The following is a 552,880-nucleotide window of genomic DNA, read 5'->3' as shown; positions in this document are numbered from 1 at the left end:
GAGCTACCCTTCTTATCTCAATTCCATACTATCTCTCCCTTTCTCCCCCTTCTCACCCTCTCTCCCTCCATCATTTTTATCCCCCCCACTCTCCATATCCCCTTTTCATGACCTCTCTCTCTCTCTCTCTCTCTCTCTCTCTCTCTCTCTCTCTCTCTCTCTCTCTCTCTCTCTCTCTCTCTCTCTCTCTCCTTTTTTCCATCATCTCTTTATCTTTTTCTCCCTCTCTATAGAAGGGGAGGGAGAGAGGGTGAGAAGTGAGGAGAGAGAGTAAGGGGGAGAGGGAGAGAGGGAGAGAAGTGGAGAGGGGGGGGATGAGAAGTGGAGTGAGGGAGGGGGTGAGAAGTGGGAGAAGGGAGAGAGGGGGGGGGGGGGGGTGGTGTTGGCGATAAAAAGTAGAGAGAGAGTAAGAATGATAAGGGGTAAAAAAGAAAATGTGACACATCTCATATATGTAATACACCATATATAGTATGTGTCATATGCACACAACCTAATTTTTACACATGTATTTTTTTCATATGGTATACATCATATATGAAGTGTACCATATGTGGAATACTAAAAATGGTAAAAAGGCAAGGAATTTGTGATTGAGGTCCACTTTTTTATATTCTATCTATTTTTGAATGTGATTTGACAAATAGATACATTTTATGGTGTTGACTCTCACAAAAGCATATTCTATAAACTTATCACCATATTTTAGTTCAAAATTCAACTTAAAAATGGAAGATTAAATGATTTTTGAGAAAGATTGATTATTCCAAGTGAGTTTTTTATTTTTAAGAAGTGAAAAAGTGAATAAACACTTGTTTGTTTACAATTGATATAATATGGTCTTGTTTACTTTATAATTTTACTTATTGTAAGATATTATATTATTATTATATGGTTACTTTTCTAATCTCTATATTATGTCATTTTTTGATAATATATCTTTAATCTTGGGAGATAATTTCCCATTTTTATTTAGCATGAGAGATGTTGGGAGAGGACATGATAATTTATATGGGGAATTCTAACAATCCTAACTCTCATTAATAATAATACAAATAAATAATAAGAAGAAGAAGAATAAGAAAGTGAGCTTCAGGCATTCTATTTTTAACTAATTTTGATGATGCTTTTTTAAAACTCTTTTCTACAAATGATTCAATCGGTTAGGTTCTAAAATATGATCTTTTGCAATTATTTAAATTGGAAAAAAATTAAAATTAGTTTTAAATTTATGATTATAAATTGTTTTAAATCGATATTTAATTGAATTGTCATGATAGTTATAAATATTTTTATTTATGAAATTTTTACTATTTTCTAATTTGTATTTAACATATATTTTAAGAATTTTATAAGCATAATTTGATTAAAATGGGGAATTCTAACAATCCTAACTCTCATTAATAATAATACAAATAAATAATGATAAGAAGAAGAAGAAGAAAGTGAGCTTCAAGCATTCTATTTTTAACTAATTTTGATGATGCTTTTTTAAAACTCTTTTCTACAAATGATTCAATCGGTTAGGTTCTAAAATATGATCTTTTGCAATTATATAAATTGGAAAAAAATTAAAATTAGTTTTAAATTTATGATTATAAATTGTTTTAAATCGATATTTAATTGAATTGTCATGATAGTTATAAATATTTTTATTTATGAAATTTTTACTATTTTCTAATTTGTATTTAACATATATTTTAAGAATTTTATAAGCATAATTTGATTAAAATTTGATTAGTTTAGAATTACTTTAGATTAATAACTTTGTAATAATGATTATATTGAAGTATTAAATAAGTGATCATATTGAATTTTAAAGATGGAAGAATGAAGTAATGTACAAGAGCAATCATGGTGGGTGTTAGTGCAAGGTGTCATCTAGATCGAATAATATTTATTCAAGAATATGTGCTTGTGAATCAAATTGTCAAAGGACATCTAGTGTAGATGAACTCTATAGTGTGGGCACCATAAAAATGCTTAGTTCAAATCTTCTACAATACAATTGAAAAAAAGTTGTCAAACATACATGTTTTATTAAAAATAAGTACTTTCAATATGTATTTTATTGAGTTCAATTATTATTTCAAAGTTTTAAACTCTGACAAGATTCAAGAGCACCAATGTCATCATTTTGACATGAATTAGTTGTTGGGTAACCATTTTTTTATGTTGAAAGAAGTCAAACAAGGGGGATAACCCAAGATAAGAACAAGAGGAAGAGCCTCAAAAGCCACAATTACCACACATTAATGACAACCAAAGAGAATCACAAACAACAAAAAATCAACCAAACCCTTGCCTTAATATCAAAAACATCCTAAACAACTAGTAAAATACATATAAAATACTATCTAACCACATTCTAGTAAGAGTATTAAAAGATCTAAATCCATTATGGTGGTATTAAAATTTTTGCAGTAAACCAAAAACTAGAGTGAAATAACTCACAAGGCTAGTCTAGAATAGATGATCCCGAAGGATCCATTGGATAGAATTGAAGAGAAAAGACAAAAGACAAAAGAAGAAACAATAGCACAGTGGCCATTGGGTATTTTTTTTCACTCCTTAGGCTTGGAAAGTAGTAGCTACATCCAATCATTAGTTAGGAAACCGAATAGCTACTTGGTAGTATTGCCACTAATGTCCTCCTAATTCTCCTTATCCTACTGTAGACACAAAGTAAATTGGTGAAATAATACATTACTCTCAAAGAAAATTTGGTTGTCTTAGTAAAAGTCTTGCCCAAAATTTCTAGCTCCTTTTTTAATTTTACTTGTCTTTGATGTTGGCCACACACCTTGCACATGAAATAACTTCTACCTTACTACCTACATCAACAACACAATGCATGTCTATAATCTTCCTCACTTAGTTCTTAGCAATACATTTTTATTTTTTCTTGGTACTAGAAGGGGAAGTAGAAGTTGTGGGAGAGATATTATTTCTACCATCCTACTTAATTGTAGTAAGATCCACAATGTCCATTTTGAGACTGGCATAGACATGAGTGCAATTAGTGCTATTATTAGTATCGTCCTTCTTCATCTTGGTTTTTTCATATTACTTTGATCCAAAATCATCATCATCTTCCTTGACATATCTTTCCCTCATTAATTTTTGTTAGAATTTGTTAAAATTTTGGGTATAAGGGAAATCTTGCATCACCCAAAAAATATTCCTATTTCTATCTTTTCAATAAGAGTTGTTTTAGTGTAGAGTTACTATTTGTGAAAACTTACTATTTTTATATAAGTGGGTCAAACGAGCTTAGAATATTTTGATTTTACAAGTGAAGGTTTGTCTTAGTTATATCAGCCTCCAATTAGAGCTTCATTGTCATACCATCTGTACTACAGAGGTTATTGAGGTTTTTAGGTACAAAATCTTTGAGCTCAATTTTGAAGGCCTTGGAGGCTTTGAAACAAGGTTGAACCCTAGTTAACAATGCCTACGCATCAAAGTATTGTAGATCAAGAGTCACATTTCTTAAAAATACTTATAGTTGAAAATCAGAGATACGATTTGAAAGTTATGGTCTCTAGAAGTTGGGCTACCTAAAAGTATAATTTGTAATTATTTGAACCAACCTTATGTAATAAATATGAAAATAATAATTATTTGGGGGTCATTCAGCCTCAAGGGTTAGGGCTAAATGTCTAGAACCTTCTCAAATGGTAGTGAAATTTCCTATATAAGGAAGGCCCATACTGTTGTCTAGGTTCCCACATATTCAGGAAATCTTAACCTATAGGAATTGATCAACTAGATCAATGAATTGGAAGAATATTTTGAGTATGAAGATATTAAGGATCTTGATAGGGTCAAGTTTGCAAATGCCAAACTAAAGGGTCATGTGAAGATTTGGTGATAGGAGATCCAACTAGATTGAAATAGAAGAGGAAATGAGAAACTAAGATGGGATCGAATGGTGGAAAAATTGAAGAGATAATTTATTCTTGTTGATTATGAGTTTGATCTGCTAAAGAAGATGCAAGGTTTAAAGCAAGCTACTGAGTCCTCATTAGAATAGACCATGTAGAAGCTTACAAGGAGAAAATCACTCATTACCTTAATTGATTGAGGCCAAGTAATCAGGAGGAGTTGAGTTTAGTCAGAATGAATAGTATTGAAGAGGCATGCCAATTTTCCCTAAGAGTATAGGAAAAGCTGAACAAGAAGTTTGAAAGTACACAAAGTAGAAGAAGACATGGTGGAAGATCTTTTGAATGGTCTTATGGAGGCCAAAAAGATCAGAAGAAGAAGAAGAAGGATAAGGCTATTAGTAGTCAGAATTAGAGGAGAAAAAATTTCAATCATTTTCATTATTAGAATAATAGAGATCAAAGAGGAAGAAGAAGATGGCAAGGATTGGGAAGAGGAGGCTCATGTGGAATATGTTTTTGCTATGGAAAATAAGGTTATAGAGCATTTGAATTTCCTCAATGCCAACGAAGGACATATAAGAGAACTAGAGGCCACATTAGAGTTGCACATGTAGATGAAGATGTAAAATTATAACATTTTGAAGATGTTGAAAGAGGAGAAGTCCTAGTTAATAGAAGAGTCCTCCTAAGTGATGAGAATGGACTAGATCAAAGGAGGAGCTTGTTTCACATCAGGTGCAAGTGTGAAGATCAGTGTTTTGATGTGATTATTGATGGTGAAAGAACTAACAATTTGGTGTCAAAATAGATAGTAATGAAGTTAAATATATAGAGGTATAAATACCCTCATCCATATTACATTCCTTGGTTGTACGATGACAACAAGATCAAGGTCAATGAGAAGTTCCTAGTGATGTTCAAAATTGAGGGCTATTATGATTAGGTACTATGTGATATCATACATACAGATGCATGTCACATGTTATTTGGTAGGTCATGGTAGTTTGATAGGTGTGCTATTCCACGATGGTCATATAAATACCTATTCACTAACAAAGGATGGAGTGAAACATAAGATAAATTCATTGAATGACCTAGAAGAAGAGGTATGTAGTACTAACAATATAATTTTGTTGATGGAATAAAGTTCCTAGAGGATTTGAGGTATGAGCATAGTATTTTCTATAATTCCAAAAGAGGGTAAAGAAGACGTAGAACATGTAACTGTAGATGTTGCAAGTTTGTTGAATGAATTTCAAGATATTGTATTTGATAATGTGTCTCATGGATTACTACTAGTAGGAATGATTAATCATCAGATGGACTTGATTCCAAGATTTAATTTTCCAAATACGACAACACATAGATGACACTAGCAAAAAGTGGAGAGTTGAATAGAAAAGTACATGAGTTATTGTACAAAGGGTTTATTCAAGAGAGTTTGAGTCCATGTAATGTACCAGGAGTATTAGCACCAAAGAAGAATGAATAATGGAGGATATGTATAGGTTTTAGGGCTATCAATAAAGTCACAATCATATATTATGGATTATTTGAGCAGAGTTTTGTATTTCACAAAGATAGATCCAAAGAGTGGATATCATCATATTTGGATCCAAGAAGGAGATGAATGGAATAGTGATTTCAAGAAAAGGGAAGAATTTTGTGAGTGGTTAGTCATGCCTTTTGGGCTAACCAATGCACCAAGCAATTTCATGCAAATCATAAATGAGGTTCTAAGTTTCAAGGAAATTTTTTCATTATTTACCTAGATGATATTTTGATCTTTAGTAAGACATTGGAGAATCATACAATGCACATTTGTAGGGTGTTTGAAATTTGAGGGAAGAAAAGTTACTAATTAATCTGAAAAAGTGTAGTTTCTTGAAGGAGTTAGTGCATCTAGGATTTCTAGTTTCAGTGGAGGTCTAAAAATGGACCCTAAGAAAGTGAAGGCTATCATCAAATGGCCTACTCCAAGGAATGCTACTATGGTAATATTTTTTCATGGTTTGGCTAGCTTTTATAGAAATTTTATTAGAAGTTTTAGTGGTGTTTTGTTTGTGGACCCTTGACTAAATCAATGAGAGGGCATAGGAAAGAGTTTAAGTGGACTAACGAAGTAGATAAGAGTTTTAATTTGTTGAAACAGAAAGTCATAGAAAACTTATTTTAGAACTTCTAGCTTTTAGTAAGGTGTTTCAAGTAGATTTTGATACTAGCAATGTTGTAATAGGAGTTGTTTTGAGCCAAGAAGGTAGACTTGTTGCATATGTTAGTGAGAAATCAAATGATACAAAAATAAAATACTCTATTTATGATCAGGAATTTTATGTTATACTTCAAGAATTGAATAAGTAGAGACATTATCTTCTTCTTAAGGAGATTTTTTTGTATGTTGATCATCAACATTTGCAATATTTGAACAGCCAAGGAAAGTTCAATCAAAGGCATTTGAAGTGGGTTGATTTTTTACAGAGCCATACATTTTTTTTGAAACACAAGAGTGAAAAGTCTATTAGAGTTACATATTCTCTTAGTAAGAAACATATTTTTTTAATAGAGATGCATATGGAGGTGGTTGGGTTCAAGGAACACAAGATTTTGTATCTAGATGATCCTGACTTTGGTGAAGCTTAGGAAGCTTGTATAAAACCTGTTACACTTGACATGAAAAAATGATTGGATCTCATCATCTAGGATGGTATCCTATTTAAAGGAATTCAATTATTTATTCAAAGGAGTTCTATAAGGGAGAATCTCATCAAGGAGAACCATAGTGGAGGATTGGCTAGAAATTTTGGTAGAGATAAAACCATTGCTCTAGTTAGTGAGAACTATTATTGGCTATAGTTGCAACAATATTTCAAGAATTTTATACAAAGTTATAGATTATGTCCAATGGAAAAAGGAGTGAAGTGAAATATAGGGTTGTAGCAACCATTGCCTATACCAGAGAAGTCATGGGAGGATATCAACATGGATTTAATTCTTTGTTTACCAAGGACTCGGTGAGGGCATGATTTTAGTTTTTAAGTGGTTGATAGGTTTTCAAATATGGCATATTTTATTCCTTCAAGAAGACTAGAGATGGTGTTTGTGTACTAGAATCATTTTTCAAAGAAGTGAGACTATATGGTCTATTAGAGAGTGTAGTTTTAGATTGAGATAAATTAAGTTTGTTGGGTATTTATAGAGTATAGTATGGAAGAAGTTGAAGATAGATTTGAAGTTCATCTCATCACACCATCCATCACTACAAAATTTGGGGTCAAAATGCAATGGAAATTTGCAATGGTGGTCTAATTTGTGATGATTTTCATTTTTTTTTTGCAATTTTCCCCAACATCATCGCAATACCAACGTAAGCTTCGTAGTTGTGACACCCATGTAAGTACAAGCAAAAAGAAAAAAAATGACATAAATCATTCCCCATTTTTTTTGATTTTGGAGACTTGTGCATGAAATAAGGTGGAGAGCTCTAAACAAGGGTGGAGAGCTTTGAACATCATTGTGCCCTTATACTTGGTGCATTTTGTTCCTATGATATATCTCTGTATTTTATTTATGTGCCCTTGCTCTATGATTTTATTGTTGTGATCTCTACATTTCATTTTCATTCCTTTTCTCTATGATTTGGTCGATGTGCCCTTGTGATCTATGGGTTTGATTGTCATGCCCTTGCTCTGTGATTTTTGTCTATGATTTGGTTGTCATGCCCTTGTCATATCCATATATTTTTTGTCATGCCCTTGCTTTGTGATTTTGGTGTCATGCCCTTTCTCTATGATTTTATTTTCATGTCATACCCTTGTTTTGTGATTTCATTTCCATGTTGCACCCTTGCTCTGCAATTTTGTTTTCCATGCCCTAGCTCTGCAATTTTCTTTGAGGGTATGTAAATGTTGGCTTCTTTTCCTTCTAAATAGGTATCTCTGTATATCTCCTTCTGAACATGTATATTTAGATATCTTTTTTAAGGTTCTTATTACATCTTAGCATAATATAAAAATTAATCCAACTGCATATGTATTCTAGAATCCAAATAATAATAAAATAAAACTCTCTCAACCTATGCTAAGTTATTTACCTCAAGATCCTCCACAAAATTAATGCAAACTAGGAAAAATGGGTAGAGTTCACAAGAATTTTACAAAAACATATCATAGTAGATATTTTTAGAAAGAAACTGGCCATAATCAGTAAAATGGATCTAGTTGTTGATTAGCTAGGTTGATTACAAATTCCTTTAGAACTGTCATCAAATTAGGTACAATAAAATGAACAATCAGTTGTTCCAAGCTAGAAGGATCAAATACAATTTTTCAAGGTGATAAAATTGCATATGTGAGGAATTGAAGAATAACTGCAATGAAGAGTTGAGTGTAAGGAGTTGAAGAAGCAAGTTTTGCTTCTATATAAATGCCATAATCATGAGGCTCATTCCCTTGTAGAAGCCTCTACCACAATAACATTACCTCTAAACCATGCAAAGAATTTTGAAGTGGTTCCCAACCTTGAAACACTCTTATAAGCATTTGATACTTGGGATCATCATAGGGAGACTATGTCAATACTTGAAACACTCTTATAAGCATTTGATATTTGGAATGTAAATTCTCAAAGACACTCGCAAGTGATTCCAATGTCATGGTACCTACTGCAACACTTTCCTAGATTTTATCCAATGGCTCCCATTATATCCTCTATGTTGTCTTGTTGTTTTCATGTATGTCAAAGTAATAACTAACATTACCATTGGATCATATAATAATGAAGTAATCAACCCAATTAATCAGCAACTACACCAATTGAACTATTGTTTCCAATGTCATAGTACCTACAAAAACACTTTCCTAGATTCTATCCAGTGGCTCCCATAATATTCTCCATGTTGTCTAGTTGGTATTTCTGTCATGTAGTCTCTTTCCAAAGCTACTCCTTCTCGTTCTCTTTCTAAATCCACTCCTTCTCCTTCACTCTCATACCTTAAATTTTGATTATCAAACTTTTGAATATCTGCCTCTACCTTATCTAAAATCAACCACACAGTGTGTTGTAACTCTGACATAGGTGTTTAATCATTGATAGCTTTCATTTCAGCATTCAAGTTTTCAAGATTGGTCAACACCCTCACTTGAAGACCTCTCATGTCAAGCACTTTTTGTATTGTTTCAACACCATGTTCTTTCTTTTGAGCTAATAGTTATTCAAATGCATTTTCTTGTAAAACATTAATTTTGTTGAACAATTGTAAACACTTAGAAACTGCATTGTTGTTTCTATGTATGTATATAGATGTGTGTGTGTGTGTGTGTGTGTGTGTGTGTGTGTGTGTGTGTGTGTGTGTGTGTGTGTGTGTGTGTGTGTGTGTGTGTGTGTGTGTGTGTGTGTGTGTGTGTAAATGTATGTATGTATATATGTATATGTATGTATGTATGTATGTATATAGAGAGATCTTGTGGATTATGGATTATGGATTATGGATTATAAACAAAAAAGAAAAGAAAATGTGACATTAACCATTCCCCATTTGTTTTGATTAATTGTGGAGAGTTGCGGACAAAAGAGAGTGGAAAAATCTAAATGAGGGTGGAGAGTTCTAAATGTTGGTGGAAATTAGTGGTGATCTAGGATTTTGTTGTTTTTCCCTTGTGATCTTTGTGCCCTTACTCTGCGATTTTCTTCAAGGGGAGAAGAGGTATCTATTTAAATGTTCTTTTCTTTTCCTTGTAAACATGTATCTATTGTTCATATATAATATCTTTGGTCAGATTCAAGGATAACTTATTATCATGATTGTATGCATATGTGCATGTATGTATGTAAATCAATTCACTATGTGAACTGCTTTACATGCATACATACACACTTGCATATTACTTGTGTTAAATTAAATTAATCAGTCATGTCTTGAATTCACACAAGCAATTATCCTTCCATTCAATCAAATTTATCCATATCAAACTAAGTATGCATAAATCTGTACTTACAAATTGTATTATCTCTTGGTGATTGAGTAAAGATCTCATGCATAATATCATCCAGGTAATGATCGGATGCATTCACATTAAGTCATAATAGGATCAAGTAGATGATCCATTTATGTTACTTCATACTTATTTTATTGAACATTTTGTTTAACATAATCAGTAATACTAGAATTATACAGCTACAACTAGTACTCTTGTTTATTTTATTTAATCATATAGCTAAAGTTATAACTACAACTAGTACTAAAACTCAAATATAGATTTTTGATAGTTATATTTTTTAATTTAAAGATCTTCATATTTAATGTGAAGAGTTTCCACTGCTGGACAATGGAATAGCCACATAGCTCATGGCTTTTTTTACCAAATTATATTTTTACTATATTATTGTCCTTCAAAAATATAATAGGTGAATGTTCTTCTAATTTTCCATATATTTAATAATTTTCCACTTGTCATTTGAGGTAATTTTCTATTATGAGATAGAGACATCTATCATAAGGATGGACATGCCACTTTTGATCATCTCACTTTCAAAGTTGATTCCCTTATCAAATTAATCAAACTACTTGCAATTAATACCCTAATTTTCTACAACTTGCTTGATCATCCATTCACATAACCATCTTTCTCCTACCCCAAAATAGCACATAACCCTTGCTTGAGGTTTATATCTTAGTCCCACCATTTCAGAAGACCAAGTCCAGTGATTTGTATCTAGAAAATTGATGATATAGAAATTCAATATGGAGGAGGATATATTGGCATCACAAACAAATCATCCCATATCCATAAACAACATCTAATCTTCTGTAAGCCTCTCTCCTCTAAAGACCCAATACATAGATCCATTATCATCATAAGTAGACTCACTCTCTCTTGGTCTGACTTTTCGTTTGATAGAAATCCTTGTCCAGTTGTAGAAAAGTCAGATTTTTCATTTTAGTGGTGAATAGGGTTTAGGTAAGTCATTGGTTTTCTCCCTTTTTGAAAAATTTTATGAAAACCCTATGTTTCTCTCCATTTGTAAACTATTAGGCGTGAAGTGTTTAAATTTTAAATCGGGCGAATATTCTTTTCCTTTTTGTCTTCTATGCCCCGAGATTCTTTCCCTCTCAGTTTCTCGGCAGTCTGATCTAAGTAAATCCATCGTTGTCATTTCCTTGCTATGAAAACATGGGCACTCTTTATGTATAGCGAGGTAGCGAGTGTCAGAAAATGTTGAGACAAGACCGCAAAATGAAGACACGGCAATCAAATTTTTTTAAAAAATTGGTCATTCAGTCACGGACACCTAGCCATTGCTGTCAGAGCCAGAAGAAGGACCTAATTTAAAAAGGGACAGAGGTCGGTGCCAGAATGAGTATCTTTCTGACCCTTCGCTACCTCGCTATCAGAAATCTTGAGCATCTCGCCATTAGCGAAGTAGCGAGGCACCGTAAAATTGAAGAGTTGGTGACCTTGAAATTTATCGATACCATGATTAGTCCAGGTGGCATGATCAGTAATAACTGCCGTTGTTAGAAGCAGTTAATAGCAGCAATAGTGATCTGATGGATCCTTACATTTTACGGTGCCAAGATTTATTAAAGTTGCCAGAGCTCGCTACTTCGCTATCGGTAAATTCTAGCATCTCACCGTTAAAGAAGTAGCGAGGTGCCATAAAATCAAAAGTTGGTGAGACCTTTAGTAACATGGGATGATGACTAGGACTAGAGTAAAGTCTTACGGGGTGCCAACTGTGCAGAATTTCATACTTCATCAATGCTCTCGACCCATGCCCCATTGATCAAATGTGCAAGAAATCCTGAGCGTCAGATTAGAACAGAATTAACAGTCCTCGCTATCTTGCGTTGGAAAGTTGCATGTTGTTTAAGCTATGCGACATAGCGAATAAAGGCCCACCGTCATCTTTTTGAGTAAGCACAGTAACATATCATCTTCTGAATTAAGATCAGATCAATGGTTTTCATTGCTTCGCTATGGCAAGGTGCTCGTTCTTTATGCATAACAAAGTAGCGACCTACTGACACGCATCCTCAGTTGCCAGTGGGTCCGGACATAAGCGCCATCAAGGAAAGAGTTATGTACGTGGTAAATTTTCATTGGATCAATTGACCAACATGTCAAGTGAAACGCCTAGTTGTTTTCTTCGTATCACATGATCGTAGGATTTTTGAAGATCGATGGCGCAACTTTAAACACAAAATGTGGTACCACTCTCTGTATTAATTAGACATGAAAGCATTGCGTGTAAAAAAAATAGAGTATAACACAAAAAGATTTCATCAGTTTCATCTTACGTGAGCAAAGATTTTGAGCCATTCTTGAGAAGAAGTAATTACTGAAGGAAAGCATGCTAAAGTTTGGTAGAATTTGTGAAATTGTCTGTTCGCAGAAAGTTTGCAGAAATACAGAGGAAAACAAAGATAGAATTCAAGTAAGTAGTACTACCATAATCTCTGTAGGATTTTCAGTTCTGTAAAAAATAATCCAAGATGCCTTCGAAGAAGGGATTTTCAGGTCAAATAAACTATTTGGATAGAAATGTGCATGATGACTTGCTTGAGTTGCTCCCAGAGTCTACTGTAGAGACAGTGTGAGTTAAAAGGTTAACCTCATTAAACCCTAGGCTGAGGATAGTTGATGGATTGTATGATAAGGGTAATTAAGTCCAGGATGCTCAAACTTCACAAACTAGTTTGAGTTTGTTCAAAAAATGGTTTGCAGAAAGGAAATTGTATGCCCCACATGCCAATATATGGAATTTTGATCTAGGAAAGCTAGTTGTTCCCAGTGTGTTTATGGATTATGACCTTCTTGAGGCCATGGCGAAGAGTTATGATCAAGCCACTAGGGTAGTGAGAAGAGTAGATGGTGAAGTTTTAATCACCATCAGTCTAGAAGAGATTAGGGAAGTTTTCAGTTTGGGACCTCTCACTAGGTATCATGTGCCCATTGATTTGACAGAATTAGAAAAAGAATATATGTCAAAAAGGGATGTAATTAGACAAGGTGCACTAAAGGCCCACATAGGCAGAATTGGAAACCTACCAGAAATAACATCATCTTCTAAAGAACCTTTCAAGAAATCATGCTTCAATGCCAGGGTAGTAGAGATATACAGGACCCTGTGCAGAGTCTTTGGAGAGGGTAAAGAAGATTTTGTTCCTGTGAGCTTCATGTATATGATCATTCAAATCTCCTCTTTCGGTGTAGAAATAATTTTTGATTTTGCATCTTACCTAGCTAATGAGATTCACAGTGGATTAGTGGGGATTGCAAAGGGCAAGGTGGAGAAGGTTTGGGGTCAGTACTCCCTATTAATGCATATGTTTCTGTTTAAAGGGGTTACATATTTTGGTAAAGAAATGGTACTAAATAGGGAACAAGAGGGGGAAGCACTACCAGTTCAATTATGGAGTGCAGACATGACTGGAGAAGCAGAAAATGCTAGTTTTGTTAGATTTGACAGGCACTTTGCTTCCAAACTAAGGTGCCCCATATTGAGTGACAATCCCAGAATTCCTAAGGCATTAATGCACCTTGTTAGGCCTATGGACAAACCCCATAGTCTAAAAGTTTCACATAATTGGGGAGATATCATCCCATATCTACTCTTAACTATCATTAGAGTTTATGGATTCAAAGGGACACCCCATGTACTACCTTATCAGGTGCCTTTAAAGGTAGGAGTAGCTGAATTTCTATGCCAGTTGGGAGGAGTGGAGGAGACCTTTTTGCACAAAAGGGGAACAGGATCAATTTTTCCTACTTTCACTGTAGCTCACCAGTTTGTAATAACTAAGGAGGGGTGGATCTTCCTCTACAAATTTTTGGATCAATATAAGATGGCAGTATCTCACCCTCATTTTTGTGATGCAGAAAATTTCTTTAATTCTGCTCTTAGGCATAGGATCAAGCTTTGTCCAATTCAGCATGAATTTTATTTCCCTGAAGATGTAATAAGGAATGAGTACTCTCTCCAGGAGCAAGAAACAAAGAAAGAGAAATGGAGAGTCTATTCAAAAGTTTTGGATTTTATTAATTGTTTTGACAAGGATTACAGTCCTCTTAGTAATGTTGCAACTAATACAAATAGAATAAATAAGCTCATGAGTACATTCCCCAAAATAATGGAGGTAATGAATGAGAAGAAACAACATTTTATTGATTCTTCTCTAGATAAAGCCAGGGAAGTAATGAGGAAATTGGGTTTCACCCCCAACATAGGGGCAGGTCCACTGGTTGTGCGAGAGAGGATAGGATATATTGTCATTCGGGATTAGGCGCCTATTGTAAACAAAGGAAAGCAGATAATTGAATCTACTAGTGTTTTTTTTGAAGAAAGACCTCCTGAACCCTCTCCCAAAAGAAGAAAAATAATAAGGGAAGAGGAATCACATGATGAAGGTTACTCACCTTCCCAAACTCCTATGAGAATTGAGGAGGAGGAGCTCACCAATGAGCAAATTGAACAAATGGGATCACAAGGAGGAGTTTTTGTTACCCAGGCAGAAATTGATGAAGGGAACCCCCAGGAGCCTCCAGTGCTGAGTTTTGAACTAACTATAGTAGATTTCAAGGGAAGGGAATTAGACCCTATTTTAGAACAAGCCAGTCAGCAATTTTTGTCTGATAATAGGTTTGTAAAATCTAGGGCTTTCCATCAATTTGTGTGGAGGGAAAACATGCACATTTTTGAGAAAAGATGTAGGAATATGAAAATAGAGCATCCAGAAATGGATGAAGCCCCTATTCAAAATCAAATAAAGGAACAAATGATACAAGAGTTCTAGAATATAACCCCTGAAGAGGGTAGACAGATGGTGAAAGATGCAAATATTTTATTATTGCCCAATTAGGACATTGTTGATGCCTTAATTTTTAATTCTGTGTCAAATAATTTGGGATTACAGGATCTAGATAAAAAGGAATTCTTGGGAACAGCATTCAGTAATGACCAAGATGCTCTTGTTATGTGGTCATTAAGAAGAGGATCCAGGACTACTCCATCACAGCCTGATGATTCAGGACTAACAGGGAGTATCATTGTGAGGAGAGTCGCTGATACTTCACATGTACAGGCAGCCCACATGAATGTGGACTATTCTAAATTTGCCTTGGCCACTACAAAAAAGGAAGAAAAGGAAATGACTGACCTACAGAGCAAGTATGAAACAGTGGTGGATGCCTACAATAAAGAAGTAAAAAAGAGAATTGAGCTTGAGAACAAGCTATTGGGAAGAACCACTAGGCCAAAAATAACATACCCTCGCCCCCTAGTTGAACCTTTTAAATCCACCCCTCTCATAGAAATACCAGATACACCCCAAAGGCCACAATACTACACTACTGAGGATTTTGAAGAAGAAAAAGGCAAATTGTGGGCCTTACATGTAGAATTGGAATCCAAATATGAAGATAAATTGAGAAAAGCTCTCACATATTTGGGGGACAAGATTGAATGGCTGCTAATTTATGATTAGTTGGCCAGGGTGATCAGTATCTGGGAGGATTTGAAATCTAATGATGAGGCTCTAATGCCTATTTTGAATAAATGGGTAAGAAGGGAGAAAGAAATAACACTTTTGTGTTTCTCCATCATAGATGATTCTTTTGATCAAATTGAAAAAACATTTGATATTGCTTCTAATCTTACTAACTTTAATAATAAAAGGGTTCATTTACAAAAAGTAGTAGTAGGCTACTTTGAAAAGTACAAGAGCCAAAAATTCAGTTTGTTTCCTCATGCCTTAGATAAAAAGAATAATTTGAAAAGCAAAGATGAATGGGCAAAGGAACTTGATGATTTATTCTATTTAAGAATGAATCAAGTCATTAATGAATCAGGGCATGCATGGTGGGCCACCACAACAGAAGAAATGGTGAAGGCCCAAATATTCTTTGATTCTTTAAAGCAAGAATTTGTTACCATTAATAAGGATGTTGAATATGTGCTGAAAAGACAGAGGGATATTTTACTGTTCAATTGGCCAGATGATACATTATTTGACAAATGGATGGCAGATATGGCTCCCATTGAACATTTTGACGAAGATCAAAATGATAGTGATGAAATGCAAGGCGAGGAGATCCAAATCATTGACCCTGTCACTACTTAGACCCAACCAAAAGAAGAAGACAAGGATAATCTGTTACCTTCAGTTACAGACCTGGGACCATAGGATGCCGATACAACTAAAGAAAGGGAAAAGGTAGAAGTTATTTCCCCCATACAGGATAAAGATGGTGAAAGCCCACAGGTGGAGGTTGACGTGCCATCATCAGAACAAACTTCATCGTTGGTTAATTTGGCTATTGTATACGAGGAAGGATCAGAATAGCAACCAATTTAGCAACACAAGAGCGTGTAACAAAAGGGCCCACAAAAGGAAATGTCTGATGTAAAACTTTTGTTGTTACTTGCATTTTTGTCATCTTGTTACAAGTATATGTAAGTGTCTTTTAAAGGACACCTGTCATTGTTTTTAGCCTGAAGCTTGTTGCATCTCACACTATTTAAGTGAGATTCCAAGGCTAAAAAAGAGTCTGAATTCTATTTTTCTAAGTAATATGCTTAGTCTGTTTTTGGTCCAAATTTTGAAAGCAAGTTTATGATGTATTTTCTCTATCAATTCTCTGAGAATACATAAATATAGAATGAGCTATGTTTCTTTCTGAAGGTCATTCTGAGTCTATTGTAAATGATATACCATTTTCAAAGAAAATGAATACAAATTGTGAATTGTCCCCATATCAGTTCTTTCTGAATCTTGTCTCCTTCCAATTACTTGGTTGTCTTGATATTGTATAAGTAAAGGCTTGTGCAATTGAATGCAATCTAGTTAGGTTGTATATCTATTTATCATTGTTGTTAATTCAATGGATTAAATAAAAGCTTTGATGAATGTGATAAGGTTTCTTTAGTAGTGGAAAGGATTTTGAATGATGGATTCTAATAAGAATTACTGATAGAATTTGTTGTAAGGCAACAAACTAGATCTGAGAACTTGCTATAGACTCTGAACCCCAATGGATTAGGCACTGATCAAATTGATTCAGCTGAAGGAGAAGAATATCATAAATGATTATCAAAATGCAGCATCAAATCAAATTTTACTTTATTTCTTGTAGATCTTCAAAGCTGGCCAGCACTTGTCTGCATAGAATGTTTTAGCTTCAGTTAGCCACTATTGTTAAGAACATCTACAGATCTATAGAAGAATTATTGGCCATATTTGTTTTATGGGATGTGTTTATCAAGTTAGTAAAGAATTATGTATATGTTTGAGGAATTTTGAAATGAGAATCAGAATGAAACTAAGAATAATCCTCATACAGTTGTTCCAGTTTTGAATCATCCCTGGGTATACCCACCCTGGTTTTGCAGAGCCAAAAGAGTACAAAACTAGCTTTGGTTTTGTTGAAGTTGGGTCCAAAATACTTTGCATATGCAATTTTTAATAAGAATTGGCTAGTCTTTAGATTGTGTATGTACTGTCATCCTGGCATTAAGCATTTTTTCGCTCAATAGTTTTAGTGCATTTTAAAACACCAACACTCTCCTTAGATGAATTCAATCGAAACTATTCATACCAAGCTAAGTATGTAGAAATTTGTACTTACAAATTATATTATTTCTTGGTGATTGAGTAAAGATCAAATCCAAGGTGATAAAATTGCATATGCAGATGTATGTATGTATGTATGTATGCATGTATGTATATGTATGTATGTATATATGCATCTCTATATTTTGTTGTTTTGCCCGTGTGATCTATGTATATGTATGTTTGTATGTATGTATATACATATATATACATGTGTATGTATGTATATACATATATATACATGTGTATGTATGTATATGTGTGTGTGTGTGTCTATGTATGTATATAAATAGAGAGATCTTTATATATATACATACATACATAGACACACATATATGTGTGTGTATGTATATATACACATGTATACATACATAAAGAGAAGCTTCTCTAATCACCTGCTAGGGGAAATATAAAGAGATACTATGTATGTATATAAATAGAGAGATCTTTATATATATACATACATACATAGACACACATATATGTGTGTATGTATATATACACATGTACACATACATAAAGAGAAGCTTCTCTAATCACCTACTAGGAGAAATATAAAGAGATACATGTTTGGAAGGAAAAGAAAAGAACATTTATATAGGTACCTCTTCTCCCCTTAAAAAAAATCGCAGAGCAACACTACCACATTTGGGCCTAAACACCACAAACTACACGGCCATCAAAAATTGTCATCGCAATTTGACCCCAAATGTTGTAGTGCTACAAAGGGTACCAAGATCACAAGGACTTAACAACACAATGAAATTGCAAATAAAGGGCACAGAGATCACAAGGGAATGACAATAAAATATAGAGATCACAAGGGCTCAACAAGGAAATCTTAGATCTCCATTGATTACCACCAACGTCATGGAAACTAGATGCAGAGATCATAAGGGCGTGGCAACAAAATGCAGTGATCACAAGGGCACGACAATGAAATCTCCACCAATGTTAAGAGCTCTCCACCCTCTTTTGCACATAACTCTCCACAATCAAAACAAATGGGGAATGATTTATGTCGTATTTTCTTCTTTTTTTATATATCTAAAATCAACTTCACATTGTGTTGTAACTTTTTCATAGGTGTTTGATCCTTGATAGCTTTCATTTCAGCATTTCAACATTCAAGTTTTCAAGTTTTCTCTTCATTATATAGTCGTTTCCACCCTAAAAAACCACTTTGTTACTTCATTAAAATCAAGACTTGAACAAAGCCAATGATAAAACAAAGCCCATATTCCAAAATCCAAATAATAAAACAATAAAACTCACTCAACCCATGCTTAGTGACTTAGCTCAAGATCGTGCACAAAAATAATGCAGACCAGGAAAAATGGGCAAGAAATTTTAGAAAGAACATATCATAGTAGATATTTTTAGAAAGAAACAATTCATTACCTAGTTAAATTGGTTTAGTTGTTGATTAGTTGGGTTGATTTCAAATTTCTATAGAACTATCATTAGATTAGGTACAACAAAATGAACAATCAGATGTTCCTAGCTAGCAGTATCAAATACAGTTTTCCAAGGTGATAAAATTACATATGTAGATGTATGTATGTATGTATGTATGTATATATGTGTGTATGTATGTGTATATATGTATGTATGTATATATGTATTTATGTATATATATAGAGAGAGATCTTGTGGATTGTGGAGATCAATGGATATCTAGGATTTCATTGTCATGCCCTTATGATCGTTGCATTTCATTGTCATGCCCTTGTAATCTCTACATCTCATTTTTGTGCCCTTGTGATCTTTGTATATGTATGCATGTATGTATGTCTAAATGTGTAAACACATATATACATATGTATGTGTGGATATGTGCAAGAACTTCGGTTTCACTTTTGGGAAAAAAGTGGAAGTGTTTTTCCTATTTTTAAAATTTATTGTCAATTGATGTCAAAATTTGATGCATTTAAGATTGAATATTTTAAAAAAATTAAAATTAAAATTATAGCATTCAAAATCTACTTTTTGAATATGTAATTTACTAGTGTACCCATATTATAAATTTTTTTCTGGTATGGATCTTTAAAAACCACTTTTTCAAAATATCTATTTCAGGACCATACCACACGCATGTACAAACACCATAATATTACACAAATAAATGAATTTGTGTAAATCTTTTTAAACAAAGTTACCTAACATACCAAAGATTTATGATAATATTTTTCTTTAATTTTTTATTGAATATTTATTTTTTATTAATTTGTAATTGGCTATAAAGGTAAATTTTAAAATCTCTCATGTACAGACACCATAATTTGATCAAAATTTTACTTTTTTAAAACGTTCTTTTTTTACTTCAAAGAAATTGTATGTAGATTGATGACATACAAATTAATTTAAGAAAAATCATAAAATTAAAAAAGTTATTAAAGTTTTAGTGAACCTCACTATTTTACATTTAGGTACCACCTTTTATTTAAAAATAATGCAAAAATATAAAATAAAATCATAACACTATAAAATTTATATTTATGAAATCAGGACAATGAGATCTCTACTGAATTTTTGTTTCATAAAAAAATTTGATCGGGAAGACCCTCTAAAATTATGGCAAGGCATGAATTTTTCAGTTCAATGCCTTAGCCAAATCTTGAGAGGTCAAGAAATAGGCTTGGTTTCACCAAGCTTATCTTGAACCAAAATCTGTGGTAGGAAAAAAAATTCCACCCCATGTTGTAAGAAACGAGCACCTGTTTTTTGAAATTCAAAAAATGTGTGCCCGTTTTGAAAAATTAAGTGGCATTTAAAATGCATTTAAAATCCCCAAAAAAAAATAAAAAATTTGAATTTTTTAGAAATGAGTACCCATTTCTAAAAAAATTCAATATTTTTTTTTTTCAAAAACAAGTACCTATTTTTTTGAAAATAAAAAATAGGTGCTCATTTTTTAAATTTAAGATCGAGTACATGAGCGTAATACGAGTGCCCAATTTTTAAAAATAGGTACCCATTTCTAAAAGAGTTGGATCTCAATTTGCAGACTTCTGTGGAATCGAGACCCAACTTATTGCTTCTACCCGTGTGTGTGTGTGTGTGTGTGTGTGTGTGTGTGTGTGTGTGTGTGTGTGTGTGTGTTGTTGAAAATATAAGAGTGACTAAGAGGGGAGGGGTGAATCAGTTTCCACAAAAATAAATCCTAGATTCTTTAGATATCAATGCAAATCAAAACATAAAATCTGATTAAACTCTATTCTATGGTTACTTGGTAAACACACAGGAACTCGTTAACACTAGCAAATATTGTAACTCGACAAGCACTAAGAATCAACTATAACCTAGCAATAACTGAATATACTAATCTCAATGTGATTAACTATAATTAACCTTAAACTTAAATTAGTTGCATACACATAAAAGAAATAGCATGAACACAAGTGACACCAAGATTTAATGTGGAAACCCAATTTGGGAAAAACCACCAATTGCAACTAGTTACTATTTTCACTTTTATGAAGTGAGCCCTGTTAGGAGCCAACCTTGTTAAAGGTTAAAAAATACACTATTAGGTGTGACCCCGTTAGAGGATTTAATCACCCTATTAGGAGTGGCCTTGTTAGAGATCTTTAGACACTTCAATCTAGAAGGGTCACCTTGTTAGAGGATTTATGAATAGCTGTTAAGTCAACTCCATTAAGAGATTTAGATCACTACTACAATGGTTAGAAAATAACAATGAGATGACCTAATTTCTGATACAACTGAATTGCTGATTACAGATCTCAATTCTAGCTTCAATACTTGATCCTTTATGATTGAATGTATCTTTGTAGCTCCACAAGGATATTCTCCTTATACTTCAAATTTGCTTCCTCTTGGCATCTTCAAATATTTTATTTTCTTGCACACATTCAATCCTCAACTTGACCTTATATTTATATCTTACATATTGTCAAGTTGGCTTGAATACAGCTTAGAATACCTTAGTTGGCTAGAACCAACAAACAAATCACTTGAACTCAATATGCCAAAAAAGAAAATTCTTCATTAGCTAGCCTTGCTCAGTAGACACTAACCAAAATATGTTTTCCTTTGTTAATCAAGTGAGCTTGGTTAACATTGGTTCTCATGGAAACTTGCTTTGTCTCTCGAGTGAACTCGGTAGACACTGTTGTAGACACCTAAAAACCTTTAGAAAATAAAGTATTTTTATTTTTTGAAAAATTTCTGATGACATCATCATTTATTAATTAATTAATTATTTAATTTATTTATTTATTTTTATGCCATTAAATCCCTTTATCTTAATTATAAATATTTAATTAAGGAATCCCTCCCAAAAATGTTTAAATCTTATTTAAACATTATTTCTTTAGTTATTAATTATTTAATTAATAAATTGACCAAAAAACCCAAAATAAATAAAAAAATTATTTTTTGCCCAAAACTTGGCCAATTTCCTTAAAACCACTAACCTCTTCCAAAATCTTCTAATCCTTCTTTAATTTTGATTAAAGGCTAATCCCATCATTTTCTATCCCTAATCCCAACTCAAAATATTTAATTAAGATTAAATATTAATCCTCATGTTTATTAAAAAAGTTTTAATAAATATCTCCTCAACCCAAACCCTTGAAATAAATAAAACTTTATTTATTTCCTAAAAATCTAATTTATCCTCATCCTAAGAAGTTCTAGACTCTTCTAGAAAGTCTTCATCCTCATCCTAGGAAGTTCTAGACTATTCTAGAAAGTCTTTATCCTCATCCAAAGTCTAGACTCTTCCAGAAGATGTCTTTAAACCTAATCTTAATCCTCTCCTAACCTTGTCACATTCCCTAAACATGGATTAAGACTTACTAACCCAAGCCAAAGTTAATAAATATCTCCTCCTTCACCCACCCTCATTAAATGCCATCCACTTGCCTATCCCTAAGCTAATCCTAAACCATCCTAATCCATCCTCTAATCATTTGCACAAGCCTAAGCAAGCTTAAAACCTTCCTAATCAAGTCCAAGTTGAAATTGCTCTCATCTCCCTCAAAATATCTCAACCATAAAACTTTATGAAGCTCACTAGGCCATAAATAACTCTTCCAAGCCCTTTTATTGCTCTTACAAGCCATTATGAGGTTCTTTATGAAGATTTTATCCCTTGAGCCTCCTTTGTTGACTCATCCTTCCCCTTTCCTCCATCCTCTCACCATGTGAAATGTGTCACTCCTTGATTGGCTGTAAGGAAGCACAATCCATGTGCTCTCCTCTCATGTAATCTGAGCCATCCATGAGCTTTTTCCCATCCTTGCATCTTAGCCCTCAATCCCTCAAGCCTCGTGCCTATAAATTGGATCCTTCCCCTTTGAAAAATAACACAATCCATGAAGTAAAGTCATAATGCCATTTTGAGAAGCCATTTTACATCAAAACCATACACTCACACCCAAATTCCAACTCCATTTGAAGCCCTTTTTGAAGCATAAAGCTTGAGCATACATCCTATCTATTTAGACAAAGCTACTCAACAAGAGAGCTTCTCATTGAGAAAGCCCATTAATGGCTCATATTCTCAATTGAGAGCTCATCTTAGTCTATCTTGAAGTTTATGAATTTTTCTTAGTTTGTAGAAGCTTTATTTAAATTTGGTTTCTATTAGCATACTAACATTGCTCATTTACAACTGCCTTCTACAAATACTCTTTGGTAACCAAGTGAGTTCATTTAACACTTGTTATCTTCCAACTTTCCTTTGTCTCCTAAGTGAACTCGGTAGACACTGACTTCTAAACTTGGCATAAAGAGAAATAATCCACACACATAGGAAACTATCTTCATTTCCTGAGTGAGCTTGGTAGACACTGACTGGTGAATGTATGAAATTTTGTGTCACATCAAAGATAATGTACAATTGATCAATTATTTCCAACAATCTCCCTCTTTGGCATTGATGGCAACACAACATGTCATAATACAATGAAATTTTAGAGCAAGAATAAAGTAAAGAAAATATCCTTAATTTCATTCTAATTCTCATCCATGAGAACTCCTTCTATCAGTTTGAACTTCCTCTATCTTCAGTTTTCTCCTTCTGTCAACAAAACTCTATCTTCAACGTCTTCTTCTGATAGCAAACTCTCCCTTTATGATATTACACCAAGTTCATCTCCTTTCTTTAAAAAAAAATTCTATGAAATGTGTACTTTCCCACTTTATAAAATTTTCTATTATATGATAGCAAACTCTCCTTCTTTGACATCTCATGCCAAAGATGATATTTAGAGAATATCAATGTACCTTATGTATTGATTCATATGCAATGTGCCCTTTTCAATATTCCATCAACTGATTGATCTTCAACAGGCTTTGGTTGATGTATCACTAAACTTTATTTAGTGAGCTTTAGATAGGGGAATGACCCCTAATTTAATTACCTCTTAGGTACAAAAATACATCCTTAGGTAATGGATTAGTGAATATGTCTGCAATTTTTTCTTTAATATTCACATATTCCAATCTTACCTCTTTATCTTGTACTAATTCTCTCAAAAAGTGATATTTTATAGAAATTTTCTTAGTTTTGGAATGCATCACCAAATTCCTTGATATGTTGATTTCGTTGGTGTTATCACAGAAGATAACCACTAGATCCTTGATTTCTATTTTCATACCTGCCACCAATTGCTTGAACCAAACAACATTGGAACAATTAACTATTGCTACTATATATTCTACCTCTACTGTAAACTAAGAAATACAATTCTACTTTGCTTGTCCAAGACACTAGTCTTTTACCAAGACAGAATATGGACCCAAACCCCTATGTTTCAATGGTGTTCCTAAAAGCACACAATGCCACCAAAGACTCCAAACTTGGATTTACCTTCACCAAGTGTTTCCTCCACCTCTACACACCTTAAAAAACTTCAACCAACATGTTTCTAAGGTTTCCAAACCCACAAATCTTTAGTAGATACAAAAAAAGACCAGTTTTGCCCTTTACTAGGCTATTCTCTTCTTTGGATCAGCAAACCTTGTTTTCTAAATTTTTCTCTAAAACTTTCCATAACACCAAGAAAATAAATAGTCTTTTCAGATACCCTTTTTGGATTTATATAACATACTCAAAACTTAATATGGACTCCTTTGGAAAAATATGCCAAAAATCATGACTGTCACTGTTTTTCAAGGGTAAAACATTAGGTTTTACAAAGCAACTATACAAAATACTTATCCCAATTCCACCAAATTCATAGATTCATCATATTTTGTGCCAAATTAGACAAATCCATCATCAATTTCATCCTATGAGGACTTTTGATATGAAACCCCCAAATTCAAGCCTTAAAACCCTCAAAATCAAGGGTATCACCAATCTAGGTCAAGCACACGCTTCCAGGATCTAAAACTTAGGATTCACCATCCACTCATCATGTCTTCAAAGAATATCAAATAAAAAAAATGCCTTGTTAAGCCAGATGTACGGCTGCATAACACCTAGCACTCATTTGGGTACCCAAATTAATCCTTCCAGCACTCAACTTTGCATTTCCTTCACAATAACTTGCAAATCTTCACTTTTCTTGCATTTTCATGATTAGTTAGACATGTTAGGGCATTTAGGGTCCATCCCATGGGTTAGATGTACAACACTAGGATGGTGATGTAGAGCCACACCTTGGAAAACTCAGTACTGAACCCTCATGAGCCCTTTCCAACTCTGCAGGGGAAATTTTGAAGTTTATAATTTATCGTGGATACAAAGCTGCATGTGTTTTATTGATTGGACACCGCACTCACTTTCAGCTTCCAGGTCAGCAACCTCTTTTGCCTTTGTTTAGGTGTTTTGTATTCGACGAGGGAGAATTTCGGCGCCCTCCGGATAGACCTGGTCCAAGGTGTGGCTCTGCATCATTTTTGGTATCAAAGCTCAGAAAAAGGTTTGGGAAAAAGTAGTTGTGTATATGTTTGTGTGATTGTGAAAGATTGAGAGAAATAGTTTAAGAAGAAGTCCAGGAGACTAGATAAGAAGAAAATAACCTAGCTGAGGAATGATGGGACAAGAAGAAGCAGCTTTATTGTATCTTTTTAGAAGGTATCAGCAGAGAAAGGATTCTAAACAGAAGGAGATAGAGGAAAAGAAGAAAAGAGAGAAAGAAGAAAGGAGAAAACAAAGAGAAGAGCTAAGCAAGATAGAAGAGGAGATAAACAATTTGAGAAGGAGACTTGAGGAGAATGACGCTTAGTTGAAATAGAATAAAGCTAAGTTGAAAGAAGTGCAGCAAGAACACAAAGTGCAGCAACAAGAAGTGCAGCAAGTATCTCTTGACGAGAGCAGTAACAAGACAAGCCCTATTGGATTTGAATGCAAACAATTTGTGGTTGGAATAGTAACGTGTCCTTTGAAAATAGAGAAGAGTACAATGTTGAAAGGTACTCCTACAGAAAAGATTTTGGAGGCAACTGATGAAGCCTTAAATATGCATAATGAAGAAAAATGTCAAGAGGAATGGCATGAAGATGAAGCTAAGGAATGTGTAACAGCAAGTTTTAAAGAAGAATCTAATTTATGGAAAAAATTTGCAGCCATTGTGGGAGAATGGAAAAGGCATGGCAGTAGTATGGAAACTCAGCTTGAAGAAGAAAGGAAAGAGTGCAATACTGTTATTGTTCTTGAGCAAAGTTGTAATAAGAAAGAGATATTTGAAGGTGAGATTACTACAGAAGATCAAGATGATGATAAATGTTTAATAAAGGAAGAAGAGATAAATACGATTCTTAAGATTCAAGATGTGAAACTGGTTGATAGTCAAGAAGCAGATAAGTTTATGGTTACTATTGATGAAGATAGATATGGTGCACATTACATGGTGTATAAGGAAGCTCATATTCAAAAAGAGAACTCAAATAATCTTAATGCTGATGATATGTTTTCTTCTAATAATGTTTATGCAGGGATGCAGATTTCATGTATAGTGAATCATGCTGGAGAATTTTCTGTGACATTTACAGCATTAAAGAATCAAAGCTACAAGGTGGAGAAGTTGGATATTATTTTTGTTTTTCTTATAGATATGCTCATCCTAGTTTAAAGAAATTGGAAAGTTCAAAAGAAGAATGAGATTCATTTCTACAACACATCATCTCAAGAGGACTTGAGATTCATTCTACAGGGGAGTATGCTACAGTGGCAGAGAAGAGAAACGCTATAGGAGGCAAATTTGTTGAAAATGTAATAGGAAATTTAATGTTATGTTTTAAATGCTTTTAGTTTTTGAATTTTGTAATAACGTCCTACATGTGGTGGCATACCTAGAGTAGCAGTTCGATAAGCTCTCCAGATATAGCCACCTAGGACCAGGTGTGTGGATCTTAAATTAGAATAGTTTTTTTTAGTTCGTAGGTGGAGTGTTTAATGATTTTTAGAATTTAATAATAGGTAGTAGGTAGTTTTTGGAATATTCCTGACTTAGAAAATGACTGTCTAATATTGGTAGAAAAAATGTTTCAGATTCTTATCCTTTTTTGGATAGAAGACATTCTTCTTTTCTAAATAAGAAGAAAACATTTCACATCCTTTAATTAGAAAAAGAGAGTCAGTTTTAAATAAAGAGCAGTCGGTTATGTAAGACATGAATCGAATTTGGAGAGATATGGAATGTTTTTTTTATTTTGTCTTTGTGCAAGTTTTCAATGGTCTAAGTTTTGAACGGATTTTTCTTATCTTCTCACTGGAAACAAGTTGATAGTTTGCAGAAGATTAAAAAGTTTTAGTTTTGGGTCGAATTCGGTATGTTTGCAGAAAATTAGTCTCAGTGCATGGGTAATATCTCCCAAATGCACTGTTGTATTTTCATGAGCTTTGGATATGTTATTATAGGCCTAATTACGCCCATCTTCACTAGAGCGATTGAAGAGTTTTGATCTGCTTCAAGAGTTATTCATATTTGAGTGCAGGCCTATCTAGAGACAGCAAGAAGCAATGTTTTGCAGAAAAATGTACTCTGATGCGTGATCAATATCTCGGGTTTTAACCATTGGATCTCTCTAAAAAATTTATATGTTGTTTAAAACCTAGTTACACCAAATCTCAACGGTTGGATTGAGTAAATCTTTTCTGGTTTGAAAGTTATTCATGTCTGAGTGCAAGTCTATCCGGAGGCAGCAAGAAGAAATTTTTGGGGGGATTTATTTTCAAAGTTTTGAATCTAGTGGATGGTTATAGGAGTCTTATGAGTTGAGTCTAAGGTATCTCTAGTTGTGTTTTCATAATAATAATAATGATAAGAATAGTTGGTTCAAATCACAATGGGTGGTTATAATATATTGTGTGTGATCCTGAAGGTTGTAGATGCCCCTTAAAGCAACTCAGTTGAGTGACTGATTCCTCTTGAGTTTTTCAAGGTGTGGCTCTGCATCAGATGGTACCCTCATTTCCTATTGAAAAATCAAAGCAAAACTCATAGTTTCAACATGACAGCAGCAATAATAACTATAATTTGATAAAAAAATGTCTCAAGATGGATGCAAAACCTCACAATATAACCCTATCAGCATAAAAGAAAGGTTACACCATCAAATATACTTCAAATAAGCAAGAAAAACTCAGAAATCTTATTCAATTCTTGGTTGTCCGTACAATTCTTGTACTTTTTTGTACATACCAATGTTTCTTGCCTTTCATATGGCTAAGACATCTTAAATAGACCTTAGAATACCTGCCCAGCTAACCAAGTTGGTTGGAAATGATTATTTAATCAAACAAATAACAAGTTACTATTTTCCCTCCAAAATACTATGTGACCGTTTGGATTTAAAATTCAAATTGCAAACTATGGTTTCTATGCATTTTCTAACCTTCTAACTTATGCTACTGACTTGGAATTGGTCCTATGACCTTATTAAATGCCTAAAATAAGAAACTACTCCCAACTATCACTTCTGGCTCATTTGGCCATTTTATTACATTATGTTGCCCATAGGGCTTTATCATGACCTTTGACCTTCAATGTACTTTGTCCACTACAATATGCCATTATTGGCCTTAGAATGTTCTAATTAATCTTCAAAGAGGTCCTTTCTCCATTTTTTTTATCTAGTACCAAGGTCTTCTTCATTGTCTTGATAGGTGCTCCTGCACCACATCCACAAAGATTTTTGCCAATACAATCTCCTTGTCTGGTCCTTCTTTGATATATAGGTTGTTGTTATCATTTGTTCTTTGAAAATCAATCTTTATTAAGTAGTTATGAAGTCTTTCATACCATGTTGTGGGAGCTTACTTAATACCATACGATGATTTTTACAATTTACAAACCATATCCTTTTTGTTAGGATCTACAAAACCTTCATGTTATTCTATGTACACTTCCTCTTTAAGAATTCCATTCAAGAATGCAGATTCTACATCCATTTGATAAACTTTGAAACTTTATGTGTTGCATATGCTAGTAAAGTCCTACTTCTAATCTTGCAATAGGAGAAAAATTTTCAGCATATTCAGTACCTTCGTCTTTAGAATAATCTTTGCATACTAACCTTGCTTGGTTTTTGGAAACTTCTCCATCTTCATTCAACTTATTTCTGAAAACTCACTTTTTTCCAATTACATTTTTATCATTGTGTCTAGGAACAAGAGTCCAAGTCTTATTCCTCTCTATCTGATTGATTTCTTCATTCATAGATTTAATCTAACTTTCATTATCTAAAGCATCTTTTACTAATCTAGGTTCAAATTCAACAAGCAAACATGTACCTTTCAATTTGTTTCTTGTCATTGTTCCATCTAACTTATCTCCAATGATCTGATCAAGCAAGTACTTTGGATTTATAATTTGTTCCACTAATCTCACCATGATCTTTTGTATAAAGCTTAGGTCTTGATGTCTGTGACTTGGGTCCATCAGACTTGGTTTGCTCTAGTAATAGCTCAGTAGCTTCTAACTATTACTCAAGTCCTTTAGACTGTGACTCAGGTTGCACTGGTTGCAACTTGATAGCTTTTGGAGATTTTGGGGACTCAGGAGGTGAAGTCTATTGACTTCCAATTTGAATTTTGCAATGTATCAGGTTCATAGTACACAAATCTTTTGTAATTCTCAGATTCTTTACTACTCTCTTCTTCACTCTTTTCTACAAACTCTTCAATTCTCACATGTGCACTTTCTATAATTTTATAAGTATTTAGATTCAAACACTTGTATGCTTTACTTCTACAAGAGTATCCTAAGAATATACCTTCATCATCTTTGACATCAAATTTACCTTTCCTAGATTCCTTCAAGATATAACATTTGCTACCAAATACTTTCAAGTAACTTACATTAGGTTTGTATGCATACCATAGTTCATAAGGTGTTTCATTTGAGTCTTTCTTTAGATGTACTATATTCAAGGTATGCACTACAGAACTTATTGCTTCCTTCCAGTATTTGATTGCAACACTCTTTTCTATCATCAAAGTTCTTGTACAATTCAAGATGGATCTATTCCTTCTTTTAGCTATACAATTCTGTTGTGGTGCACCAGGGGCTAATACTTGTCTCTTAATTCCTCTTTCAATATAGAATTCATTGAAATCATTAGAAATGAATTCACCACCTCTATCTGATCTCAAACACTTTAGCTTCTTTCTCTACTCTTTCCAGATACCACTAAAGTTTTTTAAAAGCTTTAGATTTTTCTTTCAAATACATTGCAATCATCATTTTAGAATAATCATCAACAAAAAGAATAAAATACGTATCTCCACTATAACTCTCTATTCCAATAGGTCCACATAAGTCTATATGAACTAGCTCCAAGACTTATTCAAAATGATAGTCCTTACTTTTGAAACTTGTCTTTCTCATCTTACCAATTTGACAATTTTTATGTAGACCCATATTAGGTTTCCTCAAACTAGGAATACCTCTTACTCTTTTCTTCTTGCTTATCTTGATTAGATTGTTAAAGTTCACATGACACAATCTTTTTATGCCATAATCAACTTTCTTCTACTTGAGCAATAAAACATGAACTTTCATTGAGATCTAGGTAGAATAGGTTACCTTTTGTTTATTTTCCAAACCCAACCAGATTTCCTTTTCCATCTAGTAGTTTGGCCTTCCCATTCATGAATTCTACGTTGAATCCAATGTTATTCAACTATACCACACTTAGTAGATTATGTTGTAGTCCTTCAACCCAATAAGCATTATCACATCTAAGTTCATTGGTTAGTAAGATACAACATTTTCCTTCTATGCAAAAAGGTTCATTATTTCCAAATCTTACACTTCCACCATCATAGTGTTCCATACGTTCAAACTTTGATTCGTCACTAGTCATATGATGAGAGCAACCACTATCAATAATTCATGTATCATTCTTACTAACATGAGAAATAAGTTCCATTTTATCTTACTCGTCATTTGATTCATCTTTTATAGCTATATATACCATTTCATTGTCTTTGCTACTATCAAAGTCCTTAGCTATAAAACAAGATTTCCTACCTTTTTCCTTATAGTCCTTGTAGCTTTTGAATTCCTTCTTGTCTTTTAACTTACTACTTTTCATTTTACCTTTGCCTTCTTTGTTGGGACATCTTGTAGTGATGTGACCAACTTCTTCACATGAAAAATAGATTAGAGGAATCTTACCTTTGTACTTTCCTCTACCTTTGGAATATTTCCTTGTAAGTAGGGCTTCAAAATTTTCAAAATCACCATCTTCCTCTTCTTCACTTTCAGATTGTTTTCCTTTTGATTTTCCACTTATTTTCTTGAGTGAAAGCTTGGCCTCAAATTCAAACTCAATACTTTTGGAACTAGGGACATAGTAATCATAGTTATCCAACTCAAAAGTTGTCAATCTTCCCACTAGAGCATCCAGATTTATCTTCTTATTTGGATCACATCCCATCTCTTGAATAGTAAACACTCTAATTGCATAGATAGGAAGAAGGGTTCTGAGTACCTTTCTTATAGCTATTTTGTCATCAATATCACCTCTAGATGCTTTGATTGTACCCGCACTTTCTTTAATTCACTCAACATATTTTGTAATGTTTTCATCCTCTCTCATCTTCATTTGATCAAACTGGTCTCTAAGACTTGTTGCTTTGGCTCTCCTTTCATTATCATCACCTCCATAGATGTCTTTCAATTTGGTCCACATTTCATGAGCAATAGTGCAATCTTTGAACTCGTCAAATTCAACATAATTAAGAGCTGATGCAATGTCAACCATCATGATGTTATGATTTTTCTTTTCAACAATATGTTCCATAGTCAATGTTTTAGTAGGAGCTTTGTAAGAATTTTCCAAGTTTTTGAAAATTGAATCATTGATGATTGCCAAGTACAACTTCATAAGTTATTTCCATGCTGCAAAGTTGTCTCTATTCAGCTTGGGAATCTCTCTTCTATAAGACATCTTGGTCTTTCTCTTAGGTCCTTGAAACCCTCTCTGTAAGCACCAAAAGCTCTTATACCAATAGTTGGAAATATAAGAGGAGTAACTGAGAGGGGAGGGGTGAATCAATTACCACAAAAATAAATTCCCTTAAATGTCAATACAAATCAAAGCATAAATTTGATTAAACGGTATTCTATGATTACTTAGCAAACACATAAACACTCAGTTAACACTAGCAAATACTGCAACTCAACAAGCACTGAGAATCAACGATAACTTAACAATAACTGAATATACTGATCTCAATGTGATTAACTATGATTAACCTTAAACTTAACTTAGTTGCATACACATAAAAGAAATAGCATGAACACAAGTGACACTAAGATTTAACATGGAAACCCAATCTAGGAAAAACCACCAATTGCAACTAGTTACTATTTTTACTTTTATGAAGTGAGCCTTGTTAGGAGCCAACCTTATTAAAAGTTACAAAACACACTATTAGGTGTGACCCTGTTAGAGGATTTAATCACCCTGTTAGAAGTGGCCTTATTAGAGGTCTTTAGACACTTCAATCTAGAAATTCCACCTTGTTAGAGGATTTATAAATAGTTGTTAAGCCAAATCTATTAAGAGATTTAGATCACTACTACAATGGTTAGAAAGTAACAATGAGATGAGCTGATTTCTGATGCAAATGAATTGCTGATTATAGATCTCAATTCTGGCTTCAATACTTGATCCTTTCTGATCAAATGTATCTTTGCAGCTCTACAAGGATATTCTGCTTATCCTTCAAATTCGCTTCCTCTCGGCATCTTCAAATCTTCTATTTTCTTGCACACATTCAATCCTTAACTAGATCTTGTATTTATATCTTACATATTGTCAATTCAATTTGAATACAACTTAGAATACTTAATATTCATCTCCTCAGTCGGCTAGAACCAACAAATAAATTACTTTAACTCAATATGCCAAAACAAGAAAATCCTTCATTAGCTGAGCCGGCTCGATAGACACTAACCAAAATAGATTTTCCTCCATTAACCAAGTGTGATATCCCCAATTCAGCCTATAAATTAATTACTAATAAGTATTATAAATAAAGAATATAATATCAATAATCGATAATTTATATGAAATATTATAATTATACTAAGATATAAATATCAAGTGTTATATATATATGAATATTATTATATATTATATTAGATATTTATATGTCATAGATCATTAATACATATCTGTATGACAATAATATATGATATTATATCTTTGTTAAATATTAAAGTAATATTTAATTAAAATGATTCATATATAACATAAAATCATATATAATATAATCATATATTATTATTGTAATATGTAATCATATATAATTAATATTAATATATATTATTAATATATGATCATATATAATTAATATTAATATATATTATTAATATATGATCATATATAATTATTATAATAATATAATATAACTACCCTATTAAATATATTAATATTAATGAAAAGACGCATCCCTATGAAATGTTGGATATATATATATACATATATATATATATATACATATATATATATACATATATGTATATATATATATATGTATATATATATATATGTATATATACATATACATATATATATATGTATATATATATATATACATATATGTATATATATATATGTATATATATATATATATGTATATATATATATATATATATATATATATATCAATCGTTGAAGAATAATAGAAAAAAATATTATAAAACTCTTAAAAATAGAAGGCAAATAAATAATGTTCCCAAAGGAGACATTACAAGTGGTATTAGAGCAGTGTATTCTGCCAACCTGTGTGGATTATTTTTTTAAAACTTTCTTATCATAACTAATTAGAAGTAGATTTTGCAGAGTAATATGGTAGAGAAGAAGGTTGAATGACTAAAAGTAACATAGGCTACATTAGTGTCCTTTTAGCAACTATGTGGAGTTAAAAATATATATGACTTTAATACTCGATTGATATAATGTGTGGAATGAAAAGAATTAATAAATCAATAAATATGGTTTGTATCTGAGAGATGGGATACATATATTCAAACATGTAGTGCATGTTTTGAAGGGCTTTGGGATGGATGCAGAACAATTTCCCTTATCAGATGAAGGGCATATATGAATAGAGACTATATATATGCATGTTAAATGATAGCAGAGGAAACGATGAGCTAAAATGGTAATCAGGATGATGTGAAGACAAATATATCAAAAATGATGATGTACCAAATACATAATGGAGAGGTGCCTACATGTGTAAATACGAAGCCATGGCCTTTGACACTCAAAGGAGAAGTGATTGAAGATAGATTGGTTTGATTATTGTGACTGTATGGTTGCTCTTAATGATAAATAGTAATATTGACATGGCTTCTTCCTCGTGCTTCAATTTTTCATTTTACCATGATCATATACATTCTTTGTAGCATCTATAAAGTTGGAGTACTCGGCATTGTGCTTATTTTCAAGTAAAAAGGGGAAAGTATTGATTGGGTACAAGTTCTCATATGGACACTGACCATATTTGGGGATGGTTATATTTGATAATTACTGTCAAAACAATGGTGTTCCCATTTGATTAGATGCTCTAGCGATCATTCACCAAGGAGCTTTACAATGATTTTATAATTATTAATGCATAACTATCGAATGTCATATAAAGTATGGTAACTCATGAAAGAATGGACCATCGAAGGAAGCACACAATATTAACTGAAAAATGCATTGCAAAAATGATAAGTATCTGAACCTTACACAATTAAATAATTGCAAAAATAGTAGAAGATCACTTTCACAAATGAGGATTACAAGAGAGCGTGAAAGGCAATGAAACATAGGATGAAGTATTAGCTCCAAACTATGCACTCCATTGCCTTTTACCCCAAGATCCATATTAGTTTAGAAATATAAAGCGTGGAATGAAGGTACACATTGATCTCCTTGGGTCTCTACATCAAGGTCCACACTAAGAGGACATACAGGTCACCATCGAGTTCCACATTGAGGTATGGACAATGTTACAATAGCCATGCATTTTAAAAGCTAATATTATATGTTCACCTATGTTCTATTTCCATAGAAGGGGGATAATTATCCAATTTAATATAAATGAAATTAAATAAAAAGTAACAAATACTAGTTCTTACCAAAGGAATATATATATTAAGATGATAATTGGGAAAAAAGGAGAAATAATTTCTCAACTAAAGGAATATATTAGGACAAAAATTGAATAATGTTAATTAATATTAAATTCTCTATCAAGGAAATGTATAGTAATTGAATAAACCTTAAATCTAATAAGATCATAATTCTCCGAGTTGAGATAAGGCCTACAGTGGAATGGGCTGGGTGACACCTCTCAGGGTATCAGATAAAGCCTACGGGTACTGGGTAAGGCCTACGGTGGAGTGAATATCCCAGGGTACATCATACAAAGGCACCTTCTTGGGAATAATGATCGGAGAGAGGTAACGATAATGAGGGAGAATGGTGACCCCCACTAATTGGATAATAGGGCACCCCATTATGGTTTCTCCTCCTATAATTGAATGATAAGATTATGTATCTAATATTTCAAAGATTATGCTTTAAAAGACTTCTTATTGAAAAACAGTTGATAGAATCACCTTAAGATCACAATTCTCCAATGATGACATAAGGCCTATGGAAGAATGGGTTGGGTGACACCACTTGAGGTACTAGATAAAGCCTATGTATACTAGGTAAGGCCTATGGTGGAGTGAATACCCTAGGGTACATCATATAGAGGCACCATCTTGGGAATGATGATTAGAGAGAGATAACAATAATAAGGGAGAATGGTGAGGCCCACTGGTTGGGTAACAAGGCACCCTATTATAGTTTCTTCTCCCATATTCAGAAAATGATGAGTTAATAAATAGACTATACTTTTGATTGACAAGGCACTAAAATTGAGACTATAAACACCTTGTCAGGAGATTGATTTATGTGTACTAATGATTTTTCGATTGCAGGTTCACAATTAAAGAAATGCATAATGTGTGTGTTGTGTGTTTGCATCATGTTTGCTTCGTGTATTTATCTATCTGCATCATGTTTGCTTTGTGTCTTCATCTATCTACACCATGTTTATTTCGTGTTTTCATTCATTAAATATGTATATTTGATAAATCTTTTTAGGACTTTGTATGCAAATATGTTTTGTATCTATGAAGCAATTTGTGTATGAATGATTTTGCTTGAGGACAAGCAAATTTGAGAGGGGAGGACTAGGATATCCCCAATTCAGTATATAAATTAATTACTAATAAGTATTATACATAAAGAATATAATATCAATAATCGATAATTTATATGAAATATTATAATTATACTAAGATACATATATCAATTGTTATATATATTACTTATACACACACACACACATATATATATGAATATTATTATATATTATATTAGATATTTATATGCCATAGATAATTAATACATATTTGTATGACAATAATATATGATATTATATCTTTGCTAAATATTAAAGAAATATTTAATTAAAATGATTCATACATAACATATAATCATATATAATATAATAATATATAATATATATTCATGTATTATTATTGTAATAAATAATCATATATAATTAATATTAATATATATTTTTAATATATAATAATATATAATTATTATTATAATATAATATAACTACCCTATTAAATATATTAATATTAATGAAAAGACGCATCCCTATGAAATTCTGGATATATATATAAGAATATCAATCGTTGAAGAATATCAGAAAAAAAAATATTATAAAACTCTTAAAATTAGAAGGCAAATAAATAATGTACCCAAAGGGGACATTACACCAAGTGAGCTTGGTTAACATTGGTTCTCATGCCAACTTGCTTTATCTCCCGAGTGAACTCGGTAGACACTGCCCTTTGCAAATTCTTTTTGGTAATTGAGTGAGCTTAGTTAACACTCATTATCTTCCAATTGTCTCTTGACTGAACTCGATAGACACTGACTTCTTAACTTGGCATACACAAAAATGCTTGGCAGACACAAGGAACTATCTTCATTGCCTGAGTGAGCTTGGTAGACACTAACTGTTGAATGTATGACATTTTTTGTAACATCAAAGATAATATACAATTGATCAATTGTTCTCAACATGTTTGTATATATGTATATAAACATCTAGAGATCTTGGCACAATAGAAAAATAATAAACTCACTCAATAGGTAGCATGGCCACGGGTATTGACACAAGCTTTTAAACATAGCTATATAAGGAGTGAGTTAGGACATATATAGGTTAACCTTACATTAACTGTAAACTACAACATAAAGGTTGCACTAGGGTATTACAGTATTGTAATTATAGAATAGTGCTTGATTCACCTAAGTGGGTGTATGATGGCAAAGAGTTGTATTAGGTGAGTAAAGATCATCAGCAGTTATAGGAATATAGCTACATGAAAACAATTAGAAACTAGAACTACATATTCGTTATAGTGAGTAGTTCAAGGGTCTTGATCCCGTGGATACGGGTATGTAGCCAACCTAGTAGGTGAAGTATGCCTCCAGTGTGCAGATGCTTTGGACATAGTTAGGTGGCACTTAACCATGTATGTATGTATGTATGTATGTATGTATGTATATATGCATGTATATGTATATATGCATTCATGTATATATCATGTGGAGATCTAGGATTTCATTGTTGTGCCCTTGTGATTGCTCCATTTCATTGTCAAGCCCTTGTGATCTATGTATCACATTGTTGTGCCCTTATGATATTTGCATCTCATTCATTTTATTGTACCTAATATGATGATAGTTCTATAGGAATTTGTTGTTGTGCTCTTGTGATCTTTGCATGCCAAGTATCTACTATTAATATTAATTCGCGCATCACTATATGATCCAGAATGTTATGAAGTACCGAAGCTTGTAGCAACTTCTCCCGTGTCTTTAGAAAACATAGCATAGGTTCAGGGTCCCTTGGCTCCCAAGAGTTTTTAGCATTTATTCTCATTGCTAGAAGAACAACTTTGGTGAAGAGTTAAGTGTAAGGGGTTGAAGAACAAAATTCTACTTTTGTGTAAATGCCATAATCACGAGGCTCATTCCCTTATAGAATCCAGAACCCAGTTAAATATATGTCTATATCAACCCACCCAATTAGCAACTAGATCCATTTAACTAGGTTATGGCTTGTTTCTTTCTAAAAATATCTGCTATGATATGTTTTTGTAAAATTTCTTGTGAACTTTGCCTATTTTTCTTGGTCTGCATTATTTTTGTGAAGGATCTTGAGGTGAGTCACTTAGCACCTCTCTCTCTCTCTCTCTACACACACACACACACACACACACACACACACACACACACACACACACACAAACATACATACATACAAACATACATACATACATGTATGTATATTATATGCATCCATGTATGTATGTATGTATGTTTGTTTGTTTGTATATATGTATGTGCCCTTGTGATCTTTGTATATGTATGTATGTATGTAAATAGAGAGATCTTGGCACAATAGAAAAATAATAAAACTCACTCAATAGGTAGCATGGCCACAGATGCAATGGCAACACCTATTGGTAAGTAGATTCATTTTTCTCTCTCTCATTTTTCATGTGCTTATTTCACTTGAACTATTATTTCTTACGGGGCATTTTCTAATATTGGATTCATTTTATGTAGAAGGTGGTGATGATATTCTTAGATGTACCTACCTGATGAATTTCTCATGAGCAATGAAGATGGACTTCCCCTAAGAGTAGCAGGAGGTGATAAGGACATTCTAGGTACTTTAAAGATTGATCATTTCTTAAAAAACTTAGATGTTAATAGGGAATTTAGATGTTGGGGTGGGGGAGGGGAATGAGATTCCACCTTCACGTGGTTGGACTTGATTAGTAGATAATATTAAATTATTCTTGAAACCAAGTGAAACTCAACATTAACCTATGATTGTATGACAACTAATTGTGTGAATATCTTGGTTTTAGGCAATGCAAAAGGATTCCATAGTTTAATATGCAATGACAATTCATATACATGTGACATTAGGCGGAGCTGAAAAATACAACAGGTTTACATTTTTGCTAGAGGTCTTTAATTAGGTATTTTATGTTATAGATCATCATGAACATTGTTCATGATGGTCTATAATTTTAAAAATTTAATAGACTTATTAAATAAATGTAATTGTCTTGTGTTTTATTAGCTCTGCCTACTGTCCATGCATTTGAATGCAATTGCATGTGCATTCTTGATTCAAAGTGGTAGAATCTTATTTTGGATATGATAGAAAAATGAAATCCACTATAAGATGGAAAAATGATGTCACTTTTGCAAGTCTAGAACATTTTTTTTTACTTTAAATATTTATCCTTGAATATTTTAGATGTTAATGGGGAAATTAGATGTTGGCGGGGGGGAGGAGGGGCACATGAGCTTCCACCTTCATGTGGTTGGACCTACTTAGAAGAGAATATTAAATGTTCTTGAAACCAAGTGAAGCTCAACATTAACTTATGATTGTATGACAACTAACTATGTGAATCTATTGGTTTTAGGCAATGCAGATGGACTCCATAGTTCCATATGAGATCTCAATTCATATGCATACAACATCAGGTGGAGCAAAAAAAAATCAATAAGTTTGCATTTTTGTTAGAGTTTTGCATAGACCTATTAAATAAATGTAAACATGTTGGGTTTTTCCAGCTCCTTCTATTGTCCATGCTTACAAAATGCAGTTACACATGCATTCTTAATTCAGAGTGGCAAAATCTTATATTAGATGCAACAAAAAAATGACATGCACTAAAACATGGGAAAATGTTGTCACTTTTGTAGGTCTAGAACCTTATTTTGTACTTTAAACACTAATCCTTTCTTAAATATCTTAGATGTTAACAGGGAATTTAGATGTTGGGGGGCCGAAGCCAAATGAGCTTCCACCTTCACATGGTTGGTCCTAATTAGTAGAGAATATTAAACTATTCTCGAAACCAAGTGAAGCTCACTATTAACCTATGATTGCATGAAAATATTAACCTATGATTGCATCATAGCTATTTAACATTTGCCACCAATTTTTTAAAATTAATACAACCTTGTCATGGGGCCCATAGCATTTCTATCACCCAGATATCGCAATTGAAATGGTATCTTTAACAAAAAATTTTCACAATTTGTGACGATGAAAAGGAACAGTTTGCCAATATGTTAGCTCAATTTATGACACCTATGGCCATCTTAATTGTGATGGTCACCCTTGTCATCGCAACTTGTGACAAGAAAAGTTTGATGCCCATCTAATAGGAGCCAATTCATCTTGATGTCAGTTTGGTGATGGGTTACTGTCATAATTGTGACGGCATGCCATTGCAATTCGAGCCCAAATGTAGTAGTGCATAGACTAATGGGCAAACATAGGTTGTGAATAAGAGTTTGGGAAATGTCCTAAGATGTTTTCTTGGAGATAAGCCAAAAGGATGGGATGTGATTTTACCACATGCAAAATTAGCATATAGTAATTCTATCAACAAAAGGACTTGTAAATCACCATTCCAAATTGTATATGAGAGTAGTCCTAGAAATTCTTCTTAATTGAGAAAGTTGGATAAAGGAGACATAAGTAGTGTCAAAGCTGAGGATTTTGCAAAACACTTGAAGAACATCCATGAAGTGGTGAGGAAGTACATCACAAAGATGACTACATAGTATAAGGCTAAGGTAAATGAAAAAAGAAGGCATAAGGAGTTTCAAGTTGGAGATCAAGTTATGGCTCATTTGAGGAAGGAGCAATTTCTAGTAGGTACGTATAAAAAGTTAGAAAAGAAGATGTGTGGACCACAAGAGATAGTGAAGAAACATGATTATGGAAATTCCTATGAAGTAGAGTTTCCCACTAAACTAAAAATTTCACTAGTATTTAACATTTTAGATCTCACAGAGTATTATGAATGAGAAAATGAAGATGAGATCATAGAAGTACAGTGGAGTATTATGGTAACTACATCAGCTACAAAGGAGATTGAGGAGATACTAGACAAACATGTTGGTAAAAGTACAAGGAACAAAACATATGAAGAATGTATGGTCAAATGGAAAGGATACCTCTAGAGCTTTATCATGGTTGACAAGGGAGGAGGTTAACCATCTTTGTTTTCCTCTAAATATTTGAGATGTTATAGGGTCACTTCTCAAATTACCCCAGGTGTCTAATTCAAGAGCATCTTGGGTATAAGGGAAATCTTGGATCATCCAAAAAATATTTGTATTTCTATCTTTTCAATAAGGACTATTTCAGTGTAGAGTTACTACTTGTGGAAACTTATTATTTTTAGTAAGTGGGTCATATGAGCTTAGAATGTTTTGATTTCATAGGTGAAGGCTCATCTTAGTTATTTTAGCATGTTAGTGGAGCTTCATTATCATACCATATGTGTTGCAGAAGTTATTGAGGTTTTTGGGTACAAAATCTTTAAGCTCAATTTTGAAGGCCTTAAGGACTCCTAAATGAGGTAAAATCCCAATTGACAGTGCTTGTATTACTAGATAATTGTAGATCAAAAGCTATCATTTTGAGAAGTACTTATAGTTGCAAATCGAGCTACAATTTGAAAGTTATGACCTATGGAAGTTGGGCTACCTAAAAGTATAATTTGTAATTGTTTTGAGCTGATCTTATTTAATAAAATATGAAAGTAATAATTATTTGGGGGTTAGGACCAAATGTCTAGAACCTTCTCGGGTGGTGAAAAAATTTTCTATATAAGGAAGGCTCATATTGTTGTCTAGGGCAGTGTTGGGTGGTAGTTTGTGGCTCTATCTTGAAGAATATTGTAATGCAAAGAACCCATGTGGGTTTGCATATTGTATTTCTAAAATTTGTAATTCCATACTCTTAAAGATAATAAGAAACCCATTTTATGTTATTGTGATGTAGGAGCATCTTGAATCACAAAATAAAATGGGGCATAGTTTATAATTAAGAGAGAGAGAGTGTGTGTGTGTAAGGGGGGGGGGGGGGAGAGAGAGAGAGAGAGAGTTATATTTTAAAAAATGGAGAGAAAGTGCCAAAAATTAGAGGATTTCTTTTTCAAAAATTAAAAAAGGATAATAATAATAAATGTAACTTGTGTCTTGAGGGTTTATTTAATGTAAGTGTTTATTTAATATAACTTTCTAGGCTGACTTGTGGCTTGGTTTGGTATAAGTAGAGGGTCCTATGTTGGCATTATTCATCATCCAACATGGATGAAGTCAGCTTGAGAGGAGTAGCTCAGAAGAGAGAAGTTGAGAATAGCTAGTAGTTGTGGCTTGGGAAACAAGAAGGTTTCTTGGTGTCTTGCGAGCACAATTTTAGATTCTAATGGGGGTTTCTACAAGATTGCAAATCTAGGCTACCTAAGGTTAGGATCTTATGAGATCTTGTAGAATTACTATTGTAATTGCTTATGTATATGGCAATAACTCGAAAGGCCTTTTAGTCGAGCATGTTGGATGTAAATTTTATGATTCTATTATGAGAGTTGGAATTATTTAGATCTAGATCTCTATGTTATTATTATTCTTCTGATGAGTGGTTATTTTTTGGGGGCTGGGACATCTCCTTTGGGGATTATCATGCCTTGCACTGTGTTAAGTGGTATCATAGCCAAGTTTGTTCTTGTGGTGCATTATTCATTCTAAAGTCCTATATATCTTTGTTGCAAGGTGGTAGATCATGGTTCTGACTAACAATTAGAGAGGACTTGTAGATGGATCCTGATATGGAGAGATGGTTGCAAAGATGGCCTATTGATCTTTTGAGTGAAGATTGGATCTTGTTGGAGATTTGTTGTAAAGGGTTTGCAAAGATCTTGGAAGATGGCTCTGAGAGGATTAGACCCTAAGGTGATTTCAAATTTTTGTGATGTGGTGAAGAAAATAAATTTAGAGATGTCTACTCGATTGGAAGCTAGTTTGACAGATCAAGTTATTGTTCGATTAGAAGCTAGTTTGATTGATCGAGTTAAAGAATGCATGGTTGAGTTTTGTAGAGATTTATGGAGCTAAAGTCTATTGATCTAGAAGCGAGTTGTCTAGTTGATTAGAAGACTTGTTTGGGAGAGAAGAGGGAATGGCAAGGTTGAGGTGGAAATAGGTTTTGCTGATCATTTTGTGAAGTTTGATGCGAAACCTACAGAGAAACTTGTGGTTGTTGCTAAAGAGATTCCTAACCTTGTTGATGTTGGGATGGAGACTTATTTTCATGATTAGTTGAATGGATCTACCCTATAAATTGTAGAACATCTTATTACTAATGATGAGATTCTTGATTATGAGGATTTGTATATAGTTGCTGACATGGATCTACATTCATATGTTGTTGATGAGGTGATTAAGGATGTATCAGTTATTGTAGATATGGTTGATATGGATTTCCATAGTGCTATTGATGTGGATATGGTTTTGGATTCACGTGTTTTTGAACATTATTTTGTTGAGGATATGGATGTTTCTACTAACGTCGAGTTGGATTTACATGTTGCTAGTGTGGATTCACTAGTTGTTGATGTAGTTGAGGATCTACATGATATTGTGGATCTGTATGTTCTTGATTTTCCTATGGTTGATTTGGCTAAGAATTTACATGTTGCTCTTATTGTGGATTTGAGCTTACATGTTGTTGACATGGATTTCATGTTTGAGGATGTTATCATGGCTGGTTGTGATCAGTTGTAGAGATTGTTGGTAAAGCATTATGTTCAATTTGTTCTTGGGAGTGAGCATGTTGATTGGGTTACTAAGGTTCATTTGATTATGATGTTTGAATAGAGATTTGTTCTTATGTATAGGATGGATTGGAAATCTTTTGTGAAGATGAAGTTGGTTGGAGAAATTTCTTTTGGCATCAAAGTATGGGACATACTTTTCAATATTTTTGGGGAGTCTGATGCAGGAGCATCTTGCATCACAAAATAAAATGGGGCATAGTTTATAATTAAAAGAGAAGGGAAAAAAGGAGAAAAAATTATATAAAAAATGGAGGAGAGAGAAAGTGATGAAAATTAGAGAAAAAAAATTAAAAGAAAAAATAATAATAAATGTAACTAATGGCTTGAGGGTTTATTTAATGTAAGGGTTTATTTAACGTAACTTGCTAGGCTGACTTGTGGCTTGGTTTGGTATAAGTAGAGAGTCTTGTGTTGTCATTATTCATCATCTAGCATGGAGGAAGCCAACTAGAGAGGAGTAGCTGAGAAGAGAGAAGTTGAGTAGAGCTCGTAGCTACGGCTTGGGAAACAAGAAGGTTTCTTGGTGTCTTGAGAGCACAAGTTTAGATTATTCTTGGGGTTTTCTACCAAATTGCATATATGGGTTGGCTAGGGTTTGGATCTTGCAAGATCTTGCAGAATTACTATTGTAATTTCTTATGTATTTGGCCATAACCCAGAAGGCCTTATAGTCGGGCATGCTAGATGTAAATCTTATGATTATATTATGATAGTCGACATTCTTTTGGCTCTAAATATCTATGTTATTATTTATCTTCTATTGTATTTCTAAAATTTGTAATTCCATACTTTTAAAGGTAATAAGAAATCCATTTTATCTTATTGTGATGTAGGAGCTTCTTGAATCACAAAATAAAATGGGACATAGTTTATAATTGAGAGAGAGAGAGAGAGAGAGAGAGAGAGAGAGAGAGAGAGAGAGTTATATTTTTAAAAATGGAGAGAAAGTGATGAAAATTAGAGGATTTCTTTTAAAAATTTTTAAAAAATAATAATAAAAATAAATGTAACTTGTGGCTTGAGGGTTTATTTAATATAACTAAGGTGACTCGTGGCTTGGTTTGGTATAAGTAGAGGGTCTTGTGCTGGCATTATTCATCATCCAACATGGACGAAGTTAGCTAGAGAGGAGTAGTTGATAAGAGAGAAGTTGAGAAGAGCTAGTAGTTGTGGCTTGGGAAACAAGAAGGTTTCTTAGTGTCTTGCAAGCACAAGTTTAGATTCTAATGGTGTTTTCTACTAGATTGTGGATTTGGGCTACCTAGGGTTTGGATCTTATGAGATCTTGTAGAATTACTATTGTAATTACTTATGTATTTGGCCATAACTCGAAAGGCCTTTTAGCCAAGCATGTTGGATGTAAATTTTACGATTCTATTACGAGAGTTGGAATTATTCGGATCTAGATCTCTATGTTATTGTTATTCTTCTGATGTGTGGTTATTATTTGGGGGTTGGGACATCTCCTTTGGGGATTATCATGCCTTGCACTGCGTCAAGTGGTATCATAGCTAAGTTTGATCTTGTGGTGCATTGTTCCTTATAAAGTCCTATATATATTTGTTGCATGGTGGCATATCATGGTTTTGACTAACAATTGGAGAGGACTCACAGATGGATCCTGATATGAAGAGATGGTTGCAAAGATGGCCTATTGATCTTATTGAGTGAAGATTGGATCTCATTGGAGATTTGTTGCGGAGAGTTTGCAAAGATCTTGGAAGATGGCTCTAAGAGGATTGGACCCTAAGGTGATTTCAAATTTTTGTGATGTGGTGGAGAAAAAAAATTCAAAGATGTCTACTCAATTGGAAGCTAGTTTGACTGATCAAGTTAGTGTTCGATTGGAAGCTATTTTGATTGATTGAGTTAAGGAATGCATGGTTGAGTTTTGTAGAGATTTATGGAGCTGAAGTCTACTGATCTGGAAGCAATTTGTCTGGTCGATTGGAATACTTTTTTGGGAGAGAAGAGGGCATGGCAAGGTTGAGGTGGAAATAGGTTTTGTTGATCAGTTTGTGAAGTCTGATGTGAAACATATAGAGCAACTTGTGGTTGTTGCTAAAGAGATTCCTAACCTTGTTGATGTTGGGATGGAGACTTATTTTCATGATTAGTTGAACGGATCTACCATGGAAATTGTAGAACATCTTATTATGAATGATGAGATTCTTGTTTATGAGGATTTGCATATGGTTGTTGACATAGATCTACATTCATATGTTATTAATGAGATGATTAAGGATGTATCAGTTACTGCAGATATGGTTGATATGGATTTCCATATTGCTGCTGATGTGGATATGGTTTTGGATTCACATGTTGTTGGACATTATTTTGTTGAGGATATGAATGTTTCTACTGATGTTGAGTTGGATTTACATGTTGCTGGTGAGGATTCACAGTTGTTGATGTAGTTGAGGATCTACATCATACTGTGGATCTGTATGTTCTTGATTTTCATGTGGTTGATTTGGCTAAGGATTTACATGTTGCTCTTATTATGGATTTGAGCTTACATGTTGTTGATATGGATTTCATGTTTGAGGATGTTATCATGGCTGGTTGTGATCAGTTGTAGAGATTGTTGGTAAAGCATTATATTCAATTTGTTCCTGGGAGTGAGCATGTTGATTGGGTTATTGAGGTTCATTTGATGCTAATGTTTGATTAGAGATTTGTTCTTATGTCTAGGATGGATTGGAAATCTTTTGTGAAGATGAAGTTGGTTGGAGAAATTTCTTTTGGCATCAAAGTATGGGACATACTTTTCAATATTTTTGGGGAGTCTAATGCAGGAGCATCTTGCATCACAAAATAAAATTGGGCATAGTTTATAATTAAAAGAGAAGGATAAAAAGGAGAAAAAATTATATAAAAAATGGAGGAGAGAGAATGTGATGAAAATTAGAGGAAAAAAATTAAAAGAAAAAATAATTATAATAAATGTAACTAATGGCTTGAGGGTTTATTTAATGTAACTTGCTAGGCTAACTTGTGGCTTGGTTTGGTATAATTAGAGGGTCTTGTGTTGTCATTATTCATCATCCAGCATGGAGGAAGCCAACTAGAGAGGAGTAGCTGAGAAGAGAGAAGTTGAGCAGAGCTAGTAGCTACTGCTTGGGAAACAAGAAGGTTTCTTGGTGTCTTGAGAGCCCAGGTTTAGACTATTCTTGGGGTTTTCTACCAAATTGCTTATCTAGGCTAGCTAGGGTTTGGATCTTGTGAGATCTTATAGAATTAATATTCTAATTTCTTATGTATTTGGTCATAACTTGGAAGGCCTTACAGTCAAGCATGTTGGATGTAAATCTTATGACTATATTATGATAATCAACATTCTTTTGGATCTAAATATCTATGTTATTATTTATCTTCCTTTGTCTAGTTATTTGTTAGGGGCTAGAAAATATCCTTTGGGGAATCTCCTACCTTGCACTACATCATCTTGCATATTCTTATTGTTTCTCTATATTTGTTATGTGTTTTTGGTATTAAAGAGAACACCCTTCATAAAAAAGTAACCTAGAATCTAATTGAAAGTGTTAGACCAAAACTAGAAATTAAATAAGTACAATAATATTGTTAGAAAATTTTGATGTATATGCTTAGAGGCATACAAGATCACTTGGTAGATCTCTATTACACTATCCTACCGTATCTCTAATATCTCCAATATGATAAAATACATAAGGGCTAGCCTATTTATATAGGAAAAAGCTAGCAGGAGGCTTGGACAAAGTTGAGTCGACAAGTGTCTTAGCCTAGAGAAAGTAGAGTCACTATGGAATCAACCACTTCCTCTCTAGAAGGGTGGTGTATATATTAGGATTAGTCGGAGTCAAAAGTATGACTCAACAATATCCTTCTAATAATAATATCCAAAATAAATAATTCCTCCTAGTAAATGAGTTGACCTAAGTAAACTTTATAGAAGAGTGAAATGGAAAAGAACCATTTACTCTAACATCCCCTTAAGTGCAACTTAGGGAGTGCAATTGATGAAGAGTATTCTCCTAAATAACAAAAACTCATACAAAAGAATAGAGAAATAATAGAAAAATTTCAAGAATAAGAAATTGACTTCTTATTATCTCCACAAATATAGAATTACAATATTTAGAAATATGACATGCAAATCCACATGGGCATTTTCCTTATAATATTTTGTAAGGTGGAGCCACCATCTACATTTGCTCCAAAAGTTTCAGAGACAATCCTACATGCTTTCATTATATAGGCAATTTTCTACCACCCAAAAAGGTTCTAGAAATTTTAACCCTAAAGTTTGAGGTTGACCAAACTTGAGATATTATATGTATATCTTATTACTTTATAGTAGACCCCAAACAACTTTAGAACTCAAAAGAAATTTTGAAAGAATTTCATTTCCATCTATTTCAAGTGTCACAACTTTTGGAGAGCATAACTCATCACTAGTTTCTTTGCTTGGCTATTATGACCCTGTTTCTAAAATGCCACAAATTTCTCTATAATTCCTAACTCATTCAAACTCTAGCCAGCCAAGGTCTGATCCCTTTTTGGAGCCTCTAAAACCTTCAAAAATAAGCTCTAAGTTTTTTATACAATGCTGCAAATACTAAAAAAACATTATCTTCAAATATAGACCTAATCTTGCAATGAGACTTTACTGGAAAGATAATATACCCAAAGTGGACCTCTAGGGAAGAAATCACAACATTCTAAGCTCTAATGACCAACTTAATGAAAATAGTAAGCTTCTAGGAATAACAACTCTGCATTGATATAGCTCTTATTGAAAACAAAAATCAAAAATATTTTTGGGTGACGAAAGATTTCCCTTACACCTAGAATACGCATGTATCAATAATAATGCATAGTTTATGATTTCCACTTTCTAGAATTTTCCAAAGTGGACTTATTAATTTGATTAATACAACTAGAAATGTGAAGCAATAACAAACTCGCACAATAATGACATAAGATCACTAAATAATCCAATTGATTACAAGTACCAAATAGGCCAAATGAGATCAAATACTAAAAGTGAAATTTTCATCCAAATAAGCCTCCAGTTTGTAGTAAACTTATATTGTTCTCAAAAAATTATGCACTTTAAAAACAAAAGCACTTAAAATTTTACTTGTATGAGCCTGAACAAAGCTCTAGAAGTTGTAGAATACATGATTAGATAGACATGATCATGAAAATCTACAATTATGATTAATTTATGTGTCAAAATGTAAATCTAATGCCACTACTAGAACATTCACAAAATCCACCCTAAATAAAAAAAATGCTAAACAAAAATTAAAAATGAGAAAGTTATGATCATTTGAGAACATACTATAAAATTAAAAAAAATCCAATGGTGAAGGATAAGATTTTAAACCAAATGATGGTGCCATCAAACTAATAGCTTACATGTGATATTTGTATGGTTATTGCAATGAAAAACCACCTAACATATTTTGAGAATTGGCTGAGAATCAATTTTAATCAAGAGGGTGGCAGGATGGCACTAACGTGCTAAAGACATAAGCATTGACTAGGTGCTACAATGGTCATTAATGTAGGCTTATGTGGCACTAATTGGACACACATTGCAGTTGACTTGGCACCTGCATGGTAGTATTATTATGGTGGTAGTCAAAGTAGTGATTGTACCACTAAGGTGGTAGTCAAAGGGATGAGAAGATGGTGAAGTGGTACTATCACTAGCATCTTGGTCAACAATGACATCAACATCAAGGTGGTAGGTCCATTGGGTGACATGTTAAGGACATGGTCAGTGACATGGGCATGAGTACTTCACATGTACTGCATGTTTTTTATAGGTTGGGATAACTTTTCAAGGTTTGCACATTTTTGTTTTGGTGGGCATGCTTTTAACACGATCCTATGTGCGCATGCATGACCTCTTCAATAAATGATCGTTGATTTCCCCAAACTAGGTAACACAGTCAACAAGGTTACTTTTCCCAATGTAGGCTCAAAGGCGTCATGATTTTAAAGCTATCATGGTTTTATAAAAAAATGTGCCCTATTATATTTTTTATATTTAAAAAAAAAATCCTTTGCCTCAATTTGTGTGTTGAGGCTTTTGGCAAAAAAATGTTTTTCCTCAAACGATCTGAACACTAATAAGAGGCAAATATCAAAATTTGTCACTTGGGCTTTCCAAACACAATAGTAGGGTCCTTTTGGCCTGAAAATGCTTCGTTTGCACACTATACTCCATATTTGAGCTACAAACATGAGTTTGTAATTAATGCAAATGAAATCCAAATTGGATGAAACAAAAGACAATCTAAACTTTCTTGATCTTTCTTAATACATTAGAACTATCATAAATGCTCTTTGAACCCTGTAGAGTATTGCAATCACTAGATCAAGAAAAATAATATATATGTTAAAATAGAAGCTACTAGATCTTCATAAATCTTTGATTTTCTTTAAATCCAATGAAACATAAGAGAAATACTGTTAGGATAAACCACGGACAGAAATAAAAAACTACATGCAAATATTATCAATAACAAAAATAATAGAACACATAGAAATGAACACAAGGCACCAAGATTTAACGCGGTTCACCCAATCCCTGGGCTATGTCCACCAAACAGCAAGTCCGATCTTATTACAATCCAGTGATTACAACCTGATTACAATCCGTAATCCCTTATAGCTCAATACCGCCACAAGAACCAATTTCGTATCACCACACATAAAAATACCCAACCCTAAGCCCTTTTTATACAAGTATTAAACCGCTTTAGGGTTATAACATGTCGGCCATATGTCGGCCATAATATGTCGGCTACCATGTCGGCTACTTCCAAAATTTTTTTTTTTTTTCGGGGCGATGCCCCGAACCCCACTATTTATGAAGTATGTACAGTACTTTCCTGATCAGTCACCATAATCTAACAATCTCCCACTTGGGGACTGATTAGGCTCCACACTAAACAACAATCTCCCACTTGGAGACTGATCCTGTAGCAATACAACTATTGCATGGGGCTCCCACTGGATCAAACCACCCTGGACTCTGTTGTTCTTTTATGCACATTTAGTCTAAAAGACCAACTGAAGCTGAAGAGGAGTTCAGCTTCTCCCTTGTGACAACCTTTGTCAACATATCTGCTGGATTTTCATTGGTATGTATCTTCTCCAGCTTTAACTATCCATCCTCCAAAACTAACCGAATGAAATGGTACCGCAACTGTATGTGTTTGGTCTTAGAATGCAGAGCTGAATTCTTAGCAAGATGAATGGCACTCTGACTATCTGTGAACAAATAATTATCCTTCTGAGGATGTCCCAATTCTTCCAAGAAGAACTGAAGCCATATCATCTCTTTGGCTGCCTCTGTAGCAGCAACATACTCTGCCTCTGTAGTGGAGAGAGCATTAATCTTCTGTAGCCTAGAAACCCAGCTCACGGCTGCCCCACCAACAGTAAAGACATAACCTGTAGTACTCCGCCTGGTATCAATATCCCCAGCCAAATTTGAGTCAACATAGCCCTGTAAATCAGTAGTAGAGCCCCCAAAGTGTAAACACTTATTGGATGTTCCTCTCAAATATCTGAGAATCCACTTGACAACATTCCAATGCTCAAAACCTGGATGACTCATATACCTGCTAACGACTCCCACTACATGTGCAATATCTGGCCTAGTGCATACCATAGCATACATCAAACTTCCTACAGCTGAAGCATAGGGTACCTTGGACATCTTATCCTCCTCTTCCTGTGTCCTGGGACACATCTCCTTAGTCAATTTCAAATGACCAGGTAAATGTGTGCTGACAACTTTAGCATTCTCCATAGAGAAACGTTGCAACACCTTCTCAACATAATCAGCTTGAGATAGTGTCAATGTTCTGTTCTTCCTATATCTGTAAATCTTCATACCAAGGATTTTTTTTGCTGCCCCCAAATCCTTCATAGAAAATGCATGTGCTAACTGGCATTTTAGCCCCTTAATATGATGCATGTTAGACCCAGCTATAAGCATATCATCAACATATAGACATAAAATAATGTAGCTATCATCATCCAACCGCTTAAAATAAACACAGTAATCTGAATGACACCTGTTATATCCATGCTCATGCATAAAACTGTCAAATTTCAGATACCATTGTCGAGGTGCTTGCTTCAGGCCATATAAACTTTTCTTCAATTTGCACACTAAGTTCTCCTTACCTTTGACCTCAAAACCCTGTGGTTGAGCCATATATATTTCTTCATCCAAATCACCATGAAGAAAGGTTGTTTTAACATCCATCTGCTCTAAATGCAAATCTTCAGTAGCCACAAGACTTAAAACAGTACGAATAGAAGTCATTTTAACAACAGGAGAAAATATCTCATCAAAATCAATTCCATTTTTCTGTGCAAATCCTTTTACAACTAACCTGGCCTTAAATCTTTTCTTACCTCCTTCCTCTTCTTTCAACTTGTAAACCCATTTATTCTGTAAAGCCTTTTTACCTGCAGGCAACTTGCACAAATCCCATGTCTTATTTTTCAGCAAAGAGTCCATTTCATCTTTCATTGCGGACTCCCACTGAATCTTAGTATCCACCTGCACAGCTTCATCATAACTTTCAGGTTCACCAGCATCAGTAAGTAAAATAGAATACAAAGAGGATGAAAAACTTTGTGGAGGTCAAATTGGCCTTGTTGACCATCTAACATTCACTGGTGTGTGTGGTATTTGTTGTTGCAGTTGTTGCACATCATGAGGAATGGCTGGAACATCAGCTTTTGGAGTATCATCCAGCACTACATAATCATCTTCTTTCTTCTCATGTTGCTGCAACAGATCTTTGTACAACACTTTTTCATTGAATATGACATCCCGGCTTCTTATAATTTTATGATTTTCAAAATTCCAAAGCCTATACCCAAATTCATTAATGCCATATCCAACAAAGACACATTTCTTTGATTTCGCTTCTAGCTTGGTTCTATTTTCAGAGTCTATATGAGCAAAAGCTTCACAACCGAAGGTCTTGAGAAAAGAATAACTCACCTTCTTACCAGTCCATGCTTCCTTTGGAATACCACAGCCCAAAGGAGTAGAGGGACCTCTATTAATCAAATATACTGCAGTATTGACAGCCTCCGCCCACATGTGTAAGGGCAACCCAGCATGCAACCTCATGCTCCTTGCGCGCTCCATTATAGTCCTGTTCATGCATTCAGCCACTCCATTTTCCTGTGGAGTCCTTGGAACAGTTTTTTGTCTATGAATACCATTAGTGGAGCAATAATCTTCAAATTCATGACTGCAATACTCACCACCATTATCAGATCTGAGACATTTTAATTTCTTACCAGTCTCATTTTCAACCAAGCATTTCCATTTCTTAAAAGTTTGAAATACATCAGATTTCTGTCTAAGGAAATAAACCCATACTTTTCTAGTTGCGTCATCAATAAATGTAACATAATAATGAGAGCCACCAAGGGAAGATACCTGAGCCGGTCCCCATACATCTGTATGCACAAGCTCTAATTTCTCCTTTTTGTTTTCCTTCCCTGTCTTTACAAAACTCACTCTCTTTTGTTTTCCATACACACAACTTTCACAGAAATCCATATTCACACATTTTAGACCTGGTAAAACTTTCCTTGAATGAAGTACTTTCATACCTTTCTCACTCATGTGCCCAAGTCTATTGTGCCACAGCGCTGTATCAGAATCTACAGCAGCTATTTGTTCTCCCTGCTCAACTGCAGTAATTGTTCCTGAATATTCATTTTTCTCTGAAACAATCAAAGCAGAAGGAACAATATGACCTGTACAAAGATATAAGGTGCCTACTTTCACACCTTTTGCTACTACAAGGGAACCTTTTGAAACCTTCCAATTTTTATCATTAAAAGTAATTACACAACCCTCATCACCGAGTTGCCCTGCTGAAATTAAATTCCTACTCAACTTTGGAACATGTCTTACCTCATGTAGTAGCCAATGATTCCCATTCTGCAACTTAATCTTAATTTTTCCCTTTCCAACAATCTGACAAGGTTCATTATCCCCCAAATAAACAAGCCCAAAATCTCCTTGGACATAATCAATGAAATAACCTCTATGAGGTGTAGCATGAAAAGAAGCACCAGAATCTAAAACCCATGAATTATCAACACTCTCTAAAGACAGAAGCAAAGCATCCTCTTCGGATTTATTACTTACCACATTTGCCTCTTTGTCTCCATCTGATTTATCTCCTTCATTTTTCTTTCGAGTCCAGCAATCTTTCTTTTTGTGCCCTGGTTTCCCACAGTACCAGCAATCATTTGGTCCTCTTGATTGAGACCTCCTCCCCTTTGACTTTCCTCTTGATTTCCCACGATTTCCAGAGTTACTTCCTCTTTCAGTCGTTCTGCCCCTGCTTTGTGCATTTAAAGCACTTCCTGATGTAGATCCACCTGAGGATTTTCTACGAGTTTCCTCACTTAAAATAACACCGATCACATCATCATATTTTAGGGTACTTGATCCAGGAACAGAATTACTCACCGCCATTACCAAGCCATTCCAACTTTCAGGCAAAGAACACAAAATCAAGAGAGCCCTAATTTCTTCATCAAAATTGATACCCACAGAAGATAATTGGCTAGTAATAGTATTAAACTCATTTAAATGATCTGCAATAGATCCACCTTCTGCCATTTTCATATTAAATAAACGCTTCATGAGAAATACCTTATTTGAAGCGGAGGGCTTTTCATACAGTGTCGCTAGGGTTTTCATCAAATCTTCTGTCGTCTTTGCTTTTGTAATATTAAATGCCACCGATGGTGCCAAGCATAACCGAATGCTTCCGAGTGCCTTTCTGTCCAAAAGATCCCATTCAGCCTTTGACATAGTTCCCTGATTCTTGGCTTTTCCTTCCAACGGCTTCCATAAATCCTTCTGATATAAATAGTCTTCCATTTGCATCTTCCATAACTGGAAGTTCTGCCCATTAAACCTATCAACCCTCAGCTTACCATCATCTGCCATTGCTCCCACTCAACCGTGAGACTCCCACTTAACCGTGAGACTTTCCTGCAGAGGATAACTGAGAAACAACTAGGCTCTAATACCACTTGTTAGGATAAACCACGGACAGAAATAAAAAAACTACATGCAAATATTATCAATAACAAAAATAATAGAACACATAGAAATGAACACAAGGCACCAAGATTTAACGTGGTTCACCCAATCCCTGGGCTACGTCCACCAAATAGCAAGTCTGATCTTATTACAATCCAGTGATTACAACCTGATTACAATCTGTAATCCCTTACAGCTCAATACCACCGCAAGAACCAATTTCGTATCACCACACATAAAAATACCCAACCCTAAGCCCTTTTTATACAAGTATTAAACCGCTTTAGGGTTATAACATGTCGGCCATATGTCGGCCATAATATGTCGGCTACCATGTCGGCTACTTCCAAAAAAAAAAAAATTTTATGCCCCGAACCCCACTATTTATGAAGTATGTACAGTACTTTCCTAATCAGTCACCATAATCTAACAAATACAACAATATTTTATAAGATCTCTATTAATCTAAACTTCCAAAAATAGCATTGATACCATGTCAGAATCTTCTAAAAATAGAAATAACCCATAATATAATTGAGGTCATAGACCAAAACTAGAAATAAAATAAGTAGAATAACATTGTTGGACAACCTCGATGTATAGGTTGGGAGGCATAACAACATCAAGGGAAACCTCTATTGTGTTATCCTCACATATAGAAAAAATACATAAGGAAGAGCTAGCTAATTTATATAGGCAAGAACTAGTAGGAGGCTTATTCAAGGTTGAGATAAGTATCTCAACCTAGAGAAGTAGAGTCCTAATGGAATCAACCACTTCCTCTTTAGAACGATAGTGTCCAAACTGGACTTGACCATATCCTAGGAGTAGTTGGAGTCAAAAGTACAAGTCAACAATATCCTCCTAATAATAATATCCAAAATAAATAATTCCTTTCGATAAATTAGTTCACCTAAGTAACTTAATAGAAGACTGAAATGGAAAAGAACCATTTACCCTAACACTCTCTCCTTCATATGTGGTTTAGCAACAATCTTGTTGGACCTGTGTGGGGTTTCAATGGCCTCCACATTATAATCCATTAGGTGGATTTTGGGCTCAACTTTTGGTTTCTTAGAAGCCATAGAGGATCCCATAAAAATAAATAAAAAACTTTCCATTTTTTGAAGAGGATTCTAAAGGGGACATATGATGGGTCTAATCAGGGGTTTTGGTTTATTTAAATTCGTAATTCTCCCTTTATTATTAGTAGCGAGTCTAGAGGAGGGACATAGGAAGTGGAGACACCTTGAATATATATGGGCTTGGGAGGGAGAAATGCCAAATGGAAATTATAAAGGTGTAGCATGAGGCCTTAGTGAAAGATGATGTAATGCCTACCTTGGCTACAACACTCATGCACATCTATAATAGTAAATTCTAAAGAGTGGAGCTTCTTCAAAGGAAAGCAGATCAGATCATGGTGGCAAAAATGATTCAACAGGAGAAAACAATAAAATTAATTGACCCCAAACCAACCTTTAAGGATTAAATACTTCATTATAACCATACACACATGGTCTTAGGGTTGAAGGAGTCCATCCCTATTAAAGCCACCACACATCTTGACAAGTTCATCATTTTTCTAAAAGAAATTATTCAAATTGGTTTCACCAAAGACATTGCTTTTTTTCCATATTTTTCCTTTAGCTAATAGCCTTGTGGCTTGTGTAGTGACCTCCCCATTTACTTTGAACATTATGTGCCCTATAGTTACTCTCATAATGTACAACTATTCACAAACTACATGGAGAAGCTCTTATTGAACCTATTCATGGCTTCAATGAAAGGAAGAATATCACCCTCATTAATAGTTACCCATAGATGAGGGTTGTTGTGTTTTTTATCTTCAATATGATTTGGCTCAACTCAAACCATATCCCCTCTCACATTCCAATCCTCTAGAGTGGTGATAGCAAGATGTTTAAGAGAGAGACTTATGATAGTTATGAACCCCAACTACCCAGCCTTGAGTAAAATGGTGAGATCCAAAAAAATACACAAAATGGAGTAATTTTTGCCCTTAGTGTCCCTTCCCAAGGAAAACATGTGCCATCTTTGTAACATGTGTGAAGGGTCATATTTTAAAACTCCATCTTTATCAAGAAATAATTCATGATAGAAGTGTCTAGAATCAAATATCTATAAAGAAGAATGACTATATGTACTATGGATCATCACTTCACAAATTTTTGAGATAGAGTTACCCACTATCTAACTCATAAAATATTTTAATCTTACTTGTCAAGTCATGATTACACTAGTGGTGATAGGACCCAAAACTGCTAGACTTGAAACACCAACAAAAGTTTATATTCAAAAGAGGAGGTTTTACTATCTTATTCATGGTCACAAAAAGGAACAAATAAACTATCCACCAGATCATAAACAATTAAGTCATTGTTGAACCAAAAATGTTTGTTCCCTCCCGATGAGGGATCTCGTGATCTCCAAGAGAGAGGTAAGATGCCTCTAACATTGCATTCCCTCCTTGAGGCCATCAACAACCAAGGAATCTATAACAACATTCCCCTCCCTATATATTTGTTGAATAGTGATTTTTCCAACTTTATTAGCATCAATGAAAGATCCCTGATGGATCTCTTCTGTTAAACTGCTGTAATTTTTTATATTTAATTTTGTTTTCCTATTTATTTATGTTTTCTTGCAGAACTAGACAAAAGTGCGGAAAGGTTTTTTTGTTTTTGATAGTTTTATAACATAGAAAGGAATAGGGAACAACAAACATGAAACAAGATTGGAATAAATGAGGTATGCAGCAAAAATCAGAATTATTGCAAACTATACTAGGTAGATTTGTCTGAATTATAGAGCCAAGCAATAAATCCAATGCATTTCCCAAAGCTCACATACAAATTTGATGTCAAACTAGAAGGTGAAGATTGTTCTCGAATTCAGCATAAATATGGAGGTGAATACAGGCAATACCCTATACACCACGTGGTGTATCTATAGCAAATGGCATCCCACAGGCTACAATGAACCACGTCCCAACTGGAAAGATGATTTGCTATGCTGAAACCCCAATGAGAATTGATGCCTCTGTCCTTAATCACCATGCAAGATGCCTAAGAAATTCGGTGCCAAAGATTGCTGAGGGCTACGTCCTAGCCAATCACTAACTTGGGGTTTGCGTCCCAGACTAGAAATCACCCATTCAGAGCAAATTCATAAACAAGTTGTCAAATATGCAAAAGATGATCTTAGAATGAAGCTTCTATCTCCTTATAACCCCTCTCAATTGAAAATCAAACCCTAAGTGTCTCCAAGTGGCATTGGGTAGTGAAAGTGTTATAATTTCTTATTTTAAAGTGGTCATGTTACTAGAAAATGACCTTTGTCCACATAGACAGAAATATGTTCACTGAATTGCCTTGATACCAAAGAGAAAGATTTAGAGAATTTTGAGACCTTTCCAACAAGCTATCACACCATAGGATGCACATCCACATGAGGCCAAAAACCCCTTATTACTCCAAAATGGCTAATAACTTAGCCTTATTTAATTATTAAATGCTAACTTAGGAAATATTAAAAATATAACCCAAATAGCCACAAAATGCCCAACTGACATAACAAACCATAAAATCATCCTATCACCTATCTGTGACTGAAGTTAGAAATCAAGGATCCACTTGCAGTCTCATCCCTAAAATCTAGGGATGCTCCTAAAATTTAGGAAACAAGCCATATCCCTCTGAAATTGAACCCAAATAGTAATCTCATGGAGACCCAACCTTGGGTAAGATCATACCTCCTAAAAACAAGGAACGTCTCCCAATTGATCAATAACTGCCAGAACATCAAGTCCCCAACACTAAATAACCATACTAGGTCTCTATCCAACCCTGTCAGCCTACAAGACCCCATAATAAGTTGACTCACATGTCTCTACTAGACTGAGCTAAAATAGGGTACATGACAGTCCTCCCCTCTCAGAGATGCTTGCCCACAAGCAATACAACACTAATCCTCCACTATCTCAAGCAATCCAAATACAGAGCACTGACTGACCCCAAACTTGAAGTGTCTCGTCAGGACAAACATACTCTCCACTATAAGGTGAAGTGAAGTAGATCACATCGTCACAGTAGAGTATCCACCCCTGAATACCCTTGTGCCCAAGAATCCAAAAAAATGGCCATCCTGTCCTTCTATCAAAATTCAGACCAGTAGCCAGTCCCAAAATAGTCCTGTTATGCAACCCATCCCAAACCTCATACAGTCTCCGTGGAAAATCTAAGGCACCTCTGTGTGTTGAGATATTGAGGGACATGGGGTTATGATCAAATCATTGTTACTATCTGAGTCCTGATCAGTAATCATACTCCTAGCTGATCCACCCTGAGACAAAAGTGGGCATGCCTTGAGTACGATCTTTCTTCTCCCCACCATAAACTCCAATTGTCTCTTACTAAAATCTTGGTTGTATTTCTCCAAGTATTTCAACCACTGTACACCTAAAACTACATCCGTGCCCCCTAGATCACACATGTAAAAGTCATCTATCAAGGTGTATCCCTTCATGCCTATGCTCAACTATGAGATACCCTTAATACATTGCAGAGTAAGACCATTGGCCACAATCACATCAATTCTTGGAAAATTCTATGCTTGCAGACCACATCAGTCTACCATTCTCGTATTTATAAAATTATGTGTAGACCCACTATCCACCAAAAAATACACAGTATACCCATGGATCATGCTCGAGATGTAGAAGAGGTGAATCATCAGTGCACCTAACAATGTAGCCATAGTCCCGTGTGTTGCGACTGCTACCTCAGCATCTTTGAGCTCAATTCAGACACCATCATCTTTGTCATTTATATCCTGAACCTCCTCATCACCCGCATCTGATATGACCTCAATAAGATGTGCCTTTCCTTGCCCAAGGCACCTATGTCCCAGTACTAGTGGCTCCTTACAAGAAAAACATAATTTCCTCCTCCTTAGTTCATTTCTAGAATCCAGGTCTACTTTGGGAGGTGGAGGTGGCGTGTCCTTAGCTTGTAAAGGAGGTCTCTATAGTGCCTATATATTCCTCGATGGTTTCTTATCAGTCTAATAAGAGGTAGGAGTGGTGTCCAATCTCAATGTCTCACCAATAGCATCCTTAAGAGTGGCCGGCTAGAAAGCACGAACCAATCCCTTAAGCCTATCTTGCAATCCCTTAATGAAGAGCATCACACCACACTTCAATGTCATATCAGGTACCATAACTGCAATGCACTAGAACTCATTAATATAAGCTTCTGCATGACCAGTTTGTCTCAGATGAGCCAACTCTCTATAGTAAATTTTTGTATCCTTACGGTCAAACTATGTAATGAGTGACTCAGTGAATTCAACATAGGAATGTACTAAGGCATGATCCTGGGTAACCAATCCATGGTGCCACCAATCATAGGCAATCCCCTCTAGATGCAACACAACAAACTGAATAGCCTCACGCTTAGGCATGGGCTGTAATGAAAGATAGATATCTAGCTTGTGAACCCAAGCTCATGCACTCATATCTCCTGAGCCATTATATGTAGCCAATGTGATCTTCCTAGTAGCTCTATTGAGGTCATAGTTTTGTTGCTGCTGTGGTGGTCTATAACCACAATCTCCCCTGAACCTAGCTGTATCTCTATGCTATGCACAATACTGGGGAAGAGGGAAGACATCCCTATCCTCAGGGGGTAGAGCTCTCCACTCAACTGTGGCTGCCAAAACTGACTCCTAGAACCCCACCTGTGCTAGTTGTTCACCTAGTATGAACTGAGGAAGCAATGGTCTATTCGTAGTATGTGTATGATGGCGATGCCACCTAGAGGAATGAAGGGAGCTTCCAACTGAAGAATGGGACTGATGGTTGCGCTGACTACCAACCACTGAAATTGATCTACTTCACCCGCCTCTGTGTCTACCCATTCTAAATGCTCCAAGGTATCCTATAATTTGTCTAAAGCCTGAGCTATCCTAGGTTGAGTAGTGAATAGGGTTCACACCATCTCTCTCTCTCTTCATCATCCTAATTCCCTGTGCCACCCACTTGTTATTCTGCCATAATAGGCTCCTGGTCTATTCCAAACCCTTGCTCAAGTTGAGCTATCGTGCACGTATAAAAGCTATGTATCTCAGCTCTTGGATGCATAAATTTGTATTCAATCCACCAACTAGTGACTACCCAGATGCTAATATGAATTATCAAAACTTTTGATCTAGTACCCAGATGCCAAAATGAATTATCAAAACTTTTTAGCCAGTACCCAGATGTTGAAATGAATTATCAAAACTTTTTATCCAATACCTAGATGCCAAAATGAATTATCAAAACTTTTTAGCAAGTACCCAGATGCTGAAATTTGTTGTGAAAATTTCTCACAAACCCTATAGGCTGGCAAGATGTAAGCTCTGATACTAGTGAAAGATCCTTGATGGATCTCTTTTGTTAAACTACTATAATTTTTTATATTTAATTTTGTTTTCTAGTTTATTTATGTTTTCTTGCAGAACTAGATAGAAGTGCAAAAAGGTTTGTTTTTTATAGTTTTGTAACATAGAAAGGAATAGGGAACAACAAACATGAAACAAGATTGGAATAAATAAGGTATGAGGCAAAAATTAGAATTATTGTAAACCGTACCAGGCAGATTTGTTTGAATTATAGAGCCAAGCAATGAATCCAATGCATTTCCCAAAGCTCACATACAAATTTGATGTCAAACTGGAAGGTGAAGATTGTTCTCGAATCCAGCATACATATGGAGGTGAATACAAGCATTACCCTATACACCACGTGGTTTATCTGTCGCAAATGGCATCCCATAGGCTGCAATAAACCACATCCCAACTAGAAAGATGATTTGCCACGCTGAAACCCTAGTGAGAATTGATGCCTCTGTCCTTAATCACCACACACAATGCCTAAGAAATTTGGTGCCAAAGATTGCTGAGGGCTACGTCCCAGCCAATCACTAACCTGGGGTTTGCATCCCAGACTAGAAATCGACCATTAAGAGAAAATTCATAAACAAGTTGTCAAATATGCAAAAGATGATCTTAGAATGAAGCTTCTACCTCCTTATAACCCCTCTCAATTGCAAATCAAACCCTAAGTGTCTCCAAGTAGCATTGGGTAGTGAAAGTGTTATAATTTCTTATTTTAAAGTGGTCATGTTACTAGAAAATGACCTTTTCCTCATAGACAAAAATTTGTTCATTGAATTGCCCTGAGACTAAAGAGAAAGATTTAGAGAATTTTGAGACCTTTCCAACAAGCTATCACACCATAGGATGCACATCTAGATGAGGCCAAAAACCCCTTATTACCCCAAAATGACTAATAACTTAGCCTTATTTAATTAGTAAACACTAACTTAGGAAATATTAAAAATATAACCCAAATAGCCACAAAATGCCCAATTGACATCACAAACCACAAAATCATCCTGTCACTTATCTATGACTGAAGTCAGAAATCGAGGATCCATTGGCAGTCTCATCCCTAAAATCTAGGGATGCTCCTAAAATTTAGGAAACAAGCCCTATCCCTCTGAAACTGAACCCAAAGAGTAATCTCATGGAGACCTAAGCTTGGGCAAGATCATACCTCCTAAAAAGTAGGAATTGCCTCCTAAAAACAAGGAATGTCTCCCAATTGATCAATAACTGCCAGAACATCAAGTCCCCAACACTGAATAACCATACTAGGTCTCTATCTAACCCTGTCAGCCTACAAGACCCTATAATAAGCTGACTCACATGTCTCTACTAGACTAAGCTAAAAGAGGGGACATGACAATCAACTAGAAGCCATGAAGGATATTATAAGTCCTCCAACTAGATTTCTTATCCCCTTTAGTAGTTTCTATGATTAATTTAGAGTCTCCTTAAATAAATAGCCTCTTGGAACCAATTAAAAAGGCTTACTTAAGGCCCTAATAGAGAGCCATAGCTTTCGCTAAGTTGTTGGAGATAGATCAAAAGTTTCCAGTAAAGGCTAAAACTAGATTGTCTTTATCATTCCTTATAATTCTACCTCCCACACCCCTCCCATTTTAAGTAGTATCATCAAAGTTTAGTTTAACCACGGGGGTTGACTATCTAATGTTCATTCTAGCCAATTTTTTGGAGTTGTTAGAGTTGTAGAAGGTGTTTGGCAATTTCCGCCTCTAGGAAAATAGACAATCATCAATAGAAGGAAGATTCACCAATGTTTTCAACTTATAGACAAAAAAATTCTCCAATAGAAATTTCTCAATCATAGACACCAGCGTATCCATAGAGTTCCTTGGTATCTCTAAAAATATGGTTATTGATGTTTTAATGGATGCTGGTGGGATTAGTTTCTACAATTATCTACTTAAAGGATGGGATGAAGGGTAGTCCTATTTATGGACAAATTGTTGAAGACCCTCCAAGAATATCCATGTAATATTGAATCTTTATAAAACCTTGAATTTGAAACCTTATGTTTTCCAATTGTTTAGAGATTTGAAATATTGTCGACCCCTTACATGGATATTCCACTAAGTTTGAATGCAATCCTTGAACTCAAGATGTGAATGCCACATGATTAGATAGCAGAAGGGAAGAGGACTAGAAATATGTATGTCAACTCAAATAAGGAGGAATTAGGGAGTGATCTACAATTGTATGGGAAGAGGGAAGTAAGGATAGAGTTGTAACCAAGGTCCCATATGGAAAGCACAAGAAGTCTATGGACAACTTGACTTGAATTAAATGCCACCCTTTCCTATTGTTTAACAAGGTAAAAGGATTACCTTGGAGATCCAAATCAGTGAGATCATTTTTCATAATAAAATTTGAAACATCATACATATTATCATTATAATCGATAAAATAACCCATCTTTTATGAGGGGTGTAGTGGGGAGTTGAAATCCCTAGCAATCATATACAAAGCTTCCTTTTATCAGTCATTATAGAAGAGTTTTCCTCCCAAACAAAAGCTCAACCAATTCTAGTGTTAGGGGCATGAATGTCAAACGTGTACCAAGAAAAGTTATCCATTTTAAACATAACAACCAAGAAGTTGTGAGAAAATGTAATAACTTTATTATCTAACTTACTTGGCTTTTATAGGGTTTCCATACCTCCTAAGCACCATCAACCTCACTATAAAAGAACACAACTTATAATCAAAGTCAGCCCACAAGCTTAGCAAAATTTTGAGAAGTTATTTCAATCTCTTGAATCAATATAAGGTCTATCTTAAGGTCAATAATGCTCTTCTTTCTTTTGTGGGCTACTCAAGCCCCTCAAGTTCCACGAAAGGAACTTTATTTTTTACTCTTTTGAGAAGTCTCAAGAGTTAATTATAACCCACTAGAAACTTCTCTAGCTATTACCTTTGTCCTGAGAGTTCTTTTAGATAGAAGATAATTTCCACAACAAGTCAAATTGTGATATTGCTATCAGGATTTAATTGTGTGATTTTGAGTCAAACTCATTGACCCATGTTTCACGAGTAGTGATTCAACATGAATCCATCTCTCATGAGAATAAATGGAACACTTAGCACTCAATGGATCTAGGTGATGCTCATAGGGGTGAAGCATTGAGACTTCCCAGGAGGTCACCCATCCAAGAACTACTCCAGCCTGAGCGCACTTAACTACATAGTTTCCTCCATGGTTAAACCCAAAGCTTGCAACCTCATTTGCAAAACCTTCACCAAGTGTTGTGCCTTATGAACCATTCATTAGAAATCCCCTTAAGCTCATCAGTTGATAAGTAAAAGATAATTTACACAGCAAGTCAAATTGTGATAGTGCTATCAGGATTTAACTGTGTGATTTTGAGTCAAACTCATTGACCTATGTTTCATGAGTAGTGATTCAACATGAACATGAATCCATCTCTCATGAGAATAAATGAAACACTTAGCACTCATTGGATCTAGGTGATGCTCATAGGGGTGAAGCACTAGGACTTCCCAGGAGGTCACCCATCTTAGTACTACTCTAGCCTGAGTGCACTTAACTACAGAGTTTCCTTCATGGTTAAACCCAAAGCTCGCAACTCCATTTGCAAAACCTTCGCCAAGTGTTGTGCCTTATGAACCATTCATTAGAAAGCCCCTTAAGCTCATCAATTGATAAGTAGGAGATAATTTCCATAGCAAGTCAAATTGTGATATTGCTATCAGAATTTAACTGTGTGATTTTGAGTCAAACTCATTGACCCATGTTTCATGAGTAATGATTCAACATGAATCCATCTCTCATGAGAATAAATGGAATACTTAGCACTCATTGGATATAGGTGATGCTCATAGGGGTGAAGCACCGAGACTTCTTGAGAGGTCACTCATCCTGGTACTACTCCAGCCTGAGCACACTTAACTACAAAGTTTCTTCCATGGGTAAACCCAAAGCTTGCAACCCCATTTGCAAAACCTTCACCAAGTGTTGTGCCTTATGAACCATTCATTAGAAAGCCCTTTTAAGTGTTGTACTTTTTCTCAAAATTTAAACATCAGACATTATTTTAACAAAAAATTACTACTATTTGTTATATTAGTCACTCATCATTATTTATTCTTACAATAATCATATATAACTGATTTAATTGAATGACTGTATGCATAATATTACACATCCGACAATTTATAATTTTTTTTAGCTTAGCTTAACTTGTTACACAAATTAATTGGAAAAAAATACGCAGTTAGTAATACAAGTAATACAGTTTCTCTGTTTCTTTTTTAAGTTTCGAAGAAAAAACGAAAAACACCCGACCGTTAAATCTTTTCCTCAAGTACACTCGATCTCGAATGTCCACGGTGGACTCAGCTTATGTACAACGTCAAAATGGCAATTCTACTGGAATCGTAGGTCATGGCTCTTGAGATTTTAGGCCTGCGCTCTCAAGCCCTCCATGGTCATACATACTTCAATCAACGCTGTCAGATAACGAGGTCTCCATCTTCTATATTCTCAAATGGCAGACTTCATAGAAAGAAAGAGCTCAAGTTCACGCATGTAGTCAAGCAAACTGATCTGACCACAGCTGAGGATGGTGAATGCAAAAAAAATACCAGAATTCGACCATTTACCGTCTGTGGGTGTGGGTTATGCAACCGAAGGCATTTATTAGGTTCTCTTGCATCAATTCCATCCTTCCCTCTTAATGCTAAGGCCAATTCATTATCGTCAGACCTGATTTCCAATGCCTTGGTAATTCAATTTTTAATAATTTTTCCATGTTCGAATTTCTTTAGATGTCATAGTTTAAGATGACTCGTTATTTAACTTTCGTTGTAAAAAAAACTACCTAGTATTTAAGTGCAATTTTCAAATGTATGACGGAAACCGTACTTACTAGTTTCTCCATTAACTTTGAGGCCCATTTTTGAGATTTTTTAAGATGCGACGTGCTCAAATGTGCGTTATTTTGTTACACTATAAGGTTGTCACATGCCCAATACGGTTATGGGCTTCCTTTAAAGGCCTTGTACCTGGGTCTAGAGTTATGTTCTTTCTTATGTTATTTCATCATAAAGCCTTCGTTGCTGGACCGATATTGCATAGATATGTTATTTTGCTATTTCTGTTTTCCTGTTGGGGATTTCAAACCGAATTGTGTAGCTCGCTGTCATTCTACTGAGGCTATAGCCATTCTTATTGCCGCCAAGATAGGTCCAATCCTCTTGCTTGGTATGTAGAGGCAAAGTTCTTGGGCTTTTACTTTTTATCGAGCTGGGTAATTCTGCCGCATTTAAGTGAGTTTTATTTGTCACAAAATTGCCTTAAATCCACCCACTGGTGCCCTTGCTGAAGCATTTATGGTAGTTGATTTCTCAACAGCCAAGCTTTCGACTTGTGTATCTTAAATTCTTAATAAGCATGGTTTAGCCTTTTCTCCCTGAGCTTCAGTAAGCTTATAGTGAAGTGGCGTGTCTTGAAATTTTAATATTTTAAATCTCAATGTGGTTACCATGGAAAGTCTTTTCTGGTTACCATGGAAAGTCTTTTCTGCTTTTATCATGTTAGAAATAGGGAATACTAGGGGAGGGAGGAGGGACGGGGTGTGAGGTGAATCAATGTTCCACAAACTTTTGCCCAACTATGAATATAATTAACAATCTTTAAACTTGCATAGATGATCAAACTGACAAGTAAACATAACCATAACACAATGCAACTCATAACACCATTATTTGTTAACTAAGGAAACCCTGCCCAAGGGAAAGCCCCAATGGGGATGGTACCCTCAAAATGATCCACTAATCAAAAGTATCTTGTGAAAGATATTGACCCTATTAGAAGTCTATTACATTTGTATATTGTATTTGTTCTTGTTAGAGGACTAGGCCTTGTTAGAAGCCTCAACCTTATTAGGAGTTAGTATTACAATACAAAAGTATGCAAGAAGTGTAACAAACGATTTTTCATAACAAAAACAAAGACAATCTATATAAGGATTTTCCAACATTCATTGAATAGATATTTGAAACCCCTTTTTATATGACATTAACTGTTTAACGATTAATTGAAAATAACTATATTCACGATCATCTGAAATAACTAGATTAGTGATTAACTGGAAATAATTGTATTCATGATCATCTGAAATAACTAGATTAACAATTAACTGGAAATAACTGTATTCATGATTATCTGAAATAACTAGATTAACGATTAACTAGAAATAACTAAATTATTGATTAACTATCCTTTTCACATACAAGTAAATGCTTATCAAGAAAAGAAGAAAAGAACATACAAGTATCTTCCAGAGGGTCTTTAGCTGGTTGTGCAAGCCTCAACTTTTCGTAAGAGGAGAAGCATTGACATAGGCTTATATCCCCACACACTCAATTGAATTAGAAAGGCCCTCCCTACCTCGGGATCGAGCTTGGATGTTCTTAGTCCAGCCATCCGAGCATCCTGGTGTTTGGAATGTCCGCATAGTTATGAAACAGACACATTTGCACAACTAGAACCACAGACATCAAGTGATCAATAAATGGCAGACGCGCCTTTAAACTACCTTGGCCAAGAATTTTTGATGGGTTTAACGACCTGATTACCACTGCTCGACTTGACAACAAATTACATTTATAGGGACGAGCATGAGCTAAATAATATGGTTATATATTTTGTTTAATCATATCTGATTTCATCTTTTGTGTTCTTGCAGATATCATTCTCACCTCTTCACCTTTTCATGGCTATACAGCCAGTGAGTCCTAGGTGTTTGGATTCTTAGAGCAATCGGCTTTGTTCTATTAATTTATGGCAAATGGTTGCTTCCAGCATTTCACATTCTGTGATTAAAGACTTGCAGAAATAATTTCACTGTATTTTAACTTCCATTAGTTAAACAATTTATGATTCCATTGGTTAAACACTCTTTGATTTGAATAAAATAAAGATTGCATAATTTATTGTTTAATTCCATTCTCTATTGGCATGATGATTTATGAATCCATACTACGGTTACTTGGCTTTCACTTGTCATGCAACAAAACTAAACTAAAAAGGAATTCAATCTGTAAAATCGAACATGATATCAAAATACTGAACTTGATGCTATGAAATTCAAATTGGAAGAATTGTGTTCGGCTGTTTCACATAACCTGGATAAGTCGAAAGTATTGCCTTGCTAGCACCCAGCTACTTCACCACACCTTACTTGCAATATCTAACACAACTTCCACCAAATAGTACTTACAAATCTCCAACAGAATGTCCGAATGGTATGAAATCTTGGGAAGAAAAGTGCAGATTGGTATTAGTAGAGAAACTGGCACAAGAATAATGAGAGCGGGTGTTATGGGGAGGCAGAAATGAATATTGAAAAACATAGCAAAAGCAGGGTAGTCAGGTGTTTGAAAAAGATATCCGCCTTCTTCTCACGGCTTCAATTAAAAGGAATAAGTCGTGACTTCTTGGCTTCCGTAACAAAAGAATATTTGTCAATTTATTATGCTAAGTGTTTTTTTGGTTATAAACAAGGAAAGAATAAAAATGGCAAAAGAGTTGGAAGGTTATAATTCAAATATTATTATAATTTGAATTTTATCGTAATTTATATTTATATATGTACATATAAATATATTAGTGAGGTGGCATTGTTATATTATAAAATAATAATTTAACGGCGCCACTTCATTTTTATATCTATATGTACGTACATATATATATATTATAATAATATGGTGAAAGATCATTTTAAATCTTTTGAGGTATGTTTTATATTTTAACTCAATTATATTATGTTTCTTAAATCTTTTATTTTAATAGCTCATGTGGGTCCCACAGATGTATCCTATGTTCAATTCGTTAAGTCTTTAGCAAAGAAGCTTAAGGTCATACCTGTCAATCCTGTTGACTGGACTAAGCAAGTATCCCATTCCGATGATTCCATTTAGCAATGCTTCCTCCTTTCATCTTCTCCTACAATCACCCATGAAAACACTTCCACCATAATAACAATTCCATAATAATTTTCATATAAACATTTAAAAGACTTTAAATTAAATTATTAACCATAATTCCAAAATCAAGCAATTGTTAAACATCATAGAACAATTAATGGTTAACGACCATCTTCATTAACAGTCAATACAACAGATATAAATAACTACCTACTTTACATGATCATGAAAAAAAATCCATTAAATCCAACTGCTATGAGCAAGTTTAAAATTAGGTCGAAAATTTGGGATGTAACAAGAAGAGCCCATGGCTCAAATAAACAAATACCACTTAACAATGTTGCCAATAGAGATAAATACAAAAAACTTTTATACAGTGCTGATATCTCTAATATCTGATTTGCCTTTGTTCCTTCTTCAAAACTGATCATACAACCGTACTCCTCTGTACTAGCATTACATTCGCACCTATACTAACCATAGAAAGTGCACATTCAAACATCATATTATTACAATACAATGCCATACTTTGCTAAACAAAAGTGCTCTTCCTTTATATCACATTCTTTCATTCTATCGGCCTTGCTGCTTGATACTTTGCTAAATATTTTGAATTAACTTTTGCCATGTGTGGGTTAACATTTAGGATGCTGTCCCAACCAAAACAATTCCTTAACTAAAATGTCTTTATTCCACATTTATCTCTGTTCTGTCCTGGTAAACTGTTATTGGTAAATTTGTAATAACTCCATCTGTACATAGCCAAACCTTAAGCACTATTAACCATGTGTCGTATACACTATGTTTTTCCTTCCTGTAAGTGTGCATAAGCCCAAGTGCCTCCAGTGAACTGCACTAAACAAATTGGGCTAAGTATACATTGTTCTGTTGATATGTACTTAGACAAATTTCTAAATTATTACGCCTTTAGATTTGTCCTTTTATTTTGCCTTCTCAAAGTAAGTTATATGTTGCCATAAATGACAACCCTAACATATCTCCCTGGCCAAATTACCAACAATCTCCCCCTTTAACATTGATGGCAACATATGGGAAAAATTGGCCATGTATCCAAAATTACAGAATTTCAAAAGTTGTGAAGTATTTCAAATGGCCATCAAAATTACAAAAATGTGGATCATTTTATTTACTTTACCATGTTCTACATATATGCTCCCCCTGATATTATACACTAACTTATATCTCCCTTTACGTTATTATATCCCATTACAATTTTTCATACTAACACTCTCCCCCTTTGACATCAATGACAAAGGTGAGTCAAAAGGATATATACATGCCAAAATTTGTGGGTCTTCCTTTCTGTCTTCATGATGACTTGTTTTTGTAATAACCCCTAGCCCGTTATAACTTTAACCCTATTGGTTATGACCTCAAACAAACTTTAGTTCTCGTTACTAATCAATAATTTTTCATTTTCTCAAACACTTAGCAGGCTGCACTATTATTCTCACTGTACAAATGTAATTCTAAAATTCCAAAGACCAACTAGAGAATGCAATGAAGAGCTTATATTATTCAGAATCATTTGGTTCTAAGTAATTTGCACAGATGAAAGTGAAATATGGATATACAGTTCTTCCCTATAGACTTTACAAATAGACAACACTGGAATGAGAACTGATTCACAGCAAACCTCTAAGTTTATTCATTAGCAATCAATCCCACTCGATTACAATTTATCACATTGAAATTCACAATTGCAATATTAAATTGAATGATCTTACATGGAACTTGGATAGATTGCAATAGCTTCCATACAGATCTGATATGATAAATATTATGTGAACTGCTTGCCACAATGGAGCCTCCAACATATACAACAGTCCCCAAAAAAAATGTAGGTCTGAAACTTATAATCGCTGTTATCAAACCCTTCCAAATCAGACAATTACACTTGCATAAACTGGCTCCTCTTGCCAGTAATCACAATTCTGAAAGACAACCAATTCCTCTCAAAAAATCACGCCCAGACATAAAAATTAATAGTATCCAGATCATATACAACTATATTCAATTTTTTCAGTCATCAGCAAACCTCCAAGTCAACATACACGGTAGGATAGTCCAGGCAGCAACAAATTATAAACAACTCCAAACAATCTCGACTACATTGTTAACTCCAGCCACAATCAAAACACTAAGGAGAGACAAACAATTTTCAGAATTAAATCACTATACCTCAGCAGTGATTGAGTGTACCTCTCAGCTTCAAACCCTTATACCTTAGCAAGGGCATAGGAAACAACCCCAGAATACGTCACAAAGATGGCAAGCAAATAGACAAATCAATAATCGGATGCTTTTCTCATCAAATTTCCTCATATTTATATGGCACCAGTTTCCTAGAAGAACTCCACTTAAGAAGCTTCCTATACACAACACTAATATATAATAAAGTGCCATTAATATCATTTATTAATTGCTTTTGGCTCCAAAAATGACCTTTTCCACCATAACTTCATATTTTGACATGCAAGGCCATTGTTTCTTGTTCCCATGATTTAAAAACTTTTCGTCCCGATTCCAATGAGCTATTATATTGAGGTGAACAATCAACAACACTAGCAAAATAGCAACCTCAGTGTATTTAGGTGAATAATAATAATAATTCACCCGTCTTGTGAAAACAACTGAAGAAGCATCAGAATTGAAATCTGACAACACCAAAGTGATCTTGATGATGAAAGATGATGAATGAACCTGACGGGGTGACTTACTATAAATAGATGCTCCCTCCAAGATTCTTGGAGCTCAAACTGAAAGCTCAAAATAAAATCTGAGAGCATCACCCAACTCCTCTAACTTAACTGAGCTCATCAGAACCAACAAATTGACTTACTATAAATAGTTAGTTCCTCAAATAGAGCTAAAGCACACCATAGTCTGTTGGAAACCCTATAACCACACAACTGAGATCCTCAAATCCCACTGTCAGCTCACGAGGGTCGCGATGGTGAACTAACTAAGCCAATTGTAGGAACTTGCTAAAAATGGGGACATTGCAGTCCTCCCTCCCTAAGATTGCTTGTCCCCAAGCAATCCTGAAGCAAAATGAACATCACAGTCCACCTGGATCCCATAGGTAGAACTGTGTACTATCCTTGTTGTTTACAAGCAACTCCTAAAGCACCAACACCCAAATAACGGACATCAACTTCAAAATCATCTGAAAACTAACCCTAGGCGCTAATGAAGGCAACAAATCATCAGAACTCCACCCAATTGAAATACCAACTCTGTCCACACTTGAGTCCCCATCAAATTGACACTCACACCAACTGCACTGTGGAGACAGTAACAACCATAGGTACCTGAATCACTACTATCAACTCCAACCATTGATAAAGTGTCCTGGGTGTGTGGATCCTACAAATGGTCTAACTTGTAGCTGTTGATCCCATCTGTAGAAAATGGTCCTAACTCATCCCATAATGGTTGGTATGAAACTAGAGCCAACCCAACCAAATGCTCTACCTGTGCGTCAGACGAAAATTGATGAGCACTCCTCATAGTTTAATGCCGATGAAAACTCCCAATCTCTGTCAAGGGCTTATCAAGATCAGTTTGCAGCCAACCCAACCAAATGCTCTACCTGTGCGTCAAATGAAAATTGATGAGCACTCCTCATAGTTTAATGCCGATGAAAACTCCCAATCTCTGTCAAGGGCTCATCAAGATCAGTATGGGAATCAGAAAATGGCTCGAATCTTTGACTTTGAACTACTGGTTGGGCAGGATCTTGCACAATCTTGTCAACAGACCCAACCTCGAAATCCCTGTGGGGAAGCATAGAAGACAGAGTCTCTACAATTTTTTCCACCAACCTTTGAATAGCATGGGAGCCTCGGATGAGAGTACCCTTAGACACTTTGTATGAATCCTCTCACACATCCAAACTCTACAATAGATACTTCATGAAGGACTCTATATAGTAGAAATTAAATGTGGAAGCATCAACCTGCTCCCCTGTGACCCACAACTGATCCCTCTGAAAATGTGGCACCGCCAACTGTCCAATGCTATCGGTTGTATAAGATGAAGAAATAGATTCGCTTCCAGCAGAAGCAAGAAAATCATCATGAGAGCTCGACTCCACTAATATTCTTACCTCATCCATACCTACTGCACCCATATCCTAGACGAATGTGTCTGCCACATCATCATGTCCCTCATCCCCAACCGTGGAAGCAAACTCACCACCAACCACAATATGTAATTGAACAGGATTTTGGGCTAGATTGTACCCTTTCTAACTCTACGTTAACCTCATCCAACTGTACGTTAACCTCATTCAACTGTGACCATGACTCTTGAAGAGCCCACTGAGTATACCGAAGAGAGTCCACAGTCACCTTAAGCTCCTGGGTGAGCTCGAATACCTCCTCTTTCCCTAACAATGTCTCATAACAGCTGCTACCCCACTCTAGAAACTAATCTTTGTTAGTAACTAATTGAGAGTAACTATGCTTTAAGATCCTGATAGCCTCTCGAAGTGCATGAATCTTTGCTAGGAAAGACTAGTCTCATTGTGCTCATCTAACATAGGAGCACCCCAACTAGATGTAGCTAGCATTTGACGGATAGCATCATAATGCTTAAGAGCTGAAGAAATTCCACTATCACTCACCTTCAACTGATTGGTCACATGATGCCTCTGTAACCCCCAACTCCTATGCAAGTTCTTTGTTTTAGTAACTACACTTTGATAGAAAATTGAATCAAAACTGCCCACCACAAGATCGCTCGCCGCATGTGTGCTATTGTCCTCACACACCTCTGCATCCGAGATACAACTACTCGGTACCTCAACCAACACCTCATCCGAAGAAATGGAATCCCTTGCAGTATCAATCTCCTCGCATGTCTCAGCTTCCACCTCAATAGTAAGATCTTGTAAACATCTATCCTGGGACCCATCCAAAACTCCTCGGAGTCATCACCCAATATCTGACAAGGGGTGTCATACCTAGTGTAGCTCATAGCATCATCAAATGGATCATCGAATGTGTCCATACTATCTGCATCCACATCTCGCAATAAAACCTCAATTACTGACACCTAACTCTGCACACACGACTCAATGTTAGGTTGTAAATCAATAATACTAGAGCATGAACCCACATCTACTGACTCCGTTGTAACACCTATATCACCAACATCACAGTTGGGTGACTCCATACATGCCTCCGTCCCACTTAAGGAAGCAACTACCTCCTGCACAGGAACAACACTACGATGGCTGACATATAAGTCTCCAATAATAACTCCCTCCTCAGGAAAGTCTTGATGCAGGAGTATCCTAAGATAGTTGGCAATCCTGCATGTTGGAGGGATTTTGGCTTGGAGTTGTGGACTAGGTCACCAAAGGAATGGTGTTCGGTTGTTATTGGGTGTAGTGTTGGCCAAGGTGCTCGGTCATTGAAAGTGCTTGGTATGGGCCATGTTGCTCGGCAATGCTTGTGCGAGCTCGGCGAAGCTTGTGGTTTTGCTAACACTCGGTAGTGTGTTTTGCGAGATGGAGTTCTCGTGGATTTCTTTGGATGATTTGGTGCATTTATTGCATGAGGATTGAGATCGTGATGTGGATTGATCGTTGGAGTTTGTGTGGACCTATTTTGGTCTTGGTTAATTGTTCTTGATGTATTTAATAAGTGTTGTAAGCCTTTTAAGGCATTTGATATTTAATATCTGTTGGAGGCCGGCTTGTGGCTCAACATTTATTTAATGTAAGGGTTTATTTAATTTGTAGTTTACTAGGCCGACTTGTGGCTTAGTTGGGTATAAGTAGGGGGTTTTATGGAGTCTTTAGTCATAATCATCCAGCTTGGAGAAGAGGATGAAGTAGAGGAACGAATTTTGAGAAGGGCTAGTAGTTGAGGCTTGGGAAACAAGGAGATTGCTTGGTGGGCTTGCGAGCACAAGTTTCGATCTTCCTTGGAGGTTTTTACCAAAGTATGGATCTGGACTCGCTAGTGTTTGCATTGGATCTTGAGAGATCTTGTAGAACTGTTTTCGTAATTGCTATTGTATTTGGCCAAAACTCGGAAGGCCTTATAGCCGGGCACATTGCATGTAAACAGTTATTTTATGAATAAAGAGTTGCATTTGGTATTAGATTGTGTATCTTGTGTACTGTTTCCGCTGTGTGGTTATTTGTTGGGGGCTAGGACATCTCCTTTGGGGATTTTCTCGCCTTGTACTGCATCAGATGGTATCAGAGTGAAGGATTTCCTGAGTCTGTAGACAGATCGCCGAAGCTAAGGCAGTTTGCACCAGGACTTGGGGGAGGATTATCTGATCAAAGGTTGGATCTGGTTGATTTGTTGCATAGGGTTTGCGAAAAATCTTGGAAGATGCCTTAGAGACAATTGGACCCTAGGGCAATTAAAGATCTCTGTGATGCTGTGGAAGTGAGGATCTCAGAGAAGATTAAAGCAGAATTTAGATTTGAGATGGCGCTGATGAAGAGTGATATGATTGCTAAGATCATAAGTGCTATAGGTGGTGTACCTTAGCATGTGGGAACTGAAGATGGTTATGAGGAAGTTGCTGAAGACTTTGAGGTTGCTGGATCGAGTGGTGAGATGTTACATCCCAAATTTTTGACCTATTTAAAATTATTATAGCCGTTGAGATGATTAGTTAAAAACTGTTGTTTTTCCTTGTTCATATGAAAAGGGTAGTTATATGTAACCGTTGTTTCATATGAAATGGTTGTTATCAATTATCATGTATAACCGTTTATTGATGATAGAAGTTAATTGTTACTTGTCATATGTTGATGATGGTAGTTAACAGTTGCTTTCTTTCTGAATGGTGGTTATTAACTAATTTCTTTGCTACTATCTATGTTATATGTTGATATGGATTTATCATGAGAACTTGTTATTACTGTGGAAAATGTTGCACGGGTGGTTGTAGGAGCAGATGAAGTGGGGAAACATTGCTTAACGGGATCTACGAAATGGGGCACTACCTTAGTCTATTCGTCCGATCGACAGGTATGGCCTCTAGCTATCTTGGTAAGGATGTAGCAACTGCATAATAGGGTACATTCATTGGACACGCATGAGCTATTGGACAATCAATAAAACATTAAACATTTTAACATAAGCAAAAACGTAACTTTAATGGTTTATGTTGACATTCTCATCACTTCAAAATAATATGTATGTGCACATAAGTATGAGTATGGTGCCACCATAGTATTAAATTATACAAGCTAATCTTTGTTAATATACGTATACATAAATATGTGTATACCTTGAGAGGATAGAGATTATACATGTATTTAGATATGCATATCCTAATAGGTATAACCTTGGACAAAATAATAATATGATGTGACCATTCAAAAATAATATATATATGTGCAAATATATATATATAAAATTATAAATTATTCTTTTGATTAGGAGACCTTCAAATTCTTTCCTCATAATTATGTCTCTATAAGAGACGAGGAGTACACTTGGCATCTTTTTTATAAAATCGGTGAACCAAGAAGTCGGTTATCTTTTTATAACTGCTACCAAGAGCCGTGACTTCCTTAAGCCTTCTATATTATTTTTGTATGTCTATATGCTTGAACATAAGTCTGAGAGAAAGCGCCTGAATTCTGTAGTTCTACTTCCGTTCCCACTTCCCTTTTTCTTTCCTTATTCCTGCATCTGAGATTGAAGATGAAATCAAGTTGCTGTTCCTATCATTGAATGGTCTTCGATTCTCAAATCTGCATTTGAAAATCAGATTTCAAGAGCTGGCCATTCGGAGCTAAGCAAAGATCCATTTCTTTCATTGATCAGGTTATGTGATCAGTTTTCCCAATCTTATTTGGTATATGTATTGCATTCGATACTATAGATGCAAGGATAGTTTCAATGATTTCTAAATAACGATGCTTGGCTATGACATTGAATAGCACATCGATCAAGCTATCTCACCATGTTAAGTCTGAAGGAAATACACATGTCATGCTAAGATTTCCTCTTTGTTTCAGTTGGTCTTTCAGAATCAAGTTATAATCCTCTGAAGTTTTCTTAAGTGAAGTTCTTGAGTCTTAAGGTCTGTAATGTGCCAGTACTGAAATATTATTTCCCTTAGTTGAGTTTCAACAAATGAATTGATATCGTCTATAATTAGACACCCAGGACTCACCTGGATGGTTGGCCAAGAAAGAGGGTGAAGAGGTGGAAAGAAAGTTCTGCAAGAACAAGAAAAACAGAATCATAATTAATATGATAATTTTATTAATTTTAAAGAACTAATCATTAGCTCATTCATGTCCATCCAATTACCTTGTTGTTAAGTCAAGTGGTGGTGATTAGGTACTAGAAACCCATCCAAGAACCTTGGCCAAAGTCGTTAAAGGCATGCTTGCCTTCTGTAGATCACATGATGTCAGTAACACTAGTTAATAAGACATGTCCATCTATAACTGAGCGAACATTCTAAACACCGGTATTGCTTAGATGGTGGACTAATATTGCCCCAAGCCTAGCCCTGTGGTAGGGAGGGCCTTTCATATAAAAAGATTGTGTGGGGATTGACATGGTCTGCGGTTGGGAGGTTAAGCCTGAGCTAACGCTTCTCCTCTTATCCGAAAGTCAAGGCTTGCACAACCATTTCAAGACTCTCCAGTTAGATTTTGTATGTTTTTTCCCCATCCTTTGCTATGCATTTACTTTTTCTTGTGAATATCGAATATCATAGAATTAAAGATAATGATTTAAGTTCTTTCTGTAAATATGATTGAAAACAGTTTTTCTAGTTGGCAATTATTTCAGTTGAATGTTAATTCAGTTAATTTCCCATGAATTGGATTTAAAGATGTTTGTTTCGGTAATTTAGTTGATGTATTACTTTCATACCTACTTTAATTTAGATTATAGCCCTATTCTTTTTAGTTAAGAAAATTTGTTTGTTACATGAGGACACAACTGATCGTGTGGAGAGATTATGAGAAATAGGGCTGGTCAGTTTGATAGACTTGGATTTCAGTTAAAACTAAAGCATAAGATGGAGGTTTCTAATTTCTCAAGTTCTTTGAATCTTGAAGATGTGATTGATTAGATTGGTGAATTGGAAGACTACTTTGAGTTAAAGGACATTGGAGGTCCGCCCAGAGTGAGGTTGACACAAACTAAGCTGAAGGGACATGCTGCTCTTTGGTGGAAGGAGTTACAGAGAGATGGAGAAGAGGGAGGTGAAATAAAGATCACTAGATGGAGATTGATGGTGACTAAACTGAAGGCTAACTTTATTCCTACGGATTATGAACTTGAGTTGTTTAAGAAGTTGCAGAATCTTAAATAGAAGGATATGAGTGTGAAATAATACACAGAAGCGTTTTACAAGTTGACTATTCGGTCTGGGCATAGACAATCGTTTAAGGAGAAGGTGGCTAGATATAGTAATGGTTTGAGATTCAATATTCAGGATGAGGTTAGTATGTTGAATATATCAGTATGCTTTGAGAGCAGAAGAGAAATTGAAGAGGAAAAATCAAGGTAGTTCCTGACGGGAGAAGTAGGACTACTTGGCAAAGGCTAAACCGAGTACAGAAGATGAACCAAAACCTATTGATCAGAAGAGAAGGATAGGTAGAGGTGAGTTTAAGAGTACTTGTTTCAAATGTCATGAAGAAGGGCATAGAGCTTATGAATGTCCTAAGGCTGGTGACTAGAAGAGATGTTGTTGTGAATGAGGTTGAAAACCATATCAGTGAACCTGAGCAAGGAAAGAATTTACTAGCTTGGGGTTGGTTAAAGGACATAGGAATCTTTTCAGAGGTGTAATTTGTTTAGGACTCGTAAGTCTAGTAGTAAAGTCTGCAATGTGATTGTGGATAGTTGTAGTACTGACAACCTTGTTTCTGAGGAAATCGTTCAGAAACTTGGTTTGAGAAGAGTAAGGCATCCTTATCCTTATAGGATTGGCTAGTTACAAGATGAACATGCTTTAGAAGTGAGGGAGCAATGTCATGTTGATTTTCAGATTAGGTAGTACAAGGATCAAATGTTGTGTGATGTTGTGGACATGAATAGTTGTCATCTATTGCTTGGTAGACCTTGGTAGTATGATTGTAGGGCTATGCATGATTGTGTTAAGAATGTCTTTATAGTTGTGAAAGGTGGCAGGAAGCATTCCCTGATTCCTTTGCAGAATGAACTCGGTAGGAGGAACCTGAGTATTGGTAGCCGAGTTGAGCTGAAGGATTTCGAAAGGGTTAAAAATTAGTAGAGACAACAAACATGTGGAACACCAAGGATGGATGTAAAGAAGCAAAAGAGGAACAAGGGAAAGAGTAAACAAGTTGAGGACTTGGAGGACATGTATGTGAAGAATCAGTTTGGGATTTATGTGTTGAATCCCAGAAGATGTTCTTCTAGCTACAAAGAATGTCTTTTTTCACCTGGGGTGTCTAATGCAGGAGCATCCTAGGGTAGTTGGCAATCTTGCATGTTGGAGGGATTTTGGCTTGGAGTTGTGGACTCGGTCACCAAAGGAATGGTGCTCAGTCGTTATTGGGTGTAGTGTTGGCCGAGGTGCTCGGTCACTTAAGGGGCTTGGTCACTGAAGGTGCTCGGCATATATTGTTTCTCGGCATGGGCCATGTTGCTCAGCAATGCTTGTGGGAGCTCGACGATGCTTGTGGTTTTGCTGATGCTTGACAGTGTGGCTTGCGGATGGAGTTCTCGTGGATTTGTTCGGATGATTTGGTGCATTTATTGCATGAGGATTGGGATCATGATGTGGATCGATCGTTGGAGTCTGTGTGGATCGATTTTGGTCTTGGTTAATTGTTCTTGATGTATTTAATAAGTGTTGTAAGCCTTTTAAGGCATTTGGTATTTAATATCTGTTAGAGGCCGACTTGTGGCTCAACATTTAAATAGTGAAATCGTTGACAAATCTTGTCCTCATTCAAGCAACATGGGAATTACAAATTTATTCAAACTCCTTTCGAGCAACCATACTAGAAACAACATTTGGAAGACCAAGAGTCACAACTTAGAATCCACCTTTTACAATGAGACAAATACAATCAATAGAAGACCAAGAGTCACAACTTAGAATTCCACAAAGATGTCCCTCTTGGGATTTGAACCAGTGGCTCAATGTTTATTTAATGTAAGGGTTTATTTAATTTGTAGCTTACTAGGCCGACTTGTGGCTTAGTTGGGTATAAGTAGGGGGTCTTGTGGAGTCTTTAGTCATAATCATCTAGCTTGGAGAAGAGGATAAATTAGAGGAGCGAATTTTGAAAAGGGCTAGTAGCTAAGGCTTGGGAAACAAGGAGATTGCTTGGTGGGCTTGCAAGCACAAGTTTCGATCTTCCTTGGAGGTTTCTACCAGAGTGTGGATTTGGACTAGTTAGTGTTTGGTTTGGATCTTGAGGAATTTTGCAAAACAGTTTTTGTAGTTGCTATTGTATTTGGCCAAAACTCGAAAGGCCTTACAGCTAGGAACATTGCCTATAAACAGTTATTTTATGAATAAAGACTTGCATTTGGTATCAGATTCTATATCTTGTGTAGTGTTTCCGCTGAATGGTTATTTGCTAGGGGCTAGGACATCTCCTTTGGGGATTCTCCTGCCTTGCACTGCATTAAGTCTGAACAGTCAGTGGCAACTGCAACATCAATTGCCTTTGAGCTAACAGTAGCGATTACTCTTGGAGCCTCAATCTGTTGAAGTTTAGTCCACCCAAGAAACTGACTCATCCATATGTCCCTGTGAAATAAGTCCATCATCAACATTGTGGATAGGACTAGCAGTTGCCATAGTAAATATAGGTACATCTGCATCATGGACATTTGTTGGGGAAAACTCAAGCTTCTTTTCTTGCAACCTCAATGTCTTCCTTCTAAAGGCGGAAACCATATACCTTGCTGCCCTCTTAACTATCTCTGGATCCAACAAGCTCTTCGCCAACCTCTGTTGATGAAGCTTAAGTTTCTCCATACTCTCCTACAAAGCATTCATTTTCGTGCTAACTTCCTCATTACTCCACCGACTTCTAGAACTGTCAGTTCTCCTATGTCTGTCCATGGCTAGAAAATGCTAGAGAGCTGGTCACTCCAAATGCAATAGTAAATTTGAAAATAAAATAACTTTCCTACCCCACAGGATGGCAGGAAACCACTTTGATACCATTGTAATAACCTCTAGCCAGTTATAACTTTAACCCTATCGGTTATGACCTCAAATGAACATCAATTCTCTTTACTAATCAATAATTTGTCATTTTCTCAAACACTTGGCAGGCTGCACTAGTCTCACTGTACAAATGAAATTCTAAAATTCCAAACACCAACTAGAGAATGCACTGAAGAGCTTATATTATTCAGAATTATTTGGTTCTAACTCTAAGTGTTTTGCACAGATGAAAGTGAAATATGGATATACAGCTCTGCCCTATAGACTTTACAAATGGACAACTCTGGTATGAGAAATGATTCAGACCAAACCTCTAAGTTTATTCATTAGCAATCAATCCCACTTGATTACAACTTATCATACTGAAATTCACAATTGCATAATTAAATTGAATGATCTTAAATGGAGCCTAGATAGATTGCAATAGCTTCCATACAGATCTGATATGATAAATATTATGTGAACTGCTTACCACAATAGAGCCTCCAACATACACTGCAGTCCCAAACAAAAATGCAGGTCTGAAACTTATAATCGCTATTATCAAACCCTTCCAAATCAGACAATTGCACTTGCATAAACCAGCTCCTCTTGCTAGTAATCACAGTTCTGAAAGACAACCAATTCCTCTCAAGAAATCACGCCCAGAAATAAACAATAATAGTGCCCAGATCAGATGTAACTAGTTTGAATTTCTTCAGTCATCAACAAACTTCCTAGTCACAACATGTACAGTAGGAAAGTCCAGGCAGCAAATTGTAAACAACTCCAAATAATCTTGACTACAATGTTAACTCCCAACCACAATCAAAACACTAAGGAGAGACAAACAATTTTCAGAATTAAATCACTATACTTCAACAATGATTCAGTGTACCTCTCAACTTCAAACCCTTATACCTCAGCAAGGGCACAGGAAACAACTTCAGAATACGTCACAAAGACAACAAGCAAATAGAAAAATCAATAATCAAATGCCTTTCTCATCAAATGTCCTCATATTTATAATCTCCAAATGGCACCAATTTTCCAAAAGAACTCCACTTAAGAAGCTTCGTATACACAATAAAATATAATAAAGTACCATTAATATAATATATTAATTGCTTTTGGCTCCAAAAATGACTTTTTCCACCATAACTTCATATTTTGACATGCAAGGCCATTGTTTCTTATTCCCATGATTTAAAACTTTTCGTCCTGGTTCCAACGAGATATGATAATGAGGTGACCAACCAACAACACCAACAAAAATAGCAACCTCAACGTATTTAGATGAATATAATAATTCACTCATCTTGCAAAAACAATTGAAGAAGTATCAGAATCAAAATCTGACAACACCAAAGTGATCTTGATGATGAAAGATGATGAATGAACCTGACGGGGTGACTTACTATAAATAGACACTCCCTCCAAGATAATTGGAGTTCAAACCAGAAGCTTAAAATAAAACTGAGAGCATCACTCAACTCCTCTAACTCAACTTAGCTCATCAGAACCAATAGATAGACTTGCTATAAATAGTAGGTTCCTCAAATGGAGCCAAAACAAACAATAGGTTGTTGGAAAGCCTATAACCACACAACTGAGACCCTCAAATCCCACTGTCAGCTCACGAGGGTCGTGATGGTGAACTAACCAAGCCAGCTGTAGGAACCTGCTAAAAATGGGGACATTATAGTTTTGCAAAAGATTGATGCAATTAGAGAAATTTACCTTGAGATTCTTAAGATCTTCGTCCCATGAAGATTTGATTGCTTCTGCAACACTTATTATTGGACATAGGCAATAGGCTGCTAGCTCTGTTGGCTTCAAATCTGTATAGGCAAACTTTTCATAAGATGCATTTCCTTTTAAAAGAGTGCCAAGTTGCTTTTGAATCACTTTCACCTTAGGAATCAGATGATCTCTTAGTAAGTTGAATTTTTTCAGCAAGCTTTCTTTCTCACTCTGCATAAGTCTCAACTCATCACTTGCTTTGTCAATCTTTTGATCAAATTCAATTAACTTTACATCTTTACTCTTCAATTTGCCAATCATCTTCTGAATTTCTTTTTCTTTATCCTTTATTGCATCTGTGATGGCTGATGTATGTTTATGTGCTAAAGTACATTCCACATACAATTTCTTTCCTTTAGTGATCTACATTTCCTCATTTCTTTTATGCATGTATCTAGCATTGAAATGTCACTTCTGATATTGTTATATAGTATACTAAAAAAGTTTGCATCGTGTGCTGCTTGAATCTTTACTTGTATTGCCTCTTCCAAGGTGAAATAATGATTCTCAAATTCTACTATAATCTTTTCTGTGTTTTTCTCAATATTTTGCTCACTTAATTGTCCTTGGAAAGTTAAGGTACTTTGCAGCTTCTCAATGGCCTGTTCAAGTAGCTTTTTTTTCATTCTTGCTCATTTTCCCAAACTCTTCTGCAATTTTCCCTATAGAGAATGTTAATAGCTGAATGTACTTTTGTATATCCATATTTCCATCAAACATATTTGGGACGCCCTATGGCAAACTTGAGAAAAGTGCTTCAAAGGGTGACTTTGAAGTACTTGTAGGGGTAGTCTTTGTTACCTTGGGAGAGGTCTATAGAATAGTAATCCGTCTCTCCTTATTTGTTTGCTCTTCCTTTTGAATTGAAGTTTTCATTCTGTGTTCAATTGAATTTTGAGATGGTTGCATTTCTATCTGATTTCGTCTTTGTTGCTCCTCTTCTCTCTTTTCTGCTTCCTCTTTTGCCTGTGTCAAAGAAATTGTAATTGTTGTGGCCTCTTGAACAACATTTTTCCAATGTGCCTGGTAGTCAAAGTCTGCGCTCACATAACTTGGTGCTAATGATATCACTTTTGGTGATTCTTGACTACGCACAATACTTGGATTATGCTTGTTACTAAACAGATTTGTCTTCTTTTAAAATCCTTCACAAATAACTCTGAAATGCCCAAATTGAAAGACAAACTTTGAAAGCAATAGTTGAGTCACTTGCAATTATTTTGTCAAGTGCTCTCTGAATTTTGAAATGAAGGTACAACTCCCTCCTTTTGATTTATAATAAACAATTTTCTGATATGGCTTTAACCAGAAGGCAAAAAAGGACACTAACATCAATTCATTAACATGATATGAATGTGAACCTTGATTTAAAGAACTTGAGAAGAAAATTGAATATATAGCATATAGGCTATCTAATCAATCTTCCCGTTTACAGAGAAACAAAAAGGGAGATTTGATATTCACTACATATATGTGTTGATGTTAGTTTTGTACCACTACATAACATATAGCAATTGAATTCTTGATATGGAATATCAAACACTCATCCTTCTCTTGAAAAGTAAATACTCATGAAGAACATGAGAAAAACTCCAAAGTTCCTTACACCTATGGATACTAACTCAGTTATATTAATGTGATTTGCTGGTTAATCACATAGGCGGGCTTACATTGTTCTTTCAAGGATGTCGAACTTTTACTATAATGATGATGAAATCTAGCTTTGTAATGTATATGAGTGCCAAATAATGTTGATGGTGATGATGGAGGGTATGTCCACCAATAATGCTCTGATTTTCTAACTTCTTGAATGAACTCCAACTACTACACTACTCATTGCTTTACTTCTACTCCTATGAATGGAAAGATTAGCAAATGGACGGGGATTAAATCTGATGAAAGCTTACCAGTGGCGCTACCTCTATAGATGCAACAATTCAAGGGAAAAAGACTAGATTACCACGCATGGCTTCCTAACAAGCTGCTAGGATGCTAGTGGCCTAGTTTATGGATCCCTATCAAACATCCACTAATATCACCATGCAACTATCCATCTACTCTTACTCTTGCTTAACAAATTTCTTGAAATAAAATCTACTTTAGCAACTTCAATGGAATTTAACTCTAACTATTGAAAGTAGAAACCATGCAATAACACCAAGTGTTCTTAATCACCATGCAAGACACAACAATGATAAGAGAAGCAATTTTGGTATTATCTTAAGCAACAATTTTCTTCAACCCTTTACAAATGAGAGCAAATGGCCTTATATAGGGGCCAAAATTACAACCAATGGTAGAGATTAAGAGGCAAAATCAATGATTTAGATCAAATCTCAGAAACCCTAATTAGGGTTGCCACCCCATCGACCAATGAGAAGATACCGCCTCATCAATGGACCAATGAAAAAAAAAGAAAATTGGCAACTAATGAGAAGGCACCAAAATGGTAACCAGTCAGAATCAGACACCTATCTTACCCAAGAAGAAAGGAGAATTTGCCACTTGGGCTTACATCAAATGATCCTCTAATATAATTCTACCCTTTTCTTTCATCTTCTTAGCCAAGGCTATGAACTTGGCTAGCTTGTTGTTGACTTCCTTAATGGGAGGGCAAGGCATGTGCTTCATCTTGAGCTCAGCTGAATTCATCATGTTGCTCACTGTTTGCAATGTCTTCTCATGATCCTTCTCATATTCTTTCACAGATTCGATAAAGGCACTGAGGGAGGCAAGGGTGCTCAAATGCTTCTTCCTGATGCCAAACTTCCCCAACTCATCTAATCTCAACCCAAACTTTGTCTCATTGATAGCCTCCTCTTTGATTTCTTCAAAATCAAATCAACCCCAACATCGCTCATCATGGCTAAAATGGAAGTATCAATGCTTGGGCTATGCTGTGCCATCTCATTCCATATCTCTTCAAGTATCCTCAATCTGATGGTCAAGGCAACATACCAAGACTCCACCATACTCATTCCTTCTTCATCCACCAACTTGGTTCTCTCCACATATCTCTCCAGTAGCCCAATAAATGCTTGTAGCCTGGGAATGGCTAAATCCTTGACTAGAAGGAAATCCTTCCACTCCCCTTTAAATGTTTTGAATTTGTCTCTAATAGCCACCAATGACCTGAATGTCGAGATAAAGGAAGCCAAGGAATTTCGCCCATCTTGAATTGTATCATTGATCCAATCTTTGATTTCGTGCAGCTGAGCCAATATCTCTTCTATGTTGCTCCCATTGTCTTGCGAAAGGGCTGCTTGATGCAATTGTTGGATAGGATGGCAATCTCTCCAATACTTGTTTTCAGCCTCCAACTTTACAATCCCCTTGTTTTCCTTCCTTAACCTTTCTCTAATCAAAACCATGCCTTCTTGGATCTCCTCACACTCCATGTCATCTGTGATTCTTCCCAAGTTATGCTCTACTATCTCATGCTCCTGGGCTATAATCTCATCCATTGCCTTGCTAACCTATGGTATAGCAATCTGAACTTTTTGATGACCCTCATCATCACTCCTAATTACCTTTGCCAACATTTTTACAATTTGCTTCTGTTTCTCACTATCTTTCTTTTCCACTAACCCCTAAATGTCTTCAACTGTTCGGATAGTCACCACCTTGCCTCTTGGCATAAGCATTTTCCTTAACCATAGTGGTGCAGTGCATCTCCCTAGATTTGGATTTGGCTCGACTAGCAAAGCATCACCAACAACCTCAGGCGCCTAGCTTATTTCCTCAATATCAATTGGCCTATCCTCTTCTTCACTAGTGACTGTCATATCATCTCCATGTTGGTTCTCCGAGAGAGGAGAGTATTTGGTACTATCATTGTAACCACTTGATTCCGAATTTGAGCTCACCTCTACCGAGACCCTTTGCCCACTTGTATAAACCTCTTGGCTTCTAGCCTCAATTATGCTCTCCCTTGATAATGCTGCATTCTGTCTCTTTGTTGGAGGCTCCTGATGTTTTTTACTTTTCTCAACTTCCAAATTTCTCTTCTTGCTCTTAACTGCTCTTTGTTGCTGGCTACTTACCCCACCTTTCTGTCTGACTGACTCCGCTGGACCTTCTTGCTCTGGTTTCATCTTCTCGTAAGTAAGGCGTACCTTCCAAATTTGTAATTGCCTAACTTCTCATTTTACCATGACTTAGTGTATAGATCAATTGTCCTTGTAACTACTTCTAAGGAAGGATCTTGATGATTATCCCAATTTACTGGACTCAACTCTGTTCCATCCACTGTATCATAATCTTCTCTTAGCACATTTTCATTATCTTCCAGTTGATCAGGAATACCAAGGCCTCTTCATCTAATTACCCTCATTATGCCCACCGACAATCTTGAGAAAGCTAACTTCCTCACATGAATGTCATCCTGTGCATTGGCCCAAAAATCATCTATAGTAGAAATATGTTTGAATGTGTTTTTGTGAGATGCCTTGATAAGACCATTAGGATCGAATCTTTGTCTTGCTCTATACCATCCTAGATGATACCATTCTAACTCATCCTCAACTGCAAAGGCGACAGGATTGGGGCAAGTATCAATTCCTATTCCAAATGAGAAGGTAATCCCTATCTCACCTTTAAGGTTCATCATTTTGTCATAATGCTCAAGTTGCCTAGCCAACTTCATAAAAACTATCTTGCTGGGTGGGTACCTTGGAAGTCTTTTGGGACAAACTATACTTCTTGCTACTCTAATATATGTGAATTGCAGAAATTGGATGAACCAACTTCCATACTTCTCAACTTTTACTTCCACTTTCGATGAGAGCCTCCTAACAGGTTTCCCTTGTAATATTCTTACCGTCTTCATGGAAAAGGCATCATAAAACATCTTATAATCTTTCGTGTTGTGCAAATGAAGCTGTGGATAACACTCATGCACCAAACATTGCCCCGACCCATTGCCAATCATTCCTAAGGCCTTAAGTCCAGGATTTTCATATAATTTCGCAATCAGATAGAAAATATAGGACCCCATGTAGAATTGCTTTTGAATTTGTATTGTCCTTAGTTGCAACTCTAAATTTTCACTTCTAATTCTAGCCCAATCAAATTTTCACTTTCCATTTTCAATTTCATCAATAAAATAGTACATCCAACTCTTGAATTGAAAATAGTACATCCAACTCTTGAATTGCATACCTTGAGCCACGCCCATGATTCGGCTGAGAAGCACAATAAGGTCGCCATACTCTGATTTGAAATCTGACTTGGTGAGCATTGACAACTTGTTAACTCCCTTCTTGCCTTCGTATAACCAATTTTGTTTTAGATGAATGAAGTAGGCTTCCTGATTGTCCCGAAAGAACTTGGTTGTTTGATCCGTCATTACCACTGTCATGCCTTTATGCTAGGGAATATTGAATACTTCTTCGATCACTCGTCCACTGATGTTAGCCAACACTCTCTTCCCTTCACAAAAAATGATGGACTTGGTCACAATATCAAACCGGGATGCACACTCCATTACAAATTCCGTACAAGGCAAGGTAGGAGAGAAAGCCACTGTGTGTACAATTCTGCTCTTGTAGATCTTCTTCATGGGGGATTGTTCGTCAATTGTACCATGTTTACTAGGCTGATATTGGTATCACTTATTCGCTTTACTTTCGAGAAGAAGGTGGTCTTAGGCATCATGTCTTCCTTGTCTTTTTTGGTATTCATTCCCTTTGGTTCTTGCTTGCACTAACATCCACCATCCTAAACACTTATTTCTGCCTCTTTGTTCTAAATGATATGGACTACGCTTATCAATGTCCAAACTTCTTTCTATCGATGGAATCTAGCTTCTTTCTGCCTCTCCAAATCCTATTTGTACATTTATCAATCTCCAAACTTTAATCCTAGGGGTGGGACTACCACTTATATCTGCCTCTTCATTACCTTAGGATGGACTACACTTATATCTCCCAACTTCAATCCTAGGGTGGTCTAGCTTATTTTTGCCTCTCCAGGTGTCCTATCATGAAATCTACACTCATATCTCCCAACTTCAGCCTATCAATGGAAATGATGAAGTGATGGATGAAAAGTGCAAGAAGAAGATAAGAGAAATGAACCAAGTAAGAATAAGAAATAAAATCTGCCTTTAAAACCAATCTTCACCTCAAAAGATAAACGAAAAAATCTTACCTTGAATTTGCCTTCTACCAGTAATTGGGCCTCTTCAAATTCAGATCTGATCTCAGAAATTTCAGACCTCCTCCAAAATGTGATGCCTTAGCAAATGAATTTCTTGCAAAAATCTGCCCCTTTCATCAAATTTCGGCCTCCTTGCCAAAATTTCTAACTTGAAGGAAATTTGCTGCCCTAGGTCAGAAAAGTTTGCTCCAAATCAGAATTTCAACCTTCTAAATTTGCCTACAATTGCAAAATAAAAAACCTCAAATCGCCTTGCCTCTTCACCAAATAAAATCGCCATAGCTGGAGGGAAAAATCGTTGCCCTTGGAGGAAAAATCAGACCCCAAAATCGCTGCCAATCTTGCAAAAATCAGATCCTCTCCTCACAAGTTCGCCCTAGGGAAAAAATTGCCCAACCAAGGAAGAAAAAATCGTTGCCAAGGATCAATTCTCAACCAAGCAAGAGGAGTGGAAATGAATGAGGAAATAAGAGGGGGGGGAGCCCCTTCTTATATCCTCCTGTTGATCTCTAGAGTGGGCTGACTTGCCTAGAGGGAAACAAAATTTAAGTTAGACCTCCAAAGATGACCCGGTTTTAAATAAAACATGAAAATAACTAAGCCCCATAGCAAAATTGACGCTTTTAATTGCCAATTCAATCCAAAATTGCAAAATAGAAACAAGGTAAGAATAGGAGATGTCAAAATTTTCATTTAACAACATTTTGACAATTATATTATCATTAAAATTGAATCTAGCAAGCCAAAATCAAATTTTAATTGCAAATTACCAATTTCCTTTAACATTTCTAAAATCCCCTAGGCAAAATTTCAACTAAATTAATGAGATTTTGTAATTTAATCCAATTTCGATTTTGCAATACAATTTCAATTTTTTAACAAAATAAATCCTTTTCCTGGCAGTCGAAATTCAAACTCTAAAGTCAAGTCAATTTCACTATCAAAATTTCTTTTCACCAAAAAAATTCAAGATTTTCCAAAACAACTAAGCCCACAAATTCATTTTGAAAATGCTCAAGCTACAATTATATCAAATTTTTGAAAATCCAAGTCCAAAATTTGCAAATTTGTCCTACCAGATATTATTTTAACCATCGAAAAAATGTTGTTGAATTCTACTTGGCCTAAGGACAAAATTACGTGTTCCGGAAAATCAAGTTTCGCACCAGGTGAAAAAACAACAAACCAAATCCCCCTTCTAGCCCGAAGGTGTCCAAGGTATAAAATTGTCACTTCAAAAACCTTTTGACAACTCCAAATTTTGCTAAGGCAATCGAAAAAATTTCCATCACCCGCGAAAATTGCTAAGGCTTGCCCAAAAAAGGGGGTCCCCAACAAATTTTGGGGCGATGGTATGAAAACCTCACAACAATATGATGCATAAAATCTCAAGATTTCATGACACACAAGACCCTTGATAAATGTGAAAAAGAATTTGAAATAATTAATTCTTTAAAAAGAATTAATTATTATTGCAACATGAGGTGTTTGTGGGAAAATTTGTACAGGGAGAAACTCTTGGGAAATAGATTAAATTTGAAAAGTAATGTAAAATAATTAATTCTTAATAGAATTAATTATTATTGTAATGTGCCCAAGAAGATAAAGATTTGTGAAAGGAAGTTATGGGTAGTTGGGAACTACTCAGGTTATAATTCTTTAAAATGGAGAAAATCTATTGTAACAGGCTTCTTCTCCAGGGTTCACATGCTTGTCCATTTTGAAGGAAAGAGAAGACATTTTTAGGGATTAAAGATTGTAACAGAGAAAGGAAGGAAAGGAATTGTATTTATTTTGCAACTTGTTTATGATGCAAAGGTAAAATGATTGTATGGTTGTTATGTTTACATATTTCGAATGAAGGGAAATTTACTTTTAGATCTTATGGTTTGAATTTACATTTCTTTGGTTGGAAATGATTGTGTGGTTATCCCAGCCACGTTCAAAATATTATCTTGCTCATTTATCAAGGGTCTTGTGTGTTATGAAATCTTGAGGTTTTATGCATCATATATGCAGCAAATATTTTAATTGCTGATTGTATCATAGATTCCGGAGCTTCAGACAATATCATGCCATCCTTTGTAGCAAAGGCCTTAGATCTTTCAATCACACAGACCTCAGTAAAATGTTATGCTATGGATTCCAAACAAGTTCCTCTTATAGGCTAGATTGAAGATGCCCAGGTTGCTCTAGCCAAATGTAATGTCCCCATTTTAGCAGTTGACCAAGTGTGTGTGCGTTAGCCTTGTTCTACATGGTCCCGAGGGCTAACGAAGGGTTTAATGGGATCCTGGAGTGTTTTGGCCTAGTCATTTCCAGTTTGGGCCAAAACGAAGTTGATTTACTCATTTAGGCATACTTACTATTTTTAGTAAGTCGGCAGGACACAGTGCAGGTCAATTTTGGTGATTGGATTTGATACTTCTCGGTGAGAGCTTTCCGATGAGCTATCACTCGCATTATTCGGGGTCCGATTACTAATACATTTTAATGCCTGAAGTTTTATTAAAGTAACGTCTAATTTAATTGTAAAATATTAAAGTGTTACTTTAATATTTATTTTATGGGGATGTGTCCCCAAGGGAGACATAAGGGGTATTCTAATATATGTTTTATATATTACACATCTTTTATCCCACATTGCCCATATGAGTTGAGCGGACCCTTGGAAATAAAATAAAAGGAAGCATTTGTGGCTTCATTAGACAGGTTGAATATGAGAAGAAATTGGTGTGTGAGTTGCAGCTCCGTTCTTGGCATTTGAGGACGTTTATCCTCTCTTGTAACATTCTAGACGTCATTCCCTGGGGGTTTGGCCTTTGGAATTCTTTGTTATCGGCTTCATTATCAAGCAGTTTAGTTGCATTTCCAGCTACAGGCAGATTTGGTATTTTGCTCATATCTTCTTCACTACTTGTCCGACGCTTATGCCGCTTTGAGTGAATGATATTACGAAAGTAGTGGACTGATTGAAGGACAAAGTATTGTAGCAACACTATTCATGCGGCACTGTAGCAGCAAGTTCGAAAGCATGGGCTGGAGTATTATGTCAATAATGCTAAAGTAATTAGTGAGTTGATAAATCTGCCATGTATTTGGTTTTATGAATTCTGAAAATAACATTTTATTGGGAGCAGTTCATTTCCACTTTGCATATTATTGAAGTTTCTTTCTTGTTTATGTTGTATGATACCAATTCCATGCACAAAACACAACAAACAAATAAACATTTGATTTCCGGAGTTATAAGAGGTTTAAAACATTAAACGGAGAAATAAGAGGTTGAATGCAAACTGTTTGACATAATTCCTTTCAGCAATTTGGTTTAGTTTTTTGGGACATTTAGGGGTGCCCATTACACCAAATTTTTTGAGAAACAATTATGTTAACCGTCTTGGTTGCGGACATTCCTGCCAGTTATGGAATGCTATTAAGCCGAGCCTTTTGTAAAAACCTAGGAGAGGTAAAGTTAGACTGGTCACAAGCGACTATACCAATTGGCAGCAAAAAGGTAGTTTTAAACCTTGAATCCAAAGCCAAATACATAGTTTTTCCCTCAGAATATCCCAGATCCCACATCTTGTATCAAGAAACGAGTTTGCTAATTATGTTATCCTACCAAAAGAAGAGGTAAATCAGCCCGAAAGCTCAATTGATCAAGGTGTATGGACCCTAGATTTTGATGGCAACTGTGCTTCGGCCAGCTCAGGAGCAGGGGTAGTTCTCATTTCCTCTGAAGAAGGTGAGATCACTCCCTGCACCTTCAAACTCGAGTTTGATAATACAAATAATGTTGCTGAATATGAGGCCTTGTTGCTAGGAATAGAAGAAGCTAAGAAGAAAGGCATTAAAACATTAAAGGCCAAAGGAGATGCAGAACAGGTGGTTAAATAGGTAACGAAACATTTTTGCTGTTAAAAATCCTAGACTAAAGCACTATAGGAATAGAGTATGGGACAAGCTGGAGGGATTTGAAGCCTTCTTTATTGAGGCTATGCCACGAAAATTAAACACCAGAGCTGATGCACTGGCCGGATCAGCATCTTTATTAATTCCCCTCTTAGATTTCAAGGAAGATCTCTATACTATAGATCTTATACATTGTCCTAGTGTGCCTGATAATGCCGGCTTATGGCAAATTTTCAATAATGATGCTCACATCAATGCCTTCTTACGTGGGAAGGAAAGTTTCAGAAACATATTCTTTGAAGGCTCCTCGTCAAAATGTCATGAGTTCTGCCTCGAAGGAAATTCAAATGAGGATACTTAAGTGCTCTAATTGAAAGGCAATAGGATTCCTAAAGGACTAGTTGCCTTAGAAACCCTATTTGACAGGAAAGACAGTCCTCGCAGGAATGTAGTCAATGAAATAGAAAAGACAGAAAAGTCAGGAGATTGTGACAAAGTCAACATCGACACCAAAGAGAAACCAAGGATGGTCAATTTGGGTAAATGCTACAATGAGTTTGAAAAAATTAAATCTACCAAGCTATTGAAGGAGTTGAATGACGTCTTTGCTTGGTCTTATGAAGATTTGAAAGATTTCAAATAGGAAAGTTCAAACACCAGATTCCACTCAAACTTGGGGTTACTCCTTTTAGGCAGAAGTTGAGAAACTACATCCCCAGAGTTGTCTATGCAATTTTCATGGACGTGGATAAAATGTTAAAGGCCCGCATAATTTATCCTATTCACCATTCCACCTAGGTGGCTAACATAGTGCCTATTCGCAAGAAGAATGGTGAGATTAGGATCTACGTTGATTTCAAAAACCTAAATCAAGCAAGTTTGAAGAACAATTTTGCCTTACCAAACATGGATCACATTTTTTAGATGGTTGCGGGCTTCGAAATGATGTCCATGTTGGACGCTTTACAGGTTATAATCAGATCAGCGTTGCCTCCGAAGATTAATATAAAACTGCTTTCACAACCCCTTGGGGTACCTTTGCTCACAGCTAGATGCCTTTCAGACCAATAAATGCTGGTGCAACTTTTCAAGGAGCCATGAACTCTTCCTTTAGTCACTTGCTGAATAAAATCATCGTCATTTACCTGGAGGATATGACTGTCTTTTCTAGAAGAAGAAAGAAGCAGCTGAGATTTGAAGCTTGCCCTCTAGAGATGTAGAGAGCATGGTGTCTCGCTAAACCCAAAGAAATGCATTTTTTGTGTTACTGAAGGGAAACTCCTTGGTCACCTAGTTTCAGAAGATTGGATAAGGATTGATCTTGAAAGAGTTAAGGCAATTCAACAGCTATGCCTTCCAATCGAAATGGAGTCAGATCTTTCTTCGGACAGATTAACTTCCTGAGGAAGTTTGTGCCAGAATTCTCAGAAACTACCAGGCCGATTGCTAGTCTCTTTAGTGAGAAGGTAACCTTAAAATGTAGTGAAGAATCCATGGAAACCTTCGATAAAGTGAAGACAGCTATTGCTCGAGTGCCTATTCTAGCTCACCTTGACTATAAAAAAGATCTTATAATGCATTGTTACACAAGTGAACATGCTATGTCTGCTGTCTTGTTACAAAAAAATGGAGATGAAATTCTAGTTTCTTTCATGAACTGATGAGTGGTTCTGATACAGTGCAAGGCAGGAGAATCCCCAAACGAGATGTCCTAGCTCTCGATAAATAACCACACAACGGAAACACAACAACAAGGCAGCAACAAAGCAAGATCTGATACCAAACGCAACTCTTTATTTATAAAATAACTGTTTACATGCAATATGCCCGACTATATGCCCTTTCGGGTTACGACCAAATACAACAACAATTACAATAATAGTTCTGCAAGATCCCTCAAGATCCAATCCAAACCCTAGCTAGTCCAGATCCACAACTGGATAAGAACACCAAGAAGAATCCACACTTGTACCCTCAAGTGCACAAGTTATTCTTTGGTTCTCAAGTTGCAACCCTAGCTCTATTCACAAATTCGCAACTCCACCACAATCCTGCTGTCCATAGACTCAAGAAAACTCGCCCTTCAGCTAATCTGCAGACTCACTCCTTCGAAATGAATGAATCACTCCATCCTTGAATGAATGACTAAAAGACTCCACAAGACCCTCTACTTATACCCAACTAAGCCACAAGTCAGCCCAACTCATTACAAACTAAATAAACCCCTTACATTAAATATAGGTCGAGCCACAACACAAATTAAATACACATACACAAATTAAATGCCAAAAGTCGGCTCACAGACAACTCGACACCAACAGAACCAAGAGCAAACCAAGTGCCAGCAAAACCAAGCCGAGCACTAGTAAATTCCCAAGCATTGCCGAGCTCCTAGAGCATACTGAGCTCCAAGACCATGTCGAGCTCGCAAAACATGCCAAGCTCTCTTAGCATGCCGAGAACCAATCCTTCTTCGACCGAGTACCAGTCCAAGCACCCTCCAAAGCAACTACTGAGCCTCCTCCCATGAACTCCAAAGTAGTCACCGAGAAAACCCAAGATGCTCCTCTTGCATCAAACTCCCTAGGTAAATAGAAAAGTGTGTCCCACACTTGATGCCCAAAGAAAGATCAACAACCATCTTTATCTTCACCAAAGGCTGCTACTCCAACAGGGACAAAAAAACCAATCTGCACATCATCCACATCTGCATCATTCTGTCAAACACCAGAATCTCAACCATCCAATCAGCAGGTTCACTCCTCGGAACAAACTGAACATAATGCTTCATCAGCAAATCCTCATCCACATCGGCAGCTAGTGAATCCACACCAGTAGCAACAAACTCCACATCAACAACAATATGTAGATCTCCATCAACACATGCTAAACTCACAACACCAACAATCTCATTTCTCACAACAAGATGCTCTGCAAGATACAACTCATCACCAACAACAACCAGATCATCCACGACCAAGTGCTCTGCAATTTCCATGTCAAACCCAACTGACTGATCATGAAAATCAACCTCCATCCCAGCATCAACAAGGTTAGGAATATCCTCAGTAAGAACCTAAAGTTGTCTGCAGGTTCTGTATCAGATTCTACAAACTGATCAACAAAACCAACCTCTTCGACCTTTCCATGCCATCTTCTCTCACGAACAAGTCTCTTAATCGGCTAGGCAACTCTCTTCCGGATCGGTAGACTCCAACTCCACAAACATCCATGAAATTCCTTCCTTAACTCATCCTTAGCTTGATCAGCCAAGCTAGCTTCAAACCGAGTAGTCATCTCAGAAAACCTCCTCTCCACCACATCACGGAGATTCGCAATCTCAAGGTCCAATCCTCTCAGAGCCATCTCCCAAGATCTTCGTAAACCCTTTCAAAAAATCCTTCCCACGCTCATTGTGATAAAACTGAATTGTTTGCAAGTCAGATCACAACTTGCCACCTCACACAAACAATCAGAAACCAAATTACAAGTCCAGGAACATGAATCTACTATACAAAAACTTTTTGCGATCATGCCTCAACAAGATCAACCTTCCATCTTTACATCCATTGATCCATTTGCAAGCCCTTTGCAATTGCAAGTCAGAACCACGATCTGCCACCTTGCAAACAAGAGATCTAGGAGTCCAGAAAGAAAATCCACCACCAGATCAAGATCTCTTAGATCTACTTCTCTCAACCCAAATCTTGGTGTAAACTGCTACAACTTCGACGATATGTCTACACACTCAGGAGCAACCTTCGCTCTGATAACATTTGACGTAGTGCAAGGCAAGAGAATCCCCAAAGGAGATATCCTAACCCCTAGCAAATAACCACACAATGGAAACACAACAAGGCAACAACAAAGCAAGATCTGATACCGAATGCAACTTTTTGTTTATAAAATAACTATTTACATGCAATATGCCCAGTTGTAAGGCCTTCCGGGTTATGGCCAAATACAACAGTAGTTACAATAACAGTTCTCCAAGATCCCTCAAGATCCAATCCAAACCCTAGCTAGTCCAAATCCACAACTGGATAAGAACACCAAGAAGAATCCACACTTGTACCCTCAGGTCCACCAAGCTATTCTCTGGTTCTCAAGCCGCAACCCTAGCTCTGCTCACAAACTTTCAACTCCACCACAATCCTGTTGTAAACTGCCTCACATTCGGTCCTCTTACCACAAACTCAGGAAAACTCGCCCTTTAGCTACTCTCCAGACTCACTCCTCCGAAATGAATGAATCACTCCATAACTGAATGAATGACTAAAAGATTCCACAAGACCCCCTATGTATACCCAATTAAGCCACAAGTCGGCCTAGCTCATTACAAACTAAATAAACCCCTTACATTAAATATAGGTCGAGCCACAACACAAATTAAATACCCATACATAAATTAAATGCCAAAAGTCAGCTCATAGACAACTTGGCACCAACAGAACCAAGAGCAAACCGAGTGTGAGTAAAATCAATCCGAGCACCAGTAAATTCCCAAGCATTGCTGAGCTCCAAGAGCATGCCGAGCACCAATCCTTCTTTGACCCAATACCAGTGCAAGTACCCTCCAAAGTAATACTGAGCCTCCTCCCATTAACTCCAGAGTAGTCACCGAGAAAACCCAAGATGCTCCTGCATTAGGTTCTCAGATATTGCCTTTTATTCAACTTATGGTGAATGTCCTGAGCAATTAACTAGAAAGGCTAAGAGAGCTTTGAAATTAAAGGCAACTACATTTGTGATAGTGGGTGATATGCTTTACAAAAGGGTTTAGATGGCATGTTCTTGCGTTGTGTTGACAAATATCAGCAAGGAAATCTTCATGAGGTTTTCCATAATGAAGCATGTGGGGACATTACTCATCAATAGTCACAACATTTAAAATTCTTTGCAGTGGGTATTATTGGCCAGGTATGTTTGGTGATGCATATAAGTGGGTAGGGTGATGTGAAAAATGCAAAGTTTTTACAGGTAAACCCAAGTTGGTGGCCCTCCCTTTGAGACCAGTAATAATAGAAGAGCCTTTCAGACAATGGGGGTTAGACTTTATTGGCCCGCTTAATCCTACCTCCAGTGCAAGACATACTCATATCCTCACTTCTATAGATTATTTCACTAAATAGGCAGAAGCGATACCTGTGAAGAAAACAACATCCAAAGTAGTGTGCTAGTTCCTGAAGGAGAACATCTTAGTAAGGTTTGGTGTACCTAATAAAGTAGTAACAGATAATGCCCAAAACTTCTCCTCACAAGAGCTGCAACTTTCCTGCTATGATAATGGGATAAGATTGTCACACACTTTAGACTATTTCCCACAGGGGAATGGTCAAGCTGAATCTACAAACAAGAATCTCATTACCATCATGAGAAAATTGGTTAGCAACAATCCCAAGGATTGGCATAAAAGGTTATATGAAGCCTTATGTACAGATTGCACAACACCTAAAAGAGCTATCGATTTGACCCCTTTTGAATTGGTATATGGTGTAGAAGCTCAGCTATGACTCCCACTGGTACTAGCTGCAGCTAATCTCCAAAAGACTCTTGAAGATACTACTTTTTGAGATGCTCTAGAGAAAAGGATCTTTTATCTGATGAAGGCAGAAGAAGAAAGGGAGAAGTTAGTTGATCACATTACAGAGTATCAAATGTGAGTCAAGAAAATCTTTTGGCCGCAGCGCTAGGCCAAGGAAATTTATGGAAGGTGATCAAGTTTTTCTTTGGGACAAGCGAAGAGAGCCAAAGGGAGCTCATAGCAAGTTTGAGTCACTTTGGAAAGGCCCCTTGGAAATCTCTCTTGGCCCCAATTCTTTCATGCTCCGGTATTTGGATGGAACGAAACTTCCCTTGTCCTCCAATGGGTAGGACCTTAAACTGTATCACTGTTGAGGTTTTTCGTTCTCTTTCCTTTCTTGTACATACGTTTTTTTTTGTTTTTTGCTGGTCTTTTTCCTATCATTGTTTTCTTTCGGTTCTTGTTTTGTTAGTTGTCTTAGTGCAAAACTAGAGATGCTGAATTCATTTTCAGTCTCTTATGGTCCGAATGCCCAGTTAGAGCCAGCTATTACCCGTGTAAAAGCTCCATGTATTTTTGCTCAATTTTATTCAATGACTCCCTTTCCAGTCGAGGTTTTGAACTTTGAACCTTGAACTTGATTGAGTTCAATGTTCAAATTCACTAGTTTTTGTTTCTGCTGAGCCTACAATGTAAACCTTTTTTGTACCTTTGAACTTGAACTTTGAACTAACTGAGTTCAAAGTTCAAAGTTCAACCAGCTTGTCCAAATGATAGTAGTCGAGTTTGGTGTTGACATAAAGTCCATCAAATTTTGGGCATGTTTTGAAACCAAACTTTGAATAGACACTCCTTTCAAACTTCATATTCATCACTTATTTCCTTTTGATGAAGTTTATGATGGTTTCGTATGCTTGAATTTCTATATTCGTGGCTTTGAACTTGAATCTGAGCTTCTAAACAGTTCAAGGTTCGGTTCACGAGCCCAGAACATTCAAGAAGACTAGCAAGTGGCAGTATGGAAATGTGTCAAAATCCTTCTAAAAAGGCTTAAGTGACACCTTGCAATAAATGATTGGTATGAAGTGTGGCGGAGAAATTTGTTAGGTGCAAAGGCAAATACTCTCATCAATGAATTTAGTGTCCCTGTCAAATCGGTACTTTCCATATCAAGTCATGATGCGAGTGTTCGTTTAAAGGCTTTTCTAGGCTGCTTTCCTTTTCATTATGATATCAGCAATAAGGTAAAAACTCACCCTTGTATGGAGTCATAGGCGGTTTGCAATAGGATTGTTTGTAGAAGTACATTGTTGTTTCTCCTACATGGTGAGTTTCTTTTATCTTTCTCAATGGTTACTGTCACTTCTTTCACTTAAGTGAGTAACTCTATTAACCACCTCCATTTCTAGTTGTTCTTAACTGTTTTTGAAAAGGATTGTTGAGTTTTGTTTTCATGGCTAGCTCTCGCCCTAAGTTACCAAAAGAAAAGCCTGTCTCTTCCCTTACCTACTTCTTGCCTGCACTGAAGGATATCTTCCTTGCTGATGAAGACATGAACAAATTTCTATCTAGGTTCTCCAAGCCCAATCCTGGTTCTATTACTAAAAAAATAGCCAATAGCAGATTGCTACAAGCTGCTGGTTTCCTAGTGTCAATTCTTTGACCGGAACTAGTTTTAGAATGCATAAATAGATACGATGTCAGCCACAGATGCATAAGAATGTATCTTGGAGAGGTTCTGGTCTATCTAAATAGAGTCACAATCATGGGTGCTCTGAGGATCCCGCTACATGAAGAATATGAAGCAAGGACAATTTCTCTCTCAGACATTAAATTTTCAATAGACCCCAACACATTCAATAATGCTATTGCCAAGAATTGGTTGCTCAAACCAGAGAAAGGGGGTTCCTGTCTTCCTCACCTGTTGACAAGGGAACACATGATCCCTGATATCAAAGATGTGATTACCCTCCTGAACCGGGTTAAAGAAAATCAACATGCCTTTCATTGGATGTATTTCTTTGTCCAATCCATCCTAAGCGATAAGAACAAACGCATTGACTAGGCATAAATCATAGCTGATAGGTTGCACAGAGAACTTCCTCAAGTGTCTAGAGTGTTTGGCTTCTACATGAGTTCATACTTGTTTTATGTCTTGGCATGATGCCAAGAATAGGTTGGACTTCCTCATGCTAGTTGGGTGAACAACATGCCTATATATGAATATTTCCCCTGTTTGCAAAAAGAGAAGAATGGAGATGAATTCAAGAGAGTACAAGATACATTCCTCGCTACGATGGTTTTTGAGTTCCAAGATAAGGAACAAAGGAGGTTAACAGAAGAGGCAACACAATTCGTATCGATCTATGGCAGTTTCTTCACCTAGCTCTCTAAGTTTACCTACCTCCAAGTCGGCAGGTATGAAGGAAAACCACTAAAACTTGCAAGGCATTGCCTAGACAGATATGTTTTGATGGAAGTCTGTAGGCAAGAAGCCGAGATCGACAGAAGCTGTAAGATTCAAAGAGGCTCCGGTTATACACTCCCTATAGAACTTGGCCACTATAGATGCAAAATTATACAAGATGCCTTTGATCTCAAACATGAACAAATTTGATGAACCTAGAGGCTCATACCATTCGCCTTGACTTTGATGACAAGGACTTTGCTCAGCCCCTATTTGAACTATCACCAAAGTTGTCACATGTCCCTCACTTAGAAGGTTTCTGGGATGATTGTGATGATGACTATGAAGTCGGGAAGAGGTGGTAGTCTAGATTGACCTTCAAGCAAATAAAAGAATTTAAACTATAGATGAATATAAAAGGGGTAAAGGAGAACAAGGGCGAAGAAATTGTTGATCCTTTTTATATAACACAGGTTGAAGCTTTTCCCTTGCCAGAAATAAATTGGGATTCACTTGAGGAAGATGACCTGTAATCTAGAACTGACCCAGTCATAGTGAGAACTAAAAGTTGGTTAAAAGAGAAAAGGCAATCAAAAATTAAAAACGCAGAGCAATCCTCACAAGAAGCCCTCATCAACTCTAGCTCACTCCCGCCTATTCATGATATTGATGAAGATGTTGCTTTTCCTCTGCAAGTATTTTGAACATTGAAGTTGAAGTTTCGCCCAAGGTTCAAGGTTCAGTTCAACCCACAAGGCCGGCAAGGCAGACTCGTTCTCACACCAAAAAGGAGAAAGCCCAAAAGGTTGTCCTGAAGAATACCAAGATAGATCCGATTGAGATAGAGGCAATGACTAAAACTTTAGAAGGAAGAACTCAAGAAGTCATGGATTAGAGTAATCAGTCGACAAAAGGTGACACTAATGCTCTAGATTCATTAGTCACTAATTATGCTTCTCTTGCCTTGCAAACCCCTCCATCCAAAGGTACGTCCTCAGCACCAAATTGGTATGATGTATCGATGAACAAGAAAAGGAGCTTGTTACCTATAAGCATTTTAGTTGAGGACATGGTTGGGAAATGTCTGGGAAAATCGACCAAAATCAAAAAACCAAAAATAGAGACTAGACTTGGTGTTGATGAACAAATAGGGGATTGGATGGCTGATGTATTCAAACCATCCAAAGATAAAATTCTTGAGGACATCACTCCTCAAGACTACACAGTAGAGAGAAGAGTCTCGGACCAACATCCAAAGCCGTAGATATGAAGATCTTAGATGCAGGACACACAAGGGTCACTAGTCGTATTTGGAAGGATTAGAAGGAGAAGAAGGAACTAAAATAGTCCATCCGCATGCTGTCCGAATACATCATTAATCTACAAAATGCAAAATCTGAATGCCAGCCCTAGGCTATTTCCATGATTGACGTGACTTTCCCAGCAAATCAACAATTCATAGATTAGGTAAAAAGGGATAGATCAGTCTCTAAAGCTTTTGATGAATGGCTCGAGTCAGTAGTCTCTTGCGAAGTTAGATACATAGCTCGCTTAGCTGAGACCAAAGTAAAGGTCGAGTAGATGATGGCTGATCTAGAAGCAAAGCTAAATGCCTGGGTTGAGGAAAAGGAGAGGTGGGAGGATGTTGTGGCTCACATCACAGAAGTCTAGGAGTATGGAGCAGATAAATTTCTGGCTAAAAAGGAGAATTCCGGGATTGATGCGGATTTCCTATACGTTTGTAGAACTAACTCAGAATGGAGAAGTATGGTCATTGAACAATGCCTAGGTGAGTGTTCAAAATTAGTCAAAGAATTGAATTGCCTAAATGAGATCCTACATAATGATGTAAAATGTATCAATGTTGAGATCTTAGGTAATAAAGACCAGTCTAGTAAAGACTTCAAGGAGATAGAAACTAAGTGCCATGACAAGCTGCGGGCCCTCAAAGATGCCAAGGAGGTTTCTACTACTAGCTTAGCGGTCGTCGCTCAGACAGATTCCGTGATCATAATCAGTGATGATCATTTGATGATGCAAATTGATATGGAGTATGCCCGTCGAGTCATTACCATCTAGCAGCTGAGGACAAAACAGCCGGGAGTCCCACAACAGAAAGAAATTGTGGATTTTGAAGTAGCTTACAAAGATTGGAAAACCGCACCTGTGGCAATGCGACTTTAGGGCAATGACAGCCAGGAAATCCAGTTAATATTTCAGCTGCTTAGCTTAGAACTAAAGCTTCGGCTGCTCAATTTTTTAGTTCTTAAGTTAGTTGTTTTATGGTTCTAAGCTTAGTATTATCAAATCTGACTGGAGTTAGTTTTATAACTGTTTTATAAGCCTTGCACGGCTATATATTATAAGACTTTAAATGTTTTTGGTATTGATACTCTGGTAATTCTGCAATAGTAACTTAAGTTGTTAAAGTAGTTCAGATTGAACGATTTTTGTTGTGCTATTTACATGAACAAGGAATATAAACAAAAATCTTTTGATACTGGTTATATGTTATTGGTCATTTCCAATTATATGTTCTAGTTGTCTGGATTCATTTCATATGGGATGTTTTCATGATTATAATCAATGATGATATGCTTTGTTCTGTGAATGGTTTTTGATTATATTGTTTAGGAATTAATCATCTTTATTTCAGTTATTCTCTGGTACTTATTTAAATAAGTAGTTGGAAAGAAATTTTATTTTTTGCATTAAAACATGAAAATTAATTAAATATTGATTTCAATTGATATTTAATTAATCAAAAAATTCAAGAAATCAAAATGGGATAAATGAAGACACAGCTTCATCCCGAAGCTAGAAACATCAATAATGACAACTTTTTGAAAACAAATAGAAAAAGCGACAAGTGGCACAAAAGGATGGAAACCTTGGTGGCTAAGTAAAGCAACTACCTTATTTTAGCCTATAGCTTTAAAGGCAGCTTTTCTGAGGGATGATTTATATAAGAAACCCTTTCATTCATTCCTTCTCATACATAAATTTGAAGAGCAAATTGAGAATAGAACTGAAGTTCAAAGAGTTTGGAAAGAAGATTTTTGGGGAAATTTATGAAATCGTTGAGGAGTTTTCTAGGAATTTGCGATGGAGGATCTTGAATTTTATCAGAAAGGAACCTTTTCAGTGAGTTGTGGAGAATTGCATGTTTCTTGTGGAAATATTGAAAAGTGAATCCTGAGAGGAATATGGAAATTTTGGCAAAAATCCAAAATCTTTGTCTTTTGGACAAATTGTATCTATTTTTTATGTTTTTTCTGCATATTCTTACATGTGGACATTTTCTATTTTGTAGGAAAGAAGAATGGCAGAACCCAGGGAAACAGGAGAAACACGTGGACAATTTGATAAAGAATGAAAGGAGAGGATTCTATCATGAATCCAAAATTATGTCAAAGTGAGTAGAAATCGCAGATACAAGCCTCGACGGCCTTGATTTGGAATATTTTAATTGAAGAATGCTTGGATACAACGACCATCATCCAACACACCTAGCCACAAGAATTGTGAGAAGTGGAATTGTTGCTGCGGCTGGTTTCCCTCCTTTTCAGCATCCAGAGTTAATTGTGGAATGTACCGAACACTATAGGCTTAGGGATAGAACCATCAAAGATTCTAAGCGAAATATTTTGTCAGATTTTTCTCCAACATCCATTTCTGAAATGTTTAGGATTCCTTCTCACCTGAGGATGGTCACAAAAATATATGAGCAAGCACTTAGATTCTACACATCTGGAGTGCATTTGTGTGAAGAAATAATCTAGCACTTAGATTCTACACATTTGGAGTGCATTTCTGTGAAGAAATAATCAACAAAAGATGGTTGAAAAAGAATAGATTGCATCATTCCAAGATTCCTAAGGAAATAGTATGGCTCGACTTGCAAAGGGAATACAACGACATGATCATGATGCTGAGTCGCATATTTGGCATGCCTCATTCTTATAGATTTGAATCTTGGATGTGGTATTTTGTTGAGCAGGTGATGGAGGAAGGCGATAGAATAGATTGGGTTGGGCTCATAAATGATAATTTGAATGAACAGTTGATGAATTTAGAGCATACAAGGAAATATTACTTGAGCTCTTATGTCATCTACATGCTAGCACGAAGAATGAATTATGATGGACTATGATGCAAAGGACTGATTGGAAGTGGAACCTAACAATTGAAAGTTCATGAATGCTACCCGCAGTTGCATTTATATTCAAAGGATGATTACATAAGGGTTAATTATACCTTTGCCATGCCCATAGTGAGAACACTACAAGAGAGGCTACATATGAGATTGTCAGTGGGCGCGATGAAGTTGGTCGAAGATTATGGCGCTTGGTTCATTCAACTTCCCACCTTTTCATACATCCGAGTTTAGGGATTCTCCATGGAGCCATACATACTTCCCAAGTACCCAACGGACAAGATGGTCTTGTTAGAGCTTACTTGACAACTTACAGCCTATGACAAGATTCAAAAAGGAAAGAAGTTGGGATTACAGTTCCCAATTTCCATAGGAGAAGGAAAAACTAAGGTATGCCCATGTCTAAAGGTTGTAGAGAGATCATTAGATGAGCTCCACTTCTTCCATCTTCCGCTTTATCCGAAAAGGAATGATTTTGATCTCTACAACAAGATCACATTAGTAGCAGGATGAAAGTACCAACACAAAGTTCACCTTGAAGACTTTTGGGCAAATGCGGCAGATGAGAATGAGATTAGAAAGAAGATGCATTCAAGATTTCCTTTGAACATTATCAGAACATGCAACATATTCAGGGTTCCTGATCAAATGGAGGAGGATCCAAACGTGATGCGAAAGGGATTCAATCCAGAAATGATAGCTCAGCCATATGATTGGAAAAGGAAAGAGGTTACAGATGTAGAGGCTCTTTCAAAACCAGTCTTGGATTTTACAAAGTGGTGGATTGAGTGTAAGCTTGAAAAATTAGTTGCACTAGCTAATGGATTGACATATAGGTTGCTTGGTCACTGACCACTTAGGGATGAAAGATCAGGACAAATATCTGAAGGAAATGTGGAAGAAAGAGGAACTCCATTGGAGGATGTAGGAACCAAGATTGGGAAAGAGGTATCTTGAGAGAAGCATCTTAGGATTGAGGAAGTCATCCAAGAGCCTCAAAATAAGAAACAAAAACATGGAAATGCTCCCTCTTCTCCGAGTCGCACTGTAAGTGTTCAAGAGATAGAAACATTTGAAAGGCAAGAGGTAGAGACAAGCATAAGGAGATTCAAATGAGAAGAAAATGTGGATAGACCAGTACATGATAGGCTAAGTATAAATGCCTATAAAAAATCCGTGCAAGAAAGAGGGAGAGATCAAGATATCACTATAGAGGAAAGTCTCGCTACAATATTAGAGCAAGAAATGATGAACTCTGGAGATGGTCCACTAGAGGAAGAGGCTCCTATAGTAGCAATACATCTTCCAAATGTTGAAGCCGTAGTGCCTGAAGTAATTGTGGATAGTCCAGGGGGTGAAGAGGAGATCGACATTCGAGCAGTCCAAAAGAAAGAGCAATTGGTGATTCCAGGGGACCAAAGTATACCCATTCCAGAATGGTTGAGGCAACGAATTCAATTGAGTCAACAAAAGGAGGTTGATCCGGAAATTGAATTACAGGAAATTTTGGACCGAGCGAACCGATCGGAAGAGCAAGGGAAAGCAAGAATATATACTAAATTCATTAGAGGAGAATCGGGGTCCAGAATCTTGCAGATTGCGATTCCCATGGTCGACAAGAGCAAAATTCAGATTGCTCTAGATGAATACCATGTTATGGAAATAAATCTTGGTCGGGCCTCCTGAGAGTAAATATTAAAAGAATTTGATGACTTTGGATAGGTTTTGAAGGATAGGCTGAAGGTGGAAGAAGAGTACAAGAAACAAAAAAGAGAAATTAGGGCCTTATGTCAGTACATCAATGACTTGCCTCATCTAGTAAGAGAAGAAGGTCCATCATTTGTCCCTCCAACAGGCCTTTCCACTGAAGTGGTAGGTGACATTGACAGGATTAAGCAGAGTGCTCAAGGTGCAAAGGTTGGGGTTGAAGAAATTCAGGAGGAAGCCTTCAAACATGCAAAAGAATTAGTGCAAGTGCATAGTAAGGCATTAGCAGCACTCTCCAGGATCCAGTGCATGGAGGAATCATGGGTGGATGAACATATTTACCAAAATGAGGTGATTGCCGACATTCAAAATCTAATGAAGACCCCAAAGCAAGAATTGGTTGATGGTCAAGTTATCAACGAGGGGGATGTTTATGATTTTCTTTGATGGTACATTGCAGTGATCATAACTAAGGAAATGTTTTAGAGCTTCACCAAGGAATCCACTCGATGGAAGAAGATTGTTGACAACATCAAGCAGGGGATATCCAACACAGTTGCATCCTTGTTATCGTAGAGATTGGTGGAAGAAGAAATGACAACTGATAATCTGAAAGTCAAGTTAGAGGAATTCTTTCGACTAAATATCTATGAAAGAGATGATTTTGAGAACTTCTGCATCTTGAATACGATGCACACTACTCAGGACTTGCTACCAGATTGGGATGAAAGCTTGGGAAAAGCAGAAAGAGCAAGTGCAGTTCTAGAACTCAAGGAAGAATCTGCACCAAGCATCAATATAGAGGAGTTGGAAACAGTGTTGGATCAATTTCGTGCCTTCAAGCAGGGGAATCAAGGATAGATGCATTTACTGCATAGTGGGTATTTTTAGTGGTCATTTATTACACCCCACTCCCTTCCTAAACTAGCATGTATACTGGGCATTTATTACCCACTACAGTAATGGATTCCTTGTTGCATTAATGTAGATTCCTTTTCTTTGCCCTAACCCTAATTAGGGCTGATGCGGCAGGACCTTGGCCATCGGTTATTGTAATCATTAGGGCTGTTCATTGTAATCAAGGCCTCATTTCTCATTTGTAAGGGGGGGGATTTTTATGAGATTGTTGCTATGAGCTACTAATATAATAAAGTTTTCATTGAAGCTTGGTGAATACTTGATGTGTCTTAGTGCTTGCTTGTTCTCTTAAATTCCTTCAATTAGATTAAGTTTAGCCTAGTTACCGTGTGGTGATTACAATGAAGAACATGATGGTTTATTGATGTATTCCTTTGGTGCATACTTTTGACATTTCAACGATTCTAACTCATTGTGCAAAGTTAGCCTGAACCCTTTTCATGCATATTTTTAACTTCTGTCATTTCGTATACATTGTTCTTTATGATGGTGTATGTGGTGGTATGAAAATCTTTGGCATAACCCTTGAAGATTGCACCAGTTCACACGTAGTTGTAGTATAACTTGGCAAAGCGAAGCTTTGTAAATTGAGGAATTTGTCCACCAGAGTACTTTTTATTGTCATCACTACCGTTAGGATTAGAATGGAATTTCTGAACACTATCCTATTTAATTTCTGCATATTTTGTGAAAACTCCAAAAAAGTACTTCATTGCAAAACCTTAAGATAGCTCTTACATCTAGTATGGCTTGAAATGAATTTGAATAAACACGTAAGGCCCCTTTTGATCATCAGCAAATCACATCAATCACCGATTTTGTCTATAGTCAAGATGTGACATTAAAGGAACCTTGAAGTCATCGTATGATCTTCTGACAATCTTAGCATACACGAGACTTTATTCAAGAGAGGACAAGATATTTCGGTATTTTGTTCTACTGTTTGGTGGGTCATAAAACACACATCAACAGTACCCACAAAATGATGCACTAATCAAAAGTATCTTCTAAAAGATATTGACCCTATTAGAAGTCTATTACATCTATATAGTGTATCTATCCTTGTTAAAATACTAGACCTTGTTAGAAGCCTCAACCTTGTTAGGATTTGGTATTACAATACAAAAGTATGCAAGAAAAGCCCATTGCTCAAACAAGAAAATACCACTTTACAATGTTGTCAATACAGATAGATACAAAAATCTTTATTCAGTGCTGATATCGTCAATATCTTATCTGCCTTTTGGTTCCTTCTTCAAAACTGATCATGGAACCATACTGCTCTCTACTAGCATCACATTCACACCTATACTGACCATAGAAAGTGTACATTCAAACATCATATTATTACAAGACAACACCATAATTCACTAAACAAAAGTGTTCTTCCTTTATATCACATTCTTTCATCCTGTCAACCTTGCTGCTTAATACTTTGTTAAATCTTTTGAATTAACTTTTGCCACGTGTGGGTTAATATCTAGAATGTCATCCCAACTTTATCAAGCAATTTTTTTGGTGAACCAAAATGCCTTTATTCTGCCTTTATCTTTGTTCTGTCCGGTAAACTGTTACTGGTAAATCTGTAATAACTCTGTCCCTACGTAGCCAAACCTTAAGTGCTATTAACCACTTGTCATATACACTACGTTCTTCCTTCCTATAAGTGCGCATAAGCCCAATTGCCTCCAGTGAACTGCGCTAAATAAAATGGGCTAACTACACACTGTTCTGTTGATACGTACTCAGACAATTTTCTGAATTATTATGCCTTCAGACTTATCCTTTCATTTTGCTTTCTCAAAGTAAGTTATATGTTTCCATCAATGACAACCCTAACATATATCCTTAGCCAAATTGTGAACAGATCAACCCTTGGTGCTATATAAATCACAAGGTAAGCCAAGGCGAATCGAACCAATGCTTATTTTCTTTCCTTATTTGATGATGGAGATATTTATGAACTGATAAAACTCTCAAGGAATTGATGTAGTAACTCCCAAGTGGAAATTCTAGCTAGTTATTACATGAATACTACTTTCTCTTCTGGTCAATTGCAAGAAATAATTAGTAAATGAAAATCTATTTAAAATTACTTGCTAGGCAGCTTGTTCAACTTTTTGGTCAGGTGAGCACTAAAGCTTTGGGCATATTTGAATCTGATGTGCTCATCAATAAAAGTAGACGCTGGTTTCTCAAATGAGCACAATCCAGTTCATTTGTTTTGTATGCAGAATTATGACTAGTTGCTTCAATGTTTAAGAAGTTATATCATGTTAGTAGCTCAATATCTCTTTCTCCGCTAATAGATGTATGTGCTATATGAAGTTTGTATTTTACTAACACTGAACTAGATTTGCAGGAAGTTCTGAATGAGGTTCATCCTCCCAGACCGGCTTGGTATGAGAAATTCTATGCCTATGTTTTAGACAAAGGAATGAAATCTTATGAGGAAGAGGTGAGTTATCACACTGGTTCACAGGTGTCTTCTCATCTATTTTGAAAACTTTAGAAATAAATATTTATCTTCTACTATTAAAAATATAGTTTTCTATTCTTTATCTGAACTTTCTTTTGTGTAGCTTCTTCATTTGAGCTTGATTTTAAATTTCTGGCTGTGCTAGAGCAAGATTATGCTAGTCAACATAAGAAAACAGAGGAACATTACTTTTCAAAGAAAGCTTGTAGAATTGGGATTAACATCCTGATTTCTATTCATTTTGCTTTTGAATTACTTGTACTTCATTCCGTTTTGTGCTTCTGTCCCCACTGTTGTGAAAAGAAGGTATTATGCAAGAAATGAGGCTTAGGACTTAATATTATTGTGAACTCAGTATGCAACTTCAGAAAGGGATTCAAAATACACAAAGTTCATTTGAGATTTTTATTACTAAAAACAATTTCAGTCAGAAAGGTTCAAATCATTTTATGTCATGTGAGGGCTTACATTGTGAAGATAGTAACACTTTTAAAGTGAGTAATATTGCCATTTTGGAATTTTATTTCCGAACTAAGAAGTCCTTCAGGCTCAATTCAATAATGAAACAAGGCATATACCTTCATTGAGTCCTTTCCCAAATTCCTTGAAGGCGAAACAAAATAAATTGCAGCAATTCATAAATGGAAGACAAGACACTTCCTAAAAGGTATTGAAGGTGTAGAAAACTCCATTAGACTCTAATCTAGTGGGGGAATTAGTTCTTTTCGAATCTTAACTATTAAGGAAACAGAAACAGATTCAGAATGAGATAATAAACATACATAAAGATAAACCACAATGAGCACACAATTTACGAGGGTAAAATCTTTTTGGGAGAATACTTCTCACTGTAAAGGCAGAGTACTTTGTATCATTGAAATCACAGGTAGAATACAATAGTGGTATCTTTCTTCACCAATTAGACTCTACAACTGACAACCCACAATCTGGATTAATTTCGGCAACATAATACTGTACTTGCAAAACAAAACATAGTAATGCTCTACAAACCCACCTTACATAGAGAAATACAATTCAAAGGGTAGCTTCTAGATGAACATATAAGATAGGATCATGCAAAAATACTTGGCACAATTTTCTAGTCATCTGAAAGCATGCGAATGACACATGCACATCTCAAATCGACTGCCCATAGAAACCTCATAAGTTGGGCACTGTAAGAACACCAAAAGGTTCTAACTTTCAACTTGGATGTTTGACATTCTGTTAAACACTTTGTGTGCAAACTAATAAGTTGGTTTCGCCAATAATCCGATTTTCAATGAACTAGACTTGCAAACAACTATGAAATATCATTGAAATTTGCTTAATATTCAACATGACATTTTGTCAAATACCTGGCAATCACATCATTCTGAAAATACACCAAACTATTCAAAGGCTTTTCGTCATACAGTTTGCATACAAGCTAACTACTGCAAACTATTCACAATAATTCCTCTTATTCCAATTCCGGAAATTGAAGCATTTACAATGATAAAGAAATGCATTGCAAACATCAATTTAATTGCAATCTAAAGCCTGGTATATTATCACAGCTTTGAATGGAGGCCACAAAGTTAGACACTGCTATGTAGAAAGACAAAATTCCTTGGTGCCAAGATAGTTATGCAACCTAAAGGCACAAAATTATCAAAGCATGCCCTTAGCTTCCAACGCCACCCTTCATTTCACCTCATGTGGCTCTAATAAACCCCTACGAATTCCTTATTGGATTCTAATGCAGGTCTTAGAAGGCTGTGATTTTTGTTTGCAAACAACTGTTTGTGATTTCATTCCATCAAAGTCCAATTCCTTCACTTGAGAGCTCAATCATGGCTTCTGATATAGAGATATCTCCATCATACAATTCACTGGATATCTCACCAATTCAGAGTGCCAATACCTAGAGAATTTCACAAATTGTCAAGCCAAATACGGCTCCAAACCCTTGCACAAATTCTCTCCACAACATCAAGCAAAAACAATGACATAGAATGAATTCCCTTTCTCTACCCTTTGGCTTTTTATGTTTCCCACGTAGGTAATTGATCAAATGTCTTCTTTATTACACTACACATAGCTTGTAAATCTATTTTCTTTTGTTGCATTTGAAATATGATATTTAACTAGTGCTTGCACTGGAAAAAAGGTGCAATGGTTACGCTGATAATTATATATGTTGCCAAACATGGAAATCCAAATACGAGTCAATGTATATTTATTTGGAGATGTGAAATATACAAAAATGTTTGTAGAGTGTCAAAATTGAATAATCTGAACACTTTTGTTGGCTGCTCACATACTTACTTCATTCTTGACATCGCTCCCTTGAAGATAACCTTGTGTGGTATCCACAAATTGAAAGGGAGAGAGTTTTCAATTTAAATTCAGTCCATGTTTGGCACTAATAACCTGAACTGATGAAGTGAGGGCGTACAATCATTACAAATATGGACAGGTATTCAAGCAAAGGTTGTAGGATTGTGTTTAAATAGTCTTAGGAAGTTTTAAATTTTCATTTATTTTTAATAATAGAAATGAATTAGTATCTAATATAACTCATATTTATTTTAATAGTTAAATATTATTCCACAAATTATCACAAAATGAAAAACACAATTGATCTGAACTTTATTACTCCACAAAAATCGATCTTCATCAACAATTTACTAAAAATGCAAAAGCAAAAATTATCTTTTAAAAGCACATATAAAATTCATCTTTAGAAAGGCAACTATAATGGGAAAATCCTTAAACCAATTTTATTCATGGACTTCAAATAAGATTTAAATATAATTCTCATCATTTTCAGCTGTCCTCCATATTATACGATTCAATTTGTTTCATTTACTCCACGTCGATGTGCACACCTCTGCACAAACAATTTTGAACCGTAAATTTTGGTCCTGCATAAGATTTTTTTTGTAAAGTTTTGAGAAAATTCATAGATTTTTACTTTGGTTTTACATTTCATTTGTTCTTGGTTGAGATGGTAAAATTACTTCAGATTTAGACTCTCTTAAATGTGAGACAATGCTTGGTTTGGGAAAATTGTTTGGAGTTTTTTTTGAATACGATTCCATGAGTCTGCTCGAGCAATGGTTTATCCAGGCCGTCACCACCACAAATGTAGATGTGTCTTGGACTTTTTGACAGATTTCCAAGAAATGACATTTTCCAATGTTAGATATTGAATTTCGAAAACCAATTAAATTAACAAAATTAAAACCAAATTAATCTAAAACTAAAATAAACTAAAATAAAACTAAACTAATTAACAACTAAAAACTAAGCTAAATCAAGTTACCAGAAAAATCTGAAACTAAAAACATAGAAAACCAAAACTTAAAATCAAATTTAAAAAGATTTAAACCCCACGTTGGCCGCCTATTTCTTTTCTTTTCATGTTTTTGTCTTATTATCTTCTGTTCTTTGATTTTAATTCATTTCCTTGCTGCAAAGCAAATTTTTCGTGAAAGGCCATTGTAACTGTTTTTCAAGTGCTGGGATAAAATATGAAATGCCTCCCTTAGAACATAAGGTTCGCAAACATACAAAACATAGGAAAGAGAAGGGTGCCGAGCAAATAGAGCACTAAAGATAAATACAGGTGAAGAGCACACTAAATAGTGCCCAAAGTAGCAGAAGGCTGTACTAATAACAGAATTGAAAACAAAGGACACGGAAATGTAGCATAGAATACTATATTTTAGATTGTCAAGAATGTGAAGTACCTTTTGATGCTTGCATGCGTTGAAAGCAGAAGAAATTACTACTATGTAGACATTGGTAGTGCCATTTCGGCAAAAGCAATGGGTACAATGCAGCCCAGCAGCACCAACAATTCCAACATTTTTGCAGCCAACAGAAGTGTTAAAACAGTCCAAGGTTTCAATTTTGCAAAGTGGCTGTAAAACATAGTCTTTGCAGATGATTTTGTTGTGATGAAAATGGACGTAGAGGAAACTTCATTTGATATGGTGCCAACACTGATGGAAATAGGTGCTCTTTGTCCCGTTGACAAGCTGAAAATAATTTATAAAGACTTCGGAAGGTGGTGAATTCTAAGGGTGGTTAACTTTCCAAGGCTACGCTAGACCAAGGTTTTTCACTGCCACAACTTTTCTTAGCAATCACCTTTTTGTCAGCATGTATTAACTTCGGGCAACTTTGTTGACGTCAGACTTTGAATATCGACAACTGACCTTCTTTTCTGCTTTGAGGGAAATGTAATGTCCCTAATTTAGTAGGTTTCTGAAGTATGTTTTTGTCAGCTCACCATTACGACCCTCGTGAGTTGATGTTTGGATTTGGGGGTCTTTGTCAGGATATTGCTATTTTTGGACTTACAATTTTTAGTAAGTCACTCTCGGACGGTTACTATTGTGGGTGTGTAGTTTAGGTAGGGTGATCGTCTGGTTTTGTTATTTGATCTCTCGATGAAATATTATTGAAGTCATATTTATTTGGAGGATTGTCGTTTAATGATCATTTATGATAGACTTTATTTTCATTGTGTTTCATAATATAACGTGTTATGACTTTATATTATAAACGTCACTTTTAAGTGAAAGGTGTGAGCGTGAAGCTAAGTGGCTCAAATTTGTATTATAAATATGGCTTTTTGGAGAATGGGGGATCATCTTGAAAATATATCTCTTGATTTTCTAGGCTGAGGGTTTTCTGAAGAGTTTACTAAGTATTGTTCTAAGCATTTCTTGCAATTTGTTGTTGTGGTATAACATATTGCACATTCTCCTACTATTTCATACTATTTCTAGAGAATTGAATCAACTGTGGCTTACTGGTTTTTGGAGGAAGAATTCTATGGAGTCTTTACAACTTCAAGACTGTCGAATTGTGATCGAAATTGACTCTGGGAGCTGCCGTTAGTTTCCAACTAGTGATTTTGAGCATACAAACTACTCCAACAATCATCTCAGGGCTGAACAACTAAACCCAAGCATATTGCGATTGCTTCTAGGTAAAACAACAAAGCAGTGTGGAGTTGCGTTGGAGAATTGAAGGGGCTGTGGCTAGACTGGTATCACTTGGAACTCATTGTTGGGTGCTTTTAGATGATAGTGAGGTAGTCCAGGGTTGGAGTTGGGCATTGTATGTGGAATAACCGATCAACTGCGAATTGCATTTAGGAATAAATCGGCTTGTGACAGTCCATGTTGGGAGTTAGCTTGAACTCTGCAAATAAAAATCAAGTCATTCTTCACATTCTCGATTGTTTGATATGAATAAAAATGTAGCTTACATGTCTCTCTTGGGAAGAAATAATTCATAGATATTAATACTCTATGTTTTCTTTCAATTTTGTATTCATTCATCTATTGTCCCAAAACTCAAAAAAATGAAAAAACAAAAAGACATAAAATGTTAGGGTTGCATATCAATATCAAAAATCCCAGTATTGGATAAGGAAGGAATTTTATAGTGGTATTAGAGCAGTTTCGTGCCAGCTTGCAGGAATTGGGCTCAGTTCAATTCTGAAGTAGACTTTGTGGATTCCGCATTTGGAGACATGCATGGTGATCAAAGATTTGTGCCAGGCATGCACTATATCCAATGGGAAATTAATTCGCCTCTCAGAGAAGGAGAGCTGGAGATTCAATTTGGTACGGTTGGTAGCCCAAGTGGTTTTGGTGGCATTGGACGACGAGTCCCAGATGTTGAGGTTGATAGAAATGTCCTACAGCCATTTAGGAATATCATAGCCAAGCAACAACAAATGACATGTGTTCTCCAACAGTTGTCTAACACTGTGCAGCAGTTAGCTTTGCCTCGGGATCAGGGTAGAGAGAGCTCGAGATATTTCTGTTGGTTCCCAGAGGTCACTTGTGGATGCGGGGCCTAGGGCTGATGACAGGCACATGATTGAGGATCATGTCAAGATGGATGATAGGGTGGACAGGACAGGCTATATTGGTGCTTAGGACAGGCCACAGAGACCCACTTTCCTAAGACCAAAATTAGATGCAGTTAGCACTACTTCTGACGCCACCCCATTTGTTGACAATTTATTGACTCATTTTCATGAGTGGGATGCTCTTCCTTAGGCATTGAAGGATAACTTGAGTTTTGACAGATATCTGACACAAAAGCGTGAGCATTTCAAGGGTAGGTCTGCTACTGACAAACAATGGCCTAGGTACACTGTACTTTAGCAGGCAGCTAGTAAAATGACATTGGCTCAATTTGATGGGAGTGGTAGAGTGTCTACTAGAGCTTGGGTCCACAAGCTCGACACCTACCTCGCTTTGCGTCTTATGACTGAGGAGGACGCCATCATGTTTGCTGTGCTACACCTTGATGGACTTGTGCACGATTGGTAGTACCATGGCTTAGTATCTCTCCATCACGATTAGATCATATCATACTAGGAGTTTGTTGACAAGTTGATAGAATGTTTTGACAAGAAGGATCTTGAGGTTTATTTGAGGGAGTTGGCTCAATTATGATAGACAACTGGTTTGGAGGCATTTATCAGTGAGTTCTAAAGGTTGTTAGTGATGGTATATGACATATATGAGAGGAGGAGGGTTGTGCTTTTCGTTGAGGGACTTGTTGAGCCACTCGGAGGTTGGGTTAAGTCATTAAATCCCCCTTCATTGCAGCAGGAAATGAAAAAGGCCGTTAACTTTGACGCTTCTACTCCTAGAGGCAAGTTTGCCTCAAAGCCTATTACGTCCTCCGATGATAGGATACCTCCTCAGAGAGAGAAATCTGAGGGTAAGCATTTTGTTGCAGCACGTTTGGACCAGAAAACAATTAATGATTTGAGGAAGATGTTGTGTTTCTACTGCAGGGGTCCCTATGATGTTGACCATGATTATCTTATGAAGCCTAAGGGCAAAAATAGGATGATGGAGTGGTTCTATGATGATGATGGTAGTGCTGAATTTCAAGAGTAGTTTGGGGATTATGATCAACATCAGCATGTTTACTGTATAGGGTAAAAGGATACTTATTGCAATGTAGTATAGCAAGATATAATGCATAACACATACTTTATTCAAATACGCAATATGCTTATTACAATAACTCCAATGATGATGATTATTCTCCAAAGTCCCTTCCAGACGGTGTACATAGACTTTCTCAAAGGGGTGACTCAACCATCATGCGCCCTTTCAGATACTATTCTACCAGTTGGCTACAATATAGAATTTACCGACAACATCATCCCCCCAAAAAGAAAAGTCATCTCTGGATGACAATTAACAAAACAGAATACATTAACTGACTAACTATAGATATGTTTCTGTCACACCACTTTCACATTCGTCCCGTGCTTGCACCAAACTGGTCTCCAAAACACGTTGCATCTGTAGCCTTTGCTAACACAATATTGTCACCTTAGCCAATTTGACCTTGATAGCCACCCGTGTCACATTCTTTGCTTCCAACTCCTGGGTACGTTGAGCCAAGTGTCACTCTACTAACTCCAATTGGATGATCAGCTCCTCCCAAGCTCTCTATGCATCCATCAAGACAACCTCACATCCAACACCTACTCTAAGTGCCTCAAGGCGTAGCATTCCTCTCGAAAGGCTTGCTCCAGTGCTCTCTCCACCTCTGGCAGACAGACACTCCATGCCTACAGCAGCTCCAGGTCTCATCAACTAGTCACACTTACCACAACTGATAACTGAACTCACTGGGGGTCTAGGGGGCATCGCCCCTAGCGGGGTCGAGGGGCAGGGCCTCCGCGGGGTCCAGGGGCAGAGCAACAACTTGGTTCTTCTGCTGCCAATGTCCATACAAGTTTGCCGTACAGTCCCTCCTCCTTTTCCATGCAGTCACCCAACCTCTAATCAATCTAGCCGTACGACCGTACTATGCACCTCTGGGTCTCTTCCTGCAACTTTCCCAGCCATACGGTGCTTTGTTCCTTCGATCATACGATGTTCAAGGACCTTGCACTATTCTTCTCCTGCCTGTACAGTCGTAAGGTGTGGTCTGTTCTCTATTGTCATCTTTCTCTTTGGTGACTGTACGATGCCTTAATCTCCTTCTTGATGGCCATACAGTGACTTCAATCTCGTTCTTGATGGTCATACGGTGACTTTATTGTCTTTATTTAATTATTTCGTAACTCTCATTTGCACATATTTATTCTAATTCTTTATATTTACATATATACATTTTTTATCTATTATTTATATTGTCTCTCAGTTGCTTGTCCACAGAGGTGCGTTATTCTTTCATGATAGACTTTTAGCTTAGACTCATTCACTACATTGGCTACTTCCTTCCCGTCGAGCATCTATAATTTTATTGCTATGATATCACCCATTTCATGGATTTTATATGGTTCGATCCACTTTATTTTAAATGTGCTTGGTCTGATTTCATTCCGCCCATTATACTTCAAAACTAACTGGCCTGTTTGAAATCTATTCAATTCCAAATGCTCGTCATGCCATACTTTTTGTCTATTCTGTGTAACCTTCATGGCCCATTGTGCTTGCAATCATTGCTCATCAAGTTTATTTAAGTTATACAATCTCTTCCTCGTGCTTTCCATATCTCCAAGCTTGTTTTTGATTGCAATCCTCGAACTTGGTACCATGAATTCCGTCGGCTGCCACTCCTTTCCATCAATAACTGTAGTCTTGATTCTAGAACCTTGTCTCCATACAACTGCAGTTTTTATTAAGCCTTTCCTCTTTGTTTAATGTGCAGACCGTACGATGTGTTTTCCTTGCTGTCGACACCCTTCTACCATATCTGTGGTGTAGTGTAACCTTTTCTTTCCACATGGTCTATTCACCGTGTACCATACGGTGGAATCTTTCCTTTTTTTGGGTTTGTACTGTATGTTCTTCCCTTTAGTTTCATCTGTAACTGCCTTTCCTTCTTCCGCTTCTCTATATTCCTTTAGACATTCATTTTTCTCTCCTTTCTCACCTTTGTCGACCCTTAACATATTACAGCTCAGAAAGAACTCGTAATCCTCCATTTGCTAGTGGAGTAGTCCGTTCATCGAGTCTAGGTCGTCATCATTCGACCCTCCTAGTCACAATACTCCTTCGTTCGGTTCCATTATCTTCTTTCCTTCAGCGTCACTCTTGCCTCCACCTTCTGAGTCTAACGACGCTGCCTCCTCCCCCACCATCTGTGTGTGCAGGTCAATTATGAATTTTTTGCCTCTGCATTCTATGGATAGGGTATTTCGTTTCTAGTCATGTTTCACTTTTGCTTGTACCAACCCCCTCGTCCAAAGATAGCATCATACCCTCTTTTTTTCAGTGGAATGACCACAAAATCTAATAAAAATGATTGTGTTCCAATAGTTACCGGCTGTGTCATCAAGGTTCCCAATGGTTTGATCCCATGCTGATTTGCCGTGAGCAATTGGAATGTTGGTGGTCACAGCATAGGTTTTCCAAACTTTTTCCATATATCTTCTGGTAACGCATTCACGCCTAACCCTCCGTCCACACTTATGTCTATTAGTACAGTTCCTAGAATGCCCATCTTGACTATTGCCAGATGCCTTCCTATTGTGAGTGCCAGTAGCATTGGGTCTACTGTCGTCATTCCACTACCATCCTTTCTTGTTTCCTTCGTTGCTTTCAGAAGTGGTGTCATATTCAAAATGGCCGTCCGTAACTGAGGCATTGTGAGAAGGTCATTTAATTTAATAGGGACTTCTATTTGCATTACCTGTCTTATCATGTTTTGTTCAGCTAAGTTCCTTTCTGAGGTATCGACAGTGTCTTTTACTTGCAACTTTCCTATTTTCATTTGTCTTTCCAACTTTGTTCGTGCTTGCTGTAACCTCTCCTTTTCTTCTTCTGCATTAGGGTATTTCACCTTCTTAGCTTGCTAACGTGTAATGGCTAGTACCTTCTCATCACATGCTTCGATACTTAGGCAAATTTACCCCTTGCTTCGGGCATTTTGAATCTTCGTGGTCTCCCAGACCACACCATCTGCATAATAGCTACGACGTCTCGTTCGTTGTACAATCTCTAGTGAAGTGCCCCCAGAGGTTACACGCACGACACTGTATCATTGGTCGTCCACTCGCGTTGTATTGAATCCGACTTCAGCCTCCATTATTATTTTTGTTATTATTATTTCCACCCCTTCCATGCCGGTTATTGTTGCGATAACCTCCTGAGGTTGCATCATTGTTCGTGTTATTTCCGGTGGACACTTCCTGTGTCAGTAACACTTGCTGGTGTCCTTTTTACTTCATATTAAACGGGCACTCCTTTATGGAATGTCTCGGCACCTAGCAGATATCACAAAATGTTTCTTCGGACATGAACCCTTTGTGTGGCCTTCCTCCTTACAGTCCATACACCACAATTCTCCCTTCACCAAGTCCAGATTCTTTTTCAAAATTTCAAATTCTTTCATCATTCATAGCATATCCTTTTGTAACACTCGAACTTTCTTGCTTGATTCTTCATCACTGCTGCTACTTTCGGACAATGAATTGTCTGAATCCGAGGATTTGTGGTTCTTCTTCTTACTTGTTTTCTATTCACTTTCTAGATCCATCGCCCTATTATATGCATCTGTGTACGATGCTGGAGGCACAATCTTCATTTTCTTCTTTAGAGTCAGCCATAGCCCCTCGACAAACCATCGTTTTTTCAGTTTGTCAGCTGGTTGACTCTCCATCTTCCCAACCAACTCTTTTAGCTATCTTGCATAGGCATGGATCATTTCGTTTTTTCCTTGCTTTGTGTTGTATATCTCTGCTACAATTTCATTGTTGTCTCTTAGTAGTCGGAACTCTGCAATGAACTCCTTTCTAACTTCTGCCCATGTAGTTAGCTTCTGAGAATCCGCGTCTGCAAACCAATCAATTGCCACACCCCGTAGGGTTGCTGAAAATTGCCGGACCCAATCATCTTCATCTGTTACATTGTTTGTCGTCCATATTGTTTCACACGTCTTGCAGTTTCTAATTGGATCTACCGTTCCATCTCCATTAAACTTTGGCAATTTCTCCTTTGGTCTTGCATTTTTGTTACTTTCCTTTGATTTTGAGATACCTGTTGTGTACGTGCACTGTTCTGCACACCCGCATTGTTTTGAGCACCCGTGTTGTTCTGCACACCTGTGTTATTCTGCACACCCATGCTGTTCTATACAATTGCGTTGTTTTGCACACCCACGCTGTTCTGCACAACCACACTGCTTCGGACAACCATCCTACTTCCAACAACCACATTACCTGGTGAAAGATCTTCCTCAAGTGAAGTTCGATTCTCCGCCTGTATCCATTTGTTAGGTGTATCAGGAATGAAGAGTTCACTCCATGCTCGTGCTCCCTTGGCACTTCGAGCCGTACAAGTTGCTTCCCTTTCATTCGGATGCTCTACCCTCGGCGTATACAGGTTAAGGAACTCCTCCCTTGTTTCTTCCACCAAATTCAATCGCTGTCGAGTCTCTTCCAGTAATTCCTTGGCACTCCTCGGCTTGCTAGGTGAATGCACTCCCTTCGTCTGTGCCCCTTCACCCCTTGGTGTCCGTCGGCAATCTGCTGAAGCTTCTGTTTGCGCTCCGCTTGTTGTTCTAAAATTAAAACTTCTTGTGCTGTATGTATTTCATCTTTATCTTTTATCTTATTTCTATCCTATTAAGCAAATTCAGCATTAATCTTCATAACATTTCCTTCGTTCCAGGTTTGTCTGGCAATAGCGCCAAATGTTTACCGTACAGGGTAAAAGGATACTTATCCCATGTAGTATAGCAAGATATAACGCAGAACAAATACTTTATTTATATAGGCAATATGCTTATTACAATAACTCCAATGATGATGATTACTCTCCAAAGTTCCTTTCGGATGGTGTACATATACTTTCCCGAAGGGGTCACGCGCCCTTTCGGATATTATTCTACCCCTCGGCTACAATATAGAATTTATCGACACCACAACATAGGAGTGATGATGTTGAGGATGAGGTGAATGACTCCAACCTCAAGGTAGCTTACTTATCAAGTACGAGGAAGGAGGGAGCTTTTAGGATGTGTGCGCTCATAGTTGGATAGGGTATTGTTGCTTTATTTGATACCGGAGCTACTCATAATTTTATTGATGCATGTTTGGTTACCAGGAGAGGTATGTAGACAGAGGATTTTGAGGGCCTACAGGTATAGGTAGTTGATTGTTACACCTTGAAGTGTAACAAGATGATTTTAGATATTCCTGTGAAACTTAATACATATGATTTCACTACAGATTTTTATGTGGTAGATATGGGGGTACACATATAGTCCTTGGTATGGCTTGGTTACACACACTCAAGGATATCTACTTGAGCACAGAAAGGATGGAGATGAGATTCATCAATGACGGGCAGCCTCAGGTTCTTAAAGCAATCCGTAATGATGAGTTTAAACAGATCTCCCTACGACGTATGCAACATTTGGTACGTCATGAGGATATTATTGATTCGTCAATGGAGTGTAGGATTATGCCCGCTCAAAAGGGTATTGAGGCAGATTATCATCCAAATATTCAGCAATTGAGAGTTAAGCACTCTAAAGTGTTTAATGATTTAACCCCTGGTAGGCAATCGGATCGTGGGATTGAGCATATCATTGAGTTGGAGGAGGGTACTAAGTCCATTATGATCATGCCCTATCGCCACCTGAAAAGGCTCAAAGATGAGATTGAGAAGATCATACAGGAGCTTCTTGACTAGGGGCATATTAGGCCAAGTAAGTCCCCATTCGCTTCTTCAGTTGTTCTGATGAAGAAGAATGACATTCTCCGGATGTGCATTGATTACTGGTTGCTGAATAAGAAGACCAATTAAAACTGGTATCCTATTTCGCGGATTGATGAACTCATTGATGAATTGCATGGGGCAAAGTATTTTTCGAAGATTGACTTGAGGTCCAACTATCATCAAATCCGAGTTAGAGAGCAGGATATAGAGAAGACAACGTTCAGGTGTCACTGTGGGCATTTTTAGTTTTTGATCATGCCTTTTGGACTTACCAATGCTCCTACCACTTTTCAGTCTACTATGAATAGGGTGTTCCATAGTCAGCTCCGTAGGTTTGTGCTGGTTTTCTTTGACGACATTATGATCTATAGCAAGACTTGGGATGATCATGTTGTTCATTTGGATACAGTTCTGGGTATATTGGATCAGGCTTCCTTATATGCCAAGGAGTCTAGTGTGCTCTTGGTATGACAAAGTTACTTTATCTGGGGCATTTTATTGGTGCTAATGGAGTTCGCATGGACCTAGATAAGATCCATGCTTTTGTGGAGTGGCCTACACCCGAGACCTTGACATAGTTGAGAGGGTTTATAGGTCTTTATGCCTTTTACCATACGTTTGTGGCCGATTTTTCGCGACATGTTGCTCTCCTTACAGACCTGACATGTAAGGGCGCTTTTCAGTGGTCGGCCCAGGCACATGAATGTATTGAGAAGTTTAAAACTATCATGACTTCATGTCTGGTGTTGGCTTTACCTGATTTTTCTCAGTCCTTTGATTTGCACTGTGATGCTTTCGAAGAAGGTATTGGTGCAGTTTTGTCCTAGGATCGACATCCCATAGTCTTTGAGAGTAGGAAATTGCGGGGTCCTGAGAGATCTTTCAGTGTTTATGATAAAGAGACGTTGGCCATCATGCATGCCTTGGCCAAGTTTAGGCAATATTTAGTGGGCAACAAGTTTTGCATTAAGACTGATCATAATAGCTCGAGACATTTCCTAGGACAGAGGAATTTAAATCAGAGACAACAGAAGTGGGTCAGCAAGCTACAGTCTTACGATTTTGATATCTCTTATATCAAGGGGACCCAAAATGTTGTTGCAGATGCTCTTTCTAGTAGATCTCATCTCTATATAGTTTTTGATATTTCAGAGGATTAGAGACATTTAATTATTGCTGAATATGCCAGGGATCAGTGGGTCTCAGGAATTGTGGATGGTAGTATTTAGGATGATAGATATTCGCTTTTAGGAGAGTTGATTATCTACAAAGGGAGGATATATTTGATTCTAGAGTCAAATGTGCGTAGGATTATCTTGCGAGCATTCCATGATTCTCCTATGGCTGGTCACCCCAGTTTTCCAAGATTGTAGACAAGTTTGGGAGAGATTTACATGGAAGGGGTTGAAGGCAAATGTTAATCACTATGTTCGAGAGTGTTCAGTGTGTCAGCAAAATAAACATGAATACACATATCCTGTTGGTTTATTACAGCTACGTCCTATTCCTGAAAGGAAGTGGGAGGGAATTTCCATAGACTTCATTGTGGGCTTGCCTAAAGCTCAAGGATGAGATTGTATATATGTGGTGGTAGAAAGGCTCACGAAGTATGCTTATTTCTTCCCTATTACCACTACCTATTCAGTTGTACAGTTAGCTGAGTTATTTTTTTAGGGAGATTTTCAGATTGCATGGTTTATCCAAAACCATTGTGAGTGGTAGTGACAGCAGATTTATGAGTCATTTTTGGTAGGAGATTTTTAGATTGTGTGGGACTCAGTTGACCCCTAGCACAAGTCACCACCCCCAAAGTGATGGACAGATGGAAATAGTGAACAAATGGGTTGAGGGATATTTGCGGAATTATGGTTCTTCTCAGCAGAAGGCTTGGGTAAAGTGGATTCACTTATGTGAGTATTGTTACAATTCCACTCAGCACATGACTTCACAGATGTCACCTTTCAGGGCTTTATACGGGTATGATCCACCTAGTTTTATAGACTTGCTATGTGGTGATAGCAGAGTACCGAGTACAAGAGATTTGTTGAAGGATAGTTAGGATGTAGTAAGGTCTTTAAGAGATAATATAAAGAGAGCACAGAATCAACAAAAGCAGTATGCTGATCAGTGGAGAACAACTCCGACTTTTCAAGTGGGAGACATGGTTTACTTGATGTTGTAGCCGGATCGACAGTCTTCGATCAAAAAGAGTGGTGTGAGAAACTTAAGCCATGTTATTATGGTCCTTTTCATATTGTACGATGGGTTGGAGAGGTGGCTTATGAGTTGCATCTACCTTAGGATAGCAAGGTTCATAATGTATTCCATGTTTCATGCCTTAAGGGAGCTTTGGGCCATCATGTGATACCATCTCCTATATTGCCTCCATTGGATGATGAAGGGAGATTGGAGTTGATTCTGGAGGTGATTCTTGATACTAGAGAGAAATAGTTGCGACAGAGGACCATCTGTGAGTTGTTGGTTAAGTGGTAGAACCTACCAGAAGAGGATGCTACCTAGGAGCCTGAGGATATTCTATAGCATCCCAGATTGCGATTGCTTCGGGACAAGCAATCTTGGGGAGGGAGGACTGTAATGTCCTTGATTTAGAAGAGACTGTAATGTCCTCGATTTAGCAGGTTTCTGAAGTTTGTTTTTGTCAGCTCATCATTGCGACCCTTGTGAGTTGACATTTGGATTTGGGGGTCTTTGTTGGGATATTGCTATTTTTTGGACTTTCTATTTTTAGTCACTCTTGGACGGTTACTATTTTGGGCGTGCAGTTCAAGTAGGGTGATCATCTGGTTTTTTGTTTTGATCTCTTGATGAAATATTATTGAAGTCATATTATTTTGGAGGATTGTGGTTTAATGATCATTTATGATACACTTTATTATCATTGTGTTTCATAATATTAAGTTTTATGAATTTATATTGTAAAAGTCGCTTTTAAGTGATAAGTGTGAGCATGAAGCTAAGTGGCTCAAATTTGTATTATAAATATGGCTTTTTGGAGAATGAGGGATCATCTTGAAACTATATCTTTTCTCTTGAATTTCTGGGTGAGGGTTTTCTGAAGAGTTTACTGATTATTGTTCTGAGCATTTCTTGCAATTTGTTGTTGTGGTATAGCATATTGCACATTCTCCTACTGTATCATATGGTTCTGGAGAATTGAATTGACTGTGGCTTACTGGTTTTTGGAGGAAGAATTTTGTGGAGTCTTTACAACTTCAAGACTGCTGAATTGTGATCGAAATTGATTGTGGAAGCTGCCTTTAGTTTCCAATTGGTGATGTTGAGCATACAAACTACTCCAGCAATCATCTCAAGGTTGAATGATTAAACCCAAGCACATTGCGATCACTTCTAGGAAAAATTGCAAAGCAGTGTGGAGTTGTGTTGGAGAATTGAAGGGGCTGCGGCTAGACTGGTGTTTATCGCATAGGTTAATTAAGAATTGCACACAGATAATGAACACGAACACGAACAGAAGAACTCTTATTATTATTCGCATATGCCAAGGTATTACATTAGGTTCTCATGATGATTACAATGATCCCGAAGGGAAATATAAATACTGTTCGAGGAACCTTCTCGAAGGTATCCGTCGGCCACATACAACATGCCAACTACAATAATAGAACCTTCTGGATACATCTTGATACATGTCGGCCTGACGGCACACATCTCGATACACTGATAGAACCCTCCCGATGCACCATTGGGAACATCCTGAAATACCATCGGAAAGCTCCTGATACACCGTCGAGAACCTCCCGATACACTGTCGGGAACATCCTGAAATACCGTCGGGAACCTCCCGATACACCGTCGGGAACATCCTGATACACCATTGGGAAGCTCCTGAAACACCATCGGGAACATCCTGAAACACCATCGGGAAGCTCCTGATACACCGTCGGGAACCTCCCGAAACACCGTCGGGAAGCTCCTGGTACACTGTTTCCTGACGACATCATCTACCCCAAAAAGAAAAGTCGTCTCCCGACGAAAAGAAAACCAAAAAAACTCACTCTATTTACATTATTTATAAAAGAAAAACAACATGGACGTAAACATCATCAACCTGAAAGTTGAGTCTCGGACTGTGACGACTGGCTGCGTCGAAGTTGATACAACTGATTTGTTCGTATCTACAAATCAGCTCTAATCTGTGAGTTCTCCTCCACCATTTCTTTCAGCATCAAAGCAACCTCCTGACACTCAGTTTCCTTCTGATCGTGAGCCTGTTGCGCTGAGTCCTTCTCCTGACGTGCTGTTGTCAACTGCTGCTTGGTTGCTGCTAGTTGCTGCTCCATTGTGGTTAACTGCTGTTCTGCCTGCTGTTTCCCTCGCGTACTCTCCTCGAGCTGTGCTAACAGCGCTGTCCGTTCCACTTCCCATGCAAGGTGGTGGGTGGTAAGTTGGTTGGCCATCTCCTCCCGAGCCTTTTCTGCCGTCTCTCGAGCCTTCCACCTAGCCTCTGCCCTTCTTCGCTCTGTCAGCACCATTCCCGCTATGGACTTGCTTTGCTCCGCAATGACAGCCAGGCGAGAATGAATATCCATGTCCTCCGTCTCTGCTGGTAGAGGATTTGACGCTTGCACTCCCGTGGCCACTTTCTTGGCTGCCGCTGCACTCTGATCCTCCCCTTCAGGTGATGCCGGTATCTCGACTATCTCACTATTGGACCAATGGGCCTCCAAGGGCGTGTGCTCTCTCATGGGAGACTGAATGGAATGACTTCTGGTGACAGGGGCAAGTAGTCGGTGCCTCAGGTACTCACTCGCCCGACTTGCTACACTTGTTGCTGGGGCCTGGGGTGCCACTTTAGGGATACTGGAGTGAGCACTCTGATCCTCACTTAGCAGAGTGTCTGCTACAATGACTACCGCATCTGACCCAATCACTTCCAGCCGAACCTGCTCCTGCGTACCTCTCCCACTAGCTCCTTCCTCTGTCACAGGCTTCACCACAGGAAGTGGCTAAGGCAAACTCTCTAGTATAGGTATGGGAGTTGGTTCGTGAACCGCTGGCTGCGTACTCGTGGCTACAGGTGTTGCTGTCCGCTGGCGCACTGCTGGGTGCACAGGTGCTACTGCTGTTCGTGATGTAGGATGTAGAGTAACCGGGGTCATCACCATTGGGAAACTGACCAAACCCTGGGATGTGAACATTTGCCATGGTGTGAATGTGGGGTGCCGAAATTACCGGAGTTGAAGTGATAGTCACAGGTGTAGCTGGTTGCGGAAAGCGAAGTGGGACTGCTGAGACTATGCTACCTTTGTTATCTTCTTCCTCCTCTTCCTGTTCTACCTCCATACCTTCAGAGTCGTCATCCTCATCGCAAGATGTGTCCTGATGGCCACTATCGGTGTTACCCGATTCCTCCATCTCCTGCCGTGTCCTTTTTTGGCCCCCGCTCTTCTGACCTATAGGTGTATCCAAATGCTTCCATTGCATTACTGAAGGCTCGCCAGGTACTGCCAGAGTCGGCTTAACTTCTAGCTGCTCATGGGGTATCGTCCTGGCCGTGGCGTCCAAAAAGAGTCCGATGGCATAGTGCGGCATATAGAACGTTTTGTGTTGTAAGGTCATGAACTCCTCCATGCGCGTGGCTAACAATGAAGCCCAGTCATATACCTTACCGTTCATGATTCCATTCATCATACTGACCAAGGGAAAGGAAATGTCAGACGCCCTGCTGGATCCTGTAAGCTTGCTTTTAACCACATCCCTCAAACACTTCCAATGTCCTTCACGAATCTCAGACTTCCGTAGCCCTCTTTTCTTCGACGCGTCCATGAGAGTATCGATGTGCTTCTGTACTTCGTCGTTACACACCATCCATATGAGCTGCAACTTCGTCTCCTTGCTCATCTTTTTGGGTTTGCCATCAATCTTGGCTCCACCTTGCGCTGCCCCTAGTATACCAAAGACTCTCGTAAAATCAATTGGCCGAAAGGATACCACTATGTCATACCCTAAATGTGGAATTGAGCATTTTCGAGAATGCCTGTCATAAGCCTCAATCATCGGCCGCAAAACGCCCTCAAAGTCTCTAATACAAAAAAGTGGCATCCGGATAGCCCACTCCACTTGCGCCTTTCTGATGCTTGCTTTAACCAGGTGAGTATCGGGATTTTCCTCCCACCATTTCCGACAATCCCCTCCATTCAGCCCTTCAAAAGCTACAGTTTGTGGCGTTGTATGGACATCCGGCTGAGTCTGTACTTTTGCCCTGTGCTTGCCTGTCTCCTTTCCCCGTGGCCGTGCTTGCGAGGGTCCTGCCTACACCTCTTGATTCATGAATGAATCCTGCTCCAGGTGTTTCCTCCAAGCTCTCTTACCGGCTGATTGTATACTATGCCTTTTGCTGAAAAGAAAGTTGTTATTTCAGTGACGTGTCCGTATAGCTTGCAAAATTTTTCCTTCTTGACGTGAGTGCAGATGCTTATTATCTTTCCTGCGCCTGCCGTACAACTGTACGGATTCACATCAAAACTCTCTCTCACGCCATCACTTCATGTATCGTGCCGCTTGATACAAAATAGCGGGTCAGTGCAACATCTCATACATTTCGTCCTAAGAGCACTGTAACTCCTGCTACGAGTGCCCTTTGATGAAACCCTTGAACACAATACTTCCAACCTGTGGTCTAGACGGCTTCCAAATAATCACTGACGACCCTCAACAGGCGCAGAAGCATTTAAAGGAAACCTCCAATGATATTGCTATTGGAACGGCAAGGCACATTGCTAAAAGACATTCCAAATGTGGCATATCGAGTATCCAGACGGAGTAGGGCTGATGATAATATGAAAACTCTCCCTTACGTTGTTTTACTTATTCACCACGTCAAGGCCCTTGATGAAGCCGCAGTGCACCAGCATGAATATGCGAAACTCGATGCTGGTGGCAACTTGCTTTGTTGTGATCGCTGCCCTCGAACTTATCATCTTCAGTGTCTTGACCCACCCCTTAAGCGCACTCCCCTGGAAAGTGGTAGATGGATCAAAGACGAAGCCAATGGCTCTTCGTTCTCGCAAAGCTCAGCCGAATGAAGAGAACTGAAATCTCGAGAAAACCAATGACGCTCCATGTAAGAAGGTTCCTGCCGGTTTGCTATCTCGCCCTACGCCCTCTCTCTCCTAATCCGCAAGCACTGTGCTGAGAACAGCTGATTCGAAAATGGTTTTTGTGTTCAGCTTTCACTCATCTCTAAGTCGAATGGCTTCTCTTTTCATTTCATGCTCTTATACAACCAAAATAGGACTGTACAGTGACATGGACAACACCATATGGTGACAGTGACATGGAATAGCCTGCCGTACGAGGACCACCGTACGGTGCTCTTGTTTTGTTTTGTTTTTTTTTTTTTTAAATATATATTTTAATAGTAGAGACAGTTTTCCCTTCGACCGTCAGCATCATCGGTCTGCAACGACGACGGGGTCACTCGAAGGTCATTTTCTGACACAAAAGTCTTCTGACCGTGGTATACCTTGAGCTTCGAGCCATTTACCGCTTGGGGCATTTCCTGTCCATCCAAAGTCCATAATTTTATTGCTCCATTGTCTCCTACTTCCCGAATCTGATACGGTCCGACCCAGTTAACTTTGAACTTGCCCGGCTCGATCTCATTCCGGCCGTCGTACTTCAACACCCACTGTCCGGGCTGAAACTTATTCAATTTCAAGTGCTTATCGTGCCACGCCTTCCGCCTGTTTTGGGTTACTTTAGTGGCCCATTGTGCTAACAATCGCTTTTCCTCCAACCTGTTTGTAATGACTCCAACAGGTTATAACTTCTTCAAACACCAAAAATCTTTATACTTCAGTTGTTTGACATTTCGTCAAACACTTTGCAAGCAAGCCCTGATACCACTGTAATAACCCTCCTCAAATCTGCTCTCAAAGATGCTGATTGAAGGCTCAAAGAATTTTGTCAAACAATTCACATGCAAGAGACATATGACTAATATAGTATTTCAGCTTGCTTTAAATGACTTTTTTCCAATTTGCATCAATGAGAATCTAGTGATAGAAGATTACAATGAACTACACAATGACCTAACATGAGTGTGCTCCTAATTTTGACAATATTCAGTGCATATATTATGATCTAAGCATGAGAAAAGAACACCTACAGCCAACTGACATTTTTGCAAACAGTTGGTATGCAAACTATCTAACTGATAAATAATGAGATTGAATTGCTTAAATGACACTAGCAACTATTATCTTTTTGATTGCAATCAAATTTCTAATACAATGCTCATGAAATATGGCCAAGACTTTGGCATTTACATGGATTACCAAAATGACAATGCTGGTATAATGCACACTTATAGCTGAAACTTATAATACCCAAAAAAAACAATACTAACAAGGGAACCTGGTTGTAGATGGCTGTAATAATTTTCCTTCAATGCCGCCCCTTCTGCTTTACTTTTTCGAACAGCTTTTTCGGCTTGCTTTTTCGGTTCCGCTTTTTCCGCTTGCTTTTTAGATTCCGCTTTTTCCGCCTGCTTTTTCAGTTCCGCTTTTTCCGCTTGCTTTTTCGATTTCTCTTTTTCCGCCTGCTTTTTCAGTTCCGCTTTTTCGGACTGTTTTTTTGTTTCTGCTTTTTCGGATTGCTACCCTGTTGAATCTCAAGACCATATCTTTCAATGGCGTCAAGATTTCCAGCTTGAAGGGATTTCGTCTTTCAAACTATTAAGACATAACCTCCAGAAAATTCTCCAATTTCTTTGATATTTCCAACCATGCTTAAAAGAAGCTCTTCCATTTCTTTTATAGTGTTCTCACAAGAGCTCCATCCTTCATTTTCTCAATGTGGGATAAAACATAACTCCCTTTATGTAACTTATGTCTCCAATGTGTTATAAAATAAAGGGGACTCTTTTAATTTAAATATTTCCCACAAACTATAGTCTATGCATTAATAAAGTTAAATATTTAAACTTAACTTTATAAAATAGTTTTATCAATGCATAACAAATCTTATCAATGATAAACAAGTCTTCTTGTCGATTTTAAACAATTACCATCGACATACCGCTGCCACTGGATGTCCGACCATATCCAAGATGACTTACTATAAATAGTAAGTATGCCCAAAGTTGCCTCAAAACCCCTCAGAAAGACCTGCAACTGAAACTGTCTAGGCCAAATGGCCTCTAAGTTCCTTTAATGTCCTGGTTATCCTACGGGACCGTGGGGAAATAGGCTAACGACAACATCATGCTATGAATGCTAGAAAGGGGACATTATAGTCCACCCTTCCCAAAATTGCTTGTCCCCAAGCAATGGTCGAACAACAACCCAATCAATCCACTTGGATCCCAAATGTAGTCATGAACTATACTGCTGTCAGTCAACATAGGCTCCTGCAACAACCTCTAAAAATTAACCAAGAGGAATCCATAATCAAATTGGTGAATACAACTCACCCAAACTCCAAAGTCAGGAACCCATGAGAAACAAGCTCTCGAAATATCAAAACCCAAGTAGAGTTGATAACCCAAACTGCCAACACAGTAAATACCATCAACGCATCCCACTGGTCTATATGGAATGTACAATCCAACTCTACAACAATAGTGACCACTCCCACATGAAACTGCACCAAATACAAAGAATCCACTCACTGTACATCTACTGCAGTTAACACAACTTTTTAGATTACGGGCCACTGTCTCATAACCATAACTCCCATGCACCGCTGATGGTGAAAAGACATCACAAGATAAACAGCAAGAAATGGAACCCAAACCAAATCTGCCTGCCACCAACTCCTCAACACAAGGATCAAATGCTAACTGATGTACATACCCTGCAGTATAATGCTGATAAAAAGAACCAACCCCAGTCAACAGCTCACCATGAACAAGTGATACAACCCACTGTGACTGATCACCAGCTAAGTCAAGAGATGTCATAGCCAAAGGAGTAGAATCAATAACAACAACCGCTGAAGCATCACTCCCAAACTCCTGCTCTAAGTCATGTATTATCAAGCTATCAACTGCAGAACCTATTGCCATGTCATGCCCATCACAACTCTCATCCTGTGGCGTCAAGCCATCCCATAACTGATGACAAGCACTAGGAATCAAAGTATATCTCCGTATCATCATCTCATCAATATAGTCATCAAGGGTAAATTGATGAGCATACCTCACAGTGTAATGCTGATAGAATGCGCCAATTTTAGTCAGTGGCTCAGACTGCAACCCAGATGAAACTAACTGCAATTGATCACTAACCAAGCTGGAACTGACTACTACCTCTGAAGACATCGCCAAGGGAGTAGTATCACTAGCAGGAACCATGCCAACTGACGGCTCACCAACATCACACATGATCTTTGATACATCTCTAGTCTCCGTGCCATCAGTACTAGAGGCCACCACCATGTCGGTCATACCACAACAATCTGCTATAGCACCCAACTCAATTGAACCTGACTCTAGTAGGAACGGAACAGATATGCCAATGTTAGTATCAAGGGTGGATGCATCCCCATCTCCACTGTCTCTGACAATCTCAACCATGGACATCCTCGGATCACTAGACACCACAGCTTGTGACTGTACAGAATCTAGTAAAGACTGCAGTCGCTCTAACTCCATGGTCACCTTAGCAAAATGAAACTGTGACTCCTCGAAAGCCAACTGTGTACTCTCAAGAATCTCAGAAGTCACCTCGAGCAGCGTCGAAATGCTGGCAAGCGATAGAAATGTCTCGCTCACTAACTCTCAACTGACTAGACACATGATGGCACTGGCTAGACTGTCTCCTACAAACCTCCTCTGACACACTGTCTAAAGGAGCATCCTCAAAGTTACTGGTCTCTAGAGTATTACCATCCATATCCTGCGAATGAACTCCAAAGCTCATATCAACATACGTAGTATCAAAAACTGTACCATTGCTGTCCAACCCCTCCGTACCATAAGAAACTGTTGAGGAAACTAAGTCCTCAAAACTATCCACAACATCCCCCTGGGTGTCGTCTGTAATAATTAGATCCTGGGACTCTCCTGTAAACTCTGTCATCTTTGAGAAATCATCAACATGTGACCTAACTGTAAAAGAAAACTGAGTCCCTGCTATAAGCGCTAACTCCCGAACTGAGCTCACCTCAAGACAAAGCTCGTCCACATGTCTCTCAGAATCCTGGAGAGCCAACTCAATACACACCAAAGAATTCTGAGTATCCTCTAGCTCATGAGAAAGCTGGTCAACCTCCTCCTCCTTCTTCAATGCATCTAAATAGATCCCTGCAAGATTAAGGAGATGATCGTGATCTGAAAGTCGGTGTATGTAACTTACCTTCATTGCCTCCATGCCTTCCTTGATCTGCTATAAGTCGTCACAAGAAGAACCTGTTATGACTCCTTTCTGTCTCTCCTGCAGTTAAATCATCCAAATGTGATTCTCAATCAATCCATACATCCTATCATGATGAGATAAAGCCGCGACAATATCGTTGTCCCTTGTCTTCAGCTGGCTTGCCAGACCAAGTGAAGAGCTACTAGCCTCTATCTCATGTGAAGAAGCATCCAACTGTGCTTGATACTCATTCTCTGCAAAGTCCTGAATGCTCACTTTCTGATCAACTGTACTATCCTCAAACATGACAGTATCCTCAACTGCTGTAACTTCATCCAGCCCAACTGTACTGGAATCACTATCTGTGTCAATCATGCAATCCGGTGTGCCTATGATATCACCTTCTGATGCAACTGGCTCAACCTGCACAACATCTGAAACCCCTTCTGCCTGTGAAGATGATGCAGATAAACCATTACCTGAAGATGTGCTGAAGTCTCCTTGTATCGAATCTGCATGTCTGTTAAACTCATACAAGTTTCTGCCTGTCATAGGGAAGGTATGATCCTTAGGCCTATCAAAGCGTTCAATCAGTCTCTCCGAAAACTCCACATATGAGGTAATGTGTGCATGACCCATAGTGACCATACCATGATGCCACCACTTGTGTGCTAACCCATCCAGGTGAATTGTTGCATACTTAATAGCTTCTTTCTCAGGCATAGGGTTCATTTGAAAGTATGTGTCAAGCTTTTGAACCCAAGCTCTTGCTGTAGACTTCCCCGAGCCATCATAATATGGTAAATGAAGTTTCCTTACTTTTTTCTGTAGCTCATAGTGCTGATTCCTGTCATGTCCACGTGGCATATGCTTCATCGCACATCTATATATTCCCTAAAGGTAATTGCAGTAATAAAATCTGCACCTCCGGCTTCCCAATCTCTCCTCAGCTGGTCCTGTATATCAGTGATCTGGGGCTTTGGTACGGGCTGCTCTGGAGCTCTAGGAGGAAATATGGGAATCATGGGCCGCGAACTCACTGTCCTAGTTTGCTGGGGTGCATGACCGAAATTGTTCCCAACTTGTTCGCCTCCATTATGTGCCCCATCCTGATTATTACCATTCTGATTATTTCGTCCACCCACATTAGCATTCAACCCCATTTGACAAGCCATCATCTGCATCATAAGCTCAAATCTTTGACTCTGTTCCTGTGCTCTTTGCTCTGCTGATCGCTGTCCCTGTGCTAAGGTGTCTAATAATTGTAAGAATCTTTCCTTTCCCTGATCTGGACCGGCATTCATTTTGTCAAACATTTTTTCTCTATCTGGCTATTCCAAATTCCCTATAAGACCTCCACAGGATGGCAGGACCTATAGCTCTGATACCACTGTAATGACCCCAACAGGTTATAACTTCTTCAAACACCAAAAATCTTTATACTTCAATTGTTTGACATTTCGTCAAACACTTTGCAAGCAAGCCCTGATACCACTGTAATAACCCTCCTCAAATCTGCTCTCAAAGATGTTGATTGAAGGCTCAAAGAATTTTGTCAAACAATTCACATGCAAGAGACATATGACTGATATAGTATTTCAGCTTGCTTTAAATGACTTTTTTCCAATTTGCATCAATGAGAATCTAGTGATAGAAGATTACAATGAACTACACAATGACCTAACATGAGTGTGCTCCTAATTTTGACAATATTCAGTGCATATATTATGATCTAAGCATGAGAAAAGAACACCCACAGCCAATTGGCATTTTTGCAAACAGTTGGTATGCAAACTATCTAGCTGATAAATAATGAGATTGAATTGCTTAAATGACACTAGCAACTATTATCTTTTTGATTGCAATCAAATTTCTACTACAATGCTCATGAAATATGGCCAAGACTTTGGCATTTACATAGATTACCAAAATGACAATACTGGTATAATGCACACTTACAGCTGAAACTTATAATACCCTAAAAAAAACAATACTAACAAGGGAACCTGGTTGTAGATGGCTGTAATAATTTTCCTTCAATGCTGCCCCTTCTGCTTTACTTTTTCGAACTGCTTTTTTGGCCTGCTTTTTCGGTTCCGCTTTTTCTGCTTGCTTTTTCGATTCCGCTTTTTCGGCTTGCTTTTTCAGTTCTGCTTTTTCCGCTTGCTTTTTCGATTCCGCTTTTTCCGCCTGCTTTTTCTGTTCCGCTTTTTTTCTTGCTTTTTCGATTCCGTTTTTTCCGCCTGCTTTTCCGGTTCCGCTTTTTCGGACTGCTTTTTCGTTTCTGCTTTTTCGGATTGCTACCGTGTTGAATCTCAAGACCATATCTTTCAATGGCGTCAAGATTTTCAGCTTGAAGGGATTTCGTCCTTCAAACTATTGAAACATAACCTTCAGAAAATTCTCCAATTTCTTTGATATTTCCAACCATGCTTAAAAGAAGCTCTTCCATTTCTTTTATAGTGTTCTCACAAGAGCTCCATCCTTCGTTTTCTCAATGTGGGATAAAACATAACTCCCTTTATGTAACTTATGTCTCCAATGTGTTATAAAATAAAGGGGACTCTTTTAATTTAAATATTTTCCACAAACTATAGTCTATGCATTAATAAAGTTAAATATTTAAACTTAACTTTATAAAATAGCTTTATCAATGCATAACAAATCTTATCAATGATAACCAAGTCTTCTTGTCGATTTTAAACAATTACCATCAACATACTGCTACCATTGGATGTTCGACCATATCCAAGATGACTTACTATAAATAGTAAGTATGCCCAAAGTTGCCTCAAAACCCCTCAGAAAGACCTGCAACTAAAACTGTCTAGGCCAAATGGCCTCTAAGTCTCTTTAATGTCCTGGTTAGCCTACGGGACCGTGGGGAAATAGGCTAACGACAACATCATGCTATGAATGCTAGAAAGGGGACATTACACTGTTTAGTTTGTACAACCGCTCCCTTAAGCTTTCCATGTCGCCCAACTTGTTTTCTAGCACTATCCGCAGACTTGGTATCATGAATTCTGCTAGTACTATAGCCTCCTGCCTGAACATCAGTTGAAACGGCGTGTGTCTTATTGTAACTTTATACGTCGTACGGTAAGCCCATAGAGTAGAAGGTAATTTCTCCTCCCAATCCTCTCCTTCAACTGCGCAGGATTTGTATATAATTGATACCAAAATTTTGTTCGTAGCTTCGGCCTGTCCGTTTGCTCTTGGGTAGTACGGACTTGACAGTGAATGGAAAATTTTGAACTCCGCGGTGAGCAGTCGAATTACATGGTTTACAAAATGACCTCCTCTATCGCTTGTTAATTGCAATGGAATGCCGTACCTGGTAATAATTTGCTCATAAATAAACTGTGCCGTACTTACCGTTGAGTTGTCTGGTAGTGCATGCGCCTCCACCCATTTAGTCAAGTACTCCGTGGCGACCACAATGTAACGGCACCTTCTGGTTTTGCTTGTCTTCAGGGGTCCTATGAAATCCAAACCCCATCGTTCAAAAAGCTCTTGAGCATGAGAGGGATTTAGAGGCATGAAGTCTCTCTTCAAGGGTTTCCCTGCGTGCTGACATGTATCGCATGCAACAACCCATTCTCTGGCGGCATTGTATACCGTTGGCCACCATAATCTTGCTAGAAGTATCTTTCATGTAGTTGTGTCCGGGCCCATGTGTCCTGCCGGTCCTTCATGCGCTTCCTTCAGTACCCGTGGAATTTCTTCCTCTAGGACACAACGCCTCAAGATCTGATTGGGTCCCATTTTATACAACAGTCCATGAATCAGCTGAAATGTTCTGCTCCGTATCACCAACTTCCGTCTTTCATTCGATGGCATGGTATTTGGAAACTGTCCCGTCGACAAGTATTCGTCGATGCTTGTATACCACTTCGGTAGTGCGGCAATTTGAAACAACTGTGCATCAGGAAAGTCATCATTCACACCGTCTTCCGATTCTCCTGTTCTGATACGTGACAAATGATTGGCGCTTACATGTTTCTTTCCTGGCCGTACGATGATCTTGAAGGTAAACTCCTGCAACAGGAGTAACCATCGGCTGATCCTTCCTTGAATGATAGGTTTATTGATCATATACAATAGGGCCTGATGATCGACATAGAACACAAACGAAGTAGCCAACAAGTAGTGTCGAAATTTCTGCACAGCATAGACCATCCCCAATGCTTCCCATTCGGTCGTACTATAATTTTGTTCTGCTTTTGATAGTAACTGACTGGCGAAGTAGATCGGATGATCCAACCCGTGGCTTCCTGTCTGCATGAGAGTTGCTCCAATCGCATAGTTCGATGCATCCACATGCACATGAAACTCCTTATTCCAATCCGGGTATGCCAAAATAGGTGCTGTAGCCAGTCGTACCTTGAGTCCTTCAAATGCTTCATCCTGTTCCTTGTCCCATGAGAACGATTCTGTCTTGCAAGTTAACCTATCCAACGGATATGCTATCTTGGCAAAATTTTTGATGAAACGCCTGTAATACCCTATATGCCCAAGGAAAGATTTTACCTCTATCACATTGGTGGACGGCTGCATCTCCAATATGACCCGCACTTTGTTCGGATTTGTCTTCAGTCCCTCCTTACAGACTATGTGTCCAAGCAACCTTCCGTGTGGGACCATAAATCTGCACTTCTTCGGGTTCAGGGCCAAACGCGCATGGCAGCACCTTTCCATACACTCACCTAAGGCTGCTAGATGTTTGTCCTCCGCACTGAACACTGACTAGTCATCCAAAAATTCCTCGAAGTTTTCGACGGACATCTTGCCAAAAATGTGTAGTATGATCCGCTAAAATGTCACAAGCGCATTGCATAGACCGAACGGCATCCGATTATAAGCATAGACCCCATCTTCTACAACAAATGTCATCTTCAGTTTATCCTCTGCGATTGAGATCTGATTGTAGCCGGAAAAACCATCCATAAATGAGTAGATCTCGTGTCCCGCTACCTCCTCCGAGATGCTATCCGTGAATGGGATCGGGAACAGATCCTTGATGGTGACTGCATTCAGGCATCGAAAATCAACACATATTTGAATCTGAATGGAGTCCTTCTTCAGTGAGATCACGATCGGGGATACCCATTCACTGGTCTGCACTTTGAAAATAATGCCGGCTTCTAACATCCGATTGATTTCCTCCGTAACCCGGGCTGCATAATTTTTGTTCATTCTGTAGGGCCTCTTCCATACGGGTATTGCTCCTTCGATCAATTGAATGCGGTGCACACATAATTCAGGTGGTACGCCCTTCAGGTCCTTGTACGTCCATGCGAAGACATCCTGATACTCTAAAAATATCTTGAATGTTGTTGTCTTTAGTACTGGGTCCCAATTGTCTCCTACCAGTATGTTCCGTGGTTCCGCTTCATCTCCCAAATTCATGGTCTGCAACGCGACTTCATTGTATTTGATGGGTTCCTCTTTAGTGAACTTATGTGCCGGGGTCACATCGAGTGACGCATCCCCTTCCTTCATTTCAGTAAACTCCTTTGGAAATTCATCAGTATTGTGTTCTTCTATTGTCAGTACGTTGCAGGTTGGAAACAATTCATAATCCTCTATCTGCCAATGCTAAGAAGTAGTAAAATGCACTTATTATGATACCATTTACTGAATCCAAATCGTCATCTCCTTCCAGTCGTAGAACTCCCGCTTGATCTGGTTCCATACTTTGCCCCTTTTCATCCTCTTCTCCTTCAGAATTTGACGATAGGGCTTCTTCCCCGACCATCTGAGTGTGCAGATCGATAACATACTTCCGACCTTTGCTTTCGAGTGATAAAGTATTTTTCTTCCAATCGTGCTTTGCCTTGGCTTGTATCAACCACCCTCGACCCAGAATAGCATCGTATCCTTACCGCCTTAGAGGGATCACCACGAAATCCAACAGGAATGGTTGTGTTCCAATTGTCACTGGTTGCGCTGTGAGTATTCCCAATGGCTTGATTCCATGTTGATTGGCTGTTAACAACTGGAAGGTGGGTGGCCACAATGTCGGCTGTCCCAACTTCCTCCAGGTATCTTTTGGCAGCACATTGACACCAGACCCTCTATCCACGATCGTGTCTGTTAACACAGTTCCAAGAATGCCCATTTCGACAACCGCCGGATAGCGTCCAAATGAAAGAGCTAACAGCATCGGGTCTTCTGCACTTGTGTCTCCCTGTTTCTCCTTTTCTTGCTCTACTGGTTGCTTAGCAATTGGGACTGTATTCGTGAGTGCCGTACGGAGTTGCAGCATAGTGAGCAACAGATCATTGATCCTGACGGGTACCTCGGCTTGCAAGATTTGTCTTACAATGTTTTGTTTTGCACAGTTGCGTACAGAGGTACCCGGTGTGTCCTTCAGGTGTGCCGTTTCTCCCTGTGTTGCTTTCTGAATTTCTACACGGGCTTCCTCCAGTCTCTTCTTTTCCTCCGTCGGATCAGGGTAGAGCTTCGCCTGCTTCCGAGTGATAACCAGAACTTCTTCCTCGTCCATCCCGACGGTAATCAAGTTTACTCCGGACTTCGGGCACTTAGTATCATCATGATCGCCAGGTCCACACCATCGGCATAGCAACTTCGGTGTGTTCGCCGTTGTACACTCTCGGGCGAAGTGACCCCACAGATTGCATGCACGGCATTGAACTATCGGTTGGCCATTCGCATCATATTGGATTCGACTTCTTTTGCCATTATTGTTGTTGCCGCCATTGTTGTTATTGCTGTTGTTGTTTTGACCGCACCGGTTGTTTCTGTATCCACCTGATGTGGCACCTTCCGTACTTGTGTTCCTGTTCCCTCCTGACGGGGATGCCTCCTGCGTGAGGAACACTTGCTGCAGTGTTCTTGTTTTCAAATTGAAAGGGCATTCCTTTACCGAGTGTCCCAAAATCTGGCAAATCTCACAAAATTGATCTTTCGGGTAGGATCCCTTCGTATGGCCTTCTTTCTTGCACTCCGTTCACCATAGGTCGTTGCCCTTAGTCTCCTTGTTCATGTTTTTGAATTCCTTTATCATCCGAATCATGTCCTTCTGGAGAGCACGAACCTTCTTGTTGCTGCCCTCGTCATTGTCGCTACTATCTTCTCCTGAAGGGTCATCGTCATCTGAATCTGATGAGCTGGTCTTCTTTTTCTTCTTTGTCTTCTGGTCACTTTCGAGGTTCACTGCCCGATTGTACGCTTCAATGTATGTCGATGGTGGCACGATCTTCATCTTTTTCCACAGCTTCGGGTGAAGGCCTTCAATGAACCATCGTTTCTGTAACTCGTCAGCTGGCTTATTCTCCATCTTATTGATCAAGTCCTTCAATTTCCTTGCAAAGACTCGGACTGTTTCATTCTTCCCCTTCTTAGTATTGAATATCTCCGCTACAATTTCATTATCATCGCGTAGGAGTTGAAATTCAGCGATGAACTCCTTTTTAATGTTATCCCAACTGTTTAACTTTTGTGGGTCGGTATCGGTAAACCAATTAATTGCAACACCCCGGAGGGTTGCCGAAAATTGCCTTATCCATTCATTTGTATCCGTTATGCCATTAGCTCTCCAAATCATTTCACAGGCTTTACAATGTCTGATGGGATCAGCTGCTCCATCACCATCAAATTTAGTTAACTTCTCTTTTGGTCCTGCCATCTCGATGCTCACGCTTGGTATTCCGATGCTCACACTTGGTATCCCGACGCTCACACTTGGTATCTCGACAGCTGTGTTTGGTGAAGAAGGGTCTCCGTTAAGTGAATCTGTTCCTTCTGGAAGTGGATCTTGGACGAAGAGTTCACTCCACGTTCTTGCTCCTTCGGCACTCCGAGCCGTGCAAGTCGATTCTCTTCTGTTTGGACTGTCTTCCCTCGGCGAACACCAATTCAAAAACTCCTCCCTTGCCTCTTCAACCAATTCCACCCGCTGTCGCGTCTCCTCCAATAATGCTTTCGCACTTCTGCATCCGTCGGCAGCAATCTTCTGGAATCTCTTTTTGCGGTCAGCTTGCTGCGCCAAAATCAGATCGCCGTGTGCTGTGCGTATTTCGTCCTTGTCCTTTACTTTGTTCTTATTCTTGTTCAGTTGATTCGGCATTACTCTTCATTCTCCTGCCTTTCCAGGTCCATCGGGCAATGGCGCCAAATGTTTACCGCATAGGTTAATTAAGAATTGCACACAGATAATGAACACAAACACGAACAGTAGAACTCTTATTATTATTCGCATATGTCAAGGTATTACATTAGGTTCTCATGATGATTACAATGATCTCGAAGGGAAATATAAATACTGTCCGAGGAACCTTCTTGAAGGTATCCGTCGGCCACATACAACATGCCAACTACAATAATAAAACCTTCTGGATACATCTTGATACATGTCGGCCTGACGGCACACATCCCGATACACTAATAGAACCCTCCCGATGCACTGTTGGGAACATCCTGAAACACCATCGGGAAGCTCCTGATACATCGTCGGGAACCTCTCGATACACTGTCGGGAACATCCTGAAACACCATCGGGAAGCTCTTGATACACCGTCGGGAACCTCCCGATACACCGTCGAGAACATCCTAAAACACCATCGGGAAGCTCCTGATACACCGTCGGGAACATCCTGAAACACCATCGGGAAGCTCCTGATACACTGTCGGGAACCTCTCGAAACACCGTCGGGAAGCTCCTGGTACACTGTTTCCTGATGACAATTGGTATCGCCTGGAACTCATTGCTGGGTGCTTTCAAATGATAGTGAGTTAGTCTAGGGTTGGAGTTTGGCATTGTATATGGAATAACCGATCAATTGCGACTTGCATTTACGTATAAATCAGCTCATAACTGTCCATGTTGGGAGTCGGCTTGAACTTTGCAAATAAAAATCAAGTCATTCTTCACATTCTCGATTGTTTGATATAAATAAAAATGCAGCTTACGTGTCTCTTGGCAAGAAATAATTATTAGTTATTAATACTCTATGTTTTCTTTCAATTTTGTATTCATTCATATATTGTCTGTAGTGCCTACCCTAGTTTGCATTTTGCTATTGTTGCCGAACTCTTTCTTGGTGTATTTTCTATTAATTAAGTCTAATTAAAAGATTTAATTAATGATGTAATTAAATGAAAAATTAATATGATATTTTAATATTTATTTTTATTTAATTAATTGAGAAATTAATTAAATAAAAATAATTAAATTTGAAGATAAAAGTTATAAGTTTAAAGTTGGAATGTGATAATATTTATTTAACTTAATAATAATATGTTTAGTGTTCATTTTTAAATAAATGTTAAATAATATTATTATTTAAGTTAATAAATATTTTATTAATTAAGTTTCAAAAATAAATTTTAAAGTGGGAAAATAAATTAATTTATTAAAAATGTCATGATTGCATGATAAGTGCATGAGATTTAAAAAAATAATAAATTAATTTTAAAAGCAGTCAAGTGAATATTAAATAAAGAAATTTAATTAAATAAATTAATGTGCATTATTTTAATATTTATAGGAGTATGCGAACTCTTGTGAGTTGTCATGTTGACAACATAGGAGTTTGCACTCTAATTATGCACATGTTGTCTACACTTAGGAGTTAGCACATTATTTGAGCACATGGTGTCTACAACATTTTAGACACCTCATCATGTTTATCTTTTTATCGTGGAAGTTATGTGCTTAGTTGTCATGTTTATCTCCTAGTTCTTTCTAGAAATATTCTAGATGCATCTTAGAGGCCTTTATATAGAGGCTCTCCTAGTATGCTTCTACATCCTCTTATGCTTTTACAAGCACTCCTAATCACTTCAAGGAGGTTTCGGTCTTTGGAGGAATTGCGAATGTTGGAGAAGGAAGGAATTTTCAGAAAGGAGAAGGTTCTAAGATGAAGAGCTTCTCTACAATTCTTTGGGGCGTTACATTGTCTAAAAACAAAAAAAAACAAAAAAACATAAAATATCAGGGTTGTATATCAACAATCCTAGTACTGGACAAGGAAGGAATTTTAATGGAAACCCCTAAAAAGTATGCAAATGCCAAAGGAAATCTTTAGAATCTTTAAAGAAAAGATGGACACAGACCAATGCTTTACTCACATATCATTTGTAGGATTAATATAATTTTTTCCAACCCCCAACAAGATGACAGGAAACCACTCTGATACCACTGTAAGAACCCCGACAAGTTCTAACTTTCAACTTGGATGTTTGACATTTTGTCAAACAATTTGTATGCATACTAATAAATTGGTTTCATCATTAGTCTGATTTTCATTGATATAGACTTGCAAACAACTATGAAATATCATTCAAATTTGCTTAATATTCAACATTGCATTTTGTCAACGACTTGACAATTACATCATTCAGAAAATGTAGAATTTTGTCATACAGTTTGCATGCAAACTAACTACTGCAAAGTATTCACAAAAATTCCTCTTGCTTCAATTCAGGAAATCGAATAAATTTACATTGATAATTAAATGCATTGAAAACATAAATTTTATTGCAATCTAAAACTTCGTATATTATCACATCTTTGATTGGAGGCCATAGAGTGCGCAACCTAAAGGCACATAATTATCCAAAGCATGCCTTTAGCTTCCAGCGTCACCCTTCCTTTCACCTCACGTGGCTTCAATGAACCCTCTGGCTTTCTTATTGGGTTCTAAAACAGGTCTTAGAAGGCTGCAATTCAGGTCTGCGAACAATTATTTGTGATTTCATTCCATCAAACCCCAACTCCTTCACTTGAGAGCTCAATCATGGCTTCTGATATAAAACCATTGCCATTGTAAAATTTCAGTGGATATCTCACTAATTCAGAGTGCACATCATTAGAGAAATTCACAATTTATTAAGCCAAATACAGCTGCAAACTTCTGCACAAATTCTCTTAACAAAATCAAGCAAAAACAATGTCATGGAATGAATCCCTTTCTCTACACTTGACTTTTTATTTTTTTCAAGCAGGAAATTGATCAAATGTCTTCTTGATTACACTAGACGTAACTTGTAAGTGTATATTCTTTTGTTGCATTTGAGAAATGATATTTAATTGTATTCCCCTCCAAAGTTAGGGGACAATATTCAAAAAACATTTTAATAACATTTAATGATGACTTAGGCTCTATTAAAGTTATAAACTCTACAATTCCCTTTCAAATACTTGATGCCAAACCCATTTGTTATTGAATTGACCTTAAAAAAATTAATATATGTGTTCCTTCAAGCCCTGTGCTGATTTAGGATAATAAATAAATAGGCATCCATATTATCATGTTCATCTAATGCACTTATAAGTCAGTTGACCCCATTTACTTAAAAACTTCATATTATAAATTTTAATAATTAATTATTAAGAAAGAATCCTTTATAAGTTATTAAATTAATACCTTGAATTTGAGCCAGTAAACTTATTCCACTTAATCGACAGATGAAGTCTGCTAATACCAAGTTCACATACATTACAAAAAAAGGCAACATGGGCATAATTAAGTTATTATATATAGTAAGTCCCTCAATCTGAGCCAAAACAAATGAGTCAATCACTGTGCATACCGTTAGTCTGGGTATCCTTGCCAGATATAGCAACTCCTCAATAATGACTTGCTATAAATAACACACCTTCGAATAATTGCACCAGTCAATGACTGAATCTTAACACTGCCACCAAGTTGTTCAGGCACCCTGCTAAAGATGAAAAGACTTTCCTAAAATAAAAGCTTACTATAAATAGTAAGTGTGCCAAGCTGATCCAAACGAAGAGTAATCTTGAACATCCCTGACCTCTTGTGTGGGAACTCGCCTTTACCTTTGCAAACTGAGACCCTTTAACCATCTGACTTGGCCTACGAGAGCCACTAATAGGCTAATCCAATCCACCAACATGGTGGGCTAAAAAGGGGACATTACAAATACACAAACTTTAGTATCTTGAGATATGACAAATGCTCCTACACATCTTACAGCTAAAAAGGGGGCATTACAAATACACAAAATTTAGTATCTTGAGATATGACAAATGCTCCTACACATCTTACACATGTCATAAAAATCTTACATAAATATCACAATCAACCCATTGGAGACAACAATCCCCTCAACTTGTAGGTGCCAACCTACCAGAGGCACCAAGTCCCACAACTTGTAGGCACCAATCCCCACAACTAAGAACCAACATAGCGAGAGACATCAATCTGTTTGATTTGAGGCACCAACAACGAAAGAAAGTTCCACTTTATGAATGTTGCTTCGACAATGGATGATGGAAAATTTAATTTCCTTATAATTTTGCTCCTTTGATGAGTGTTACTTATTTAAACTCATTCAAAAAAATTATCTTGAAGAATCACAGTTGTGATGTCACCTTCTAGGTAGATACTTTGGTTTAGCTGTGGTTTAGCCTATGTAATAACCCTCAGTTGGTTATATCTAATCAAGCATCAATTTCTTTCACAATTCAATTGCATGACATTTCATCAAACACTTGGTAAGCATTTTTCCACATCAGCTAGTGCTATTGAATATATAACTAAATTCCTCAAGTCTGGTCTAATCAACAAATTATGTATTTCCAAATAGCAATCATTTACAATTAACTCAAATACCTTTGCAAAAATCTGCTCGCTAAATTATGATACCAGTTTAATGATGAACAACAAACAATCCTTCTACCAATCGCTGTTTTCTCATAGCAATTACTAAATATATTTCCTTTATTAAAATAGAGAACTTGGAACTTGTTATAATGTTGAGATTGTAACACTCGATAATGCAAATTTCTGCCCAGCTGAATCTACCCAACTTCATGTGCAGCTATAGCAGTCTCCACCAAATTACTCCAGCACCTTCAACTAGAACACAGCCCCTATAATCTTGATTGCAGGCCCAAAAAACTGAAATGCACATCCCAAAAACTAAATGCAGGTCCTCCAGGTTATATTACAAGGCCTCAACAAGAAAACACAGGTCTGTTATTTCAATTTCAGACCACCAAAATCATCTCAGACTGCCTAGATTTACAAGGAGAAAGTACGCCAATGGGCTGGTCTGCTAGGCATCTGAAATCAATGGAGAAATAATGCCCCACTTTGAACTAAATGGCTAGATCAGTCATAGCCACAAAAGTTCTTCAAAAACCCTTAGACAAAGCATGCCAATTTGTAGGATTCAATTGGCATTTGATTACAAGAATATTTGCACCCAGATTTTACAAAGTTAGACGCCCAATTCTGATTATAGAATTTGCAGATGGAAATATAATTAACTCTTCAATCCCACAACATCTCCCAACAATAGAGAATACAGGAGGGAGAACACACAAGCTTAGAATTTTCAAACATCAACTAAAATCTACCATACATCCGTAGTAGATTCAATGTACCAATTCAATCTTCAGAAAACCCCAGATCAAACCCTTATACCTCAGCAAGGGCACAAAACCATAGGCTTAGAATTGCCACAAAGACAACAAAGTAAAGAGATAAACAAATAATCGGATGCTTTACTCATCAGATGGGCTCATATTTATAATCTCCAAATGGCACAAAGTTTCCCAAATGAACTTCACTTAAGAAGCTTCCCACACACAACATTAAAATATAAAAAAGTGCCATTATAAATTAATCCATTAATTGCTTTTGGCTCCAAAAATGACCTTTTTCACTATAACTTCAAATTCTGACATGTAAGGCCACTTTTTCTTGTTCCCATGATTTAAAACTTTTCCTCCCAGTTCCAACGAGCTATGATACTGAGCTGACCAACTAACAACACCAACAAAAAATTTAACCTCAGCGTATTTAGATGAATAATAATAATAATTCACCCGTCTTGCGAAAACAATTGAAGAAGCTTCAAAATCAAAATTTGACAACACCAAAGTGATCCTGATGATGAAAGACAATGAATGAACTTGACAAGGTGACTTACTATAAATAGACGCTCCCTCCAAGATTCTTGGAGCCCAAACCAGAAGCTTGAAATAAAAACTGAGAGCATCCTTCAACTCCTCTGACTTAACTGAGCTCATCGGAACCAATAGATTGACTTACTATAAATAGTAAGTCCCTCCAACGAAGCCAAAACACACCATAGGCTACTGGAAAGCCTATAAGCACACAATTATGACTCTCAAATCCCACTATCAACTCACGAGGGTCATGATGGTGAACTGACCTAGCCAACTACAGGAACCTTCTAAAAATGGGGATATTATAGTCCTCCCTCCCTAAGATTGCTTGTCCCCAAGCAATCCTGGAGCAAAATGGACATCACAATCCACCTGGATTCCAAAAATAGAACTGCGTACTATCCCTATTGTGTATAAACAACTCCTGTAGCACCAACACCCAAATAATGGACGTCAACATCAGAATCATCTAAAACTTGACCCGAGGTGCTGATGAGGGCAACAACTCATCAAAACTCAACCCAACTGAAATACCAACTCTGTCAGCACCTGTGTGCCCATCAAACTGACACTCACACCCATCTGCATTGTGGAGATGGTAACAACCATAGGTACCTAAAACACTACCACCAACTTCAACCTCTGCCAAACTATCCTGGGTGTGTAGATATTGCAAGGGGTCTAATTTGCAATTATCAATCCCATCTGCAAAAGATGGTGCTAACCCATCCCATAATGGATGGCATGAAACTAGAGCCAACCCACATCGACGTGAAAACAAATCCTTTACCTGTGGCTCAAAATAAAAGTGATGAGCACTCTTCACAGTGTAATGTTGATAAAAACTCCCAATCTTTGTCAAGGACTCATTAGTATCAGTCTGCGAATCAGAAGATGGCCCCAATCTCTGACTTTGAACTACTGGTCGACCAGGATCCTGGGTAATCCTCTCAGCAAACCCAACCTCAACATCCTTGTGGGGAAGCATAGTAGACAGAGTCTCTACAATCTTTCCCACCAATCTCCGAATCGCATGAGAGCCTCGAATGAGAGTACCCTCAGACACTCTGTATGAATCCTCCCGCACATTTGAACTCTCCAAAAGATACTCCATGAAAGACTCTGTGCAGTAGAAATTATATGTGGAAGCATCAACTTGCTGCCTTGCAACCCATAGTTGATTCCTCTGAAAATGTGTCACTGCCAACTGTCCAATGCTATTAGCTATATTAGATGAAGAAATAGATTCACTTCCAGCAGAATGGAGCAAATCAACGTGAGAGCTTGACTCCACTGATACTCTTACTTCATTTGTACCTACTGCACCCATATTTGAAATGGATGTGTCGGCTACATCATCACGTCCATCATCCCCAAATGTAGAAGCAAACTCACCACAAACCACAATATGCAAATGAACTGGATCTGGGTCTGGTGTGGTTTTAACATGCTCCAACTCCATGGTCACCTCATCCAATTGTGATTGTGACTCCTAAAGAACCGAGTACACTGAAGAGAGTCGATGATCACCTCAAGCTCTTGGGTGAGCTCAACCACCTCCTCCTCTTTCTCTAACAATGTCTCATAACAGGTGCTATCCCACTCTAGAAGGTAATCTCTGTCAGCAACTAGTTGTGAATAGTTATAGGGTTTTGAAGAAGAAGACTTTAAAAAATAGATACACCATTCCACGGATTGATGAATTATTAAATGAGCTACATGGAGCATGTTTCTTCTCCAAAATTGATTTGAGATCAAGCTATCATCAAATCCAAGTAAGAAAGCCGGATATAGAGAAAACAACATTCAGATGTCATTGTGGCCATTTTGAATTTGTAGTTATGCCATTTGGGCTAACTAATGCTCTAGCTACTTTTCAGTCCACAATGAACAAGGTCTTTCAACATCAATTGAGGAAATTTGTGTTAGTCTTCTTTGATGACATCCTAGTGTATAGTAGGACATGGGATGAGCATGTGTGACACTTAGACACTATGTTGAGCATTGAGTAGGGAGTCCTTGTATGCAAAGGAGTCCAAATGTGATTTGGGATTATCAAAGTTATTAAATCTGGGTCACATTATCAGTGCTCAAGGAGTATGCATGGATCTTGAAAAGGTTCGTGCTATTACTGAGTGACCTACTCCAGTAAAACTGATACAGTTGAGAGGATTTTTGGGGTTGTGTGGGTTCTTCAGGAGGTTTGTTAGTGGATATTTCAGGCATGCAACACCTTGACGGACTTGATGAAAAAGGGGGCTTTCTTATGGACTCATGAGGCATAAGAGTGTTTTGATAAATTCAAAGAGTTGACCACTTTTTGTCCAATGCTAGCATTACTAGATTTTAGCAAACCTTTTGAGTTAAATTTTGATGCATCCGACAAAGGTGTTGGAGTGGTGCTTATGTAGTACAAACACCCAATTGCTTATGAAAGTAGGAAGCTCAAGGGGCTTGAGAGGAGCTTCAACATTTATGATAAGGAAATGTTGGCCATAATGCATGTTTTGGCCAAATTCAGGTAGTATTTAGTGGGTGGCAAGTTCAGCATAAAAACCGACCACAATAGCTTGAAACATTTTCTGGGTTAGCGAGATCTTAATGACAGGGAACAAAAATGGGTAAGCAAATTACATGCATATGACTTTGATATTACCTATTTCAAGGGGACACATATTGTAGTAGCATATGCCTTGTCACGAAGACCCCACTTGAGCTTGATGACGCATATATCGGAGGACTGGAGACATTTGATCCTTGCAGAGTATGCAAAGGATACATGGGCATCGGGATTCATAGATGGATCAGTCCATAATAATGATTTCACCCTTGTGATTGAGCTCATCATTTACAAAAGGTGCATTTATTTGGCGCCAAGCTTAGAGGTGAGGAGGATGGTGTTGAGAGTTTATCATAACTCACCTATGGTAGGACATCCAGGTTTTTACAAAACCTACCGGCAGATTTGTGAGTGCTTTCTTGGAAAGGGCTCAAAGTTGAGGTGTTGTAGTATGTTAGAGAGAGCCCTACTTGCTAGTAGAATAAATAGGAGTACTCTTACCCAGCCAGCTTACTTCATCCACTTCTAATTCCTGACCATGAAGTGGGAGTGTTTGTCCATGAACTTTATCATAGGATTGCTGAGAGCCCAGGGTAGAGACTATATATATGTTGTTGTTGATTGACTTATGAAATTTGCCCACTTCTTCCTGATCACTACTACATACACTGCTACACAGGTGGCAGATGTAATCTTTAGAGAGGTATTCAGATTTCATGGCTTACCTCAGAGCATCGTTAGCGATAGGGACAATAGGTTTATGAGTCACTTTTGGCACGAGTTGTTCAGATTGTGTGCGATAGAGCTCACTCCAAGTAGTATCTACCATCCCCAAACAGATGCTCAAGCAGAGATAGTGAACTAATGGGTGGAGGGATACCCTAGGAATTACATCGCAGGGTAGCAGAAGGCTTGGGTTAAGTGGATATATCTATGTGAGTATTGTTACTAATTCCACTTATCACATGTCTATCCAAATTTCACCATTTATGACATTATATGGATATGAGGCACCTAGTTTCATGGATTTGTTGCTATTAGATAGTAGAGTGCCTAGTGCTGGAGACTTATTACAAGAGAGCCAGGATATTGTAATGGCTCATAAGGAGAATATCAGTAAGACACAGAATCAGCAGAAGCAATAGGTTGATTAGAAGAGTACTAAGTAGGTTTTTGAGGTAGGAGATATGGTATATTTGATGTTGTAGCCTTATTGCCAGTCCACTCTCAAAAAGAGTGGTGCCAAGATTCTCAAGCCACGTTATTATTGGCCTTTTAGGGTGATCAGGAGAGTTGAAGAGGTGGCTTATGAGTTGGATTTTCTGGCAAATAGTAGAGTGCATAATGCCTTTCGTGTATCATAACTCAAGAAGGCGTTAGGAAATCAAATTGTTTCTTTCACAGTGCATCCTGCCTTGGACGATGAGGGAAAGTTGGTCTAAGTACTTGAGGCTATCATTGAGTTTAGGGAAAGGAATTTGAGGAGGCGCACTATCAGAGAGTATTTGGTCAAATGGAAGGACATGCTAGTTGAGGATGCTACTTGGGAGAGTGAAGAGATTTTAAAGCATCTAGAGTTGAGATTGCTTGAGGACAAGCAATTTCAGGAGGGGCAGACTATGATGTCCCCTTCTAGCTAGATACTTTGGTTTAGTTGTGGTTTAGCCTATTATTGGACCCTCGTAGGCTAATGAGGATGGTTAGAGGGTCTTCTGAGGATTGATTCATCTCCAACATTCAGGAATTTATGGATGTGGCTTTCATTCGATATAATTTGGACTCCATCTGCCATACTTACTATGTATAGTAAGTTAAAGAGTAATAGAGATGGACCCTTTCTATTTTTAGAAATTGTATTTGGTCACATGGGGAATTATGAGAAGAGATTCCTATTTCAAATGACATCGCACTCAAACAAGCATTTCAAGAGATACTAAAGTTTAAGTGACTTAAGTAATTTATTTAAATATTTTAATGTTATTATAAAGTTATAAAGTCACTTTAATATTATAAAGTGCGAATATATCTTTTATCCCACATTGGCCAGTAAAGTGACTAAGCTCTCATAAGAAAAGAATAAAAAGGGACTTAAGAACTCATTCTCATTAGGGGGGAGAATTAATATGGCATTCATAGGGCATTTTTGGAGGACCCTTTGGAAGATGCTAGGAACCAACTTGTCCTTTTCTTCAACTTACCATCCTCAGTCTGATGGGCAAACTGAGGTAGTGAATAGATCTTTGGGCAACCTATTAAGGTGCTTGACCAAACAACATGGTCAGTCATGGGATCATATCATAGGGCCAGCAGAGTATGCTTATAATGACTCCATTAATTTTATCAGAAGCACTGGCAAGAGCCCATTTGAAATTGTATATGAGACTTGTCGTAGGGGAATTTTGGAATTAAGGAATCTCGGTCTACATGACAAGAGGAGTGCACAAGGAGAATCATTTGTAGAATAGATGAAAGAGCTGAATGACCAAGTTAGGAAGACATTGCAAAACCAAGTGGAAAACGACAAGACCAAGGCAGACAAAACAAGGAAGGACTTGCAGTTCAAAGTGGGGGATTTGGTATTTGCTTCTCTCAGGAAAGAGAGACTACCAAAGGGACATCCAACCAAGTTGCTGATGAAGAAGATAGGACCTCTGAAAATCCTACACAAGTTTGCAACAATACCTATGAAGTTGAACTTCTCCCTGACTTAGGGATATCACCTATTTTAAATGTATGTGACTTATTTCCCTACAAAGGTACTCATGCTGGTATTGATCAACACACTCTTACAGACTTGGAAGGGGCAGATTGGGTTCAAGACTTGCCAACTCCCCAACCTTTGCAACTAGACAACATTATGGATTCTAAGGTGCTCAAGAAGACTAGGAAGGGCACCTACAAGACCTATTTGTTGAAATGGAAAGGACTACCTGATGTTGAGGCTACTGGGATGACTGAAGCTGATATGCTCAAGCATGGGGTCACCATTGAAGACCTCCTAACTTAAGGGACTTGAGTTCTTTGTCCTAGGGGAGTATGGTGCAAGGCACCTCCCTAATTTTGGTTTTCGGAGTTGTTGGAGGTTAGTTAAGTGTGTGTGTTTGCCTAGTAAGCTCCAAGAGTCCTTGGAGTGAAACTAACCCAAATATAAGAGCCAAGTTGCTCACTAGGTCCTAGGTCACTCAAAAGTTAATAGGTCAAATATGATTAGGGATGGGTAACAAAGGTCTTTGATTGCCTAAATAGGTCTTAGGTATTTTATCTAGGGTCCTAGAATGGTCCTAGGTGGATCCATTTGATCAAAAGTTCTAAGGAGAAAAAATTGCTCAAAAGTTGCTTGAGCAAGTTTTGCAAATTTTGCAAAAAGTGACAAATGACAGTTTTGGAGGTTGTAACTACCCATGCTCGGTTATATGAGCATGGAAGATCATATTTTGAAAGGTTGGAAGGTTTACCATCAGAGTACACACGTGTGGGATTACTGTATGAACAATTTCCTGAGTTTTTCATTGTTTAATGGTGTAGTACGACTGTGTACGGATTGGCATAGGAGATTAGGCTTATGATTTTTGTAGTTTAGCTTTTCCTTATTCTATTGCATACTCAAACTTGGATTGAAGTTATTAGGTTTGCAAGTTGTAGCATTTTCTTGCTGATTGGATTGAGAGCTTCCTTCATAGGGTTGTTTTCACGTTAATGGCTCTAACCTAATCATCCACAGAGGAAAATGCATGAAACCTGGTGGGATGATAGGTTAGACATTGTACATAGTATTTTTGTTTTGGTTTGCATTTTTAAGGTTGGTTTCCAAGCTATGGATTGATGCCCTAGGCTGACTGCTAGGAGTATGTGAGCCTGGACAGTTTGTGGAAGTTGTTACAAAGCATGCCCATGATGAAGTTGGGTCTAACAAATGGTGTTCCTAGAAGCCTTAGTATGCGATCTTGAATGTGCAAGTGTAATGGAAGGTTGATTTGTAGTTTGGAAAATGTTAGAAGCTTTTTAGTGCTGACTGGTCTGGAGGCCTAGAAGTTAGGCTAGAAACTACGGCTTAAGGAAGAATAGGGTTGTGAGTGTTTTGAAGCTCTGAAAAATTTGGAATCTTGGGGTGCTAGGGGGTAGCTTTCAGATTCCTAAGGTTGTTCATGGGCTTGTTTGGAAGAATTTGAAGTATGGGTACAAAACAGGATTACTAGACCTAGAAGCCATCAGGCCTAATTAGCCCTATGTGAAGAAAGTGAGTTTTCTTTGGTTTTTGTTGTGACTAGAAGTATTGAATAAGGTCAGGAAGGTTATGGAGGGTACCTACAACATCAGTAGTTTCCAAGTGAATGAAGGAACAAGATCCTAAGCGAGGGTTAGGGTTCTAGGGGAGAGAAGGGCTAGTAGGACTAGTGCCTAAAGTGGGAGATTAAGTCTAGACTAGACCAACTACACCTAGGAGGCAAGTTGGGGGAAGAGTCTTGGAGGCTTGGATTGGTGGAAATGACAAGAAACAAGAATCATTGGATGATTGATGGGGACACGACCCAACAACCAGAATAGACACAATAGAAAGGGGGAATTATATTAACTGAGACAATAAGCTGGTACAAACAGTGCAGAGAAAATAAACTCAAAACATGCCCTGCGGGCTTACAATAGCATAAATCTGGAGAATATTTCTCCTTTTAGCACCTCCTCTCAAGCTCCAATCCGAACTGCCTTTTACAATGCCAAAAATCTCCTTAAATAGACCCCGGAGGGTTAAGGAGTAGGAGTACATTCTAGAAAGTGCTAGTAGGCATCCACCGACAAAACAGAAGGTTCCAGAAGCCGCGTTAGAAGTCGGTGCAAATCTAGAAGAATCCAGAAACGGTAGCCGAACTTCCGGGAGGCATAACTTTTGAACCGTAGCTCCGATTGACGAACCGTTTACATTTTCGGAAAGCTCTCGAAGCGCTCTATAGCCCTATGGACAAGCTTCGCTCGTCCCCCATTTTTCGACCCTTTTCGAGGTCATTTAATGCCCCAAACCTGACTTCGAAGCATTCTTAGGAGGTCTCCAAAACCCGAAAAACTGCAATAACTTTCAAACCGTGGGGCCTTTTGACCTGATTCTTTTTCTGGAATGCTCTAAATCTCAATTACATTCATCTGGCCAAGTCGCACCTTCTAGGTCACCAAAATGATGGTCAAATTGCATGCTCCTATTTTTTCGGGATTTTCAAATGCACTGATAGTTGAACTATGAGAGTTGGAACCTTTATTTGAGCCAAATGGGTATCCAAAAATGTAAAGACATAAAATAGAAACTAAGTCTAAGTACAGTTTTTTTTGGGTGACACAGGATTGCCCTTCTACCTCTGGATGCTCCTGCATCAATGATTCAAGATTAGAACCTTAGTTAGGTGTTTATTTGTTGGAACCCTAGACCCTCTGCATCAACTTGCCTTGTCATTGATAGACTTAATGGTTTTTGTAGTCGCCTTATTTGACACCTCTACTAGATTCATGTGGTCTAATTCTGTTACACTATGCCTTGTGTCAAATACATCTTTTTTGGTGTTTTTTACTTTTATCTAGCATCCTCCTATGTTTTCCATGGTGGTCCTAATAGGGATCCCTCCTTTGATCTATATGACAACATTACCTAGTTCTCAATAGTTGGGGACATCCTTCTCCTCGAGGACTTTAATAGTAGGATTCAAATGGCTGTGACTCCTCTTCATAATTGGACAAAAAAACCTCATTATGTAATAAGGATTTAGATCTTGCTTCTATAGGGCTTCATGGCCTTTCAAGGATGCAACTGGTTCCTTCATTAAATATGGCCGACATCTTCTTAAGCTCAGCGAGTCTTAGGATTTGGTGGTCTTGAATGGGTTATCTTGCTTCTTAGGCTTCCATTTCATCACGTGTAGGCCTTATGGCGACAGAACTAGTGTGGTGGATTACATTCTCTCCAGGCAGTCCTTGCTCCTTTTTGATTCACCGCTTCTCTTTTACGCCTCCCTTTGGTTGAGTATGCTCTCCTTCGCCTCTCCATCCCTTGTATCACCTCCCCCCTAGTTGCTTCGTCCCTCCCTCCTTGTATGTCATTTTTTTGAGGGCAACCTTGACCTCTTTCTCCATCATCTCAAATATCTCCCCTTTGAATTTTTCTCCTTGGGGTGCGCAACCACCTTGTTCTCTCTTTTGTCCACAACAATGCGGGAGGTCAACCTTTTTCCTTCCCCATTCTTCACTCCCTATCTCTCCCTGCCCTAGCTTAAGCATGTTTCCCTATGAACAAATGGTGCAATGATTATTTTAGGGCATTTCATTGGACTTTACATTCCACTTTTACCCTCCATCATCCTTCTTTTGCCTCAATGAGACCTCCTTCCACTATCTCCTCTGCCACAAGGAACTCTTGTTTATCTCCCAGTGTAGACATTCTTTAAGCCTTCCTCCTCCCTCCATTCTCCCAAGTCCTTTTGACGTACCCTTCTTCACAATACCCCCTTCTGAGCTTGACCACAATGCTCATGTCTCCCATACCTCTACACTCCATGAAATCCCCGGTCAACACCTTATCCACATCCCCACCCCGCTCCCACCTATTCACCTCCTCCACCTTCAATGAGGTTGTCGAAACCATGGCCTATAGCAAGCCGATAGAGGAGGGGTTCTGTTAAAGTTGTAGCTTCAGTTGGATAAATTCGATCTGAGATACATTGTTGTTATTGTTAAATCATCATTTTCTATATATACGTATTCATGTAATAATAATATATATTATTATATATTATATAGTATATATTATTATATATATTATATATATTTACATATATATATTATTATTATACTAATTATTATTATGGAATTAAATGATGATTAAACCTTGGAAACATGTCTCTTCATTCTCTCATATTTATATGAGATCCAAATCTACATTTGGAACATATCTATACCAATGACAATATAATTACATTTGCAGAAACGATCCATGTTACTCAACATGGTATTAGAGCTAGATTGCAAAAGTAAAATAAAGAGCGAAAAAAGGCATAAAGAATAATGATAGTGTTTTAACATGGTATAGAGAAGATTGGATTATCTGAAACAGTAACTCTAGATGCTACAAGCTATCTGCAATTTTTTTATAGAGATAGTTCCATACATGATAGAAGAAACAATAACGGCTTGGATTTTGCACATTGTAAATATACAATAATGATTGATCTGTTTATCAAGCACTTGACATCAAGAATAAATAAGAGGTAGTTCTATTTGAAGAGTAATGGGGTGATTTGTCACAGAACTTTGAAGAACTAAAACCGCTGTTTAAGATAGATTTGGTAATGCTTACCACTTAAATCTCAAAGGTGATTGAAGATGTTCCTGTTTACCGTATGGGGTAAATAGTTTAATGCATACAGACAATAGACAAGAACATGTAACACAACAATACTCTTATTGTTCGCATATATGCTGAAGAGATTACATAGTGCTTCCAATGATGACCAAAACAACGCTCCAAAGTCCATTTCGGACGGTGTACATATGCCATTCCGAAGGGGTGACTCAACCGTCACGCGTCCTTTTGGATGCTAATCTACTCGTCGACTATTTTATAACTTTATCGACAACATGCTAATCTACCCGTCGGTTATTTTATAACTTTACCAACAACATTATCCCCCCAAAAAGAAAAGTCGTCTCCAGACAACAATTACAAAATATCCATCGATGCCACTTTCTCTGCTTCCAACTCCTGGGTACACTGAGCCAAGTGTCGCTGTATTGCCTTCAACTAGATGATCAACTCCACCCAAGCTCTCTATGCATCCACCAAGACAGCCTCACGTCCAACACCTACTCTGAGTGCCTCAAAGCGTATCACCCCTCTCGAAAGGCTTGCTTTGATGTTCCCTCCACCTTTGGTACATAGACACTCCATGCCTGTAGCAGCTCCAAGTCTCATCAACTAGTCATACTTCCCACGACTGATCATTGAAGCGACTGGGGGTCTAGGGGGCAACGCCCTCAATGGGGTCGAGGGGCAGTGCCCCCACCGCCAAGATAGAATTAACTCTCAAAGCCAGACACAATTTCATAGAATACACCATTTTTGTGATTTTCTTCCGATCCCACACTCTTTCTGGCCACTGCTTATGTTTTACTACTTGTTTATGTCTCTCCCTTCCCTTAGGCATCATGCATTATTCATTCTGAACATTTTTGATTTGTTGTCGTTTTTTTTTTTTTTGGAACACTTCTTGTCCCTTTCTATCGTTTTAATAATGGCTATTCTGTCTTTTGCAACTCTCTAATTGATCGTATAGCAATGCCTTGTTCATTCTATCATCGATCTTGCATGGGCTGTACAACCACTTCTTTCAACTCTTGGGCATATGATCCAAACTTCTCTTTCTTGGCCATACGGCTTTTGCACTTTTCACTTTCATGTATGTTGATAATGTATGGTGCTTGATGTTTTCTTTCCTTGAGCCGTATGGTCATACAGAATATTTTCATATGGCCGCTTCCATGTCTTTCTGTTGTTTTAATTGCTCTTCCGTATGATGTACGGTACTTTCTTCCTCCTAATAATGCTCTTATATATCCATACGGCCCTATGTTTATCTTTTGTCGTATAGAAGGCCGTACGGTGCTTTCTCCTTCACAAACAGTGCATGTGTGTCCATACGGTAGCCTCTTTTGATTGTCCATACGGTTACCTTGTTTCACCGTACTGTGTTGTCTGGCAATGTGTATCCCCCTTTGTGGTCGTACGGTTTTGTTCATGTACCGTACGGTGATGTTGTACTCTTGTTCGTACGGTACCCTAGTTGGTTCATATGGTCCTTTCCTGAATCCGTACAGTTGCTTTGTCTAGGCCATATAGTACTTCCTTGCCTGCTTCCAGAAGGCTGTATGGTGGTAGCTCCTTGTTTGTATGGAGCCTCCACTCTGTACAGTATTTTTCCCTCGCCCTGTGCTTGCCGTATGGTGCACCTGCAGGTCTCTTTTTGCAAATTTGCAGCCGTATGGTGTATTATTCTCTTCTCTGTGTGGGTCAAAGCTCTCTCCTCTCCCACTAGTATGTTTTTTGGTTCAATATCATCTCCAAAGTTCATGGTTTGTACTGTGGCCTCTTCATATTTTATTGGCTTATCTTTACTGAACTTATGGGCTGGTGTTTCATCCACTTGCGCTTCTCCTTTCTTTAGTTCACTATATTCCTCTAGGAACTCGTTTCTTCCTTTTTTTTCTTCGACGCCCAACATGTTGCAGCTCGGGAAGAGTTCGTAATCATCCATTTGCCAGTGAAATAATCCGTTCATTGAATTTAGATCATCCTCATTCGACCCTTCTTCCAATCTCAATACTCCTTCTTCATTAGGTTCTATTCTCTTCTTCCCCTCGTCATCCCCTCCACCTTCACCTTCAGAATCCGACGACGCTGCCTACTCACCTACCATTTGTGTGTGCAGGTCAATTATGAATCTTCCGCCTCCGCACTCCATTGATAGGGTATTCTTCTTCCAGTCATGCTTAATCCTTGCTTGTACAAGGCATCCTCAGCCCAAAATGGCATCATATCCTCTCCTCTTTAGCGGGATGACGACGAAGTCGAGTAGGAACAACTATGTTCTAATAGTCATTGGTTTTGCCATCAGGATCCCGAGAGGTTTAATGCCGTGTTGGTTCGCTATTAGTATTTGGAACGTAGCTGGCCACAACATCGATTGTCCCAACTTCTTCCAGGTATCTTCTGGTAGGATGTTTACCCCTGAACCTTTGTCCACAATTGTGTCTGAAAGAACCGTTCCTAATAAACCCATCTCTACGACCGTCGGATGCCGTTGGGATGTGAGCACTAGCATTATTGGGTCTGCTGCACTTGCTCCGCTTTCGTTTTCCCTGCCATGTTCTCCTGATTGTTTAGCAGTCAGGGCTATGTTTGTGAGTGCTGTCTGTAGTTGAGGCATTGTGAGGATTAGATCATTTAATTTGACTGGTATCTCAGTTTGTAATATTTGTCTTATGATGTTTTGTTCTACGTAGTTCCTCATTGAGGTACCGGTAGTGTCCTTCAATTGTGATTTCTCTGCCTGCATTGCTTTCTCAATTTCCACTCGCGCTTCTTCCAATCTCCTCTTTTCTTCCATCGGGTCGGGGTACAGCTTTGTTCGTTTACGGGTGATTGCCAAGACTTCTTTGTCCGTGCCGATGCTGATCAAATTCACTTCTGATTTCAGGCACTCGGCATCTTCATAATCTCCAAGACTTCACCATCTGCATAACAACTTTGGTGCATTTGTTAACGTACAGTTTCGCGCAAAGTGGCCCCACAAATTGCATGCTCGACATAGAAGCATCGGGCAACCATTCGCATCGTATTGAATTCGGCTGTAGCCCCCATTATTATTGTTGGTATTGTTGGGTGGATATTTTGCAACCGATAGTTTTGGGTAAAAATCTAGTCGCAAAATAGTATGACCAGCAACAGCGTGTGAGACTGAGTCTCTCCTACTTTAAAGGGAAGGCTCCCCCTTCTCATCGTTCCTTGGATCAACTCAAGGTAAGTAAGAAATTGAGAGATTTATAAACAGAGTGTTACTAATATCTTTTCTTCTTAACTTTCAAGAAAGGATCCACTTACTCGTTGAGCAAATAATGGGCGAGGTGAATCTCTAACTACACTTCTATCAAAAGCTGAAAACAGTGATATTGATAAACTTTTACTAACTCAAAGGCTAGCTAAAATGTACTAGTTTGGCTCTAAGTCCGGTCATATTTCTATATGGAAAAACTTTACAATTAGGGCACAAAGACTCCTAAAAGTGAAAATAACTTAACTATTCTGCGAATTTAAGAAAGAAGTATAAGCTATAGACAAAGCTTCTAGTTATATATTTCCACAACCGCTCCCAGTCAAAGCTTCGACTCCGATTGCTTCTTAAATCACTATGCTCTTTTGTTGAACACACAATAATAACATGAATCAAGACAATAGGCACAAATTACAGTTAAAGCTTCTAATTTGTTCTATCACAATTGCTTCCAGTCAAAGCTTTAAATCCAATTGCTTTCTTTTATTCACTTTTCTCCCAAATTCATACTACACAATCAAAGTTATGCTTGCACAAATGTGACAAAGCTTTCTTGCATACAACAAAAGATAATTTTTACAATGAGGGGGCACTCCTTTATATAGGCACAGGAGTTGAGAAAAAGGTGGAGAAAAAAGTGGGAGCAACTCAACCAACTTTGACTTAGTCTAAATACAAGAGAAAATATAGGGTTACATGCAACTGCATGTGCAACTTGCATTACATCCTTTACATACACATGTAACTCGCGTTACATGTAATTACACATCTTCATGTAATGCATCATCTCTAACTACAAACATACAAAAAGAAGAAAGAAGACTGAAGAGAGTTGAAACAATTCTAAAGGGCCTTGTACTTGACGATGCAATCCCAGATGATCACAAAATTGGGAGTTCCTGTATTTTGTACCGCTGCATTCACCTTGATAACCATGGTGTTACATCTTTTGATAACCTCTGGCTCTCTTTGATGAGTTGTTCATTGTCATGTGGAAATTTGATGTGATCCATCTTTTCTCGCTCAAGTTGTCGTGAATTCTCCTTTGTAGATTGGTACATTCTGGATTCTCTGACACTTTAAAAACCTTCTTGATGTGGTCCGGATGTAAACTCGGGATAACTTTCCATCAGCATTTTTAACTCTTTTTAAAAAAAAAAGTGAAGTGCTTGGCACATGGGAATGCGTGCAAATGGAGATTGCTGATTTCCAAAATGTGACTTGGGCTTTCAAGATGTTATTGCACAAAAAATGATTACATGTAAGTACAACATGTAATAAGGAATGAAAAGTGAGAACACGTGAATGTGGATGGTGGACAAGCTTTTACATGTAAGTGTAAATGGAAGAGATGCAAAGCATGTAATGACATGGGAAGTGGAAAAACATGTATTTGCTTATGGAGGCATGAATGCATATGGAGAGGCGAGAACAAAAATGGTAGCGGAAACTGAGATTATATGCATGTGTGGATGGTAAATGAGATAGAAAACATGTAATCGCATTTGTCGGATGAGATGTGATGTGTTGTGACATGGAAAATAGAAGTGAAACGTGATGATGCTTTCGCATGAAGTGAAGCAAATAACAAGTTCTTGGGAAAGAACTTGTAACTTCTCCAAAGTGGAGAAAATCGACAAGCAAAGCACAAAGCACAAAACAAACACATGCCTTTGGCAAAAGACTCAAATGTGTCAAGATGCAATGCACTTCAACATGCAATTTCGAATTTGGAGTTTGAAAAAATTCCAAAAGTATGAAAATGAGAGTTTTCATCATTTTGAAAGGCAAAATGCACTTTTCATGGCATATATATCGACAAATGGCAATCATCAAGTAATAATATGCATGGAAATAGCAAGATAAACACAAATTAAATAGCAAGAAAGAAAGAGTCCATTAACATAAAGATTTAAGTGCCAAAAATGAAGGAGAAAGAGCCAAAATAGCAAGTTTTATAGACTTAAGACCAATTCTCCCTTAAATCTGGATTTTCAAACAACTTTTTGACTTTTTCCGTACTTGCATTTAACAAAAAATAATGAGCAATGAAAGGTCGAATTTGACATGAAAGTATCAAATAAATGGTCTTCAAAGACAATATCATGCATTTAAAACTCAAAAACAATCCCTCTTGGACAAAGATATGGGCTGAAAATGCATTTTTTTGAGTTTTTTGAACAAAAATAAGATTTTATTATGCAAAAATCTGAGCCGTTTTTGCAAAAAAACGTGGCCAAAAAATGCTTGTTTTTGAGTCATTTTTGACTTGTGAATGCAAAAATGACTTCCCCAAATGGATATACATGGATCCAAATGCAAAAAAGTGACTCCAAAATGCAAAAAAATGGATAAAAACCCCAAATTTTCAGGCATTTTAAGCAAAAACGTGATTCATAAAAAGACATGAAATGAATTCGTTTTTGACTTCTAAGTGCAAAAATGTGAGCCAAGATGTATTGCAAATGATTGAAGATGCCAAAACTCCTTTTTTTCTTGCAAAAACATGATTTAAATCACTCAGAATGGATTTATTTGAAGATTTTTCCAAAAATGTGCCCTTGGAAGGAGTTTGAAAAATTGTTTTTTAGCAAGATAAATCCATTTTCAATGTTGGAAAATCCATGGCTAAGCAAAAATGACCCTGATGGAAAAGATTTCATGCAAATCTATTGAGAAAATCTCAAGTTATGATCAAAATCGGATTTTTGGAGGGCAAGAGCATGTAGTTCTTCAAAATCGAACTTTTTAAGTGTCATTGCATATATTAAAACATGTTTTTGGTTAAGATCGAACCTTTTTGAGTCAATTGCATGTTTTAAAACATGCATCTCACTTTTTGGGTGCCATTACATGTTTTAAAATATGCAAGTCATCAAAATCGAACCTTTTTGGGTCACTTGAATATTTTAAGTTACATCTCACTTTTTAGATGCAAAGATATGAAAGCTTCACTTTTGATGCAATTACATAAAAAAGTCCACTTATGATGGACTTTTGATGTAATAACATCTAAAAGGTTCACTAAAATAAACTTTATATGTAGTGACATGTAAAATGTCCACTTTTGATAGAGTTTACATGTTATTGCATATAAAATGTCCACTTATAAAGACTTTAAGTCATTTAATTCACTTAAAATTATAAAAATGTTACAAAATGGGTCAAAAACAATATTTATTTATCATATCATGAAATATAATACATAAATATCATTTTAAAGTAACATCATTTGATTTTTAAAACCAAAATTTAAAATGAAACTATATAGTTATATAGTTACTTTAAGTGAAAAATTAAAAAGTAACTTAACTTAAAATTATAACATAAAGTCAACTATAGTCACTTTAAGTTATAAATTTAAAGTAAAAGTAACTTAAAAACATAACAAAAAGTGAATATAATGTTATATTTTTAAAAAAGTGAATGTCAAATTGAAAATATAATATCATATTTTTAATTCGTGCTATTGCACCTAAAATGTCCACTTTTGAGGCACTAAAATGGTCATAACTCTTGACTAACAACTCCGATTGACCTCTAGGTTAGACCGAAATGAAGGAAAAAATGAAAGGCATGACATGAAAAAAAACAAAGGACTAAAAGCAAGCAAACACAAACTCAAAAGCAAAGAACGGACTGTGAAGACTTCAAAACTTAAGCAAAGGCTCAACAGAAAGCAAAATGAAAAAGACTTGACGAAGGCCTTCAGTGAAACAATTTGATATTCAAATTGAAATGAATCAATTGATTCACATTAAACAATTAAATATCAAATTCAAGTTTAGAGAAATGCGAAACTAGCTTGGAAAAGTTTCGTGCTGTTACCAACATTTTGTGGTGACAAAATGCAGGACAACAGGTATTGTTGTTTTGCCCTCTTCTATTATTTCTGTACCCACCCGAAGTGACACCATCATTGCTTGTGTTTCCGCTCCCTCCTAACGCGGAAGCCTCCTGTGTCAGGAGCACTTGTTGATGCCCTCTTGTTTTCATATTGAAGGGGCATTCCTTTGTGGAATGTCCCATAATTTGACAGATATCATAGAATTGTTTTTTTGGGCAGGATCCCTTCATGTGACTTTCTGTTTTGCATTCTGTACAGCATAGCTTGTTTCCCTTCGTCTCTTTCTGCATATTCTTAAATTCCTTCATCATTCTGATCATATCTTTCTAGAGAGCTCGGACCTTCTTACTGTTGTTTTCGTCACCACTGCTATATTCTTCCGAAGATGAGTCATTTGAGTCAGGTGAGCTACTTTTCTTCTTTTTCGTTTTCTGTTCACTCTCTAAGTCCATCGTTCGATTGTATGCTTCGGTGTATGATGATGGTGGCACAATCTTCATTTTCTTCCTTAACTCTAGGCGTAGTCCTTCAATGAACCATCTCCGTTTCAGCCCATCTACTTGCTTACTTTCCATTTTATTTATCAATTCTTTTAGTTTTTAGGCATAGACACGGATTGTTTCATTTTTCCCTTGCTTTGTGGTGTATATTTATGCTATGATCTCATTGTCATCTCGCAGCAATTAAAACTCGGTGATAAACTCATTTTTAACTGCTACCTAGGAAGTTAATTTTTGGGATCAGCTTCGGCAAACCAGTCAATTGCTACACCCCTTAGGGTTGCTGAAAATTGCTGGACCCATTCATTTATGTCGGTTACACCATTCGCCGTCCAAACTGTTTCGAATGTCTTATAGTGTCTGATTGGATCAGCCGTTCCATCACCATCAAACTTTGGCAATTTTTCCTTTGGTCCAACTATTACTATTCGAGTTTGAAGTACTTGTTGTGTACCCATGTTGTTTTGCACTCCCGTGTTGTTTTGCACACCTACATTGTTCTGCACACCCACGCTGTTTCAGACAGTCGTCTTATTTCCCACAACCATGTGTCTTTGTTAAGCGAAATTGTCTATTTTGAAAGTGTATTGCGGACGAAGAGTTCACTCTACGCTCGTGCTCCCTCGACACTCCGAGCCGTGCGAGTTAATTACCTTCTGTCTGGATTCTCTTCCCTCGGCATATACAGGTTAAGAAATTCCTCCCTTGTGTCTTCCACCAAGTCCAACCGTTGTTGAGTGTCTTCCAACAATTCCTCGGTGCTTTGGTGTTCGTCGGCAATCTACTGAAACCTTTGGCTGTGTTTGGCCTATTGTGCCAAAATTAAATTTCCTTTTGCGGTGTGTATTTTATCTTTTTCCTTTAGCTTATTCTTATTTTTGTTCAGCTGATTCGGCATTAGGCTTCATTCCTTTGCCTTCGTTTCAAGTCCATGGGGCAACGGTGCCAAATGTTTATTGTATGGGGTAAACAGTTTAATGCATACAGACAATAGACAAGAACATGTAACACAACAGTACTCCTTTTATTACTCGCATATATGCCGAAGAGATTACATAGTGCTTCCAATGATGACTACAACAATGCTCCAAAGTCCATTTCAGACGGTGTACATATACCATTTCGAAGAGGTGACTCAACCGTCATGCGTCCTTTCGGATGCTAATCTACCCATCGGCTATTTTATAACTTTACTGACAATAGTTCCTCCTTCGAGATGTATTGATGTGCATAGTAGAAATAGTGAAGGTTCAAAATAATATTTGAAATTTACGTTGCAAATGATGAAGTCATGTTAGATCAAGCAGTCATAGATTTTTCTCAACATAAACGGATTTAATGAGATCTAATACATCCAGAAATCTGTTGTAGAGGCAATGTATGACATCGACTAGACAAATATAATAATGTTAACGGTGCTTGGATTGGAGAAAGAAATTTACTGTTGGTGCGATCTGTATAGAATTTTGCATCAGATCTCCTCACCTTATAAAAGGTTGTGATTGTTCATAAATATATGTGAAGACTGACTTATTAAAGGGCCAAAAATAAAAAAAATTGTCCAACACTTACTACAACAACAATATGGGACCGAGGAAGTATAAAAGAAAGTTTAGGAGTGGAAAAGCCATTATAAACCATAGAGAAGATGCATTGGTAAAAGGACCAATATCAACCATCTAGAGGTATTGACATTAGACGTGGAGTTATACATAGAGTGACTTGTAGCCCTTTGCATTTGTAATAACCTAGGCTTGGCTATAGCATGAACAATTTCCGGTTTCACCAATTTCTTATATCATTTGGATGGTTTGGCATTTTATAAAGCCTTGGCAAGTAAGCAACCAGTTCTGATGTAACTAACATAATTCAACACTATACTGATTATATTCAATATTTGAAATGATTTAGACTTTCCAGCAAGACTTTTGTTTTTTATGCTTCACAACCCACAACTTGCAATACCAAAGATAGTATGGAAATACAGAACATTTACTCACAATTTCAGATCTGTATTTTATTCATTCAAAACTCAGAAGATATTACATCTCAGAACCTGGTTTAGAGGCAAAGGGCAAATTCTCCAAGTCTGGACGACCACTTTGGCTTGAGTCCGTTCTATACTGGCAACTGCTATTCCCTTTCCTAGTGTGAGCTTGCAACTGGAACACAAGTCTGCGATTATGTTTGCAGATTTCAGAAGAACACCCAGCACTGACTGAAATAATGAACGGCAACAATGATTTCAATCCCCCGCTTCTGTCAGTATGTCTGAGACCAGACGTTGAAATATGAAGGATTGTTGGATGCTGCAATTGGTAGCTGTTACATAGATGCCTCAACACAGATTTCAATTTCCAGCTTATGCCAACGTTGCAGATCCAGTCCCTTCATGATCAGAATTTCACTATGCACATCAAACACTTATTTTGCAAGAAACACTAATGCGAACAGGGAATTCTGGATGCCTATGATGTCATAATATAGATGCCCTACTTGTAAACATGAATTACACATAGACTGGGTTTAATTAGAGAATCAGATACCTGAAAGAAGTACGCCCATGTCTGATATAAGCAACAAAATAATGGTCAATTTTCATAATGCAGTAACTGTCCAGAATGCTGGTCGCATTGGCCTCCCAAGCACAGTATAGAATTGGAATCCAATGTCAAATTGGACCTCCCAACTTCAATCTGTGATTTCTTCAGCCAATAACCACCTCCCAGCAACAACAGTATGGATAAGGAGATGTTGAATGCATATGGATTCAATCACCCAGCACAATCAAACCCAGCTTGACCAATTCCCAGTATTAAGTCCACAAACTCTCAGTATAAAAACGGCTTCTCAAGCACAGTGTGTACAGTAGAGAAGCACAAAAACAAATTACCATACCTCAGCAGCAATTGGCAATGCAAACTCAGAACAAAATCCTCAAATTTGGATCTACAATACTTAAGCCATAGATTCAATGGACAACTCAGAGTTCAGACCCTTATACTTCAGCAAGGGCATCAAAATTCAGAACCTCAGGAAAAGCCACAAAGGCAACAAAAGAAAATAGATATTCAAGCATGTTTTTTTCAATAAAGTGAGCTCATATTTATAGTGCCTTTGTTGACAAAAGTTTCCAAAAGAACTCAACTTCTGAAATCGTGAAAGTTTCCCAACGAACTCAACTCTAGAAACTTTCCAACTTAACTCTTTTGGCAACATTCCAATGATAACTCAATCTTCAACTTAATTGAAATTATAACCTTATAAATAGCCATTTAATTATTTAATAATAATTTGGCCACTAAAAAGATAATAACTCCCAAAATACTCATCATTTAAATATGTCGTCTGAAATATGAGTCATGCCTATTATTTCTCCATATGACCAAATGCACTTTCCAAAAATAGAAAGGGTCCATCTTGGTCAACACCAACTTACCACAAATAGTAAGTACACAAAATTAAGCCCAAATGAAGTCCGATCTAAGCCAAACGAAGACCAACTTGTAGCTTACTAAAATGTGGAGAAGATAAGACCCTCCCAAGCCAAGCCATTGCCACAGAGGACCCTCTATCCACAATAATTAGCCTACGAGGATCACAATAATAGGCTAATCTCTAAAACTCTGATGTCGACAAAATGGGGACATTATAGTCCTCCCTCTCTGAGATTGCTTGTCCTCAAGCAATCTAGCAATACAGTGAACTCCAACCTCCACCTAGATCCTAAATGAAGAAGTGCGTGACATCTTTGTGGACACTAAACCAACTGCAAACCAGCATCATTAGGACAAACGACGTGTCCTGCAGCCTAGCATCCAAAACTTGTGCTAATGATGTAGAAGTCAAAATGTCACCAAAAGGCAACTCCATAGAAGATCTATGAAACCTCTTCTTCCTTGTATGCACCCACATAATATATATAAGATTGGAATCTTGATCATTACCAACAATCCTTGAAAAGGACATAGCTATAGGAGAACCATGTGTACTCATGTCCATTGTATCAACAATAGGAGTATTCACGTCAAAATATGTGGATGCAGAAACATCACCAATTGCCGCAACAAAAAGTTGAACCAAATCAGTAGATGGTGAAAATTCATAATCATCATGTGCGCTATCAACAGAACGCACATCATTAACCGCATGCATATCGCTAAAATCCTCCACAGATGGCTTAACTGGCGCAGAAGTAGCTGCCAATAGGATTGTATCATTGCATGCTCCTACTTGCACTATCGCTACATCACGTCAAATGCATAATCCTGAGAATTCATGTCATCATTTGACTCAATCCAACATGAAATCTCATCACACTCCACATCCACTATGGCCAACTTGTGCGGTGTCTTATAAGAAATGTCTTGCACATCTGTAGCTGCAATTGTATCATCACTTTTCACTTTTCGAAAAAGTGATATCAGGCTTTGCTCAAATCTCCGATTTGAAATTAATTGGGTCATTTGTTTGTGATTTTGATTCAGCCCATTCACTAGCACGTCCAACTATTTCACAATACCCCATATCTCATATTCTCCATCACTAGGCAAAGAAGTACGCCTTCTACGGGTATAATGAATACCAAACCTCCTATCACCATCCATAACACTATACCAATCACAAAATAATCTGATAATCTCAGAAGTAAGCACTGACCAAATAATAGTTGAGCCCAAATCCTACAGGCTGGCAGGAAACCGCTCTAATACCACTGTAATAACCTAGACTTGGCTATAACATGAACAATTTCCAGTTTCACCAATTTCTTATATCATTTGGATGGTTTGTCATTTTATAAAGCCTTGGCAAGTAAGCAACCAGTTCTGATGTAACTAACATAATTCAACTCTATATTGATTATATTCAATATTTGAAATGATTTAGACTTCCCAGCAAGACTTTTGTTTTTTATGCTTCACAACCGACAACTTGCAATACTAAATATAGTATGGAAATATAGAACATTAACTCACAATTTCAGATCTGTATTTTATTCATTCAAAACTCAGAAGATATTACATCTCAGAGCCTGGTTTAGAGGCAAAGGGCAAATTCTCCAAGTCCATACGACTACTTTGGCTTGAGTCTGTTCTATACTGGCAGCTGCTTCTCCCTTTCCTAGTGTGAGCTTGCAACTTGAACACAAGTCTGTGATAATGTTTGCAGATTTCAAACGAACACCCAGCATTGACTGAAATAATGAATGGCAACAATGATTTCAATCCCCTGCTTGTGTCAGTATGTCTCAGACCTGACTTTGAAATATGAAGGATTGTTGTATGCTGCAATTGGTAGTTGTTACATAGATGCCTCAACACAGATTTCAATTTCCAGCTTATGCCAACATTGCAGACCCAGTCACTTCATAATCAGAATTTCACTATGCACATCAAACACTTATTTTGCAAGCAGCACTAATGCGAACAGGGAATTTTGGATGCCTATGATGTCGTAATATAGATGCCCTACTTGTAATCATGAATTACACATAGACTGGGTTCAATTAGAGAATCATATACCTGAAAGAAGTATGCCCATGTCTGATATAAGCAACCAAGTAATGGTCAATTTTCTTTATGCAATAACCGTCCAGAATGCTGGTCATGTTGGCCTCCCAAGATCAGTATAGAATTGGCATCCAATGTTAAATCGGTCCTCCCAACTTCAATCTATGATTTCTTCAGCCAATAACCACCTCCCAGCAACAACAGTATGGATAAGGAGACGTTGAATGCATATGGATTCAATCACCCAGCACAATCAAATGCAATGTGACCAATTCCCAGTATTAGGTCCACCACAAACTCTCAGTACAAAAACGGCTTCTCAAGCATAACGTGTACAGTAGAGAAGCACAAACAAATTACCATACCTCAGTGGCAATTGGCAATGCAAACTCAGAACAAAATCCTCAAATTTGGATCTACAATACTTAAGCTGTAGATTCAATGGAAAACTCAGAGTTCAGACCCTAATACTTCAGCAAGGACATCAAAATTCAGAACCCCAAGAAAAGCCACAAGGGCAACAAAAGAAAATAAAAATTCAAGCATGTTTTTCTCAATGAAATGGGCTCATATTTATAATGCTTTTGTTGACAAAAGTTTCCAAAAGAACTCAACTTCTGAAATTGTGAAAGTTACCCAACGAACTCAACTCTAGAAACTTTCCAACTTAACTCTTTTGGCAACATTCCAATGATAACTCAATCTTCACTTGAAGTGAAGCTATAAAGTTAAATTATAACTTTATAAATAGCCATTTAATTATTTAATAATAATTTGGCCACTAAAAAGATAATAACTCCCAAAATACTCATCATTTAAATATGTCGTCTGCAATAGGAGTCATACCTATTATTTCTCCATGTGACCAAATGCACTTTCAAAAAATAGAAATGGTCCGTCTCGATCAACACCAACTTACCACAAATAGTAAGTACATAAAATTAAGCCCAAACGAAGTCCGATCTGAGCCAAACGAAGACCAACTTGTAGCTTACTAAAATGTGGAGAAGATAAGACCCTCCCAAGCCAAGCCACTGCCACAAAAGACCTTCTATCCACAATAATTAGCCTACAAGGATCACAATAATAGGCTAATCCCGACAAAATGGGGACATTACAACATTTCTCTATGTGTACGCAAGTGTGAAGATGAGCACAGATCGGAAAAATACTTAAAGTGAAATGAGCAAGGCGGACATGAACACAAAAGGTGTAGAAAAGCACAAATAGTTTGTAAAATGCATCTTCTCACATGCAATAATTGAAAGCTTTGCCCAAAATAAATATCCTGAAATAGTTGTAGAAACTTCTAAACAAATGATCCAATACATTATTACCATTTGTGCAAATCTGATTTCAATCTATTTCATTGGAAAATAAGACTTTAGCATTGTAAATCAAACCATGCATCAATGAGTTAGGCATCGACTCATAATAATAAACATTACCACGAAAGTGCAATGTAATACCTGACACTATGAAAAGACCCTTCAAGCTAAAAAGGATGTGGACACATCTTTCATGCCTTTGGCATATTAAATAAACCATTTCCCCTACCTACTGTGGACCATGTGATACGTAATGACGTTAGTAGTCTACAAGGAGTATGATTCTCATTGAGATGTCAGATTATAATGACCCTCCTCAAATCTGCTCTCAAAAAATGCTGATGAAAGCTCAAGGAATTTCATCAAACAATTCACATGCAAGGGACGTATGACTGATATAGTATTTCAGCTGGCTTTAAATTACTCTTTTTTCAATTTGCATCAATGAGAATCATGTGCTAGAAGACTCCAAATGGACTACACAATGACCTAACATGAGTGTGCTACTAATTTTGACAATATTCAGTGCATATATATGATCTAAGCATGAGAAATGAACACCTACAGCCAACTGGTATTTTTACAAATAGTTGGTATGCAAACTAACTAGCTGATAAATAATGATATTGAATTGCTTAAATGACACCAGCAACTATTATCTTCTTAATTTGCAATGAAATTTCTAATACAGTGCTCATGAAATATGGCCAAGACTTTTGGCATTTGCATGGATTACAAAATGATAATGCTGGTGTAATGCACACTTACAGCTGAAACTTATAACACCTAAGAAAGCAATACTAATAAAGGAACCTGGTTGTAGATGGCTGTAATAAATTTTCTTCAATGCTGCCCCTTCTGCTTTGCTTTTCCGATTTGCTTTTTCGAATTGCTTTTTCGGATCTGCTTTTTGAACTGCTTTTACGGACTGCTTTTTCCGCTTGCTTTTTCGGTTCTGCTTTTTCGGGCTGCTTTTTCGTATCTGCTTTTTCGGACTGCTACCCTGTTGAATCTCAAGACCATATCTTTCAATGATGTCAAGATTTTCGGCTTGAAGGGATTTCGTCCTTCAAACTATTGAGACATAATCTCCAGAAAATTTTCCTATTTCTTTGATATTTCTAAGCATACTAAAAAGAAGCTCTTCCCTTTCTTTTATAGTGTTCTCACAAGAGCTCAATCCTTCGTTTTTCTCAATGTGGGATAAAACATCACTCCTTTTATGTAACTTATGCCTCCAATGTAGTATAAAATAAAGGGGACTCTTTTAATTTAAATATTTTCCACAAACTATAGTCTATGCATTAATAAAGTTAAATATTTAAATTTAACTTTATAAAATAGCTTTATCAATGCATAACAAATCTTATCAATGATAAACAAGTCTTCTTGTCGATTTTAAACAATTACCATTGACATACCGCTGCCACTGGATGTCTGACCATGTCCAAGGTGACTTATTATAAATAGTAAGTATGCCCAAAGTTTCCTCAGAACCCATCAGAAAGACCTGCAACTGAAACTATCTAGGCCAAATGGCCTCTAAGTCCCTTTAATGTCCTGGTTAGCCTACGGGACAGTGGGGAAATAGGCCAACGACAACATCATGCTATGAATGCTAAAAAGGGGACATTACAGTCCGCCCTTCCCAAAATTGCTTGTCCCCAAGCAATGGTCGAACAACAACCCAATCAATCCACCTGGATCCCAAATGTAGTCATGAACTATACTGCTGTCAGTCAACATAGGCTCCTGCAACAACCTTTGAAAATTAACCAAGAGGAATCCATAATCAAATTGGCGAATACAACTCACCCAAACTCCAAAGTCAGGCACCCATGGGAAACAAGCTCTCGAAATATCAGAACCCAAGTAGAGTAGATAACCCAAACTGCCAACATAGTAAATACCATCAACACATCCCACTAGCCTATGTGGAATGTACAATACAATTCTGCAACAACGATGAATACTCCCGAATGAAACTGCACCAAATACAGAGAATCCACACACTGCACACCTACTGCAATTAACACAACTCTGCAGATCATCGGCCACTCTTTCATAACCATAACACCCATGCACTGCTAATGGTGAATAGTCATTACACGGTAGATAACAAAAACGAGAGCCCAGACCAAAGTTGTCTGCCATCAACTCCTCAACACATGGATCAAAAGCAAACCGATGAACATATCCTACAGTATAATTTTGGTAAAAAGAACCAATCTCAGTCAAAGACTCATCCTGAAGACGTGATACAACCAACTGTGACTGATCATCAACTAAGTCAAAGGATGATATAAGCAAGAGTGCAGAATCAACAATAACATCACTAGTCTCTGTGCCCTCCAAGTCAAACATACCACAATGCTCAGTTACAACGCCCAACTCAATTGAACCTGCCTCCAGTGGAAACGGACCAAATATGCCAATACTAGTGTCGTGGACAAATATATCCTCATCTCCACTACCTCTATCAACCTCGACCATGGACATCTGCGGATCACCAGACACCACGGTCCGTGATTGTACAGAATCTGGTAAAGACTGAAGTCGTTCTAACTCCATGGTCACCTTAGCTAATTGAAACTGTGACTCCTTGAAAGCCAACTGTGTACTCAAAAAATTCAGAAGTCACCTCGAGCTGCTGACTAAGCTCGCTCACCTCATCTTTCTTGACCATTAATGCGTCATATGCTGTAGTGCCCCACTCCATAAGATAATCTCTGTCGGCTACCAACTACATATAATTCTGTCTCAGAATCTGGATAGCCTCCCATAAAGAGTGGATCTCTGTCAAGGAAAGATAACTGTCTCCCTGCTCATCACTAGTAGGAGAACCCCATCCATAAATTGCTAACAACTGACGAACAACATCGAAATGCTCGCAAGCGATAGAAATGTCTTGCTCGCCAACTCTCAGCTGACTAGACACATGATTGTGCCGACTGGTCGAACTCCTATACTCTATCCTTGGTACACTGTCCAAAGGAGTAACCTCAGAATAGCTATCATTTGTAATACTCAGATCTTGGGACTCTCCTGTAAACTCTATTGTCTCTGAGAAATCATCAACATGTGACCTGACTATAAAAGAAAATTGAGTCCCTGCTATACGTGCTAACTCTCGAACTAAGCTCACCTCAAGACAAAGCTCATCCAAATGTCTCTCAGAATCTTGGAGAGCCAACTGAATACACACCAAGGAATTCCGAGTATCCTCCAGCTCATGAGAAAGCCGGTCAACCTCCTCCTCCTTCTTCAATGCATCTAAATAGATCCCTACAAGATTAAGGAGATGATCGCGATCTGAAAGTAGGTGTATGTAACTTATCTTCATTGCCTCCATGCCTTCCTTGATTTGTTGTAAGTTGTCACAAGAACCTGTTGTGACTCCTTTCTGTCTCTCCTGCAGTTGAATCATCCAAATGTGATTCTCAATCAATCCATGTATCCTATCATGATGAGATAAAGCCGTGACAATATTCTTGTCCCTTGCCTTCAGTTGGCTTGCCAAACCAAGTAAAGAGCTACTAGCTTCTATCTCATGTGAAGAAGCATCCAACTGTGCTTGATACTCATTTTTTGCAAAGTCCTGAATGCTCACTTTCTAATCAACTGTACTATCCCCAAACATGACAGTATCCTCAACTGCTGTAACTTCATCCAGCCCAATTGTACTGGAATCACTATCTGTGTCAATCACACAATCCGGTGTGCCTATGATATCACCTTCTGATGCTACTGGCTCAACTTGCACAACATCTGTAACCCATTTTGCCTGTGAAGATGATGCAGATAAACCATTACTTGAAGATGTGCTAATGTCTCCCTGTATCAAATTAGCATGTCTGTTAAACTCCTCATACAAGTTTTTGCCTGTCATAGGGAAGGTACAATCCTTAGGCCTATCAAAGCGTTCAATCAGTCTCACCGTAAACTCCACATATGAGGTAATGTGTGCATGACCCATAGTGACCATACCATGATGCCACCACTCGTGTGCTAACCCATCCAGGTGAATTGTTGCATACTTAATAGCTTCTTCCTCAGGCCTAGGGTTTAATTGAAAGTATGTGTCAAGCTTTTGAACCCAAGCTCTTGCTGTAGACTTCCCCGAGCCATCATAATATGGTAACTGAAGTTTCCCTACTTTCTTCCGTAGCTCATAGCTTTGGTTCTTGTCATGTCCACGTGGCATATGCTTCATCCGCACGTCTATATACTCCCTAAAAGTGATTGCAGCAGTAAAATCTGGACCTCCGATTTCCCAATCTCTCCTCAGCTAGTCCTGTATATCAGTGATTTGGGGCTCTGGTACGGGCTGCTCTAGAGCTCTAGGAGGAAATGTGGGAACCATGGGCCTCGAACTCACTGTCCTAATTTGCTGGGGTACATGATCGAAATTGTTCCCAACTTGTTCGCCTCCGTTATGTGTCCCATCCTGATTATTACCATTCTGATTATTTCCTCCACCCATATTAACATTCAACCCCATTTGACGAGCCATCATCTGCATCATAAGCTCCAATCTCTTACTCTGTTCCTATGCTCTCTGCTCTGCTAATCGCTGACCCTGTGCCAAGGTGTCTAGTAACTGTAAGAATCTTTCCTCTCCTTGATCTGGACCGGCATTCCCGCCTCTGCCTAATCCTGTATTCCTGTCATCTCGATCACCCATATTGCTGTCTTGATCAAAGAATACCTCCTCTGAGTCTGTATGACTGGTATTCTATGTCGACCTGCACGGATGAACTAGACTGTTCGCTCTGCAGGTCTGAAATCCTATTTTGTCTTGCTCTGGTATTGCGGGAATTATAAGGCCCCTATCGCATGCTCAAACATAAATGCTCTGATTTTAGTGTTTTGACATTTCGTCAAACACTTTCCCCTCTATTTGGCTGTTCCAAATTCCCTATAAGACCTCCACAGGATGGCAGGACTTATAGCTCTGATACCACTGTAATAACCCCAATAGGTTGTAACTACTTCAAACACTGAAAATCTTTATACTTCAGTTGTTTGACATTTCGTCAAACACTTTGCAAGCAAGCTCTGATACCACTGTAATGACCCTCCTCAAATCTGCTCTCAAAAAATGCTGATGAAAGCTCAAGGAATTTCATCAAACAATTCACATGCAAGGGACGTATGACTGATATAGTATTTCAGCTGGCTTTAAATTACTCTTTTTTCAATTTGCATCAATGAGAATCATGTGCTAGAAGACTCCAAATGGATTACACAATGACCTAACGTAAGTGTGCTACTAATTTTGACAATATTCAGTGCATATATATGATCTAAGCATGAGAAATGAACACCTACAGCCAACTGACATTTTTACAAACAGTTGGTATGCAAACTAACTAGCTGATAAATAATGATATTGAATTGCTTAAATGACACCAGCAACTATTATCTTCTTAATTTGCAATGAAATTTCTAATACAATGCTCATGAAATATGGCCAAGACTTTTGGCATTTACATGGATTACAAAATGATAATGTTGGTATAATGCACACTTATAGCTGAAACTTATAACACCTAAGAAAGCAATACTAATAAAGGAACCTAGTTGTAGATGGCTTTAATAAATTTTCTTCAATGCTGCCCCTTCTGCTTTGCTTTTTTGATTTGCTTTTTCGAACTGCTTTTTCGGATCTGCTTTTTGAACTGCTTTTTCTGCTTGCTTTTTCGGTTCTGCTTTTTCGGGCTGCTTTTTCGTATCTGCTTTTTCGGATTGCTACCCTGTTGAATCTCAAGAACATATCTTTCAATGGTGTCAAGATTTCCAGCTTGAAGGGATTTCATCCTTCAAACTATTGAGACATAATCTCCAAAAAAATTTTCTATTTCTTTGATATTTCCAAACATACTAAAAAGAAGCTCTTCCCTTTCTTTTATAGTGTTCTCACAAGAGCTCAATCCTTCGTTTTTCTCAATGTGGGATAAAACATCACTCCCTTTATGTAACTTATGCCTCCAATGTGTTATAAAATAAAGGGGACTCTTTTAGTTTAAATATTTTCCACAAACTATAGTCTATGCATTAATAAAGTTAAATATTTAAATTTAACTTTATAAAATAGCTTTATCAATGCATAACAAATCTTATCAATGATAAACGAGTCTTCTTGTTGATTTTAAACAATTACCATCGACATACCGTTGCCACTGGATGTTCGACCATGTCTAAGATGACTTACTATAAATAGTAAGTATGCCCAAAGTTGCCTCAGAACCCATCAGAAAGACCTGCAACTGAAACTATCTAGGCCAAATGGCCTCTAAGTCCCTTTAATGTCCTGGTTAGCCTACGAGACAGTGGGGAAATACGCCAACGACATCATTCTATGAATGCTATAAAGGGGACATTACACAGATTGATAAACGTGGATCTAAGGAGAGGGGTTGAATGGCATAGCAGAGATCAAATTGTGTATGTAAATGTTAGGGAGATGTAAAAGCACAAACCTGTGTCACCTTTTATAAAGAAACGGGTATCTGAATGCGACATTTCAACACTAATGACCAAAAAAATGGCATTTGTATTTAGAAATTGAAGATGATGGAAACTGATGAAATGTGTAGAATTGGATGAATTTTATGCCTATAATTTTTATAATTTTTTTGAGTAAGAATTTATTCATTTTCTTTTATTTTGAAGTTCCTTTTTTAACTGTAAAATATATAGGGTGTAGTTCCTATCAAACAAGTATATGAAAATCATCTTTTTTTGTTCCAATTTGAAAATATTTTATAGATGGCATGCATAGCTACAGAACAAAAAAAGAAATAATTATTTTTGATGTATATTTTATTTGTTATAAGTAATCAAGCTCGACCTTATTAGAATCAAACAAGTTTTCCCTCGCGTCAAAACTTCCCTATCAAATCTACACCTTGAAAAAAATTTACATATTTGTGAAGAGGACTCTCTCCTCTAGAGATAAATATAAATTTTTAATTTTTTGGTTATGATTTACTATTTTTTTTTTCCTTTTTTGAGGGAGCATCTTCTAAAATGTTGAAATATTGACTTATAATATTATGAAATTATAACATATTATAACTAATCAAAACACTTAAAATTTATATAATGATGGTATTGAATTTGAGATCTATAAAAGGGTATTTTTAGTTTTTGAAAAAAAATGAGTTTTGATAGAGAAATGAGATTTGACCAAAATAGGTTTTGGTATCCTAAACGGTGACATAGATTTGTGCTTTTACCCACTTCTACTCTTGTCAATCCCACAAGTCATGGTTAGGCAGAGTGAAGTCAAATTAGGGGTCATCCAAATTGGCATCACATTGAAGTTGGTAAAGTTCCATGTGGCATTATGTGTTAGCAAAGGATAACATGTATTGAGGATACTTGAAATATAGTTAATCACCTTGCCACGATTATCCAATGTGGATCTATGATGAACTTGTTGACATTAATGAAAGGTATTAAGTTAATATCACCAGCAAGGATGAAATAGTGATAAAGGAGCATAAATGAAGGGGAGTATCGTCATTATTACCCCTATGACATAGGGTGTGAGATCGGTTACAACCCATCAAACACATCGTACACCCTATACTTGGTATGTATCTATATAGTGGATTATAGATATATACTTTGTGAATGTATATTAGAAAGGTAACCAAAGACATTTGCATGCAACTTACATTCGAAAGGAAGAACCAACTATTATAAAGGTTAGTATATAAGATGTGACTTTCCATTTTCCAAGCATGATCCTGCAACGTACCACTAATGGAAATCATTCATGGTTCGTTCAAATTAGCCACTACATGTTTGCCCCTTCTACCTATGTATTGTCTTAGTGAAATCGATGGAGGTGAATGAGTGAATTGTAGAAGATGGGAAACATAGACGATTGATAAAGTTCAGGGAGACATCCCTACATATATGAAGAGTCAATTTGATTAATGAGGAGGGAAGACAAATAATTTTAATTTAAAAAAAATGATATTTTTAAAAAAATTGGAAAGAGATGAGACAATGAATATGTTTTTGCTCAATGATATAAGAGTGAGAATTCTACATTATGGGGGGGAATATAGTTAATGTTCCATTCCCATCATTTGACAAATGCCTATATGGAGGCATTTTCTAACTTGAAGGATATGGACCTTCATTAAAGAAACTTGTATAAATGATGCACAAATAAGTATTCATTAACTTTGAGTATTACATTTATTTGCGCATTGTATTCTTTCTATTATATGTATTTAAGAGTTATTATCTTGATCTTTTCCTTTATGTCTAAGGATCTTCTTGCATGAAAAGAAGGTTGGTACTTTATACATGCCACCAGATATTGTACAGACTCAATCTAATGATAGTAACTCCAAAGACCTTGATGATCAAGATGGATAAAATGAGGCTTTTGAAGCAAACATCTTTGATGATCGAGATTATGAGATTTTTCTACATTAAGAGGGAGTATGACACTTCTTCTAAAGCAATGAAGGAGCTTAGAAGATTGATACTCAAAGGGAGTCTAAAAATACATGTATGTGACTACATGATTTTGATGGGTCTACCCCACCCTTATATATTTCATGAGGAAATAACGACTTATCATTGAAGGTTGAAAGATTGATTTAGAGAGAGTCCGAGAGGCATCCTTGGGTGAAGAGAGTCTCAAAGGGAGTAATTACAGGACTTGACTTCCCAGGATCATTGTTCAGAGGGAGAAATTTTGAGATGCAATCCTTTGTGAATGATATCTTCTCTATAAGGAGAAGTTCTAAGTGAAACTCTTTTTAATGTGCTCTCCTCTAAGAGAGAGAGGTCTGAGGTGAAAACTGTTGTTCCACCCTCTAGTAGCAACTACGGTGGGTCCACCCTTTAACTTGGTTCATGGTGGATATCATGTGAGGTGCTACATGATGTTGTTGTGATTATGTCATGAAAGGTGATGATCTTTCATTGATGTATATATTTAGAGGGGAGCTATTGAAAGGTGACGATCTCCCAGAGTGCCGGAAGTTATGATAACGAACAAAAGATAACTATTGTAAGGTGACAATCTTATCAATAGTTGACCTATCTCCTAACACCAAAATGTGTTGGAGCAAGTGTTATCTTGGTTTTTCAGGCTGGATTTTGCTGGACACCTTGATAATCAATTCATCATGGTTCTTCGGGCCGGATTTTGCCGGACACTATGAAAATCAATTTGTTATGGTTCTTCAGACCGGATCTTGCTGGCCACCATAACTTAAATCTATCATAGAACACACTTAAGGTGGTATTCAAGTCTTGTATTCCAATTGTTGAAATTCTCTCATTGCTAAAGAGAGAGTGTTGAGGAATTTAGCCTCATAGTGAATTAGGGCAAATTCCATATGTAATATATGCTAATATATATGTGTGTTGATGGATTTATGTTGATATCCTTATATATGACATTCCAGGAATATCATATTGAGACAATATCTCTTCATATACTCGAGAGCACAAGGTGTTCTACGGATCCTCCCTAGCTATGAGGGAGTGTTAAAGTTGTAGCTTCAATCTAATAAATTCTATCTGAGATACATTGTTGTTATTGGTAAATCATCATTTTCTATATATATGTATTCATGTAATAGTAATATATATTATTATATATATTATAGTATATAATACATATATATATTATACATATACATATATTAATATATACATGTGTATATATATATATATTATTATACTAATTATTATTATGGAATTAAATGATGATTAAACCTTGGTCTCATATTTATATGAGATCCAAATTTGCGTTTGGAACATATCTATAAGAATGGAAATATAATTACAGTTGCAGAAACGATCCATGTTACTCAACAGGTTCCAAACTGAGTGCTTCAAAGTTTCAAACACGGTCTCACCACTCTGGGTCCCTTCTTGTCCGGTCTCTTCAATCATGTTGTTTGCACGGGGTTCCCACCTTTGTCTCACCATACTATTCATCTGATCCACAAGGTGTCTTGCTTTAGATCCCAACAATTATAGGACCATCATGGTTGAGCACACCTCCAAACTTTATGCCACAGTTCTTCACATTCTCCTTTTAAGGGAATTGGTTCAACCTCGCATCTATGCCAAGGAAAAGGCTAGTTTTAGACTAGATCATCGGACTATGGATCACATCTTGACTTTGCGGGGAATTATTAAGGAGGCATGTCATTGCCTCTCGAAGGTTTGTTGTTGCTTCGTTGACTTTCACAAAGCCTTTGATTCTATCTCGAGAACATCCTTGTTTCAGAGGCTTCGAGACATTGGTATTTCTGAGACTCTTCCATGTGCTATCATGAGACTATATGAGGTTGTTTTGGGTAGTCTCAAGACCCCCTTTGGGTTCTCAAACTTCATCAGGAGCTTTGTTGGGGTTAAGCAGGGTTGTCCTCTATCGCTTACATTGTTCAGACCATACCCTTGCGGCTGATGGTTGCCTTCTCTACCAAGTCTTGATTTCTATTCTTCTCTTTGCAAATGATGATGTTCTTCTGGCCTGCTCTCTAGAAGGCTTGCTCAAACACCTAGATGGTCTTTCTTCCTTTTGTGACTTGAGGTACCTAACAGACAATTTGGGGAAGACCGAGGTGATGGTGTCCAATGCTCTTAAGACGTCTCACTTCCTTTTCATTTACATAGGTGTATAGGTAGAAGTTTCTTCCTTACACTTGTCTTGGGGTTAACTTCTCCAGGACTTTCTTCAACATGAAATTTTTCCTTCATCCATAGATCAATAAGGGGTATGGCTTCTTGGCTCTCCTTGAACGATAATGTTTTAGACACCACTTTTAGAAGACCTTTTCCTTGATGATACTTATGGATACTCTTACCAGACCCACTTTTCTTTATGGTTTGATGGTGTGGGGCCCTCTTCTAAATAATGATTGGACTTTGGTTGAGCTGGTTCAGATTCTCCTCCGGTGCATCATTTAGTGCAAGAAGTCCATCCCACACCACATTATTCTCGTAGAGTTTGGTGCTTGCCCCTTTAGGCTTGAAGCCATATTTGATATGGTTTTGTTCCTTCACCACCTTTGGGGCTTTTCTTATTTAGTTAAGGGATGTCACAAGTTCGCTTCCTTGCATATTGCTCATTGGAGCCCATTGCTGCTTCTGTTTCCTCTGATTGGGCTAGTGGTTGGTTCGCAGAGACTTTGACCCTCCTTGGGTCTATTTTGAGATGGATCATTTGCCCCCTTTCAATACTTTCTTGATGTCCCTCCTCATCTTCTTCCTCCGCAGTAGGAGCTCAATGGATGCATTAGAGATGCTATCTACTAGTAGTTTATCCAAACCTTTTGGGCCAACCCCCATGGGGGTCTTTGACCTAAGATGGCTTTCTATACACATAGCTTTTTGGAGTTGAAGGATGAATTTATTGTCCGTCCTTTCTACTAATCCCACCACTAGTCTCATTCTCTAAGTACTCCTCTTGGCTCCTTTAGAATGGATTCTCACCGGCTCTATTTTGAGGTAGACCATGAGCCTAACAGATAGCATATGATTTTTTAGCTTTGCAATATTGGGGAGGTTGGTGAATTTTGTCTTTCACTACCCTTTATATTATGAGATCAGAGGGACCTTCTATTGTCTCTTCAGGGAGGCATAGTGGTTCTCCACCTTCTTTAGGTACATAGATCAAAGGTTCCTTGCTCTTTATCTTTAGGAAGCCATTAGGCTCAAGGATTGCATACTCTAACAGTGACATCCCGTGATGCCTCAGTCCTGTCAGCTCACTACCTCCTTCATTAGGCTTCTTTTGGTGAGCTGCACGAAGCATCAACTTGTCCCTGCCCCTTGTTCTAGGTACATGAAGCCTAGGAGAGGCTCTTACCAATATAATTCTTTATTTTCCAGGATTATTCAAGGTGACATAGAGATCCATCTAGACCTATGGTTTATCCATTAGCGTTGAAGTTCTTCGCCATTGCTCAGGATCCTTAGGTGGGCTCTAAGGGTTTCCCCCAACACCCCTTGTTTTGTCTCTATTTTTGTTGCTTCCTTCAGATATGGTTTTCTATCCTTGTTGTGAGATGGGCCCCTTTGTTTCTCTTGGTTGTGTCTTTGACCTTTTGTGGTCTTTTGTTGGACGTAAATAAAATAATCTTACAATCTCTTACCTTATGACCCAAGTAATTGCATGGATAACATTAACCATAAAAAGAATATTACAAATCAGTTGTGTGCCTTTCTTGGAGGAAAGAGCTTTTTGAACTTGTCCTTATTATCCTTGGAGGAGTGTGTCTTTTTGCTACCTTTATTTCTGATATTACGTTTTAAAGCATTTGCATGGAGTTTTGGCTTTTGTCCATTTCCCTTCTTTGAGACTCTTCATGACAAATACCAATTTTGTTGTGAGATGTCCTTTGGGAATTCAAAATATTCCTTTAACACTCACTCTTCTCGTTCTTCAGGTTTTGTTCAATTGAACACTGATTTTTTCCAATTCCTTCTTCAAGGAAACAATTTCAAGTTTTTCACAATTTTCTTCTTTTAGTTTTACTTGAATTCTTGCTTCTTTTTTGCTTCTTCAAGCTGTACTTTTGAGTCAAAAACGAGTTTTTCTAACTCCTCAAGACCTTGCGATAATTTTCTTTGGAATCATCATCATCTCTTTTAGATTGTTAGATTTGCAATCTTAGTTTTATGTTCTTTTTCTTGATCTTTTTGGCTTCACTAATAGTATTTATGAGTTCTCTTTCCAAATCATTTATCATATCCATTTTGTCAAATTCTCCTCTTCAAATTCCATCTCTTCTTTTTCTTCATTTTTTGAGGTATTACAGTGTTGTAAAATTGTGCCTTGTGTAATTTATCATTAAATGATGCGAACCTTAACTGATAAATAGAACTACATTTAAGCTTCCATGTCTCGTCATCTTCCTTGTCCTTTTTTTCCTAGATTCTTAACCACACAACCTAGTCAACATAGGATGCATGCACATCGTGGATATGTTTGTATGTCACACACTCGTCTTGGTGAATTTGTAGATGTGCAGTGAGCCATTGGGACATTACAACTGCCACCCCAGTAACGGAACATCTCTTACCGTTGCCTATTGACATTGAGAATCATCCTACCAGCTTAAAATTCCATCTTTTTGCTCCATTTAACCTTCTTGGCATTTTGACAATCTTGCTTAGCACTTTGGCTCTCTTCTACAACATTTCCACACTTCCTCAAGTTCATGTTTGTATCTTGAGATAACTCTTTTGTAGTGTTTGGGTTGTCACAACCATAGTTCCAAGAATCACGGCGATTCATGCGATTCACGCGATTTGGCGATTCGATTCAAGCCAAACGATTTTTTGTGAATCGGTGAATCGAATCAGCGATAAAGGGTTTATGAAATAAGTTACTCACTAAATTTCAAGGGTTTTTTAAATTTTCCGATTCATGGCCGATTCGATTCCGATTCATGGCCGATTCACGATTTGATTCGGCCTTGCCGATTCCGATCCGATTCCGATTCTTGTTACTTTGGTCACAACACACCAACTTCATCACCTTGCCTTCACTTCTTTGAACATTGGCTTCCCAACTTTGAAGGGGAGTCCCTTGTCACACCTCATTGCATTGCTTTCAATATATTATATTATCTTTGATCATTTTCTTTATTATCTTTATTTTCTATTACTTGTCTATCATCTTTTCTATTATTTATCGCATACTATCTATCTAGCTGCTATGGAGGTGGAAACACAGAAGTGGGGGACTTGACTGAGGCAAGCCTTTGAACAGCAGCAACATATTTATTTCTTCTACAGGTGTAGGTTTCTCGGAGAAGGAGAAACAGGAGGAAGGATCTCTTATGATTCTTCAATCTCCTTCTCTATGAGTATTTTCTTTTGTTCTCTCTCTTATTTTCATTATTTTCTTAGTGTAATCACATTTCTTTCTTTAGTGTTATTAAGCTAGTTATTTTCTGTTAAATTAAGTGCTGTTTTGGTTTTCTGGTCATCTGTGCATTGTCCTTGCAAGAAGAAAGCACCAATGGACGTTCATGCACACCACATGGATGTCCTCCTGCATTGGCGCTGTTGTCTCAAACTTGTGCTGGTGTCTGGGGCAATGAGCCAATGGAGCTTGGCAGTTGATCCCAACAGTTAGCTCTTTCTGTCCTGATAGTTAAAACATTTTTGTTTGCTAGACTTGTTTAGTTAAATTGAATTCTAGCACTTAGTGTAGTATATCATTTAAACTTTAAAAAATACACCTCTATCAATCCATTTGTCTTGATCACCCTAGCTTACCATATCACTAGTAGAAATAAGGTGGCACAAGGGTCAGTTTATTCCTTGGGATTTAGTCAAACCCAAAAATAGTGAATTCCCTTCACAAGTATCATATTTTGACTCTATTGCCAGGAATGAAGATTCCTCTTTATCATGGGCGAAGATACTCTCTTTGGTAGAACTACTTTCCTCCTTGGAGTATAGGCTCTTCTAATGTCCGTGAAAATTCTTCTTCTAATTTTTACCACGCTTATGGCTCTTTTAGTATTGGTAATATTTTCTATCTTTCTCTACGCTATAATCTTTTTCATCCTCACTACTTTGCATATGTATATTTGGAAACTTTAATATGCTCCATAAATCTGTTTAAATATGCCTCATAAATTTGCATTGTTCGCATGTGGCGATTGATATTGTTGTTGGGCTTAAACTTTTGGTGACCTCATCAGCTGTGGTTTTCCTCCAGATCAATTAGTGAGGATCTAGGAGTGAAGCCCACAATAGGGTCTAGGGGCAACACCTCTAGTGCAGCCTTAGGAATAGCACCCCATAAGAAAATATTACCCATCATTTAATTAATTAAGTTGGTTGTTATTTTTGTATGTACACTAACTTTTGCAGATCACAAAATAAGTCTTGATAAATAAGTGTTTGTAGAATGTGAAATATCATTTGATTGCAATTTGCTTTTTGTTGGATATTAAAAAGAAAGGTCACGACGATTTCTTTCTGGATGTAGTACACATTGGGTGAACTTTGTGCCAGACAACACACACCAACATGTCCCCATTCTTGAATCCTTCTCATTCAATGTAATACAATGCAATCATGGACAATGAGTGGCAGTCCTCAAACCCATCATCAATAACAGTTAGTAGCTTCAGTACAAGTTAGTATAATTGGATAGTAAAAGGCAGGAAACTGTGAAGTTTTATAAATAAGATGGTTTCCTAGAATAAAGATTACTAGTAATGATTATAGATAAGACGATCAACAACATCAAGAAGTAATCAGAAGATCAACTTGAAACATCAGTAATCATGAAGCAATAGATCACTATTGGTCAAATATCCATAAAGAGATCAACTTGATCGATGGTCAGCGGATTGGGAGATTTATATATTAACTAAGGGAAGAACTGAATATGGGTGAACATCTCTAATGATTTCCACATAAGTGTATCAATCTATGAAGAGAGATCAATCAAGACTAATATCATCAACCCAATGAAGAAAGTAATCAAAGGGATAGTTATCAATGATGGTAAAGCTAATTGATTAATTAATCAAAGATCGACTGTGAGAAGAGGTGATCTTTGAAAGGGGAGAAGACGCCTTTTGAACATCCTAGAGACACATTCATCTACTAAAGAAGATAGTTATATTCAGAGGAGATCAATCACTTGGGTATCAAAGAATACATTTTATCTTCTTTATCTATCCTCATTGGATCTGCTCTGTTTAGAGTGAATTAACTAAAGGCATTATTGGTGCAAGCATAAGTAGCATAGATCAGAAACAACACCCAAGGGATTGCATAATTTAAAGATGACATATTAGAAACAACATCCATTCTGAGTCCAAGTATCAAACTGGTAATCAAAGACAACACCTATCACTTCTAGCAGTTATATCTACAAGTTGCATATAAATATAAACTATCTATGCTTAGATAGCAGTACTTGGATACCTGGATGGTGACTAGTCTTTTGCTTATCTATAGGCATTGAAGGCATAACTACTCTGCTGCTTACTCTACCTGATCATGCCTAATGAACCATTTCATTCTGATGCAGGAGCATCAAGACATGCAAGGATCCCTCAAGAAGACAAAAGATGGATTAAAGCCAAGGAAGAGTGTGAACCAATAAATTGGCATGTTTTGAAACCAATCATGGCCTTAGGAGGGTTTAAGGATGTAAAAAATGTAATAAATCCTAAAGGGCGTGTTAAGGACCTTAGGATCTTTAATGATGAAATAGGGGTAGAAAGAAAATATGCATTCAAATGAGTTCTAATGAGTCTTAGGAAGGTCTAGGATTGGTTAAATTGGTCTTGAGGACTCAATAGACAAGTTTGAAAAGTTGAATAGTTGTTTTATTCAATAAATTGTAAGTTGGAGAATTCAGATATTTGAATCTCAACGATTAGTTCATATTTTGGAGGGAAAGTAGTTTTAAGGTGTTTTAAGCATACCTAATGTGGAAAACCGATCTGAATCAGTTGGGGTAGTTGTAGGTGTTGGTTCCCAAAACTGCAAATTGGAAATCCAAGAGCCAGCCACTTCTCTGATAAGATTCCACAATCAATTTTGACCAAAGGACGAGAATCACCTTGATTCCCTTGCACTTCAGGCTTTGCTACACCTAGGCAAGTAGACCTTCTTCTTGAACTTAATCACTTAGTTCAAAGCTTTTCTAAAGCGAATTTAAGCTTTGTAGTTCTCGAGTTGGCAAGGTCCTTGAACTCGATGAAATTGAAACTGAATGTTGAGTACTTGAAATAATTGAATGTTTTGTATAAGGTTTGTTAATAATGAAATTTGATGCTTGTAGGAAGGAAGATATATATTTTCTGACTTCAATTATAGAAAGACCAATGCCTCTGTTCATCCAGGCAATAGAGTCAACTTCAATGAATTTTCACATACAACTTTATAAAGTTCTTATGCACTTGTACTGCCAACAATTAAATAATCAAGATGTGACAGACCAGATATTACGCAAACCTAAATTAGTCTAGATTGAGCTTTAACTCCTCTGGTAGGGAGACAAACTGGACACAGATATGGAAACAATTTAATATTTCACTATAGCTATGATGATCAAATTTAAAATACTAAATGACCATGTCCACTTATCCAACATTTAAATTGTATAAAGAATTCCAAAAAATAATTACAAAGGACGATTCATCTACAGTTTAAATCTCCATGCCATTTAGAAATAAACAAAAGACTTTTTATATTATTATTAAAATAAAAATGAATTTATATTACGAAGTCATATTAAACTCCTTATCCCTTCTTACAAGTAATATAAAGTACTTTTTGCAGAATATGAATGTCTTTCGAATATATATTTTTTACAAATAACTTATCCCTTATTTATAGTGGAGTATGAGGGCAAGTGTGACCTTTGAAATAAAAAGTTGTGTCCTTTTATTAATAAAGCATACCTCCTCCTTATGTTAATTGCACCAGTAAATTAGATTTGTTTATTATTTTTGTTTTGTCTTATGTTGTTATCGGGCCTTCCCTTATATCAAACTATTGCATAAACATTATTGTAAAACATAAGTTATATGCCATGGTCATTTAAAATCAAATTTTGTTGTGAGGGGCATCCATTCGAAGGGCTGGAAGTGATCAGACGACTCATCCTCATGTGGCAAAGAATATGTCGCAACCTCATCTTTTGCTTCCACAAGCACTCAAGGGTGCTTCCGCACAGACTGGAATTAGTAAACCATAATCATTACTTTAGGTGTTCCAAAAGTAAATATAGTGCAATCTTCCATTTCCACCACCATCTGTAGAAACGCGACACATACTCTCTTATTTTGCTGTCTTCAGATGCGACCTTCCTCTGATGACAATAATGAAGTCGGAACCCTTGTGCAAATTAGCATCTTTGTCACTCATACGGCTGAGTGTATGAAATTAACTGATTTGTTCAATATACTTCCCGTTGATGGCACAAGTGTGAATCCTGACTTCTTTCCAACATCCCGCGTCAAACATTGGAGCTTCCAATCTCAGATGGGAATATGAACTCGCTAATGATTGTAGCAAAACCATTTTCATTAAATGGGATTATAACGGGATTATCTACAGACCTCCACCCGCACAGATTATATATTATTTATTATCAGAGGAGTGTTCCAAAATACCTAAATGAGCACTAAGAAAATTCGAGTGTATAGTGGCAGTCTCAGGTGTATTATAAACTCAATTCTTCCATGTTCTTTCATCAGAAGCATTGAAGAGAAGCTTCATATGAGCTTTGTATTTTCCAAACTTCTCTAATGCAGAACCCATCATAGCAATCAGATTCCATCTCTAGTAATATCTCCGTGTAGAGGAACGTCACCATATCTCAAATTCTTAATTTGAGCCAAATCTCATATTTGAGTTGCCTCCTATCTGCCGTTTTGAGTGAATCATTTAACTCCAATTCCTTTAATCAGAATGGACTGTGATCTGATATGTACAAAATCCTTTGAGATGTTCTTATCTGCAAGTGTGTCATCACTTCAATGAAGAGATCAATAGCCCCAACACTCATAGTTTTTACTAAACCCATCATCCATCAGAATGTTAGTTCAATGTATGGTCTTCTTATTATAGTAAATGTTTGATGCTTTCCCATCAATTAGATGTGCAGATTCCTTGATCATATGCATCTTGTCATGAATAAATTTTAATTTTTACCTGGATAAGAAGACCCATAAGTGAATACTATAGATCACTCAGCTAAAGTGTGTAGTTCCTCATCCATCATTTCCAACCTGTGACTGTATTGGCATGTCTTCCTTAAAGGCAGCATTGATTTGAAACAAATAATGAAGTACAACTTTCTAAAGGGGTTTTTTCTATAACTTTCAAACCTCATGTTTCAATTATCATGATCAATAATGGAGATTAAATTTTAGGCTCCATCAGTAGGGAAGGTTATTATGTTTAGTTGGAGACATTGCATGGAAGCAGCACTGGAAATCATTCATTGTATGGACTGCACAAGGAAACTTAATAAACTCCTGTTATTAAATTTCTACACAAGCTGAAATTTAGTTCTGATTGACATACAATTACACAAGCATTTTACATCTTGATTCAATTCATGCATATTGGGAACATTTTTCATTCAGAGCAAAAAGAATAGCATAAATGTTCTTTGTGTTACACATCAAGATATGCAACTGATATTTCCAAAGTTGTAATGAAATGAAAAGCTGAATGTACATGTTTTCTTACACAAGCTGTGAGATTAGCTTTCAATGCAAAGAATGAACCTATCCTATTCCAGTGAAAGTACATAAAGAAATGAAATGAAATAGCACAAGGGTCATAGGGAGCCAGTCATTGCTTAGTTATGACTGGCTGTTGTATGCTTGTGTTCCGGTTCGATTGTTGCTCCAGCTCTATGAAATCCAAAATCCTGCAAGAGAAGAATGAGTTAGATCATTTCGATCTAAGCAATGCCAACTCACCTCCCCTCAGATGCAAAAGCATTTCATTCATGTTGTACTTGCCTAGAACTGGAAAAGGTATCGTTAATGAAGAAACAGAAAAAATGCAATGCAGAGAGAAACTATATGCAATTAAACAAGTAAGGTCAGAGCAGAAGCATTTTGTACCAGTTTTTACAGAAAGCAAATTTAAAAGCTTTCAGTTATAGCAATTGATAACAGCAGTGGTTCAAAATATCTCTGAGTCAAACATAGCAACACAGACATTTCAAGATTTCTGCCCAAAATTGATATGCTAGAAGTTATTGCTATATTACAAGTCTGAATCTAGGGAGATCTATAACTAAAAGCTTCTAAATGAAGTATTGGTGAAAGACTGAAACTTACAGCAGTGGTAATCTCAAACTGTTAAATAAAAGCAACGAGTCCAGTGATAGAGAGTCATTTTTTTTTTTGCAAAGGGAAAAACTACAACATGTCAACCAAGCACCAAGTGTCGAGCTACAATGTCATGTCCCCTTTCTAGAGTGGACATTAGAGACAATAGAGTTAGCCTATTAGGGAGTCTCGTAGGCTAGCAGTGGTGTTTAGAGACTTAGTCAGGGTATACTATGTTCAGATCTGGAGTTTTAGATAGCAAGAGGGCAGTTGAGAGCAGTTCCTTAGTTGTAGGAGGAGAATCCTACATTTTAGGAGGTGGAGATGGGTTATAGTCTTGAGTCTCTACGAGATCATTCTATGGTTTCAGTTTTGGGAGATTCGGAGATGTTCCCATTTTTTAAGAGTATCCCTAATTTTGAGGGATGAGACTGTTAGTTATTTCAGATTATCCGACATCAGTCACAGGAGGTGACGAGTTCAGTTTCACCTTGTAGAGGTGTTTTGGCTATTAGTTCGCTATTTGGGAAATATTTAATATATTTAAATATTCTCCAAAGTTAGCATTTTAATAATTTAAATAAGGCTAAGTTATAGCCATTTTGGAGTAATAAGGGGTTTTTTGGCCTCATCTGGGTGAATATCCCATGGTGTAATAGCTCGTTGGAAAGGTCTTGAACTTTTCTAAATATTTCTCTTCTGACTCAGAGCATTTCGGTTAACGAATTTCTTTCTATTGGGAAAAAGGTCATTTTCTAGATACTTGACCACTTTAAAAATGAGAAAATATTATTTTGTAACCCAATGCCACATGGGGACACTTTTAGGGTTCAAACTAAGTTTGGTGGGTTATAAGGAGGTAAAGACAAAGTTTGAAGGCATTATTGACATATTACATCTTGGATTTGTGTTTTGGGCTCTGATTGAGCTTTCAGCATTTGGGATGCCAAACCCACTTGCTTTGCCTGTTTGGGACGTAGCCCCCAAAACAGTGGTCTGGATTCTTGTAGTCAGAAGCATCTTGGAGATTGTGCATTGTTTCTTCTGGGGAACACAGTACTGAGTCAGAGTTTTAGCTAGGGTCTGGGTATTTTACCCACGTGTGGGCACTTTGCAGCTGTACAGCCATGCTTGGCAGCCATCTAGTTTTCCACGTACATCATTTGAGAGTTGGATTTTGGTCGTACCTTCCTTCTGGGCTCATATTTCATCTTCATGCCTTTAGGTTGGCTTTATTCTTGGTTGTAATCATCTGGATATTATTGTAGATCTTCATCTGGTTACATATTAGCCGTATATTCAAAAAACTCTGCTTGAAGCGACTTTTCTTTAAATGTATTTGGAATACATTTTCAGAACTGGTTCATGTTGTACTGCTGTTATTACTTATTGAAAAATCATCAAAAATATAAAACAATCAAACCCTTTTGCAACTTTTGTCTAGCTCTGCAAGAAAATTTTAATAAATAGGAAAAACAAATTTAAAAATATAAAATTACAACAGATCAATGGAAGAGATCCCTCAGGGATCTTTCATACAATAACAGTCAGATCTGAGCAGGAAAAGGCTGAGAGCAGAACACAAACCAGTCATGGCAGAAAATGTAAAAATAATGAAACTCAGTTGCAGTTTTAAAGATTTCTTCAATAAACAATAGAGGAGCATTTTGGAAGTCGTGGTATGCATAAAGGTTACAGCAAATATCTATGCCAACTAAAAATGATATTGAGAAACATCAAGACTTTTTACAGTAGACCAGCTACAGTATGCATCAGCCTGAACATTCCTCCAGTATGGAAACAATAGACAAGGAGAGAAGTTTACATTCTAGTATCTGCAGCCAAAAATGCTAAACAAAAGAGGAGTGTGAACCAGTATTAAGAAACAACAAGAAAATGTAGGTTTTATGCTCAAAACCATTGCAAATGGTGATATCTTTTAGGATACCCTAGCTAGGCAGAAACACTGATGCCTGGAGCAAATGGAAAATCAAATGCCAAGGAGAAAATAGGAAAAATGCAGTGGTAACAGCCAAGAAGAAGATCAGTGCCATAGTAGGGAAGACGTCAAAGATTAGGTACAAGCAACAAACACCTAGTACGATGATGTGAAAGAGAAGCAAATTCATGGCATATCAGAAGCACAAATTCTATTATGGGTTTCTCCAAATACAACCTAGCAATCAAAAACAACATTAAGATTCCAAGCTAAATCATGTCATACTATAAAATGCAAACCTCAGATTGAAGAAAAGAAACACGATTTCCAGAAGTAGGAAAAGATAGAGAATGGCCAAAATACATAGCAGAATCTATCAAATACCATAAAATGTGTGAAGAAAACAACTTACAGCTTATGATTTTCGGTGAGTGTTTCATCAGCCATGATATGAGTTAGTGAATATGCTGTTGGGTTCTAATGAAGAAAAACTTCGGAACAAGTGCCAAAGAGAAATCAAAGAGAAGTCACGGCATTGAGAATATCAACAGCAGCAAAACCTCCATAGCGGCAATAAGAAAAGCAAGTGATGACTACTTCCAGTAAGACTCCAAACCCAGAATCATGTCAAGCTTATATGTGCAGACCTAGGAATCACTCATGCATCAGATGCAAGCAAAAAATACTTATTGCCTTTTGGATTTAGATATCCAAGCTAGGAAAGAAAGAAATAAATCATGGTGGTTCAAAGTTCCAGCCACTCCAGTCACGACTTAAATAGTGACAAGCAAATGACAGGAAGGTCATGCATTTCTTCAAGAAGGCTTCGACATTTTTCATGGTGATTGCAGAAAAAGCTTCTACAAACCCTAGCCGCAGTTGCTCCTTGAGCTCTTCCAAAAGATGCAATGTGAAAATGAATAGACTTTTAGGGTATTGGTGTGAGTTAAGTCTTTGCCCCAAACCCATTTCTATAGAGATTTGAAATCCGAGTATCACCATGGGATTAATTGTTATTTATTTCCCTTTTCCAAAGTTTTATACATGCCGTGGGGTGAGATAGGAATTTCAAAATTTTATGATAGAGCTAAGTGAATTTAGCATTTTTTTTCTCAATTTTGTAAAACAAAAGTATTAAATGATGTTTATAAATCATTTTACTATTTTTGTTATTCCTAATGCTAATAAGAGGGAAATTTGAATTGTTCTTATGAATAATGAGTCAATTTGACATGTGTCTAAAGAGGGAAAGGAGGATAAATATTAGGTGAAGACTTAGTATTGCAAATCATTCTGAGTCATCAGGAGAGATTGTAGGATTTAAGTGTAGGGTCGAATTTGGACTTTGACTAGGCAATTTGATGGTCTTTATGATCAGTTGGAGCATTTCATGGGCAGTTAGGAGTGAGTCTTAGGTTCTTTGATGACTTAGTACAGTTTATCAGTCAGTTGTCATCATTTTTGATGAGTATTGACTCCCTTTTTGGCGCCTTTTTCCATGATTTCGACCCAAGGTGGTTCCTCATCTTTAGGGATATTTATTGGTCAGCGAGGGAGATTTTTCATATATTCTATCACTTGTACTTGAGGAGATATTCAGTATTGAGTAGAGACCTTTGGTTACTATTCATTGTGTCATTAGTATTGTTTTAGATTGGAAATGTATTTTCAGAACCTTGAAGGAATATATTGAGCATTAGAGATCTAGTTTTGGTGTTATGTATTTGTATGTAGGTCAAAAATTGTACCAATTTATTGTATATGTTAAATGTGACTAAGTTCCTTTTAATACCTTTAAGTATTTGGTCTTCTTTTGAAATACTTATGTACAGATCAATGTGTCAGAAATTGTATCAGTTTATCGATTGTTTAAAGTTTTCATTAAACCATTATCATCCACATATTACAAATGCACGCGAACAATCTTAAACGCAGCCGCAAAAGAAATTTCATCACAAATTCAGGCTACAAAATTGACAAAGCTATATGCATCTTCACCAAGGTTATAGATCCTGCTTTTCCCATCTCTAAAATACATATACTTTTAACAAATATGCCACCCGGTGTCGATTCGGTTCCAGCCACGGCATCGAAGGTGAAGTGGTGATCACCAACGATAGGAGGTTAAAACGCAGCAGGTTCTTTCAGCAATTTAGAGGAAAATATGAGTGCAAAACACGTGAGGCCGATCGTGTGATTGAATCCGACTAAGAACAAGCAATATATATCTTTGTTACTGAAATAAAAAGACTCGAAAACTGCGTGAGCCAAGTGGGTGCGTGGGATTATGATGATGGCAGAGATCACAGACAATCAAGAGCAAGCCGGAAACAAGGCAGATCATGATGTCCAATGGAAACTGTAGAATGCGAGGAAACCTTTCTGTGCGCTCATAGAAAAGTGTTATACGCCCGCGGAAGACTGTTCGCTGTTGCAATGGATGAATTGAAACTTACCGCGGCAGATAAAACTGGAGGTTTGAGACAAGCCCGCCAGGAAAAAGCTTCCACGAACAGGAGAGTTGGCCACGGAGCAATCTCCCGCGGAGATGTGCCCGCGGGCCATCTCCTGTGGAGAGTTACCCAAGGAACAATCTCCTGTGGACATGTGCCCGCGGGGCATCCTCCCGCAGCCTACTTAGCTTTTTTTTTTTTTTCAATTTTTCAATTAAAAAAAAAAAAAAAAAACCAATTTTTTTTATAGAGCACCTCAATTTGGCGTCGACGCATCGCGGTTGTCTAATGACGACGACAGAGGATTCATGTGAGCATTGGGCGATGGCGACAGCGACGACGACACCTTTCTAGCTCAGTATATTTTCAATTTGGATCCATTAACCGCTTGAGGCACCTCCTGTCCATCCAAGGTCGATAGTTTGATTGTTCCATTGTCGCCAACTTCTCGGATCTGGTATGGTCCAACCCATCGCACCTTGAACTTCCTTGGTTTTATTTCATTGCGACTGTCGTATTTAAATACTAACTATCTCGGCTAGAATCTGCTACGTTTGAGATGCTTATCATGCCAGACCTTGCATCTATTCTGTGTGACTTCTGTCACCCACTGCGCCAGCAATCGCTTCTCCTCCAGCTTATTCAAACTATTTAGCCGCTCCTGTAAGCTTTCCATGTCATCCAGCTTGTTTTCTAGTGCTATTCGTAGGCTCGGAATCATGAATTCCGCTGGTACTACCGCTTCTTGTCCAAACATTAATTGGAACGGTGTGTGCCTTGTCACCTTGTATGCCATGCGGCAAGCCCAAAGGCCAGTGAGTAAGTTTCCTCCCAGTCTGCACCTTCAACCGTGCAGGATTTGTAGATGATTGATACTAGGATTTTATTGGTAGCCTCGGCCTGTCCGTTTGCTCTTGGATAGTACGGACTCGACAGTGAATGATAAATCTTGAACTGAGTGGTGAGCAGTTGGATGACATGATTAACAAAATGTCCTCCCCTATCACTTGTTAATTGCAACGGAATTCCATACTTGGTAATGATCTGTTCATAGATAAACTTTGCACTACTTACGACCGAGTTATCTGGTAACGCACGTGCCTCCGCCCACTTGGTCAGGTACTTCGTTGCAACGATGATGTACCGGCACCGTCGAGTCTTTCTCACCCTCAGTGGTCCAATAAAATCTAATCCCCATCGCTCAAAAAGTTCTTGCGCATGGGAGGTGTTAAGTGGCATGAAATCTCTCTTCAGCGGCTTCCCGGCCCGTTGGCAAGTGTCACATCCGATGACCCATTCCTGTGCGTCGTTGTACATCGTCGGCCACCAGAGACCTGGGAGCAATATCTTCCGCGCAGTGGTGTCGAGTCCCATGTGTCTGCCCGCAGGACCCTCATGTGCTTCTTTTAACACTCGTAGTATCTCCTCTTCCAACACACACCGCCGAAGAATATGATCCGGCCTCATTTTGTAGAGCAATCTATTGATCAATTGAAAGGTACGACTCCTGATTATCAACTTGCGCCTTTCACTTGGTGGCATCCCAGTGGCAAACTGTCCTGTTGATAGGTACTCGCCAATACTCCTATACCATTCCGGCAGTACCCCAATCTGAAACAGCTGCGCGTCAGGAAAGTCGTCATTCACACCCTCTGCTGGTTCCCCTGTTTTGATTCGCGACAGGTGGTCGACGCTGACATGTTTCTTTCCTGGCCGGACAATGATCTTGAAAGTAAATTCTTGCTATAGGAGTAGCCATCTGCTGATCCTCCCTTGGATGACATGTTTATTGTACATGTACAACAGGGCCTGGTGATCAACATAGAACACAAACGGTGTAGCGAGAAAATAATGACGGAATTTTTGCACAACATAGACCATTCCCAACGCTTCTCGTTCAGTCATGCTGTAGTTCTGCTCAGCCTTTGATAATAACCGACTGGCAAAGTATATCGGGTGATCCAGCCCGTGGTTACCTGTCTGTGCCAAGGTCACGCCAATGGCATAGTTGGAGGCATCCACATGAACATGAAATTCTTTATTCCAATCTCGGTACGCCAAGATGGGTGCCGTAGTCAATCATACTTTCAGCCCTTAAAATGCCTCGTCTTGCTCTTTGTCCCATCTAAATGATTCTTCCTTGCAGGTTAACCTGTCTAGTGGGTAGGACACCTTGGCAAAATTTTTAATAAATCTCCTGTAATAACCTATATGCTCGAGAAAAGACTTTACCTCCGTCACATTAGTGGATGGCTGCATTTCGAGAACGACTCACTTTGACGGGGTCCGTCTTCAACACTTCCTTACAGACAATGTGTCCAAGCAGTCTTCCCTGCGGAACCATGAATTTGCACTTCTTGGGATTCAATGCTAGCCGCGCTTTGCGACATCTCTCCATGCATTCGCCAAGTGCTGCTAGGTGTCTGTCCTCCGTGCTGAATACTGACCAATCATCTAGGAAGGCTTTGAAGTTTCCCATGGATATCCTGTCAAAGATATGCAGTATAATCCGCTGGAATGTGGCCGGTGCGTTACACAACCCAACTAGCATCCGATTGTACGCATAAACCCCGTCCTCGACGACAAATGTTGTCTTCAATTTATCCTCCTCCGCTATAGAGATCTGATTGTATCCGGAAAACCCGTCCATAAAGGAGTAGATTTCATGTCCGACGACTTCCTCCAGAATGCTGATTGTGAATGGAATCGGGAAAGGATCCTTGATTGTGACTGCATTTAGGCATCTGAAATCGACGCATATCTAGATCTAAGTAGTATCATTATTCAGTGAAATGACTATTGGTGATACCCATTCGCTGGTTTGCACCTTGAATATAATGCCAGCTTCCAACATTCGGTTGATTTCCTTTGTAACCCGTGCTGCATAGTTTTCCCTGTATGACGACGGCGGCACAATTTTCATTTTCTTCCGCAAGTTTGGGTGTAAGCTTTCCATGAACCACCTTTTTTGAAGTCCGTCCGCTGGCTTAGTTTCCATTTTGTTTATCAAACCTTTAAATTTCCTGGCGTAAACGCAGACAGTTTCGTTCTTTCCTTGCTTGGTATTAAAGATCTCCGCTACAATTTCATTATCGTCTCGCACCAGTTGAAATTCAGCCAGAAACTCCTTTTTAATATTATTCCAACTGTCCAGTTTCTGCGGATCTATACTAGTAAACCAGTCAATTGCTACTCCCCGTAGGGTGGCCGGAAATTGTCTCATCCAGTCGTCTTCGTCAGTTATCCCATTTTCCCTCTAGATCGTTTCACATGTTTTGCAGTGTTGAATGGGATCGGCCGTACCATCGCCATCGAACTTCGGCAGTTTCTCTTTTGGTCCCGCCATCACGATTGGTTTCTGTAAACAGGCGTTGCTCGGTCCTGCAACACTGGTGTTCTTCACTCCCACATCGGTGGTCTGCACTCCCACATTGGCGGACTCGTCTCCCAAACTGACAGACTGCACTCCCACACCAGTGGTCTGCACTACCACACTGGTGGACTGGTCTCCCACATCGGCGGACTGCACTTCCACACCGGCGGACTGTTCTCCCACACCGTCAAACTCAATAGCTGCGAACCTTGGGGAAGAAGGGTGTTCTGAAGTTGTCCCTTGCGGAAGTATATCCCGGACGAAGAGTTCACTCTACGCTCTTGCTCTGTCGGCACTCCGAGCCGTGTGAGTCAATGCTCTTCCATCTGGATTCTCTTCCCTCGACGACCACAAATTCAAAAACTCCTCCCGTGCTTCTTCCACCAATTCCACTCGTTGCCGAGTTTCCTCCAACAATCTTTCCGTGCTTCGATTTTCGTTGGCAATCGTCTGAAATCTCCGTCGGCGTTCGGCTTGCTGTGCTATAATTAAACTCTCTTGCGCAGTACGAATTCCATCTTTTCCCTTAGCCTTATTTCGATCCTTGTTAAGCTGATTTGGCATTAATCTTCATTCCTCCCAACTTCCAGGTTCATAAGGCAATGATGCCAAATGTTTACCGTACGGGTAAAATAAATCAATGCATATAGATAATGGAAACACGAACAGCAAAACTCTTTAGATTATTCACATATGCAGACATTACATTATGCTTCATAAGATAAGATGAATGATGATTTACAATGATCCCAGACGGGATATAAATACTGTCCGCCAAACCTTCCCAAAGGAGTCCGTCGGCCACAAACATTATGTCCCCTACAAACTATTTACCCGTCGGCTACAAAATTTTTACCGACGTTGGTGACAGAATACAAAACCACCGACAACAATCAAGTCGGCTGACAGTGTTCAAGGAAATACTATTTTAATCACAATCCTTTTGGTGTATCACCATTTTACCTAGGCATTTCTTATTCCTTTTCCTCACAAGATTCTTTTCTAGTCACTTGTTATCAAGTGATATTCCATTGCAAAATCCAATAGGAACCGGCCTAGAACCTGGAGGTTCAATCATGGTTTAGGTCACCCACACCTTGGACTGATCCCATATTCTCCAAAAATCTCCAATATTTTGATGCAGAGATAGGGTGCAATTTCTGGAGTTAACAACTCCATTTTGATGCAAGTTTGAGGCTTTTTCTATATAGTTTTGTGATCAGAGGATGTTCTAACCCTTGGTAGACATTGTACTTTGTGTGAATCCATTTTAAATGTTTTGAAGTTCATTATTGATCTTTGGTTTTGCAAAATAGTGCTGACAACATTTAGGAATAGTGTTCTTTTTACTAGTTTTTGACAAGAATTAATAGGATGGATGAACATTCCATGAATGACACTATTTATTCTCATGGAATGACTCATCCCTGATTTGTACAATACTATTCTAACATTGACATGTGCAGATGAGAGCTTGTTTGAAGTTGATCACCCAAGAAGGAGGTGTTAAGGGAGAATGGAAAGGTAGGTATGGAGCAGCAATAGAGAATCTGTCTAAAGGAGGAGCAGGCTTTATGTTTTGAGATGTCTAGATACACCCTATACAAGGTGAATCCACCTTTGTTTGATCCCAGAAATGTTGGGACAACACCTAAATAGAAAGCCCTATAGAGGGTTTTGAGGAACAATTTGGGGCTTTACTACTTGGAGGCATCCAAGGACCAAATTGATTGGATATTTGGTGGTTTGAAGTCATATGTAGGGACTGTTGAAAGTCTTGAAGGCAAGGAGTAAGTATTGCTTGTAGTGGCTTTGGAAAATCACCTTATTTTATGCTTGCTATTTGAGAACAGTCTAAAGACTTGGGATTTGTCTAAAACAACCTAAGCTTGGCTTTGGATATGTTGTAGTATGGCCAAAAGGGTATCTGAAAACCTATAGAGTTCGGTTAGTACTTTGGAAATTTTGAGAGAAATCCAAGCTTCTTTCTTGCTGGAGACCTAAAAGGGGCAACTAGGCCTAGAAGGCAGTTTGAAGAGATTTAGGTGTTAGATGATGCTGGAGGACCTAAAATATGTTGAAACCCTTTAAATCCATCTTGTTTTAGCCTAAGTCAATCATCCTAACCATCTAGAAAGCCTTGGAGTCATTTGAGTACTATTTTGCCTTATAGAGGGTTTGTGGAACCTTGTATTTCCCTTATAGGTATAAGTGGGTTTGACTTAGTTTTGACTCCCACCACCCTTATCTCTACATCACATTCTCTTGAGTGATATTACCATTGGCCCTTCATTTGAGATTCTCTTGAGCACCATATTCTTTCCTTGATGTTCAAACCTCTCTCCAACTTCTGCAAATTGAAAAATTCTGCAAGTGACAACATCCAAGTGTAGTTACACCACCCTAGTGAACAGGGGGATGACGGAACGTGGGGACAAGTTTCAGGATGGGGGGACAGAGGGGCCTTAATTTGAGGACCAGGGGGGTTGTATAAACTATACATATGGTATTTAAAATGCTACATATGAAAAGATGTATTGTAATAGAAGATATAAAGATGTGAAAGAGTAAATTCTTGAACATTGCATTGAATTGGAACATCAAGCATTGAACATAAATAGTCAAATCAGTAAATAGTCAACACTAGGGTGGCCCCCCATCCTCTGCGAAGGTGGCAGAATTTGGTGGTGCTGCTAGGGACGGGGGAACTGACTCCCCAAGTCCCCGATGTGCCTCCATCTCCTGGATGTGGGGCAAAAAGGGGGGGAAGGCATCACTATATTACAATGCATCGAAGTCATACCTAGGACAACGTCATTATCTACTACAAAGAATTCATACCTCAACTCATAGACACCTAGTTACATGCTCAAATTTGTGATCTTGATGTACAATGTAGCTTCTAAGTTCTAACCTCTAGCAATGATTACTCGGAAGCCCTCATGCTCCTCAGTTTGCTATCCCTTCTTAGCCACAATCTCTCATCAATAAAACTATCATTTTTGTGTAGCCCCTATATCAATCAGTGCTGTCACCCTTCGCCCCTATATCACACCCCTCACCTTGAATGTAATTGTCTTTTGAGCATTAGTGAGTTGGACATTCCCATTATTCAAAACAGACTGTTGTTCTGAAATTTCTGATGCATATTCATCAGAAAAAAGCTACTTTGATTGCTTAATCTTAGCTTTTGCACTGTAGTACGAGTTTTGGAAATTTTGGTAGTTGATGTCAACTATGGAAATATTGTTGTAGGTATTAATATACAATGATCCTCAAGAAAGCTCCTTGTATTATCTTTATAAATGAGCTTGATACAATTGGAACTGAGTGGTTTGACATCACGAAGGATATCTGTAAAAAATTGCTTCTAGATTGTGGTCTATCAAATCAATATCAGTAAAGTCCAAGTTACCTCAGTTCAGGTGAGCAACGATTAAAGGATTACAAGAAGCAATGAACTGTTATTATCAAATCAATATGTATGTTTGAGACAGTGAACAACGATTATATTAGTGAAATAGAAGACAATGATAAAAGAGGATATCAACTCCAAAATATGGAAGATTTGATGGTTATTGAGTTAGGTCAGAAATAAAGTGAACATAATCATTACAGATTGATTGAATTTCTTAGAAGGGAAAGATGGAGGAATTATAATGGAAGGTGGTGTAGTGTAACAAACTAGACTTGGATGCGGCTCTTTTATAAAAGATGTTTCATCGTGATCAATACGTAATAGACACCCTGGTCTGATTTTTTGCGTACTTACTATGAATACGAAGACGGGTTTATGAATGAAATACATTCAACAATGCAAACATCTAAAAACTAATGACTCAGATGATTATATGATCAGCTACACGACAAATTCCACTACGAAACAACTATCTTGTTCAACCCCACTTGATAAGTTCTTGCAGATTACATAGAAATATGATCATTTATATGAAACATTACATTGAAGGCCAATCATGCAACACTCCCTTCAATCGCAGCCCTAGCTTCTGCTAATGCAATACAAATCTGTGCTAAGGATGCCCTACACACTGTACCAGACTGAATACACAATGGTGTCCAAACCAAACTTAACTTCAGCACTCCAACAAACAAGGAAATCACCAAGATGCCCCATTATTATTTGTGATAGTGACAACTCTATATGTTGACAGCAAGAATGGTTTCCAATGATATATTTATAACTGTAGAATCAATAGTGGCAGCCAGCAAAGGAGTAGTCAGCTTCAGTGATGATGCAGACCTAGCTATGAATAACCTTTATCAGTGATGGAGATCAGGCAATTAACTCTACTCAAAACTCAACTACATCCACTATAAATGATGCCTAGCTCTCAACCCTTATCTGCAAACTATAATGAACAAAAATAGGCTGTGAACTGCAATATAACAGCATATAGACTGCGATTTTAGTTTTCAACCCACTGATCAAACCCTCTTCTATGTCATTTAAGCATATAAATGATCTTCTTTTGCACAAATATTATTCTGAGTGCTGTAGACAGATTAATTGTTAAAAGTGTTTATTGCAAGAGTGTAGAGATTGTTAACAAAGGGGGATTTTGTCTTCTAAACCTTTAAACTGTTAAGATTATAGCTACATTCGGATTGATTTAATCTTAACATACAATGTTAGAAATGTAGCTATAATCTTAACATAAACAACAACACACTCTAGTGAACCAGGAAAATATCCGAAATCTTCAATCAAGCATGCCCCAACTCAACTTCTTCAAAGTCTTTTATAACCTTTTTAAATGGGTAGAGCTAGAAAAGCATCCACCTTCTATACCCAAGCTCTAGCTGTAGTCTTTCCTAATCTATCATAATTAGGAAGTGTCAACTTCCAGACCCTCTTTTGCAAGTCATATTTTTATGCTCAACCACCAGTGTGTTGTGTATGCTTCATTTTTACATCCATATAGTCCCTCAATGATATGGCTGCCTAGAACTCAGGACCTCCACTCTCCCAGTCTTGATGGAATTGATTCTACAAATCAGTTTTCTCTGAATCATTATCAACCTGTACTGGTGCCATAGGTGGAAATGTAGGTATAAAAGGTCCAGAAGTAATAGCTCTAGAGTTCTGATTTGTATTACTTCCATGAATCAGATTCTCACCTTGGCCATTTTAACCTCTATTGCCTCTATTGTTACCATTTTTCGCACCAATATTTTTTCCCATTTCTCAAGCCATCATTTGTGTTAACAAATGCAGTCTCTCATCCTGTTGTTGCGCTCTCTGCTCTCTAACCAAGGTATCCACTAGGTTCAAAACCTCTCTTTACCCTGATTTCTGACACCCACGTTTTTTGTAGCTTGTTCCTTTGTTGATCTTTTCTTTTATATTACCCTTTGTTCTTCTACAACCAATTTTGTGTTTGATCTATTCCTTCATGAGCTACAGTGGTGGGTAAAAGGTGGTTGTTCAAACCCTGACATGTCCCAATTTTTCCATTTTGTACCCTCTAGGATGGCATGATGGACTACTATAATATCACTAACTATGCACCCTTATATCCCCTTTATTATTTTATTTTCTTTGAGTTTAAGAATGTTTGATAGACAGAATAGAAAGCGCTGATTTATACAACAAATACAATACTATAATAGAAAATATAAAGGATAACTTCTAAAACAGTCCAAAACTAAAAGTACAATACAAAGACAAAAGAAAAGATACCAAAATGGATAAATCTGATAAAAAACGCAAATACAACATAACCATTTGTTGGTGATGAAAATAAATAATTACAACAATAATAACCAACAAGTACAAATTCTAGAAACCTCAGGTTCTTCACCAAAATGCTCCAAATGGTACGACTGGGTCTAGAAGTATTAGACAACGACTTTTGATCTTTGGTGAATTGTCATATCCCCTCTTTCGCACTAGTTCTTTTGGCACCTAGTTAATCTATCTCCACATCCGGATAGATTAATGGCATTAACAGTAAGGATGCCTAACAGTCACAAGGGAAGAATTGTAATGAGCCTTGCGCAAACTGACCACAATTTGCCCTAATTGCTATTTGTAATTTCGTCAAACAATTTATATGCAACCTTGTAGCTTGCTGATGTAGTGTTTCAGTCTGAAGTAGCTTGATAGAAATGGATGCTGAGACTGATTTAAATACCCCTACAATGCCTACAATCTGATCTACATGCAAATATGCAATTCTTTTTGGATTTTTATGCAAATATATGAGAAATTAGGTATGCAAAGACAAGCTACAGAAAATAGACATTTTGTAAAATACTTGCCATGCATCATGTCATTTGCAAGAGTACGTATTGAAATCAACTACTTATATCTCCATTATCATGAATACTTCAATACAATATTAATATCAAATAGCCAAGACTCTTGGCAGATACATATGAATTAATGATTAAATCTGATGCAGGTTATCACCTACAGCCGTACCCCTAATTATGAAATTGAATGTCATCTAACATGCATGAAAATGACAAAAGAACCTGTTTTAGGAGCTGCCTTGCATTCCCAATGAAGAAGCAGTGAATATTCTGGAAGTTGAAGACCATATGCAACCCACACAAATTTCTGAAGAAGTCGCCCCTGTTCAGATCTGGAATGATGAAATAAAATAATCTAAGCAGCTTCCCAGCCTCCAATAACTCCTAACACATTCAGAGTCATTTCAAAAGAGCCACCCATGGTTACTGGGAGACCCGTCTCCCCCCTAAAAGTCGCGTCTCGGAGACTTTTCGCGTCTCCGGAGACCTCAAAAAAGGTTGGAGACTTCATGACAAAGTCTCCTGAAGTCTCCCCGAAGTCTCCTGGTAAAATATAAATGTAAAATATAATATGTCGTCGGTAGAAATTGTGTATCGGCTGATGGGTCCCTTCGGAAAGGAAATTGTGTATCAGCCAATGGGTCCCTTCGGAAAAGAAATTGTGTATCAGCCGATGGGTCCCTTCGGAAAAGAAATTGTGTATCAGCCGACGGGTCCCTTCGGAAAGGAAATTGTGTATCAGCCGACGGGTCCCTTTGGAAAAGTTTTCGTTATGCAGCCGACGGTAAACAGTTTGTAGCGGGCATAATGTATCTGGCCGACAGACTCTTTCGGGAAAGTTCTTCGGAAGGTATTTATAACCCCTTTGGGAAGCATTGTAAGGATATCTTATCATATCTTATCATTGAAGCATAACGTAATATTCTGGCATATGCGAATAATAATAAGAGTTCTGCTGGTTGCTGTTCATGTTCGTATTCATTGTTTGTGTCTATTTCTTAATTAATCTATGTGGTAAACATTTGGCGCCGTTGCCCGATGGACCTGGTACGCAGGTAGGCGGATATGAATTAAATGCCGAATCAGTTGAACAAAGATAAGAGTAAGATGAAGGAAAAAGATGACATACGCGTTGCGCAGGAAAATTTAATTCTGGCTCAGCAGACAGAGCGTCGAAGGAGATTTCAAAAAATTGCCGACGGAAACAAAAGCACGGAAGGATTGTTGAAGGAGACTCGACAACGGCTTGAGTTGGTGGAAGAAGCGAGGGAGGAGTTTCTGAACTTGCATACGCCACGAGAAGATAATCCGGATGGAAGGAGATCGACTCGCACGGCTCGGAGTGCCAAGGGAGCACGAGCGTGGAGTGACCTCTTCGTCCAAGATATACTTCCGGAACGAACAGCTTCGGTTGATGAACCCTCTTCTTCACCAAACAATGGGGAAGTCGAAAATAGCGCGGGTGTTGAAAACAGCGCGGAAGCCGAAAACAGCGTGGGTGTGCGGTACAGTGCGGGTGTCCACAACAGCGCGAGTGTTGGAAACAACGCGGGTGTTCAAAACAGCGCGGGAGCTCAGAACAGCGCAGGTGCTCAAAACAGCGCGGGAGTGCAAAACAGCACAGGTACACAACAAAACCCTCAACATACAGTGATAATGGCAGGTCCGAAGGAAAAATTGCCTAAATTTGATGGTGATGAAGCAGCTGATCCCATTTGACATTGTAGAACATGTGAAACAATTTGGAGGGCAAATGGCATAACAGATGCAAACGAATGGATCCGACAATTTCCCGCTACCCTACGGGGTGTTGCGATTGATTGGTTTACTGATACTGATCCACAGAAGTTAAACAGTTGGGATAACATTAAGAAGGAGTTCATTGCAGAATTTCAACTTCTACGCGATGATAATGAAATTGTAGCGGAGATATTCAATACCAAACAAAAGAAGAATGAAACAGTACGGGTCTTCGCTAGGAGGTTGAAGGACTTAATCAGTAAAATGGAGAATAAGCCGGCAGATGGGCTCCAGAAAAGATGGTTCATTGAAGGCCTTCACCCGAAGCTGCGGAAAAAGATGAAGATCGTGCCACCATCGACATACATTGAAGCGTACAATCGGGCAATGAACCTCGAAAGTGACCAGAAGACAAAGAAGAAAAAGAAGACCAGCTCATCAGATTCAGATGATGATGACCCTTCAGGAGAAGATAGCAGCGACGATGACGAGGACAGCAACAAGAAGGTTCGCGCCCTCCAGAAGGACATGATGCGGATGATGAAGGAATTCAAAAACATGAACAAGGAGACTAAGGGTAATGATCTATGGTGCACGGAGTGTAAAAAAGGCCATACGAAGGGATCCTGCCCGAAAGATCAATTTTGTGAAATCTACCAGATCCTCGGACACTTGGTAAAGGAATGCCCTTTCAATTTAAAAACAAGGACACCGCAGCAAGTGTTCCTGTCATAGGAGGCATCCCCGTCAGGAGGGAACGGGAACACCAGTACGGAAGGTGCCACATCAGGCGGATATAGAAACAACCGGCGCGGTCCAAACAACAACAGCAATAACAATAGTGGTGGCAACAACAATAATGGAGGAAGGAGTCGAATTCAGTACGATGCGAATGGTCAGCCAATTGTTCAATGCCGCGCATGCAATCTGTGGGGTCACTTCGCCCGAGAGTGCACAACGACGAACACACCGAAGTTGCTATGCCGATGGTGTGGACCTGGAGATCATGATGATACTAAGTGCCCGAAGTTCGGAGTAAACTTGATTACCGTAGGGACAGATGAAGAAGAAGTTCTGGCAATCACTCGGAAGCAGGCGAAGCTATACCCTGACCCAGCGGAAGAAAAAAAGAGACTGGAGGAAGCAAGGGCAGAGATTCAGAAAGCAACACAGGCAGAAATGGCACACCTGAAGGACCCACCAAGTACCTCAATCTGAAACTGTGCAGAACAGAACATTGTACGGAAAATATTGCAAGCTGAGATACCTGTCAGGATAAATGATCTGTTGCTCACGATGCCTCAACTCCGTATGGCCCTCACAAATATAGTCCCAAGTGCTAAGCAACCCGTAGAGCAAGACAACGAGAAACAGGGGGTACAAGTGCAGAAGATCCGATGTTGTTAGCTCGTTCCTCTGGATGCTATCCGGCGGTTGTTGAAATGGGCATTCTCGGGACTGTGCTAACGGACACGATCGTCGACGGAGGATCCAGTGTCAATGTGCTACCAGAGGATACTTGGAAAAAGTTGGGACGATCGACATTATGGCCACCTACCTTCCAGTTGCTAACGGCCGATCAACATGGAATCAAGCCATTGGGAATACTCACAGCGCAACCAGTAACAATCGGAACACAACCATTCCTGTTGGACTTCATTGTGATTCCTCTCAGGGGGAAGGGGTACGATGCTATTTTGGGTCGGGGGTGGCTGATACAAGCAAAAGAAAAGCACGATTGGAAGAAAAATACTTTATCACTCGAAAGCAAAGGCCGGAAGTATGTCATCGATCTGCACACTCAGATGGTCGGGGAAGAAGCCCTATCATCAGATTCTGAGGGAGAAGAGGATGAAAAGGGACAAACTATGGAACCGGATCAGGAGGGAGTTTTACGACTGGAAGGAGATGACGATTTAGATTCAGTAAATGGTCTTTACCATTGGCAGATAGAGGATTATGAATTGTTTCCAACCTGCAACGTACTGACAATAGAAGAAAACAATACCGATGCCTTTCCAAAGGAATTCACTGAAATAAAGGAAGGGGATGCGTCACTCGATGTGACCCCGACACATCAGTTCACTAAAGAACCCATCAAATACAATGAAGTCGCGTTGTAGACCATGAATTTGGGAGACGAAGCAGAACCACGGAACATGCTGGTAGGAGACAATTGGGACCCAGTACTGAAGACAGCAGCATTCAAGATATTTTTAGAGTATAAGGATGTCTTTGCATGGACATACAAGGACCTAAAGGGCGTACCACCTGAACTGTGTGTGCATCGCATTCCATTGATCGAAGGAGCAATATCCGTACGGAAGAGGCCCTACAGAATGAACAAAAATTATGCGGCCCGGGTTACGGAGGAAATCAATCGGATGCTAGAAGCCGAAATTATTTTCAAGGTGCAGACCAGTGAATGGGTATCCTCGATCGTAATCTCCTTGAAGGAGGACTCCATTCAGATCCGAATATGTGTTGATTTTCGATGCCTAAATGCAGTCACCATCAAGGATCCATTCTCGATCCCATTCACGGACATCCTGGAGGAGGTAGCGAGACATGAGATCTACTCATTTATGGATGGTTTTTTCGGCTACAATCAGATCTCAATCGCAGAGGAGGATAAACTGAAGACAATTTTTGTCGTAGAAGATGGGGTCTATGCCTATAATCGGATGCCGTTCGGTCTGTGCAATGCGCCTGCAACATTTCAACGGATCATACTACACATTTTTGCCAAGATGTCTGTCGGAAACTTCAAGGCATTCTTGGATGATTGGTTAGTGTTCAGTGCGGAGGACAAACATCTGGCAGCCTTAGGCGAGTGTATGGAAAGGTGTCGCCGTGCGCGTTTGGCCCTGAACCCGAAGAAGTGCAGATTTATGGTCCCACACGGAAGGTTGCTCGGACACATAGTCTGTAAGGAGGGACTGAAGACAGATCCGGACAAAGTACGGGTCATATTAGAGATGCAGCCGTCCACCAATGTAATAGAGGTAAAATCTTTCCTTGGGCATATAGGGTATTACAGGCGTTTCATCAAAAATTTTGCGAAGATAGCATATCCGTTGGATAGGTTAACTTCGAAGACAGAAACGTTCCGATGGGACAAGGAACAGGATGTAGCATTTGAAGGACTCAAGGTATGACTGGCTACAACACCTATTTTGGCATACCCGGATTGGAAGAAAGAGTTTCATGTGCATGTGGATGCATCGAACTATGCAATCGGAGCAACTCTAGCATAGACGGGAAGCCATGGGTTGGATCATCCGATCTATTTCGCCAGCCGGTTGCTATCAAAAGCTGAACAAAATTATAGTACCACCGAATGGGAGGCATTGGGGATGGTCTATGCTGTGCAGAAATTTCGACATTACTTGTTGGTCACTCCATTTGTATTCTACGTTGATCATCAGGCCCTGTTGTATATGATCAACAAACCAGTCATTCAAGGAAGAATCAGCCGATGGTTACTTCTACTGCAGGAGTTTACTTTCAAGATTATTGTACGGCCAGGAAAGAGACATGTAAGCGCGGATCATTTATCATGTATCAGAATAGGAGAACCGACAGACGGTGTAAATGATGACTTTCCTGACGCACAACTGTTTCAGATTGCTGCACTACCAGAATGGTATACAAGCATCGGCGAATACTTGTCAACAGGACAGTTTCCAAATACAATGCCACCGAATGAAAAACGGAAGTTGGTGATACGGAGTGGAACATTCCAGCTGATTAATGGATTGTTGTATAAAATGGGACCCGATCAGATCCTGAGGCGTTGTATCCTGAAGGAAGAAATTCCACGGGTACTGAAGGAAGCGCATGAAGGACCGACAGGAGGACACATGGGGCCGGACACAACTGCATGAAAAATACTTCTAGTAGGATTATGGTGGCCAATAGTATACAATGATGCCAGGGAATGGGTTGTTACCTGTGATACATGTCAACGAGCTGGAAAACCTTTGAAAAGAGATTTCATGCCTCTGAATCCTTCTCATGCTCAGGAGCTCTTTGAACGGTGGGGTTTGGACTTCATAGGACCGCTGAAGATAAGCAGAATTAGAAGGTGCTGTTACATTGTTGTTGCAACAGAATATTTGACTAAATGGGTGGAGGCGCGTGCACTACCGGACAATTCAGCGGTAAGTACAGCAAAGTTTATTTATGAACAAATAATTACTAGATACGGCATTCCGTTACAATTAACAAGTGATAGAGGCGGACATTTTGTAAATCATGTGATCCGACTGCTTACCATGGAGTTCAAAATTTATCATTCGCTATCAAGTCCGTACTACCCAAGGGCAAAGGGACAGGCCGAAGCTACCAACAAAATCCTGGTATCAATTATATACAAATCTTGCGCAGTCGAAGGGGAGGATTGGGAGGAGAAATTACCTTCTGCTCTGTGGGCTTACCGCACGGCGTACAAAGTTACAACAGGACACACACCGTTTCAACTGATGTTTGGACAGGAGGCCGTAGTACCAGCGGAATTTATAATACCAAGCTTGCGGATAGCACTAGAAAACAAGTTGGGTGACATGGAAAGCTTAAGGGAGCGGCTGTATAAATTGAACAGGTTAGAGGAGAAGCGATTATTAGCATAGTGGGCAATTGAAGTAACGCAGAATAGGCGGAAGGCATGGCACGATAAGCACCTAAAGCTAAACAGGTTTCAGCCCGGACAATGGGTATTAAAGTACGATGGCCGGAATGAGATCAAACTGGGTAAGTTCAAGGTTAAGTGGGTCGGGCCGTATCAGATTTGGGAAGTCGGGGACAATGGAGCAATCAAATTATGGACTTTGGATGGACACGAAGTGCCTCAGGCAGTGAATGGGTCGAAGTTAAAGATATATCACGAGCGGACGACTTCTGCGTCAGAAAATGGCCTCTGGGAGACCCCTCCGTCACTGCAGACCGACGGTGACGACGGTCGAAGGGAAAACTAACTGCTATTTTTTTTTTTTGTTTAAAAAAAAAAAGAAGAAAAAGTACCATACGGTTTAGCACTGTACGGTTTTCACAAGTCAAGTATGGGCACCGTATGGCTTCCTCAAGCCGTACGAATTTCACAATGAAGAATCACCGTACGACGTACGGATTTCACACATCCACCGTACGGATCTCTCTGAAGATGGAAAATGGCGTACAGTTTTTAAAGAATAAAGTTTCGTACGGTTTCTAGGGGAGAGTACCGTACGGTATTCAGTATATGCAGGAAGGAGCACCACCGTACGGATTTCACAGTAAAGAAGGAATACCATACGGTTTTAACATCTGGAGAATGGTGTACGATTTTGTAGTACGGTTTGTGTAGTATGATTTTTGTAGTACGGTACGGGTTTCAAATTTGAAGTACGGTTTTAAGGCAATGTACGGTTTCCACTTTCAAAGTTGCTCTGTGCCTCAGAAGATTAACGTACGGTTTCTGGAGCCAAAATTTGTTATTTTCCATCGTACGGATTTTGAAGGCTTGGTGGGATATTGCAGTATGGCTTTTCCAGAAGATTGAAATAGTGAAGATGCCTTCAGAATTGTTTCATCAAAACCCGTGTGCGTGGCAGCTCCAGGAAGGAGGCATCCATATGCAATCAGCAGACAGTGTCAAGATTGAAGCCGTACGGATTTCATCATAGAAGGGTGACAGGAGGTTTTCTAAAAAAAAATTAAAAAAAAAAAAAAACGGTAGAATCAAGTTGCTCAGAATGAGTATTAGATGATGCCATAGGGAAGGGTAAGCATCAGTGATTGCCAGAAAGAGTGTAGAATCAGCAGAAAATGACAGAAATGGTGTGTTCTGTGCAGTTTTGTGTGGGTTCCAGGACCCCGCGGGGGTGCTGCCCCTGGACCCCCAGTCGTTGCGGATATCAGTCGTGGGACTCTGACCAGTTGAGAAGACTTAGAGCTACTGCAGGCATGGAGTGTCTGTGTATCAAAGGCACTGAGAGTAGGTGTTGGCCGTGAGGCTATCTTGGTGGATGCATAGAGAGCTCGGGAGGAGCTGATCATCTAGTTGGAGGCAGTGTAGCGACACTTGGTTCAGTGTACTTGGAATTGGAAGGCAGAAAGCAGCACAGGTGGCTATCAGGGTCAGATGTCAGATTGGCTAAGGTGACAGTGTTGAAGACCAGTTAGTCAGTCAATGTATTTTGGTTGTTGATTTGTCTCAGAGATTTTGTAATAGTGGTCAGGAGACAAATTTTCTTTTTGGGGGGGATGATGTTGTCGGTAGAAATTGTGTATCGGCCGATGGGTCCCTTCGGAAAGGGAATTGTGTATCAGCCGATGGGTCCCTTAGGAAAAGAAATTGTGTATCAGCCGATGGGTCCCTTCGGAAAAGAAATTGTGTATCAGCCGACAGGTCCCTTCCGAAAGGAAATTGTGTATCAGCCGACGGGTCCCTTCGGAAAAGTTCTTATTATGCAGCCAATGGGTAAACAGTTTCTAGCGGGCATAATGTATCTGGCCGATGGACTCCTTTGGGAAAGTTCTTCGGAAGGTATTTATAACCCCTTCAGTAAGCATTGTAAGGATATCTTATCATATCTTATCATTGAAGCATAACGTAATGTTCTGGCATATGCGAATAATAATAAGAGTTCTGCTGGTTGCTGTTCATGTTCGTATTCATTGTTTGTGTCTATTTCTTAATTAATCTATGCGGTAAACATAATATAAAATAATTTTATATATTTTAGCCCTCATTTTAATGTTTTTAATACAAAAATTAAGACCACCGACAATTTAAATGATTAAATCATTTAAAATATTTTTGGAGAGTGATGATTTTTTAGAGAGTATGATAGCTGAAGACCTTGAGATGGATGATCACAACCTTGTGGAGTAGATGATAGTACCATCAACATACTAATACTAGATATATTTCTGTTTTTTGTTTATTGTACTAAGTGTTCATTTTTGTTTGCATATCAGCAATTCAGCATCAAACTATACTTTTTTGAATTTAAAATTTGAATATGTAATGATTATCAATCTGATATGATGGTGATCATATGCAATATTCAAAAAACAAATATGTCTATGAGATACAATATTGTGATCATGTGAGTTTTGAAATCTTTGACTCTATGAGTCTATTTTAATTTTTAATGTGACATTACTATTATTATTTACTTTAGTCTTACAGTATTACTATTTTCAAACTTTGTATTTACTTTTAGTATTAGACTCTTTAAACTATTAAAAAAATTTAAAAAAATAAAAAAAATTGCCGTCTCCAAGTACCCCCGTTTCCTATTTGAAAAATTGCCGTACTAGTACCAGTACTGGAGACCACGAAGTCTCCTCGTCTCTCGATGATCTTGGAGCCACCATTTTCTTTCCTACTCTTCTCGCCTTTCAAAGTACACCATCCATCTTCGCCTTGGGAAGCCTCATCTTGCCATACAAAATCACAATCAACATCATCCTGGGCCTTCTCTACATCCATGATATCTTGTTGTAATTGGCTCCTCCCCAACTCCCGATCACTAGAGTTTTTCTTCTTTACCTATTGGAATGGCAACCCCCTTAAACTAAATCACATCATAACAAGCCATATTAGTCATTCTGTCCATGCTTAATGTGGGATGCACCTCTTTCGCCTTAGAAGGTGAGTACTTTTAATCCCCAAAAATTGCTTGAGCTAAACCCTTTTGCAGTTCCACCTTCTTCTACACCATGTAGCTTCTTCTCCACCATGTAGTGCTAGGATGTAACATCCTTCCACCACAAAGTTGGCATGTGCACCCTCCCTTTGATACACTCCATAACCATGTGGCCAATTTGAAAGCACAATCTTTATTGGAATGGAATACATCCATAATCTAAGGGTTGAGTCCAATTACCCTTAGAAGTTTTAATTATAATCTTTGTAGGGAGCCCTTTAGTAATATCCATCTCCAATAGGATTCAAGCAAAGGTTGAGTAGAGTAGGTTACAAGAGCCCTCATCCACAATGATAAAGTCTTCAATAACATCACCCAAAGATTCAAGGAAAGAATTGAACCACAAATGTAAAGGTAGATTAGGGAGTCCCACCCACAAATTTTATCAAAAAATTCATTATTTGGGTTGAAATTTGGGTGCCATGGCTTGAACTTCAAAGCAAATTTTCTCTCCCAATACCATTGGTAATCACACAAAACCTTTTTCTTATCTTGTCCTTTTTCAAACATAGAAATAAAAAAACCTTTTGGTGCAAGGTAAATTTTCACATACCCATCAAGGATCGGTTCCCAAAATTTTGTAATCTTTTTATGAAGATTGACTAGACTTGGCCAAAAGCCTCTAAAATGCCCAATCGACCCTAAATCTAAGGAAATAACCAAGTTGTGATTTATCACATGCAACTTTGCATCTAACATCACCAAACAAGCTTTGGCCATTGATACCAATGTATTTTGGACCAAAATAGAAGAAGTTGTCTTGTTCAATACTTACCCTGCCCATGAGGAACCTCAACATCTCCATGTTACTGCAAATGCACGTCGCTCTCATGGGATGATTTCCTACCCAAAATCCCAGGACCACACATCGATCCAACTGTTTGTTTCCCTTGCTGCAAGGTTGCACAATCCATGTCTTTTTCCCGCACCATGTGGGATGAGTCTCCAGTCTCAAAATAGACTAAACTTGGTCGTTGTAGTCTCCATTTCAAAAGTTCATAATCCTCCGTGACTGCCTGCAATGCCAAGTGTCGTGCATCACTTGAAACTGAATGACCTTGCACTTTCAGGCTGCTAACCCCAACCCCCATCTTGTCTCAGGAACACCCACAAGAATTTTAGAGACCCTAGCTCACTTTGGGAATCCACCACATTGGAGCGACATTTTTTTTCCTGTGTTCTTTAGCGTTTGCCTTTTGCTTCTTGGAGGACCTTGTTTTGGCTTTTCTCTTGACTAGTTTTTATCTACCTGTTTCGATGGGGAAGAGGTGGTGTTGGTCTTCCCTTGTCATGTGATGGAATTTTTCTCTTTGCTTTGGGGAAAGGTGAAATGGCCCTTACTATAAAGCTACTGAGAAAAAAAAAACCAATACTGAACTATGACAATTTGTCAAATACTTGGCATGCAACTGTTAAATGGGTATGTAGTGTCTCAAACAATTTCACCACCTAAGATGGTTATAAAAAATGCAATAATAATAGAAACACCAACAATATTCAGAAATAAACTTATTGTAATTTGCATTTATTGACTGATCTGTTACAAACTTTAATGACAATAGCAAGTTCTTACAACATTTGTAACAATTGAGGATGAATAACAATGCCTGGATATAATTAATTTCCGTACTTAGTTTTCAAATGAAATTATCATCAAGAACCTAGGATTTTTTTCACTTCCATAAGTTGTCATAAGCATGAATTTCTCAGAATGGCGCTCCTCCCTGTTTGATTGTAACCTGCTGAAGAAATTGATGGAATCGAGTCTGTTTCTGTCTGCCCTCCTTAATCCGGCTGAGACACCACTACTGTGCGATTAGAGCCAATGAATTAGGGTTGTATCTTCCAGCTCGTCCTTGACCCGTCTATCATTACTGCTGCATTTGTGCGAATTGTTAATATAATTTGCAACCTTCAGAATGGGGCCCAAACTGATTAAAACTGAATCCGCCTGACGTCAAGGAGGATAGTGCTTTGAATCATATGTAATTTGGAACAGTTATGAAGGATTAGAATATGCCTTCCGCCTTCTTTAATGATGATTCCGAAATCTGAAGTCCAAGAACAGACCACACGAATTTATCTGTGGAGGAAATAATCTAGGCCACTTACCAATCTCCGATTCCTCTTAATACCCTCGGCCAGACTCCAGAGATGTTGCGTCTCAATCTTCAGAGTAAATCGATGCTCATGAATGCTCTAGCAAGAAAAATCTAAAGGTGCCTCTGCTGTTACGAGTTGGTATGAGGGATTTCCTCTGTAAGCCCTAGTTCTCTTACTTCAATGCGTTCCTTTATTGCTAACAGTTTTCAATGTAATAATCCTTAAATTTGCCTTAAGCCCAGATTTTTGCCCTGATGAAATGACTGTAACGTCACCTCCAATTTGCAATAATTCGGGTGATATTCCACACCCTCAAAATTGCTATCAATGGGAGTTTTCGTTCTCAAATGATAATTTGAGAATTTGTAGACCAATTGACCACAAATTGCTCCCACAGGAATAGAACTTGAATCCACAAAATCGCTTGTCCAAATGGGTGCCTCCTGCCCTCTATTTATTCACTTTTTTTAAGAAGACACTGGGAGCTTCTAGAAACATCTTTTTATAAAATCTTATTATAATGCACTTTATTATTAAATAACTTTATAAAATTAAATAAATAACTTTATAAAATTAAAAGTGCAATCTCAATTCAACATTAGAACATGTAGGCCCCACTTACTGGATGTAGGATTAATTATAACTCTCCGAGAGCAAAATGCAATCATCTGGCAACAGGATGACTCTCTCTCCAAAATCATTTGCCTACGAGAGCCAATGATAGGCAAATCTACTGTAGGAATCATGTCGCTAGAACGGGGACATGACAGTCCGCCCTTCCTGAAATTGCTTGTCCTCAAGCAATCTCAAAGCTGGATGCTGCAAAATTGTTTCATTTTCCCAAGTGGCATCTTCAACTGGTAGATCTCTCCATTTAACCAAATATTCTCTGATCACCCTTTTGCGAAGCTGCTTTTCCCTGTTATCCAAAATGAATTCCGGCACTAAGATCAATTTTCCTTCATCATCCAAGGGAGGTAATACCGCAGAAGGTAACACATTCTGTCCCAACGCCTTTTTGAGGCACGACACATGGAACACATTGTACACTTTTCTATTTGCTGGAAGCTCAAGCTCATAAGCCAATTCTCCTATTCGCTTGGTGATCCTGAAAGGCCCATAATACCCAGGCTTAAGCTTCTCTGACCCACTCTTTTTGAGAGTAGATTGTTGAAATGGCTGAAGCATGAGGTAAACCATGTCACCAACCTCAAAGCTCCTCTTTGTCCTCATTTGATCTGCATATTGCTTATACTAATTCTGTGCCCGAGCTATGTTATCTCGGAGAGCATTAATAATGTCCTTACTCTCTTGAATCAAATCCCCGGCACGTGGAACCCGAACATCACCCATCAGCAAGTCAATAAAGCTCGATGCATCATACCCATATAATTCTCGGAAAGGTGTCATCTGAATAGACATGTGAAAAGTGGTATTATAACAATATTCACACAAATAAATCCATCTTACCCATGCCTTCTGCTGATCAGCCACGTAATTCCTCAAGTAGCCTTCCACCCATTTGTTCACTATTTCCGTTTGTCCATCAGTCTGCGGGTGATAACTAGTACTGGGTGTGAGCTCTCAGTGCCACATAATCGGAACACCTCCTGCCAAAAATGACTCAAGAATCTACTATCTCTGTCGCTTACAACACTTCGGGGTATCCCATGTAACCTGAAAATCTCTCTGAAGAATACCTTAGCTACTTGTACTGCTGTGTAAGTAGTGGTGATGGGAAAGAAGTGAGCATACTTCGTAAGTCTATCCACCACCACATAAATGCAATCGCGTTCCTGAGCCTTGGGCAACCTTGTAATGAAATCCATGGATATGCATTCCCACTTTTGATCTGGAATGGGAAGTGGCTGTAGGAGTCCTGCTGGGAAGGTGTGCTCTTGTTTATTTTGCTGACAAACAGGACACTCACGAACATACTGCAACACATCTGTCTTGAGTCCTTTCCATGTAAACCGTTCTCGCACCTGTCTATATGTTTTAAAGTATCCGGGATGACCAGCTATAGGTGAATCATGAAGAGCCCTCATAATAGCCCGCTTCATCTTGTATCCTGGGACTAAAAATATCCTGTTCTTGTAAATAATCAATTCATCCACAAGTATATACCTGGTATCAACAATTGTCCTGTCAACTATCCCAGATGCCCAAGAGTCTCTAGCATACTCTGCAACAATCAAATGCTTCCAATCCTCAGAGATCTCAACCATCGCACTGAGATGTGGTCTGCGTGACAAGGCGTCTGCTACCACATTCTGAGTTCCCCTAACGTATGATATATCAAAGTCGTAGGCCTGCAGCTTACTCACCCATTTCTGCTGTCTATCATTGAGATCTCTCTGTCCAAGGAAATGTCTCAAACTGTTGTGGTCAGTTTTTATACAAAACTTACCACCTACTAGATACTACCTGAATTTAGCCAAGGCGTGCATGATAGCTAACATCTCCTTATTGTAAATGCTGAATGATCTCTCTGGCCCACGAAGTTTCCTGCTCTCATATGCAATAGGGTGTTTGTCCTACATCAAAATAGCCCCAATACCATCTCCGGAAGCATCACACTGGAGCTCAAATGGCTTCGAGAAATCTGGCAATGCTAATACCGAACATGAAGTCATGATCTCCTTAAATCTGTCAAAACAAGCCTGTGCCTTTGATGTCCACACAAAGGCTCCCTTTTTAAGCAAATCTGTCATAGGAGCCGCATGTCGTGAATATCCGCAAACAAATTTGCGATAGAAGCCACATAAACCAAGGAATCCTCTCAGCTGGGTCAGGTTCTCAAGAATAGGCCACTCGACTATAGCACGGATCTTATTAGGATCCATCCGTACTCCTCTACTGATAATATGACCTAAGTATAATAACTCGGTCATACCCAAATCACATTTTGATTCTTTGGCATACAAGGACTCTGCCTGCAAGGTATTCAATACTGTCTCTAAATGCTCCATATGCTCATCCCATGTCCGACTATATACCAAGATATCATCAAAGAAAACCAACACGAACTTCCTCAGCTGATGGTGGAAGACCTTATTCATGGTGGACTGGAAAGTAGCTGGTTCATTGGTCAACCCGAATGGCATAACTACAAACTCAAAGTGCCCACAATGACATCTGAAAGCAGTCTTCTCTATGTCCTGTTCTCTAACTCTAATCTGGTGGTAACTGGATCTCAAATCAATCTTACTAAAGTAGCATGCCCCATGTAGTTCATCTATCAGCTCATCAATCCGCGGAATGGGATATCTATTCTTAATGGTTTTCTTATTCAACACCCTGTAATCTATGCACATCCATAGTGAACCATCTTTCTTCTTTACCAAAACTACTGAAGAAGCAAAAGGAGACTTACTAGGTCTAATGTGTCACATTGCAAGAAGTTCCTTGATGGTTTTCTCTATTTCATCCTTGAGCCTCTTTGGATGCCTGTATGGAGTAATCATAACTGGTTTAGCACCCTCTTCTAATTTGATGATGTGCTCAATCCCTCTATCAGGTGGTGTACCAGGTGGAATATCGCTGAATACCTTGTTATACTTCTTTCTCAATATCTGGATGTCTGGGTGGTATTCTGTCTTTTGTTGTTCCTCCTTTGTGGGCATGAGAGTACACATGGCTGCCCATTCAATATCATTATGCCTCACCAATCTTTCCAATTGCTTGAGAGAAATGGTTCGGATGTCACTATTCCTGATGGCTCTCAACACATGCTGCTTCCCATCTACCTCAAACTTGATCTCCATGTCCTTGAGTCGGAAAGTGACCTCACCCAATAAACGTAACCATGTCATACCCAAAACGATATCCAAATCACCCATATTGACCACATGGTAATCCGCTTTGAACTCATAATTATTCAGGCATAAAGGCATGTCTCTAACCATCCTGTTACACTTAAGAGTGTATCCATCAACAACCTGTACTCGGAGACTCTCAAACTCCTCTGTCTTAATACCACGGTGCTCAACCAGAAGTGCATCAATGAAGTTGTGCATAGCTCCTGTATCAACCAATGTGATCACCTTCTGTCCTGCTAGAACACCACGTAACCTAAAGGATCCCTCCTGCTGAATACTAGACAAACGCCCCTACTGTAAATGTAACTCAGGTTCCTCCTTTTGCTCTGAATTCCCTGTCTCTCCCTCAGGCTCTGTATCACTTGATCATCCTCATGTGCTGTGCTGTCAGAATCTGATCCTTCGTAATATGCCCACATAACTCTATTGGCCTTTCCCTTAGGTCTCAAAGGACAATCATGGTCCCTATCATATGGACCTTTGCAATAGAAGCATAGCTTCTTCCTACGCAGTTCGTTTAGTGTTTCTGCATCCAAGGGTGTAGTGGATTTTCCTTTGGTATCGATTCTCTTTCCTTTATTCTTATCAAACTTCTTATTATCTCTGAAAGAAGTAGTACTCCTGGAAGTGAACCTGCTAGAAGGTGCTATAAGCTCCATACTTCATGCTTTCCTCATAGCCTCCTGAAGTGTTGGTGGGTCAAATGCCTTAATCCAACCCTTGAGGGGTTCAGACAATCCTTCTGTGAACAAGATAGCCAACCGTCTCTCAGACACATCCTGTACCATAACTGACAACCTCTGAAATTCACTAATATAAACCTCCAAATTGCCTGACTGTCTCAACTATGCGAGGTCACAAAAATAGATCTCTGGATCCTTCCTATCAAAACGCTCAACCAGTCTATCCACAAAGTCCTGGTAAGATGTCACCTGATTGTGTTGCAGAGTAATCATTCCGTGTGACCACCAATCATGAGTTGCGCCTTCCAAATGCAAGGTAGCGTACCTGATGGCATCTATCTCTGACATAGGCCTCAATGCTAGGAAAGTATCCAACTTATGAATCCATGCCTGTGCTGTCATCTGTCCACTACCATCGAAAGATGGTAAAGTGAGTTTACTAGCAGCTTGCTGCAACTCATTATCATGACTTCCTCTAGGCCTCCTGTTCTGACGGCTACTCCTCATATGCTCTCTCCTCTGGTTCAGGTAGCGATCAAAGTTCAGTAGCTCACGCACATGGGGTGGTAATGCCTGCCATTCTGTAGTAGCAGCTCTGAGATCATCTTGAAAATCCTCTGGCAAGTCATCTTCCTCTATCTCCTAGGCCTCCTCCCTAAGGAAAGTGGGTCGAGTAGGCCTATTTGTTGTCCATGATCTGCGCCTAGGAGCACCCTGTGAGCCTGCCACACTTCTATTATCATGATCAGGTGTACCTCTACCCTGTTCCTGAATCCTGGGTGGAGCAACTCTCTCCATTACGGTAGTCAATGCTTGTAATGACTGGGCTATTTCTTGCTGTCTGGTAGTCATGATTCTGTAGAACTCTCTGGTCTCATCGTCATCAATTCTAGGTGGACTCTGCGACTGTCTTTCACCCATATCTCTGAATTTCTGTTTACCCTTAAGTGTTGCTCTTTTGCGTATATAATACCTGGGATAAGGTTGCATAAATTGTTTCACCCAACAAGATGGCAAGAACACTGCTCTGATATCACTGAAATGGCCCTTACTATAAAGCTACTGAGAAAAAAAAAACCAATACTGAACTATGACAGTTTGTCAAATACTTGGCATGCAACTGTTAAATGGGTATGTAGTGTCTCAAACAATTTCACCACCTAAGATGTTTATAACAAATGCAATGATAATAGAAACACCAACAATATTCAGAAATAAACTTATTATAATTTGCATTTATTGACTGATCTGTTACAAACTTTAATGACAATAGCAAGTTCTTACAACATTTGTAACAATTGAGGATGAATAACAATGCCTGGATATAATTAATTTCCGTACTTAGTTTTCAAATGAAATTATCATCAAGAACCTGGGATTTTTTTTGCTTCCATAAGTTGTCATAAGCATGAATTTCTCATTATGGCAGTCCTCCTTGTCTGATTGTAATCCTGCTGATGAAATTGATGGAATCGAGTCTGTTTCTGTCCGACCTCCTTAATCCGGCTGAGACACCACTACTGTGCGATTAGAGCCAATGAATCAGGGTTGTATCTTCCAGCTCGTCCTTGACCCGTCTATCATTATTGCTGCATTTGTGCGAATTGTTAATATAATTTGCAACCTTCAGAATGGGGCCCAAACTGATTAAAACTGAATCCGCTTGACGTCAAGGAGGATAGTGCTTTGAATCGTATGTAATTTGGAACAGTTATGAAGGATTAGAATATGCCTTCCGCCTTCTTTAATGATGATTCCGAAATCTGAAGTCCAAGAACAGACCACGCGAATTTATCTGTGGAGGAAATAATCTAGGCCACTTACCAATCTCCAATTCCTCTTAATACCCTCGGCCAGACTCCAGAGATGTTGCGTCTCAATCTTCAGAGTAAATCGACGCTCATGAATGCTCTAGCAAGAAAAATCTAAAGGTGCCTCTGCTGTTACGAGTTGGTATGAGGGATTTCCTCTGTAAGCCTTGGTTCTCTTACTTCAATGCATTCCTTTACTGCTAACAGTTTTCAATGTAATAATCCTTAAATTTTCCTTAAGCCCAGATTTCTGCCCTGATGAAATGACTGTAACATCACCTCCAATTTGCAATAATTCGGGTGATATTCCACACCCTCAAAATTGCTATCAATGGGAGTTTTCATTCCCAAATGATAATTTGAGAATTTGCAGACCAACTGACTACAAATTGCTCCCACAGGAATAGAAGTTGAATCCACAAAATTACTTGTCCAAATGGGTGCCTCCTACCCTCTATTTATTCACTTTTTTTAAGAAGACACTGGGAGCTTCTAGAAACATCTTTTTATAAAATCTTATTATAATGCACTTTATTATTAAATAACTTTATAAAATTAAATAAATAACATTATAAAATTAAAAGTGCAATCTCAATTCAACATTAGAAAATGTAGGCCCCACTTACTGGATGGAGGATTAATTATAACTCTTCGAGAGCAAAATGCAATCATCTGGCAACAGGAGAACTCTCTCTCCAAAATCATTTGCCTACGAGAGCCAATGATAGGCAAATCTACTGTAGGAATCATGTCGCTAGAACGGGGACATGACAAAAGGAGACTTTGTTGTTTAGTGATGCTAAGTTCGAGGAATTTTCTCTTATAGTGGTTCTCCTCGTGTTGCTATGATTCCTTTTGTTGGAAACATTTTTGCTTTTTGGTGAGTGGAGATTAGTGATTATACAAGGTGTGACGACATTTTGTGTTGGGCTCATGGTATCATTCTTGGTGTTTATTAGATGTGCTTGGTGTGTCGGTATTCAATGCATTTGGTCCTTGAACTGTTGTCTGTCTTTCTTGGTTTGGTTTTTGCATGTTGTGGGATTCCATTTGGAGGTTTTCAAGCTGTTCCATAATAGGTTTGGGGCTAGGTTTTGCTAGATGTTCTCCACTCTGACCTATTTTTTGCGTTGTCTCCTTTGAAGGGGTGGTTTATGGGGCATAGAGTGTATGCCCTGCAATTTTGGAGCTATGCTTGAACGAATACTTGTGCTCCCTATTTTAAGATCTTGGTGGAAATCTCTTTTAGGATTTGAAGCTCTATTCATGTAACCTTCTAGGACAAAGATGCTATGTCTGGCTCTTTCTAGGGATGGGAGTGATGAATGTCGGTCTTGAGATGACACCTTGTTTGGTTTTGGCCTCTAAATTCTCTTTGCTGCTTGGGTATTGTGGATGGGGCTTTTTCTTTTCTCTATGCTTAGCAGAAATCTTTCATTTGACTTCTCATTGAAGCCAAACCTGTTGGAGTAACATTATGTGAATGTGGTCTTAGTGGATTGATATTTATCTCTTAGGATGCCATTCTTGAGACTTGTGGTTTAGGAGTGAGTCGTGATGGAAGTTTCTAACTTTTTTGGTTTTCTTGTTGTCTTTTTGTTTGGATTGTCCACTCTACCCAGTAAGGATAATGTTCTTGTTTACTTTTGTGTGGCCTTTTTGTTTGTTGATATTTTTCAAAGGATTGTTCTGGTCTATGGAGGATTGCAATAGGTTTTAGGGTTGTTCTTGTCCTTAATAATGTGGGTGGCATTTCGTTGGACATGATGTGGGCGTGACACTATTTTTTCTTCCTCTTTCACGGTTCCTATGGGAGTGGAGACTTTCTTTGTGAAAAAGGAGGTCTGTAACTTTGTGGGATTTTCCTTTCTATAACTTGTTTGGACATGGGATGGATTTTTAGTGTTCTTTCCTTTTTGTCGGTCTCTTCCTTTTCAACTCCTATAGATGTGTGCTCAATTTTTTGTTGAGGTGGAAAGAAGTTTTGCAAATGGGGTGAATTTTCATTTGGGATGGTGATTTTTTGCTACAAGATGGTTTTGGACAACATTTTGTTACCCAATGTGAAGGCTTGGGGAGCCTTTCAAAATCCCTTTATTATACTACCATTGCGGGTTGTTGGTTGGAGGTTGTTGATGGCCTTTTTCCATCTCTGTGTTGTAAGTGACTAGTTGTGGTCTTTTGTTCTCCAAGCAGCCTTTTCAAGGAAGACTAGTTACTTTGTTGGTAGTGTGCTATTTGTTGCTTTGATTTGTAACATCCAACGCCTTTGTTAATGTTTTGTTGATTTCTTGACAACCCCTAGTGTTGCGGTGCTATAAAGGTCACCCCCCTTTCTAGAGTACTGAAAATAATAAAAACAATGTGGAGGATGTCACTTGCAAGGGTTTTTGTTTCTCACATACTAAAGATGGAGAAGCAATCTTCTCCAAATGGAAGCAATGCCAACAATCAAACTCAATATGCCCATATGAGAGCTCCAATCCTTTAGTTGCTTTTTAAATATAAAGCTTTATTTTTTGCTATTTTTAGGAAAGTTTTTTCATTTTTTTGAAAAAAACACTTTTTCTTTTTCAGTACTTTTTCAGAAATGCTTTTAGGCTTGTATTTAATAAGAACCATTCCTTTGTAATTTCCCAATGTAGCATTAAATAATAAAAGACCATCAAAATAAATCATTGTTAAGCCTCTATAGTCCCTTCACTAAATAAATAAATAAAAATAGCAATAAAGTTAAATCTTTGATTTGACTTATAACTATATCAAAGTCGAGATGATAATCGAAATTTAACCCATTGAGAATACTAAAAGCAAGCATGTTGATTATCTCTTTCGGTGCCCATAACTGACTTATGAAATGTAATAAGTGCAGGAGAATTAACCCAAAAAGGCTCTAGAGAAAAACATTATGCTCATTCAACTATCAAAATATGAAATCACTGTGATATTGTTTTCAAGCTTCCCTAACCCTCCTTGTTAGCCAATAGTATTCGATTGAATAGACTAGTGACTAACCTTTGTGGAAGAATAGCACAAGTTCAAGAAAATCAATGAAGGAAAGATAAAGTGATGGAATGTCCTGTCAAGTGGAGGAATTAATGAAAATGATGCTACATGAGAGCCTCAAACATTTTTTAGAACATCAGGAATAGATCACACTTTAAAAGAAGGGTTTTCAATGAGGGAAGGTAGGTTGTGAGCTCTAGATCATGTGAAACCTAGCATTAGCAGACAAGAAGGATACAAATTAATGTGATGAAAAACTATTTATATTAATCATCAAATCCTCTTCAAGAGTCATAATATTTGTTGCATTATTTATCATTTATGCAAGTTCAGTTTTACAGATACAGAGATTCCCCTCCCATTAGAATTCAGCTAAGTAGCTTACATTCCAATATTAATCATAGTTTATATTTGATAATATATAGTTATTTGACAACTTATAGTACCAACGCTCAGGGTAAGGTTTGACTCAGAAACCAAATGTATAAGTCTAAATCAATCAATTTGGGCTTTATTGGGAAAAGTTCTAATTCATAAATTTTATAATTTAGGGAAGATCACAGTTTTTGTCATCTCAAACCAAATAAATGAAAAAGAAATCAACAAATGCAGCCTTCAATGCCATAAAGCAGTAATTTAGCCCTAACTGAATGAGAATGGAACCGATATTTGCTGAGGAATGAATGCCTTTCCATGTGCTCTAATCAATCAAATGCTTATTTTCTTAGACATAACCCAAATCTGCAATTATATAATTGGATTTTGACTTGAGCAAGAAGCATTTAATTGGAAATTGAGAAAAACAGTTTAATTGCAAACAAATCAATTTTTTTTCAAAAACTCTGTCCTCAGAAATCATGCCGAGTCCAACTATTACAGGGAAAAACTGGCATTCCTGTCTGTACCAGATCACTGACATAACTAGCTGGCAAGTCAATATGACTTATTCACAATTTCTGCTTCTATTTTGGCTATATTGCTAGTATTAGGAAAGAGTGTGCTCTTGGTGCTTGATATTGCCTCATCTCAATCTGCTCTATAACTTATTCAAACAACACTCAAAAGAAGATGTACATAGATGTTTTTAAAGAAAAAAAAGTTAGTGCAAATCAGATTTAGAAAGTAAAACATTTTCCATAATGTTTTTACCTGTTTGCTTGTATTGTTTTTCAAAAGAAGATATCCGCAGATATGTTGAAGGAAAAAAAAAGTTGAAATCAAACTTAGAATGTAAAACATCTTCCATATGTTTTGAACTGGTTCCTTGTATTGTTTCCAGGTTCAAAATGACAGCAAGCACTGTCTTAGGAAGTTCATTGAGAGGTCATTCTCTGTTATCTATTATTCACTGTTTGGAACTCTTCTCTTAGATTTCTGGGTTTGAGATGACAGCAAGAATTGCCATAGGAAGTTCATTGAGATGCAATTCTTAATTATCTGTAGTTGAATGTTATAGCCAAATAATTACATCATTCAAAAAAGGAAATGGACAGAACATTCACCTTTCTCTAATCGCGCAGATAGCCTTCTGATCATAAGTGTAATACTTTGAATGCAAGCAAAATGAGTTTTCTGCATTTTTTCTACTTGAATAACTGAGTTGGTTGAATGCTTAGATCAACTATGTTGCATTTGTTAACTCTTGAAGTTGGTGATGAAGGCTTTGGTTATGCCATAACTAATTTACAAGATAATTTAAAGGTTTTATGTTGTTTTCATGTTTATGGAATGATAAGGTTGCAAGTTACAAGGCTCAATTGCTGAATCCCCTGAAAGGACAGGCTGAAACAATTTTGGAGCTGGGTATTGGTACAGGGCCCAATATTAAGTATTATGCAAGTGGAGCAAATGTTTCAGTCGTGGGCATTGATCCAAATATGCAAATGGAGAAATATGCAAAAGCTGCTGCTACTGCTGTTGGTATACCTGAATCAAAATTCAAATTCATTCGTGGGGTATGAATCATTAAACTTGGCTAATTAATTAGTTTGAATAAGCTCTAGCTATTGCTTTTTCATTCAGCTATATTATATAGATATGATTAATTCTTTGGCTTCCCAGCAGCAGTACATTTCTCTCTCAAATTCCTGAAACTGGATGTCGTAAAATTATAAATGATCCTCACTTCAAACAATGTGATGTCCTCTTCCTAATTCTCTCTAGAGTTATGCCCCAAAATCTCAATTGCAACAAATTAGGGTTAGGTTACATCTTATCAAATAAATCCCTCCTCAATAATACAATCTTGGATTTGGAACTTGCAACCACAACATGAAAGACATGCAATATTACACACATATATGTTAGTTTTTAGGGTTAGTCAAACCATACTATATTCATAGATCATTAATATTACTTCACAAACAGTTTAGGGTTTGGAAGAAGAGACGTGATGTATCCACTCAAAGCCGTTTCTACTCCAAAAGCCTAAGAGGGATGTAAACCACAATGCCCCTTGTTACATCCCCTATTTTGCTCAATTTGAATATTCTATATAGCCATTGAGACTTCATGTGAACTCGAGTTGATTAGCTGAAAATCAGTTATTCCTTATGCGTTCATGTGAAATTGAAGTATTGGTTATTCGTTATGATTTCATGGGAATAAGAAATATTGGTTAATCAATATGATGTCATATGAATTGGAAAAGGTTAGTTGACATGGGTATTTGATATCATTAAAATGATTTGGAAAATATGTTATTACCATGGTAAACTTCTTTTGTAGGAACGTGACAAAGGAGGGGAAAGCATTGCTGGAAAAGGAAAGGGTATGAGGGCACCACCTACCATTGAACTAACACGTATGGGTCCTAAACCACCTTCTTCAAGGGAAAACTAGACTAGGCAAACAAGGGTTTACCAAGTGATCACCATGAGCTAATTGGTCAACACACCTAATAAGATAATAAAATAATCAAGCTAAGAACAAATTGTTAACTTTATAATTTGGGATGATCTTAGAGCTTCCTATTATGACTGACATGTCTTAATATAATGATACCATGGTACCTACATGTACCTGTACATGTGTGTGTGTGTGTGTGTATATATATATGCACAAATTCAAATATGACATACATGAATGTATATGGTTACTTAAAATATGACACATACACGAGTACGTATATTTAGAATATTATGTATATATATATCTGTGTGTGTGTGTGTACATGCATATACGAGTATAGGTAGATACAAGATAGTGTCTTTATATTAACACATTGAGAGAAAATCAATAATTCCACCTTTGGCAATGTTTTAATATTATTATTTTGAGTCATCGACCTTTATACTTCCAGCAGCCTATTTTTGATATTGTTGAAATAGCCATTTGTTCTATAGACCTTTTAATTTTATGAAGCCAAGAAAGTAACTCATGCCTCCACCACCTTCCCTCATCTTGTTTGTAACTCCAATCAAGAGTGCATGTCTTGATATCAAGCAAGTATTTGGGAAGGGGAAGTCATTCTTCTTTGGTGTGATTTACAAACATACTAGCTTTTATACTCAAATTCATATCTAAAGTTGCATTTCAGTCTGCTACCTGTGTTGCATCTATAGTCCTGTGAATACATGTCTGCGAATTACATTCTTGTATGCAATTGTTCATATCATAGAGTTGTATTCACTATGTTGTTGAATACCTTTGTGAATTGCAGCCATACTTGGTTGATTTCATATCATGGTAGAAATATCTATGGTCATTTTCTCTACTTGTGATTTGCCTTTTTGTGATTGTTTTTCATACTCGCGTTGCTAGAGGCTTGTTGATAGACAGTCAAGGAGTCGTGCTATGCTTCATGAGTTCATACCAGCATTGAAGGGAATCAACCCTCTGTTTACAAAGTCAGGTCATGTGTCTAGCTGCACTTTTCTCTTAATCATTTTGATTGAAAGTTCTGTGATTTTGATCCAATAGCATGAATGCTGCAAGTATTATTTGGATAAAGCCCAATGGATTAGAATCCACAATGATGAATTATTTTCCTTTATGATACAACTATCTTGTAATGTCCCTTGTCACTAGATTGGATGGATTGTAGCCTCCTGACTAATGAACCTGCAAATGTGTTAGTTCTCCAATAATTATAATAAAAACATTGTCTAAACATTATAGATACTGGAAACTTAACATAGATCCTATTTCCTAATCAGTTCTTCCTTCTTAAGGAGAGGTCATGATCGGACACTTAGCTCTTGTGCGAGTGCTTCCTGGGGCTCCTATATTGGAACAACACTCCACTAAGTGATGTCATTTCATAGTCTTCAATCTGCGCAAGCCTTATGGATGATTAATCAGATACATCCATGTAATAACCCCAACAGGTTATAACTCCTTCAAACACCAAAAATCTTTATACTTCAGTTGTTTGACATTTCGACAAACACTCTGCAAGCAAACTCTGATACCACTGTAATGGTCCTGCTCAAATCCGACCTTAAAATGCTGATTGAAGGCTTGAAGAATTTTGTCAAACACTTTGCATACAAGGGGTCATATGACTGATATAACTTTTCAGATTGCTGCAATCACTCTTGTTTCGATTTGCATCAAAGAGAATGCTTACAAAAAGACTCCAGATTGTCTAAACAATGACCTAATATGAATGTGCAACTAATTTTGGCAATATTCAATACATATATGTGACTTAAACTACTTGCAAAATGCAGCTACAACAATTAGTAATTATGACAAATACTTTGGATGCAACCTAGGATGGCATTAATGCACTTACTGTTTACCGTATGGATTAATTAAGAAACGCACACAAACAAAGAATACAAACATGAACAGCAACCAGCAGAACTCTTATTATTATTCGCATATGCCAACAGTACATTATGCTTTTTCTCATATGATATGATAATGATCATGATTACAATGCTTCACGAAGGGGTTATAAATACTTTCTGACGAACCTTCCCGAAGGTATCCGTCGGCCAAGTACATTATACCCGTTACAAACTGTTTTCCTGTCGGCTACATAACAAGACTTTTACCGAAGGGACCTGTCAGCCGATGCACAATTTCTACCGACGACATCATCCCCCCCAAAAAGAAAAGTCGTCTCCTGACGACTAGCAAAATTACGAGACAATCCATAATGAAGAATAGAAGAAATACTAGAGAGAAGGAGGGGTCTCAGAAGAGTGTTGTTGACGACGCAACTCATACACCTGGTCAGTCCGGATGCGCAGATCTGTCTGAATCTATGAATTAACTTCTACGGCCTCCTTCAGGAGAAGTGCAGCATCCATAGCTTGTCTCTTGGCCAACTGTAATTCATGCTCTGCTGCATCTTTATCCCGGATAGCGGCGTCCTTCTCCTGCACCACTGCAGCCATATCCTTTAAGAGTTTTGCCTGCTCTGCTACCCATGCTGCCTGCTGGTCGGCCAAATCAGTGGCTAACTTTTCTCTGGCCTCTTTTTCAACTGCTAGGGATCTCTGAGCTGCAACATTGTCTGCGGCCCTATCCGCCTCCGCGCGCTGCCGCGCATAGTAAACTTCTTTGTACAGTCCCACGATCTCATGTGCCAACTTCATCGTTGGAGTGTCACTCGGTCCCAACTCTGGCTCAGTGGCCCAGTCCGCCAACATCTCTGGTGTCTCAACGGTCGGCCAACCTCTATCTACAAAACATGTTTGAAATCGTTCAGGACAAATCCTACGAATATACATTCGAATCAAATGCCACTCCCTTCGCCGAGTGAGAGCCTGAATGGCCACATCATGCCCCTTCTTCAATGCAGACTTCATGGTCCTGAGGTAGTCCCTGCACCTGTCCTCATCTGACCCATAATCCTCCTTGGCGAAGTCCTCGAATGACCATTCGGGGTCACTATTGCCCTCTTTATCAGCGGGAGTCACGCCCACATCCGGTGCCACCTCTACTGTTGTCGGTGCAATCACGGCATGTGGCGTTCCCTCCTGAGACTGAGGCTGTGGTACAGGTACTACTTCAGAATAGCTGGGGGACTGAATGGATGGGCCACGCTTGTCAGGGACGAGTTGGAACTGCTGCCTCAGAAAAATACTGGCTCTATCCATGACCTCTGGCTGTGCTGGGTCCGTACACTCCTGTACTCCTCCGTCTGATACGTTCTCTACTCGGGGTGTTTGGGTTTCTGCTGACGGTGCTACTGTAACAACTGCTGCTGGCTGACTTAGGGCAGACGCCCCGGTTGCTGCTACCAAAAGTGCTTCAGGAGCTAACGAAGTCTCTCGGTCCACAGGTGCGGCCAGGTGGGCAAAGCCGACCGCAAATCCTGCCCCTGGTCGGATAGGAGAAGGCCGTACCCCATGTTGCCATGGTACGGCTAGTGTGACTGCTTGGTGGGATCCTCCAGTCATCAATATCGGTTGCCGAGTTTGTCCAAACCCTGGAATGTGAGCCATGTGCAGACCCCGGGGTGTCGACTCGGAAGTCATAGGGACTGTAGTACGTGGAAATAGCAAGGGGGTAGCTGTGACGATCTGAACCTCTTCATCATCCTCGCCCTCCCCTTCGTCTTCTTCCAAACTGTCCTGCTCAGAAGATGTCTCCTGTCGGCCGCTGTCACTATCTCCTGCCATGTCTACCCGTGGCCTCTTTTGACCTGCTGAACCCTTCTGCCCAGAGATTGTGTCCAAGTGTTTCCATTTCATGATAGGAGGTTCTCCTGGAGCCAATGGTCCAGACTTTGCCTCTAACTCTTCTGATGGAATCACCCGTGCTATAGCATCCAAGAATAGACCAATGGCGTAATGAGGCATATAGAATGTCTTGTGCTGGAGAGTCATGAATTCATGCATCCGTTAAGCTAGCACAGACGCCCAGTCATGCACTTTCCCAGTCATTATGCCGTTCATCATAGATACTTGTGGAAATGTGATATCCGATGCCCTAGAGGATCCCGTGAGCCTGCTTTTAACCAAGTCCATTAAACACCGCCATGGCCCCTCCTGAATGTCGGTTTTCTTTAAACCCCTTCCCTTGGATGTCTCGGCTAATGCCGCCTGTTCTGCTTCAGTCAAATCTCCACAGACTAACCTGATTAAAAATAGCTTTCCATCCTTTGGAATTTTCTTCGGCTGAATCTTCCTGCCCTGCTGCCCTGGAATGCCAAAAACCCGTGTGAAATCTGCTGCTTTGAATGATACCACTAAGTTCCGTCCCAGATACTGAAATGTGCTTCTGCGAGAGGCTCTGCCATATGTTTCAATCATGGTACACAGATACCCTTCATAATCCCGAATGCAAAAAACAGGCATTTGAATGGCCCATTCCACCTGCGCTCTTCTGATGCTTGCTTTAACTGGATGGTCATCAGGGGTTTCTTGCCACCATTTTCGGCAATCCATTCCATTTAATCCCTCAAATTGTATAGTCTGTGATGTGACTTCTGCTGCTGTAGGTGCTACCGCCTTACGCTTCTCCTTGCTGCTGCTCAAACCCCCATTCGAATTGCCTGTACCTGCCATGCTCCTGGCTTCCTCAAGTTTGGCCTGCGCTAATTGTTTTTGCCACTGCCGTTTACCTGCAGACTCCATTATTTATTTTTATCTTTTTCTAACGGTCTCCCAAATTTGTACAGTGAAGAATTCTTCCAAGTCCGTACGGTGAAGAGTTCTTTCAAAATTATGTATGGTAAATTGCCACCCTTGACATGATTATCCCAATCCGTACACGCAGGAAGAGATTGAAAATCCGCTCAATGTAGAAGTTGGAAGAAGAATGAAATAACAGAGCCGTACCTCACAAATCCGTACCAAACTTCCCCTCCTCAAGTCCGTACAGTGATTGCATTCGTTGCCCACATTGCCTTCAGTTCCCCTCTTCTTGAAATCCGTTCACCATAGGGATGTATTTCTGATGTAATCCGCACTGCCTGAAAATTGTACAATTTGTGGAAATTTCCGTGCATACAAAAGTTAGAAACCGTACAGTGCAAGGAGAGTCCGTACGGTGAGAAATAAGGTTCTTTTTGAACCGTACCCCACTTAAGAAATCCGTACGGTGTATTGAAAACCGTACCATTCCTCAAAATCCCGTACTCAAAAACCGTACAGTGCCTTTTAAACTCGAGCTCCCTTTAAGAAATCCGTACGGTGTAAAAACCGTACTTTATTCAAGAAAGCCGTACGGTCTAAAAACCGTACGGTATCTTTAAAAACCGTACTTCATTTAAGAAATCCGTACGGTGTAAAAACCGTACGGTGCATTGCTTTTTTTTTTTCTTTTTTTTTTAACAACAAAAAAATAGTCAATTTTCCGTTCGACTGTCGTCACCGTCAGTCTGCAGTGACGGAGGGGTTTTCCGAAGGCCATTTCCTGACGCAGAAGTCTTCCGGTCGTGATAGATCTTCAACTTCGACCCATTCACCGCTTGAGGCACTTCATGTCCATCTAAAGTCCATAATTTGATTGCTCCATTGTCCCCTACTTCTCGAATTTGGTACGGCCCGACCCATTTAACCTTGAACTTACCCGGTTTGATCTCATTTCGGCCGTCGTACTTTAATACCCACTGTCCGGGTTGAAACCTGTTCAGCTTCAGGTGCTTATCGTGCCATGCCTTTCGCCTATTCTGTGTTACTTCAGTCGCCCACTGTGCCAATAATCGCTTTTCCTCTAACTTGTTCAGTTTATACAACCGCTCTCTTAAGCTTTCCATGCCGCCCAACTTGTTTTCTAGTGCTATCCGTAAGCTTGGTATCATAAATTCCGCCGGTACTATGGCCTCCTGTCCAAACATCAGTTGAAACGGCGTGTGTCCGGTTGTGATTTTGTATGCCGTGCGGTAAGCCCATAGAGCAGAAGGTAATTTCTCCTCCCAATCCTCCCCTTCGATGGCGCAGGATTTGTATAGAATTGATACCAGGATTTTGTTGGTAGCTTCGGCCTGTCCGTTTGCCCTTGGGTAGTACGGACTTGATAGCGAATGGTAAATTTTGAACTCCGTGGTGAGCAGTCAGATCACATGGTTTACAAAATGTCTTCTATCGCTGGTTAATTGTAATGGGATGCCGTACCTAGTAATAATCTGCTCATAAATAAACTGTGTTGTACTTACCGCTGAGTTGTCTGGTAGTGCACGCGCCTCCACCCATTTAGTCAAGTACTCTGTGGCAACCACAATGTAATGGCATCTTCTGGTTCGGCTCGTCTTCAGGGGTCCTATAAAGTCCAAACCCCATCGTTCAAAAAGTTCCTAAGCATGAGAAGGATTCAGAGGCATGAAATCTCTTTTCAAGGGTTTTCCAGCTCGCTGGCATGTATCGCATGCGACAACCCATTCCCTGGCGTCATTGTATACTGTTGGCCACCATAATCTTGCTAAAAGTATTTTTCGTGCAGTTGTGTCCGGCCCCATGTGTCCTCCTGCCGGGCCTTCGTGCGCTTCCTGCAGTATCCGTGCAATCTCCTCCTTCAGGACACAACGCCTCAGGATCTGATCGGGTCCCATTTTATACAACAATCCATTAATCAGCTGAAATGTTCCACTTCGGATCACCAACTTCCGTTTTTCATTTGGTGGCATGGTATTTGGAAACTGTCCTGTGGACAAGTATTTGCCGATGCTTGTATACCATTCTGGTAGTGCAGCGATCTGAAATAGCTGTGCGTCAGGGAAGTCATCATTTACACCGTCTGCCAGTTCCCCTGTTCTGATACGTGATAAATGATCCGCGCTTACATGTTTTCTTCCTGGTCAGACAATGATCTTGAAAGTAAATTCCTTCAACAGAAGTAACCATCGGCTGATTCTGCCTTGAATGACTGGTTTGTTGATCATATACAATAGGGCCTGATGATCTACATAGAACACAAATGGAGTGGCCAGCAAGTAATGTCGGAATTTCTGCACAGCATAGACCATCCCCAAGGCTTCCCGTTCGGTGGTGCTATAATTTTGTTCAGCTTTTGATAGCAACCGACTGGCGAAATAGATCGGATGATCCAAGCCATGGCTTCCCGTCTGTGCGAGGGTTGCTCCAATTGCATAGTTCGATGCATCCACATGCACGTGAAACTCCTTCCAATCTGGATATATTAAAATAGGTGCTGTAGCCAGCCGTGCCTTAAGTCCCTCAAAGGCTTCATCCTGCTCCTTGTCCCATCGAAACGATTCTGTCTTGCAAGTTAATCTATCCAACGGATATGCTATTTTGGCAAAATTTTTGATGAACCGTCTGTAATACCCTATATGTCCAAGGAAAGATTTTACCTTTGTCACATTGGTTGACAGTTGCATCTCCAATATGACCCGTACTTTTGTCCGGATCTGTCTTAAGTCCCTCCTTACAGACGATGTGTCCGAGCAACCTTCCGTGCGGGACCATAAATCTGCACTTTTTCGGGTTCAGGGCCAAACATGCATGACGACACCTTTCCATACATTCGCCCAGGGCTGCCAGATGTTTGTCCTCCGTATTGAACACAGACCAGTCATCTAGAAACGCCTCGAAGTTTCCGACGGACATCTTGTCAAAAATGTGTAGTATGATCCTCTGAAATGTGGCAGGCGCATTGCATAGGCTGAACGGCATCCGATTATAGGCATAGACTCCATCTTCTACGACAAATGTCGTCTTCAGTTTATCCTCTTCTGCGATTGAGATTTGATTGTAGCCGGAAAAACCATCCATAAATGAGTAGGTCTTGTGTCCTGCTACCTCCTCCAGAATGCTATCCATGAATGGGATCGGGAACGGATCCTTGATGGTGACCGCATTGAGACATCGGAAATCAACACATATTCATATCTGAATGGAGTCCTTCTTCAGGGAGATCACGATCGGAGAGACCCATTCACTGGTTTGTACATTGAAAATAATTCCAGCTTCTAACATCCGATTGATTTTTTCCATAACCCGGGCCGCATAATTTTTGTTCATTTTGTAGGGCCTTTTCCGTACGGGTATTGCTCCTTCGATCAATGGAATGCGGTGCACACATAATTCAGGTGGTACGCCCTTCAAGTCCTTGTATGTCCATGCAAAGACATCCTTATATTCTAAAAATATCTTGAAGGCCGCTGCCTTTAGTACTGGGTTCCAATTGTCCCCTACTAATATGTTCCGTGGTTCGGTGTCATCTCCCAAATTCATGGTCTGCAACGCGACTTCATTATATTTGATGGGTTCTCCTTCAGTGAACTGATGTGCCGGTGTCACATCGAGTGACACATCTCCTTCCTTTATTTCAGTAAATTCCTTTGGAAAGGCATCGATCTTGTTTTCTTCTATTGTCAGTACATTGCAGGTTGGAAACAATTCATAATCCTCTATCTGCCAATGGTACAGACCATTTACTGAATCCAAATCGTCGTCTCCTTCCAGCCGTAAAACTCCCTCCTGATCTGGTTCCATAATTTGCCCTTTTTCATCCTCTTCTCCCTCAAAATCTGACGAAGGGCCTTCTTCCGCGACCATCTGAGTGTGCAAATCAATGACATACTTTCGGCCTTTTCTTTCCAGTGATAAAGTATTTTTCTTCCAATCGTGCTTTGCTTTTGCTTGTATCAGCCATCCTCGACCCAAAATGGCATCGTACCCCTTCCGCTTGAGAGGAATCACAACGAAGTCCAACAGGAATGGTTGTGTTCCGATTGTTACTGGTTGCGCTGTGAGTATTCCCAATGGCTTGATTTCGTGTTGATCGGCTGTTAACAGCTGGAAGGTAGGTGGCCATAATGTCGGCCGTCCCAACTTTTTCCAAGTATCCTCCGGTAGCACATTGACACCGGATCCTCCGTCGACGATCGTGTCTGTTAGCACCGTCCCGAGAAGGCCCATTTCCACAACGGCTGGATAGCATCTAGATGAAAGAGCTAACAACATTGGATCTTCTGCAGTTGTACCCGCCTGTTTGTCATTGGCTTGCTCTACAGGTTGCTTAATACTCGGAACTATATTTGTGAGAGCCGTACGGAGTTGAGGCATAGTGAGCAATAGATCATTTATCTTGACGGGTATCTCCGTATGCAATATTTTCCGTACAATGTTCTGTTCTGCACAATTCCGTACAGAGGTACTTGGCGTGTCTTTTAGGTGAGCCGTTTCTGCCTGGGTTGCTTTTTGGATTTCTGCCCTTGCGTCCTCCAGTCTCCTCTTTTCTTCTGCTGGGTCAGGATAAAGCTTTGCTTGCTTCCGAGTGATGGCCAGAACTTCTTCCTCGTCTGTTCCTACAGTAATCAGATTTACTCCGAACTTTGGGCATTTGGTATCATCATGATCACCAGGTCCACACCAGCGGCATAGTAACTTCGGTGTATTTGTTGTTGTGCATTCGCGGGCGAAGTGACCCCACAGATTGCATGCGCGACATTGAACAATTGGCCGACCATTTGCATCGTACTGAATTCGACTCCTTCCTCCATTGTTGTTGTTGCCACCATTGTTGTTAGGGCTGTTGTTGTTTGGACTGCGCCGGTTGTTTCTATATCCGCCTGATGTGGCACCTTCCATACTGGTGTTCCCGTTCCCTCCGGACGGAGAGGCCTCCTATGTTAGGAACACTTGCTGTGGTGTTCTTGTTTTCAAATTGAAAGGGCATTCCTTTATTGAGTGTCCCATAATCTGGCAGATCTCGCAAAATTGCTCTTTCGGGCAGGATCCCTTCGTATGGCCTTCTTTCTTACATTCCGTGCACCATAAGTCATTGCCCTTAGGTTCCTTGTTCATGTTCTTGAATTCCTTCATCATTCGAATCATGTCTTTCTGAAGGGCACAAACCTTCTTGTTACTTCCTTTGTCATCGTTGGTATCATTTCCTGAGGATGCATCGTCATCTGAATCGGACGAGCTGGTCTTCTTCTTCTTCTTTGTCTTCTGGTCACTTTCGAGGTTCATTGCCCGGTTGTATGCTTCATTATATGTGGATGGCGGCACGATCTTCATCTTTTTCCGCAGCTTCGGGTGAAGGCCTTCAATGAACCATCATTTCTGTAACCCGTCAGCTGGTTTATTCTCCATCTTACTGATTAAGTCCTTCAACCTCCTGGCAAAGACCCGTACAGTTTCATTCTTCTTTTGTTTGGTATTGAATATCTCTGTGACAATTTCATTGTCATCACGCAAAAGTTGAAATTCTGCGATGAATTCCTTCTTAATGTTATCCCAATTATTCAATTTCTGTGGATCAGCATCAGTAAACCAATCAATGGCAACACCCCGTAGGGTTGCGGGAAATTGTCGGATCCATTCGTTTGTATCTGTTATGCCATTCGCCCTCCAAATCGTTTCACATGTTTTACAATGTCGAATGGGATCAGCTGCTTCATCACTATCAAATTTAGGCAATTTTTCCTTCGGACCTGCCATTATTATTGTATGTCGAGGGTTTTGTTGGGTACCTGGGTTGTTTTGCACTCCCGCGTTGTTTTGAGCACCTGTGCTGTTCTGAACACCCGCGCTGTTCTGGACACCCGCGCTGTTCTGTACACCCGCGCTGTTTTTTGCTTCCGCGTTGTTTTCAACACCCGCGCAGTTTTCTGCTTCCGCGCTGTTTTCAACACCCGCGTAGTTTTGGACTTCCGCGCTGTTTGGTGAAGAAGAGGGTTTGTCAACCGTAGCTGTCCGTTCCGGAAGTATATCTCGGCCGAAGAGGTCACTCCACGCTCGTGCTCCTTCTGCACTCCGAGCCGTGCGAGTCGATCTGCTTCTGTCAGGATTCTCTTCCCGTGGCGTATGCAGGTTCAGAAACTCCTCCCTCGCTTCTTCCACCAAATCAAGCCGTTGTCGAGTCTCCTTCAACAGTCCTTCCGCGCTCTTGCTTCCGTCGGAAAGCTTCTGAAACCTCCTTCGACGCTCTATCTACTGAGCCAAAATTAAATTTTCTTGCGCAACGCGTATGTCATCTTTTTCCTTCAGCTTACTCTTGTCTTTGTTCAACTGATTCGGCATTTAATTCATCTCCGCCTGCCTGTGTGCCAGATCCATCGGGCAACGGCGCCAAATGTTTACCGTATGGATTAATTAAGAAACGCACACAAACAAAAGATACAAACATGAACAGCAACCAGCAAAACTCTTATTATTATTCGCATATGCCAACAGTACATTATGCTTTTTCTCATATGATATGATAATGATCATGATTACAATGCTTCACGAAGGGGTTATAAATACTTTCTGACGAACCTTCCCGAAGGTATCCGTCGGCCAAGTACATTATACTCGTTACAAACTGTTTGCCTGTCGGCTACATAACAAGACTTTTATCGAAGGGACCTGTCAGCCGATGCACAATTTCTACCGACGACACTTACAACCAAGTGGCGTTAATATAAACACTTAGTATGCAAAATTATAACATTATTTATGCCAAAAAGAGAACTTACAGCCAATTGATATTTTGTCAAACAATTGGAATGCAAACTAATAAGCTGATCATCAACTCTAGAGTTGCAATATAGATAGTCTAAAAATTACAACGCTCTTTTAATTGCAAAATCCTAGCCTTCCTTTGATACCAATAATGCCAATTGGCAAACAAAGACAAGTACAATGTAAAATAATGAAGTGCTGAAGCTATATTTTGTACTCAGCTGAAAACCTACATTTCTCAGAAAATATGCCAAGTGAGAAGTGAAGAACTTGATTGTGGATGGCTGTAATATTTTCCTTTAATGCTGCCCCTTTTGCTTTGCTTTTTTCCGATCTGCTTTTACCACTTGCTTTTTCCGGATTTGCTTTTTCGTTTTTGCTTTTTCGAACTGCTTTTTCGGATTGCTTTTTCGGAGCTGCTTTTTCGGCCTTTTTTTTCCGAATTGCTTTTTCGGCCTGCTTTTTTCGAACTGCTTTTTCGGCCTGCTTTTTTTGAACTGCTTTTTTGGCCTGCTTTTTCGAACTGCTTTTTCGGCCTGCTTTTTTCGAGCTGCTTTTTCGGCCTACTTTTTGTACTCAAATATTTTTTCTCAATGTAGCACAAATAGAAGACCAAAGTATCTTCCTCCCAGCTGCAATAATTCAAGTGATATTTCACACCCTCAAAATTGTGTACCAATTGAGAGTTTTCATTCTCAATGGCCAGTTGTGACTATTGCAGAAACCCTAGGTTCCACAATGCACATCAACAAACATCAACATCAACAACAACAAATCTGGATGATTAGAATGAAGCCCGAGGTGCCTATTTATTCTTTTTCCTCCAATTTCTCCAGAAGCTTCTAGAACATTATTTTATTTTATCTATTAAGTGACTTTATAAAATATTTTATAATTCAAGTCACTTTATTAAATTAATTAAATATAAAGTTACCCTTTAATATCTATTTATTTGATAATTTTATAAATAATTAACTTAATACCACTTATTTATTTAATTAAAATAATTAATTAGTCATCCTCATAAAATATTCATTATTTTGGATAACCTCATTAATTAAATTAATTAAATCAAATTGCCTCCAAAATGGGGACATGACAGTCCGCCCTTCCTGAAATTTCTTGTCCCCCAAGCAATGGCTATACAATAAACCAATCAATCCGCCTGGATCCCAAATGTAGTCATGAACTATACTGCTATCAATCAACACAAGCTCCTACAATATCCTCTGCAATATAACCAAGAGGAATCCATAATCAAACTGACAATTACAGCTCAACCAAACTCCAAAATCACAACTGCCAACACAGTAAATACCATCAACGCATCCCACTGGCCTATACGGAATGTACAATCCAACTCTACAACAATGGTGAATGCTCCTGAATGAAACTTTACCAAGTATGGAGAATCCACACACTCTACAACTCCTGCAGTCAACACAACTCTGCAGATCATCGGCCATTGTCTCATAACCATAACTCCCATGCACTGCTGATGGTGAAAAGACATCACAAGATAAACAACAAGAAATGGAACCCAAACCAAATTTTCCTGCCATCAACTCCTCAACACAAGGATCAAATACTAACTGATGTACATACCCTGCAGTATAATGTTGATAAAATAACCAACCTCAGTCAACAGGTCACCATGAACAAGTGATACAACCCACTGTGACTGATCACCAGCTAAGTCAAGAGATGTCTTAGCCAAAGGAGTAGAATCAATAACAACTGCTGAAACATCACTCCCAAACTCCCACTCTAAGTCATGTATTATCAAGCTGTCAACCGCAGAACCTATCGCCATGTCATGCCCATCACAACTCTCATCCCGAGGCGTCAAACCGTCCCATAACTGATGATGATCACTAGGAACCAAAGTACATCTCTGTATCATCGTCTCATCAACATGGTCATCAAAGGTAAATTGATGAGCATACCTCACAGTGTAATGCCGATAGAATGTGCCAATCTCAATCAGTGGCTCAGACTGCAATCTAGATGTAACTAACTGCAGTCGATCACTAACCCAGTTGGAACTGACTACTACCTCCGAAGACATCGCCAAGGGAGTAGTATCACTAGCAGGAACCATGCCAACTGCCGGCTCACCAACATCACCCATGATCTTTGATACAACATCTCTAGTGTTCGTGCCATGAGTACTAGAGGCCACCACCATGTTAGGCATACCACAACAATCTGCTATAGCACCCAGTTCAACTGAACCTGACTCTAGTGGGAATGGATCCGATATGCCAATGCTAGTATCAAGGATGGATGCATCCCTATCTCCACTGTCTCTAACAATCTCGACCATGGACATCCACCGATCACAAGACACCACAGCCTGTGACTGTACAGAATCTGGTAAAGACTGCATTCGCTTTAACTCCATGGTCACCTTAGCCAAATGAAACTGTGACTCCTCGAAAGCCAACTGTGTACTCTCAAGAATCTCAGAAGTCACCTCGAGCTGTTGAGTAAGCTCACTCACCTCATCTTCCTTGGCCAATAATGCATCGTATGCTGTACTCTCCCACTCGATAAGATAATCTTTGTCGGCTACCAACTACATATAATTCTATCTCAGAATCCGAATAGCCTCCCATAAAGAGTGGATGTCTGTCAAGGAAAAATAACTGCTTCCCTGCTCATCACTAGTAGGAGAACCCCATTCATAAACTGCTAACAACTGACGAGCAGCATCAAAATGCTGGCAAACTATAGCAATGTCTCGCTCATTAACTCTCAACTGACTAGACACATGATGGCATTGGTTAGACTGTCTCGTACAAACCTCTTCTGATGCACTGTCTAAAGGAGTATCCTCAAAGTTACTAGTCTCTAGAGTATTACCAACCATATCCTGCGAATCAACTCCAAAGCTGATGTCAACATATGGAGTATCAAAATCTGTAACACTGCTGTCCAACTCCTCTGTACCAAAAGGAACTGCCAAGGAAACTAAGTCTTCAAAACTGCCCACTGCATCCTCCTGGATATCATCAATGCCAATATGATCCTGGGACTCATCTGTACACACTGCAAAATATGAAAGATTATCAACACATTCAAGCAATAATGGTCGACTGGATATATGAACAATGCCCAACACCGGTGAATAAAAACTAATACCAACATCGGACGAGCTGCTGGCACAAGAAAAGACAACACCGTGTAATCTGGTAATCAAATCCATGATAGCACCCAAACAATCACTGCTACCAAAAAGTGTTAAAGATCTCCAGTCAACTGAATCCCAAATGCCAATATAACAATCTCGAGTCCATATCCGTAAGCTAGAATCAGCTGGTAACTCAAGCAAACTCCTCACCTGAGTAATATGACTAATACCAACTAACTCCACATATCTGTCTGACATTGTCCCTGTATCCTGAATGTGAATGCAAGATGAACTCACAACATTATCAGCGACCACATATGATCCGCCTGCCGCAGAAAGCTGAGTATCAGGAGTGCAAGATGAAACTAAACTCAACTTCATGCCATGCTTATTCCCATGTCTCTCCCAATCCTGTAATGCCAATGGAGTATTTACCAAAGAAGCTCGAGTGTCCTCAAGCTCGTGAGAAAGCCTATCAACTTCCTCCTTCCTCCTCAAGGCATCTGAATCGTCTCTGACAAGTCTAAGAAGATGGTCACGATCTGATAGAAGATGTAAATAACTCAACTTCATCATTCCCATTCCTTCCCTTATCGCCTGTAAGTCAACACAAGAAGACTTTGCCTGAACTCCCTTGTGTCTACCCTGTAACTGAATCATCCGAATGTGATCCTCTATCATATCCCGCATCCTGTCATGATGAGATAATGAAATCACAATAATGTCTTCGCTCACCTTCAGTTGGCTGGACAAATCATGTGAAGTACTACCAGCCTCAACCTCATGTGACGAAGCATCTATCTGTGCCTAGTACTCTCTCTCAGCAAAGTCATGAATGCTCAATGTTTGCTCATCTCTACCAGGTATCTCACCATCATGCACAACAACATCCTCATAATCATGATTTGAACCCACTATGTTGTAGTCACTGCCTATTGGAACTAAACCATCCCGAGTACCTGTAACATCACCCTCTGACGACCTGTACACAATTGTATCAACTTGAGTATCAAGTTGATCGTTACTATCAATCTCGTCATATCCATTCCCACTACCTTCTGAAGTATTCTGTGCCCAACATCTTCCTCCAAGCTAGTCTGATTTTTGTCCTCCCTAGATTCGGCTATATGCTGGTCACCAAATGCTGCAAACTCCTTGTAGAGGTTTCTAGATACCTCACTTGTAGAGACCTCTTGTTCCTCTTTTTCTTTGTTCTATGACGTAGTCCTCTTAAACATGGAAACCATCAATTCATTCATCCTTTTTTGACTTTCATCCAACCTTTTCAAATTTTGTTTAAGCTTCTTCATATCCTTGTCCCACTGCTTCTGGGTACTTGAAGTAAACATGATTAACTAACTGATTCAATGTCCAATCTACCCAACAGGATGGCAAGAAAACCGCTCTAATCCCACTGTAATAACCCCAATAGGTTATAACTCCTTCAAACACCAAAAATCTTTATACTTCAGTTGTTTGACATTTCGACAAACACTCTGCAAGCAAACTTTGATACCACTATAATGGTCCTGTTCAAATCCGACCTTAAAATGCTGATTGAAGGCTTGAAGAATTTTGTCAAACACTTTGCATACAAGGGGTCATATGACTGATATAACTTTTTAGATTGCTGCAATCACTCTTGTTTCGATTTGCATCAAAGAGAATGCTTACAAAAAGACTCCAGATTGTCTAAACAATGACCTAATATGAATGTGCAATTAATTTTGGCAATATTCAATACATATATGTGACTTAAACTACTTGCAAAATGCAGCTACAACAATTAGTAATTATGACAAATACTTTGGATGCAAACTAGGATGGCATTAATGCACTTACAACCAAGTGGCATTAATATAAACACTTAGTATGCAAAATTATAACATTATTTATGCCAAAAAGAGAACTTCCAGCCAATTGATATTTTGTCAAACAATTGGAATGCAAACTAATAAGCTGATCATCAACTCTAGAGTTGCAATATAGATAGTCTAAAAATTACAACGCTCTTTCAATTGTAAAATCCTAGCCTTCCTTTGATACCAATAATGCCAATTGGCAAACAAAGACAAGTACAATGTAAAATAATGAAGTGCTGAAGCTATATTTTGTACTCAGCTGAAAACCTACATTTCTCAGAAAATATGCCAAATGAGAAGTGAAGAACTTGATTGTGGATGGCTGTAATATTTTCCTTCAATGCTGCCCCTTTTCCTTTGCTTTTTTCCGATCTGCTTTTACCACTTGCTTTTTCCGGATTTGCTTTATTGAACTGCTTTTTCGGATTGCTTTTTTCGGAGCTGCTTTTTCGGCCTGTTTTTTTCGAACTGCTTTTTTGGCCTACTTTTTTCGAATTGCTTTTTCGGCCTGCTTTTTTCAAACTGCTTTTTCGGCCTGCTTTTTTCGAGATGCTTTTTCGGCCTGCTTTTTGTACTCAAATATTTTTTCTCAATGTAGCACAAATAGAAGACTGAAGTATCTTCCTCCAGCTGCAATAATTCAAGTGATATTTCACACCCTCAAAATTGCGTACCAATTGAGAGTTTTCGTTCTCAATGGCCAGTTGTGACTATTGCAGAAACCCTAGGCTCCACAATGCACATCAACAAACATCAACATCAACAACAACAAATCTGGATGATTAGAATGAAGCCCGAGGTGCCTATTTATTCTTTTTCCTCCACTTTCTCCAGAAGCTTCTAGAACATTATTTTATTTTATCTATTAAGTGACTTTATAAAATATTTTATAATTCAAGTCACTTTATTAAATTAATTAAATATAAAGTTACCCTTTAATATCTATTTATTTGATAACTTTATAAATAATTAACTTAATACCACTTATTTATTTAATTAAAATAATTAATTAGTCATCCTCATAAAATATTCATTATTTTGGATAACCTCATTAATTAAATTAATTAAATCAAATTGCCTCCAAAATGGGGACATGACAATCCATCCTTCTTAGGAGAGATTTCTCTCAAACTAAGCCTTATGAACTACCATGGGTATGTTCATCCTATCATATGCATATGCCTTGATATTAACCTTAAGCGATATTCAACCCTTGTCCTTCATCAATATGTTTCTCATTTATTGGTGAAGCCTTTCAATGTACTTAGATCTCTGCCTTGGTTCTTAAAAATAATTTCTAACACTCAGTTTATTTCCTTGGTGCAATAATATCCTTTATTACAAGGAGGTATCTTTGGATTATCCAACAGTTGGTCTTTGGGATTGTCTTAATTCTTCTAAATTCTAATTTATGTGCGGAATTACGATATTGTGGCAATAGTCTATTGTAATGGAGTTACATCTAGGGAGTAATGATGGAAAGATATCAGATTCCCTAGCAGTTGTATGAATGGATATTTAACACGAATGCCAATCAGAATAATTTCCCTCAACAATAGTGGAATTATAGTTATTGGGGTCTGAATGATGGGTCAAGAGGATGGTTTATGATACACTACCTGCGATTGTATCTTCCTAATGGAGGTGGGTTTTTGCCATCTGGAGGTGATATCTTCCTTACCTCTGATGTGCTCCACGCTAGAGCTATTTATTGGTGGATGGTCTTTGTCTTTTCTTCCTTTGCCATTACCTACACGACCAAGGTCGTGTTTGTGTTGGAATTTCCTTACAATAATTTGTTCCTTATGTAATTGGTTGGTGTCCACTAACTAGTCTCCTTCCCTTAGCTGATATTGAGATATGAGATTCGATGTCTGATGAATGCTTGCTTAGTAAGGAATGTCTCTGTTGTCAATTTTCTTGTCTTCTAAGATGACTGTGTTGCCAGTTTGTTCAATGTCCGTCATTTGGTTTTATCACTGCTGGCACTTAATGGTCTCCCGATATGTCCAAAACGATATTCTTGCAAAAGTGTCTATTCTGTCTTTGATTCTCAGATTATGCCTATGTTTTCACTTGCCTTTCCCATTATCAGGATTTATAGATAATGGTTTTGAGTGAAGGGACGTAGTCAATAGTCGATTCTTTTAATGCTCTATAATCCCATCAATATTTATGTTATAATGTCAAATTTGTTCTAACAATATTGTAAGAGGATTATTTTTGTTTTTGTTTATTTGCATGAATGATGATTAAATATCATGGATACGAATAATATTTTAATATTTGTTTCTACTATGAGTAATAAATTGTTACAAATATAATTAAATTAGTACTTAGAATCAATAATAATCACTTATTAATATTTTTGATGAAGTTATTATTCTATTCTGAGTAATTCATTTAGTCAAGTATCATTATATATTTGCTAGAGAATGTGCATATGGATTAGTTGAACTACTTACTATATAATTACATGTCTCATGTCAATGTTAGAATTAAAGGAGAGAAATACCAAGTCTGTGAAATCCTTATATAGTGGCATTATTCATATGTCCCTACGACAAGGAAAAGCATCACTAGAAGATTGTTGATAAAGATATACCAATGAACCACCTGTTGGTTCCTAAAACCACAGATTGGAAATCCAAGAGCTTTGTCACTTCTCCAATAGGATTACTCAATCAGTTTTGACCAACAAATGGGAATAACCTCAATTCTCCTACACTTTAGGCTTCGCTAAACCTAAGTGGATAAACCTTCCTTAAACCCTCAAAGTTCTTCTATAGCGAATTTAAACTTTGCTAATTCTTTAAGTTGGCAAAATCTTTCAACTTGATCAAAATAAAGTTGAATGCTTGAAATGAATAAATGTTTGTATAAGATTTTATCAATAATTGAGCTGATGCTTGCAAGGAGATACAGAAATGAATTGTTGACTTCAACTATAAATTCGATAATTTTATTTCAATGACTCCAAAGACTAGTGCCTTGTTTATTCAGGCAATAGAGTTTACCGCATTGAAGATTATTATGTACAACTTTATGAGACAATATTAAAATATCATCAAGTACTCCAGTGCTCTAAATGCATAAGACAAATCACCTATGCAATCCGATGTCAATCCAAAAGGATTCTAACCTTTTTGGTGGGAAGTCCAGTTAGACAGAGTTGAAGAAACACAGATATATTTCACACTATACCTAATTATCAAACAAAGAATGCAATGACAAATCTAATACATAAGCATTGTCAAGAATAATTCAATAATTTCCTTACTGATCATTAAGGACAGATCCAAATTGCAGTTTTATTCTCTTCGCCTTAAATGAACACAAACAGAGAAACTCTTAATTGTCATTAAAATATAATATGTCAAATAATATTGCGAGTCATACTTTATAATCCGTATTCCTCACAAAAATCTGAATCCTTTTGTAGTAACTCTATTGCTCTGTTTTTTTGTTTAACACAATAATATGATCTCTTCCTTTATTGGCTGTGGCACTTATATTTATAAGTGTTCGAAAAGATAAAAAAGTCTATTGCCAAGTGACACATCATTTCATAACAAAGAATTAATTGAGTGACTATTACAAATTATAATTTTATCTTAAAACAAGAGCTCTTTGTGAGCTGGAGTCCCTGCCTTTTGGGGTCATAGTGGAGTTGTAGCTGTCAGCGTGAGTTCGTAGAGAAAATCATCTTGCAATGTTTATGTGTGAACTGAAATGTGTTATAGCATGCCATGACTTTGAATGGAGTGGATTTGGATCAAGTTTGTAGTGTTTACTATTTTTAGGTGCAGATTAGGTGTGGTATTAACCTACAACATGAGTTATGTAATCATTTGTGCAAGAAAACTGATTGCAATGATGAAGGTCATATTTCTTGAAATTGATTCTTAGGAGAATATTTGAAATCTGTTTGTATTTCTAAATTATATCTAAATGTAAAATGAATTAAATACATTTAAGTTATAATAGTGTAGTTTGTAAAAATTAAATTCAATTAATGTTCTCTAATTGTTAGGAAAATTTATCAATGAATATGTTAATTATCTTGTATACATTTTTACAAATTTCATCCTTAAAAATAGATTAATGATTTATTTGTGCAAGAAAACTGATTGCAATGATGGTGGTCATATTTCTTGAAATTAATTCTTAGGAGAATATTTTAAATTTATTTATATTTCTAAATAATATCTAATTGTAAAATGAATTAAATACATTTAAGTTATAATAGTTTAGTTTGTCAAAATTAAATTGAATTAATGTTATCTAATTGTTAGGAAAATTTATAAATGAATATGTTAATTATGTTGTATACATTTTTACAAATTTCATCATTAAAAATAAATTAAAGATTTCTATTAAAAGTACCTAGATTTTATACAAAATCAAAAAATTATCCTCTACAATTAAGAAATCCAAGAACATACTAAATAAAATAAATTAATTTAAAAAAAAAATCACACTAAATTAAAAACAATTTCACATAATAACAAACTAGTAAAATATAGAGCAACTCTATTCTTATTGATTAATTATATTTAATGTTTAAAATAGTTATAGACTTTACCATGAAAAAGCCTTTTGAACAACCACGGTGGAAGAGGAATTGTTGGGAGTTTGTGTTGTTATAGTGAAAATAAAATATATATTTTTTCAAAAATTTATTTTTTACTTTTGGTCATTTCTATTTTTTCTAGAAGCTTCCAACACTTCAAACAAACAAACTAACATACTCAGAGGCTATTTTACACAACTGAAAGTTAGGGTTTACAAAATAAACTTATCGTCCCCAATTCGGAAAATGTTAAGAGTTTACAAAATAAACTAAATAGACAACTTGCACAACGTATTTGAGAAGATAATTAAGTTGGATCGTAATGTAAGTAAAAGCATTGTACATTACTCAAAAATAAAATAAATTAATATACCAAGAGCTCTTGTACTGAAAATTGATTGAAGAGCAAAATAAATATGTAATTCTTTGTATTTGTCAATGGTGCATTTAATCTCTAGATAAACAATAATAGCAAGACCTAATCAATCTATGGCTGGTGTGTCATTTAACTTCAGACCTAATGCTTTGACTTTTGTTCACACTTTAAAACTTAGCCTATTTCAGTAATTTTCTGAAGGAAAAAGGGCTAACCAACTTGTCATTTTATGTGATCAAATATAAAATAGTCTGCTCATAAATTTGACCTTGGAATGATTATTTAATTTGCATATTTTAGAACCAAGTCCACCAATATGCCCACAGCGTAGAACACCACTGCGTATTGAACCAGTGAAAATGGAGAGAGGTACTGTGATTTCTATACTCTTGTTTGCCTGCACAATTAAGAGTGCTATAAAGAGGAAATAACTCTTGTAATGAAAGGATTAAATGAGTACCAGTTGAATTATGTTCTACAAACAATTCCCTTGCTTGACTTGTCAAATAATAATCTGAGCGGAAGTATACCAGACACCATTGCTAGTTTGAATCACTTGACATTGTTAAGTCTGTCAAGAAATTGATTGGAAGGCCAAATTCTGCCATCAATTGGGCGAATTTGCAATTTGAGCAACCTGCGTTACCTCTTCCTGGACAAGAACAATTTGACAGGAACAATTGCTCAAGGAATACCGAATTTGAGAAATCTAGTGTACCTTTCTCTGGGCAACAATAGATTGAGTGGAAGGATTCCTCGGGGGATGAGCGATTTGGACCGCCTTGTTTACCTTTCCTTGGAGGGCAACAATCTGTATGAAACAGTTCCCCCCTTTATGAAGAACTATTCCTTGACAAGTCTGAAGCTCTCGGAGAATTTATTCAAAGGGACTCTGCCTCAAACCCTATCCAAATGCAAACAACTTCAGATTGTCGATTTTAGAGATAATAGATTCACTGCCTGCTGGAGAGTTCTGAAGGCTTGATAGGCAGCCAACGTTGTTTGGGTAAATGTCAATCGTATGCTCTTCCCTTCGACGCCTATTGACATTTGTCAAACTTTAGCTAAAATATCAAATAAGTACTGACAACAACATTAATTAGATGTTTATCTTTCTATTTTTCCATTCAAAAAAAAAGCTAATAAGGCCAGGAAAATAGCCTTGGACCAATAAAAAATTAAAATTTTAATGGTGATAAATGAATAAAAAAATACACAGTCCCAAACCTTAGCTGTAAAATTAGATTTTGTATTCAAAATTAATTGGGGGGGGAGGGGGGGGGGAAATGAAAATATTAGTTCCCTGCCTTATATAAGGCAGGGACTAACAATGAGTTTAATAAATTAGTCAAGAAAGACTTATATAAGTTTTGCCGAAATTATTTCCTTCGAGCTACCAAACATTTGCAATTAATCAAACAGGACCATTGTTAGATGCTATTGGAATTGTGCCATTTGTGGAGAAAAATCCCTACCGTCTTTAGTTATGGACTCCTTCAGTATTTGGTGATCCTGTTACTTTGGTCATTCAGGTGTCCATGTTCATTCCAAAACTCTTCAGGTGTATGCAGCTCGTCAATGTGGGAAACTCACTCTAATATATCTTTAACATGTGAAATACTCTCACAATTCATGCGCGAATTGTATCTTTAGAATTCAACTTCTCTTCTGGCGTGGAGCTCTTTACCTTCACGTTCTGTGCAATACAAGAATATACTATCTGCTACGCATGTTCTTATCAATCGGTAGCCATATAACTTCCTTAAAATCGATAACAAGATGGTTGCAAATTTGTAAAATATCGGTGACAGTTATTACATGTTCCTTGCTCTGCCCAAATATTCTTGGTTGGAGTATTTCTCATTTTGTGAGCCATTTGTGGAACCCATATCAATATTACTTTTGTTGGGTAATATAAGTAATAGACTGTCGATTGTGACTTTGAAGGAGAGCTTTGGAATGAATATTTGTGTTTGCTGTTGATATTAAGTCTGGCACATAATATCGGTAAGTGGCATACAAAGCATCATGAGTTTGGGCGCAATAACTTCATCTGATAAATACATCCCTGTAATCTCTTCGGAAGTGTTGCAAGAGTTCCTTTGTGGTGAGGATGCTGGAAAAGAACATAGATCTGTACTGTTGGAGCTGTCTGAACAAAATAGAGTTTAAATTTGTGGAATTTTAATGCACCTGCAATTTCATATAGAGGCCGATATCATTCCCAATGTCAGATATGAAGGGTTGACACTCAGCAGAGAATATTTGTTGCATCATAATTTCATCTTGTAATCTGGAAAATACATTGTATACAGTGGATCTAGCTGAGCATTCATGCATTATATTCTTGAAGCAGTCCCATGTTATGCTTTTGGATGCAACGTTCGCTTACAAGTAGCTTTTTGTTCATGTTTTCATGCTTGAATGCAAAACCGGTGATCTAATACATGCACAACAATAAGGGAAAGTACTGTGAAAGTTATTGCTGTTTGAAGTATGAACCTTGTGTATTGTTTCATTGTATATTGTATATTTGAGAATATCTTCAAATAAACGGTGTTGTTTTAACATCTCAAGTCACCGCCTTGTGTCTTTATCTTAAAGAGACGTTGTTTTTACATATGGATGAGATTGATTTTCACTATTGAGATTGAAATCACTGCCTACTGTCTTCATCTCTGTCTCTAATTTCATGACAGACTCCAAATCTGTAAACCATTTGTAGAACTGATGACTATTGAGCAAGACTACGACAGTGGGTTCCGGAGCCAAATTCTTTGGAAGAGGTCAATGTACAGCTACATGACAAAGAGCTGCAACTTCTGATTCACAATGTCTTAAATATTCTTACTAGATTTTCTATTGATCTTTGACATCAATGATTATCTTTTTTCAAGTCTCCAACAGTATTTTCTAAAGGGAGGCTCTAATTTTGCAAAAATTTAGGCTCTATCACCACCTATTATAAATCTGTAATAACCTCAGATTGGGCAGAAATATCATGTCTGAAATAAGAAGAGTTTTCATCATTGTCGTTTCAAGAAAACTAAAAATGTAATGTTAATTGGGACAGGATGGAAACCTGATTTACTCTTCGAAAGAAACTCCGTCATCCTATATTCTTCTTTCTGATTAAATGCATGCCAAAATATGATTACTCCTATTATTCCATGCCTAAAGATGATGAGACTCTAGCCCATGCCTTGCTCCAGATCAAGAAGGAAAGAGTCCAGTGAACTCCTACCAGCAAGTCAAATATGAGAACCCAACTTATCAAAACTTGGAATGCTAAACAAACTGATCTGCAAATGATTTATCATGAATCTTGTAAGGGGCAGAACCCAAGGAAGGAAACAGATAGGATGCCTAGGGATAGGGTGTCCAATTATCTTAAAGAGTTATGTTTGATTCACTTTACATAACTAAATATTTTATAATGCAAGCCGGAAAATCACACCAATGATCATCAAGGATAGCCAAGAAGGGTTGAGATGAGTGGTGTATTGGATAGCTAGATGAATCAGAACTATGAGAAATGACATTATTGGAATCTAGTCTGTCAGTCAAGTCAAGCGGTGGGTGATCAGGCACATAGTGTCCATGTAAATCCTTGGCCAGGGTAGGATTAGTGGCCTATGACTGTTGCTATGATCAGTAGAGGTCAGGATAACTCATAGTCAGATGGATGGATTGTTGAGAAGTACCCACAATCTAGTTGGTTGTGTAGTTGACAACTCTAACACCAAGATGCTCAAGTGGTAGGAGGAGATGGTGTACACGTGCCTTATCCCATGCAGGGTAGGGCCATTCTTAGTAGAGAATGAGTGGGGATTACACTAGGTCCAAATGCCTAGACTTGCCCAATACAGACTAGTTTCTACTTCTCTTGATGTGTTGTGATCAAAACCTTGTAAGTAATCAATTCTTTTCTTTCAGCTGCATGTTTATCTTAGTTTATGCATTATAATTTATGCAATTACGTTCCTGCTCATATGAAATGATAGTTAAGATTTTGCAATTAGATTGTAGTTTACATATGTTCCAACTGTTATAAAATGATCGAACTAAATTAGTATTTACAAAGGTGCATAAATTGGAAATGCAGTATGTGAAATAAGTAATATTGAAAAAGATATATGATATGAGCTGATGCTATGAGAAGCATTTTATGGATTTTCATGGAAAGATGAAATTTGTGGAAAATAGATCTCTATGAACATTTTTATGATATTACTAACACATGGGTGATTCTATATATGAAACATTGCATCAAACCTTTTTCTTAGCAAAGCACATTATTATGAACTTGGTTGTGGATAAGCGAGCGAAGCTAACCACCCTATGGTTGGGGTTTCTATACAAAGAATCTCAAGGAAATGTAAAGTTTTGTGGAAAGGTTGGACCTAGGGTCTTAACCACAATTGGAACGTTTTGTGGTTAGAACATACAAGCATCTGGGCCACACTCCCATCTCAGGATTTGCATGTGGACATGTAGTCCAATGGCTTGGGAGACATAGTGTGGTACCATGTATATTATGACCTCGAAGGTCTTGATTGGATGTATTATGATCTTCCATGGTAGATTATGGTTATACTTTTGGATGCATTGTTACAGATGTATAATACACATGTTGCATTGATCCATATGGTAATGAATTATCATGATGTAATGGGATGCATATGTTTATATTTAGCACACTTGCATTACATTGATTGCTTAATCATATTAAGATGAAAGACTCGAAGGACTTATATTGTTTTAGAGCCGAAATATATTTCTATCATGAAATGAGTTAAAAAAAAAAACTTCTATTGAAATATTACTATGACAAGATTGGCATGAGGGCCTAGGTCACATGAATGGGAAAAGTGGATTCTCTAACCTTTACAAGTGATTGGAAACCACACCTAGATGATCTACTTACCAGTGAGAACCCTATGTTAGATGGTACGTGTGGTTGATTATTTTTTTCTTACTCATGATCAAGATGTGCTTAAAAATGAGTTAAGAAATCATAAGTTTAAACGAAAAATGTTGACTCTTGATCTTAAATTGAAATGTTATCTTATTGAGCCACTGACATTTTGAATGAACTAAAAGTATTGTGAGTGTACATGTGTTATAGTGACATGAAGTAGATATGAAGTTTCTACTAGTGGGGTCAAATCCATGTGATACCAAGTTATGGTACATAAGCACAAGTATGTGTATACTATCATGTGATTATAAGGTTGCATGCAATTTAAATTTGGAAAATCATTGAGGAAGGTAATATTTGATTTGATATATTATTTGATATTTGATTGGTTTATGGTATGCCATGGACCGATGTTTTAATGTTGTTCCTATAAATCCTTATTACAAAGTTCATCGAGGATGATGAAACACAAGAGAGAGGGTATGTTACATCCTCTATTTTGCTCAGTTATAAATATTCTATGTAGCCGTTGAGACTTCATGCGAACTTGAGTTGATTAGGTGAAAATCGATTATTCATTATGGATTCATGTAAAATTGAAGTATTGGTTATTCGTTATGATTTAGTGGGAATAAGAAATATTGGTTAATCATTATGATGTCATATGAATTGGAAAAGGTTAGTTGACATAGGTATTTAATTTTTTATTCAAATGACTCCGGAAATATGTTATTACCATGATAAACTTCTTTTGCAGGAGCACAACAAAGTGGGGGGAAGCATTTCCAAAAAAGGAAAGAGCATTAAGGCACCACCTACCATTGGGCTAATAGGTATAGGTCCTAAACCACCTAGGTCATGGGAAAATTGGACTAAGCAAGTGGTGCAGGATCACCTAGTCAAAGCTCCTTGTTTTGTTTTCTAGTTTTAATTTTGGCATGTATTGACTCTAACCAAGTCAAGGGTGTGAGTTTGGACCTTTTAAGGTCATGTTTGTTTGCTCCTAGGTGGATTGTGCTTGGTTCAATCCAGTCTAGATGTTTTAGATTCTTTGTTGTTTAGGGTTTTTGAGAGCAAACCTAGGGATATGGGTCAAATATCCTAGAGGTACTTGGTAAGTATGGGATTTGATCAAAATATGTCCTCTAAGATGTTTTTACACCTTGTTACATAGTTTAGAAGTCATGAGTTGTCATTTGGGGAAATATTGCACAAGTTGTCAAAAATGTTGCAATGTTGTCAACTGGGCCTAGGAAGGCAAAAATGCCAACCTGCCCTAAAAATGGTGGTCTGAAGGTTCAAATATACTCAGACATCATTAAGGAAACAAGTTAAGGGTATGTGGCAAGTTCCAAGTCTTCAAATACAAAAATGCTTAGAAATGCAAAATATGCAAAATGTTGCTCATGACAACATTGCATTTTGCAATATTGTAATGACAGTATTATGACAACTTTTACATTTTGTCACCCTAACGAAGCATGGGTCTGAAAGCAACTAAGGCCTGTACGGGTAAGGTATTTAGACATCTCCAAGTGGCATTACAAGGGTTGAAGATTGTAAGAGAAAAGTTTTGTTATAGAAAACCACGAATTATGCCCCAGTTTTCACAGTTTTACATGTTTTAGATTGCATGTTCATAACAATGGATTGAAGCTTGAGTTTTTGCATTGGATTATTGAAGTTCATGCTTGTACAGTTCCTTTTGATTCAGGTTACTAGGTTGTAGGATTTCATTTGAGTGTGTTTTGAAAATCTTTTGTGAATATTTTGTGTGCTGGTCCAGTTGTGACAATTTTTACTAACATGGCTCCCCCATGAGTTCCTACAGTGGATTCATCACGGCCTTAAGGGAAATGGAGTTGGAGCCAGTGTACATTATGTGTATAGTTGCTTGGGCCCTGGAAAGTTGGTTAGCCATTTTTAATGTGATGCCCTAGGCAAGTCACAGTCAATTGGTTAAGCAATCACAGTGTTTTCAAGAAGCTTTTGGAGGTTTAAATGAGTTAGATAGTTCAAATCAAGACTTCTAGAAGGAGGGGTGAGTGTTGTTTCTATATACAAGAGGAAGAAGTTTCAAACCAAGTTTTGTTAAGACTTTGATCAGACCCTAGTCAATACTATCATTCCTAATGTGAAACCCTTGATTATAGGCATAAAAATTGCTTCCAAGTGTACAGATGACTTGGGAACCTGAGACCCACAAAATCTTTTAGTTTTTCCAAAAGGGTACTCGAATCCATGATTGGATCTCCACCTTGTTTAGAGAAGTTTGAGATATAGTCCAAAAACCCAATTTGGATGGCTAATTCAATTAGGCCTATTTTTGACTATTTTGGAGTAGATGCAAAAAACTTGAGGAAAACTTGTGGGATTTGTGTCGAGAAGCCTAGGTGAAGTCTAACACCTCATGTATGAACCCCTCACTCCATGTAGTTGAAGAAATGCTCAAGAAAACCTAGGAAATGAAGTTGGCAAGTTAGGTTGAAGAGACATTTGGTGAGTGCAAGAAGTAAAATCCTTGGTGTAACTAGATAGTGAAGATTTGGGGGATAAGAAAGAGGTCCTCTAGATGTTAGGGCATCCAAGTGGAGCCTATTAGGCTAGGAGAAAGCCTAAGTAAGTCCTAGAGAAGAGTAGGACTAAGTGAGCAAACTATCTAGTATTACATTAGCAAGCAAGGGTTTACCAAGTGATCCCCATGAGCTAGTTGATCAGTGCACCTAATAAGATAATAAAATAATCAAGCTAAGAAAAGATCATTACCTTTATGACTGACATGTCTAATTATAATGATACTTGGTACCTACATGTACCTATATCTATATATATTGTTGGGTGGACATTTTGCAATCGACAGTTTTGGGTAAAAATCTAGTCGCAAAATATGATGACCAGCCACAGCGTGTGAGACAGAGTCTCTCCTAACTTAAAGGGAAGGCTCCCCCTTCTCACCGTTACTTGGATCAACTCAAGGTAAGCAAAAAGTCGAGAGATTTTGTAAAATTGGTGTTACCAATATCCTTTCTTCTTATCTTTCAAGAAAGAATCCACCTACTCGTGGAGCGAGTAATGGGCAGGGTGAATCTCTAACTACACTTCTATCAAGAGCTAGAAACGGTGATACCAATAAACCTTCACTAACTCAAAGGCTAGCTGAAAATGTACCGGTTTGGCTCTAAGTCTGGTAGTACTTCTATATGGAAAAGCTTTAGAATTAGGGCACAAAGACTCTTAAAAGTAAAGGTAACTTAACTATTTTGCGAATTAAGAAGAAAATATAAGCTACAAACAGAGCTTCTAGCTATATATTTTCATAATTGCTCCTGGTCAAAGCTCTGACTCCAATTGCTTTTTAACTCTTTTCTATTCAACTCACGAGATACAATTGCCAAGAACACAAGATAACATGAATCAAAGACAACTTAAACAAATTATAGACAAAGCTTATAACTCATGCAAGTAACAATCTCACTTAATCAAAGTTAAGTCTCAAATGCTCCTTTGTATTCACTTTCTCTCAAAGTAGTGCTTACACAAACAAAGTTCTGCTGGCACAATTTCTCCAAAGCTCTCTTGCATAAAGATAATGATGATTTTACAATGAGGGGGCACTCTTTTATATAGGCACAGGAGTTGAGAAAAAGGTGGAGGAAAAAGTGAGAGCAACTCAACCAACTTTGACCTAGTCTAACTATAAGAGAAAATAAAGGGTTACATGCAACTGCACATGCAACTCGCATTACATTCTTTTACATAAATGTAACTCGTATTACATGTAATTACACTTTTTCATGTAATGCATCCTTTATAATTACTAACATGAAATAAAAACAAAAATAACAATCTTAAAGATTGTTTCTCAATGCCTTGTATTTGACAATGATGTCATGCACTGTGAGAAGATCAACAATTTCCATGGTCTTCGACATGGCTTCTACTCTCACTGCATTTGCATATGCTGATTGCGCAACATTGGAATTTGTTGCTATAGTATCTAACAAGTGTTTTGTCAAGGATTTATACAAGACAAACTTGTTCATCGTGTGCAAATCAAAGTCTTCAAAATTTACATCAGCATTGATCCTGATTGTATATTCTGAGTTTACTCTCTCTTCTGCAATAAGATTACCAGAGTCATCAGTAACACGACATCCCATCTGTTCCAAATCACAAGTAACACTTGTTTCAACTGCTTGACAATCTCCAAAAGCCACCTGCAACTTTGTGATCAGCTTCCTCAATGTCTCCTCTTTATAACCAATGAGTCCTTGAAATTTGAAGAACATTTCACATGACGGAAGAATGTCGCACAAGACCATAGCATCTAGATCAAATTTTACCATTTCATCCCAATCATCAAGGATTTCCTTCAAGTTATCCGCTTCTTGAGTCAAAGAAGAAATTAATTTTTGCTCCATTTCATTTATCTCTTTGATGTGCCTAAGAACTACAAATGTCTTTGTGATGGCTCGAACTCCTTCAAAAATGATTTCCTGTATCCAAGACTTAGCGGCTTCAATTAGCTTTCTCTCCTTAGATGTTTGAGACATAACAACAACACTTTGAGAATATTGTTTTTGAAATGATCTCATTTAGATGAGAGACCTCTTGTTTCAATTGATTTTTCTTTTCCCAAAGCTCATGATTGCTTTTTGATACATTAGCCAATGCATCGTGACCATCTTGCAAACAACTCAAACGTGATTGCTTTCCGTTTTCAACCTTAGTAAACTTGTAATCAGAATGAGTAAGTTCCTCCATAGGTTTGTCTACCAAGGGTTTAACAACTTCAACAAATTTGGTTTTATCGAAATCAACCAAAATCTTGGAAACAATATTATCTTTCAAAGATTTCGATTTGGTCTTCTTAACAAGATGATTGTCCAGAGGAATAACCACTTTTCTATTCTTCATTGTTATTTTTCTCAACCATGCAGGTAGGCTAAAACCTTCATCCGTAGAAGTAGTTACAGTGGAGACCATTGGCATTGATCTGCTTGTATTTCCATTGTATCAGAGCAAGATTTAGTTTGCACAACTAAAGGCATAGGAACACGTTGAGAAGACTCTGTCATGGAAAGCTCAAACCTTATTAAAGATGTATCAAGTTGGGAAACTTGACCACTGGTAAGAGTTGGAAAATCCTCTTATATATTTGTTAAATGTTCATATTGTTTATTTGCAGGGATGCGAGGAGCGACAGAGGAAATAGGAAGATCCATACTATTAACCTTTGAGAATGGAATGGAAGGAGTGAAAACAATGGAGAATGAACCCACATCGTCATCTACTTCATGCAGAAAAGGCTCTTCATGTATAGAAGATGTACAAGCTTGTGCAAGCTTTAGAGGAGATATGATCATGATATCCCCTTCTTCATTTGAATCTCCTTTATCAGATTTTGTTTCCAATTCCTCTTTTGATATTTCCATTGATTCTTGAATTGGTTCAGAGATTTGTTATAATTTAACTGCTTTTCCGCCCTTCAATTTTAATTTGAGGGAACCCTTAGCATCAGAAGATGAAGCACCATCTTTCCCTGTGATTTCCAGTTGTAACTTTCTGCTACGAGAACCAAAACTTCCACAATCCAAGCCCATCTTAGAATTTACTCTTTTAAGGCCTTTTCTTTTCAACCATTAATTAGTGTTTGCTATAATGGATTGAAATCTATCCACGATAGATGTACCTTTCTTTTGTTGCCACTGAATAGGAAAAAGACACTTGTGATCAAAGCTGACCTGATGAAATTTCGGATCAAGGATGTCACCATCATCTTCAACTTGGAAGGAGATCTCCAACATGTTGAGATCGATTATCTGCTACAGAGTTAATCTGCAGTAGTCCATCTTCATGATGTCAAGTTCTGCCCTCATATCAATCCAGATGTTCTCGATACGATGAACATGAGTGTAAGCTCTTTTCATTTGAGAGTTCATCTCTTGGTAGTCAAAATCAAATTTGACCTTAAACTTCTTCAAAGTGATCAACTACAATTCTGTTTCCATGTTCTTTGCTTTAGGCACAGAAATGATCAAATAATTGCTAATAGCAAAAGGTTTAGCTGAGGTAATACCGAAACAAGGCCTATGCATAGCATCCTGATCACTCTGCACGTCCATGAGCTGTCTAGCTAGCTCCATCAGAATAATTCAATCTGTACCATACCTAGGTAAGGTGTATGACTCACCTTTGAAATATCCAACTCTCAAGTATGTGAAAGTGGGAAATTGAAAAAAAATACAGCTGTGTTGGTTTACCTTCTCCCATGCTGCATCAAATACTCTTTTAACAGATAATTGTTTATTGAACAAACATTGGAAATGCCCAAAGAAAGCATATTGGACTCTTCTATAATGGAATTTACTATTTGCTAAAGTGATTTGGTCATAGTACTCCCAAATAGGAACCTGAAGACGATCTCCCTTGGTAGAAAGACCAGAGAAAGATCCCATAGTAGCAACAATGTAAACAAGGTAGAAGGGCATTGATTTTTCCACGTTGCCTATCTGCTGGCAAAGTGCAATGCTGATGAGCTCTCCTCAAAAGATGTGTTCTTTATTCTCCATAATTTGAAACATGAACTTATACGTTCATGGCTCAAAATTAATAGAATCTTTAAGGCAACAAATTCTATTGAGAAGGATGATGAGATCCTTATATTCTTGTTTAATGCTAGATTGATGAACAGTCTTTGGCCATCTGAAAAAGTTACTTCTTTTATTGTCTAACCAGTAAAGGTTGACATACTTCTGATAATCACCCTTTTGCCCATTCCAGCATGCCAAAGATGATTCTTTGGTCAAATCTGCACATTCTGTTTTATGTGGAACCTTGAAGATTTGTTTAATGACTTTAGAATCAAGGCTAATAATAACCTTGTCATCAACGTCCTTGATAGTCTTCATCTTTGGAGTAAAACACCGTGCACATCTGAAAATGACATCAGGTTCTATGGCCGCCATAGGAAATGTAGACACTAGGTGATGTTGCTTCTCTTGATACGCTTCATTTCATGACTAGCTAGAGCTTCAACTCTCTGTAGAAAATCAGCCATGTCCACATGACCAATTTTTGTGCCCATCACGTTATCTAGAATAGATATGACTGATGAAGGAGCTGCATGAGCCAACTCTTTATCATATTGATATTTCATTTTGCCTTTGGATTTTGACGGTGAGGACATTTCTTGTGCTTGTATTGTAACACAAAAATCCCAAAACATAAATACATCATCGGATGGAATCACTATACAAGGTGATTTGTGATCAACAAAGCTTTGGAAACAAATTGTAGACTTGGTAGATTCAACGAAATGATCTCGAAGAAAACTTATGCATATGCAATGGATGGAAATGAAATGAACGGAATGCGGAATGAAGTGTTATGAAAGTGAAAATATGGAAGATGGAATAAAACAGAATGAAATGAGAATGTGTAATGACAGAATGCATGAGAATGCATGCAAATGAAGATTGCTGATTTCAAAACTGACTTAGTGTTTTCAAGGCATTATTGCATGAAATATGAGTACATGTAAGTACAACATGTAATGGGAGATGGAAGGTGAGATGAGATGTGAATGTGGGTGGAGGATGCACTTCCCATGTAAGTGCAAATCAAAGTAACAAGAATCGGAATCGGATCGGAATCGGCAAGGCCGAATCAAATCGTGAATCGGCCATGAATCGGAATCGAATCGGCCATGAATCGGAAAATTTTTAAAACCCTTGAAATTTAGTGAGTAACTTATTTCATAAACCCTTTATCGCTGATTCGATTCACCGATTCATAAAAAATCGTTTGGCTTGAATCGAATCGCCGAATCGCGTGAATCGCATGAATCGCCGTGATTCTTGGAACTATGGTGCAAATGGAGAATGAGATGGAAAGCATGGAAAAATGCGGAAACATGTATTTGCTTATGGAGGCGCAAATGCATATGGATAGACGGAAACGGAGAATGGAAGAGAGATAATGAGTTTTATAGTCACTTTTGGTGAAAAGGGGAAGTCAAAGTACATGGGAGATGAAAATGACATCTTTTTAACTTTTTAAGAAATGACTTTTAATCAAAATTGGACCTTTTGGATGTAATTACACGTAAGACATTTTATGTAATCGTGTCGTGTGAATGAATGCGAAAAGTGAGATGAGTGAAAATGGAAATGAGAAATGAGATTACATGCATGTGTGGATGGTGAATGAGATGGAAAACATGTAATCACATTTGTTGAGTGAGAGATGAGGTGTTGTGACATGGAAACTGATCGTGGAACGTGATAATGCTTTCACATGAAATGAAGCAAGAACAAGTTCTTGGGAAAGAATTTGTAATTTCTCCAAGTGGAGAAAGCCGACAAGCAAGCACAAAGTACAAAACACAAAAGAAAAAAGTACCTTTGGAAAGTGATTCAAACATTCCAAGATGCAATGCACTTCAACACACAAATTCGAAATTAGGACTTGGGAAGAACCAAAAATATGAAAAAGAACAAAAACTTAATTTCAAAAGGAAAAATGCACTTTTTATGGAAAAGATTTTAACAAGTGGCAATCATCAAGCAATTACATGCATAAAATCAACAAGATAAGCACAAATTAAAAGAAAGAAAGAAAGAGTCCACTTACATGTGCCAAAAATGAAGAGAAAAGATGCTCCAATGTTTTAAAAAATCTTCAAAAATATTTGAATCTTTCAAACGTTCACAAATTTGAATGGGAGAAGGCAGCAATCAAGAAGAAGTTGGTAAAAGATGCCAAAATGTGCCCTAAAATCACTCCAAGATCCAACGCTTGGAAGAACATATGCTTGGGATGTTTTTAGCAAAAAAGGTGTTTCTCCATGATTCAAGATCAAAATGATTTGGTTTTTAAACACCAAAATATGCATCAATATGTAATGCAATCCCAAAAAGAAGCCAAATAGATTTGTTTTGGAGTCAAAACATGGAGCAAAAATGGATTTATTTGCTGATTTCTCCAAAAAAGTGCCATAGATGAGAGCTTTCAAAAATATTTTATAGTTTGTTGAATCCATTTTAAATGCAAGAAAACTCATTTCCAATAAAAAAACGTCTCCAATAGAAGAAATCTCATGCAAATCCATTGAGAAAATCTCTACTTATGATCAAAATCAGGTTCTTGGAGGGCAAAAACATGTTCTTCAAAATCAAACTTTTTGAGTGTCATTGCATATATTAAAACATGTTTTTGGTCAAAATCGGACCTTTTTGGGTCACATTGTAACAAATAGAGTTTCATAACAAAATAAAGGTGATCTAGAAAGAGTTTTCCTCAACTACTTATTGAAACAAAATATATTGAGTTCCTTTTCATGAGACATTAAGTGATTTTAACTACCAACGATTAACTGAAATAACTATACTAACGATCAACTGAAATAACTGTAACAATGATCAACTGAAATAACTGTAATAATGATTATTTAAAATAACTATAATAACGATCAACTGAAATAACTGTACCAATGATCAACTATAATAACTGTAATAATGATCAACTGATATAACTAAAATAACATTTTACTATCTTTCATACAAGTAAAGTAAATGCATAACATGAAATGGAAAGAAGAACATATGAGAAGTATCTGGCGAGTCTTTAATTGGTTGTGCAAGCCTCAGCTTTTGGTAAGAGGAGAAGCATTGACTTAGGCTTAACCTCTCAACCTCGGACCATATTCATCGCCACACAATCTATTGAATAAAAAGACCGTTCCTACCCCGGGATCAAGCTTGGGATACTTTTAATCCAGCCACTAAGCATTCTGGTGTTTAGATTGTCCGCATAGTTATGGACGGACATGTCTGAATAATTGGTACTACTGACATCAAGTGATCATAGATGACAAACATGCCTTTAACAACCTTGACCAAGGTTTTCTAATGGGTTCAATGACTCAATCACCATCGCTCGACTTGACAATAGGGAAACAATAGTATGAACAAGCATGAGCCATTAAATGAAATTAATTTAAAATTGTTATGTCATGTTTGACTTTTATTTCCATGTTATTGTAGATTCCATCTCCTCTTCATCTTTTCCATAGCTATACAACCAGTGAGTCCTAGGTATTCGAATTTTAGAGCAATTGGCTCTGTCTATCGATCCTTAACTGATATAAGAATATTATATGTTTCCAACTTATCACATTCTGTGATCTGAGAAATGTAACTTTAAGACTTGTAGAATAAATACCATTTGTTTCTGACTTTCAACGGCATAATAAAGTTATGATATCATGTCATGAATACTTGGCTTTTACTTGTCATAAATAGTTCTATCCTAAAGAGGGACTAATAGATGATATTTTAAACAAAGATGATTTGCATAATATTGTGGAACTATATCTTACTGCTATAATATTCAAAATGCAGTAATATCTGAAAATAAAACATGTTACAATCTCTGGGATACGGGCAACCACATAACTTGGTACAATCCGGAACTATAATGGAGTCTTGTTGGATGTTATCAATCAGTCCCACCCTTCACGGAAGAAACTCTGAATGCAGACTTAGCGCAGTTACTAATCTTATGCTTCAGCAAGGATAAAATATGATGAATTGCTAAATCGTGGCAAGGAAATAAGCAGAGGGAATTCGGTTGTAAAAATGCAGAGATATGTCATGAGTAGTAATGCCCATGGTCTCTCACGACTCTATAATATAAGGAAATATTTGAAAACCTTTTGGCTTCCAAGAAGCCATAACTTAAAAAAAGACTTGGCTTCTTGAATGCCAATATGCCAAATGTGCTTTTCGGTTTTTAGCAAGAAATTGAATAAGTAAGGAAAAAGATTTGGAGGTCATAAATCAAAGATAATTATAATATATATCTATCTACTTGCATGTAGATGCACTTATGAGGTGGCATCATATTATTTATTTTATAAAAATAATATTATGATGTCACTTTTATTCCTATATCTATGTGCACGTACATAGGTATACATTATAATGATGTGGTGGAAAAAAAATCAATCAAAAACCATTTGAGGTACGCATTATTTTTTAATTAAAATAATTAATGTTTTATATTTTTATTTAATAGCTCATGCGGGTCCATCAATTTTATCCTGATGTTCGAGTCACTAGGTCCTTACCAAAGCAATTAAAAGTCATACAGCTAGTATCCCATTCCGTTGATCTTGTTTAGTAGTGCTTCTCCCCTTCATCTTCTCTTGCAATCACCCATGCAACATTTCCACGATAATAACAAGTTCCATAATAATTCCATAATAACATTTAATATAGATAAAGAATTTAATTATTAACTATAATTCCAAAATCAAGCAATTACTAATCATCACATGACAAATAATGGATAAAAACCATCTTCATTAAATAGTTAACATAATGAATACAACAGATATATTTAACTACCCTCTTCACATGATTATAAAAGAAAATCCATTCAATCTAATAGCTATAAATAAATTTAAATTTAGGTCAAAATTTGGGATGTAACACATATGCATGTTTTAAAATATATATCTCAGCAAAATCGCATCTTTTGGGTGCTATTGCATGTTTTAAAATGTCTACAAGCAAAATTGGACCTTTTGGAGGAGGATGCATATTTTAAAATGCATCTCACTTTTTAGATGTAAAAGCATAAAAACTTCACTTTTGATGCAATGGCATCAAAATGGTCCACTTATGATGGACTTTGATGTAATGACATAAAAAAGGTTCACCAAAATGAACTTTATATGCAGTGACATGTAAAATATCCACTTTTGATGACTTTAAGTCATTTCACTTAAATTTATAAATTGTTACTAAATGGGCCATAAGCAATATTTATCTATCATATTTAAAAATATAACATATAAAAATAATTTAAAGAGTAACATTTAAATAAGCATTTGATTTAAAAACCTAAAATTAAACTAGAACTATATAGTTACATAGTTACTTTAAGTGAAAAATTAAAAAGTAACTCAACTTAAAATTATAACATAAAATGCACTATAGTCACTTTAAGTTAAAAATTTAAAGTAAAAGTAACTTAAAAACATAAAAAAAACTGAATATAAATTATATTTATCAAAAAGTGAAAGTCAAATTAAAAATATAACATCATATTTTTAATTTGTGTTGTTGCACCAAAAAGTTCAATTTTTGAGGCACTAAAATGGGCATATCTCTTGATTGACAATTCCGATTGAACTCTAGGTTAGACCGAATTAAAGAGAAAAGCGAAAAGCATGACCTGAGCAAAACTAATAGGACAAAAAACCAACAAACGCAAACTCAAAAGAAAAGAACGGACGATGAAGGTTTAAAAAATCAAGCAAAGGCTCGACAGAAAGCAAAACAAAAAAGACTTGACAATGGCCTTAAATAAAAAGATTTGATATACAAATTGAAATATCGATCGATCAACATTAAGAAATTGAATATCAAATTCAAGCTTAGAGAAACGCGAAACTAGCCTGAAAAAGCTCCGTGCTGTTAACAACATTTTGTGATGACAAAATGTAGGACAACATATATATATATATATGCACAAATTTAAATATGACATACATGAATGTATACTCTTACTTAAAATATGGCATATATACGAGTATGTATATTTAGAATATTATTAACCAATGTCAGTTATGGCTTAAACAAACATCAACTTCCCTTACTAATCAAAAATTTGGCATTTAGTCAAACACTTAACAAACAATATTAAGGAACTCCAAATGTTTGTCAATTCACAATTTTCTCAATTCCAAATTACCACAACCAAAATATTAAAAGGTAGAGGCAATTTTCTAAACAATCATGATGAAGGACAAGCCAATTTACTGAATTCTGAAATTGTCTCTAAAATGCTAATGCAACTAAACAGTGAAAGTGAAAATGATTGCTTTATTTAATTACATAAAATATCAATAGCAAAATTGCAACATTTAGAACCTAATTTGTAAGTGCAATACAATTGAGATTTCAAACTGAATGGCAATGTACTTCAATCCAGATTCTCGATCTATTGTTGGCAAGAACACTAAAATGATTATTGACTGGCTCACGTCTTGCATCCAGGTGTCAAATTTGATGCTCCAATCTTGCTGCAGGCAGTCGAAAAGACTCACAACTTTGACGAGTGTGCCAAACTATCCTCTAGGGAAGTCGCAGTCTGATAAATATGCAAAGCCAACCCCTTCAATCTCAACGTACAGCCACCAAGCAACAACAAACAAAAATGTAGGCCCTCAATGGAGCTCACGTGACTGGAGGTGAAGTGTCCACACTGCTGGCAATAAAATGCAGACCCAATGCTAATGTTGTCTAGCTCCTTGTTGGACGAATTTGGTTCAGAATTCTATCAACACAATTATAATGCCCAGAACGTTGCCTCCAGATGCAATTTGACAGTCCCTTAATATCAATTCCTTGTCCCCTCAGTTTGTAGTCATCAAATTGAAGGGCAAATTCAATTCACTACGGATCTAGACAACACTTCAAACCAATCTCCTGGATACAATAAGGACAGTAGGAGATATTTGCAATCTGCTATACCTCAACAACAAATTATAATACTACTCAGAGCAATTTTCAGCAAATCTTCACAGAAACCCTCAACTAGATAATCAATGAGGAAATATATATGATATTCAAGATTATTCTCCTTAGCCACAAAATTTATAGTAGGAGACGTTGGCCAATTGTATACTTACGTACAATTGCCAAGAACTTCTCAAAATCAAACCCTTATACCTCATCAAAGGATTTGAAAATCAGAACCTTAGAAAAGCCACAAAGACAAAAAAAAGCAAATAAACATTCACGCATGCCTTTCTCAATGAAATTGGCTCCTATTTATAATCCTTTGTTGACCAAAGTTTCCTAAAGAAATAAATTGTGGAAGTTTTCCAAAAGAACTCAAAAGAACTCAACACTAGAAACTTCCAACAAACGTTTTAGAAATATCTTTTAATGTCATCATTATAATAACATAAATATTATTATAATAATGTAACTTAATAATTAGTGAATAAATAAGAGCTCATGCAATTATTAACCTTTTTAACTGCAGGTGACGACCAACTGCCAAAGACACCTACTACATTGCCAAAAATAGTAATTATCAAAAATAGACTTACTAAAAATAGTAAGTCCACAACTAGGACCCCCAAAACACTTTGTCAGCTCACGAGGGTCACTATGATGAGATAACTCCATCAACTGCACAGACTTGCCAAAAACGGGCACATTACAGTCTTGTCTCCCTGAAATTGCTTGTCCTCAAACAATCCAACATCATACAAAAATCAACAGTGGGATCCCACAAGAAGCAAGTGATGTGCCTATCCTCACTAAACCAACTGAATGCCAATACCATCATTAGAACCAAAAATATGACCTGCAACATAGCATCAAATAGCTGTGCTAGTGATGTTAAAGTCGGAACATCACTAGTGGACAAATCCATAAGAGATCTCAACACACTCTCTTTCATTATATCTACCCCATCATCCTACAGACAATTCAACTTAGGCTCAGACCAACTCTGTACTCGATGCAAGTCTTGAACATGTGAATCAAATAGAAAACCATAAATACTCATCACAGTATAAACTCTGTTATCAGTATGATCATCTCCATCAACATCCTCATGCTGCTATGATGATTCATCTTGAATCACATCAATGTATACCCACATACCATGATTTAGTGCTCCCTTCAGCCTCAATGCACAAGTATGACTTTTAGAGAGAAAGTGTAATAACCCCAACAGGATTATTGCTTCTTTTAACACCAAAATCTTAGTACTTCAAGGGTTTGACATTTCATCAAACAGTTAGCAAACAAGCTCACACTTAAAAGAACCAATGCTTAAATTTAGATAATTCATAAATCAATCCGTCTTGTAATCTAAACAACCTTATGAATAGATAGTGTGCTATTAAGTTTATCAGACTGGGCATACAACTATTAAGAGATTGATAACCTCAATTCACCAAATGGACAAATACAGATCTGTGGCAAAACTGATAACAAGTAACAGTGATTAAATTCCTCTGGCTTTAAAAGAGAAAACAACATCAGGAACTTGGGATGCCGCTGATGGATTCAGTCTGTTCTTCAGCTACTGTTCGCCTCTCAGCAGCATCAGCATTTGCCACTCCATTCTTTCAAAAGCTCATCTGCCCCAGTAGACATTCCTTTTGCCAGTACTAGTTGTCCATAAAAGCTTTTCTCAACCTCTGCTTGACCCACTACTCTAAATTTATGAGCTTTATCTGATCCAACTTCTCAACAATGTACCTGGCAGTTTCTTGATCATTTCTACTATATGCAGCTAATATAATGACTGGTATTTGCTCCTCAAATGCATCATCCACAAACTTATCAATTCCTGGTCGTAATGCCAAGCTACTAGATTTCACATACTCTTCCAAAGCATGACCCTCTTCGCGCAAAACATTTTTTTAAAAATGATTCTTTCTCATCTGTTGGCAATGATGTTGGCCGCCCAATCTCCCTAGACACGTGAGATGCGTCCCAACTCTGCTCCGGGCCATGTACTAACTATATCTTCTGCTCTGAGAAGTGCCTCTGCAAAACTCGTATTTCCTGAGCGGAGTTGACACTAATCAAGGTTATTTTTGTGATCTCGACCTGGCTTCCGCTGCATTTTGAAACATACTGCAACTCCTTGCAAAAGGCACCCAAAATTACCTCCTTCAGACTTCACGATGTTATTACCTATGTGCGTGGCTATGACTGCGAAAATGTATAACCCGTGGGCAATGCCAGTAGAATATCTTCAGAATTTGTAAGTCTTAATTCCTCCGCCGCCGTCTATACCTTGGACGTCTGCAGCGAGTTGATCCTCAGTCGAATCGAGAAGGGGCCTTGCCAGCTCGACCAAGCAAATCACCCGACTCCTGATGGAATTGTGTGACAATCCGATGAAAGTATCTTGAGAAAAGATGCCATCACAGGTGACCGAAACTTGCTGAAAATAAATCGTTGCTAGTAATTTCCTTTAAAATTTGAACCCTTCCTTGACCCGCTGACTGAGAATCGGATCCTTGTCTTTTAAACTCTCCTCCTGGCTTCTTTCAAATTTTCTCTAATACTGCATTAATTTGTGTAAATGACAATTAATACTGCACTAGCTAGCCTTCCAATAGTCAATGATCCTCAGATTTGGCCTTAGACCACAGATTCTGCCCCTGATGAAATGACTGTAATGTCACCTCCAATCTGCAATAATTCAGATGATATTTCACACCCTCAAAATTGCGTACCAATTGAGAGTTATCGTTCTCAATGGCCGGTTGTGACAATTGCAGAAACCCTAGGTTCAACAATGCACCTGTGATTGAATCACAATCTGATAACAAAAGAGAAATAAACAACTGCTTGATTCGAATGGAGCCCCGGGGTGCCTATTTATTCTTTTCTCTCCATCTTCTCCAGAGACTTCTAGAACATTTTTTTTTTTTTTATCTATTAAGTGACTTTATAAAATATTTAATAATTCAAGTCACTTTATTAAATTAATTAAATATAAAGTTACCTTTTAATATTTATTTATTTGAGAACTTTATAAATAATTAACTTAATATCACTTATTTATTTAATTAAAATGATTAATTAGTCGTCCTCATAGAATATTCATTATTTTGGACAACCAAGTTAATCAAATTAATTAAATCGAACTGCCTCCAAAAATGGGGACATGACAGTCCGCCCTTCCTGAAATTGCTTGTCCCCAAGCAATTGCTGAACCATAAACCAATCAATCCGCCTGGATCCCAAATGAAAACCTGTGTAATATCCCAATCCTCACCATACTCCCGTGGAGAAATCATCATCATCAACGTCTGAGACACTGCACTTGATACCCAAACAACTGACATCACTGACAAAATCATCTGAAGACCAACTGTAGGTGCCGATAGAAGAAACCACTCTGCGGAATTCAAGCCAACTGAAACATCGACTCTATCAAAACTCAAGTCCCTGTCTAATTGACACTTGTACCCAACTGCACTGTGGATATGACAACAGCCATGGTTTCTTGAGTCACTGCCAACAAATCCCATCTCCGCTAAACTGTTCTGAGTGTGTTGATATTGCAGGCTATGTAACTTGCAACTACCAATTCTATTTCCAAAAGATGATGCCAATCCATCCCATAATGGATGGTAAGAAACTGGAGCCGATCTATGCCTGCATGAAATCAAATCTTCTATCTCTAGGTCAACAGAAAAATGATGAGCGTACCTCACCGTATAATGTCGGTAGGGACCCCCAAACTCTGCTACTGGCTTATCATCACTGAACTGGGAATCAACAGATGGCTCCAATCTCTGACTCTGAGTAGCTGTAGGCTGGATAGGATCCTGTGCACTCCGCTCAACAAACCCCACCTCAAAATCCCTGTGAGGTAGCATAGTAGAAAGAATCACTATAATCTCATCAACCAATTCGCAAATAGCATTGGTACCTCGGATGAGAACACCTTCTGATACTTTATGCGAGTCCAGACGAACACATGCACTATCCAACAAATACTCCACGAATGGTTCAGTGCAATAAAAATTATACGAGGAAGCATCAACATACTCCCCTGCACACCACAACTGATCCCCCTGTAAAAGTGGCACGACCAACTGTACCACACTGTCATCTGTCTGAGAAGGATAAATCTAGAGACTCGACTCTACTGGTATCCCAAACTCATTAGGTCCAGCTACTTCCAAATCTTGAACATGGGTGTCAACAACATGCTCCTCAGTAGCAACTGCAGGAGTGTACTCACCACCAACCACCTCAATAGACAAATGAACTGGGTCTGGGGCTGGTTTAGACCGCAAATGCTCCAACTCCACGGTCACCTCCTTTAACTGAAACTGCGACTCCTGTAGATCTCACTGTGTGTCCTCCAAAGCCTCAGTAGTCACTATGAGCTCCTGGGTAAGCTCACTCACCTCCTCTTCGCGATCCAAGAGTGCCTCATAGGTTGCACTCCCCCACTCAACCAGGTGATCACGGTTGGCTACCAAACGTAAGTAATGCTGCTTCAAAATTCGGACAGCTTCACGCAAGGCATGAATCTCTGCCAAAGAAAAGTAACCACCGCTGGATTCATCCGTCATAGAAACACCCCAACCAGTAACGGCCAACAACTGTCGAGCAGTATCAAAATGCTCGCAAGCAATAGCAATGTCTCGCTCACTAACTCTCAACTGGCTAGACACATGATGGCACTGGCTAGACTGTCTTCTATAAACCTCCTCTGACGGATTTTCTAAAGGAGTATCTTCAAAGTTACTGGTCTCTGGAATATTACCATCCATATTCTGCGAATCAACTCCAAAGTTCATATCAACATTCAGAGTGTCAAAAACTGTAGTACTGCTGTCTAACTCCTCTATACTCAAAGAAATTGTCAAGGAAGCTAAATCTTCAAAACTGTCCACTTCATCCTCTTGGATGTCATCAAGGTCAATATGATCTTGGGACTCATCTGTGCACATTGTCAAATATGAAAAATCTTCAACACCTTCCAGCAAGAATGGTTGATTGGATATATGAACCAAGCCCAACACCGGTGTATAAAAACTAATACCAACATCGGATGAGCTGTTGGCACAATAAAAAACAACACCGTGTAGCCTGCTAATCAAGTCCATGATAGCACTCAAACAATCACTGTTACCATAAAGTGTTAAAGATCTCCAGTTAACTAAATCCCAAACGCTGTTGAAACATTCTCGAGTCCATATCCGTAAACAAGAAACAACAGGTAACTCAAGCAAACTCCTTACCTGAGTAATGTGACCAAAACCAACTAACTCCACATATTTGATATTGTCCTGGTATGAACTCACATCATTATCAGCAACCACATATGATCCGCCCATTGCAGAAAACTGAGTGTCAGGCGTGCTAGATGAAACTAAGCTTAGCTCCATGCCATGCTCATTTCCATGTCTCTCCCAGTGCTGTAATGCCAATGAAGTATCTACCAAAGTTGTTCGAGTGTCCTCAGGCTTGCGAGAAAGCCTGTCAACTTCCTCCTTCCTCCTCAAGGCATCTGAATAATCTCTGATAAGTCTAAGAAGATGGTCACGATCTGATAGAAGATGTAAATAACTCAACTTCATCGTTCCCATTCCTTCCCTAATCGCCTGTAAGTCAACACAAGAGGACTTGGCCTGAATTCCCTTATGTCTATCTTGTAACTGAATTATCTGAATGTGATCTTCTAACATGTCCCGCATCTTGTCATGATGAGATAGTGAAGTCACAATACTATCTTCGTTCACCTTCAGCTAGTTGGACAAATTATGTGAAGTACTGCCAGTCTCAACCTCATGTGACGAAGCATCTAACTGAGCCTGGTACTCTCTCTCAGCAAAATCATGAATGCTTAATATCTACTCATCTCCACCAAGTATCTCACCATCAACATCCTCATCATCATTTGAACCCTCTACTCTGTAGTCACTGCCTGTTGGAACCAAACCACCCTGAGTACCTGTGACATCACCCTCTGACGACCCGTATACAATTGTCTCAACTTGAGTATCAAGTTGACCGTTACTATCAATCTGCGTAACATCCATTCCCATTACCTTCTGAAGTATTGTGTGCCCAATATCTTCCTCCAAGCTAATCTGACTTCTATCCTTCCTAGATTCGGCTATATGCTGGTCACCAACGGCTGCAAACTCTTTGTAGAGGTTTCTAGATACCTCACGTGTAGAGACCTCTTGTTTCTCTTTCTCTTTGTTCTGTGACGTAGTCCTCTTAAACATGGAATCCATCAATTCATTCATCCTTTTCTGACTTTCATCCAACCTTTTCAAACTTTGTTTAAGCTTCTTCATATCCTTGTCCCACTGCTTCTGGGTACTTGAAGTAAACATGATTAACTAACTGATTCAATGTCCAATCTACCCAACAGGATGGCAGGTCAATAGCTTTGATACCACTATAATAACCCCAACAGGATTATTGCTTCTTTTAACACCAAAATCTTAGTACTTCAAGGGTTTGACATTTCATCAAACAGTTAGCAAACAAGCTCACACTTAAAAGAACCAATGCTTAAATTTAGATAATTCATAAATCAACCCGTCTTGTAATCTAAACAACCTTATGAATAGATAGTGTGCTATTAAGTTTATCAGACTGGGCATACAACTATTAAGAGATTAATAACCTCAATTCACCAAATGGACAAATACAGATCTGTGGCAAAACTGATAACAAGTAACAGTGATTAAATTCCTCTGGCTTTAAAAGAGAAAACAACATTAGGAACTTGGGATGCCGCTAATGGATTCGGTCTGTTCTTCAGCTACTGGTCGCCTCTCAGCAGCATCAGCATTTGCCACTCCATTCTTTCAAAAGCTCATCTGCCCCAATAGACATTCCTTTTGCATGTACTAGTTGTCCATAAAAGCTTTTCTCAACCTCTGCTTGACCCACTACTCTAAATTTATGAGCTTTATCTGATCCAACTTCTCAACAATGTACCTGGCAGTTTCTTGATCATTTCTACTGTATGCAGCTAATATAATGACTGGTATTTGCTCCTCAAATGCATCATCCACAAACTTATCAATTCCTGGTCGTAATGCCAAGCTACTAGATTTCACATACTCTTCCAAAGCATGACCCTCTTCGCGCAAAACATTTTTTTAAAAATGATTCTTTCTCATCTGTTGGCAATGATGTTGGCCACCCAATCTCCCTAGACACGTGAGATGCGTCCCAACTCTGCTCCGGGCCATGTACTAACTATATCTTCTGCTCTGAGAAGTGCCTCTGCAGAACTCGTATTTCCTGAGCGGAGTTGACACTAATCAAGGTTATTTTTGTGATCTCGACCTGGCTTCCGTTGCGTTTTGAAACATAATGCGACTCCTTGCAAAAGGCACCCAAAATTACCTCCTTCAAACTTCACGATGTTATTACCTATGTTCGTGGCTATGACTGCGAAAATGTATAACCCGTGGGCAATGCCAGTAGAATATCTTCAGAATTTGTAAGTCTTAATTCCTCCGCCGCCGTCTATACCTTGGACGTCTGCAGCGAGTTGATCCTCAGTCAAATCGAGAAGGGGCCCTGCCAGCTCGACCAAGCAAATCGCCCCACTCCTGATGGAATTGTGTGACAATCCGATGAAAGTATCTTGAGAAAAGATGCCGTCACAGGTGACCGAAACTTGCTGAAAATAAAATGGTTGCTAGTAATTTCCTTTAAAATTTGAACCCTTCCTTGACCCGCTGACTGAGAATCGGATCCTTGTCTTTTAAACTCTCCTCCTGGCTTCTTTCAAATTTCCTCTAATACTGCATTAATTTGTGTAAATGACAATTAATACTGCACTAGCTAGCCTTCCAGTAGTCAATGATCCTCAGATTTGGCCTTAGACCACAGATTCTGCCCCTGATGAAATGACTATAATGTCACCTCCAATCTGCAATAATTCAGATGATATTTCACACCCTCAAAATTGCGTACCAATTGAGAGTTATCGTTCTCAATGGCCGGTTGTGACAATTGCAGAAACCCTAGGTTCCACAATGCACCTGTGATTGAATCACAATCTGATAACAAAAGAGAAATAAACAACTGCTTGATTCGAATGGATCCTCGGGGTGCCTATTTATTCTTTTCTCTCCATCTTCCCCAGAGACTTCTAGAACATTTTTTTTATTTTATCTATTAAGTGACTTTATAAAATATTTAATAATTCAAGTCACTTTATTAAATTAATTAAATATAAAATTACCTTTTAATATTTATTTATTTGAGAACTTTATAAATAATTAACTTAATATCACTTATTTATTTAATTAAAATGATTAATTAGTCGTCCTCATAGAATATTCATTATTTTGGACAACCAAGTTAATCAAATTAATTAAATCGAACTGCCTCCAAAAATGGGGACATGACAGAAAGGTCCCTTGCACCAATAGCAAAGCTGATGCCTCCTCAAATCCTCTCTAGAAATATCATCAGACCTCCCCACTGACTTACCCTTGTTCTCAACAACTAGTGGGGGTTCATCATTTGTGAGAAGAGTAGAAGATTTCGAAGCAACCTTGCTTCGAGAAGAGGACTCCAAGTCTCATGCCTTCCTCATCGCTACCTAAAGAGAAGATAGGTCCAATGAGTTAACCCATCCACGAAGTGGCTCAGTCAATCCCTCCATAAATAACATTACCCGTCTATGCTCCGAAATATCATAAACCATGAGTGCAAGCCTTTGGAACTCAATGATGTAACTCTCCAATCCACTAGACTGCTTCAACTGAGCCAACTCACGAAAGTACACCTCCAGATCCTTCCTATCAAATATCTCGATTAGACAATCCACAAACTATTGACAGGAAGTGATTTGATCATGTTGCAAAGAAACTAACCCATTGTACCACTAGTCATGGGCAGCTCCATCCAGATGCAACAGTCCAAATCTATCAGTGTCCACCCTGACATAGGACACAAAGCCAAATATGTGTTGAGCTTATGAATCCAAGCTTGAGTTGTAACTCTCCTAGTACCATCAAAGTGCTCCAACGTCATCTTATTGGCAACTTGCTGTAACTCATTCTGTCGAGGTCATTGTCTCTTAGGTGCCAACCTTGCTCTGGAGTGCTCCCATTTTTTAGTCAGGAACCTATCAAAATTCAAATGATCTTTAATAGCTTGTGGAAATGCATCCCACTCCATAAAGTGTGCCACCATGACATCAGCAAAAGGAGTAGCCTCAGGCTCAATACTGACTGCATCCACCTCAAGTCTCAAAAACATGGACCTCTACTATAACAAACGGTTTTTCATAACAAAAACAAAGATAGTTCATAAAGAAATTCATTGAATAGGTAACTGAATTACTTTTCATATGACATTAACTGTTTTAACTATCAATAATTAACTGAATTATCCATGTTCAACTAAGATAACCATATCAATGATCAATTGAAATAACTAGATTAACATTTAATTGAAAATAACTAGCTTAACGATTAATTGAAAATAACTGTATCTATGTGTTGCATCCCAAATTTTGCCCTAAATTTTTTAATTTGATCATAACTATCGGTTTGACTAACTATTACCTTTCCTGATCATGTGAAATGAGTTAGTTACTTATATACGTTGTACCAACTGATAACGAATTATTTCTTTCTTAATCATGTGAAACGAGGTAGTTATTTATATACATTGTACCAACTGATAACAAATTATTTCTTTCATGATCATGTGAAATGAGTTAGTTATTATAGACGTTGATGAAATAACCAGTAACCTATAATTGTTAGATGAATAGTAGTTGTTTGATTTGAATTAATGATCAATATATTTTTGAATTAATGTGTTGGCGAGAATGCTTTTGCTTGAGTGATTGCAGGAGAAGACTGAAGGGAGGGGAAGCATTGCTAAATGGGATCATCGGAATGGGATGGTTGTTTGGTTCAGTCATCAGGATCGGCAGGTATGACCTAAGACTCCCTTGGAAAGGATACGAAGACTTGACCACAGGTTACATTATGGGGACCACATGAGCTATTTGGAAAACAATGCAATAAAAACATAAAATAATCTAAATTAAAATATAATGCATACCTTTAGAGATTTAATATTAAATCTTTTTATTTTATCATTATAATAAACACTTAAATACAAACACATAAATATAAAAATGAAATGGAACTAATAAATTATAATAATATAATCTAATGATGTCACCTCATCAATATACATATGTAAACGTACATAAGAACATATAATAATATAATAAAAGATTAAACTCTTCAATTCCTCATTTCTTTTCCCGCTTTAATTCTTTTCAAAATCGAAATTCTTATTGCATCCAAATAGTCATCTTCAAAACTGATAGAAGCCGAGGAGTCTCGGATAAGTTTATAAGGAGCCATGATCGAATTAGGCGGATATACTCCTTCCATCTCCTATTCTCTCCTAAACCCATACGTCTGCATTTGAGCTCTCAGCCGAATACCCTTCCTTTCTCATATCCTGAATCCCTACTGTTCTTCCAAAACATTATTGCTGACGAATTGAAGTCCGAAATTAGCCTCAGATTTGCGGGAGGACAAGAGGCCCAGCTAGAGAAAAAGATACAATCAAGTCTCAGTTCACGATTTCTGATAATGTTTTTCTTGTTTTTGTATTCCAAGATAAACCGACTAGAATGGATATTCTAATTGCAAGATTAAATACCATAGAAACAATGCAAAGTATAAAATGATCTTACTGAGTTCAATATCTATCTCAACCGATACATAATGATAGGTAGAGAATAATTTAAATATGATTTCCAAATCTTTTTCTTTCTCTTTCTAATTCAATATCTACCCATAGCCAGCTAAGCCTGTTAAGTAGTGATTAATCCATAGTACTAGCTATTTGTAATCTGAGGTGTATATGAAATCATTCACCAAGTTTTCCTAAGTTTATATCATTTATGAAATCCTTTGGTAGTTGTAATAAACTTGATTGATTATATGAAACCACATTATTACACATGCTTTAATAAAATTTCCAAGCATATTCAAAACACCTTGACACTGAGGAATTCACATGACAAAGAAGCCATAGAATTGGTGAAGAGATGTAAAACAAAATTAGAATCATGTGGACATCGAGGAATTCACTAGGCAGAGAAGCTAATGAATGATGAAGAGGTCAAAATAAACCTGTAGATACAATAATGAAATCAGATTGGAACAATAAATAATTAATAGCTCATGCATGTCCCGGTAATGGAATCTGTTGTCAAGTCGAGCGATGGAGATCGGGTTCATGAACCCAACTGAACTCCTTGGCCAAGGTAGTTATAGGCATATGTGTTAATCATGAGATCTTTTTGTTTGTCCATAGACGTCAGTTATATAGGTATAACTAATGGGGCACTCAAACCACTGGGTAGCTCGGATGACTGGATTTAAGAACATTCCAAGCCTAATCTCGAGGCAGGGAGGGCCATTCTATTAAGTTAGGATGTGTGGGGATAAGTATAGTCCGAGGTTGGGAAGTTAAGTCTATGTTAATGCTTCTCCTCTCACCAATGCCGAGGCTTGAACAACAAGATAAAGGGATTCCTCCATTATTTCTATATGTTTCTTTTGCACTTTTACCCTTGAATCCTTAGAAGAATAATTAGATAGTTTAGTTTTTCTAAATTGAATGAATATATTAGTTGATATAGCAGATAGTCGTTACTTTATTTTCAGCTGAATATGTAATCAGTTAGAAATGGATAAAAAGTCAGCAATGTATTTATTTATTTATTTCGTTATATCAGCCGAACATGAATTACAGTTAGAATAGAAAACAGTTACTTTATTAAAGTTATATTTAGTTAATGGAAGTCATTGTCATGTGAATTGGAATCAGTTACTTATTAAATCAGATTGTTAGGTGTTTTTAATTGGTTATGAAAATTCGTTTGTTACACTATGATCAAATGAAAATAGCTAGATTAACGATTAACTAAAAATAACTATATCTATGATCAACTGAAAATAACAAGATTAACGATTAACTGAAAATAACTATATCTATGATAAATTGAAAATAACTAGTATAACGATTAACTATGTTTTCTACATACAAGTAAATGCTTATCATGGAAAAAAGAATAGAACATACAAGTATCATCGGGTGGTTCTTTAGCTGGTTGTGCAAGTCTTAGCTTTTGGTAAGAGGAGAAGCATTGACTTAGGCTTAACCTCCCAACCTCGGACCATACTTATCACCACACAATGTATTGAATTAGAAAGACCCTCCCTATGTCGAGATCAAGCTTGTGATGTTTTTAGTCCAACCACCTGAGCATCCTGGTGTTTAGAATGCCCGCACAGTTATGAAACGAACATGCCTGCATAACTAGCACCACTGACATCAAGTGATCATTAGATGGCAAACATGCTTTTAAACTTCCTTGGCCAAGGATTTATGATGGGTTCAACGACCCAATCACCATCGCTTGACTTGACAATAGGTTACATTATTGGAGAGGAACATGATCTATTTAATAAAATATTTTTAATTCTTTATATCTGACTTTTATTCTCTGTCATTTGCAGATTTCATGTCACCGCTTCACCTTTTCCATGGCTATATAGCGGGTGAGTCCTAGGTACCAAATCTTAGAGCAATCTACTCTATCCATTGGTTCTCAACTGTTCATGATTGATATATATATTCCAGCTTATCACAATTTGTGATTTGCGAAAAATATTCTTAAAGATTGCAAAAATTATTGTTTAATTCTAATCTCCATTGGCATAATGATATATGGATTCATACTATGGTTACTTGGCTTTCACTTGCCATGAACAAAGCTAAATTAAAAAGAGTATCAAATCTGTAATAGAAAACAAGATATCATCATAATAAATATTGTAGCTTACTGCTATAAAATTTGATGTTATTGCACCTTTTGTACTAGGAAATTAAATTGGAAATATTGGTTTGGGGTGTTTCACATAACCTGGACAATTTGAAGATAATGTCTTGCTAAACCCTCAGCTACTTTCCCACACCTTTAGTTGCAAAATACCTAACATAGCTCCAACAAAAGAGTACTCACGATTCCTGGCAGAATATCTGAATGGGCATGCAATCGTGGGAAGGATTTATTGAAAAGATATAGACTGGTATTAGTAGAGATATCGGCACTAAGAATGTAATTGGGTGTTATGGAGGAGGTGGAAATGATTACTGAAAATCGTAGCATGAACAAGGTAGTCGGTTGTTTGGAAACAGATGTCCGCCTTCCTTTAATAGCTTCAATAAAAAGGAAAATGACGTGACTCCTTGGCTTGCATAACATAAGAATATTTATCAATTTAATACGCCAAGTGTTTAATTGGTTACAAACAAGGAAAAGAATAAAAGATGAAAAAGAGTTGGAAGGTTATAATTCAAATATTATTATAATTTATATTTATATACGTTCATATAAATATATTAGTGAGGTGGCATCATTTTATTATAAGAAATTAATATAATGGTGCCACTTCATTTTTATTTCTATATGTATTTACATATATATATATATATTATAATAATATGGTGAAAGATCATTTAAAATCCTTTGAGGTACATTTTATATTTTAATTAAATTATTTTATGTTTCTTAAATTATTTATTTAATAGCGCATGTGGGTCCCACAGATGTATCCTATGTTCAAGTCGTTAGGTCATTATCAAAAAGGTTTAAGGTCATACCTGTCAATCCTATTGACTGGACTGAGCAAATATTTCATTCCAATGATCCCATTTAGCAATGCTTCCCCACTTCATCTTCTTTTGCAATAACTTGTGAAACACTTTCACCATAATAACAATTTCATAATAATATTCATATAAACATTTTAAAAGACTTTAAATTATTAACCATAATTCCAAAATCAAGCAATTCCTAATCATCATATAAAAAATAATGGTTAACGACCATCTCCATTAATAGTTAATAAAACAGATATAAATAACTACCTACTTCACATGATCATGAAAGAAAAATCCATTAAATCCAACGGCTATGAGCAATTTTAAAACTAGGTCAAAATTTGGTATGTAACATACCCTCCCCCTTAACTTTTTCATCGTCCCTAATGAATATCACAACAAAATTTTAAACAATAACCATTCAGATTATTTTAAGAAAAGAAAAGTTTAGGTTCTAGCCCGGGAGAAAAGATGAGGGTATTTTTGAAAGATTTCATGATAATCTTCCCAGGTGGCATTATCCTCTGCATACTAATCCCACTGGACCTTGCATTGAGTCACCTTGCAATTTCGTAAGCGTAACTTAGACACCTTGAGTATTCTGAGTGGTTCTATTTCTACCGCCCCTGGTTCTCGCATCTGTAATAGGTTCCCGTCAATTATATGATCATGATGAGTAATGTATTTCTTAAGGTATGACACATGGAAGATGTCATGCATCCTAGCAAGGGCTAGTGGTAAGGCGATTCTATAGACTACTAGGTTCAGAACTTCCAATATTTCAAAAGGTCCCACATACCTTGGGGCTAACTTGGCATTCTTACCAAACTTGATAGTACTCTTTTGAGGTTTTACTCTTAATAGTACCTTTTCTTCCACTAAGAATTCCCTAGGTGTTCTTTTTGCGTCTACATAATTTTTTTGTCTGTCATTAACTTATTTCAATTTGTGACAAATCTGGATTATTTCCTTAAGCATTTCAGGCCCAACAATAATTCTATCTTCCAATCGATTCCAACTCATAGGAGTTCTACATTTGCATCCATATAGAGCCTCAAAGGGGGCCATTTTAATGGTGGATTGGTAGGAATTGTTATAAGCAAATTTTACCAAAGGTAAATATGTTTCTCACTGATATTACCAATGCATATAGTAAACTCTCAAAAGATCTTCTAATACTTGGTTTACTTTTTCTGTTTGACCATCTGTCTCAGGATGATAAGCTGAATTGATGTTTAGTTTATTACCTAGTGCTAAAAATAATGTTTGCCAAAATCTGGAAGTTATCCTAGCATCCCTGTTTGAAATAATTTTCTTTGGAACTCCATGCGATCTGAAAATTTCTTATATGACTTTATGAGCAATTTCTGGCACTCTGTCACTTAGATTTCTTAGAATAAAATGAGCAACTTTAGTCAATCTATCTACTACTACCAAAATGGTATTATGTCGATTTCGTGTCATAGGTAATCCTTGTACAAAATCCATGGAAATTATTTGCCATTTCCATTTTGGTACTTCATTTGGGTGCAAAAGACCAACTCGGTATTGATGTTTTGCTTTTACTCTTTAGCATTCTAAGCATCTTGCCACAAATTCTATTATCTCCCTTTTCATTCCTTTCCAAAAATATAGAGGTTTTATATCTGACAACGTCTTAGTTACCCCAGAGTGTCTTGAATATGAGTTGAATGAGATTCTTCCAGAATCATTCTTCGAAGTTCAGTTTTGTTGGGTACATAAATCTAGTTATGATATCTTAACAATCCATCCTTCTAGCCTAAATTTTGAATACTTGGGATCTTGTGGGTCCTTGATAAGAGCTAGGTTGATCTCTGCATAAAATTCATCATGCTCTAGATGCTATAAAATCTGGTCCCTTAATCTGAAATTTATTGTAGCCATTGCAAAAATGTGTCTCTTCCTACTTCAAGCATCTGCCACTTTGTTTTCCTTGCCCTTAATATGACTTATGTCAAATTCATAGTCTGCTGAAAATTCCAACCATCTTCTTTGACTAGCATTTAGATTTGGTTGAGTGAAAATATATTTTAAGCTATGATGGTTGGATCATAGATCAAAAGATTTTCCAATCAAATAATGTCTCCACATTTGAAGAGCATGAACAATAGCTGCTAATTCCAGATCATGAGGGGCTAATTCTGCTCATAATTCTTCATATTCCTAAATTCGTATGCAATAACCTGCTCATCCTGCATTAGCACACCTTCTACTTCTCCTAATGCATCAGTTATAACAACAAATTTCTTTTGTGGGTCAAGTACTTAGTATGGGTGTTGTGGTTAACCTTCCTTCAAGTATTCAAAAGTTGATTGACATTTTTCCGTCCATACAAATTTCCTTCCCTTTCTCTGAAGCGATGTAATCGAGTAAGCTAACTTGGAGACATTCCTAACAAACTTCCTATAAAACCTTGCCAATCCCATGAAACTTCTAATTTCTGTCACATTTTTAGGTATAGGCCATTCCTTAATTGCTTTGGTTTTTTACGGATCTACAACTATTCCTTGAGCTGATATAATCTGTCCTAAATACTGAATTTCCTTTTGATAGAAAACACACTTAGACAATTTTTCATATAATTTATGTTCTCTTAACCTTTGTAAGACTTTTTTCAGATGTTCTTCATGTTCTTCTTTGTTCTTTGAATAGATTAGAATATCATCTATAAAGATCAGTATAAACTTATCTAGGCAATCTTAGTATATGCTATTCATTAAGTTCATAAAAATTGTTGGAGCATTGGTTAACCCGAAAGGTAACACTGTGAATTCATAATGCTCATACCTGGTTCTAAATGTAGTTTTGTGAATAACTTTATCCTTAATACGAAGTTGGTGATATCCTGACATCAAATCAAATTTTGAAAATATTGTTGCGCCTTTCATTTGATCAAAAAGGTCATCAATTCTAGGAAGTGGATACCGGTTCTTGATAGTAACTTTATTGAGCATTCTGTAATCTATGCATAATCTCATGGTTCTGCCATTCTTAACAAACAATATTGGGGCTCCCCATGGGGAAACACTGAGCTAGATTAGTTTCTTGTTTAACATATCCTATAATTGTATTTGCAACTCCATTAATTCTGTTGTAGTCATTTGATATAGTGCTCAAGCAATAGGTTCTGCTCCTGGTATCAAATTTATGATAAAATCAAATACTCAAGATGGTGGTATAGTGAGGAGTTCTTCAAGAAACATATTTTGATAATTCTTTAGAGAGGGATATTTTTCTTCGAAAGATTCCTTTAATTTTTCTCTAATTTCCCAATCTTCAAAAATGCAGTCATCTCCAGATGTGGTGTTTATAGGATCTCTTGTGTCTTCAACTCTTACTGCAAAATTCTCACAGCCTTTTCTTCCATATTTCCTAAATTGCATGGCAAATATCTGTTTTGATTTAATTTCATGTTTAATCTCTTTAATGCTTGTAGGTTTGGCTTAGTCATCCAAAGAATCTACAGTTTTGGCAAGACAATCCACCTTGGCCTTATGCTCATTGAGCCAATAATGCCCATAATAATATCATAAGACCCAAGAGGTGCTACATACAAATTCAATTCAGTGGAGAAATTTGGAAAATCAACGTGAGCCTCAAATAGACACTGCTCTACCTTAGCCTTTGATTGGTTTGCATACTTGACTGTCCATGGTTTTGCCATAAAACTAGATCTCTTTGAAAATCTACTTAATAGTTTAGGCGATATAAAACATTCAGAAGCTTTTGTATCAATTAAAATAGAGACAGGGTTCTCGTAGATCTTACCCGAAGTTTCAATCGGGCCTATCTATTGTTCTGCTTGTCTATTATCCAGGGTTGCGTGGATTCTTTGCTGATAAACATGTTGTTGTGTGTAATGTCCCCTTTTTAGCATTCATAGCATGATGTTGTCGTTAGCCTATTTCCCCACGGTCCCGTAGGCTAACCAGGACATGAACGGGGCTTAGAGGCCATTTGGCCTAGATAGTTTCAGTTGTAGGTCTTTTTGAGGGGTTTTGAGGCAACTTTGGGTATACTTACTATTTATAGTAAGTCATCTTGGATATGGTCGGACATCCAGTGAGAGCGGTATGTCGATGGTAATTGTTTAAAATCGGCAAGAAGACTTGTTTATCATTGATAAGATTTGTTATGCATTGATAAAGCTATTTTATAAAGTTAAATTTAAATATTTAACTTTATTAAGGCATAGACTATAGTTTGTGGGAAATATTTAAATTAAAAGAGTCCCCTTTATTTTATAACACATTGGAGACATAAGTTAAATTAAAAGAGTCCCCTTTATTTTATCCCACATTGAGAAAACAAAGGATTGAGCTCTTGTGAGAACACTATAAAAGAAAGGGAAGAGCTTCTTTTTAGTATGTTTGGAAATATTAAAGAAATTGGGAAATTTTCTAGAGATTATGTCTCAATAGTTTGAAAGACGAAATCCCTTCAAGCTGAAAATCTTGACGCCATTGAAAGATATGGTCTTGAGATTCAACAAGGTAGCAGTCTGAAAAAGCAGATACTAAAAAGCAATCCGAAAAAGCGGAACCGAAAAAGCAGGCCGAAAAAGAAATCTGAAAAAGCAGTTCGAAAAAGCAAATCGGAAAAGCAAAGCAGAAGGGGCAGCATTGAAGAAAATTATTACAGCCGTCTACAACCAGGTTTCTTTATTAGTATTGTTTTTTAAGGATGTTATAAGTTTCAGCTGTAAGTGTGCATCATACCAACATTATCATTTTGTAATCCATGTAAATGCCAAAAGTCTTGGCCATATTTCGTAAGCATTGTATTAGAAATTTCATTTACAAATTAAGAAGATAATAGTTGCTGGTGTCATTTAAGCAATTCAATATCATTATTTATCAGCTAGTTAGTTTGCACACCAACTGTTTGTAAAAATGTCAATTGGCTGTAGGTGTTCATTTCTCATGCTTAGATCATATATATGTACTGAATATTGTCAAAATTAGTAGCACACTCATGTTAGGCCATTGTGTAGTCCATTTGGAGTCTTCTAGCACAAGATTCTCATTGATGCAAATTAAAAAAGAGTCATTTAAAGCCAGCTGAAATACTATATCAGTCATACGTCCCTTGCATGTGAATTGTTTGATGAAATTCCTAAAGCTTTCATCAGCATTTTTGAGAGCTGATTTGAGGAGGGCCATTACAGTGGTATCAGAGCTTGCCTGCAAAGTATTTGATCAAATGTCAAACAACTGAAGTATAAAGATTTTTGGTGTTTGAAGAAATTATAACCTATTGGGGTTATTACAGTGGTATCAGAGCAGTTTCCTGCCATCCTGTGGAGGTCTTATTGGGAATTTGGAATAGCCAGATAGAGAAAAAAAAATGTTTGACAAAATGAATGCTAGTCCAGATCAGGGAAAGGAAAGATTCTTACAGTTATTAGACACCTTAGCACAGGGACAGCGATCAGCAGAGCAGAAAGCACAGGAACAGAGTCAGAGATTGGAGCTTATGATGTAGATGATGGCTCATCAAATGGGGTTGAATGCTAATGTGGGTGGAGGAAATAATCAGAATGGTAATAACTAGAGTGGTAATAATCAGGATGGGACACATAATGGAGGCGAACAAGTGGGGAACAATTTCGGTCATGCACCCCAACAATCTAGGATAGTGAGTTCGAGGCCCATTATTCCCACATTTTCTCCTAGAGCTCCAGAGCAGCCCATACCAGAGCCCCAGATCACTGATATACAGGACCAATTGAGGAGAGATTGGGAAGCCGAAGGTCCAGATTTTTTTGCTGCAATCACCTTTAGGGAGTATATAGATGTGCGGATGAAGCATATGCCATGTGGACATGACAGGAACCAGAGCTATGAGCTACAGAAGAAAGTAGAGAAATTTCAGTTACCATATTATGATGGCTCGGGGAAGTCTACAGCAAGAGCTTGGGTTCAAAAGCTTGACACATACATTCAAATGAACCCTATGCCTAAGAAAGAAGCTATTAAGTATGCAACAATTCACCTGGATGGGTTAGCACACGAGTGGTGGCATCATGGTATGGTCACTATGGGTCATGCACACATTACCTCATATGTGGAGTTTACGGAAAGACTGATTGAACGTTTTGATAGGCCTAAGGATCGTACCTTCCCTATGAGGCAAAAACTTGTATGAGGAGTTTAACAGACATGCTGATTCAATACAGGGAGACATTAGCACATCTTCAAGTAATGGTTTACCTGCATCATCTTCACAGGCAGAAGGGGTTTCAGATGTTGTGCAGGTTGAGCCAGTTGCATCAGAAGGTGATATCATAGGCACACCGGATTGCGTGATTGACACAAATAGTGATTCCAGTACAGTTGGGCTGGATGAAGTTACAGCAGTTGAGGATACTATCATGTTTGAAGATAGTACAGTTGATCAGAAAGTGAGCATTCAGGACTTTGCAGAAAATGAGTATCAAACACAGTTGGATGCTTCTTCACATGAGATAGAGGCTAGTAGCTCTTCACTTGGTTTGGCAAGCCAACTGAAGACAGGGGACAAGGATATTGTCGCGGCTTTATCTCATCATGACAGGATGCATGGATTGATTGAGAATCACATTTGGATGATTCAACTGCAAGAGAGACAGAAAGGAGTCACAACAGGTTCTTGTGACGACTTACAACAGATCAAGGAAGGCATGGAGGCAATGAAGTTGGCTCTCTAGGAAATGAAGTTGGCTCTCTAGGATTCTGAGAGACATGTGGATGAGCGTTGTCTTGAGGTGAGTTCAGTTTGGGAGTTAGCGCATATAGCAGGGACTCAGTTTCCTTTTACAGTCGGGTCACATATTGATGATGATATGAGTACGTCTAGCATTCACACTTCGGATTCAGAGACTGTAGACAGGTGCGTGAAGTTAGTTGGTATTGTTCACATTACTCAGGTGAGAAGTTTACTCTAATTGCCAGTAGGTTTCCGTTCATAGATTAGATGTTGGGATCCTTATCTTAGTACTTGGGATCATTTTGACCGGAGATATTTATCATTCTTTGGTAGTAGTATTTGTTGCACCATCATGGACTTGATTAGTAGCTTGCCAGGTGTAGTTCTCATCCATGCCAGCAGCTTGTTTGATGTTGGAATTAGTTTTTACACACTTTTGTTGGGCATTGTTCATGTATCCAGTCGACCATTCTTGTTGGAATGGGTTGATGATCTCTCAGATATGACAAAGTTTACAGAAGAGTCCCAGGATCTGATTATTACAGATGACACCAAGGGGGATGTTGTGGACAGTTTTGAGGACTTAGTCTCCTCAACAGTTTCCTTTGATACGAAGGTTTATGTTGATGCCTCAGTCACTCCGTTTGATGATACAAGTTCAACAGTTGGACTGCAAAATTTGGATGGCAGTATTACAGATGATAGCCATTCTGAGGTTACTCCTTTGGACAGTGCACCAGGGGTAGAGTATAGGAGTTTGACCAGTCAGCACAATCATGTGTCTAGTCAGCTGAGAGTTTGCGAGTGAGACATTTCTATCGCTTGCGAGCATTTCGATGTTGCTCGTCAGTTGTTAGCAATTTATGGATGGGGTTCTCCTGCTAGTGATAAGTAGGGAGGCAGTTATCTTTCCTTGACAGAGATCCACTCTTTATGGGAGGCTATCCGAATTCTGAGACAAAATTATATGCAGTTGGTAGCCGATAGAGATTATCTTATGGAGTGGGGCAGTACAGCATATGACGCATTATTGGTCAAGGAAGATGAGGTGAGTAAGCTTACTCAGCAGCTTGAGGTGACTTCTGAGTTTCTTGAGATTATACAGTTGGCTTTCGAGGAGTCACAGTTTCATTTAGCTGAGGTGATCGTGGAGTTGGAACGACTTCAGTCTTTACCAGATTCTGTACAGTCACTGACCATGGTGTTTGGTGATCCGAGCATGTCCATGGTCGAGGTTGATAGAGGCAGTGGAGATGAGGATATATCTATCCATGACACTAGTATTGGCATATTTGCTCCATTTCCACTGGAGGCAGGTTCAGCTGAGTTGGGCGCTGCAGCTAAGCATTATGGTATGTTTGACTTGGAGGGCACAAAGACTGGTGATGTTGTTGTTGATTCTACACTCTTGGCTATATCATCCTCTGACTTAGCTGATGATCAGTCACAGTTGGTTGTATCACGTCTGCAGGATGAGTCTTTGACTGGGATTGGTTCTTTTTACCGGCATTATACTGTAGTATATGTTCATCGGTTTGCTTTTGATCCATGTGTTGAGGAGTTGATGGCAGACAGGTTTGGTCTGGGCTCTCGTTTTTGCTATCTACCATGTAATGACTATTCACCATCAACAGTGCATGGGTGTTATGGTTATGAGACAGTGACCGGTGATCTGCAGAGTTGTGTTAATTGCAGTAGGTGTGCAGTGTGTGGATTCTCTGTATTTGGTGCAGTTTCATGCGGGAGTATTCATCGTTGTTGCAGAATTGTATTGTACATTCCACATAGGCTAGTGGGATGTGTTGATGGTATTTACTATGTTGGCAGTTTGGGTTATCTACTCTACTTGGGTTCTGATATTTCGAGAGCTTGTTTCTCATGGGTTCCTGACTTTGGAGTTTGGGTGAGTTGTATTCGCCAATTTGATTATGGATTCCTCTTGGTTAATTTTCAGAGGTTGTTGCAGGAGCCTATGTTGACTGATAACAGTATAGTTCATGACTACATTTGGGATCCAGGTGGATTGATTGGGTTGTTGTTCGACCATTGCTTGGGGACAAGCAATTTTGGGAAGGGCAGACTGTAATGTCCCCTTTTTAGCATTCATAGCATGATGTTGTCGTTAGCCTATTTCCCCACGGTCCCATAGGCTAACCAGGACATTAACGGGGCTTAGAGGCCATTTGGCCTAGATAGTTTCAGTTGCAGGTCTTTTTGAGGGGTTTTGAGGCAACTTTGGATATACTTACTATTTATAGTAAGTCATCTTGGATATGGTTGGACATCCAGTGACAGCGGTATGTCGATGGTAATTGTTTAAAATCAGCAAGAAGACTTGTTTATCATTGATAAGATTTGTTATGCATTGATAAAGCTATTTTATAAAGTTAAATTTAAATATTTAACTTTATTAAGGCATAGACTATAGTTTGTGGGAAATATTTAAATTAAAAGAGTCCCCTTTATTTTATAACACATTGGAGACATAAGTTACGTAAAGGGAGTGATGTTTTATCCCACATTGAGAAAACGAAGGATTGAGCTCTTGTGAGAACACTATAAAAGAAAGGGAAGAGCTTCTTTTTAGTATGCTTGAAAATATTAAAGAAATTGAAATTTTTTCTAGAGATTATGTCTCAATAGTTTGAAGGACAAAATCCCTTCAAGCTCAAAATCTTGACGCCATTGAAAGATATGGTCTTGAGATTCAACAAGGTAGTAGTCTGAAAAAGCAGATACGAAAAAGCAATCCGAAAAAGCGAAACCGAAAAAGCAGTCCGAAAAAGCAGTTCGAAAAAGCAAATCGAAAAAGCAAAGCAGAAGGGGCAGCATTGAAGAAAATTATTACAGCTGTCTACAACCAGGTTCCTTTATTAGTATTGTTTTTTTAGGATGTTATAAGTTTTAGCTGTAAGTGTGCATCATACTAGCATTATCATTTTGTAATCCATGTAAATGCCAAAAGTCTTGGCCATATTTCGTGAGCATTGTATTAGAAATTTCATTTGCAAATTAAGAAGATAATAGTTGTTGGTGTCATTTAAGCAATTCAATATCATTATTTATCAGCTAGTTAGTTTGCACACCAATTGTTTGTAAAAATGTCAGTTGGCTGTAAGTGTTGCTTAGATCATATATATGTACTGAATATTGTCAAAATTAGTAGCATACTCATGTTAGGCCATTGTGTAGTCCATTTGGAGTCTTCTAGCACAAGATTCTCATTGATGCAAATTAAAAAAGAGTCATTTAAAGCCAGCTGAAATACTATATCAGTCATACATCCCTTGCATGTGAATTGTTTGATGAAATTCCTTGAGCTTTCATCAGCATTTTTGAGAGCAGATTTGAGGAGGGCCATTACATTGTGGAAGAGGTGGTCAGTGTGGTTGATTGGTGTTGGGTTTGATGAGGCATTTACCAATACATTATCTCCCCCACAATTGTAACATCTCGAAGGTGGTCCCTTCTTTTCATTACTCTTATTATTTTTACTTGTACTGAAATTACTTTTAAAATCTTTGATTTCATTTCCTTTTTATTCTGACTTGCTATACTTGAAATCCTTGAACTGTTTTTTTTGAGATCCAGTATTTGCACCTTTCGTATTCCAGAGTGTTTTCCTTTTATTATCCCAAATGGAGTCATCCTTCTTTATTTTGTATTCCTGTCAGACAACCTTCTCTAAAACTTCTTCCATAATTCGAGGAGTGAGAACATCAACTACTCCTATTCTATTATTCAAACCCATAATGAATTTTCTCACCTTTAGATTTTTATTTTTTTGATATGGTGGTACACTCTTTAGTAGTCGGGTAAATTTCTCCCAGTACTTGTGTACAGTCATGTCTCCTTGCTTCAGGTTTTGGAAATCTAGTAGTTTTTGGTCATAAAAGGTTTGGGGTAGCCAATGATTCTTAAAAATGGTTACAATTTTTTTCCAAGTAATCTCAGTGGTTTTAATGTTTTGGTCAAATTTGGTGTTTCCCCACCAATTATTAGCTTCTCCAGTAAAGTGGTATAGTGGTATATTCCCCAAACTACCTTCGAGGTTTCTGAAAAGTTTCTAATTTCAAAATATTTTTCCATTTCAATTAACCAAGCCTCTGCATCCTCTCCGGATTCAGAACCGGCAAATTTGGGTGGCTTGATTTTCTTAATATTTGTTGACAGATCAGCCACTATTTCTTGTTTCTTTTGTTTTTCAGTTTGAGTGGGTGAAGATGTTTTCTTATTATATCCAAAGACTTCTGTCTTTGTTCTAAGAGGAGGTGATGATTGTGTTTCCTCATGGTTATGCCCCATCTCGGTTGCCATCTTATTCATTCTCTTTTCCATATTATCCAACTTCAGTTGCGTTTCTTGCAAAATCTGAAGTAGCAAATCCATAGATGATTGTGTGTTTTCACGGACTATGTCATGATCTGCAATGTTCTCGTTGCTGCTCATTTTGTTTGTTTACTGGTTTAACCTATGAATTTAGAAAATTTGTGTCAATTTATTTTGTGTGTGTGTGTATATATATATATATATATATATTTTAAGTGTATCTACAACAATTAAAAGAGTTTTGCAAGTGCATATATCACTATAAATAAACCAATTTATTTGATTACTTAAATACTTTGTTGCTGCATTCATGGCAGCCTTATTTACAAAATTTCCTCTACTAAGGATATTTACATTATGGAATCTAATTTTGCTTCTCAGTATTTAGTTTTTACTCAGATTTGTGCATATTCCGCACCATCAAGGATCTGTGGAAATGCAGAAAAGAGTTGCCCTAACCAGCGTTCCAATTTTGAATAAGTTTGTTCCTATACATTGCTTTACTAGCTGGAGTCCACTTGACTCTTTCTTGTTAGAGTAATTATTTTGTTTCACTTATTAATTAGATCATCAGAGAACCCAAAAATCCCAAAATCTATATAAAACTTGTCCATTTTGGACAACTTTGATATGGAAGGCAAAAAAATTTTGTCCAACAGGCCCATACGGCCTCTTGCACGCAGATCGAGGCGGAAAAATTAAAAAAATACAAAAAAAATCAATTGCGGCAGTTTTTTACCTGTGGCGGTGGTTAATTAACCGCAGCAGGGCCGCTAACAGTCACCGCTGACGGCCACCACTAGCGGTTACCGCTAGCGGTCGGCCAGCGGTGTCCATCGCGGCCCCGCCGTGCTTCGCCCTCCCTCTGCCCGACCACCACCCTGCCGCCGCTCTGCCAGCGGTGCGGGGGTGGTGGGGTTTTTTTGTTTTTCTAATTATTTTTTTATTAAAAAAATAAATTTTTCATGCATTGTAGAGGCCCTGTTGGTTTTTTCTCTGTAACTTGAGCATACGGATGTATTTTTTCAATCCAAAAAATGTGCCAGAAAGCTGGTTCCGAGACGGAGATGATGGTACAGATGTTTTTGGTTTTTTCTGCAATTTGGTTGCTTGTTTTGGCAGTCAAATCTGGATGTTCTGGTTTGCATTCTGGGAGCCATATCTCGCTCATCCGGTCTCTTTTTTGAGTTTGCCAGATATTGTTGGAAAGCTGGTTCTATGAGTTTTTCAGTTGCAGAGGTCTTTTATCCAGATTTTGCTCCAAGTTCTTTCTTCTTTGAGTTTTGCACTTTCGCACTCTGGCGGATTACTTGGATTCTATAGGTCCTGGGATCTCTTCTTCTGTTCTTTTGGCTCACTCTTCTTTCTGTCTTTTGAGCATTGTATGCTTTTCTTTAGTTGGATTCTTTTTTCTGTAAATGCACTGAGATAAAGTGCCTGCTTTTACATATCTGGGATCTTATACACCTTGTGTTTGTTTGTACTCGCACTCAATTATAAAGTGCCATGGGGGGTCATGATGTTTTGCCATTTTGTGCTCATCCACCTTTGTCAAGTGAGCATTCCTTCCACGACATTAGCCCATGCAGTGTGTCGGTGACACCGCCCTTTATCCTGTGCTTGTACTTCTATTGCACTGTTGGTGTTCCCGATTCCTCTTCTTGCAGATGTTTTTGGCATTGCATTTCAGTGTCCCTGTCACCCCTCTCCTTGTTTAGCATTATGGGGGGTTCACCTGTTGGCTCTATTGCTTCCTTGGTTCAATTGAGTGATCTATGTATTCAGTTTTTGTTCCTATGTACTAGGCGGATGCAGTGGCTAGGCACCTATGCATTTCGGTGAGATGGTTCATCTACTATATAGACACTCATTCATTCCTACTTTTGGAGGTCACCTCTTCGATTGATCAGCTCTTCAGACTTTGTCTTCTCTACCTGGTCATGCACTATTTCAGTGGGGGTTTCAGCAGTTTCTTCTAACAGTGTTTGCAGCTTCATGCTTCAGAGATGCTTCATGCTCTTTCTTGTTCCTTTCTTTGGGACATTTTCCTAGATTGGAGGCTTTGTTTCCTTCATCTAGTTCTTTTTCTTGTATTGGGTACTTGATCAGGCCTTGTTGCTGGGACCCATTTTCCTGCTTTCATAGCTTTGCTAGGTTAGGTTCCTCCCGAGCTTCACTTAAGGGGGGGTGTTAGAGTAATTATTTTGTTTCACTTATTAATTAGATCATCTTGATTTAATTAATTAAGTGGTTTGTTACTCTAGTTCTTAAGGTTGCTTTTAGGTGCATATAATTAATATTTTATATTAATTATAATGTGCAAACCTAGTTAGGGTTTCGTGATTCCTTTTATAAGGATTCACCTCTTTGTATTTTTTCATTTACTTATTGGATCATAATAGAGATTGCTCTTTGCATGTCCATAAGATGTCTCTGGCTTTTTGGCCTCCATAATTTTTTCTTGCTTCTGTTCTTTGCTTCATCTATGTGACAGGGTTATGCATGCAGGTGTTCTTGGGAGATTAGTTTTTCACCTAATCTAACATTTCTTTCTTCATTTGTTGCAAGGCTTGATTCAAGATTTCATTGTCTTTGGGCATGGAGCAGCAAGTGTAGTCAAATTTTGGCATGTTTTTAATTAAGAGAAGATGGGATGTTGAGCCTTCTTACATCCTGTACAATTATTCTAAGAATTTTTTCAAGTTTACAAAGAAGGTAGTGTGCCCTAGGTTCAATGTTGAACTAGGCTATGATACCATATGTAACAAACGGTTTTTCATAACAAAAACAAAGACAGTTTATAAAGAGATTCATTGAATAGGTAATTGAACTCCTTTTCATATGACATTGACTGTTTTAACTATCAACAATTAACTGAATTATCCATATTCAACTGAGATAACCATATCAATGATCAACTGAAATAACTAGATTAACATTTAACTAAAAATAAGTACATTAATAATTAACTGAAAATAACTATATCTATGATCAAATGAAAATAATTAGATTAACAATTAATTGAAAATAACTATATCTATGATCAACATAAAATAACTAGATTAACGATTAACTGAAAATAACTATATCCATGATCAACTGAAGATAACTAGTTTAACGATTAACTATCTTTACTACATGTAAGTAAATGCTTATCATGGAAAGAAGAATAGAACGTACAAGTATCATCGGGTGATTCTTTAGCTGGTTGTGCAAGCCTTGACTTTCGGTAAGAAGAGAAGTATTAACTTAGGCTTAACCTCCTAACCTTAGACCATACTTATCCCCACACAATCTATTGAATTAGAAAGACCCTCCCTACCTCAGGATTGGGCTTGGGATGTTCTTAGTCCAGCCATCTAAGCATTCTGATGTTCCGCACAATTATGAAACAAACATGTCTGCATAACTGGCACCACTGACATCAAGTGATCATGAGATGGAAAACATACCTTTAAACTACCTTGGCCAAGGATTTTTGATGGGTTCAACGACCCGATCACCACCGCTCGACTTGACAATAGGTTACATTATTAGGGACGAGCATGAGCTATTTAATAAAATGTTTTAATTCTTTATATTTGACTTGTATTATCTGTCATTTACAGTTTTTATATCACCTCTTCACCTTTTCCATGGCTATACAGCTAGTGAGTCCTAGGTGCCGACTCTTAGAGCAATTTGTTGTATCCATTGGTTCTCAACTGTTTCATGATATATATATATATATATATATATATATATTCCAACTTAGCACAATTTGTGATTTGAGAAAAATATTCTTAAAGATTGCATAAATTATTATTTAGTTCTAATCTCCATTGGCACAATGATTTATGGATTCATACTATGGTTACTTGGCTTTCACTTGCCATGAACAAAGCTAAATTAAAAAGAGGATCAAATCTATAATATCAAACAAGATATCATCATGGTAAATATTGTAGCTTACTGTTATGAAATTCAATGTTATTGCACCTTTTGTACAAGGAAATCAAATTGGAAATATTGGTTTTGGGTGTTTCGCATAACTTGGACAATTTGAAGATAATGTCTTGCTAACCCTCAGCTACTTTGCCACACCTTTACTTGCAAAATATCTAACACAACTCCAACAAAAGAGTACTCACGATTTCTGGCAGAACATCTGAATGGGCACGGAATTGTGGGAAGGATTTATTGAAAAGATATAGATTGGTGTTAGCAGAGATATTGGCACTAAGAAGAATGTAATCGGGTGTTATGGAGGAGGCGAAAATGATTATTGAAAATCGTAGCATGAACAAGGTAGTCGGTTGTTTGGAAACATATGTCTGCCTTCCTTTCATGGCTTCAATAAAAAAGAAAATGACATGACTCCTCGGCTTCTGTAATATAAGAATATTTATCAATGTAATACGCCAAGTGTTTAATCAATTACAAACAAGGAAAAGAATAAAAGATGGAAAAAGAGTTGGAAGGTTATAATTTGAATATTATTATAATTTATATTTATATACGTTTATGTAAATATATTAGTGATGTGGCATCATTTTATTATAAGAAAATAATATAATGGTACCACTTCATTTTTATATCTATATGTACATACATATATATTATAATAATATGGTGAAAGATCATTTAAAATCATTTGAGGTACATTTTATATTTTAATTAAATTATTTTATGTTTCTTAAATTATTTATTTAATAGCTCATGCGGGTCCCACAGATGTATCCTATGTTCAAGTCGTTAGGTCCTTACCAAAGAAGTTTAAGGTCATATTTGTCAACCCTGTTGACTGGACTAAGCAAGTATTCCATTCCGATGATCCCATTTAGCAATGCTTCCCCCTTCATCTTCTCCTACAATCATCCGTGAAACACTTCCACAATAATAACAGTTCCATAATAATTTTCATATAAACATTTTAAAAGATTTTAAATTATTAACCATAATTCCAAAATCAAGCAATTGCTAATCATCATATAACAACTAATGGTTAAAGATCATCTCCATTAACAGTTAATACAACGGATATAAATAACTACCTACTTCACATGATTATGAAAGAAAAATCTATTAAATCCAACGGTTATGAGCAATTTTAAAACTAGGTCAAAATTTGGGATGTAACATTTACGGCCTATCATGAGTACCAATTTGTATGTCAGTGCTATCAACTAATCCACCACAATCCTCAACTCGAACCCAATTTGCATCCCTGTACCTATTACCATCTCGGGTTCTATCCTCGACTTGAGATCTATGTGAACCAACAAAAACATCTCAAGCTCTCTCCCTACTCCATCCTCGAGGAAGTGCTATCTGTTGCAAAGTGTTAAACAACTGCTGCAGTACAACTATCATCTATTGTTGTCCGACTGCCAGATTCCTAAATGTTTGCATAGTCTCTCTGTCAACATCAACATCTCTAACTCTTGACCCACCTGAACCACTTGGACTACCAACAGAACCAAACTGTATCTCAGGTTCACCGTCCCTAGGTGAAATGGTATGCCCTCTTCGGGTATAGTGCACACCCGGCACAAATCTCCTATCATCAGTGATGATACTGAATAGAAAATAATGGATCAAATACTAACTGCAATTCTAACCAAGCACTCACCACTATCAATTGATTCGAAGCCCAATTCTTGCAGGCTGGCAAGAAACCACTTTGATACCACTGTATTAACCCCTTTCGATAATGGCTTAAACAAGCATCAACTTCCCTTACTAATCAGAGATTTGGCATTTAGTCAAACACTCATCAAACAATATTAAGGAACTCCAAATGTTTGTCAATTCGCAATTTTCTCAATTCCAAATTACCACACCCAAAATATTAAAAGATAGAGGCAATTTTCTAAACAATCATGATGAAGGACAAGCCAATTTAGCGAATTCTGAAATTGTCTCTAAAGTGCTAATGGAACTGAACACTGAAAGTCAAAATTATTGCTTTATTTAATTACATAAAATACCAGTAGCAAAATTGCAGCACTTGGAACTTGATTTGTAAGGGCAATACAATCGATCTTTCAAACTGAACGACAATGTACTCCAGTCCAAATTCTTGATCTGTTATTTGCAAGAACACTAAAATGATTATTGACTGGCTCACGTGCTAAACCCTCATGAGAAATCTGATGCTCTAATCTTGTTGTAGGTAGTCGGCAAGACTCACAACTTTGATGAGTGTGCCAAACTATCCTCTAGGGCAATCGCAGTATGATAAATATGCAAAGACGGCCCCTTCAATCTCAACATATAGCCACCAAGCAACAATAAACAAAAATGCAGGTGTGCAATGGAGCTCACGTGACTGGAAGTGAAGTGTCCACACGACTGGCAATAAAATGCAGACCCAACGCTAATGCCATCTAGCTCCTTGTCGGATGAATTTGGTTCAGAATTCTGTCAACACAATTATAATGCCCAGAACTCTGCCTCCAGATGCAATTCGATAGTCCCTTAATATCAATTCATTGTCCTCTTAGTTTGCAGTCATTAAAATGAAGGAAAAATTCAATTCAATACGAATCCAGACAACACTTCAAACCAATCTCCCAGACACAATAAGGATAGTAGGAGATATTTGCAATCTGCTATACCTCAGCAACAAATTATAATACTACTCAAAGCAATTCTAAGCAAATCTTCACAACAACCCTCAGCCAGATAATCAATGAGTAAATATATATGATATTCAAGATTATTCTTCTTAGCCACAAAATTTACGATAGGAGATGTTGGTCAATTGTATACTTCAGCACAATTGCCAAGAACTTCTCAGAATCAAACTCTTATACCTCAGCAAGGGATTTGAAAATTAGAACCTTAGAAAACCCCCAAAGGCAGCAAAAGCAAATAAATATTCAAGCACGCCTTTCTCAATGAAATGAGCTCCTATCTATAATCTTTTGTTGGCCAAAGTTTCCTAAAGAACTCCACTTTAAAAATTGTGGAAGTTTCCCAAAAGAACTCAACACTAGAAACTTTCCAACAAAAGTTTTAGAAATATCTTTAATATCATTATTATAATAACTTAAATATTATTATAATAATGCAACTTAATAATTAATGAATAAATAAAAGCTCATGCAATTATTAACCTTTTTAATTGTAGGTGACAAGCAACTGCCAAAGCCACTTACTGCACTGCCAAAAATAGACGTACTAAAAATAGTAAGTCCACAACTGGGACCCCCAAAACACCTTGTCGGCTCACAAGGGTCGCTATAATGAACTAACTCCATCAGCTACACAGACTTGCCAAAAACGGGGACATTACATATTACGTATATATATGTGTATGTTTACGTGCATATACGAGTATAGGTAGATACAAGATTGTGTCTTAATATTAACACATTGAGAGAAAATTAATAATTTCACCTTTGGCAATATTTTTATATTATTATTTTGAGTCATCGGGCTTTATATTTCCAGCGGCCTATTTTTGATATTGTTGAAATAGCCATTTGTTATATCAGCCTTTGAATTTTATGAAGCCAAGAACATAACTCATGCCTACGCCACCTTCCCTCATCTTGTTTGTAACTCCAATCGAGAATGGATGTCTTGATATCAAGCATGTATTTGAGAAGGGGAAACCATTCTTCTTTGGTGTGATTTGCAAACATACTAGCTTACACTTTTCAAATTCATATCTACAGTTGCATTCAAGTCTGCTACCTACGTTGCATCTATTGTCATGTGCATACATATTTGCAAAATTCATTCTTGTATGTTGTTGTTCATATCATAGAGTTGCATTCATTGTACCATTGAAATACCTCTGTGAATTGCATCCGTACCTGGTTCATTTAATATCATGATAAACATATTGGTGGTCATTTTCTCTACCTGAGATTTGCCTTTTGTTGATTGTTTTTCATACTCACGTTTTTAGAGGCCTGTTGATCAATAGTCAAGGAGTTGTGCTAGGCTTCATCAGTTCATACCAGCATTGAAGGGAATCAACCCTCCATTTACAAAGCCAGGTTATGCGTCTAACTGCAGTCATCTTCTCATAATTATTTAGATCGAGAGTTCTGTGATTTCGAACCAAAGCATGAGTGCTGCAAGTATTATTTGGATGGAGCCGGTTGGATTATAATTTACAATGATGAATATGTTTTCTTTATGATACAACTATCTGCTAGAGAATGTGCATATGGATTAGTTGAACTGCTTACTATATAATTGCATGTCTCATATCAATGTTTAAATAAATGGAGAGAAATACCAACTCTATGAAATCCTTATACAGTGGCATTATTTGTATGTCCCTGAGATAACGAAAAGCATCACTAGAAGATTGTTTTTGATAATATCACTAGAAGGTTGTTGATAAAGATATACCAATGAGCCTCCTATTATGAATCTGTAATAAACCCAAATAGGGAAAAAATATCATGTATGAAATAAGCAAAGTTTTCATCAATAAATCTTGCTACACCAACATTTATCGAGGATGAACAGAAAGGTTGAGATAAGAGTGTGAGCTGATAATCAAAGGCTGCATGTAATAACCTACAAGTCAAAAAAGAGTAATGAGCAGTAAACAAATCAGTTTTGAATATAAGCAAGTAAACAAGATTGAGTCAACTCATGGTGATTAATGGGTATAGATCTTGTTGTCAAGTCGAGTGGTAAGTGATAGGGCACATAGTGTGCATGTAAATCCATGGTTAGGGTACGTTAAGTGGCGTGCTTACTGCTGTGATCACTAGAGGTCAGCATTGCTAGCAGTTGGATAGATGGGTTGATGGGAAGGACTCTATAGCCTAGCTGTCTCGATAACTGACACTCTAACACCAAGATGCTCAGTGGTAGGATAGGGGTGTCCCATGCCTAATCCCGATTAAGGAGGGTCTTTCTCAATTGAGATTGTGTGGGGATACTTAAGGGTGCGTAGTTGGGAGGTTAAGCCCCTGAGAATGCTTCTCCTCATCACTAGATGCCAAGACTTGCACAAGACAAAGATATGATCTGCATTCAAGTTATCTTCTTTTAATGGCTATTTTACTTTAATGTTCTTATAAGTTCAGTTGAAGATATGTTTAGACGGTTAACATTGTTATGTATTTATTTTCTTTTCAATTGATTAGGATTTAGTTAATATGTTATAACTGTTGATCTCTTCATTTGAATATGTGAAGTAGTTGTTGTAATTGTCTATCATGTGATTATGAAAAGTAAAGTATGGTTTATTTATATTTAAATTGTTATTGAAAAATAGCTTGTTACACCCATGCTTGGTAGCTTGTATTTTCTTTCACTAATCATATCTTGTCTCCCTATAAACAATTACCACTTCTTACAATTAAGTTGTTGTCAGGAATACTTATAATGTCATCAAGAATGTTGTTAATTATGTTGTTGGGTTGCTAGTAAAACCAAGGGGTAGGTGGTTACGGGTTGCAACCGTTCACTTCACACCCCCTCACGTCTATATTTGTACTTTGTCGAATGGAATAGGGCATCATGATATTGTACATGGAGTCATAATGTCTTGTGGAGTCTGAATACTTGGATGTAAACTTTTTTGGCATAAATGAAGAAGTTGGCAATTCTTTGGAAAAAGCCAAGAGAACTACCAACCATACGGTGTCACTGTATGACAACATTCAGATGGCGTCACTGTGTGGTGCACACTGAGCAATGTTTGTCTGTATAGTGATTGTCAATGGCCCCAAACACCATATGGTGTTGAGAAAACACAAATAGACATAAAAAGACCACACCGTATGGTGGAGGTAAATGACATGCCGAAAGATAGATACCACTAGTGGTCTAATCCGTCTGGTGGAGTAGAACCCCACAACAATATAAAGTCACGTTGGACTTGTCTAAACCGCATGTCTTCAGAAAGAGGTAGCCACAGTTGGACCAAGACAATTCTGTCGGGAGACCAAAAGAATGTCATACTCTGAGAGAAGCTTGCATGTTAGTTTGTTGAGACAGATAAAACAAAGTTGTATGCCGATTAAAAAGTAGACATTGCCAATCAGTAGGGAAGCAAACATAAGGCAGTGATACAATACCTAGGCCACATGAAGGTGGAGGTTGGTGGAGTATACACTACACATAGGAATGCACGAAAGCCAAAAAAAGGGACCACGCCGACTTTATCCAGTAATGACAAAGGAAAAAGGGTATCGTCGTAGGCCAAATAAAGCACACACAAAATGTCATGTCCCCATTTTGGAGGCAATTTGATTTAATTAATTTAATTAATTAGGTTGTCCAAAATAATGAATATTTTATTAGGATGACTAATTAATTATTTTAATTAAATAAATAAGTGATATTAAGTTAATTATTTATAAAGTTATCAAATAAATAAATATTAAAAGGTAACTTTATATTTAATTAATTTAATAAAGTGACTTGAATTATAAAATATTTTTTATAAAGTCACTAATAGATAAAATAAAAATAATAATCTAGAAGTTTCTAGAGAAAGTGGAGAAAAAGAATAAATAGGCACCTCGGGCTTCATTCTAATCATCCAGTTGTTTATTTCTCTCTTGACATCAAATTGTGATTCAGTCACATAGTCTATTGTGGAGCCAAGTGGTTTCAGATAGTCAGTTGATCTTTGGGAACGAAAACTCCTTTGGATTTGCATAACTGAGGAAGTGAAATATCTTCTGAAGGGTTGCACATTTGGAGGTGATACTTCAGTCACTTTAGCTAGGGCATCATTGGGCCTAAGGCCATTTCCAGCATTTCAACATTTCAGGAGGTTTTTTTTAGCAGGGTCGAACTTATTGGAGGTCATTTCTAGCAGGTCCGCAGGCAAAAAAAGCAGGCTGAAAAGGCAGTCCGAAAAAGTAGCTCCGAAAAAAGCAATCCGAAAAAGCAGTTCGAAAAAGCAAAATGAAAAAAGCAAATCCGGAAAAAAGAAAGTGGAAAAAGCAGATCGAAAAAAAGCAAGCAGAAGGGGCAGCATTGAAGGAAAATATTACAGCCATCCACAGTCAGGTTCTTCACTTCTCATTTGGCTTTTTTTCTGAAAAATGTAGGTTTTCAGCTAAGTACAAAATATAGCTTCAGCACTTCACTATTTTCATATTGTACTTGTCTTTGTTTGCCATTTGGCATTATTGGTATCAAAGGAAGGCTAGGATTTTGCAATTGGAAGAGCATTGTAATTTTTAGACTATCTATATTGCAACCCTAGAGTTTGATGATCAACTTATTAGTTTGCATTCCAATTGTTTGACAAAATATCAATTGGCTGTAAGCTCTCTTTTTGGCATAAATAATGTTATAATTTTGCTACTAAGTGTTTTTAGTAATGCCACTTGGTTGTAGTGCATTAATGCCATCCTAGGTTGCATCCAAAGTAATTGTCATAATTACTAATTGCTGTAGCTGCATATTGCAAGTAGTTAAGTCTCATATTTGTATTGAATATTGTCAAAATTAGTTGCACATTCATGTTAGGTAATTGTTTAGACAATTTAGAGTTTTTTTTGTAAGCATTCTCTTTGATGTAAATCGAAACTAGAATCATTGCAGCAATCTGAAAAGTTATATCAGTCATATGACCCCTTGTATGCAAAGTGTTTGACAAAATTCTTCGAGCCTTCAATTAGCATTTTAAGGTCGGAATTGAGCAGGATTATTACAGTGGTATTAGAGCTTGCTTGCAAAATGTTTGACGAAATGTCAAACAACTGAAATATAAAGATGTTTGGTGTTTGAAGAAGTTATAACCTATTGGGGTTATTACACAAAACAAATAACTTACAAAAATCCCTGAATACAGGATCCAAACTGCAAAATCAAAGTGAAGAGAAGTTTGAATGATTGTAAGAAAGAGTTGCATAGTGACTGTATCAGCTTTTGAAACGACAATTAAGGCTCTGTTACACATTAGAAGAAAAATAGATAGAGTGCTGAAAAATCATAGCGATAGAAGAGTGTTGGCTAAATTTTTTGTAAGTCACTAAAACTATAACTTACAAAATGAGAACTTTATGCAATACTGTAGTGAGATAAATCTCTCCTCTCGGCAATAGGGGAGGCTCCCCTCTTACCATAGGTGGCTACAACAAAAACCTAACTGGAATTGACAAGTGGGTGGTTCTCTGAATCAATTCCTCTTTTTTCACGAATGATTTTACTCTAACAACAACTATTTGTCAATTAACAAAAGGTATCTATTGCTACAATAGTATGAGTGGCTTTGAAGTTGACGTAAGAACAACTTTAAGACAGTAGTTACAACTTAACTTATGCGATTGAGAATAAGAGCCCACTGTCTCTTACAATCAATCCTCTTTGAATAAAATGATGAAAAGCTAATAAAGCACAAAGTCTCTTATCAACTATTCAATTGAAAATGGTAGACTAAGAATTAAAACACAAAGTCTTTAACTCTTCATACTTGCAGCCATTGTTAAACTAAAGTAATCTTGTTTCCTAAAGTTGAAAATCTGAAAGAACTACACCAAATGCTCAAATGATTCACAAAGAGAGAAGTAACAAAGACAAATTATTCAATGAAACATAAGAAACAAAGATTGATTCCAAGCCTCACAACACTAAGTCTGGGAAAACTTGCTTCTTTATTCACTTCAGAGATTTGCAATAAGAAATACAAAGCCTTCAAGTTACAAACCCAACCTTCTTCTATAAAGCAAAAGATGATTATTTACAATGAGCTCTCTCCATTATATAGGAAAATAGGAGAGAGAAAGGTGGAGGGAAAAGAGGAAATCTTCAACCACCTTGACTTATTTTTCAACAAACTCCTAACTAATTTGACTTATTCTAAGTTGCATGCCTAATGCAATTGCAACTTGACTACATGAGCCGATTGTATAGGGACATGTTATCCTGTACTTACAACATAATTTCAATGTTATCCTGAAGTGTATGGAAATTTGAAATGTTCACAAAGTCTCTATTTTTTTGCAATTTTCAGTAGTGAGTTATGCACAACTTCAGCATCGGGCTCACCGATGTATTCAGCAACCATTATGATCTTTCGGTATGTACTTGCTCTTTCCAAAATTTCTTTGAGAGAAACTTCCTTTTTGTTTTGTATTGCATGTAGTGAACACTTCCAGCTTGCAAATGCATTCATCACACTGATATTGAATCATTCGCTTCAAGCTATAAGTGAATTACTTCAATGAACCTTATAAAGATATCTTCTTCTTTCTTGACTTAATTGTTTTTAGTGATTAACACCGCTTGATAACTTTTTGTAGCATTCGTTGATCATGTTTTCTTGATCATTAATCTTTACTAATGCTGCTTGTTTACCGTATAGGGTAAAGATACTTAATGCATCTAGTATATCACGATACAACACAGAACAGATACTTTAGTCATATACGCAATATGCTTATTACAATAAATCCAATGATTACGATGATTCCAAGTCCATTTCGAACGATGTACATATACCTTCCCGAAGGGGTGACTCAAGCATCATGCACCCGTTCGGATGCTATTCTACCCATCAGCTACACTATTGATTTTATCGACATCATCCCCCCAAAAAGAAAAGTCGTCTCTGGACGACAATTACAAAATATTCGAAACAGATGAACAAAACAGAATACATTAACTGTGACTAACTATAATAGGATAGATCTTTTTCCATCACACCACCTTCACATTTGCCTTGTCCTTGCACCAAACTGGTCTCCACAACACAGTGCATCTGTAACCTCTGCTAACACAATACTGCTATCTTAGCCAATCTGACCTTGATAGCCACCTGTGCCGCCTTCTCCACTTCTAACTCCTAGGTACACTAAACCAAGTGTTGCTCTATTGCCTCCAACTGGATGATCAGCTCCTCCTGAGCTCTCTATGCATCCACCAAGACAGCCTCACGTCAAACACCTACTCTAAGTGCCTCAAAGCGTAGCATCCCTCTCGAAAGGCTTGCTCTAGTGCTCTCTCCACCTCTGACACACAGACACTCCATGCTTGCAATGGCTCCAAGTCTCATCAATTGGTCACACTTTCTACGATTGATAACTGCACTGACTGGGGGTCGAGGTCTGCCCAGCGCCCCCGCCGCCAAGACCAAATTAGCACCCACAAACTCACACAAAACACCATGGAACACACTTTTTTGGTGATTTTCTTCCGATCCGATACTCTTTTTGCCAACCGCTTATGTTTTCTTCATTACCTGTTTAAGTTTGTCCCTCCAGTACCATACTTTTTCCATTCTCAATTGTTTTGATTTGTCGTCATTTTTTTGTTTTTTTTTAGAACCTCCTGCTTCTTGAAGAGTATGACTCCTTCCTCTTGAATGCTCTGGTACGGCCTCCCAAGGGTAACTTTATTATTGTTCCTTTGTCAATGCGGCTTCTCTGATCCCTTTCATTATATCACAACTTAACTCCGCACAATATTGTTTTGAAATCCCTCTTCTACCTTGGCATTCATATGGATCCGTACGACCCTCCCTCAAAGTTCTATGAAAGTCTTCTGTATATGTTCTAACCGTACGAAATTTCTCAAGAGCCATATGGTGTGTCCTGCCTTTTGTTCAATCGTTATGAACTTCTTTGAACTTTTCTGCTTTGCACGTAATTTATTCTCCTTAATATCATACACCGTGCGGTCATAGTATGCACTGCCGACTGTACGTTTGTCTTTTTTGAGCCATACGGAGCGATTGGTTGTATGGTCTTCTTGATTTCTAATCTCCTCTTCACCGTACACTGTACGAAAAATTTCTGTCCTCCTGAGTTCCCATATGGTCGTACGGTGTTTATGTTTGCCTTGTTCTCTTATGTCATACGAAGCTATCTATGTTTAACTTGCCATACAAGGATATGTTTTTAAGGGTTGTACGAAGATCGACAGTATGGTACTCAATTTAATCTTACATGTGCTTGCCTCTTGACAAATCCGACACCGTATGGTAACCAACCTAGTCTTCCTTTTGTGTTTCGCCTGTTGGGTTTCGTACGGATGTCTGTATGGTTGCTACTTGCTTGCTTTGTAGCTGTACGCTGGTGTTTCTTATGGGCGGTACGGTGGTTCTGTCAGACTTCTTAATGCTTCTCTTGACTATTTCTTATTATGTTATGTTAATTAAAAATTAAAAATGCAAGATTCCCTTTTACCTTACATATATACATTATTTACTGTTGTTTATTTCTTTATTACTTCCGTACCTGCACTCACAAAACCTATTCAACTTTGTATTTTATCTACACTTAGTTATCTTACATTTATACATTATTTACTGCTTTTATACTGTCTCTCAATTGTTCGTCCACAGAGGTGCGTTATTTCTTTCATGGTAGACTTTCAATTTCAAACCATTTATTGCATCGGCTGCTACTTCCTTCCCGTCGAGCATCCATAATTTTACTGCTTTGTTATTGCCCACTTCACGGATTTTATATGGCCCAACCCACTTTATTTTAAATTTGCTTGGTCTAATCTCATTACGCCCATTATACTTCAACACTAGTTGTCCTGATTGAAATTTGTTCAACTTCAAGTGCTTGTCGTGCCATGCCTTTTGCCTATTCTATGTAACCTTCGTGGCCCATACCATGAATTCCGTCAACTGCCACTCCTTACCGTTAATAACTATATTCTTGATTCTAGAACCTTCATTCCGTATTGCTGAATTTTTTAGTAAGCCCTTCCTCTTTGTTTCTTGTGCAAACTGTATGATTTGTTTTCCTTGCTACTGGTATGTTTCTACTAAATACGTGTTGCAGCGTAACATTTTCTTTCTATGCAGTCCATTCACCATGTATCGCACGATGGAATCTTTCCTTTTTTTGGGTTCGTATGGTATGTTCCTCCCTTTAGCTTTAGCCGTAACCTCCTTTTCTTCTTCTGCTCCTCTATATTCCTTCGAACATTCATTTTCCTCTTCTTTTTCACCTTCATTGACCCTTAACATATTACAGCTTGGAAAAAGTTCGTAATCTTCCATCTACCAGTGTAGCAGTTTGTTCACCTAATCTAGGTCATCATCAGTCGACCCTCCTTCCATCCCAACACCGCTTCATCTAGTTCCATCCTTTTTTCCCCGTCATCATCACTCTTACTTTCGCCTTCTGAGTCTAATGACGCTGCCTCTTCCTCTACCATTTGTGTATGCAAGTCAATTATGAATCTTCTACCTCTGTGCTCCATGGATAGGGTGTTCTGTTTTCAATCATGTTTTACCTTTGCTTGCACCAACCACCCCTATCCAAGGATGGTGTCATACCCTCTTCTGTTCAGTGGGATGACCAAAAAATCTATTAAAAATGGTTGTGTCCCAATCGTTACCGGTTGTGCCATCAAAGTTCCCAACGGTTTTATCCTATGCTGATCTGCCATGAGTAACTGGAAAGTAGGTGTTTGTCCTAGCTTTTTCCAAATATCTTCCAGTAGCACATTCACACCCAATCCTCTGTCTACAATTGTATCTATCAGCACAGTGCCCAAAATGCCCATCTCCACTACTGTCGGATGCCTTCCTATTGTAAGTGCCAGTAGCATCGGGTCTGCTGTCATTGTTCCATTACTTTCCCTCCTTGTTTCCTCTGTCACTCTCGGGGGCGGTGTCATATTCATAATAGCCGTTTGCAACTATGGCATCGTGAGAAGAGGGTCATTTAATTTAATAGGAACTTTTGTTTGCATTATTTGGCTCATCATGTTCTATTCTGCCAAGTTCCTTTTCGAAGTTTCGACAGTGTCTTTGACTTGTGATTTCCCTGTTTTCATCTACCTTTCTATCTCTATTCATGCTTTTTGTAACCTCTCCTTTTCTTCTGCATCAGGGTATTTCGCTTTCTTTGCCTGCTCTCGTGTGACCGCTAGGACCTTCTCATCACATGTTTCAATGCTTTGGGCACGAACACTTTGTATGGCCATCTTCTTTACAATCTGTGCACCATAGTTCTCCCTTCACTATATTCGAATTCTTTTTCAAATTCTTAAATTCTTTCATCATTCAAAGCGTATCTTTCTGTAACGCTCGAACCTTCTTGTTCGATTCCTCATCGCTACTACTACTTTCAAAGGATGAATCCTCTAAGTCCGATGACTTATGCTTTTTCTTCTTACTTGTCTTTTGCTCGCTTTCCAGATCCATCGCACGATTATACACATCAGCGTACGATGTGGGTGGTACAATCTTCATCTTATTTTTCAAAGCCAGTCGTAGCCCCTCCACAAACCATCGTTTCTTCAATCCGTCCACCGGTTGACTTTCCATCTTCCCAACTGACTCTTTCAGCCGTTTGGCATAGGCCTGGGTTGTTTCATTCTTTCCTTGCTTGGTGCTATATATCTCCGCTACTATTTCATTATCGTCCTGTAGCAGTCGGAACTCTGCTATGAACTCCTTTCTGACCTCCACCCATATAGTCAGTTTCTGAGGGTCGGCATCCGAAAACCAATCAATTGCCACACCCCGTAGGGTTGTTGGGAATTGTCTGACCCAATCGTCCTCGTCCGTCATGCCATTTGTTGTCCATATGGTTTCGCACGTCTTGCAATGTCTGATTGGATCTGTTGTGCCATCACCATTAGACTTTGGTAATTTTTCTTTGGGACCTGACATCGCCACTTTCTTTTGATTCTTAGGTACTTGCTGAGCACCTGCACTATTATGAGCACCCGTGCTATTCAAAGTACCCGTGTTGTTCTGAGTATCCGCATTGTTCCGAGTACCTGCGTTATTCTGAGCACTCGCACTATTCTGCACAACACCCGCTCTGTTTTGGACACCTGTGTTGTTTTGTACAACTGCGTTGCTTCGGACAACCGTCCTACTTCTGACAACTGCGTTACTTGGTGAGAAAAGATCTTCCTCAAACGAAGTGATTCAATTCTCTTCCTATATCCTTTCGTTGGGTGTATTGGGAACGAAGACTTCACTCCACGCTCGTGCTCCCTCAACACTTCGAGCCGTGCGAGTTGCTTCCCTTCCATTTGCCTGCTCTACCCTCGGCATATACAAGTTAATGAACTCCTCCCTTGTTTCTTCCACCAAATTCAATCACTGTTGAGTTTCCTCCACCAATTCTTCAGTACTTCTTGGCCTACTAGGTGAGTGCACTCCCTCTATCTATGCCCCTTCACCCCCTCGGTGTCCATCGGCAATCTGCTGAAGCTTCTGTCTGTGCTTTGCCTGTTGTGCTAAAATTAAAACTTCTTGTGTTGTACGTATTTCATCCTTATCTTTTACCTTGTTCCTATCCTTGTTAAGCAAATTCGGCATTAATCTTCATAACATTCCTTCATTCCAGGTTCATCTGGCAACGGTGCCAAATGTTTACCGTATGGGGTAAAGATACTTAACGCATGTAGTATAGCACGATACAACACAGAACATATACTTTATTCATATACGCAATATGCTTATTACAATAAATCCAATGATTACAACGATTACAATGATTACAACGATGATTCCAAGTCCATTTTAGATGATGTACATATACCTTCTCACGCCCGTTCAGATGCTATTCTACCTGTCGGCTACACTATTGATTTTGCCGACAACACTACCTTCGCATCTTTCATGAGTTGTTGCAAGATTGTTCTTTGTTAGTCGTTAGGTGCTTGTAATTATGATACATCTCAATAGATCAGATGATTTCATACTCGCACAAGGCATCTAAAACTCCATGTTGTTCCAAGCACCAATGTCCCCATCCAACAACTCTAATTGTCGTTTAAGTGATTCATGAATATCACTTAATTTGGCAGCAACTTCCTTTCCTTTCTTCAACATCCTATAGAGATCTCGAATGATTTGAACACCTTGTGATTCAATATTGGCAGTCCACTCATCTACAATTTGCACATTTCTTTTAATTCTCTATGTGCACTCGGAAGAATTATGTTCAACACCTAAGAAAGATTTCTTTACCTTTTCAATAGTTTCCAAAAGATGCACATTCTTTCTCTTCAACCTATTTTTCTTTTCCAACAACTTGTCATTTTCAAAACTAATGAGTCAAGTGCATCTTGAGCATCTTGTCGACAACCCAAATGAGCTTGCTTGCCAAGCTCAATTCTGGAGAACTTGTAATCAGCAGGTTGCATTTAGTTTACTGTTTTTTCAACAAGAGGTTCAACAACTTTTGGATACTTTATGTTGTTATCATCAACCACAACCCGAGAAATTGTTTTAGCTTTTTTATTCTTTGAAATCCTTGGTCTATTAACTTGCCTGTCAAACTTTTCAGGAGGGATTTCTTATTTCTTCCTCTTTTGCATGATGGTGATCAACCATGGAGGAAGGCTAAAAGAAGATGTGCCAGCTATAGTAGTAATCACCATGGTTTGTACTGGATTATCTTGCATAACTATAGTGACTATGGCAGGCGCCTCAATCTAAATGGCTATAGGGGACAGACTTCTATGTGTAACTTCAGTCATTAATTGCTCAAATTGAGCTGAAGTCACATCAATCCAAGCCAAAGAATGGGGTGGAATAGAAGGTATAGACATAGAATATGTGTCAAACACATTTTCATAGTCTTTCATTTCTAATTCAGGTCCGCCTGATGATGTAGGCAAGGCTTGTGTTATCACATGGGATCTTCAATAGGTGGATCCTTGGAGCATGCATCAACAACTGTGTTCAAGGGTGAATCTAGGGATTCATTTGATGTAGGTGCTGAATTTGGAAGAGAAGTTGTTGTGAGAACCTCAAGAGGACACGAAACCAGTGGTGAGGGCTCCTTTGACCTCCTAGCATCATCATCGCTCAAGTCAATTAGGATTGCTTGAGTTTCAACCCCTTTAACCTCAAGTACTCTTGAGTCCTCTCCTTTGATGGATAGTTTGGGCGAACTTTGAATAGGAGGTTCAAATGTTGATGATGATGTCCCATCATTATCTCTTCCCTTTATCTTGGATCTCATCCCAAGTGGACCAGCAAGATCAAAGTCTTTCCCAGGCTTTATCTTGATGCACTTGAGAACTCTACTTTTCAGCCAAATGTTGGTATTGGCAAGAATGGACTGAAGACAGTTCCAAATTGAGGTGTTTTCCTACATGACCATGTAGGAGGAAGAATGGGTAATTTTTCCAAGTTATGCTAAATATAGTCGGGACCAAAGATTTGATCATAATCTTCAAATCCAGTAAGGATTGTTGATAATTTGAAATCAACAATTTGTTTCAAAGTTAACCAAGTGTAGTCCATGCCTTGTAGATCCACCTCAATGCGTACATCAATCCAGAGATCTTCTAGGCAATGTATGTGTAAGAATTGCTTCCTCCTCTTATTGTGCAGTCCTCTCTAGTCAAAGCAACTTCTGGCTGCAAACTTCTTCAATGTGATTCTTTGAAGTTCAAACTCCATGTTCTTTGCTTTAGGCACGATATCCAAAGAGTACCCACCGAGCTTGAAGGGATTGCATGATGAAATTCCCACTCCTTGCTAGTGCAAACTGGATTGATAAGTTTGTACCTCCATGAGTTGTCTTGCCAGTTCCATGAGTACAATCTTGTCTGTAGTGTACCTTGGCAAAGTGTATGGCTCTCCCTTGAAACATCCAAGTCGCAGATATGTGAAGTTGGGAATCTGTAGAAACATGCAACCATACTCATTCACTTTGTTCCATGCCTCATCAGAAACTCGCTTGTTTGGGAGTTCTTTGTCAAACAAGCACATGTAATGCCCCAACAAGTGTAACATCAGGATTTCTACGAACTAATTTTCTACATTTAACTAACTGATTTTTATTTCATAATCACATGACATGGATTTCAAAAATAAGATGTCTTAAACTAAATAAATATTTAAACAAGATTATTATTATCTAATATTTGACATAATCAGCTGAAAATAAATTAAAAATATTTACTAAAAAAGAAATTGCAATTAATGTGCTACTAATAGCTAACTAGATTCTTAAGATAACATCAAACTTTTCTTAAAAGAAACTTTTAGCTGGAAAAGAAATATATTAACATTAAAAGTTAAATCGAACATACGTTTTTAAGTTGAGAAACTTTCCAAATTGGTTGTCCAAGCTCTGACTTTGGTGAGAGGAGAAGCATTATCATAGGCTTAACCTCCCAACCGTGGACCTTTTTACTTATCCCCACAGGTTTTAAATTAATAGAACTGCCCTCCCTACCCTGAGGTTGGGCTTGGGATATTCATTGATCCAGTCATCGGAGTATTTAGGTGGGTTGAGGTCCCAACAACTATTCGGAAGAATAACTAAAACATCAGGATAACAACGCGATCAATTTGTTGTGGCAAGTCTGCCTAATATCGCCTTGGCCAAGGATTTTAGATGTGAGTTTATAACCCGATCTCCACCACTCAACTTGACAACTAATTTCAAAAGTGGATTTGCATGAGCTAAATGCATTAGATTTAATTGTGTAGTTTCAATTTACTGATGTCATTCTTGTTTTTCTTTTATCAGGTTCATCTACACCTTTACACCATCAACAGGTCATCAGACCGGTGTCTCATCAGTGCCTGAACCATTAACTTTTACTATTATAACATATACCTATTCAATTGATTATGGCTATAAGGCCTATGATTTTCCTTGGTACACAGTGTTGAGCATTGTTCTATATTGTTAAACTTATTTATCTAAAGAAAGACACTTCAAGTAAATCTGTTGAGTTTAACATGTACAGCATTATGATAGAAGATTTTATATTCAAAAGAATTTCACTTGGTGACATTCTGATATTCCTGAGGAAGAAAATATAAACAATATGTTCACAGTCAGTTAGCTTCTATTATCACAATACTGTTCTGTGAGTGACCAAGAATATAGATTTAAGATATTACAGACATTAATAGACAGCCAGATTTTCCCTTGGTGGCATTTGGATAATTTTGAGGAAAGAAACATAAATAATATGCTCACAGTCGGCTAGCTTCTATTAAACACTAATCTGTTTAAGATGCAATCATGAGTACAGACCTAAGGCATCTTCAAGAGTTCAGAACTTCAGGTAAACAGCAAGATTATTACTATGTAAAACATGACATAAGATTTGGATCAAAAACCGACTCAGAAAAGACAAGGAACTATGAATAAAATATGGAAGAAAAGAAAAGCTTTAAAACACATCCTTACTTGACTCACGGCTTAGAGCCGGGTTACTATATCTCAGCTCAATTGACTTCTTAGAACTTCAAAGGAACAGTCGGCGATTGAAATGCAAAGTCGTGAGAGCTTGAGTGTAAGGTGCTGTGATTAAGCAGGGTGATAAATGTTTTCTTTTCAGAATCAATGGAAGACAGATATCCATGCCCGATAGACGATAAGGCCAGCATATTTATAATATTAAACCTGACCTTACGGCTTTCCTGCCGTTACAAGATCTCAAACTCGATTGGCATTCCATCGAATGGAAAAGAAATATGAAAAAGAAGGAATACTAAATCGAAGGAAAAGATGAAAGGTTTTTATTTATTAATATTATTTAATGTTTTATTATCATCTTGGTTTAAATTATATATAAGTATATGCAAGGTGGCATTATTGGATTAATAATGCTTAATGTAATAATGCCACTTTGTATGTGTTTGTGTATGATTTTAATTAAGAGAGTAATATAATGTTAAGTGATATTATTACTTAATAAAATCAATAAAGGTAAGAATTTTGTTTTATTTTAATAATTATATTGTTTTACTTTAATTTTTAATTTTTAATTTTTTTTTAGCTCATGCGATTTTCCACTAAGAAATTTATTGTCAAGCCCTAATAACCTTGCCATGGCGACTTTTACATCACACCTGTCATTCTTGATAACTGAATCATATAATCATCCCATTCCGAATGACCTCATTTCGTAATGCTTCCCCTCTCTATCCGATCTTCATCCTGCAACCTTAAAATCAACATTCTCACCAAAACATCAATTCATGATTCATAATTTGTTAGATAAAATCATTAGGAAATTTCATTATAAATACTAATTCATTCATCATAAATGTACAACGACTAGATTTAACTAACTTCATTTCACATGAACACAACAGCTAGATTTAATTGACTTCATTTCACATGAACACAACGGCTAAATTTAACTGACTTTATTTCACATGATAGATCGATGTGATGGCTAAAATGTAACTGCTTCAATTTCACATGAACATGAATAAATAAACTACGACTATAACTACCACGAAATAACGACGACTATTATGAACTGATTTCACTTGAACAAGAAAAATTATTTTTGGTTCAATGGCTATATTAGCTTAAAATTTTTAGGGCAAAAATTGGGATGTAACAACAAGACATCCTGAACCCTTCAGAAGTGTATCCCTCTTTGCTTCAGAGGCAATTGATTATAATACTCCCACACGTGCACCACAAACTTGTCATTTTTGGTTGATAAACCTAATAAGGAACCTAGGGAAGCACCAACATACATCATGTAGTTCATGTTGTACATGCTTGTAGTTAAGACGTTCACCAGTTGTTCACAAATTGCATCACTCACTAATTCAGCCCAAAATATATTCTTCTTTGACCTTATAATGAGAGAAATGTACTTGTACATCTAGGGTTCAAAGTTGTTTGAATCCTTGAGCCCTGCTAAGAGACTAAGCAATGTGATGAGATCGTTAATCTCTTCTTTAAAATCACAACGACGCATGCCTTTTGGCCATCTAACAAGATTCGATCTCTTAGTAATCAACCAATTGTCATTGACGAACTTGGTGCAATAGGAGGTATGCTCGTTGCATCACTCCAAAGCCTTTTGTCTTGTGATGTTTGTGACAGCTAGAGTATGAGGAACATGGAAAATACGATTGATAGTCTTAGGATCGAGACAAATGATAGTATTACCGTCTTGATCTCCGATGGTTTGAGAAGGTGCATCAAAGTGTCTTGCACATGCAAGAATGAATTCTAGCTCATGGGCTGCCAAGAGGAAAGTGGACAGAAGATGAATATGGCTTCACTTGATCCACGTCATATTCTTAGTAACCTTAGCATTGGCTTTTCACGAGGAATTCTTCAATGTTCATATGAGATATGTTAGTATCCTGCACTTCATCACAATAGGAAGTTACTTGTGATGGTGGTATGGAGTTATGATACTGATCATACTGGTACTTCATTCTCTTTCTATCTTTGTCTTTTTCTAGAGGAGGTTCTCTTGACATTGTAGAGTGGTAGACCTGCACAACTATTACATGAAAATCCCATAATGTAACAAAATCTTCATGTGAATGGTCCACGACGAGTTTTGATGTAAAAACACAAATTTTGGGCAAGGTATGGATTGGGAGAATGAATGAAATGATTAGGGATGGCAAATGAACAAATGGGTCAAGCTCAAAAATAGCTAAACTAGTCAAAAATGGGTTTTTTGGAGTGGATTGCATATGTGGACAGCGAACTTTAAGATATGCAAATGAGGAGTGAAGTGTAATGAAATGGAAACATAGCATGCTTAAATAGATGTAAGTCATACTATGTATCCAGAAAGCATGTGGGAAATTCTTCTTCAACCATATGGCAGACATATGGAGGTTTGGAGAATGCGTATTGGTGGGACTTGCACTTGCATTCTCATGCGGGAAAAGAGGGACTTGCTTCCATATTAGAACGGGAGTTTACGCTGGCTGCATATGCAAGTAAATGGGGCCTTGCATAGCAACTTAAAGAAGAAGATAGAAGAAAAAGAAGACAACATATATACAAAAATATGCAAATCTGAAAATGGAAATTGGAAGACTTGCAATAAGAAACTCAACAAGACCAAAATGCCTAAGAAAAATAAGGGAAAAACATACCTCTCTTCACCAACCACATAAAACAAGTCTTTTTCAAAGCTTTGGTAATTCTGAAAATAAACCCAAGAGATTTTGGATTAAGATTTGTTTAATATTACAAGACTTATATAGACTTTGAATTTCAAACCTTAGAGATAATCAAGATTCGAATTTGGACATGTGGATATAGTTTAAGAGATTAAATGTAAAAACTTGCAACAAATTTTGACCAAATCAATGCTATATGCAAATGCATTCAAAAAAGACACCTAGGGCTATTAGAATATTTCTAATAATGCTCTATCTATCGTATGTAGATAGTTTCTAATTTCTGTATATCCATTTTGTATATATGAGCTTGTAAGCTCGTTGTAATTATTCATTGTTTATTCAATACACAAAATAATCTTTCGATTATTTTATGGTATTATAGCTAATACTTTAAAAAAAATTCAGAAAAATTTATAATTTCTTCGTGAAATTATTTGTTTAAATTTATTCAAAATTATTTCAGTCAAATTTCTCTAAAACCCGCCTAGGGTTTTCTGCCTGGAGAATTTCCCGAACTAGGGTTGACAGAAATCGACTATTGGAAAACTCACAAGGTCTACAAATCAACTCAAAATTGTAATTTTTTTGGGTCTATTTTTCGGTTGCCAAATCACAATTTCTGGGCATGTTTTCTTCTTCCATACCTGTGGGTTCTCTCTTTGTATGGTCGGCCTACGTCTGTCATTCAACGGCGTCATCCAAATCTTGAAAATCCATAGCAAACACTGACTTTTTTACTACAACTTTACGATTTATTGGAGGTCCGACATCCGCCAGTTTATGGTCATTTCTTTTTGGCCATTCGTGTGACCTCTAGGCGTCAGTGTTTTGAGTTTCTCTTCGCTTTTTCCTCCATCCTGCCGTGACCTCCTTCCAGCATTGGTCAACTGTAAAAACACCATTTTTTTTGCTAAATTGACCTTCAAAGCCGATGACTAGGGTTTTGCCCGAAACCCTACTTTTTGGGTTCGGACAAGTTTTTTGTTTGCAGATTTGTGATGGGATTTTTGAGACCTCATCTAGGTCTTTGTCAGAATTTTCTGGGTACCTCGTTTTCTGTGCCTCAATTTTTGGGCTGCTAGATTTGCATTGTGACTGTAGATTCCTTTTTGGTTTTTCGTCTACTCTTCAGGGTACTTGTCATTTTTTTTGGGTCAGCCTAAACATTGCCTTGAACTTCGTGCAAATGGCATCCTTGACCAACTTGATGCTGGAAAACAGTCAACAATTTAATGGCAGCAATTACAACCACTGGAAGCAGCGCATGTTAACCATCTTCGAGTATCATCGTTTGGATGCACTTGTTCTAGGCACAGAAACTCGTCCTGCCCCCACTAGCATGCCTGGTGGGACCTCCGTTATAGGATAAGTTTGATGATCGGAATCGCGAAGCTGTTATGCTTCTCAAGCTCTCTGTCACAAATGATCAGCTACCTCAAATTCCCTCTAGCAAGTTGGCTGTAGACATCTGGAAATATTTAAAGGAGCTGCATGAATGATCCAATAAGAGTCGAGCATTGTTTCTAAAGAATCAGTTGTTTTACAATATGATGGATGAAAGTATGTCCTTACAAGAACATCTCACGAAGATTAAGGACATTCGTGATCAGCTTGAAGCCATTAGTCGGACAATGGAGGAAGAAGATATGGTAGTTATTACCTTGAAAAGCTTGCCAACATCTTATGAGCATTTCATAGAGACTCTCAACATAACCTCAACTAATGTTGATCTGAAATTCGCAGAGTTGTGCACCAAACTCCTATAGCAGGACCGTTGGAAGCAACAATTTGGCCGTCGTGCTTCCTCACCCTCATCAGAACAAGCCTTTGCAGCTAAGTTTCAGCCATCTCAATCATCTCCACGGGGTAGTTCCCATCAATCCTCAGGCAGTTCTCAGCAGAAGAGTGTTCAGTGTCATTACTGCTATAAGTACAGCCACATGAAGAAAGATTGTCATCAGTGACTCGCTTTCGAATAGAAGAAGCTGGGAGGGTCCAATTAGCAGGCCAATGTTGCTGAACATTCGGAGACAAAGGAGTCTGTGTTCTACACTTTTATGGCTAAAAGCCCTTCCGATTTAGCCCGATCCTCTACTTGGTATACTGACTCTGGTGCTTCACGTCATTTCTCTCATTGGCATGACTGGTTTACAGATTTCTATCCATACAATGATTTAGTTGTGTTTGGTGGAGGAGAGGACTTCAAAATTATTGGCAAAGGAAATGTTCAGATACAGTTTGGTGGGTGTCAACTCATCTTTCTCAATGTCTACTACGTTCTTGGTATGGCACTCAATCTTCTCTCTATGAGTTAGATCACGAGAAATTCTCCTCAGTTGGATGTGGTGTTCAGTGCCCACAAATGCTTTGTTATTGATCGAGAGACTCATCTTACTATTGCTACTGGTCTAGAGGATCATGGCCTATATCGGCTTACTGACACTAGTGATTCTCCTAAAATAGCTATGGCAGCTCGTGATTTATCTCTCAACACTTTGTGGCATCAGACATATGGACATCTCAATATCCAGTATCTCTCTCAGCTATCTCTGGAGGACCTTGTTTCTAGACTACCTCCAATTCAGCCGCAACATCTTGGACTATGTGACGCTTGTCAAGCTGGCAAACAACATCAGACTCTCTTCAAAGATGGAGATTCTTGGCGTACATCATAGGTACTTCAATTACTTCATGCTGATATTTGTAGTCCTATGAATACATCTTCAGTTTCTGGTTGCAAATATTTTTTGCTTATTGTTGATGATTTTAGTAGAAAAATGAGGGTGTACTTTCTTAAACAAAAATCAGATGCACTTAGTACATTTCAGAATTTTAAGTTGTTGGTTAAAAATGAGTTTGGCTGCAGTATCGTTTCTCTTAGAACAAATAACGGGGGGGAATTTTGTTCTCATGCATTCTCTAATTTTTGTGCTGAACATGGCATCAAGCGCCAATTCACTACACCTTACGCTCCTTATTAAAACAATGTTGTTGAGTGTCGCAATCGTACGATTGTTGAGATGGCTCGTTCTATGTTACAACACAGGAGTGTTCCTATTAAGTATTGGGCAGAAGCAGTGTTTACTGTTGTTTACCTTCTGAATTGTTCCCCTACTCAGGCTATCAAGAACAAAATTCCTGAAGAATTGTGGTCTGGTCGTAAGCCAAAGATCAACCACCTGAAGATTTTTGGCTCTCTTGCCTATGTCTGGATTCCTGATGCTAAACATTCCAAATTAGATTTCAAGACTCAAAGACTCATGATGACAGGGTACAGTGACAACCATAAGGCCTACAGATTGATAGATATCGACACTAATCATCTTATCTTTAGTCGTGATGTTGTTTTTGATGAAACTCGAGGACCATTTCTATCCTCTTCTGAGCAATGTTTTGAGGAACAGCCTCATAGAATTCCCCTTCCTTTAGCACCATCTGATGGGCAAAATGATACAAATAATGCGTACCCTGGGACACTTGATGTTGATCCTATTGAGGCTTCTGAGAATGATCCTCCTCCCGTTCTTGCTCCTGAACTTCTTCAAGTAGCTACTCCAGCTCCTCCAGAGGTCAGCTCTTCTACTCTCCAACCCAAATGGTGGATTAAAACTATTAGTGATCTAAGGGATGATGAGCTCACCAAAGGTAGAGTTTCTCGAAATAAGCACAAACAAACAGTTAATTTTGCTCTTATGGCTAACATTCATAGTGTTTATGAGCTCCAGACTTATTCTGAGGCTAAAGGTATTCTTAAATGGGAACAAGCTATGGAAGCTGAACTTTAGAGCTTTCAAAAAAATCAAACTTGGGTTCTTTCTGATCTTCCTACAAGGAAGAACCCTATTAGTTGCAAATGGGTATACAAGGTCAAATATAAAGTTGATGGCACCTTAGACAAGTATAAGGCTCGTCTTGTTGCTCAAGGGTTCTCACAAAGGGAAGGTATTGACTATGAGGAGACTTTTGCTCCTATGGCTAAAAAGAGTACCATACAGCTTGTTCTTGATCTAGTAGCTCAGTTCGGTTGGAAAGTTAATCAGATGGATGTCAAGAGTGCTTTTTTGAATGGTAACTTACAGGAAGAGGTCTACATGACGCAACCTTCTAGATTTAAGGTTGCTGGTCAGGAACACAAAGTCTGTAAACTTGTCAAAGCTCTCTATGGTCTGAAACAAGCTCCTCGGGCTTGGTACATGAAAATTGATAAATATTTAACTAACCATGGTTTTTAGAGGAGTCCATCAGATTCAAACCTATATATCAAACATGTAGGTGATGATGTCTTGTTTATCATTGTTTATGTGGATGATTTGATCATCACTGGAAGTTCGGCACATTTGATCCCAGAAATCAAACAAGATTTGTGCAGCAATTTTGATATGACAGATATGGGACTCTTGCACGAGGTTTGGTAGACTAAACACAGTATCTTTCTTTCTTAGTCCAAGTATGCTAGAAGTCTTCTGGACAAGTTCAGAATGCAGGATTGCAAACCTGCTCTCACTCCTATGGAACCCAGGCTCAAATTATCTACTTAGTCTGATTCACCTATTGTAGATGAATCCTTATTTAGACAACTAGTGGTTATTCTCATTTTTCTTACTGCCACTAGACCTGACATTAGTTTTGTTGTAAGCTATGTCTCCCACTTTATGATAGCACCCAAGACTGATCATTGGACAACTGCAAAGCGTGTCCTATGCTATGTGAGTGGTACTCTTGATTATGGTCTTCTATACGCCCAAAAGTTGAATTCTACACTATGTGACCTACACAGATTCAGATTGGGCTGGCTCTGTTGATGATCGTAAGTCTATTGCCAGATATATGTTTAATTTAGGATCTACTGCTGTGACATGGACTAGTAAGAAGCAAGAGACGGTGGCCCTGTCTTCGACTGCAGCAGAGTATTGGGGAGCAGTTAAGGCAACTTGTGAGGCAGTTTGGCTTCGGTGGATGCTTGTAGATATGCATGTTCCTCAATCAGGACCAACTCTTATATTCTTTGATAATCAAGGAGTACTCAAATTGGCAAAGAATGCGATCTTCCATGAACGAACCAAGCATGTCGAAACACATTGTCATTACATTTGTCAGCTAGTTGAAGACAAATCTATTCAAGTGTTGTATGTTCCCACCTTAGAGCAATCTGTTGATATCTTCATCGAGTCTCTCGGTTCTAATAAATTTGTAAAATTTAGGGAGGCTATTGGTATTATTGATAGATTAACATTATGGGAGGGTATTAGAATATTTCTAATAATGCTCTATCTATCGTATGTAGATAGTTTCAATTTTCTAATAGTTTCTAATTTCTATATATCCATTTTGTATATATGAGCTTGTAAGCTTGTTGTAATTATTCATTGTTTATTCAATACACAAAATAATCTTTCGATTATTTTAAGGGCATCATTTTAAGCTTGAAAATGATGAAGAACAAGTTGGAACCAAATGCATACCCTAGGAAGCTCTTTGGAATGATTGGAAACCAAAAATCACCAAGAAATGCAACATTTTAGGTAGAAAATGTGTCGTAGACGGGCAGTTTTTGGCGAAAAACATGTGTTGAAGAACATGCTTTCATCCCCAAAATTGCCACTTTGGAAAAACCTCCCAAAGCGCCTTGTGTTGATGATAAAATTGAAACTTTCTTGAGAAAATGTTGTAATGTCCCCATTTTGGCTGGCATCGTTTTGCATGCCGAATCAGTCTATCACGGACTCTCGTAGACGGGTGGTTGTGATGAGAGAGTCATTCTAGTGTTTATTTGGTGATTAGATGGCTCATTGTGCTCTTGGAGATATTATTTTATTTATATTTTATCATCACTTCTTATACGGGGCCTACATGTTATAATTCTAAGTTGAGTTGCACTTTTATTTTGCAAAGTTATTTATTATAAAAAAGTTCGTTATAATGGGATTTTATAATGGATGTTTCTAGAGTTCTTAGTAACTTCTTAGAAAGGGATGTTTCTAGAAGTCCTTAGTAACTTCTTAGGAGAGTAGATAAATAGAGGGCTTGGGCTCCCATTTGGATACACGGGATTTGGTAACTCAACTACATCTTCTATGAACATTTGTGAAGCTTGATAGTCTGCAAATATTCAGCATAATCCTTGAGAACGATACCTCTCAAGAGATTGCATAACTGAAGAAGTGAAAGACTTTCTGAAGAGTTGCATTTTGGAAGTGGTATTCAGCCATTTCAAGTTGAGCTTAACTTGTATACTCAGACTACCTGAGGGTTTGAGTTTTTGGAAGCAGTCTGAAAAAGTAGTCCCGAAAAAGCAGATTCGAAAAAAAGTCCAAAAAAGCAATTCGGAAAAGCAAAGCGAAAAAGCAGATCCGAAAAAGCAAGTGAAAAAAAGCAGATTGGAAAAAGCAAAGCAAAAAAGACAGCATTGAAGAAAATTACTACAGCCATCTACAACCAGGTTCTTTTGTTAGTATTGCATTTTAGGTGTTATAAATTTCAGCTGTAGGTGTGCATTATACCAACATTATCATTTTTGTAATCCATGTAAATGCCAAAAGTCTTGGCCATATTTCATGAGCACTGTATTAGAAATTCCATTGCAATTAAGGAGATAATAGTTATTGGTGTCATTTGAGCAATTCAATATCATTATTTATCAGCTAGTTAGTTTGCATACCAATTGTTTGACAAAATGTCAATTGGCTGTAGGTTCTTTTTTTTTTGGCATAAATAATGTTATAATTTTGCATCCCAAGTGTTTGTCAAAATTACTAGTTCTTGTAGCTGCATATTGCAAGTAGTTTCAGTCACATATATGCATTGAATATTGTCAAAATAAGTTGCACATTCATGATAGGTCATTGTTTAGTGAATTCAGAGTCTTCTTGCAAGCATTCTTATTGATGCTAAGTGAAGAAAAGAGCCATAAAAGCCAACTGAAATTTTATATCAGTCATATGACCCTTGTATGCAAAGTGTTTTCTTGAACCTTTATCAGCATTTTGGGATCAGATTTGAGCAGGGTCATTACAAATGCGTATGTCAAAAGTCTACGGATATTAATACACACTTTTGGGAGTCAAAACATGTGAAAATAATGCCCAAACCTTCCACAAAATAGCACTAGAGTTAAAAACACAGTTTTAAGAATGAATAGCATTCATTAAACAAAGTGATTCTCTCCAAGAAATCACTACTTTGCATTTGTTTGAAGGAAAATGCACTTTTCTAGGGCAAACACATGTTTTATAAGACATGCAACCATTAAAAATTGCCACCATGCACTTGTTTTTACAAACACAATCCATTACGCATTTTCAAGATGTCAGCCGACTGGATGGTTTCGGCGGTGTTTCTGTAGTCGACGGAATGGTGGTCATTGGTGTTTTGTATTCTGTAGCCGACGGGGTGATGTCCGGCGGTGTTTTGTATTTTGTAGCCGACGGGGTGATGTCCGGCGGTGTTTCTATATTCTGTAGCCGACGGGGTGATGTCCGGCGGTGTTTCTGTATTCTCTAGCCGACGTCGTCGGTAAATGGTTTGTAGCAGATAGAATATTTGTGGCCGACGGACTCCTTCGGGAAGGTTTGGCGGTAGTATTTATATCCCGTTTGGCGGTAGTATTTATATCCCGTCTAGGATCATTGTAATGCATCTTGTGATATGATATGCTCTGTATGTAATGTCTGGCTTATGGGAATATTATTCTGCTATTCTATTCCATTGTCTGTATGCGTTGATTTATTTACCTATACGGTAAACATTTGGCGTCGTTGCCTTATGAATCTGGAAGGTGTGGAGGAATGAAGATTAATGCCAAATCAGCTTAACAAGGATCGAAATAAGGCGAAGGAAAAAGATGGAATTTGTACTGCGCAAGAGAATTTAATTCTGGCACAGCAAGCCGAACGCCGACGGAGATTTTAGAAGATTGCCGACGGAAACTGAAGTGCGGAGGAATTGTTGGAAGAGACTCGACAGCAAGTGGAATTGGTGGAAGAAGCACGGGAGGAGTTCTTGAATTTGTGTTCGCCGAGGGAAGAAAATTCAGACGGAAGAGCATCAACTCGCACGGCTGGCAGTGCCGACGGAGCACGAGCATGGAGTGATCTCTTCGTCCAGGATAGACTTCTGCAGGAAACAATTTCTGAGGATCCTTCTTCTTCACCAAGGTTCGCAGCTGTCGACACCTCCGGTGCGGAAGTGTAGACTGCCGGTGCGGGAGTGCAGACCGCCAATCTGGGAGTTCAGACTGCCGGTGCGGGAGTGCCGACTGCCGATGTGGGAGTACCGACCGCCGGTGTGGGAGTTCAAACTGCCGGTGTGGGAGTGCGGATCGCCAATGTGGGAGTGCCGATTGCCGGTGTAGGAGTGCAGACCTCCGGTGTGACAGTGCAGACCTCCAGTGTTGTGATGACAGGACCCATAGAAAAGCTGCCGAAATTTGAAGGCGATGGTACAATCGACCCCATCCGACATTGTAAGACATGTGAGACGATCTAGCGGGCAAATGGAATCACAGATGCCGACGAATGGGCCAGGCAATTTCCGGCAACCCTACGGGGTGTCGCGATTGATTGGTTTTCGGATATGGATCCGTAGAAGTTGGATACCTGGGATAAGATTAAAAAGGAGTTCTTGGCGGAATTTAAACTCTTACGGGACGATAATGAAATCGTAGCAGAGATTTTCAATACGAAACAGGGGAAGCATGAAACTGTCCGTGTCTATGCCAGGAGATTAAAAGACTTAATAAACAAAATGGAAAGCAAGCCGGTGGACGGATTGCAGAAAAGGTGGTTTGTGGACGGCCTATGCTCGCAGTTGCGAAGGAAAATGAAAATTGTGCCACCGTCGTCATATGTGGATGCTTATAACAAAGCACTGGACCTTGAAAGTGCGCACAAGACAAAGAAGAAGAAAACTAGCTCCTCTGACTCTGATGATGACGAATCTGCAGGAGATGATAGCAGCGATGACGAAGGTAGTAGCAAAAAGGTTCGCGCCTTATAGAAGGATATGGTTCGAATGATGAAGGAGTTTAAAAATATGCAGAAGGAGCCAAAAGGTAGTGAACTATGGTGTACGGAATGTAAGACCGACGGTCATACTAAAGGATCGTGTCCAAAGAACCAATTCTGTGACATTTGTTAGATCATGGGCCATTTGACAAAGGAGTGCCTCTTTAACATGAAGACAAGAGGATCTCCGCAGGTGTTTCTCACACAGGAGGCTTCCCCATCGGGTAGTAGCGGAAACACGAATACCGCCGGTGCTACATCTGGAGGATACAAGAATAATAGCAGAGGGCAAAATAACAACAATGCAAACAATAACAATAATAATGGGAGCCGAAGTCGAACTCAATATGATGCAAACAGACGGCCAATCGTTCAATGCCAAGCATGTAATTTGTGGGGTCATTTTGCGCGGGATTGTACAGCGGCAAACACATGGAAATTATTATGCAGATGGTGCGGACCCGGCAATCACGAAGATTCCAAGTGTCCAAAGGCTGGAGTAAACTTGATCACTGTTGGCACGGATGTAGAGGAGGTTTTGGCAATTACACGGAGGCAAGCGGAGGAAAAGAGAAAAGTGGGGGAAGTGCAGGCGAATATTGCAAAGGCATCGTCGGCGGGGACACCTCAGTTGAAGGATATCACCGGCACCTTGGCAAGGAACTTCGCGGAACAAAACATTGTACGACAGATCTTATAAACATAGATACCGATCAAGATAAGTGACCTCCTCACAATGCCCCAGTTACGGACGGCCATTTTGAATCATACACCGTTTCCGAAAGCACCGGAGGACACAGGAAGGGATAGTAGGGAAGTGATGACAACAGACCCAATGCTGCTGGCACTCACATCCGGACGGCACCCGGCGGTCGTCGAGATGAGGATTTTGGGAAATGTTTTGACAGACACAATTTTCGACGGAAGGTCTGGCGTGAATGTGTTGTCGGAGGATACTTGGAAGAAGTTGGGAAAGCCGACATTGTGGCCACCTGCATTTCAGTTGCTCACGGCAGACCAGCACGGGATCAAACCGTTGGGAATCTTGAAAGCGCAACCGGTAACAATTGGTACGCAACTATTTGTTGGATTTTGTGGTCATTCCATTAAAAAGAAAAGGATATGATGCTATTCTAGGACGGGATTGGTTGGTGCAAGCAAGAGTAAAACATGATTGGAAACGAAATACCCTATCAATGGAGCGCAGAGGCAAAAGATTTACAATTGACCTGCACATGCAAATGGTTGGCGAGGAAGCAGCATTGTCAGATTCTGACAGTGAAGGCGAGAGTGATGACGAAGGAAAGAGGAGAATGGAACCGGATGAAGGAGGAGTATTGAGACTTGACGGAGGATCGAATGACGACGACCTGGACTCGGTGAATGGCCTTTACCACTGGCAGATAGAAGACTACGAACTCTTTCCGAGTTGTAATATGCTAAGGGTTGACGAAGATGAGAAAAAGGAGGAAAACGAATGTCCGGAGGAATGCAGGGAAGCAGAAGAAGGAAAAGCTGCCATGGCTGAAGCTGAGGGGAAGAACATACAGTCTGAACACAGAAAAAAAAAAGATCCCACTGTTCGGTACATGGTGAATGGACCGCGCGGAAAGAAAAGGTTACACCGCAGCATAAAATTAGTGAAAGGGCACCGACAGCAAAGAAATAATCTAGTTGCACGACAACCACAGGCATAGTGGGCGACGGAGGTGGCACAGAACAGACGTAAGATGTACAACGATCGGAATGAAATCAAAATGGAAAAGTTTAAGGGCAGATGGGTTGGACCATATCAGATTCGGAAGGTCGGCGATAATGGAGCGATCAGATTATCAACTTTGGATGGGCAGTAGGTACCTCCGGCAGTCAACGGATCCAAATTCAAAATATATGGTGCTAGGAAGACTCTGTCATTGTCGCAGAAGGAGACTCCCTCATCGTTGCCGAATGGTGATGGTCAGAGGCAAATTTGAGGTGCTTTGTATATTTTTTGAAAAAAAAAAAAAAAATTTATTAGAAAAAAAAAAAGAGGGCTGCGGGCGGGCAATTCTCCGTCGAAGGGACCCGCGGGCATATCTCCGTGGAGGTTGTCCCGTAGTCACCTCCCGGCTGTCTATCTGGTCCGCGGAACCAACCTGCGGGGTTGTTTTCAAACCGCTCAACTTGCAATTTCCCTCCGCGCTCACCCACCATTTGGTGCATTCAGCAATTTATGATGAACTATCGGCCACAGCGAAGGATCATCAGCAACAGGAGGGTCATCATGTTATGCAATTGATACGGGACCTTTTACTCGAGCTTCCTCCTCAGATCGAAACCTGCATTTTTGTCTTTCTGTCTAAACCCTTGGCGAAGATCTGATGCATGACTGTAGCAGCCGCAACAACACCTCTGCCTGTGTTGAATTTTCCACTCTGTGAACCCAACTCATCGTCGAAGTCAAGCTTTGTGTTGATGAATACACTCTCTACACAAACATAATGGGATGCTTCACGTTCTTTCAAGCACATACGTCTCTCCATGAGGACCGACCTAGGAGTGGCATGTTGGAAATTAGAAGGCGAAAAGAATGAGAAGAACCTGTGGTCACTGAACTGGGGGTTTCTTTAAAAAAAAAAACGACAGATTCAAGTTGTTTGCAATGAGTTATAGATGATGCCAAAGGAAAGGGGACGCATCCATGGTTGCCAGAAAGAGTGCAGAATCGACAGAAAATGATAGAAATGGTGTGTTTCGTGCATTTCTGTGTGGGTTGCGAAGTGCTAATTTGGTCTTGGTGGCGAGGGGCGCTGCCCCTCGACCCCGCCAGGGGCGTTGCCCCTTGGACCCCCAGTCGTTGCGGATATCAGTCGTGGGAGTCTGACCAGTTGAGAAGAGTTGAAGTGGCTGCAGGCATGGACTTTCTGTGTACCAGAGGCACTGGGAGTAGATGTTGGCCGGGAGGCTGTCTTGGTGGATGCGTAGAGAGCTCGGGAGGAGCTAATCATCCAGTTGGAGGCAGTGCAGCGACACTTAGCTTAGTGGACCCAGTGTTGGAAGCAGAGAAAACAACACAGGTGGCTATCAAGGTCAGCTTCAGGAGACAGTATTGTGTTAGCAGACGCTATAGGCACGGGACGAAGTGAAGCGATGTGACAGAAGCATATTTTTCTTGTTGTAGTCACTCTGATGATATATTTTGTTTATTTTGTCTTAGATATTTTGTAATTGTCGTCCAGAGACGACTTTTCTTTTTGGGGGGGATGGTGTCAGCCGACTGGATGGTTCCGGCAGTGTTTCTGTAGTCGACGGAATGGTGGTCGTCGGTGTTTTGTATTTTGTAGCCGATAGGGTGATGTCCGGCGGTGTTTTGTATTCTGTAGCCGACGGGATGATGTCCGGCAATGTTTCTGTATTCTGTAGCCGACGGGGTGATGTCCGGCGGTGTTTCTATATTCTGTAGCAGACGTCGTTGGTAAATAGTTTGTAGCGGATAGAATATTTGTGGCCAACGGACTCCTTCGGGAAGGTTCGGCGGTAGTATTTATATCCCGTCTGGGATCATTGTAATGCATCTTGTGATATGATATGCTCTGTATGTAATGTCTTGCTTATGGGAATATTATTCTGCTATTCTATTCCATTGTCTGTATGCGTTGATTTCTTTACCTGTATGGTAAACACAAGAGGCATTCACAAATTATAAATACATGCTCTCACTTATAAAATCACCACCATGGAGTATTTGATTTATGACTTAGTGGAAAACACTCTTTCCAAAGGCATTTACATGTTTTAATGTATGTGCAATGGCTTGGAAAAATGTCTCTTTGCATTAAACACATTTTGGGAGGACATTAACACATTTTTAAAACATATGTAGTTGGGCTGAAAATCACCATTTTGCACTTGGACTAGGTGGAAATGACATTTTTAACATCACATACACATGCAGTTGGGTCCAAAATCACCACTTATGTCTTTGCTAATGAAAACTCACTTTTGAAGAGCATTTACATGTTATATAAACATGTAAGTTGATTTCAAAAATTTAATAAGTGGTAATTTTAAAATATGTGTATGCAATGAGTCTTAAAAACTCCATTTGAATGCATTAATATATATCAAATAAACTTATTTATGCATGAACACATGTAAATGGTTTAGAATTCCCCACATACAGTAATTAATTAAGTTTTAAATATGCAATTGTATATTAAAAGCCCACTTGACACTTAATTTTGTGTTATTGCATTGAAAAAGTCCATGTAAATTAACGCTAGGACATGTAATTTATTGGAAGTGGGTTTTCACATATTGATTTGCATGTTGATGTATGCAATGAGTAATTAAAACCCCACTTTTAAGCATTTAAGTTGTATTATTTAATTCAATTTAATATTTAACTATAACTTTTAATAAAGTAACATGAAAAATAGTCTTGAAATATGCTATTTTCATAAAATATAAAAAACTCTAGTCAAATCAACTTAGAATTAGTTAAAATTTTAAAATGGACCTCAAAGTCTACTTTAAGTATTAAATATAATTTTATATCATGCTTTCACTGATAAAAAGACTTCTTGTATGAGGTTTTTAATCGAGATATAGAATTGTCTTGAAAAACCCCATTTTTCCCTTATAATTTGAGCTAGACAACTCTGATTCTGACCTAAGCTAGCTTGAAACACATGAAATTCCAAGGGCTATTCACCTAAAGCAAAAACAAGACTAAAATCTATTTACATCACAAAGAAAAACAAAGAAAGGATGCAAAGGATTGTCAAAAATTGAACATTTGCAGTCAGAGAAGAAAAACTCTTACTAGCAAACAATTTGGGATTCAACTTGACGGAAACCTTCAAAAGAAATGGAAAATAAAGGAACACGGAGTTCAATTCAAGGGTAACAAATTGTCTTTATGATAGTTTATCAATACATTATAACTTAGAGGGTGCACCCACGAATCCATAAGAAAAATCTGTAGGGTTGCCTCAATTTTGTGAAGTCAAAATTGAGGACAACAAAGAGTAAACACCACACAAGAGGAAAGGTGCAGGATGATAGAATCCAAATACCGTGAAAGTAGGCGCATTGGTAAGAAGTGGATCACTAAGGCAGGAAGTGGGGTTTCATTTCGGACACGGCTTATTCGCATATCAAGTACAGGGGCACTACCATGAGGAAGAGAGTAGGAAAGAAGGAAATAGGCATCGTGACAGTAGAGTATTGGAGAAAGATTGTTGTGCTCTACATTTACACATACAGGTCAATAAGGGAGGGAGAGTTGTAAAAGTCGTGGAGTAGACAAGGCAACTTAGGCCACAGTGTGAAAGGATGATGATGTGTACATATGTTCCCGAAATCAGTGACAAAGGAGGAAGCTTGTATACCCTAACCATTTTTTTTCTTAATTTTTGCACAAAATGACATCAAACAAAATAGTTATGGATTCAACAGGGAAACACCATTGGAAGGTACAATTGTAGTCACAATCCAACTATTCAAGCATGGATAAGAATGCAAGGGTGTTAGCATCTAGAGTAAAGGTTGCAGGCAAGGTGGATGCAAGCTCTAGTGGCAAGAAGAAATTGAGACCCAAGGTTTAAATGGATGTCCAAAAAGTCATTGTAACACCACAAACGATTGTATTTGAAGGATTTAATGGATTGGATGCAGAAAATGGTAGTAGGAGATTTCCAATGGAAATTTGGTGAAGTAGATTTTGCAAAAGGAAGAAGTACAATGGGCCATTCAAATGCCAATTTTTTGCATCTGCAACTACAATGATTTCCTGTGGTGATGATAGACACTTTTGACAGTTTCTCACGATCCAACACATTTGAGTATTTGGAACATGATTAGAGTCTCCTTTACCTACCACAGAATTTATTAGAGTATTTGGAATACTTGGAAAACATGGTAAAAAGATTGATTTGAAGGTGAAGAAGATGACAAGGGAGGCGAAGGAATACTCGATCAAAATGGTGTCATGAACTCTCAGACTTACAGAGATAGACTCAATAGCAAAAGCATCAAAAGGGCGAGGGATGAAGAAGGTCTTCATTGCAAAAGGGTCTTGGAGATGCACTATGGATGTGGTGAAGAGTCGGTTGACAGGGTGGAGTTGCACCTCAAACATAGCCCTTCCTTAGATTGTCTTGATGAATTGTCTCATGAATGACCTCATATATAAATGGATGCCACTCTTGGTAGAGCACATGTTCAAGTTTATGACCTTGCAATCAAGTTGTTCTACATGCCACATTATGCCATTCGTCTATTTCTGGATGTCACACGAGTGTAGATCCCACATCGAGAGCTCCACGTGAAGCTGTAGGGGACCCTGGCACCTAGCGAGGTGCCTATACTATATTGGAGGTGCTTGGATATAGGGACAAGACTAGCAGGGTAGAGAGGCGATGTCTGGTAGTCTTTGAGTTTGAGTCTTACGATGTGAATGGTGGGAGACATTGTTGGAAAACTCCCACTTGGCAAAAACTCGCCAAGCCCAAAAACCAATTCAGGAAAATTCGGCCAATTTTTTTTTAAAAAACTTGGGAACCGAAAAAATGACTTAAATTAATTAAAAGTACTTTTACAAAATTCAATGAGAAGATGCATCCAATGAGTTAATTAATGAGAACACAAAAGAAACAAACAAATTATATATATATATATATATATATATATATATATATATATATATATATATATATATATGCGAACTGGGTACAAAATCAGATTCTCATGCGGAATGTTGAGCTAGAAGCAAACCAATAAATAGTTTCTATAAAACCAGAAGTAAATACATCATTTAGTTTCAATAAAACTAGGAGTAAATACATCATAGTAAATAGTTTCTTTAAAAGTAGAAGTAAATACATCATAGAAAAATAGTTTGAGCATGAGTTTGAGCAATTTTGTCCAGTTAGAATGTAATGCTTGTCTTGGGTGTGAGCAAGTGGTTGAGCTAAGCCTGTTAGGACCCACATATATAGAATTGAAACCAAGTGATTTGTGAGAAATTAGAATCATTAGAAAATCATTGTTTTGGCTTTAATTTGACCTCAAATAGCCAGGATAGTTTGTGGGAGATAACACGACTGAAGGCATGCCGAATCTTGAAATTTGGCTAAGCTTGGATTTTTTTGATAATCTCCAAAATATAGAATCTGCATGTTTAACTTCTATGAACCTGAAACCTATCTCAAAACATCCTCACAGTATTTATACAAATATAACTTAAAGTATACGAAACTTATACTTAAATGTTATATTTGTATAAATCCTCATACCCCTAAGCTGCAAAAATGACTGAACAATGCTGCAAATGCAAATTGGTATAAAAATGATATTTTTTGGGTTTTTGACTTCTGATTTTGCTGCATGGGCAAGTGTTTTCCCAAGAGTCTTTCCCCTGCCAAGTTGCAAGTTTTTCTAGGAAGAACTCATCGAGCAAAAAAACTCACTAAGTACTCTGCGAGTTTTTAAAATTCACTGAGTACTCCGCGAGTTTTCCAACCATGATTTATATTATGGTAGTATTAAATAATAAGAAAAATCATGTCATGTCCCCTTTCTAGCGACATAACTTCTACCGGGGATTTGCCTATCATTGACTCTCGTAGGCAAATGTTTTTGGAGAGAGAGAGTCATTTTGTTGACATAACTTCTACCGGGGATTTGCCTATCATTCACTCTCGTAGGCAAATGTTTTTGGAGAGAGAGAGTCATTTTGTTGACAAATGATTACATTCTTGCTCTCAAGAAGTTATTATCCAGTAAGTGGGGCCTACTTGTTTTAATGACGAATTGAGATTGTACTTCAACTTTATAAAGTTATTTATTTAATTTTATAAATTTAATTAATACTAAAATACATTATAATAAGTTATTATAATAAGTTGTTCTGGAAGCTTCCAGCGACTTCTCAAAAAAGTGAATAAATAGAGGACAAGAGGCACCCATTTGGACAAGCGGTTTTGTGGATTCTACTTCTTCTTTAGCTGGAGCACTTTGTAGTCATTTGGTCTGCAAATTCTCAATTTATCTTTGGGAACGAAAACTCCCATTGATAAGCAATTTTGAGGGTGTGAGATATCACCTGAATTATTGCAAAACGAGAGGTGGCGTTACAGTCATCTCATCAGGGCGGAAATCTGTGGCCTAAGGCCAAACTTTGTGGTTTGTTGACAGTGGAGGAAGGAATTAACTAGTGCCGAATTGGAGGAACTTGAAGGGAACTGGAGACACATTTGTGATTATTAATTTCCTGTACCTGGTCGAATTTGCAAGCGAATCATTACCTGGTCTTACCTGTGCTCAGACGGCTTAACCCACGTCAGGATTGGCATCTCAACGGAAGGTGTAAATTTATTGGAAGATCGCAGTGTGAGCAGAAGGGAGTGACGGAACAGATCGGGGCAAACAGAGAAGATTTCAGACCTGTTCTCCCGTCCGCTTACCATCAGCCGATATTAATAAGCGGAAGTCGTGACTTCCTCATTACGGTTCGGGTGTCTCCCTACAGTCTCCATATATTATCGGACCCTTTCAGGAGTGTTAAAAACATTAAATAATCAGGTCGGGAGTTTTTTTTCAGAAGTCGATTTGGATTACTAGCAAAGATTTAAAAATTACGGATCATGCATCCAAGAATAGTCAAACTACTTTGACAGATGGAACGAATCAATCTGGACCAGATTTAAGGAAGAAAAATTGCCGACAGCACCCCAGATATGGCTCGAATTACAGGTTTTTCGATTTTTCTTTGATTATTAAAAATTATAGAAAATTCGTCTTATCCTTTCTAATTTGTGCTATTCATTCCAAAATGGATTGTTATTAAGGAGGACTGGTTATTCTGATCTACTCTAAATAAAATCTTCTTCCTATTGGCATCATCATTGAATTTGTTCAGCTAGTCCAACTGGTGAATTGTTGGTATCATTATCTTTTGTGTTTGCAAGTATTTGATAAATTTCCACAGTTTAGTATTGTTCTTAGTAGCCATCATAGTAAGGGCCATTCCAAATCATGATGTTATATATTACTAATAAGATAGTGGGTATTTATTGTATTATATCTATTTGCATTTTGTTATTCATATTGGGTATTTAGATATATTACAATCTTATTTTTATAATATATTATATTATTGCATTAATTATATATTATATTACATTTATTTACATTTGAATTGTTATTATCTATTACTATTTAAAAATTATCATTTATTTATATTATATTATTGTTTATCTATTATATTTAATATCACCATCTATTGATTAAACCTTCTTTTGAGGAGGGGACATCTCAAGGAGAGAGTTCATTAATTAGGCCGATGCCCATGGAGTTGGAGCAGATGGACTTTGAGCATCCTTGAGAGCCAAAGACTTTAGTAGTGATAGCGCAGGAGCATACGCTCAATAGATACATTGTACCTATGGCAGGGAATTTGGACTTAGCCCTCCCCAAGAGCCACAAAGGAGTTTGAAGATGGTGGCTTGGAGCAATCCCTACAAGAGGTGGTCGTAGGAGCCAAGAGAGTGATAGGCTCTACTTAATCACAAGCCTGGGAGAGGGTTGTAATGACCCAAACTCCTATCCTTTATTTAATGAGAAAATCACATGTTCATAAGCAAGGGAATTAACTGCTATAATAGATTAACTTTTTCTTGGAAATATCATAGCTAACAATGGTAAAGAGAAATTGAAAATTAAGTGATGCATACATGAAATAAAAAGATCATTAACTAGTTAATAAACTTATAAATCTTTTCATTTACCAAATGAAATAATGCAACAAAAACATAACTAATTACACTTCTAACCGAATTTAGATGCACATGGAAAGGAAATAAGATGCTCATTAACTGCATTAGGCTAAGAATGCAATCCTGATATGTCTTGTGCAAGTCTTGGCATTAGTGAAGAGGAAAAGCATTGATATAGGCTTAATCACCAAACCACGGACCTAGTGTATCCCCTCTCACTCTCAACTGAGAATGGCCCTCCCCTATGTGGGAAAGAGCATGGGAACACAATCTTGTCCTGTCACACAAGCATCCTGGTGTTAGAGTGTCAACCACTCAACTGGCTAGACTCTAGATTCCCTTCTATCTACCTATCCATCTGACCGGTGGCTATTTTGATCTCTACTGATCACAACAGCACCAATTGCCATTAATCCTACCATGGCTCGGGATTTACATGGACACTATGTGCATGATCACCCACAACTCAACTCGACAAACAAGACATTCCTTAATGATCCACCATGAGCTAAGTAGATTATAGTTTTCTAGACTTAGTTTTACTTTTCTTCTTTATATTATTACTGATATGATTCTCAATCTTATAGGACATTCCCACACAATCCATGACTTCATGATTTACATCTTTAATCTCAGCCTTACTCATCTGTCCTTGATGATCATTGATGTACCCATTTAGCAATCATGGTAATTACATATTTCTACTTACATAACAAGTTTCCCCATTCCTTAAGGGGTTATTAAATGAGATTATAAGACTATCCCTTGGTTCAAATCATGAATATCATGTTAAAAGGTACAATGCAGAGAGGTAAGCCCTCCAGTCTTAGAGACATACAGATGATTAATGGCTTGTACTTGCAGTTTTCCTGGCTAATGAATACATGAAAAATTACTAAACAAAGCCATGCTATATTACAGTAGTCTTCGGCTCTCACAAGGTTTTTCAAATTTTATATCAGAACTGGTTATGCAATTTCGTATCATGCTATAGCAGATCTTTCATGGGAAATAGACTTGTGAAATTCAATAATATTTGCAGACTCAATAACTAGCTTTCAAATAGACCAAACATGATATCAAATAAGAGCATTATGAGCAATCTCATATGCAACCTAATGAATATGAGATGCTGTAAGTGTGATGCTAATGCTCCAATTGTGAGTTGCTATAGTGGAGGTCACTTGGACAGGCAATACCAATAAGATACTCTTTGAACTATTTATGATTCTCAGTCACTACCACTAAGGCGATATCGTACTAACAAGGCAAAAGTTGCAAAATAATGAGCGATAAATGCAAGTGTTCTCTCTCAGAAGCAACCTTTGAATGGTTGCGATTGGGCATCTTATACAATGAGGCTCGGTTACTCAAAAATATGAGCTCCATCAAAAGAGTTACATGCATGAAAAGAAAGTGCAAGGTGGCAAACAGGAGTTACAATCTTGAAATAAAATGCAAGGCCAAACTAATGAGTAAAAAGAATATGGTCAATGGACTCTAATTAATAATTCATTGACATTAGACGGAAATAATAAATTACTTCTCTTGTTTTACTATAATGATGTTTATTTTATTTACATTTATTTGTATATGTTACACACACATACACATACATACACGTAATATTCCAAATATAAGTATTTTTATGCATATGTTGTATTTAAGTATACATATACATACACATGCGTCATATCTGAATATACACATACAAAAATATACTTGTATGTAACATGTAATAATGTATGTAAGTACCATGGGTACCATTATACTAGAACATGTCTAACATTACAAGAAAGATTTGAGATCCACTCATTTCTCAAAGGTAACAATTAATTTTTATTGGCTTTAATGCTCAAGTGAATATTTATATATATCATTAAGCTTGTTGACCTAGTTAGCTCATAGTGGATAGTTGACATATGTCTAGTTTGTCCTAGTTTGCATTGCCTGACCATGGTGGTTTAGATTAATACCTATTAGCTTTGGTAGAAGGATGGTGCTCTCATACCCAATTCCCTCTCAACCAATGCTTCCCCCCGTCATTGCCCTACTTGCAAGAAGAATTAGCATGGTGAAAGCATACTTCTGCATTGTTCAATTGAAATTAGTTATCATAACTAATAACAAAATTAACTATAATAGAAAGTAATTTAACTAACATCTTCCTCTTTACATGAAACACAACGATCAACAAATGCTTCCATTCATATGAACTTAAAAAATGAGTAATTATCAACAATTAAGTGAAGTTTCCAAAATCAACAAAATAGGGGATGTAACAAACCTCCCCCCCCCCCCCCCCCTTATGTTTCATCATCCTTCATGAAGATTGCAATTAAATACACAAGAAACATCTATAATGAAAGAAATAGATGTCATACAGTCTCAAATAGCATAATGTCACAATGTTTCAAAATTATAAAATAATAATAGCAAACATTAGTTTATGTTCTTGGAAAAGGGTGGGGAAACTTCTGAAAGATCTCATCATAATCTTCCTAGCTAACATTCTCTTCAGCATATTGGTCCCACTGGACTTTGCATTGGGTGACGTCTCGATTTCGTAACTGGAGCTTATGCACCTCGAGTATTCTGAGTGGTTCTATTTCCACCACCCCTAGGTCTCATACCTACAAGAGATTCCAATCAATAACATGCTCATTATTGGTTATATACTTTTTAAGATATGATACGTGAAACACATTATGCATCCAAGCAAGGGTTGGAGGTAGGGCAATTCTATAGGCCACAAGATTTATGACTTCCAATACTTGAAAGGGTCTAACATATCTTGAGGCTAGCTTGGTGTTCTTGCCAAACTTGATAGTTCTTTTCTGGGGTTTTACTTTTAGGAGAACCTTTTCTCGTACTTTGAGTTCTCTAAGAGTCCTCTTAGCATCTTCTTAACTCTTCCAATGGTCACTTGCCTCTTTTAACCTCTGAAAATTTTGAGCTACCTATTCTTCTATTTCTAAAAGCATCTTAGGACCAACAATGATTCAATCCTCAATTATGTTCCAACTTATAGGTGCCCTACACTTACACCCATACAGGGCCACAAATGGTGTCATCTTATTAGTGGACTAGTATGTGTTATTGTAAGCAAATTTGACCAAGGGGAGACACATGTCCCAGCAGTATTGTTGATGTATATAGTATACCTTGAGAAGGTCTTCTAGTACCTAGTTCACCCTTGTAGTTTGGTCATTGGTTTCTGGATGATAGGCTAAATTGATTTTTAGTTTTGTCCCCAATGCTAAAAATGGGGTTTGCCAAAACCTAGATGTCATTCTAGCACCGCTATAGATATAGTCTTTTCTAGAACTCCATGAAGTTGGAAGATATCTTTTACAAACCTGTGGGCAATTTCTAGTGCCCCATCAGTTAAATTTCTTCGAATGAAGCCACCTTAGGTTAATCAATCTACTACCACGAGGATAGTGTTATGTTTGTTTTTGGTCATAGGCAATCCTTGGAAAAAATTCATGGTGATTATTTGCCATTTCCATTCTAGAACTTCATTTGGGTATACCAACCCAGCTGGATACTATGCTCAGCCTTGACCTTCTGACATTTGAGGCAACATGCTACAAACTCAATTGTTTCCTGTTTCATACCTTTCCCAAAGTACAGTGATCTCATATCAACTAACATTTTTCTCACTCCTAGATGTCCCGAGTATGGGGCGACATGGATTTCCCTCAAAATTATTCTACGGATTCCAGTATCCTTAGGTATGCACATCCTCCCTTTATACCTCAAGATTCCATCTGTTTCTAATCGATAACCTTTGTGTTTGATGTCATGAGGGTCCTTTCGAAGGGCTTATGTGCACTTGACTATACAAATCATCTACTTGTAGACTTTGAAGCACTTTCTCCCTTAAGCCCGGTGTTTATTGTTATTATAGTGAAGATATGTCTTTGCCTACTCAAGGTGTCAACTACTTGGTTCCCCTTCCCCTTGATATAGTTGATTTCAAAATCATAGTCTGCTAAGAATTCTAACCACCTTTGGTGGGCATTAAGATTGGGTTGAGAAAATATGTAATTTAATCCATCATGATCTAATCTAAGTTCAAATGGTTTCCCAATCAAGTAGTGTCTCCACATCTATAGAGCATGGATGATGGCTGCTAATTCTAAGTCATGTGGTGTATAATTCTATTCATAGCTCTTTAACTTCCTAGACTCATATGCAATGACTTGGTCCTCTTGCATCAAGACAGCCCCCAATCCTTTTTCCCAATGCGTCGGTGATAATCTAATCTTTTCTCTATTAATTTATGTATACTTCTACCTTATCCAATCTGCCATAAGATAACTAGAATCTCTCTAATGATTTTTGGTGTACCCTTTTTGCCTTATATATCTTATTATACTTCTATAATATATTCGTACATTGCTTTCTTAACACATGAAATTCACATATTTTCTTTTCAAGTCATACACATCTTTTTCTTTATTTATATTTGTTTATCTTCTCTCTACACTTATAAAATTCTAATTAGATATATCAGACTTACATAATATAAAATTATAAATGAGCATGTTTTATCTTATGCAGCTCTCAATTCCTCATGTTATCTTTCTTTATATTCTATACCCTTGGATCTCACTCTCAATACTCTTCACATCTTCTTTAACACAATTATTTCATTCTTCATCTTATATTTCCATTCTTACACACAACACTTTTTTTTTCAACTCAACAGACATCTTTATATCTTGATTTGAGTCTACATTTTTTCTCTCATTGTGCAATAAGGTGGTGCGCAAATTTTTATAACTAGGGCTACAGTATTTAGTAGGTACAATATTTATTCCCTCCATCGTCTCCTACCAATAAGTTGATCCAACTAATGTAGTCGGCAGATTGTGTATTTTTTAGCCGATAGGGTGTTGTCGGTAAAGATTTTGTAGCTGACGGACCTCTTTTGGAAGGTTCGGCGGAAAGTATTTATGCCCCATCTGGGATCATTGTAAATCATCTTATCTTATCACCAGTTATGTAATCTGATCTAAGGAGTTCTACTGTTCGTGTTCATTATTTGTGTGCATTTCTTAATTAACCTATGCAGTAAACATTTGGCGCCGTTGCCCTATGAACCTGGAAGGTGGGAGGAATGAAGATTAATGCCAAATCAGCCTAACAAGGATCAAAATAAGGTCAAGGGAAAAGATAGAATCCATATTGCGTAAGAAAATTTAATTCTGGCAAAGCAAGCCAAATGCCGAAGGAGATTCCAGAAGATTGCCGACGGAAACTGAAGCATGAAAGAATTGTTGGAGAAAACTTGATAGCGGGTGGAATTGGTGGAAGAAGTACAGGAGGAGTTTTTGAATTTGTGTTCGCCGAGGGAAGAGAATCCAGACAGAAGAGCATCGATTCGCATGGCTCGAAGTGCCGCCAAAGCAAGAGCATGGAGTGAACTCTTCGTCCGGGATACACTTCCGCAGGGGACACCTTCAGAAGATCCTTCTTCACCAAGGTTCGCAGCTGTTGAGTCCACCAGTGTGGGAGAACAGTCCTCCAGTGTGGGAGTGCAGTCCACCGGTGTGGGAGTGCAGACCGCCGGTGTGGGAGTACAAAGCCGCGTTGTGGGAGTGAATAGCGCCAGTGTTGCAGGACTAAGCAATGCCTGTTTACAAAAACCAATCGTGATGGCGGGACCAAAAGAGAAACTGCCGAAGTTTGATGGCAATGGTACGACCGATCCCATTCGACATTGCAAAACATGTGAAATGATCTGGAGGGCAAATGGGATAACTAATGAAGATGACTAGATGAGGCAATTTCCAGCCACCCTACGGGGCATGGCAATTGATTGTTTTACTAGTACAGATCCGCAAAAGCTGGACAGTTGAAATAACATTAAAAAGGAGTTTCTGGCCGAATTTCAACTGTTGCGCGACGATAATGAAATTGTAGTAGAGATCTTCAATACTAAACAAGGAAAGAACGAAACTGTCTGTGTCTACGCCAGGAAATTAAAAGATTTGATAAACAAAATAGAGAATAAGCCAGCGGACGGACTTCAAAAAAGGTGGTTCGTGGAAGGCCTACGCCCAAACCTACGGAAGAAAATGAAAATTGTGCCACCGTCGTCATACACTGAAGCCTATAACAGAGCATTGAACCTCGAAAGTAAACAGAAGAAGACTAGCTCATCTTATTTGGATGATGATGAGCCTTCTAGAGAAGATAGCAGCGATGATGATGGCAGTGGCAAGAAGGTCCACGCCCAACAGAAAGACATGATCCGCATGATGAAGGAATTTAAAAATATGCAGAAGGAGACAAAGGGTAGTGAGTTGTGGTGCACGGAGTGTAAGACCGACGGTCATACTAAAGGTTCCTGTCCAAAGAACCAATTCTGTCACATTTATCAGATCATGGGCCATTCGACCAAGGAATGTCCCTTTAACATGAAGACCAGAGGATCTCTGCAGGTACTTACACAAGAGGCGTCCCCGTCAGGCAGTAGCGGAAATACCAATAATGTTGGTGCTACGTCGGGAGTATACAGGAATAATAGACGCGGGCAAAATAATAATAACAATGCAAACAATAACACTAATAATACTAGCAGAAGCCGAATCCAGTATGATGCGAACGGACGATTGATCGTACAATGCCGTGCATGTAACTTGTGGGGGCACTTTGCCCGGGAATGTCCAACTACAAATACACCCCAACTATTATGCAAATGGTGCGGACTTGGCGACTATGACGATGCCAAATGTCCAAAATTTGGAGTCAACTTGATTACTGTCGGGATGGCTGAAGAAGAGGTGTTGGCAATCACACGAAGGCAAGCAAAAGAGTACCCAAACCCAACGGAGGAAAAGAGGAAATTTGCAGAAGCACGGGTGGAGATTGAAAAAGCATCACAGGCAGAAACATCTCAGTTGAAGGACATCACTGGCATTTCGGCGAGGAATTCTACGGAACAAAACATAGTACGAAAATTTTTGCAGACAGAGGTACCAGTCAAGATAAATGATTTACTTCTCATGATGCCCTAGCTCCAATCTGCTCTCACAAATATTGCACCAGCTCCGAGGATATCAGGAGAACAAGGTAGAGAGGGAAGGAAACTGATGCAGACCGAGTAGACCAAATGTTGCTAGCCCTCACATCTGGCTGGCACCCCGCGGTTGTCGAGATGGGGATCCTTGGACATGTTCTCACAGACACAATAGTCGATGCAGGGTCTGGCGTCAATGTCTTACCCGAGGAGACCTGGAAGAAGCTAGGGCAGCCAACATTGTGGCCCCCTACATTTCAGTTGCTCACAGTGGACTAGCATGGCATTAAACCTCTGGGCGTACTCATGGCACAGCCGGTGACGATTAGCACACAACCGTTCCTATTGGACTTTGTCGTCATCCCGTTGAAGAGAAAAGGGTATGACGCTATCCTTGGCGGCGGATGGCTTATTCAAGCCAGAGTAAGACACGATTGGAAGAACACCACCTTGTCACTTGAAAGTAAAAGCCGGCGATTTGTTATTGATCTAACACACTCAAATGGTCGGGGAAGAGGCCCTGTCATTAGATTCCGAAGGAGAGGAGGATGAAGGAAGACAAGCTATGGAATCAGATCGAGAGGGAGTCTTGCGATTGGACAGAGGATCATCAGATGACGACTTGGATTCGGTCAACGGTCTCTACCACTGGCAAATAGAGGATTACGAACTGTTCCAAAGTTGCAATGTACTAACAATTGAGGAAGGTCCGAGGGGGGATGAATTTCCGAAGGAGTTCACGGAGGTAAATGAGGGGGATGCACCGTTGGATGTTACACTCGCCCATACATTCAGTGAAGGTGAGACAATCAAGTATAATGAAGCTACACTACAAGCAATGAATTTGGGGGATGAAGCAACATCGAAGAACATTCTGGTAGGAGATAATTGGGATCCGGTACTAAAAGCGGCAGCATTCAAGATATTCCTGGAATACAATGATGTATTTGCATGGACATACAAGGACTTGAGGGGAGTACCGCTAGAGTTGTGTGTGCACCACATTCCACTGATCGAAAGAGCAGTACATGTACGGAAGCGACCCTACAGGATGAACAAGAACTACACTGCACGGGTCACGAAAGAAATCAACAGGATGTTGGAGGCTGGAATTATTTCCAAAGTGTAGACAAGTGAATGGGTGTCGCCTATAGTTATCTCATCGAAGAAAGACACCGCCCAGATCCGGATATGCGTGGATTTTTGATGTCTCAATGTAGTCACGGTCAAGGATCCCTTTCCAATTCCGTTCACCGACAACATCCTAGAGGAGGTAGCGGGACATGAGATCTACTCATTTATGGATGGTTTTTCCGGATACAATCAAATTTCAATTGCAGAGGAAGATAAGCTGAAGATGACATTTGTCATAGAAGATGGGGTGTACGCCCATAATCGGATGCCGTTCGGTCTGTGCAACGCACCGGCAACCTTCCAACGGATTATACTACACATCTTTGACAAGATGTCCATGGGAAACTTCAAAGCGTTCCTCGACAATTGGTCAATATTCAGCGCGGAAGACAGACACCTGGCAGCACTCGGTGAATGTATGGAGAGATGCCGCAGGGCGCGACTAGCATTGAACCCTAAGAAGTGTAGATTCATGGTTTCGTAGGGAAGATTGCTCGAACACATCGTCTCTAAGGAAGGATTGAAGACTGACCTAGACAAAGTGAGAGTCATCCTGGAAATGCAGCCATCTACTAATGTGACGGAGGTAAAGTCTTTTCTCGGACATATAGGCTATTACAGGAGATTTATCAAAATTTTTGCCAAGGTGTCATACCCGTTGGACAAGTTGACTTGTAAAGGAGAATCATTCAAATGGGACAAGGAACAAGATGTGGCGTTTGAAGGGTTGAAAGTACGACTGGCTACTGCACCCATCTTAGCATATCCGAACTGGAGTAAGGAGTTTCATGTGCATGTTGATGCCTCAAATTATGCGATCGAAGCAACCTTGGCACAGATGAGCAACCACGGATTAGATCATCCAATATACTTTGCCAATCGATTGTTATCAAAAGTGGAGTAGAACTACAATACGACTAAATGGGAAGCACTTGGAATGGTCTACGTCGTGCAAAAGTTCCATCATTACTTGCTCGCCACACCGTTCGTATTCTATGTTGATCACCAAGCTTTATTGTACATGATCAATAAACCTGTCATTCAAGGGAGGATCAGCAGATGGCTACTTTTGTTGCAGGAGTTTACTTTCAAAATCATTGTCCAACCGGGGAAGAAACATGTCAGCGCCGACCACTTGTCGCGGATCAAAATAGGGGAACCAGCAGAGGGGGTGAATGATGACTTTCCCAATGCACAGCTGTTTCAAATTGCAGTACTACCAGACTGGTAAAGGAGTATTGGAGAATACTTGTCAACAGGACAGTTTCCTAGTGAGATGCCAGCAAATGAAAGGTGCAAGTTGATAATCAGGAGCCGTACTTTTTAGTTGATCAACAGATTGCTCTACAAAATGGGACCGGATCATATTCTTCAACGGTGCATGTTAGAAGAGATACCACAGGTGTTAAAAAAAGCACATGAGGGTCCCGCAGGAGGACACATGGGACCCGACACCACTACACGGAAGATATTGTTCGCAGGACTGGTGGCCGACGGTGTACAACGATGCGCGAGAATGGGTCGTTGGATGTGACACTTGCCAACGGGCCGGGAAGCTGCTCATGCGAGACTTCATGCCACTTAACCCCTCCCACGCGCAGGAACTCTTTGAGCGGTGGAGATTGGATTTCATTGGACCCGTAAGGTGAGCAAGGCTAGGCGGTGCTGATAATCATTGTCGCAACGGAGTACCTCACCAAGTGGGCGAAGGCACGCGCATTACCAGATAACTCGGCCGTGAGCACAGCGAAGTTTATTTATGAGCAGATCATTACCAGGTATGGCATTCCATTGTAGTTAACAAGTGATAGGGGAGGACATTTTGTTAATCATGTCATTCGACTGCTCACAAGCCAATTCAAGATTTGTCATTCACTATCGAGTCCGTACTACCCGAGAGTAAACGGACAGGCCGAAGCTACAAATAAAATCCTAGTATTAATCATCTACAAATCCTGCGTGGTTGAAGGTGCAGATTGGGAGGAAAACTTACCCGCCGCCCTTTGGGCTTATTGCACAGCGTACAAGGTGACGACAAAGCACACACCATTCCAATTAATTTTTGGACAGGAGGCAGTAGTACCAGCGGAATTCATGATTCCGAGCCTACAAATTGCACTAGAAAACAAGCTAGGTGACGTCGAAAGCTTAACGGAGTGGCTGCATAATTTGAATAAGCTCGAGGAGAAGCGATTGTTGGCGCAGTGGGCAACAGAAGTGACAAAACAGACGCAAGGTCTGGCATGATAAGCATCTCAAACTCAGTCAGTTCGAGCCAGGGCAATTGGTGTTGAAGTACGACGGTCGCAATGAAGTCAAACCGGGGAAGTTCAAGATTAGATGGGTCGGACCCTACCAGATACGAGAGGTCGGCGACAATGGAGCAATTCAACTGTCGACCTTGGATGGGCAAGAGGTGCCTCACTTAGTCAACGGATCCAAATTGAAAATATACCATGTCAGGAAGACCTTGCCGCCATTGCCGTTGCAGAATGACAGGATGGCTTCTTCGTCGTCATTGCAGAATGGCGACACTTGGGGGCAAAATTGAAGAAATGTATTTTGTAGGAAAAAAAAAAAATTTAAATTTTAAAAAATTTTAAAAAATTTAAAATATATATATATATAATAAAAAATAGTGAGTGTGCCCGCAAGTGTGCTGCTCCGCAGGCACGCTGTCCCGTGGACACTTGTCTCGCGGGCATGGTCCCGGGGGTAACTCCCGTGGCTACTGCTCCACGGACATCATCCCGCGGGTTGTTGTCCGACGCGGATGATTTTCCACGGACCTCCCTATCTTCCCACGGGAAGCTTCATCTTCCGCGGAGTTGTTTCTTCCTTCGGCGGTAAGCTTTGGTTCCCGCAGAGATTTTATAGTTCTGCGTGCTTGTCTTGTCTTCGTGCAAGATGCTGAACAGGTGCAGATTCCAATGGTCGTAACACAATAGACTTGTCTAGTGGATCTCCAAGCACTATGGACCAGTGATCGAAGACGGCTTTGCTTCATCAGTTGTGACATGCGCTCGCCTACGAGACAACACCGTATAGATTGCAGAGATACAATCAGTAGGAGTTTGTAGAGGTCAGGGGTTCAAGTTTTTGCAAGTTCAAGTTTCTACGAAAGATGTGGAAGTTGTTCATTGCAATTGCGATCTGGGAGTTAGACAGGTTTTTGGAGACGGACCTTCAACAGCAAAACTTGGCCCCTATCTTTCCATGGGGATATTTCGTTGTTCTGCGCCTTGGTTCCTTCGCTTCTGCAGACGTTAGTGGCCCAGCTTATCATGGACATCAGTTTACTTCTACTTTGCAAGATATTCCCCGCATGGAAGAAGTGATGGTGGTTCTTGTGGATCCATAACCAATGTTGGGGCGTGTACTCCCAATGTTCTTCTTATACATATAACTTGTTTACTCACCAGCATTCTTTGTTCTATTTCCACGACGTGAGAATCTTGTTGTTGTATCTGTGGACAAGAGGAAGTATTGTGTATTGCTGAAGGGATATTCAAACAAAAGTAACAGAAGGAGGTGCTCTATAAATGCACGGAAGAAACCGTTATCATATGGAATCGGCAGGTAAATGGAAACAGTGGAAGAGTCAGCTGGCGGTGAATATGGAAAAAAATGCAAGAGTTTTGGCTTTTGGGATCCGAGTTGCAGGCTCGTCGGGTTCTAGCAGTAAGAAACAGAAGGTCAGGGAGGAACTCACTCATCTTACTGTCCAGTTTGAGGGTCTCAATGGCAGCGAATGCCGAAAATGGTGGCTGGAGACCCTAGAGGCAGACCAGGTTAAGTAGATTTTGGTACAAGCACAAGTACATTGGGCCATCCAGCTTCCAATTTTCTCCATCCAGTTATTTGAATCAGTTTTACGAACTATGATAAAGACATATAGTCGACATAGTAGAACAAGTACATTTATGTAAAAAATGCATCAGATGACAGTGTCCTCTAAACCAAGGGATTTCACTAGGGTTTTTGGCATCCCTCGCCCCGGTGGTAAGAAGGTGGAAATTAAGAATTGCAAGCTCTCTCAGGAAAGGAAGGAACATTGGATACGACTAGTGAGCCACGATCTTTCACCCGAGGAGATGGATTCAGTGGTTAAGAGGTTGAAATGTAGAGAGCTCCGCAGAAATTTCATTCAGGAGGGTCACTGGAGGTGCATTATGGATGTGATCAAGAGTAGGTTGACAGGTGCGACTCGAGCCTCGGATATTGCATTACCACAAGTTGTATTCATGAATGGTATCATGCAGGGTACGGTGTATGATTGGACTTCAGTCCTTGCCGACAAGATGGAGGAATTCATGACACTTCAGCACCGCACTTTCTTCATGCCATATCATGCGATTGGCTTGTTTCTGGAGGCAGGGGTTAATCAGATACCCATGGATGATTTTGAAGTGCCACCTCGGGGGAAGTTGGCACAGGGAGAGCCTCCTATATTTTATTGGAGACATCTAGACACGGGTGGGACAGCCGCGAGATAGAAAAAGGTAATTCGGGGATTGCAGGCAGCGCATCGGGACATTGACAGCGGACGGGAGGAGACTTCAGAAAGCAACGGGGCGGAGTATAAGGAAGAGTACTTCCGCAAAGGTTGGCAACGAACCAGTAGATAGTGAGCCCACATTTTTCACCTCGCCATAGTTGTCAACTTTGGTGCACTTGTTCGCTTCCACGTCACACATTCCCCCTTTTGGTCAGCGCCATACACCGGTTGTGATGACTCCGCCGGCCGTAGCAGATGTCCGTCCGGCAGTAGCAGAGTGCATCCCACTGCCGACAACTGTTACACTGGCATCCACTCCAGGAGAGACTTTTTCAGCGACCATAGCAGATGTTCCAGTGGAGCCAGTCTCACAGGAATTACCAGCGCTGGAGATTGAGCCCCAGGTTCGCTTGGAGGTGATTGATTGTGATGCAATCATCACCATTTCGTCTTTCTTGATAGCATCCGCCAAGCCAATGCAAACAGTCTAGTTAGCCCAACCAGCATAGCAGGAGGAGAGCATGGAGTCCGCACAGGAACAGCCGGAGGTGATGGATAGAGCCAGTGCTTTCTTGAGACAGCAGTTCTGACTTATCCCTGCTGAGGTTGGTCCATCCATCCAGTCCCCCGGGCACCTAGGTGTATCAGCTGCAGTACCAGAGCCTCAGAATGTGGGGGTGCCACAGGTCATGGTTGCGCTGAGAGCAGAGGAGGGCGCATCAGACGTGGGCATGCTTCTCGCAGATGAGGAACAAAGTAGTGATGCCGAATGGAGAATGGAGGGCTTTGTAAAGGAGGATTATCGGTCGAATGAAGACAAGTGCAGAGACTACCTCAGGGCTATGAAAGTTGTGCTAAGGAAGGGACATGATGTGGCACTACAGGCTATGACTCAGCAGAGGAAGTGGCATTTGGTTCGAGCTTTCATCAAGGAGATCTATCCGCAGCGGTTTCATTCATGTTTTGAGGAGAAGGGTTGGCCAGCGATCGAGACACCAGAGATGTTGGCGGATTGGACCAGTGAGTTGGAGTTGGGGCTGCGCATCACTCCGCTGGAGAAGCTAGCACATGAGATCGTGGCACTGTATAAGGAGATTTATTATGCCCGCAGGCACACGGAGGCAGACAGGGCAGCTGACAAGATTGCGGCCGAGAGATCTTTGGCGGCTGAGAAGGAGGCTCGAGAGAAGTTAGCAGCAGATTTGGCCACTCAGCAGGCAGCTTGGGCAGCTAAAAGGGTAGCGTTACTTCAAGATGAGGAAGCGGCTGTACGGGATAAGGATGCAGCAGAATAGGAGTTTCAGGTAGCAAGGAAGCAGGCTATGGATGCGACACTTCTCTTGAAGGAGGCTGTCGAGGTTAATTCATGGATACAGAAGGATTTGAGCATCCGAGCAGAACAGGTCTATGAGTTGCATCGGCAGCAACATTCTTCAGGGGCACCACCTTCTCTTTAGTGTTTCTTTGTTTTACTGTATGAGGTTGTCTCCTTTTTTGTTAGTCGTCAAGAGACGACTTTTCTTTTTGGGGGGGATGATGTAGTCGGAAGATTGTGTATTTTGTAGCCGACAGGGTGTTGTCGTCGGTAAAGATTTTGTAGCCGACGGACCTCTTCTAGAAGATTCGACGGAAAGTATTTATGCGCCGTCTAGGATCATTGTAAATCATCTTATCTTATCACCAGTTATGTAATCTGTTGGCATATGCGAATAATCTAAGGAGTTCTGTTGTTCGTGTTCATTATCTGTGTGCATTTCTTAATTAACCTTTGGAGTAAACAACTAAGCTGAATGGAACACATTTTTTGCTAAGAGGAAACATCCAACTTTTTCATCAACTAGATCTCTCAACTCATTTTGAAAATCCTTAACTGATTGGCCTCTCTTGCAGTTGTGGAGTTGGGCTTCTTGTACATTTTCATCATCCTCCATAGAAGGTATAGGAAAGAAAGGATGTGTAGAGGCTTGGTGAGTGGGTGGTGGTAGTATTTTTTTCCCACTAGAAGAACTTTGTTTCCCTTTTGAAACTATCCTTGTCAGCATTTTCTTGTTCTTTTAAAAATGTTGCTATTTTCCCAACTAGGAACCCTTTCTTATTAGGCCTCTCACACATATTAATACCTTTACCCCTAAGGCCCAAAAAATGAAGTTTAACTCTAGGGGCTTCTATATTGTGCTTGACAAAAATTACATTTCCAAAATGAAACCCTCACCTCCACTACAATGTGTGATTCTCGTAGTGTCTTCATAAAGGAGATCCTTTATCAATTTTAAATTGTTGAGAACCCTCTCCAACCATTGAGCTTTGACTATTCATTCTTGCACTTGCAATCTATAACAACAAAATTTTAAAAAATTCTTCAAAACTTGTACAAAACAAGGATTAATTTTGAGACTTTAGAAAAACTTGAAACAATGAAGAAAAAACTAAAGAAAATGTATCAAATGCATACCTTCAATTTTGAGACTTTAGAAAAACTTGAAACAATGAAGAAAAAACTAAAGAAAATGTATCAAATGCATACCTTCAACACTCAAATCAACCTTCAAGCAAGAATTTAGCACTCCACAATCATTCTCCTTGGTATCCAATCACCTCACTTCAAACTTGCAAGAATGAGAGCAGAATTAGAGATCAAATCAACCTAAAATGAATTAGATGTCAAATAAAAATGGGTGTTTTAGGTTTAGGTTAAATAAGAACATTAAAAACCTTTATTTTTTTGTTTGTTTTGGGCCCACAGCTCACTTGGTCAGCGGTTATGCCTGGGTCCACGCAAATTCCACATTTGAACCAATGGGTCCAGGCAGACTGATCGCAAACGCGAATTTGGTACAAACCCGAACCCGATTCAAGACTAGAAGCCATGAATTCGGTAACTTGGATATATATATATATATATATATATATAACTTGCATTCCAAATTCATTTTCTATCAATCACCTCAATGGTGTTTGAAAACTTACCAAGATAATACAGCTTGTCCCTACAATTGGAGAATTGCAATTGTCTATTTGTTTGCAAACCTCCAAAAATTTAACAAAATTTCAATCTCTAAACACCTACACAAAACTTGTGTGCATCCACCTACTAATTGTCTAGGGTAGATGTAGCACTACCAAACCCAATTTCCTTAGATTTTGTCCTAGGGTTTGTTAAGCAAGAAGCTTAAACTCCAAATTGGACTCTCAAATCTCCTTTTATAACCAAAGGTTCTTTTAATTCCCCACTCAAAACTTTATAATATTGGCCTTTTCAATCACTTATTCATCTTCTTAGACTAAAAGAACTAATAGGCTAAATGGATCATTTCCAGCTACTCTTCAAAAGGGGATCATTATAGTTTAAAATAAGTACATAGCACATATTAATCACGAGAATGATAGGATCAAACATTCCAATATCTCTTTCTTTGTTAAGCAATAACAAAGAAGCAAGATACAGAGTAGCCAAGTATACAAACTGTGTTTCTTCCAAGCAGGATGATTCTAGACCATTCAACTGCTCTTTTTTCAGATGCCATTCAACACTTAAATCTGCAGAGGGGTTGCCTTTGCTTGTTATTGTAATAACCCTCACCCAGTTATAACTTAAACCACTTCCAATTCCATAGTTACACATGTTTGACATTTTGTTAAACATTTGGCAAACAACCTCTAAGATCACTGAGATGATAATGTTCCTTGTATTTTAGGTTTATCGCTTTTGCATATATGTTAAACTTTTCCAAAAGTGAAATCATTAGAGGAATAGTGGCAATTCAAGCAATCAAATTCTCAATAAATTTGAACATCGAAACTTAATTTATTTGTCACTGTCACTCATACAAATTTCAGTCTCTATTGTAATACATCCTCTAAATATTCTAATTTATTTTAATAAGCACAACTAAATGCAAGAACCTGTAGCAGCTGTAATGGCTTACGTCAAACTCCAAACGTAGCCCACAAACTTTATCACCAACCTGAATGCAAAAGCAAGTCCCGAAAATGTAGCCACTGGTCTTTAAAGACAAATTGCTGGCCTGTAGATTAAATGCAGATTCAATTTGCTGCAATGCTGGAACACCAAATCCTGATCGCAGGCTCATAAACTCTGATTGCAAGCTTGCTACACTTGATCACAGGCTAAAGACAATGAGTGCAGACCCACAGATGGTGATTGCAGGTGCGATTATAGGCTCAAAATGCAGCCACCAGTGATTCCACAGTCCTCCCAAATGCACAATTACCTCTCAGCTCAAATCTTAGGTGTCAATTGATCACAGTGGCAGCAATTTCCTCTCAATGCAATTGTTTTTTCTTTCACCAATAATCACTTACCAGGTACAGTGTAGAACAGTAGAGAAGTGGTGAGAAAATTAATATACTTCAGCACTAATTTGCAGATCAATGTTTGAAGAAATTTTCAGACTTCAACCCTCAACCAAATTTGAAATAATAATAAATAAATAGAGCCTTCCAGCAACTGTAAGAACAGTAGGAAGACAGAGAAAATTCTCAGAAATTCACAATACCTCAGCTGTGGAAGAACAATCAACTTCAAACCTTTTTACTTCAGCAAGGGCACAAGAAAAACCTTAGGAAAAGCCACAAAGGCAACAAAAGCAAATAAATATCCAAGCATGCTTTTCTCAACAAATGGGCTTGTATTTATAACCTCCAGATGCCCTTTTTGTTGTCAAAATATAACTTCATTCAAGAAGCCTCACCACACAACATTAATTAGAAGATTCCATTAGATTCTTTCACTTGACTTGGCTTAACTAATTAATAAATGGCTCTTTCCAATGATAACTCAACCTTCAACTTAAGTGAAATGATAAAGTTAAATTATAACTTTATAATAAAACATTTAATAATTTGGCCACTAAAAATATAATAACTTACAAAATACTCATCATTTAAATATGTAGTTTGAAATAGGAGTCATACCTATTATTTCTTCATGTGACCAAATGCACTTTCGAAAAATAGAAAGCGTCTATCTCAATCAACATCCCACTTACCACAAATAGTAGTACATAAAACTAAGCGCAAACGAAGTTCAATCTAAAGCCAAATGAAGACCAACATGTAGCTTACTGAATTGCGGAGAAGACAAGACCCTCCCAAGCCAAGCCACTGCCTCAGAAGACGCTCTATCCACAATAATTAGCCTACGGGGATCACAATAATAGGATAATCCCTGAAACTCCAATGCTAGCAAAAATGGGGACATTATAGTCCTCCCTCCCTAAGATTGCTTGTCCTCAAGCAATCTAGCAACACAGTGAACTCCAACCTCTACCTAGATTCCAAATGAAGAAGTGTGTGACATCTCTATCGACATTGAACCAACTACAAACCAAAATCATCAAGACCAACCACATGTCCTGCAACATAGCACCCAAAACTTGGGCTGATGATTTAGAAGTCAGAATGTCACCAAAAGGCAACTCCATAGAAGATCTATGCATCCTCTTCTTTCTTGTATCTACCCACATAATATATATTGAACTGCAATCCTGATCATCACCAACAATCCCTAAAAAAGATGTAGCTACAAGAGAACCATATGCACTCGTACCAATTGTATCAACAATAGATGTAGCCATGTCAAAATATGTTGTCACAAGAACATCACCAACTACCGCAACAAAAAACTGAATTGAATCTACAGATGGTGAAAATTGAGTCCAACTCCATTCAAGTGAGTGATCAACATCAACCTCAAACAGCGTATTGTCATACGACAATGCTACATCCATGTCAAATATAGGATTGTCCATGAAGTGAACCTCACCATTGTGCTAATTTGAATTATAACATGACTCTACCTCAACACACCACTACATGTGTACTATCATCAGTGCACATATCTACAACCATTGCATGCATATTATTAAACTCCTCGCTAGATGGCTCAACCAACACAGAAGTGGTTGCTAATATGATAGTATCCTCGCATGCTCCTACTCCCACTCTCGTTGCATCGCCATCAAATACATGATCCTAGGAACTCATGCCAACAACTACTTCATCTGACTCAACCTGACATGAACTCTCATCACATTCCACCACAACTGTGCCCAACTCATGAGGTGTCTCATAAGAAATGTCCCGCACATCTATAGCCACAACTATATCATAACATTTCATTCTTCAAAAAAGTGATATCACGCTCTGCTCAAATCTCAGATTTGAAATCAGTTGGTTCATCCATTTGTGATTTTGATTTAGCTCATTCACTAGCATATCCAACTGTTTCACAATACCCCATATCTCAGATTCTTCATCCCTAGGTGGAGTACGCCCTTTGCGGGTATAATGAATACCAAACCTCCTGTCACCATCCATAAACTGAAAACCAAATCTCCAAAACAAAGCACCAATCAAATTGAGCCCAATTCGTACAGGTTGGCTGGAAACTGCTCTGATACCACTGTAATAACCCTCACCTTGTTATAACTTAAACCACTTCCAATTCCTTAGTTACACATGTTTGACATTTTGTTAAACATTTGGCAAACAGCCTCTAAGAGCATTGAGACGATAACGTCCCTTGTATTTTGAGTATATTGCTTTTGCATATATGTCAAATTTTTCCAATAGTGAAATCATTAGAGGAATAATAGCAATTCAAGCAACCAAATTCTCAATAAATCTGAATGTTGAAACTTAATTTATTTGTCACTATCACTCATACAAATTTCAACCTCTATTGTAATACATCCTCTAAATATTCTAATTTATTGTAATAAGCACAACTAAATGCAAGAACCTATAGTAGCTGTAATGGCTCACATCAAACTCCAATTACAGCCTACAAGCTCTATCACCAACCTAAATGCAAACACATGCCCCCAAAATGTAGCCACAGGCCTTTAAAGACAAATTGCAGGCTTGTAGATTAAATGCAGATTCAATTTGCTGCAATGCTGGAATGCCAAATCCTGATCACAAGCTCTTAAACTCTGATTACAAGCTTCCTACACTTGATGGCAGGCTAAAGGTAATGAGCACAAACCCACAAATGATGATCTTAGGTGTGATTATAGGCTCAAAACATAGTCGCCAATGATTCCACAGTCCTCCCAAATGCACAATTACCTCTTAGCTCAAATTGCATGTATCAATTGTTTTTTCTTTCACTAATAATCACTTCCCAAGTACAGTATAGAACAATAGAGAAGTGTTTGTCGGTAAACATTGTGTAGCTGACAAGGTGTATGTCGTCAATAAATGCACCTTCGGGAAGGTTCTTGTTATGTAGCCGACATGTTGTATGTAGCCGACAGACCCCTTCGAGAAGGTTCTTCGGAAAGTATTTATACACCCTCTGGGATCATTGTAATCATCATCATAAGCATAATATAATATCTCTGGCATAAGCGAATAATACAAGGAGTTCTGTTGTTCTTATCTATTTTCTGTATACATTAATTCATTTACCCCAGTACGGTAAACATTTGGTATACTTTCCCGATGGACCTGGAAAGGCAGAGGAATGAAGACTAATGCCGAATCAGCTGAACAAGAATAAGAATAAGCTGAAAGAAAAGGATGAAATACGCACAGCACAAGGAAATCTAATTTTGGCACAGCAAACCGAACGTAGAAAGAGGTTCTAGAAGATTGCTGATGGACACAGAAGCGCTGAGGAATTGTTGGAGGAGACTCGACAGCGGGTGGAGTTGGTGGAAAAAGCAAGGGAGGAGTTTTTGAACCTGTATTCGCCAAGGGAAGAGAATCCCGACGAAAGGGAATTAACTCGCACGGCTCAGAGTGCCGAGGGAACACGAGCGTGGAGTGAACTCTTCGTCTATGATACACTTTCAGAATGGACAAATTCGCTTAATAGAGACCCTTCGTCACCAAAAAGCATAGCTATCGAAATACAAAGCGTTGGTGTCGGGATACAAAGCATTGGTGTCGGAGTGCAAAGCGTTGGCATCGGAATACAAAGCGTTGGTTTCGGAATACAAAGTGTTGGTGCCAAAGTACAGAACGTCGATTTTGTAGTACCAAACAGCACCCCTACACAACATCCAGTAATAATGGCAGGGCCAAAGGAAAAATTGCCAAAGTTTGATGGTGATGGAGCAGTTGATCCAATCCGACATTGTAAAACATGCAAAACGATTTGGAGGGCGAATTGCATAATAGATACAAACGAATGGGTCTGGCAATTTTCAGCCAAACTAGGGGGGGTCGCAATTGATTGGTTTGCTGATACAAATCTCCAAAAGTTAACCAATTGGGACAGAATTAAAAAGGAGTTTAACACCGAATTTCAACTGTTGTGCAACAACAATGAGATTGTAGTTGAGATATACAACACAAAACAGAGGAAAAATGAAACAGTCTGAGTATACACCAAGAAATTAAAGACTTGATAAATAAAATGGAAAATAAGTTGGCTAATGGTTGGAAAAGAGATGGTTCGTTGAAGGACTACGTCCAAAGTTACGGAAGAAAATGAAGATTGTACCGCCATCGTCATACACTAAATCATACAATCAGGCGATGAACTTAGAAAGTGAGTAGAAAATAAAAAAGAAGAGTAGCTCATCCGAGTCAAATGATGAAGCGTCTTCGGAAGAAGAGAGCAGTGATGACGAAAAGGGCAACAAGAAGGTTCGAGCCCTCCAAAAGGATATGATCTGAATGATGAAAGAATTTAAGAACATGCAAAAGGAGACCAAGGGAAATGAGCTATGGTGCACAGATTGCAAGACAGAAGGCCATACGAAGGGATCTTATCCGAATAACCAGTTTTGCGAGATCTGCCAGATCATGGGACATCCCACAAAAGAATGCCCCTTCAATATGAAAATAAGAGGACCTCAACAAGTGTTTCTGACACAGGAGGCTTCTACGTCAGGAGGGATTGGAAACACCAGTACGAAGGGTGCCACCTCGAGAGGGTACAGAAGTAATAGATGAGGGCAAAACAACAACAATGCCAATAATAATAATGGGAGTCGCAGTCCAATTCAATACGAAGAAAACGGACGGCCGATAGTTCAATACCGAGCATACAATTTGTGGTGCCACTTTGCCCGAGATTGTACAACGGCAAGCGCACCAAAGTTGTTATGCAGATGGTGCGGTCCGAGAGATCATGAAGATGCCAACTGCCCGAAATTAGGAGTGAATCTAATCACCATCGAGATAGACAAAGAGGAGGTTTTGGCAATCACACGGAAGCAAGCAAAATCGTACCCCGACCCGACAAAGGAAAAGAAGAGATTGGAGGAAACACAAGCGGAAATTGAGAAGGAAACGTAGGCGGACAAAGCACACTTGAAGGACACTACTGGTACCTCAGCAAGAAATTGCGCAGAACAGAACATCGTACGATAGATATTACAAACTGAAGTACCAGTCAAGATAAATGATCTGCTGCTCACAATGCCTCAACTCCGATTGGCACTCACGAACATCGCTCCCACTGCTAAATTATCAGGAGAACAAGGGAGAAGGAAAGTGGAACACATATGAAGGACCCGATGTTGCTAGCCCTCACATCCGGAGGGCATCTGGCGGTAGTTGAGATGGGAATTATGAGAACTGTTCTGACAGACACAATTGTGGATGGAGGGTCTGGTGTGAATGTGTTACCGGAGGACACTTGGAAGTTGGGACAGCTGATGTTGTGGCCACCTACATTCCAGTTCTTAACAGCGGACCAACACGGCATTAAACCTCTTGAAGTCCTGATGGCACAACTAGTGACGATTGGAACATAGTCGTTCCTGCTCGACTTCGTCATCATCTCGTTGAAGAGGAGAGGGTACGACGCTATTCTGGGCCGTGGATGGCTCGTGCAAGCGAAGGTCAAGCATGACTGGAAGAAGAATACACTATCAATGGAAAGCAGGGGACAACGATTCATTATTGATTTTCAAACAAATGGTAGGTGAGGAGGTAACGTCATTGAATTCCGAAGGCGAAGGTGGGGAGAATGATGAGGGGAAGAAGAAAATGGAAGCTGATGAAGAGGGAGTATTGAGACTGGAAGGAGGGCCGAATGAGGACAACCTAGACTCCTTGAATGGCCTTTTCCACTAGCAGATGGAGGATTACAAGCTCTTTCCGAGTTGTAATATGTTAAGGGTCGACGAAGGTGAGAAAGAAGAGAAAAATATGTGTCCAAAGGAATACAGAGAAGTGGAAGAAGGAAAGGCGGTTAGGACTGAAGCTGAAGGGAAAAAACATACAGTACGAACCCAGAAAAAGGAAAGATTCCACCGTACGACCGCGTAGAAAGAAAATGTTACATTGAACTAGGGATATAGTAGAAAGGTGTCAGCAGCAAGGAAAACACATCATACGGTCTACACAGGAAACAAAGAGGAATGGTTTAATAAAAGCTTCAGCAGTACGGAATGAAGGTTCTAAAATCAAGAATATAGTTATTGGCGGCAAGGAGTGGCAGCCGACAGAATTCATGGTACCGAATGTCGAGAACAAATTGGGTGATATGGAAAACTTAAGGGAAAGATCGTGTAACTTAAATAAACTTGATGAACAATGATTGCAGGCACAATGGCCCACGGAGGTGACACAAAACAGGCGCAAAGCGTGGCATGATAAACACCTGAAACTAAACAAGTTCCAACCCAGAGGCATCATTCCTGGAGGCACAAACATTCCTGGTGGCACCGTACTTCCTAGAGGCATCAATAAAGTCTGTCGTACAGAGATATAAAATAGTGCTGCAAGAATGGAGTGGTTGCATACTAGAGGTGGAGAGAGCACTAGAGCAATCCTTTTGAGAGGGATGTTACGCTTTGAGACACTCGGAGTAGGTGTTTGGACGTGAAGCTGTCTTGGTGGATGTATAGAGAACTCGGGAGGAGCTGATCATCTAGTTGAAGGCAGTTCAGTGACACTTGGCTCAGGGTACCCAAAGTTGGAAGCAGAGAAAGCGGCACGGGTGGCTATCCAGGTCAGCTTGACTAGGGAGACAGTATTGTGTTAGTAGAGGCTACAGATGCAATGTGGGTTGGAGATCAGTTTGGTGCAAGCACGAGACGAATGTGAAAGTGATGAAGCAAATCTATCTTGTTGTAGTTAGTCAGTTAATGTATTTCATTTGTTAATTTGTCTCAGATATTTTGTAATTAGTTGTTTTGAGTTTTGTTGTGTTGTCTTCTGGAGATGACTTTTCTTTTTTGGGGGGATGATGTCGTCGGTAAACATTGTGTAGCTGACAGGGTGTATGCCGTCGGTAAATGCCCCTTCGGGAAGGTTCTTGTTATGTAGCCGACATGTCGTATGCAGCCGACAGACCCCTTTGGTGTAATAACCCTCCTCAAATCTGCTCTCAAAAATGTTGATGAAAGCTCAAGGAATTTCATCAAACAATTCACATCCAAGGGATGTATGACTGATATAGTATTTCAGCTAGCTTCAAATAATTTTTTCTTCAATTTGCATCAATGAGAATCTTATGCTAGAAGACTACAATGGACTACACAATGACCTAATATGAGTGTGCTACTAATTTTGACAATATTCAGTGCATATATATGATCTAAGCATGAGAAATGAACACCTACAGCCAACTGACATTTTTACAAACAGTTGGTATGCAAACTAACTAGTTGATAAATAATGATATTAAATTGCTTAAATGACACCAGCAACTATTATCTTCTTAATTGCAATGAAAAATAAAATGCTCATGAAATATGGCCAAGACTTTGGCATTTACATGGATTACAAAATGATAATGCTGGTATAATGCACACTTACAACTGAAAGCTTATAACACCCTAAAAAGCAATACTAACAGAAGAACCTGGTTGTAGATGGCTGTAATAATTTCCTTCAATGCTGCCCCTTCTGCTTTGCTTTTCCGATTTGCTTTTTTCGACTGCTTTTTTCGGATCCGCTTTTTGAACTGCTTTTACGGATTGCTTTTTCAGCCTGCTTTTTCGGTTCCACTTTTTCGGGCTGTTTTTTCGTATCTGCTTTTTCGGACTACTACAATGTTGAATCTCAAGAGCATATCTTTCAATGGCGTCAAGATTTCCAGCTTGAAGGGATTTCGTCTTTCAAACTATTGAGACAATCTCCAGAAAATTTTCCAATTTTTTTTTTGATATTTCCAAGCATGCTAAAAAGAAGCTCTTCCATTTCTTTTATAGTGTTTTCACAAGGGCTCCATCCTTCATTTTCTCAATGTGGGATAAAACATCACTCTCCTTTATGTAACTTATGTCTCCAATGTGTTATACAATAAAGGTGACTCTTTTAATTTAAATATTTCTCACAAACTATAGTCTATGCATTAATAAAGTTAAATATTTAAATTTAACTTTATAAAATAGCTTTATCAATGCATAACAAATCTTATCACTGATAAACAAGTCTTCTTGCCGATTTTAAACAATTACCATCGACATACCACTGCCACTGGATGTCTGACCATATCCAAGATGACTTACTATAAATAGTAAGTATGCCCAAAGTTGCCTGAAAACCCCTTAGAAAGACCTGCAACTGAAACTATCTAAGCCAAATGGCCTCTAAGTCCCTTTAATGTCCTGGATAGCCTACGGGACCGTGGGGAAATAGGCTAACGACAACATCATGCTATAAATGCTAAAAAGGGGACATTACAATCTGCCCTTCCCAAAATTGCTTGTCCCCAAGCAATGGTCGAACAATAACCCAATCAATCCACCTGGATCCCAAATGTAGTCATGAACTATACTGCTGTCAGTCAACATAGGCTCCTGCAACAACCTCTGAAAATTATCCAAGAGGAATCCATAATCAAATTGACAATTACAGCTCAACCAAACTCCAAAATCACAACTGCCACAGTCAGAAACCCATGAGACACAAACTCTTAGAACATCAGAACCCAAGTAAAGTGGACAAATCAAGCTACCAACACAGTAAATGTCATCAACGCATCCCACTGGCCTATATGGAATGTATAATCCAACTCTGCAACAATGGTGAATGCTCCCGAATGAAATTGCACCAAGTATGGAGAATCCACACACTGCACAACTCCTACAGTCAACACAACTCTGCAGATCACCGGCCACTGTCTCATAACCATAACTCCCATGCACCGCTGATGGTGAAAAGACATCACAAGATAAACAGCAAGAAATGGAACCCAAACCAAATTTGCCTGCCATCAACTCCTTAACACAAGGATCAAATGCTAACTGATGTACATACCCTGCAGTATAATGCTGATAAAAAGAACCAACCTCAGTCAACAGCTCACCATGAACAAGTGATACAACCCACTATGACTGATCACCAGTTAAGTCAGGTGATGTCATAGCCAAAGGCGTAGAATCAATAACAACCACCGATGAAGCATCACTCTCAAACTCCTGCTCTAAGTCATGTATTATCAAGCTGTCAACCGCAGAACCTATCGCCATGTCATACCCATCACAACTCTCATCCCGAGGCCTCAAACCGTCCCATAACTGATGACAAGCATTAGGAACCAAAGTACATCTCTGTATCATCTCATCAACATGGTCATCAAAGGTAAATTGATGAGCATACCTCACAATGTAATGCCGATAGAATGTGCCAATCTTAGTGAGTGGCTTAGACTGCAATCGATCATTAACCATGTTGGAACTGACTACTACCTCCGAAGACATCACCAAGGGAGTAGTATTACTAGCAGGAACCATGCCAACTGCCGGCTCACCAATATCACACATGATCTTTGATACAACATCTCTAGTCTCCGTGCCATCAGTACTAGAGGCCACCACCATGTCAGGCATACCACAACAATCTGCTGCAGCACCCAACTCAACTGATCCCGACTCTAGTGGGAACGAACCCGATATGCCAATGTTAGTATCTAGGATGGATGCATTCCCATCTCCACTGTCTTTGACAATCTCAACTATGGACATCCTCGGATCACCAGACACCATAGCTTCTGACTGTACAGAATCTGGTAAAGACTGCAGTCACTCTAACTCCATGGTCACCTTAGCCAAATGAAATTGTGACTCCTCGAAAGCCAACTATGTACTCTCAAGAATCTCAGAAGTCACCTCGAGCTGCTGAGTAAGCTCACTCACCTCATCTTCCTTGGCCAATAATGCTTCGCATGCTATACTCCCCCACTCCATAAGATAATCTCTGTCGGCTACCAACTGCATATAATTCTGTCTCAGAATCTGAATAGCCTCCCATAAAGAGTGGATCTCTGTCAAGGAAAGATAAATGCCTCCCTGCTCATCACTAGTAGGAGAACCCCATCCATAAACTGCTAACAACTGGCGAGCAGCATCAAAATGTTCGCACGCAATAGCAATGTCTCGCTTGCCAACTCTCAGCTAACTAGACACATGATTGTGCCGATTGGTCGAACTCCTATACTCTATCCCTGGTACACTGCCCAAAGGAGTAACCTCAGAATAGCTATCATCTGTAATACTCAAATCCTGGGACTCTCCTGTAAACTCTATCATCTCTAAGAAATCATCAACATGTGACCTGACTGTAAAAGAAAATTGAGTCCCTGCTATATGCGCTAACTCCCGAACTGAGCTCACCTCAAGACAAAGCTCGTCCACATGTCTCTCAGAATCCTGGAGAGCCAACTGGATACACACCAAGGAATTTCGAGTATCCTTTAGCTCATGAGAAAGCCGGTCAACCTCCCCCTCCTTCTTCAATGCATCTAAATAGATCCCTACAAGATTAAGGAGATGATCGCGATCTGAAAGTTGGTGTATGTAACTTACCTTCATTGCCTCCATGCCTTCCTTGATCTGATGTAAGTCGTCACAAGAAGAACCTGTTGTGACTCCTTTCTGTCTCTCCTGCAGTTGAATCATCCAAATGTGATTCTCAATCAATCCATGCATCTTGTCATGATGAGATAAAGCCGCAACAATATCCTTGTCCCCTGTCTTCAACTAGCTTGCCAAACCAAGTGAAGAGCTACTAGCCTCTATCTCATGTGAAGAAGCATCCAACTGTGCTTGATACTCATTTTCTGCAAAGTCTTGAATGCTCACTTTGTGATCAAATGTACTATCCTCAAACATGACAGTATCCTCAACTGCTGTAACTTCATCCAGCCCAACTGTACTGGAATCACTATTTGTGTCAATCACGCAATCCAGTGTGCCTATGATATCACCTTCTGATGCAACTGGCTCAACCTGCACAACATCTGAAACCCCTTCTGCCTATGAAAATGATGCAGATAAACCATTACCTGAAGATATGCTAATGTCTCTTTGTATCGAATCAGCATGTCTGTTAAACTCCTCATACAGGTTTCTGTCTGTCATAGGGAAGGTACGATCCTTAGGCCTATCAAAACATTCAATCAGTCTCTCCTTAAACTCCACATATGAGGTAATGTGTGCATGACCCATAGTGACCATACCATGATGCCACCACTTGTGCTAACCCATCCAGGTGAATTGTTGCATACTTAATAGCTTCTTCCTCAAGCATAGAGTTCATTTGAAAGTATGTGTCAAGCCTTTGAACCCAAGCTTTTGCTGTAGACTTCCCCGAGCCATCATAATATGGTAATTGAAGTTTTTCCACTTTCTTCCGTAGCTCATAGCTCTGGTTCCTGTCATGTCCACGTGGCATATGCTTCATCTGCACATCTATACACTCCCTAAAGGTGATTGCAGCAATAAAATCTGGACCTCCAGCTTCCCAATCTCTCCTCAGCTGGTCCTGTATATCAGTGATCTAGGGCTCCGGTATGGGCTGCTCTGGAGCTCTAGAAGGAAATATGGGAATCATAGGCCGCGAACTCACTGTCCTAGTTTGTTGGGGTGCATGACCGAAATTGTTCCCAACTTGTTCGCCTCCATTATGTGCCCCATCCTGATTATTACCATTCTGATTATTACCATTCTGATTATTTCCTCCACCCATATTAGCATTCAACCCCATTTGACAAGCCGTCATCTACATCATAAGCTCAAATCTCTAACTCTGTTCCTGTGCTCTTTGCTCTGCTGATCGATGTCCCTGTGCTAAGGTGTCTAATAATTGTAAGAATCTTTTCTTTCCCTGATCTAGACCGGCATTCATTTTGTCAAACATTTTTTTCTCTATCTGGCTATTCCAAATTCCCTATAAAACCTCCACAGGATGGCAGGACTTATAGCTCTGATACCACTGTAATAACCCTCCTCAAATCTGCTCTCAAAAATGCTGATGAAAGCTCAAAGAATTTCATCAAACAATTCACATGCAAGGGACGCATGACTGATATAGTATTTCAGCTAGCTTCAAATGACTTTTTCTTCAATTTGCATCAATGAGAATCTTATGCTAGAAGACTACAATGGACTACACAATGACCTAATATGAGTGTGCTACTAATTTTGACAATATTCAGTGCATATATATGATCTAAGCATGAGAAATGAACACCTACAGCCAACTAACATTTTTACAAACAGTTGGTATGCAAACTAACTAGCTGATAAATAATAATATTAAATTGCTTAAATGACATCAGCAACTATTATCTTTTTAATTGCAATGAAAAATACAATGCTCATGAAATATGGCCAAGACTTTGGCATTTACATGGATTACAAAATGATAATGCTGGTATAATGCACACTTACAGCTGAAAGCTTATAACACCCTAAAAAGCAATACTAACAGAAGAACCTGGTTGTAGATGGCTATAATAATTTCCTTCAATGCTGCCCCTTCTGCTTTGCTTTTTCGATTTGCTTTTTTCGACTGCTTTTTCAGATCCGCTTTTTGAACTGCTTTTACGCATTGCTTTTTCGGCCTGCTTTTTCGATTCCGCTTTTTCGGGCTGCTTTTTCGGACTGCTACAATGTTGAATCTCAAGAGCATATCTTTCAATGGCGTCAAGATTTCCAGCTTGAAGGGATTTCGTCCTTCAAACTATTGAGACATAATTTCCAAAAAAATTTTCAATTTTTTTTTTGATATTTCCAAGCATGCTAAAAAGAAGCTCTTCCATTTCTTTTATAGTGTTTTCACAAGGGCTTCATCCTTCGTTTTCTCAATGTGGGATAAAACATCGCTCCCCTTTATGTAACTTATGTCTCCAATGTGTTATAAAATAAAGAGGACTCTTTTAATTTAAATATTTTCCACAAACTATGGTCTATGCATTAATAAAGTTAAATATTTAAATTTAACTTTATAAAATAGCTTTATCAATGCATAACAAATCTTATCAATGATAAACAAGTCTTCTTGCCGATTTTAAACAATTACCATCGACATACCGCTGCCACTGGATGTCTGACCATATCCAAGATGACTTACTATAAATAGTAAGTATGCCCAAAGTTGCCTCAAAACCCCTCAGAAAGACCTGCAACTGAAACTATCTAAGCCAAATGGCCTCTAAGTCCCTTTAACGTCCTGGTTAGCCTACGGGACCGTGGGGAAATAGGCTAACGACAATATCATGCTATGAATGCTAAAAAGGGGACATTACATTTGGGAAGGTTCTTTGGAAAGTATTTATACACCCTCCGGGATCATTGTAATCATCATCATAAGCATAATGTAATATCTTTGGCATAAGCGAATAATACAAGAAGTTATGCTGTTCTTATCTATTGTCTGTATGCATTAATTCATTTACCCCAGTACGATAAACAGTGGTGAGCAAATTAATATACTTTAGCACTAATTTGCAGATCAATGTTCCAATTAATTTTCAGACTTCAACTCTCAACCAAATTTAAAATAATAATAAATAAATAGAGCCTTCTAGCAATAGTAAGAACAGTAGGAAGACAAAGCAAATTCTTAAAAATCCACAATACCTCAATTGTGGAAGAACAATCAACTTCAAACCTTTTTACTTCAGCAAGGGCACAAGAACAACCTTGTGAAAAGCCACAAAAGCAACAAAAGCAAATAAATATCCAAACATGCTTTTTTAAACAAATGGACCTATATTTATAACCTTCAAATGCCCTTTTTGTTGTCAAAATGTAACTTCACTCAAGAAGCCTTACCACACACATCAATTAGAAGATTCCATTAGATTCTTTCATTTGACTTGGCTTAACTAATTAATAAATGGTTCTTTCCAATGATAACTCAACCCTCAACTTAAGTGAAATTATAAAGTTAAATTATAACTCTATAATAAGCCATTTAATAATTTAATAATAATTTGGCCACTAAAAATATAATAACTTCCAAAATACTCATCATTTAAACATGTTGTTTGAAATAGGAGTCATACTTATTATTTCTCCATGTGACCAAATGCACTTTCCAAAAATAGAAAGGGTCCATCTCAATTAACACCCCACTTACCACAAATAGTAAGTACACAAAACTAAGCCCAAACGAAGTCCAATCTAAGCCAAACAAAGGCCACCCTATAGCTTACTGAATTGTGGAGAAGACAAAGCCCTCCCAAGCCAAACCACTGCCTTAGAACACCCTCTATCCACAATAATTAGCCTACAAGGATCAAAATAATAGGCCGATCCCTGAAACTCCAATGCTGGCAAAAATGGGGATATTACAGTTATTTTGTACCAATTGCATCCGAATGTCTGTGTACATTTTTCATACAGTGTAGATAATAGAGACTTTGATAGTTTTTAATCTGTTCATTCTAATTTTCAAATTGAATTTGAAGTCGGACATGCTACCTCAACAGGTTGGGGAGGCTTTACCAGTTCTTGATTCAAGCATGGATGCAGTTGTTGGTACTCTAGTTTTATGTTCTGTCAGCGATGTGAGGAAGACATTGAAAGGTGCTAATTTTATTTAAATTTCCATCAAAAGCTTAATATAAGGCAATTGAATTGAAATAGTTATTGAAAGAATGCGAGATTGTTTTCCTCTTGAGATGCATTGGACATAATAAACTGATATTTGTACAAATGGATTTCTCCAACTGATACATAAAAAGTAATGAAGAGTCTAGATCTATATTTGAATCTAATATTGAAGAATCTAGATTTTCAAGATTATGTTCTGACATATAAGACCAGAACTTTTGGAGAATTACTTATTGTCAACTGTGTGTTGAAAGGACCACACCCTTCCAATATGCTTCCTTAGTTTACATTCAAATTATGTTTATCATTGTAGAAGTGCAAAGGGTGCTGAAACCTAGTGGCCGGTTCATCTTTATCGAACATGTGGCTGCCCCAGGTTACTGTTTCCTATTTATTTTTCAAAAAGTTTGGCAATACCAATATCAAGTTCTTTAAGATTTTGAATGTCAATCAGTTTGACTGATTTTTCTTTGGTTTAACATGTTTCAGATGGCACACTCCTGAGGTTTTGGCAGAAGTTACTAGATCCACTACAGCAATTTGCTTCAGATGGCTGTCACCTCACACGTGAGACTGGAAAGCTCATTAGAGAATCTGGATTTTCTAAGGTTGACATCAGCATGAAATCATTCAAGACTATATCTCTTATTAGCCCACATGCATTTGGCATAGCATATAAATAATTAAAATATATTTCTTATTCAAAACTAGCAGTCTAGTTCTCTTTAGTTTGAATTTAAATTTTATCAAAGGAATGATTTTGTTTTTCCAATATGCAAGCATTTGTCAATATTGTTGTCATATCATTTTATCATTTTGTAGTAGATCCTTTCCTCCATTAAGCAAGGACTCATTTCTATCACTTGTCTATATATCTTACGCCATTCTGGAATAGGGGCTTTCCTCCCTCAAATGAGGCTCGCTTCTATTGTTTGTCTTGTATGATAGGGTTCTCCTCTACTAGTGGGATTTGTTTCTATTACTTGTCATTATATCAATTTTATTACGATCCATCTATTTGGCTATTTGTGGAGGTAGAATGTAATGTCCCCATTTCTGAGATTGCTTTTTATAAAGTTAATATAAGATTAAATAAATAAATAATAATGTATATAGTTATAATCATAATTATAACTATAAAAATAATCAGAATAAAATATTAATATTAATAAATAAGTAATATAATTATAGTTATATGAAATTTGATAATAAACAAGCATTATTACTAATAATAAATAAATATAAATATAAGACCTTAACAATAATAATTAAAATTTAATAAATAAAGTCACTATGAAAAGACATAACCATTGAATATTGAAATATAAATAGAGGAATAAAGGGAGATATCTCGAGAGGAGGAAGAACGATCTGGAGACACGGAACAGACAGAAGATAAGGATTATACTACGAGGAGGAACACAAAATAAGAGGCACGACAGTCTGGAATAAAAATCAGAGAACATTAAGGATGAAACTCCAAGTGAGCATAGATAATTCGAGAGAACTATTATAAATGAATACTTACCCAGCCACGACAGGCATAGAACGTCCAACACAATCACCATCAGCGGATTCATCAAATCAGAGTGACAGGCTGAAGATAGGACATGACAAATTATCTGCTATAAGAATTAGCACAAAGAATATAATGAAAAAGGAGAGGGGAGTATTCACGCAGACAGAGATCATATACAAGCAAGGTAAGGGCATCAAAGAAAGGAACATGAAAAACATATTTTCCATAACACCACCAAGACCACCATCGCTCAGGAAATACTAGACATGTATGTGCACAAATCTGTCAGCAAGCCATCACGAAATAGGAGACCATAACCAATTTAACTTCCAATAATTACTTGGAGAGATATTGCACTCAGCATACTCAACAAGTTTAATAATCACCTGGAGGTACGTAAACAACATATTTCATATAACATCCTGCCAACGTGGATAGATAGTGGTGAAACTAAAACAACTGAATGAGTGAAGGAACATACTCCAAGTGATCTCAAAATCGAGCAGAGAGGATGGGTGCAAAAATTTATTAAGTAGGAAGTGTCAACGTGACAGTAACCCAAGGAAAGGATAGATGATATGGAGCTAATAAGAACCTAGCAGATCGATTATTTGTGTGATCGTTGCAAGTCCTTCTAGTAAGAAGGTACAATTGATTTATAGTAAAACATTTGATGGTAAGTCAATAGATCTCTTGGCTAAATTCTCTTGACTTGGGAATGATTCTTACGACTCCATTGTTCATACCTATAGCAATAGGAGGAATAAGGACAATGTTAATCCACCCACTACGATTTTGTTGCCTTCTTAACCCAACCTTCCACGAGGACCTAAGCCTATAGCTAAGAAAACCAGTGATTATGATCTTATTGAATGACTTTGAGTTACTCTTGCTAAGATATCACTTTGGCATTTTCTTTTAAAAACCCTAGTTTATCAAGGATTTCTTTAGGAAGTTCTTCAAAATATCCCTTTCCTCTACGAGGTTAGAAAACTTGAATCTATTGATGGATCATATACATGAGAACATGTTGAATATTGTGTTCTACTTCAACTTCTATCTACATGAACTTACATTCCCCAAACAAGGAATCTCATGGGTCCTTAGATGATTATAGTTTTTATCAGTAACGTGGGTATAAGATGAAGCCTTTTGACATTGGTTCAACGCTTAATGTTTGTGGTTTGCACTTACTTCCTAAAAGTAAGGTGGATAAGAACTCTTTGGCTGCATCTTCATCATTCATTTGAGGTTCTCATAAAATTGGGAAGATCTATAGGATTTGAGCAATACAAATCCACAAAATCCAAAGAACACTTGCATGCAAGAACCTATCACATAGAAGAAAAGACAAAGAAGAGCCAAGGGTTATGCTCTAAGAATATGAAAAATATATTATTAGACTGAAAAGATAATAGATAATTACAAAAGATCAATCATTATAGAAGGAGATCAAAAATCCTAAAAAGAAAACCCTAAGAGGTAAAAGTCATTTAATAATTACTAATTAATTATTAAGTTGAAATGCAAGTGCGTAAAGGAAAATCTTAAGAAATGAGTAAAGGTAATTTAATAAATTAAATTAAATTAATCTTTTACTCTAACACCCCCTTTGAGATGAGCAACAATGCAACTACAAACAATGCAAGAAGAAGAAAAGAAACTACAATGCTAAAAGAAAACTTGGGTCCCGACAACAAGGCTTGATGAGATACCCAATCACAACCAAATCTCTAAAAAATAGAGAAATGGGGAAAACCACATGGGAAAAACCCTACTCCAAAAAGAGATGGAAAAGAAAAAAAAACTGCAAATAATATGTCTCAAGAGACTCTCTCAAGACCATAAGTACAATGAAACACCCCATGATAGAGGCTTGAGACTCCATACTCCCCTAGAAAGGTAGAACTCTTGTGTCAAAGACCATACCAATGTGGCTCCAATCTGAAAGAAACAAAGGCAGTGGACAACAAGTATGAAACCCCTAAATGTAAGGTGAAGTTGGAAGTCCTAGCTAATACTCAAAGGAGAATGCAAGAGAATCCTTAAATGGAATCTCCAATGGAGGTGGGATAGCAATTGTATTGAATCTGTCATTTGAGAGATGTGTATCCTCTAATATATCCTCAAAAACTACAATAGGTGGCTCGATGACTAGAGCTACAATGGTAGGCAATGTTGAAGAGTAATCCTCTGCGATAAATGGAATTTGAACAAGTGGTGGAGCTGTAGAAGTCACAACACTAGTCTTAGGAACAACACAGAGTTCAATCGACATAACTTCACCTCAGTAGTCTCTTGCGAAGAATGAGAGTCAATCTGATAGTGGAGAAGATGGACCAAAATGAGAGAAAGAGTATAGGTGGGAAGAGTGATCAACGGTCCCTATAGCAGTAATATTATTTGTCCCACTATCTCTGATGTGCACTGAATCTTGTGCAAACTCAACTATCTTCCTCGTCCCATTGTGTATAATCTGATAAATGGAGAGAAGGTTAGAGGACAAAGATGGAACACAAAGTACATCATGAAATGTACCGTCATCAATGCCAATAGAACCCTTCACACATACAATCATAACCGTGTTGTTCCCCATCAAAATGTGTAGAGTAGGAGAAGCTTCAAAAGAAGAGAACAAATCCTGCGAAGATGCCATATTGTGTGAAGCACCTGAATCAAGTAACCATCTAAAAGAATGTGGAGTAGTAGTTGCACATAGTGCATGACCCTTTCCTATATCTTTACCATCTGACTGAAATGATGATGATGAAGATATGTGAAGTAGAAGGAATATCAATCTTGCTCTTCTAAAGGAGAGCTGTCAAATCTGAAACCGGTTGGGCATAGCCATCTAAATTCTTCCCATAGCAGTGTGACTCATCATTATTGGGCTTATTACAATAAGCACACTTTGGTCTTTCTGACTTTGATTTATCCCCCTTAGGAGGGCGTGGCCCTGATGAACTGTGAGAGCTAGAATCAATCTGAGACTCTGTAGGATGTGACTTATGTTTCTTCTCCTTCATCCCAGAAGATGGCCAAGTTACCAATGCATAAGTTTGTGAGCCTATAAGAGAAACCAACTAGGATTGCTTAGCTCATTCTCGAGTTAAACAATCACAAAAAACCTCAAAAATTGCATGGTAAGTCTAGTACCCAAAGCATCCTTGGTGGAATAGAAGGTAGAATTTTTTTGAAAGTTTCCACGAAGCTTAGAAAGAATCAAGTAAATGCACTCAATGTCAGTCTTGGTTTTCTCACAACCCTGCAATAAGGATCACTATTGTTTGAACTTCATCAAGAAGTCCTCAATGGAAGGAAAAGAATTTGGTACAAGAGAGGTAAGCTCTGCCTCAATCTAAAGTGCTCTAAACTCATTCACTATACCAAACAAGCCATCAAGTTTGGTCCACATATCTAGAGGGGTATTGCACCCATCAAGATGAAATCATAGACTGCCGGATACGTGTAAAGCAATCAACCCCATTGTATTATCCTTCTTGTTCCTATGTTGCATGACTTCAAAAGGCCTCTATAAAACTGGTTGCACTACATCTAAACAAGACCATGACCCTTTTGACCGGAAAAGTTGTTTCATCAATGTCTTCCATGTGTGATAGTTATGAGGGTTCAAAAGTTCTAGACAAGAAGATATCTCGATCATTGTTTTTAGAAGGTGTTGAAATGTTTTTTGAAAAAGCTATGGTTTATTGATGTAAATAACAAAAACAATAATACAAAACACCCACCACAATGCAAAAAATTTAACCCTAGTTGCTAGAAGGAATGTATATACAAGAAGAGAGCAAGAAAACTTCAATTTGAGAATCACATGTACCTTTGAAAAATATTGATGAAAATAACAAAGAATCTGGATAGAGGCTCAAGAACAGCTTTACAACGCTTCTTTTGAATCAGAAAATGGAGCTAAAATGAGAAAGTTATGCCCCTAGAAGATAGAAGACATCATCTCACTTCAAGTGAAAAAACAGGTAGAAAAGTAGAAAAAATTTCAAAAAATACCTACACCATCATCTTCATCTCTAAATCAACTTTCTAGTGCTTCTTCTGGATCAAAAAAAAAAACCTTTGTATGCTCTAGTTAGAGCAAAAAGATTGTTAGGGCCTCCATATAAAAGAAAAAAATTGCAAACCCTTTTAAAATTTTGAAAAAAGGGGCTAAATGTTAATCCCCCGGTCCCCCATATGACCACGGGCTGGTCGGGGAGGTAGAGGTGGCCTGACAGTGGTGCTCAGGCGAAGGAGAGGCAACGTCGTTCGAGTAGAGAAGCGGCAGTAGTAAAACCTAGCAGTGACTGCGTTCGGTGAAGTCGACTGAGAGTGATGGTCGCAATAGTTTGGATAACTATTTTGGTGGCCATTGAGGTTAGGATAACCACAGTGGTGTTTCACATCATTATTTTTATTTTTATTTTTTTGAATCGTACACGTGTGCCTCGTAATGTGTGCTAGAGGTCGTACAACCTTGGTATGCAAAAAGAAAATTGCCTCCCTAGTCAATGTTGTCCAAAATCGACAATTTTTCTATAAAAATGGGGGTTTGACACCTTTTGAATCCAATAGTGAGGTTTGTTTGGCCTCAAAGTGCTCCAAAAATCAAAGACCCCCCTATTTCACATAAAATACCCAAAAAAAGCTCGATTTGTTATGTCAAACCCTTGTTCTTCTTTTTTCTCCAAATAAGAACAAACTACAATAGGTCAAGCTTTGATTCCCATGTAGGATTTGAGCAATACAAATCCACAAAACCCAAAGAACACCTACATGCAAGAACCTGTCATAAAGAAGAAAAGACAAAGAAGAGGTAAGGGTTTTGTACTAAGAATATGAAAAATATATTATGAGACTTAAAAGACGATAGATAATTGCAAAAGATCAATCCTTATAGAAGGAGATCGAAAAACCTAAAAGGGAAACCCTAAGAGGTAAAAGTCATTTAATAAATACTAATTAATAATTAAATGGAAATGCAAGTGCATAAAGGGAAATCTTAAGAAGGGAGTAAAGGTAATTTAATGAACTAAATTAAATTAACCTTTTACTCTAACAAGATCACCATGGCCACTATGATATTACCCTTGAAAGTTGGACTTTTCACCATACCTATCTTGGTGTATGTCATGCTAAGGTGCTACCTTATAATCTTCTATTGGGTAGGCCTTTGCTTTATGTCTTGAGAGTAGTATTATAAATGCTAGACCTAATTATGCATAAAAATCAACCTTGCATAATTAAATGTGCAAATCAATTATATCCTAAAGTTTGAGCACCTAAGTCAATTTCTCATTTGATTAAAAAACACTTATTAATTAAATAAAGTCCCCACTTAAATGTGCACATATAAATTTAATTTTGAAATATAAACTTTTCTAAAATCAAACTAAAAGAAATTAAACTCCACTCAAAGTGCACATACCTTTTGGAAACTTATAAACCGAGAACACACAGATCAAGAAACGGAAACATCTCCATTGTTGCTTAGTTTTACATCTTGGCCATTCACCTGACTTTCTCAAGTCTATAAATTGAGGCCTTTGTCTTAGTTCATATCATCATCACCGTTTTCATTTATTGTTATGCGATCACTTTGATTTTCTAGCATTTAGCATATCGTCTGTGTTAAATATATTTAGCTTGTTACATTATATGTTAGCTTAAATCACCTAGATTAATCATAAATAGCTAGAAATTAATCATATTTTGTATTCTAAAATCTCATTCTAGCTTAGATTTTCATTTTCATATTGAAGGTCTTGAGGGTTTTGCATGCTCATTACATTACTCCTCTTTGGATCTTCTATTCTATAGTGCACCTTGTGAAGTTGCATTACTAGATTTTGAGAGCATAAATGCGTAGTTTTGCACATTGTGGATAGGGAGCTATAAGCCAGCTTTTGGGTTCTATTTTCAATCTATTTAGATTCATTGTAATCCTAGATATTATGATTTATAGAAATGTCAACAACTTAGATTGAATACCACATTTTACATATACATTTTTGGCGCTCACCATGGGGCTTTGAACCAGTCTCTAGCTTCACATTTTTGAGTTTTTGTTTTTTTTTGTTTCTAATAGAGGCATGGAGTGTCGTACAAAACAACCCTAGACTACATGTGATAAAAAAAATTCATAGTTTATTGTGTGACTTATGGAGTCTTATCGCTCCATTCACAAAGTTATATCGTAAGCCATCTGACCTTCTATTGCCTATGCATGTTGTATCACATGACTTTATGAAGTTTTCTTTATCAAGTTTATTGTACAATAAACTGGTGAAATGCCATCTCTCTATTGTATTGCATTGAAAATAGAAACTCTTTTTCACACTCTAGCTACATCTTTTTTGGATTTTTAGTTATATATTATGGTTTTTAGTACTTACTTTCTAGAATGCTAACAAGGCTTTTTGTAGGTTTTTTGAATTCGATCTTGAATATCTTTGTCTTACTTGCAGGGTTCCTTGGCCAAATAATTGCTTCCAAACTACTGACACAATGGTTTTACAGGTTGCTTAAAACATCGTCAAGCAACTTTGTGTCTTCTCAATCTTTTATTAAGAAGTTAGTTATATTTAGTTGCACAAGCACATTTCCTTTATAATGAACTTTGTTTTGCATGTCTTGATTGAAGTGTCCTAATATGAGAGTATGCTCTTCTCCTTTAGGAGAATAAAATATCATGACTCTTGTCACTTAACTCATTTTCTTTTGTTTACCTTTAGAGGACCTGCCAGTGGAGGAAAAACCCTCCCAAAAATGATGCAAGTGAAAACACACTAATGCCAGTGGTTCCACCTCACCATAATCAATATGCTTCCTTGATACCAAAGTCTCAGAAGACACACAAGCTACATTCATGTCATCCTTGATGTGATCGATCCATGAATGTGCTAAATTTTTTGTAGAGTGGCACCACTCTCAATCTTGCTTGTGAGAATACACTCTTTTAAATGTCGGTAGGGTTGAGAGGTCTTAATCTTGTTTACAAGACTATGTGAGGGTTAGTGCTAAAGATAAACCTTTATTAGATGTTAGATAGTTTGTCACCCAGTCCACCTTAGAAGGTGTCATAATCCTTGTGGAGGGATTGATCCAAGTGGTTTCCTGGATCACTAAAAGATTTTACACCTGACATTTGTATCTCACATAACACAAACATGAATGGGGCATTAGTGACTTTGTGCAATCAAGCATAAGCATCATTTGAAAACCCTCAAGGTGTTAGTTCGCATGGATACTCAACATGGGCAAGGATTTTGATTACCTAGCCATTTTCTTTCTAGGGTTATTATTTGCTTGCTCCATATCCCCTTGTCATTCTTATCATGTTGGGTTGCCTTATCGTTAATAGGATTATTTTTTACTACTATCTTCATTGTGTCTTCAAACCATAGGAGTCTAATGAAAATAAAATGACAGAAAACTGCCATATAAATTCAGACTATATCACTTTCTTCTCGCATGCTTCTTAGCATTGACAAGATTGGTTATTTACATCCATAGTTTCACAAACTTGCAAACACAGTTTCTAAGAAGTGAGAAAACTATATGTGCTCAGTGTGAGTTCTCCAAAGCTACCTTTTTCTACCTGCAAAGGCTACTATTAAACTATCGCAAATTGTCCAAATAATATAACAACAAACAAATATGATCCCTTGATCAAAACTGTGTGAACTGTACTTCTATTGGTTGTTTTATCATATCTAGTAGAAAAATTATTGTACAATATGACAAATCTGCCTATTGTATTATGCCCAATCCTAAGTTCTATCATCTCCCTTCTAAAGGTTTATCATTCACAATACGAACTTATGTTGTACTGGAGAATTTTGTTGCACCCTTTACAAGGTTTTATTGCATTGATTGACATTTATTGCACCCTTTGTAGAGTTGTAGTGTATAATACAACTCTATATCATAAACATTTCATCGAATCCAAAAAATTTTCAAATTTGAATTCCAACAATTTGATCCTTCATTGTACTTTGTCATTTGGTCTTTTACACGAGGTGTAGAGTTGCCTTTTGCTAAGAAGAAAACTCGAGTCTATTGATTACAAGTCTCAATTAGTTAGTTGCATCACTTGTCATCTTTCATCTCAATCTATCTCAACTCTTTATTATTCATGAGTGTCAAACATTAGGCATTCAAGCTTGAACTCAAACACCTCATAGCAAGTTATCTCTCTACCTTATTAATGGATAAGTGTGAATCTTGTTTACTAGACAAGGAAGTCAAGAAACTCTAGTTGTCTTTTAGCTTTTGACACTTTTTTCATGCCTGTACAAATAGGAGTTAGAGGAGATGAGGAGAAGAGTCTAATATTGTTAAGAGTTCCTATATTGATGTTCTTATACCTTGGGTACTTAATCCCTTAGCTTGGTCTTTTCAAATCTAAATCCATATCCAAATTGGAGTCATTTATGTGCCCAAGTAAACAAATGGAAAACGTTGCTAACAAAGCTATGGACATCCTTCTTGAAAGAGTAAAAGGTCAAAAAATCTAAAGGGAAGAACTAAACATGTTGGAGAGATTCAAATGAGGTACTAAGAGGGAGGCAAGGGGTGAATCAATACCACACAGATTTCACACTTGTTTAACTTTTTATATAATACAAGGCAGATGAATCCCTAAAAGAGATGACGAAGCCCCAACAGATACAATACAGTAGAAATACACAAGATATAATTGCAAGAAACACTTTATTATCAATAGATCTTCAATTACATCAAATGTTCACCATATACATTTCACTAATTCGTAAGACAGTTAACATGATAAAATATACTATATGTCAGGCTATAAGGCCTTCCTGCTTATGGCCAATTTACATTCCAAATTAAAGACTAAGTTTTCTATCCAAGCTTCATGTATGTACCCCTTGAATGATACTACCTCAATGATTCCTCCTAAGACACAAGAACATTACATATAAGATTAGGACTTGTTTCAGGACCCCAAGGGAATTCTATGGGTTTTAGGGCCAGGTTAAAGGGACAAAGTTTATCGCTACTAGTCCAATTAGTGACACAATGCATCCCTTCTTGGGTCCGCTTCTTGGGTCTTGAGTCTAGGTTAATTTGGGGTACAAAATGTTCAATCGACCTACAGGAGAAATTTTATTCCAAGCCCTTTATAAGCCCATACATTTGCCTCATTATTAATCCACAAGTCATACCAAGAATTTGTGCTCAAGCATTCAAATCTTCAAGCCATAAGTACATTCAAGGAGATTCTTTTGTAAGTTATTAGAGAGGAGATCTCTTGCATTCATAATTCTACATTCACATTCTCTTGATTCATTCAATTGGTAAAGTGAGTTCATTGCATTCGATTTGAGAGATCCTACTATTGTAAGGTGAATTTATTCATTTACTTTGCATTTCCAACATTTCAATTATTTCAATTTCAAGGTTAATTCTTAAACAAAAGAAAACCATTTTTCTTCTAGGTTGCAAATCTTGAAAGGAAAATTAGGTTGCAAATTTGGATACCTATTTCATTAAACTTTGAAGACTTGAAACCTATTTTGCAATTGGACACTATTGAGTAGGGATGCATTTCATCCCTGCTACTACATTTCAACCATGCTTCTCCATTTTGACCCTAATAAACAGCTAAACGATTTATGGGTTTTGTAGAGCTCAAAATTTTCAATGTAGCTAGGAAGATTTAGCAGTTTCAGAGATCATTTGGCAACCCATTTCTAGGTGTGTATTCTATAAGGTATATCACCCTTTCTTCTCCATTTCCATATAGTCAACTTTTCATTGCACGTTTACTTTCATTTCTACATGTCATAGCTCTTGCTACGTCAAGGTTTAAAGTTTTGGCATTCTTTCTCCAACTCTATGTTGCATTAGTGCACCTATATCACTTGGTTGGCCCTAATCTTCTTAAATCTAGTTACTTTAGAATTGGAATTGAAATTATCAATCTCCTTAACTTTCCTTTGAGGTACAAGGTTAATCAACCCTTAAAATGTGAAGTAGTTGAGACCTATTTTGATTGCTTCCCATTTCACCTTGTACATATGTATTTATGGATTATGTTTCTTTATGATCAATTTATGATCTAGATGGTTATCTTTATAGGTATGCACTCCATGTTGAAGATGGACGATATTGATGTTGGTTTAGCATTGTTCTCATGTTATGATATTGTTGATTTTATTATGATTGTGAGATATCCATTATGGGATAGATGATCTTTTGACATGTTATATTGCGATGGATAGTGGATCGTTGTATGGATGTGCTATTCTTTTTTATGTTTCATTATTATACCCTAGCGAATTTTAGAATTATAATTTTATGAGAACACTTTTTGAAATTTATTGTATCCTTCTATTTTGGTTTTCTTTGAATAGAACATTGGGGTAGGTTTTCTAGGTGTATGGGGAGAAGTGGCTTGCAATGGGGGTCAGGGCCCTAAGTAGTTGTCAAATTAACTCATTGTAAGTTGAGTTAATCAGTGACAACTTATAAAACTTGGGAATGTGTTTAAACAGTATTAAGATAAGACGGAGCTTGAGATGATGTTCGATTGATGTCTTATGTAGATGGTATCCTTGTCTACACAAAAGGATCTCTACTGCCACACATAATCACTAAGGGGATATAGTCCAAATACGTTGTTAGGTAACTTTAGAGTTGATTCATGCGATAACACTTCCCCTTATGCATCTTAGCTTTCTTATGTCTAAATTAATATATTTGTGTTGATTTCCCCTGGGATAATTGTTGTTGTTTGTATAGCACCACTTGAGATATAGAGCTTTCAGGATCCATTTCCTAGGATTATATTTTTAATTTTATGTTTTGATTATTCATGTGGAACTTGATGTTATCTCCTCAGCATGGTGGTAGTGGGCTTGATTAAGTTACCATGGGGTCAGGTGGTAGTGATTCTTTTACCATTGAGGTTTGATAGACTTGTATTGACATTGGATGTTCTATTGATGCAGTTGTACCATTCTATTTCTTATCTATTGGATATTTTCTCTTATTCTCACTTGATATACTCATATATCTTGTACATTATATCTAGAAATCTCTTCTAATGATGTATTGCATTGCATTGTACTTGTATTATTATCTCATACCCTATGATACATGTAGTTGATGTGTGAGTTGGATGTACTTTGTTGTATCAGTTGTATTGTATGTGTTCACTTGTGAGATCATACATTCTACTTATGATCAAATCCAATTAATAAATTTACACAAATGTGATTCAACAATAAAGAACCCTTGAGAAATGTAAATTATAAATGTATTGATTTATTTGTATGTGATGTGTTTCAATATATTGCTTTCGCATTGATATTCATTTATGTTGTATTAAACTTTTAAGAAAAAAATGTTCAGTAAATTTAGTAACATGTTTAGGTCATTTATCTTGGGTTCCCTCGCGAGGCATAACATGGTAAGATCTAAGGCTACCCCGAATTGGAAATTGCATTCTCCTTTGGAAGTGATGTTATCTTTGATTAGCGAATTTGAGCAAGTTACAAGTAACCAAATATAATTTAGCTGATGGTTTAGCCAAGATGGGTGTGGAGGGAAATAACCTTAAACAAATCTTTGAAGGGAGGAAGGAAGGAAACCTAGAAGTTTTGAAAGATCTATAAGACTAGGTTGGTTGAAAGAACACCTTCTCATAATACTCTAAAAATAGTTTAGTCAATAGAAATCCAAGAGAGTTTATGTTGAGTTTATCAATATAACTATGATGAAAAATTGAGGGTCTAGGAATGATGAAAAATATGAACCAATGGAGGAAGAAATAGGGGAGCCCGAGGAAGAAGATGAAAATGAAGTAAAGGAAGAATAGGATGACTCCTAGGGACCGAACCTACAACAAGACAAGGAGGTAAAGAGATCTTTGACTTCCTCAGACATTAGAATAATAGATAAAAATTGGCATACTCTATTTTGTCTAGTTTTTTGCTAAAGTGATCTTGTAGCTTTTAGTGTTTGATCTATCAGTTGATCAAGACCAATGTTTAGGACAATGGAGTCAACTCCAAACTCTAGTAGTACAATTTTAGTCAGAATTTTTTTCATTTATGTTTTTCTTGGACTACTTAAGGATACTATGTGGCTTTAAAATATGTCATTTTTATCATACTATAATACAAACTTTTTGCTTCAACCCTTTACTTAAGAAAAAAATAATGTTGGTAAAAAAAATTGTTATTATATTAATCTTGCTATTAAAAATAATTTTATGGCTAATCAATTCCATTATGCATTTGTAAGCATAGGCATGTTGTAATGTTTTAATTGTGGTATTGTTGCTCTTGTCATAAAGGTTCAAATCTTGTTGGGATGCTATAGTTGAATGTTTAATGGGAATGAAGTCCCTTGTTTGTGACTTTAATTTAATCAATTTATTATGTTACTTATATTATTTTGACTTACATCAAAATTATAACATATCTATTTTACATAATTTGACTTGTGTTGATAGCTTAAATCAAACAACATAACTTGTAATGCACAATTTTGTTGTTCATTGTTTAACTTCTAAACATTTATTATTTTAGAAAAGTAATACATAAATAATTTCAAAAGGAAAAAATTATTGTAATATGAATTTTTATTATTATTTAACTTTTATTTCTGATCTTTTCTTGATTAAAATATTATTTGCATGACTTTTGTGGATTCAATTCTTTAGGGAATGTAATCTTTGAGTAGTGCTTATCACTTATCACTTTTTATAGATTTTTCCTACATGCATAATTGTGTAAATGAAATAGATATCTTTCTACACATTTTACCTAAAACAAATTAAATATAGATATGTTAGTTTTTTTTATTAAATAAACTTAAATAGTAATAATAATAAATAGAGTAGAGAATTTTTTTTGAAGTAAGATAAAATACATAATAATTTGTTAGTTCTAAAATAAAGTAAAATATTTTGGTATTAGCATGTAGATGTAATGTTTTAGATTAAACTAAGCATGTAGTTGTACTCTTTTACATCAAACTAAGTATAGATTATAACATTTCATTGATTGTGAACACTATTACCAACAATTCATATTAGCAGGTGGTGATATCTACTGGAAGATCTTTGATAGCCTTGTTTATACCATGAGTTTAGGCATCTTTATACATACATACATACATACATACATACATACATACATACATACATACATACATACATATATATATATATATATATATATATATATATATATATATATATATATATATATATATATCCAAAAGATGCTTAGAGATATCAATCTTGAGGCACCTATCTATTATCAATAACTATTTATTGAAATAGGCACATCAAGATTGATATGTCTCAACATCTTTTAGATAGATATATAAAAATATCTAAGCTAGTAGCATTTGTAATGCAACATGTAAACCTTACATTTATTAAGTTCATTGATTTGAAATATGGTTTTTAAAGCGTGATGATTTTCATATTCATTATGCTTTATAGATATTGAAATATAGTACATACATTGCATATAATTAATCTCTTTCCAAAGATTTGAGTCCTTTTTCCCCTACTTTCATTTTCATGGGTTGTTTTGCTATCTTCATCTTTTTCATAACGATTAGAAGAAAATGGTGGGTGAAATTCTAAGTCCATCCAAAGACTTAACTTGTGATATAGCAAAAAATGTTAGTCATGACTTTTCCCTTGGTCCAATGTCATTTATTTCCTTGGAAAGCACTAATCACTATGATTTATGGATAGTTAATGCCCAAGCGAAATGTATATGCAACCGCTTTGTATTCGAGAAATGAGAATTAATTTTGGAGATTCATCTTCAAATGGCATTCTAGAGTAATTTTCAAATTCAACCTTAACATATATTGGTGGATTTGGTGGGGCATTTCCAAGTCTATATATGATATTTCAAATGTATCCCAAAGCTCTATTGGCAAGTCTCGCTTCTATCCACAAATAATATGCTAACATGACCCTTACTTCCTTAGCAAGTAACAATTCAACATCTAATTCATCATTTTAACCTCCTCCTGAATTAGTACTACCTTATTTCGATATAATGCTATGGGTGTTTGGTTTTTTTAGAGAATATAATTTCTTTCTATTATGGTTATGCACATTATCTTTTGTTGCATATAGATGAAAATTATTATCAAACTTCTCCTTAACATTTTGATGCAAAAAAATATTTGTCCTTGTCTTTAACAATTTCCAACTATCTATAGTTGGATGTGCATCTTTTGTATTAGAGAGTAATTGGTGAAACCTTTGTTGGTCTTTACTTTCATCTTCTTGTCTAAATACTTTATCTAAAGTAACAATAGTCTTGAACTCTTCCCATAGTAACTTTGCATGAACATTACTATCATAAGGTGGTTTATCACTAAGAGGAGGTAGTTTTCCCAAATCTCCTACTAAAATAATAGACCTTCCTCCAAAACTCATCTTTGAGTTTTCTAGAAAAGTTTGACGTAATCTTGAATCTATATTTTATAACAAATTTTGTCAAATAAAACTCATTTCATCAAATAATATGTACCCCATATGTTGAATTTCTTCTTGTAAAGTTGTGAGACTTGTGCCTTGTAAGTTTGAAAATTTGTAAGAGGAATTCTTAGAGTTGAATGAATGTTGATTCACCAATATTAGAGCTATAATTCCAATTGGTGATAATAATACTAAGGGAGAACATTGTGGCGTTAATGTATCATTGAAAGCTTGATGAATGGCTTGAAATAGATATGATTTCCTTGTTCTAGTTGTTCCTTGAATTATCATACATAGGGGCTTGGCATTTTCACCTTGATTATAATGTGTCATAATAATATCAAGTGCTTACTTTTTTGCTTAGCACCTAAAGTTCCATATGATATACTCATCACCATATCATCAGGTATTAGTAAATCATTTTCTTTTATAGTATTGATAAAATGTATTGCTTTATTAATGTATTCTTCTCCTTGATATTATGCACTCCATGGAGTGTGTCTATCAATATCTCTTTTACCCAACATATCTATTTATGTTAGATCCATAATCTATCCACAATTTAGTCTTGATATTATCTCCCACTCATGTTCAATTTTATTTTGATTATGTAATTAATTTTCATCTTCATAATCGTTGTGATTTGTAGCATGATTTTCATTTTCATTTTCAATAGTCCTCCAATCCACATGCCATGGATTATAATTGAGGGACTCCCAAATGGATACAATTCTAGTATCATCTACTCCAATATCTCTTTGTATATTACAAAATGTATTGTATAATAATAACTCTGACCAAAAAAAATCTACCCATTTTTTTGAGTTTTGTGAAGTCACATTTGTAAATCTTGGAAACACTCTCACAATGGTTGTCATTGTCCTTTCTTGACATTTATTTTCTCTTTTTCTCCTGGAGTTATAAGTCCAAGATCTAGTGGCATCTATGAGTGTGGGACTTTCCATTGCATATGGTCTATCTATATATCCTTCATTGAAATGTTTTAGCTAACTTTCATCTTCATTTTATTCATTTTTTAATCAATGGCTTGAACACCTCTCTTGAAACATTTCATGTAACAAAAACTTGGCTACTTTCTACCAATGGCAACTCCAATAACATATGACATGTTTCTTGTGCACCAATGTTTCTTTTAATGAGGGTTTCAGTTAGTAGACTCCTATATGTCTTTGATATTGCTTCATCTAGATTTTCAATATTTGCAAGAAGTATCACTATTTGATGATATGTCTTCGAGCTCTTTTATGCTTTTTCTACATACTTTGTGGTATAATTCATTATAACATGTCTTGAAAGAATGGTTTTCCAATCTACATTTACTCTCCATAAATGCAAAATGGTATGATTAGTGTGTTTACTCGATCGTCATTTCATGTTGGTTCATGTATTTTATCTCCTATTGTTGGGTCTTCAAATAATCTTGATACATCGAGATTTAATGGCCATAGTGCATTGTACATAAAAATATAAAGGGAATTGTTGGATTATACACTATTTTTTTAATTTTTTAGTAAAAAAAAATGAATCTATATAAATATCTTACCTAGAAATTGTTTGTCCTCTTTTTTTACTAAGGTAAGCACCCTCTTTATATATTGGATGGCATTGAACACAATTGAACAACTCTTCATAATTGCGTTCAAAGTCTATTTCGTTTATTTAGTGTGCATTTGAAGGCATGGATGTTGTGTGAAATTTTGTAGGACCTATTAATTGGGTCTTTTTGATCCCAATGTTCATTTTTGTTGGCCTAATGGCGTCTGGTACACATGGTCCAACTCTTGAGAGGGAGCTTACAGGGTCATTAAAAGGTTGGACTGTGCTATGATTTTTGCTCAGTCCTTGTTTTCTTTTTCTGACATGCGTCTACTACCTATCACTCCACTCCCTGATGTGACTCTTTCTGATCATTTTCCTATCCACTTCTCCATTACCTAGCATTGCGCCCCTCCTTGTAATTGTAAAACTCAATTTTACCTTAATACTCAGTGTTGTCACATCTGCCCACCGTCGCTCATATTTTACAAACTTGAAACCTTGAACCTAGGCCCCACTCTTCCTCTGGGTGGATTCAATGGTGGAATGATACCATCACCCGTACTGCGAGGATTCTTTGCATTTATGGGAGGCAGCTGGCCACTTACCACAAGAGATCCTATGAGGCCACTACCAAAGATCTTTGTACGACCACTACAGCTCTAGCCATGAATCCATTTGATACAGATCTCCGGGTTTGGCTTGCCAACCTTCACCACTAGAAGTAGGTTGTAGACAATTATACTGCCCGAAGAGCTCAACTCAAAGCTCGCCTTCACTGGCTAGAGGTTGGTGATCAAGTTTCCAAGGAATTTTTCAATGCATTAAGAGCTTTCCACTCTGTGGTCGGGATCAAGCACATTTGAGAGGTTCAGCACACCTTTTATGAGCTTCTTGACATTCTCCAAGCTTTCGTTTGCCACTACGAAAAAGTTTTCACAGCACAGGGTCCCTCAATAGCTCGAAATCAAGCCTTGCAGGCTTGTTTGGCTATCACTCCTAAAAGACTAGTTCCAAAAAAATATGTGTTCTATGAGCAGAAGCTCACTTTATTAGACCTCAAAGAAGTTGTCTTCTCCATGGTGGATGATAAGGCCCCTAGTTGTGATGGCTTCCCTTGTGAATTTTACAAAACATTTTGGGATAAATTGGACCAGACCTGCATAAGGTTTACATTGAGGCCTACAATTCCTACTCTCTAGGCAATATTATTAACAAGCAGAATATCAAATTCATACCTAAGGCAAGTGACCCTGAAGATATATGCAATTAGCGGCCTATCACTTTGTTGAATGTCTCCTACAAGATCATTGCCAAGGCTCTCTCTCTCTCTCAAAATCCATCATCTTCTTCCTCAGATCATTCACCTTGAACAAACGAGTTTTATCAAATCTTGTTATATCCTGGACAATATAATTGCTACGTGGGAAGGGATAGAATGGACTCGACATTCCAAGCAATAGACCATCTTTCTCAAAATTGATTTTCCCAAAGCTTATGACTGGATTGGGTGGCCTTTCATCATTGCAATGCTTCAGGCACTTGGGTTTGGCCCTACTTTTTTGCAGTCAGTCCAGATGCTTTTTGGTGATGCCTCTACTTGCATCTCCATTAATGGTCATCAGTCTCAAGCTTTTGGGCTTTATCATTCAATTCGACAAGGTTTATTGCTACCATCCTCTTTATATGTGTTGGCAGCAAAAGGTTTTGGGTATTTTCTTGAAAATGCCATCTCATAAAGGAGGGTCCATGGTATTTCCCTCCCAGATTCCCCTAATCATCTTGTGAATGGTCATTTTGCAGACGAATCCTTCCTCACTCTCATAAAGGATGAAGAGAATGTTGGCTCTACTTTGCAATGTCTTGACACATTCTGTCTTGCTTTAGGGTCTGCTATTCAGTGGCACAAAACCCTTTGCTATAGGCAGTCTTCCCTTCCCTGTCTTGCTTGGCTTGAGCAATATCAATAGAAATGGGTTCAGCATAGGGAAGTCTTTCATTTTCTGGGCATCCCTTTTTCCTTCCAAGCCTCAGCTATAGAGCTCTAGAATGCGGTTCTTGATAGAATAGAGAAGAAGTTGGAGTATTGGATCACCAAACCTCTCTCCCATATGGGAAAATTCTAGATTTTCTCCAAACTATTGACCACCACCCATGTATACTATTCCTCCTATTGGGCTCCTTCAAAGGCCTCTTATCTCAAACTCGAGTGGCTATTACGTGATTTCCTCTAGGTGTCAGACACTTCTCACTAGGGCTTTCATAGAGTCGCCTAGGATTTTTAGTGTCTTCCCAAAGAGTCTTGTGGCCTAGGCTTGTTGTCCACCCAGAAGCAAGTTACTGCTTTATGTTCCAAATGGGTGATTCAAGCTCTTTTCAATAATGAAGCCGAGAAGATTTTGTTAAGACATTGTATTTCTTTAGGCTTTTCGGTTCACTGGCTAGCCTAAAAGGGGATTGGGTTTCAAACCCTTCTTGTCACCACTGAACCTATCCATATTTAGGGTACTTTTTTTTCCAAGAGTATTTGGAAAGCCTAAGAAGCAGTTAAGCCCTGGCTTCACTAGATTGGCAATGGGTTCAGAGATGGGCTCTCCATGAACCAACACAATCTCTGGTGGTCACCATTATTTGCTATCCAACATGTTCCCATGGCTAAGGTCCATGGGGCTAGTGCTCTGCATTTTTTTTAATGTGGCATAAGGACCCCTAAAGATCTTTTTTCCAAAGTTACTATGAGGTTACGATCGTGGGAGGACATGAAAGTGCAATTCTAGCTCACTCATCTAGATCGACAGACTTTTGATCTTCTAGTTTTTGCGGTGCCTCCACATTTGTTACATAAAGTGGGCATTTAGTCCTCTCACCCTTGGTGGAAAGATTGGATGTGGTATCCAGACACCCCGATAACTAGCTATAAGCCTAGGTTGGGCTACCGATGGTTGGTTCCTCACTTGCCCATGGTTGAAGCTCTCAACCAATGATGGCATTTGCAATCTTCTCAACGTACTTGGAGTCATAGGTTCTCCACTATGTGGCACGCCATTATTGAACCTAAAATTGTGCATTTCGCCTAGTGTATTCTTTTCCAAGGCTTGCCATTAGGCCCCTGGCTGTGGCACCTGGGTGTTCCTGACCCTTGTTGCCCTTTCAACCATAGACTTTTTTGCACATTTTTTGGTTCTATAGACGCACTTAGTGTTACTGGCGATGGATCCATGATCTCTTTCGCCCCTTTTGCCTAGAACCTTTTTCTTGGCATATGGTTGTTCTAGGTGATAATACTCATATACCCTTCATGTATGCCTAGATATGGCATGCTTTCAAATTGGAAATCTTGTTTACCATTTGGAAAGATCGCAATGCAATTATTTATGCTAAAAACACACATGACATTAATGTTGCTATGTATACTAAAGCACACATTTATAACAATGTCATGTTGCAGATTCAAATACAAATAGATAAAGTGGCTTTGGAGTTGGCTCACTTACAAGAGCTTCTAGCTCATTGGGGAAATGCCCCCTGTTCGGTAGCTCGTGTTCTACTGGATTTGGCCTCTGGTGATCGTACTTCTCCTTGTGATCGTCGTCAAGGACATAGCAATTCTACTCACTACTCAGACATGCCTCGCTCTCAGTTACACCGCTCTCCCAGTAGTGGTGCTTTTGGTTAGTGCCGCTCTTCTAGAGGATCTAGTTGTCAGCACCACTCTACCTTACCTCCCCGAAGGTCTATCTTGGGATGGTCACCAATGGCTCCTCTTGTTGCTCCTGCTACCAGTTGGCCCTCTACGCACTCAAACCCCAAGTGGGTGTTTCCCTAGCTGGACTTAGTCATTTCTCCTCCCAAGCCTGAGGGAGAGAAAGATGAAGATAATGTTGCTGCTATTGGTGACAGATGGGCTCCCCCTGAGCCATCTACTCACCCCACCCTTGGGTGGGGCTGTGATGATAAGGGTCCTCCTCCCTCGGCTAGTGTTGCACTAGCAACTTGATGTTTTCTAATGTTTTCTAAAAGTTTTTTTTGATGAATAGCTGATTTTTGGCCTGTGGTCGTATGAACTCACAGGGTGATCATGTTTTCCCCGGCTCCTTTTTTCTAAATATGTAACTTTATTGTATTTTTTTAATATAAGGAAGGGACTATTCATTTTTAAAAATAGATATAACATGTTTTAATAAGTAAAATAAAATTTAATTAAGCATAATATATGTTGAATACATATATAACTAAGAATTGATATCATACATGTATGTTTTGTTGGTGTGGATCTCCCCTTGGATTCCATGCTTGTATAATGGAATAAAAAAAATTGAACATTGTTTATTTCATCATTATTTCTCCAATTAAAGTTGCCTATGTTAGGTGATCCTCTAACCATATGAATTCATGCAAATGTGGTGATCCTTTGTGTTTTCATTTTTATCTTGACCAAAAATATCTTACTTTCATTCCCTTTTGCAGTATTCCCTTTCAAAAAATTGTATATTGTAATGCATGTGATATGCTACAATATGTGGGTAGTAAATATTATTTTGTCATTGCCATTTTTGTCAAGAAAATGCATATCTATTGCACTCAAAGAAAAGAAAATTGTTGGCATTCCAATTTGATGCAAGAGATCACTTAATTCAGCTCAACATTTTGCCCAATAAGACCTTGTACCCATTAGTGTTGTACCAAAACGTATCAAACGATCAACTAGATGTGAGTGAATGACATTTTATATATGTTCTCGTAACTCATTGATTGTGATTGGCCTATCTTGCAAGTTTTTTGACAAATAATGCAAATGAAATTTTGTACACGATGTTGCATGATCCTATTCATCATAAAATACCTAAATTGTGGGTGTCTTCCAAAGCAATGTTCTCTATAATTAATGCTTAACAAATTCGTCAAGATGGACTCGCGTCATTCTTAGTTCTAGCCAATCACAATGTCCATCTAGAAATAGTGTTGGAAAAGTCATATCAAGTAATCCTTCTATGACATACTCATTGATTGGAGATGTTATAAATCCTAGACAATCAATTAGTGATCCAGGATCTATATTTGGTTTTTTTAATCAATACTTGAATTAGTTCCATCTCTCTTCATGTATTTGGTGGGTTAGAGGCCATTGATACAATATTATTGATAATGTTTCCTTGGTCTATCTCCATGATTGGTGATGAGAATATTTACTACATCTTTTATTTTTGTCTTTAATGATCTGAAAGACATCTTTTGAATGTTAATATGTGTAATTGATAAAACTTATATGCACTTAGATTATTGACATTTTAAGTTGATTTTGAACTAACAAATTAATGTTGATATTCAAATATAATGCATTTTTTTCCTTATCTATTATTGAATGAATCTATGTCATTATAATTCATATTTCATGTTCCATTATTTATGATATCATTACTGATTTGAAGATAGATGTTTTTGAAAATGTTGAACTTTGTGGATATGAAATTCGGTTAATTGAAGGGAAAGGTTGGATCAACTGGAGGAAATTCAAAAATTTTATGAGTCATTGATACACGTCTACATGTGTTTTAACATTTGATCCATCTGTTTCTTCTACTTTACTAATGTTTCCTTTTTAGTCATTGATCCAAAACATTTGGATCATTAGTTTTTGAATTTTAAATAAGGAATATTCACTATAAATATTCCATCACTACTCTGTTTTAGTGGGCGACTATAGTAGTTTATTTTTAGCTATAGGAAGCCAATTAAGAATGTTAGTTTAGGAAGTTAATTTTGCAATCTCTTTTGTCTATTTTTTTGTTAGCGAGTTGTTATTTTGACTTCAAGATTGAAGCCTGGATAATTGAAGGAATCATTTGGATCTTCTTCATGTGTTCTAAATTCATTTGCAACTAGAAATATTGTGCACACAAATACTGAGGTAGTTTCTACGGTTGTGTTCCTTGAAGTTTATCATTCTCAATTCAATATCATAGGAATTATTCCAATTCTTGTTAATTCTAAATGGATTAAGATAGTAATAGTACTTGTTCATACAATTTATAGAGTTAGAATTATAGTTAAGAATTGAATTTTAGGTGCTAGACAGATTATTTTGATTGAATTACCATTTTGAATTTGTTCAGAATTAGAAGCACTTTTCTTTGTTGACATAATAAATTAGAAAGTTTTAAATAAATGTTGTTTCAAGTAGGTTAATTTAGATATAGTCTAAAGAATCCTTATTTTTTTTCTTAAATTGTTGAAACGAGAGGGGATGTATGTACAAGTCCATTCTAGGTTAAGAATTAAGGATAAGCAAAATATTTAGAAATTATGTTAGAGTTGGATTGGATCAGAAGAGCATCAGATTGCTTTGGATAACTTCAAAGTAATAAATCAGTCACTAATTTTAGTGCAAACCGCCCCATTCCCCCCCCCCCCCCCAATCATTGAATCTTGTCAAATGATCCTTATAGTAGATAGCCTTGTACACACCCTGGTTGACATTTGAATTGTAACTAAATGATGCAATTTGAAAATTAAGAGACGTAGCTCATTATTTTTAGCATTGTTGCTAGGGACAAATAGTTTCAAGAACTTGTTTCATAAAATTGTATGTGTTTATAAGGATCTTGTGTTTGAAAAAGTTTGATGAGATGAAATACACGGCCTAGAGATCAATTTGGATGATATTTTCCCCTTAGACACAATCCTAGGGAAGAAAAAAACAAAACTTTGAATGTAGAACATCAAGAAGAGAATATATTCAATAACTTGACAGAACATTTCAATATCCTATAGACATAAACAAGAAGTGATGAACCCCATATGAAAAATACCTCACCAACCAATTTGCCAAATTTTCATGCAAAAACTTCTAAGGACCTTGATCAATTCCTCTTTGAATTTAAAGTTATCTGTCAAACTTATGACTACACTATTAATAATTAGAAGTTAAAGATTTTTTCTTAAACTTTAAAGGAATCTTCTCTAAGATGGTTTATGGTGATTCGTCCTAAATCTGTCACAACTTGGGATGAAATAGAAAGTGTATTTCTGGATAAATAGCAAGATTACTATCAAGACATAGATAGAAAAGGGGAACTATTTAGAATATGTTAGGTAGAGGATGGAATTTTGGAAGATTGTTTTGAAAGGTATGAATATGTTAATAAGAGATGTGGAAATGGGTTAACAAAGGATATTACAAAGACCATCTTTTTGAAAGGTATTCAAGAGATTCCTTGAATCTTATGGGAAAAGAGGATATCAATAAGTTGGATTTAGAAGAGATTATTGATATTAGGCATAATTATTCTTGTACTATGCATGGTATAAGAGGTTCTAGAAGAAAGGGAGGACAGGCTTATGTAACCCAAGTAATGGAGGAGATTGAAAATCTTAAAATAGATATTCTTATACATTTGAACAGCTAGAAAGACAAGAATTTTTTTGAACCACGGCTATCTATTATTCAAAATGTTGAGGGAAACATATGTTGAGAGAATGTCCATTGAATACCATTTGCATTTGTGCTATATGTGATAATTCACATAATACAAAAGCTTGTAAACTTTTGTTTGACATAAAATGATAGTTAAACAAAATGATGAAAACAAAACAAGATTTGAGCTATGTTGGAAAAGGGGCCAAAATTGAGGATAGTATGGAGAAAGAAATAATTGGAATAACTTGAATCCATGGAACAACCCTAACTGGAATAATCAAAACAACCTGCCTCCTAATATGCCTTGGGGACCCCCTCTATGCAAATTGAACCAACCTCCTTGGTAGAACCAAAATAATGAATGGTCGCCTAGTCAAAATCAGGATCCATAATGGAAATATAATTAGAATTTTAACAAGCAGTGGACACTGAATCCAAATCCTATGATAAACCAAACAAATGAGCAAGTGAATCAGCCCCATTTGAGGTTAATGGCATTCATTTAAGGAATAGGACTATCCCCATGTATCAACTTATGTTAGACCTTGGAAGGGGAGAAACCTAAGGTAGTGAACAAACCTGTAATGACTAAACCTCAGATAGATCAAACTAAGTCAAAAAAGGTACCATACCCTGAGAGATTTAAGAAATCTCAAGAAATACTAGATAATTCCAAGGACAATCATGATGATATATTGGATTCTAAGCTTTTAAAGGAATTGAAATAAAACAATATTTAAATTCCACTTTTACAAGCTATCAAGGATATTCTTGAAATTAACAATTTGATCAAAAAACTCAAGACAAAGATTCTTCGAAGAAAAGAAAAAATATACCTCTTGTTATTTTGGTGGGACCTAAGATTATGGATGGGTTGGTTGGAAGGTTGTTACCAAAAAGGTATAGTTATCCAGGAACCCCTATTATCACTTTAAAGATTGGAAAGGTAGAAATTCCTATTGTTCTAATTGATATTGGAACTTCTATCAATATTATTACAATAGATACTGCAAAAGCCTTAGATGTCACAAATATACAACCAACATCAACTATCTTAATGTTGGCTAATAATTCTACTATGAAACTAGAAGGAAGCCTAGAAGATAAAACTATGACCATAGAGACTTAGGATTACCTTATTGATTTTTTTAGTTTTAAAGGCCAGAAAGAGAGATGTGGGATATCCCATAATCTTGGGATGACCTTGGCTTGCAACTGTAGTAGCTTTGATTTATTGTCGATTAGGTAGCGTGAAAATATCAAATGGGTTTAAACAAAAGGAATTGTCACTATTTCCAACAACAAAGCCTTCTTTAACAAAAAAATCACCTTTTTGGGTTGATAATGAAATGAAAACTAAAGGAGATGGAGTGGTTCATTTGGCAGTGATAACATTGAAGGAACATTTCAAGAAATTTGAAGAATTTGTTCAGAATGACTTGAGGAAAGAAGAAGAAAAGGGTGATAACCAATTATGTAAAGATTGAGAGACTAAACAACAGAACATGTTTTTGGCTCACTCGCATTATTGCATATGCCCTTTAAAATCATTGATGAAAGAGGTTCAAGATGAAAACAAAGGAACAAAACTTTTTTTATACAAAAAGATAAACCTCTCATTGTAAATTCATAATTGACATGGACTTGGGACAAAAAGCTTAAACAAGTGCTAACAAAGCATACTCAAGCATTTGCTTTGGATTATCAAGATATGGGTGGCATACATCTTGTCATTTGTATGCATCACATTTAAACTGAGAATGTTAAACCAACAAGACAAGGACAACGAAGGATAAATCCATCTTTGAGGAAATTTGTTAAGAAAAAAATTGAAAATTTACTGAAAGTGGGATTTATTTATCCAATATCGGATAGCCAATGGGTTTCCCCATTGGTTATTCTTCCTAAGAGAATGGAAAATGGAGTGTGTGTGATTATGGAGAGCTTAACAAAGCTACTAAAAAGGACCACTTTCCATTACCTTTCCTTGATCAAGATTTGGATAATCTTGCTAGCAAATTACTTTTCATTTTTTGATGGATTTAGTGGCTACAACTAGATCCAAGTAGGTCCAGAAGATCAAGATAAAATTGTGTTTATATTTCCTTGGGAGATACTAGATAGTCATGTTGGAAAAAGCACAAGGAACAGAACTTGTGAGGAATACCTAGTCAAATGGAAAGGGAGACCAATAGAGGATTTATCATGGCTAGCAATGGAGGAGGTTAACCGTCTTGATTTTCCTCTGAACACCTGAGACGTGACAGAGTCACTTCTCAAATTACCCTAGGTGTCTGATGCAAGAGCATCCTGGGTGTAAGAGCAATCTTGCATCCCCCAAAAATATTTTCGTTTCAATCTTTTCTATATTAATAAGGACTAATAGATAGGGTGGTTACTATTTATGGGAACTTGCTATTTTTAGTAAGTTTGTCATAAGAGCTCAGAATGTTCTATTTTTCTACATGAAGGTCCATTTTAGAGTTATAAGCATACCATAAAAATCTCATTGCTCCAACTTAAGTAGTAGAGAAGTTATTGTGGATTTTTGATGAAAAAATTTGCAGAAAAATATTTATGCTCACTGTTAGAGGCCTTTGAGTGCCTGGATGAGGTTCAAAAGCTTGATGGAAGGGCACTAGCACTATTTCAAGCTTTTACATCAAGAACTAGCATTTCTAAAAAGTGGTTATAATAGCCAATCAGAGCAACAGTTTGAGAGTTATAGCCTTTTGAGGTTGGGCTACCTAAAATATCTAAAATAATTTTCAAAGATGTATTTGGCTGACTTTATATGTAATGTTAGGGTCTGTTAGCCCTAGGTATTAAGTTCCATTGTTTAAAACCTTCCCAAGTAGCATAAAATTGCCTATTTAAGAAAGGCCCAAACAGTTTCTAGGAGAGCTCTGGGTGATAGTTTGCAGCACTGTCTTGTAGACTACTGTAATAAAGGTGCCCATTTGGGTTAGCATATTGTAATTGAGAATTATATAATTCTGCATTTCATTGTCTAGAACCTTCCTAGGCGGCATAAAACTGCCTATTTAAGAAAGGCCCAAACATTTTCTAAGAGAACTCTAGGTGATAGTTTGCAGCACTATCTTGTAGACTACTGTGATAAAGGTGCCCATTTGGGTTAGCATATTGTAATTGAGAATTCTATAATAAGAAGTCCATATTTATTCTCACATTTGCTATTTTTTCTTTGTTTTTTGTTATGGTATATGGTATTAAGGGGAGCATCCTTCATAAAGTGGTATCAAAGATAGAGTTCTTGAGTGTGCGAACAAATTGCCGACTATGAGGCAGTTCACACCAGGACCATGGTTTGGGCTGATCATATAGACAGGTCACCAGTTGTGAGGTAGTTTGCACTAAGGTTTCAATGGAAGCATGAAAAATGCCTCCACAAAGAGAGTGTGGCAGAAGAGTTGTAGGTGTTACACCTAAGGGTTTCTAAGCCCTCTAAAGACAAATGCAAGCATTGGAAGAACAAATGCATAGAGGAATAAATCTTCCCATATGGGATTAAAGAGAGGATTAGGAAAAAATAGAAGAAAATGTTGAAGTAGAGGTAGTTCTAAGCCTAGAGGAAAAGAGGCTTTTTAGGGCCACCTCCAAGATTGGAAAAAGACCCTAGTTTGAAGTTCCCACATTTTTGAAAAATCTTAACCCAGAGGAGCTGGTCGATTGGATCAATGAATTAGAGGAGTACTTTGAGTATGAACGTATTAAGGATCTTGATAGGGTCAAGTTTGTTAAGGAAAAATTGAAGGGACATGCAGAGATCTAGTACCAGGAGGTTCAGTTGGAGTGAAATAGAAAGGGAAAGGAAAAAATGACTAGATGGGAGCGAATGATAGCTAAACTAAAGTGAAAATTCATTCCCATGGATTATGAGCTTGATTTGTTGAAGAAGATGCAAGGTTTGAAGCAAGCGGGAAAATCTATTCAAGAGTATACCAAAGAGCTCTATTGAGTTCTCATTAGAATTGGCCATGCAGAAGCTGATAAGGAGAAAGTGGCTTGTTATCTTAATGGGTTAAGGCCAAGTATTCAGGATGGGCTGAGTTTGGTTCGAATGAATAATATTGACGAGGCATACTAGTTTTCCCTAAGGGTTGAGGAGAAATTAAGCAAGATTTTTGATAACAAGAATAGTGGAAGAGGTCACGATGGAAGATCTAGCAAACAATCTTATGGAGATCATAATGATGATCAAAAGAACAAGCATGAGTTTGGAAGTAGCAGTTAGAACTAGAGGGGAAAAAATTCCAACCATTTTCATGATCAAAACAATAGAGATCAGAGAGGAAGAGGCAGAGGACAAGGATCTAGAAGAGGAGGCTTCTGTGGGAAATGTTTTCACTGCAGAGAAGGGCATAGAGCATTTGAATGTTCCTAGCACCAAGGAAGGAAAGATTGAAGAATAGAAGGCCAGGCCAGAGTTGTACATGTTGATGAAGATGCTAGATCCTCACATTCTAAAGATACTAAAAGAGGAGAAGTCCTAGTTAACAGAACAGTCATGTCGAATGGTGAGAATGAACCTAATCAAAGAAGGAGCATGTTTCACACAAGGTGCATATGTGAAGATAAGTGTTGTGATGTGATCATTGATGGTGGAAGTGCTAACAATCTGGTGTTAGAAATGATGGTCTCAAAAATGAAGTTGAAGAGATAGAAACACTTGCATCCATATTGTATTGCTTGGGTGCAAGATGACCAAAAGGTCATGGTCAATGAGCAATGCTTAGTGAAGTTCAAGATTGGAAGCTACCAGGATGGGGTACAATTTGATACGATACCTATGGACATATGTCATATGTTGTTAGGTAGACCATGGTAGTTTGGAAAGCATGCTATACACAATGGGCAAGAAAATACCTACACTCTAACCAAGGATGGAATGAAACATAAGTTGAAGTCATTGAAGGACAAAGAAGAAAACGTATGTAGTGCTGCCAAAATATGTTTTTGTTGATGGAAAAGAGTTTTGAAAGGTATGAAACTTGAGCATATGTATTTTCCTATAATTCCTAAAGATAGTAAAGAAGAAGTAGAGAATGTACCTACAAAAATTGCAGATATGTTGGGAGAGTATTCTAATATTGTATCAGATAATATATCTGGTGGATTGCCCCCAATGAGGAAGATCAGTCACCAAAATGGGTTTGGTTCTAGGATCCAATTTTCCAAACAAGGCAGTACATAGAATGACACTAGCAAAAAGTGGAGAGTTGAACAGGAAAGTCCATGAGTTGTTGCAAAAGGAGTTGATTTGAGAGAGTCTGCGTCCATGTGTTGTACCAATTGTATTAGCACCAAAGAAGAATGGAGAATATAAGATTTGCACAGATTCTCATGTTATCAACAAAATCACAAAGATAGATTTGAAGAGTGGATATCATTAGATTTGTATCAGAGAAGGTGATGAGTGGAAGACTGCTTTCAAAACAAAAGAATGAGTGTACAAGTGGTTAGTCATGCCCTTTGGGCTAACCAATGCACCAAACACTTTCATGAGGCTCATGAATGAGATACTAAAGGAGTTGCTAGGTAAGTTTGTCATTATTTACCTAGATGATATTTTGATATTTACTAAGACATTGGAGGAGCACTTAAGTAATCCATATTCTCAAGTTGTTTGATAATTTTGGGGAAGAAAATTTGTTGATAAACCTAAAGAAGTGCAATTTTGTAAAGGATTTAGTCTACCTGGGATTTGTAGTCTTAGCAGAAGGTCTGAAAATGGACCTAGAGAAAGTGAAGGCTATTCTTGAATGGCCTACTCCAAAGAGTGCAACAAAGATAAGATCTTTTCATGGACTAGCTATTTTTTATAGAAAGTTCATAAGAGGTTTTAGCAGTATTTGTGGACCTTTGACTAAAAAAATGAGAGGGGATAGGAGAGAATTTAAGTGGACTATAGGAGAAGATAAGAGTTTTAATCTATTGAAATAGAAGGTTACTGAGTAGCCTGTTTTAACACTTCATAATTTTAACAAGGTGTTTCAAGTAGATTGTGATGTGGTATTGCAATAGGAGCTATTTTGAGACAAGAAGGTACACTTGTTGCTTATTTCAGTGAGAAATTAAATGATGCACAAAGAAAATGTTTTGTTTATTATCAGAAATTTTATGCTATAGTTCAAGCATTGACGAAGTGGAGACACTATATTCTTCCTAAGGAGTTTTTTTTGTATACCGATCATCAAGCTTTGCAATATTTGAATAGTCAATAAATATTGAACCAAAGGCATTTGAAGGGGGTTGAGTTTTTGCTAAGTTATAAATTTGTTTTGAAACACAAGAGTGGAAGTCTAGCAAAGTTGTAGATGCTCTTAGTAGAAGACAACTTTTGCTAACAAAAATGCAGATGGAGGTGGTTGGGTTCAAGGAACTTAATACTTTGTGTCTAGATGGTCCAGATTTTGGTGAAGCGTGGAAGGCTTGTAAAGAACCTATTACACTTGACAAGACAAAGTGGTTGGATTTCATGATCCAGGATAGTATATTATTCAAAGGAAGCCAATTTTTCATTCCAAGAAGTTCAATAAGGGAGAATCCCATCAAGGAGAAGCATAGTGGAGGATTGGCTGGACATTTTGGCAGAGATAAAACTATTTCTTTAGTTACTAAGAATTATTACTATCCGTAGTTGCAGCAAGATGTGAAGAATTTTGTATAGAGTTGCAGAGTATGTCAAATGGAGAAAGGAGTGAAGTAGAATATGGGGTTGTATTAGCCATTATCTATACCATAGAAACCATGGGAAGATGCTAGCATGAATTTTGTTCTTGGATTATCAAAGAGACAACGAGGGCATGATTTTATTTTTGTGGTGGTTGACAGGTTTTCAAATATGGCATATTTTATTCCTTTCAAGAAGACTACTGATGTTGTTCATGTGTCGGATTTTTTTTTCAAGGAAGTGGTGAGACTACATGGTCTGCCCAAGTGTATAGTTTCAAATCAAGATACCAAATTTGTTGGGTATTTCTGGCATACATTGTGAAAGAATTTGAAGACAAATTTGAAGTTTAGTTCATCACATCATCCACAAATTGATGGAGAGACAGATGTTGTGAATCTTAGTTTGGGATATTTGTTGAGATGTTTGGTTGGAGACAAGCCAAAAGGATGGCATATGATTTTACCATAGGAGAAATTTGCATATAATAATTCTGTCAACAGGTGTACTAGTAACTCACCATTCCAGATTGTTTATGAGAGTAGTCCTAGAAATGCTTCTGAATTATGATAGTTGGATAAAGGAGAGATAAGTAATGCTGAAGTAGAAGAATTTGTTGAACATTTGAAGAACATCCATGAGGAAGTGAGGAAGCATGTCATAAATATGAATACACAATATAAAGCTAATGAAGATGTTAAAAGGAGGTATAAGGAATTTTAGATTGGAGATGAAGTCATGGTTCATTTAAGAAAGGAGAATTTTCCAGTGGGTACATATAATAAGCTAAAGATGAACAAGTTTGGACCATGCAAGATAGTGAAAAGGCATGATTCTAGAAATGCTTATGAAATGGAGTTGCCTGTTGAATTGAATGTTTCACTAGTATTTAATAGTTCAGATTTGATGAAGTATTATGAAGGAGGTGATGGAGATGAAGTTTCAGAAGTGTAGTGGAGTATTCCAACAGCTAGTTCGGCTACAAAAAAGATTGAGGAGAAAAAGCGCAAGGAACAAAAATTATGAGGAATACCTGGTCAAATGGAAAGGGAGGCTAGTAGAGGATTCATGATGGCTAGTAAGGGAGGAGGTTAACCAGTTTGGTTTTCCTCTGAACACCTGAGATGTGACGTAGTCACTTCTCAAATTACCTTGGGTGTTTGATGCAGGAGCATCCTGGATGTAACAGCAATCTTGCATCACCCAAAAATATTTTCATTTCAATCTTTTCTATTTTAATAAGGACTAGTAGATAGGGTGGTTACTATTTATGGTAACTTGCTATTTTTAGTGAATTTTTCATACAAGCTTGGAATGTTCTCATTTTTTACATTTTAGAGTTATAAGCCTACCACAAAAATGTCATTGCTCCAGCTTAAGTATCAGACAAGTTCTTGTGGATTTTCAGTGGAAAAAATTGTAGAAAAATCTTCAAGCTCACCATTGGAGGCCTTAGAGTGCCTGGATGAGATCCAAAAACTTGATGGAAGGACCCTTTCACTATTTTGAGCCTGTAGATCAGGAACTGGCATTTCCAAAAAGTAGTTATAATAGCCAATTAGAGTAATGGTTCGAGAGTTATGGCCTTCTGAAGTTGGGCTACCTAAAATATCTATAATAATTGTCAAAGATGTATTTGGCCAACTTTATATGTATTGTTAGGGTTTTTCATTGATAGGTATTAAGTTTCATTGTCTAGAACCTTCTCGGGTGGCATAAAATTGCCTATTTAAGAAAGGCCCAAACATTGTCTAAGGCAGCCCTAGGTGATAGTTTGCAACACTATCTTGCAGATTACTATAATGAAGGTGCCCATTTGGGTTAGCATATTGTAATTGAGAATTTTGTAATTCTACATTTGCGGCAATAATAAGAAGTCCATATTTTTTTTCGCATTTGTTGTTGTTTCTTTTTTTTTTTTATGGTTTATGGTATTAAGGGGAGCACTCTTCATAAGGTACTTATTCTTATAGAGTTTTGCCATTTGGGTTATGCAATGCCCAAGCTACATTTCAAAGGGTAGTTCTTGCAATTTTTGTAGATCTGAAAACTTCTTGTGTAGAAGTTTACAAGGGTGATTTCATAGTCCATGGTAAGAATTTTGAGCAAGCTTTGGAAAATCTAGAAAAAGTATTCCAAAGATGTGAATATGATACATTGTCTCTTAACCATGAGAAATGTTCTTTAATGATGCAGAAGGCTATTGTGCTAGGACATTACATTTCAAAGGAAGGATTAAAAGTTGATCTTGGTGAGATAGAAATAATCCAACAAATTGTTACACCTTCCAATCAGACTGGTGTTAGGAGTTGTTTCGGACATGCAGGATACTATTGACAGTTTATAGGAGGATTTAGCAAAAAGGTTGGCCCTCTATTTAACTAGTTAAAGAAAGAGTCAGTCTTTGAATGGACAGATGCTTGTCAAAATGCTTTTGAAAAAGTTAAAGAATCTTTAACAACAGTCCCAATTATTAAAGAACCAAATTGGAATAAACCATTTCATATCTATAAGGATGTATCAAACTATGCAATAGGATTTTTTTTGGGATAGAAGGATGAAGAAGGTAATATGCATGTGATGTATTAAATTAGCAAAAACTTAAGTCCTATTGAGAAAAACTACACCACAACTGAAAAAGAATTTTGTGTTCTAGTATATATTATAAATAAGTTTATAAATTATATAACAGGATATAAAGTGTTTATTCACATTGATCATTCTACTGTAAGATATAAGATGACCAAGGCAGTTGTGGGAGGTGGGATTATTAGATGGTTTTTGTTATTGAAGGAATTTGATATAACTATCATTGATAAAGCAAGAAAGGATGATATTGTTGAAGATTTTCTATAATGAATGGTTTTGCAAGGGAAGCATGAGCTAGCTAATGATGCATTTCTTGATGAACATTTGTTCACCATTTTTATGCACTCACCATGGTTTGCAAATCTTACAGACTATTTGGTGACAGGGAGATGTCCAGATCATTTCACACCATTATAGAAAAAGAAGTTAATTCAAGAAATCTCTAGGTATGTATGGGTGGATGGATTTTTATTTAAATATTGTCCTGATCATGTGCTTCATCGATGTGTACAAGAGAATGAATACTATGATATTATAATTTATGCTTGTCACAATGCTTCGGAGGCAGGCCATTATTTAGTGGTTAGGATAGTTCAAAAGATTTTAGGATTGGGTTATTTTTGGCCTACTTTGACCAAGGATGTATCATCCTATGTAAGCATTGTGTTTAACGTCAATGGATGGGGAAACCTACTTCTACAATGAAGATGTCAATGCAGCATCAGATGGATTTGGAGCCATTTGAGAAATGGGGTATTGACTTCATTAGAGTGATTTACACACCTTCCAGAGGGAATCACCATATTTTGGTAATTACAAAATATGTAACCAAGTGGTCAGAAACCAAAGCACTTCGAGTGGCACAAGAGGATAAAGTTGTAGATTTTCTTTATAAAAACATATTCTAGAGATTTGGATCACCTAGAATTATTGTCTCTGACCAAGGACATCAATTTATTTTTAATATGATGGGTTTATTTATGAATAAATATCATATACCTCATAGAAAATCATCTCCCTACCATCGTCAAGCTAATGAGGTAGAGGTGACAAACTAAGAACTTGAAAACATCTTGACCAAGTTGGTATCATCAAACAAGAAAGATTGGTCAGATCAATAAGATAAAGTAGTATGGGCCTATAACACAATATGGTAGACAACTACTAGGTTTTCTCCATATGAATTAGTTTATGTGAAAACACCAAGAATGCCGATAGAGTTCCAATATCAAACTTTGAGGATGGAAAAGGACATTGGAATCACATTGTCTAAGACAGAGGAAGAAATAGTTCAATAATTGGATAGATTAGATGAAATCATAGCAAGCCCATTACTTCATACATAAATTATTCAGCAATCGAGGAAAATATGGCATGAAAAGCACATCAATACCAAAAATTTTGAACAAGGAGATTGTGTTGGCAGTGGGCCAACATCCCTTGTAGGGTTTGTGACATGGCTTAACTACCTCCTATCTTTCTATAAGACTATTGATTGTATCAGGCATTAACAGGTTGATCTTTTGGTGCAACGACAACCTTGGACTTTCTAACAATTGGTATTAGAGCTTGGTCATAGCTTCAAATCCCGCAAGCCACGACGAGTGATGTTGGGAGGGGGATTGTTAGTAGTGGGCTAGTTTCCCTCATAGGGTTCATGGCATGGCTTAACCGCCTCATGTGGTTCTACAAGACTATTGGTTGTATCGTGCATCGATAGGTCGATCTTTTGGTGCAATGAAAACCTTGACCTTTCTAACATATTGGGAATTTTTTTATGACTCAGAATTTCAAGAATTTCAAGGAAAATTTCATACACGATGGTTAGGACCTTACCAAGTTGAAATAGTATACTCCAAAGGTGCGGTACAACTAACCCCTATAGATGGTGAAAATAAAACTATGCTAGTAAATGGCCACCAATTAAAACTCTATCATAAACTGACAAAAAAGGAAGATTTCTTCGCAGAATTGCAGCCTTATGCAAATTTTTACACCATGGAAGATATTTCTTCCATGTTGATATATTCAACATGAAACCCAGAGGAGGAGAAATAAAGAGAACATGTTGAAAATAAAAAATGGCAAGCCTATTCTCCAAAAAAAAAAAATTAAATTTTTAAAAAATATTAAAATTTTGGGGTGAATTGAAAACCTATAATAACCCCTATTGACATGCAACATCTATAAACATATGAAAGATCCATTACCTTACATATGAAACATCCATTACTTTAAATGTAAAAAAATGTATATTCTAACCATTATTTTTAATTTCCTATAGTAATTAATAATAATATTAGATGTATTTATACTATTCAAATAATATGTATTATAAGGGAGACATAAGCAATCCTAATATATTGATGTAGGAATAGAAAATAATACTAGTCATTAAAAAGATCAAATAAGAAATTATTGAACTAACTATAAAATAAATGTAGATTTAGATTATATACATAATATATATTCACGACCCTTAGATAAGGGGTCATGAGGTGGCACCACCACGTATTAATAGGCATCGGGGAGGCTTAAAAAGGGGGGGAGGAGAGTAGAGGCACTAAGAGCACAAACCCATGTGGATGTACAACCAAATCAAGGATAGTCGATCACATCACCATTAAACCTACATGCAAAGGTAGTAACAAGGAGGAAGATCATAACACATTGACTTTACAAACCACATTATGGAAAAGAACAATGACTACATAGTATCCAAGTAAGGAAGGAAGATTGGCATAGTGACATGGAAGTAACTACATCCCAAGCATGAATACAACTAACAACATAGCGTTGACATGGATTTATAGGCTTCAGACATTGTGGATGAGATAGTCAATTTAAAGGCAACAAGCATAGACATCAAACCAACCAATAAAATAGGAAGGTGTGCCACAAAACCCTTAAAAATCAAGGGTACGTAAAGTGGAATATGTTGTGCTTTATTTCATTATTGTTATGATAGTAAAGTAATGTTTTCTTATATTATTATTATCAAATCTAAATTTATATTAATATCAAATCCACATTTGTATTAAGATGTCACATATTTGATTTTATATATATATATATATATTGGCAAGGTACTTTAAGAAATGGTAGACATAAATATAATATAATTATTGAATCTAGATATTGTCTTAAGGAAATGATTAGGAGAATCATAGTGCTAGTATAGGGACATCCACACCTCTATATAAATGTCTTATGGTGCTAGTGTGAGAAGTAACTATACACCATCTATAAATGGTTAAATGAGTAATGAATATTATAGTGCCAATGCAAGAAGTGAGATCCTCGTATAAATGACTATCGTGCCAGTGTGAGAGATGAGTAACCCAATATAAATGGCTAGATGAGAATGAGATAATGATCATAACTATGGAAAGAATAGTATATTTATAATTGTTAATATTTAAACATGACATTTATTTTGCAGATATTAGTGTCCCAAGATAATCCTAATAGTTGGGACATTACAAAACTAGAAATGGTGATTCATGCTCACGGGAAAGTAGTGGCAACTTCCTGTAAGCACCAAGACACTCATGATGGCTCCAAATTCATGAAGGGGAAACTAAGTCTCGAAGTTTGTTCTGGATTAAATAAATCAACTCCTATTGACATATGTCATTATTTCTTGCCAAGTGTAACACATGTGAAGAAAAATCCAAAAATTCATAAAAGGTTTGGGAAGGTATGCATTTATTATATCAAACTACTCATTATTCATTAATTACTATTAGCTTTTATTTCAATAATATGAGGAATGTGCATAATTTCTATGATTAGTTATACAAATTTAATCATTAATAGATATGTTTTAAGAAAATTAAAATAGAAATAAAGTGTAATTAATGCTCAAGTATTATGGAAAGACATTGGGAAAGATAAATGTCACATTAGTTAGCTCCATCCTTTAAGCATTGCCAAATCCAAGAAAGAAAGATTTGTTGGTGAGTTGTTAGGACTTTTTTTGTACAACTTAAAAAGGAAATGCTCTCATTGATTAATGTGATCATTATGAAAAGTACTAGAAATTAAACTCAAAACAACAAGTTCTCTAGTCTGCTAAATTTCCATATTCAAAATTTTATTTTTTTGGTGCTTCTATTGTATTTTTTGAAATTACTTTTTGTAAGAGCTAATCAATGGGTAAGAAGAGGAAATCAGATTTGGGAAAACTGGAATTGGATAGGGAGTTAGAACAATGGTTACAACAAGCTTGGTGGTTGGATTTCCTCTGGATGTATGAGGGTTTTCATGAAGAATTGGTGAATGAATTTGTTCAAAATTTTCATGTGAATGTTACTCAAGTTCGTGGGAGGGTGATTCATGTCATCGTAGAAATTATAAGCCAACTCTTAGGTATCCTATTTGATGGAGAGATAATTGCCAGGTGAACAACCAATTTGGAAGAATTGGTTCAAAGATTTTACAATGCTGAAGAAGGTGGAAAATGACTAGAGTTGGTTAAAAGTAATAGTAATATACCAAAGGAATAAATCGGTCTCGTTATTTGAGCCATGGTAACCCCTAGTAATGGTGCTAATAAAATATTTTACATGTGATGGACAATATGCATTAGTACTTGAGCCTAGTTTGAAAATTCTATGTCATGTCTACTATGGAGAACAAATACTAGAGCATAGGGTTAATCTTCTAGAATTTTTCTTTCATCAACGGTCAACAATGATCCATAATGCCATAACAAAGCAAAAAGAGGTAAGATACTAGGCTCTCATGCATTTAATTTTATAGCATCATTTCATGAAAAATGCATTAGGGGAAGAATCTTGGTATAATTTCTTAACTAGGGAAGGGAGTAGTAGTAGTCCTAAAGTTAAGAGGATAAAACAAGAACCTAGGGCTAAAGAAATATAGAAGCCTAGAATCTAGGAGAAACAAAAACATAGGGCTAAAGAAATGCAGAAGCCTAAATCTTAGGGAAAGAAAAAATAAGGAATAGAGAGAGAAATACCTATTGTTTCTTGTCATTCTCCTAGGTTTCTCTCAACTAAATTGAAGCCTATAGAGTTTCCCACTAAAAATCTTGGTAAAACAAAGAAGAAGCATTGTGATGAAAGCCCTATTCAAGATGAAATAAAGAAAGTACGAGAGGAAACAGTAGGGCATGAACAACATGAATAGACCACTGAAGAATTAAATAATTCTATAGGAGCCACACAAGGACCTCCTATTGCAAAAAATATTTTTGAGACAAATAATTCTACAGAAGAAATAGAGGAATCCTTTCTAGAATCTCCACATTAGTCAAAAATCCTCAGACAAATCCAAAAAAACTGTCTTAGGATGAAGCAAATAAATTTCATGACCATGTTATTGATCAAACAAATGATAATTTATGTAGTGATTAGGAACACTCTAGCTCTATTCGGCCTGTACCAATAAATACAATTGAAGTTTTTGATGTAAATAGCTCTAGCTCTCAAGAGGAGGAGGTAGAAGAAGAATTCAAAGCACCAGATGAAGCTGGAGATGAAGGGACATTTCAAAGAAGAGAAGAGAAGGAAATTTTAGAAGAAGAAAATTAGTAAATTTAGAAGCCCAAAATAAATTGAAACATGAACAATTGAATGCATTAAAAGAAGGGGTGGCACTTATAAGACATGAGATTGTAGATATGAAAATTGGGTACTATGAAGACCAAATAGAAATGTTAAGACAACAACTACAAGTTGCTAGGGCATAGATTGGTCAGCAACCATCTACTTTCATAGCTCCACCCAAATACCTTTCACTTTCTTCCCAAAGATATCACCAATAAGTAAAAGAATTGCAACAACAATTGGAGCAACTAACTAAAGAAAGAGATGAAGCTGAAAGCAGGGTAGAACAGGTAGTACAAATTTTTGTACATCTAAATGGTTTAAAGAAACCTTTAGGAATGTATTTTTTCTTCTTAGAGAGTATGGAAAATTAATCAAATCAATTTGAAAAGGAAATTACACTATGATGATGACTTTGAGATCATGGTTGATTACACTGCTAATCTTCCAACAATTCAAAATGCAATGTGTGAATTCTATATGCATGGATTCTCATTAGGACATTATCCTAGGTCTTTTCTAAATCTATATTTTGGAGAATTACAACTACAGAAATTAATTTCATCCATGCAAAATCAAGTAGATAGGGATTCAAGAAATGATACATTCCATGAGATACAAGGCAAGATAGGTCTTCCTATGAGGAATCAATAACCAAAAATCAGTCCTTTTAGGGTAGACTTCAATGAAATCGCACAGATTGGTGATACTTCTTAAGATTATAATCAAAATTTATAACAATCTGTCTAAGATTATAGAGATTTAGTTAATTGTACGACATTGCAAACTCGTAGTGGTATCAAAGAAAGGTATGATTCTATTTCACTCAAAATTAGGAGTAGAGAGCCTATGTCCCCTCATAATTTTATCTGGTCACAAACAAGAGCGAGGGAATTCATAATATCATTGCAATGCAAGAAACTAGGTGGATTGGAATGAGATTCAAACCTACTTATTTATCCATCCTACTTCTTGATTCAATGCACAAAATAGGCTTGATGGTGAGAGACTTAGAGATTGGAGAATTGATGTCATTATAACTAATGGGTATCAATATATTGGAGCTTATGTTAGATATGACTTCAGAGGAATGTGTTTGTGCATTCTTGTGGAAGAAGAGAATAGAAACTTACCATATCCACAATGATGAGGACATCTTTAGCTTAGGAAGGGGAGAAAATGATGAGCATTGGTTAATACATTTTTTGTTTTTGTTTTTAATTATCTAAAAGACACTTTTTGAACATTAATATGTGTAACTGATAAAACTTATATGCACTTATACTTAAATTATTGACATTTTAAGTTGATTTTGAACTAACGAATTAATGTTGATACTCAAATAATAATGCATATTTTTCCTTATCTATTATTGAATGGATATTTTGAGTCTGTGTCATTATTATGCATATTTTATGTTCCATTATGTATGAGGTGATTACAAATTTTAAGACAATTATTTTTTTTAATGTCAAACTTTGAGGACATGAAGTTCTACAAGCTGAAGCATGAATTTTAGAATTGAAGGGAATGGTTGGATCAATAGAAGGAAACTCGTAGATTTTATGAGTCATTGATACACATCTACGTGTGTTTTTAACATTTGATCCATCTGTTTCTTCTACTTCACTATTGTAATGATAGAACTTCTAGTTCGATCCTTCTTTCTAGTCATCAATATTGAACATTCAAATTAGTAGTTTTTGAATTTCAAATAATGAATATTCATTTTAAAAAAATTCATCGCTACTCTGTTTTAGGGGGTGACTATAGTAGTTTTTTTTTAATATTAGGAAGTTGGTTAAGAACGTCAGTTTAGGAAGTTATTTTGCAATCACTTTTGTTTTTTTTTTTAGTTAGTGAATTGTTATTTGGACTTCAAGATTGAAGCCTTGAGGTGAAGGAAGTTGTCCTTGAGGGGTCTTAGTGATGAGTCCTTCCTTCCTTCTTTTGTTTTTAGCATTCTTCTATCTCTTTTTAGAGTAGGATTTTTCCCACATGTTTTTCCCTATTTTTCTATTTTTTAGAGATTTGGTTGTGTTAGGTACATCATTAGGTCATGTTGTCAGGACCCATTTATGCTTTTGGCATTGTATTTTCCTTGTTTTTTCATGCATTCTTTGTAGCTACATTGTTGCTTGTCTTAAGGGGGAGTGTTAGAGTAAAAGATTCATTTTATTTATTAAATTACCTATACTCCCTATTTAAGATTTTAATTTATGCACATGCATTCCTATTTAATAATTAAATATTAATTATTCTATGTCATTTTCCTCTTACGGTTTCCATTTAAGTTTTATGATCTCCTTCTACAAGGATTGTTCCATTGTATAATTTTACTCATTTTTTTTGTCCAATAATATATTCTTGTGTATTTCAGAGGCGAGCCATTGCCTTCTCTTATCTTTTTCTTCTCTATGATAGGTTCTTGCATGCAAGTGTTCTATTGGATCTATGGATTTTTTCGTATCAAATCGTTAGGTATTTATATGTGTATTTCAAAGGAAAGGATAGTGTTGTTTTGGTGGTTTTTTTAAAGAAGTGTTGAAAAGCTTATAGAGATATGTCAGATATTTGCAATCACAACTGCAAAAGGAAACTACTTATAAATCAATTTCCACACTGTATTTTCTTCATGCATCTTTATAACTCATAAGGAGGTCATAATTACCTTTAGGTAAAAAGGTAAATGTTGTTTTAGCTATTATTTATTATTTATACCATTCATTTGATCAGACATGACAGCTCATTTAATTATTAAATATTAGTTAGCCATTTTTTTATAATTTAACACAATATGTTCACACTTCTTCACTCCATCCCATTATGTCACTACAAGTTACTAATTTTTGGTCCAGAGGTAAGTGATCTCACTAAGATGACTATAGTTCTTGAATATCAATTGCCTAAATAAGAATTACTTGAAAATTTGACAAATCTTGGTACATTGATTTTTTTCTCCTCTTGCCAATATTTTGGCATGAATATTTTCTTATGAGAATTGTTAGTGAGACTGATGATGTTTGTCTTAGTTATCTTAACAATGGTCATTTCCTCCAATAGAGAAAGGGTACTATATTTTAAGGAGGCTCACTACTTTGTGCATACTTTCCACAAAAATCATAGAAATGTAGACACCCTAAAATTGGTAAAGACCTAAAACAATGCAAATTTTTATTAAACAACACAAATTAAGGACAAAATAAAATAATGGAGGAAAACAACATACTTTCAAATCAATGGTAACTTCAAGTCATTAATCAATCAATCACCTATCAAATCAAAAAGGACCTAAATCACTTTAAAAAGAGGAAAAGAAATTCATAAAATCATAAAATGAAATATTAAAAAAAAAGGAAAAAGGGAAAGACAAAAGTTGAAAATAAATGGAACATTTAATAAATCAATAAAATCCATTTATCCTCTCAAAAGTGAAAATCCTTCTTTTTGAAATTAAAAGAATTGAAAAAATCCTCATTTATCCTCATAAACTAAGTCTGTTAGACTTTTCCTCTTGGTGCCTTCTGAGATATTTACAATTTCACCATTATCCTCCAGTGAAAAGTAAAATCCTGATCCTTACCCCAACCCCCTTCTGAAATCCTATAAATAGAAGGGAAATTCAAGAGTAAAAGGACCCAATTTTTAGACATTTTCATTATAGGCATATTTCGAGCTATCATCCATTTTAGCATTGTTATTATATAGAATTATTGTTAATTTGGTATCATGTTAGTGTTATTTTAGTAGTTATCTAACATCGCTTGGAATTGTTTAGTCTTATGGATAAACTTATCATACAATTTTAGTGTTATTAATTTCAAATAATTTGCATTTTCATATAAATCTTGCATAGACTTTTGTAGTTCTGCAGTCATAGCATATTCTCATTCTAGAACTATCACTAAGATGCTAGTTTGATAGCAATTTTAGTAGTTGTAGTTAGAGAAACATGAGATGTTTGTGGACTCTTTGTTTAACAGTGATCTCTTGGATCTAGATTAGTTCATCATTATTTTGATTGCACTTTGCACTAAGGTCTCATCAATATGCAATTCTACTGTATACAAATTGGTCCCCACCATGGGGCTTTGTCTTAAAGCCTCTTTATTATCTAACTTTTCTTTCTAAGTTTTGATTTTTCTTGTAGATCTATGTATTTCTCTAGTTTCTTCTTCAAATCTGATTTGTTATAGGTTTTACAACATTTGGGAAGACCCATAATAGGAGAAACAACCTTTTGAAGATATTCCCAAGCTCACAAACATCAGAACTAAAATTTCTCTGACATTTTAATACTTCTAAACACTATTTTAAAGCTTCCACGTTTCTTCTAATGCATTTGAGGTGTTCTATAGCGCATTTGAAGTGTCCTATAATGCAACTACATTATTTCATAGTGTATTTACATATTCAATTAGCACTTTTGACTGATATTATAATGCACTTGCAAATTTTTGTAATGCATATGCCATTTTCTATAGCACATCTAGTCAGATCTATAAAATACAATATCTGACTTGTAGATCTGATTGTTGGCTATTTACAGGTCCCTTCTAGACTAGATAGGAACTCCTAGGCCAATTAAATTGTGAGAAGGGAATGAAGATAATCAAAAATGCACCTAACCTTTGTTAGCATCGAATCAGGTATGCCTGAACCTTTATCCATTAGGTTGTGAAATTTCTAAATTCATAACCTAGCTTAAGTAGGAAGTTTGATTTTATTGATCTATTCAAAAATAGGCCTATGCTCTCAACCCATTGAGTTGATTAAAATGCCAAACCTTTTGTAAAGGTTAGTAGGAATTAATCTAGGAATGAACAAACATGTAGAATAAATAGGAATCTCTTGTCTTCCATAGGTAAAGGCTTGTAATTGAACAATATTATTTTTCATATTTGAGAGATCGAAATAGTAGGGATATGCTCTCACTCTTTTAGGGTGACCAAACTCCCAAATCTACTTCTGATTTTTTCTTTTCCTACTTTTCACTAGGTAGATGATTCAGTCATCGAAAGGCTACCTCCTAAGATTTTCCTTAGTAGGGCCAATGAGAGGGAACACCTTCCATTTTTCATTCTTAATTGAATGCAAGTCAATCATGTTTGAAACATAGCCTTTCTCTAGTAGTCTCACAAGAGATTTCACCAAACCTCCTTTGTGTTGGTGGGAAGCTCTTTGTCACTAGAGAAGTAAATTTGAACACTATTAGTTAAACACTTAAACCTTGTAGTCACCAACCTTAGCATGCCTTATTAGGAAGACATTTTTTTCATTTTCTAGGTGTGTGCAGGTTTATTTCATTGTCATTTCTACTAATTATGTGCTTGAATGCATCTGCTTAAATACATGTTAATGAACTTCAAACTACAATCCTATTAAAAACATATTGATACAAGTATGATGAATGTGTTTCAATCATTGTTTTGTCACTAATGTCAAACCTGCTACTTGTTGGTAAGACAATTACTTATATGATTTAAGTACTATCATTTGTTTGATTAATGAAGAGAATTTTATCAAATGAGATGACAATAGCACCTAGAGGAAAGGTTGAGTTATGATATGAAAAGGAGTACAAGGATCAGTTAAGACAGTGATATTATAGTACATTGATAATCTACTTAAGGTTGCAAAAGTTGGTTACACTGATTAAGTTCAAAAGAACAAGTTAAACAAATTTGGCTACCAATATTAACATTCTACACAATAGGTGCCAAGAAAAGTTAGTGCAAGCCAAGAAAAAAATAAGTTGGAGCTGAGAAAAGTCAATTTCAGTGTAAGCCAAGTAAAGTTTAATTGATGTCGAACACCAGTAAACTTTAAATCGTGCTGAGTGATTTGATAGAGGATGTCAAGAATGTAGTATATGCTAATCATTAGAAGCCAGTTATTGTCGAGTGTCAGCATTATGAGAAAGATCGAGAATTCGATGAATTTAAGCCAACAAGTTTGATTTCTTGAATTGTGTGAACCACATGGAAGATAATATTGATGAAGGCATAGAATTCATGATGAACCATTTTGAGGAAAATTCAAAGTGGATTGAAGAAGAATTTTCTAGAAGGGAATACAATGAAATATGTTGGAATCTACAAGTGGGAAGATACACTTCTGAGAGGGGGGGTGAATCAGAAGTAACTAACTTTAACCTCTTTAAAACCTTTTAACTGAAAACATTCACATGCATCTAATTCATCTAATAAACATGAAAGTAAATACATGCATGAAAATAGATAACATAAGAATTTGGTAACCCAGAAACCCTCCAAAATGAAAAGGTAAAACTGGGGTGGGGATGACACCCACAAAGTACCATTGCAACAATATGTAATTGTTCAAAGTTACAAAGTTTTCACCACTTCCAATGGTCTGCCCTATGAAAGGCATGTCTTGTTAAAGACTTTACACTGTGTTAAAAGTGACCTGATTAAAGGATTTACAAACATTCACATGGAATGTTACCTTGTTAAAGGATTTATAATCCTCTTAAGGATCTACAATATGGTTATTAAACCTATATAGATGTTAAGCTAACTTATCATCATAGGATATTCATTCTTACAATACAATAGTTAGAAAGTATAGTAGAATGTCTTGACCTGATGACTTGCAATCTTCAATTGTTGATTCCAGATCCTTGTTCTGCTCTATCTATTCTGATCCTTGCTGATCTGATGTGTCTCTTCTCAAAATTCTGATACTTTGTTTTGATCAATTGAATTTTGAAATGTTGTTCTCCTCTTTCTAAGTCTTTAAACACCCCTCTAAATTTCACTATAATTCACCCATACACTTCTCTCTTTATGCACATATAATGGTGTTTCATCCTCCTTTTAAAGGCTTTGAAGACTTAGGGTTAGGTATGAATCTATGATCCATAGTCACTCTTCATTTCTCACTCAATTCATTTACTTTCCTTATTGGTTGCATGCCTTCTCCATTTTTCTTATTGGCTACATGTAGATTACATAAGAAATGCAAAAGATTTGATCTTATTTTCAAGATCCTTCGAGATTCATCCTAAGTCAACTTCAAAAATGGTTTACATCTACGTTTGTGAAGGAAAAACTCATATGTTGATTCTGTGTTACTCGTCACTTACTACTTGTTAATGCTCAACACATATAAGAATTATGTTTCACTTGGCTCCTATAGTAATTCTATTTTTCTCAGCATCTATACTTTTCTTGGCACCTATAGTGACTCGACATCACTTATCACTCGTCACTTGAACTTCACTCAGCACCTGAAGTTCACTCGACACCTATTGAATCTTTGACTCAACACAAACTATAGCTCGGCTTTTTTTTTATACTTGGCATCATCTTGAGAATTGTTTAAGTGTGTTGACACTCAATTGTCAAAACCAATTTGAGACCAACAATCTCCCCCTTTGACATGAGAGGAAAAAACACTTAACTAAACATTATGAATCTAATCTCCATGAGTATACTACACATTTTTTTTAGTATATGTACAAACTTTCAAAAACTTGTTCAAAATTTTGTATACCTCAAAAATTTTGTAACTCCCCCTGAGCTTATGTGCCAATTCTGTAACCAAAATTTCATTCCTATAACCAAAGACTCTTGTGTTGAATTTGTCTCATGCTAATGTGTTGATACTCTTCTACCTTGTCTGTACTTTATATCTATTTGTTTCATACTTTTTTTTTTTGCTCCCCTTCTCATACATCTCCTTCCAGATTATCCTTTTGGTTGTATCTCCTTATTTCTCCTCAAAAATTCAAAATTTTATATCTCCTCCTTTTGGGTATGTCTCCTTTTATTTACACATCCATCCTTATTATCTCCTATGGGTATATCTCCTCCAAAAATGTTATATTTCCCCCAAAATACTATATCTCCCCCTTTTTGACACTTATGTCAAAGGGTCCTAACAATGAATGGAACATTTAGCCAAAAAAAATTATTTACCTCCAATATCATCTTTAGAGGAGCATCCCTTTGTCTAAGGAAATTTCAAGTTATTTGTGCTAGATGGTTATCTCTACTGCAAGATGTACTAGGCCTTCTAGGGTAGAAAGATCGAGATCTTTCTTCAAAACATTTTCTACATAGGCTTGTTCCTTATGTAGGACTTCTAGATGTGGAGTAATAGATGATTGAATTTGTATTAATTTTTCCTTAATATTGGCTTCTTTTTTTGTCAATACAGCTAACTCCTTTTGGGTGTGAAGCGTTGTTGTAAAATGCTTCTCACATTGAGTTGGATCTTTATGTAGTTGTGTGCTAGAAATCTTAAGATTTTGTTCCAAGCTTAGTATCCTTTGGCTAGTTTCTTATGTGAAGTAATATGAGTCACACAATTTGGAGTACAATGAGAATATGTTTTCAAGCACTGTTTTCACTTTTTCAACTTTCTTAGCCAATTCTACTTGTGAGAGTGTTATCTCACTGGATATATTTTTATTAACTTTCATTTGAAACTTCTTTTCAGGCCACTCTAATTATTTAACATTTGTATCAAGGTCTTTTCTTTGTACCTGATCTACTATGTTAGATGATTGCTCCATGATGGGCATTGTTTCATCAGGTACAAGCAAGCTGAATGCATAAAGAAATATGTCTTTGTTTTCTAGCAATGCTTGCTTTTGTCTATACTCATTTCTGAGTATCTCCTGCTTCTTCCTTCTCTCCAGTGCCTCTTGCACTTCATTTATCTAAGCTAGGTTCATGGTCTTGGAGTCATAATTGGGTGTGACTATTTCCACATCAAGTGTAGGGTCTCCATAGTGAAGTACCCTTGCTACATTGGTGGAGCTCGAACCTAGTGCTTAAATTTATAGTGGTACTACATTAGTTCTCGACTACTTTCTAGGAGTCCCCATAGTAGGAAAGTTCACCAGTGTTTGCATTGCCTATTGCTCTCTTTCCTTGGGGGTTTTCTCCTCTTCCTTCTATTCTTCTCTACTACCTTGATCAATTAGAATAATCTAAGGAGATGCACCTTGGCTTTTTGTAGTAGGAACATCTTGTCCTATTTTTTCCTTTAGTAGCTCCTTGGCAGTTGTTGTTATGACTGTAGGAACAACCTTAGCACTTGTGTCTTGTTCTGCTTGCCTTTTTGGTTGATCTGCTATAACTATGGGAGGTTGTGAAGGTAGTTCTTGTGTGTTCACCTTCTCCTTAGTGATCACTACTACAACCTTTTGCAACTCTTCCACACTCACCAAAACAAGATTTGTACACAGTTGTGATTGCAATGTGGTTTGGTGAAGGATCTTTTTGAGATCCTTTGCAGTTAGTGGATTGATGTTCTGACCTGAGGTTTCAAGAACATCCTTTATAGTTATAGTTTCTGCAAGTGTTGTATGTGGAGGACTTGGTGGTGGCAATTGGGTGTCTTGGACACTCTGTTCTTCATGTTGCTCTTCAGTTGTTGCCTCTTCACCTTTCTATGTCTTCTCCACTATTTCCTCTTCTTTCTCTTTCTCTCCCTCTTCCTCTTTTTCATTTTCCTCTTCTTCTTCATCATTTCTCCCCTTAAAGGGATCTTCTTTCCCTTCCTTGACAGTAGTCAATCCATAAATTAACGTCCACATTTATGTGGACTTTTGTACAACATCTTCAATTTGATTTTGCAAAATTCTAAAGGCTCTATATTTGTGTACAAATTTCCTCCCATGTTTCTTGTTACCCTTAGTTATTCGACCTTTAGTTAGGTTAGGAATTACATGAGCCAATGTTGACTCCCTTATTTTCTTTTCCATTTTTAGACAGTAATGCCACTTATTCTCAACTAATGAGCTTAGCTCCTTAGGCATATAATTGTCTAGTTCAAGTGGGGTAGTCTTGAACTTAGCCATCATAGTGTAGATGGATTCTTCCACTATGATTTTTTGTTCTCTTGACAACTTATTGAAATCAATGGTCTTTAAACTAGTTAGATCTGCATTATCTCTAATGTTATTACAAACATTTTCCAATTTAGACTTGGTAGAATGCCTTACTAATCTGAATTGAGCATTATCAGACTATGTCTCTTCATTTGACTCTAGGCGTGCAACATACTTTCTTCTTTTATTTTTCTTTGTAGGCCCTCCTTGTTATCTTGCTTTTTGCTTCCCTTATTCTTTTTCCACTTGGGTTGTAACCCTGGTATCTTCCCTTGTAGTTGGCTTGGTTGGGCTTGGTTTTGTTTCTTTCTTCTTCCCCTTTGGTTGTGCAACTAGCTATTTTTGTGCTTTTCTTTTGTTTGGTGTAGCCTTGGGTGCTTCTTGCTCAGCACCTTCCTCTTCTTCAGCATCCTCCCCCATGCCTTGGGTTAAAGCAAGTGTTTCCTATCCTTGTTCCTCTTCATCATCTTCTGCTTCTTCTTTTTCTTCTATTGTGCCCTCACCAAACTTGGCCTTAAGTTTCCTCACAAGTTTTCCTTTCTTCTTCAATGTGGAGGCAGTCTTCAACTTCATATCCACCTTTGACCTTACCACATCATAGGTTCCAAAATGTGGTGCACTTTTGTCCACTTCCTCAACTAGTAGTGCAGTTATAGCTGTTGATGCCTCATCTATATTTATTTCATAGCTAAGAGGTCTTAACCATCTGAATCTTGGTGTAGCAACTTGTATATAGGTGTAATCAATATCTACAATAAAACATAGATTATTTACATGCTTTTCTACCAAGGAAACTAGTATTATTAGCCTTTGCTTCATGGTTTTCTTGAAGTCTTCAAAAAAGCTAATCATTAGGGTCTCAAAATTAGCTCCCATTTGTTCAATCTATTCATTAACTTGAGCTATGATAGACCTATTTTTTTTCTAGTCAACTTTTCCAAAAGAAGGAAACTCATTCTATACATAAAAGAAAATGCAAATCAAAATAACACCAAACCTTGCATTATGCTCCCTTTGTCCTTCTTATTGTTGCCAAATTCTCATTAATTTGTTGCAGTTGTAGTTCTGCAAGATCATAGGTATGATCCTTTTTCACCAATTTGTAACCCGCATCCACTACAATGCAAAGCACATTGTTAAGTCTACTGGATTGGTAGAACTTATATACAATGACTCTAATAGCAAAGTCAACTAGAGGGTCTTGAATGGTGTCAATTGTCATTCCTCTCTTGTTCCACTTAGCACTAGTGTTCTTCTCAACTACTTCCTTGGCATCACTTCTGAGAGTCTTTGGCCAATCTAGGGTTGGATACCCTATCACTCTATGTACAAACCTTTTTGTAATTTTCGCGGGACCATCCTCCAACCATAAACTTTCATCATGTATCCTACTAAGAACTATCCTGATCCATTCTATTTTGAAAATTGTGGGAAATTCTAGGGCATGCGTTAAACCCTTCTTCTCAACAATTTGATATTCCTCCTTCAAAACTCCATTTTCACACAACTTATCATATGCTTCCCTCATCTCCATGTCACCTATGGCTCCAATTTTGCAATTATAACACTTCCTAACATCCTAGATCATGACTACCTTAGGGGGTATGATAGATAAGGCTCCAAATGGGTCATTTTTATATGCCACTTTAGGGATTGGCTGAAAATTAGGTTGTTTTACTTCATTGGACACTAGCTAAACTTCAAACGGTTCTTTCCCTTATGTTTTCCTAGAGCTAGAAGCCATTTGTGTGATCTAGGGTTTGAACACAAAGAAAATGTGAAACTGCATAACTTAGCACAAATGTAAATACCTCAAATTTGATGAAATCATACTGAATTGCTATTGAAATTGGTTTAAACACTTGATTCTCTACTTTGGAGTTACTTTACACTCTTTTTCGTCTTTGCTCTTCATTCCTGATGAAGAAAAATGATTCAAAATGCGATAATATACCCTATTTTCATTGCATTTAATGCTTAGTGCATTTACAACTATCCACTCGGCTTCTTTAGAATTTCTACATTACTCAGCTTCCATTGGCTTTTCATCACTTGGCATCCACAAGTGTATTATTCATTCAGCTTCAACTAAAAAAATTCTTTACTTGGCTTCCACTACCAACTCAGCTCCAACCAATCATTTGACTTCTACTATCTTTGGTAATCAACTCAACATGTATTGAAATTTTACTCAGCATCTGAGGGCAACTCGAAAACACTTGTGGAATCTTGAAGTTTTAACTTTACATCTCTTTTCATGTTGATCTCTTCTTTTTAGTACTTGCTTGTTTAGGAACTGATGTATGATAAATATTTGTATATCAGTCCCTCATGCCTTTTCTTTGCTTAGTTTGATGAAGTGTGATCACTTGACATTTTAGGTGAAGTGATCCCTTCATTTGATGTGCTACACCCATCTTTCTTCTTCCATGTCTTATTCATTTCTCCACTGATGTGTTCAATATCCACCTTCTCTTTTTCTTTGTTGATCTTTGAGTTTGGTGTCTTTGACCTTGTTGGGCAATTCCTGCTGATATGACCAGTCTTCAAACAACTGAAGCATGTGGTTTGATTGAGCCATATGTTGTAGTTTCCTTTAATAATGTGTTCTTACACAATTTTCAAAAATTTGTTCATATTCTTAACAGTGATGACAGTTATACCTAGTGTTGTAGTCCCAATTGTAGTGGTGTCCATGGTTATTTCCCCTTGTTGGCTAATTATATGTCCACATAGGCTTTGATCTGCACTCAAAAGCTCTATGCCCATACTTCTTGCAATTGTAGCAATGACCTTCAAATCTTGATATTTTGGTACTCCTAGTCCTGCAATTATGTGCTTGATGTCCTTGCTTGTTTCACTTATGACAGTGACCCATATTCTTAGGTTTTTCATGTTGATGGGAATTGTTGCTCCTACATACATTAGAGGTATGTCCCTTTTTACCATAGAAATGACAAGTAGGTTTAGTGTTCTTACCTTTGTTGCTCCTTTTTTCTACAATCTTGGATGACTCTCCTTGTTCAATGCCGGTGTATCCTAGTCCTGAAGTATCATTGTTACCCCTTGGTGATTTCAATAGTTTCTCAAAGTACTTGATGGCCTCATTGGTTTTGTTGAAGCTCTCTACAATTTCCTTCTCTCTTTTCAAGTTATTTTGTAATTGTTCATTCTGCATCTTTAGTGTAGAGATCTCAATATCTTTGACATTCAGTTCATGATGTGCATTCATCATCTATCTTAGGGCATCTAGCTGTATGATTGAAATTCTTGCAAGCTCAATTGATTTTTCTTCTAGTCTATTGGCAAGATTTCTCTTATCATCTTCTAGCATATAGCCTTATCTTCAATGGCTCTTTTCTTCTGTTCAGTCACCTCACAAAGCATCATGGCTTGTGACTCTTGTTCAATCTTGAGTGTTCTGATTTCTTCTACTTAAGCTCTATTATTCTCCATTAGGTCTACTATTGCTACATCAAACTCTTTAGAATCTCCATTTGTAAACAGTTTTGATGTGTCAATCTCTTTGTATTGTGTATCATTCTCAGCTATGGCAATGTCTCTTCTTCTCTTCAAGGATTTTCTCAATTCTTCTCTAGCTTCTTCCAAAGTGTATAGAGCAAGTTGTATATCTATTGCTTGATTCTCCATGATCTTCCCAAGTTTGTAGACTTCCATTTGCAGATCTTTTCTCCAAGCTGTAAAGCTCCTTCTTAAGAGAACTTATCTCTAATACCAATTGTTGGAATTTACAAGTGGGAAGATACACTTCTGGGGGGGGGGGGGATGTGAATCAAAAGTAACTAACTTTAACCTCTTTAAAACCTTTTAACTGGAAACATTCACATGCATCTAATTCATCTAATAAACATGAAAGTAAAGACATGAATGAAAATAAATAACACAATAATTTGATAACCTAGAAACCCTCCAAATGAGAAGGTAAAACTAGGGTGGGAATGACACCCACAAAGTATCACTGCAACAATATGTAATCATTCAAGGTTACAAATTTTTCACCACTTCCAATGGTTTGCCCTATGAAAGGCCTGTCATGTTAAATACTTTACACCCTATTAAAAGTGACCTAATTAAAGGATTTACAAACATTCACTTGAAATGTTACCTTGTTAAAGGATTTACAATCCTGTTAACGATCTACAATATGGCTATTAAACCTATATAGATGTTAAGCCAACCTATCATCATAGGATTTTCATTCTTACAATACAATGGTTAGAAAGCATAGTAGAATGTCTTGACTTGATGACTTGCAATCTTCAATTGCTAATTCCAAATCCTTTTTCTGCTATGTCTGTTCTAATCCTTGCTGATTTGATGTGTCTCTTCTCGAAATTCTGATACTTTGTTCTAATCAACCAAATTCTATAATGTTGTTCTCCTCTGTCTAAGTCTTTAAACACCCCTCTAAATTTCACTATAATTCACCCATACACTTCTCTCTTTATGCACATATAATGTTGTTTCGTCCTCCTTTTAAAGGCTTCAAAGACTTAGGGTTAGGTATGAATCTATGATCCATATTCACTCTTCATTTCCTGCTCAATTCATTCACTTTTCTTATTGGTTGCATGTGTTCTCCATTTTTCTTATTGGTTGCAAGTAGATTACATAGGAAATGCAAAAGATTCGATCTTATCTTCAAGATCCTTCGAGATTCATCCTAAGTCAACTTCAAAAATGGTTTAAATCTGAGTTTGTGAAGGCACAAACTCATATGTTGATTCTATGTTACTCGAAACTTACTACTTGCTGATGCTTGACACATATAGGAATTTTGTTTCACTTGGCTCCTATAGTAATTCTATTTTTCTTAGTATCTATACTTTTTTGGGCACCTATAGTGACTTAGCATCACTTATCACTTAGCACTTGAACTTTTCTTGGCACCTGAAGTGTTAGGATAAACTGTGGACAGAAATAAAAAACTACAAGCAAATATAACCAATAACAGAAAAAATAATAGATCACACATAAATGAACACAAGGCACCAAGATTTAACATGGTTCACCCAATCCCTGGGCTATGTCCACCAAACAGCAAGTCCGATCTTATTACAATCCAGTGATTACAACCTGATTACAATCCGTAATCCCTTACAGCTCAATACCGCCGCAAGAACCAATTTTGTATCACAACATAATGAAAAATACCCAACCCTAAGCCCTTTTATACAAGTATTAAACCGCTTTAGGGTTATAACATTTTGGCCATATGTCAGCCATAATATGTCGGCTACCATGTCGGCCACGGCCTTGAACCCCACTATTTATGAAGTATGTATAGTACTTTCCTGATCAATCACCACAATCTAACAATCTCCCACTTGGAGACTGATCCTGTAGCAATACCACTGCCACATGGGGCTCCCACTAGATCAAACCATCCTGGACTATATTGTTCTTTTATTCATGTTCAGTCTAAAAGACCAACCGAAGCTGAAGAGGAGTTCAGCTTCTCCCTTGTTACAACCTTTGTCAACATATCTATTGGATTTTCATTGGTATGTATCTTCTACAGATTTAACTGTCCATCCTCCAAAATTGATCGAATGAAATGGTACTGCAACTATATGTGTTTGGTCTTGGAATGCAGAGTTGAATTCTTAGCAAGATGAATGGAACTCTGACTATCTATGAACAAATAATTATCCTTCTGAGGATGTCCCAATTCTTCTAAGAAGAACTAAAGCTATATCATCTCCTTGGCTGCCTCTATAGCAGCAACATACTCTTCCTCTGTAGTGGAGAGAGCATTAATCTTCTGTAACCTAGAAACCCAGCTCACGGCTGCCCCACCAATAGTAAAGACATAACCTATAGTACTCCACCTGGTATCAATATCCCCAGCCAAATCTGAGTCAACATAGCCCTGTAAATCAGTAGTAGAGCCCCCAAATTGTAAACACTTATTGGATGTTCCTCTCAAATATCTAAAAATCTACTTGACAAAATTCCAATGCTCAAATCCTAGATGACTCATATACCTGCTAACGACTCCCACTGCATGTGCAATATCTGGCCTAGTGCATACCGTAGCATACATCAAGCTTCCTACAGCTGAAGCATAAGGTACCTTGGACATCTTATCCTCCTCTTCTTGTGTCTTGGGACACATTTCCTTAGTCAATTTCAAATGACTGGTTAAAGGTGTGCTGACAGCTTTAGCATTCTCCATAGAGAAACGTTACAACACCTTCTCAACATAATCAGCTTGAGATAGCATCAATGATCTATTCTTCCTATCTCTGCAAATCTTCATACCAAGGATTTGTTTTGCTGCCCCCAAATCCTTCATAGAAAATGCATGTGCTAATTGACATTTCAGCCCCTTAATATGATCCATGTTAGACCCAGCTACAAGCATATCATCAACATATAAACATAAAATAATGTAGCTATCATCATCCAACCTCTTAAAATAAACACAGTAATCTGAATGACACCTATTATATCCATGCTCATGCATAAAACTATCAAATTTTAGATACCATTGCCGAGGTGCTTGCTTCAAGCCATATAAACTTTTCTTCAATTTGCACACTAAGTTCTCCTTACCTTTGACCTTAAAACCCTGTGGCTGAGCCATATATATTTCTTCATCCAAATCACCATGAAGAAAGGCTATTTTAACATCCATCTGCTCTAAATGCAAATCTTCAGTAGCCACAAGACTTAAAACAGTATGAATAGAAGTCATTTTAACAACAGGAGAAAATATCTCATCAAAATCAATTCCCTTTTTTTGTGCAAATCCTTTTACAACTAACCTAGCCTTAAATCTTTTCTTACCTCCTTCCTCTTTTTTCAACCTGTAAACCCACTTATTCTGTAAAGCCTTTTTACTTGTAGGCAACTTGCACAAATCCCATGTCTTATTTTTTAGCAAAGAGTCTATTTCATCTTTCATTGCAGACTCCCACTGAATCTTAGTATCCACCTGCACAGCTTCATCATAACTTTCAAGTTCACCAGCATCAGTAAGTAAAATAGAATACAAAGAGGAAGAAAACCTTTGTGGAGGTCTAATTTGCCTTGTTGACCATCTAACATTCACTGGTGTGTGTGGTATTTGTTGTTGCAGTTGTTGCACATCATGAGGAATGGCTGGAACATCAGCTTTTGGAGTATCATCCAGCACTACATAATCATCTTCTTTCTTCTCATGTTGCTACAACAGATCTTTATACAACACTTTCTCATTGAATATGACATCCCGACTTCTAACAATTTTAAGATTTTCAAATTCACAAAGCCTATAGCCAAATTCATTAATGCCATATCCAAAAAAGACACATTTCTTTGATTTAGCTTCTAGCTTGGTTCTATTTTCAGAGTCTATATGAGAAAAAGCTTCACAACCGAAGGTCTTGAGAAAAGAATAACTCACCTTCTTACCAGTCCATGCTTCCTTTGGAATACCATAGCCCAAAGGAGTAGAGGGACCTCTATTAATCAAATATATTGTAGTATTAACAGCCTCTGTCCACATGTGTAAGGGCAACCCAGCATGCAACCTCATGCTCCTTGCATGCTCCATTATAGTCCTATTCATGCGTTTAGCCACTCCATTTTCCTGTGGAGTCCTTGGAAAAAAATTTTGTCTACGAATACCATTAGTGGAGCAATAATCTTCAAATTCATGACTGCAATACTCACCACCATTATCAGATCTGAGACATTTTAATTTCTTACCAGTCTCATTTTCAACCAAGCATTTCCATTTCTTAAAAGTTTGAAATACATCAGATTTCTATCTAAGGAAATAAACCCATACTTTTCTAGTTGCGTCATCAATAAATATAACATAATAATGAGAGCCACCAAGGGAAGATACCTGGGCTGGTCCCTATACATCTGTATGCATAAGCTCTAATTTCTCCTTTTTGTTTTCCTTCCCTGTCTTTACAAAACTCACTCTCTTTTGTTTTCCATATACACAACTTTCATAGAAATCCATATTCACACATTTCAGACCTGGTAAAACTTTCCTTGAATGAAGTACTTTCATACCTTTCTCACTCATGTGCCCAAGTCTATTGTGCCACAGCGCTGTATCAGAATCTACAACAACTATTTGTTCTCCCTGCTCAACTGCAGTAATTGTTCCTGAATATTCATTTTTCTTTGAAACAATCAAAGTAGAAGGAACAATATAACCTGTACAAAGATATAAGGTGCCTACTTTCACACCTTTTGCTACTACAAGGGAACCTTTTGAAACCTTCCAATTTTTATCATTAAAAGTAACTACACAACCCTCATCATTTGCCCTGCTGAAATTAAATTTCTACTTAGTTTTGGAACATGTCTAACCTCATGTAGTAGCCAATGATTCCCATTCTGCAACTTAATCTTAATTTTTTCCTTTCCAACAATCTGACAGGGTTCGTTATCCCCAAAATAAACAAGCCCAAAATCCCCTTGGACATAATCAATGAAATAACCTCTATGAGGTGTAGAATGAAATGAAGCACCAGAATCTAAAACCCATGAATCATCAACACTCTCTAAAGATAGAAGCAAAGCATCCTCTTCAGATTTGTTACTTACCACATTTTCCTCCTTGTCTCCATCTGATTTATCTCCTTCATTTTTCTTTCGATTCCAACAATCTTTCTTTTTGTGCCCTGGTTTCTCACAGTACCAGCAATCATTTGGTCCTCTTGATTGAGACCTCCTCCCCTTTGACTTTCCTCTTGATTTCCCACGATTTCCAGAGTTACTTCCTCTTTTAGTCGTTCTGACCCTACTTTGTGCATTTAAAGCACTTCCTGATGTAGATCCACCTGAGGATTTTCTACGAGTTTCCTCACTTAAAATAACACCGATCACATCATCATATTTTAGGGTACTAGATCCAGGAACAGAATTACTCACCGCCATTACCAAGCCATTCCAGCTTTCAAGCAAAGAACACAAAATCAAGAGAGCCCTAATTTCTTCATCAAAATTGATACCCACAGAAGATAATTGACTAGTAATAGTATTAAACTCATTTAAATGATCTGCAACAGATCCACCTTCTGCCATTTTCATATTAAATAAATGCTTCATAAGAAATACCTTGTTTGAAGCGGAGGGCTTTTCATACAGTGTTGCTAGGGTTTTCATCAAATCTTCTATCATCTTTGTTTTTGTAATATTAAATGCCATCGATGGTTCCAAGCATAACCGAATGCTTCCGAGTGCCTTTTTGTCCAAAAGATCCCATTCGGCCTCTGACATAGTTCCCTGATTCTTGGCTTTTCCTTCCAATGGCTTCCATAAATCCTTTTGATATAAATAGTCTTCCATTTGCATCTTCCATAACTAGAAGTTCTACCCATTAAACCTGTCAACCCTCAACTTACCCTCATCTGCCATCGCTCCCACTCAACTGTGAGACTCCCACTTAATCGTGATACTTTCCTGCAGAGGATAACTGAAAGAAAACCTTGCTCTAATACCACTTGTTAGGATAAACTAAGGACAAAAATAAAAAACTAAATGCAAATATAACCAATAACAGAAAAAATAATAGATCACACAGAAATGACCACAAGGCACCAAGATTTAACATGGTTCACCCAATCCCTGGGCTATGTCCACCAAACAGCAAGTTTGATCTTATTATAATCCAGTGATTACAACCTGATTACAATCCGTAATCCCTTACAACTCAATACCACCGCAAGAACCAATTTCGTATCACAACATAATGAAAAATACCCAACCCTAAGTCCTTTTATACAAGTATTAAAACACTTTAGGGTTATAACATGTCGACCATATATCGGCCATAATATGTCGGCTACCATGTCGGCCATGGCTCCAAACCCCACTATTTATGAAGTATGTACAGTACTTTCCTGATTAGTCACCACAATCTAACATGAAGTTCACTCGGCACCTATTGAATCTCTAGCTTGGCATACAATATAGCTCAGCTTCTATGTTGTAGTTGGCATCATCTTGAGAATTGGTTGAGTGTGTTGACACTCAATTCTCAAAACCAATCTAAGACCAATAGAAATAATGGGGTAGATTCATTAAATCCTACCTAATCTGACCTAACCCTAAAATGGATGATGGAGAATGAATGAAAAAATATCTAAACTCTCTATTTATAGACATGGCTAGTCAGAAGCAAAGGTTGTCATGTGCAATAACCTAAGGAAGACAAAGAGTTGAGAGTATTAATTTATTAATTAACCTAAGTGAGGAGACTCCATTGGTAAGAAAAGAAAGAAGGCTTAAATATATGAATACTTGAAGGGTGAATAAGCTATCAAAGCTTAAACGTGTGAAAGATAAGTAGAATGGAGGATTGAAATAGAGATCTGTAACTTGCAAGTGTGTTGTAAGTGGTAATCAAATCAAGCCTTACTATTATTCTCTAATCATTGTATTAGTCTAGGGTAAATTCTTTGAATTAAGGTTGACCTAATAGTCATTTTAAAATGATTTAACTAGGTGACATTCCAAGTGAATGATCTAAAGTCCTCTAGCAAGGCTCACTCCTAACAGGGTGATTGAAATCCTTTAACCATGTCACATTTAACAATGTGCATTGTAACCTTTAAAAGGGTTGGCCTTTCATAGGACATCACTTCAAAAGAGTGAGAATGAGTAGCATGTTACTGGTGATTTTTTCCAAATTGGATTTTCACATTAAATCATTGTGTCAAATGTGTTATTGAATCTGTTGTGTTGTATGTTTACATTTATGCAAAGTTGATTTGAAAGTAAGCTACAAGTTTAAGTGATTGCATAATCTAATGGATGCATGCATGATAAAAATGATTTATGGGTTCACTAAGCTCTAAAAATTTTCAATTGTACATATGGACCTTGGATAACTGATTAAACCCCCCCCAGTTATTCTAAAGAATTCCAATAATTGGTATCAAAGTCATCTGTTTAAGAGGACTAGTTTGAAGGTACTAGAAGAAAAAATCAAGATGTCAAAAAGATGGGTACCCAACCTTAATAGAGTTAACTTTTCTACATGGAAATGTCTGATGAAGATACACCTAGGAGGTCTTAGTGATCATGCAAAATATACCATTGTTTTTTAGCATATTGATCCTGCTAGAGCCCTAACTACTGAAGATACTAAAAAAAAAAGAGCACAACCAAGAAATGTTGGAGATTACCTCTTCTCTAAGCTATGCTGAGTTTGATGATATCAAGGATTGTGACAGTGCAAAGAAAATGTGGGATGCTCTACACACTATCTATGGAGATAACAAGAATGTTCTAAGAGCCAAAGTTGAAAGTCTTAGAGGTAATTTTGATGATATGAGAATGCAAGACGGTGAGAATATTTCTCTAGGATAAAAGATGTTAATTTAGTAAGAGGAGCTACTAGTACAATAGGTGATGATACTATACTAAGAAAACTCTTGAGAACACTATTGCCCATATATGCTATTAGAGTTTCTACAATATAAGAACCAAGATGTATGCTAGGGAATGATCTGACTCTTGAAAGTTTGGTAGGTAGGCTCACTGCTTTTGAGCTCTCTAATTTTGATAACTATACACCTATTGATGTTGAATTTTCTTTCAAAGCTAAGCTATCATTGAAGGAACCTAATGAGAAGAAGAAGAAGAAGACAAAATATATATCAAGTGATAGTGATATAGATGAGGAAGATGTCAATCAACTTGAAGCACTGCTAGCAAGGAGATCTCACAGAGGCAAAGGTAAGTACATAGGTAAGTTACCTATCATGTGTTTCAATTGTAATGACGTTGGTCATTGCTACTAGATGTTTAGAGAAGAAGAATTAAAGAGGTGGTGACAAGTACAAAAGTAGAAAAGATGAAGACAACAAAGATTACAAAGATAAAGGCAAGAAGTCTTGCTACACTGTTGAAGAGGAGACAAAAGATGGATTTGACAATCATGATGACAAAGTGTTGTATGTTGCAATGAAGGATGAATCTGATGAGAATGAGGCAACTACACTAGTGTCTTGTGTGAACAAAAATGACAAATGGATTATTGATAGTGGGTGTTCACATCACATGACTGGAGATAAAAGTAAGTTCATTATCTTGAATTATTATGATGGAAATAGTGTAAGGTTTGGTAATGATGCACAATGTCTGATGAAAGGAAAAGGTTCTATCAAGCTCATAGAAAATATTTTATGTGACAATGCTTACTATGTTGAAGGACTTAACTATAATCTGTTGAGTGTGTCACAACTGAATAATTCAAGATGTAAGGTTGAGTTTGAAAACAAAATTGCTAAGATATATGATATTTATAGAAAACTAAATGAAAAAGTTGATCAAACTAGAGGTAATCTATTCAACTTTGATATAGAGGATGCTACTTTTTTAATTATAGAATTTGATGATCTGTTGTTATGGCACAAGAGGTTATGGCATGTTAATTTTGATAACTTGGTTAGTATCAGTAACATGAGAAGATTCAGAAGTTTGTCTAAGTTGAAGAAGTCTGATAATATAATTTGCAAAAAATGTCAGTTAGGCAAAATGACAAAGTCAAATTTTAAGAGTAAGACTAATACCTCTAAAGGAATCTTAGAGATTATTTATATTGGCTTGTGTAGACCAATTTAAGTGCAAAGCTACAAAGGAGATAGGTACATTATGCTACTTGTTGATGATTATTCTAGAATGATGATTGTTATATTTCTAAAATAGAAATCTGATGCTTTCTAAATGTTTAAGTGGTACTTAGCAAGAGTTGATAAAGAAATAGGTAAAATTCTAAAATATTTGAGATCTAACAAAGGAGGAGAATTTACATCAAATCATTTTGAGATGCTTTATAATGATAGAGAAATCAAAAGATAGACATCTTGTTAGTTTGTGGTGACTAATCAGGAAAGTATTGTACATACTTCATAAATTCTTTGGGGCTTGGGGCATCACCCTGAAAAAGAAAATTTTGGTACTATTCATAAATTTGCCATTCATAGATTCACCACTCAAGTAATGGCTAATATTTGTCAATTTATGGCCAACATGTAGTAACCCTAAAGTGGTTTAATACTTGTATAAAAGGGCTTAGGGTTAGGTTTGCAGTATGGTGGTGATGTGAAATTGGTTCTTGCGGTAGTATTGAGTTGTAAGGGATTACGGATTGTAATTAGATTGTAATCATTGGATCATAAAAATATCAGACTTGCTATTTGGTGGACGTAGCCCAAGGATTGGGTGAACCACATTAAATCTTAGTACCTTGTGTTCTTTTCTATGTAATCTATTATTTTCTGTTATTGGTTATATTTGCATGTAATTGTTATTTTGTATCCATAGTTTAATCCTAACAAGTGGTATCAGAGCCTAGTTGGTTTTCAATTATCCTCTGCAAGAAAGTCTCATGGTTGAGTGGGAGTCTCACGATCAAGTGGGAGCAATGGAAGATGAGGGTAAGCTAAGGGTTGATAGGTTTAATTGGCAGAACTTCTAGTTATGGAAGATGCAAATGGAAGACTATCTTTATCAGAAGGATTTATGGTAGTCGTTGGAAGGCAAAGCCAAGAATCAGTGATCTATGTCAAATGATGAATAAGATCTTTTAGACAGAAAGGCACTTGGAAGCATTCGATTATGCTTGGCACCATTAGTGGCATTTAATATTACAAAAGTGAAAACGATAGAAGAATTAATGTGAACCTTAGCAAAACTATATGAAAAGACTTCCACTTCAAACAAAGTATTTCTCATGAAGCATTTATTTAATATGAAAATGGCAGAAGGTGAATATGTTATAGATCATTTAAATGAGTTTAATACTATAACTAGTCAGTTATCTTCTATGGGTGTCAATTTTGATAAAGAAATTAGGGCTCTCTTGATTTTGTGTTCTTTGCCTGAAAGCTAGAATGGCTTGGTAATGGTTGTGAGTAATTTTGTTCCTAGATCTAGTACCCTAAAATATGATGATGTGATCGGTGTTATTTTGAGTGAGAAAACTCGTAGAAAAACCTCAGGTGGATCTACATTAAGAAGTTCTTTGAATGCACAAAGCAGGGGTAGAATGACTGAGAGAGGAAGTAACTCTAAAAATCATGAGAAATCAAGAGGAAAGTTAAAGGAGAGGAGGTCTCAATCGAGAGGACCCAATGACTACTGGTATTGTGGAAAACTAGGTCATAAAAAGAAAGATTGTTGGAATCGAAAGAAAAATGGAGATAAATCAGATGGAGACAAGGAGGAAAATGTGGTAAGTAACAATCTAAAGAGGATGCTTTGCCTCTGTCTTTAGACAATGTTGATGATTCATGGGGTTTAGATTCTAGTGCTTCATTTCATGGTACACCTCATAGAGGTTATTTTATTGATTATGTCCAAGGGGATTTTGGACTTGTTTATTTGGGGGATAATGAACCTTGTCAGATTGTTGGAAAGGAAAAAATTAAGATTAAGTTGTAGAATGGAAATCATTGGCTACTACATGAGGTAAGACATGTTCCAAGGCTGAGTAGGAATTTAATTTCAGCAGGGCAACTCAGTGATGAGGGTTGTGTAGTTACTTTTAATGATAAAAATTGGAAGGTTTCAAAAGGTTCCCTTGTAGTAGCAAAAGGTGTGAAATTAGGCACCTTATATCTTTGTATAGGCCATATTGTTCCTTCTACTTTAATTGTTTTAGAGAAAAAAAAATATTTAGGAACAATTGTTGCAATTGAGCAGGGAGAACAAATAGTTGTTGTAGATTCTGATACAGTGCTATGGCACAACAGACTTTGGCACATGAGTGAGAAAGGTATAAAAGTACTTCATTCAAAGAAAATTTTACTAGATTTGAAATGTGTTAATATGGATTTCCATGAAAGTTTTGTGTATGAAAAATAAAAGTGAGTGAGCTTTGTGAAGATTGGGAAGGAAAATAATAAGGGGAAACTAGAGCTTGTGCATAGCGATGTATGGGGACTAGCTCAGGTATATTCACTTGGTGGCTCTCATTATTATGTTATAATTATTAATGACACAACTAAAAAAGTATGGGTTTATTTCCTCAGACAAAAATTTAATGTATTTCAAACTTTTAAGAAATGGAAATGCTTGGTTGAAAATGAGACTGGTCAAAAATTAAAATGTCTTAGATCTAATAATGGTGATGAGTATTGTAGTCATTAATTTGAAGATTATTGCTCCACTAATGGTATTCATGGATAGAAAATTATTTCAAGGACTCCACAGGAAAATGAAGTGGCTGAACATATGAATAGGACTATAATGGAATGTGCAAGGAGCATGAGGTTACATGTTGGGTTGCCCTTACACATGTGGGTGGAGGCTATCAATACTATTGTATATTTGATTAATAGAGGTCCCTCTACTCCTTTGGGTTGTGGTATTCAAGAAGAAGCATGGACTGGTAAGAAGGTGAGTTATTATTTTTCCAAAACCTTCAGTTGTGAAGCATTTGCTCACATAGATTTTGAAAATAGAACCAAGCTAGAAGTAAAGTCAAAGAAATGTGTATTTTTTGGATATGGCATTAATGAATTTGGTTATAGGATTTGAAATTTTGAAAATTAGAAAATTGTAAGAAGCAAGGATGTAATATTCAATGAGAAAGTATTGTACAAAGATCTGTTGCAGTAACATGAGAAGAAAGAAGATGATTATGTAGTGTTGGATGATACTTCAAAAGCTAATGTTCTAGCCATTCCTCATGATTTACAAAAAATACCACACACATCGATGAATGTTAGACGGTCAATAAGGAAAATTAGACCTCTAGAAAGATTCTCTCCTTCTTTGTATTCTATTTTACTTACTGATGTTGGTGACCCTGAAAGTTATGATGAAGTTGTGCAGGTGGATACTAAGATTTAGTGGGAGTCTACAATGAAAGAAGAAATGGATTCTTTGCTGAAAAATAAAACTTGGGATTTATGCAAGTTGCTTGCAGGTAAAAGAGCTTTATAGAATAAGTGAGTTTACAGGTTGAAAGAAGAGGAAGGAGGTAAGAAAATATTTAAAGTCAAGTTAGTTGTAAAAATATTTGCACAAAAAAAATGAATTGATTTTGATGAGATATTTTCTCCTGTTGTTAAAATGACTTCTATCCATACTGTTTTAAGTCTTGTGGCTACTGAAGATTTGCATTTGGAGCAACTTGATGTTAAAATAGTCTTACTTCATGGTGATTTGGATGAAGAGATATATATGGCTCAACCACAAAGATTTGCGGTCAAAGGTAAGGAGAACTTAGTGTGCAAATTGAAGACAAGTTTATATGGCTTGAAGCAAGCACCTCAGAAATGGTATCTGAAATTTGACAGTTTTATGCATGAGCATGGTTACAATAGGTGTCATTCAGATCACTATGTCTACTTTAAGAGGTTGGATGATGAAAGCTACATTATTTTATGTTTATATGTTGATGATATGCTTATAGCTGGGTCTAACATGGATCACATTGAGGGGCTAAAATGCCAATTAGCACATGCATTTTCTATGAAGGATTTGGTGGCAACTAAATAAATCCTTGGTATGAAGATTTGTAGAGATAGGAATAATAGAACATTGACGCTATTTCAAGCTAATTATGTTGAGAAGGTGTTGCAATGTTTCTCTATGGAGAATGCTAAAGCTGTCAGCACACCATTACCTAGTCATTTGAAGTTGACTAAGGAAATATGTCCCAAGAAACAAGAAGAAGAGGATAAGATGTCCAAGGTACCCTATGCTTCAACAGTAGGAAGGTTGATGTATGCTATGGTATATACTAGACCAGATATTGCACATGCAGTGGAAGTTGTTAGCAGGTATATGTGTCATCTAGGAATTGACTATTGGAATGCCATCAAATGGATTCTCAGATATTTGAGAGGAACATCCACCAAGTGTTTACATTTTGGGGGCTCTACTACTAATTTACAAGTCTATGTTGACTCAAATTTGGCAAGGGATATTGATACTAGGTGGAGTACTACAGGTTATGTCTTTACTGTTGGTGGGGTAGCCATGAGCTAGGTTTCTAGGTTACAAAAAGCTAATGATTTATCCACTACAGAGGCAGAGTATGTAGCTACTATAGAGGTAGCGAAGGAGATGATATGGCTTTAGTTCTTCTTGGAAGAATTGAGACATCCTTAGAAGGATAATTATTTGTAGTTAAAGTGCCATTCATCTTGCAAAGAATTTAGCTTTGCATTCAAAGACCAAACACATACAGTTGTGGTACCATTTTGTTCGGTTAGTTTTGGAGGATGGATAGTTAAAGCTAGAGAAGATACATACAAATGATAATCCAACAGATATGTTGACAAAGGTAGTAACAAGGGAGAAGTTGAACTCCTCTTCAACTCTAGTTGGTCTTCTAGACTGAACATGAATAATAGAACAATAGAGTTTAGGGTGGTTTGATCCAATGGGAGCCTCATGGAGTAGAGATATCATTATAAAATCAGTCTCCAAGTAGGAGATTGTTGTTTAGTGTGGAGCCTGATCAGTCCCCAAGTGGGAGATAGTTATTTTTTGGTGACTGATCAAGAAAGTACTATACATATTTCATAAATTCTTTAGGGCTCAAGGCATCGCCCTGAAAAAGAAAATTGTGGTACTATTCGTAGATTCGCCACTAAAGTAATGGCTAATATTTTCCAATTTATGGCCAACATGTAGTAACCCTAAAGTGGTTTAATACTTTTATAAAAGGGCTTAAGGTTAGGGTTGTAGTATGGTGGTGATGCAAAATTGGTTCTTGCGGTGGTATTGACCTATAAGAGATTACAATTTATAATCAACTTTTAATCACTGGATCATAAAAATATCAGACTTGTTGTTTGGTGGACATAGCCTAGGGATTGGGTGAACCACGTTAAATCTTGGTGCCTTGTGTTCTTTTCTACGTGATCTATTATTTTTTGTTATTGGTTATATTTTCTTGTAATTATTATTTTATGTCCATGGTTTAATCCTAACACATCTGCTCCTTAGACCCCTCCACAAAATGGAATTGATGAAAAGAGGAACAGATATGTAATGGACTATGCTAGGACACTCATGGTGGAGAAAAATATTGCTTTGAAATACTAGAGAGAAGCTATAAGTACAATTGTCTATACCTTGAACCTTGTACAAGTAAAGAAAGGTACTCATTCAACACCTTTTGAACTATGGTTTGGATACTCACCCAGTGTAAAATATTTTAAGGTATTTAGAAGAAAAAGCTATATTTTCAAAAAATTTAGGAATGGTAAACTAAATGCAAAAAGTGAAGAATGTATATTTCTTGGTTATTCCACAAGAAGTAAAGCTTATAAGTGTTTAAATACTAACACTAACAAAGTTGTGGAAAGAGAAAATGTGAAATTTAATGAGTAGATAGAAGTATATGAGGTTGAACCTATGAAGAAACAAGAAGAATAAAAATAATTTATATACTTTTATGAAAGTATGTTAGAAATTCTTTTAGAATAACTGAGAGGGGGGGGTGAATTAGTTATTCAAGGTCCAAATGTCCTATTCAAACTTTTCACTAAGTGTAGTGAGCCCATTAAACTATTCATACATCCAAGCATTAACTTTTCTAATTAGCAAGTTACTATAAATCAACATGCAAGCATAACACATAAAAAATCAACACATAACACAGTGATTTATGTGGAAACCCAATTTAGAAAAAACCACCAGTAACATGCTACTCAATTTTTACTGTTCTAAAGTGATGCCTTGTGAAAGGCCTACCATGTTAAAGGCTTACAACACATTGTTAAATGTGACCTGGTCAAAAGATTTAACCACCCTATTAGAAGTGGGCCTTGTAAGAGGACTTTAGAATATTCACTTAGAATACCACCCTGTTAAAGGATTTACAAATGGCTGTTAGGCCAACCTAAGTCCATAGGATTTTTCTTCTATCCTAACTGATACAATTGCTAGAGAGAAATAATTAAGGATTTTGACCTAATTATAGCATACATCTTAACTTGCAGATCTCATATCACTTCTCAGCTCTTCACATTGCCTAGCCTTCAATCTCTGCAACTCTTGACAGCTTGCCTTCCTTTCAATCTTAGTCCCCTTGAGTCTCCATGCTCAATGTACTAGTGCAATCATCTCTTCTTGACCACTTGTAGAAGTAGAGCCTCTATGCTCTTCCTTCTCCTTGACACCCTTCTAACCACTTCGCAATTTGGCTCTTTAGTAGTAGCAGCATTAGCAGCATTTTCTTCTTGGTCTGTGACTCCTTAAATAGAAGTCTTGGAGTTCCTTTCTCGCTTGATTCTTCCATTATTTAATTTCAATTCATATGGATTAGGTAGGATTTATTGTATCTAACCCATATTTTGTTTCCTCTAGAACTTCTTGAATAATCTTTTTGAATTTTCCCAAAAATGGTTTACATAGAATTTTGTGCCACTAGTTCATCATCATTATCCTCCAACTAGTTCACAAAATTCAAGACAACAACTTTGTTGGCTTAAATTTTGTGAATCTTCACCCTTTAAGATAATGTAGTAGCTTGGCACTATTGAAATACTGGTGCTCGGCACATACTGTGTTACTTGGCATCAACTATGTTTTTCTTGATGCTCGGCACCTGAAGTTCACTCAACACCAATAAAGATTTTCTAATGCTCAGCACCTGAAATTCACTCGACACCAACTAATATTTTCTTATGCTCGAAACCTAAACTTCACTCGACATATGAAGATCACTCAGCACACACTAGAATTTCCTGTAACTCGACTCCAACTGAGAATTTTCTCGACTTCAACTAGCTTGCTCGACACCCACTAATGAACTTAGTTTAAGCCTTGCAGTCAACCTTGTTACAACTTATTCCTCCAATGTTTCTAAGTGTGACCAAACTTTGTTTCTTTGAGTATGTTATCAATTCATCATTTAACCAGTATCTTAACTGATCCTTGCATTTCATTACAACATCATAACTCAACCTTTCCCTTAGGTGCTCTTGTTAAATCTTGTTGATCAAATCCTCTTCATCAATCAACTAAGTGATAGTACTTGGATCTTATAAGAAAATTTGATTCCTAAAAGTAGCAAGTTTGACATCAATGAAAAAACAATGATTAAAAACATTCTATTAACAACAATCTCCCTCTTTGATCTTCAACAATGATCTTTTCAATTATATTTCCAACAAGGTATGCATGTTGATGAAGATTTTGTAAATAAAATTGTAAACCAACAACAAGTTTCAATGACTTCTGAGTCACGTACTATGAATGTCGAGTTACATTCAAAAAATAAGCTACATTAAGGTTCCAAGTTACAAAATTAAGTTGAGGCATATTCTAATTTTGAGATTAGTGTACATGAAAGAGACATTGAACTACCTCACAGAGATGTACATAATGATTCAGAAGTTGAGAGACCTAATGAATAAAACAAAGCTAAACTAAGATTTTCTAAGTATGTCAAGAGACATCATCCTGCTGCACAAATCATTCGAGATAAAGATGCTAGACCAATGATGAGGAAGTTGAAAATGATGCATGTTTGGTGAGCATGCAAGAACCCAAAATAGTGAAAGATTCCATTGAAGATGTGGATTAGATTAAAACCATGGAAGAAGAGATTAAACAAATTGATTAAAATAAGACATGGACTCTAGTTCTTAGACCAGAAGACAAAAATGTGACTTGGTACCAAGTGCATATATAGAAACGAGTTAAATGAAAATGATGAAGTCACAAAGAACAAGGCAAGATTATTTTGTAAAGGATATGCACAAGAAGAATGGATTGATTGTGGAGAAATATTTTCCCATGTTGCAAGACTAGAAGAAGTAAGAACTCTACTTGCATACTCTGCACACAAAGGTTTCAAATTTTATCAAAAGGATATTAAGTTTGCATTTCTAAATGGTATATTGGAGGAAGAGGTTTATGTAGAATATCCAGAAGGATTTGTTGATGTTGACAACAAAAACATGGTATGTAGACTACACAAAGCTCTATATGGATTTATGCAATCACCAAGAGCATGGTATGAAAAGCTTCATAATTATCTTGTGAAGATTGGATTGAAAGGACTGGCGATAACAACAATTTGTACTTGAAGACAGAGAAAGAAAAAGATATTTTGTTGTCTAAAATTTTTATTGATGATATCATATTTGGAGGTCAAAATACTTTATGTAATGCTTTTGCAAATGAAATGAAGAAATAATTTGAGATGTCTATGTTTGGAGAGATCAAGTTCTTTGTGGGTTTTCAAGTACATCAGATGAAATATGGTATATACATCACTCAGTCAAAATATGTCAACAAGATATTGAGAACTTTTGGATTGGAGGATTTCAAGCCAGTAAGCACACCTATGGTAATAAGACATAAATTGTGAAAGAATGATGATTTAGCTGAGGTGAATCAAATATTATACAGGTCTAAGATTAGTAAATTATAATATGTAGTATACAACAGACCTGATATTGCATTATCTATAGGGATAGTTACAAGATTCTCTGCTAATCCTAGTGAGAATCATTTGATGGTCATTAAGAGAATAATGAGATATCTAAAAGGAATAGAGGACTATGATCTATACTACAAAAAATATGAAAAATCTAAATTGAGAGTCTACACTGATGTTGATTGGGATGAAAATATTGATGACAGAAAGAAAACCAGTGGAGTATTTTTCTTATGCAAACGGCTAGTTACATGGACTAGCAAGAAACAAAACTACATTTCTCAATTTATTGTTGAAGTTGAAGATGTTTTTGTTGCAATAAATTGTACAAACATTGTATGGATCAAACAGCTACTCAAAGGTATGAAGGAGGAAATCATTGAACCTATGATACTTTATTGTAATAATACATTTGTTATAAATATATCAAAGAATCATGTGATGCATACAAAGACTAAGCACATTGCAATCAAGTATCATTACTTGAGAGAATTAGTTCAAGATAAAGAGGTGAAGATGGAATATGTTAACGCAAAAGTGCAAATAGTTGATATCTTCACAAAAGCATTACTTAAGGATGTTAATAAGTATCCAAGAGGTAAACTATGGGTGAGGCTATCTAAGAAGCACAGAGGAGTTCCCTGCATCAAACAAGTTTATTAACATATTGTACCCATTGATGCAGTGGATCTTACTTTAGGAGCTACCTAAAGTAATCAAAGAGTTGGAGCTACAAATTAGTCACAAGCAAGGTGAACGAGGGAGAAACTAAAAATATTCATATCTACATATGAAAATGACTAATTCTTTGGAATTGTAGTCAAAGAGGGAGAAAGTGTACTAAGTTCAGGAAATCACAAAGGAAGAAAGACATAAAGAGGGAGAAATCCATATTTAAAAGATCTACAACAATGAAATATCTACTCAGAGGGAGAAAGTGTACCTATTGATTATATCTACCTAGTAAGATGGTGAAAATGTTGAAGGAGATATAAGAAGTAATCTAGAGGGAGTCATAAGGATGAATTGATTGATTGTTTATTGATCATAACAGAATTTTGTAACCTATTCAAAAGATGGAAGTTGTTGATAGAGGGAGAGATTTCAATACAAGGAATTATTTCCTTTTTGGTATTTTGTTGGTGATACTAATTAAGTCTAGTCAATTTGGTTTTCCATCAATTCTAAAGAGGGAGATTGTTGAAAATAGATTGATACAAGTATGATAAATGTGTTTCAATCATTATTTCATCACTGATGTCAAACCTACTACTTACTGGTAAGACAATTTCTTATATGCTTTAAGTACTATCATTTGTTTGATTGATGAAGAGGATTTTATCAAATGAGGTAACAATAGATGCTAGAGGAAAGGTTGAGTTATGATATGAAAAGGAGTACAAGGACTAGTTAAGACAATGATATTATAGTGCATTGATAATCTACTTAAGGTTGCAAAGGTTGGTTACATTGATTAAGTTTAGAAGAAAAAGTTAAATGAAGTTTGTTTGCCAAGCTTAAAATTCTACATAGTAGGTTTTGAGAAAAATTAGTGCAAGTCAAGCAAAAAATTAGTTGGAGCCTAGCAAAGTCAATTTCAATGTAAGTCAAGTGAAACAATGTAAGCCAAGTAAAGTTTAGTTGATGTCGAGTACCAATAAACTTTAGTTCATGCTGAGTGATTTGATAGAGGATGTTGAGAAATGCAGTATATGTCAAGCATCAGAAGCTAGTTAATGTCGAGTGTCAAAATTATTAAAAAGATCAAGAATTCAATGAATATGAGATGATAAGTTTGATTTCTTGAATTGTGTGAACCATGTGGAAGATAAGATTGATGAGTTGGTGGCACAGAATTCATGATGAACCTTTTTGAGGCAAATTCAAAGTGGATTGAAGGAGAAGGTTCTAGAAGGGAATGAAATGAAATAAGGGGTAGATTCATTTAATTCTACCTAATCTTACCTAACCCTAAAATGGATGATGAAGAATGAACAAAAATAGATCTTAACTCTCTATTTAAAGAGATGGTTGGTCATAAGAAAAGGTTGTCATGTGTGAGAACCTAAGGAAGACAAGGAGTCTAGGGTATTACTTCATTCGATGACCTAAATGAATAAACTAAATTGGCAAGCAAAGAAAGAAGGCTTAAGGGTATGGATGCTTGAAGAGTGAAAAAGCTATCAAAGCCAAAGTGTGTGAAAGCCAAGAAAAATGGAGGACTGAAATAGAGATATCTAATCTACAAGTGTGATATAATTTTTTATCATATCAAGCCTTACTATTACTCTCTAATCATTGTATTAGTCTAGGGAAAATTCTTTGGATTAAGGTTGACCTAACAATCATTTGTAAATCCTTTAACTAGGTGATGACATTCCAAGTGAATGATCTAAAGTCCTCTAACAATGCTTACTTGTAATAGGGTGATTGAAATCCTTCAACCAGGTTACATTTATTAGTGTGCATTGTAACCTTTAACAGGATTGGCCTTTCATAGGGCATCAATTTAGAAGAGTGAGAATGAGTAGCATGTTACTAGTGGTTTTTCCCAAATTGGGTTTCCACGTTAAATGATTCTATCAATTGTGTTATTGAATCTATTATGTTTCATGTTTACATTTATGGAAAGTTTATTTGACAGTAACCTACAAGTTTAAGTGATTGCATAATCTAATGGATGCATCCATGATGAAATTTTTTTATGGGTTCACTAAGCTATGAAAAGTTTTAATTGTACATCTAGACCTTGGATAACTGATTCACCCCCCCCCCCACCCCACTCAATTATTCTATAGAATTCCAAGAAATCCTTCCAAGACAATTCGAACACAACTATAAACCAACACTAAACCAAACACAAAAATTATTTTATACCCTAAAATAACACATCCAATACCTAGAACATTGCATCTAATCACTTTTGTAATGCATTTGCATCACGTAATAGTACACCTGACTGATACAAAAACACATTTGACTAAACAAACAATGCATTTGAAGAATGAAGTAGTGCATCTGCATATATAACAATTCTTAGACCCTATAGAATAGTGCTTGGCACACCATAAAATAGTGCATATGAGCACTAAAATAGCACATTTGAAGGTTTGTGTAGCACATCTAAGAGAAATTTCAAAATAGAGGCTATCTGCACACAAAATATCCATAAATGAACAACAAATTTGGATACCCTTTTCCTTCATTGGCATTCAACAAAACTAAGGAATCTTGAAATTGACTGCCATATTGAAAGCAAGCAATGTTCCAACCTAACATTGGGTCATTTATCCAATAGCCATCGTTATCTCAAACTTAGTACATCAAGTTAGAAACAAATGGAAACACACATTTGTCCCCTACTTGACTTCACATAATTGATTCTTATCATCACCAACACCACCATTCACCTTTTTGAAACATGGCTTGATGTTCCAACATATTTTGGTCTAAAAATAATCCTCATACCATTGAAATATAGAAGACCTAATGGAGTCACATCCATGTCTCATGTCACTGCACATAACTAGCGTAGCTGCAAAACAAAAGGAACCTAAAAGATTGCCTATACGGTTAAGTGTCAGAATAGTGAAACAAACTATCAAATCTATGAAATCCCCAAATATCATTGAGCCTATTGTACTCATTGACTACTTATCAACCACCATTGCCAATGAATCACCCTTATTCAAATAGTAGAACTCAAAACCCTCCAACAAAATGGGTTCGTCTAACATATAAGATGAAAATAGCCTTGAAATTAAGATTGAGGATTTCCAACAAAATCTTGAACTAATTAACCTAATGGACAAGATACTCAAATGACATAAAGAACATTACTTTCTATCATTGGCACAAAAAGGTGTGAAATTACCATCTAACTTCTATATATCAAACCTTAAGAGGGATGAAGAAGAATCACCCCTAGAGGTTGTCACCCAAAAGCTTCAAGACCCACAATTAGAAATGGAGAGAATGAAATGGGGAAAAGTCCAACCAACTAAATTTAGCCTTGAAAAGGTATGTCCTCTCTCATTTGATAGAAGAATTACCTTGACACATTTTCTATAGAACATGTAGATACCAAAATATGATAAGCACTTTGGCATATTAGATCCTCAAGACCATATTTGATAATTCTACACTTTAAGTATGAAATTTTTTCATGACATGACCTACCTTATGTAGCTATTCCCTAGGAGTTTAAGAGGGCAAGCCATGGAGTGGTTCTCCAAACTCCCCTCCAATATCAAGTCATTCAACCAACTAGCTTTATTTTTCATCACATAATACTTGTACAACATTGAAAAGGAGGTTATCATGATCGATTTATGCAATACAAAACAACTCTTAGGAGAGTCCTTCAAGGTATTTTCACAGAGATGGAGGCATACCTTTTCCAAGAATCATTGAGACATTTTAGATAAAGAAAAGATAGATATCTTCATCAATAGCCTATCTAAACCCATGCATTACTAGTTGTTGCAACTGCAAGGTCTAAAATGCTTTTAAACCACTCTAGAAAATGCCGCTAAAGTGGAAGAAACCTAGTTAAGCAATGACATCATTAAGCTATCAAAAGATGGCAAAGGTATCTTGAACAACTCCTCACAACCACACAACTCCTCTAACTAGTCAAATGACAAACAAAAATCATGGTGGAGGAACAATAATCAAAACACAGTAAATGACAGGATGGTAGAGGCCAATCATGTTAAACCACACCCTCACCCCTATTGAAATCAATTGTATCCAACTATCAATAATACCAATGTACATACTCACCAAAACCCACCAAAACAAGATAACATTTGTCCTTTCTATCGATGAATTACAACTACTCCTTCAATGCGGAACAATCCCCATCAACAAGTAGCATACAACCAAGCTCCTTCCCAAAGAGGATACAAGTCCACCAACATACCCAAGGTATACACACCCATAGGTGAGACATACTAAAGAGCTCTATAAATGCTCTTAGTTGATGAACTTATCGTATTACCAAAAGCTAAACCATACAAACCACAAGTCAACCCATCATGGTGGAATGAAAAACATTTATGTTCTTATCATCAAAACCGAGGAAACCTCACTAATAACTGTTATACTCTCAAAGGGGTTATCCAAAAACTAATTGATAATGGAGCTATTGAAGTAAACAACCTTCACGATAATGAGGATCAAACGACCTTCAAAATTCATTTCATGAATCATGAGAAAGGAAAGTCTTCCAAAAGAAACCAGCCCACATCCTCTAATTACAAAGTCAACTATGCTCATAATTATGATAACACAATTAACATGATCTCAAGATTTGATGACACTGTCAATGTCATCGTGGTCAGAGACAAAAATAAGAAACAAGCCTTGAATGTCATCACCCGAGGTCAAGCCTCTAAAGTGGTTATGCCAAGGGAAACCACTAGTTTAGACCAAACCACACTTCTACCATGCCCAAATATACTCTAGTTAACCAATTATGAAAAATCTTGCCCATATTTCCATCTTTGAATTACTGTAGATATCCCCAGAGCACAAGGAGATACTCACCAAAGCTTTAGTACCCAATGACCTAGATCTTGTTCTAAACATGGGGGTTCCTCTTCCTCCACCTTGGTGTGGGTACCAAAAGTGAAAGATATCAATAATTAGAAAGATGCTGACATAAAAAATGTGAATCTATTGTTCCCTAATTTACACCATGTGAGAGAACCATCCACAAATGCCACCAATAATGAACATAGTGATGATTCCACCAAGTGGGAATTTGATTCATTATCTAAAGAATCCATTCAAGATAAAGAATGTGAATTTGTTCAAATTTTGACACCCAACAATTCCACAGCACAAGGATCCACTTCTCATCCAGGCCTCACTTTACCACAAATAGTCAACACACATCAAAATGGCTTAAAAGATGACACAAAAGAAACACCTAACATCACATCACATGAGGATCATGAACACCTAATGATGGGTTCCAATTATAGACCTTATTTTCATATTTGTTTCCACTAGAGGTTGAAGATGAGTATTATGAGCAACTTGAAAACTCTACTTTCCTTGACAATTTAGAAGTGCACATTATAGACTTGACAGATACAATGTATGAGTCACCAAATGAGGTTATGTCTTTAAGATAAGTCAAACCATATCCATATCCTAGACCATTATCCTTAATCTATTCTAAGCTTATTGATTGGGATACAACCGAGTCTCATTACATTCCCAACTTTGACACTAACCGTGAGATTTGTGTATACCTTAATGTAATTGAACCATGTTTCAAACTAGGACCAAAGGAAACATCTATGGATGGGTCTAGTATCAATCATCTCGGTCATACAAATAAAGGTCTAACACTTCACACATCCAGCAACCCAAACCACATTGTGGAAGATCTAGATAAAAAAAATAGAAACAAATAGAAGTGGCATATCTAATGGTGAAAACCCAATTGTGGCACTTAAAGATGAGATTATTGATCCTCTACCTGAATATGTAGAAGAGAGGTCATCAATCATAATTGAGCTAACAGAGAAAGTTAATATTGGAACAAAGCAAGAAACTAGAATCATCCACTTGTCATAGTCATTAACTCTAGAGGAAAGAAGTGAATTTATTTTCTTCTTAAAAAGATAGATAGATTAATTTCACATGGTCTTATGCTAACATGCCATGGTTAGATCCTAATATAATCCTTCATCATCTCAGCATTGCTCCATATGCCAAGCTCTTCAAATAGAAACTCAGAAAGATGCATCCACACAACATTGTTGATCAAAATGTAGTTTGAAAAGTTACTTCAAACCAACTTCATTAGGTCATTGGACTACACTTCATGGATCTCAAACATTGTGCCCATTTCTAAGAAAGATAGTAGCATAAATATCTACATTGACTTCTGGGATGTCAATAAAGCATGTCCCAAAAATAATTTTTCATTACCTAGCATTAACACCATCGTAGACCTAACAACAAGACATTCTATGTTCTCCCTCATGGATGGTTTTTCAGGAAATAACCAAATCATAATAGAACTTGAGGATCAAGAGAGTACAATGTTCACTTATGCATGGGGAACATTTTGTTAGAATGCCATGCCCTTTGGCCTTAAAAATGGAGCAGCTACTTATCAATGGGCTATGACTACTATATTCCATGACATGATGCATAACTTAATGGAGGACAATGTATATGACCTTTTGGAAAAATCTCATACTAGTGAAGACCATCTATTGATCTTAGATAAGATATTTACACACCTAGAATCTTTCAAAGTCAGACTAAATCCTAAGAAATGTGCTTTTGGCATACAATCTGGAAAGCTCCTAGGTTATATTGTCATTACAAAAGGGATAGAAGTTGATCCTGAAAAGGTCCAAGCTATTGTTAACATGAAACCTCCCAAGAACCTGAGCTAGTTATGGTCCCTTCAGGGGAGACTTCAATCAGTTCACAAATTCATATCTTAGCTAGCCAAGAAGTGTGTACCTTTCACAGATCTCCTTCACAAAGATATAGTCTTTAAGCGGGACACTCAATGTCAAGCAGTCTTTGACCTTCTCAAGGACTAACTAATGAATAAGCATGTTTTGGTGCCTCCCATGTTGCACAAACCCTTATTCCTTTATATATCTCTAATGGAAAAATCAATAGGAGCCCTCTTGGTGCAAGAGAATGACCAAGCAAAGGAATGAGCCATCTACTACATTAGTCAAACCTTGGTCAACTATGAGTTAAACTACACTTTCATTGTAAAGGCTTGTTTGGCAATAGTTTTTGCTTCTCAAAGACTATATCACTATCTTCTAGCCCACAAAGTAAAACTCATAGCCAAAATAGACCCACTCAAGTATCTTTTGAGTAAAAAAACATTAATAGGAAGGCTAGCTAAATGGGTAATGATCCTGAGTGAGTTTGACATTGAGTACATTGATAGAAAAGCCCTAAAGGGATAAGTAATTGCAAACCAATTAGTAGATGCACCTCAAGAAATCTACAATCCCATCTTAGTTGATTTTCTAGATACACATATCATCCAAACAAAGCCAAACACATGGAAGTTCTACTTCAATAGTTCATACACACATCATGGCTTAGGTGTTGGCATTCTATTCATTACACCTTTAGGTGCGACCATACCAAAGTCATACAAACTATTTTTCCCATGCACAAATAATATGGTAGAATATGAAGCTTTAGTTCTTGGTCTTAAATTAGCTTTAGAATGGAAGTTGACAACAATAAAGGTCTGTGGAGATTCCTAGCTAGTCATCAATCAAGTGAATGACATGTATCAAACCAAGGATGAAAAATTGCTACCTTATAAACTCTTGGTTGATACTCCCAAGGCATGCTTTGTTCAAATCACATTTGAGTAGATTCCAACAAACAAGAATAGGGAAGCTGATGCTATGGCTAATTTGGCCTCTCTGCTCCAGTTACTGGATCAACAAGAAAAATATGAGTTCTTAGTAAAGGAGGTGATTCAACCTGCATTTACCCAACCCAAATCCCACATCACTTTCCTTTTAGACACTCCTGACTACCCTTGGTATGTTCCATTTCTTCCTACTTATGTGATAACATTATGCCTTCTAACTTATCTCAAAACCAAAGACAAAACTTTATCTGACAAACCTCATGTTACACATTGGTGGTTGATACATTGTATATGAAAGGTCTAGATGGAACTTCATTTAGATGTCTAGAAATTGATGAGTCCAAGATTTAACTTCAATAGGTTCACACTAGTATTTGTGGGTCACATTCCAATGGTTTCACCCTAGCCAAAAAACTCCTCAAAATGGGTTATTTCTAAGCCAACATGGAAAAGGATTCTATCAACTATGTCAAGACTTGCAAGAAGCATTAGATTCATGACAACCTCATTACCACCCTAGTCCAAGAACTCAAACTATTAACCACACCATGGCCCTTTTATCAGTGGGATTTGATTTTACTGGTCCAATCCACCCACCTTCCTCTAACGAACACAAATTGATTATTACAACAATGAATATTTCACCAAATGGGTTGAAGCAACACCACTCATAGACTCCACTAGTAAACAAGTCTCCTCATTTATCCTAAACCATATCATTTTTCAATTTGACATAGCTCATGCCATCTTAATGGATAATGCCTTATACTTCAAAAATCAAATAGTTGAAAAGTTATGTGAAAAGTTTCACATCATCCATCATTCATTGTCAATTTACTATCCCTAGGGCAACGGCCAAGTAGAGGCAACCAATAAAAACATCATTAAAATTCTCAAAATAACTGTCAATGACACTGGTAGAGATTGGCACTTACAGTTAAACCCTTCCCTATGGGCATATAGAACAAGTGTTCAAATGCCTACATATGCAACATCTTTCTCTATGGTCTACGATAGTGAAGTAATTCTCCCTTTAAAGGTTAAAATATTGTCTCTGAGAGTCCACCTCCATGATGTAATGTCAAATGAGGACTATAGAGTGGTCTGGTTAGACCAACTAGAATTCCTAGAAGAATATCAACGCACAACACATGAACATCTTTATGTTTATCAAAACAGACTGTCTAGACACTACAACAATAATGTGAAGCCTCGCATTTTACAAAATGGAGATTTAGTCCTCCAAGAAATCCCCAAACATTAGGCAACATGAGAAAAGAAAGGAAAGTGGGAGGCCAATTGGATTGGCCCTTATATCATTACAAAATCTTTTGGGACAGGAACTTACAAACTTTCCAATTGTGATGGAGAGGAACTAGCAGAACCCATTAATAGCATCCACCTCAAATGGTTATATGTCTAAAGTGTTGAAGAACTACCTCATATCTAAAAAAATCAAAAAACATCAAAAAAATGAAAAGAAAATAGAAGAAGAAGAATCTGGTATAAAAGGGTTGAGAGATATTACCTTTGGTAGATAAAGAGTGAGAGATAACACCTTTGGACTTCCCTAAAAAAAACAAGTCCTACCATGTGAAAATACAATAGGACATGGCTCAAACAACACTCTAAGCCAAATCTTTCTTGTTTGTGGCCTTTTCATTTCATATCTCCACATTACCTAGCACACTTGAGTTGATTTTACACCTACCCAACTGAGAAACACTTGTGAGTTACAGTTTAGTGGTTTCTTGGCATTAGAAATAGTTCACAGTGGCAAAAACCAGCAAAATGACAAAAAAGGGATGACGAAAAACTCAGAGGAAACATGGAGTTTAATTATGTTCTAAGATATCATAGGCATGAATTATGAGAAAATCAGTGCACATCTGAAATATTTTTTTCCACCAATATTTCCCAACATCCATTTTAGCCTTCATAAATTCTAATTTTAGTCCCAAAAATCCTTTTTCACCTACATTAGTCCAAATATAGCTCTCTAAGCTCCCTTTTAGCCTTCACAACCCTTTTTTGGTCTCCTTAGCTCTTTATATGCTCAAAAATGGCCACGGTGATCTCCATATTCCAAAAAATCTCACTTTCATCCTCCTTTTCCTACCAACAAAGCAAAAATTATCAAAAATAATTTAAAACAATAAAAAAAGCATCAAAAAATATATTAAAAATATAAAAAATCATCAAAAATAGTGAAAAATCAACAAACATAGTCACAAAAAAATCAAACAATCAATTACAAACATGTCATAAATATCGTCTTCAATTTGACATAATTTATTTTTGTATTTTTCATTCCGATGATCCATTGATTTCATGTCATGCTAGTGTATGTCTATAATTGTTGATCCTTCGGGATAGGTTTGCATACCTTGGCCAGCTTTATACTAAATCAATGGTGAGGCCCGCTACATTGAAAAATATTTAAAATATTTTATGGAATATGTCTTTCCCTATTACTTACAGCAAAGACAATAAATGGGTGCATCAATTAATTAAGAAGTGGCATTGTTATGTCTTGAAACATATCTGAAGGCTTTGGAAAATCTGGCACAATGTGGATCACTGAAGCATTCTTGCCTCTGTCTCTCTCACAACAATATCAAATGGGTTTTCCAACTTTATTTACATTGTAGAGACCATGATTGATCCAACACCCTTTAACAAATATATCAATGTTATCCTGAAAGGTCCTTACGCTCTCATGGCTCATCTTTACAATTTAAGGACACGTTGGTAATCCAAACATCATTTGGATTGCCATAGATTTATGTCACAGTCTTTCATCGCCACTCAATACTGGAATAGAATAAGTAAGCATGCATTTGAGAGACTAAAAAGGCCTCATCCATCTTTTCAGGCCTCCAATAGACTTTTTCAAGGCCGCTAAGTGCCTTTTTAGGCTCAAATGCCTTTTTCACAGTCCTTTTAGTGCCTTTTTAGGCCCAAGCACCTTTTTCAAGGCCTTGTCTCACTTTTAAGGCCCAAACACCTTTTTCAAGATCCCTTTAGTATCTGTTTAGGCCCAAATGCCTTTTTCAAAGCCTTGTTTCACCTTTTTAGGCCCCAACATGTTTTTCAAGGCCCCTCTAGCACTTTTTTTGGCACTATAGGCCCAAACACCTTTTTATTGGCACTATACATATCCGTCTCGACACACAACTAAACATATCCATCTCGACACACAACTAGAGAAAAATCTCAACTTTGGCCCTAAGCTTGTCTATAAAGGCTATCAATGTATACATAATTTTTCCACTTGCAATTTGTGGTTTAGCACTTCCTGCTTTTTCCACCTTGTGTGTTTTTTCTCTCAAAATGTTACCCAAGTTTGTACTCATCTTTCATTGTGAGCCCACACCGATATTCGGTTACCACACATAAGTGAAGGTTAATCTTCCTCTAAATATCCCATCACTCACACTTTTGTGGATATTGGCAAGCTTCCAATAATTTCCAAAAAATATCAAAAACAACCAAATATTTCCAAAAATTCCAAAAATATCCAAATATTTTCAAAAAGGCCATAAACATCCAAAACATGTCCACAAAATATCAAGAATAGAAATGAAAAAAATTATCAACACTTTCAATCACATTGTTCATAAGCATGAAATGAGTGCTAGTCACCCTTTTGTTTGTCATACAAATGACACACTTTTTATTATTCTATTATGGCAACAACAACAATATCACATTCAATGCAACATCTAGAGGATCACTTATTCTAGCCTCCCTTATGGAAGTAGCAGGTTAGGATTTCTGACTGTGGGCATTTCCCCTAGGCCAGTGCTAGAAGATGAGGCTCCTAGCATAGATTCCCCTAGCAACCAAACAACATCCATTGGTATTGGGAACCTCCCACTACACAATTGTGTTGGAATACTTTAGAATAACATGGGGGGTTTGAATCAATTATCTAAGGTCCAGATGTATAAACAAAAAATTTCACAACTTAGTGAACCCATAAAACATTATTCATCATGCATGCATCCATAAGATTATGCACTTAAAACTTGTAGGTTACTATCAAATCAACTTGTAGAAATGCAAATCATGAAACATAATAGATTCATCAACACACTTGACACAATGATTTATGTGAAACGTAATTTGGAAAAAGTGACCAGTAACATGCTACTCTTTTCACTCTTCTGAAGTGATGCCCTGTGAAAGGCCAACCCTATTAAAGGTTACAATACACATTATTAAATATGAACCTATTAAAGGATTTCAATCACCCTATTAGGAGTGAGCCTTTTTAGAGGACTTTAGACCATTCACTTGGAATGTCACCCGATTAAAGAATTTACAAATGATTGTTAGGTCAACCTTAATCTAAAGGATTTACCCTAGACTGATACAATTGTTAGAGAATAACAATAAGGCCTTGATCTGATACAACTTACAACTTCATTTGTAGATTATAGATCATTGTTCAATCTTCAATTCTACTTGGCCTTCATAATTTGTAGCTCTAATAGCTTTTTCACCCTTCAAGCATTCATACCTTTAAGCCTTCTTGCTTAACATACCATTGCAAACTCTTCTTTTAGGTCACTAGATGAAGCAAAACCCTTGAATCCTTGTCTTCCTTAGGTTATAGCACATGGAAAACTTGCTTCATGACCAGTCATTCCTATAAATAGGAAATTAAGATCTTTTGCCACTCATTCTCCATCGTCCAATTTAGGGTTTGGATGGATTAGGTAGGATACAATGTATCTACCCCACATTATATCTCTTCTAGAAACTTCTCCTAGAATCCACTTTGAATTTTCCTAAAAATGGTTTACCTTGAATTTTTGGCCACCAGCCCATCAACCTTATCTTCCACTTGGTTCACATAATTCTAGTGTATGCTCAGATTCATCGAATTTGTGATCTTTTAAATAATGTAGCAGCTCAGCATTATCAAGCTTCTGATGCTCGTCACATATTGTGTTGCTCAACATCCACTATGAAATTACTTGGCAAAAACTAAAGTTTATTGGTGCTCAACATCAACTAAACTTTACTCAGCATCCACTATTCTGCTTGGCATACACTAGAATGAACTTTTACTCAATCAGCCCAAACTGATTTTCTACTCGGTTTACTTTGTCTTTGCTTAGCACCTACTATCCACTCGATCAAGCTTGGTAGAAACTTTGTGTAACTTGTTCTTCTAAACTTTCTTAGTATAACCAACCTTTTTAACCTTAATTAAATTATCAATACATCATTTTATCACCATCTTAATTGATTCTTGTACTTCATTACATAATCATAACTCAACCTTTCCTCTAGGTGTTGTTGTTACATCTTTTGATCAAATCCTCTTCATCAATCAAACAAGTGATAGTATTTAAATCTTATAAGCAATTGTCTCACCATCAAGTAGCAAGTTTTACATTAGTGAAAAAATATTGATTGAAGCATATTTTTCATACTTGTATGTTCGAAGAAATCTCCCTCTTTCAATAATCTCCTTCTTTGATTAGCTTCTTTAATCTATTCTCAACAAGTTGTGTGTTCAGCAGTTGCATAAATTATCTATCCATGAATTGGGACTCTCGTTGTCGCTCCAAGGGGATCAACTAATAATATAGCCCCATATAATATGTGCCTTCCTAATGTACTTTTGTAGTCCTTTACATATCCATAAACACATTATCCACTAGCTTATTTATACCCAACATAGTGATTGTTCATTGAGCTACGTCCCACTCCTATTATATCTGATCAATTGTCATTCTCCAACACCCCACATCTACTTTCATTTCATTCACTCACTATTACAACTACCTCACCTTTGACTCACTAGCCACTAACTGCTCTTACAATTGCAATGACATGGTTTTCATTTTTGACATTGCATTCCTAAAAGACCCTGACTGCACCTACAGTAACATCAGTTCATTTTGTGCACTTTCCAAACCTTCTTGCACCATCCTTAGTGACTCTTATAACCTATGTGCCTATGCTCACTCAACCCAAACTCTTGCATCATTCCCCTCTTCTCATGATCATTCCACCCATGGAACAGCTTCCAATGATTACACTCATGCCCTTTCTGTATTCATCATCACTTGAAGATGTCTAGCTTCTATTTGCACTCCATGATCATGAGCTTTTTCCATCAAACCCAACAAAAATGTGACTTCTTTTGTATTTTTTTTTTGAGCTCTCTCTATGGCCAACACTTTTCATAAATCATCCACTTCACTTATTTCTTGCACTCCGCCCTCCACCTCTCTCTATGAGTCCACTGCACTCATTATGCCCATCTCCTCTTTTATTAACCTTTGTCCTAGGATTATTAGGCTAATCAATTGATTTGCTATGCTTGTCACCTCACCCATACTGACATCCTCAGTCACTCTTTAAGCTCTTCTCACAACCTTCTCCAAAGAGTCCATCTCCCGCACCCCTATCGCTGCTTCTAACTCACCTTTTGTTGCTCCAGGAGGACTACTCTCCACCTGCATCATCAGATGATCGCCCAGTTCTACCTGCAAAGCCTATTGCACCACACTCCCTAAAAACATCATCAATACCAACAAAGGATTTTCTTCCACCCTGACTCTCAAATATGTGAGGCCTCACCCAATCCACCATAGTATAGATGACATAATTGCATCATGGTACTTTTAGTTTGATGTTTTGATATAGTTTTGAGACTATAGGGTTATATCATCAACATTTTGATGATTCACACTTATTAGAACCTAATTGTTATATTTAATTATTTTATTTCATGTTCTAAGCTATTTCAATTGCTTTAATGGAAATTGAATTACATAAATACTTGAATGTCAAATTGTAATGTTTGAATGAAAATTAGCACCAAAGGATAGATTTAGATATGCAAATAAACCCAACTCACATGCCCTATAACTTAATAGTCATGAATTTAATATTTTATCACTATGATAGAGAATAGGTTATGAGGTTGTTTAGAATGTTAATTTGATCATGTTACATAAGAACCTGTTATTTTGTATGAAATGATTGAACACATATGGATACAGTTTTATGACCTGATACTATTAGATTTTGATGTGATGCGAAACGTTAATTATATTATGATGATTTATGATTTTTAGATAAACGTTAATTCAATTATGATGCTTTATAAGATGAAGGATTGTGATATGCAGATAAATGTAATTTGATAATGAGGACAACAAGACATATGGTTACATTTGAAAATTGGTTTTATATTATGATGACATAATTATGGAAACATTCTAACAGTTTGAGGAATTAACCTTAGAAACTCACACACAAACCCCTTGTTATGTGATGAAGGGATATTGCTAGGAAATTTCATTATCCTTAACCTGATTGAAAAGATACTAGTTAACAAGTCTACATATTAGTGATTTCCATTTAAATACATATACTAGGATCCATTTATTTTCTTAAATGATTTAATAGATATGACCTTAGTGTTCATGGTTATGATAGACAAGTATTGTGATAGTGTATAGAATGGTAATTTCATTATGATAAGAAAGATAAATGTTGATACACATATTTTGATATTGAAATGTTTTGAATAGTTTATGGAAATAATTAGATGGAAGTTAACTGAATAAGCTAGTGTGGATTAAGTGATATTGGATTATTCTGCACTTATCTACATGTATTATTTCATTGGACTATTGATATTGAGCTAAGTGTGCAAGAAAGTGGAACCATGGAAATTCTTGGGGAAACAAGTTCCAAACCTTATGAACATAGTTTAACCAAGGCGAATCTTTGGAAGATTCAAAAGCCTTGTTGTGAAAGTATTTTTCTTCATAATTGTATGGTTGCTTGCTTGTGAATATGTTTAATCATATATTAGATGCATTAAAGGCATGCCAAGGAAAATGTAATGTATTTTTATGTGTGTCACTTGACACTTGTATAGTCTATGTGTCACCTATAGTGTTGGTCTCAAGGTTACTCAATCTTGGTCCTCTTCCTTCTTTTCAAATTAATTCTTGAGTACACCCATTTGGGAGAGAGTGTTTGGATGGGTCACATCATGTAGCAATTCGAATTCAAACTTGACAGGGAGTTTAGGGGGTCTAAATGGGATCCTAATGTGTTATTTTATTGTTATAAATCCACCCTAATGGTAGTATAGTAGGTTAGGGGCCTAAATTTAAGTATTTTAATGTTTTCCTAGCTTTGGGAACCCCTTAAACAAAGCCAACTTGAACCAATTCGAAATTTGAGTTTTTCTATGATAGAACCCTCTAAACCCCACTTGGTCAACCTTCTAAATTTGGACAAGCAACAATGTAAGATAGGGAGGCTTGATGTTTCTTACTAAAAAAGGGTTAGTGGAGAGTCTTTGAAGGGGGGAGTGACAAGTTAGTGGGTTGTTCACCCACTCTCTAATTTTAGAGACAGCTAATTTTTGGAGGGAGATTAAGGGGGCTCTACTACAACTATCCTTACCCTAGCTTGGACCAAGGTTGGTGGCTCAAACATGTTCTTTTATTATTTTCTTTAGTATGGATAAGAAAATCTGCAAGTGTGAAAAGTTATCAATGGAGTATGCATTGCATTGTCAATCTTGTGTTATGAGCTTGTCATTGTGTTGGGAAGAAGTGAATGTGTTTTGTGCTTTTGGAAATCCTTTCTTGGTTCTATTTTGTTGTTCTTCTTTTTTTTTTTTTTTTTTCTTGTTTGAATGTGAGTGTTGATTGTGATTATGGGTGTGAAGGCTTCACTCACCCTTGGGAGGGCAGAGAAGCCTTGGGTGAAGGGCACAAGTTGGGCTTGACATTGCAGGTGAGAAAAGAAATCTTTTTCTTTTACCTCATGATGAGGTTTGCTATTATCATGGAGCACAGGCTCCATCATGGTCATAAATCTTGTTGTTTGGGAGGTATAAGGAGGTATGGTGGATGAGGAGAAGATGGTTGTTTTGAAGGCCTTGAGAGGCAATGTAGTGGCAATATGTTGTTTATGTTGTGGTGGCCTTGAGAGGCAAAATGCATTGGCAATATGATATATATGTTGTTATAATTTCTCCTACTTGAAGATCCCACCTTCACCCAATGTTTTATGATTCCAATGGAGAATCATTGTGCTAGCCATGGGAGGGTGTTGATTGTATTTTGTGTTGTGTTTCATGCAAAGTTTGATGAAGTATGTGTGTAACCTGTTTGGTTCTTGTTTCCCCTGCTCGATGGGTGGCCTTCTTGAGGCCTAGGTTGGGAGGTGAGCCTCCATGGTTCATCCTTTTTATCATTTATTTGCAAGTCCTCATTGGATGGTCTTGGAACTTGGAGCTCTTATTGCCTTTCTTTGTGCATATGAGATGAAGACTTTCATTATTGCATTGAGATGAGATAGACAGTCAACTCCATCTTGTTATGTGAATCCAAATGTGTTGTAAGAGTAATATTATTGTCTTGTTTCAATTGTCAATTGTAAGGGTTATGAATATTTTTGTATTGTGGAAGGTGTTCCTTTGTGAGTTTTGTTGTGATACATTCTTCCCACCATCCTTTGTGTGTTTTGAATATGATGGTCTCGCCACCTTTTTGTGTATCTTAAGAGTTCTTGAAGAAATCATGTAATTGGTACGGGTGGATAAGCTATCTTGGTTCTTAATATTATTGTGCTCCTCCATTTCTATGTAGATTGCTAGATTGGATTTAATTTGCATGGAGAAAAAAAATATTGTGATTCATAGAAGTTATTACCATTTTAGCTCTAATGTATCATAGTAGAATCTTGAATGAGAATGCATTGTTAACCCTTGTGCAGATGGTATCTACTTCATAAGTTTTGGATAAGAACAGTTCAGATAGTTCATGTACAACCTGGTCTTGAAATGAATATCTATTGCATTAAGTTTAATGTTTGAATGTTAAATGAAACACCAAGTCTAGATCATATATAGTTATTAAATGACTCCAATTTACCTTTGTAATATCCTAAGAAAAATATTGTAGACCTCAGAAGTAGGGATTCAATAGATGGCATAGAATTGTATCAGTGCAATAAAAGAGATGTGTTGTAGGAGCTTATTTACTCTCTGGAAATTGTATGTGAAAGGTGAAAATCATACCCAGCTAATACAGACAAATAAAATATTCAAAGAATATGTCATAAAATCTTCTAAAAGTAAAATATATATATATATATATATATATATATATATGTCTTTAGATAATTTAGTATGTCTCCTATTATAAAATATATCATAAAGATATATCCCTTTAGTACATTTCATTATGACTTAGATAAGAGAGTTAAAAAAATCAGCAAAACAAATCCCCATGTACTGGTCGGTCAGAAGGTTGATCAGGACATAAAATAATAATAAAATAAACTTTAAAAAAAGTAGTAGTAATAATACTAATTAGTTCCTTAAAGGGGTGACCTTTTCTAACTTACCACCCCATAAGCAAATGAAAATTCAAACAAGATATCTAGAAGAGGGAAAGTGGGGTCCCACCTTACCCCTTTCCCATACACGTTTTCCTTCCTTGGAGTGCATTAAGGGCTGACAGTACTGACATAAGTCAGCCCATGTTCCCAAACCATCCTCTCCCAATTAAATTCACTTCCCTCTGGCAAAACAAAATAAAAAAAGTCTTCATGCCTAGATGAAGCCGCTTCCTTGACAAGGCGCCTAGGCTTAGGATTATGTGCATGTGCTTAGGAGAGGGCATGTGAAGTACATTACATGGGGAGGAGGGAAATGTGTGGAGTATTAATATAAAGAAGGTGGTAGTACCTAAGTATAGAATTAGTGCTTTGGCAGGGAAAGAGTTTAGATAATAGTGTTGCAATATTCTTGGGGTAGTTAGTATGTTAAGTAGGATTAAGATTTTAGTTCTAGTTTAGTGGTTAACTATTAAGAGTGTTAATAAATAAAAGAACTTCAGTAATCTTGTATGTTTTAGACACTAGCTAACATTAAGGGGGTTGGGTATAGCATTAGATTAATAGATGTAGGTAGGAAAAAGGTATTATAACAAAAGTATTAGGAAAGTCATGAAGTTTAGAAGTAAAGTAATAAATTGTATTTAATAATTAGTTATACATAATTAGTGGCATAAAGGAAAAATATTTAATAATAGTAATAATTAATTAATTAAAAGTAAAAGCAAATTAAGAATAAATTATTATACTTTAGGCCCTGCTAAGAGTACCCTGTTAATAACTTTTCAATATGATCGGGGTTGAAAGGTTTGGACTATGAGGAAAAAGGTGATGAGTTAATGGATAGAGTGACTCTTTTATTGATTTTAAAGTAAAGAATAGCTACGTAGGAAATACTAAGGGTAAATTGTTAATATGTAGTCCTTTAAGATAGTTTTTTTTTTTTTTTAAAGTTGTGATGATTTTCCTTGAAAATTCTGGGCATGACATAATACCCAAGTTGTGCTTGCACCAACCCTGCATGACTTGACTCACCCTTCTCACAAACTAGCACTTGGAGCTTAGGTTGATACACCATTTCACTTGACATGTGTTAGATACACTTTTCCCTCCATCCTTGCCTCACCCATTCCCCTAGCTAACATCACCCTCTTGTTGTAACTAATCTGGTGAGCTTGATATGCTTTCACACGCATACTTCCTTAACCTCTCGAACACCTAAATCTCCCAATAGTTGCACTACCTATCCTTTATCATGTTTCCTTTCATATATGCATACTCATCTGTTTATGACCATCACTCACCACACACTATACTTCACTAGCCTTGTCATATGTTCACTCTATACAACATGTTGCACTAGTACCAAGTACACTTGTCTCTCTTCTCCAACATTATAGTACCCTGATCCCCACCGACACATATCTTCCAATGCAATCACCATGCATTTCATTGCAAACTTTTCACTAGCACATCCCATGACATGTTACTAGAATCGTACAATAGCTTCATCCATAGAGAACTAAACAAAATTGAAACTATTGCACACAACTTTCAGCACTAGTGGTCTACAAATAATGGCTTTTCTGCTATTATGTGCCTGTAGTACCTCGATGATGTGTTTGACTAGAGGTACTAGGATGAAGCCATGATCTTTTCTTTTCTTTTGTTTTTTATTGTTCTAATCCAGTGATCCTTTGATTTTACACATTATTTGTGTCCACTTTTAAGTGTCTCCTCTCATTTGGAAGGCCATGTGTACCTCAACCACTTTTGCATGACATCTTAGGTCAGGTTCTTTATCTAACATGTGTCTATTTGCATTTTTTTTTCATTTACTATGGCAATAATTTTTGTTCTTAATCGTTATCATATCCTCTACATATGTTATTTTTTTTTGGTCTTGATTCTTGACGTGATAGAATATTCATATTACCATAGCTGAGCTAGTAGTGGTTGTACTATGTTACTTTTTATTTAGGTGTTTAATGATGACATTTAACTTGCATCTCTTTACAAAATCTAATAGTTAGTTTCATCCATCTAGTTTACATTCCATCTCGGGTACCTTAAAAATAAATGGTCTTCACATAAATCGAGATTACACAAGCATGCCTACATAACGTCATCCAACATAAATCGGGATTACACAAGCATGCCTACATAACGTCATCCAACAAATCAGTAACAAAACTCAAATATGGCTATCAAATGGAAACATCACCATGAGATTTTAAGTATTGTCGACTTTGTCTTGTCACAAAACCACCACTGTTCATCACACTTCATTATCCCATAATATCTGTTCCACCTATTGCATTAGGTGACCTTTGAATCTTAAAAGTTCTAGTCACTATTTCCATCATTATTTCATGCCTTCAGTATCACCTATTCCATTGCGTGACCTTCGAATCTCAAAAGGTCCAGTCATTATGTCCCTCATTACCTTGCACCTTTCATATCATCTGTTGCACTATATGACAGTCAAATCTCAAAAGTTTTGGTCACTATTTCCTCATCTCACACTACTTTTTTCTATCATTATCAATCATGTTCTATTCCTTCCCTATTTCACACTCCTCATTGAGGTCTTGAAGTTTCTTTGTGACCTTCGAATCTCAAATATTGAGTTACATATCTTCATATTATTTCACCTCCTAGTAACATTTTTCTATGATATTCTTCATTGCATCCTCATTTCATCCACTACATTTCATCATTGCATTTCATATTCCTTCTTATTTATACCATATTCATTTTTATTTATTTTTATAACATCTTCATTTTTTTATTAATCCATTCCTTATTCATTCATTCATTTTCATTTTTCATTTTCATTCTTTTCTTTTATTATTTATTTCATTTTCATTCCATCTTCATCACATATCAAACATTAAATCTTTTCTCTTTATTTTATCATTTCCTTCCATTTTTCACTTTCATTTCACTAGACCCATTTTCAATTTTTTATTTTTTTTTATCTTTAGCTTTCACTCCACTTCATTATTATCATCATATCATTTTTCTCTCATTAATCCATCTTTTTTCACATTTCCACTTTTAATCATTTTCATTCTCATTTTCATTATCATTTCATTCTTCCTCACTTATTCATTTTACATCATCATCATTTTTCATCACATAATATTTTTACTACATTCACCAATTTCATTCATTTTGATCATCATTTTCATTTTATCTTATTTTCATATCATCTTTTTATTAAAACATTTTCATTACCATTTATTCCATTATCTTAGTTTTTATGTTATTTCATTACATCCCATTTCATTTATACATTTCATACATACATTTCATTTCTACATTCATTATCCACATATCATGTCATTACATTAAGCATTTATCCACTGCATTAATCATATACATAACTACACTAATCATCAACATCTATGACTATCATATCAATAAAATAAAATAAAAACATCACACATGTGCATTCATAACATCAGATATATAAAGTCCATGATACATAAAGTGCAAAAGTCTGAACATCAAAAGGCTCAAATAATCATCCATCAAAAAGATTGAATCATCATATATAAAAAGGTCATCATAAATGATACACATGATAAGCCAATAAAATTCAATACAAAATGATACAAAGATCACCCTTGTGTCTCACCAGCTGCATCATCTATATGTGTTTGATCTAGAGGTCCCTTCTCACTAGGGGAACTCATCCCCTCTTGAAGAGAATACTCTGTCCACTTTTACTCCTATGTCATAGGAATAGTTGTGGCCATTAGACTCATAGTAGCCCCATCTATCCTTGGCGATGGTGGTGGTGGAAGCCTCAATGTCATCGAAGCTATAAATGCATGCAATGTACTAGTCAACTAGGTAATCTATGTCCCCATCAATCCAACCTGTACCTCAATAGCACTAATAGGAGTCTCCACCTTCGATGACCCACTTAGTCTATCTGACAATAGTTGCACCTATGGTTGTACTTACAACTACCCTTTTGGTTGTAAACCCTGCACACCTATGATTAAGACATGTATACATGGCCTCTGTAGCTTGATAAACTACACATTATTTGATAATACAGACCTAGTCTACTCTGTCCTACTATGACCCATATCATCTACTCGTCGGCTCAGTCTTGTGCCACTACTTATACCACCTCTTTTCACAACTCTACCTCAGCCATGAACCTCTCTAGATCTATCTAATCCACCATCTTCGAGTCTCTATACTAGGCCCTATAAAATAATCCTCCATTGTAGCAACACTACTTCCTAGCCTCAACCTCCATATCTCACCCATACCCTAGCTCTACCTTCAGTTTAGTACCTACCTTCACCTCTCCCTCGGTCACTCTCATCATCACCATCCTCTCCTCTTCTTGATTTCTCATCAATGTAAGGTATCGACTCAGTTGGATCTGTATATCTCAGAAATGGATATTGTCATAACCATAGTGCATAATCTCCCTCTATCCCTACATCTATCTCTCTATCCTTCAAATCCCATATTTGAGGTTTCATTACCATCTACATGAATGCCTCATGATATGCATTATACTCCAATTTTGGCCTCCATACTGGTCTCTCTGCCTACACCTGAGCATAGTGTGCTAACCCTTGTGGCATGCCCTATCATTAGCCAAACTATCTAACCACCCTCCTAAAATAAAATCTCTCTATCACTATGGGCATCTGACCTAGTAGATATCATGGAGAAAAGAAGTACACCATCTCATCATCATCCTCAACCCATGGCTCTAAAAACCTATATGTCCTCCATACAACCTCATCAAGGTCATCCAACATATGCCACCAATACTCTATCTTGCCCAGATGGAGTTGAATGATCACACCCGAGCATACCTATATATATGACATCTCATGTGCTCATTGAGGAACACATATCAGTGAAGTAATGGGAAGATACTCCTATGTCCATATCTATAACAAAACCACACATGTTGATAATGATGCGGCCCCAACATAAACTACCTTATGCAAATCATGATGTAAGTGGGCTAGTATACAATTACCCGATGAAAACATCTTTGGTCGCTCAATAATATCCTATATAATTTGGCCCCATCCAAATGGACATCCACATCCATGCCTATATGGCAATAAAAAACCTCCTATCGATCTAACTAATATCACAATTAATGGCTCATATTGTAGCATCTGGAACTAGGGCACACTGTCATCTTCAATACCGTCATCCCCAAATACATCTTTGAATGTTGTCCCATCAGCAATCTGATCATAATAAAAAAGGTCCCCCATAGTAGGGATTCACAAAATCCTATATACATCCTTGGAAGTAATCATCATCTCTCCTAGGCGTATGTGAAATGTATTGTGGTCCGAGTGCCACCACTCGACCACATCTGTCAATAACTTGTTGTTCACTCAGAACTCAAGTATCTGTAGAAGTTATGAAAATCCACATATGTCAATCACCTTTTGCTAAACCATAGACAATCTACCTATCAAATCTAACAACCATGGGTACAGTCCCTGAACCATGAGCTTTTTCCCACGTACCTATTTCATCAAACAATCAAACAACATCAATTTTTCATTACAAGTGATCATCCTACATCAATCAAATATCAACATCTAGCTATTCAACCAATGGTTCTATCTTGAACCTATTATTTTTCCTACTCTATACCTTGAGGTGGACATATTAGTTTTCCCTACAATGTATCCTAAGGGAGGCATTGCTTTCTATCTATCCAACATCACCTAATTGATTTTACACATCACTTTGTGATTGTTGGAGTGTAAAACTACTGAACAAGATAATGCATAATACCACAGTGATAATACTTCACATAACCTAAGGATTAGCCAATTCCTATTAAAAATTACATGTGAAAACCACTTGGATCCAACTTCAACAAAACCAAGGATGGTTTCCTACTCTTAGGCTCTGAAAAACCAAGGTGGGTATACCTAGCGATGATTCAAATGCAAACTAATGTATGACAATTATCTTAGTTTCATTTTGATTCTCATCTTCAATCTTCAAACACATACACAGTTCATCCAATTCATCTACATTTTTAGATTTATATGCATCCCTTATAAGTAGATCTAGTCATAATTCTCCTAGGATTTACAAATATTTCTAGAAATAGCAGCTACATAAGACTCAGAAATTAGATATAAACAAGTGGTGACCAGCATTACAACATTGAGCAAAATAGAATGAAAATGATTTTAAAATTTTAAATGATTTGAGATGTAGTGGAATAATTTACTCTCACTTGCTTCTAATTTATGTGACCAGTGCCTTACCCATTGGGGAAAAGATTGACTATTGGTGAGAGATCTAATTCAAATTACTTGTAAATGAATTTATCAACTGCAATCACCCATTTCCATTCTTATGAAGTATCCTTTTCATAAACTCATGAATTCTATTGATCTACTGAAGCATTTATATAATTCCTTGAATTAATAGCAACAATAGAACCAACCCATCCAGAGTGCATTCAATCAATTTGAACCTTATTCAAATGACCTCAAAATAAACAAACTCATGAAATGGAGATAGAAATTGGTGACACAGAAATAGTGTAAATACCCCTTTCTATTATCCTTTTAGATTACTAATACAATAACCAATAGAGATTCAATGAAAAGCGCAAAATATCTTACTGATTCTATCATTTCTATATATCATTAGAGAGTATACAATTGGAAGTAAACTCAAAACAAATATGTATCACTAGACTGTCTGTAGCTTTCTTGAACAAAACAAAAATTATACAACTTTCAGACCGTCATAATGTCTTGAAAGCTCACTTATATAGACATGAGTTGCAACAAGCAAAGGGAAATTGTGACTGATAGGTGTCCTTTTATGACCAAGAATACAACAAACTTTCAAAATATCCTTGACACCTTAACTCAAAAAGAAACAACAAAAACAGTTGCAGATGACAGTTGGAGCATCAAATCTTTAATTTTGTCTTTTTCCTCAATTGCCCCCTATTTGTAAAGCCTTTATTCATGTGATTCCCTCCCATACAATGACTTCTCTTTTGGTGGGCCACTTGCATGTTTTGGTTGTTTCTAATTCACCAATAGACTTCTACCACCTCGCATCTATAATCACTTTCCCCTCTATGATAAATCTATTCATTTCAATTTCAATTTTGACTAGAGTATCGATGAGTTCATCAAAAGAAAATTCATCAATATCACCTTCAAAGATGGATGCCACCTATGGAAAGTTTACAATATGGTCAAAAGAATTAGACCTTTTATTTAGTTGTCAGAATCAAGAACAGAAAGAAACAAAAAATAAAAACCATTGGTCAGCACTTTCATCTTATTCTGAATTGTTGCCAATTTCCCTACGAAGAACTGTAATAGATCCTTTACTTTGTCCATGCCCTCTTTAACAGCAATAACCTTATCAGGAAGGTCTAGCTTCTTAGCTAGCAATGGTATTAACCTATCAAAGAACTACATGTGAAGTCCCCATTGTTGAAAAATTGGATGAAGCCAACCTACTGTTTCTTTGCACATCTATTCTATAGATTGTAAGTTGATGAATGCCTTATATGAATCTTGAGAGATTCTCTTCAAGATACTTATCCTATGACTTAGCATATTCATCATCACACTCTTCTTTGTTGCATTATCAGATGGGGGAACCTCTACTTCCACACTCACCACGAGCATAGGCATTGTCACCCCTATGGGTATGTCTTCTATTTGGGCCTCTGTTTCCATAGTGTGCCTTATCTCTTCTACATTTCCTTATGCATGCTCTACCTCTGTTGCAGTCTTTGGTTGGTCTTTCAACGATGCCACTTCTACTTCTAGGCTCTATATTTTTTCCTCCAACTCTTCTATCCTTTGTTTCTGCACATAGCTAGTCTTCAGCTCCTCCTCATACAATCTTTTCACATCTAAACACTCATTATATGCTGCAGCAAGCCTATCTTCAATCTGATCCACCTTTTCCTCATTCATGAGTGCAAAGTGTTTGACTAGGCTAGAGATTTCTTTTCTAGCGGTCTTGTCTAGTGTCCAGACAATCATGTTGCCTTGAGCAGTCTCCTGTATGTCCATCATTTTAGGTTTTTTGGTGTCAAGGACAACACTCCATACAACTAGGGTCTTTGTATCTAAACTAAAACCTAACCCTCTCTTCAAGCCTTTACTGTTGTTGGCTTCATAGCTAATTGCATTATCTTGCCTTCTCATTTGGTCAAGAACAAAGGCTTTCTAAAATCATCATGCTCCTATGAACCAACTCCCTGGCTTCTGCAAGAGTCATTGTCTCACTATCTAGATCATATACCAGCAACTTATCAACCAATTCTTCATTATTTTCAAGATCCTCTCTTGGAATCAAGCTCAATGTGAGCTCATTCTACTTTATTTCATATAAAAAACTTGTAAATTCTAATGATTTAATCAAATCATCATCCTCCATGAATTTTTTAGATTGGATGAGTCTATCATCCAATCTAGAAGCTGCAATTTGTAGATCATTGGAGCCTCTTCTTGCCTTTGTTGCCCTTTGATGCAAGTAATTTTTCCTGATGTCAGCAAAATATTGGTCATTTCTTGGCATTACTTGCAAGGCCCTACTTACCATCCTCTTTGGGATGTGTATTATTTTTTGCCTCTTGTTTCCTTTTGGCACCCATGTTGAAGATGATGGTTGTTCCTCCTCAACATCAACCTCTAACTGCACATCTAGCTCAGGGGATTCTTTGCTCATAGTTACTTCCCCTCCCTTTGGCTCATTTGGCATTTGAGACATGATATAATCAAATTTTTCTACCATCTTTCTCAAATTACTAGGATATGAAATCTCTGTATAGAAACCTTTAAAATCTAGGTTGGTCCTCTTTAAGGCCTCCTCCACTTTTCTTATTTCACAATATTTCCCTAGTAGCTCATTAGCCTCCCATGTTGCTACTATGTTAACAATCAAATCTTCTACAGGGATTGGCTTGCTAGGAGGTAGAATGTAACCCCTGATGGCTTTGATCTCATTTTTTATTTAATTCTCTAGGTCATACATTGTATAAGGTCCAGTAGCAAACTTATACTGACCTAGGTATTCCCTTAGTTCTTCATATGCATTCTTCCCAATTTCAAAATCTCCTACCTTAAAACTTCTACAAACAAATGTAGGCTTTTGCAGAGAAGGAGGGATCATCTCTTTGTTCATTAATAGAAATCGCCAAAAGAATTAAATAATGGCTAATCTAGGAGGAAGATATTTAGGCAGTAAATGGGGTGGCTATGGGCATGCATAAACTCTCATCAATGTACATTCTTTAAACAAAAATATGTCACCCCAATTGTGGTCTAATTTTACTTTGTCATACAAATAGGAAGGTCTAAATAATGTTCTTAAAAAATTTGGGGCCCTAAAGAAAGTATGGTCTACCATCCTCATGATAACAGAACTAAACAAATTGAAAAACACAATTACATTTGAATAATGAAAATTCTTATCCCAAATGCGAATCCATAATTGCACAGGTAACTCATCAAATTCATCAGAAGTTTGATCAATGAAATCTTGACTAATGTAGCCAATTTTTTTGTATAGGATTAGGTGCATGAGCAATAAATAATGGTAGAATTTGAAGTCCTTCATCTCTCCTTTCTTGGCATTGACAATTTGATGATGCATGTTTTCCATGATGAATGCCACATAATCATATTTTTTTGTTGTGGAAAGGGTCTTGTATGTCACATGCCATCGGAAATAATGAACCATTTACATAGTCCTCTACCCCATCACTTCCTAGAACCTTGTGTAATCCATACACTATATTCTTAAAGTAGTTTTTTAATCTGCTCAATGATAAGTGTTCCACTACTTTCTTTGGAATTGTCCCTAGCTTTTTTACATTGTAAGGGATGTGGGGTAACATCACAATGTTCATAAAATAAGTCAATATTTCTCCCAAATTTTCCTTGCAAATCCTCAATGTCTATGGGCACATCAATTTGTCCCTCCAAACCAAAAGCTTCTATAAAAGAAGTCATGTCAAGTGTGCATAGAATACTTCCATTGTGCCTATGGGAAGACCTTGTAACAAGATTTTAAGAATTTATCAAAGCCTTTAATAGGTCCACATCAACAAATACCTCATGGAATATCAATTTTGCCATATTTTTGTTCCACGGGTTGCACACTGTCACATTTTCTATTTTGTTTTGGTAGAAATATAAAAACATATTAAAACCATCAATCTTAGGGTATTTTGCATTCCTACACAGGAAGTAAGGGTCTTTTAAAATACGGCCATTTGCTGAAATTGTGTTGGATGACCCTGGAAGAATTTTCAACCAATCTGTTAGTGTAGTTTTTTATTTTTCCTATTTTGCTAGGTTTTTCCTACACTTTTAATAATCTCGCTTAGGTTAATAAAGCATGTCTTATTAGGTGAATGGTTGTGAGGTGTCATCTTCCTACATGTGAGCATCCATTAGCTATCTTGGGAAGATACTTTGCTATCTTTAGTCTGATAGATGGTTGCTCCTCATTGGTTGGTGTTGCCACCTCCTCCCTCTTCCTAGCCTATATAAGCATGCTACCTGGCTTGTATTTGCATCTCTTGTTTTTGCATCCTCTTAATGCTATTTTGCTTCCAGCATTTGCATTACTCTCTTGGAAACTAACTCTATGATGCTATTTTGATTTTGTATCATTTGCATTCATAGTTTAGATATTTACTCTTTGCACTAGTTTTCTGGGTTATTAATCTTTTCAGATTCTAACATGGTATCAGAGCTTTTCTATGTGCAAGAGTAGATTTGAGTTTCCTTATTTGAGAGATTCGGGGGGGGCAAATAAACTTTATTGTAGTTTTTTGAAAAACAAAGTATGCTCTTCTCTTGCATCTTTGGATGATCCTGAGAATCAGAAAAGTTTTGACAAAAACAGTTTTTAGCTTTGTCCATACTTCATTTGGTGTATCCAAAGACTCAATATGAAATAGCAAGTCAGGAGAAACAGACAAACACAATGTTCCATATGCCTCATCACATTTGTTAAACCACTTAGGCTTGTCTTCATCTTTAGTAGGTTCAGTTTCAAGTCCCATAGTTATCCTATTTAATCCAGCTTTCTTTAAGTGAATTGTCATGCGTGATTTCCACTCAAAGTAATTGTATGGAGTTAGGATGGGCATATTTTTTTGATCCATGATGAAGAAATGCAGAGAAAAAATGCTAAAAAGAAGAGAACAACTGATTCTTAGTATTCTCTCTAAGCTAAGTTCAGAATATTCTGTGTTTGTTTCTACCTTCTATGCTACTAAGGGTGCACTTGGTACTCAATTCACCATGCCATCTTTAGATGATTTCGCTGTCAATCTCACTCGAGAACAGGACAAGCTAATCCAGATGGGCATTCTTAAGTCCTTTAAGTCACATGCCTTTGCTGCTAACCAAGGCACAAAAGAACAACAAGGACAAAGTAGTAACAACAATAGTAAGGACAAGAAACAAAAGAATAGCGAAGAGAAGAAGGATCAGATGTCAGTTTCTTCAAAAGCAACTATTGATACACCATCTTCCAAGGGTGATAAGCCTAAGAAAGAAAAGGTCAAATGTGCTTATTGTAAAAGACCTGGTCATGATGAACATAAATGTTTGCAGAAACAACTTGATCACTTGACATACATTCTTGAGAAGAATAATATCAGTGTTCCTGAGTCTATCAAACAAAGTTCTAATGAAGGGTCTAACAAAGAAAAAGAAAACAGCAAGGGGAAAGGAAAGGGCAAGGCCCTTTTTGCAGTTGCTTCCTCACCATCCACTTGGGTTCTTGATTCGGGTGCTTCACACCACATGGCTTCATCTAAGGAAGAAATTGCATCCTTGGAGCAATGTACTATGCCTTCTATGTTGATGGGTGAAAACACTCCTATTGAGGTGTGTGGGAGAGGGTCTGTTGATGTGGGGGATGGCACATTCCATGATGTTCCTTATGTACCCTCATTGTCAACTAATCTCCTATCGGTACACCAGATCACTCACACAGGTTTAGGCAAGCGGGTTGAGTTCACTCCTGATTCAGTGGAGATACGTGAGTTGCACAATGATTCTACAATTGCAGTTGGGAGAGCAAATCATCAGTCAAGACTCTATATGTTTTCTCACCTTGTTCCTGATCCTCCTTTGACTATTTTTCTCACTCACTCTAATGATGTGAGCAGATTATGGCATGAGCAGTTTGGCCATCTTAACTTCCACTACTTGCATCAGCTTAACCAGCAGAGCATGGTCACAGGGTTGCCTTCTACTTTGACATTGGAGTCACTTGGAATACATGATAGATCCTCTGATGGGTTAGATTCACTTGAGCAGTCTTCTACCTCCACTTTTGATGCAGAGAGTGATTCAGAGGACTCACCTCCTTCCTCTCCTAGTCATCATTCACAGGTTGATGATTCTCCTCTAGATTCTCCATCTTCTGGTCCACTTTGGGCTAGACAGACCTTGCAATTTGCAGGTGATTGGGTTGGGGATCCATCAGACACCAAGCAAACTCGTTCACAATTCCAGGATGCTCTACATATCTTCATTGCTACTGCCTCAAATCCACAGTCCTTTCATGAGGCTTCTGGTATTTTTGAGTGGGATACAGCTATGCAGGAAGAGTATAGTTCCTTGATGGGGAACCACACTTGGGATCTTGTCCTTTTTCCTAAGGGAAGAAAACTTGTTCGATGCAAGTGGATCTACCGAACAAAATTTGCAAGCTTTGCTAGAGGTGCGGGATGCTACATCTTTTGGGGGGGCCTCTTCCTCTCACTTGGAGTCCTAATTTTCTTTGGGGAGTCTCTTTTCTCTCTCTTTTGGGGGAATTTTATGTACATGGGTACCTCATCAGGCTTGACTTGCCGGGACCCATTTCTACATCCACCTAAGCTTCGCTTATGGGGGGGTGTTAGTGTAGTTTTTTATTTTTCCTATTTTGCTAGGTTTTTCCTACACTTTTAATAATCTCGCTTAGGTTAATAAAGCATGTCTTATTAGGTGAATGGTTGTGAGGTGTCATCTTCCTACATGTGAGCATCCATTAGCTATCTTGGGAAGATACTTTGCTATCTTTAGTCTGATAGATGGTTGCTCCTCATTGGTTGGTGTTGCCACCTCCTCCCTCTTCCTAGCCTATATAAGCATGCTACCTGGCTTGTATTTGCATCTCTTGTTTTTGCATCCTCTTAATGCTATTTTGCTTCCAGCATTTGCATTACTCTCTTGGAAACTAACTCTATGATGCTATTTTGATTTTGTATCATTTGCATTCATAGTTTAGATATTTACTCTTTGCACTAGTTTTCTGGGTTATTAATCTTTTCAGATTCTAACACAATCCTCTATGTGCTTGTTCAACTTTTTGACCCTTGACTTCTTTTCTATTTTTACTGCACCCTTCTTTTTTCCTTTGGTTGTAACCTCTATGACATCATCACATTCATCTTCAATTTCCACCTCTTCCATAGGAACCTCTTTAACCTCCATGTTAGCCATTTTTTCTACAAACTCACAACTCAACTCTTGCAACAAAAGATCATAAATTTGCAAAGCTATGGACACTTTTGAATTCTCAAAACAAAAAACATGAGCTCTTCAAAATGGAAAATATTCTGATCCTTCAATCAAATCTTTATGGTTTAATCATGCAATCTACCAGCTTTTTAATAAATTTTGCATGCACGAGCTTTAAAACCATCCCTGCAGGGTGTCAGCAAAGAATATGAACCGTGTAATCTAATCCTGATGTACTTTTTAGCTTTCTATTTTACTTGGCCACAGTGAATTTGTCCTTTTTTCTAAACTGGCATGACACCTCAACTACTCTATGTTTTCAAATTTTTTCTTTCGCTTATATGCTGAGTCAAAATTCTTCAATCTTCGTAACCCCAAAGATATAACTAGCAAAGCTTTACACCTCTCCTGTGATGCTTCAAAAAAATTCAATTGTAGAAGTGCTAGGATTCTTTAAGCACTACATTGAAATCCCTTTTACATTCTTACGCGGCCCCTTATATTGTAGAATCTCAAGCCTTCTTAACAAATCCTTACGTACTTACGCTTCAACACATTGTTTGTACTAGAATAAATCATTGGTTACACCTTTCACTTTAGCCTTTACGATCATATTCCCACGTACCACTGGAGCCTTTAAAAACTTTTTTTATGCTGTTATGCTCGCTTCAATATTCAAAGCATCATAATATTTTACACATCCATCCTTTGGTCATACATTTAGAGCTTTACTCGTGGCATCGTAATGCTTTTCACCTTTTCTTTTTTCTCCTTTACGCCTACACGGGTTACCTAATCCTCATAACATCAAGAAGCCTTTACAATTTACATCTTGTTCTTACGTTTCACCCTCCTTATGTCAGTGTAAAGCCTTCTTTTCATTCCCCCGCCTATCTTTTATGCTCCTACGCTTAGACCAATATCATAACCATAGAGAAAGAGATGAAACAACTCTTCCTTCATACAATGACCATGCAATCGTAAGGGCATAATGAGAATTTCTTCTTTTCAACATCTCAATGACCCAAATCAAATCTTAGAAAAACTAGAACCGTTGATTTAATGCACATGCAAAATAAAAGACTTAAGTTGTCTTCAGTGTGGACCGAGCCCATCTGACATGTATGATATGTCATCATTTGATTTTTTTTCATCAGGGCTCATTTGAAAACTCAACAGATCCCACACAGCATAGTCTTCTTTGTTATATCACTTTACAGTTGTCCACATACCAAAGCAGTGAAGGCTCGTAGAAGAATTCAAATATTTTTTCACTTTTATGAGTCTCTGTTGTGTGTATGAGCATAAAACCCACTTTATTATTCTCACGAGACATCCTTTACACCATCACGAGACTTTACACTTTTACATCATTTAATGAAATATAAGTACATGAATTAAGGTGATCCACCCTTCTGCATGTCTGCTCAACACATTACTCGTACCCCCATAAAACAATAAACATGGTGACTTTTAAACTTGTTACATTCTAATGGGGACACAACCCTAAGCACAAAATGGACACAATAGGAAAGGGAAAATTTTATTAACTATGAAAATATGCTAGTACACTTAGTGCAGAGAAACAGACTCCAAAACATACCCTATGGGCTTACAATAGCATAAATCTGGAGATAAATTCTTCTCCCACTACCTTCTCTCAAACTTCACTCCGAATTGCCTTTTACAATGCTAGAAATTTTCTTAAATAGACCCCGGAGGGTTAAGGATTAGGAATACATTCTAGAAAGTGCTAGTTGGCATCCACCGACCAAATAGAAGGCTCCAGAAGTTGCATTAGAAGTTGGCACAAAATTAGAAGAATCCAGAAATGGTAACTGAACTTTCGAGAGGCATAACTTTTGAACCGTAGCTCTGATTGACGAACTGTTTACATTTTTGAAAATATCTCGAAGCGCTCTATAGCCCTATGGGCCAGCTTTTCTCATCCCCCATTTTTTGGCCCTGTTTGAGGTCATTTAATGCCCCTAACCTGACTTTGAAGCATTTTTATGAGGTCTCCAAAAATTGAAAAACTGCGATAACTTTAAAATCGTAGGGCCTTTTGACCTGATTCTTTTTCTGGAATGCTCTAAATTACAATGACAATCATCCGACCAATTTAAACCTTCTAGTTCACCAAAATGATGGCTCAATTTCATACTCCTATTTTTTGACATTTACACGTATCCCAAGCTGATTAAAAACTCTAACCCAGAACACTGATAGTGGAATTGTGAGAGTTGGAACCTTTATTTGACCCAAATGGGTATCCAGAAATGAAAACACATGAAATAGAAACTAAGTCTAAGTAAATTTTTTTGGGTGACACGAGATTGCCCTTATACCTCTGGATGCTCCTGCATCATGTTCATACACTTAAAAGAACAACGTATGATCGGAAACACTTTAATGAACTCCTTTCGCTCACCTGCTCGACTTATCACCATGGAACCGTAAGTCAAAACTTACAAAGTATAAAAAGTGCTTTATGCTTCTCTGCCCTAGGATCAATCGTATGATCGGAAGACCCCAAAGTGGACTGCTTTGCTATTAAGAGATACACAAACGTATACCCATGCAACATGAATTCCTTTATGCCTTTATTCCATTTAGTGAAGCATGACCATGGAAATAGAAACAAGGAAGTAGTTTGCCCTTACGGGGAGCCCGAACACCGTAAGATCGTAAAAGAGAAAAACTTAGGCATTTTACAAACCCTTTTGAAAAATTGAAAATAATCTAGGGTTCTTAAACACTACTTGAATTTTAATAACTGTGTTGATGGCAATCTTTGAGAATTTAAATGAAATTCAAGCAACACCTAAACAAGGGCATGATCAGGGTAACATAAAATTTTGAAAAATTGTAAGAACAAAAACCCTAAACTATAGGATACAAGGATTATATGATTCTTCACACATATTTATGGAAAATCTCCACACTGTGAAAAATCAAACCAACAGTGCCTCTGTCTGGGGATGATAGACTACTTGAATCTATGCAAGAATTCAGAATCTATGGTAGAGCAAACCACAAACTTGATACAAATATGACAACTTCTTCAAAGAGCACAAAAATAGAATAACAAAAATAGGGAACCAGACTATACAGAAACATTTATAGGTATTTACAAAAATATAAATAATATACAGGGACACAAAACACCCTAAAACTATTGTTCATGGAATATAGATACTTTTAGGAAAAGTACCTCTTCAAGAATTGACCATGAACTGGCAATTCAAGAATATCTCCAGTTAAAATTCAAGAATATCTCCAGTTAAATCCTTCAAAAAATATGAGTTTTCACCATTTATATCACAAATGTTGTATGGGCCAAGCCAGATGGGATCAAATTTACCATGCTTCCCTTTATCTTCCATTCTAGCACTCCATATTAATACCATATCACCTATTTCAGACTTCCTCTCAATGGCCCTTTTTTCATATAATTGTTTCATCTGTGATTGTAACTTGGCATTCTAAACAAAAGAATCTCTTCTTGTTTCTTCTAATTGTGTGATATCATCTATCCTAATTTTCATTTCATTAATGATATCATCCTCATAGATTTGAATAAATTTGTACATCTCCTTTAGGTTATTATGTGAAAGTCTAGCTTGTATACCATAGACCAAATCAAATGGAGCACATCTAATGGCCTTTTTCACAGTAACTCTATCAGCCCACAGAGCTAATGGAAATTTTGAATCCCAGGCCTTTTTGTTCTCTCCTAAAATCCTCTTGATAATTGCTTGATTCTACCTAACCATTTCCTTGGGGACGATAAGGTGATGATGTGTGTTTTGTAATGCCATACTTCTTACAAAAAAAATTATATTCCTCAAATCTGAAACACATAGAATTATCAGTTACAATCTTCTGTGGGCATCTAAACCTAGTCACAATATTATTTAGAATGAAATTAATCACTACTTTACTCATTGCATTTTTAGTAGGAATTGCTTCAACCCATTTAGTGAAGTCAATAGCCACTAGTATCCAAGAATGTCTACCACTAGATTTGTTTGCAATCTCACCTATGAAATTAATTCCCCATTGTTGAAATGGTGCCTGCACTTCAATAGGTCTTAATGGTAAATTCCCAAAAAAATTTAACTTTCCACCAAATCTTTGACAAGTATCACATATTTTCACAAACTCATGAGTGTCTCTGAAAAGTGTTGGCCACCAAAAACTAGCCCTCAAAACTTTATGAGCAATAGTTTTGGCCATATAATGACCACCACATACACCTTCATGCATATCTCTTAAGATCCTTTTAGACTCAATTTCATCTACACATTTCAAAAGAACCCCTTCCACATTTCTCCACCACAATTGACCTTGCACTATAACATACCTTATAGCCTACAACTTAAGGGATCTTTCCTGGTTGTCTGTTAACTCTGATGGAGATTTCATGTTTTTCAAATAATAGATCACATCTCTATACCAGTCAGAGGTATCCATATCACAAATATTGTCACTGTAACTATCATCAAGTTGATTGATTTAGTTTGCTTCTAAATTTGCTTATGTCATCAATTTGGCCAAACCTTGTCCCCTAACCAGTTTAGTGATCTGAATATCAATGTTAAATTCTTGTATTCTATTAATCCATCTACATCTTCTACCAGATACCTCTTGTTGTGAAAAAATATCTTTTACAGTAGCAGTAGGAACAAATGCAATGACACTAGCTCCCATTAAGTAACATCTGAAAGCTTTCACCCCTTTCACCAATGCATATGCCTATTTTTCATTAATATCATACTTGAGCTCTATTGCCTGCAAAGATTTGCTAAAAAATGCAATGGGCTGCTCATAACCTTCCTCATTTTTCTGTAGCAGTACTGTAGCAACAGTGTGAAATGAAGCAAAAGAAAATATATGCATTGGCTTATCATAATTAGGTGCTCTAAGAATAGGAGCATCCTTAATAGATTGCTTGATCTTTTGGAATGCAATGCTAGGCTCACCATTCCATTTTATCTCAGATCCTTTCTTTAACATTCTTGATATAGGCCTACTAATCTCTGCAAAGTTACTCACAAATCTTTTGGGAAAGTTAATTTGTCCAAAAACTGACTGAATCCCTTTAACACTTTTAGGTTTCTGAATTTTGTTTATTGCTTCTACCCTTTCAGGGTCAATCCTCACTCCATGCTTACCAACTAGATGCCCTAACAACTTCCCTTCAGTAACACCAAAATTAGATTTCCTTGGGCTCTAATAAATACCTTTTCTAGATGCATGCAATGGTCATTCTCATCCTTGGAATAAGCAGTTAGATCATCCTGATATACAACCAAAAACTTATCAATAATATCAACAAAAGCCACATCTGTAGCACATTGAAAAGTAGCTCCAACATTGGTAAGCCCAAAAGGCATCATGACATACACATAAGTACCCCATGGAGTAGTGAAAGGAGTCTTAAATTGTTCTGATTCCTTTGCAACTACTCAATTGTAACCTAAAAATTCATCCATCATGGACATAAGTTCTGAGCCAGTGACCCTTTGCAACATAGCCTCCATATTTGGCAAACCATAATTATCTTTTAGTGAAGATATGTTAAGATTCATGAGATCAACACACAACATTATATCTCCATTTTTCTTCCTAATAGGGACTAAATTGGATACCCAAGAAGAATGTCTGATAGGCTTTATGATTCCTGCATCTCTTAACTTGATTAATACCTCTTGCATTTTGGGAGCCAGAGTTGGATTTATTGGCCTTTGTTTCTGCCTAAAAATTTTAGCATCTAGTTTCAAAGGAATTTTATGCTGAAAAAGATCTTCTATAAGCTTTCAGGTCATCATATGACCATGCAAACGCATGTCTATATTTCCTTAACAAATTTATCAAGTCTTGCCTAATTTTGGGAGGCAATTTCTTACCAATATATACCTTTTTAGGTCTTTCCTCAGTTCCCAAATTTACCTCCTCTAGATCTTTAGCATCATACTTATTAGCATCAACTTGTGACCTATCTTGGTTGTCAAAAATAGTTTCTTAAAGAACTAAACCCTTTGGGATTTTATTTTTCTTTAGTTGCACAACTCCCTGCCCAAAAATAGTATCTTTTCCATTTATATTTTCTACATAGGCTACACAATCAATTTCTTGTCCTAACAATATATTCTCACAGTTCAAAAACTTCAGAATATTCTTGTCATCTTCAAATACTTGCCAATTTTGGGTATTATCAGGAACAGAGGGTCTAGTTTGAGTCTCAATTTTAGACACACCAACAAATGTAATATCATTAGGTTTTATCACTATATTTGCTAGTAAGTCTATCATCTTGTTATTAGTCCTATCTTTCCAAATTATCCCAAATGCATCAAAATATTCAATCATATCCCATACAGCATTCCTGTATTGTTTTAATCTTCTTCTTTTTTGACACATAAGCATTCCTTAATTGGGATGCAACCAACTCAGAATATCCTATAACATGCAAACATTTTATCCCATGTTTATGAGCTAATCTATGTCCTAACAACAAAGCCTCATATTTTGCTATATTGTTGGTACAAGGAAAACTCAATGTAAAAGAGAATTTGTATGTTACCCTTGTTGGAGATATCAACAAAATACCTACACTAGATCCATCTTTGTAGCAAGAACCATCAAAGAACATGGTCCATAAATCTCCTTTATCTATTTTTGTGTTAGCTTCTACTTCTATTTGAGATTTATGCTTGCCTTTCTTCAAAGTCAGGACCTCATCTTAGAATGCATTGACATTTGTATCCACAAAATTTTTCATATCATCCTCTATTTCCTCTTCTATCATGTATATGCTTTTTGGTTCTCTATTTATTTTTACTAAGTTCCCATCAATGTTAAAAGTAGCAAATGATAGATCACATTGTAAACTTCCTCCCGTGGTAGCACTACATTTTCTAGATAATAACATACCATACTAAGGTGTAATATCAACAACCAATACACTCATAGTGAGTTCTTTGTCAGGATAGGTTGTCAATCTATATGGTAAAGAATTAATATTACCTATGATTGTCACTTCTCTTTTATCCATAGCACAACATCTTCCTTGAGTAGTATCAACCTTCAAACCCAATTCCTTCATTATCTCAAAAGGCATAATAGTATTGGAAGCACCAGAATCAATCATGCAATTCTTTAATGTTTTACTATTCACTAGGATACCCAAAAAAAATGGCTCAACATTTCCTAAACTTCATTTACAGAGCTATCCAAAAACATTTGAGGAATTTGAGACACAACTACTTTAGCTTCTTTGTGTTTCACCTTCTCTTTGTTGCTTTCTTTGGGACTATTATTTTCATTACAATCATGTCTTCCTTTTATATTAGTATTTCCCAACCATGCTATGGCTTTATTTCGGTGTTCAGGGATCCTTAATAGTTTAGACAAAGGAACCTTCACAGTAATCTATGATAAAACAGTGAGCATATCTATAGAAGAACCTGAGAGCTTATCAATAATCATGTTCCTCTTCTCATGATGTTTGTCAAAAGAATTCACAGTACTTTGATAATTCTTGTCATTTATAGTGATCACTTTTGATACCTTTTCATCTAATTTCCTGGGAGCATTATTTAAGAACTCCAAATCCTTAGGATTGCCCCCCTTCTTTGGTTCCCACTTTTTATTGGCAAATTTGATCTTCATAGTAGGGACTTCTTTAAGTTTCAAAATATCTCCCTTTTTAGAATTAGTTCCTTTTATGAAGATACTTGCTACCTTATCATTTCCATCTCTTTGATTCATGTTTCTAGTCTAATCTTGAGCTATCATACTAGCAGTAATTTGATCAATTTCTTCCCTATATGGCTTCCTTAATGTCACTTCTTCCTTGGCATTTACCATATTACACACATTGTCTTCAACATCACTCTCATCAAAAAATACTTCCTGCTACATGCCATTCTGAAACTACCTTTGCTCATTTACATCTCTATCATAATCCTCACAATCAAAGTAATCATAGTGTGACTCAAACATGTTACATCCTACATCATCATTGTTTTCTTCATGTTCTTGACATTTTTCTACTACAGTCTGATTTCCAGGGAATGACAAGGCTACTGTACAGGATTTAGGGGCATGGGGTAATTGACACACAAAGCACCGTGTAGGCTCAGCAGTGAACTCAGGATCATCCACTAAATTTACAAAGCTTTTGGATAAGGGATTAGGGGTCACCTTGTTGTTGGTATTCTTGGGGGGAGGGACACTAGGTTGGCCATCCTTCCAAGTAGATTTATAGGGGAAATTTTGCAACCTATTTTGTCTATTAAAATTTAATTGATAAGGGATCCTATTATCAATGGGGTTCCTATCATGCTTTACCTGAGGAAGATTTAGACTCTTTATTGCACTTAGAACTTGACTTATCTCACTTGGCTCTTGCTTTTTTCCACCTACACTTTTGTGATCTTCCTTTATGTTTCCCTTACTCTCAAACAACCTAGGGTCATCTCTTTTTCTCTCTAACCTCCTTGAAATTCTCAAATTATTTTCCACATTTATAGAAATTCTAAAAGCATCTCTTAAAGTCCTATGTTCTTTATCCCTAAGCCAGTATGCCATTTTTTCATCAAAAGCATTCAAATAAGTAATCAGACATACCTTGTGATCTACCTGCATGGCCTACATTAGCTTGTAGAGTCTTTTCTAAAATCTAATGTTAAATTTAGTGATATACTCATTAGGTAACCTCTTAATGTTATTAAATTCACTCAAAATATAGCTCTGATTTTTCTTGTCACCATATTGCTCTTTGAAACAATACTCATTATCTTTCCAATCAACAATAAATAATTCCAAAAGTCTCTTGACCCATTCTCTAGCATCTTCAATTAATGACTAAACAAACAACTTCGTAATAACATCTTCAACCTCAACCTCATAATCACTCATCATATCAAGAAAACTCCTCAAATGGTCCTCACAAGTGATAGCATTGTTCTCAGCAAATTTAAGCAACCTTTTCCTCATTTCTTGTGGAATAAGATTAGGAAAAATAGGGATTTTGTCAAAACATATTTGCCTATAACCCTCTAACTGAATAAGTCTCCTTTGTAAATCAATCTTGGGGTGATTAGCAATATCTCTCTTAGTATTATTCATAGTGTGACTAGTGCTAGCATCACCAACAGATTTATTAAGATCTATTTTTTGCAAAAATGAAGATAAGAAAGAAGCAGGTACCTTAGTAATATTTTGATTAACATCTTTAGATCCACCATCATCTTTAGTTGTAACTGCAGACTGCTTCCTGGCATTCTCTAAGAACCTAACCTTATTGTTGGTCTCATCTATAGTTGCTTCATTTTCTACAATTTCCAACCTCTTAACCAAAGCATCCTTTTCTTTCCTTTTCTTTTCAAACCCAATATTAGATGATGACATGGAATCATGGATTTGAACAATCTTTGGTGGTTCCTTAATCTTAAGACCAATCTCCTTTTGTTTTCCTTTATATTTAGCATCAACAACATGCCCTACATCTTTTGATTTATTGTTGTTAGCTTCTAGAGCACTATAGTTCTTAATCTATTGCATTGCAGGTCCTTCTAAATTCATATTCTGAGTTTCCAACAACTTTTTTTCTTGTATCTTAAGCTGTTCAACTTGACCTATGATCTCTGGTTTCCAAGCACTAGTTGCTATCTCATTATTCTTCTTTAGGGTAGCAATTCGCCTAAGTAATGTCTACTTTTCTTCAAAAGATCTTGTAATTATTTCTTCCCTCTTCTTTTGCAATTTCTTATTAATGACTTCTTGCTCAACAAGATGCATTCTTAGGATCTCAATCTCATCAGGATCAAGGATAGTAAACTCAGAACTAGCAGTTTTTTCATCATTAAAACTCTTAGGATCTAAGTGTTTTGGTCCTACTCCTTCTTTAGAATAATTAGAGAGGAAAGGGTTCGTACTTTGTTGAAAAAGATTATTACCATTTATTTTTTCTAAACTAGGTGTATTGTGCTGCCTAACAATTTCTTGACATATTTCTTTGGGAGTGCTAAAAAAGTCATCACGAGATAGTCCAGGATGGGATCTAGAACTTTGGCAAGATGATTTCCTTTCCATAGCAAAAAAAAGAGTATTCTCTCCCCTTATTACTTGCTCTTGGGGGTGGCCTTCTATACACATCTGAGACCTTTTCACAGTCCAATTATGTCTTCCCCTAAGGGGGAGATCAACTTGTAATTTAATCCCTAGGTTTTTCTTCACATTTTCCCGTGTGTTCTTTTTATTCTCCATGATTTTAAGACAACAAATTTCTAAATATTGACACTGGTAAAACCTTCTGAGTCACCACCCACCCTATCAAAATGGGAATAATTGCTAAATGGATCACAAACAAAATGATCACAGGCAAAATGAAAATAACCCCCAAAACCATAGAAAAGTTTTCGTGAAAATGCCTACCTCAGACTCTACCCAAGGGAAACACAAATCTTAAATGATATATTGGTTTATGAAAACATAAAGTGTTCTTCCCCAGTAGAGTCGCCATTTTTTTGGTGTTTAAAGCTACTGAACAACAAAATGCTCAATACCACAATGATAATGCTTCACATAATCTAAGGATTAGCCAATTCCTATTAACAATTACATGTGCAAACCACTTGGATCCAACTTCAACAAAACCAAGGATGGTTTCCTACTCTTTATGCTCTACAAAACCAAGGTGGGTATACCTAGGGATGATTCAAATGCAAACTAATGTATAAAAATTATCTTAGTTTCATTATGATTCTCATCTTCAATCTTAAAACACATACACAGTTCATCCAATTCTTCCACATTTTCATATTTATATACATCCCTTATAAGCAGATATGGTCATAATTCTCCTAGCATTTACAAATATTTCTGGAAATAGCAGCTACCTAAGACTCAGATATTAGATATAAATAAGTGGTGACCAGCATTACAACCTTGAACAAAATAGAATGAAAATTATTTGAGATGTAGTGGTAGAATTTACTCTCACTTGCTTCTAATTTATGTGACCAGTTCCTTACCCATTGGGAAAAAGATTAACTATTGGTGGGAGATCTAATTCAAATAACTTGTAAATCAATTTATCAACTGCAATCACCCATTTCCATTCTTATGAAGTATCCTTTTCATAAACTCATGAATTTTATTGATCTATTGAAGCATTTATATAATTCCTTGAATTAACAGCAACAATAGAACCAATATACAACCCATCCAGATTGCATTCAATCAATTTGAACCTTATTCAAATAACCTCAAAATTTAAAAACTCATGAAATGGAGATAGAAATTGGTGACACAGAAATAGTGTAAATACCCCTTTGTATTATCCTTTTAGATTACTAATACAATAACCAATAGAGATTCAATGAAAACCCCAGAATATCTTGTCGATTATGTTGTTTCTATATATCATCAAAGAGTATACAATTGGAAGTAAACTCAAAACAACTACATACCACTGGACTGACTGTAGCTTTCTTGATCAAAATAAAAATTATACAACTTTTGAACCGTCACAATGCCTTGAAAACTCACTTATATAGACATGAGTTGCAATAAGCAAAGGGAAACTGTGACTGACAGGTGTCCTTTTATGACCAGGAATACAACAAACTTTCAAAATATCATTGACACCTTAACTCAAAAAGAAACAACAAAAATAGTTGCAGATGACAGCTAGAGCATCAAATCTTTAATTTTGTCTATTTCCTCAATTGCCCCATGTTGGTAAAGCCTTTATTTTGGTGATTGCCTCTCATAAAATGACTTCTCTTTTGGTGGCCCACTTGCATGTTTTGGTTGTTGCTAATTCACCAACAGACTTCTGTCACCTGGCATCTGTAATCACTTTCCCCTCTGTGATAAATCTATTCATTTCAATTTCCATTTTGAATAGAGTATCAATGAGTTCATGAAAAGAAAATTCATCAATATCACCTTCCAAGATGGATGCCACCTGTGGCAAGTTTACAATATGGTCAAAAGAATTAGAAAATTCATTTAAATCATTTATTTGGTTGTCAAAATCAAGAATAGAAATAATTAAAGAATAAAAACCATTGCTCAACACTTTCATCTTATTTTGCATTGTTGCCAATTTCCCTGTGAAGAATTGCAGTAGACCTTATTAGGAAGGTCTGGCTTCTTAGCTAGCAATGGTATTAACCTATCAAAGAACTACATGTAAGGTCCCCATTCTTGGAAAATTGGATCAAGCTAACCTACTACTTCTTTGCACATCTATTCTGCAAATTGTAAGTTGATGAATGCATTATATGCATCTTGAAAGATTCTCTTCAAGATGCTTACCCTGTGACTTAGCATATTCATCATCACACTCTTCTTTATTGCATTATCAGATTGAGGAACCTCTGCTTCCACACTTAGCACAGGCACAGGCACTATCACCCCTTTGGGTATGTCTTCTATTTGGGCCTCTATTTCCACATTGTACCTAACCTCATTTACATTTACTTGTGCATGCTTTACCTCTGCTGCATGCTCTACCTCTGCTACAATCTTGAGTTGGTCTTTTAGGGATGCCACTTCTACTTCTAAGCTCAATATTTTTTCCTCCAACTCTTCTATCCTTTGTTTATGCACATAGTTGGTCTTCAGCTCTTCCTCATTCAATCTTCTCACATCTAAACACTCATTATATGTTGCAGCAAGCCTATCTTCAATCTAATCCACCTTTGCCTCATTCATGAGTGCAAAGTGTTTGACTAGGCTAGAGATTTCTTTTCCAATGGTATTGTCTAGTGTATAGACAATCATGTTTCCCTGAGCAGTATCTTGTATGTCCATCATTTAAGGTTTTTTTTATGTTAGGGGCAACACTCCATAGAGATAGGGTCTTTGTATCTATATTGAAACCTGACCCTCTCTTCAAGCCTTCATTGTTGCTAGCTTCATGGTTAATTTGCTTATCTTGACTTTGCATTTGGTCAAGAACAAAGGCTTTTCCTATATCCCATCCTGGTACTAAAATCATGCCGCTCCTATGAACCAAATCCCTAGCTTCTGCAGGAGTCATTGTCTCACTGTCTAGATCATATGCTAGCAACTTATCAACCAATTCTTTATTCTTTTTGGGATCCTCTCCTGGCATGAGGCTCAATGTGAGCTCATTCTTCTTTATTTTATATAAAAAACTTTTAAATTCTATTGATTTAATGAAATCATCATCCTCCATGAATTTTTTAGATTGGATGAGTCTATCATCCAATCTAGAAGTTGCAATTTGTAGATCATTGGAGGGTCTTTCTGCCTCTGTTGCCCTTTGATGCAAGTAATTTTGCTTGATGTTAGCAAAATATAGGTCATTTCCTGGCATTACTTGCAAGGCCCTACTTACCACCCTCTCTAGGATGTGCATTATTTTTTGCCTCTCGTTTCCTTTTGGCACCCATTTTGAAGATGATGGTTGTTCCTCCTCAACATCAACCTATAACTACACATTTGGTTCAAGGGATTCTCTATTCATAGTTGCTTCTTCTCCCTCTAGCTCATTTGGCATTTGAGACATGATATAATCAAATTTTTCTACCATCTTTCTCAAATTACCAGGATATGGAATCTTTGTATAGAAACCTTTAAAATCTGGGTTGGTCCTCTTTGAGGCCTCCTCCACTTTTCTTATTTCACAATATTTCCCTAGCAGCTCATCAGCCTCTCCTGTTGCTACTATGTTAGCAATCAAATCTTCTACAAGGATTGGCTTACTAGGAGGTAGAATGTAACCCTTGATGGCTTTGACCTCATTTGTTATGTAATTCTCTGGGTCATACATTATATAAGGTCCAGTAGAAAACTTATGCTTACCTAGGTATTCACTCAATTCTTCATATGCATTCTTCCCAATTTCAAGATCTCCTACCCTACAACTTCTACAAACAAATGTAGGATTTTGGAGAGAAGGAGGGATCATCTCTTTGTTCATTAACAAAAATTGCCAAAAGAATTCAATAATGGCTAATCTAGGAGGAAGATATTTAGGTAGTAAATAGGGTGGTTGTGGGCATGTATAAACTCTCATCAATGTACACTCTTTAAACAAAAATATGTCACCCAATTGTGGTCTAATTTTACTTTGTCATCCAAATAGGAAGGTCTAAGTAATGTTTTTAAAACATTTGGGGCCCTAAAGAAAGTATGGTCTACCATCCTCATGATAACAGACCTAAACAAGTTGAAAAACACAATTGCATTTGAATAATGAAAATTCTCATCCCAAATGCGTGTCCATAGTTGCACAGGTAACTCACCAAATTCATTAGAAGTTTGATCAATGAAATCTTGACTAATGTAACCAATGTTCTTGTATAGGATCAGGTGCATGAGCAATGAATAATGGTGGAATTTGAAGTCCTTCATCTCTCCTTTCTTGGCATTGACAATTTGATGATACATGTTGTCCATGATGAATGCCACATAATCATATTCTTTGTTCTGGAAAGGGTCTTGTATGTCACATGCCATTAGAAATAATGAACCATATACACAGTCCTCTACCCCATCACTTCTTAGAACATTGTGTAATCCATACACTATATTCTTAAAATAGCTTTTGAATCTGCTCAATGGTAAGTGATCCTTTTCTTTCTTTGGAATCAGCCCTGCCTTTTTTACATTGTAAGGGATGTGGGGTAACATCATATTTTTCATAAAATAAGTCAATATTTCTCCCAAATTTTCCCTACAAATCCTTAATGTCTATGGGCACATCCATTTGTCCCTCCAAACCAAAAGCTTTTATAAAAGAAGTCATGTCAAGTGTACATAGAATACTTCCATTGTGCCTATGAAAAGACCTTGTAACTGGATTGTAAGAATTTATCAAAGCCTTCAATAGGTCCACGTCAACAAATACCTCAAGGAATATCAATTTTTCCATATTTCTATTCCACGAGTTGCACACTATCACATTTTATATTTTGTTTTGGTAGAAATATAAAAATAGATTAAAACAATTGGTCTTAGGGAATTTTGCATCCCTACACAGGAAGTCAGGATCTTTGAAAATATGGTCATTTGCTGAAATTGCATTGGATGACCCTAGAAGAATTTTCAACTGGTCCTCTGTGTGCTTGTTCGGCTTTTTGACCCTTGACTTCTTTTCTATTTTTACTACACCCTTCTTCTTTTTTCCTTCGACTGTAACCTCTATGACATCATCACCTGCATCTTCAATTTCCACATCTTTCGCAGGAACCTCTTCAACCTCCATGTCAGCCATTCTTTTTGCAAACTCACAACTCAACTCTTGCAACAAAAGCTTAGAAATTTGCAAAGCTATGGACACCTTTAAGTTCTTAGAATAGAAAACATGAGCTCTTCAAAATGGAAAATATTCTGGTTGTTCAATCAAATTTGTATGGTTTAATCATGCAATCTACCAATTTTTTTAATAAATTCTACATGCACGAGCTTTAAAACCATCCTTGTGGTGTGCCAGCAAAGAATATCAACTATGTAATCTGATCCTAATGTACTTTTTAACTTTTTATTTTACTTGGCCACAGTGAGTTTGTCCTTTTTTCTGAACTGACATGACACCTCAACTACTCTCTATTTTCAATTTAGTCTTCTGCTTATACGCGGAGTCAAAATTCTTCAATCTTCGTAACCCTAAAGATACAACTAGCAAAGCTTTACGCCTGTCAGGTGATGCTTTAGAAAACTTCAATAATAGAAGCATTAGGGTTCTTTAAGCACGACATTGAAATCCCTTTTACATTCTTACGTGGCCCCTTATACTATAGAATCTCAAGCCTTCTTAACAAATCCTTATGTGCTTACGCTTCAACACATTGCTCATACCAACGTTAAGCATTGGTTACACTTTTCACTTTACCCTTTACGCTCATATGCACACATACCACTAGAGCCTTTAAAAACTTTGTTTACGCTATTATGCTCACTTCAATATTCGGAGCATTGTAATAGTTTACACATCCATCCTCTAGTCATATGCTTAGAGCTTTACTCGTGGCATCGTAATACTTTTTACCTTTTCTTTGTTCTCCTTTATGCCTACATGGGTCACCTAATCTTTGTAACATCGAGAAGCCTTTACAATTTGCATTTCATTCTTATGTTTCACTCTCCTCGTGTCAACATAAAGCCTTATTTTCATTCCCTCGCCTATCTTTTACACTCTTATGCTTAGACCAATCTTGTAACCACAGAGAAATAGATGAAACAACTCTTTGTTCATATGGTGACCATGCAATGGTAAGGGCATAATGAGAATTTCTTCTTTTCAACAACTCAATGACCCAAATCAGATCTTGGAAAAACTAGAACCAGTGATTTAATGCACATGCAAAATAAAAGACTTAAGTCATCTTCCACACGGGCCAGGCCAAGTTCATCTGACATGTGTGACATGTCATTGTTTGATTTGTTTTCATCAAGGCCCATCTAACAACTCAACAAGTCCCACACAGCACGATCTTCTTTGTAATATCACTTTATGATTGTCTGCATACCAAAGCAACGAAGGCTTGTAGAAGAATTCAGATCTTGTTTCACTTTTACGAGTCTCCCTTGTGCGTATGAGCATAAAACCCACTTTATTATTCTCACGAGACATCCTTTACGCCATCACGGGACTTTATGCTTTTACGTCATTCAATGAAATGTAAGTGCATGAATTAAGGTGATCCACCCTTTCACTTGTTCACTCAACACATTACTCGTACCCCTATAAAACAACAAACATGGTGACTTTTAAACTTGTTATGTTCATACGCTTAAAAGAACAATGTATGGCTGGAAACACTTTAATGAACTCCTTTCACTCACCGTAAGTCAAAACTTTCAAAGTATAAAAAGCACTTTACGCTTCTCCGCCCAAGGATCAATCATATGATCAGAAGACCCCAAAGTGGATTGCTCTGCTATTATGAGATACACAACCTTATACCCATGCAACATAAATTCCTTTATGCCTTTATGCCATTTAGTGAAGCGTGACCATAGAAATAGAAACAAGGAAACATTTCTCCCTTACAAGGACCCCAAACACCTTAAGACCATAAAAGAGAGAAGCTTAGGCATTTTACAAACCCTTTCAAAAAATTGAAAATAATCTAGGGTTTTTACACACTGCTTTAATTTTAATTACTATGTTGATGACAAACTTTGAGAATTTAAATAAAATTCAAGCAACACATAAACTAGGGCATGACTAGGGTAACATAAAATTTTGAAAAATTGTAAGAACAAAAACCCTAATCTGCAGGACACAAGGATTATATGATTTTTCACACATATTTTTGGAAAATCTCTGCACTATGAAAAATCAAACCAACAATGACCAGCATATTCACTCTCGTTTGATTCGTTTCATGAACAAGTATCTAGGTCAATTCTAGATTCATCAATTTCTCATCCAGATTCTATCCTATATCCTGAGAAATGATATGCACATTCGACTCTACCTATCAGGACATCCTACTATCAGACAAACCCTTAAACTAGCCTTATGCGTTATTGAATGAACTAAAAGCATTGCAAGATTCCTTCATGCTATTTCATTAATCATATGTGTTATCTAACACGGCAGTAGCGCTACAAAATGTACATGTACTATTACTTTTATCACAAGCGCTATTCCCTAACATAGAAGTGCTAAAATAATAATAAGTGTTATCTCCTATAGTATATGCACTAAAAAAATTGATCGAATGCTCTATGACATGTAAATGTGCTACTTCATTCATCATATGTGTTATCTAATTAATCAAATGCACTACAAAAGACAAAAGCACTATGAAACCTAGCATATGCTCTACAACACATGCATCTACCTTGACATTTATCTCACTTTGAATCTAGAAATGATATCTATCAGATGCGCTATTCTACAAGGCACATGTGCTAAAATAAATCTCATATGCACTAAAAGACTTAAAAGTAGTACAAAACCATTCCTATGCGCTATAGTTTAGTCTTATGTGTTGTTTCACTATGTGATATGGATTTCAAATGCGCTACTCCACACCATGGATGTGCTATTCTATATTATAGATGTGCTAAAAGATTTTAAATGTGTTAAAACAAACATCAAATGTGCTAAAACATCAAACCTACACATTTATGGAGAACATTCATGCAAAAATCTAAAAATTTAGTCAAAAATTCAAAAAACTTTAAATTACAAAGGATCTTGATGACTTACCAAGGCACTGTAGTCAATCGGATGCTCATATTTGCAACCCCTCTTGAATCTATGCTTTTTCAATGGGACAATCATCCTCACTGGCTCAGAGCTCCAAAACACAAAAAGTAAAAGGGGAGTGTAAAAATGAAATGGGTAAAAGGTCTTTTGACCTATTTAACCCTCCTTTGGGGAAATTTATGACATTTTCAACCGTATATGCCCAAACTAATGCCTTTGACCCATTTCATGGAACTTGTTATCATTTGAAAACAACTCAATCACCTACATTTATCCCACTTTACTATCAATTTTTCTCATCAACATTTTCAGAAATAAAATTGCCATATCCCTATTTTTGTCCATCACTTTTTCCAATTTCATTTCTGAGGGGGCAGTATACCCATATCAAACTGGGGCATCAAAAATGTTCAAATATCAAAAAAATTCTACCCTAACCAATTTCAAATGACAACCAAAAAAAACTGTGGCATCCAAACAAGTTATCTTAAATAAAGGATTTTAAACATCGCAATATTGAATCAGACATCAACAATCAAACATCAAATTATCACCAATCAGGCATCATACCAACTTCAAATTAGACATCGTATCAACGTCAATAATCAAATATCAAATCATCAACAATCAAGAAAACATCTTTGATCAAACACTCAAACAACAAAATTTGGCCTAAAAATCAAAAAATCAAGACAGTCTTTGAACTAATATACTTTGCATATTAGCTCAAAGGGGGCATTTGTACACACCCTAAAATTGGCAAAGACCTAAAATAATGCAAGTTCTAATCAAACAATGTATAATAAGGACAAAATTAGATAACAGAGGAAAACAACAGACTTTCAAATCAATGGTAACATCAAGTCATTAATCAATCAATCACCTATCAAATCAAAAAGGGCCTAAATCACTTTAAAAAGAGGAAAAGCAATTCATAAAATCATAAAAATGAAATAAAATGGAAAAGGAAAAAGGAAAACACAAAAGTTGAAAATAAATGGAACATTTATAAATCAATGAAATCCGTTTATCCTCTCAAAAGTGAAAATCATCCTTTTTGAGATATAGAGGAATTGTAAAAATCCTCATTTATCCTCACAAACTAAGTCTGTTGGACTTTTCCTCTTGGTGCCTGATGAGATATTTAAATTTTCACCATTACCCTCTAGTGAAAGTAAAATCGTGATCCTCACCCCAACCCCCTTCTGAAATCATATAAATAGGAGGGAAATTCAAGAATAAAAGGACACAAGTTTTAGGCATATGCACTATAGGCATATTTAGAGCTATCATCCATTTTAGCATTGTTATTATATAGAATTCATGTCATTTTGGTATCATGTTAGTATTATTTTAGTAGTTATCTAACATCACTTGGTATTGTTAGTCTTATGCATGCACTTATCATAGCATTTTAGTGTTATTCTTTTCATGCAACTACTTATAAATCATTTTCCACAATGCATTTCTTCATGCATCTTTATAAGTCATAAGGAAGTCACAATCTCTTTCTTACCTCAATCACGTCAATTCTTGCTTGAAGTTGGACTAGCGGCGATTGCATGCTTGCAAATAGAAGGATTGGAAACTGTTACGATTCATTTATTTATTAAATATTAGTCGGTTGTCACATTCTGTCACTATAGGTTACATCTCTTGGTGCAAAGAGAAATTGAAACATTCTAATTAGCGGATGGTTGGTTAAGGTTGGTTAGGGATTTATCTTGACCTATGTTTTTTTGCCCTTTTGAGATCTTATGCCCTTCTTACTATATTTCTACAAGGTTTTCTTGTTGGTTGTGTGTTGTTAGTATCATTTTCATTTTTTTTATTACACACTAGTTTGTGGTGTTGTTCATTGACAATGTTATAATTGTAACTATGTCAAAATCAACCCCCTTATTTTACTTATTTTCTTAATTAAAAATGTTATAATCATTAAATCACAATATTGTCATTGTAATCAAAATTTAAATCCAAATAGAATGTTATTATTATTATACTTATTATCACCAATATTTTTAAGTTCATAAATAAATTAATCAATCTACAAATTGTTCTACGGGTACCTAATCATCAATTTTAACAATTACAAATTTAAATCCAAATAGAATGTTATTATTATTATACTTATTATCACCAATATATTTAAGTTCATAAATAAAGTAATCAATCTACAAATTTTTCTACGGGTACCTAATCATCAATTTTAACAAATATTTAATATTACAAAAATTAAAATCTCAAGCACAAAACACAATGAATAGAGTACGAGGGGCAAGATCTCTTAACCCAATCCACATGATTTTGGTCAACTATCAAAGAATACTGCTATTAAAAATTGTATAAAGAATGGCCCAATTGCAAGGCCATGAAGCCATGCAAATAAAATGGACAATGCAAACTATGATTACACTTAGCCCTACAGACAGTGTAAATATTGAAGTGGGAAAACCTTAATAGCGGCATGAAGATATATATAGGGATGTCTATGGAATATATTGAAGAAAGAGGAATGTTTTTTTCCTACGACGGGTTGCTCCTAGATACTAATATGGTCAATGTATAGTAGAAGGAAAACTAAAACTGATACAAGTGTACCCTTCTCCTCTTCTAGCCTGATTATGTAAATTATGTTTTAAAAAAGTTTGTTTAACCATGCAACGTGAATATACTCTTGGATTGTGAAAAATGAACAATTATTTTAGAATTAAGGTAAGTATATCAATATAGCTAATTTAGCATGATTATTTATACATTTTTAATAGTATATCAAGTTTAGTATTCAATTCAACTAATTATTACTATTGTTCTGGTTTTTTAATAAGTACAATCCATGCAAGAATTAAAGAATGAGAATCTCAAAATGCTCATACTTAAAATGTCCTAATAACTATGCACTACACTTTATTAGAAGTTGTCACACTTATACACAAATATTCTAATAATAGTCTACTATATTATACAATTCTATTAATAGAATTATTATGGAAAAAGAGGGGTAAAAAATTATTAAGACATAAAGGATTACAACAAGGAGAGCTCAACAAGGAGCTCTGTCCTAAGTAATAAGTTCATCAAATTCTTGTAACAACTCAAGGGGAAGCTTCCCCCTATCCATAATATTCCAGCCTGGAGCATGACCAAAAGCCCATTTGGCCAAACAATTAGTAGCTTTGTTCCATTCATGAGGAATGTAAGTAAACCTAATGAACTCAAGAGATGTACAAAAGAGAAGAGTCTAGTTAATAATAGTGGTCAATTGCCAACTAACATCCTCAAGCTCCTACAGGGAAAGCGAGTTCACCACCACTTGGGAGTCAGACTCATAGATAATCTTGCACCATCCTCACAAACAACATTGTTCCATAGCATATAAAATGGTGTGATCCTCCATGATATTTTTATTATGTCCACCTAATGCACTAAGAAAAATAATTTAACTTCATCAAAACTGAAAAATGAGCCACTTCCCCAATACTAGCAAGCCATGGATTCCCCCAAGAAGAACCATTAGTGTTAATTTTTGGAACTCCATGAGGAGTTCAATGCCCCTCCCAATTCACCCATCCTTTCCCAAGTTGCGGAGGTTTAATGGGCACTCTTTGATACCATTGAGTTTCAACCCCATCCTGGAGATGAAAATTGAAGTGATTGCATATAGCAAGATTGGCCAGATCCATACCCCCATCTAGCACACACTTCACTTGAATCATTTCTTGAAGAGAATGTGAGATCTTCCAGCAAAGATGTATGACACCAATCTAAACGTCTTGGAAGATTCAATGATTCCTCTCTAGCTAGATATGCCAAAGAATGAAAGATGGGCCAGCAATCCAAGCAACATGGAGAGGAGAAGACTTAGAGGGAGCACTACCCAAGTGGGCCCAGAACTCAAACAAAGAGGAAGCATGCCTACAAGAGCAACCCCAAGCACTCCACAAAAGATGCCATAACTGAGTAGAAAAGGATCAATGGAAGAACAAATGGGAGACAGACTCATCCCCATTACCACACAAAACACAATAAGAGGGGCCCTGAAATCCACATTTACAAAGATTATCCCACATGAGACAGTGGTTGCAAGCCACTAGCCACATGAAAAAATTACACTTGCACCAAGAAAATTTATTCCAAACTTGCTTCCACCAAGGGACCTCAGCATCCTCAAATAATTGTTTAGTTATCTCCTGATACCTAGTAGAGACATGATATTTACCAAACAAGGTACCTCCCCAAGCCAAAATATCTAGTCCTAGCAGAGAGGAACACTACCTAGAGGCCAAAATCTAAGAAAGATCCTAATGATTCTCCTTTGTGCCTCCTAGAGGCCAATCAGAAGAGTGCTTCCATCTATAACCAACAATAGGTCCCAATTGATAAGGAGTCTTGTAATGAGCCACTTTATCTCATATAATAGCATGAAAAGAATCATAGAGAGTTTGAAGATGAGGGTACATGGATAATATGGATGGGAATCCATCCCAAGCATCAGACCAAAACAAAGCCTTAGAGCCTTCCTTACATATCCAAAAAAGACCTCTCTTGACTAACAAAGCACCTGTCTTTAGAGTATGCCAAACCATAGAGCCACGACCTTCAAGAGGAAGTGTAGAAATAGAAAAAGGATTAACACCACTAAAATATTTATGGGTGATAATACGAGCCCAAAGTTGATGTTGTCTAGAGCACCATCACCAATAAAGCTTAGCAACCAATGCTTGAATACTCAAGAGAGCTAATCAAAGACCAAGAGCACCCTCCTTTTTGGGCCTGCAAATAGTCTCCCGGCTAATCAAACTCCATTTGGTGTTATGAAAATTACCACTCCAAAGGAATTGTCAAGAAAGAGCATCAAAATCCTTGAGAAAGTAAACAGGAGCAGCCTGAACCATGCTTCTAGAAGTAGGAAGAGCTTGAATAACAGATTGAAGAAAAGTAATCTGAGCAGTAGTAGAAAGCCATCTATGAGTCTAATGATTTATCTTTTCATGAAGCTTGATAATCAATTTTTTCTAGAATAGTCATGGCTACCTAGAAACAACAATAGGGATGCCAAGATAAGTCAAAGGAAGCAACCCAATTTGAAACCACAAGATATCAAAAATCCTTTGCTGAATAGAATCGAGAGTGTTAAAAAAGTAAATGGAAGATTTGTGCTCATTGAATTTTTGGCCTGGAGCTTCCAAATAAATATCTAGAGTATGTCAAAAGGCTTTAGCTTCCTTGATCCTACCAAGACCCACAAGAGCAGAATCATCAACAAATTGAAGGTGAGAAAGAGTAGGTAAACCATTGCCTCACCGCCAAACCCTGAATAGAATTCTAGGACACCTAATACTTAATGAATCTACCCAAGCCCTCATCCATGATGATGAAAAGATAGGGGGGGAGAGGATCACCCTAGCAGAGACCTCTTAAGGCATCAAATAGCTGAGAAGGTTGACCATTAAGAAGAATTGAAAAAGAGGCAGAAGTAACACAACTCATAGTCCAACTCACCCAGTCAGAGTTAAAACCAAAGGTAAGAAGAATATTCCTCATGAAACTCCATTTAACTCTATCGTAGGCTTTAGCCATATCCATCTTAACAAAAATAGATCAATCCCATAAACTAGCCATAGAATAAATAGCCTCAGTAGCAATAACCACCTCATCCAAAATTTGTCTTCTAACAACAAAATGACCTTGTTCCTCTGAGATAATAATGGGGATCCACTTTTAAATTCTCTTAGCAATGACTGCATAAACCACATTACATAAGGAAATTGGTCTAAAAAACTCCAATTGATTGGCCCCTTCTCTTTGAATAAGAGTCAAGAAAGTAGAATTCAACGTCTAAAGCATCTGCTTGCTAAAATAGGATTCCTTAACCACGTCTAACAAATCATGATTAATGATGTCCCAGAATTCCTAAAAGAATTCAACTGGATAGCCATAAAGACTAGGAGCCTTTCCCTTAGACATACCAAAGACCAACTCCTCCAGCTCTTCCAAAGAGATTAGTCGCATGAGATAATCATTCATTTCCTGGGTAATAAGGGAAGGAATACAAGATAAAATAATATTTTCTTCATTATTAGCAGGAGGAGAGTCCTTAGAGAAGAGGGTAGAAAAGGATTGAGTAGCTTTCTAGAACAAAGTTGGCAAGGAAGTCAGTTGGATAACTTGAGAATTAACCAATGAAGAAATATCATATTGCATAGTTTTATGGAAAAAAGAAACGTTCCTATCACCTTCCTGGAGCCAATCAACTCTAGCCTTTTGCTTCCAAAAAATTTCCTCTTGAAGTTCCCATTCTTCTAGAACTCTAGAAGCTAGGGATTCATCCTATCCAAGATCCTTTGAGAAACCTCAATCTCTAATCTGCTTGGTTATGACATCAAGCGCTTCTCGACCAAGCCTCTTCATAGAGTGAAGGTTCCCAAAACATTGTCTATTCCATATCCTGAGTTGCCTTTTAACATATTGAAGTCTTTTAGAAAATGAAAACCTAACAATACCATATGTAGGAGTGCTATCTCTCCACCAACATAATACAAGATCACGAAGAGAGGAGTCATGAAGAAACATCAACTGAAACTTAAAAGGTGGATGCTTTGAAATAAAACCCCTAGTAGCAAAAAATTTGATTGGCCAATGATCAAAACCCCTCCACTTCAAAAATTTTGAAGAGAGAGTAAGGGTGTCACTAACCCAAAAATAAGAAAAGAAATATGTCTAGATGTTTTGAGATAGCATCAGCCCCAGTCCTTTGATTATTCCAAGTATAGGGACCATTAAAAGGCTTAACATCAGAGAGGTGCAAAAGCGATATCTGTTGATGTATAAGAGAAAAAGAAGGCCCCAATCTAGCCAAACCACCTTGCTTCTCCTCAAACTTAAAACTAAAATGAAGTCTCTTGCTAACACCCAAGGATGAAAGGGGTGACAATTTCTAACATACTAAATATGCCTCCAAAGTGCCTCCTTTCCCACAAAATCAACAGGCACATACACATTAGTAATCATGATTACCTATCCTGAGTCCAAAGAAGAAGCCACCATAGAGAGAGCTGAGTGAGAAGACACCCAACCAAGGGGAGAAATCTTTTGTAGATCCCAAAAGATAACCAAACCACCAGCACTTCCCATAGCCCCAACACACTGGCATTGCCCATGAGGCCAAATACTAAAGGCATATCAGGCCATAGACTCCACAGAGAGCTTAGTCTCTTGTATACAAAAAAACATCAGGAGAATGATCAACCACAAAATTCTGAATAGCCTTTTGTCTAGGGATGTTATTCAACCCCTTAACATTCCATGAGATAATAATCATCATTGAGTAGAATGGCGAAAATGAGCATCCAATGGTTTCACTGACCCAGACTCTATCAATATATCTCTTGTAAGTTTAATCTTCTCTTGGTATATTTTGTGCCCACTCCTTAGAGGAGGAGTAAAGGAAACTTTCTTAAAGGGTCTATGCATCAACCCCAAGGGGAGAGGAGACCCTTTACCCTTACTAGGTGCTAGCACATCCTTGACCAAGTCTGCCAAAACAATGTCATTATCCTCTGGCACCACAAGTGTCACTAGATCATTTGACTTAGGAGCTATAGAGATCTCAGAATTCTAGTGTACCACAACCTGGGATGCCCCACAAGTGTCATGAGGTGAAAGGCCCAGAGACCATACTATCTAGCACCTCCAAGCGATTAAAACCTAAATTAGATAGTCGATCTTTCAAAGGCCTCTTCTAACCATGCCCCTTAGCTCATGGGTGAGAAGGGGCAAATCCATCATTATCCTGCATTTGAGCCTTTCCCTTTCCTATAGTATCTAGTTGATTCTTCCCCTTATTTGTATTATCCATCTGAGCTTGTCTTTCCCTACAGCATCTACCAGACCACCAACATTGTCGGTCATAGAACCATCCACTCCTTTGGAAGTCAAGTTGTGAGGACACTGATGTTGTAAATGACCATACTCATGACATATTTGGCATCCAAAAGGGATGGATTCATAATATAACTATTGCACCCAGGAAGAAGCCCCAAGACAAATTTCCAAAGAATCTAGTAATGGGTTATTCAAATCAATTTCAACACAAATTCTAGCAAAAGAAATAACCTTTTTATCGAGGGATTGATGTGCAATCGCAGTTGGCTTTCCTAGCAATGTAGCAATTTGACGGAGGATGTTTTCTCACTAGAATTCGAGAGGAAGTTGAGGAAAGTGAACCCAAACTAGCACTATTGAAGGGAGATCCTCAATAGAATTAAATCCTAAACGCCAAGGTTTGACAAATAACCCCACATGGTTGTAGAAATAAGGCCCTCCTTCAAAAACACGATCATGATTAGACATGCATGAGAATACAACCAAAAAATAGCCACTCCCAGCCAACATGATCTCCATATCTCCTTCCACTTGCCATGAGTGATGGATCCATACCTCAAGAGCATATAAGGAAATTCAGATTCCAAGAAGTTTGCATATCAAAGCATGCTTAGTCCAGTATTCAATGTCCTTCATCACTATCGTTGGAGGAATAACCAGAACAGGGTGATCATGGCTACACGGAAAGTAACCATTAACTTTTTTCATCTTGGAGCTCTCCCCTGAATAAAACCATTCAAATCTTGTCTACCACAACTCACTCCTTCACATACTGAATAAATCAGTATTGGGTTGCCACCTACACAAAAGCAAATAAATTAATTGCTTGAATTAGAATCAAACAATTACTAATTTTGTTAAAAGTTTGTATTTTTAACTTCCAGATTGTTATAATTGGCATGTATTCACATTTATTATTAAGGCATGTGTAACAAGAACTTGTGGAGTGGTTTTTAGAGACTGGAAGCTCTAAGATTGATGGTGGAGCTTGTCCGTCAATTGTTTCCACTACAATTTTTGCTCATATACTCACGCAGTTGGAGAAGTGTATTGGGAGAAGTTTGTAATTTTACTCATAGAGCTGGAATAAATTAAAGATGTCACAGAGAGCAAAGAGGAAGCAGACCATCAGTGTTACAGAGGAGGCCGAAGGGGTCATCACAAGAAGGAAAAGGAGCCCAAATGAGAAAGTGTGGAGAAGAAATTTGCATTTAGAGTTATGCTTCCAAATGGCTTGCATTTTACTCTTACATTGGAGGACCCGGACGAAGAGATGAGCATGGAGAACTTCATCTATGTAGTGGCGAGAAAGTACGAGAATGGGGAGAATGATAAGGGGTCTAGGCATATCTAGTGGGCTAAGGCATACTTGGAGGATACCTTGGGGAACAAAATTAAAGATGGAAAAATAATACCCCTGGTTGCCATCAACAAAATTGCTACTATAATTCTATAGGACAGTGGCATCAACATTGTACATGCTTATCAGGAGAAGAAGAGAAAATGACTAAAACTTTGCATGAAAATTGGATTGGTTTTAGGGGAAAGAGGAAGGGTGGTGGCTAGAGAGCAAGGGCAAGCCAAGGAGGAGATCTTTGGGGCACAATACAATGAGATTACCAGTCTTCTTCAATGTCGGGTTGGGTATCTTTCATGTTAGGAAAGATTCTAAGGAAGCTTGACAGCTTCATGGTAGGGTGGTAAAGCACTCTTACAATATTCTCACCTTTTGTTCTTAGACGAGTTTTGGAGCTCATTTCAACTCAAACATCATGGTTAGACCATCTAATATCTGGTATCTAGTATTTGGTATATGTATTCTTGTAAATTTAATGTTAATTAAATATTTATGTTGACTGGTCAATATTCAAATGACTTTGACCCTTGTTGAATTTTCTACATTTTATAGAGATTGCTGATGTGGCATTGGTTTAGTAGGGGCACTCTCTACATATGGTATCAGAGCTCTTGGTTCCATACTTGGGCCTTGATTTCACTATGCTAGACACACAACTGTAAGTCAACTAGTTACTTTATGTTGTATGAGTTGATGAGATGGGTTGCATTTTGTGCCTCTCAATTATGATTACATTTGACATAGAAGGAAATGATTCTCCTTATGCAAGTCATGATTTTGAGTTGAAATTGCATTCCTTTAAAGATTGTCAAAATGGGAATTCTCTAGAATGATTGGTAATTTACGTATTGGTGTATTAAACTTGAACTATTGAGATAGTCAAAGGATGGTTAACTTTTGCATTAGGCTATAAGTTCCTACCAAATGAAGACTTGGCTTGTGATAGAAAAGAAAAATGCCTTTAATTCTGTAAATAGCATGTGATGCACACGAGGTGCAAGAATTATGTTTGTGCCAAATTCATGAGGTTCATTAAGTAACCTAGTATGATTAGTAGGAAGAACATGGATTTCATTTGCAAAAGTATTCCATGTTCCATTATGCATTTAGAAATGTGTGATCATCAAAATGAATTAAATGTGATACATGTGAAGTTTGGTTATGTTATTAGTGGTCCTTAGACATCTACTCCCTCTTGGTGACTAGTGAGAGTCATTGTGCTTTATGTGAATTGGGTTTCCATTGGACTATGTTCAATCTTCATGAACTTTGATGTGATCAGGGGCTAGCTTGAAAATTGTTCTTGTGACCACCTAGCCATCGATTTCTTATGTGCCCTATCTTCTGTGACTCTTATTCACTTTTATTTTATTGGTTTTGTGTCCCCTTCTTGGACTTTGATTTGATAATTGTGAATCTTTATTTCAAGAGTTCTTTGATCTTGAGGTGGCTAGGGTGTGTATTTTTATGATGTTAGCCTTGTGTTTTTAAGTGATGGCATCTATCATGTTCAGTGTGCAACAATGATAGGATGTATAAGGGAGTAGATTGTGAAGAACATGTCATTTTTCCTTTTGCATTTTTATTTTATTTGTTTATTTTGGAAAGCTTACCTTCCGGTGTGGGTGTCGAATGTGGATAGCCAAGGAGGGGTAGAAGTGATGCTTTCCTTTTTCACTCTACTTGCCAGTGTAATACTAGCACTACAAAATGATTTGGCCAAAGCCATGTTGCCCTTGTTTTATCCCCCTGCCACATCCATGACTATGGCTATATGGGCATATGTGGGGTTAGACATATCTGTGAGGTAGTATGTTTCACGGTTGCACTACATACCTCTTGTCTTTGGTACTATATGGGCTTTCCATAGTTGGGAATTCTACGAGTTAGGTAGGATTCCAAGAAAGTACCTTTTGTATTACTAGGGCATTTTTGGGTTGGGTAATTCTATAAGTTAGGTTGGATCCCAAGGAAATGCTTATTGGTAATATTTGGGCATTACAGGGTTGGGTATTCTACGAGTTAGGTAGGATCCCAAGGAAGTGTAATGCTTCATGGTTGGGAAAGAAAGCACCTCAACCATATTTTATGTGATGATTGAATGGCGTGAAGGTCATACATCACAACTTGTGCTTATATGTTACTTAAGCACACTATGGTGACGAGATGGGATGAAGAGCCTAAGGTCACTAACTAGACAAAAAAATTGTATTACTGATCCTTGCAGGTGATTGGTGAGCATAGCTAGATGATTTACTTAATGGTGCAGATCATATGGTAGATGGCACTGCACTTGTAAGATGTGCTTATTGTTCCATGTATGATGTGTAGATCGACATTTTTCTATGATGCCCATTGAGGTATGATGCTTTAAATTATACTTCCTCTATTTATTAAATCATGCATTTTGATGAATGAATGATGTGTAGGTCAACATCCTTGGATAATGTCATGTGTTATATTTTTTAATGCATAATTATTTGTTAACCCTTGATTATGGTAATGAAATAGTTGTTGACTATGCAAACTAGGGTTTTACTTGATTATTTTAGTGTTTCTTGTAATTGATGATGTGGAAATTGTTTAGTAGGACATGGTTCTTACATATGATGAAATAGAGTTTGACATGTAGGTCAACTTCTTCAATATATTCATGTATGGAATATTCATGTGATGATATGTTGTGCTCGACAATTTGGTTGATAATTGGTTTATGAAATGTAATTATTATTGCACCTATCATTTCAACATGTCAGTTGGAAACTTGAAAGAAGTTGCATAATTAATTGGAAGATATTTTATCTACTTGTTGAGTCAACTATGTGTAGTTGACTTTTGGCTGACTTGAATTGACTTTTTGGCCTATGTAGTAAGTGTATGAAAATGCGGTCTTCCTATGAGAATGCAAAAGGGTATGTATAAATCCTTCTTTTATTTATTTTTGGAAATACTTTTTTTTCTGCATTGGTGTTATGCATATGTGATGATCCAATGTGCATGTGACTTCTACTGTGTAGGAAGTAGTTGACTCATTATATTTAGGACCAACTTAGTTGATGAATGGCGATCGATGATTTGGTCATCTTGAGTTGTTTGTTTTGGACTCCTAGGCAACATGTTGTATGACATAGACTTGGTAATTATGTATTTGACTTAGACCTTTGGTCAATATGTTTGATTGGGATTTGGTTTTATTATTTATTGATGTAGAACTTAGGGTCAAGCTAAATGATGCATTATGATGTAAAAACATTTGGTTGTAAATGTTTGCAAGCATTTAGATGCATAATGATAATTAAATGTTAATGAGTACATTGATAAAACTATATTTCATGACAAATCAAATGATGATGAATTGGATGTAATGTGATTGCATTGCCTGATTATGTACCATGGACACTGACCTATTGAAGTGGACACTTACTCACTTAGCGAGCACCACATGTTATATGGTATGTATAGTATGTATGGTTGATTATTTTTGTACTCTTGATCAAGGTGTGATTAAATATGAGTTTAAGGAAAAACATTGACTCTTGGTGGTTATAAGTGAACACTTATCTTCTTGCACTACTGACATTGGGAATGAGCTAAAAGTATTGTGAGTGTATATGTATAAGTATGGCAAGAAGTGCATATGAAGTACCTACTAGCGGGGTCAATTCCAATTGATGCCAAGGTATGATAAGTAAGCACAGGTATGTGTTTGGTATCATGTGATTTTAAGATAATATGTTACTTGATTTTGAGAGTTCTTGAGATAAGAAAGTAATTGATTTGATACTCCTTGGGTTATTTGATTGATTTGTGATATATAATTGACTGACATTTACGTGTTGTTCGTGTAATGCAATAGAGGGAACAAGACATCTTAAGAAAAGGGGAATATTGTTAGAGAGAGGTAGTCTAACCTTGTAAACCTATAGAGACATAATGGAGTTCACACACTCACACATAGAAATTTTTTTTGAAATGATTACTTATGCATGTGCTTACATAAAATATGTGTTATCTTCTCTATATTTGTTACTTCAATTGTGTGTTAATATTATCTTTCAAAACATAGCTCCATGAGAGGTAATGTGTTAATATGTTACTGAAATGTAGCTTTCATTTAAGGAAACAAAATTTTGACCTTATTTGAGTAGATGAAAGTCAATATTGTTGTTAGAATTACATTAATGATCATTGCAATATAGATGTTTTGAAAATTCTATGGATATGATTATAAGCTTCAACATATTTGCATCGGGACAATGCATTTTCTAAGTGGGGAGGATGTCACAAATTTCCAAAGAATTTGGTAATGGGTTATTCAAATCAATTTCAACACAAATTCTAGCAAAAGAAATAACCTTTTTATCGAGGGATTGATGTGCAATTGCAGTTGGCTTTCCTAGCAAAGTAGCAATTTGACGAAGGATGTCTCCTTGCCAGAATTTCTAGGGAAGGCGAGGAAAGCGAGCCCAAACTGGCACTATTGAAGGGAGATCCTCAACAGAATTAAATCATGAATGCTAGGGTTTGACAAATAACCCCACATGGTTGTAGAAATAAAGCCATCCTTCAAAAACATGATCATGATTAGACATGCATGAAAATACAACCAAAAAAAATAGCTATTCCCAACTAGCAAAATCTCCATATCTCCTTCCACTTGCCATGAGCGATGGATCCATGCCTCAAGAGCATATAAGGAAATTTGGATTCCAAGAAATTTGCATATCAAAGCATGCTTAGTCCAATATTCAATTTCCTTCATCACCGTCGTTGGAGGAATAACCAAAACAAGGCAATCATGGCTACACAAGAAGTAACCATTAACTTTTTTCATCTTGGAGCTCTCCCCTAAATAAAATGATTTAGAGTACAACTAGAGAAGAACCATCTGTCCTCAACAACGCAGAAGAAATCACAAGCCCTATCATGCAAACAATAAAAACCCCAATCCAAAAATGTGTGCAAATGCTCTCCAAAATCTGGAAGCCACACTAACTTTGTCTAGCAACCATCAATCCAAAAAGAATAGAAAAGAATATCAGCAAAAAGACAAACATCAAATATGGGGCTAGGGATTGAGCCCTAGCCCAACACGCATCTATCGATCCTCATCGTTGTTGTCCATCCTCCTTATCTTTTTTATATAAATGATATTATTATAGAAAAATATTTTTTAATTTCTTTAGAATTAATAATTGAATATTGAATGAAAAAAAAAAGTACAAAAATACAATAACTACTATTCCCCTATAGAAACGACTTGGTACATGGTGAAGAAGAGGGTAAACATGGACATTAAAAGAACTTTTCAACATGTATGTTTTACAATATGCAGTATCAAATTACTAATTTGATCAGTTATATCAAGACAATGCTTAATTTACAAATTACTAAATTCGTAGTTGGATAGTCACTACAGATAAACTAGGACCAACTTGCAAAGGAGAAAAATAGGGCTCTATAAAACACAGCTTACGTCAACAGTACAATTTCACCAGAGTCTACAATAAAGTCAAAAAAATTGTAATAGTCAAGCATTTTCAGGTTCACATTTGATGTAATGAACAAAAAATATAGATATTCACATTTGATGTTATGAATTAAAAATATACAGATTCACATTTATGTAATGAATTTAATATATTAAATTATGTAATTTAAAAGTATATTGATTGTCTTTCAAATATAAAATAAAGAGCAAATATAAAGATAAATTGAATATGTATAATTTAAAAATTAAGTTATTGAACATTTTAGTTTTTTTCATATTTAGACTATTTGAAAATTATTATATTTTATATGTATTGTTAGTTTTGCATATTAAATTGTCATTAGTCTTTAATGACTTATTATCAATTATAATTTATATATTTATAAATAAAGTTGTTTCTTTTTTATCAAACAAATTATTTATCATTATCAAACTTAAAATCAACAAATTAAAATATAAAATATATTTAATAACAAATTATTTTGCTCGTCAATATTTAATAAAATAATGATGTATTGTGATCTCTCATCCCCCTAAATTGATATTTCATACTTCATCTTTCACCTACCCACGAATACTATAATTTTAATACAACATACGTATTTGTCACAAACTAACACTTTGTTTAAAGACAATTTCTCATTCTTAAACAAAAATTTTGGAAGACTTCTGCAAATTTGATTGCATTATATAACAAGAGACGCAATGCGTCATAGTTCCTACCTAACACATAATGGTTGTAGAGGTGTAGATGAGTGAGAATCTAAATTAACATTCTGAATGCATTAATTTTTGCCTAGAAATGCACTTGTGATCTAATAGGATTGCTCATATTTTGTTGTTAAATTCTCGTCTTAGAAATGCAATTATGATCTGATAGGATGGCTCATATTTTGTTGTTAAGTTTTCGTGCCATATTATTATATCTTTGGACATTTAAGCCCAAGAATAAGAGGCCAAAGTCCCCAATATGACACTAAGTGCTTAATATCATACTATGATCAATACATATGCTTTAGACAAATTTGCACCTTCTACATTGACAACTTAAATTATTTGCAATGAAAAAAGATATCCATACCAATATTTGAGTTATAGAACTTGAAGAAGTGATGAAGCATTTAGAGTATCACATTATATGTTTAAGCATACCATGCATGCTACTAGAGAACTATAAGTAGTTGGAAAAACTCCCCCAACTATGTATTATTCTCATCTTGATTATCAAATGGAACTCACACTATTTTTAATCATTAGCACTGGACAAAAACTAGGATAGAGACATAGATAGAGATAAATAGTAGTATACAATAATAACAACATAAACATATATGTAAGGGGAAAAAAGATAGATAATACAGAGGAGGAAGAGGAAGAGAGATAAAATAGTAAGAGTGATACCAACATAAGTTGTGTGTGTGTGAGAGAAAGAGAATTAAATATAATTATTTTTCTTAATAAAACAAATAGTCAAAATAAAATCATGGTTATAAAAAAAAATTAAAATATATTATATTTTAATTAATGAAACTAAAAATTTAATTTTTATATTAGAGCTCACATTTATATAATAAAAAATGAAATGTATTGAAATATAAAAATATTTTATAAGTAAAATTAATTGTTTTAGGAACAAGTTATATCAAATAGTCAAAAATAAACATCAATGTAAAACTAATAATAATAAAAATTAAAATAAGAAATTAAAAATATTTAATAGATTGTGATAATTAATATTGATTAGACATGTTGTGTGAGGTGGAAGATAAAATCATTGAAAAAATAAAATCTTATCAACTTGTCACAAATGTAGAAAAGATAAAGTTGTAATTAATACATGCAAGATGAATTTGTTAGAAAATATTTGTATTTTTTTTGGAAGAAAATTAATTTTCTCCCCCACAAAAAATAGTATGGACCAATAGAATGAATGAAAAATGTGATTTATAAAATAATGAAAAATTAGAAAAAAATATAAATATTTGAAATTTCATGTAATCTTTTAAATTTTTTGATTTGATTGATTAGTGTTAATGTCATATTTACACTGACATGAATGTATCACTATTATGCTTTTGAATCAGTTTGTTGATACGACTTCAAACTATAACATTTTGAAACTGATATATCAACAAATATATTATTACGACACCAAGAAAAGCAAGTGTCATTATGAAAAATAGACAGTCTAACAATACAGCTGACAATTGTTCAAACACGATTTTAGAATCCTACAGAGTCCACTACTTCGGAGTGTCTTTGTTTATATACACTTCCAGAAAGTTGATTACTTGACGGAATGCATCGGATTGGATTGCCATTCTTAATATCTTGGGAACTTACCTCTCTCTTGATTGTCTAGAATCAAAAATATATTGCACGCGTTATAGACCGGCCTGCTTTAATCCAGCATTAAGAAGCCCAAACATGGCTAGTATAAAATTCGATGTGTTCCTGAGCTTCAGGGGACCAGACACGAGGAAAACTTTAGTGGACCATCTCTACTATAGATTAATTGCCGCACAAGTTAACGTATTCCTGGACAAGGAGACCCTTGAAAGAGGAAACCATATTAGATTGAGCCTAGAACAAGCCATACAGAATTCACGTATAGTGATCCCCATTTTCTCAAAAAACTATGCCTACTCCGTATGGTGCCTCAATGAATTAGTAATGATGGTGGAATCCAAGAGTACTATGATTCCTATATTCTATGATGTTGAGCCACAAGAAGTTCGCCATCAGAAGGGCCCTTTTGCTAAAGCTTTTCAACAGCATAGGGATTCGCTCAGATACAGTGAAGATACCCTGCAGAAGTGGTGCAGGGCTCTACATGAAGCTTCTAGTTTCTCGGGCTGGTCTCTCCCTGATGATTTTAATGGGTAGGTATTGTTATTTTCAACTGCATTATTTCTTTGTGATCACATGATTTGAAATTTGGACTTGAATAATAATAGGAAAGAAATTTGCGAAATGGGCGCTAGAAGTGAGTTACTGCCAATTGGAGAATGACATGGAAGAAAAATAATTGACTTCAATTATGCGAAATGAACCCTCCCAATCAATATTATTCACAAGTTCTAGAATGCGGACAGAAGCTAATAGAAGAAGAAACTCTATTATTATAAGAGTTGTCAGTCCTGAATAAAGCATCCCCTTGTCTGCATACAACCAGCTCACACTGTCTACTCAGTAAAACCAATAGATCAAGATGAACCCATCCTTTATAACTCTAATAACTATTATAAAACTGTACGAGTTTTTGGTGCTAGTAAAAGTCGTAAAAGCTTGCTAGGCCAGAAAACTCGGCCAGTTTTTGCAACTTGGAGTATACTCTGCTAGTAATACATCTATGAATTACTCACATAGTGCATCATAAGTTTATATGTATCTCATCACCATATGGACCTTTGGACTAAGCCAAGAGAAAATCTTAGAGTTATTGTACATTAACAATTAAAACCCTACTGAACAGGGTAAAGACCAAGACTCTAGAGTTATGCAAGAGGACCACGGTCCGAGCAAGAGAACAAGGGCTAATTCCAAGAAGAATGAGGGTGTGGAAGCAAAAAAGTTGGATGATATGAAAGCATCTGCAGATAACATGAACATCCTGGCAGACCAAGTAGCAGATCTTCTGAAGACTGTAGCTGTCTTGGGGCTGTATTTTTGCTTTCCTTTGGCTTTCCTTTTCCCATCTTTTCATGCATAGTTGTATTCTGGCCTCTTGTTTTTGGCTTGTCTAGTCTGTTCCTTTTTTGGCTATGAGGCCTTCTGTTTTCTGAGCTTCTCTGCACTTGTTTCTCTGATACTTTGTACAAGGTTTCGAATCCTTTAAAACCTGTTTTTACGTAATCAAAACAATTCACATGGTGCATTTTGGGGGTTCGGCCCTTGCAATTACAGTTTTACCTGCTAATGTTTTCATGTACTTTTTGCATGTTTAAATTTCAAGGTTAAGGGCTCCAATAGATTCTTAAATACCCTTCAGACAATGGATCATTTAGTTAAAAGAGGCTGACTCTGTCAACCTGTTAGGTAGGATGAGTTGGCAACTGTAACATTTTATTATATGGCTTTTTTTTTGTTATGTTTTAACTTTTAGGAAAGCATTACCTCATATATTCCATCCTCAGGGGACATTGCATTTCGTGTCCAGATTTGGCTATCTTTAGGTCTCTTAAAATGTTAATTTGTCTATGTACACATCAGCTTATTAATATTTTATCTATGCAGATATGAAGGGAAGCTTGTCGATATTGTGACATCACAGATCCTTAGAAAGCTGCAAACAACAAGACAAGTTCCTAAATTCTCTGTTGGACTTGAGGAACGTGTGGCAGAGGTGATTACCTTAATACAAATGGAGTCCGATGAAAGACTGATAATAGTGGGTATTTATGGGATGGGTGGCACAGGCAAAACAACTCTTGCAACATCAGTATTTAACAACATCTGTTTCAATTTCAGTCGCAGTTACTTTTTATCAGATGTTAGAAACACTGAACACTCCGAACTGCGAAGGAAAATAGTAAAACATCTGGTACATAGAGACAAAAATTCTGCTGAAGGAGACAGCTGGATAGGAAAAGATTCTATAAGTATCACTAATGCACTTCTGGTTCTTGATGATGTTGATGATCAAGATCTTTTAGATGAACTATTAGAACACTGGTTTCATCTCCAGGGAAGAATCATTGTAACATCTAGAGATACAAATGTCCTACGCCGGAACCATAATCATATATCCTATCATGTAGATGAGCTCAACTATGATCAAGCTTTGAGATTGTTTAGTCGGCATGCTTTCTCTCAAGAGTTTCCCAGTAAAAATTATCAAGACCTGACTGAGAAGGTTGTAAAGGCCTGCCAAGGGCTTCCTCTAACTATAGAGATTATAGCTCGGCTTTTGTATGACAAGAAAGACTCCAAAATCTGGGTTGAAGTCTTGAAACAGTTAGAAAGTTGTGAAATTACCAAAATTGAGGAAAGGCTAAGAATTAGCTATGATAATCTAAATGAAACAGAAAAACAAATTTTTCTTGATATTGCATGTTTCTTCATTGGAAGCGAGAAATGCAGAGTCTTGAGCATTTGGGAAAGTTCTGGATGGTCTGCAAATCTGGCTATACACAATCTTTATGCCAAATCTCTTATAAAGTTCAGTTTTGATGATCGTCTGCAAATGCATGACATTCTCCGTGACATGGGACGTGCAATTGTGAGAAAGCAGGATCCTGCCGATCCTGGAAAACGCAGCAGATTGTGGGATGAAAAGGAAGTTAGAAAAGCTTTTAAAGATCATTTGGTAATTTTATCTCTAAATCTTGACATGATGATGTCACAAAACTATCCCTAATTTATTAATTCGTTATTGTGTTTTCTCATTTCTGGAAGACTCATATATAAGTCCTATGTAACCTGTCACCATGTCTTTTGCTAATAATCAGAAACTTGTACTTCTCTGATGCATGTTATTGTACTTCTATAAATATAATGCTGTAAATAAATCCTGCCATTTGAAAAATGTGGGTATAAGATTTGAAAACTTACATAGTCCTCATCTGATTTTGAATCCATGATTGTCATCTGCAGAAATTGGTTTTCTTGTAGTGTAAGACTTGCTCAGTTAGTAAAGTCATTTTCAAACAAACAAACTTCTTCCTAATATGAGCGGCCTATCCTCCTTTGTTTACTTGGGTAAATTTTCCTAGTAGTGGTTGAGAAACTAACTAAATATATGGGTATAAGATCTGAAAACTTGCATAGTCCTCATCTAATTTTGGATCGATGATTCTTGTCTGCTGGAATTGATTTTCTTGCAGTGGAAGACTTACCCAGTTAGTAAAGTCATTTTCAAACAACCAAACGAACTTCTTCCTAATATGAGTGGCCTATGATCCTTTGTTTACTTGGGTAAATTTGCATGGTAGTGGCTGAGAAACTAACTTTCCAAGTAATATATCTTGATATTTATTGAAAGTACTCTTATTAGGTTTTAGGAATATGTGGTCAGTGGGTATCTGAAAGTGGCTAGGGTTAGAATCTAACCCCAACTTATAAGAAAATAAATAAAAAACTGGCTGTGAGGAAAGCCTCAGGTGTGAGTTGCAAACAAAAAGGGAAAAGTAAAACATTATACAAAAATTAGCAAACCAATGAGTTCTCAGAATGAAAAGTTTTCTCTGTCTCTTTTTGTGAGCTCTGAATGCAATGCAACTGACAAGGCCCGTCTATGGAACAGGTATCAAGAAGTGTTCAAGGCATCATCTATGATTCTCACAAGTGGAAAGTTTGGAGTACAGAAGATTTTGAGCCAATGCAGAACCTGCGTCTGCTTTCAGTTAGCAACACAATAATTCAAGGAGACTTCAGAAAGCTAACCTCACAATTGATATGGCTAAGGTGGAAGTGTTGTTTTCTGGACTGTTTACCTGTAGAATTGAAAATGAAGAAACTAGCAGTTCTAGAACTTCCCCAAAGCAGCATCAAGCAAGTATGGGGTGACCAATTTCATCAAAAGGTAATTTCACCTTGGTTGTCTGCTTGTCTTGGTTTTACTTATGGACAGTTATGATCTAATCAAAACTTCTATTTACAGGCACCGAAGTATCTTAAAGTTTTGAATCTCAGTAAGTGCTCCCAGCTTGAGAAACTTCCAGATTTTTCGAAGCTACGTTTTTTGGTAAAATTGGAACTGCATGGTTGTATGAACATAACGACATTACCTGAGTCAATTGGCAATCTAGAAAAGCTAGAGTATATGGATTTGTCAAACTGTCAAAATCTCAAGGAACTTCCACATAGCTTTTCAGCACTTGTTTCACTAAAAAAGCTAAACCTTTCTCATTGTACTGGTCTTACTATGCTGCCAGACAATTTGGGAAATCTCACCTCAATGAGAGAGCTTTTATTAATATCTACTTCGCTATCTGAGATACCAGACTTTTTTGCAGGCATGTTCCTCTTGGAAAAATTGTCTATAAGCAACTCCATTGCTTTGAAGAGACTGCCAAACTCCCTTGGGACCCTCCAAGGCTTGCGCATTTTAGATGTGGACTCATCTGGTTTTATTTGCTTACCTGAAGATATTGGGAAACTTTGCCATCTTGAAGAACTCAATCTTTCTTTTTGCTGCAATATACTGCAACTCCCTGAAAGTTTGGGAAACCTTGAGAAACTTAGGATCTTAAGATTAAATGGAATTTATAATCTTATGAGGCTTCCAGGAAACTTATCAGGTCTTGGAGCACTGCAAGTTCTAGAAGCAAGTTCTTGTGGACTAAAGATGCTACCTGCACAGTTTGCATTGCTAATGTCTCTGGAGGTTGTTCATCTAGAATACAACAATTTTTGCAAATTACCCATGAACATTGAATACCTACATAAATTGACTAAACTGATTCTTCGTGGTTGTGAAGAGCTTCTAGAATTGCCCTGCCTTCCAGCAAGTCTAGTGCATGTTGATGTAAGTTACTGTAAAAGGTTGAGGAGAGTCTCAGACTTTTCAAACATGAAATGTTTGGAGACTCTAATGCTGCACAACTGTGAGGAATTGGAATGTCTACCTGGACTGGGATCTTTACAGGCTTTGGTAGATCTCAATATAACGGGATGTAAGAGCCTTAAGGGCACAGATATCACAGGCTTGGAGTCATTAAAGTCTTTGGGAAGACTACACCTTGGTGGAACCGGTGTCATTGTATCTAAACTACAGAAGTGGGCTAAGGTAGACCCTGTCTGCATTCTCCATTTTCTTAGATATATTTTGCTTCAGTAATGGATTCCATTCTATAATATACAACCTTTGAGATGGCTGTAGGATAATTAACATCTGCCTGCACTTGTAATAGTTGTCTTGAGAGTTCAATAATTGTTGAAACCTACTGAAAGCTGATAGGCAGCAGTGTTTCCATCCAGCAAATTAAAACTTGATCAGGATTACGGCATGGTGTGAATGAGGATTGAAAAACTTCAACAATTTCTGAAATGTTCTGGATTAAGGTAAAAAACGTTTTAAGGGAGACCCGAAACCCTTTACAACATAATCAAAAAATAATCAAATATAACCATAATTACCACCAAAAGATAGCATCGTAGGTTTTGCATGGACCTGAAACCCCAGTCATCATTACACCAAACTTTATAACAGAAATAGCTTTTAAAGACAAAGAGACCAAAACACTGCTGGAAGAAACAGAATACTAGCAGGACCGACCAGCAACCAGAACAAAAGACCAAATGGACACCTAAACAGAACTAACAAACAGCAACAGAAACAGAGCACTAGGCAAGCTCTTTCATGGCTTTAGCCAGGCTCTTCCCAAGACTAGCAAACCTTCTCTACAGAATCCTTCACAGCTAAAGTGGAGGATGCCATGTTTGCCTTCTTTGTGTTAAGCGTGGTGCATTTGCTTGGACCTCCACTGAGTGAAACAGCAGCAGGAAACACATTATCTTCAGCAAACTATCAACAGCAGCACAGAGATTGGAAGTGACATTGTGCATATTCTGCTCATTATCCTTTATTAGTTGCGAAGATTAGCCTCATACTGCATGAATTTCCCAGGGGTATCACCAATTTTAGCCTCAAGAGCCACCCTCTTAGTGATATCCTCTGTCAGCAACAATAGAGGGGGAGTGGAGGGAGAGGAGGTGGGGGTGAATCGGTTACCCAATAATTAAAACATTTATCCACCTTAAATAATCTTAACCATTCAATCAAAAATCTTAACCATTCAACCAAAGTAAACAGCAACCATACAAAGATGTACATACACAATTACACTAGATATGTTAACTAGGGAAACCCTTGATCAGAAGGAAAACCCCGGTGGGAATGATGCCCACAAGATGATGTACTAATATAAATATTCCTTGTTAGAGGATGGATCCTGTTAAGAGTTTATTACAACATTTAGTACATATGAGTCCTTGTTAGGAGACTTTGAATCTTTGTTAGAAGATTCCAACCCTATTAGGAGTTGTAGAAGACAGAAGGACCCACTATCCAAGCAGCTTCTAGGGAAAAATCACCGAACTCACTGTCCAACTAATCTCTCAACTATTCCTTGCAAAATGATTGTATGTATTGTACTTTAACTTCTTTCCTCTGTCCTGTAAACTGAACCAATCACTGTTTGACCTTGTAGACCAGGTCACAAACCTCGGATCCAAGTATCAAACTTCGGATCACACAATAAAACTTCCACAATGAAGTTTCCTTCACATTCACTCTGCTCTACTTATCTTCGCATTCCACTCTTTGTGCTTCTTGCAATCATTTACCATCCATACATAAAAAAGGAAAATGTCCTTCCTTTATACTGAATCCATAAAACAATTCCCTGAGTCGGCTATTACACCTTTGCAATTAATTATTATAGGACCTCATTAAGAACAGGTTACACTTAGCGATAACATTAATCTTCTGTCTTATAACTTGAATAACTTTCCATACATGCAATATTATGAGAAGCGAACTTAGCTACATCATCTCCAGAATGTCTTCTTCACATCTTTAACTTCGGCTTCACAGAATAACAACTCTATTAAGAGATATAATAAGTTTACCAGAACATGCCTCTGTAAACTTTATCTCAAAACAGTCTTCACCAAAACTTGCATAACTTTTTCCAGACTTAATAGCTTGTGCTTCCGAGGTTAGCTACATATAATAGACACTTAGTAGTATCTCCCTTTAACCTCGCTTGGTGAAAATGCTCAACTATCTATCCATACCAACTTGATCTTTCTGTTGTTCTTCTGTCAAATACCACAAAAAACTGTTATAATGACATCAATGACAAACACAGTCATGAATGTAACATATCATCATGATAATGATCTAATCATGTTTCTACAATACTCCCCCATAGGAATATCATCAGCATTCATGCTTCCAACATCATCATCCAAATTACCCTGCAAAACCTTAACATTATTCTTCAAGGCCTTCACCTTGTTGTAAATCCAGGTGTCTGCTGCCAAGGAGTTGTCTGCTCTCATTTTGGCTTTATGAAGAAGTTCAAGAGAACCCCCCATATCCTCCTCACCTAGAACATCTAACTCATTAGTCAAGCAATTCTCCTGCTCCTTTTCATGCATGACATTAATCTCCTTAGGTCCAATATCATTTTGACCTCCAGGAATCAAAGTATTAGGAGGGTGGGAAACGTTATCCACAACATTACAATTTCTGAAGTATTGCCCACAAATTAAAATTATGATAAATCTCAAGATGTAGAAGTGAAGTATGATGTGATCATTTACATTAGTTTTTGTTTTTCTAAAGATGGATGGCAGCAATGGTGCAACTGATGTCAATTATTGAAAGCTGAAACCTATAATAAGAAACACTGAATTTTGTTGGCTGAAAAAGCATTTATCATATAACTATTTCCTATTGAAGTACTGTTCATTCATCATTCTTGATTTTCATGGAGAAATATTGACAAATTTATGTAGAAAGATATTTTTCTGAATTTCAAGGACAATATAATATGTAGCCGTGTGTAAACTCCCTTCTCTCCTCAGTCATTCAGTAGTTATCATCTTTATTGCATTTCTTGTTAGTCATTTTTATTGTGGGAAACCCATATTCTAGCAGAAAATTATTCATATCATGGCGTATTCATGTCTGATGAAGCTGCTTTGGTATGGCAGGAAAGGGAATTAATTTTCTATGGGAAAGAAATTCCAAAGTGGCTTGATCATCAAATGCAAAATAACATGGACAACTACACTGGTTCAAATTCACCTTTAATGGATATTCATATATCAATGGACCAGAACATGAGATGTGTAGGGGTTATTTTCTGCTTTGTTTTATATGAGAAGGATAGTGGTATTGATGCCACTGTTATCAGAGGTGGATTCGAAGTCTTAAGGATTCAAATTGTGAGGAACAGAGGTGAAGATAGTAGAGAAAATGGTAGAGATGAGCTTCATCTTTTCATCTGCAGTGAAAAGCATGATTTTGTAAGAAGCTTGCAAGATGGGGACAGGATTTGTATTTGGGCACACCCATCACATCTACATCCACGAATATGGGGCAAAAAAGGTGGAGTTCATTTGCTATGCAGAAGGGAAGGTCAAGAGACACAAGCCTTAGCGCAGGAGAACAATTTATATGATAAACTCTTTCTGGACTTGGCATGGATACAATGGAGTTGGATTGCATGGAATCATCTACCCACAGATTTTGGCATGCACTTTCTTGCTGCTTATGACTTGGCAAGTTCCTTCATGAACAGGAAGATTTGGACCTATTCTATGTCACTTGCATCACAGTCATCGGTATTGCATCAGAAGCTTAAATAAGTTTAGAATTGATTCTCAAACAAGGCCAAACTAGTTTTTCTTTCTCTGGAGATCACTTTGATTCATATTCTTTTTCATTGCATTTGTTAGTTCAACAGTAAACTTGGTGAAGGAAATTGACTCACACCTAGCTTATCATATACTGCATTTGTCTTGACTGTTAGCACAAGCAAGGCACTTGAGGAAATCATGTCATGTGTGACAATTGACAAATTAAAGTTGAAATGTACTGTTTTTGATGTAGAAAAATGGTTATATTGTTTGAGAATAATGATATTTGTGTTCTGTTTTGCAGGGTCGCAGTTTTTCTCAGGACATGGTTCACATGGTAATTGAAAAGGCAGGAATGAGATGGAAATTGGAGGAATACTTTGAAATAGAAACTGTATTGTTTCAACAAACAGAAGAAACCGCTGGTGAAACAACAATAAATTTGAATCCCAATTTATTGGTTTGGAGGAACTCTGGAGCCATATGTGGAGCAACTGGAGGTACCAAAAGCAGTGAGGTAGATATATATGTGGGGAATAGATGGTTGGAATGGAGAAGGCTATTGGCCAATGGGCGGTCGGAGCTGTTGATAGAATTGGGAGTGAGAACTACAAAGAGATCAATGACAGATGTTCATGTAAAACTGCTTTCAATATATAGCATTTGGGAGCATAAATCAAACTCACCCTCTTCAAGAACTTTTAAACAATCAAACATAGTGTTGACAGAAGAGCACAGGTTGCAAGACAAACAACAATATCTAATTCTATAGATATTTATGTTAGATACCTTGGTGGGTGAGACCCGTTTCTTTCCATCAAATGAAATGATTATTTCTTCAATGTTCAAACATGTATTGCAATGAAAAGTTATCTACTTAAGCACGTTCAATAGATAAATAATTTTTCTTCCTGCACAAACTTCCATTTTGTGGCAATGGTAGCATCCAACTAGTGTAGAAATCTTGCCTTCAATCCTATGAATTCATGAAGCATTACCCATGATTTTCAGGCAACATGAGTGACTGACTTGAGGGGAGTTCAACTCTATGGTGGAAGATTTGTGTTTTTAAAACTTTAGACAAGGACTCTACACTGGCCAGCTAACCTCACAGATTCTTCTGAATGTATTAGCAGGCATGGACAAGTGCTCTAGACAATCCTGATGACCAATCAGATAACTGGTATGAACCAAAATGTTGGATGATCAGAGTGTAAGGGCATTTCCACGCTTTAGGAAATGCTACTCATTTCCTCCACCAAATTCACTGGTAAATCGGAGGTCAGCCTGATAAACAACTACACCAACCAATCAAGCTGGCATCCCACAAATTGTCAGTAAAATTCAGCACTGAGCATCCTGCATCTAGTTGTACAATTCCTACATTGGAGTGCTGAAGGAAATCTGAAGAGGCGCGATAAATTTGGGGATGAATCAGACTTTGAAACACCCTATAATTTTTCTCACAGACAATGACGTCCGGAAGATTGGTAGTTTCCTCTGCTGCTTCAATTGCTTTCAGGCAGCACCTGATGTGCATTATTGCTTTTCCGTTTCCTGAATTTTTAATTTTCTTTCCTCTTGAGGTCTTAGATAACTAGTCGTTTGTTTAAGAACTTTCTTATAGAGGACCATCAGATTCACTTCCACATCTGGGTGAATTGGCCTTGCCATCAAAGGACAATTGGTTGGCCAGATAATTTGGTTTTGATTGGGCAAGCAGGGATGGCCAGTTAATTTGTTGTGTTATTCTCTCTTGCAGCTTATTCACCTGTGTCACCAGTTCTAATAGTAACTGAAACTGCTTTACTTTGCATTCATTTTTCTCTTCGATAAATCTGGTTCTGCTTAACAAAAGGAAGTAAATTGATTCAATCAAATCTGATTATCTATTTTCATTCCAAGGTCAAATTAAGGGGAACCAATCTTGCAGATGACAACTAAAGTTATGAATGTTCACTTTTCTTATACTTTGTACTTGGGAGTTATCGCATCATCATATGCTAGAAATATTGAAAGCTTAAAATTGTTTTTTACAACTGAATACTATGCCAAAAATAGGTAGCATAAAACAGAACAAACCCATTCCATATTGAGCCAGAAATTGCACTGGATTGGATCAACTGTAAGGATATGTTTAAAATATGTTATTCCTTTTTAATTTAGGATTTCTTGAGTTTAAAGAGCAAATAAAATAATATCAAATAACAAAACTAAAAACACAGATGATTAGAAAAACACATAATATAGTGAATTGCATGATTCACCGTTAAAGGCTACATGCACAGGAAAGCAGGGCAATATCTTTATTTGCTGTTACTCTCACATACAATACATCATCTGCACTCATCCTTTTATACAAATGTATTACTTTTTAAAGATGACGAGAGCAAAGAAATGAAGAGATGAAGTAAAGGAATGGTCAAATAACCGTTGGACTTCACATTCTCAACAATCTCCCACTTGACATCCAACCCATACAGCTACAAAGAATGCTATCACCTGCATTTCCACTCTTAATGTTACATTTTAATCAAGTAAATATAAGTCTGGAGAAGCTTTGCTAGAATTAATCATCTCTAGATTTTGTTCAGGAACACTTCAGATGAGTTTTCTCCTAGCCAAATCCAAAACCATAAAATCTAGCAGTTGTTTAGCATTCTGATTATAGACAATACTCAGTTTTTGTAGCTGATGTGTCCACACTTCTACCAGACACTGCAATCTGGACTTTCTCAACATGCTTGAATCTTCCAATAGCATCACTTTTCAATACCAGACTTTGAACTTTACTATGGTCAGGCAGTCTTCTGCCCAGCCCCAGTAGATAGCGCACTGCTGCAGGTGTTCCTCCAAGCTTACGATGGTCTTCCATTACATGTTCTCTACTAGGCTTAAGATTAGCAAGAAAAGGCACTTAAATACTAGTCCTTTGGAAAACTTTGAGAGTCAAGCACAAACCCAACTTATCACAGCTTAGCATTTAGAGGTATCTGGAGGAGGATATGCTATACATTTTGATTTGCAGGTTCTCCCTTTGGTCTTGTTTATCTTCCTAGATGTCACATAACATGGGATGTGAGGTATGTTGTGTGGAGCTATGGTGAACACTAAGTTTGTGAGCATGTGTTATCACTCCATCGTTTTTTTGGTGATGACATTGGGTCCTTTATCTCTTTCCATTGTTCAGTGTGAAGAACTCAAGAGAGCTACAAAGACTTGTGGTGAGAGTTGTATTTGTATCATATCAATTTGCATATTTTGTATGTCATTGTGTATGTTTCTTGGTACCACATGATAATGTTTATACTTTCTATGTAATATTATTAGGTGGATCTTTAGGTGTCTTGATCATTCTCAAATTTTATATTACCTATGTAGTGGGAATTCCTAAATGTATATGTTCTTCATTGATACATTTGGCATTTAGAGCTTGTGCTTGCATGTTATGGGTTGTATTTGTTAATGGCATGAGGTTCATTTGTTATGGTTTGCATACGTATAGTTGGATGTGTTAGAACTTGTTGCAGATCAGCTATGGAGATTATTTCTTGTCAGCTACCAATGCATATTTGATACTTTTGGATTGAGTTTTGTGTTGTGCATTGACATTATGGAGATATTTAGAGATACAAGACAAATCTCAGATGTATGGTGAGTAGGAGTTGTCTTCAGCTTCCTAATGTGATAGGTACAATCAATACACCCTTAAAGGGGTGTAATAGTTACACTAACAGTAAAATCAATACCATATAATGATATTGTGATATATTCATGGACCTCTATCCCTCTTTATTAGTCCCTGCCTATGAATAGGCAGAGAACTAAGTGTTGCATAAAAAATTTATAGTCACAACTAGTAAATTTCTAAAGCTCAATAATTGCTTTATTTTTCAATTATATTTCAACCACTAATTACTATTTTTTGATTTGTCAATAATAATTTTGGTAGGGGTAAAAATAATTTTTTGAGAAAGAAAATTAGAGAAATAATTTTACTTCATTCTGGAAACTTCTCCTCTCCTGAATTCTGGTGATTTCCATGGCTGATCTCAAACCCTTGTCCAGAGATGCAGAGAAAAGAAAACCATCAAGAGCACAAACTCAAGCTGCCAAAACAGGGTAGCACCAGCTCGTGTCAAGAGATTTCCCTTCTCAGGAAACCTCTTTCACTCCTCCAAACAACAAATCTAAAAGATCCAGCCTACAAGTCTCCTTAAGCGGCTGCTCCACCATAATGGCTGCTCTGAGCTCGAAATTCCAATAACAACCGCCATTCAAGAAACAAAAACAAACTGCCCAAAAAATTGCCCTTATTTTCTTTCCCAACTTCTCAATTTTAAAAAACTAGTGTGGATTAGCTCTTCTGAAACTTCTGAATTTTGAAACCGGTGCGGATTCTTATGATTTTTAATCATGTGGGACAGAAATTGGGGTTGCTGTAACATCCCGATTTTTTCGACTCTAAATTAACATCTAACATACTCAAATAATACAGTTATTACTTCATTTCATAGGAAGATAGTTATATTATTCATGTTCGTGTGAATAAGATTTACTGTTAAAATCAGTTAGACAAAATTTCTTAACTAAAAACTTGAAATAACATCAAATGAAATTACTACAAAAATTGAAAAACCACATACCCCAGAAAACTGAGATCGAAATCAAACTAGGGATACTTCTACAACCACCCGAGTTAGTCCACAAATACACTATAACAATTACACATGACGACTATCCTCTAAAAGCCGCTATATCAAAATCAAATAATAATCACAATTAAATACCACTATATTTAAAATTAGGGCATCCCATACCACTATAATAATTAGGGCATTATTTACCATTGGTTCATTTAGGGCTTCTGATACCACTGAGTCAAATAGGGCTTTTGCTACCACGGATTCAATTAGGGCTTCTGATACCACTGATTCAAATAGGGCTTCCACTACCATGAATTCAATTAGAGCTTCTGATACCACTGATTCAAATAAGGCTTCCGCTATTACAGATTCAATTAGGGCTTCTGATACCACTGATTCAAATAGGACTTCCGCTACCACGGATTCAATTAGAACTTCAGATTCCTTTCCTTCCGATTGCTTAACTGTGACAGTAACTCAAGATTAGAAAATATACTTATTTTCGCTATTCATACAATTGAAAAACAATCCATAAATCTATTTCTTGTATCTAGGTGTAAAAGAACGATAACAATGAAATAACTCAATTTAATCTTACCTCCTAAATAAATGTGATAATACCTGTTTCTGATAAACAATTGAATGCATAGTTATCTCTATCTGACGCACGATTGACATCTTGGGGAGACGTGAAACATTGTCAGGGGCTTAACCACCCAACCTCGGACCACAACTTATCCCCACACGATCTCTAACGAGAAAGGCTCTCCCTACCCGAAATAGACAGGGGACATCTTGTCATCTGTTGGGCTTCCTGGTAATTAACTCACCATATGACTTGGCAGTATGAAATCACAATAATAGGAATATGCATGAGCTATTATTTTATTCATATTAAAAATGATAAACGTTGTTCGGTCATATTTGATACTAATTCATATTATTGATGATTCATTTCTTTCAGCTCCTCCTTGGCTTCACAGCCAGGTAAGTCCCAGGAGTAGGAATTCTCAGAACAACCAGTTTTGCCAATTTTACATGCATCTAGCATTTCACAATCTGCCATTACATAATTATGTTCTTTAAAGATTTCAAAATTGAAGGTTTAATTAATTAATTTAAACATAACTGATTTCTCTTTTGCGTTCTTGCAGATTAACTCCACCTCTTCACCATTTCATGGCTTCTTGGCCAGTGAATTCATCGATGTTAATAGTATTATGAATTTGTTCAAAAAATTGTGATAGCGTGTGCATTGATGTTGATATTCAATCAAGCTTTTGATCACTACTATTTGAATTCATAAATGATGTATTCTCAAGGAGACTCGAAGATTGATCTCTTATACATAACAAGAAACCAACAACTAGTATATATAATGTTCTCAACTATTATGCCTAGCCGGCTAAGGGTGGATATCCAAACAGTAAAGAAAAGAGTTGGAACATATTTGATTTATTCTCTGACCTATCATTATGTACTGACTGAAAATAGGTATTATACTCAGAGACAAACGAATCAAGAATTACAATACTTTACCTAGTGTCGAAAATTGTTTAAACAACCCCCTAAGACACTAATGATGTTGTTGCTGGAAATAGATGATTCATACAATCGAGCTGCACTCTGCAAGCAAGTTATTACTCGACTAAGATTACCTTCAAAACCGACCCCAAAGTTTTCAAGGCATCTGAATCAAGGTGAAGGGCCTCCTCTTTGCAAATGCGTAATATTCGATTAGTCATGATATCTTTAACCAATGAATTGAATTGAAACTTGGCACATCTAGAAGCAAGTGGCTCAATAATCCTGCTAACGTAGTTGCAAATGAAACAAAATCTTGTAACTTAAGAGTGTGTCTCCATGGTACGTCGCAAGGCATTCTGAGCATCTTCTGTCATTAAATCTGCCTCATCCAGTATAATGATTTTGAAGGGTGGACAAAAATAACCACTATAAGTACTACCAGAACCTACTGGCACTGCTGCAGGGTCTTTAATTTTTGTATGAACAACATTAATACCACGATCATCACTAGCATTAAGCTCTAAAACTCTTGATTTATACAGTTCTGGCGCAACTAGTCTGTGATGATCCCATCTTTTTGCCTTCACGTTCTCCAAAGTCTAAGTGGAGGATAAGAAGAAATTAAATTAATTTCTTATAAAGTCATTCAATTAAAATTAAAAGGTGACTTTATATTTAATTAATTTAATTAATTATTGTATTACAAAGGAGATGCGTCTAGAGTGTGTATTAATTATTGAAAAGGTGGAAGCCTCTAGAAGCACAATTAATTATTGCAAGAGAGGAGTTTCTAGAGAGTGCATTAATTATTGGAAGGGGGGAGCTTCTAGCACTTGTAATTAATTAATGTTTTAGTTCTTTCTACAAGGGTGAAGGAATAGGATAAATAGGGGTGAGAGTCTCATTGTTTAGCATGGGATTATTGTATCGGATAATTATGACTTGCATTTGATAAGAGCTTGGATGTGTGAATCACACTCTTTTTTGGCAATAGAGGACGTTCATTCTCTGTTGTAACATTCTAGACGTCATTCCTTTAGGGTTTGGCCTTTGGAATACATTTCTTTGTACTTGATTGCAACATTTTTAGAATTAATATAATTTCAGCAGTTGATTCAGCTTTTGGGCATTCTTGGGTGTCCATTACAGTGTGGTATCAGAGCTTCCTTGCAAAGTCTTTCATAAAGTTATAACCGGTGGGTGCCCATTACAGTGTGGTATCAGAGCTTCCTTGCAAAGTCTTTCATAAAGTTATAACCGGTGGGTGCCCATTACACAGTCTCAAGAGTATTGGATAGCGCTCCAACAACTTCTTCCGGGTGAGCAACATCTTTCACAACATCTTTCACCTGCCTCAGTCGATATTTCTCTACCCACTACTGAGTACTAGTATGCACCGGAGCCATGTTCCACTGCAAAATAAATTCAAAAGTTCTCCTCCTTTTGTGTAAACGTATAATGAGAGAGAGAGAAGGCCCCCGAATGTAGAGATCAAATGCGACCATCGAGATTCTATTAAAAAGATGGCTTTGACTCTTCGGCTGCCTTCAGTTTTTTAAGGGCCTGTTTGGTTGCTGGAATACGATTTGGGAATGGGGATCTGAAATCTTTGATTTGGGATTCTAGAACTTGAAATCTAGATTACGGCTTTCAGATTTACGTTGGGACTGTTTGGTTCAAATTAAAAATTTTGAGTTAATGATGTGCTTTCCTTTTACTGTATGTTCTGTGCAACTGTAGAGCGAATTGGTATAGAAATATTATTATGATGAACGTTTTAAGATCCTCCATGGAAATAGAGCGTAGATTCACCGTTTAAGCTTCACACTACGCCGATATCGTAGGTGGAACTAATAGAGTAAAGGGTGAAAGAGGCAGTCAATCTCTTGACTACTTAGAAGAGGGGGGGGAGAGGGGGGTGGGAGGGGTGGCTGGTTCGGTGAAGTCTGGGCCCATATTTATGCTTCAGTGTGGAGAGAGATGTTTTGCTCATCGTCCTCAACTGCTTGAAGCAGCAATATCGCACATATCGTTCGAGCAACCCACGAAAACGTAAACCATTTTCACTGATACAATATGTGGTGATGTATTGATTTCCAATGGGCTAATTTTTCAGACACGCATGCAGGAAATCATCATTTTCAAAAAAAATGAGATTTAAAATGGGAATCTCAAATAACAAGTATTTTGGAGGAATACGAAATCCTTGTTTTGGGGGTCAAATGGGGATACCAAATCCACATTTCCTCAAATTCCAATTCTTGTTTTGCGACCTAAACAATAGATTAAATTTTTTTAAGAATTTTGAATTCTAATTCCTGCTCCAATCCACGATTCCATTCGAATTCTAAAAATGACCATTCGGATTCCAATTATTAAATCAACTAGCCTATGAAGAGAGAAAATAATAAAAGAAAAATAAGAAGTTGGAAAGAAGAATTGGAAAATTATAATTTGAAATTTATAATAATTCAATTATTATAATTCGAACATTATTATAATGTACAACTAAACATCATTCTATTAAATTATTAAATGATAATGGTACCAAATTATTTTTATATTATATTAATATGCACCTATATAAATACTTATTAAAATAATATGATGAAAGAAAAAATAAAAATCTTTAAGATATGTTTTATATTTTAACTCAAGTATTTTAATTAAATTAATTATTTAAATAACTCATGGGGGTCCCACAAATGTATCGTGTTTCAAGTCCCCAGGTCCACAATCCATTTGCTTAGTAATGGTGATGCTCCTACCTAATTCTTTAATGACAATGCTTCCACCCTCTTCGACATGTTTTCTGCAAGGAAATTCCCCATAGTTAATTTATATTATCATAATAAATTATTTAATCATAATTAATCATAACAGTTAACCATCTTCTCAATTTCATAAATTCGTGATTAACGATCAACGAACATGTCATCTTCACTTGAAATCATAACGACTAACTATCTTACCATTTTGCCAGATTAGAACAAATTAAACTGTCAACTGACTTCATGTGAACCTCAACAGCTATATTTCAAATTAGGTCAAAATTTGGGATGTAATATACCATTTCCCTTATGGTTCGTTGTCCTCAATGAACTTGAAATTGCAATGAACTTGAAATTGCAATGAACATTATAAAAAGGTATTTTAAAATTGAAATATAACGTACCATTCCCCTTGTGGTTCATTGTCCTCAATGATCTTTGCAAATTAGACATTAAAAAAATATTCCAAATACATATATGTATATATATATATATATATATATATATATATATATATATATATATATATATATATATATATATATATATATATATATATATGTATATATCTATATATACATATACATATAGATATATATGTATACATATATATATGTATGTATGTATGTATGTATATATCTATGTATACATACATACATACATACATATATATGTGAAATATATATGTATATATAGATATATATGTATACATACATATATAATAATACATACATACATACATATATGTTTAGTTGTACATTATAATAATGTTCGAATTATAATAATTAAATTATAATTATTAAATGATAATGTATACATTGTCAAGGGTTTAACCACCCAACTTCAGATTACAACTTATCCCCACACAATCTCTAACAAGAAAGGTTCTCCCTACTCGAAATAGACAAGGGACATCTTTCCATCTACTGGGCTTCTTAGTAATTAACTCACCATACGACTTGGCAGCAGGAGATCACAATAACAGAAATATGCATGAGCTATTATTTTATTCATATTAAAAATGATTAACGTTGTTTGGTCATATTTGATACTAATTCATATTATTGATGATTCCTTTCTTTCACCTCGTCACTCATCTCCTTGGCTTCATAGCCAAGTGAGTCTTAGGTGTAGGAATTCTCAAAACAATCAGTTCTACCAATTTTACATGCATCTAGCATTTCACAATCTATTATTACATAATTATGTTCTTTAAAGATTTCAAAATTGAAAGTTTAATTAATTAATTTAAACATAACTGATTTCTCTTCCACGCTCTTGCAGATTAACTCCACCTCTTCACCATTTCATGGCTTCTTGGCCGATGAATTCATCAGTGTTAATAGTATTATGAATTTGTTTGAAAAAATGTGATAGCATGTGCATTGATGTTGATTTACGTATTCAATCAAGTTTTTAATCACTACTATTTGAATTCATATCTCTTACGCATAACAGGAAACCAACAACTAATATATATAATGTTCTCAACTATTATGCCTAGCCGGCTAAGGGTGGATATCCAATCAATAAAGAAAAGAGTTGGAACATATTTGATTTATTCTCTGACCTATCATTATGTACTGACTGAAAATAGGTATTATACTCAGAGACAAATGAATCAAGAATTACAATACTTTACCTAGTGTCGAAAATTGTTTAAACAACCTCTTGAGACACTAATGAGGTTGTTGTTAGAAATAGATGATTCATACAATCAAGCTACACTCGGCAAGCAAGTTATTACTCGACTAAGATCACCTTCAGAACTTATCCCAAAGTTTTCAAGGCATCTAAATCAAGGTGAAGGGTCTCCTCTTTGCAAATGTGTAATATTTGATTAGTCGTGATATCTTTAACCAATGGTTTGAATCGAAACTTGGCACATCTAGAAGCAAGTGGCTCAATAATCCTACTAATGTAGTTGCAAATGAAACATAATCTTGTAACTTAAGAGTGTGTCTCCATGGTACGTCGCAAGTCATTTTGAGCATCTTATGTCATTAAATTTGCCTCATCCAGTATGATGATTTTGAAGGTTGGACAAAAATAACCACTATTAGTACCACCAGAACTACCACTGCTACGAGGTCTTTAATTTTTGTACGAACAACATTAATACCACGATCATCACTAGCATTAAGCTCTAAAACTCTTGATTTATACAGTTCTAGCGCAACCAATCTCAAGAGTATTGGAGAGTGCCCTAACAACTTCTTCCGGGTGAGAAAAATCTTTCACCTACCTCAGTTGATATTTCTCTACCCACTGAGAAGCACCAGTATGTACAGGAGCCATGTTCCACTGCAAAATAAAATCAAAAGTTCTCCTCCTTTTGTGTAAACGTATAGATAGATAGATAAAAATTTAACATCCGCGAGGCTAGAAATAGCCTATGGGACAACAAGACAACTTAAGCAGACTTAAGTAGCTTCATTCATTTCTTGTGTAGGTTGATGATGAGCCTACCCAATTGCTCAATGTATTGTTCATTGAATAGGTTATGCCAAGAACTGTCACATATAGTATCCACAAATTTATCTCTGTTGTCCTTGTAGGCCTCACATTCTAAAATAGTGTTGTTCAATTTACACTTTCTCAGAATTGCAGAATCTGCAAATTCTCTCTTCCCAAGCCTCCTTTGGCCTCTTCTAGTGCCCGGTCTCACAACGAAGTTGGTGAGAGTTGGTTCTTAGCTGAGCAATAATAATTTTAGCCCTCCAAGAAATGTTGGCTCCTATGTATACTTTTTGGAGTTGATCACAAGTGGGGTTGAACTCATTTATATAATATATTTTCTTCCTCCCGATCTCACTTCCCAAGTTTCTGTTGTAGAATTTCTCCATAACAAAAACCTTTATTTCTTTATTATTTGTGGGGCACATATTGAATTGAATATTCCATTTACTCATCCATTTGATGTTTTGTTGCATCCATGTTCTTTTTTCGCTTACACAGTGTATCACTAAAGACAACTTTAGGCCATCTATCCTCTTTTATATTGAGAGAGAGAGAGAAGGCCACTGAATGTAGAGAGGGAAAATAGGCTATATCAAATGCAACCATCAAGATTCTATTAAAAATATGTCTTTGACTCTTCAACTACCTTCAGTTTAAAAGAAATCCATTTGAATTCCCAAGATGACCATTCAGATTCCAATTATTAAATCGACTATGAAGAGAGAAAAGAATAAAAGAAAAATAAGAAGTTGGAAAGAAGAATTGGAAGATTATAATTGAAATTTATAATAATTCAATTATTATAATTCGAACATTATTATAATGTACAACTAAACATCACTCTATTAAATTATTAAATGATAATGGTGCCAAATCATTTTTATATTATATTAATATGCATGTATATAAATACTTATTCAAATAATATGATGAAAGATAAATTAAAATCCTTTAAGATATGTTTTATATTTTAACTCAAGTATTTTGATTAAATTAATTATTTAAATAGCTCATGCGGGTCCCACAAATGTATCATGTTTCAAGTCTCCAGGTCCTTAACCCATTTGTCTAGTGATGGTGACGCGCCTTTTCTAACAATGCTTCCACCCCCTTCGACATGTTTCCTGTAAGGAAACTCCCCATAGTTAATTTATATTATCATAATGAGTTATTTAATCATAATGGTTAACCATCTTCTCAATTCCATAAATTTGTGATCAACCATCAATGAACATGTCATCTTCACTTGAAATCATAATGACTAACTATCTTACCATTTCACCAGATTATAACAAATTAAACTACCAACTGACTTCATGTGAACCTTAATGATATATTTCAAATTAGATCAAAATTTGGGATGTAACAATCGCAAGAATAACCGATTAAATGATAATTATCAATAATCACAGTTTAATTTCTTAGAATTGCATTTAGTATGGTAGATTTAGATGGGGTTAGGGGAATAGTGCATTGGAGTTGCGATTCAAACAGAAATGAACGAGAATTTCAAGGGAAGCATCGTGAACATTTAGCGCACCCACTCCTAGCCACCAGACCTTTTGCAATGGGAGAAAGGATTCTTATGTTTTCCTTCTTGGGATCAACAACAGTTCGACTGTCTACACCAAAGCGAAAACTATGATAATCTCCATTACCATTCTCTCCAATGAGCCTATGTTGGATGCCACGGAGTGTGTTGGGATAGACTATAAAGAAAAATAAACTAAAGATTGGGCTTTTCGAAGAGATTACAAAGGAAAACAATAGAGATTTTGGAATGCTAGTTGATTACATGCGCGACGATTGTTTGGGATCTCTCATTCGTTTCTGGAAGCTTCAAATGCACTTTTGTGATTTTAGATTTTTTATTAATTTGATGTTTTTGTTTGGAATTAGAGGTAGTTGTTTATTATTAGACCTTCAAACCTTACATTTTATAAATCAATGTATTGTTTTTGCACTTATTAAGTGAACACAAAAATAAAAAATAAAATACAAATATAATTACATTGGTATCTAAAATTTTATATTGCCCTCTATTTAATATTTCATTTACTTTTTAATATTTAATTTTAAATTTTAATTATACACTTAATACAATTTAAACAATGAATAAATTCATTAATAAAAATACATATTTAAGAAAATTGGAAAACAATATAGATACTAGCATACATAAAAATTTAATTCATTTTTTTTTGAAAAATAAGCCGACAGGAATCCAATTTCAACAAATTAGTATAAGTTTATTTGTTTTACATATGCTATCCCTTAATACATAGAAATCTTAAGTCTATCAAAAAAACGAAAACATAGAATTCTTAAATTTTAAAACTCTTTCATAGTTTTATGAGAGTTAAAATCCCAACAAATCAAGTTTAGAGAATGATTTACTTCATCACATCCAAACATGAAATATACAAATTAAAGAAAATTGTAGCAATAAAAAAAATCATATCAATAGAATAAGCAATGGTAATAAATGTTTTGAATTTATTTTTATTTTATGCTCTAATTTGTAGCATAATTATAAGAAAATTGTAAACCATATTTTGGAAAGTGAAACAAATACACCCTACATTGAGAGGAATTGGTTGTAAATAAAAAAAACCATCAGTTCACATTGAGTTAAACTATCCATTACATGCAACTTTCAGGATTTTAATTGTTAAGATTCTATTTTATTTCTATGACAAGTAAATGAATGTCAATTTATTTTTTAAATGAAAAATGTTTACATTGAAGATTGCTACCACAATAAATATAAAATAATTGTAAATTGCAATACTTTTAATATGAAATAGAATATAATATAACTTAATAATATATCAATATTATTTAACTAATTTTATATTCTATTTTTTTTATAGATATATTTATTATTATTAAATATATTGCATTCTAAATTAATTCATATAATATGGTATATTGAAAAGTAAAATATATTTTGAAATGTAAACATTTAAGATATAATTAAAATACATTGTTATAATCAAAGATATAATTACACAAGTTCAAATCTGACAAAAATTCACCTCTCCTTTCACTGTTAAAAAACTTTATCAAAAAAATCTATATAGAAATTTTTATAAAAGTAAAAATAATATTTAATGCATCAATTTGGATTTAATTTTGTATTTAAACATTTAATAATATTTAAATTATGTTATTTCGTACTAGTACATATGATTTAAAATATTTTTAGGGATTAATTTTTTTGAATGATTTTAATAATATTCTTTAGTTTAACAAAATATCATAGATCAAGTTAAAAAATATTTAATCTTAGAATTTTATTCTTTTTTTTAATGAATAGTCCCTTCCTTATATTAAAATAAATACAATAAAGTTAAATATTCACAAAAAAGGGGTCGGGGGAAACAAGATCACCCCACGAGTTCAAACGACCTAAGGTTGGAGATCAATTATTCGTCAAAAAAAATAGAGAAAACACAAAGCCTTAGGTTGCCAACGCAGTGCCAGCTAAGGGAGGAGGATGCTTCTCATAAGATCCTCACCAAGCGGTGGGGTGAGCGGATGGCTTAGGGGGAGTCCATTCGTCAGCAGCAGTAAAATTATCATCTTCTTTCTCTCCCTTAGGTCTGGGAGGAGAAATGGCTAAATTGAGCCGAGGGAACACCCACTTGGGGTTTGAATGAGCAAAGGGTCAATTAGTAGTAGAAGCAACAGGAGGAGCCATAGGGGACCACTCTGATTCAGACCTCCGCAAGGGCAAGACAGAGCGGTGCTGACCACCAGAGCCTCTAGGACATGGCACTAACCAAAAGCATCGTCGCTGGGCAATGAGAGTGAGGGTTGTGTGAGTGGCTAGTAGAGCTACTATGTCCTCGACAACAACCATGAGGAGGGGTATGGTTGCGAGAGGCAAAATCTGGTGGAACACAAGCAATCGTATAGGGGGCATTTCCCCAATGTGCCAGCAGCTCCTGCAATTTATGCTCTGCTCCATAACATCTATGTTAGTTGTATTTGTAGTTCTTTCCTCTTAATTTCAGGTGAAGAACCTTAAATAGAAAACACCTATTCACTTGATAGATGATTCCTATAGAAAATAAGATTGAAAAATTCTTAATATTGGGCTCAAAAATCTTTCTAATTACTTTGTTTTCTATTTCTACTGATTGCGATCCTAGAGGAAATCAAATTTCACCGAGCTCAAACAAAATCATGGTGACTAAAGTAAACCAAAGTCATTATTACCTAGCTATTTGACTCCAACTTTTTTTATTCTAGTAGTTGAACATTTAGTTTAGTTACAATGAAAAAGAATATTTTGATATCCATGGATCTTTGATTGATCCGATTAGACAGATCGGTCTAATCCTGTAAAAAATTCTACATTCTGTTTCGCCATCTTGAATAGAAAATATGGTTATTTTATCATTCATTCCAAATTCAAATTACGAGAATGCACACAATTCCTTTCCTGACCTAGGGTATTCATAGGAGAGGTTTAGAACCTATATAGTAAATAGAGTTTTTTATATAAAAAAATATAAATGAGAGTTGAAAGATCCTTCAACTCTATTGAATATAATGATAGAACGAATCACACTTTTACCACTAAATTATACCCGCCACAATTTCATTGTATCATATAGATCGATTTTTTGTCCAATAGGAAAAAGAAAAAGTAATTTTTAGATTCTAATAAGAATCTAATGCAAGTTTTGATCATCATATTTTCCTATTCTTGAAAACTTAATAAGAGATAGTTTATTTTCACTTCTTCCATCCCTTACCTTATTGTTTTGTTTTTACTCTTACAAGAAAAACCCTCAATCAATATTGTAGGGAATACTCCATGACTAATAGTATGATTTTCTTTAGTAACTAGTCTATTTATAGATAGTTGTTATGATTATTAACACATTCTTTAGAATAATTCAAGTAATTTGGAATTAGTTTTTCTTTATGACAGATATAAAAAATAAGATGATCTACTCTTAGTCTTTGAAATCTCTTTTTTACCCTTCAATATGATCTATACATTTTCAATCCAATCTAGAACATCTCATCCAGATTATAATCTGAAATAGTTGGAATATATATATATATATATATATATATATATATATATATATATATATATATATATATATATATATATATCAGTGCTTATCTATTAATCTTATAATAAGAGATAAAAATATAATACATAAAAGGAAATATAAGAAATGATATCACAAGGTCAAATTTTGATAGCCCTTTTTATTGCTGTTACTTTTTATAATAATGATTTTAGCTTTCAAATTAGGTAGAGCATTGTATTCTTCATAATTTAGTCAATTAATTCCTTATCTAGGAAAGATAATGGCCTGGCCAGATACTGGCCGGGCTAGAAAAAGCAAAAAATTGTTTGAAATGGAATAAAAAAAGAAAATTGGATTCTCACAAATGTTGGTCTTTATTTAGTGAAATGCTATATTCATTTTAGATCTACCATCTAGGAGAGATGGCTGAGCGGACTAAAGCGGTGGATTGCTAATCTATTGTACAAACTATTTTGTACCGAGGGTTTGAATCCCTCTCTCTCTCTGTTCAGTCTGAGATTACTCCTCAAAACCTATAAGGGATTTTGATAAAATCTACTTTCTAATCTTTTTTTCTATTCTTTAGGCCCAAGATTTCATCCTGGATCATTTGATAGGAATCCAAAGACAAAGAGAGAAACAAAAAATATCACTATTGTGTAAACGAACAGCTTAAGAGTAAGCATTATGTAATCTCTGAAATTATTCTTATTAGAAAACGGAATAGATCATCAATTTTTGCATCATATATTGGCTATTGGCATTGGCTAAGCAAAGAAAAAAAGCAAATTCAAAATTGAATCTATTCTATTTCTCTTTTCTTCTTTGCTCAAAATTGAACAAGATAAATATGAATTTGAATACTAATTAAACTGTCCTAAACTTGTTTAAGATTATCACAATCAACAAAACAATAGAAACAAGTACAGTCTATGTCTAAAATAGAAGAAAATTTGGAATAGATAAATTATCATCTTTACTCATCCTTTAAATAGAATATTGAAAGATATGTTATCTTCTAATAACATATTCTAATCACTAGCTAATCACCCAAACTGCAACTGTGATGTCATTGATATTGACTAAAGTTATTTTGATCTGTCGAGAATAGATGTATCACAAAATAAACATCAAAACAAGGAAAAAGAGTGTTACATCAATTTAGTTAATGAAAATGATCCAACTAGAAATAGTTAAATTATAACAACTAACGAATCATAAAATGATTTTTTTTTAAATGGTTTTTCCATATCAAGTGATATACAAACAAAAATCAATAAAAACTTAGATTATCATTATCGAAAACTTATCGCAGCTTGCCAAGCAAAGGCTAATAAAAAAAAAGAACAGAAGGATAATGGACATTACATTAACAATTGGATCAAATATTGCATAAGCTTCAGGCAATTTGGCAAAAAAGGGATTATTCAAATGAAAAGCGACATTGTCTAGACAAATATGGAAGTTGAGGATAACTGACATTTTGATTCTCCGATGAATAATGTAAAGATCTAAAAGTATTTGGCAAATCAATCGAATTGTTCGACAAGATTAGACTTTTAGTCTTCAAGTTGGAATGGATCATTTATTCATACAATATTTTACCTATTCTGATAGGGAATGACCAATGAATGTATATTCTTGTTTCTTTTTAGGTTCCCCTATAGTTAGATATATGATTAACTCCAGAATCTATGCCCCTCTGGTTCTGCCTAATTGCATAATGAATCGAATTATAATAATGCAATTCAAATTCAAAACATTGTGTCAATTTATCTTAATGGATTATTATAAAACAATAATGGGGCGTGGCCAAGTGGTAAGGCAGTAGGTTTTGGTCCTGTTATTTCGAAGGTTCGAATCCTTCCGTCCTAGGTGGAACAGTATTATTGAATTGAAAAAAAAAAGACTTATAGAAGGGAAATATGATTTTGATAAGATTCTAAATAGAGAAAGGGATATTTTTGCGGTGTAGAATTGGAATACAGATCAAATTGAGATAGAGATAAAGTAAAATTAGCCTATTGGATGTATGTTGGTCCTACTCATATTAGAACCCTACAAGTAGCTAGTTCTTTCAAAAATGTGCATGCCATTATGCACACTCCTCTAGGAGATGATTATTTTAATGTAATGTGTTCTATGTTAGAACGTGAAAGAGATTTTACTATCGCAACTGCTAGCATAGTAGATCGTCATGTACTAGCATGTGGATCTTAAGAAAGATTTGTGGATAATATTCTTTGAAAAGATAAAGAGGAACACCCTGATCTTATTATATTGACACCTACATGTACGTCTAGTATTTTGCAAGAAGATTTATAGAACTTTGTGAATAGAGCATCCATAATTTTTGATTTCGACGTCATTTTTGCAGATGTTGATCATTATCAAGTAAATGAAATTCAAGCAGCAGATAGAACTTTAGAACAGCTGGTTCGATATTATTTAGATAGATGTCATAGAAAAGAAAAATGGGATCAATTTCTCACTAATGTGCCTTCTATCAATATAATTGGAATTTTTACATTGGGTTTTCATAATCAACACGATTGTCGTTAATTAAGACATTTATTATGAGATCTAGATATTGAAATTAATCAAATAATTCTAGAAGGAGGATCTATAGAAGATCTTAAAAATTTACCAAAAGCTTGGTTCAATTTAATTCCTTATTGTGAAGTGGGATTAATGACAACGGTATATTTAAATAAAGAATATGGGATGCCTTACATATCTATAGCTCCCATGGGAGCTGTAGATATGGCGGCATGGATCCACCATATTCAAAAAAATGTGAATACATTGACTCTTAGTTCATCAAATAAAAGAGTGGATTATGAACCTTATATCGATGGACAAACTTGATTTGTTTCCCAAGCTACTTGGTTTTCAAGATCTATTGATTGTCAGAATTTGATGGGTAAAGAAATAGTTGTGTTTGGTGATACTACTCATGCTACTTCAATCACTAAGATACTTGTTCAAGAAATGGGGATTCGTGTCAATTGTGCAGGTACTTATTGCAAACACGATGCAGAATGGTTCAAAGAGCAAATTCAAGGTTTCTGCAATGAAATATTGATCACAGATGATCATGCTGAGGTAGGAGATATGATCGCTCACACGGAACCATCTGCAATATTTGGTACTCAAATGGAACGTCATATTAGTAAATGTCTTGATATTTTGTGTGAAGTTATTTTTGCACCAGTTCATATACAAAACTTTCCTTTGGGATACCGACCTTTTTTAGGTTACAAAGGTACTAATCAAATAGCTGATTTAATTTATAACTCATTTGCTATGGGTATAGAGGACCATCTTCTAGATATTTTTGGTGATCATGATACTAAAGAAATAATATCCAAATCTATATCTACGGATATAGGCCTAATTTGGAATCCTGAAAGTCAACTAGAATTAAGTAAAATTCTTTGTTTTGCCAGAGAAAAGGTGGAAAGAAATTGCATGACAAAAGGGGATTGAAACCATTACTGTCGAAGTAATGTACGCAGCTAAAGAAGCATTGAATACCTAGCTAACTAAACCAATTAATTATAAAAAAATGTATTCTAGAAATTGAGTGAATGACTATTCATAATTACATATCTATTTTAGGATCGGATAAGAGATCTATCTGTATGATAAAAATTTGTCTTAAAATGATGTGGTAAAAAGCAACGTGTGACTTAAATGACATGATTAGTTCTGTGGATTATGACATCCACCATTTTGATGTGAAGATACTCTTAGCTCGACATTTATAAAAAAAAAGATATAGGAGCTGGTATCAACTATTTTTTTTCAGCTAGGTGCAAAATCTAGGGTTAATTGAAGTGAAATCAATGAGCTACCTATCAAATTTGATGTTAAGTCTCGAAGAGCTCTTCAGGAATTTTGGTTCAATCAATAAGAATAAAATGAGTTTTATTTATTTATAGTGCTATTGTATAATTTATCAAATTAGTAACTCAATTTATAGAAATTGTATCATGGTATTTTTCTGCAAAAAATTCTTGTTTTAAATGCATTTTCATTTTATTTTTTAAATAGAAAAGGGGGTATTCTAAATAATGTGTCTTCGTTATAGCTTTAGATCATATAAAATTTAGTTATTATATAAGTTTTGTATCATGGTTGTCTTATTATTATCCATTCATATTTGTTTTATTATATCTTCATTTCATGTATTTATTCCTGTGCAATCTTCTATAGGGAAGCACATAAGGATTTTTGTTAAGCGGTTCTTCAAGAGAAGGAGAAGAAATGAAAAAGATTAGAATTGTGAGAACAAACTGAATGAATGAAACAAAAAATGATAAACAATTGTTATCATTTTTTATTCATTAAATAGAATAATAAATTTGTACTTTTTTTTACGTTATTGCCATTTCTAACGATCTTTTCTTTATATTCCTAATCATTTTTCATCTTAATATAATGTCAATCCAACAATCCTTCCCAACATTTCAAGATTGACAATAGCATTTTTTTTGATATAATAAATCTGCTATTTTTAAATTTTTTTTAATAGTGAATTCATTCAACGGATCATATTTTTTCTGATCTGGAAAGATAACTTGATTTGATTAAGAAATGGTCAAGTTCAATTCGATTATTAATATGCTTGATGATTTATTGTAAAGGTTCTATTTCTGATTGATTGAATCAACTGCTCTACTTCAACTGTATTTATACAAATAAGGGTTGCTAACTCAATGTTAGAGTACTCGGCTTTTAAGTGTGACTATGGTCTTTTACATGTTTGGATGAACTATTAAATTCGTCTATACCATCAGTAAAATTAGTAAGACTACGACTGATCCTGAAAAAACAAAAATGGAAAAAGTAGCATGTCGTTCTAAGAATCTTGACTTTCATTTTTGATCAGCAGAAGCGATGGATCAAGGAATTCAATGCATCATGACATTGTTATAAATACATGCTTTAGCATACATAGCAACATTAATGTCAAATGTATTGTTAGCAAAGATAACAACATTGTGATATTTCCAAATGGTAGATAAGATCTCCAATCTGAAAGCATGCCAAATCTTAGAGTAGTTGAAGGGAATCTGAGTGTTGTCTCCCATAATAACCATATGCCAAGAGAAAGGTTCTAGGCGGAAGGGGTGAAAGAGATCATGGATCCATCTCCAGTAACACTGAGCCTGTCTACAGAACCAAAAAATATGCAAAAAATTCTTTGGTTGACCACAAAAAGGGAAACGGAGTTAGGAACTACCAGGTGTCGTACCTAAGGGCCCAAAGGCAAGCCTTAGAAAATAATACACTAGGTGAAATGCATAATTTTAGGCTCAATAATGGTTTTCCACACAATAGAAAACCTATGACTCCAAGTATGGTGAGAAGACTGCAAATGACATCTTTGGTTGAGAACTTCGACCATGGGTAGGTGAGGAACCAACCACCGGTAGCCAAGCCTAGGCTTGTACCTAGTTACCGGAGTGGTTGGATACCACTTCTAGTCTTTCCACCAAGGGTGAGAAGACTAAATGCCAAGTTTATGCAACATATGGGGAGGCACCACAGAAACTAGAAGATCAAAAGTCTGACAATCTGGACCAGTGAGCTAGAATTGCACTTTCATGTCCTCCCATGACTGTATGAGCGTAAGCTCAAAGTAACTCTGGAAAAAAGATCTTTAGGGGTTCTTATGCCTCATTTGAAAAAAAAACAGAGCACTAGCCCCATGTAATTTGGCCAGGGGAACATCTTGGACAACAAATAATGGTTACCACTAGAGATTGTATTGGTTCATGGAGAGCCCATCTCTGAACCCATCACCATCCCAGCGAAGCCAGGGCCTAATGGCTTCCCAGGCTTTCCAAATGCTTTTGGCAACAAAAGTGCCCTGAATCTGAATAGGTGCAGTGGTTTGCTATAAAGTCAAAACTTAAGACAAATATTGATTTCTAACATGAGCAAGCATAAGAATGTCAATATGGATGCCACCAATCATAAAGTGACTCAAGTACTAGTAGGTCAGCTAAAAGATAGAGCCTCTAATGCAAAACCAATGCTCCTCAAATTTGGCAACTTCTACAACCACAACCACAACAATGACAACCACAACAAAGGTTCAAATTCCATTTTGCATTCGATCACTATGCTCTAACCAATCAATCTTCTCTTTCTTACAAAAGGCATGACTCTAGCTCTTTAAGGCTATTATTTCTATATCTATGTTCTTTCTAACTCACGCACTCTCCCTCAATTCCACCTCTTTATTGCTACCTTTATATCATTCTCACTCACAAATATATTCCTTCCCTCTCCCTCACATTATATTTTCACCAACTTGTCTCTCTTTTCTCATTCTATTATTTATTTTATCCCTCCCCCATTCCCACTCTCCCCTTATTTTTTATTGTAAACCTAATATATTTTAATATTTAAAAGATAATTAGGTTTGAAAATTCATTTGAAAGAAATTAATATTTCAACATAAAAAATGTGTTAATACTTCTCAATATATTATTTATATGCCAAAAAACATTTTAACCATCTTTTATACATAAATCAAATTAGTTATATATAATAATAATAAAATGTGCTAAATTTTTCTATCTATATTTTTCTAAAACCTATAGAATATTACTTTCATTTTTCTATTATTGCATATTATATGCCAAAAAAACCTTTTAACTGTCTTGTATACATAAAACAAATTAATTATATATAATAATAAAATGTATTTTCAATAAGCAAAAAGAATAATAAAAATCATCATTAATGAAAAATGGCAATTAGAGCAGACGTTAATAATGCAAAACATGCAAACTATGCAATCAAAGACAAATGACAAAGCAATCAAGGCTGGCAAGCTAAGAAGATAGGGTTTTCGATGAAGAAATCAAAACCTAATGCTCAATGTTGCATCCATTGTCAGCATTCTGAAACCCTAGCAAGGAAAGGAAAAAGTTGGGGAGAATTCACACTGATGCACCTCTCCTCAATAACAATCTCCCTACAAAGTTTAATTATTGTGTTAAAATAGCAAACCTATTTTCGGTCTTAGATGAGAAAAATGATCCAAAACAACTTGTTGCGTAGTGAAAAAATTTCAAAAAATTAGGGGCCACTTCAATAGAGATTCCAAAAAACTGTGCAGGGAGGATAGGGCTTCAAATGTTGACCAAAGCGGAAAGGAATATCAACGCCTGAGCCAATTTGGACTCAAATCATGTCTCTTCGCTCCATTTCTCCCTAGATAAGATTAGTAAACCTCTGGTAAAACCCCAAATTTTTTATTATGAATTTCCCAAACTATCCTACTCCTAGGGCTCGCATAGTTTTCGTCCTATCATTTTCTCTACTTTAACCCTTGATAGTCAAATCCACTTTTTTGATCTCACTAAATATGCAGACCAAAATAAAAATTCTTTGTTCTCTCAATAGATAGATTTTATATCAAATTCCTATGCAAATCCCCTGAATCTTTATAAGAGTCACACTTGGAAGACTGAGATCACAGGTCTCAATTCTTCCTTTGCCACCTCTAATACATATATGCCCCTTCATTGTAGGAACTCTATTTCCAAACCTTCTTGACATCCTAACTTTCAGCCCCTCTCAGCTCCTAGACCCAATTCAATCAAATCTGAGGAAAAATTCCTTATTATTAGTAACCAAGATAGCGAAGATCGTTGGCAGGAGTGCCAAAGTGTTGGTATATTTGCATTCTAGAATGGGCCAAAATTAGAAATGATTAATCTTATCAATTGGCTAAAGGATTTCTGCAAAAACCAAGTAAGTATCTCTCACCATTCTGATAGATTAGTATACATTCATTGTAGGGATGAATATGTCAAAAAAAAACTTTCTCTTTGTCTCTAACTGTTACTTTAAAGGATATGTTGTGAAATTCTTTGAGTGGATACCAGATTGTAAGAAAGAAATGTTAGACTTCTTGATTCCAACTTGGATCTCCTTTCAATCCCTCCCACCGAAACTAATGTATGTAGAAATTATCAAGAAAATAGGGTTCTCAATCGATGATTTTATTGGAATGGATGCATCTTTTAAATATTGCAATAATATCAAACTTTTGATCAACTATAAGGCAAATAATATGGAATTCAAACCTATTAAAGTAATAACAAATAGAGCTATCTATAACTTAAACTACCACAGATGTGAAGGTAAAATCTCGGAGATGATTAGACTAAATAATTAGAGAAAAATCATTTTCAAAATTTGCAATTAACTACAGACCTCAAAAATACATTGCCTATGATGAACATAAGAAATCAAAGAGAGTATCAGGGGGATCCCATATATGATAAAGGCCTCTTGAAGACATTTCAAGATACAATAGGGAAAGCAAAGTCAATAATGGAGATTGGTGCAATTAGAAAAGATAAGACTACACTGTCAAGTCCATCTACAAATATCAGAAGTAGCCCACCTCCTATCTCCAAGAAAGTACAGAAGAAAGTAGTAGAGCTAACATAAGAGGATAAAAAGAAAGAATCTCAAAGCACAAAAGAGGAAAAACTCTCAATATCAAAAAATAGTAAAGAAACTATTGAATTACCAAATATGGAGGATTGTAAAGGAATTAGTCTTGTTTTAAAAATATAGACTACTTGTGAAGATCAAAGGCCTAAAGAACTCAATGGAGTTAAAAAAAATCTACTCAAGATATGGCTGACATAAGGTGACAAGGAACAATTATCAGTGGCAAAAAGTTCAAGAAAAGATTTTTAAAAAGCAAAAAAGGACAAGAACACAAGAGTAATAAATGCAGAGGAAAAAGCATCAAAAAAAGAGTCGAGGTCCCAGGACAAAAATCCCCCAGGTAACTTGATCAGTAATATTGAAGAAATAGAAAAAAACCATCTATTTGTTGATGAAGCTCTAGAACGTGAAAAGCTTAAGCATATAGAAGAAAAAATAGAGACCCCACAACAATAGAAAGAAGAATTTGTGAAGGAAACCAAAATCTCCAATAAAGTGGCAATAAACTAGTTCACCAAATTTTGGTGGACCCCATCCACAAGAAAAGAATCTCCTGATCAGAACTTCAATGAGCACAAGGCAAAGGAAATTGACCAGAGCAAGATAAAAGGAAACTTAACACAAGAATTTCATGACTTCTTAAATAATGATTCAGCAAGGGATGAAGACTTGGAAAGGGTAATTTCATATAAGACTAAGAGAGACAACTTGGAATTATTAATTGACGAATTGATCCAAGTATTTAGCTTTGAGAATATAGATAAGAGCAGTGAATCACAGAAAGAGGATCTAATGTAGTGAGTTTTAAAACTAGGTGGAGACAACTACGCTTTTGGAGACTTAAAAAGAGATTTGCTAATCATTAAGGGTGAAGACAAAAATAGTAAAGCTTTACAGATAATCGAAGATGAACCAATGATAGTGCAAGGTGATGGTTTTGAGGAGGGTAGCTTCAGAAAGATACCATCAATAGATGATAGACTCATAGATTATCAAACAATCCTTGTATAACAAATGTTACAAGAACTAGAAAATGAAGATAAAGATGAAAAAGAATGAAAACAATCTGAAATTACTTTAAATGCATAGGAGAACATAGAGCAACTAGGTATTCTAATGAACCAAGAAGGGATACATTCTCCCAAGTATGGAAAATTGAAAGCTAAAAGAGGTAGGAAATATCTTAAGGAACTCAAAGAAGCTGATGGGTAGGCAAATGAGCAGCAAAAGATCAGTCAGTTACTTAATCTAGGGAAGGGCAAGATCCTTCCCAAGGAAGTATGAAGATCACTACTTGGAAAGCTAGGGGCTTAAATGCCCCTAGCAAGAAACAATTACTAAAAGAAAACTTAAAACAATTTGAATTTGAATTTTATTTTATTTTTTGATCGGTAAACGACCAAGGCCTTGATTAATTTTATTAATACATAATTAAGTTATATCAGCTTGACTCTGTTCAAACAAGCATTGGTAGGAAAGAATGGAGAAGAAAATCTCCAGTCTAGCCCGGGACAAAAGGTCCTACATAATTACATCTTAAAAGGCGCATACCCCAATGAGAACATGACCTATTAGATACATTATCAAAATTACAACATAACAAGGGGCATACCCCTATCGAAATAGTATCTGTTATGGATACAAGTTATCAATATGTTTATCAAAGTTCACATAATCTGATGTCAAGAACTACCTTTATGTGCGTAAACCTCTTTATTAGAGTAAAAGTCCTTCCTTTTAAGCTTGATTGATGAACAAGGTTAGAAGACGATATAAACAACATTAAAGTGACCACCATTCATGAATTCTGAGAATTGGAAAATCCTATACTTAAACATAATGGTTAGTATTATTAAAAAATAGAATTCTCAATATTTGAAGTTCATCCGAGACTATGCCTCTAAACAAAAAATAATTATTTATATTATCAAGAAGTATTAACAAAAAATCCTAATCTAAATAGTACCATAAACCCTACAATCATGTGAGAGGCTATGTAAGCCTACAGTTATGATCTGTAAACTAGAATTTACAAGTTTTATAACTTAATCCAAAATACAGATTTAGTTTCCCAATCCAAGCAATAAATGTGTAGTTATGTATCTTAAACCATTGAAATTACAAGAAAGTGTTACACTTTAAACACTTAAATCAATTGTGTTTAGCAACATAAAAGAAAGAACATAACTAAAAATGAAATGAGAGAATAGGAAAGAGATAGAAGAGACACAAACGATTTGATAATAGAGTTCATCTGGTTAGGACTATGTCTCCGGGTCCACTTCTCAATTCGAGGACTACTTTATTAATGTTGCCAGGCAAAACATGCCTTCTTACAACATCCAAGCTTCAGCCTTTACAATCTCTCTCTTTCACACTTGAAGATAATAACTTCATGCTTACAATAATCTCTCACCTACAAACTTTCTCAAGAATTACAAAACTTCTCCCCACAGCAAACTTTCCTTCCAAGCTCTTATTGAAGAATGCCTTTACAAAAGGACTACACACCTTTTTATACATGATTTAATCCAAAAATGGCTTAAAACCATATAACCATCACCATAATTACATAGTCCAATTTGAAATGACAAAATAACCCCCTTAACTCCCTCATAACAAATTACATTTTTGTTTAACCCCTTTAGCCTTTTTATTATTTTGGCCTTTACTAATTTTTGGGGTTAAAAGTTATAACAAGATAACAAAAACCCTTATTTTAAATAATGGGTGGGCTATTTGTTGTGGCTATATAATAATTCTTCCTCTAACATCAAATGTATTGTAAATAGCCCATTGGTTGGCCTTATTTTCAGAAGGGCAATGGTTGAGAGTTCAACTCCCATCAACTAATTCCTTTAATTCAAATTAAATAATCATTTTAATTTGAATTTGAATTTTTTCCTCTCTTTAAGATTTTATGATGTCATGCTGACATCATCAGAATCCACACTTTTATCTAAACTTCAAACCATCATAACTTTCACATTCAATCTCCATTTTTTATCAAATGAATGCCATTGGAAAGCTTTCATCATGCTCTTCATTTTGAAATCCATTGTTGACCACTTTCAAGATGGTCTGATTTTTCCCCTTATCTAGCCCTCTAGTTTCCCTGTTGACTAGAGCTTTGACTGAGTGTAACTATTGCATATGAGCTCCTTTTTCACCCGTTCAAGTTGTGTTGGGTTCCATTCTCTGAGCTCTTTGCAATGATGTTGAATTTGAGAGATTATTAGATTGTTGAATTTTTGGCCTTTTGAATCCACCTGGATCATTCCTCCCCACTAAGAAGCTTTTGGACCTCCAAAAGTCTATTTTACATAGAATGGAAGTGAGGACATGTTCACCTCACTTGTCCTATATCATCTGTACAAACCACTGGAATTCTGAATATTTGAACCATCAAACACATTATGAAGAATGACATGACACTGTTAATATAATCAACTGTAAATCCACTAGTTTCCATTGTTGCATCCATCATCCACATAGTACCAACTAGTAGAAATAGAAGCAACATAATTGAAATAACTGATGAAGTGGAAAAAGTATCAACATTTTGGACCTCTCGTACAGAAACATCATTAGAAAATGAACCCTTCAAATCCTCTTTTACTATTACTAGCTGAAGACTTGATTCTACTTGCATCTGATCCTCACTAGCTGCTATAGACATGAGAGTTAGTTTACTGCTTACATTTACAATCATTTTCAAATGTCTTGTGTTTATAATTAATCCTTCATTCTTCATGTGATGAGCTCTTATAATGTATTCAATTCCATTTTTAAACAAATGATACCTATTATGTTCCCTGTAGAAGATAGCTTTCCTATCATATAAATATGGGCTACCCAACACAATCCCATAGATGTCAAGTGGAACCATATCAAATTCAACCTCATCTACAAACTTAGATGTTATTGCAAATCTTAACTTACATTTCTTAGTGACTCGCAATCTATTATCATTTCACACCCAACCTAGTGGATAAGGTCTCTTATGTGGCTTAGTTTCCAATCCCAACTATTTAACAACTTCTTCTAAAATTAGATTAACTTGGGACCCACTATCTACCAATGTATCAATTTTAGTGTTCTTTGAAATCACCCTTATATGAAAAATTTTAGATCTTTTAATATCTTCAGGGGCAACATGACTTTTAGAAGTAGAAGCACATGAAACATTAGTGGTAGAATCAACATAAGCTTTACCTTTCAAACCCATATCCAATATTGTTGCTTCATCACCAGAATCTGATCCAAGATCCTGAACAACAACCGTAAACTTTTTCTTACCTTTACAATCCTTAAACCACTTTGGTTTCAATTTTGGATGCAACTTCCAACACTTCTCTTCTGCATGTCCTTTCTTCTGACAATGCGAACAAGTAGGCTTGTCACCTTCCTCTTTCTTCACTGTGGATGCCTTCTTTCCTTTCTTGATGCTATCAGGGGGAGAAAATTCCTTCTTAGAATTGAAACTCATGCTTCCTCCACCTGTTTCAATATGAGTGGCTCGAACACATACTTCATCAAATTTAGAAGGACTAAACATCAATATCATATGCTTCAAATACGAATGCATTCCACCTATATACTTTAACAAAGTATCTTGCATATAAAGAGGAATTCCAAGAGTTAAAGCCTTCTTCCTAAACACCTGTGTATACTCTTGTATAGACTATCCTTTACCTTGCCTTAGATTTTCCCAATCCATAATGGCTTGTTGCATATAACCCAATGGATAAAACTGTTTCTTCAAAGCAGAAGTAAATTCATACCAAGATGAAATGATTTTACCATGTGCAGCAAGATCTTCTTGGATCTTAGTCTCCCACTAGACTAATGTGATACCTCCCATTCTAAGAGTAGCTAGCTAGATTTTGGAAGAATCATCCAAAATCTTTTGAACCCTATAGTACACTTCAATCTACTTAAGCCAATTATCCAGTTTCTCTGCATCCAATTCACCACTATAAACAGGCAAATCAAACTTAACATCTAGTTTAAACAAAGGCAAATTAACTTGCTCAGGTTTCTTTGAAGAATAAGTAAACAAAGAAGATGAAGAAGATGAAGAAGATGATGGAGACGGAGGTTTAGGAGGGTCACTACCACCTCCTACTCCTTTACCTTTCACATCTTCTGATGAGGATTTTGCTTCCTCCTTCTTCTTCTACTTTCCTTAGCTATCATTCATGTCTCTCTTGGAGAAGATTGTTGACCAAAACCTTTAATTCCACAAAAGATCTTTGGAATGCTTCTTCATCAAACTCAAAAACATGTTGTTCAAATGCCATCTCTAGTTGAGGAAAATTCCTTCTTTTCCCAATCTCTAGATTGAACTCTACAAGTTCACCTTCTCCTTGTTTTAATCTCAACTTGGTTAACATTCACCACCTGCAATTTCTCTGCAAAACAAGCTCTGATACCAAACTTGATTTGTAAATTAGGATTTACAAGTTTTATAACTTAATCCAAAATACAGATTTAGATTCTCGATCCAGGCAGTAAATGTGTGGTTATGTATCTTAAACCGTTGAAATTACAAGAAAGTGTTACACTTTAAACACTTAAATCAATTGTGTTTAGCAACATAACTAAAAATGAATTGAGAGAATAGGAAAAATATAGAAGAGACACAAATGATTTGATAATGGAGTTCATTCGGTTAGGACTACGTCTCCAGGTTTGCTTCTTAATTCAAGGACTGCTTTATTAATGTCGCCAAGCAAAACATGCCTTCTTACAACATCCAAGCTTCAGCCTTTACAATCTCTCTCTTTCACACTTGAAGATAATAACTTTGTGCTTACAATAATCTCTCACCTACAAACTTTCTCAAGAATTACAAAACTTCTCCCCAAAGCAAATTTTCCTTCCAAGCTCTAATTGAAGAATGCTTTTACAAAAGGACTACACCCCTTTTTATACATGATTTTATCCAAAAATGGCTTAAAACCATATAACCATCACCATAATTACATAGTCCAATTTGAAATAACAAAATAACCCCCTTAACTCCCTCATAACAAATTACATTTTCGTTTAACCCCTTTAGCCTTTTTATTGTTTTGGCCTTTACTAATTTTTGGAGTTAAAAGTTATAACAAGATAACAAAAACCGTTATTTTAAATAATGGGTGGGTTGTTTGTTGTGGTTATATAATAATTCTTCCTCTAATATCAAATGAATTATAAATAGCCCATTGGTTGGCCTCACTTTTAGGAGGGAAATGGTAGAGAGTTCGACTCTCATCAACTAATTCCTTTAATTCAAATTAAATAATCATTTTAATTTGAATTTGAATTTTTTCCCTCTCTTTAAGATTTTATGATGTCATCAGAATCCACACTTTTACTTGAACTTCAAACCATCATAACTTTCACATTTGATCTCCATTTTTGATAAAACAAACGCCATTTGAAAGCTTTCATTGTGCTCTTCATTTTGAAATCCATTGTTGACCACTTTTGAAATGGTCTGATTTTGCCCCTTATCTAGCCCTTTGGTCTGCCTGTTGACTAGAACTTTGATTGAGTGTAACTACTGCATATGAGCTCCTTTTTCACCCATTCAAGTTGTGTCAAGTTCCATTCTCTAAGCTCTTTGTAGTGATGTTGAATTTGAGATATTATAAGACTATTGAATTTTTGGCCTTCTAGATCCACCTGGATCAAGTTAAGATTCAAATTAAACTTGAATTACCATCAACACCAGTTTCATGTTCAGAATCAACTACCAGCAAAAGCTAAATCACCATACTGAATCTACTTAGTTTTAAATAGAAAGTAGACAATCCTAACAACCTCCTCTTTTCCATTCTCAAAGCTAATAATAGGGTAGCCTGATAGAGACTTTAATCTAAGCGTTGATCTATAATGACAATCTGAAGCCATTATGAAACCTTAATCTAAAGGAGAAGATCCCTAAACTAAGACTTTAGCCAAAGTATAACAAGTTTTCCATCAAGCAAGGGAGGAATGGGACCATAGATGAAGTTGCATCACATCCTCTAGTTGAGTACAAAGCTTAGTAAATCTACTATGCACCAACCAACACCACAAAATTGAATGTTCACATCACAGTAAAAATCTTCAGCTTTCTCATAAATTTCCCTAGATGTAGAGCATCACAAATTCGAGATAGAATATACTAAAATGCACTAAAATCCTAACTCCAGCAAATGATTATTAAAGAGAGCATGTCGATAAAGCCTTAGACCAGCTAAGAATTATGATCAGATTATGTAGCCTCAAATTCAAATTTTAAAACAAATCATACATAAAAGAGAATTATGCATTAGTGTTTGAAAAATCTTAAACAAAAATCCAAACAGCTTTAAACCTATGGGCATCCATGATAATGTCAAACAATAGTATTAAACATTCATCTTATATTCAGCAAAGTATTTGTACATGATTATAGAAGTGGGTATTACTACAATCATTTTTGATATATAACTACATACAAAAACTGATAGCATACATTATAATTCATATATATAAGGCATTGTCGATCATATAATATCTATGGATCAGACTATATACCACCTAGACTATACATAATTCATTATATATTAGCTTATAGACTAAACCCTAACATAACTCGAGAAAAATCCCAAAAGGACAATAGAGGCCACACCTTACTTCTAGACCGCCATGATAACTTCAGGTATGTCATTAGGGCTCTCAACATGATAGTTAGGAGGGAATTCAAAACTAGTCTTAGCCCTGCTAGACTTTTTTGAATTCGGCATGCAAAACTCTAGGGCATCAAGATTGTCAAAGTTCACACCTAGTTAAGTGTAGGCCTTGGATAGAGTAAGTTAATTTAGTAACCTCTCCAATGAAGCAGAACATGGATGCTTGCCTCCATTTTGGGCCATTCGCAATAAAAGGCCAAGCTCTCCTGAATTACTAGTGATGGACATCAGAAGGTAGTTTCCAATTCAAGGGCTCCTAGAGGTAGTTTCATATACTTCTCTGGCAAATGAATTCAAAGTTTGTCATCAATAATTTTTATGGCTTTCTCCAATCCCTTCCTCCAATTCGGGACAAATATATCTGAGTAAAGTCTGATAATGGCCTCTGCCTCCACCTTTTCCCTTACCATGCATCTGATGAAGGAGTTGATGATGTCGTTGTTGGTCCTCCATCTGAATTGATAATCGAAGACCCCTTCTCTGATGGCTCTTCTTATAGCAATCCGAGACATATCATCCACTGGGTTGAGAATTTTGTTCCATCTCTCCGATTTTACATTTCCACAAAAGGCCATTGTTCGATTTTTGGATGCATGATAGAGACAAATATTTGTTTCTATGTTTAAGAAAGAGTTCGATAGCTCACATTGAAAGCAGGAGATACCCAAATAAAGATATAGGAAGCCTCTAGAAAGATCTAAGAAGTGATTTCATCCAATGATGTAACATGCTAAAACTCAGCATGAGCTGGCCTTAGCATCTACATGATGGAAACATCACTGAAGTGACTGAAGCCAGTAATGCATATAAAGGCTATTAAAGAGGTCATCCCATTTCATGATGGGAGTTAACAAACTCTACATGAGGACCATTACAATGAATGAGATATCATGAAAACTATGAAACAACCAAGACACTCTAATTGGAAGTAAATTGAGAAAGTCAACATCAAGAAGATAGAAGAAAAGTAGGAGGATGGGATTAAATATATATATTAGTGTGTGTGTATATATACGTATGTATGTATGTATGTTGCTATCTATATATATATCTATATAAGAATAAATGTGAATATATATATATCTATTAATGTGTGTGTGTGTGTGTGTGTGTGTGTGTGTGTGTGTGTGTGTGTGTGTGTGTATTTATATATGAGTGTGTGTGTGTATATATATATATATATATCCAAAACTAAAAAAATACTTACAGATGTAAATAAAATGAGAAGATAGGGAACGAAAAAATAAGTTGATCGTCATTATTTTGATGAAGATGAATAATCCTTTATGATTAAGGAATTGACCCCATCTATCCCCAAGTTTGCTAAATTATCCACTATCTGATTGCCTTCCCTATATATGTGGCAGATCCTACTATCTGTGAACATATCTAGGAGAGTAAGAACTTCTTCTAAATTGGAGTTGAGAACCCAATTAGGGGTTGCTCATTTTCTAATTACATTTAATATAATATGTGAATCTCCCTCTATTATAACTTTGGATAATTTTAACTTGTGACACAATTGAAGTCCTTGTTTCAAAGCCTCTAATTCTGCAAGATTGTTAGAAGTAGGTTGGATAGACATAGTTTTTTTGGCTATCTAGTGACCAGCCTCATCATTAATGATGCATCCAATGCAAGTCATGCCAAAATTGCCTCGGGCAGCACCATCAAAGTTTAGTTTAGCTCAATCATTCAAAGGAGGGACCCATCTATAGTTAACTCTCACCTCCTTACAATTCTTTAGATAGAAAAGCACGGGGTTAATCAATTTTGACCAATTCTTCTTCATTTACTCATCCCATATGGAGAAGGAGCCTTCCTCTTTCCAGGAATTTCTCATATGCAAATTAGTAGTTTCCACAATGCTAGCTTCAATTTTTTTAATTAGCTCTTCAAGTTCCAATTCTAGATTATGGAAGATACGTCAATTCCTTTCCTTCCAAATTTCCCACATCAAAATGGAGGGACAAATGTTCCATAGTTTATTGTAAACACCCTTGACCTAGTTAGTGGGCCATCGCTTGAGAAGATTTGACAGAGAATTTGGGAACAGTGTCGACCACCCCAGCATACACCTAAGCCATTCCCAACATTTTTGGGAAAAGGGATAGTTGAATCAGATGTGGTTAGAGTCTTCACTGTTATGCTTACATAAGACGCATCTAGATGGACCTTCATAAACAAGCTTACACAGCCTATCCATAGTCTAAATTCTATTTTGGAATGCCAACCATAAGAAAAATCTTGCTTTAGGGAGACACGAAGAGTCCCAACACACCTTGAGAGGAATATCCACATTGTCCCATCTATGAGAGACTAATATGGTCCTGTATCCATTTTTCATGATATAATTACCATCATTAGAAATTACCCATATAAGTTCATATTTCTTCTCTAATTGCCTAATCCTTCTACCTTCTAACAACTTTTCATAAACTTTAATCAATTCAGCATCCACATCCAAACCCTCGAAGGATTTCCACACCCATTTAGGTAGACCATCTTCATAAACCATAGCCTTGTAATCACATACTTTGTTTCTCCATAGAGTAATTATTTTTTCTTTGAGATCCTTTGATGTGCAG

At 36.9% G+C, this 552,880-nt stretch overlaps 2 protein-coding genes, 1 long non-coding RNA gene and 3 pseudogenes across 8 annotated transcripts; 2 read left to right on the top strand and 4 right to left on the bottom strand.

Annotated features, from left to right (window-relative positions):
• The first annotated feature begins 65,573 nt into the window (after positions 1–65,573).
• LOC149537187 (uncharacterized) lies at positions 65,574–370,983 on the top strand. Of its 4 annotated transcripts, XM_089807335.1 has the most exons (7): positions 65,588–66,043; positions 110,363–110,458; positions 229,245–229,463; positions 280,104–280,187; positions 369,835–369,931; positions 370,272–370,334; positions 370,448–370,983. In XM_089807335.1, exons 1-7 carry the CDS (start codon positions 65,705–65,707, stop codon positions 370,639–370,641), a joined length of 1,092 nt encoding a protein of 363 aa, XP_089663461.1. In that variant the 5' UTR covers positions 65,588–65,704; the 3' UTR covers positions 370,642–370,983. The 4 variants fall into 4 exon arrangements, with proteins under 4 accessions (XP_089663463.1, XP_089663462.1, XP_089663464.1 ...); XM_089807337.1 differs by lacking the exon at positions 280,104–280,187 and having other exon boundaries at positions 65,574–66,043; XM_089807336.1 differs by lacking the exon at positions 370,272–370,334 and having other exon boundaries at positions 65,574–66,043; positions 370,448–370,820.
• Positions 192,141–371,962, bottom strand: LOC149537186 (uncharacterized). The gene is made up of 3 exons (XR_016358034.1): positions 371,864–371,962; positions 371,487–371,555; positions 192,141–192,200 (listed from the first exon to the last, which is right to left on the bottom strand). It is a non-coding gene; the product is annotated as an uncharacterized LOC149537186 (long non-coding RNA).
• Positions 276,960–279,502, bottom strand: LOC149537188 (uncharacterized; annotated as a pseudogene).
• A 136,613-nt stretch (positions 371,963–508,575) lies between the features above and the next one.
• LOC149537185 (uncharacterized) lies at positions 508,576–519,455 on the top strand. Of its 3 annotated transcripts, none has more exons than XM_089807332.1 (7): positions 508,576–509,204; positions 510,559–511,630; positions 512,567–512,845; positions 512,924–514,051; positions 516,988–517,620; positions 517,940–518,428; positions 518,772–519,455. In XM_089807332.1, exons 1-6 carry the CDS (start codon positions 508,750–508,752, stop codon positions 518,405–518,407), a joined length of 4,035 nt encoding a protein of 1,344 aa, XP_089663458.1. In that variant the 5' UTR covers positions 508,576–508,749; the 3' UTR covers positions 518,408–518,428; positions 518,772–519,455. The 3 variants fall into 3 exon arrangements, with proteins under 3 accessions (XP_089663458.1, XP_089663457.1, XP_089663456.1); XM_089807331.1 differs by having other exon boundaries at positions 518,647–519,455; XM_089807330.1 differs by having other exon boundaries at positions 517,940–519,455.
• A 4,323-nt stretch (positions 519,456–523,778) lies between these two features.
• LOC149537184 (replication factor C subunit 4 pseudogene) lies at positions 523,779–525,313 on the bottom strand (annotated as a pseudogene).
• Positions 525,314–528,221: 2,908 nt separating this feature from the next.
• On the bottom strand, positions 528,222–528,877 carry LOC149537183 (replication factor C subunit 2 pseudogene; annotated as a pseudogene).
• Between the last annotated feature and the right edge of the window lie 24,003 nt (positions 528,878–552,880).

Source organism: Cupressus sempervirens, chromosome 10 (assembly GCF_028749045.1).
Source record: "Cupressus sempervirens isolate cs-2001-9-10 chromosome 10, ASM2874904v1, whole genome shotgun sequence".
NCBI lineage: Eukaryota > Viridiplantae > Streptophyta > Pinopsida > Cupressales > Cupressaceae > Cupressus > Cupressus sempervirens.
Note: the sequence above shows the minus strand (reverse complement) of the source record. Positions and strands in the feature narration are given on the sequence as shown.

Excerpts from the sequence above, each read along its gene's own strand:
- LOC149537185 (XM_089807332.1), top strand. The coding sequence starts at position 508,750 with ATGGCTAGTATAAAATTCGATGTGTTCCTGAGCTTCAGGGGACCAGAC. Across the intron at positions 511,631-512,566 it reads AAGCTTTTAAAGATCATTTG|GTATCAAGAAGTGTTCAAGG; the intron begins GTAATTTTATCT and ends TCTATGGAACAG. Across the intron at positions 514,052-516,987 it reads AACTACAGAAGTGGGCTAAG|GAAAGGGAATTAATTTTCTA; the intron begins GTAGACCCTGTC and ends TTGGTATGGCAG.
- LOC149537187 (XM_089807335.1), top strand. The coding sequence starts at position 65,705 with ATGGCTCTTGAGATTTTAGGCCTGCGCTCTCAAGCCCTCCATGGTCAT. Across the intron at positions 110,459-229,244 it reads TGAAATCTTATGAGGAAGAG|GTTGCAAGTTACAAGGCTCA; the intron begins GTGAGTTATCAC and ends TGGAATGATAAG. Across the intron at positions 370,335-370,447 it reads CGAACATGTGGCTGCCCCAG|ATGGCACACTCCTGAGGTTT; the intron begins GTTACTGTTTCC and ends AACATGTTTCAG.